Source organism: Syngnathus floridae, chromosome 1 (assembly GCF_059516105.1).
Source record: "Syngnathus floridae isolate MCC-2025c chromosome 1, RoL_Sflo_1.0, whole genome shotgun sequence".
NCBI classification, from domain to species: domain Eukaryota; kingdom Metazoa; phylum Chordata; class Actinopteri; order Syngnathiformes; family Syngnathidae; genus Syngnathus; species Syngnathus floridae.
Window position 1 is genome coordinate 11,570,634 of NC_142413.1, and position 576,716 is coordinate 12,147,349.

Sequence of the window (576,716 nt, forward strand, 5' to 3'; positions counted from 1 at the left end):
CTCAAAGGGTGCCAAGAGTTCTGTGTTGTGTGATATTTGGTTCTGACGCTATCCGTTACTGTATGATCTGGCCCGCGCACAAATTCCCTCCCTTGAATTCCCTGAAGAGGTTTGAGGGTGTCCTCAAGCAACATGAGCATGTGATGAAGTAACTTGGTAAGCCTGGCAAGCAGTTAAAGCTTACACTCACACCTTTAGTCAACAAGCTGCAGAAACTCACAATCTCACAAGCTGCACTCTCTTGCTTCTCTTGCTCCAACTCCAGCTTGGGATTCTTTACTCCCCTCAGACATTGACCCCCGAGAGAGAACCCCAAAATGCTGCAGTAGAGACCCCAAGACGTGACCTATTCCTAATAATCAGTACCTTGTTCTGACTCCAGCCCCGAATGTTTTGCCTCTGAACTAGGGTCAAACCATCAACAACCTGATGGCTCAGGCTCATAGTTCCTTTCAGTCATTTTCTACGTTTTTAACAGTTTTTCACTGATTGACATAAACTAGTGATGAAGAAATTATATTTAGAAATGAAGGAAGCACGCTAAAAACAGCAAAGTGAAAGATGGAATGCCGAATTTGGTTGGCCTGAAATCACGATGACCGACGATAACTGACGATGACATACTTCTGCGACCACCGCTGGTGATTGATATAAATTCACTGACCTGCTCAACACTAGATTGTTGTTTGAACTAAAGATTTAAAACCCAAAACAATTGTTTGAATTTAATGAACCATTACCATTGACTCTGTTTCAGAGGTTTGGCTCTGCACTCCCCCTAAATTGCTTTCAGAAAGGAATGTTTGAAGAAAGGCACACCTTCCCTTGTCCTGTGGTCGCTCAACATTTTTATTGTAAAGCATTGGCAGCCAAATATAGATTCAAGATTCAAGAGTTTTTATTCGCCATCTTTGAGCGTGCCAAACAAGGAATTTACTTCGGTACATCACAGCCTCTTTTCAACATTTAGGTGACTAAAAGCAATGAGGCTGAAGGATGAGAAAAATTTGTGACTCAAAACAGTAATGTTTACACTTGGAATCACAGCATGTGTCAAAAACAAATCAGGTGTTGCTGAATAAAGACACAAAGATAATGTCTGGCAACATGCCTGTCGGGTGAAAGGTATGGTCCTGTGTATGAGACTTTTTGCTGCTACAAGTACGTACTCCCCTCTCAGAGAGTCCTTGGAACCTTTTTTACGTCCAATAAAGTGTCCATGAATCGGCACAGAGGTGCTTCGGCATGTGTGTCCAGCGCGAGTTGCAGAAATGCAAGCTGTGAATGTTTTCAGCGTCCTGGTCACCTGAGCTGGATGGGTTGGTTTTTTTGTGTGCATCTGCACCACCTCAGTAGCTACTGAGGTTTGTCACAGTCCAATAGTGAACTCACGCTTTAAATGAACTTGATCGTCGTTTATGCAAATAACTCTAAAAAATACTGGAACATTGTGACCCACTTTTTCTTGGTTTAAACACCGACCTTGATCTACTGAGTCATCAGCAGTTTCTTCGCCTCTGGCAAGTCCAGCCATCTTTAGTTGGCTTTGGATATAAATCCACGTCATACTGGAGGGTAGTCCACTGGGACGATCTTTTAGTACTGCAGTCTCAGGCAGAAATGTTGAGTAATACTGTACAGTTTGGGGACAGTACAGTATGCTATGATTTTTTAAAACTGTGTCAAAAATAGTGTCAATGCGCCACATGTCTGTCTCCTGTATGATGAAGTAATTTTAGATCAAAGAGTGGTATACAGTATATAATTTGGATACTGCAGTCATTGCAAATGACTATTTTCAGCCATTCACTCACTTTGCATTATCTTAACTGATATGAGAACCAGTGCTGTGAAGCTGTGCCAGCGGAATGTCAGATATGCAATGAGGCAACCACTGTAAAGGCAGAGGGATGACGTCATTATTCTACACTTATTGGATGAGAGACCCAATGTTCAATGTTGTTAAACAGCCAGGAATCCACTGTCACGTAATCATTCATCTCATAAGGTTTCCCCTTTGTGAGTGAGGACAATGAAGACACAAGCACAAACGTTATAAAAATGGTAATATAATATTTGAAACTGGTCATAACTAGACCAAATTATCACATAATAAAATGTGTTTGAGAAATCTCAGTGAAATGACTGCACTCCTTTAACACACACAAGTAATGCTTTAAATCTATCTCTGAATGTATTTGAAAAAGATGTGTTTGCGTTTAAAGAGGAAGTCAACGCAATACTTTACAATGAATTACGTTGGTAGGTAGGTAGGTAGGTAGGTAGGTAGGTAGGTAGGTAGGTAGGTAGGTAGGTAGGTAGGTAGGTAGGTAGGTAGGTAGGTAGGTAGGTAGGTAGGTACTTTATTGATACCCGGGGGGAAATCATGTTGTACGGCGACCTTGAATGCCTTGAAAGGTGCATTACAAATAAAATGTATTATTATTATTATTATTATTATTATATGTGCCCCCACTAGTCTAAACACGGCATTCTGATTACTATCGCCTTTATGGGATTAGAGTTAAGCAGCAAAATTCACCCATTTTTTATCCATCGCACCACTTGCTGTGACATCACGGTTGCCGTTTCTCAGGTCACAACCAAACACAGCTCAGCTTCAGAAAACTAATGAGCCTCACAAGTCAACACAAGGGTCGTGGAGGGTGCTGGAGCCTATCCCAGCAGTCTTTGCACAGTTGGCGGGATATACCCTGAACTGGTTGCCAAGCAATCGCAGGACACACAGACAAGCAACCTGTCATGTGCCTGCTCTCCTAGTACCCTGGTCAGCGCCTCGCTCCTGTTTACATCGTTAACAAGCCACATCACCATGACGCACATCGGTCATAGCCACAACCCCACAGCAAGCTCATTGCTTGACAGCTGCTCTTCATGTACTGATCATCACCCCTGCTCCCACCTAATCAACTCCTCTATTTAAACCCCGCATTCTAGTTAGTTTGTCCTGTATGCCACCCGCTTGTTCCTTGTGTCCTTCTCGTTTCTAGTTGCCGACCTTGCTCCCTGACCAAGCTGACCGACTATGACTGAATGCCGCCTGCCCCGATCAACTGCCCATCTCAGACCACAAATTCGTCTCACGTCCTGCTCGCTTGTTGGGTCGACTCTCCCTCAATTCAATAAACAAAGTGTGGCACACTTGGTTGTTATGCTTGATCCGTTTCACAATCACACCTACAGACAATTTGGAGTGGTCAATCAGCCAACCATACATGTTCTCTCACCTTCCGCTTACGGCCACATATAGCCAGGATAAACAGAGATCTTTAAGTACACCACTGTCAACAAAATAAATAATACAATTGTAAATAAATCAAAACATAATCATAACACACCGTTTACTTTCAGTGCTTAAGTATATTTACTTTGATATATGAAATCAGTGTTTGATACTAACATACAACAAATATCAGCTTTTTGATTGTTTTTTTTTTCTCCCGAAGTTTGTTTTCTGTTGAGGAAATTTTATTTCACGCAAGTGTTGCTTTCAGGTACTATGCATAAGCCTGAAAACTACTAACAGCTTTACCTTGACCCTGTCTGGTTGTAAATCTTACTGCAGCATACAAGAAGGAAATTGAATAATCTACCTCGTGACTCTCTTTCTGTATCTTTGTTCAATATTCATTCATTTATTCATATGCAGGTTCCTGAGGAAGTGGAATGGCAGTCGATTAAGTTTTTCATTCATCTTTCGTAAACAACACGTCAGAGATGATGGTGGAGATGGAGAGCAATCAAATTCCACAATTATGTCAGCTCTCTTCTGAACACAAACCTATTAATAAAAATTCTGCTAATGCATCCCTCAGCATTAAAAAGCTGTATTATTGAGCACCTGGGATCAGTCTATGCACAGAACTTAAAGGGAAAAAGAGGCACTATTCAGGGCTTGATAGCACGTATTCAAAAGGAATTGGAGTGAACTGAAAGACAGGAGCTGCTCAGATGTCTCCATGAATCTGACTCAGAAGTGTTATAAAGTGTGAAACAGTAACTTTTTGATAGAGTCGCGTTGTAATGTCTCGCATACACAGCAAAAAACAGCTGCAAACTGGAAGTTGGCACATATAATGCGACTAAGATTATGCTACTGTTTCCTTAGAGTCTTTTGAAGCTCGAACAGGACGTCACCTTGAGACTGTTGATGAAAGATGGCGGTGAATAACCATCATCAAGTGGATTTCTAATGATGTAGTTAAACAGTTCTCTAATGCTTCAATATACTAATTTCCTTCATTCATTTTCAGTCATGCCTTTTGTCATGTGCGCTGGCTCAACTCATCACACTCATAACTGGTGGCCAGCAAAAAAAATCTATCTTCTGTCTTCTAAAATGTTCAGATATTAAGATGTGATAGACAGTTTTTGCATGATTTGAATGAGGCAAAATAATATCCTTTTTCTCTCGAATATATTGTTATAATCATTTGTTTCAGATTTACTGTAATTATTGTCTGTATAAAAATTAAATTTGGTGTTCAAAAAGTCTTTTTTCAAACTTGAGTCTTGAAAAAGAGGGGGCCGTCTTATAATCAGGGTCATCTTATATTTGGGCCAATACGGTAACTACATATATCGTAGGTAAAAACAATTGGTATAATCAGCATAATTGGCTGGCGGATTAATTGTTCAGGCCCTAACTCTAAATATCACCAAGAATAAGAATATGTTTACCACTGTTTCTAAAAAGAAAAACACCAAAACAGGAATCTTCAAACATTTTTTTAACGTCTGTAGTACCAGTTATCTCCAGAAAGCTTTGATCAAAGTCAGAATTTTATCACCTCAGGGACTTGACTCAAAAGGTTTCCAATTCATCTTCAATTAACCTAACATTAATATTTTTTTGAGTGAGGACGGAAACTAACCTATGTTAGAACGGGGAAAATATATTCCACACAGGAAAGTCCTAGCTCGGATTTCAGTCCAAAATTTCTAACTGTGAGGCAGACCAGGTAACCACATGCATATCTGTTTATATTTTTATAATAATTTTAGAAAATGACCTTTGCTCTGGATTACATATAAAATCGATCCATCTGTTTTCCATACTATTTGTCCTCACCAGGGTCATGGGTGAGCTAAAGCGGATCCCCTCTGATATTGGGCAAGGGCGATATTTGACATTGGATGTATGTGATTTACGTTATATCACAAATCTCAAACATGTCTTCATGGTAGCTACTAAAAAAATGCCTGCCAACAAGCAAGCCTTCCACTAGATGGAAATAACCTGTCCTCTGTCTGGGCTGAAAATATAATGAACACAGCGACCCTGGCAGCTGGTGAAAGCAGCCCCTAAATACCTTTACTTCCCTGATGGGATGTTAGTTTCCCATGGCTGCCCATTATTATCAGAGTCTTGGAACCTCAAAGTAAAGAATTGCAGCTCCTGCTGCACTTGTGTGAGTGAGAAGGGTCGGCGGAAAGGTCACAGCATGGTGGTAAAAGCACTCCTGATTAGGGCCTTTGAAGCACTTTTTTCAGTTACTTTGTCAGGCTGATCACTCTATTTCTGACTTTCAAAGGTTCTGCACATGGTAGTATATGTGTGTTTTGGGGTTGTGTGTTTCGTCATCTGCTACTGTACATTTTTATGAATTTGATAGTGTATTAAGAGCACACAGAAAAACAGGGCAGCTTTCATTCATGTTTTCTGGAGATTTTGTTGTGGCCCGATATCCCTTAATGTTTGACACAAAGCACAACACAGATCATCACAAAATAGAAACAAACAAAAAGCATCATTATCTTATGGCTTTTCTTCAGCTAGAATAGTGGCCTCAGAAGATGAAGAAGGAAAAATAAATATATGGAAATACTGTAGCTGTCAGTGCTACCACAAAACCTTCAGGCTTCTGCGAGAAAGCAAAAACAGTGTGAGGTAAAGCCTGCTAGAACATCTGAAATCTATTTGGCGATAATCTCAGATATTTTAAATGGGACAGGTGTATCGGAGTATGTCTGTATTGACACGTGAATTACCCTTAAATGTAAGTTGAGTGTGAATTGTTTCCAACGCAAAGAACCTTAACCTAGCCATTTAAACAATGGGTCGGACATTACTTTTGGGCTCAAATGTTGAATAGTATCCAACAATGTTTATTATTGTGTGTGCAAATTTCCCCCCCAAAAAAACAAAACTCTACTGTTTGCCAAGTGTATCCCAATATTTTGAACAAAAAAAAAAATGGTAATGGTTTTTATTTTTATTTTACTCCACTGGTTCTATTGGTTTTAAATTCTTCCCATGGTATGGTTTTAGTACCGGCACAGTGTAGTATACTGTAGTATCAAAGGTATGATTTTGGTCATGTGACAACACAATACTGAACACAGCCACAACCTAGTTATAAGAGAGTGTGCACATTTGTTCAATTACATTATTTTAGTTCTTTTTTTATTTCCCCTCTTAAGAAGATATGAAAAATGAGTTGTACAGGTTATAATATTTTATTTTGGGAAATCTAAATCTAGTTACCGCAGCAAAGCATTATTTGCACATAGGAGCACCCGCCCCAAAAACACATCATCATTAACACACCATGCTCTTGTGCATGTAGCTTTTTAAGATTTCTTTCAGCTGGTATGATAATTTAGCTATGTGGAGTAAAGACAGCTGTAAAACAAATAGAATGTTTGTTTTCACTCCTGTACGTGCCAACTGGTGAAAATTCATGTGTACAGTGACCTCATTGAAATACTTTGCGGCCAACGGCAAGCAGATTCCTGCACGTTCCTCTTCCACGCAAGCTCTGTCGCTGGTGTTTAGGTTGAATCCTAAGATAAGAATGTATTATACCGCATGACAAGATGGCTCTCTGGCAGTGATAAGTGGCTTCTGCTGACAGACGTCTCTGGAGCGTCAAATGAACTTCATGTCCTTGAATTTAAATGATAGGCAATGCGTGCAAAGATTCACCTGCTGTCATCATGTTGTTTGTGTTGCTTCTGTGCCTTGACTCCTCATGTCAACATTTTAAAAGGGTGCGATCCAGTCAAATGAACATTCATTGCATAGCGTTGCTGAATTGCAGGCTCACTCAAAATAAGGCACATTGAGTGTCTTATTTAAATTTCAAAACAGGAAGCAGGAATGCATGTGTTTGCCAGGAAATACAAATCATGAACTCATGCTAGTTAGTCTACTGGCTAGGTGGAGGCCTAGCTGTCACTGGCCTTCACTGGCTGTCACTGTATGCATACTGGTGAAATGAAACCTAGTAGCCCTGAGTGTCAATGATAAGTAGCAGTTCAAACCAGGACAGCATCAGGCCAAATTTAATCCTCGGCTGATGATTTTAACCGTGTGCATCTTTACTCACCGCATACTCGAGTGACTGAGTTTAAATCATTCTGTTATTTTGGTAAGACGTACACTTACATGCGTTGACTTTCACCAGATGTCTATTGAGCAGATCCTCTTAAAAAAATCAGAAACCAGTTTATGGCTACATTCACACATCGTCGGCAGCAGTAAAGGAGTGAAATGCTATCACGTGCTTGTAAACGTAGAGTTATATCTGAGTGCACATATAAAAAGCCAATAACATGATCCTTCTTCCTTACTTCAAATTGGCACGTCCCAAAGACAAAAATATCAGAGGTAAATTAAAACCTTATACTCTCTCTGCCAGCTTTGTGCATGACTCTCCACAATCAAAGGCCGTTTGAGGCCTGATTTGAGGAGCGTGACATCATTGTTTTATCAACATAAATAGACCATCATTCAGCACTGTCTGAAGGCTTTGCTCCAGTATGTTTGACCTAGAAGACTATGTGAACAGCCAGCCACCTGGAATAGAAAAGTGGCGGCAGGGCTGACTGGTTAGCTAAGTTTCTGATAATTTGAAGTTCATTGCAGTCCGAGAAAGTAACAAAGCATTGAAGCCACTGACCAGCTGAAACATTGTCTGGCTCACCATCAGATGAATTTAGGCATGATGAGTAGAATTTACAAGCTCAAACACAATCAGTTCTGTAATGCTTGTAAACTCGCGTGTAAATTTAAAATTGAAATGTCAGAACATTAAATTAGTGTCTTAACTCTGTTTGACTGATGCAGATGTAATAAAGGTCAAGTTGCAATTTTTTAACAAGACAATTTTTAACCAAAAACAAAAATGCAGCCTCATTTTGGTTTTGTTGTTCAACATGAGAGTGGAAGACCAAGGGCCCTCTTCACAACAGTGGTCTGTGATTGCCTAACTCAGCTTTACATCATTCATGATTGGGGGTCTTCTCGCAGTTCCTTTGCACGCTTTGATTATCTGCATGGCGTCCAGCGAGTCTATTTTTGCTTCTGCAACGACCAAGGCAGCGTGCGCCTTTCCCGTGCTAAATTTAAACAGAAGGAGGGGAGACGCTTCATTTGACTGGGAAGCTATTCGGCTGCGTTCACTCCCACAGTGGTGCAAACGGCCCTTTCTACCTCCGCCTTTCTATGACAATACCAAAAGAAAGAAAATTCCACACAGACACACTGTTGGACTCTACTTTGCACTAGACCAGGGTTTGTCAACCGGTGGCAGTGATCCGTGGCGGTTTTCAGATGGTCCACAACATTGGAAATGGAAAATAATTGAAACATTTTGATTATAATGGTGGTCCCTTGGACAAAACTAGTTGAAAACCCCTGCACTTGACTACAAAATCAGGCCCAACAAGTTTTTCCTTGAAAAATGGAGCTCTCGCTGTAGTAAACCGTGCGTGGCAAGGTTCCGTGCAAGTTCCGGGCCATGATTAAAGAAACGTTTGGTCGAAATATAAATTGCACAAGTTTATGACCAATGAATGTTTAAGTTCCATTTGACACTAAATGAAGCCTGACATCATCACTTCAAAATGTGTGTTTAAAAGAGTTGAGAGTGGCGCAGAGTTGGATGTAATTAAGCTGTTTATGGCTGAGTGAAGCGCTCAAATTGGGGGAGCTTTTATCGCAGTTCTTTCATGTTGCAGGTGCTACACAAGGTACTTCAAACCAGTGCAGAGATTCCACTTACCTCTGCTTTCAAGAGCCATGAAAACGCAAGGGCACGACAATGTAGGCATCAGAATGCCCAGAAGTTAATTTTGTAAAACCTTTGATCGTAATGAAGATACACACTATAGAAAATGGATTGATATCTATTAGTTGACTAATGGCAAATTAATTACAGATAGTTTCATTAGTTTGCAGGGTCGAGACATCGTTCCATTTCCTGTAATTTCATGAAAAATTGAGGTACAACAGATGAAAGAAGGGAACAAATTGAAATACGCTATACATGAAATGCAAAAACATAAAAGTAGGCATTGATGTCTCCCTGGTTCTGCCTGTGTGACTTGGTTAATGTTTACTGCGGCCTTACCTTTAACTTGATTTGCACATTGAGATGGGAATGAAGATGAGTCATACTTTTTTTTTTCACCCACCTTTTTTGCTTGCTGCGGCTGGTTGCCATGACAACATAAATGCTGAGGGAGAAAACAAGAAGCTGAGGCTCATTCATTAGTTTCCAAAGAAAGAAAGAAAGAAAAAGAAAGAAAGATAGAAAAATGACAAAAGAAGAAGAACTAAGGCCTCCTTGCGCAAAACCTACTCTTTCAATTAAGAATTATGAATGTGCACTTTTGAACATGCATGTCCTATTACCATATTGGCCCTAATATAAGACGACCCTGATTATAAGACGACCCCCTTTTTTTCAAGACTCAAGTTTGAAAAAAGACTTTTTGAACACCAATTTTAAATTTTATACAGAAAATAATTACAGTACATCTGAAACAAATGATTATAACAATATATTCGAGAGAAAAAGCATGTTATTTTGCCTCACTCAAATCATGCAAAAACTGTCTATCACATCTTAATATCTGAACATTTAAATATGTAAACTACAGTGCAATCACATTTGTAAATGAATGACTTCTGGTTTTTGAAATGTAAATAAACCAATCTACTGTGATAAAACAACAAAAGTGCAATAACTGCATTAACCATCAAAGTGAAGTCTAACTGTAACTGTAGTCTTGAAACAAATCTGAATAAGGAAAAACATTGCAATGAAATAATGCAAACTGGTTTAAACTTGAGAGTAACTGAGATCTCTCTCTTCTTCGTGACAGGGGTTCGCTTCGGCCTGGGGAGTTAAGTTCAGCATTCGTTGTGAATGGGTATAATGTCTAGACCCCGAATGTAAGACGACTCTCACTTTTTCAGTCTTATTTCAATGCAAAAATCACCGTCTATTTCTGCTAAGAAATTGGCATAGGTCTCCAAAAAATCCAAATAAGTAAGGCCCTATTTACAAGTGTTATTACACTAACATGTATATACATATATATCTATACACTGCTATTTCCATGGTATCCTATTGTTGGCCTTTCAGTTTGGACACTTTATAATAAAAAAAATACACAAATAAAACATTTGAAATGTAAGTCATAATAAACTAAAACAAAAATGTCATGAACACCTTTGCAATTTATTTGGAAAAGTAATTATGGAAATCGATTGTATTATGGCTCAAACTTGGTTGGAAATCCTTTTGAAATTTCGAAATACTACCTCCAGTAGTCATAAATAGGAAGGGACAATATTTTTTATATATTTTTTAGAGCATGACCGGCTCAAGGAAATAATTTGTTGCACCAAACAGATGTGTTGTGTGTAAAGGTCTGGGGAGTTTCACCGTTCGTCACAGAGCAAACACACACAGTGACGAACATCATTTTTCCTGGAAGCAAAACGTGTATAAAGTTAATGCGACCAACACACTGAGTGCATCTATCCATCCAATTTGCATACTGCTTTCAGTACACTGTTCAGGGTCACAGGGAGCTGCATTCTCTTCATTCCAAAACAACCTCAGGCAAAAGGTGGACTGAATAATACAATTTCAATCCTAACAAGCATTTTAAATCTTTTAAAAATGAGCATGCACATACTCATACATAAGATTTGAAAACCTTTAAACCAGTAGGGTCATAAAACGGAATACATTTGAGACATGAACAGTATCACAGGCTACTGCATTGTCTAAATGATGAGGACCAGACATAAACAACATTGTCCACCGGCAAAGTTTTATATTCTGGTTGCTCCAGTCATTTTCTTAAAATAGATTTTGCAGTGAAATAGTGAAGTGTTTAATCGCAGCAAATTGGGAATTGAGTATACTGTATCTTTGCAAACCATTGTAACCATAGCTTGCACATCATTACATCTAATTATTTGACTTTAATCTCTCTTATATTCAGTCAGGATTGTTCTAATACTGTTTTTCATAACAATTTTGTATTAATCCCTTGAATAGTTTGGCAACAATGAAATGTTCTCAAGTGTCTTTTTTTTTAAATTATTATTGCACATGTTGCCAATGCGACTGAACTCTCCCAGAGGATAACTCCGAAACAAATAAGTTGTTCAAGGAGAACTGTGATGCAAATCAGAAATTCCAAAACGTCACATTTGAGAGTCAGCTGGAAAATCTGTCAAAAAAAAGAGGTGACTATTGATATTCATGTATGACTTATATTTGGATTGGTGGTGTTACACTGACACACACTTGGGAATAAAAAGATACATGATAGGAATGACTATAGTAGGGCTTGTTTTCTCAGCAAGTGTATGCTCTGGACCGTTACTGACATTGTAATCATGTTTGAGAGACAACTGACTCTATAACAATCAGCTCTGATTTTCAAAGTAACCTTCCCTTTTGACAATTTGGATCGTTAAAGTACATTAATGCCAAGAAACATAATAACACTGTCCAAAAGATGAAGAAACCCCTAAAATCCCACATCAAAAGCTCAACAAATAAAACGTACCATTTGAAAATCTTAATGTGAATTACACAACACAATTAGTTGAGTACAAAATGACCAGCCATATTCCCTGTACAGCTTGTCCTGTTCAGGGTCGCAGGGAACCGGAGCCTATCCCAGCTGAGTTTAGGAGAAAAGTTGACTACCTGTTGTCTTGCTTGCCCTGCAATCATAGGTCATGTACTATGGGGAAACACAACCATTGACACTAACATTCACACTGTCATTAGGTGTGAACTGAGCTCACATTTTTGCACCAAAATCGAGTATCCAAATCATAGAATATCCACGGAGGAGAGTCAAATTTAAGACCATGATATCACTAGGCGATCCAACGTAATTAATTTCCTCACGACAACTTGTCTTATAACAATAAGTGCATGGCTTCCATGTGCCTGTTTGCTCACGTCCGAGCAATTTTGATTGATTGACAATTTTATTCTGAATATTTAAATATACAAATAATACAGAGCTTCCTGTTTGTTCTCAGATAAGTCGTTGCATAAAACTGAAACGAAATTGAGGAAGCAAAATAAACACACCGATAGATAAAGAAAAAAAAGACATTCGGAAAGGAGTGAGAAGAAGCTTTTTAGCTCGAGCATGAACCTGACAAGAAGACCACTCCTGGACTGTCTGTGGTGCGACGCGGCAGTGGCGCTCAATTGGATTCAGGGTTGTAGTTTGAGGTCAGGCAATGAGTCTAAAGCCAATATTTCACTGAGCCGCAAAGGTTAGCAAGAGTTTGCGCAATGCCTAAATGTTTTTTTTTTTTCCGTCAGGGTTTGAACAGGTTCGCAAACAGTTGCAAAGACGTTCATCAGACATTCACCAACAGTTTTAATAACCGTCAACAGTTTTACTTATCGCCAAGAAATTTTGAACATGTTCGACAAGAAAAACCTTTTGCAATTGTTTGCAATCTTTTAGGAACCCTGGCAAAATATTGACATTTGCTACTTGTGCAAACTTAGCTTAGAAGTGATAGCAGTCTCATGCAGGCCCTTTTATCTACCAAGAGAGCTGACAGTAGTTATCGTGACTTCTGTTTACATACCATCGGACGGTAAAGGAAGGCGCGCTTAGTGTTCTGCTCACCACGCTAAACAAACAGCAACTCGTACATCCTGACGGTGTCTTTACCGTTGCCTGCGACTTCAATCAGGCGTGTCTGTGCCCTCTAAATTTGTCCAATACGTAAACTGCATGTGCCACCAGAGGGGAGAAATCACTGGACCGTGTTTATTCCAATCTCAAACAGGCATTCTATTCTATTCTATTCTATTCTATTCTATTCTATTCTATTCTATTCTATTCTATTCTATTCTATTCTATTCTATTCTATTCTATTCTAAATACTTGCGGCTCAGAGTGATACGAATTTAAGGAATTCATCCAAAATTTTAACAGTTGCTAGTGTGCATCTGGGTAACAGATGGAGACGTGAACTCTACAAGGATATACGTACCTCCCCAGATTACCACTGATACATGGCCAAACCATCATGCTGGGGAATGTTGCAGGCAGCAGACAGACTCGTGCACATCCGTCATATGTGCTCAATGTGTATCTGCTTTTATCTGTGAAGAGAACAGTGGATTGGTGGTGACTCTGCCAGCTCGAACGCTTTCTGGCAAATGCTAATCTGGCTACATGTTGCCAAGATGTGAGCACATACCCCAAACTGCAGCCAACAGGAGGTTATTAAGACTTTGGCAGTGCTCCTCCTGTTCATCCATACACAAAAGCACAGATAGCTATCCTACTCTGTTTTTGCCCTCTGAAGGCAATCTCTCCTGCTGTTCTGGCCTGTCCTCTAGTTTCTCATGCCTCCGCTTGACATGCTGCTGGGAGATATAGAGAACCTGCTGGTCAAAATGTGAATGGATGTCCCATTTTCAAGGAGCCACATTACCCTAACAACTTTGGCAGGCTGCAAAGGTAAAATAGACCATACCCTGCAAAACTCTCCAATAATGATTGGACTTTTAAATTGCCTCCTCACCAGGGTTTATCGACTATCGGCTCGCGGGACAAATCCAGCCCGCCGAACTGTCCAATCCAGCCCACTACTGGATTCCATAATTACCAGGAATAACCCTTACACTGGTTAGCATGTCCGCCTCACAGTTAGGAGGGTGCAGGGTTGCAAATTGTCCCTAGGTGCGAGTGCAAATGGTTGTTCGTCTCTGTGTGCCCTGAGATTGGCTGGCAACCAGTTCAGGGTGTCCCCCGCCTACTGCCCGATGACTGCTGGGATAGGCTCCAGCATGCCCGCAACCCGTGGGAATAAGCGGCATAGAAAATGGATGGATAACCCTTACACATAAACTGAATCGTCTCAATTTCAAACACACGCAGCTATGTGTTTTCCTTTTAACATCCACTAACCATTTTTGAACTGAGGACACTAATTGTTACAGCTTTTATAGTGGAATTATTTCCCATTCGTGCTTGACGTACAGCTTCAGCTGTTCAACAGTCTGGAGTTTATGTTGTTGTATTTTACGCTTCATAATGCGCCACACATTTTGGATGGGAGACAGGTCTGAATTGCTGGCTGGCCACTCGAGTACTTGCGCTCATTTTCTACGAAGCCACACTGTTGAGATGAATGTGGCTTGGAATTCTCTTGCAGTGATGTCTCTGAAAACACTTGCTCGGATGGCAGCATGTGTTGTTCCAAAACCTGCATGTAGCTTTAAGCAGACGTGCAAGTTACCCATGGGGGTGAACATACCCGCATACCCACACAGCTCCTGGCTTTTGAACTTTGCGCTGATGTAAATCTGGATGATCCTTTTCCTCTTTGGCCAGGACAGGATGTCCTTAATTTCCAAAAACTATTTGAAATGTGAACTGTTCAGACCACAGAACACTTTTCCACTTTGCGTCAGTCCACCTTGGATGAGTTTGGGACCAGAGAAGCCGGCGGCGTTTCTGGGTGTTTTTGATAAATGGCTTTCACTTTGAACATTAACATTTTAACTGCCAATTTGTAGATGAACTGGGTGAACTGATAACTTTTTTTTTTTTGTAGTGTTCGTGATCTCATGCGGCAATATCATTTACACAATGATGTGGGTTTTTAATACAGTACTGCCTGGGGATCAAAGGTCAGAGTGAATCAGTGTTGGTTTGTGGCCTTACGTGCAGAGATTTCGTCATGTCTGATTTCTTCTCAACTGAATCCTTTGATTATCTGACGGACCATAGCTGTTTAAATCCCTTGAATTCCTTGCAAATGTATTTTGTGAAACATTGTTCTTAAATTGTTGCTCATGCAGTTATACGTAAATACAAAGTAGTGAACTTTGTCTCATCCTTGCTTATGAACTTTCAGGGATGCACCCAGCTATAACATTCACCTGTTTCCAAATAACCAGTTAATTTGCAGAGTATTCCAAAGAGGTGTTAATTAAATTTAATTTAATTGGGCTATTTCTCAACTTTCCCAGTCTTTTGTTGCCAATCCCAGCCTTTCTGGAATGTGTTGCTGGCATCAAATACAAATTGTGAGATAATTTGAAAAACGATGTTAAACAATGTCCATCAGTTTGAAGAATAAACATCTAATCCCTGAAGTGTATTGAATTGAATATATAGGTTGAATATGTAGGTTGATAGTAGTAATTTTAATGGTAGTTAACCATCATTTCAGACATTAGGTGACAACACAGCGTATCAAACCAAGCCAGGAAACAGTACGCATTACAATGCTTGTAGAAGGGCTGAGAAGAAATAAAATACAGGAAACATGCTCCATAAATGGGTGGACCAGTTTGTTGTAAATCTCATCTCCCAAAAAAACATAACTCACTTCAGATCCATTTAGTGGCATGAATTTTAGTGCTGACATAAGTTCTATCATATACTAAGTACCCATGTTCAGCCCATTTTAGTGTGCCCTCAACAAACTATCGTCTCTCCAGCGGGCCATTTTGAATGTGGATGGAGTACTGCCACTGAAGAGTGACGGAATGAGGAGGAAGGAAGGAAAATACTTTGATTGGACGGTTCATTTTGAAACAAGGCCGAGCGGCGGTGAATGACATGGTTTCAAAACCCGCTTAGTGGGTGTGGCTTGCCAGGCAAGTAGACCCTGGCCACTGTTGCGGTTGTGTTCAGTCAGGGTCTGTTGTTGTGCTCCCATGATTTGTGCCTCTAAGCTGTTTTCACTTGTGGGTTAACTTTTTCAATTTGTTAGCAGTACACGCTTTTCCTGGTTCCCTCTTGCCGTATCATCTTTGTATTGCAGATGAAGCACATTGCGAATCATCCTCCAACAGCAATAACAACTTCCTATTGCTGATGTTTGAGGCCTTAATTGCTTATTGCTCAATGTACATGTGGAGTTCAGAAGAATAAATGCCTCTACACATTCTCTGCATGTACTGCCTACCATCTCACTGGGGCTACTACTCTTTTAGTACCTTTTTTTTTTTTTTCCCTGCTCCATGAATACTGAGTCCTGTTACAGTAGCCCATTCATCACCACTGTGTCATGATCCCCCAACACCTGACGCAGACCTTGTTGATCCCGGCCAACGTCTGAGCCGGCATACTATATATACTATACTATATATTTTATGTCATTAATTGTATCACTATCCGAGGTATCAGTGTATAGCTTCAAGGGTCTTGCATAAGGACCCAACCGCATGTTACTTTAACCCTGACCAGCGTTGGAAGCCCGGTCTCCTGCATTGAAGTCAGCCTTATCCGCTGACTCTCAGGACACTCTTTTTTTCTCTCTCTCTTGAGAGCCTATGATTAATCTGGAAATATTGACACCTTAAAATACAATAAGGCTATTTAATACTAAGACAAAGTTTGACCACAACTTCCTTCCATAACATTTTTATGTTCCTGATGTTAAATGCAGGGTGAAATACAGCCAGAAAGCAGAGGAACACAGCAGAAACACAGAGAAAAACAGAGCACAGTCATTTTGCAAAAAACACATGCTTATCCGTTTCTGGAGGTTGCTAAGAAGTGGGAGATAACAGAATAGGTTACCACTACTGGAACAAATAGTGATGAAAATAAATGATGGCAACAGCGTGAAGTCTCCCTTCTGAGCACTCGCCGTGTGTTGCATTTGTGTTACAGCGGGTTATTATGGTGTCCCTCCATGACTGCGAGTTTGACTGTGCTTTAGCCAAGGGTCGAGAGCTAAAAAATCAGCAGTCTGCTATCGATTTACTTAAGAGTCAATTGTACCAGATGTACCCGCTGGCTGGAAAACATCACTGGACACTAAAGAATATCAAGGTCTTTGCGTCTGTCGTTATCAGTGCTATTACGTCCTCACATTAAGGGACAGTTTATAATCATGAGACCACCAGTAACCATAGTCAAAAAAGCCCCAGTGCCTTGGTGCTGTGGATGGTACGCCTGGATGCATATTCCACTGATTCCACATAAACAGAATGAAAAAAAAAAAACGTTCTTGCTAAACATTCCGGTTTCTTGTGACTATAAGTACTGCTTCATGAATGTGGCAGTAAATTGGCCAGGGAGTGTAGACGACACTCATGTTTTTCCAAACTCTGCTATCAATGACTGTTTCAAAAGTTGAACAATCCCTCCTTGTCCAAGACAAATTGTGGACAATGAAGCACCTATTCCAGTTTACATTCCGGGCGACGCCGCTTACACCTTACTGCCGTATCTAATAGAGGAATTTGCAAATGAAGGGAGGTCAACGGCAGTATTTTGGACTTCCTATATGCAGAGTGTGCATGGTTATACGTAGAATGTGCCTTCGGGAGGCTAAAGCTCGGCTTTTTGACATCAATGCCCAAGAGCTGCCCTCGCTCATTTATGCATGTTTCATACTGCATAATTACTGTGATGATTTTACAGACACAGTAGATAACATTAGTGTTGCTGAAAGCCTTTAACATCACAAAGACAACCAGCCAAACTCCAAACCAGAAGTCAGAGGATGCAGCTTGATCAGTGAAGGAAAGAGGGTCAGAAGTGTTCTCATCCAGTAACTTTATCTGGAAGAGACATTGTTGTGGGTGATTGAGACAAAGTTGGTGGAAGAATTAATTTAGCATCAAACTGCTAATATTTTTGTGCATTTTGCAGTTACTGCAATGTTTATCATTGTTTGGAAAAAAAAAATAAATAAACATTGTTTTTGTCCCTGAGCATGCAAACATGCAGATAACCATCCATAGATGTTCCAAAATGAAAAAGTAAAACGTAATAAAAGAGGCCTTCTGGGTTTACTAATGCAATAAATTTGTTTTTGTGTTTATTTTCTATGTCAACATGGAACATTTTAAAAAATTACCTTGTAATAAAGTCCAGTCTTATAAAAAAATATAAACACCTTGCATTTTTATGTAGATGTCCAAAGTAACCTGTACTTGAACAACTAACCCATACTGAAACAACTATTGGATTTTGTGATTGTCTGTGAAAAGGGCTGGGAAAGGAAAACCTGTGAGCCCTGTACTCTCAGAATGTGTACTGGTGTGAGATGCCCCTGGTGCATTGATGGTGCAGTTACATTTGTTGCCCTGAGAGAGGATGAGCTGTTTGTAAATGCATAAGAGCTTTTATTTGGGTGGGTTGAATGTGAGAATAATAATGCTAGTGTTGTGTCATTCGCAAATGTTTCATTCAAAAACAACTAAACTTTTCAGTGAACTTGAGCAGATCACTTTCTGAAGTGATTCGTTCATAACATTGTTGATCCTTTCTTACATTTACCTCCATATTCTCGGTAGTCAAATAGGTTGCTTAGCTTGACAAGAACACATTTGGGCTAGGCTATAGGCTATTCTTCCAGAGATGCTCTCCCAAATTTTGCTACCTCATGAATTTGACAAGTTGACGAATGGATCCTGTAAATGGAAGTCATAGAAAATGAAATATCATTTAATAAGCATTAGCTTACCCTGTAGATAAATTGATTGAGAATATGTTTTTAAGATCACCTAAACATATTGAATTTTTGAAAGTGATAATCTGATTGAGTATAGTTGACCTTGGATACTCAATAATATTTCCATAAGCTTGATTATTTTGGTCCATGTGTAGGAAGTGTGTGCAGAAGATACATGCCAAGCAGAGGTGGGCATTCCGTCCCAGGGATGGAATGTCTTGTCTGCCCGTCTCAGACGGAGGTCCATTTTGCAACTGAAGGACAAGAAAGTTCTACTGATAGGAGGAACTGTGCACAGACGGAAGTGTTTTTATTTTGTTCATCCTAATCAGTGTCAAGAGCCACTGCCAACTTATCTCTCAGTACGTCCAACGGACTGTTTCTGTAAACAAACATGCCCAAGATAGGGGGTTATCATTTCAATCAGAAAGTCTTTATCTTTGTGTATGTAGTCCGACAATTCACTACAGTCAAACCGAATATACGTAGGTGCCTGTAAGTTAAGTGGATGTGAATAGTTAATCAGACAGCTTTAAATGTTTATTATCATCAATTAGGAAACCTCTGCTATTACCCACTCTCTCACCCTGTGACGGATGATTAAAAATGAAAGCCGGATATTCCCCAGCGATGACGTCTCCTCACCATTTGAATGCTGCTGAACAAGCTTCAACATGATCTACTGCAGTGTTTCCCAACCTTTTTTCATTCACGGCACACCTTTTCATTGGAAAAAATCTCGAGGCACACCACCAACAAAAATCTGTCAAGTGTTACACCAGCTTCTTCCGAGCAAGAGCCTGTGTTATCATCCAATAGGCTATTTCAACCTGGAAACCTGTGGTCGTCTGCACTGTTTTGTACTAGTGATGTGCATTCCCGTTCTTAAGTGAACTGAATCTTTAGAATCGGTTCACTCAAAATATTTGTTCAAAAGAATCGTTCACCGAATCGTTCACTACACTTTCTTATATATTTATTTACTGTAACTCTTTTCGATAATATATATTTGTTCTTTTGTTGTTTGTTTCTATGTCCTCTCTCTCTTTTCAGTGATGTTTAAATAAAGGTTCGAACTGAATGAAATTATCAAATGCCTTGATTGTCTGCAAATCACACTCAGGTACAATTGACCATTCCAAAAGTCTTAACCTGCACTCTGTCATTGTGGTCAACTGCAGACTGTGCTTGAGGCCTTGGTAACTGTCTCGTGATGCATGGAAGTTGGTGACGAGCCAGCATGGAAGTTGGTGACGAGCCAGAATGGAACATGACACTCCCTAACGTCAACTGAGTGGCGTCTAGCAGCTGTAAAACACCTCCAACCACATGACGATTTAGCACAAGGCTTTGTTTGTATCACGTCCCTCTCAAAACAGGACTTTTGCCATGTAAAAACATGTTGTGAAGTAATCTTCCGAAACCCTTCTTATTCACAGTATTTGGGGTACACATTGAGACTGTAATTTGTCATTGTCTAACACTCTTTGGTTGTATGTCAACAATGAGCCAGTCTTTGATCCCACAAATGTTCTTTCAGAAAGGACACACTTCTGTATCTTGCAGAAAGTCTTCCAGATGACTTTGGGGCAGCGTATAACTTGGACTGACCACTGATTATGAAAGCCGAGCAAGAATACAAACACAACTTGAGAAAGGCTGATTTATTTATGACTGTGTTAAGGTAACATTCACAAGTTGAATATTTTTGGGGGGAAAAAATTAGAAAATTTCCATGATTTAATCATGTGCAACTGAGAGTTAAGTACGTACTTCTTTTCAGTGTATTCATAGTAGAGCTATTATTATATTTGTTGGTCTTGTAGTCTAATCTGAAACATTAAAGCCACAGCAGGATCGATTTGTTTGTCTTTTCTTAATATTAAATATTCGCATCAATTGGGCTAAAGCTATATTCAAGATGACACTGGTAATATTCAGAGACAGTTTATTTGAGATTATACGGTAATGGTATAATCATAAGTATGAACACATTGCCCCCCAAACAGGTCATATAGAGTCAAGCCTGGATGGACGGACGGAAAAGCGGGCGGACAGATAAAAGGAGTTTTAATCAACAGCTCAATTTTTTTAAATGTAGCTTGTGTATTGGCTTTTATCTTGATTTATATTGCAACTACCTTGTTGTTGTAACTTTTTTAGTAGTATTTCACATCATTACTTCTATTGAAGTGAACGATGAGTGCTGTAAAAATAATAAATCAAAAGTGATGATGACTATTTTACTGAATTCAAATCTATTTTAAGTGTGACAGCTTTTGATGGCATTGCAGTAGTAAAAGTGAGGTCATCATAATATTGTGCTTTGGTCTTGGGTTGCAACAGGCTGCCAGTGAAATGTTTATTCAAGGTGTACTCTGCATATTTAAATGCAAAGCAAGCACATCTGGTGGATTTATGTTGATAGGCAGATTGCCATTAAAAAAAAAAAAAACTAAATATTGTAACTTTTTCCTGAGGGATTTGGGTTCACAAGTTTCTACTGAAATTGTGAGACCAACAACAGCTAAGGAATAAAACAACACATACCTTACTCTTATGATTATGCTAACCCTAATTCTGGGCTTTCAAGCAGTTAGGCAATCTCAATTTGCTTCCTCATCTGATATGTACTGAAAATGTTATTTCCTAGCTGCAGAAAAAGAAAAACTCAAAGTGAACGCTAGGCAGATTTAAAAAAACATATACACACACAAACACACACACACACACACGCTGTGCTAGAATTTAAAATGATTTCATCTCTACAGGCCAACTGCATTGGAAAAAATGGTAACATCAAATAAAAGCAGTGCAAATTATGGGCTTGAGCCATAAATGAGACGTGAAGCCGCTTGAAGAATGGTCTTCAAAATTAGGGCCAGGGGAAATTAAATTCATTGCATTATTATATCTTTTTTCAATATCAGGGCATACTTCGTATCATTTGACAGGTCTTACTCGCCCATAACCTTTGGCATGAATTACATTCTGGTCACTTCAGTGGTTATGAAAATGGAGGTCAATAAGGCACTTGTACTCTGTAGTAGTCAAAATCTATAACTTTCCCAATTTAAAATGTTCCTGTCGCCATACAAATCAGGATAATTAAACCAAACATTTATATGTTTTAAAACAGAAACCAAAAATAAATTTGATGGTTAATTTATTCAGATTACAGTGGAACCCCAGAAGTCAATCGCCTCAGAACGCAACATATTGGGTTTTCAATGCAAAATGTCGGAAAATCTTTGTCTCAGTTCTCGAACAAAGCTTTGGATACCAACCTGACTCACACGGCTATTGTAAACAAAACCGAGTTTATTCCACCTGCCTGTTGGCATTGGTTGGTGTTGTTGTTTGGTGGGTTGGAGACCACTGTCAGGCTTCACAGTACTAGAAAAAACACATGGGTCTCAAGAAAGACACAGGAGAAAAGCAGAAGAGAAAAGTGGCGAAAACAATGATCGAGCTGAAAAAGGCGATCATAGACATACTAGATAAGTATGAAAGAGGCCTTTGTGTGATGGACTTGGCATCAGAATTTAAAGTGCCGAGATTGACCATAAATTCACTTTTGAATAAAAACTGCTAGTGTTATTGCGGGGGTTACAAGGTCCCCGTGGAAAAAAACAAATCAGGAAATCACTAACAAAATGTAGCCACCGGATTTTTCTTATGAAAGGGGATTCCTCTTTCAAACAATGATCCCTCCCCCCACACACACCTTCTCTCCACCTCTGTGTTCATAGATTCAGTGCCAAATCATTGACAAGGTATGTAGAGCTTAAATTGACAGTTTTTATTATGTATTTCTTATTTTATTTGTCTTGCATATTCAACTCTGCGTATTTTCACTCCATAATTTCGGTATAAAAAGGAAACATTAGGGTAAAAACTTGCTGGCTGAAAATGGATTATTGCGTTTTCAGTTAGTTGTAATGGGGACAGCTGTTTCGGAACTCAACGGTTGCGCTTCTCAACGCTCCTTCTGTTGAGATACCAGTACAGTATTCAGATTTACCCCTTGCAGTTTTTAGACAAAAATGATGTTTTCTTGGTCTTAAGCCGAAATGTTCGTAATGATGCCCTTTGGTATGTATGGACGGGGTGAGCCAATGGTTGCGAACTGTAGGTATAAGTGAATGTGGGTCTGAAACTTGGGCATACTGTGCTAACTGTCTGTCTGTCTGTCTGTCTGTCTGTCTGTCTGTCTGTCTGTCTGTCTGTCTGTCTCTGTCGCTCTCTCTCTCTTTCTCTTTCTGTCTGTCTGTCAGGCTGTCTGTATTTAACTTGTTAATCATATATATATTTTATGTACTCATATTTACATTTGCTTTATCTTATACTTATAAACTGTGCATCTGTACGGTACTTATTTTTTTCCCTCAGTTTCTTTTAGTCAAACCTGTCATGACTGATACCAACTTTCAGACATATAATTTGCTCTTTCACTTCTCTTTGCATGTACAGCATTCTGTGTGCTTGTTTTACTTCCTGCTCTTATGTGTTTCCTGCTCTGTGATTACCCTGACTGATGATTTACTTTTTCCTACAGTAAAATACAATTATATAATAGTGCACTGATTGCTTGCATTGTAAAATAATGTCATGGTGATGATGGTTTAAACTCCAACTATTAGTCTGACCTCGGAATTTTACAACTTTAAGCCTTTTGAACTTCAAGGTATCACTGTAATATGAAAACATCTCTGTATATAATATAATATAATATAATATAATATAATATAATATAATATAATATAATATAATATAATATAATATAATATAATATAATATAATATATAAATTAATATAAATTAATATAATAATATATAGAAGTTAAATAGTTATCAGTGAAAGAATGTTTACAGGGCAAGGCAGTAGCAGCCATCGTATTTTTTTTCTCTTGCATTGAGCGTGTGCATGCAGCAATAACGCATGACAATATTGGTAGTTGTAAATCAAGTTTAGGAATGTGATTTCTCAACGTGCTTAAATGTATTGCTATGTACATCATCTGTCATGGATCGGAATGGAGCAGGGCAACCAAATGCAGCTTGGACCAGGGTTTATTGAAGAAAACAAACTAACAGACTCGGCAAACTGACATGACTTAACAAAACAACAAGAGGACTGACCGACAGGGATGTGAAACAAAAGACGTGAAGACATTACGACAACAATGATCCGACAGGGAGTGAGGGGCAGACAGGACTTAAATACGCGACAGGTAGCAAGAGGCAGATAAGAATGATCACACTAATCATGGGCACACAGGAAGGGAGGGGCAAGCACACAGGCACACGGACAGAAACGAAGACAATATGCACATAATAAAACAACCGGGGACGAGACGTGACATCACCACTGCAAACACTAAAAAGCTGTGAAGGTAAAAAAAAAATTCAATAAGAAAAACAGTTCTACAATATATAGCCAGACCTATATGACCACTTAGGAGAAGCATTTGTGTCATCTTATCAACAGCCAGCTACAAATATATATGTTGTGTCATTTGCCCTTTCAATGGGCCACTGTAGCCAATGATTCACACCCCTGTCTACCATTGTGATCAAATAAAGCAGGAGCACTTTCTTGAATTGGAAATAAAGCTTTATCGGCGCAAGCCTGTGGTCTACAAAACGCTGAAGGTTTCATATTCATTCAGTGCAGAATGGAATCACAGGAACAATTTCCCATTTTCCTTGAAGGGAATTTCCTGCAGATGATTAAGTCACTATGATAGAATGTTAATGTCGGGACAGGACGCTGTGCTGAATGACAAAGCGGGTGTGTAGGGCTTAGGAACTGTATTGAAAAGATTTTGTGGAAGGAGATGCCTAATTAACACCAAGGGACCTTGCATTTCTTTTGAGTTCTTTATTGAATGTGGCATTAAAGAAAATCCTATTCAATCACTGGCTATGATTACACAGATATACAAAAATGTATATTTTAGATAAGAAGTTTTTTAAACAAATGTGTTTACATGATTTAGCAATAGAATATGTTTCTGTTTACAAAGTCGGTGTCCAGTACCTACAATGGATTTTCTGAATGAACATACTGTAAGTTATTTGCGGTCAGTAGTTTTTATATACTCATCTTGGTTCTGAATTATCTACTTATTTATTTTGGTCATTTGATGTTTTTTCTAAGCAAGGTAAAGTGTGCATCTTCAATGAGTTTGAAAAGCAAAGGTTGGGAACACAAATTTGACTGCATACTGGATATTCTCTATCCCACACTTTAACCTATGTTAACGAGGCATCCTTCTTTTATTCTTTAACGGGACCCGGAGATATTACAATTATTTGCCTATGTTTCATTGTCCTCGTCCTGCGGTCGGTGACTTCTGGAACCATGTCTAAATATTGGTCCAATTTGTGTCAAACATATTTTGGTAGTGGCCACACACACACGCACAAGCAATTAAAACGCAAGAGTTGTGTACATAAGTGGGGATAGATACTGAAGTTGGTACTTTTTTGGTAAGGACTGATTTGGGTTTCACCGAGTAGCAATTCGTGTGAATACAAAGATGGGGAAGTAGTTCAACACTGCTATCATTGTCACACAAGGTTCTGCTTCCTCTCTTTTGGTTGGTGAAAGCAAGACAGGGATCTTTTCGTCTGATAGTTCAACATGAGTCATTTCCTGTGCAAATCGGCATCGTGTATGTGCACAGTGGCAACTCTCAAACAAGCAAACATGGGAAATAAGTATGTCCATTACACACAAAGAGAGTGTTGATTGACAAAATAGGAAACACAAAACATCAGCAGAATCAGTTCATCAAAACACTGCTCTCAATCGGCTGTAAACAACCGCTTATATAACTGTTTGTGTTCTATATATATTGATATATATTGCGTGCTAATACACAAGTTATTTTATTCATTGCTGTCAGTGTTTATTTCATTCCCAAAAGTATATGAACCCTTGGGAATTTTTGCAACTGAAAATTAAATACGTACGATGTTCAGAGGTCGCAAAAGTTATCACACTGCACTTAAGGCAAAGTTCTGATTGTTGTGTAGAAAAGAAGACTATGGTGAAAGCAAAAGTGACGTTTGGAAGTCTGTACCAAAAAAAGCAACATTAGCTAATGACAACCACTGGAAAATGTATACCTTAGTACTGTGGATGAAAACTCCAGACACTAGCGGTATGAGGCTGGTGCAAGAGTCAAAACATGCTTGGTGCCAAAAACATCAATCATGTAAGTCTCTTAAATGTGGTCATAGATGTGGAATATTTTGGTTCTCAGAATCTCTTCTCATGATCGTTAATGTTCACTGCAGGGCTAAAGTGGAGTTTCATCATTTTTATTCACCGCCTAGACAAACCCACTTTAGTTTACAATGCTTTATGAGTATGAACGAGTTCACTGAGCAGCAAGGTGGCACACTGATTAGCACGTTCGCCTCAAAGTTTAGAGGTGCAGGGTTCAATTCCGGCTTCAGCCTTCCTGTGTGTTGTTTGTATGTTCTACTCGAAATCCATGATTCGTACAGACGATGAAATGTAGTTACAGTGATTTTTTTTTCAATTGGTATATGTGATATATTTATTTTTAATTACTGCTACTTTTGGTGACATCCTTACTAACAAAGATAGTGCAGTCAGTGCTGTATTTATATTGGTTATGAGTAAATGTAATGCTAACATCCATACATTTTCTATACCGCTTGTCCCAACTGGAGCCTATCCCAGCAGTCATCGGGCAGAAGGCGGGGGACACCCTGAACCAATTGCCAGCCAATTGCGGGGGACACCCTGAACCAGTTGCAAACCAATGGCAGGGCACACAGAGACGGGCAGGGCACACAGAGCCAAACAACCATCCGCACTCGCAATCGCACCTAGGGGCAATCTGGAGTGCTCAGTCAGCCTACCATGCATGTTTTTGGGATGTGGGAGGAAACCCACGCAGGCACGGGGAGAACATGCAAACTCCACACAGGGAGGTGGAATCGAACCCGCACCCTTTAAACTGTGAGGCAGACGTGCTAACCAGCGAGAAGGTGTTAAAACCATTAGTGGTAGCGTTGGTATTTTATTTGCGGATGCCCACTATGCACTATATGGGCATGGGTCCATGCTGATTTCAAAATGGAAGAAAAATACTGGCTGAAAAAGCAGCACTGTCCATCAAGAATGCTCCCAGTGCTAGAGATTAGCCACTCTGGGCCTGGTTCCCTGGAGCACGTTAATCCATGCTGCCTTGTCACGCATGTTTCCAATTTCTGTGTCCCCGAGATCTCAATCCATTATGATCTCAACTGCGGTTTACTGCACCTCTTTCTATATGTATGTTTTTTCCGATGTTTTTTTTCTTGGTCTTTTTTTTTTTTCTTTGTGCTGAAAAGTCTTATTTTATATTACATCTTGGAGGTGCAGTGACCATGCTGAGCAATACTTTTTGATGCTACATATATAGCTTTAGGAATCAATGAACACAAAAAACTAATAATAAATTGAGGCAGTTGCTTTTCACCCCTAATTCTAGACATGAATGTTCCAAATTGTAAGACTACAGAATGACAACATTCAAGAGTGGAATGAAAAGCAGTGACAAAAAGGCACAGATACACAGCACTGGGTTGTGTAACAAAGAATTGTGTGCTTCATTACCATGGTGAAATGGGTCACTTAGCAAATTATGCGTGGTCACAAATATTACAATAATATTCTTGTATGAATGGTGCAAAGTCGGCTTCTCTGTTGTTTTCCTCTTATTTAAAGAAAGTGCACAAAAAGAAAAGTATAATCTTGTTTTTTTGTTTTTTTTTAAGGAAGCATTGATTAGTCATCCAAACCTGTACACTGGGAGTTCTCGTGTGTGTCCGCGTGCGTGTGCGTGCATGTGTGTGTGTGTGTGTGTGTGTGTGTGTGAGAGTGTGTGTGCGTGCGTGCGTGCGTGCGTGCGTGCGTGCGTGCGTGCGTGCGTGCGTGCGTGCGTGTGTGTGTGTGGTGGGGCGGTTGTGTTGGTAGCACACAGACTACAGATCATTTTTACAGTACTATATGTAACTATCTATCAGATTCTCAATTAGCTGTGGAGGTCAATGCTTGTTCATGAAAGCTGTGTCAGTATGTTTTGTCTGTTCATAGCAGCAGCAGCAGCAGCAGCAGCAGCACCAGCACCAGCACCAGCAGCCCAGCAGAAAACAGTGCTCTCTATTTCGAGTCATAGTGTTTTCCAACCTTTACTCAACAATATGACTGTATATGTAAGACACTCAAATGCAGAATTCCTCTAAATGATTTGAATAAATATCAACAAAAATGATGCCATTGTGATATTGTGTCTATGAAAGACAGTTAAAAGTGCAAAAGTGCTCTTTTGTTTCATGTCTTGAAAAACTGTTTGTTGGAATTCAAAAAATACATGCTGTATCTTTTGATTTGCAGGTGGTGGAGAGCAAGAATATGTAAAAAGTAGTATATGTCTCCTCAATGCTCACAATGTGCAACAACAATAATACTTCATTGACAGCGGCTGTGCCTTATGTTTATTTGCTACGCACTAAAACATTCAACTCACCACCTCCATACAGTTGCATTATGGCACACTCATTTTGTTCCCTATTATTCGAATTTTATATTGATGTCATGAATCAATCTACAGTATGTCAACAAAGGCAGAGAAAAACATGTCAGCATCAACGTAGCAATGCTGGTGATAAATGTTCCTAGGAGGCATTCACGTGTGCTGTTGTTTTTGTGATACTATAAGATGCCCTTTGCTCATGATGAATATCCGAACAATGCATCTTACCAGACATTACCTCTCATTTCAAAGAAATAATAGAATTTCCAGCAATCTGTGGCCGATTTCATACTTTGTTGATGAAAGATATGAAGTCAACGGTGACACTTCGGAAAAAAAGATACAATATATGAAGTGTCCCAAGGATAAAAGAATGAATCTGTCACAGTCATAGTGAACAGTGAACAGCCTTAGTAGAACAAACAATAAAAAAAATAAAATCAACTGGAATTAAATGCATATTGAATAAAGATGACATAAAAACTGAAACTAATAAATTAATTAAAAGTGAACAAGTAAGTGTGCTTTTTGGAGAGCACTTTTTCTGCAATTTTTTGGTGGAAGGGCATCAATTAGGTAATTGCAGGTCATAATTTATACCTATGGAGCCACTTAAGTGCTCTTGTGCCATTGATGAGCAGAGGTAAGTCTGAATCAGCTTCAGCAGAGGCAAAAGAAACAGGGAACATTACTACAGTGCGGAGGGCAATCCAGAGACATGGACACAATATTGTTCGATAAACTCTTGCAGCTACTATTACACTATCACTTTAGATCAGAGGCAAGGCAATTATGAATTCAGTTGGGCTAAATTTTCAAATCAATAAATGTAACCAGGTCATACACATTAGGTGCCCATTAAACGGACATGTCCGCGCCCCCAGCAACTTGCCACGACCCCTGTTTTTAGCACCCCTAGCCAACCTTCAAAACTACACCGTCAGCAATGTGGCTTGCGAGTGTTGCATTCACAGTACCGTAAGCTGTAAGAAATTTTGAATTCTTGTGTACAGAGATACCCTCTGCATCTCTTGAATGCAATTCATTTCAGGTAGGCTGGACCACTTGGGGGTTGGTTCTGGGCCGCTAGTGGCCCGTGGGCTGCTATTTGAATAGATTTGCTTTGGACTATAATGCAAATACTTGTTACTATAAGCTTACTATATCCCGTATATTGGCTACATTTTATATACAATGAAATTATTGCATTATAACTACAAACTGGTCTATTGGTACTGGTACTATTCGTTTTCATCCAATTAATGCAGACGGATTTAACAAGATACTCAATACATGTTAATTCCGGCCGCTTGCTGGATTTCCATATTGACAGAAAATGGAGACATAAATTCATGTCTAATGAGCATCAGGTTTAAGCCACAGTTTTATTTCATTTTAATTCTCACTTGCTTACTCTCAACTAGTTACATCATTGTACAACAAGTACGGGTGGTGGCGTTCCCTCTTGTCGGTCAAATGTCAAGTATTCTCATTGCTACAATCCTTGACTCTCACTTTCCTTCAGCAAATGGTGCTAATTTATGTACCTTACACAAGAGCTTATGTGCATTATGTGCTTATGAGCTTATGTGATGAGCATATTTGCTGGTCATTTGAGCAAATGCGTCTGATCAAGTAAAATGTGAGTTCTGAGAAGGTGAAATGGAGCATAACCCTGCAAAAAAAAAGTTTGTGGTAGCGAGTGCATAGTGGCACCTTTTATACAGTTTCATTCTTATATTGGAATATTCATGATTCCCAGCAATTTTATGGAGACTGCATTCATTATCTAAGGCGTAATTGTACCGTATTGGCCCGAATATAAGACGACCCCCTCTTTTTCAAGACTCAAGCACTCACAGCAATGTACTCAGTCGATACCTGCAACCTTTAACTTACCGCTGCGCACAAGCTCCAACAATCGCAATAAGCTGAAGTAACTCACGCGAGACTTAAGGCGCGGTGACATAACTTCACTTTAAAATTATCTGGCGCTATCTAGTGTTGTGAGTGGTTATAATGTCTAGACCCCGAATGTAAGACAACCCCCACTTTTTCAGTCTTATTTCAATGCAAAAAACATCGTCTTATATTCTGGCCAATACGGTATTCAGACGAATTGTAAATAATAATCACAACATTTTCTTAATACTGCGCTACAGTGGACACATTTGCAGTCAATATTTTGGTTTCTGTTTTTTTCCCTTGGAGATTATTATATCATTTACTGCAGCCGTCTTCACTTGCTACCTTCAGTTTTGAAGATGCTACACAAACAGCAGTCAAAAAAGCAGTTTATTGGGACCAAGGATATCGTAATAAGAAATTAAGCAATTGCATTGGAGCCTTTGCATGATATGCTTGGGCCCTAAATACATTATGATTTTCGAAAGGTCTCTAAAAAGAATATTTATAATTGGGGCTTTATTCATCATCATGACTGTCTTATATTTCCATATGTGTTTCCATCATCTTCGCTCTGACATTCTGTACCGGCATGAGTGATTATTGCTTGATAAACTAAACAACGTGTACAGCCTCTCCAGAAGTATTATTGACCGACTCATAAAGATTTTATCTCTAGTGGCTGCTTAGCCTTCTCACACTCTCACAGGAAAAAAAAAAATCCTCTTCAGTATCTAATTTCCCGCTCATAGCTTCAGGGTACCAAAACAATTTTAGGACTGTAGCCCTTTGTACGAGGCACTTGACAATGTGATGGCGACAAACAAAAGTGGTCCCTTGGTGGACGATGAAAAGAAAAGATCTCTATTTTAAGTCAGTCACCGTGGCTGAGGTTCAAAGGTTGAACAAGAACAGACAGGGATTGTTTCCTTAACTGGTAAAGTCCAGCCAGACTTGTTTACTCGTAAATCACTGCCGGAGGGGGGAGGAGGAAGCATTCCCGCTTGTTTTAGCCATGCAGATTTGCTTGGCAATAGAGAGCTATAACAATCAAGATGCTTTCTTGTGGCAAGTGGAGGGAAACACTCGAATTGTATTATCTAGGGAATCAAATCAAAGTGTCTTTCAAGAATTTTGCCTCCTGTACTGATATACCCAAGTAAATTAAGTAGTATATTATATGCATTCAGTTTTGATAAATGAGGTAATAAAAGGCTAATGTGTAAGCAAAAAGCTCAGGTTCTTTTTCAAGGCTTCATTCTTCTTTATATGGTCATCTGCTCAGGGTAGATCTAGCCCGCTAACATGAACCCCTCTCATTGTTCACGTAATGTTGAATAATCTCGACAACTCCAGATTTAGTCTGCAAATGCACATATTTCTTTGGCCTATCTCACTGTTTGGGAGCTAAAGAAAAGGAAGCTCTTCTTTTATTGATATTTCTATTTCCTACCACCATCAGTGTGGCTGCTTATGCTCTTTAGGAATTTAAATGAAAATTCAAGAGGGTAAACACCATATCATGCTGAGGACATTTTTAGAATGATTAGAGTAAGGAGAATATTTATGTTTATAGTTGATGAATTAATTCTCCCAACATCAATCCATGGCAGTATTTTTTCTTCTTAATATCTGAAGTTAATTTAGACTAAATTTTGCCAGAGTGATGGACACATTTCCATTAACCAGATTTGTTAGATCGCTATAGTGAGTGAATCACACTATTCACCTTTCAACCTTACCAAGCCCATAAGTCAAATATATGAGTGTGGATCAATAAAGACCAGAGAGATTCCCGTGAGATCAATCATTTGTCAGCCAATATCAGTACATGTTCCCGTGCTATGATGTCAACACCACTTTGTAAAATCATGTTCTGTCACAAAATATATTTGTTGGTGACTCTCAGTTCCAAGAACTGTGAGGGAAAACATGCAGTGCTGGAAGACAAAGTGCAGTCAAACCTGTTCTTTTCAAAGCAACGCATACAGGAAATGAATTGAGGTCCCACGTGTGTGACCAAACTCTAACTTTTAACCAAGAAGCACAGACAAGTAAATTGGGGTTGAATGTTATTTCTTGACCTATATACACACCCCAGAAAGACCACACTTCTCAAGCACCAATTTCTTCAGCAGAGGTCTTTGCAAAATGTAATCACAAACAACTTGTAGTATTCCCTCAAGTGACAAAATGAATGTATTGCATTTCTTACACATGCTGAAGTCATTGATCCAAGAAATTTGTCATCGTGTGATTGTCTCTTTCAGGTACCTGTAGCAGAAAGGCGGTGGCGAGGGATGTCAGTGTTCTGTATGGTGAGGCGCAACACGAGTAATATGATTAGCGATTACTAGTCCTAATATTATATTGAGAAAATGTATGTTGATGTGGTACATCATCAATCCAGCCATCCATTTTCTATACTGCTTGTCCCCACGGGGGTCTCGGGTGTGTTGGAGCCTATCCCAGCAGTCATCGGGCAATAGGCGGTGCCCAAAGCTATTTCTACCTATGGAGTGAAATTCTAAGACTTCTTTACTTTTCCTATGATAGATCCAGGTACCTTACCTTACCTTACCTTACCTTACCTTACCTTACCTTACCTTACCTTACCTTACCTTACCTTACCTTACCTTACCTTACCTTACCTTACCTTACCTTACTGCTGAATGCCAACACCATATTTGCATTTGTGTTGCAATTACTGCTCAGTCATCAAGCTATAGAAATGAGGGAGGAACATTACAGGTGGCTCGACTATAGGGTTGAGAGGGTTACTTCAGCAAAAAATATATTTTTATTTCAAGATTCACAATGAGGTATCGGAGCAAAAATGGGCTGCACAGACGAGTTACTAGAAAAAAAGCCATTTATGCACCAATGCCTACTTTACATGTCAAGCAGCAACTACTCCAAAACCCCTGAAACAAAGTCATTTGGAGGGACGAAGATAAGAATTTACCTTGACAGCTCCATAAATGCTATGTTTCGAGAGATGGTAACAAGGCTTAGGACAAAAAGTGCATCCCTATTGGGAAATATGCTGGTGGATCTCTGATGTTTTGGGGCACAGAGAATATCGAAGGAAAATACTGAAAGAGTATGTATTCAGTGGGGAAGCTGGGAATGAGACGCACTCGAACATGACGGTAATCAAATTCACTCAAGCTTCAATAGCTGCAGCTTCAAAAAGTGAAGGTTCTGGTGGGGCCATCACAGTCAATATCATTCACTCACCAGTGGGGGATCTCAAATGTGCCGTTCTTGTAAGATTACACAGGACTTGGATACTTTTTGCCCAAAAGGGTTTCCACATAGGAGAATAATGTTACTGATGTCTGAATGTTTGTAAATGCTTGTGAGTGTTGTTTCGTTACTTGTGTAAACCACAATCAGTTGGCTTGTATATGAAATGTGCTATATAAACAAACCTAAAAGGGCCTCTACTATCATGAAAGACCGCTTGACGTCGTTAATGTTAAGAGGGCAGTATTCAAAACTCAAAACTATGCAAACATTTGAACGAGGACCATCTTGTTATTTCATTTATGTGTTTTTTCAAATTATTGTGCTCTTCTGAAGTCCCATTAAAAATCAAATGTTTTGCCTGATCACTTGTTTCTTTTGAACAGTGGTACACATCGTGCATATTCTGCCAAATCATTGGAACTTATAACTACAACTCTCCATATCTGCACAGAACAAGTTGTAGGTGAACTAAATTAATTCATACACACATCTCTATGTACATCTACACATCGTGGAAACATGTTTGTCTCTTAAATACATAATTACATTATGTAATTGTGTGTGTCCTACCATAAAGACAGAGAAGACTACAATCACCTGTCTCAGTTTACAAACATACATAATGTAAACATTTGTCCCACGTCCATTAATATGCACACATCAGGCGAGCATGCTGTATTCATAATGTAAACAATTTCTCTATCTAGTCACATACACACTGAATATAAAGGACTCTATTCAAACGTATGCAATGATATAGTTAACATATCCACTTTACTAAAGTTTTTGTGAAATTGTATGAAAACTGACAAGATAAATCATTTCAATACATTTATCAATGTTAATTAATTAATTCAACCTGCAACCTGTCAACTGTTTTGTTTTATCTTTCCTTTAAAAACGATCAAATACTGTCATTGCGCATATGTGCACAGTCTCAAGTCAACTTTATTCAAAATGCCATGACCAAGTGCTTTGTACATAGGATTGAACATAAAAGACTTTCAATCAAATAATAACAAAATTGTTTTTGAAAAATAGGTAGTAAGGGGGATAGGCAGATAGATGGGAGGGCTGTACAATATATTGGTAACAAATACCGTTATCACGATAATGGCCATTGCATTATGCAAATCGTATAGTTGTGCAACAAGTGGCATATGGATTTTTATTCTTTTGTCTGACCCGCCAGAAACAACCTGAAATGTGGATTGCCATCCAATAGATCAGGGATGGCCAACCAGTCAGAGCCACATTTTTTACCGTGTTACCACAAAGAGCCACATCATACACATGAGCGCACATGAACATCACCCCATCCCTTCCTCTTACACACGCACATGCACACACACACCAAAACTGACTGAACTCCTCTAATGCCACAACCCAACTCGCACCTTCCATTCTGCCAACGCCAGCCTCCTGTCTCCCCCTTGGTCTGGACCAAATACGTACAAAACCAGGCTACACCGGCCCCTTTCCATAGCCGCTCCTACTCTCTGGAACGCACTCCCACAAGTCATCCGAGACGACCTCTCTCTCACTCACCACTTTAAAAAGAAAGCTGCTGAAAAGCCACCTTTTCAACATCGCTTATGATTGCTTCCTCTTTTCCTCTCATATATTTTTTCCTATCCCACTCACATATATTTTTTCTGAAAGGCGTATTTGAGTTCTGTGTCACGTCAAGTATGGTGAAGGTGGATGGGCTAGCCAGTCAACCACCATGCCACCTATTATTATTATTATTATTATTATTATTATTATTATTATCATTATTATTATTATTATTATTATTATTATTACTGAACAATATGAAGGCCCAGGTATGCTAAAATTGGAATCTTTTGATCACTACTTGCATGATGTAACTCGCGTTGTTGCCGGAGCTAAAGTTTTAAAGCTGACAGATCATGTTATCAAGTCTTCCGTTTTACATTTTACTCATTCAGTTGTGGTAAATATAAAGTAGAACAGCAAATATTTTGCTTGAATTCCTCGTCATCATATTATCATATTATCTGTTCTGAGGAGGGCATAGAGTAAGGCGTTTTGGTGCGGTCTCTTTAAATGCAAATGATATACTTCACACCCCACCCACTCCAGGCCACAAGATGTGTGCCTTCCTTTCCGGTTGGACATATTTGTGTTTTTTTAGCGGGAGTAAAGTTTAAGTAGTATACTTTTTGATTGATTAAAAGATGTCAAGAGCAGACTTGTCAATCCAATCATACATAACACAGAATAAATCCCTTCACAGTATTTAGGAACATGTCTTGTAAACAAACACTGCAGTCAAGCTGCAAAGTAAGCTAACAATAGCACTAGTGTCAGTGAGAAGCTGTGCCGTAATGGATCAAAATACTCAATAGAAAATGGAAAAACTGAACAGAGTAAAAAATAACCCCCAAACAGATCATAAAAGTATCTCTGCAACACCTGGAGGTATAGATTACACTTTTCTACAATCTTGGAGACTCCAAGTGCACAATAAAATGAGTATAAAAGCAAACATTGATTTCCCGGGATATGCCTACTTTATGCATACAAACAACTACGGTTTTCATTCGTTGGCACACAGAAGGAATGGTTAAAATCTTGTGTCAAATTTAGTTCTCTCTGTCGCTTCATTTTACGTCACTTTACTGGGACTCTTATCCATCACCTTACTGTATATCCACTGGCGATGCATTCCTCACCAAGGGCATACCCACCGGCCATGTTAGGACAACACCCTTCATGGTTGTTGTACCATGCCAATACTCTCCACTAACAAATTATCAAGGCTATAACGATGCGAATGGTTTAACACGAAACACACAAGTGTTGATTTTTTGCTTGCAAAAATATCACAACCAAACCGCTATATTGGGTGCAGAACAGATTAGCATGATACAAAACTAATGGCAAATGGTAATTAAACTGTGGAAAAGTACCCCCCAAAACGGATTTTACTTAGCTAAGCTGCTGTAACAGGTTGTCAACACACAGACGCCTCTTTATATTCCCTCCACTACCCAGTCCAACTGGGGTATGTGTGGCTCTGTTATCACAATAATCATCACATTTGAACTTATGTTAAACAGGAGTCAACACACCACCTTGAACCACTTAAAGTCCCCCCGATTAAGCCCAAATAAATGTCAGATGTTCTAGAGGGCTTTCGCTCACATTTGTTTTGCTTTCTAGAAGAAGCCTAAAGGCTTTGTGCTCATGCAGACTGCTATTTCAAACTGATCCTAATTCCTTCCATCTTGTTCCATCTGAAGAAATACAGCCCCAAAGCATGATGCTGCAGCAGCCATGCTACACAGCTCATATTCTATTCTTCAAGAGCAGTGGTGAGTTTTTGTCGCAAACATACCTTTTGAAATGGTCGCCCCGAAGTTCAATCTCAATTTGATCGATCCATAAAACATCTTCTCATGTTTATTGCAGACTTTTTGAATGATCAGATTGAAACTGTACAATACAAAGCCCCATCAAATTATACAAACATCGTATACTGCTGCATTCTTAAAGGTACCAGTATGAATCAAGTATCTGCTATTTTTTGTGACTCGTCGCGAGACATGTCTGACATTAATGATTTGAGTTGTTGTTTTTTTTGTCATTTTTATCTTCTTGGATATCATCCAGACCATCCAGATGGGAAAATGTGTCACAATGATAACACACATGCCAAAGTCTTTACTCAGATGCAACCAGAGAGTACACATTAAATTCACAGGATTAACTTTGTGTGGCAGTAGAGTGCTTCCTGCTGTATTTGAACAGAAGTTTGAGTAAGAAACCATGCGTTTTACATTTCACTCCCTAACCATGTGGTCCGGAGTCTAGGAAAATGACTGTCGCTTGTGTTGTTTTATTTTCAACTATATTTTAAAGAATATAGGTACAATCATATCATTCATATATTTTCAGTAAATACATATTTGGTATATATATATATATATGTATATATATATATATATATATGTATATATATATATATATATATATATATATATATATATATATATATATATGTATATATATATATATATATATATATATATATATATATATATATATACATATATATATATATATATATATATATCCGACTTGATTACAGTGGAAAATTGTAAATCAACCAATTTTGCACGAGTGATCTCCTTTTCAAAAAGGCCACTGTGCACAGCATTGCAAAGTGGCTTATTGGTCGGCGGTTGTTATACGCTAATTTTCATGGGTCTATAGAATAGCCCCTCAGGAAACTTAAAAAGTAAAACGGTTAATTTGCTCTGGAGTAATCCCAAAATGGAAGTATTTCTTCCGAGTAATTACACACTAGGAACAAAGTTGAATGGACTGTCATTGGTAAATATTTTTATGTGACTGCTTTTTGGTTTTGGTTTGTTGGCAAATACATACAGGCTTTAATTTGATTACCACGCCTTTGCATAAAAGTAGAAACAAATGCACAAATTCTGCCCAGACTGGAAGAATGACAAATATTTGCTAAAATTAGTTCCTTGTGTTTGCTTTGACCTGCTGGAAGTCCCTTGCTGATTTCAACAAATATTGTTTTGCTCTTCTGGTCTTATGATGTTACACAAATGCAAAACCAGTAAAAAGCTTCAACACGAGAATGAAAAGTGGAAGTGAATTTTGAGGCCCTTGCATTTCCTTTTATTTCCCTGAAGAAATAACGGCTCCTAGTATTGTTCTTCATGCATCGCTGGAAAAATCTAAAATGGGGAGGTAGAAGGTGAAGATTGGGTCATCAGAGTGACACCAAAACTACTAAGAAACATATAGTAAAAACATTTTAAAAAATAAATGAAGGAGATACAGTCCAGTGCAACAGGTGACAGAATGAAGTTCAAATGAAATGTCCTGTGTCAAGTCGCAAACTGACGCTGACCTATTTTGCAAAAGTGGTGCGATTCTGCCTCCATATGACAGGATGCAGGAAGGTAAATATCACAAATTGAGGAAGCCAGTCATGATTAATCAAACATGCAGACTCCTTTTGCAAAACAGCGCGACACTCAACAAGCGGGAACTGCATTCACTAGTCTTTGCCAAGAGGGTGAGAGAGTATGCCAGGCCAGTAATGAGTGTGGAGAATTTATTCATCCACTTCTAAATATGCACAAAGAAATAAAACAAGTGTCTTTTCAGCAGACACTACATCAGTACTTGACACCAAACCTTGTAGTATGTGTATCCAAGTGCAAAGATAACAATTAAAAATGGCTGTAAGAGGTGCTTATTTATAATTTATACTTTAATAGTGGGTGCATTACATCAAGAAAAACATTCCCTTAAGCTATTCATTCTATCTATCTATCTATCTATCTATCTATCTATCTATCTATCTATCTATCTATCTATCTATCTATCTATCTATCTATCTATCTATCTATCTATCTATCTATCTATCTATCTATCTATCTATCTATCTATCTATCTATCTATCTATCTATCTATCTATCTATCTAATCTCTCTCTCGCTCTCTATCGCTCTCTCTCTCTATCGATCTATCTATCTCAGCTGATTGATGGACTCTGCGTGACGCTACGTGACTTACCACATGAATGAGAAGAGCAGGGAGGACTTGATTGGATCTCCTTCTGCGTCACGGGTCATATGGACCTCTTTAAGAGCTCATTGTGAGGCGCAGGGCTGAAGAACAGTGCCTGTGGCACCAGCACATGGACCTCCATGAAGCATCATTGATTCCCGGTGTAGCACAAAATGTTTTTCCCAGTCGAGTAGATAAAGGGCTTCTTTGTTAATTAATCTATTTAAATGCTATGACCTAACCTCCTGAAAGTACAGCGAGCATGAGCAAAGTTTTCCTTTAAATTACTATATGTATGAAGAGGTTGGAGCAGAATACTTTGTGCACCAAAACCCAGGCAGGTATCCACTTATGAATACTATACTACTATATCCTTTTAAATTCACGCTTAAATACCACTTGAATACAGCACATTGAATGTGGATGTGTAACTATCAAAGAAAAGGGATGGAGGTTGATCCGTTGCTTACTCACTTGGCTAATTCCAGTTTCAAATCCTGAAATCCACACTTGAAAGCGAGGTCTATCAACTGTATCCTATGCACACGAGTAATACTTATGAAACAAAGCAACAGGGCCACACTGGAAATATTTAAACCCTGCAGACTATCATCTTTGCTTCTGACTTTACTATTTTGTAAATCAATGTATAGATGGCTAGATTGGTGATGGTTTTATTCTGCTTGTATGTTAAATATTGTCGGAATCCATCAGTAGTTTTAAATTGTTCATCAACTGTACAACTGGAAACACTCTACTAAAAGGTGAACTAATATTTAATAACAAATTATATATACATAGTATATATATATGAAAAAATAATATATGGTTATTTTGTTAAAAAATATATATGAAACACCTTTGGGATTTCTTATTACTTTTTAATCCCTTTTTAGTTTCTTTGCTTCACTGCCACTTTCACTGGTTGGTTTGTAAAATATAAAATAAATAAATAAATAAAATAACATGCCTTTTCTCTCGAATATATGTTGTAATCATTCTTTTCAGATGTACTGTAATTATTTTCTGTATAAAAATTAAATTTGGTGTTCAAAAAATCTTTTTTCAAACTTGAGTCTTGAAAAAGAGGGTGTCGTCTTATAATCATGGTCGTCTTGTACCTGGGCCAATACGGTATACGTTCGAATTGCACTTGGTATGTTGGAAAATCCCGCCACCCTTGTGACAAGAAGCGGTTCAGAAAATGGATGGACAGACAGATTGATGGAAATTGACAATTTTAGACTTTTAAGCAATTGTATGTAGAGGTATGACTGTATATGCTCGGTTAGGTAATGTTGTGAAGTGTGACGTGTTGCATAAGAGTAAGAGTGTATTAAGAGTGTATGACTGACCGTCCACTATTTCTTTCTTATTCAATAGGACACTTGCAAAAAAAAGATTTTAAGACATGATGAATGTCCCCCTTACTTTGAAATGTGCTGTTTTGGCGGTGTTTGATTTTTTTTTTTTTTTATTTGATGTTTAAAGCAAGAATTTAAATATGTGTTTATCTTTATTATCAATTGGATCCCCATTTTAATTGGTTGAAAAGCTTTAAAGATTTTTTTAAAGGTGTCTGAAAACATAGTAGTGTAGACATAAAGAGAGGTGAAAATGGAAACACTGTAGGTTTTTCCGAAATGTACACTTCCTTCGAGTGTGCGAAAGAGCAATGTAAGGGGCCATAAATTATTGAGTGATGGTGCAGAGCCCTCAAATTGAACAAACAGCTGTTTTTATTTTATTTTTCTTTAAGGGGATCTCCCATCTGAATGTGCAGTATGCACCTAGTAAATACAATGACTGAACGTGTTTTGCATGGAAAATCGGCAGCAATATTACATAAATGGGGTCAAACTTAGCAGTTTGACTGCATGTGTGTGCAATTTGTCCCCAACTTAGAGCCAAAAGTGTCAACTGTTAACCGCTAGCAGACTCAATCCAAGCCCTCCAAATGAATCACTGAGCACATTGTATGCATTGTAAAATGATGCCACAAAATGCAGTTGTTTTGTCACAATGATAAGATTTTTTTTTTAGAATTTAAATTACTTATGCGTTGTCAGCTTTTGTCTAATCCAGTCACAGCTGCAGGAACAATGTGTTCAAACTCTCTGCAGCTCTCAGCTCCCTCTACCATGCATGTTCCCTGATTGGCTGAGCCCTGACCGTGATGTCATCAGTGCATGTTATAAGGGCGCTGACAAATACCCTGAGAGACACATGAGAAGCAGTGCTGCTAAACTAAGGGGCAGCTTGAGTGAGACGCCAGCAGTCGAAGAGAAAGTGCGTAGAAAGAAAGACGTGGCGCTGAAGTTTTAACAGAAAGTCATCAGACGGTGACTTTTCTAGCAGAAGGAAGTGAAGGAAGGAAACCACCTGTTGAGGTCTGTACTTTTATGTAAAGGTCAACTTGTTAAATAGGCTTTAAGAAGTGGGCTTGCTGAACCTTTGCAGGATTGGACAGAGTGTTTTTGGCAACATTTTGGGTGTAATTTAACTAACTGCTGACATGTGGGTGCACATTACTGAGTGCTTTCTTTTCCATAGTTTCTCTTGCATGTTTTTTTTTTTTTTATATTGTATCCTGTGTCAACAGGTCACTGTTAAAATGGTGGTTTTAATGAAGTCATGTTCTATCTCTTCAGATGGGAAGTCCAAGCCCACCCCCGTACCTCGATGTGAGCCCGGAGACGATCAACTCTTCATCAGACCCGGCCAAAACTGAGGAGGGTTTTAGTGAGGCCACAATGATTGTGCTGGGCATGATCGTGTCATTGCTCATCCTCTGCATTGTTTTCGGCAACGTACTGGTCATAACGGCAATCGCCCGCTTCCAGCGTCTCCAAAACGTCACTAACTGCTTCATCACCTCCCTGGCTTGTGCCGACCTGGTCATGGGTCTCATCGTGGTCCCCTTCGGTGCTTGTTATATCATCTTCAAAACCTGGCACTTTGGTAGTTTCTGGTGCGAGTTCTGGACGGCGACCGACGTTCTCTGCGTGACAGCAAGCATCGAGACTTTGTGTGTCATTGCCATAGACCGTTACTTGGCCATCACCTCACCCTTCCGATACCAGACCATGCTGACAAAGTGTAAGGCTCGCATTGTGGTGGTGCTGGTGTGGGTCATCGCCGCCCTGATATCTTTCCTTCCCATACACATGAAGTGGTGGATATCTGATGATAAGCAAGCCAAAGAGTGCATCGCTGATAGCAACTGCTGTGAATTCTACACCAACATGGCTTATGCCATCACATCCTCTATCATCTCTTTCTACATCCCTTTGGTCATCATGGTGTTTGTCTACAGCCGGGTTTTCCAGGAAGCCAAGCGCCAGCTCAAAAAGATTGACCAAAGCGTAGGGCGCTTTCACAACAGCGACAACCTCCAACCTATGGACGCCAACATTGGACGGGGACAGAAGAAGGTGAAATTTTGCCTGCGAGAGCACAAAGCCCTAAAGACGCTGGGCATCATCATGGGCATCTTCACTCTGTGCTGGTTGCCCTTCTTTCTGCTCAATGTGGTGGTTGCCATTTGGAAGGTGGAAGACATCGACCTCACTTTTAGGATCCTCAACTGGATAGGCTATGCAAACTCAGCCTTCAATCCCCTTATTTACTGCCGGAGCCCTGAGTTTCGATACGCGTTTAAGGAAATCCTCTGCCTTAAAAGGAACCACAACTCCAAAGCGGCACCTATGAATGGATACATCTACGATAGACACAGTTGGCAGAGTGAGCCCCAGGGGCGGAGTAAAGGCAACTCCTATGAAAGCGACGGCAATGAGGGCTGTTTGGAGCAAGAAGCATGTGTTGATAGTGTTGAGGAACGAGCGATGGACTCCAACGGGAACTGCAGCAAACATTTCACTATTGTGAAGGCTGTACTTTAAACTATGAGACTTTTGCCCATAGGGTATCTTTAATGTTTACACTGCTACCATGCACCTATTGACTTTGGCAGGTAAAGCCAGTCAAGCAGCATGGTAGAAGCACAGGATTCTGCTTTAAGGAAACGATATTTATCATGTTACAAAAACACTGTTGGCAGATTTTACTCATTCATTCTGTTGATAGTGCATCTACCTCACCACATCGCCTTGGATGTTTGCTTCACCATTTGTGTTGCTGCAACATGATAGCATTGCTGTTGTTTTAGCTATTCGCACGTTCAAAACGGAGGCATTTCTGCCACTAAGGAAGTATTGTAGATTCACCAGACTAGATTTCAAATTTCATCATCGGTGGTGCTCCTTTGCAAAACATTCCAAAAGCATTCCATGTTCATTTAACCTTTTCTTGACAATGCGATAGATGAATAACAGGTATGGGATCATTTTCCTTCAGCAGTTTACTGAGCCCCCCCACCCCCTCTCTACGCTTGATCTCCTTTTTACAGCCTGCTCCTTGGGAGGTTGTGCAGCAGATAGCACCACTGATAAATAACAGTTATCTCCGTCTCGCCGGTACAAACTGAGCAACGCCTGGGGCCATTCACTGTCAGCTCTGTGATAAAAACCTGCGCATTTGTAGAGCAATCAGCAATTCCATTATCAGCACTAACGTTTCCTAATAAGCATACTGTTTTAAATGCTTTCAGCGGCACATGCTGAGCAAGCAATTAATTACCTTCGGTGCACTGGTTCATTTGAATGTAATACCCAATAGTAGATGCATAAGTGTTTTGTTAAATATTGTGTTTGAATGAGAGTACTGTGTTTACAACATGAATATAAGTGTGCATGTATTTTGTGTGTGCCCGAGTTTGTGTGTAAATGTGCATACCCCACAGAGGCCGGGAATAGCCAAGACATAACAAGAGATATGGTTTGTGCTAATCATCTTAATGACAAGAGACAAGCAATGCATGTTAGTCACTTGAGTGATGTTTTCCAGATTTCTATAGTGCCATGAAATAATCCAGAGTCTCGGCACAGTCTTCCCTTTGCGTGTCTGTCTCCAGGAAGTGCCCCAATCCAGCTGAGCCCAGCCCAATAAACAAAAGTAAATCCATTATCGCCACTGTCAAACTACAGGATCTGATTGCCTCCCTTAAAACAACACCGCTGTACCGAGTTCCCTCTTTGAGTACTGCCATCACCCAAAGGACCAATTTGAAAATGAGTCTTATGAGAACAACTTTTTAGTCGGCTGACATCCTCAGTCTAAATTGCTTTTGGGGGTGTGGTCTCTTGAGTCACGTTAGGATAACTTACTTTGATTGCAGTGGTAGTATGCGAAATGTTGCAACAGATGGCTGGAGGAGGAAGTGCATTAAGTGTGAGTAAGCTCTGTTTTTGTGGCTCTAGCCTTGCCCTGGGTCTCTGAACTTTGAATCTTCCCCCACTAGTTTGCTGGGTTCAATCTAGCGCGGCAAAGCACAGCAAATTGACGCAAGTATGGGGTCATCCTACGTCAATGTGTGTGAAGTGAAAAACCAAACGACCTTTTACTGTCACATTTTCCCTGCCTGTTTTTCTTCATGGATTTATTACAAAATAAATTCAAGGGTTTAGTGTCAGAACAAATGCTCCCTTGATGTCTTTTCACTGTAGTTTTTATATATAAAACAAGAATGGAGTTCAAGATTCCTGACTGTGTTTATATTTATTAGCACACACCATGAACTGAAACTTTGACTGTCACGTTTCAGGTTCATACAAAACGCAGCTCTCATTTTTGGGGGACTGGAGTTTGAAAGAAATGTATTTGGCATGGTATAACTGTCTTTGTGCTGATGTGCTGTGCTCTTCCAAGTAATCTGTTTAGTCCCATTAATGGCGGCTTTGAACCGCACTCAGCCATATACCCACACTGCTCCCTCCTGGCAGTGCCCTCTCCTTGCACCTCAACTCTAACTCCTAAGTGGTTATTTTAGTGCACACAACACTTTTGATGTATACAGTTTCAATTGTAGTAAAACTAATCATGATACGCTGACAACATTCCAACTCTGGATGAGAACAGTGAGTCAATTGCAGTCGGTTAAGCGTCCTTACTACTGTGTGTAAGTGCGATGGCATGCAAAGGCAGAGGTCCATTAGACTTCAATTAAAAGAAAAACATTGGAATGTGTTTGTCTGATTTATGCAAGCACTGAAAAATACTTTGCAGAATTTTAAGATTGGAAGAAAGAACACCACAACTCACTCAATGGTTAGGCTACTTCACATTACCTGAATGTTATTGAGATTTTGCATAATGACTGTCTGGTGGACTGCTGTGGCACATTAATGTGTCGATTAGTAATATTAAATATGCTTCAGCCGCACTGTGAAATGTGGCCGCTCTTGCTGCTCAGTGTTTACTAGATGTTTTTTAACTCCTTCACGCACAAGTTTGTGGGAGGTATACGTCTGTTGCGTTGTGTGATGTCTTGAGATATTTATAAAAAGCCTGAGCTGTTGTTTTGAACTAAATTATTTCAGTGTGGCATGTACTGTCCTCATTTTTGTGATCATTAAAATGCTCAACAATAAGAGGTCTACTTTTCTTGTGGTGTTCTTACATGCAAATTCGAAAGCACTTAAGCGGTATTTGATATTTGCATTCTTATTCCTTTTACACACTGAATAATGGACAATCAGATAAAATGCGGCCTGGCTAAACGAACTCCTATGCCTTGTTGATTAATTTTCATTCATTGTTTCGTACCTACATCAAATACAATAAGGGACAATAAACTTACATACTGTCCAACCATCCTGGCAATACACTTTCTCTGTCCATATTTTCCATCTCTTGGCGTCATGTGGGAATTTGTGTATCTTCAAGTCTTTGCCACTTTGCGTGTGACACCTGACAGCCAGGTATGTGACCATTTTCCCAGTATTTTTATTTTTTTTAATGTTGAAATTTTACAAAAACCTGGACCAGTGACAACAAGTGATTGACAGCAACCTTGCTACTGGAAAATCACGTGACTGCTTTCTGTCTGTAGTGACAACCACTGGCAACCCCATTTGTCGGTCATACTGTTGTTTGCATCACAAGTGAGAAATGTGGAATGCATTACTGTGCCCTGAACTAAATCATACCTGCATGATTAACAGAGTGAAATCAAAACACATTTGCACACAGAATTTATATGTAGCTAAGCTAGTTAATTTTACTCATCCCATATTTTTTCTTATCCTTGTTGCAGCACAATAAGTGACCCCCTGAGTTGAATAATGTTTTGAAATTCATCTGATCTTTACTCTGAAGTTAGAGTTTATAAATGAGTTAAATGCCTCCAAATGAAAGATTACTTTTGTTGATACATTGGGTGAAACCACAGGCAAAAAAAAGCCCATTATCTGCAACTGCCTATTATTCACGTCATTGCCTAGAATCAGTTGCTTTGACATAACACAAAATGCACCCTGTTAAATGTCTATTATATGCTTTGTGTCTATATAGTTTATCTTGAATGATTGTGCCCAACCTTGTCACTGCAGACAAGCTGACAGTAGAGATGGACGACTTAGTTTCATGAAACCATCATTCCTCATTTGTTGTTTTACAACGAACCGTGAGATGTGTTTTGCTTTTTATTTTCATTATCATTACATCTATACATCTTGTATTGGGCTTCCAGACCATAGCCCTTTTGTTAAGGACATTGGGTTAGAGGTCCAGCTTCATGTGACCGTGCATAGCATCAGCGGTTGAGAATGATATAGATGTCGTGAATTGACTGCTGACTGATGACATTTTCTTAATTTCATGCTAGAGTTACAGTCTTGAGTTTGCCCAAACACAAGAGTATGTGTTTGACTTTATATGCATTGTAGCAACAATATTAAGAGTCACATCCTTGAATATCATACGAAATTTTCTTGTGTTTAGAACAAAATGAGTGACTACTAAGTAGAAAAACGCTGCTTTGATCCACAATATATAGCTTCTTGATTATATTCACGATTTACTGCAATTAGGGTGGGAGCGTGTGATAAGTTTTGTTGAAGAGATTGAACTGTCTCCTGACACTTTGCCGACTTAAGCGAACAAGGCTCCATCATGTCTGCCGTCCCGACAATCCCATGGGCTTCTCTCGCTTACGAGCGTGTATTCACAGTCGCATGTAAAATCTCACTGTCGATTCTTGGTCCCGTTCTGACAAACTAGTTCCACCTGACCCGAGGTTATAAAAGCAGGAAGGACTCCAAGGGTGGGTTGGATTCTGCCAAAAAAAATATAATAAAACAAATCTCTGAACAGCCTATGCGGGCCGGTAATATAATATTTGGTGCTACATAATTGTATGATTTACATAAAACTAATATGTGTATGCACTGTCAACCAAATGCACTCCTATGTTCAAATGAGAAAATTTCGTTTGACAGCATATTCATGGGCTTGTCTGTGCCACTATAGATTTAGGATGAGAAATGGCACCAAATCTGCTGCTTTCCCATTTTGAAATTGAAATGATCACTCATAGAGAAACAAACGCATAGTTGGTAAAAATTGAATGAAGAGAATGATACATTACACTTTAAATGAGCTTAATACATGCAACCATCCATCTGTTTTCCATCCCACTTGTTATCATGATGGATTGGGTGTATGCAAGCTGTATTTTACATATGAATTAAATCTCTTTTCTCCCAACAAGAAGCACTAAATATTGACACCCTTTTTCAAAATACACTAAAGCCAGCCAATTCTGTGAAATCTAACAAGTGAGTGAAATACTGTAATGCCTGTGGTGTCAGGCACATCTGCAGGATTTATTTTTTTCTCTTCTGTTTTAAAGCAGTGTTTGACTGGTACAAAATGGGGCGAAGAACATACAGAAGGACCTCGGAAGTCGACCGCCCCAGTATTCGACATATTCGGACTTTGATGAAAAAAGTCGAGAAATCTGTCTCTGATCTCGAACAAAGCTTCGGAATCCGACGTTAGTTGGCATTGTTGTTTAGCGGGTTTGAAACCATTGACCACTGTGGTCGTGTGCAGTGGTGTCCAGTTTCAGTAAGACAGGATGTGACTGCCTTTAACTCAAAAGCGGCATCATATGCATTTCTTTTGTCCGTCTTGATCTTGTTCTGTCTCTTCTTTGCAATTATATGGCACTATTTGCCTGGCGGATCGACATGCGATCAACACACCACTCTTCTCCCCAGTGACCGTATCACATATCCCTCCGCCCAGCAAAGTAGTGCCGCCCAACAGCGGTCCACAGCCTTTTTATGAGTGTATAAGTGATCAAGTCATCACAAAAATCATGAGAAATCCATAGATACGCCGCACCGGATGACAAGCCGCAGGGTTCATAACTTGAGCAAAAAGCAGCGGCTTATAGTTCGGTATCTATCCATCCATTTTCTGTACAGCTTTGTCCCCACGGGGGTCGCGGGCGTGCTGAAGCCTATCCCAGCTGTCATCAGGCAGGAGGCGGGGGACATGCTGAACTGGTTGCCAGCCAATCACAAGGCACACAGAGACGAACAACCATCCGCACTCGCAGGCAATTTGGAGTGCTCAATCAGCCTACCAAGCATGTTTTTGTGATGTGGGGGGAAACTGGGGTACCCTGAGAAAACCCATGCGAACACGGGGAGAACATTCAAACTCCACACAGGGAGGGCCGGAGGTGGAATCGAACACGCACCCTCCTAACTTTGAGGCGGACGTGCTAACCAGTGCGCCCACGGTATCTATTTATTTACAATTTCAACATTTGCCAAAAATGTGTGAACATTGTGCTACATTCGGGTGCACTCAGGTGCATGTATTTGTGTGTGTTAACTTTCATTCCTAGAAGCATCACCCTACAACATATTTTACTAAGTGTGGTTGGTGTGTGCCAGGACAATCGAGGGCACCTCCGGCAGCTCTTCGCTTTGACTTGGACATCCACTTTTTCATTGATTTTCATATTATGTATTATTTGTGCCCTCTCTGCATCCATTGCAACCTGGTGATCCTGAAAGTGGATCCTTCCATCTGTAGTCCCTTCTCAAGGTTTCTCATTTTCCCCTGGTAGGGTTTTTTTGAGTTTTTCCTTGCCCTTTTCGAAGCTTAAGATCAGGGGATGCTTTGAGAATAATTGTCAATTTTTGTCTATGTGAAGCCCTTTGAGACTGCTTGTGAATTAGGGCTATACAAATAAACTTGACTTGACTTGACTTGACTTGACTTTGTATAATAGAAGCACACACAGAATATGTAACATGTTGCTTACCAATCCAATACATAGTGAGTTTAATTTTTATTTTTTAACGAACCCTGAGGGTAGCCGGCGGTGCAGAAAATCTCAGTGAAAAAGCTCATTCAATGAGATGGGGGATTGTTTTTAGTTCACAGTTTGCATGGCATCAGCCAGAATCATCCAGACTTTTGCCCCATCATAACCTGTACAACATAGAAATAAAAAAAGACATACAAATACATGTACTTCAATGCAATGTGAAGTAAAGAAAAACAAAAACAAACTTTTGCTTGCTTTGCCCACTACTCAATGGAACGTGAAGTAAAGAAAAACAAAAACAAACTTTTGCTTGCTTTGCCCACGGCTACTGAATCCTTTATGCATAACCTAATGTATGGAAATATGTACGTACATTACCTTAAATACACTTTTCTTGTTGTGTTGCAGTCACTCACACGCACTTACATGGTAATAAAGTTGGTCGTGTTTTGTTAGAGGAATGTGTACACAGTCATGTTTGGCTTTAAGCAGACGTATCTTTTTGGAGCCAAACCGTTTCCAACTGCATAGTAACCACATGACCGCCAGGAAGCCTCATGTAAATGAGCTTCACGTCGCTCAATGGTAGACAACTGCAGTTATTCTTCAGAGTTTATGTCAACATCATTACTTATATTACTTATGTTAACTTTAAACACCCGCTGCAAATATTGTAACTATCACCCTTCAATATTTTGAATTTCATGAGCAAAACCTATTCCACACCACACTAAAGGGGCTCACAACATCTTGACAAAACACAATATTTACTGTCCATGAAATCTAAAATATTACGGTGATCCTTTTGATAAATTCAGAGGTTGACAAATACTAAAGTCTCCCACACAGATTTAAACAATACCTGATGTTATTGTGGCACTCTGTGAGTTTCCTCACGGTGGTTTAATGCGAGCACATTAGCACAAAATTCAATGCAAGCGTTGTGTCATACTTTTCCATGAAATGAAAAGGAGCACAAGTACGTCGAGGTGGTCTTTTCAAACGACTCTCAGACTAGACTAATTCGTCTGTGTTCCTTAATCCCGGATAGAAGCCAGAATCTTTGAAGGCTCAAAACAGCAATTCACTCCAACCATACTTATAATGAACTAGCCTACTATCTCATATCAACCACTGTCTTTTTTTCAATACAGAGTGTCTTCAGTGGGAAAAGGTTATCTTGTATGTAAATTGGGAAAGCGCCTCTCAAAATCCAACCCTAACGTCCCCGTCGTGTGAGGTGGTAACAGGTCAAGCTGGCAAATAGGGCAATGATAAAGCTCATGGGCCAATCACCCGTGTAGTGGATTTAAAAACGATTCCAGAAACATTGATGAAGAAAAAGAAACCCCACAACCTAGGAGATATAGACTCTTCAAGCATACAAACTGAAGAGGAAATGAAGCCGCATACTGAAAACCATTTGGAGAGGGTGCGGTGGAATTTGCTATCCCCTAGGAAACCGACCAACATAGCAACCTGGAACATCAGGACCATGTTCGCAGCAGGGAAAACAACAGTCATTGCTGGAGAGATGAGAAGATACAAGGTTTCCATTCTTGGCCTGTGCGAAACCAGATGGACCCAGACAGGTGAAGTCAAACTAGCCAGTGGCGAGTACATTCTCTACTCTGGACATGCAGAGGAAGCAGCACCACACACAGAAGGAGTGGCACTCATGCTCTCCAAAGAAGCGCAACAGGCCCTCATCAGTTGGGAGCCCATCAGCTCAAGAATTATCACTGCAAGATTCCAAACCACCCATAAAAAAAGTCAACCTTCAAATCATACAGTGCTATGCACCTACCAACAATGCAGAGGAGGAAATGAAGGATCATTTCTATAACCAAATACAACATCTACTCCAGTCCAGGAAGGAAAAAGACCTAACCTTACTCATGGGCGACATGGATGCCAAGGTGGGAAACAACAACAATGGATACGAGCTGGCCATGGGAAGACATGGACTTGGCACCATGAACGAAAATGGGGAAAGATTTTCAGACATATGTGCTGACACAGACCTGGACATAGGAGGCACCATATTCCCCCATAAACCCATTCATAAAGCCACCTGGATATCTCCCGACCACACTGACGAAAACCAGATTGACCACATATGCATCAACCGGAGGTTTAGACGGTCTCTCCTGGATGTGAGAATAAAGAGGGGGGCAGACGCTGGATCAGACCATCACCTACTGGCTGCAAAACTCCAACTCAAGCTAAAGCGCCGCAATATCCCTGCTGGGAACAGAACAAAGTACAACATCCAGCTCTTCCAGTACATTGGAACAACTGAGCTGTATAAAACCACCCTCCAGAACAGGTTTCAAGCCCTGCAAGAACAACCAGTGAAGGAATACTGGAACAGCCTGAAAAGTGTATGGAAGGAGACCTGTCTGGAAGTTTTAGGGAAAAGGACAACAAACCATAAACCTTAGCTGTCAACAGAAACCTGGAAAAAAATAGAAGAAAGGAGGGCCAAAAAGGATACACTAAACAAATGCAAGACACGAGCGAGAAAGGCCGCAGCCCACAAGGACTAAGAGGAAGCAAACAAGGAAGTAAGAAAAAGTGCCAAACGGGACAAGAAAAACTACATTGAGGCACTGGCTAAAGAAGCACAGGAAGCAGCAGCACAAAACAATCTCAAGGAACTTTACATGACCACCAGGAAATTAGCTGGGAAGTTCAGACAGAACAACACCCAAATCCGGAATAAAGAGGGACGACTCCTCACCACCAAGGAGGAACAACACCAAAGGTGGACAGAGCATTTCAGCGAGCTGTTGAATGAACCACCGCCCGACCAAGTAATAGAGATCTCACCAGCAGCACACCAACTCAAAACCAACAAGATCTGAGGTAAAGAGGGCTATCATGATGCTCCGACGTGGTAAAGCCGCAGGGCCAGATGAAATCCCAGCAGAGGCCCTACAGGCAGATGTTGAAACTACAACCACCTTGCTCCACACACTCATCAGGAAAATATGGGAGGAGGAAGAAAACATACCAGCAGACTGGAAAGATGGGCTTATTGCTGTCATCCCCAAAAAAGGAGACCTTAGAGACTGCAACAACTACAGAGTCATCATGATGCTATCAACACCGAGCAAAGTGCTAAGCCGCATCATCTTAGAAAGACTACGGAAAGGGGTTGACGAGGAGCTCAGAGAAAATCAAGCTGGTTTCAGAAGTGGAAGATCATGTATTGACCAAATCGCTACCCTTAGGGTCATCACAGAACAATCGAGAGAATGGAACACCCCGGCGTACGTAAATTTCATAGACTTCGAAAAGGCGTTTGACAGCGTAGACCGGAAGCTATTATGGAGCTTAATGGCACATTACCGAATACCCCATAAGTTCATCAACATCATCAAAAGTTCATATCATGCAGTGCCAAGTGCTGCACCAGGGACCAATGTCTACTTTCCCCCTTTCTATTCCTCCTATGCATTGACTGGATCATGAAACAAACTACCCACAATAAAAAGACAGGCATCCAATGGACCTTGACAGAACAACTAGAAGACCTGGAGTTTGCTGACGATATTGCTCTACTCTCACACAGCCATCAACAGATACAGGAGAAAACTCAACTACTCGAAAAAACAGCAGCTGGACTGGGACTAAAAATAAACGGAGCAAAAACCAAAGTAATGCGAGTAAACAACAAAAACACAAACCCCATTAACTTCAGGGGCGACCCACTGGAAGAGGTAGACAAATTCACATACCTAAGAAGTGTAATTGCAGTGGACGGTGGAATGGAGGAAGATGTGAAATCAAGAATAGGGAAAGCAAGAACAGCATTCAACATATTAGAAATGATCTGGAAAACCAAAACCATTTCACTCAATACCAAACTCAAAATCTTCAACTCCAACGTCAAAACAGTGCTGCTATATGGATCAGAAACATGGAGGACCACAAAACACATCACCACTAAACTGCAAACCTTCACAAACCACTGCCTAAGATACATCCTCAGGATCTTCTGGCCCAACCGCATCAGCAACACCAGCCTATGGGACCGCACCAAACAAGAAACAATAGCGATACAGGTTTTGAGGAGGAAGTGGAGCTGGATAGGACATACCCTGAGAAAAAACAACATGGCTATAACCAAGCAGGCGTTAACATGGAACCCACAAGGCAAAAGAAGCAGAGGGAGAGAAGTTGGGACTGTCGTGGAAACAGCTGGAGAAAATGGCACAAGACAGACGAGGGTGGAAACTCTTCATCGATGGCCTATGTTCTGAAAGGAATGGGAAGGCTTAAAGAAGAAGAAGAAGAAGAAATTGGGAAAGCACCCGGAGCACAAAGCCACAAACCTAACCCTAACCCTACAAACTGCTTAATTTCATCATCTGTAAGAGCTAGATTTTCTTTTCCTTTTTGCAATGTATAGAAGTTTGATTGGAACACTTTTATCTATCATTTTAGTGAAATAAATGCATGTATAATATCAATATTCACTTTCCATCCATCCACCCATCCGTTCGTCCCTCTACCCGTTCGTCCACCATATTTCTGTCTGATTCGGCTCGTGCTTTGAGGAAGTTAGAATGGAATTGATAAAAATACATTGTTTATTTCCTTTTGGTTCTGATGGAGGTTTCCTGTGTACGATGGGATGATTTTTCTTTTTGTGTTTGAACATGATATCCAAACATTTGCTCGATTTATTGCTGAAATGAACATTTTCACAATTGAATTGTTGGATAGTGTGCAATTTTTTCCAGTTTTAACTTGAGTGGGTTTAGTTCATCTTGTATTTGTTCACTGGGATTGTGGGTGTATTCATTCATAAGGACTTTGAACTCACTTTGTAATGCAACAATGAAGTGCCAAAAAGGTGATGCAGTCACTGGGTTATGATTCTAGAGAGGGAGATTGCATTTTGGAAATGTAATACAGATAATGTCAGTTAAAGACAACTGAAAATCCACAATAATGAAAAAATGCAAATGCACAACAAAAATAACCTATATTTAGTTTTGAACAATTTGAATCTCACAGGGAATCATTTAGCGCACATGGACAAGGATGTAGTTGCTTCATATTCAACCTTGTCCTTTCTCCTAAATGGCTCCATTATCTGAGGAAAATAAGAAGCAGACATAATTGGCTTCAAAGCAATCAATATTTCTCTATTCAACTCCAAGCTGTAAGGGATATTGTATTCTTAATGATTAGTAATTACATTCACAATGGGTTCACTTTTGCCACAACACTCCTACTCTTACTTGGCTCGTATATTAAGTGTTACATCACACTGTTATGAAGTGCAGACAACTTTAAATGCATTTTTATTCCTTTTGAGGTTCCTGAACCTCATGGTCACTTCCTTCCAGAATCACAGTGTGCAAGCATCTTTGATAAGTAGCAGTCGTCATGTTGTAAGCAGGTGTTGAAATGTGCACTTTGAATGAGCTACACTTAGCTCACACTTCTCCACAGTGAACATTGACTGAGCCAGTCTGGCCGCTTTGGGCTGTATTGCAGTCAGTTACTATCCTTGAATAATCCAAAACAAACACAATTATGAGACACACCTCTTAATCAATCAGGGGTTGGGCTTTTGTTCTTAGTGGTAAATCCCTAAATCTTATTTAAAATCTTTTCTGAGTTTTCAACCAACTTTAGTGGGAACAGTTTGGGGAAGGGCCTTTTCTGTTTCAGTGTACAACACATGCCTGTAGATGTTTTTGTAGTGTGGAAGAACTTCAGACCCCTGACCTTAAACACATGTGGGACGTCTCCCACAAATGTTTTCTGCACACTAAAACATTCTCCCTCTTGTCTTATTTTTATACAACGAGAAGGTGATTTTCTGCATGGCAACTAGAGTTCAAGTAACCCCTGTGCTCGCTCTTCAACAGTGTGTGTGATCGTATTTGTGTTCCGGGAAGCAATGTCTTTCCTTTTTTTGACCATTCACACCATTATTAAAACAAAGCCTTACTCCTTTAGGTATCATAAAACACATTTTCATGAATAAAAAAAACGTGCTTATGGACCTGTGCAAATACTAGATAAAGATTTTATTGTATTTTTATAAACACTTGGGTAGAGTTTGTGATGCGTTTTGTGTGGATAAAATTGATATCACTGACCTCAATCCCATCAAAAATATGAGGAAAAATTACAACTTTACAGAACACAGTAATGAATATAAAAAAGAAAAATAATATTTTGGTCCGTTTTTACATCCTTGTGGTGTCGTGGCTAATGGTCCCAATAGTACTAGTGTTCATGTACCTTTGCTGTTCCATGCTGGAACAAGAATTTGGGCTTTTGTCAGTTTGATGCAAGAATTCCTAATATGGTGCAAAGTGCATGGATTGAGTATTTCAAGTTGCTGAAGCAAAATACCAAGCATGTCGAACAGTGCATATGTTACAAAGTGTTTAACTTGAACATAACATGCTGTCATGGTTATTGTCATGCAGCACAGGACATTCCAAGAGAGGACATAACTCAACAGAGGAGCGCTTAGTGTGAAATGGAAGCTAGTATATAACATAAGGCTGTGTATTAAATCAACGGAGATGTTGTATGGAGGTCAGGTATAGCAAGTTTTACTGGATTCCTCTCATCATTGAAGGCATCATAATTCTTTGGAGTGTTTGCTGCAGTCCTGACCATGTTTGTAATCCAAGCTGTGGAAAACTCATTTCAGTAAACAGATCACATACTTTCGCGATTGTATGTCGGTAACAGATTTCTTTTGCAGCACACGACAAGCCTCTGGTCAATATTTATTCTGGATATAGGAGAAGTTTGCCCTTACAAGTGTATATAAATCATTTAATTTAATTTTTTTATGATCAATAAAGTATTGACGGTGGAACACTGGTTAGAACGTCTGCCTCACAGTTAGGAGGGTACGGGTTAGATTCCACCTCCGGCCCTCCCTGTGTGGAGTTTGCATGTTCTCCCTGGGCCCGCGTAGGTTTTTTCCAGTCATTCCGGTTTCCTCCCGCATCCCAAAAACATGCTTGGTAGGCCGATTGAGCACTCCAAATTGCACCTAGGTGTGAGTGCGAGTGCGGATGGTTGTTCGTCTTTGTGTGCCCTGCGATCGGCTGGCAACCGGTTCAGGGTGTCCCCCGCCTACTGTCCGATGACTGCTGGGATAGGCTCCAGCACGCCCGTGGGGACAAGCGGTATAGAAGACGGACGGACGGACGGGCGGGCGGGCGGGCGGACGGCCGACCGACAGACAGACAGACAGATAGACAGATAGACAGATAGACAGATAGATAGATGGGCTTTTGCTGCCCATTAAAATAACCATCCTCTTAAATTGACTCCTCAATGAGCTTTGTGAATAAATCTGATAAAAGTAAGATGGTGTGAAAAACTGTGAGCAAATGTAGACTATAACATTTTTGAGAAATTTGAGACGTTTTGAGAATTGTTATTGCCCCCACAAGGACTGAGTTAATGCTCAACATTAAGCTGTTATTCACGTGACATGCATAAAACATGCCAGACATGCAGAACATGAAACCTGAACTTGGATTGTGTATGTATGAGCGCATGTGTGCATGTGGGGTTATAACCTACACCACCACCAACCCCCCCTAACCCTAACCCACCACTAAGCAGGAAATGTAGGGCCTTGTACCTACATACATATAGATGGCCTTGCCTAATGATCATTAAAGTACCATAAACCAAATGTTAGATTGCGGGCCACCTGATTTATCTAACATTCAAACCTTTAAAATAACCAAAACAGAAATAATGAACAACTACTGCTAATTGTAAATAGAATTTCAGATGTTTCAGGTAAAAGTAACAATGATAAATTGCTTCTAGAATCCATCCATCCATCCAATATCCAAACTACTTTATCTCACAAGAGTTGCAGGGGTGCTAGAGGCAGGCGGGCTACACCCTGAACTGGTCGCCAGCCAATTGTAGGGCATATATATAGACAGACAACATTTTATACTCACAACCACATTACCACCAAAAACTTAAACTCAATCAATAATGTGTAGCTTGGTAAAGACATACAATATACATAAACAGTGTCAAGATATGTTTTATATTTTGATGAAAACTCACAGAATATGCCCTCATAAATAATATTTTTTTAAAAAGAGATAAATGTTTAGATCACTCCCACATCGTTATTTACCATACGGCAACACCAATGTACGTATATGCATAGGCCATCAGGTGTTGCACCTCAATATGTTGTCATGCTTTGTTTTAGAGTTCAGTGGTTATGGCTGAAATCGTTCAAGAAGCATGGACTGCCACGTGTACTTATGGATCTGAATCTCTTTCCAGATGGTAAAGTTCAAAAAAGGTTGTAGACAGTGTGGAAATAGTCTTTGATGACGATGAAGCAGTGAGAGGTGAAGCTGTCATTCAGGGATGGGAGCTCAGAGTTGGTTATGTGTTGTGTAGTTTTTAGAATTGTATGCAGTATTTCTTTTTTTTTCCTGCCGCTGACCTCCTCCCGTCTCATGTAAGGATGCCATACGTCAGAGGACTGGGCGTAAGGCACAAGCAGATGGTGTGATCGACTAATCTTACAGATTTTTTTTTTTTTTTTAATTGGATGTGACTCACTGGCAAACAGACCAGAGTGGACCACATATCTTGCACAAATTCAGCTGGGACAGGTTCCGCGTCACCGGTGCCCCAAGTGAGGACAAGGTATAGAAAATGTATGGATGTATGGATGTTTTTACTGCTCTGTTATAAAGTGAAGGGGACTGTAATCATCGCCATGTCACTACAAATCCATCACACCTCTGGGAACTGTCCAGTTAGGAAGCAATAAAAATTGAGAATCAATCTCACCTGCTGAGTGGGGGGACAGAAAACAGATGGGAAGGAAGATAGCAAGACATCCCTATAGGAATGATATTGAATTCTTTCTGGATGCCTCCTTGCTCGTCGTTTCTTCAGTACACATGCCACTCACTAATAGTACTGTGAGATGTCTTTTTGCAGGTAGTGAGTGCAGCTCTTTTAGTGTTGCACATGCAGTCATTATATACTCGCAAAATTCAATCTCAAGGAGATGTGCCATTAAACCAGGAGATTTGGGGCGAGGGGGCAAAATCCAAGCAACAGGACTGTGATTTCCTCCACAGGAAGAACAGGAAAATCAAACAGTTCTCAAGCAGGCCTCTCGTGTTCATGTTTCTGGTTTCCTTCAACTGTCAGCAAAAGACTTGTCAAAAGCATTGACGTGATACCAGGAGACAGGCGAGTACACCAGGAGAGGGGCTGTAGAAAGGTAACAACCCGTCGGCAAGACGGCTGAGCAAATTGATCTCCAGCAGGCCACTTGTGTTTCTCATGACACACCTCATGAGAAAGTTCATGTATGTACACCAAGAGAAGAAGAACCCTAACACTGCACTATTTGCTCCTTTATGTGCACAACCATTGCAACAACCCAATCGGAAGTGAAATAGCAAAAAGATAGAAATGCACCACACCAATCACCAGCGGGTCCATAGATGCCTAAAATCCAAGGAAAGGTTTCCTCCCAGTCAAACTGATGGAAAACAGTAATATCCCTCACATATACTAAAAAGAATAGTAGTGGACCCAAATGGATGATGCAAGAAAAAAAAAACAGGCATCATGCAAAGCCTTCCTAAACAGATCAAATATGCCAAGAAAATCACGATGACCTCTCAACCAAGCACGGTTTTAAGGTTGGTAGGACAAAATACACAGACATGCCTGTTTTCAAACTAAAACCACAGGACTCTTTTTCCCTAAGATTTATGACTGGCTACAGCAACTCCACCCATCATTGCACTTTATATTCCAAGGTGCAATGGGGCTCTTTATCTGTATGATGAGATATGCACTGGCTCGTTTTCATTACAAGGTCTTAGAGGTGACATGCCAACATACATCACGACATCAAACTGGTAACTACTTAACACGTTTCAGTGGTTATAATAATCTACAACAGTCAAGAATTGATCAAAAATTATTTTGCTTTTAAATGTAAATGTTTTTAATATTTGCTCTGTTTCTTTCCCATGTTCTCTCTGCATCAGGACTGTCAAGCTCCAGTCCTCAGGGGCGGCATTCCTAAATGTTTCTTTCGTTAAACACACCAAATTCAATTGATCAGGATCATTATCAGGGTCCTGCAGAACGTGAGGATGAACTGATCATTTGATTCAGGTGTGTTTAGCAAGGGAAACGTCGAAAACCTCCGGGAACGCGGCCCCCGACGACTGGAGTTTGACACCATCATTGCAAATTAGAGCGTGCCCTCAATGGCTTTTCAAGATTTAAATTAAATGAAATATTCAAATGACCTAAGCTGCCAGTTCTGAGAAGCACTGACCCACGTGTGTAAGGAGAAACCCCAGGACTCCATCTGTTGCCTTATCATGAGAATGTCCAGATATTCGAACAGAGGCCATACACACTAGTCAGCCACATAATGAGTTGAGCCTTGAGGAAATTCACAAAAGTTGGATCAGCATGTGACATCAGTTTTCAATTTGTTTCTTGGCTATGTTTCCTTCACACCTTACTTAATTTTATTCTCAATGATTACTGCAATGTGATCAGTAAAGATTTACATTTCATTTGATGTGTGATTTTAGCATCCCTTTATTTTCTGTACATCAGTTCATACTCTTGTTCCCAGTTGTGTCCATTCTCCTGATCTGGTTCACACGGTGGCTCACCCATCTTTCATTTGCTAACTGTTTAACCAGTGCAGGCCTCCATGGAGTTGGATCCTCTCCAAGGCTCACTGACAGTCATACTTTTTATCGCTAGAGTAGCCTCTGGTGAGTAGTTAATGATTAAATCCCTACACGTCTCAGGTTCACAAATTCTGTCTAAACGTCCTCTTTCCATCAACTGTCCAAAACACGCACATGGTTATGCTTAAAGCACAATTCCATCTGAATCTGATCACCATACAAACAAATGTAAGCATGCATGAGCTAATGAATGGGGACCCACACTGTCCCTTTGCACATAGAAAAACGATTTTGCGGCAAGGAAATGTTATGCTAAGCAAAGTATGAGATGTTCATCAAATATTTAAAATTACAGTAATCACAAAAAAGTCCAAGTCATCTGTTGAATTTCATTGAAGGCATTGTATAATACTTTGTATAAGGTGCTGTTTGCAAAGCAAGATTTAGATTACATGTCACATTTATATTTAGATTTAACATTTAGCGTAACAAACTGTACAACATTTGGATTTAACCGTTAAATATATTATACGGAAATATTATTGAAATGTGCAAAAATGAAAGTGAGTCAAAAAATTCACCATACACGCTCAGGCTAAGTGTGACAATATGTTACTTTTGTTATTTTAGCCACTTTACAAGTAACACTCCATTCCATAATGCCAGAAGTCACTAGTACATCTTATATTTTTACTTGACTTTAACACCTCCATTTTACGTTGAGTTGAAACTGTATCGTGTGTTTATTGTGGGTTTCAAGTCTACGTTTGAATTCTATGGAACACTGCGCATAAAGAATATTTTGGTAAGTCTGGGAATTCTGTAAAACAAGGAAAGAACAACACTCTGCTTGTTTTGGCTGAGGTGAATAGAGGTTTAGACTTGCTATGCCTCTGGGGAAGAAAGAAACAGCAGGGCTGTTCAGTATGCAAGTCATGTAGGCACACTCTTTAGCCTTTTAAATTTCAACACGCTAATTGTTTTCAGTGGTATTTAGCTATTTGTAAAGTACATATCATGCATTTTATTTTGCCGAACATTTGGCTATACTCTTCCTGGACGATTTACTAGACATAGCCATTTTTCCCTCCACAGTTATCACATGCTACAATATATCCGTACATGCAAGTTGGCCAAGAGGGCAGTCTTGTTTGACTTCAGTGTCTTTCACTTGTTGCAATTGACTGGAGCAGCTCATGTGGCCAAAACCACCTTTTGACTTTGACTGCTCTCTTCTGGATACATTGGAGAATTACATAATCTCATTGCTTTTCTTTGGGCAAGAGCCACAGTGATTCCTGTGACGTATGTGGGGGAAAAAATAACGGAAAATATTTGACCTTGAACAAAGATGCAAGTCTAATTAATTACAAGAAGTCAGATTATTTCGCTATCTTTTTACAGATTCTTCAGATCCTTGAGGGGTCACGTCACAAGTGTCATGTATGACAGGAAGCCTAAGAAGGGTCAAGTGAAGGGTCAGTTCCCAGGCTGCAAATGTGTGGGGAGCTAAATGTTTGAAGTGTTTGCCAGAAGTGGTTAAAAATGGCCATTCATATTGATGGCCAGTCAGGGTCATCAGGGTCATATACCCTGAAAATTGGGGAGTTGACATTGTCTCTGAGTATGTGAGTGTCAGTTTCAGTTCAGTTTGAATTTCAAAGGTTAGATGTTGTATAGTTCTTGTCACACGCTTATCTTAAAACACTGTGTACGGCTGTTGCTCATACCCTTTTGAAGATGGAGGTAGAATGTCCAAAATGGAGGCAAGCAGGCATGCAGGTCGAGGGAGAGAGGCAATAGCAGGCAGGCAAAGGTGGTAGGCCAAGCAAGGAAAGGGGGGAAGGGGAATGGCAGGCAGGCAAACAGGTGGCACACAGGTACAAATCCAAAGTGTTTGTAATCCAACTAAGGTTTAAACATAAAAGTTTCCATGAAGTAAACTAAAGTTTGTTTTCTAAATTCAAAGTTTCAAGTTCCAGAAATTACAAGCTTGGAGCAGACTTGAAGTAGCTTGAAGGGGCCTTTTAGCGGTAAAAAACTATGTCACTACTATCTTCCTTCTTTATCTACCTGAGACTGACTACCAAGTGGGAACAGCCTATTTCCCTGATCAGGTGACTGATCAGGTGACCAAAGGCTTTGTCAAATAATAGTCCATCGCCCAAGGCCAGCAAATCTTAAACAAAAATAAGAATTTAAGCTAAGGAAACTAAATTGGCTCCAACACAGTATCTAGGCCAGGGCTGTTCAAATCCGGGTCGCTGTCTTGCCTGCTTTACATGTCTCCCTCCTCCAACACAAGGATTAGGCCTCTTTGGCAAATACTAAGTAGATAGGAGACTTGAGCAAGGTTATCTGTCTCTGTGACATTTTTTGTTCTTCCTATCTATCTGCACTCTGGCACACATTTCTCGTTGAATGACCATGGAGTGACACATTGTCACATATGGGCAAGGTAGGTCGAGCCAGCCTTCAACTCGGGGGAGAATGAAGAAAGAATTGGAACTATTTTGGACAGTTTCTTTCTTCCCTATCCTTTCTTCCACAACCGGAAGAATAAAGCTCCACGGCTGTGTTTCAATCTTCCTGGCAAGTAGTGCAACTTAAAATATGCAGTCCTCTGCTAGTCATCCTTGTGTAATATTGTGAGCATTAAAGATAAAAGGATCATGTGGGAGGATGACCCACCAACAATTTGGAAAGAAAACAACAAAACTCATGACTAATTTACCATCTCCTTTCTCCAGACAAACAGGGGTGTTTTATTGTTGTTTTTTCAGCACTATTTTGTTCTAAGCTTTAGGCACACATTATTCTACAGTTTTTATTGATTGCTTTGACCTGTTTGGAGAAGCTGGGAAGCGCTCGGTCTTTATCATCACCATCTCATTGCAAATGTATTAATTCATTCTCATTGGATTGACAGTTTTCCCAACATATTGCAAAACAGTTAACACCGAACAGCAACCATATGCTCCGAGCCCCTAGAAACTTCCTGATCAGTATGCAATCACTAAAAGCACTTGTCTGACACCTCTTCACAATTTTTTTCAATTTGCAATCAGTCTTCAGGCCTGTGTTGTTCTTTGCAAGCATGGATGGAGGAGGTCTAAAGCAGATAAGAGTAAGAGGTAGAGGGGTCAGAGGAAGAGGAGTTTGTGTGAGAGGTGGAGGTATCGCTGGAAGGGCTCAGAAGAGACAGAAGAGTATCACTTGTGGCTATCTCATACTCTTATAGTTGTAGTATATTTGCTTTTGTTCCGTATTTTAAATGGTTTGGCACAGGTATGTTTTGCAAACAAAATGCAGCATTTTCACCACTGTGGGATGTGTTTAGCCTTCTGCATTAACTGTTTTGAAAATGTCGATTTTGAGTTGCCGGCTGCGTCAAAACAATCAATAAAAACTGTAATACTCTAAAAAATTCAAAGTTACATTGTTTATTTGTAATGTTATGGTTTTATTGTGGCTGCAGTGCAATTTCTTTTCCCCATAAGGTTGGGAGGTATGCGGATGATCGTGCAATATTTTCTTTTTATTGCATGACCACAATGTTGGAATTTGTTTACACACTATATTTGTCTTATTTCCACAACAGTACCCTTCTTTCAAAGGTCTCTGTAAACCCTTTCAGCCAAGCAGTAATGCAAAAACAGTATCCTAAGGAAACAAATACTAAAAAAATGACTTGCGTGTTCTCAGTGTCAATATTGACCAAAAATAATTTATTGATGTTGTCATCTGTCGAAATGTATTCTTTCTCTTATTAACATAATCTTGTAAGACATGTCACAGAAGTATAAAAGACATAGAAAACCCCTATCATTGTGACAACATTCTGATATGCCAACTGTATCATAGAAAGGCACATCATTTAAAGCAAATTAGAACTCTCATCTCATTCTATAAATAAGTGCCATCTTGTTGGAACATTGCATTCCTTTTACTGGCTCAGACACGTGTCTAGAAAAAGGGAAATAAGGAACATAAAGTGCCGCGAGATTTTTTTTTTTTTGCGTGGAGGCCCACGTGAATCCACTCAGGATGAAAGGTTATCTCCACTGCTGGGATCTTTCTGATCAAAATGTGGAGCCATGTCCAGTTCTTTCTCAGGATAGAGACTAATTTCACTGGACAAATCATCATCCCCATTTAATTGTTTGGGGGAAGTTTGTACAGTGTCTGGTGAGCTGCATGAGTCTGACATGTGCTCCCTGGCTGTGTCAAAGGACTCAGTCAAAATACTCTCATTATAAGACTGACTGGCAGTAAATGCAGGGATGTCAACCGGTGAATTGTTTGTGTCAGGAGGAGGAATGTAGTCATCCACTCTTCTGATCGCAGTGCCTCTGTCGGTATCCACTTGCATTTGACAATTTCTTGGAAATGGTTCACTGTCACAGACTTCATCTGTATCCTTTCCAATTTCCTGGTTCACAGCAGAGTCCTCTGCTCCCGAAAGAATTCTCTTCAGGCTATGGGCTCTGTCTCTGTACAGCTGGCATAGCTGAGCATCAGGGATGTGGTTCCCGTGGATCTCCGCTAACTTCATATACACTACGTACAGGGCCTCAGCGTTTGCTTGATCCTCCAGGGCAGCTGCCAGAGCAAGGTGGAAATAACCCAATGCATCATAAGAATCCTGGTGAGGAAACATGACAAGAAAAAAATACATTGGTTTATCCAAAATCAAGAAACAATCCAAAAGAATAGTTTGTGAAGCCTATGTCTAGGAACTGCAAAACGCTTCAAAACAGAGTATTTTTGGGGACATGGTACATTTCTCAAAGTGCGCTAATGACTGGACAAACAATGAATTAAGGTAATTGAAATAACAAATGAAATAATTGTAATCGTACAAAACTCCCTGATACTAAAGGCTGCTATGTTGACTTTGTGAAGAATTCAAAAACTTTAGTAGAACTGCGGTCCCGTGTTTTGGTGAAGCGCAGTCAGTTAGAGTTTCAAGTCTAATTAGATCTGATGTTTTGGTCAAACCTATACTCACTTTTCCAAGTGTTTCCAAATGATTGGCCTATTTCTTATAGAATTCACCTATTTGCAGTTTTCTTTTCTAACGCATCCTACGTTATTTGCTGCAAAACTCACACATGCATGCTCAGGCCAAAGCCCTGTCTAATAGATACGTAAGTAGTAGTCCTTTAGGTGTGGTAGATTACTTGCAGATTTCCGCTATTTGAGGCAGGACTCCGTTCCTATCATTGGCGAATAGCGGGTGTATACTGAAATTTGATTAGTCATATACAGAAAGAAAGAGCCGGACAGACTGTCTTTTGGTCATCAGTTTTTGAGACTCATTTTGTATACTCATGTGCATTCTTGCCAAATCTTATGTCAGCAAAAATTCCAAACTACCCTGCAATGTTTTCCCCAGTTTTAAACCCTGCGTTTTAAACAATGAAGACTTTTTGCAGATTTTTCAGATCATATTATTGACTCGGATTGAAAGATTTCAGGAAAATATTGATTGAAGATTTTTCCAACAGATTTCAATTTCAGTTTCAGATTCAGTTCCCCAGTGTGATCACCAAACTGAATTTTACAGAACTGTGAATGCTTGTCTCAGCATTTGCACAAGGGAAACATTAGTGCCATTGTCAACGTAGTACCTTGAGCTTGTGCAGCGTGAGATTTCCCAGCCTGCAGTAGACCTGAGTGTAGTAGCGCGCTTCCATTGGGTGCTCCATGATGGGCAGACAGAGAGACAAGGACTTGAGATAGTAGTTCTCGGCCATCTCATAATGCTGAAGGTTGTAGTAAACTGTCGCCAGTCGGTGGTAGGCTGTCCTCTCATTCATTTTCACACCTGCAAAAATAAGTCGTAACTCAACTGTACAAACTCAGTGGCTTTGCTTGTACCTGTTTTGTTAGCTACTTCAACAGCTAGTGTCGCATATTGCAGAGCCTCTTCCTGCTCCCCCTGGTCCATTAACAGCTGTATTAGTTTACTCAACAAGCGGAACTCTGAATGGGTGTCTCTGATACTTCGGGAAAATGGTAAACTGCCATCCTGTTTAAGAAGAAAAGCCAAAAATGTACCATCAATGTCAGACATATGGGAATTTTGAAAGCAGCTTTGAAACAGATTGCGTTTTCTACTTACCCTGTAGAAAGGCACTGAAGCCATCCTGTTCCTGTGTCCTTTAAAATAGACGTCCCCTGCTTCCTCATAGATGCTCATCGAAAAATGGGGGTCGTTCATTCTCAGGGCCGTCTTCACTGCTGCCTATCAATCACAGTTTTATGTTCATACGGTACAACTGATTTCCATTATTACAATATATTGGATCTTACAATATATATCAGTATATGAGCTACGCTGATCCTGACTATAACCAACAGCATTTTTAATATGTTTCATCAAAAATTGAAAAGAATCAAGATCCGCTGGATTCGTCCCCTTTCACTCATTCGCTGCTGGCTCAGGTAAAATGGATAGTTGACATTTATGTGAATTGAGTTAAAATGGGCTGTTGTGTTTGTTCTCACTCGTTTTAAAAAAAAAGAAAAAAAAACGCTTTTATTTTGACACAAGCAATGTAAAGCAGTAAGTATTGGGGACAGATATGTACTTAAACTGTCAAAACGTCCGACCCTTGTGACCATCAGGCAATCCAAACATATTGCTAGCAGCCCTCCTCACCTGCAGGTACATGTCGGCCAGCTCATCCTCCTGGATGAGATAATAAATTCTTCCCACCTGCAACCAGGACTCAGATTCTTCTTCCCGCTTGCCTAAATCAATGGAAATCCTCAGGCTTTGCTTGGTGTAATCCAAAGATTTACGAGATGATCTGTACCACATATTTGAAAAACGTTTTGGTCTGTTATCATAAAAAAAGCAGGCTGTGGAAAGCTGAATGAGAATTAAAAGTCACCTTTCAGTATTTAGTGAGAGGTAGAGGCTGCTTAAAATTTCAAGGTACTCTCCTTCAAGTCTCTTATCCTTCAGCTCCCTGGCTACTGACACGCAGTGTTCATAATAGACGATGCTTTGACCGTAAAGCAGTAGGTCTGAATAGAGCCGACTCAGCACCTTGGCCACCACTAACTGACCTGCACAGTAAATAAGGCACAATTTGAATGCAACACATTTAATTACATGAGGAGCCTGTGAAGTGTTCAATAGTTTTGTTCACTGAAGGGTGTACAATGTAAAATTGGTTTATTTGACGTTCATTGATCAGTCTTCATACTTACTGGGCAGGTTTCTAGCATGCAGTGCCATTAGAAGTCCCATTTCATAAGACACCCTGACGCGGTGACTCTGCCCCCTGTCTTTGTAGCTCCTCCCCAACCAAAGGAAGGTCTGCACATGCTCCTCATCTGTGGGGCTCTCCCAGAGTTCCTCAAAAAGTCGCAGAGATCTGGAATAACAACTAACAGGTAAGTCAGTTGAACATTTTAACTGGCAACACTTGTTGCCAGAGCACATACTTTTCAGCAAGTGATCACTCAATGATTTGATATACATATTTAGTTGATTATTGAGAAGGGGTGTATACACTTTTGCAGGAGAAAGTAGTCTAAAATTGGGAGGATATCTGACCTGACCAAGAAATGCTCTGCCAGTGTAGATGCCCCTGAATGCAGTGCCAGGCAGCCCAAGTTGGCTAGTGCCAGGGCCTGATTCCTCTGGTTTCCGCTTTCCCGGGATATTACCAAGGCCGAGTGGAGTTGCCAGCCTGCCTCTGGTACACAGCCCTGTTGCCTCAGACACAAAGCCAAGAGATTGTGGATGACACCTCTTTGAGTGGAGCTGTCCGATCCCTGCAACGTTGTCAGACATGAAAACAGACATCAGAGTACTTTTAAAGGAAGGAGCAAACGAAACACGACTTTAGAGTGGTTTTGTACCTGAAGTGATATAAGCAGTGGTTGTAGGAAACCCTGAGCTTTCTCTGCCTGGCCTGTTAAAACCAACAGCCAGCTGAGCAACACAGAGGCTTCAAAAGCTTCCTCCTCATTGATGAAGCCTCCCGTCTCCACTGCTCGTTGAGCACAGCACACAGACTTATCAAGAGCACCATACTGCTGGTAAACTGAGGCCAAGCCCAGACATAGGTCCCGCTGCGATTTTAAGTCCCCCTCTTTCTCAGCTATAGCCAGTGCCTGCAGGAGGTAAACCACAATCTGGGCAGGAAGCAGCGAGGTTCCCTCCTTCCAGAATGGGTTCAGGCGAGCTGAGTTCCTGATAAACCTTTCAATCCTCTGGAAGGAATCACGGAGCGAGTGGTCTTGCCTTGAGTCGAGGCTCAGGGAAGCCAACACCAGGTAAGGCATGTATTTCCGATGATAGAGCAAACTCAATAGCCAATTGAGGTCCAGAGGTGCTACAGAAAGCCCGTCGTTGGCCGAGAGAGTTGAGGAGAGGAACTGGAGGCGCTCAACAAAGGGAAGAGCATCGTCAGGTTTCCTTAGTAGCAGGAAGAGGCTGGAGATAAGGTAGCACACACGGGCTTCCAGATATTTATCCCCTGTGACCATTGATCTCCTCAGAAGCAGTTTGAGCAGTTCAATTTCATCGGAGGATGTGTAGGTATGTTTGGGAAGACAAAGGAGCATGGCGCTGGCCTTCTCCAGGGTGAGGGGCAGCTTATCGGTCATCCGCTGCTTCAGGTAGACGGCTGTGAGGTTGGTGAGGAGAGCGATCAACAGCGGTGTGTCTCTGAAGCCTTCCACCTGAACACTCAGAGCTTCCTCGTAGTACACGCGAGCCTGAAGAGGGAGGATATTGTCAGGAACATTCACAATCCATTTCAGATATTGAAATGTGTATGATGAAAACTTGCTAATTAAAACAATGTTTTCATAAAACTGTAGGAAGATAAAATGTGTGTCTCTGTATACAGTAGAACATGTTTGAACTGTTTTCCTTACTGCGCCATAACAAGCATTGTTACTACTTTTGTAATGAGGGAACAACAGACTGTTTATCATATTAATAAAACAAACCTGTGCATTTTCAGTTATGTTATATATTGGCCAGCACATAAAAATAATTGGTTATATTATGTGCATTTTATTGACATTAGCTATCAAAGTGTTAAAAAGTGTGTCTGCATGTCAGAAATGTTATGAAGGGAAAGTTTATTTGTTTTATGAAACACTAAATGAGAATAAACAACTCTTCAATAGTATGTCACAAAAGGCCTGTATTGGATCTCATTAGATTTTGAACTTTGACCTAAGGAAGTCTGACATGCGTATGATTAGGTTCCAATCGCATGAGGAACAGTATGTGATACAATCAAATCAACCAATAAAACCAAAAATGGATAATGTATTTAGAATATAAATAACCTGCGATAGTTTGAGCTTCCTGGCACAGAGTCTTCCCAGGAGGAAACATGCTCGCCTATGTGCCCAGTGCATCCCCATCCTCTTGGCACACTCCCTGACACTCTCAAGCTGACCTGAGAGCTCACTCTCACCCTTTCCATTGAAGGTCACCCACAGGAAGGAATACTTGAGGTCATACATGGGGAGGAAGTCTTCCTAGGAGGAAAAAAACAAACACACACTAAGTCTCCTAGCAGCTTTTAATGTACAAATAGAAAATGATTACTGGCACCACATCAATTACAATTCCATCTTGGAAGTATCTCAAGTCATGTGTTGGCAAATTTGACTTGTCACACATTGTAGATTAGTTCAGTAAGAGAGAAAACCATTGCCATGAACTGGAAGCGAACTAAAACACCTTTTAGAACCTCACTTGAAACAAATAAAATGTGTCAAGACGCAACCCTGCACAATCTGAGGCACGCAAGCACAGAAGGCAGTCATCTTGGATCACTAACTATGGCAACTACACTTGATCAAAACACGTTCACACACACAAAATGCGTTGGTGGTGCCTACACAATAAACGGTGCGCATTAGTAATATACTGTAGGTAAAGTTTGGTATTTCTTTCTAATTCAAACACTAATCAATCTTCTGTGTATTCTTTTCATAGAACTTGGGGATTTTGTAATATTTCCACCCCTAATTTCTTTCCTTGTAGTCTTTTAATAGAACTGAAACTGTCATTCATCTTCTCTAGATGATGAAAATATAATATAGCCTCATAGGATCTTTGTGTATGTTTCTTATCAGACCATACAAATGTGCATCATTGCGTGTTCTAGTGTAGTTGCCTTAGTTAGCAATCCTAGATGGCCGACCTACTGCGCATGCACGCATCAGGTCGCACAGGGGTCACAGATTACATTTTGACAAAGTGACTTGATTGCAACTTTGCTGACCTGGAAGTGGTCATGGTTTAGCAGGATCAACGTTGGATCCCTAACTTCTGATTCGTCCCCCTCCCAAATGTTTTCCTCCAAGAAGAGAGGGAGATCTTCCTGGAATTCACCGAGGTCTCTGAATGTGTCTTCTACAGTGAAGGACAGGCACCCTCCCTCCTGTGTCAGAGAATTGTGGGACTGATAGAGTGACACACCAGGTGATGAGTGCGATAGCGATGGGCGGGGGGAGGATTGGTACGGGGGCGTTCCGCCGCTTCTGTCCGACATGACACTCTGACGAGTGCTTGCAGGGACCTTGTGATCTGAAAAGGAAGATTATTGTTAGAACACAAAGGAAGTGACAGCATGGTAGTTATATGGGAGTGCCACATAATCAGTCCATCCACTTTCTCTACCAATTATCCTGTTCACTGTTACAAAAGGGGCTGGAATGCATATTAAATCATGGCCCAGCTGTTTGTCAATCACAGAACCAACATTGAGTGGGACCTTTAATGCCAACAAGTACAAAAACCACTAGTCAATGCCAACCACGTAACAGTAACTATGTGTCAAGTGTACACCAAGGCAACGAAATAGTTACAAACCTTAATCATTTTGAACTAAAGTATATGCAGAAACTATAAATAAATCACATTTAAAGTTTATAGACTCATCACCTGGTGTGTCACTATCAGATTGATTGCTTCAGGTTTTGGGTGTGTTCATTGACGCCGGAGAGATGACCTACATTCTACAATAGTTTTTCTAGTTCTCCTCACACGCCTTACATTTTTACTTTATTTTTTGGAGTCTACTATTTTCATTTTTTTTAACCTTCGACCCGTCAATCCATGCCAGTTTTGACCGCGTCATTGCTTGAAATTCAGCGGAGCTCCGTGGCTTTTTTTGGCTTTCCCAGTACAAAGTCGCCCATGGCTCGGTGCTCTACCCGGTGTACAGTTGGGCATTCACCTATAAACTAACATAAAAAAAAAACACTTGTCGTTTGGTAGCCTTTTTTTCACTTGGTCCTCATGCATGCACAAATAAGATTTGCAAGTCACTAAGAACATGCAAAGTAAAATAAAAAATGCTTACATTTTAGGACTTGAGTCTTTGTACAATATGAAAATAATCCAACAATGAGTTTAGGGTTAGGGTCAACTTCTGTGTATTTGTGTTTTATTTAAATGGAAAATTAATTGGGTGTATTATGTATTATGGTATGGTATTATGGTTATGTATGGTAATGTTAAAATTCTAGTAAAAACAGCAATAAATTGAAGTTACCAAAAACATTTAAGTCATAATGATGGCTCCAAATAAATGTGTAAAACACAAATAAGTAATGGTTTACCACGTTTGGGCCGATTCCTGATGTACATGAAGTCAGTCTCATCCAGCCTGTCTGAAAAGACATGGACATTTATTCGGTGCAAGCTTTCCTGCTCATAAAGATTGACGCCAAAATACATCTACTCTGTGACAACTTTACAAGCCAACATTAGTGATGAGTTTGAGCTTTACCAAGCCTGTAAATCGAGCTGATGTCAGATGAGAAGAGCCTTTCCATTAGGTTGCCATCACACGACTCGGAGCTAAACAGGCTTGTCTGAGCGAGCGTGGTTCGCTCCTCCTCGGTCAGAAATACCAAATGGGTCTCACTATACAAGAGAAACAAAGGCAGCATTCTCATTAGAGCTGTGGGTCTGATGTTCTCATGCTTTCCACCCTGTCTAGAGTTCAGTTATGCTACAAACATTAAAATAAGCAAGAGAAAACAGGGGTGTGTGGTTTTGAAGGATGAAGTCCTTTACATCAGCATCAGACCATTAAATTTCAAGCCATACTGTGCAATGGGATTAAATCTGTTTACAGGGACATGGTGTGCAGAGGCTTGACGTGGGACTTGTTGATGAAGCCGGTATGACCAGTGGAGGAGTGTTTTCCAATGAAGACGCCAAGGCCTCTAACAAGTAGTCCTTGAATCTCTACAACGTCTCCTTGATTGAGCTGGAGCTCATCTTGAACCACTGGACTGTAGTCGACCACCGCTACACACGAACCTGTCACTGCCGTGTTTATAGAAGACAAAAAGTCAGCGTGAACGATTTGGTGGACATTGGAACTTACTGTGTCAATGCCATTACACCCCTCAAACTTTCACCTAACAATAACAACCAAGTAAAGAGGCAAAAACACTCACATGACGTTCCATTTTACAATTAATGCTGTTGCTGCATAAATAAGCAGCCACAAAGTTACTTTCTGTGTGTACTGTGTGTTCTACCGAGTGGATGTTCAAATGCTTCCTTGTCTGTTGGTGAGCACCCTGCATAGCCCGGGTAATTCCGCAGGAACCACCTAACCAAAGGGGACAATGCCATTAACAAAGACATACATGCACAAAATCAGCACAAGTAAAGGTTAAGCAAGTCTTTTACATTGCATCATAAAGTCGCTCAATAAAAATCCAATAGAGAAAAACCTACTGGTAGAAAGGGTAGGGAAGCGGCTGAGTGGCGGTGATTGGCACTAGGCCGTGATGTCCAGTGGAGAGCAGAGTACCCTCCCACATATCCTCCTGTCCGGTGTCCTTCACCATGAGAAGGTCATTCTTTTTGAAAGACAGCTGATCTTCATCATCCTCGTCATGTCTTGTGCACAGTGCTTTAGCAAAGAAAGATCCTGTGACAATGTTCATTCATTAATGCACACTTTACACAACTCAAAGATACAAAGTGGTTTTACTCTGTCCTTTGGAAATGGATGATGGTTGCTTAACACCAATCAGATGAGGTAATCTCATCAAAATTTGGCAGCAAGAGGCATATACAGTTATTAATTAGAAGTTTTATTTTGAATTAGATTTTTTTTTTAATTTGGAAAAAAAATCTGCGATGTAGTGAAACCGCAATGAACGAACTGCGATGTAGCGAGGGATTATTGTATTTATTTTGATGAAAATACTGTTTGGACGTCATAAGGCTTTACTATAGAAGCTATATATTCCATGTGTGCATGTGTTGCATTGCGTACGTTTCATACCTTCTTGGAGTAAAAGCTCTAGGTAGAGGGTGGCCAGATGATCCTCATCTACTTTGACACTAATCTCCAAGTCGCTGAGCAATTTTGGCTCCAGCCAGAAGGACTGATCACACAAGAAGTTCTCCAAGCACCGTGCCACATAACCTGCCATGCAGTAGGCACAAAGACTGTAATTAATACCAATAACAGCCACAATGAACATCAATATTGCTAAACGTAATGACAATAAACAAATAAAACCTACCTAAAGCTAAATAAGTCGAAAACTTCCAGAGTTCCTCTGCAGTTTTAAATGTGAGGACAAAACTGTCCTTCTCTGCATGGACAGACACCAGACGTGCAGATAGGTCCTGCAAGAACAAAGACTCCTCCTCATAAACTGAACAGAAGATTCAACAAATGCATTTCACAGTGCATTGTGAAATACTACACATACGACGGCTCATTGGGTTATTTAAAAGGCCAAGATTGACAGCCAAGTTTCTGCATCTATTCATGTGTATCATTTTGCACTCACCTTAAATAACTGGATGACATCTTTGCTGTTGCTCTCAACTACACGGAGCCGGGTGCGCAGGGCCTCCTGGAGAGCCCGGTCGGGGCGCTCACTGGAGCGTCGGCGTCCAGTAAAAAGAAGCGTAACTTCTAGACAGGATACATAAAGTCAAATGAGATTTGCGAAAGAGCACTGGAAGCCAAAAAGCTTATAGTTTTATAAAGCATAGTAAAACTAAAAAGGGAATGGTTTAACTGTCTGCAAGCAAGAGGAAAACTTTCGGAAGTTCATTAAAGATTTTCTATGGCAGCTCCTATTACAGTGAGATGCTTTGTGAGAACTACCATAGTCCCTAGAGGAATAACAAAGCTATCAGATTGCTGACTGGACTCTCCATGTGGCCATTTGAATCCATTTAAAAAGGAGAAACCATAGGGTGGTGATGGACCTAAGATGCTGAGTAGGTACGTAAATGTGTCCTGTCGGTATGCATGACTAAAATTCCTTAATTAGTTGGAACATTATAGTACAGGTCTGTCAATCCACTATGGTGCAAATCATGGGGTATGAAAGTGAAAATCTTAGAGCCATATAGTTTTATTTAGTCAATATAACTTTTCCTGACATGACCTGACAGGGGATCAGGGTAAGCCTTCATTATTGTTCATGTATGTTTTATTTGTGTAGTATAGTCCACGTCGTGTGATACTATGTGTGAAGCGGTAAAGCCACAGATTTGTATGCATCATTATTGTAATCTGCAATTTATATGACCTAAATCTGGATTTTACACGGTCTTTAGGGTCCAGAATTTGGGAATCGCGTTAACCCGAAAGCGCGTTGTATAGAAAGTCTTGTCTTTTTAGGATGGCATGGTTTTAGGTAGCCGAAGGGGTTCTTAGGTTAATTCACATCAGGCATGCTGACGGGCAGCCGAAGGGGTCTGTTTGCCGTCCGTTACTGTGAATCCTCCCCACACATCAAAGTCTGTTGACATTTTCTTAAAAGAGAAGCAATACGCAGATGAAAATATCAGGCAGCTTGAGAAAGTCATTTTGATGCTATGTGAATTGGATGGAAGAGAGCATAAAGCAGCCACTTATTCTATTACTGTGTCTGGCCACGCTCTTTGACTTATGAGTGACTGTATTGATTGGGGGGCTTCCGCGAACTTCCCCCTTTCTGAATCAAAAACAATCCTCGCTATCCGTAATAAAGGAGTCAAAGATCAAACGCCTTTAAATTGGTCACGGAAATCCAGCAAATCACTAGCGCTATGGTTTACGCGCTAGTCATTTAGTTTTGTACAGTCCTTATATCATCCATTTAAAATACTAAGTGCAAATGTATTCATGACAAAAAAAATTGGTGTCCATGACCAAACCGCGTTAGACAGAAAGTCGTATAGGATTGAAGCGAATAAAATTGAGATTTAGACTTGTTTACACCACACCTGCGTGGTTGTAACTTGTCATGGTGAGCGCTTAGGAAACAGCACCTCAAACTATTTAATAAGTTTAGACCTGCAATTGTAGTAGATCAACCATCTTAAATATTAATTAATGGTTAATTTGCTTTTAACCTGTAATGCAACGCAGCATTATTCAATTAGTGGTCCGCGCTTACGGCCCAAACTAAGTGGCCTAGCCTGTGTGGTCCAACCTGCCTGAATTGAATTGCATTCAAGAGATGCAGCGAGTATCTGAGTTGGTAAGATTTAAAAAATTCCCAAAGTTTTTGAGACCATGAATGCAACACTTGCATCAGGAACCTACCTGAGGAGCATTTTTCGCCCACTGTCACCCGACTTCCTTTAAGAAGGGTCTCTTTTCTCTTCCAGTAGTTGTCTGGCTCTGCGTCTACTTCTGACTCCACCACGTCCTCATCTTCACCTACTCCTGATGGTAGACGTAAGAATGGATCACAGTTTAACATGCGCTTTTACAGTCAAGAGCAAGGTGACGCCACCAGCCGTTTCAGGGCACTCGGAATGATCTTTTCAAATCTACAGAATGTTGTGTTCTGTGAAAACACAAGCACGAGTGTAAGAGTACATTTGCTTCTTTCCATAGAAAAAAAGTTTGTCTCATTCTTTCGTCATCAGCGGTAGAGCATGAGAGTACAACCAAAAACATGGAGCAAAAAAAGCAAAAACAATCTTATGTGAAAAGAAATAGGCAAATCGAATAGACATTGACAAGAGTAAGATAGATTTTTTTTTTCTCACAATTGGAACACATTCTGTTCAACCTGTCAGAATTCTACCGTGATAGCATTTCTTTCCCTCTGTGTTAATAAAATAAGCATCTTTTCCTCTTCTTCTCAAAAGCTGTTATCTCAAATCCAACGTGACACCATCTGCAGGGATCTGTAAGTCAATATTATTCTAGTATTGTTCCAATAATTTTGACTGTCTACATTCATATTTATTCTGATCCAAGTGCAGTCTCTGTTTTCTGTACTGCATTTAAGATCATGAGTATTGAGTAGTTTTATTCTTTTCTATCTCTGTTAGTCAGAGAGATGGCTATTAGCTGACCCTAATGACGTCAACGAGGCTTCCAATGATTTGTTCCCAAGAGCAGGAAGAATGTGCATCACCACTTTCACAGTCACGTGTCTTTCTAAATCGTTTGTTTGCTGCTCAAAGTATTGAAATACATGTTTGATTAAGGCAGATGCAATTTGCTGCACCACATACCCTACCTTCAGTCATGATGTAATTTCCAGAAAAGTGTTCGTGGGTCCCCCCGAGATTATATGGTGGTTCCCTCCACAAGGCATCCAGCTCAGCAGGAGAGATGTCTGTGAAGAAGTACGTATGTCATATATAAAAGCTTTTCATAGACTATACTGTTACTTCTAAACATGAGGGGATGGGACAGGTTATACAAAATGTTAGTCAGGGGGCTTAGGGTAGGTTTACGGGGATACGACAGTATTGAGAGCACACTTAGGGTGACGTCAGAGAATCCCCCAGACGTGCGCACTCAACTCTGCACCCGACTTATGGAGATGCGCTCTTTTTCAGACATACAATAAATAAATTACTGTTACAACAGCGGCTTCCTTCTCTATCAACATGCTGTGTCAGTGCTAAGATATCCTGTAAAGCTTTCACACAGAGACAATCGAGAACACAACTTGGCCACACAATACAACACGACATGACGTTGGAGAGGACAAGAGCCCATTCACTTCCATCCTACGACACAAAACACAGCACTGACAGAACCACTCGGGTCGCACTTGCGGGCTCACATGCTTCTACGACACAAACAACACACAATGCCCTTCAATGTTACCTTCTTGGCTTATTGTGTTACCCATGTTGCACAGAGAACTACACTCCACTACAAGTCATGACACCCGGGCCAAGTGGGCTGGGACCGACCTGTGAAGGAGGAGAGGCAAAATTTGATGAGGGGTCCACAGCAGGAGGAGTGGAGCAGCGGTCTGCAGCAACAAGACGCCATCTGGCCCAAGAGGCGGCAGCTCCCAGGGATCAATGCCATCCCATCAGTTCCCTCCTGCCTCTGGAGCAACAATTCACTCTCTTCCTCTCCGCCGGACAGGCCCGCTTCCCCTTCCTATTTCTGCACTCCCATTCTTATCCTGCCTAGTCTTTCACTCTCTCCCCTCCTCAGTCCTCAGTGTTAAGTGTTCCTTCTCTTATTCTGTCTCTTATTCGGTTTCTAGTCTGGCTCCGCTCCGCAGTCCCATCGTCTGTCTGTGTCCATCCACCTCCACCCAGCAGCCTCTCTCTCCCTGCTCAGCCAGCGTGAGTGCACAAAGCACTCTCTCCAATTCATGAGTGTGTGTGTATGTGTGTGCGGGGGACCTTACAGAGATTTCCCCCTATCGTGTGTGTGCATGTGTGTGTGTGTGTGTGTGTGTGTGTGTACTGTTAAAATATGCTCAGAATGTGTGTCACAATAGACAGTGTTGTCTGTCTTTTGTGTGAATTGCAGAGATAATTGCTGATCTACCCAGTACAGCAATGCTATGGATTGGCAGGCGGCAAGGTCACAGAAAAGGCGGGGGAGAGCAGCCTGGGTGGTACAGATAAAGGATCAGTTTATCCACATCCTAAATTTCTTTGTCCTCTGATGAGTAAGAAAGGTATGACATCAACACACAAAGGCACAATCATCCTGCACAAACATTGAAGAAGGTTCATCACTGTTTGTGGCTAAGGGAGGCATACAAATAGAGCTGCCGATTGTCAGAATAACAGATTTTATGCTGATCTTTACCAAATCAATAATTAGCCCAAATTTTGTCCTACCTGATTCAAGCAAATTGTCCCAGCAGTACCCACACTGAACAGTATTTCATGACATAAAGTCTCTGTTCATGTTTAACATATGACAGAAACAACCAACCTGTAGCGACAGAGGGCAATGTAGGAAGCAATAAAATACAAATGTTCCGCAACAGTACAACGGAGAAGTTCCTTATTGGGTCATTGGAGCATTTACTGTATTGTGTATAAATGTGTAAAATGTCTCTCTCTCTCTCTCTCTCTCTCTCTCTCTCTCTCTCTCTCTCTCTCTCTCTCTCTCTCTGTCTCTCTCTCTCTCTCTCTTTCTCTCTCTCTCTCTCTCTCTCTCTCTCTCTCTCTCTCTCTCTCTCTCTCTCTCTCTCTCTCTCTCTCTCTCTCTCTCTCAACGTACGTACGTACACACACACACACACACACACCGTGGAGCCTCGGTTTTCGAACACAATCCGTTCCAGAAGGCTGTTCGAGAAGTAAATCATTCGAATTCCAAATGATATTTCCCCATTACAAATAATGGAACAACAATTAATCCGTTCCAAGCCAAAAAATCCCGCCTTTTTTAAGCATTTTCTCATTTGCGCATTTTTGTCCAATCGCGCAACTGCAGCACACTGCCGAACGTGCAACCGTAGCGCGGCGCCGACCGCGCAACTGCACCGCGCTGGTCGCATTATTGTGACAGAGCCGTCGCTGAAATTTAGAAAACATTTAAAAAGTCCTGCTTTACTTTCCAAAATTTAAGTGGGCAGCAGTGCGCAGGAAGCTTAATTTTGTCCGATCGCGCAACTGCAGGGCACCGCCGAACGCGCAACCGTTGCGCGCCGCCCACCGCGCAACTGCACCGCGCTGGTCGCATTATTGTGACAGAGCGGTCGCTAAAATTTAGAAAATATTTTTAAAATCCTAATGTACTTTCCAAAATTTAAATGGACTTCAGTGTGCAGGGAGCTTAATTTGGACCGATCGCGCAACCACAGCGCGCCGGGCGCTCATTGCCGCATTGCTTTAGGAGCGTCTTTGTGTTTTAGGATGGCTTTACTGCTCCCACTTTCTTCCTTTGGAGACATGATTAAAGTTGATGCAATCCTCAGAGTAACGAGAACGTAATAACGAACGGAGTCAGTTGGCATGCAGGTCCTCTCGGCTCATCTCGCGAGGAATTTCGTCCGACATTCGAAGCAAAAAAATCTCGAATTTTTTGTTCGAATACCGATTTGTTCGAGAACCGGGACGTTCGAAAACCAAGGCTCCACCGTGTGTGGGTGTGTGTGTGTGTATGTATGTATGTATATGTATATTTATATGTATATGTATATGTATATGTATAGGTCACTTCAATTAGTGTTTTGACAATAATGTTTGGTCATAGACTCCTGTTATTTCAGTGCCGGCTGTGTTTGTTTTTCCTTGTCATGGAAGAGTTTTGTGCCAATGTGTGTAAAGCTAACACTTGCTTGTGAATCTTGTAAAATCAGAGTAATCCAAGTTATATTTACCGAGTGTTTTCTAACCACTGTTTAGGCTTCTTGAGAAAACGTCTTACGCCCTTACTTTCCCTCATTTTTGCACTGATCGTCAAAGAGGCAGAGACCAGTGCCATCATGTCTGATGTGCAAGCGACTGAATTTGAGCATGAAAGCTCTTAACAGTTTTGAGCTGCTTCTGACATTGGATGGTAAATTGCTTGTTCTCAGAGCGCAACTGAGTCGGTCTAATCTAATAAAATTCTGCTCCAGTCTGACAGGGTCACATGCTCTGTCATTGCTCCAAACCAAAGGCTGTCCAGGAGACAACAGCTGTTTAGATTACAAAAAAACGGACCACGAGACATACACTTCAATAGCAAAGTGACTTGTAGTTGTGATATAGAAGTCACAATATCCACGGAGAACAGCTGTGGACTGAGTTGCTGTTTCCTGACAGCTGGGACATCAAACCCATTCCTCTCACAAATGGCAGCTCACCCTGTACTGTGTATGTCAATAAAGTCTCATGTCACTGAAAACAAGATAAGTCACAGATACAGCTTTTGCAAAGCATTCACATGTGAACAACTTAACTTTACCTTCACACATTGAAGCCAGAAATGCAATTACGGCACTTTGCAAGCAACATTCAATCAAATAGGAAACATATGCTCTATCTAGTCACGTGAATGAATGGTCCTCGTAAGTTTGGACGTTTTTTTATTTTTAACTGGATTTTTAGATTTGTAATATATAGTTTGGTCATTTGAGAAAAAGGGTATATAATTTTAGACTTACTTAGTTTACTTGCATGCCTGTGGGTCTAGGACAGAGTTCCCTGCAGGGAGAGTCCCACACTGTTGCGGAGTGGCATTCGCACTAGAAACAAACAATCGGAGTTGAATTGTTGTTTTCTATTGGGTTCAAGTCATACAGTATGTTTTTATATTTTAATACACGTTTATTGCATACAGACACAAGTAGAACACAAGACTATAGTTGTGTAAGCGCACACGAAAGTCATGCACTGTATGACAACTACGTTTGTGAGTTTAAGGTTAGTACAAGGTTCAACTTTGATTAGTGGGATATTTTTAGGATAACGATCAGTGCTTGAATATTTAGAGTGGGGGTAGTCACACATGTTTACCTCTTTTCTGTTCTACTCTTCAAGGCATTCCTCTTGCGCTGACACATCATGTGTGTATCGCTGTCTGTGTGCGTTTCGCCATGCATTTCCTGGTGGTCGCTGTTTTAAGTTGTCTCAAAAGCCACTGGACAGAAAGAACTCTGAGAAAGTCCGAACGTCAGTGTCTGCTTGTTTTTGCCTTTAAACGCCACAGAGGTTGTCCTGTACGGCATGTCACTTGACAATTAACTCCGCCCCCTCATGTCTCTCTCACTTCCCTACGTCCATTGACCATAAAGTCTTCCTCTCCACCTACGTAACCTGTCACTCAAGCGATTGCTCATTTGACTTGAGTTTTTATTTAAAAAAATCGTTTTAAAACCATTAGTGACTCGCTACCAGAATAAAGTGGGCCGTTTATTTCCTCATTCTAAAACACCAGTCATACCAGTTTGAGGTGAAGCGCATGACAGATTAAAAACAAAATCGCATCCAGGATTGTCAGTTGTCACGATACGTGGAGGAATCCCTGGTCTACATTCCAGGACCTTAACCTGACCCTGCCCGTCAGTTCACACGGATAAAGTGCCTACATTACTCTGATAATGCAATCTCTCACTTATCTCTCACTTTGTCCTCATTATAGTAATGATATGCCAGCTAAATCACGCCAACTCGTCACACAGCAAAACTAGTCAAAAGAGCATAAACGTAATCGCCTTCAACAACTACGGACCAAATAGTCATCAATCAATCCAAACAACCGATCAACCAATCAATGTGTGTGTGCGTGCGTGCGTGCGTGCGTGTGCGTGTGCGTGCGTGTGCGTATGTATACGTGACCAAAAAAAAAAAAAAACACTGTTGCTTTGTGATTGGTTTGCATCACCAGCAGTTCGGTTCGGAGAAAATCTGCAGGCACAGGACAAGATGGACTCTGGGTTTTGTAAACTCACAAATACCGCAATAATTCAGCTTGTAGGCAAGGAAGGCCGAGATTCAAACCCCCGAGCAAAGTCTTGTGAGGCAGATGTGCTTACCAGTATTTCACCATACTCATGCCTAACCTCATAACACATTACTGATTGCAATGTGTAACTTTTTTGTTTTTTAATTCAACCCATGTTCATATGAGGAAAGATTATTCACTATGTTTGCCTGCATAATAAAATGTTAACCCTAAAAAGTGATTTTACATTCCAAGTCCCAAGTGCACAATGACAAAGTCACCGTGAACACATCAGCCTTGCACTGCACATGTGATCATGCAATTGGCTATGCACCACAGGGCCTAGACCATTAATTTTGCGCTGTTTGCATGTGTGTGTGTGTTGTGTGTGTGTTGTGCGTGTGTGTGTGTGTGCGCGTGTGTGTGTGTGTTGTGTGTGTGCATGTGCGTGTTGTGTGTGTGTGTGGGGGGGAGGGGTGACAAAGGGAATGATTGTAAGGATTATTGTAAAGAATTCAGTAAAATGCTAATCGGTAATACCGATAAGGGCCAGACAGAAGTTGATTGACGACCAAAAAGCACTGTCTGGAAACACTCCACAAATTAGTAGGCAGTAAAAGTGTGGAAAAATCATCAGTCCAAAATCGTATTAAGTAACTGGTGTAATCAGAGATTGCAAAGTTTTTGCTTGTATAGCACAGTCTTTCGGGAAATATTTGATATATTTCCGACTAATAACGTAAGAGGGAATATTCATCTTTCTGTATTAACCTGACCTGCCCTGCTGCCCTCGTTGCACGGGAAGGCTAGCTTCCTGTTTTTCCCCCGTCAGTTCATAGGACACAACTAACACAGAGTGTAGTTAGCATCCAATTGGACTCAACTGGTCAACCATGTGTTGTTTATTATGACCAAAGACATTTCAATGTCCAATGACATTTGTCTGGGATGAGGGAGCGCTTTGAATGCCTCCTAAGCAATTGTCTCTAATTAATTTGATTTACTGATTTACTTCAATGACTCCACCGCAACAGATCCACAAAGTTTTATGAACCCTGACAAAACCTAAAATGTGGTACTGTTGGTCAGTGAACGATGACAAAAGCAGATGTCGAAATATATATATATTTTTTATCATTTAACACTTGGTGGGTGGGCACTCATTCCAGAGACCCAAGATTTGGATACAAGCCATGTATATATAGTTTTTATAAAGCACAGCAATAAAGCAGAAGTTGAGGATGCAGAGTATGGATATTTGTAGCACCAGAACACTCAAATCATGTTTATGCTCGTTTTTGAGTGGAACCCTTTACAACTAATGAGCCAGTGAATCAAACAACAAAAAGGCCACAGAAAACAACTGCCAGCAAGAATGACGATGGAGGACAGTGAGGCGCCGCTGACATCCCGTTGACCCATTGTCCGGCTTCCTTCGCGCTTCATAAGCGGGGCTTCCTTTGGACACAGTGGGTGGATCATTGAAAAAACACACACACACGCCCCCCAAGAAACCCCTCACAATCATTGGAAGAGCACGCAAGGGGCATATATGACAGACTTTATTAATTATTGATCAAGCGCCGGACCTCAAAACTGTGAGGCAGACAATGCCATTGTGTCGAACTTTTATTTAAAGCGCAGTATGTGTACATTAATGTTGATTTTTTTCAATTATTCTTTAAAATTATGTTATTCACACTTTTACATGGGGTGCAAACAAACTAGTTCACACGCTCTGGCACCTAAAAGAATTACAAGGATCTGTGAAGGTAATTACTGAAACAATCCCAAATTGTGAAGTATGCCTCGCAACAATTAACCTTGCCTCTTGCATTAACTCTTCAGCAAATAATCAAATTAACACTTGTTTAAGGGAAAATTCCACAAGAGGGCGGTGTAATAGCAATTTTGGCAACCCTGGCCGCACTTTAACAAAAGACAATCAAGGGTTTCTGTTGTTGAATTGCAAACACATTTAGCCATGCTTGAAATTAAGACTAGCTACAAATATCTACCTCATTCTGCACAATATTATGTATTAGAAATTATGACGCTTATGATCATTAATTTGAAAAGCGGCGTTCAGTCAGAGCGGCTATTAAGTCTGGATTGACGTCATCACTCCCTGGGGACAAGATCGATGCGTCAAGTTTGATTTGGAGTGCATCAGAGCTCTTGATTTCAAACTCCATAACTGAATTTAGGAATACTTGCTTGAGGGCAAGATTTTCTCTCAATTGAGGGAATGATCGGACACTCTATATCTGGAGAACCAATTTTTACCGGTGTTTTTTACAAAGACAATTTTGGTGATGGTGACAATTTTGATGATGTGAAATTACATTTTGCCATAAATGTGTCTATTTTTAATTGGTTTGAGCAGTCTTCAAGAGGGAGCTTGAAACAGTCCTTAGAAATCTCCGTTCCAACCATATTCTCACTGATTACCACAGCGCAACAAATGCACTTGTTGGTGTTTGAATCATTGAATTAAAATATTATGATATGCTTGGCCTGGCTCAAAAGTGATCCACAACATACTGTGTATGCACTAAAAAAATGACAGAAAAAAACATTCAATACATACATAAATAAATTATAAATATATATTTATAAAATATAAATACAAAATAATAAACGTTCACTTATTATTGCATGATCTAAGACGTGTTTTTTTTTAAGTCAAACTAGCGAGCCTGGAATTTATTTTGAATAAATTTACCGGAAACGGCAAACTGTGACTATAGTAGGAAGCTTTTCACAGGCGCGCTCGCTGTCAGTAGCACAGTGAGCACACCGCTACAGAGCCGGCAGAGAGAGATTATGTGAACAAGGTGGCTTTGTGTTTTAACTATTGTTCGTTTCTACGCCTAAAAAAAAAAAAAAAAACACTCGTAGAGGCAACAAGAACATGAGGTTGATTTTTCGTATTTCATCCTATTTTTTATTAGAATTATTTGTTCCTCCCCCCGTTTTCTCAGAGATGGAGAAGAAGCGACGTTCCGAGGAATGAGTGAGTGAGGAGCATCATTTACCTTCGGAAATTCATTCTTCATGACACCATTTGGATACAGTACTCTGAGTGTATGGGAGTATTTTTCGACAAAACGACCTTGCTTTGGAGAACAACACCTTAGACATCATGAGCTCTAATGGTAAGTCAATTCATATACAGTAGGTGGGTGCAATGGGAAGAGCTACTGTAGATCAATAGTTGCCCCTTTAGATAGTTGCACCTGAACAGTTGCGTGTGAGCCAATACAATAATGATATCTTTAATTAGCTTAAAATTCAGAAAATTAATTTATTTCACTAAGTTGGATTAAGTTGCCTATTTGTCTAACTGAACTGCATCGCTTTGAAGGCTGTTCCTAATATTTTGGCGCATGAAGCCATGATAAACTGGAGTAATCATATTGCAAGATCAGTTAAAAAAAAAAAAAAATCTGAGTTGAGCCTTAGTCAAACTTTTGGGAGGATTCTGCGTCCATTTGCCTCTTTTCTTCCTCATTTTAGTTACTATTCACACCCATAACATCGACTCATATTATCATACTTATACAGTTCCTCACGGGCTCATGCAGCGTAACTAGAAACTTATTGAGTTGTATATTTTTAAAGGTCTTCCATGGATATTCAACCCCCCAAAGACAGTTGTTTCCTCCACTAAATGTCCACCTGTCTCTTCTCCATCATGCGGCCAATGGAGGAGGAGAAGCACTGCACGTTTTCCAGGCAGCCTACTGCTGGTCTCGTGGACTTTGTGTGATTGCGATTCAGAGCATGACAAAGATGCCCTTAGCCCCCTGTTGTACTTATCTTCGCCAAACCCGGGGGCTGCCGTGATGTTAAGCTGACCTTGTATCAGCTGACTCTGACCCTGATCCCCTGTCAGCTGAATCAGGACTTTTCTCCCACAGGGCTGGTGGCTCAGTGAATGTTGTTGCGCAGTTGTACAAGTTGTCCTTTGTTAATTCTCAAGTAAAACAGATTTTTCAGAGAAAAACATCTCCTCAGTTGCAGAAGTTCAAAACGTCGCGTGTAGTCCCGTCCAGTTCTGCTTCCACTTCCCATCATGTCAAATTAATGGCATCTTGTATTACTGCATCAGTCATACACTGGTCTGTCCTTGTACGAATCTCCATCATTCATCCAGCCTCCTAACTTGCTTCTCACGAGCTCCCATGTAATGTATGCTTCAACTGTGACTATTTACTTGCATGCTGTTTTAGTTCAAGCCACAAAGGCAACACTTTCATGATAACTCTCGTGGAACAATAACTTCTATTCTGGATAGTACCCTCACAGGTTTGTAGCTTGGAAACCTGGAAAAACTTGCAAGAAGTCAACCCAGATTTGACTTATTAAGGGTTACATTAGTTTGTATTTAGAGTCGTTGATGGTGTACACACGCCTGACTTGTGTGCCTGCAGCGTGGGATCAATTCCCGCTCGAGGGCGGTTCTCCATGTGGGTCTGAATGGTTGTTTGTCTCAATGTGTGCCCCGTGACTGGCTGACGACCAGTTCAGGGGTTGGTCTGCCATTTGCCCGATGTCAGCTGGGATAGGTTCCAGCTCTCCCGCGACCGACGATGCAGTGTTATAAATGGATGGGTGGATAGTTTGTATTTATAATACACTACTTCTCCATCTGAAGTTGTCTTTTTTTGAACTAAAAGTCATTTTAAACTAACCAATTTTTTTCTGGAAGTCCTCCATCTCACCCTGCTGAAAAGATTTCAAACCGAAACAGTTTAGGGATGGGCATCAGGCTAAATTTGATGAGATCACTCTGAGAAAAATATCAAGGAATTAATTGTTGTTTCTGGAATTTCCAGGACATGACAGTCTTGATCTGAATGTTCTGAACCCCTGCTTTCAATCTGAATGTTCTGAACCCCTGTTTTCAATGGAAGTGTTGTGTTAAGCACAATAATACAGTCCATTAGCTAGACTTGAGCCTTTAGCTTGAAAGTGGCTCTGAATCTTCATCTAAACCTAGCTGATCATGTCATTGGTGCAGAAACTTGGTGTTGGAGTGGTCATTTTGTAAATGAGCCTCAATGCTAAGTAATAATGGGACAGAAGCGCTGCGTGATACCTGGACTATTTCAGAACTAGGCAGATAACAAATGATCTGCTTTTTTTACACACTTGACGTGTGGGCAGGCACTCCAGAGACCAAAATATGTGTATATAATTCATTAACAAGTCAATTTTCCCAGATCTGTCCCCTTCAACAGCTCCAAAGGAGCAGTAAAGCCATCCTAAAACACAAAGACGCTCCTAAAGCAATGCGACAGTGAGCGCCCGGCGCGCTGCGGTTGCGCGATCGGACCAAATTAAGCTCCCTGCGCACTGAGGTCCACTTACATTTTGGAAAGTACATCAGGACTTTAAAAATATTTTCTAAATTTCAGCGACGGCTCTTTCACAATAATGCGACCAGCGCACTGCTGTCGCAGTTGCGCGTTCGGCGGTGCGCTGCAGGAGCGTTCGGCGGTGCGCTGCAGTTGCGCGATCGGACTAAATTAAGCTCCCTGCGCACAGAGGTCCACTTAAATTTTGGAAAGTACATCAGGACTTTAAAAATACTTTCTAAATTTCAGCGACGGCTCTGTCACAATAATGTGACCAGCCCGGTGCAGATGCGCGGTCGGCGACGCGCTACGGTTGCGCGTTCGGTGGTGCGCTGCGGTTGCGCGATCGGACAAAAATGTGCAAATGAAAAAACGGTTAAAAAAGGGCGGTGTTTTTTTTGTAATGGGAAAACATGATTCGGAATTCGAACGATTTGCTTCTCGAACAGCCTTCTGGAACGGATTGTGGTCGAAAACCGAGGGTCCACCGTACTATCGTACTCTTATGATCAGTTAATTGATTATTATTTACTGCTCTGCAACCAAGTACTATAGTACTCTTATTGATCAGTTAATCTATTATTAGAATCAGAATCACCTTTATTGTCGCTGTACACAGTACATCGAAATTTGAATTATTTACCTCTCCCTTGCAAACAGCTGTGGATTAAAGATGGTAATGAATTTAAGTTTTACCTATTTCAAAAGGCACTGTAAGGGTTAGGGTTAGTTATGTGTTTCCCACAATCTAAACACACTCTGGTCTTCTTAAGGTTCAATATGGAGGGGGGTTTATGACATGGGAAGAAGCGCATAGAAAGGGCTGAAGAATGACCACACATAAGCCAATAGCATGTCAAGATGGGGTTTACCGCAGGCTGAACGCTTGAGGAGTGTGTCAGTGCTGTCACAGCAGGCAGATGGTGGTGCAACATGCTTAGTGAACATGAATCTGTTGGCATGAATACATCTGAGGACAGATCCTTTCCTCCAGTCAGTCAACATGTGTCCTCCTGTTCCCTCCGGCACTATTCTGGCTTGTACATGAATGGGCCTGTTAAGCCAAAGCGAGTGCATTTTCCACGGCATCGGGCGTGATAGACTAGAAGCCATCACTTTATACACAGTGCTGTCTGTCTTCATCTGTCAGGCAATCACATGAGCATTGGGATTATTTTGTGTCTATTCTGATATTGTTAATGTCATCAGACTACCCACATTGAGTAAGCAAATAAATAGATATGTTTTGTTGGCAACACAGCAAAAATGCTAAGAATATAAACCTTGGAAACATAAATACGTATAACACAAAAATTCTGTGCTACTTTAGACACTGCGGGGAAGCAGAGGTAACCATTGTTACTGGCATCTTGATTATCTCGTGCACCACAATACCTCCAGACAGTTCCCATCTATTTAAAGCAGTGCTGTATGGAGGTTCTCCTGACATCATTAAGCCCAAAACTGTCAGAAAGGACTTGAACTTATTTCTACTGACTGTAAAGACAATCTTTATTTCTGAATTTCTCCTAGAAAATGGCCTGCCAGAGTTCTGGGTGTCATTTTTAGTTTCCAAATGGAATGGTGATTCAGGAGGATGTGTGGTCCTTGCATTCTTTATTACAGTGACCCCAGTCAGTCCTTCTATAATTCTGATAAATCTATAATTGTTTGGTTTGGTTTTAAGTTGAGTAAAGTAAGTATATGGCAGGGCCGCACAATGGTGGCCAAAATTGATAATCATGATTACTTTGCTCAAAACTAATCAAAATCATTAATCGCAATTATTTGTCATAAGGAAAACATCTGGATTTTTACTGCACTACTTTCCAGAAAACAATACATAAATAGTTTTTACAAAAATGAACCTCAATTATCGTTTTAGAATAAATGATGAATTAAAAGAAAAATCTAATTGACTCAAGTGCTCACCGAATAAATATGCTATTATCTTGTCGCTTGCCCTGAATTTGAAATAAAATGCTGGGTTACAAACAACCCAATTTGGGTTGAAAATTAGACCAAATTATACACAACAACCCATGTTTTTAAAGGGTGTATCAATCGTAATCCAAGTAAATAATCTACTCTTGAAAAGTGTTTTTGTAGTGCAAGCAGTTTGGTTACTGTACTGTACAGTTTTGTTGTAGCCAGTACTGCAGGGGATGTAAAATCTATTTTTGATTGGGCCCTTTTAACCAGAACAATATTCCATTGGTGAGGTAAACAATGGATGATGTTTCTCCTTTTTTCTATGACCTCGGCCTCTGTTAAGATTGAGTGATCATTCACATTGTCAGTGGTGTAACCTTTTGCTCTCCCGTTGCACTGGAGCACAATGTTAGTCGTGATACTGACTGGGCAGTTGTAGCTTTGATGAATGCTCCTCTCCGAGGTCTCGGCTGATTTGATAGAGGGAGGGTGGGGTGAGGTTGGAGGGCAAACATCTAATCATTTGCCACTAGACTTGTGTTTGTGAAAATTTCACCATTACAAAGAATACTTATTCTCAAAGATTCCTGTTAAAGTCAATGTACCCAAGTGAGCAGCAAATTCAAGTTAAAATGGATTTATAGGTTTTGAGTTGCCATATTTGTTGACCTTTCATCAAAACCAAAGTTTGAATGGCAATGGGGTTTACCATTAAGATGTGAAACAAGAGGGTTGGTAAGTGTCGGTAAGGATGCTCAAATCATTTAGACAGGTTAAAGAAATGGCAAGAGGTGTGGTAGCTGTTCCCAAACTGGTTTTGTTACATTTTGCAAAATGTTTTAACAACGCAACACCAACGCAACATTTCTAACCGGGCACCATCCAATCTCCTCTACTCAAAGCATTCCATTGAATATGCCCCAATGATCACCTTTGGTTGCAGTAAATTATCAGATTCTCTGAATACCGTCCATATTTTTAGATTACAGGGTTCATGATAGAAGAAAGTTTGGGAGTACATCCCAGATCTCAGTAATAAACAGTTGCAAGAAAAAGTGGAAAATGAACTCTTAAATGAACTTGATCTCTGCATAAATCGGTTATGAAACGTGATCTAAGATTCTCAAAATCAAGTCAACAAGCAAATAAAATCTAAAACAATGCCACAAAAACAAAACTGTATGTGTGCATGTTTTCACTGACAATGAAATGTAAACGTCACAGTGCACAGTGAAAAACCCTTTGGATTTAATAAGTAGTTGACTTTCCTTTGGCAGCAATAAAGTCAGCCAAATGTTTTCTGTAGTTGGAGATCAGACCTAAACAGCGGCCAGGAAGGATTTGAGAACATTCCTCTGGTCAAAGGTTTTGCAGTTCTGCAATATCTATACACACATTGCCCAGGCACAAAACTTTCAATGTGCCAGTTTATTACAATTCCACAAGGTCGCCACATTGATTTTCTTGATTGTTATCTCTTCATTCCTCATCACCAACAATATCCCAGCATCCCTCGCGGCCGTGCTCCGAGCATACTCCGTAGCGGCGGCTGTCAGGTCAGAGGCAGAAATAGTAGCAGTCTCTTGGTGTCTGGGGATGCTGTCTGCCTCCCTGACCCTGTTCTTATCACCTGTCAGTTTGAGCCAGGATTCTCCTCGGGCACTTGCCAATGATTTAGTCTGGGATTACGCCTGGTGCTTGGCGGCTATCGTTACAAGAATGACTCACCACCTCTTCACAGGGAAAGATGGAGGCCTTGAATGGGCCGAATGAGAATGAATCCACTTACATAATTGGATAGAATGTCGTAATTCGTATGTTCCTGAGCCGATTGTGAATGCGTGTTCTCACCTTAGGTACTACAGCATGTTGTCATTTACAGTAGAGGTGCACGGTATTGGAAAGACGTGATATTGTTGTTGAATATAGTAATATCGATATTATTGTGATATTTAACATGTACCTAAAGAAATTGCTTTTTTATTATCAAATGAAAGAATTCTTTTTTTTTTCATGCTGAAAAATAAGGAAGCTCAATATGTTCTTAGCTAATTAATTGTAATTAAGATTGATATTGTTTGCACATTTGCATTTGACTGATCAAATTCACATAAAAGCACATCATTCCATGAGAAAACTATTGCAAGTGCATATTGCGTGGGTCAATATCACAATATTGATATTTTTCGATATATTATGCAGCCCTACTATACAAGTCAAGCAAGCCTTTCTTCCATTTAATTCACTAAACTAAATCTGGCACTTTGTATTCAATCTTCCAAGCACTGAGCTCTTCATCTTTTTGGTCTAAACTTTTCCTGGGTGTGGAGAGCAGAGGATATTCCAGTTTGTTTTGGCACCATTCTCTCTCTCTCTCTCTCTCTCTCTCTCTCTCTCTCTCTCTCTCTCTCTCTCTCTCTCTCTCTCTCTCTCTCTCTCTCTCCTCTCTTTGTCTTGCTCTCTATAACACTGTCTTCCTTACACACATTTATTTGCAAGAAAGTGTCATTATTCAGTCCACAAGCTTAGCTTTGATCAGGTTCCATTGGTGCAGCCAGCATTGTGAGGGGAACAATGAATTAACAGTGATTTAGTGTGGGAGCGAGAGAGAGCGTATGAAATAATTAAGCTTGCATATTTCCAATGCGCACTCTCTGGGTTTGAACGGGAAGGTAAACATCATACAATCATGCATTAGGTTCTGCCTGCTGTCCATACAAGACAAAGACTCGTCGTATAGATGCACATCATCCGGCTCACGGCACTCAGGATATGAGGCGTGCAAGGCTCTTAGACATTTTAAGTACTGTGAGTCCTTTGAGAATCCTTCAGTGAAATGGATTGAGTAGCTCAAGCACGCTAGTCCATGTGCTGCCACCGCTGAAGCAGCAAAGTCCTTCAGTCAGCTATTTAGATGACAAGTAAGGCCAGCTGGTTCTCCTGCCATTATACCTCTCCACCACTCGGATGCTCCTTGAGGAGGATGAAGAGCTAAATGAGCAAGGGTGACTGCCTGCAGCTGTTGATTCACAAAAGCTGTTGATTTACATACTTTTTTAGGGTATCTCGGTGTCTATCAATACAAATTCCCATTATTTTATTATACACTATTAGTAGAGGTGCAACAAACATTGATTTGGATTGGAAAATCAATTTTGATACAATCAAAAAATAGACTGTGGTCGTGGGTCCTTTTGGCAAAGGGTTTGCAACAGCAAAACACCTGTTTTTGTCCAGATGATTCGCATGAGAAGTTTTTGATGCAGTTTTTACGGCAGAAGCCCTTCGTGACGCAACCCTCGGCACCCGGGTTTGGGACCAGCACATGGGAGACAGTGACATGGTTGCCTATGGTTCCCTGACTGGGATTCGAACCCAGATCGCGGGCAATGAAAGCTCCGCAACCTAACCACCTACAAAAACCTACAAACACACTTACATGTCTACAAAAATGAGCAAACAATTATCTTGAGTCTTCCACTTTTATCTTGATGCAGCAATTTTGGTTATAAAAAATGAGTAGAGGGCTACATTAGGTCACAAGACGTAGGTGTCAACACTCATGAATAACATTCTCCCATCTTATTGTTGGTCTGACATTTGCACAAAGCTCATTTGTTTGAGTCATTAACAAAGAAACTACTTTTCTCATACTGTAAGTCATTGTACTATCAAAATGATTTTGAAGGATTCCTGCTTGATGAATTTTTGTTTTTTAAACAGCTTTCAAATATTTTTCCATGAAATGATCAAAACATGGATAGGTAGATAGACAAACAATGAATGAATGAATAAATACATAAATAGATAAATGAATAAATAAATAAATGAATGAATGAATGAAGAAAGAAAGAAAGAAAGAAAGAAAGAAAGAAAGAAAGAAAGAAAGAAAGAAAGAAAGAAAGAAAGAAAGAAAAGACTGCTGATGTAGCTGTAAGTTTTAGAGACTGTTGTCTTTCTGTCCACCTCAGCGCATCACCAAGGCTCAACGGGAGGTGAGCCAAGTGGTGGGCCAATTCAGTGTCAACGGTGTCGTGAAGTGTGCAAAGGAGAGGTGGTTCGAGTTCAAGAGACCCACTTTCATGTCAAGTGTTTCACCTGCACAGGTAAGACTTGATCTACACATAACAGTAGGATTTATGAATTTTGCAGTGACTAATTCAAGGCAGAGAGTATATACAAGGCCTTAGTCACGGTTTTGCTATTTCTGCAAACAAGCTGCGTTGACTGCTTAGAATAGTATCTCTTCTTTGCTAATCCATCTTAGTCCCCATACTGAGTGCTACTATTAGTGCACAGTGAGGATTGGAGCGGATCAGAGTTGCCTTGCGGGGGGGACTTAGACTCCTGCTAAGGTAGCTTGTAATAGTCAACTCAGAAGGGAGTTCCCCTGTTGTACACTGCTTTCTAATGACATTGTTTCCCAGCTTTTTTCGTGCCACCAGGCAGGAAAAGCCCTACAATGGAGTAAGTAAAGTAGTGTTCAATACTGTGCGGAAAGTTTTTCCATCCACCGCTCATCGTCACATCGAGGCAGCTTCAAGTTTACAAAGAAATAACACTTTATATGTTATGCTTGTATTAAAAATTATATTAAATGTTTGTTATCGCTAGGGAGTGCAAGATTTTTACAAGTACACCAGTAGTGGCTTCTTTGAAATTTTATTTCTCTGGTTTTACACTGCACACTACTGATAAGGTAGCAGAATAGCTTATCTGCAGGAAAGGCTCAAGGTCTCTTTCAAACATGACGGTGATTTATGGCACACTTACAAAAATTGGTGCTCCTCCGGAAAAGGCCTTATGACAGTCAAGTGTGCGTGCCGAAGCAAATTACAAATCAAAGAACCAAGAAACATCATTTGTCATGGGGCCGTGTGGCCTGAAGCCAGTAAGTTTAGGTAGGAATAGTGCTACCTCTAAACCAAGAATCACTTTTCAGTCATGTGCAAATGATTTTATATGAAGCAGCTAAAACTCAGGGTGGCAATTGCAGAGTAACAGTACCTGTGCTACAGCAAGTATGCAATAATCAAATATATTAGCTGGATAACCATTTATAATACCTCTAAGCATAAGGCGTAAGCATAGAATAAAATGAAAAGATTAAAATTAGTGAATAGAAAAATATACTTTTCTATTTCAATAAAAAAGAATAAAAACACTGTTGTGTTTAACATGGTTTTACGGAATAAGATGATTCTATTCTTATGCCATTGAATAATACTCCAATAACTAGATACAGTTTTATTTTGTATTAAAGTGTATTATAAATGTTTTTTTTACCTGATTATTGTTTATTAACCAATTATCGTTGTTGACTTGGTATTTAAGTGGTTAAACAGAAAACATTTTCAAACTATGTTTTCTTATTGTACTCACAACCCTTGAAATTGGTTCAATTATTTTTTTATCCCCAAAGTTAAAGCTGATGTTTGCAAAAGTCTTATTTTGATTACACAGAAAAGATAATGCTACTACTTTAATAGTTAATAGTAGACTGAAATAAGAGGATTTAACACTTAAATTATGTCTCTGAATAGTTCATTGAATAGCATATAATAATTTGATAATTGATTAGTTGTTAATTAATTGATAAGAGGATTCAAACACTTACATTATGTCTCTGAATAGTTCATACCTATAATAGCATATAATAATTTGATAATTGAGAAGTTGTTAATTAATTGATGAATTTTGACACCTCTTGTATCAGGGGAGATAAAGTCGGACATCACGTTTTCAAATTTTTCAATGCTTTTTACCCCTGCAAACATTGTTTCCTATACCATCTGTTCACCCATTTGTTTTCTGTCTGTCTTCAGGTTTGTGCTCATAAATGTATTAAGGACATAGAAAAAAAAAAACTACGCAGAGTATATTGTTCAAATCTTCTCACAGCTCGTGTAGTGTGTGTGTTACAACAGCATTCTGTCATTCTACGCGAGATGAACACACTGGAGGCTCCTTATAACACGCTCCCTACGTCTAAATGTCTGTCACACGGACGCGCATGCACACACGCACACACACGCACGCACGCATACACACACACACACACACACACACACACACACACACCCCCCCACACACACACACACACACACACACACAACCTGATATCGCTTGTTGTGCATGAATCCACATGTGCATTTGTGTGCACACATGCTCTATCTCTGTGGTTGTTAAGAGTTGCTGTGGTAACGGACCGGTGGGGCACCCGTGCCCTGGTTGGTGGATATTCTCAGCATCTCTATGGTGCTATTAACCAATCGCAGGGCACTATTCGTGCCCCAGAGAAAAAAATGGGGTGGTGAACGCAGGAAGACAACGGAGGAACGAAGGGGTGGGGGTTGGGTTGTTTGTGTCACCGAAACATTACATCATAACTTTGGTCTAATATCAAGTAGGTTTATACTGTTTTTCTGCCACTCCTCTCCCATTCCTTACTCCTGGTCGCTATGTTACAGTAAGAGCAAACCTTCAGAGATCAACATGAAACAGCTCTCTCATGTTTCAGAGCGTTCTTCCCATCCAAGTTTATGAGGCATTATTGTGTGGCCAGACAATTCCACATCCTGCCCTATAATGCGCGGGCCTCTATGCGGGCCTCTGCTCAGCCAGCAGTTTTCCACAGATTTTATTGTTCTGTGGTTGACTCCCCCTCATGCTCAAATGCACTGTGTTTTTTTTTGAACACTTGAAACTCCATTGATAGTTTCATGCTTGTTGCTGGTACTGTCTCTTTTGTTTGGTCCACAATGAATTTCTAAAGCTGACTGGCTGCAAATAAGATACATTTAAAGAAGCTGTGTCATGCTATTTTAAGCTTTCCACAGTAAATTATAGGCATGTATATGATTGGATATTATTTTCTTTGGCACAATGATTTTCTTATAAAATATGAGTGTTTTTGGTGACTATTTTTCTAACCCATGAGTACGATGTCTGGTTCACTCATACCCCCCCTGCTGTACAGTGATCCCTCGCCACTTCACGCGCTCCACCTATTGCGGAGTCGTTATTTTGCAGGTTTATAAGTAACGAAAGAACGGCGTTTAAATACACACTGATAGCGTGGGGCATGCCTCTGAGTAATGTGCATCACTGCGGACAAGCGCGGGAAGCATGGCAGCCAGCCGTACACGAGTCGGAACAGCGGCAATGAGCTCCGATAGCGCGGGGCGTGCCTCTGAGTAATTTGCACGTGACTGAGGACAAGCGCAGGAGACGTGGGAGGCCGACAGCCGGCCATGCGTGAGGGAAGAAGCACCCACCGGCGCAGGAGTCAGGACATGTGACAATATCTCATGTTTGTTCTTTTGTTTACTGTAAAGGTACAATACATTCACAGAACAGTGTGGGAATGGTTATTAAGGGAATGGGAGAAGTTTATGTGCGTATTATGTATTAAGTATTGTGGAGGGTTTACAAAGCCTTAATATTGTGTACTGGACCACAATGCAACAGGAGATTCATGCACAACCGTGACTCACTTTGGTTTCGCTACGCATGATGTCCACCGGGTTAGTGTGGTGCTGTAATCCGGGAGGTGGCCACTTTGCATTGCTTGACAATGTAAACCACACTTCAATTTAACTTGCAATACAACCATGCCCACTAGCAGCCAACAAGAAACCCAAAGCATTGGAAATTCCAATACAAAGGTGTCTAAATACCTAATTAATAAATGGAGGAATGAAAAAAGAAAGAGGCGTCTTCATGACAATGAATAAAGACAACCGCAGTCAGGTAAGCAAGGCAACGTAACCCCTCTCTTTTTATGGTTAGGTTACCCATTGCCCTTCTTCTGTGGTTAATTTCGTATGGAACATGAGTGAAAATCTTGCACAATGCCGAGTTAAAACATGCCCAGGTCTTCAATACACTCAGTACGCAAATGCGTTGTAAACTAGGGTTTATTGTTAACGTTTTACTGTTGTTTTGAAAGGTAGTAGTTGACAACCACCAGCTGATTAGCGTTTCATTTTCATTTAGCCTGTGCAACTTAAGTCTGCGCAATTGAATCAACAGGGGGAGAGAGTGTGAGAGAGGAAAGGTTGTTTTGCTGTTGTTTCGAAAGTTGTAGCAGTTGAGAACTATCAGCTGACGAGCCATTCGTTTAGCCAATGAAACGTCAGTACAAACAAAACAACAGAGGAGGGAGTATGAGAGAGAGGAAGGGGTGCCGTGTGTGTGGATGTGTGTGTGTGTGCGTGTGTGTGTGTGTGTGCGCGTGTGAGACTGATTGACAGACTGCATGATTGGACGCTGCAATGAGGAGCAATCTGTCTGTCTCCCGATGTTTTGTTGAATAAAGTTGTATTTGTAAGCATATGTAGATACTGCTACTGAGTAGGAGGTGGAGCAACTGATTATTTAAAACTAATTGTTAATCACTCATTAAACTTAATTTGAGTCAGTCAAATTTTGTCTCTCTGGTCTTCGGGGGGAGGGGACTGGACGACTTTAGTTAGGGGCCCCCCTTGACATATTTTTGCCTAGGGCCCCATGGAGGTCTGAACCGGCTCTGTTAATACGTATACCGTTTCTACTTCGCGGATTTTCATTTATTATCCAGGTGGTTCTGGAACGCATCTCACGCGATAAACGAGGGATCACTGTACTCACCATTGTCATTTTAACATGGCTAAAAGCTCCAAAAAGTTGATTTGGCATACTATAAGGTTTAAGGTTACATTTTTCTTCTGTAGCTCACTTGGAAATCTAATCTTTTAATCTTGCCGACTGGAAGCTTTTTCTTTCTGTCCTTCCTGCTGAAGGCCACTCAACCATGAAATCAATTTCTCATCATGGGACAGGATGACACAGTCATGCTAAGTGTGTGGAGGCTAATGGCAAATGGCATTTCACCAGGATGACAATCCTCTGTCAACAGATAGATGCCTTCAGTTGTGATTTAGAACTTTGGAAATTGGTGTGTTGAAATCTTTAAGTTTTTTCTTTAGCCTTTTTGTCCTCAGAGAATTGTTGAGTATTCCTGGATTACTGAGCTTGACCCATAGTGTTGTCTTCTGTTATATTGTTGTGACTGTAAAACTATGGCAGATAGTTTCAGTTTTCCTTGTCCCTACCTCCACAGCTTCTCAATTTTCCTCATATTTGCTCAAAAGGGCTGACTGTGCCCTATTAAAAGATTCAGACCATAGTGTGACTGTGGTCTAGACAGTACTTGAAAAACTGTTTGCCTTTATGCAATTGAGATGCAATTGAAATTCAGATAGGAATTGAGATTAAGGACTGTTCCTCTATTTTAACTGACTAAAAAATATTTGGATAAAGACATCCCTTCATCCATTTTCCATTCTGTTTTTCCTTCTCTAGGGTCACGGGTGGGCTAGATCCAAAATGTGTAGTTAGGACTGAAGTGGTTGTCATCACAGTAGTTGTAATCACATATATTTGTCATTTACTACCATAATTTCCTTAATGGTGATGACAATCCGTTGGTGCAATTAAGAATTTAACCCACCACTTATAAGTTGTGAGACTATCACTCCACAACTGAGGCATGTGAAAAAGTCATTAAGCAGTCAGGAATCACCATTTACTAGAAAATGCTGATGGCTGGGAATCTGAAAATGGGTTTAGTTATTCTCAGGGGTTGACTTATTCTAGTATGGTTGCTGTTAGAATAAGTACCCCTGTAACTTTGTTTATCGAAGGGGGAACTTGCAATATGATACGTTAACCAGGGTTAATGAGTTTTCCGACTGTGTGAGGGGTCATTGAAAGCACCTCCATAATTTAAAAAAAGAAAAGAAAAGGAACCAACGGCTTCCCTCTTTCACTCAATGGGTGCGCGTTCTTGCAGGAGGGGATACCTCCTTTGGCACAACACCGGCTATACTTCGTGGTGAGCTCAATGATACGCATGCCTTCGCCATGGCTCCAGTTCGTATTTTGAAACATTTCACAAGTATAGGCTTTTGTAAGTAGAGGTACCACTGTATGAGCCATACTCTGTTGGAGTAACAAGCTACTACAGAGTATAACAAAATGAACTTTTTGGACAAGACGCATAAGTACAGAATGTCGGAATATGTACGGATCTTAGTAAAGGAACATCGGCACAATTGTATGTAAGTAATTTGGTGTCCAAAGTTGCTGTTATGAGGACAAACATATTGTGTGCCTCCCATCTAAAAGAAAAGTGCATGCCAGGATGCCTAACCCATGAGCACAGGCTCAAGAGGACACCACAATGCCAAGGGTCCAAGGCTGGTCCGCCAGCTCCATAGAGGCGCCGAGAACAGCCTCGGGAGAGCTAGATGCCCCCATCCGCCACCATGGCAGGACGCAGGGGTCAGTCTTCCCCCCTGGGAGGGCAACAGCCTGCAACCGGATCCACGAGTGATCCACAGCAGCTGGAAAAGAGGCCGGATGGATGCTCCTGAGAGGGTAGATCAAGAGTGGACAAGAGCGAAACAGAACCCCAGTGTCATGCCATGAACCTTGTGATTACACACCTCCCTCCCTCTCATGAGGGTCCGCAGGTTTCCTACTGACAACCACTGAAGCCATGCATCAATTCAAATCAGGAAGTGTGTAATTTATAGCTCTCTAAGATAACCCCAGTTCAGCAGCAGGTTTACTTCATGACAGTGTTGAATTACAGACTGAGACAACTCACATTTTGTGGCCCACAGTCACCCTTTATGAATTGTGATTTATACTCCTAGGTTGCAACGGAGACGAAGTGCCTGTGATTGGCAAAGGTACCCTACCCGCATGTAAATAAAATGAACACCAATGCAAAAGCTAAACAGTGATCCATTTATAACGCAGGCAATGAACAATGTGTATGTAAACAAATGTCTCACTCTTCCACATCTTTTGATTGTTTTTTTTTCTCAATGCAGGGAAAATGAGTTAGACAGATAAATACTAGGGCTGTACTGCTTCTCTTGATTGCATCATTTTTGTAATTCTCTGTCAAGACACCATTAATCCCATCACTCATCCATTGCATTCATAACATCTTCTCTCAACATCTCTTTATTCCGCTGTCTGATGTCCAATGCAGCATATACAAGACTTAGCTGAGAGCAATGAAAAGGCAAAGAGTGGTTATGAAGAAAAGAGAAACAGAAACACAGTTAAAAGTGGGGGTTTAAACTGAAGGGTGGCTTCCTGTAGCTATAGCAACCACTGGTACACTTGTCCAATCACCAAGCCAAAGCCCGGTTGCTAGGGAGAGAATGAGTGCGGGAGGATACGGGACTCCTCCCCAATGGCTCTCCAGGATGCACGATACATGACGGGGTTTCATTCTTCTGCTCATCCATGTCCAATGTCACTCTACTGAAGGGCTTTCACTCAATGTTGCCTTGATCTATTGTCTTGAAATGTGTGCAGATATTGATGTTAAATTGTCACTGTGTGCGTACATGCATGGGTGTGTGCGTGCATGTGTGTGAGTGTGTGTGTGTGTGTGTGTGTGCCTGTGTGAGGGAAAAAGCATTCTGCTCTGTCAGACAATAAACAGCCTTGCGCTCCATATATGTACATACATAAGTTATTGTAACACATTCCCTGGTATTTCTAATCTTTCCTCTTTGTAGTCATCCTTATACACCATTTGACGAATCGCTCCTCAGCCCTCAGAGGTCCTCAGTAGCCTGACTGGTTTGAGGAGACTCCACTGGGCACCCATCTGTCTCTATCCAAAAGCCACTGCAGAGTGCCAAAAGATAGAAGTTATTAATGCACAGTATTACTCCACTTGAGAATTCCGCTTTCAGCCTCCACCCACTGTCTTTGTTTCTTTGTTTACATCATCCTTGTCCTTGTCCATCGTTGAAGGTTTCAGTTTTCAGTACAACAGGTTTCAAATTTGTGAGGTCACACACTGATAATTATTATAATTATTACATTAATATATAAACATATAAAAATCCCGTTAATGTTAGAATAGAATAGTATAGAATAGAATAGAATAGAATAGAATAGAATAGAATAGAATAGAATAGAATAGAATAGAATAGAATAGAATAGAATGCCCTTTATTGTCATTTTACAACTTAATTGTACAACGAAATTGGAGAGCTACTCCCTTTCTGGTGCAATAAGGATGTGGAAAAGAAATCTTTGCGTTTCGTTTATCGCGGCTTCACTACGTCGCAGATTTTTTTTCAAAATTGTAAAAACATTTAAAAGTCAAAATAAAACTTCTAAATTGCAGAAACTTGTGTCTAACCTTTAGGACAATGTAGTATTGCTTCAAATGTTCGTTTACATTCATTTACATTTAGAAGTCCGTTTTCGCGTGTCAGTACGATCGCGAATTAGGATCTTTCCGCCAACTCGTTAGCCTGCCCAGTACTTCTTGTTGGTGACCGTACTTCGCGGATTTCACTTATCCCGGGTGGTTTTTGGAACCGATTATCCGCGATAGACGAAGGATTACTATACCTCTTTTGCTGAGTCCTAGGTTTAATCATCGTTTGCCTTCGTTGTTCATTATTATCTTTCACAGCAGACCTAAAATGTTTTACGTCTACAGCAAGATCATTTCATCATAAAGCACACTACACTCAAGTGCATAATCAGCTACAATGTAGTCACGGTGAGACAAAATTGTGGTCACCCTTCAATGTTTTGAAGCAGAAACTTCAAAGCTGAGACACGAGGAGAGAAACGGGAGGTGTCTAAATGATTTTAGGTTTCTCGCCTGGGTTGACTTGAGATGGGAATTTTAATTGCGTCTGTTGGCAGGAGATAAATACCCAATCACCCAGACCCCCTGTTGGGGTCTCATCAGTGTAGTTCTAATGACCACAGCTGCCGACAGCAGCCTGTGTGTTAACCTCCAATCACTTGGCCTGTGATCTCTCACCAAGTCCTTGGATTGCCCAAAATGAGAAATCAGAAGTCAAAAGACCTGTCTTTTACTTTCAGGCATTAGAATGCCACTCAGGGATTGATCTGAAAATGAGCAGAATGCATTCAATTAGGTCTTTGATGTAGCACTTAACATGTTGTTGAGTTCATTTTGGAAACCAATTGTGGCTAAATCTAATTATGTTTGGTAACATAGTATAATATGTCATTCACACTTCAAAAGATCTTATTGTTTATGTAATCATAAAAATTAAGATTGAAGGTCCCTCTTGGGTAGCCATGGAATAACTAAAAAGCTGAGAGGTATTCACCGGGTAGTGAAACAGACCTGACAAGTTCCACTTAGGTTTTTATTAGTCTGCTGATTTTATAGGCATATGTTGCTACCATGTACTGCTGGTTGTGCAGATGTAAGCAAAGCCTCTCGTCCTTTAGCCAACCTAAGCCATGCCTCTGCAGGGGCAAGAACATCTGGCTGAAGTCCATCCACACTTCTGGCAGCAAAATTGTGGAATTATTTAGAATTTTTGCTTGAAGGTAAAGAGTGAATTTAGTCTGAAATCTAACTTTTTGTAAGTTTTTGAAGAATTGTGCTTTTACTGTATATTCATGGAAATACAGTTCTCTGTAGGATTCTGCTATTCAACATATTTGAAAACATTACTGAATTGTAACAAACTTTATTCCATTAAAAATGACTAATGCTTCTTTTTGACAGCCAAAAATGTAAATCTCTGAACAAAGTTGCTGTTTGACAGTTACGATATAACATTGAGCATGCTATGCTTTGGTACGACTGAAGTTATTGGTCAAATCAAGATTGAAAAATGCCCCATTATCGTCATGAAAGTGAATGTATGTTTTTAGCTAGTGTCTCTCCTTTTCTACCTTTTCTGAGAGAGAAAAGATAGAAAGGAGAGACACTAGGTAAAAACCCCACAGAGAAATACAATGACTGTAGCCAGGGCAATCTGCCTTTACTTGACAATTATACCATGTTGTTTGTGTTTCAATAAAATACAGGTGGCGCAGCGACCGCTTTATCCCGATAACAACTCCACAGGTTAAAGGTTTGTGGCAGCGTGTTTTTGATCTTCGTTTTGTACGCAAGGGTGAGGTGCCAATTGTAAGTTGGTTGAGGTTGCCCACTCATTCGCACTAGATTTGTACACAGCGCTAGTGCACTCAAGCGTAAAATCTTTTGTGCCGGATGAAGCCTCATTTAACATATTTGAGAATTTGACAGACGACTCTGAAACCGTACAGGATGTTCCAGTCTACTGAGCACTTTTTCTTTGGCATGCCCCTGACACCTGGCAGTTTAGTGGCTGAGAGTGGAGTAAACTTTACGCCTGCTAGAAATATGTCTAAATAATGGCTCAGGGAGTGTAAGATGTTTTTGATATATTTAAACGAGGTGCAGACAGACAGAGTTTGAGCTAATTTTAGCATTTCCGTCGATCCAGAGCAGCCATTAACACAATAACACCAACATAATTTAAATAGGCACACATCTCGGGCGATCGTAAACAGCTTCTGTTTCCTATGGCAACCGAGCACGGGAACCTTCTTTGTAATCCCTGAGCCAATTGTCCATATTGCGGTACACGTGATTAGCCAGAGAAGATTGGACTTTGCAGTCCAGTTTGAGCAAATGCTCTGAGTTGGTCAGGCGTTCGTATGCTAATGAAGTGCATTATGCAAAGTGCGAATATCCTATCATTTGACAGTCTGGAAAACAGACTGGAAAGCAGAAGGGAGGGAAATAGCTTTAAAGCACTTCAAGACACATTTTCCCCACGTTTCCCTTTTCCATGACGGTATCAGATAGCATGTGATTAAGATTTTGGTAGGAGCCCCAGTCAGACGAAATCAAAATGTGGTGGGAACACTTTGAAGGCAGTGGTTTTGAAAATGTGGTTGACACACACATTTTTATGAGCAGCTTTCCCATTTTTCCACTTTTTACCCTTTCTCTGTAGTTTTCCAGCCACTGCTGCTCAATGCCAAAGACCTGTCATGATGATAAAGATCCATCATCACATCTCACCATACACACTGTCACTTTTCATCACTGTGCCTCTTCATATGCTCTCTGCCAGTGCATCAGAGATGGATTTATGTATGTGTGTGCTTCCAACCTTCTGCAGCTGCTGAGACGGTTTTGTTCCCTAAGTGAAGGCATATTGACGTTTTATTACAACATTAACTCATCTCATAAACAGTTTGAGATTAAATGAGCCCCTTTTAGGGCTTTATGGTTGACTGCATGGGTTTTTGTATAAATGTAGGGTCTTATTCTCAAGCCTAGCGCAACATCCAATCTAGCTGTGTAGGTAGAGTGTCGTTTCTTTTGGTATTGTCGTAGACTGGCGCATTTCGAAAGGTGCAAATGCGCCATTGCAAACACAGCCGACTTGCTTCATGACCAATGGAGGCTCCTCCTGTCAATCTCTCAATCAAAATAGAGGCACACAAACGTTGACGTTGAGGAAGCAGAAATAGATTCGCCGGAGTGCATGCAGAAGATCGAAGCATGCAAAGTATACATTTGTAAAGATTGTTATATGGCTTCTGAATAGTTTACTGATGAGCTGATCATTTCAATTTGAAGGAAATACACATTTAAAACATGCAGGACGGTGGCCCTCAAAAATCAGAGTTGGACATACCTGCCTTCGACAAAATAAAAGCAGGTCTGACTTGTGACACAGGTGCAATTTTAGTGGATTTTAGGCAAAAATATTCTGTGGTTCTCTGATGCGTGTGGCGGATATCATGCATAAATATGACAATAGCATGCATCGAATCCTCTGAATCATTGTAGAAAGAATCGATTAACCCATTGTCCATACCACTTTGTCTTCCCGGGGGTCGCGGGTATGCCGGAGCCTATCCAAGCAGTCATCAGGCCCTAGGCGGGGTACACCCTGAATTGGTTGCCAGCCAATCGCAGGGCACACAGAGACGAACAACCATTTGCACTCATACTCTTGATGATAATCTTTGATATATTTTCAAAAGCACCCTTTTAACTGTAGCAAAACTGTGTTTGTTGCTGTGTAGGGTAACCCTGGGTTGGTTGTCACACAAAGAAGCATGACTTGGGACGGAAGGTGGTCTCCACTTACTTTTGAGCAGCTAATTTTACTTCATCCATAACTGGAGATCTTCTCACAGTTTCTTAACTTACTTTGCGCACGTTCGTTATGACTTTGCCACAAAGTCTGTGTGCTTCACTTGCGCTGAATCTAAAGGGAGTGCAAGAAGCTGCTTTGATTAGCCAAAAATCAAGTCGGCTAAGTTCACTCCCACATTGGTGCAAATGCCAATTTGTAACTGCGCCCTTCTACAAAATTACCAAAAGAAACAATACACTTCCCATGCACACTCGTTCAACTGCATTTTGTGCTAAACTTGCTCAATTATGGTTCCTTACCCTGATATAGCAGTATGTACATGAAGTCACAGTGGTGTTTAGTGGGCTGTCTTAATGGAGATTCACATTGTCTGTTGTCATACTAACAAAATACTAGTCTTCTCCAGAACTGTACTCCAGTTCACCAGAAGCATCTTTCTGTGTATTTATAATACTCACAATCTGAAAGAATATCATATGACAATCTGGATTTCATCTGCATCACATGTGATCTTCATCAGTGCCACGTTTAGATAATTTTTTTCCCCAGTAGGAGGGTACAACATCTGTCAACTCATTTTGTTGGTTAACCACAGAAACTGGAAGAAACCAGACACCAGTTACCATGCTGACCACTGTTCTACATAAAAGGCCTTTTAGTATCCTGCCAACCCCATTGGAATTCATTGACAGCTCTATGGCAAAATGTTGAAGCATAAAGTCTGATTTGGGTACACCATTTAGAGCCAACACTCACATGGCATCGCACGCACGCACGCACACACACACACACACGCACGCACGCACGCACGCACACACACACAAACACACACACACACACACAGTTGTTGAGAAAAGCTTGTGGTCTGCTGTTTTGTCAAGTTCTTCTCATGCGGTAGCTGTGCACAGTGATTTTTCCACTATAAATCCACAAGAGCAAATTTAGTTGTGGGACAATGCCTCTGTGCCAATTTTCAATACAAACACACACATTGGAATCATACAGGCGGATACAAAAACTAATTAAATTCGCAAAGGATCTTGGTTTACGTAAATTTGCATCATAAATGGGCAGAATCTAATTTTCACTGGTAAAATTACTGGTTATCAACTTATTATTATTATTTTATTAATTAATAGTATGAAATTGGGAATCGGCTTAGTGGCGCACTCGTTAGCATCTCCGTTAGCATTTGTGCACAATTTTGAGATGGTAATATGGACAAAACCTGTCTATGGTACTTTGTAAGATATTATTGTGGATGTATGTATGGACATATGTGATATTGTGAAAAATTCTAAGCATTAGCTATGGATTTTTAAACATATCTGAAACAATTATTGGAATGTTTTAATTTTAAAACTATTTTGAGAAACCTTACAATGTACTGTACATTATGATAACACATTTTCGCTCATCTTTCCACAGTGTGTAACTGTGATCTGGCGAGGTCAGGCTTTTTCCAGAAGAAAGGCGAGTACATCTGCACAGCAGACTACCAGCGACTGTACGGCACACGGTGCGACCGTTGCAACACTTTCATCACGGGCGAGGTGGTCTCTGCTCTGGGACGGACTTACCACCCCAAGTGCTTTGTCTGCGGTGTCTGCAGGTACATGTGAGCACACTCGCCATCACACATCACAGTTGCAACCACAGATTGACAAAATCCCACCGCACACCGAGCGACACCTATTCATGGTGGATCATCACCAACTAGTTTTGCTTTGTTTTAACATTTGCAGGTGAATGGGGTCACAGCATCACAGATCTAACACCTGATCAAAAATGCTGTCTCTATTGAATATTTTTTTATGACAAAAATTATGCTGTTTTCCTTTCATTGAGTTAACAGTATTGTCAACAACCACTCAAATAGCCACACTGTTTTCTTCCTTCTTTGTAATATGGTATTATAAAATAGCTAAAGGGGCCAGCGTAACCGGCTTCTATTTTGTCCCTTCTTCCTTGCTCGCAATGGTTGTGTGTGCGTGCCCCTTCCTAGCTATAGGCCATTTGCCATTACCCCTCCCTTCGTATTGAAACTGCTGCCGGGTTTTGGCAGCAGAGTTGCTTTGAGTTTGCTTTTTTTTATTTTTGGTGCATGTGACTTTCTGCTCTTGTTGGCCATGAGCCGCTGGTGGTGCGCATCTGGTGACTGTGGCCCCTGCATTCGGCTTTGCCCATTTGTGTCGGACAGTTCACTTTGCTATGGAGTGGTCCCCGTGTTGTGTTGACTGCGGTTCCCCCTGTGTGGTCGCAGAGGCCAGATTGACCACTGCCAGAGGTGGCTCAGGTCCGCCCGTGTTGGCGCGTACCAGTCCGGGGAACCGTATGTGACCTACAGCATGTCTGTGCCACTCGAGGTTGCCAGCCAGGAGCTGGCGTCATCTGTTTAGGTGGTAGGCCCCTTTTCCCACTGGTCAAACCAGACACTTCAAGTATTGGTGCTTCTGCTATTGTGTCTGGTCCTTCCAAGAGCAGGGGTGAAGCATTTGCATGCTGGTTTGGAGGTCTCTCTTGCGGGTGTTGTTTTTCCTTGAAAGCCATGTTAGATTGTTTATGGTTCAGTAATATCATAATGTGGTTGCTCAAAACATTGTTTCCTAATAATATGATAATATGCCACTGGTTAGCCCGTCTGCGTAACAGTGCAGAGGTTGTGGGTTTGATTCTGGGTCCGGACTCCCCGTGTGGAGTTTGTATGTTCTCCCCGTGCCTGCATAGGTTTTCGGTTACCTCCAACATTCCAATAACATGGATGGTATGCTCATTGAGCACTCCAAATTGCCCGTAGTGAGAGTGCATGGTTGTTTGCATCTGTGTGCCCTGTGATTGGCTTGCAGTGCATTGTGGTCTATATTCAACTTTTGAGTTGAACATCTATGGTTACTGCTTTTCCAAGTGCATTGGGGGTAATTTTGAGTGCCCTACATTTATGCTCCCCGGGCATTCGGACACCCCAAAATGGCGTAACCCCTATCTGGTGCACTATATACCGAGGCAATAATGTGTACATTCAGACACAGCCCATGTTCAAAGGCCGTCAATGGAGAAGTCATGTCAGTACATTTGGAGCACACTGGAAGAGACAGCAAGAATCCATGGGGCGGATCTCATTTTCCCTGCTGTCTGCTTGCAGTGCTTTTCTTGGCCCCTTCTTTTCTTGATATCCTCCACCTTTTGACAGAGAAATAAATATGCAGTAGTTATTTTTTTTCAGATTTTTTTTTGTCTGCTAATTGTTATGTTGATGATTTTATTGTCTGCACCACGAAATGGTGAAAATTAGACTATTACAGCAAAAAAAAGAAACAGTAAAACAGATTACATGAACCCAGGAAAAAGCCTATATAGTATTTGTATGTCTATTTTTTATAGATCCCAATAATGGTTACAGGATTTCTTTCCGTGCATTTTCTTTAGTGCTTGTCCTCATTAGTCACGGGTGAGGTGAAGTCACTCTCAGCTGACTCAGCAAGTGAGGCTGGGTACATCAGTCAAGTGCAAGACACATGCATGCCAATCACAGATGTTCATATCTACTGTATGAACAGTACAGCTTTAAAAGTTTTCAATTGACCTAACAAGCATGTTTTTTCAGGTGTAGAGTAGCTGGAGAAATCCACACAGGCATGATGAGAAAATGCAAATTCAATTTAAGATGTTCCAACTGACATTTGAACCTAGATTTCGTGACAGAAACAGATGTGCTAGCCCCTCTGCAGAATTACTTTTAAATAAAATGTATCATTGTGACAAGGGATAAAGACAATGTCAAATAGTTTTGACATTTTATCCCACCCTAACTTCCCTGCATTATTCTTCCCAACCTCAATCCTGCCCCCCTTAGTCGCGCTCTTCATTATTACGGTTATCATCTTTCTTCTCTTTATCAGCATCCACATCACAACGCCCTTCTCTGTCATTCCACCATGACCTGCCTTTGCGATTGTCATCATTTCCTCAGCTCTAATGAAATCAGAAAGCAGATTTCTGTGCTAAGGTTTTCATGGGGAATGATCAAAAGGGCAAGCTGCAAGTATAACCAAAAATAGCTTCACTTCGGGGGCTAGTTAAAACATGCATTAAACATCTTAACATCGTAAAATCTTAAAGCGTTGCTGATAAAGCAACTTACTGATGAGGCCAAGGTCAAATGTCATATCTGCACTCAATTTGAAACACATGTCCACTTGTTACTTCCTACCATAAATAAAACACATTATTGTCTTTTCACGCACCACAGGAAAAAGTGCACTTTTCAGTCATACGTGTGAATGGAGTGTCATTTTCGCCGCAGAGACAAAAAAAAAAAAAGTGAAAATGGCAAGGAAAAATCAACGTATAAGTTACGATCGAAGAAGCTGGTTAAAGGTAGCGCCACTATCTTTTTACCATTGAATGGAATATTAACGAGGGAGTTTCTACCACAGGTAGAGGCCTCTATGCAAAGCATCCTAATGCTATTGTTTTGCAATTCAAAAGAGCGACTACGTTCACATGCAGTCAATATCCGGGTTAAGGCCATTTTGGGTGTCTGAAAAAATCTGAATAACCTGTTTAGATGGCTGAACAAACAGAGATACTTGTGCATTTAAATATCCCGCACATCGACGTCATGGCGCAATTTGGACGTCATTTGCTCTTGTTACTTTCTACCATAACCAAAACACATCATATTCATGTCACTCACCATAGGAGTAAAGATGTCTGTTTTGCCCTCACACCAAAAGTGTGCTTTTCTGTCGGATCTCCGGTTTCCGCCATGACTGTTTACATCATGTTGTGTGAGTTGTGCACTCAGCATAGGGACTTATTCACACAAATGTACTCTTAAAATACTCAAACTGCGGTATTTTCACAGTACACAGAAAATCACTGCATTGAAGTTTTTCTCAAGGAAGCTGCGCAAACACTTCCCGTACTACAAAGACCAAGATTCCTTTGAATTGTAGTGCTGTCAATACAAAACTCCCAATTTCAGTGTAGTTGTGACATTGCGTTAAATCTAAATATCAACGGAGTAAATTGTTTTTCAAATCCTTTTCAACCTACTGCATCTTCAATTGAATACGGTACCAGCCACCAAAGAAGTGTGACCCATTGAAATCTGAGGATTCCTGTAAAACCGGATTGTGGATTTTTCCAGAGAATGTGAATTAGATTGAAATCCATTTGGAACACATTGCACACTTCTAATCTAAAATTAACTTCATATTGATCCAGACGTTATATTGATCATCGCCAGTGATGTACATGCGGCTCATCTACAGGTTACTTCGAAGGAGCTTGTGTTTTGTTCATTCACTTTTTAATACATCCGATACAAGCAATCCAATCAGAAAACCATGACTCCTTACTGTTGTGATTAAAAAAGTGTGCAGTTTAATGTTAGTCAGCAACTTCACAACAAAAAAATATGGTGGATTTCTACTGTTCATGCAACTCCATGAATGTTCAATATGTATTGTATGTGTATGTGTGTTTCATGTATGAAGTTTACACATTTACAGGACATGTGAATACTTTCTTCTTTACACATGTAATAGGACTTTCCTTAGTTTGTAAGGTGTAGGCAGGGATTAAATTTAGATTTTATATGCACATATGTGTAAATGGTTTAAAAATTCCTTTCTCTATAAATCTCGTTTACTCTTAAAGTGCATTACTGTTAATGTTTTAAGTCATGTGAATGTAATGCTATTAATGGTTTGGAAAAGGAATGTTCATTAAATTACAACATTTTCCTCATGTTATTGTGCTTCTTTACACACAAAAAAAGGAAAAAAAAGGAAAGACATGATATTTTGGTTATTTATAGCATAGTATGGTATAATTTTAATGGTCCAGCCCACTTGACATCTACCGAGGCCGTATGTGGCCCACAATGTGAAATGAGTTTGACACCCCTGCGCTAGACCTTAGTACAGCCTCTGGAGCGTGCAGGACAAAAGATTCCTAAGTCACAAGGAGATTTATCAAGGGTCGCCCTCATTTCAAGGTCTCTTCATCCAGAGTGTGTGCATTTCATGAAGGTGATACACTTTGGTCGATGGAAGAATCTGCATGGTTGAAAAGTGTGCAATAGCATACCTTCTCTGCACATTGGAGGACATACCCCTATTGAGTCTTATAACAAGGAAAGATGCTGTAACACGATGATAAATGCCCCTGCCTCTCCTTTTTTGGAATGTGTTTCAGGAATCAAATTCAAAATGATTGGATATTTGCAAAAAACAATCACGTTTTTTTTTACATTTTACACAACTTAACAATTTCATAGAAATTGGGATTTGTAGTTTAAATCAGCCACGGTAAGCAGAGAAAAAAATGTGTGCTCTATTAATGGCAGGGTACGTTGGGGACAGTTGCACCTAACAGAAACAAGAGCTGAGTGTTTTACATACTTAGTTACTGAACCAAGGCAGAGGGAACAAATCTGCCTCAGGGTCTACAGCAGACACAATGTGTGCTGCTCCTCTGCTGGTGACTCCGGGGCCTTTATGCCATTTCCAGGTCTTAGCGGAGTAGTAAATAAGATCATGCTGTAATTTTAAAAGTAATTTTAAATATATATCCATCCATCTTCTATACCGCTTATCCCCATGGGAGTTACAGGCGTGCTGGAGCCTATCCCAGCAGTCATCGGGCAGTAGGCGGGGGACACCCTGAATTGGTTGCCAGCCAATCGCAGGTCACACAGAGACAAGCAACCATCTTAAAAAAAAATATATATATATATATATAAGCGTCACAGTGGAGCACTGGTTAGTCCACCTCAAAGTTCATTGGGTTAGGGTTTAACATACACACATACACACACACACACGCACGCACACACACACACATACACTCACACTCACACTCACATCGGAATTTATATATAGCATAATTTCCGCATTATAGGCCGCTACTTTTTGCACAAACTTTGAAGCTTATAGTCCAGTGTGGTTTATCTATGGATTTTTCTTATTTTTTGATATTGTAAGAGGGTTTGTTTTGGTAATACAGGTAATAGAAAAGAGTCTGGTGTAGCTTTTATATGAACAAAACAGGATTTTTCCCAAATTTTAGCTGATGCATCTTATATTCAAGTGGATGGATATAGCTCACTGAATTCCTGCCAGCAAATTTTGCTATCTCTGGGTTTATTCTCAGCACTTGAACCACTGTTATGTCCTTATTACTGGTTCTAATTCTCTGCCTGTTTTTACTTCCACAGCAAACCCTTTCCCATCGGAGACAGAGTGACATTCAGTGGAAAGGACTGTGTGTGCCAGCAATGCTCTCACTCACTGGCCAAGCCAAATGAACCTATCAAAATCCACGGGCCAAGCCGTAAGTCCAGCATCTGCCTTGCTTTCTCCCTTCTGTTTGAGCTACCCGACGCAGACTCTAATTTGATGTGTCCGTAACCCTACTTTGCACATTTAGCTAATCAAATTTCTGTCAGATCATTGTGCCCACTAAGAATGATGCATTTTACCACACTCATCATTCATTTGTCACTACCGACACAAGACATTGATGTACAGGTTCCCATACAGGGATTAAAACTAGTTGTAAATTAATTCACATTTTAATCTCGGATGTATTGGAATAGCTTTCCAGAAAATGGATTAGACTAGACTTCCCTAGACTAGTCATACTCTTCTCCTACCAGTTAAACATTCTGCTGTCTCAAGGAAAGACTAGATCTTTTCCAAGTTTAAATTAAGAAGCCTGGCTTGGGGAAGGTTTACTTCAGAGTAAAAGATGAAAGGGCGATACAGTGAAGCAATGGTTAGGGGTTAGATTACGGCTTTGGCCTTTCTGTGTTGAGTTTGCGTGTTCTCCCCGTGCCTGCGTGGGTTTTCACACTGTGAATTGCTTGCCAGCCAATTGCAGGGCACACATAGACCAACAAGTTAAGTCAAGTCTCTGAGTTGACAGCTTTGCCCCTCTTTTCACTCGAGATTCCAAAACATGGGGCCACAAATTCACAACTACACAACTTCAAAGTTGATAATTGCCCAAAAGTCCAATGTCAGAACACCACTTTGGTTCAGATCGGGTGGGTATCTAGGTTTCACTGTCATTTTCTACATGAGCATTGAGGTCAGCCAGCAGAATAATGGAGTCCTCAGAAGGAACACATAGTCTACCTCATTGATGGAAAAATGTTGGAAAATTAAAACTATAACAACAAACCAAAACGGTAGTGATTTAAAGGGAATAATTAATTTGGTACGTAAAACGCTGACGAATGCTCACTGACTCCGGAGTAACAAAAGATGGTGGAGCAGGACTAAGCTATTGTTCTCCCGGGCTTGCTTCATTCATGAGTACAAAATCCAAATGGTTCCCAAGATGCGTGTTCATCACTCTGTCAGAGTGTGTGATGGTGCTCAGAGGGCAACCTCTAAATGTAATCCTCTGTATTTTTTTAGGCAGCCTGTTCTGCTGAAGTTCTGTGATGTGAATATGATTTGTAAGAATGCAAATGCATGCTTAGAGGGTACAGGAGGTAGTATGACTAGTTTTGTTTATTAGATACGTAACTGCGGTACAATCAGGGGATACATTGAATTTGTAGCTGTCTTTCCATTGTCGATTTTTGTGTTTCTCGTAACAGAGTTTACATATTATACTCCAGTTCCATTTCCCAAAAGATGTTACACATAGATGAGGCATTTAAACTGTGTATTACACACTGTTGATACAGCTGTACATAATGACTTGCAATGAGTTCTGGAAGAACTGCCATCATCAGAAGAAGCAAATGCATAATGACTCAGTAGAAAAAAACTTCACAATGAGAAATAAAGTCATGGCTTTGTTGAACCAGCACCACCACCACTGAATGACAGTTTCAATATAGTATTTTACCAGCAAATACACTGACGCTGCAGCAGTTTTTCACAGTCAAGTGCAGTTTGTCGTGGCTGACAGTTTGCAGAGTGAAGCAGTCTCTTTGTTAGTGGGTATACTTCTCCAAGGGCCAGTTGATCATGTCTAAGAAGATACTCCGAAGCCAAGTCCTAATGGGAATAAGTAATTATTTCCCAAGTACTGTAGTGTGATACTCGGGAGCCACAAATCATGTAAACCCTCATGATCTAAATAGTCCTGTTAGTGATGTGAAATACAGTTAATTGCTGGTGGAGATAGCATGCAGGACCTTTGGCTCATTTTCTTCTTACTTTCAATCACAGTTTTACAATTGTAAGAAGAAACAACATTAGCTTAGCTCAGCATTATACCGCATTTGCAAAGCTATAGATAAGGTGGGCTTCAGCAGATTGGTAGACAAGTATAGAAGGATGCCCAAGTGGGGTATGCACACACACCAAAATTCAACATTGAAATCCGAGAGGCAACATAGGACAAGGAAAACAAATCGCATTCATGCTCTTATTTGCGGTGTACGCACAGACTGAAATCTCCACTGAGTGTCCACCAGGGCTGAACAATTAATTGAAATCAAATTGACATTAATGACGTCATCCTTTTATAGCATCACGTTCGCCCTTCACACCCTGCCACCGAATACATTTTAGCAGCACATAACCTATTTTCTTCATTTTGTTCTGCTACTCAATTCCCATCCCCTGTCTTTCCCTCCTCTGTGTTGTTCTTGCTCTTTTTCTCCAGACTGTGCTGGATGTAGAGCAGAGATCAAGCAAGGTCAGTCTCTCCTGGCACTGGAGAAGCAATGGCACGTCAGCTGCTTCAGATGTCAAACGTGCAACATGGTCCTCACCGGAGAGTACATCAGCAAGTGAGCATGCAAAGACCAACAAAAACCAATATACTGTGGAGTGAGTCTCAAAGTTGAAACCCCTTACAGTCATAAAGTCTCCAAGAATTTGATAATTAACTCTGGGCAAGTGATTTTCTATTTCTTTAACTTTCTGTGTTTTGCAACACATTTCAAAATAAGCCTCGCACACAGAATCATGGATTCACTGTTTGCTTTCCAAGTCAAGTCAAGGTATAGTATCTTTTGATCGCTTGATTGCATTTAACAGTGGTTGACTTTTTAGTGCAACCTGTCACATAGTAAGTGTAAACAGAAGGATGCTAAAAAACTGAAATGTTTGAGATCTTCAATTGAATTTGGATTATTATTGATTTTGTATCAGTGCGACCTGTCACGTAAAGTGTGAGGAGAAGGATGCTAAAAAAATTAAATGTGTGAGATCTTCAACTGAAGTTGGATTATTATTGATTATTTTATTTACACACTTGTATGCCAATTAAAAGGCTATCCATAACATTGCATATACTTTGTAAGAAAGGTTTTAATTTTTTCAGTTTTTTTTTTTTTTTCTTTCCCTTGCCCTCCTCGGAGTCAAGCTCAGGGAATGTCATTAATATTTGTCAACTCTGGGAATGTGACTTGACTTGGTTTTATAATGGCAACAAATCAACTCAAACAAGATACAAACAACAAACAACAAGATAATTCCTGCTTTTATAATTATCTGAAAACATGTCAAAACAGCAAACTGGATCCACGAAGGAATTGAGTTTGACTATGATGATTCCTCTCTAGTGTCCACTCCTTTTTCAGACATGAAACTTAGTATTACAGTTTTTTTTGTGTTCTCGGTTGTAGGGATGGAGTGCCATACTGCGAGGCGGACTACCATGCCCAGTATGGGGTGAAATGTGAGGGCTGCAGCAGATACATAAGTGGAAGGGTTCTGGAGGTGAGACTCAAGAACACTTTCAGAAGTGACACAATGCTAACTGAGTTTTAGCTGGGAGGATATGCACAGTAATTAAGAAATATTCAAATAGGAGATGACTGCGCTAACTGAGAATAATCAGCCTTATCACAATTGAGCAGTCACATTTCATCTGTTTAAGCCCCGCTGTGCTTGGGGAATGTGCGACTTATGATTAGACTATGATAAACATTTTGACATGCTCAACCAGACTGAAAAAACCCATCTGCATTCGTCAAGCATAGTCCACTCTATTTAGGGATAAAGTGGTTTAAAGTCAGTCATGGGGTTTTGGTGTACTATAAAACTATGTTTGACCAAAACCTGTGGTACAGTTTCAAACTGTTTTTACTTTATAACCATTGAAAAGTTTAAGTTTACGTTATTTAGTGCCATTACAGGTACAAAACATACTGGAAGGCTGTTCTCGTGATAGTGGTAGTTTTTCCCACGACAAAAAAAATCACTTTGCAGAAAGGTGGAATCCAGATTTAATTCAAGATAATGTTTCTAGATGCAGAGAATGCAATAAAATAGTTTCTGCAACTTTTAGTCTCCCTGGTCACTATCAATATTTAATAATTTTAAGTGAATCCCATGTGCTATTCCTTTTGGTTGGATTTAATTGTCGGCTGTCTCTCTCTGTGCTTTTGTGGCTTTTCTCTTGAGACTCTAAAAACATGCAAGTCAGGTTATTTGAAGACTCAATTGTGCATAGATGTGAATGTAAATGTAACTGCTGTCATCCATTCCCCTCAAAATGGCTTTCAAATGATTTGATCTGCGATTGACTGACGTCCAGTTCATGGTGTACCCTTCCTCTCGTCCAAAGTCAGCTGGGATAGGCACCAATTGCCTGTGACTATAATGAGAGTACAATAGAAAATGGCTGGATGAATTAAAGTTGCATTGTTTTCAGTGAAAGTATCTATATATATTTTTTTTTTTTCTTTAATCATGATAATACAGATATGATAATTGATACATCTGGTGATAATTGATGCATTTTTACCTTGCTCCTCGGTGGATGCATATATACAAGTACCCTTATAAATTTTAAACATTAAATATACATGTGCTTTGTGTAGTTAGTTGTGTAGTTCTGTTGTTCAAAAACTATTTAAACTCAAAATATAGTCATATTTGAATTCAAATATTTGGATTTGGATTCAAATATTATAACCATCCATCCATCCATCCATCCATCCATCCATCCATCCATCCATCCATCCATCCATCCATCCATCCATCCATCCATCCATCCATCCATCCATCCATCCATCCATCCATCCATCCATCCATCCATCCATCCATCCATCCATCCATCCATCCATCCATCCATCCATCCATCCATCCATCCATCCATCCATCCATTTTCTGTACCGCTTTGTCGCGGGCATGCTGGAGCCTATCCCAGCGGTCATCGGGCAGTAGGCAGGGGACACCCTGAACCGGTTGCCAGCCAATCGCAGGGCACACAGAGACGAACAACCATCCACACTCGCACTCACACCTAGGGGCAATTTAGAGTGCTCAATCGGCCTATCAAGCATGTTTTTGGGATGTGGGAGGAAACCAGAGTGCCCGGAGAAAACTCATGCGGGCTCGGGTAGAACATGCAAACTCCACACAGAGAGGTTCGTAGGTGGACCCTCTGAACAATAGTCGTAATACATTTTTGTGGGTTTTTCCTTCAGCACTTAAAATTATTATTATTTTTACTATTGTGCCATAAGTGTTGTTTCTTACATTATTCTTATTTATGTCAAAATATGTCACAAACACCACATCAAAAGAGGGACGGGACTAAAAAACAGAAAGTTGATTGTTTGAAAAGTGGAAAGTCTCTGGTAGAAATCTACATAGAAAAGAGGCAGAAAGGTTAAAAAAACAGAAGGCCAGAGCAAATGGACTTGAAATGTTGAATGGAACATTTATGAGACTATTTGGATTGGAACTAATGAAAGAGATTAGCAGAGATTGATTAAATACCTTTGGATGGTTTTATGGCATTAGGATGTAGCGCACGCACACGCACAGACACACGCACGCACGTACACACACACACACACACACACACACACACACACACACACACACACGCACACACACGCAGACACACTTCTTGTCCCTGAGCTCCTTTGCTCATCAGAACGTTTGGTGTAAAGTGCTTTGTGCCTCTCTTGAGTTATTTATAGACACAGAGACATGTCAGTCTTTATCTCTAACTCCCTCCCTCTCACCCTCTGTCTCATTCCTGCTTATACTATGTATGTCTCACTCAAGGAACGCTCCTGTGCACGTATATTGTTTTCACCACTGCTGCGTAACGGCTACTCGTACGATGCTAAGCAAACTTAAAGGAGTGCGCGGAAACTATCAATCAAACGGCGCACACACGAAACAAACGGCAGTCAGACAAACGGCACAACAGTAGTAACAATGAAATGTATGTACTTACTTTGTGTCAAAGACGCGCACAATCACAGCAACATACTCAGTCGATACCAGCAACCTTTAACTTACCGCTGCGCACAAGTGAATGGGTATAATGTCTCAACCCTGAATGTAAGACGACCCCCATTTTTTCAGTCTTATTTCAATGCAAAAAACATTGTCTTCTATTCGGGCCAATACGGTACAAATCGAACCACAAGACTCCCATGCCTGAAAGGTGAAATTGAAGTCCAAGTTTGAAGCAAAAATAAGTATTTTGTCAAAATGCATTGCATTTAATCAATAGTAAATTTAGAACAACCTCTTAATGCCTCAGGTTTCAGCTGTTGTGCAAATACTGTAGCATGTGACCAAAGACACTAACTCTCTGTTCTTGGAAATCAGGAGACAGAAATGCATCCCTTTTGACTTTAACATGATTAACATGACATTAGATGATTTCCTGCACATCGTAGAGAACATTTTTAGTTACGATGATCGTATTAACAGCATGCAATAGCCTATATGAGATCTGTGTGGGTGCATTAAGATAAACAGCTCAGGTCTCTGTGGCACACACCATACATGTTGGCAGTGTGTCTATAAATAGCAATTCCCTGATGGTGTGTCAGAAAGGTAGAGTTGATGGTTTGGGGGCACGCCTCAGACATCAACTATGTACACTGAGGCACGTGTGACGGTAAGAACTGCATTTAGGACGAGACTGAATTAAATGGAGTGGTGTTTGCATAGGTGTGTTGCCACCACGTGCATGGTGACATTTTTCTTTCCGTATCCATGACACACATGCGTGCGCACGCATACAAACATGCACAGCGCATTGTCCACATTCACTTTTGCACATTTGCTCACTTTCTCTAATTATGGAAGGGAGGAGAAGAGGAATGGGCTTGCATGTGATTCCAACAAACAGGCAATATTAAGATGATGTCTCATGATGTCTCAAGAACTATGAAGCCATTGTGATCATGTGTTAAACAGATGACACATCTAAAGCAGGATTGCACTGGAGAAATATTTGAAAAACAAAACAGAGTTACATTTTTTCTGCTAAACTTTTTTCTGCCAAACTAAAATCCTCATGCTGATTTCTAATCGTTGTTCGTTTTTTTCGAGCACGTTGTTATGTTCTCTACCACTTAACGTACAGATTATCAAAATTCCACTGATCAGCTGTATTAAGACGGTAGTCAGAAGAGTTAATTATGATTGGAGTCATCAACAGCTATGTGGCAACTTATCACAGTTGAGATAGTGCCGTGAGAGTAGGTGCAGCTCCCAATGGGTAAGTCTGTGCTCATGCTAACTTTGGTGGTCGTCTTAATATTTGGCTTCAAGTAACAGTGTACGTAGTTTTGTGGCTTGTTTGAAAATGGCAGGCGTATTTTTAGAACTGGGTAGATAAAAGATGCACTCGCTTGTTTAATTTGATACTTGATGGGTGGATGGATTCCCCCCACCCAGACACTGAACTATTTGTGTGCATTAAGGAGTCAAGTGTCCATAACATGCCCCCTTTGAGATGGTATTTGTGGTTAAATCTGTTGCGAATATTTGTTCTCCTCTTCTCTTTCAGGCTGGAGGGAAGCACTACCATCCAACTTGTGCCCGCTGTGCTCGCTGTAACATGATGTTCAAAGAGGGAGAGGAAATGTATCTGACAGGTGAGATGTGATGCAAAACCTATTCATCTGTCCATATTCACCTCTGTCCTTCACTCTACTTCAGGGTGCGAGGTGTGGCACCCATTATGCAAGCAAGCAGCAAGAGCAGAGCGGAGGCTCAGGGTGAGATTGAAAGTATTGAAGTTTTAATTGGTTGGGTTAAAAATGAAACTGTGGGTTTCTCAATATGTACTTTGTTTGGTTTGTTGCTACCTCACAGCACAGACGCTTGTCTGAGACCTCCATCTCTCCTCCAGGCTCTTCCATTGGTTCTCCTAATAGAGTTATTTGTGTAAGTAGCCAATTGTCTTTGCATCTTTTAGACCTCCTTGCTTTCACCAACACATCGATATGACTTAAATAAGAACACAAAAGCACTAATGAACTATACGTGAAAAGAGTGTTCGACACCAACCCGAGGGCTGCTGCTCACTCCCATGGCCTGTTCACTTTCTTTGCTCATTCATGTCACAAATTACAGTCCCTTGTTGTGGTATTGAGCAAACAGCACAACAAGAAACTAACTACTAACTACATACAAGTGTGTCTTGTTATCCTTCCCATAATATCTTGTATCCATAAATGTTCATGGTTACAGTATCCCGTCAGAGTCCGAACCGGTGCATCTTCTCTGCACAGTAGCCAGCCACTCAGCTCACCTTTTTTGTACGAGCTCTTGATGCACCATTTTCTTAAACTCATGATTATTGTATTTTTATTGGCAAAATACTAGACACAAATTGTGATTGCAGAATATTGTGGATGGTCAGATGTACAGTAAGTTGTTCATAGTATTTAGTGTATTTAGGACTCAATAAAGTTACCCAAGTAGTAAGCAGCGATAACTGTTTTCCAGAAATCCATTTCTATAGGGTGTGTGTCATGGCATTCTGCATGGCGAACTGCTGAGTGTTGCTGTGTGTTGTCAGTGCGTGCAAGTGGGGGTCTCACTCAACTCTGCTCGGCCACACTTGCCTCTCATCTCTTAATCAATGACCTTTGTGGTTAAGGTGATGGATGAGGGACAAATGTAGTGTAAACACACTTGCCTTCCATGATGTTTCCGCTCCCCCTCCCGCACTCTAGCTGTCTTTCCTCCTGAAGGTCAACAACTTCTCAAACCCTTCAGACGCATGCACACACATTGGCGTACAATTAAACAGGTGCTTGCACAGGCTTTCATGCGTCTGCTTTGAGTTCTCTGTTGCTGCATGTTCTGTTTGCCATCACTCATGGACTTCATATTTCTGGGTGTCGTTCATGTGGTTGCTGTTGTGTCTGTGTTGGTGGTTGTATGTGCGTTTGTCCTCTCTCCAGGCCAGATTGGCGAATGAGTTCCTAGATTATAAGGACCTAGCTGCCCTCCCAAAGATCAAGGCCATATATGAAGTCCAGCATCCAGACCTCATATGCTCCTCATACCAGCCCTACCAGAGATACACCTCTGATGACAGGCTAGACTTGACTTACAGCTATGGGGAGGTACAACTGCTACACACTCCAGGCCAAATGTGGCTCTGGTCTGTAATTTAAGGAGAAATTTTAAGTTTTTCCAGATAGACACTCGAGGAAAAATGCTTGTGCGTTGCACATCTCTTTGCACATTGCATTTGTATTGGGGTTATATGAAATGTAATACTTTACATGACTAAATCAAACAACTGCAACTTGCAAGACAGCCACTCAAACATGTATTCAAATATAATTCACTGTCCTGTTTATCCAGTGTCTCCAATTTGAATTTGTGTTATTTCAAATGAATACAAACCGCCCCTGATCGTAGCTCTTTATAAAGTCATCAAATTCACCCTGTTTAAAAGTATGCTTCTCAGCTTGCCTGCCAAGGGGCAGCACAACTGTCCATACTTAATCTGTATTGATTATTTTTGATGTGATAAAATGTTTGGACTTGGAAATAACATGTCTGCCTTCTTTGATTTTGCAGTCACTTGGGACACTTTCTCCGTATTCTCAGGTAGGCATTCCCCTTCGCACTGTTACAGTAAGACCATTTAAGATCACTCTCAACCACTTCTGTGTTTTTATTTTGTCATCTCATCTCACGTGTCAAGGACTACAACTGCCTGGACATGAAGCAGAGGCGATGCTCCAGTCCAGGTTACATTGACTCCCCAACCTACACTTGTCAAGGCATGTCACCCATTGCGCTTCGCTCGCCGCAGCACTTCGGTTACCCTGGTGAGCATTTAAAAATCGATACTCAAGTCGATGTGTGTGTATGTATATAAAAATGTGGAATTTACTAGGTGACTTTCGAAACTGCTATTTATTTATTTTTCATTTTGTGTTGGACCCTCATATTCACCAATGCTTTGGTATGATTGGCTATAGGATCCGAGAGTGGCAGGAGCTCACCATACTACGGCCAAGAGGGACGGTCCAACACTCCAACCCTCATCCACCCCCCAAAACATTTTCATGTACCTGGTAGGACTCGTCACCACTTCATTACACGAGCCACTAATCACTCGGAGGAACAACATCAGGTTCCTCGGGACTGACAGGATGTGAATAATATGTAAAAGGAGTCTTGTTATACAAAAGAGAATTCCTTTTGGTCTATCCTCTTATACAGCATACTTGACCTGATTTAATCATGCTTCGCAACCTCTCCCTGTTTCTTCATCCCATTGTTCCAATAGCAAGTCACAACCTCTAGCCTTTCCTCTTTTATGCCACTGCGTTTCAATTTCCCATCTCCTCTTTCTCTCCTCAGCCACAGGGGAGCCCAACATCTACAGGAAGCCTCCCATCTATAAGAGAACGGGTACAGTGCAGTTAGCCCCGCCTTAGCCTGCCTGTCCTCCTGTCAGTGTAGTCATGCTGTGCTTTGACAACCATGTCATTATTGATCTATCGATGTCTTTCAACAGACCTTTAGGACCAACTATGGATTAGTATTGACATTCCAGTTAGTGTTATTTCAACTACAGCAATCTAAAAACAAAACCTAGCTTGCAAACTCTAACAGCAATTTGACTTCCTTCATTTACAAGTGGTGAGACTAGATTTACGGGTAAGTTTTTGCCACAGACCTTGGAGAAAGTCAACTCTGCTCAGCCATCATGTTCCAATGTGTGGGGAAACACAAATAACTTTTAGTATTTCATGTAAAGTATGAAATCACGATAGAGATTATTATGATTCGACCTAGATTGTTGACCACTATTTGGCAGAAATCCACTGGAAGCTGCTGTATTAGCTGCTGTATTTCAATACTTTGTCTCCTAACTCAAGCTGTTACTTTCTTCAACTTGACCAGAATGTTCTACTAGAAATACTCACTATCAACAGCTATATTACATTAGCACAGTATTTTAGCAAGTGGCCTTGTTGTTAGTTCCGTGTTTGTGCATGTTGGCTTTCATGGTCACTTTGTGAATTTTGTCAACTTGTGTACCAACACTTCTGTCCGTAAAAATGATGCTAATTACATCACAGGCTGTAATCTGTCTTTGCACTAATCCGATTTTTCAAACCATCAACGTAACCTAACATAAAGAAATATGATGTGAGACCAAATCCCCAAGATTTGCATGGTTTTGGATTACTAGCCTGTTATGTACTACTTAACAAACATGTTTATTTTATTTCATATCAGTCAGTTTTCTGAGAACTTGAGCCCCTTATAGCCTACGGAAATATCTTGATAAAATGTCACACAGTGTCCCACAGGGGTGCTCCAGTAACATTTCCCTTTTCTTTCCACCTCTTTTTCCTTGCATCCAATCACAATTTTTTTTCCCACTACCCTCCACCTCCACATCCTGCTCCATTTAACCCGGTGACCTTGCCACTGTAAGTAATCTCCCTTGTACTTGCTGTTTTGCTCAGTCGGTCCATGGATTATATTCATGTCTGTCTCTCTTCTTGTTTTGGGAACTCCATGTCAGCACAGTACAGCCTACACAACTTTACTGTGAACATACTTGTGTACTTGTGATTGTGGCGTCAGGCAAGTGGAAAGTGTGTGTCCCGAAGATGACGATGCCCGTCGCTAGTGTCATGCATTGTGTGGATTGGAATTCAATGCATCATGGATCAGGGCCGGCCGGCATGGTTACTGGCCCACAGAGTGATGGGGCGATCCATCTGACATTATGCTGCATGTCAAACTCATTGACTTCCATTGACTGTGCTTTTGTGCAGAGTGGCATCAATGTGATTGCTTCACACTCATGAAATGACTGCCTGCCTCAGGCTGGGCCAGTATCGGACTCAGGTTAAAGAGGCTTATTTTCTTGCTGTTGGCTCAAACATTGATCTCCCCGAAAAATGACGTAGGGAAGTGAATGTGGCTGTGAAGGACAATTATGAACGGTTTTCTTTCCAAGAAATCTCCTCTCATCTCATGTTCCTGTATTAAGGAATTTTCTGAAATGCAAACTCTAGACTAACAGCCCAAGCAGCCAAATTCAATTTCCATTTCATTGTTTACATGTACATTTCAAGTCTCACTTTGGCAGGTACCTGATTGACATTTGCAACACAAACCTGGTTTGGATCTAAACATATGCGTGCCTGTGACTTTACGGTGTAACAGAATTAAAAGGAAACAAAATGTAGAATCTAAATGTTGCCTCAGGGCTCATTGCAGCACTTTATTAAGAACTATTTGTGCAACTCAGATTTGTTTGACCTACATATGTGGTACAATCAAGAATTCTACCAAAATCTCGACCGTCTCATTTAAAAAAGCCAACTTTTGGAAGTGAACTGTTGCTTTCTTAGGTTGGCCACCATCTAAAATGGCACGCAGCTACATTTATTTTGTTTTACCGCTGCACCCTATCATAAGGAGCCATCTACAGGCCTTGGCAATTCACTCCTCAGGCAGGTGTGAATGTGAGAACAGATAATGCCACGTAATGCTTTTGTCACAATTGCTGGAACTATTTTTTGCAAGCCACACACGCACACACATACAAGCTGAAATTAATTTTCTGGTATGAATCGGAGCATAATTAAATTTGTAGAAATCCTATTCATCTCAGCAAAAACACTGTGACACATCTATTTTCATTCTGGTTTTATGGCTGCAACCCCATTTCTCAGCTGGTATTTGAATATTTAAAGTGGCAATAGCAGAGAAGTAAGCACATTTCAGATGACTAATATGGGCACGGCAAACCTAGTAATTCAGAGAGACTACTATTGAAACATTTGACAGACCAGATTGTCGGGTTTGATCGGTCTATGATTAGGTACATATGTTTTTTTTTTTATCTGCTTTCCCTTTCTCTCCCAAATGCCTCTCTTTTTCCACAGGCAATCATTTGAACACAGCAACCAAAAGCAGGACCAGCGAGGATATCCTGAGATCCTCAAGCCTGTCTACCTACTCCCCTGAGTCATACCCCCAGTCCGAGTGTGACTACTATCCATACAGCAGCTCCCCCAGGGGTATGGAAGACTCCTTTCACTCCATATGGTTTACTGCCTCTTCTGGGCTCAAGTCATCAGAGTATACTTGAGTTTATTTTCACTCATAAGGCAATGTCTTGTATCTGTCTGTGTTGCCGCTCAGCCTATCGGGTACCAAGGAGAAGGTACTCAACAGGAGGAGATGAAGAGAGTTGGAGTCACAATCTTCAAAGAGTTAAGAGCTTCATTATTCGCTTCCCCCTTTACTTCAACATAGTGTCAGAAACAGCATAAATTATGCATATCTTGGGGTATGGTACCTAAACGATCCCCTTTGTTTGTTCCTCTTGCACTACTTGGGCTCTGCACGTCAAATTTTCAGATTGGGAGTGGCATAGGAAGGATGATCTTAAAGGAGGAGATGAAAGCCAGATCTGGTTCCTATGACAACGACCCCTGGGGCAGTGCAAGGAATTCTCGTAGCGGGAGCAAGGAAACCCTCAACACTACAGGCTATGGCTCCACGGCTTACAACAACACTATCAATGGATGTAAGCAAGCACCTTGCTCCCCTCATGCACCCGCTTCCCATATGGCACGACAGGTTCCAGAATGAACCAGTACCAAGTGTCCGTCTCATCCTCCCTCCAGCTTTGAGGTTGTACTAAACTGTCAAATATAGGACAAGTAGATTTAGCAGGATTACACAAAAAATATATCAATAATATCTTTAATCTCCAATATCATAATTTGGAGCTAGGGTATAGATACAGGTCAGGACTGAGTTTGTGGTTACTTATTTACTTGGCCTATAAGAGCTCGTTAACATTATTTATCAATTATTTAACACGAACACACTAACTTTATTCACCTCGACTGGTGCTCACGTAGAAAAAGACCTTCATGTCTGATAAACACCACAGACCTATCCTGTCCAATAACTACAGTAGGACCTTTCCACTCTGTACTGTCTGACTTGTTTGAAGAACACTTTGTCTCCTGTTTCATACTTTTCATCTGTAAGCTAAGCTGTTTGCGTAGTGCTGTTCTTATACTTTCAGAACATTCTACCTCGGTGAAAGCTCTCCTGGCCCCAATTAATTCTGATATTTGCTGACCTACTTTAGTGCTCAGAGTATTTCCCTCCAAAGCTAGTAGTTTATCAACTAATACAGAAGAGAGATTAAGGTTTTGACCAAAAATGAGCTGGTGTGGGCTGTAACCATGCACATTGATCATACTGTTTTTAGCCATAGGAGCCCGATCTAAAGCAGTTTGCCATCCACACCAATTTTCCTATTTCACTTTCAAGAGGATTTCTGTCAGTGTCATTTTGTCTCCCTCCAACAGTCCGTTATTCCACTGACTGTCTGCTGCTGTTGTCTTTGTCTCGATATTGAGGTTTTCTACCATGTCCTTTATCTCTTCATTGTTGAACTCTTGGTTGTCAGTGTAGATCCATTTTTCCATACTTATCCAAGAGTGAATGAAAAAGTTGACTATCTCTGATGGCCTGATTGAACCTTGTGAAATGGTCAATGATGTGGAGGTACCATACACTAAGTTCCAGATCATGAAAGTCCATTGCCACAGTCTCATTGTACTCCGAGGCTAGGAGCAACCCAACTGCTGGCTTGGATTTAGTCCGACTGTATCTTTTGTATATTTCACAGTTTTTAATAATCTACTGTAGACAGGATAGTCCTGATCAGTATTTCCAGTGCTTTGGATGAGCAGCACTCATGGACTCATTTCTCTGTTGATGCAGGTCTGTTTTTTTATGTCACTTGAAATTAAAGTGAGAAAAGATAAGTATCTCTAATATAGTGTATCATTTCTTTAATAGAATAACTTAAAATATCTGTTTGGCGGTACGTATAAATTGGTTTACAATGTGACAGAAAACGTTTTCCATATTGCCCAGCAATATTTGAATCTCTTTTTTGTAGCCCTTGACATTCACGTTGTAGCTTGTCTTCATCTGCGTTCCCTTTTTCCCCCACCAAAGTGCTTCTTTTCACTTGCATGCACCATCGCTTTCGTCATCTCCCTTCTCGTCCTCCTCCGACTTCTTCCTCGCCCCAGACGTGACATTTCTACATGCTACTGTTCTTCATCACTCTGCGTATTCATGCATCCATTCATGTGTATATGAAACCCACTCATTCTCCTGTGCACAGCTGGTGTTGCATAGCCTGGTTTATTTATGAGCTGTAAGATCTCTCATTAAAGCTCTTTCTCAAATGGGAGGGGACAGCACTCTGTTGGTTCTCGCTCTTGATTTCTGTTTGATTCCTCTCCTTACTGGGTCTCTTTCTTCCATATCGTGCTTGTAATGATGTGTGATCCTCCCTAGCTTTAATAATAATAAAACATTTCATTGCTGTGTAAATTTGAGTTCTTTTTTTATTTGTGAAGTTAAGAAGTTCTAATGATCTTCTCATTGTTTGCCTCTCACAGCTCCCCGATCCCAATACAGCACTGATAGTGGTGAGTAGATTGGTCTGATTAGCAATATAAACACACAGCAGTTATGCAAATTTCACATCCATTTGAATTGCAACATTTTTAAAGTATAACATTGTCACGGAAAAATGTTGGCATTTCAGATAACTCTATTGTACTGTACTACAGGCACCCTCAAATATTTGTTGCTAGTGAGCGCTGTCTAGTGGCAGCAGTTTGTCACTGATGTTATATTTCCATAACATGTCTTGTGCAGGACTGATGTGTCAAACCTGGAAAAATGATATTGCACCACTGTAATACTTTTAAATGTTTATGTTTTTATTTTAGATTTTGTTTGCAAGTCTGCCTCACTTCCCGGTTATGGACGCAATGGCATACAACGGGTGAGACACCAGTGAATCACACAAAGCATTTTCCTGAAAATATGCAAAATTTGATCCTTGTATGTAGTGCAGAGCCTTGAAAAAATATTTTAAAAAGTAATCCCATTAGAACTGTCTCACATTTTTTTACTTTACCATCACAAACTTGAGCGTATATTGTTTTTATGACTTGCTGAACTGACCCTGTTTTACTCAAAATCACCTGCAGCCTCAAAGTGCCGATTACTACCAGTACCAGTACGACAGTAGTAATGAACTCAACTGGGGAAGCAGAGGTATATGGAAACATTTCTTAAGCATGTGAATCTTTTTTTGAACAAGTGAATCAAGCAGTATCCATTGCACTAACTCAACTATCTTTTATTTGGATTACAGCGGAATACAAGGTAAGCTCTTTAAACTTAATTCTATTGAGATGTTTTGAATTATTCAAAAAGTAGTAATGGATGAGACATCGGATTTTTAGGCCTGTTTGAATTCCCTTGCAGATTTATCCCTACGAAGCGCTTATTGTCACCACCAGAGGGAGGAACAGGCTTCCCAGAGATGTTGAGAGATCCAGACTGGAGGTAAATTGTACTCTTTCTTCTAAAAAAAGAATATATACTAAGGAAATAATAATATATAATAATAAGAAGAATAAACAGTCACCATTCGACTTTGCACTGTATTACTCAAGTGTTGCTCGTCCAGATAGACAGGATAATGAAGAAATTTCACCTGAGAAAATAAAACAGGCAGTACATGTTAAAGGGATCTTCCTTCTTTGTCCCAGCGTCACCTCTCCCCAGAGGAGTTTGTCCAAGTGTTCGGCATGAGCATCGAGGATTTCGACAGGTTGGCCTTATGGAAGAGGAACGAGCTAAAGAAACAGGCCCGACTCTTTTAATCGTGTGTGAATGTCCGTCAAATACTGCCATACATTTAGAGAGGAACTGATAAACTGCGGAGATTCCATGCACTGTTCACTGCCATGGCTGAGAACCTGTTCTAGAGCTCGTCAAGCAACCAACCAAATTGTGGGCACACCAGCACAGACTTGTGTGGTTCAGAGACGTATTCACACAAACAGTGCTTGTGTGATCATGTGCTGGAGTAAGATGAAAGCAATACAGACTTGGAAGTGTAGATGCCATCTTGTACTTTTCTTTATTGTGAAAGACTGAGGTAGGCATGTCTGCCCCCCCCACACACACACACATATATACACACAAAAAGAGCTGCCCGACTTTGACACCATAAGAAGAATTTTGGCTTTGCCTTATTTGTTATGCTTTTTACATAAACTTTATGAGTGTGCAACACCAGCAATCTGAATAAGTAGAATGTAGTTGAAATATAGCATTTTTGTCACTTTATTCGTTAAAATGATACATAATGATAATGAATGAGAGCTTAAATGTTTGCTTTGTGTTTTTTTTTTTTTGCATTATTATCACTTCTTCCCCCTGATTATGCACTCTTACTCAAAATACTGTGTTCCTGTATACTGACTATCAATAAGAAACAAGCAACGGAAAGTACAGTGCTTCTAAACCTATTTGACTTACAGTAAATATGAAAAAACAGTGTGCAAATGCAGATTAGCAGTACACAATAATTAATGGTTACACCATTTAAAATGAATGACAATGCATTTACTGTGTTTGAGAACATTTGAGTATGTGCAATACACTTCACAGATCACAAGACAAGCCACAGACACAATGTTACCTTTCTGTTTGTTTTGTAGTTCATTGCAATAAAGAGTTGTGCACAGCTGTCATCCAAACAACATCCAAAATGATTATCCAATGATTTTGTAACTATACAGGGGTTATGATGAGTAATTAAAAAACTGCTTTGCAAAGAATTGCTCGTGTTGCTTAAAATCCGGGGTTATCAACATTTTTCATTTGCACACTATTATTTTGGATTTTGCTATTAAAATTAAACTTGTAATTCCCTATCCCTCTCTATGTGTAGAATGTAATTTGACATTAATATAAACACATAGTTACAAACACCATCTCAGCCTCAGGAATATTATTACAGCTACCAAGTTTACGTTGTTAACTGTTTAATATATGCATTGAATAAGTAAGTAATTAGTTAATAGTTTACTATTAAGTTAATTAGAAATAATGCCTGGAGCCAATCTTTGATCAACTTGCTCATTTGAATTGACACATGCTCGGACTGAGGGGTGCACAAAATGGTGTACATCAAGGTTACTGTAGAAAGAAGGTCGGCACAGAATCAGTAACCGAAGCATCCACATAAGACACCTAAGTATATCTGAGTACAAATAATTGTTTGACCAATTGTGAAGTGGGCGTGTCCTGCCTGACGAATCAACACAAGACACAACACGGCTTTTAGTTGACTTGTGTTGAATCAAGCGAAATATGATGAGGTTAAAATCAACCCACACATGCACACAAACACACAAACACACACACACACACACACACACACACACACACACCACCACCACCACCACCAAAAGAGAACATAAAAAAAAAAAAAAAAAAAAAAACTCTGGTGTTGAAACAGCCAACAATACATCTGTCTAACCGGCTCGTCTGTTTTCTTGGAGGAGCAGAGCTGCCCCCTGCACTGCAAAACATTGTTACTGGACTCAGGGCGGCCCACCTACCCCTTCTATGTAAGCTTTGGCTTTGTGAGGTGCAGCATTCTTTGCATTTTACATGTGACGTTAAGCCTTACCCAGAGGGTGTTGTCATTTGGGGGCCCAAGGCAGCCATTCACATCCGTGGACTGCAATGATTTTCTAATTTTACTCTTTATAACCATTTAAAAAACTGTCAATCTGAGAAAAATCTCCTATTTCCTGAGCTAAAGTCCTAAAATCTTTTTTGCTTTTTATTATCCAATAAGTAAATCATCTCAGTGCTTTTACTATAATTGATAAAAAACTAGACTGCTTTACTGACACACTGTCAATGACACTGACCACAGTCGTACTGCTCCCACCAATAAGACCGTTCAAGTTGAATCTTTTGGTAGTTTTGATGAAAAACTTTCCACTCGGCCTTCTCTTTTTCTTCATTCTACTGGTGGAATTCAGCTGCACTTTTCCCAACCCTATTCCTGGATTAAAAAGTCAAAGTCAAAGTCTGCTTTATTGTTAATTTCTTCACATGTCAAGACACACAAAGAGATCATTTTGTTAAACTTGCACTACAGCTGAAATAGGTGTGTTGATTGATGCACTCCGGTGGATGATGCCTACCAATAATTACCAGGGATTCTCTGTATTAATCGGTGACCGATCACGAATGACCGAAAGTTGTCCTAAATAGTGTGACTGAAAAATTTAGAGCATTGCCATCTATGGTTAATCGTCATGGTCAGGCATAACCCCCTGGAATCACGTATAAAATGACTGCCATTGATATGGAATGAGATGCTTTAACAGTGATTTCACAAGCAAGATGTAGTGAGCATACAAGTTAGTCAGGTTGTGAGAAAAACAAAAAACAATTATATAAATGTTAAAGTTTATATATGTACAACAAAAATAAAAGTAAAAAGAAATACAAAAGTAAATAAATCGCAACTCAAATTATATATAAATAATTAATACATATAGATAAAAAATAAATATATAAATACAATTAAGTATCTATTTAGATTTTTTTTAATTTTTTTTTTTATATATACTTGTTCCTATTTTCACTTTTATTCATTTTGGATTTGGGCAATTTTGGTCCTCCACAGGTTTGGTCCACCGGCCGTCCATTGCCCATCCCTGAAATAGACATGCAGGTATGAAACATTTTAACATTCTAAAATATGACATCTTGAGTGCCTTAGTTTTGGTTCCTGTAGTTATAAGAATGTACTCTGAGAAGTGGAGCATCAGGTGGGTGAGGAAAAAGGAGCGGTTGTCCCCATAGAGAAACACTGCGGTGGTGAGATGTGTGTTTTGTAGCTCAGTAGCCGTGATGAATCGAGGCCATTGTCAAGCAGCATATGGAAGACATTGTGGACAAAATAGACTGTGGGATAACGGCGCATGAATGTAATATACTGCTCCTGTAAACATAATGAATTCTCGGTACCTCCACGCAAATGAGCATTTTGCTCAAAATGATTGACAGGTCATTACTGGTGACACAAAGCTGTATAATTAGCTGTGTAATTATGCACCCTGCTGTCATTACCATGCTGCTTATTTGTGACCCCCTTATGGATACATTCAAGCAATGCTGCTACAGATTTTCTCCACGAAGGAGTGGACTACATTTCCACAAAACAAAGTGCTCGCGTTTGTTACAAAGTTCAATGCAGTGATTGTTCATAGTCAGATTTTGCAGCAGAGGACAAAAAACAGAAGACTTAACTGCAACAATAGGTTATCCTGTGCTCCATATAAACTGTTTGATTTCATAAATCGCACTATTGAATGCTGAACATTCAGAAGTTGACTGTTCATTTATAATTATGCTAGAGGTTGTCAAAAAAAAAAAATCGAACCACAATAACAACAACCAGAGTATACTGAGAATGAATTTCCTATCCAGTTTATTGTATTTGGACATGTAAAGGGCTGGGCAATGGTTGCAATACCTTCTTCCCAAACATCGACAAAGTGCCCTTGAGCAAGAAACTGGACCGCCAGATGTGTTTTATTGCACCTTCATCATGCCTCTATTTTTGGTGTACAGAATATACTACTTCAAAGGACAATTATATAAAGCACCCTGTAGAGCTAATTATTGGATTCCAGGTTCCTTTCTTCTTTCATAGTCATAAACAAAAACATAAAGTATCAAGAGTTAAAAGCACCTTTTGGTGCATTATTATTATTATTATTATTATTATTATTGTTGACAGCTGGCTACTGGCATTATACAGGGTTTTTCCTGGCTCAAAATGAGGTAGCAGCGGTACCATCCTGACCACGCATGTATTCTGTAAATTCAACTCACTTTCTTTTACAGGCAAGATACTTTGAGTTCCAATACGAATATGACTAATATCATATTCCGTCATCATTTATTAAAAGTACACACATACACAAATCAGGTGACAAATTGAAACTGAAATTATCCACACATCTCGCAACCAGACATAGAACATTTTAGCCTCCTATTTTCCATTATGTAGAACCTCCTCATGCACTCCTTGTAGTCCAAGGTGCCATGGTCTGGTTAAACTACTGTGTATGTATATGTACACACATACCTTGTGGGTTTATTTGTGTGTGTATTAGCCTTACTGTGTGCAACATCAGTTAAAATTTGACAGTGTAGTGACACCACTTGAATGTTTCTCAGTGAATACTTGAGTGTGTGGCAGACATAGCATTGTGGTGATCTCATCGGACTGTGTACTGAATAATATTGAGTGCACTGAAGGGTCTTTGTATGGCACCAGGCTGACTCAAGCCCTCAGTGTCATGTTGGACATGAATTAATCACACAGAAAGAGTCGAAAAATGAGAATGGATGAAACGCGCTTCCTAGTCAGTGACCTTTGACGTCCAACCATCGCCTGATGAGCCCATTTGTCTATTTTCAATATCTCTGTCCTTACATGGAGCATCACAAAAGCATTTGGGAAATTCTGGAAAATCCCCCATAAGTTCATTTTGAGTGCAGACAAATCTATGTTAGCCATTAAAAATTTAGATATGTCAGGATTTGGAGTTAGTAATGGATGAACAGGGGGCATTAAGGGTAGGAACAGCTTTTTTGGAGTTAAGGAAGGGAACTCTGCCACTTAGCAAACAATGGGAACTCTGCCACTTAGCAAACAATGGGAAACTTTGTTGCTGTATATTAAAGCATTGCAAGCTCTAACATAATCATAATTTTCTGTCTAATAGAGTCATTACTCAGATGGAAGGTATCAAATTGTCACGTCTCGTCCCCAGCCGTTCCACTATGTGTCTGTTGTCATGGTTTCAGTCTGTGTGCTCGCCCCTCCCCTCCTGTGTGCCCATGATTAGTTTGATTATTCTCACCTACCTCTTGTTACCTGTCGTGTATATAGTAAGTCCTGTCTAACCCTCACGCCCCTTTGGGCCATTGTGTGTTGTTGTCGTCTTGATGTCTTTTTGGTTCCTGTCTTTATGGAGTCTGTTTGTGTTTGCTATCCCTGTCGGTCAGTCTGTCATGTTATTAGTTTGCTAGTTCCCGTCTGTTTCCCTTGATGCTTCGTTCCACTTCCTGGTCCAAGCTGCATTTGGTCACCCTGCTCTATCTGCATCCGTGACACAAGTCAAGTCTTGGGATTGTTTCAGTTTATTAATTCAAAGGTCTTCGCAGTGCTTCTGTTGTGTATGTCTTGGCCTCCAATGAGGGCAATGTGAGGCACGCATACAGATCGTCATGTAGATTTAGATTTTTACAAGACACAAATAACAATTTTGCCGCAAAGCTGATCGTTGGTAACACATTTTTTGCTGAATTTTGAGTATGGCTATGACTTCTTATGTGTTGATGCGTCATTTGTGTTTGAATATTTGTTCTTTAAACAATGTTTAAATAATGTTATTTAAAAAAAAAAAGGTTATACTGCAACAATGATTCCAAGGCCATTTGGTACCAGGGGTGCACAGAGATCAAACAAAAAGAAAAATCAGCTGCGGTGAAATGTGCATGACAGCATCCAAACAGAGACTGGCTTTTCCTTCTCTGCTCTGGTTTGCAAGTTGAAGAAGTGAACAGAAAGTTAAAGTAAGAATGTATAAATGACTGAAGATGAAGCTAAAGACGCAGCTTCAGTTATTTTGACAAATTTGTGTGGCGTTATCTTCAAAAATGTGGATTAAATGATTTAATTCATCGTTTGCATCATTTTACAATCTATGACTTCAAAATCAGGCAAAACAACAATCTTTGTAATCATTTGAACAAGTACCACACTTCGTGATGATATGAAATTTATAAAAATGCAGCCCTGTCCATGAAGCATCAGTCACTTAGCCACGACTTTTCTCAGTAATGCCGACAAATAAAACTGAAACCCTTTCCATCTAAAGCACAGGTGTCAAACTCAAGGCCCGGGGGCCAGATACGGCCCGCCACATCATTTTGTGTGGCCCACGAAGACAAATTGTGCATCAAATTCGGGTGTCATTACTAGAATTGCAAATTGTCTTCACTTTTAATATCTTTTTATATATATATATATATATATATATTACCAGTTTTTACTCATCTGATTTGAAAATAAGTTATTTGTCAGTTTGTTTTGTAGCTTTTACTGTATATAATATGAGTTGCTCATACATTTATTTGGGTTGACAGTCATAATGGCCCTCCGAAAGAAGCTATGACTATGACCCGCGAAAAAAAAGAGTTTGACACCCCTGATCTAAAGCAATAGTTCTGAAGAATGGAATGTAAATGCCAGAGGCTGATTTTCAATCTTGAGATGAAACAGTCAGGTGAGGCTCTGTTGTCAATCATTTCAGATGAAAATTGTGTTTTAGCGCACAATATTCTCATGCTTCTACTCTACTCAGTGTGAGATCATTGCTCTATTTTTATGATAACCCCAAGCATCTTCCTGAGTATAATAAAAACAGTGGGAAGAACATACTTCTCCCCTTCCCTCATTAATTTGTACATCCTTCCGACTTTTCCAAACATGTTCCACATGTTTGCATCACAAGCTGCTTACCTCCCGCTTGTGCTTGCAATCTGTTGAAAAGTTGAGTAACACCCAGCTCTCTCTACGCCCATTCATGAAGCTCCCATTCAAAAAAATGATGGGAGATACTGCACTTTACTTACGGGTAGGGATTTGTTGCTAAAAAAAAAAAAAAAAACAGCCTTGCACTAATTACTCATACTATTGTTTTGTCACTTTGTTGAATTAGAGCAGAAGTAACAAGTACATTCAGTTATATCTCGAAAAGGATCAAGGGTCACTAGAGACAGTACAGTAAAAGTGGATGCACGTCAGCTGACCGGAAAAGGAAACAGAAGGCCGGAGGTGATATGTGATGTCATCAACAGAAGGAGGAAGACCATCTCCATAGGGAGCACGGAGGCCCTGCACATGCCATCTGGTGAGTCCAAATGTCTAGCATATTGTTGGCAGCATAAAGAATTCTATTTAATTGATTGTTTGTGACAGGGGGACTATTGAAAGTAGCATGAAGATTTGTGTCTCCTTTATTGGAAGTAAAGCAGGTGATTTAGAATATTTCATTAGAATATTTAATATAAGAGTAGTTGGAGTAAATATAAATTGCAGTTTAAAGGCTTGGGTGGGTGGAAAGGTTTTTATTTTTCCTCCCACGCTAAAAATTTCCGATATATTAAAATGGATTGTATCGTTTTAATTTTATTTTTCACAAGAATTATCGATGCAATCCATATATTTCAAACAAGTGTGGAATTTAGCAAAATGGTGATGCAATGTTTTAATCAATTAATAGAACCCTATTTGTATTTGTTTTGTGTATTTCATCCATTCATTTTGTATTTTCACAAAAATACTTTCATCATATTTACTTCCGAGATCACTTATCCTTTTCAGAGTTGATGACAGACAGGCAGACGACAACCACGACTGATTGTCAGTCAATAGTAGAGAACATTCTTTTTCTTTTAATTGGATAAAACAAATGACTTTTTATATGGGTATTCACATTTGTATAACCATTTATTTTCCTACTCTTTTGCACATTCAAACTATCACATCTACAAACATTTGCATCAGAAGCAAACTCAACCTTCTAAATGTTTTTCTTGAGAAAAGTACCAACTATAATAACAGAGTGGCTACTTTGCCATGGAATGTAAACGCCAGAGGCTCTTTTGACATCTTAAAAGAGAAGCGAGATGCAAGTGTCAATCAGTTATAATTGAAAAACATTGTATTGTCACTTTTCAAGCAGCAAATCTCATATATTAAAAAGCTTTCATACTATTATTCAGGTCCATTCACTCATTAAGATCATTCTTCATGAAAATAGACTTTTGGGTGGAGAAAAAAAAACATCTCGTTTGACTGCTCAGTATAATGTAAGTGAATCAAACAAGATTAGGTGTAACAGACATGAATAGGTCATTTTCAATCACCTTTTATGTAAATATCTATCGATTGCAAAGAAGTCCTTTTTTCATGCTCTGCATTTTCCTCCCACGTTAATTCCCCTTCTTATATACCTTTCACACAAAAAAACTGGGCATGAGCACGGAAAGCATGATTCACCAACAAGAAGCCTGTCATGAAAATATTAATATTTTGATATTTCAGGAGACTTGGGAATGTCATTGAAATCCAAGAAGATAAAACACTTTTTAATTTTGAAAATGCCTTAAAGTACCAGATGCAGTGTGTGATCGGCCAGTTGTGGCTTTGGACCGCTCTAACTACAGTGCACTTCCATTTTTGAAAGATAGCATTTGTATCCCATTATTTTGTAAAAAATAAATCTAATAAAAGTAACTTAATTAGATTATTGTGCATGTTTGGAGGGTCTGTCAATAAAAAAACATTGGGAAAAATGCTAAATTGATGGGAGAATATTCGCAAGCCCAGACTGGAAAAGGAACAATACCGTTTTTACTTCCTGGATTGAGACATGAACAAACTGTTGATTTGCGTCACTGTGTGAGCAGTCTATCTTTTCGACGACAGGGTCTTTTTACTCATATTAGTTAGTGCGCTCAGTTCAAGCTAAAATTGTTATTCTCAGGACCAGTAAAATAATCACAACAATGGTAGATGACTTACAAACTTTAACTGACTGATAGTTTACATAAAATGTACAACTGTAATGTCATAAAGACTGAAAAATGACTAAACTCTTTACCACTGGCAAAGCTACGAAGCTAGGAATTTTTTTTTCTTGAAGGGGACAAGGATGGCTCAAGGACACGAAGACACTGATCGTGTTAATCATTACGCGCAATAGATTTTCAACAATGATTTAACAAGGTAGGAAACGGATAAACTACGCGACACTTTGTTAGTAGTAATTTCAATGGTTTACATTCAAAAATGAACATTTTAATCCTAGGAAATCACAATGTCTCATCACTGGCGAGCTACTTTTTCAAACAGGCATGTGGGTCACTCATGTAGTCCTTGGGGGCGACTTCTGATCGGCAGAGAGAATGAAAGGGATAAAAACGTGTTTTAAAAAGACGTTGGGTTTAAGGCAGCAGAATGTACTGTATCAGCAGTCCATGAATGCCCAGACATGTCGTCTAGCCACGAGATGAGAGCCGTCACTCTTGCGAAATGTCTGGAATCTGAAGAGTAGACTGGGAGTGGACTGGTGGCACATGCTGGTGAGACAAAGCATTGTTGGCACAGCTCTCCGTGCAATTTTAAAGAACATCTGGCAATCCAGCAAACTCCCCCCCAACAGCCACCATTATAGGATGCAGCGCATAAAGGATTGGTGTTCTTGTAATATTTCTTTGTCATGCTTGGGTTGTGATCTGAGTTAAGCAATCCGAACAAGACATGAAAGTAAAAAAGTAAAGTGCACTTCTGCTGTGCCTTTTCATGAAAATAAGCTTTGTTCACATCCTGCAGACCCCAGCACCAAAGTCTTGGACCTGCAGCGCTCTTTCATGTCTGATCAGGTTTGAGAATGCTTGTTTGTCCTCCATGTCCAAAGACAATAAGGAAGGAGGGGGGACTTCCAAGAAAAGCCCTGCCGTTTTCATTAGACATAGCTCTCCCAGGGAGATGCTTCTGGACTGTCAGACTTGGGTTTGGTATTGTGAGTTGCTTAGTATGACTCAAAAACATGACATTTGGTGTGCCCAGTCAGTCTTCAAGGTAAAGTGTGTTTTGTGGCCTAGTTTGCTTTTGCTGTCCCTCCTCTGGCATCCATCATCTTGTGAGTTCACAGCTTTACTCTGGGGTTCAGAGGTCACGTTTAAACACAACGTGGAGCAGTTTTGAAATACCATAACTGAGCTTAACAGGGCGTGTCTGGTATTTGTCACGTTCAACACAAATTAGGGTGATTTGTAGAAAAAATTGGAAACAGGTGAAAACCTTATCCTGTATATTATTACTGATGCCTTTCGGTGAGAAATTCCCCTTGCTCTCTCCCAAGTTGTTTTTCTTTTTCCATTTTGTTCTTTGCAAACTCTTTGTGTGCCTGAGCTGGCTGCCTCCCTCTCCCAGTCTGCCAAAACAAGATCAAAGGTCACTCGAGGTCCTCTGAGGCTGAAACTGTTGTAACACTCTTGAAACAATGGCTGAAAAGGACAACAGTTAGTATAGTAAAAATATGACACATTGCCAGTACGCTTTTATTTCCTCAATAAAGTCTTCCGCTCTTCTTGACACTGCGGAAGATTTAGTTGTGTGTTTGTGGGATTTTGTTTATCCTGTCGGAGGGATTCCTGAAAAACATTTACGAGCTGAAAATCACTGTTCTGGTTCAACCCAAAGGTGTGTTTATGGGGTTGAGGTCAGGGCTCTAGTTGAAGTCAAGTCAATCTGGACCAAATTTGATCCAAGCAAACCTTTAAAATCGCTCGGCTTTATTGATAGGGAAATTAGGACACTTGTAGGACACCTAAGTCATGAACACATTAGCAGTCCATTATTTACTGTCTTTCACTAAATGCTATTGCGGCATTTGTATTTATGCCTGCAAGTCCAGGAGGCAGATGAAGGTTTGGTCGACTAAACCAACATGATAGATACGTGAATATGGTAGCTTTTATGTACCGGTTACAAGCATGATGCTAACCTGTTACATAATAATATGGTTAGTGGACCCCTTGTATATAATCGCACTATCCTCCGGTCCCCATAAAATGCAGTGGAATAGTTTGTTTGTGCTGATATGACAGATGGTTTGATACAAAAGAAAATGTGATTTGAGAAAATGAATATCGTTAACTATCTTCTTTTAAATCAGGATTTGTTGTAGTTGTGAGGTTGTTGAAAGTTTCAATGCATCATATCCAGTTGAGCGAGTACTGTACTGTATATGGAGGACTTTGTATCTAAAATTGGCTTACAGTATTCTTCAAGTGGGTGGGGAAAGTGATATAAATGGGTCTCTGCCAACCTTTTGCTGAAGAAGTGGGGAAAAATATTCAGTGCTCAGAATGATGTCATGCACTTCTTGAATACCCAAAACATTTTTGGGATTTACACTTTCTTGAAACTTATTTGATCATGGGAGGTACATGTCATGTTGTGGCCGGTTAACACTCGTGAAAGTTTTTGACTTCTGCATCATATTTGATAATTGGCAAAAATGTAAGGTAAAAGTATGCGTAAAAAGTGGTCGTTGAGGTTGTTTATTGTTTTGTGCTCGAGGGTTTTTGACTGTCACCTTTGTGCTGATGTCAATGAAGGCGTGTTTCATCATGTCGGAGCCTGTATGTTTGCCTGAAGGCAAGAAGTAACTTTGAAAAGTTCTAACTTGCCTCCCCCTCAACAGACGAAAAACATCTCAATTCAAAATCATCACTTGGAACAGAATTTTATCTAACAAAATAAGACATATCTCGGTTCTTCTGTCAAAGTGCAGATTGGGCCTAGCTACTGTACTTTAAAATAATAACGCAGGCTGAGAGAAAATTGCAAATAATAATAAAACGAGTAAAAACAGATAACTGGTTGAGTCATTTCATGAGTGAGAGACTATCCTGGGTGCGCACACACATACAGCAGCTCCCCTGCCCCCCAAAAGAAAAGAGAAGTGGGCAGATGGAGGGAGGGAGTGTAGAGATAACAGATCAGAGGGAGGAAGGGAGAGGAGGGACTGTGATTTCAGCAGCAGGCAGGCAAGCTGCAGCTCACCTCCACCAGCGATACTGACACAACAGCCAGGCCTTCACTCTGGAATATTTCTCACACTATCGGCTAGTTGTATGAATGAACGTCTCTGTTATCTGGGACCATGGTCGGACTCTCAGCCACTGCTGTAGAGGGTAAGCGTTGCCTAATGCTCTCTATATGCTGTATTCAAGCTGAATAAGGGGTAAGAAATGTGGACCTTTATGTTACAATCTACTGAGAAGCTTTAACAGTGCATGGAATGCTCTGGGGTCAACTTTGTTTTTCATTGTAATGCAGAACTTTCTCCCATATAATACATTCTAAGCCATAATCTGTCTTTCTTTTTGTTGCGCAGGGTTTCTTGGAATTATTGTAGACGTTGTCTTAATTATGTACACAAATAGATGAAATTCTTGTTAGTCATTAAAAAAAGTAAAAACCACAGTGGTCACAAAAATAACTGATGACAATGGAATTTGCCAAAATGCATAGTGAGAAGCCACAAGGGTTAGGGTCTTTTAGATTGATGAAGCAAAATTGCAGCATTTTGCCCCCCAGTCACATAAAGTCTATGTATACAGAAGTTGAAATGAGGCATAAAACACAAGGGGGTGGGGTGGGGGGTGCTCTGCTAATTGTGAAACTTGGAGGAGGCTCTGAGGCTGCTTTGATTGCATCCGGCGCAATGTATCCTTAATTTGGGCAGGATGCAATGAAGTCCTAAAACAACATTCTCTTATGAAATGGGCTGCTCAGCGTCTCACACGGCAAAGTTTCTTCAACAGAGAAAGAAATCGTTGAATTGTGAAACCTGTGTTTGGTATTAAGGTTAAGGGTACAGGTTTTTTTTTTCCTTATGCGTACTTCATTGTTTTTTTAAGGAATTCCACTGGACGACAATTTAAGAGCAGTTGCTGATTTTAATAATTTATTCAGAAATCAAGAGCTAAAGCATCATCTCACTTCAATATCCTTGACACTGAGGTGCCACCAGATGGGGCAAAATCTATAATGTTATTGATTTAACTTTAGCATCAAAATGGCAAACAAGTGAGCTGATATATGTTCCCACCAAATATATGAAATTTTCAATGCAATAGCTCTTTTCAAAATAATCAACATTGGCCCAAATTTGGCAGATTATTCTATTAGTCTCTTTTAAAAATACTTATATTCTGAATTTGAACTTGAACATGATAAAAACTCGGTGATGTTTGCCTAAAAATGCGTGCTTCTTTTGGCCACCTTTTGTTTATGTAGTTCCACCTGTTCCACTTGGCTACCTCCAATTTGCAGACCAGTGGACCAGAGGTATTTCTAACCTCATTTATATATATATTTTTTTTAGTTTAGTTAAATAATTTCCCAAAGATTTATTGTTTTTGTCTACTCATTTTTATTTGCATGATTTTATCCCCAATTTTCTCTCTGTTTAGAAATTAAAAAAATATTGAAAGGCAAAGTATTGTAAAACAGTCAAATGTTATATCTTTAATTCATATATTTGTTGGAAGTGACAAGAAAAAAACAAGTTAACGTAGTTGGTATGCATTTTTAGAATTAATCGGCCAATTAATTTGTAATCGTTTTGTTGTGTTTCAAAAATCAGCATTGGTATCGGCCTTACAAAGTTCATATCGATCAGGCCCCAAGTTTTTTGTAATAGACCAACACAAAAGCATCTTTACTAGTGAATGATAAAAAAAATACAAGCAAAGTTGACCGTTGTGGATGGGCCCCTCCAACCCTTGGTGTGTGCTTTAGTAATGCTGCACTATTGTGAAAGTGACTGGCGTCTTAGCTCAGCTAATTGGGAAACTTGGGAGAGTCTCTGTGTAACCAAATTCCTCTGTAATTAGATGGAGTATGCGCAACAATATTGTGAAACTGCTGAATGACTGAACTGTCACCTAGGACAAATGTCATTCAAGTGTGTGTCTGTGTAATTACATTATGTGTAGGAGTGCAGCAGACTCTGCTAATGCTATTAAGGAGAAAAACTCAGCTGAGGTCAAACTATTTTTCATATCAGGGTTTGTTGGGTATGTTAGCACAGGTGTTCTGTTTGCTGACGGGATTCAATTCCCAAATCAGCACCAACCTCCTCCCTCGCTTCTCTTTCCCTCATCCTTGCAGAATTGCTTTAGACAAAAAGAAAAAGTCTACACTTGCATCTCTATTCATAGGCTGCACTTTGCAGAGTCTTACACTATCAACAAGGTGAGGAATGCGTGTGGTGTTTACCAGCAATTGTCATACAAGTGAGAGGAAGTCAATGTTTGACAGAGGCTAAAGCTTTTGAATAGCTCCAAGCATTCCTGCCGGGACAGCAAGAAGAAGAACGACTCTTCTTTTTTTGGCTCACATTACCATGCTGCCAATTTTAAGTACAAAACATCCTGTAAATATTTTAAGTGTCAACAATTTCAGGGTGGCAAAAGATGTAGCGTTGTACACGTTTTAAATAAAAGTTGTAACCCTACGGCTCACTGGTTTTCCTCGGATGCTCCGAAACACAAATACACAACACCTCGAAGCAGTCGCAAATTTTAATAAACGTGCTGTTTTCAGTTGAGATTTATCATAGAGTTGTTATAGAGCAGTGGTTCTTAACCTTGTTGAAGGTACCAAACCCCACCAGTTTCATATGTGCATTCACCGAACCCCTCCTTAGCAAAAAAAAAAAAATCATATTCAAGACGTGGATGTTTTTTACTGGTGCACAAAATGAGTCGTGCATGAACGTCACCTTGTTCAAAGAATAAAACCAGCACAATGCATGAACTCACAACAAATGACATACCAGCCAAATGAGTGTGACTTCTGTTGCCTTTGCAAGACCAGTTCAGATATGCGTTATCACGAATTTATAAATCAGGTGTGTTCGGACCTCTGCAATGGCGGCTCTGCCGAACCCCTGAGACCAACTTACCGAATCCCTAGAGTTGTAGAGGCATATGACTTTGGATTCAATGGTAATTCTGGCGTGCGCTTTCTTCGTGTTTTGGTGTTCTGTGTCAATGCAGCACTAGTTTACTAGATTTTATTTAGTGCTGACTTTGGTCTAAATGTTCAGTGAATGAATCACAATGTACATAGATGTTCTTTTTTTCTTTCTTTCCAAGGTTAGGGGAAGCACAATTTCAACCCAGAGCGACAATCTAAACAGCTGGAACATTTGGCAAAGAGACAGCTTTCACTAGGCCAAGTGATCCGACTCATGAGCCTCCCAATCCCCCTTGCACAGTGAATCGCGTCATAATGAGCAGGGTCAAAGCGGCTGATCCATGCATGAATCACTTCTTCATGCCAACGTTACAGGGAGTGCAAGTGTGGTTTAAGTACAATAGAAGGAAATGCTTTTAAAGGAGCAGTAAAACACACGTTACTAGCATGTAGACAGTTCTATTTGCATTTCGACTAGAGCGTCCATGGCCCATTGTTCAACCCAAAGGAAGACCTACCTCAGGAAAGTATGCCTGTTGCTGTTCAGGGTGGGAACATCTTGCTCTCGCAAACCATTGACAAAAATACAATGCTGTTGACAACTGGCAAAAGCATTAATGATACACTCGTCAAATTTGCACATACACGCACACTGAACTTATTTATCATCCCACATAAGGGTGTGTGTGTGTGTGTGCATGTGTGTGTGCCTCCTTACTAGAACAGGTCTTATTACCTTATGGATGCCTTCCCAACAAAAAGTTTTCTAGCTGAGAGACTGTCCGATGGCTGACCCCAACAAGATGCATGGTTCAGCAAGTCTATTGTGACTAGACTGTGAAAATGAATCAGGTAGCAGGGAGGTATAGCTGGTGGCTGATGCTTTGAGTTATGGAGATGTTGGGGCAGTAGCAGTGACTGAAGCAATTGTCAAAAAGGTGTGACGATTAAATTGCACGCAACTTTGTCGAAGGAAAGCATTCAAAACGACTCATCGGTGGTGAGGGGTATGTAGGGGCGTTGCCTTTGGTAGCATTTGCTTGTGTCTAGCATCGAGTCAGATAACACAGGAATTCAAACAAAATGGTTCTTGCTGCAGGTTGAGCTGTGGGAATAATGGGGCATTTCCACCAGATGCTATCAGCTTGGTAGTGGCACCAACTGGCCGCAACATTAGGTACACCTGTGGAATTTTACAAAGAACATTACAAAGATGCTGAGTTTTTGATTGACAAGATTATTTAGAAAAAAATAAACACAGTAGTCTTTGCACGATCAGGATTTTGTTAACGATCACTGCCCTAAAAATAAATAAAAGATCACCAATCCCATCCTGTCAGGTCAATTTCCTTATAGATGTTGCCAATTGAAAAGCATTGTGAAAAAGTAATTTGCTGAACCGGTTGAACGTAAAGCATAAAGTCTGTATAAAGTCTAGCTAACAGTTACAGTTCTCTGTTTTAATGTCGTAGTTACTCCGTGGTTATGGAATGGGCGCATCAAGCTGTCACATTTTTGTTACTTTTTTTCACCTATTGGAGCAAATGAGAGTGCACTGGCGTACCTAAATATATGTCTACTTGGGATTTTGAGTGATCTAAGGCATAGATGCTACATCAGATGTGAATGATGGAGACTTGCTAAAAGGAAAGAATCTTCACCTGTATCATTACCACGCAACACTGTGTGCAAACAACATCTGTGGTCTTTTTATTAGATTTTATTCACTGGATTTTTTATGTGTTGTGTTGTCACCATGACAACCAGCCACAGTGAAGAGACACCGAAGTACAATGGAATTTAAGGGATTCAAAATAGAGATAGGTTAAAATGTGGCTCTGTTTTCCACAAGCGGGTAGCAGAGCATCTCACAGCATCATATGATGTCATCTGTGCATGCATGCCTTAACATCGCCCAACTTCAAGATAAAGATCAAGTCTACAAATGAAAAGCTTGGCTGCTGCATCATAAATGTGTTCTCTAATCTGTGATTCTTGCCATGATCTCATATCTCGGCAGGCTGCCAGAGCTTTGAATTTCGCCTCATCAGTATTTGATTCAAATTCGACTTGGTTTGCCATTGTTTGTGCAAGCCATGTTTCCAAGATGCTAGCTAATAATGATGTTGCTTTCTTTTGGTCAGAGGATTCAACTGGTTGTTTTTCTCCCTCCACTTTTAGCTTTCTCTATTTTAATGAGGAATTGCTTTGCAGACATCTGTCCAGTCACTCAATTTGTGTATTGTTTAGTCTGGCTCTTCTCAGAAGAGAGAGATGTTCACAGACTGTGAGGGGTTAAGGGTTAAACAAGCAAAATATACTGTGAAGTAAAGGGAAGCAGCTTGCATGCATTGAATGCTTGTTTAAACATCTGTGCCCGACCTTTGCCCTCTGCTTATATTTCATCTCATTTCGCCCTGACATTTCATCTTGATATTACAGCAATGGAGCAGTTAGTGAGTGAGCTGAGCGCTCTGCTGAAGTTGCTGGATCAGGAGACTCTGAGCTCATCCACGCAGGAGAAGAAGACTTCAGTTTGGAACCTCCTGCAGCAGATACAACCATCAGGTCAGTGAAAAGACACCTTGAGAGAAACCTATGCATACTTTGCAGAGCCATCAAGTGTTTAACTTAGCCTTCTTTATTCCAGTTTCGGGAACAGACTATATCTATGTGAACTCAGCAGTGTACAGGAATGGCACCAGCTTTGTGGAGTCACTCTTTGACAAGTTTGGTGCGTTTTTATTCTGTAATTTTACAGTACATAGGGCCTACTTTTGTATTTAAAGTGGACGTCAACCCCAACATTTTCTTTACAAATAATATGTTGTACATGTACTACTAACTACTCACAATTAATCACGACTCACCAGTTTTCTGTAGCTAAGTTGCGATTGGTTGTGACCTGAGACTTTTAGCAACTGCGATGTCATTCTCAGTCAACAGCAAGTGGCACAATGGCTGCCCCCTGAGATGGATAAAAATGGGTGAATTTTGCCCATTTAATTCATATTTTACAAACGAAACATTATTCAGAACACTGTGTTTCGATTAGTTGGACTGCACAAAACATATTATTACAAAGATAATGTAGGGGTTGACTTCACCTTTAAGCGTGAGTTGTTTTCATTTCCAGACTGTGAACTTGGAGACCTAAAGGATGTTACGGACGATTTGAAGCTAGAAAAAGATGCACAAAGCGAGACCTTTAAACAGGTCAGTGACCTAATTTTTTTGTACATCCAAATACAGGTTTCAAATAACAACTGGGTTAGTTTTCTACATGTAGGCTGTGATGTGTAACTTTCCACATCATTTAAAATCTATGCTAGTCTTTCCAGCCTTTCTTTTCCAAAACGAACTATGTGAGCAAAGATTACGATGTGTAAATGATTAAGGAGGCCCGAGGGGATAAAATACAATGTATTCCATGTTGCGGGGTTTCCCACATGTTCATCGCACGGTAAGGAGAGATTTAGGGCCTGCTCCACCCAGGGAATCATTTCTTCTCTGTTTCTCTTTGATGAAATAGCCCCTTTGGTGGGGAACAAACAAATCGCTCATAGTTATTGATGACATTTGGGGTGTACCGTATATTTCTGTCTCACCTATCAGGACTGTGGAGACTCCTCAGCTGTGCATTCAGCCGACTCTCCTCCCCCTCTGCCCACAACACCTCCTCCTGAGGATTATTATGAGGAGGCAGTACCACTCAGTCCGGGCAAGATGCCTGAATACATCATCGCCCGAGGTAAACATCTTCCCTCTTGACTCAACTTGTCGCATTTGACTGCTTTTCAGTAAGCTCTCAAACATTATAAATTGATACATTTAACATATATTATCGAATATTTTTCACTTCATTTGGTTTTTTGAACAGATAAACACATTACACTAAAGGTGAAAAGTTTGGAAGAAAGAAAACAAAATCAATAGATATAGTTCAAAGCAGTTTATGTGGAGTGAATAACAGGCAAACTTAGTCCATTCATGTGAACAGTTTTGAGTTTCAAGACATGTGGTGTAGCAAATGTGAAATGCCTTTTTATTAATTAATACTTTTTTTTTCTTCAGTTAGACCTAGCCCTCCCACCTCTATAGAGGATGGATATGAAGATGCAGACAACAACTACCCAACTACTCGCATCATCTCCCATCGTAAAAACTCCTGTAAATTAATAATACATAATACTGTCATCCAAATGTTATTCAAAGAAAAAAAATTGCGTACTCTGCCTCTGCTCTCTCAGATAATGATTCTGATGCTCTGAGTAGCTCTTATGAGTCATATGAGGAAGACGAGGAAGAGAGGAGTCCCGGTGTGCAGCTGACACATCAGTGGCCCTCAGATGAGAGCTCCATGCCCCCAACCAGGGACTGTCGGATCTGTGCCTTCCTGCTACGCAAGAAACGCTTCGGCCAGTGGGCCAAACAGCTCACGGTTATACGAGAGAATCGATTACAAGTGAGCAAACGCCAGAAAAACAAGGCCGGGTGAAACATTGCGACAACTAGCCCAGTGCTTTACGATTGAACGCATGGCTTGAATTGAACTTGAAGAATGTGCTATTCTTGTTGTGGTTGGAGTTTGCAATGTGTATTTCATTGACACATCTCCTACGTAGTTTGGGCCACAGACTGTTATAATAATAACAGGATTATTGTTAAATTTGATACTTCTCCATTGCCACTGTTAGATCTAATTAGAGCTGTACCTAATGATGTGGCTGTGAGGTTCCAATATTTAAGAACATTCGACTATAATCTCTCATATGTATCATTGGCAGTGTTATAAGAGTTCCAAGGATACATGTCCCTACGTGGACATGCTGTTGCCCCAATGCACTGTGGTCTACGCCCCCAAGGATAGCAAACGGAAGAACCATGAACTCCGGTTCACCTTACCCAACGGAGATGCTCTGGTTCTGGCTGTGCAGAGCAAAGAGCAAGCGGAGCGATGGCTCGGGGTAACTGCAACATGACTAAATGTGTTTACTCTGATTGTCTACTCCAGTTGGCATATACTGCTTGGCCAGCCTGAGTGTGAATACAATAATAATGTTGACCGTCAAGCATCTTGACAGCCCCTGGAAAAACAGGGTGGAAATTGTTTGACTTTGACAATTATCCCTGCAGGTTATCAGAGAGGTGAAGGGCCAATGCACTGGGTCGGAGGTACCCGCGTCCCCCGTCATTCTGAGGAAAACCGAACTTGACAAGGTGTGTCAAAAGGCCATGGTTATTGTCACTTACACTCACACATTATCATTCCTTTTCTCAGCTGCGGTAAGAAAAAGTCAGCAGCAAGCAGCAATTGTGTTGTCACCATCAATTTTCCTAATCGATTGTACGTATGTAAACACTACCTGTGTTTGATTGGCAGAGCAAAGGCAAGATGTGTTATCTTAGTGATTGCTAAGACGCCAATAATAGGGCTGCGGGTGAGTCAGTGTTGGACTGAGTACTACCTCTTCAACATTCACCGACACCATCATAAATTAAAGTCAAGGAAGGGAGGGGAGAAAAGCAGATGGAAAATACTGTGTTCCTCTTCTGATGTCATGTGTTCATGGTGGACAGTGAGCAAAATAAAGAATGAAAGTGAGGGAACCCAGAGATAAACATACTTTATAGATACAGGACAAGTGGAACGGGAATTGGAGTTGTTGGTTGCGCCCATGCACAGCTCACTAACACCAGATTACTCCGGAATGCTATCTTACAATACTCTTGCTTCTAAAATATATTTGGGTTATCGAGTAGAAAAGTGTCTCAGGAAATAAGTCAATTTGTTTGGGTGCATGTGTGCTCTTCCACAGAGGTTATCTGCAGAAAGGAACAATTCAGATTCAGATGTTGGAGTATCAACGGGGGAGAACTTCCGAGAAAATAGTGAGTATAATGTGAATGGAGCTACTCTTTTTTTTTTTTTGTTCTCAATTTAACAGGTTTGGCAGATGCAGGAGGCAGTGGGAATTGCCTCTTGCTGATAGCTCAATAAGAATGATACACTTCCCGGCCAAAAGGTCAATACTGGGATTTTACAAAATCTCAGATCTACTGTATCTTTACAATGTAAAGCTTGATGATATGAGAGAAAATGAAGCTTTGTTTTTGAGGGTGAGGGCTCAGATGACTGCCTTTCAATGCTGCCATGACCTTGGGCTGGATATGCAATATAGAAAATGCATGGGTTCTCCTTATTATTCTTTCTAACAAAGAAACAAACAAGATCGAAAACTGGACACTAAGTTTTTGGCCAAATAGAATCAAAAAACTTTCACATTGATGTAATTTGATGTAATTAAAATTCAGCAGTAAATAAATGTCACATTGCATACCCTTGTGTGAATGAAACATGTCCCAGTAAGTGTCATCCTCAAGATCATCAGGAAAATGTTGCTTATTGTCACGTGAAACTTTTCCTGTGTGGGTGTTAGTATTTAGAATTTAGATTTAAAAATCTCTCATCAGTGAATGTTTTCCAATCAAGTACTGTTTCCAAATGTCAAGCAAAAGCATCTCCAATGCTTTGATTTTCAAAGCAGGTAAGGTGAGGCGTGGCGCCTTAGCTGCAGGTCGAAAGATCACACGCATCATCAGCTTCTCAAAGAAGAAGACTTCTCGAACAGCCTACAACGACCCTCGACAAGGTCTGTGGCTGCTTCCACATTTCTCTTTGCGATGACTCGGAGTTCATTCGTCATTTCTGTTTGCTCAGGTTATCTGTCAGTGCTCGTCAACCAAGAGTGGCAGGAGCACTGGTGCTGTGTGTGCAGAGGCTTCCTGCATTTCTACCACGACAGAGGCGACCATCAGACCTCCTTGCCTTCCCTCCCACTGCATGGCTGTGAAGTGGTACCAGGCCTGGGACCCAAGCATCCCATTGCCTTCCGGATCTTACGAGCAAGCACCACTGTGGCTGCTCTGGAGGTGAGAATTGTTTGTTTGACTGCAGCTTTTGTTCACCTTCCAACCTACTTGAGATTTAAAAGAAGTGGCCCCTTTCCGATTGAATATGTTCTGCTTATTTCCAGGCCGCCAACTCTGAGGACCTTGGCAGATGGCTCGGGGTTCTCTTGGCAGAAACCGGTTCCACAACAGATCCAGAGTCTCTGCATTACGACTGCGTGGACGTGGAGACCATTGCTAATATTCGCAATGCTGCTCGCCATTCCTTCCTGTGAGTGAGACAGTTTTAGTGGGTGTATTTGAGACCCTTTCACCTAAAGCAGACATCATTTCTTCTCCACTTTCTGATACTTATGTAGATGGGTCACATCCTCTGCAAGTAATACAGACTTCAGAACATATGACGAGGTCCCAAATGAAGATGTTCAGGTTGGTCTTGCATGCACAGAGATGAGCGCATGTTTCCTTTGAAACAAGTATAAGCGGGAATATCATGAACATTTTTGTTCATATCATTATTTGTATTCAAAAATAAACCACATATATAGATTATTTGTATTCAAAAAGTAAGTAACTATAAATTCACTTCACACTAAAATGTTTCATGATTCTGATTTTAGTGTGTGTGCGTGTGTGTGCGTGCATGTGTGTGTGTGTTTATGGGAGTGAGGACAAACAGCCTCCATAGTGGTGACAAGAAGGTCACTGCAGTTTAACAGCCTTTAAACCCCTCACATCGGTCTACTGACATGAGTTTAAACACACGCTTCTCACCGCCTCCACCCACACACACTTGGACACACCTCCATTGTCAGAAGTCAATAAATCCAAAAGTGGGTTCACTACATTGATGAGTATGTGAACTTTTTGTTTGCACCCCTCCCTTCCCCGTGTTCTTCTACAGCAGTCTATCGAGAGCTGCCGGCAGCAGTGGGGGAATCAAGGCAAGTGGCAATCCAGTTTGTCCAGCAGGGATTCTGAAAAAAACAAATTGTTCAACTCCCTCGAACGAACAGGTTCAAGTAAGTGTTTTTTGGTCGAATTCCCGCACAAACTAAAATTCCTGGGTCATGGCCATGCTTCTGGCTAGTTTAAAGGATTTGAACTCAAAACAGTTTTCAACTGATCAATTTAAAAAACGTCACTTTGCTCTTTTGTGGCCTTCAAAGGCAAATAACTGGATGTTTTTGATTCCTTTTCATTTCACACCGAAACGATGAGTGATGCACCAAAGTATCTCAATTGTCCAACTTCATCACTGTTGTTTTGTTTTCTTTACTCAAGAGTGATGTATTTTTGAAAAACTGTGTTGGTTGCACCGCTACTGTAGTAGTATGCTACACAAGATTTAGAATAAGACCAGTGGAGAAGCAGTTTGTGAGCTGGAATCTTAATATAAAATTTGTCCAGAACCTCATTTACAAAGTTATCATGTAAATGTGCCCAACATTTGTCTCATCTGACAATTCTTGCTGACCTCAAAGATGTCTTACAGATGCTATATCTTAATCATAATCCCAGATGACACTCTCTGGTGTTTACCAATCCCCTCTTGTGTCATAAAATAGAACGTCAGCTTCTATCTGGCTCAAAGTCCAGTATCCAGCATCTCCACTTTCCACTGGCCGCTCCCATGTGCGTCATTGTGTCCCTTGGCTGCTCCCCCACAAATTGAGATGAGCATTCTGGGTTTAGCAACATGATATTGGCGTTGTCCTTTCTTTCTTTCTCAGGCCTGTGCGCTGACATTGCGATACTTCAAAGAAGGACTGAGCACGCTTAGAGTTTGACAGCTTCAGGATGAAACAGGAGATTTATTAGACGCATTAGATTCGCTGTCTCGCCTCATGACCTTTACACTAGTGTGTGTGTGTGTTCTGTATGTGTCACATGATGTCATTTTAACACTGTGGATGAAATGGATTCCCAGGGTTTTTTTTTTTTTTTTTTTGCTTTGTTAGTCGTTAATGAGTCAGCACAGATAAAACATTTTTTTTTTTTTTACCTCTCACCTGAAATCTCTGACATCACAGATTCTAGCAACCAGTATGGAAGGTATGGGAAAACACGAGCGGAGGAGGATGCTAAGCGATACCTGAAAGCAAAAGAAGAGCTGGAAAAAGAGAAGGAGGGAATTCGGCATACGCTCTCAAAACTCCGACAGGAAAAACGAGAGCTAAAGGAACAGCTGCAAACAGCTTCTGGTAAGTAAAAAAGATCAAAAATAAAGAAAAATCTCTTTGTTTTGGCCATCATATCCGCGCAATTGTTCAGCTTTGCTTGAACTTGTAGGTTGATATCCTGCAAAAGCCAGCATGTCGAATGGGTCTGACCCAGCTGTCTGACCCCCGCAAACCCAGATTATTTTAGAGTGAGTGGGAACACAATTTGCCTGCAGGGATAAAGAAAACATCAACAACATAGCATTCCTCACTGATTTATTAATTTCCTCAAATTGAAAATCCAATGTTTTATTGTGATGGTTTCAAGCCCAGTATCTGCATAGTAATGATGTAATTTTTTTTTTTTTTTTTTTTTTTACACATAATGATTGACGATTGTTTACAAATCAGTATTGCCTAGCATGGCTTGTACACTCTAAATTATTACGGTAGTAAATCTCCTCTAGGATACACCCAATCCAAACCAACCTTAAGCCTCCAGTTGGATTGGGTTGATTCTAAAGGAGATTTACTAGCGTAATAATCTATGATATTGAAAATAAGTCAAATTTTTTCTAAGGTCATAGTGCCCTGAAGTGTTAGATGAATAAATATTTGACAGTGCCAACCATAGCGTTAATATATGTGAGTTGCTGGTATGCTTATCATTGCACCAGATTATTTGACTAATTTACACATTTTGTGACCAGTGCTAAATTACTCAGAGGTGTGAATGTGAGTGCGAACAGTCCAGGGGCTACCCTGTCTCGCCCAAAATTCAGTTCAGCTTACCCGTGAGCCGTGACCCAAGCGAGGACAAGCCATAGTGAAAATGAATAATGCTTTAGGGTGATATTAAATGATACAATTATCCCGTTTGAATGATAAAGGTTCAAATATTAGATATGATTATGTGTGTGGACAGAGAAGAGATGTGTCCTCTTGAACCAGCGCGTGTCCCAGCTGGAAGAAGCTTGTCGGGCTAAAGAAGCAGCGCAAGTGGACTTGGAACTGCGACTGTCCCAAGTCAAAGAAAACCTCAAGAAAAGCCTGGCAGGTGGAGTTCTTGGAGCCCCTGTGGAAACTGTCCCTCCCGTCAAGGTATTTAAAATGGATCATCATTTATCTTTACCCATCCTTGTTCACAACATGTTTCTTTTCTGTAGGGGTACAGAAAGAAGACACATAATATCTACAGTGACACCTTACCAGTAAACTGTGCTTCGGAGATGCGCAAGAGACCGCCTTCTGTGTATGCTTCATCATCAGGAACTGTCATGCAGAAGGCAAAGGTAGCTTTCACTCCCTGTATGCGCTTCTGCTTACAGTGAGCAAATGATGCAAATGATTAGATCCAAAATGAACTATCAAAAAACGAAAATTATGCCTTTTGTATTATTTTCTCTGTTAATGAATGTGTTGTGTAATAACTACACCACTTGCCTTCTGACTTTTTGCAGGAATGGGAATCAAAGAAAGGAAATTAGAGGCAGAACCTTCAGAAGTACTTGCAGTAAATGGAACTGATTACAGGATGTAACAGTTGCAACCTGCCAACTTGCTGAGGAGAACTTCTCACCAGCATTCAGAAGCACAGATGCCCAACGAGTCGTTGCAATGAAAGAAAATAGCCACTAGGTGGAAGTACGTCCTCTATAATCCTCTTGACACCAACTTCAGCGCCTGAAAGGACTTGACGATTCAGAAATCTAAAGACTTTCTTTCAAATTTTCAGCTTTAAAAATGTAGAACTTAATGTGGAAAGCACAAATGAGAAATTTAGAGTTTTGGAATGTCGTAAAGCGTATTGCAATGTAAATAGAAGTTTATATTGGCTCAGGTGGTTGTGGTTTAATATGAGGAAAGGCTTATGAATGTGATGTGGACTGATGAAATGATTGGAAGTAGATCAAGTCACAAAGTGCCTTTTCATCAATGTCATGTTTTTTTTTTTTTTACGGTGACTGTTTCATGTGTATAGTTCTCTTGTTTGCGTTTTCGTAAGGCTTCGGATAACAAAATCCTGCCATCTTTAAAAAGACACGCTTCACTAGATGTACTCTTAGTTTAACTTTTAAATACATCTACAACATTTTAGATTCATCTTAGGCCATAAGTGAGCCATGCATCAAGAGATTGGATGCAAAAATGTAACTCACTCATGTCAAAGTAGGGAAGTCTTACCTTTTTCATTTACCTGCAAAACCTGTGTTGAATTTTGCACTTTAAGATTGACCTGGGTGCAGACAGAACCTCAAAGTCATTAAATTGATTCATGCTATTTATAGCCATGACGTTTATTTTAATAAGATTACGATGCTGGTCCCATTCAAAAAGATACCCAATCATTGAATGCATTTTTCTTTCTTCAAGCAGTGTTGTCTTTCTACTTTTTTTTTTTATTTTCAGATCCCTGCCTGCATATGCCACATCATTAAAAAAAAGTTTTAAGGATTCTTAGTCTTATTTGAACTCAAATGAGAATTTGTTCCGCATTTGCTCATCCTGAAATTATAATAGCCTCAATTATCCAAACAAGACAGCACATCAGCTTGTCCTGCATCACTGTTTTATTATTCTAATGTTACATGCTGTGAAAGTAATTACAGGACATGGTCTTGTACAAACAACGTATTAAAAACAGCAGAGAAAAGGCAGTCAGATGGAACAGACATTTCTTTCGTTGTTTTGTTTTTCTTCTTTTTACAGCTAGTTCTTTCTTGTGTGATTTTGCCAGTCAATGGACAAATTGCAGGCTTAGTAGAATGTGTGATGTAATCTAAAGACGGTTTCTGATACTGGCAGCTGCTTTCTATTCGTTTGTGGTCTCTTCATCTGGTTGGAAGTTGTTTTTTTTACATATCACTTCTCAACCAAAAGCATGTGCGATCACTTCAGATCCAAGTGACTGGCCTGACATCTCCATGGGGAATGCAGAGCAGCTGCGGGGTGCTGAAATGAACTCAGCAGCAGCTTGCGAGGAGCTCTCAGTGAAAGAGATAATAAAGCCAGTAGAGAATATTGACAAAAAGGAATGCCATGGGGAAAACGGTGCGGGCATGGCGATCGATGTTGTGTGGATTTTCCACAATAAAGATGGATACTGCCTTCTTTGAAGCATCTTTCACTGATGACAGGCTGCAGCCTTGACCTTTTTTTTCCTGCTTGGGTTCACCGGTGGCCTTTGTGTCACTGTTGGGCGATTGTTCTGTAGGCTCCTCGGCGGCGGCGCTTACTTTCACGGAATCCTTCGGTTGGGTGGAGCTGACGACGGGGATGGAGCCATTTCCGCTGGACTCGTTGAACTCTCTCACAAGATCCTAAATAAAAGGACAGTTGCTCTCAGTATGGGAACATTACATGGATATATTTTTGCTGATCTTTGCACATTTGACCCACCCTGTGTAAGTCCTCTATGGTTTGGTGTTGCATGGTATAGAAGTGAGCACAGGCATACTCCAACAGAGCACCAAATATGAAGGTGAAGCAAATGCCCAGGTAGACGTCTATGGCCTTAATGAAGCAGTTGGCATTTGGTAGGGAGGTGCGAGCGCCCATCATCAGAGTCGTCATTGTCAGGACTGTAGTAACGCCTGTGAGCAGATCAGTTTCATGTAAGTGTGACTCTTTTGTTCCCTACCCTCACCAACTCTTTATTCATTAAATATGAATTAGCTCGTTATTTTCATGCATTTTTCATACAATGTTAGTCTAGAGTCCGAGATGTGGTCATCTAATGTCTTTCTTGCTGGTCTATTAATGTAGTTTAAACACAGCTCAATCTGGCATTTCTTACACATGCACACTGCTGTTTATTGAACTCAGCTCACATGTGACCATCTTAACCGCAACAGTCGTCTCTTAGGCATGTCTCCCCCGCATCCCACTCTCCAGGCATCGCTAACTGATTTGTGCTAAATCACTGGTACACTAATGTAACAGTTGTATTAAACGTGGGTTTATTGGTCATGTTGGAAGAGTGATGCACAAGGGTGCCGTAATAAAACTGTTGTTGAGTTACCGTCTCGGACGCGAGATAAGTGTAGCAACAGACAGCAACCAAATCCCACACATCCAAATAACAATATACGGTAAACAAAAGAGGGTTATATCGTACTGTAGACACTTTTATATTGCACTTTGATGCTTCTAAGTATCTTTAATGATGATGCAAATGAATGATGGCATCACACACAAGCTTTGTAGAAAAATTCAGAACCAAAGTACAAAGCTTGCGTGTGATGCCATCATTCATTTGCATCATCATAAAAGATATTTAGAAGTACAATTGTCAAGCACGGATGCAAATAATTCCTAGGAGTCAAATAACAGAAAAGAAAAAAAAGAAAAGAAAACAGTTTTCAATTCCTTATGGGACTGTGATTAAATTGTTACTAACCAATGCAGGTCCTGGCTGGTACAGAGGACTGGCTGATCCAGAATGAGACCCAGGAGAGAACCACCAAGAGGGTGGAGGGAACATATGTTTCCAAGATAAAGAACAAAACATTTCTGCGCAATGCAAAATGCAGCACCAGCTTGGGGTATTGTCCTGTGAACAAAGGCACACTCTTAACCCTTGTAAAATTTAGCATCAGTCCCAAGCGTACGTAGCAGACCTACCAGTCTCGTACACAGCCTCTGACACAGATGTGTAGTAGCTCTCCACGCTATACTGAGCCAGCCGCAGTGTGTCCAGACCCTTCACTGAATCATTCCCTCTGGTCCAGTAAAACACAACATCCTGCAGATTGTAGCCCCCTGTATACACACATAACACAACACTCTAAATTGAGTTTCGTCGACTCTTAGCCAACCACAAGCCTTTGCATCGCCAGTGTTATACTTACTACAACGATGTTTATAATGATGATGATGATATTGAGGAGGATGGTGATGATAGTAGCCATCTACACAGTGAGACAGTATGATGGATGTGAGTGAGTTGGGGTTCAGTTACTCACAGCTTTCTAGCTGCAGGGTGCACACCTGTCTGTCCATGGGGTATTTGGTCAGGTCCATGTTGCAGGCGATGGTAGCTGTGATGCTGTGGAGACAACGTATTCTGATTTTCCATACAGCTTACATGTGTTTTACATTGAGAAATGTATTTGAGGTGTATTTTCATATACACATGTAGTTTGACAGTGCAAATAGATAGTGAACTTACAACTTAAACCTAAAGTTATTGTCTGATAAGGAAACCAATTGACACATAGACTCCTGGTGCCTTGCAAGGAGAGAAGACAAATGCCCCCACCCAGTTTATGGTTGCTTGAAGGTGTTAACAGTTCCTGGCTGGAGACGAAAGTAGTTGCCCCCTATTGTGACCATTCGCCTCAAGGGGAACAGAGCCCAAAGCCCACAGAGGCCTTTGCAATTAGTCAATTTGCACATTCAAGACGGACCCAAAAAGCCGTCACGGGAGCAGAAGAGAGAAACACGAGGAAGCACGCTCGTGCGGATAGAGTCGTGCGAACGCAAAGTAACGAAGAAACCTCAGCATGATCAGGAATGAAATCTTTTTCAAACCAAGATGCATGTGTCATGAGGAGTAATTTTCCATCAGCCAGCTTTGCCGGAACGGACCCACGCCTCTCAAAAAATACACAACATACTCAAACAATAGATTACAGTGTTAAAGTTTACATGCCGTGCAAATTCTTGCTAATCAAGGACCTGTAATTAGTTTTCATTCTAAAAAGCTGAGAAGTTCCATTAATTGACTTGGGCAGTTTTCAAAACAATAAAACTAATTGTGCAGTCAAAATAATTCTCTTCCACAGGGACGGGCGGCCCGTGCCCACGTTCTGAGTGAACCCCTCATTCAAAAACTGATAAAATATTGTATTAAGGGCAGATTCTAAACATGTAGAAATACTACAGTGGACCTCTTTCACCTCTTCACATTTTTTAAAAGGTATATTCTCTCAAAATGGCTTTTTTTTAGGGAGGGGGGTTAGTGTTTTTTTTTTTTTGTGTTTTTTGCAGATTTTTCTGGGGTTACAAAATTTACACTTTTTTTTTGTCAATGTATTTCAATGGGCGTCCATCATAGACAGATTTTTCATTTTTTGCGAGCCGGTACTCCCTATAGACAAAAACCACGGGGATGGGGTTTAATCATTCAAGGGTTAACTCCGCCAGTTGCTCATCCCTGCTCGAGAGACTAATAACAAAGCCACCATAGGGACACCTCTTCATGTTTAGGTGGGTTTTATTTCATAGGGCCCCAACCCAGGTTATGAGACCAGCATATGCCGTGGCAATGGCTCACGCTTGGCTGACGTAGTGTAGCAGGTGGCTTTACCATTATAAGCAACTGCGATTGTAATCAGAACTCACACCTCAGAAAAAGATTTCTCTTGCTAACTCACTTATCTGCATATTTTTGAAAATGTACAATAGCCTCCTAACTTATAGCCTCTGTGTTTTGTATGAAGCAAAACTGGAAGAATGTACCGTAGTGCATAGAGTACGGTCCCGTTGCTGAATATGCGTATGAGGCGGTTTTCCACCGTCACATCATGTAGGAAAGAACGCTTTGAGTCAGGAATAAAGGTGTCGGGGATCCAAAGAAGTGACACCAGGCGTCCATCCACACTGACACTCTCGTTCCCTGGGAACACCAATCTGGAATCTCGCCACCGTTGGCGCAGGAAGATAGTTGCAGTGTAGTCCTGAAAAGCAATATCTTGATGTATTAAATCAGCAATTGTTTTTTTTAGTGCCTCATTCTCACAGACACATTATCTCACTCGAACAAAATAGCAGGAATAGTGTACCATATTGATTTCAGAGATGGCATCGATGCTGGCAATGTCAAGACTCATCCCAATTTCCACAGGGCCCTCTGTCAGGGAGACACAAGAGGCTTTGGCAAACAATTCATGAATAAAACTGATCAAGCTTGGTTCTACCATTGAAATTGGGTCTAAGGTAGCGGTTGTATCCTTTCATCAGCTTCTGAATGGTTGGCAGGAGCTGAGAGTCATTCCATTCCCCCCAGTTATGGCCGGGAAACATGCAAGCACTTGGGACCACAGACAGAAATGCAAATTCAATTTCAACACTCTTTGTGACACAAATTGTGGGGTTGAGCTGTCTCACCTGAGCGTGAAGGTCAGGCACATGGTCAGCAATGTAGGCAGCTGGACAAACATTTTGGATCAGCAGCTAAGCAATGACAAATGTGAAAGATGCTCATTGTTCATAAATCGGTATGCATACAGTTTTTACAAAACACAAAACAGACCTACTCTAGGCTCTAATACTGGAAGAGTATATGAGAGAAGAAAGCGTCACAAAATACCTACGCTCATGGCTGACTAATTTACAAAAAGCAGAGAAATATCCCAGAACAAGAACCAGTAATCACAACAATAGCCGATATCCAAGCAAGTGTGTCTAAGATGAAGAGATTGCTAGCACGTGCCTATGATTCATGCCTACTGACTAAAGAAACAAACTTCTCTCTGTCAGTGCAAATGAACCAGATACTAACATCAGGGACCCACAAACAATGGCTAACCCAAGTTTGAACAGTTCTCATCATGAAGAGCCCCACAAAGTGAGCAACTCCATCAAACTAACTACCTCAACACCACATGGAAGCTCCTTTCAGGCCTCATAGCAGACAAATGAGTAGGCATATGAATCAATACATGAGCAGAGCACAGAAACACCAGAGGAGCAAAACACCAACTGCTGGCGGACAGGGAAATCACTCCAGTCTGTAAAACCAGAATCATCAACCTGTGCACTGCCTAGGTCTTGGAGGATTTCCAGATCCAGATTCACAAACTGGTGATAGCCAGTCAGCCTGACATAGTGGTGGTGGATACTGTAAAAAGCAGAGAACAGCAGTCGTAATAAAGGTAGCAATACTTAATGATAACAACATCTGGAAAAAGGAGCATGAAAAGCTGGAGAAATATTTAGAGCTGAAGGAAGAATGAAAAAAAATGTGGAGGGGAAAGGCAACAGTGGTCCCACTCCTTGCGGACAGTTACCTCCAAGATGGATGTATGGCTCCAGATCCTGCGCAGAGCCCTAAAGCTCCGAGACCCTACACGTTGGCTTGTATTTATTTTTGTGAAAGCTGTATGTGTGCGTGTCACTCGACGTGATGCTTTGTGCACACGTGTGCCACATCACGGACGCATTACAGTTAACATCAGATTTTTGTAATGTGAATGAAAACATAAAAAGGGCATGTATAATGGAAAATCTGAATTGGGCATCATGCCCTGAAGTGTGGATATTGTCTGCCTGATTTACTGGTGGTTTACATCTCGCTGAGAACTAGATGTAAACCAGCTTGCCAAAATTTCCGCGGACTGCTTTGATCACCGCCCAGAGCTTTTAAATGTACGGTAAATTCCGTGATCACGGAATCATTGATTTCAAGAGGGACTAATTTGTGCACTTGTATCTGCTGAGATTGAAAGGCAACACATGAAATTGGATGAGGCTTTGTATTTTTTTATCGTTATGCACTTTGGTCTTTACCGCTCTACAAGAAGCATATTTTAGTGGGCCACTACTATTTGCTCAATAAAAAATACCTTTATTACGAACTTCCAAATTTGAAATCATCAATAACTTTTTAAAAGCAGGATGTAAAGCGTGGCTGCTTTAGCATGAGAGATTTAAAATCAATGTTCAAAATAATTACAAATTAGTTTTTTTTTTTAATTGTGGCTTGACTCTCATTGATCAAATCACATTATAATTATTAGTATTTAAACCTGCTTTACCTTTTTTTTTAACTATGATAAGACCGATTTTTTTTTATACTGACAGTCTAGGAAGTGAAAAAAATTAAACTTACATAAAAAAAAAAACATTTTAGAATAGTTGGTAGTTGGACCCTGGAATGGATTGTGGGGGACTTAAACTGTCCAGCATGCATATTGAATTTGGGATTTTTTAAAGTGATGTGATACATCAGCCAATTTAATCATTTGATCACACAAAACTACATTTTGTGTGTCCTTTTAATATGTGGAAAACCTTCACTGCTCTACTCCCATAACTGCTCCAGAACTAGTCCTTCGTGTGTAATTAACACATAAAGCCGGCGAAGCGGCATGAATTTTAAATGGTTGTTTCGTTTTCCTGTTAGCAAGTTGCACGTGACAGGGAAAGTGTCACCTGCTGATTTATGGCACCATTGCCTCATGTTTTATTCACAAAGCTAACCCGATAACTAATTCTACATCAAAGTCATCAAGAATGTACCAGTGTTGCAACTTACTCCCTCTTACCTCTGCCCTCTAAATGAATCTCCCTGTCACTAATTGACTTTTTTTCTCACTCTTCATCACATCTGCAAAATAGGACTGGTTTTAGTTTCCAGCAATTCCCAAAGACGTGGTCTTGTTACCGAAGGCAAAGCTGTTCTAGCTATGTATTATTCAGGCAGAGGTGTCATTCTAAATGATGTTTATGGCAAGAATGATTTCCCTTGCTAATGGCTGTTATGAGCGTTAAGACATATTAGGTGCAATTTGTTTCTCTGCAGTCAGGTAGTGTATGATAAATTCGTAATCACATTTTAATTTGACTGTTTTCATGAATTTTGTTAAGCTTTCCATTTCAGTCTTTGTTTCTTTGTGTTGCTTCCCTTAATCTTTACTAACTCAAATACATAAAACAGCCCTGTCTGTGGATATCCACTTTGCATTATATATTTTTTTACATTATGGCAAGAGTTGTAATTTTGACATTTGTTCTTCTTTTCTCTCTTTTTCTTACCTTTCTCCGTGTAGCACCAAAGATCTTCAGGATTTCTTTGTCCACCTGTTCTTCTTTTGCTCTCTTTTCTTTGTTTCCTTTTCCAGTTTTGGGCTGTACCCTGGCCAGTAAAAGAGATTTGTGTCTGTTGGTTATGATTGCATCCAAGTGTCAATCCACCAATGAAGCGCTCATTTGGTCCTGGTGTGCTGGTAATGTTGCTTGTTTGACTGTGTGCGCATCTCCCTGCATCTCTGCACAGCTGCCGTCATCTCCCAGCAGAGCAGTTGTTGAGCCCCCACCTTCCTCCTCACCCCTCCCTCTTTTGTACCGTGTCCCCTTCGCTCCTGCCTCGCTCAACTCCACTCTCAAATGAGCATGAAGCTGAAGTACAAATACGACATGTCCTTTAATCCCTTTGACAGTTCCCTCTCACTCTCATCCTCATATACTCTTCTGCTCCTCTGCACCCTGACAACCACCTCCTCTTGGACTTCTGATCACATCTCATCCCCTCAAGCATGCCTCAACTCTAAATCTGTTCCTTTCCATCATTGTCTTCATGTGAATGCTTCCCTTTCAGCATTTTCATTGAAGTGCTCACATCACTAGTCTTTTACGCACAGAAATCTTCCTCACCAGAAAATGTGTCAATTATGGACCTTTGTGTTGAGTTTACCTTGTACAGAATGCTGACCTGGGAGAAAAACGTGGATAAATCCCACCTTTAAAATGGGTGTATTAAATATATACGTCTTCCCAAAGAAGGGAAGAAACCAGAAGACACTGACTTTCATTCAAAGCTAGGTGGGTTGTGGAACTCATGTTGAAGTCTGATCGTTTTTCTTCATCATGTCGTCGTCAACTCACTCTTTGCCACGTTAGTAGACAATATCGTTTTTTTACCCCCGGCCATATGGCAACTTTGTTAGTGCATCCAATGTTGCTGTTTTCCACCCCCACAGATTGAGACCTACCTACCTACCTACCTACCTACCTCCTTACCTACTTACCTACCTACCTACCTACCTATCTACCTACCTACCTACCTACCTACCTACCTACCTACCTACCTACCTACCTACCTACCTACCTACCTACCTACCTACCTACCGATTCACCTATCCATCTATCTATCAATCTACCTATACTGTGATGATCATGCCATACATTTGCACCTCTCGATGAATTCCTTGTTCTCCAATGGCTCAGACCATGGAGTCAGTTTGTGTAAGAATGTTTTCACATTGGACTGAGTTAGTCAATGCTTCATTGTTTCCACAGCCTTCATCCATCGCCAGAGTCAATATTTTTATCATTACTATTAAGAGTAAGATGTTAGTGGTTATTTGGTGCATCAAAAAAGCTGTCGCAAGGTTGTTTATTTTTAGACAGTGCTCCTTAATTGCTGCTTTATTTTAGCAGAGTCTGTGCACTTGTGCCAAGAAAAGAGTAAATTTCTTTGAGATGAGACCCTCTTAAAGTGATTTACATAAATTGTGTGAATCATGAGGAGCGCTCATTTGCCTGACAATAATGTGAGAGAGGAATACTGTATATTTACGAAGTTTGAGAAATTATTGTCTGAGCAGAGACGTCAAGTAGGTAGATAAGTCACCGTTTGTGTGCGCCTGATAGTATATTTCATCTGATTTTATTTTCTCACTTTGGCATCTTTGTCAAGAGTGTTTCATCAGCCCATAAATCAGTTGTTTGCTCCTATTTTCCTCATCTTAATATGACTTGTGCTTTTCTTATTCTGACCCGATTCCCTCATTTGATGGATGTATATCCCATAGTACCATAATTTAATATTTTTAGACCTGTATTAATGAAATAGACCCCTTCTCTAATAAGAGATGCAGTCAAAACTTAACATCCAGGTGCAATTGAAATGATGCCAAGACGAATAGACCTGAATCGATAATCAAGTGTAGTCAGACTTTAACTTGCATATAAAAGGAGAGGCTGCACTTATAATGAGGACGTTATGTCATGCCCAGCACAGTTAAATGCAGTGCAAAGCACACTGTAACTGTGCGCATGGGTGGAGCGTTTTTTTTTTTTTTTTTTCCTTCTGGTATTTTCCCAGATGCACGTAATTGCAAACGAGCATTTGTGTCGTAGTGGGTGTGAAGACAAGCAATTTGCTTCCCACCCTGTGGAAGTGGCTCATCTCATTCCCTCTAAATTGATCGCCACTTTCGGATGAGGTCAAGTTGGTCAGATTGGGCACTGATCACCACTGTGAAATGGGCAGAGATTGTGTCAGCCCATAGCTATGCCACCGCCTGTGGGCAATTTTAAAAACATCTTAAAGATGATAATATTAATCATGTGTCCAGTGAATTGATTTCTACAATGATCCAGAGGGTTTGGTGCATGCATTTGTTATATTTATGAATGAAATACAGTACATTCATATTCATCACACATAAGCTTGGTGTACAAAATCTGTCTGCTTGCACTTTGATAAAATCCACCAAAATCGTGTTCGACTTTGTCCTGCTTTTCGCAGGCATAAAATGTAGTTCCCGTTCAGCCACAAAAATGTTAGGTGTCACAGAAATCCCGGAATGCCCAACATGGTGCAGTCTGCGAAATAACAAAATACTCGATGTGCATCTGCACGGGAATCAGGATGCGTCAGTTTTTACGCCCGAGTGCACATGCCCTTCCTACAAAAATAGAGCCCTGAATGTGTGTCTGAAGTGTATCTTAATGCACTGTTTATTTGTCTAGTGGTGTATAACTGCACTTGAAAGTGCAGCCATGTACCTCGTAAAAATTGATGACAAATGCTACAATCTAGGATTTTACCTGCTAAATGAAGGAAAGTGGAGAATGAAATCAAGCATTTTCCAATAGAGTTTAAGTTATTGAAACTCTGAACATTGAATGCAACAAAATATGAATGAGAAAAGAAAAACAATACCCAAAACTGCAGCACGTTTTACACAAATGTTATATACACAAACTATATATTTGTTATACTATACGATTTGCACCGTCAAATTCACACTTTATCTTTGCATTCTCTGTCTGGATACTTTGGTCCATTTCCCATCTTTGAATATTTTCTCATCCCTCCATTTCTCAGTCTCTTTCTCTTGGTGTATGTATGTGTGTCTCGAGGATGAATTAGCAATGATGAGGTCACCGTGTTTCACATATTGCTGCCCTGGTCTTTGCATTAGCAACAGTGAATGGAAACGTTACAGCCCACGCACTGGCCCAGTAATTTGCCGTCATGTGACAAATGCAAATGTCATTGGAGTACACATTAAAGGAACGGGAATGACGTTCTCTTAAGTGATTGTGACGGCTACCATGTCCCTAAGCAACATGTAAGGTATGATTTAATGTAGTATAGCCTTGTTCTTTACACTGAGTTGTTTATGTTTATGTTATGTTTAGTTGTTTATTTATATATATATATATATATATATATTACTATTAACTTCTGTTATGTTAGCCCATCTATGATGATTAATGTAAGCATTAAGGATTGTAAAAGTACTCCTAGTGCTGCAGGAAAACATGCACAACAAATAAATTGTTTAAGCTACAGGGGTGAACCTGGGGGCCCTAAAAGTTGTGGTTTATAGTCCAAACATTACGGTACACGGATTTACTGTTTATTTACACAGCTGCCATGTCAATGAGTCTGTCTCTTTGAAATATTGTTCATTTAAATACATGTTAATGGGTTTAACCCTACGGCAGATGACATCTAGATTTAGAGTGTTCCTCTGGCCTCTCCGCAAAGGAGCCTACGCATCACCTACCTGTTCACATGGGCCTTGTGTGTGACGGCTCCTGTTACGAGAACAGCCCGGAAAGCCTCGTGTTGGGTGTAAATGTCTACAATTCAAGTAAATGGAAAAGTTTACTTTTGATAACAGAAATTCCATTTTCCCCTTCTCAAAGCTTATAGGTGTGATATTGTTGCTTTGACTTTGAGCCAACCACTTAGGATTCAAAGGTTCAGGGGAATTGGATGTGACACTCCATCAGTAGTTCAGTCAGCATTGTGTATTGTGATAGTTCCATGAGCAAAGGTACCTGATGAAATTCGGTAAGTGTGTTTGCAACTGGCTGGCTGTTGGGACCAGTCAGCAGCAGGTTGATGCAGCATGGAAGTAGAACGATAAACTCTACTGGAGAGATAGCTTTACTGGAACAGCTTGCACTTTCCTTTCCATTTTAGTACTTAACTTGCCTCAACTTCTGTTCCTCTTTCTACTAGTTTGTCAGAACTCTTTTCAAAGTTGATAAATTAGCCTACCCACTGTGAGCTGGAGTTAATCAGAACGGAAATTAGCCTCACCCACTGAATGATGACAAATGTCATAACAGTCCGTAGTTTAAATGTGCTCATTTAGTGTCTCGTTAAAATCACAGCATGGATAAAGAAGCGAGTTGTTTCCCCCCCTGTTTTTTCCATTCATGTTAATGGTCCACAGGTTCACATTCAACTCACATATCATGGAGCAGTTTCAGCATTCGCATCTAATCAAAGTGAGTGCAGTGTTCATCCCAGACTCACACTGTTCCAGTCTGCTTATATCAAGCTGCTGAAGTGTGAATCTATCAACTGGCCGGGTGACTCTTGCGGGATCCTGCACAGTGTCTAATCAGCCATAACCCTGGCAACTAACAGGCAAAAAAGTCAGTGACACAAGTTTATCATCCATGGATCTGCTTTACCTCCTCTTTGACCTCTATCAGATTTTTCATAAAATCGTTTTTCTGACGCATTGTTTCACCATCTCTTCTCCACCCGCCTCTAGCCAGGACTAGTCGTGTCACTTTCTCCTCCCTGCTTGAAATTCAGATGAGCAGAGTGTCAAGAGTGGTTATTGTCTAGAGCAGCTCATTCATTCCATAGGATGGAAGTGAGAACAGAGAATATGTTACGGCGTCATTCTACTAAGGAGGAAACTAATGGCCACTGGTACCATAACTGACATTTCTATCGTATTTGAGAATTCTAACAGTTATTGCTAAAAAAAAACAAAAAAAAAAAGTGAGGAGTGTGACCAAAAAGCTGTTGTTATGTAAATTATTTATTTAACGTTTATTCTGGTCATATCAATAGTCTTTTATCCTACATATAGTCATTGGAAAAAAAAGATATAGTGAAAATTTCTTTTGAACAAACATTGCCATGTGAATGATGTATATTTAGGAGACATGCTGGTACAAACATTCGAATATTTTTTCAAATCCATGCAGAGAGTCTTAGGGACACACTGGAGAAAAAAAATAAATTATAAGCAAAATAATTGTGTGCTCAATTTTTTTTCAGTGGTTTCCTAAGACTTTTCCTCACTTGCTTCCACCAGTTCAAAAACTTCAAATGTTTTGTGTCGTTTTGGTAAAATACCTACTCAGGTTTGATTTGTTGCAAAAAAGCACAATAAAAAAAAAAAAAAAATCTTTCACATTCATACCTTACAATTTCTTTAGCTGTAGCTTATCGTCTCTCGAGAAGAAGAAAAAATTGCCAATAAAGATGAAATTGCCAATAAAGATGTTGTTAATGATGTTAAACAAAGCTTCAACAACAACTGGAAACTACAATGTAACATAGTTTTTTAATCGCTCTCTCTTATGTAGACTCAATGTTAAGGCACAAGGTGAAGCAAGTTTGCTCACAAAGTGTCCTCAAGGAAGAATTTGGCCCTCTTTTGAATGTGTCTGCATGAGGGGGTCTGTCAAAAGAGATCTGCTGGACTCATGATAACTGTCGAGGGATTTTTCCCGCAGCAAATTCCAGACTCGATGCCGAGACTCCTCCACCCACACATATGCATATTTACATTTGGTATCTTTCCTGCTTTTCAGTACTTAGAACACCAATTTGTATCCAGCAGTTAGCTCTGGAATTGATGAAAAGCCCAGTGGGACGTTGCAGTTTTAGACGATTGTGCCAACCAGTCTTCCTGGCACTGCAGTCAGAGTAATTAAAGTACACAGTTGCTACTTTGATGGGTAACAAGATTTTAGGCAGTTTTAGTTAAATTGACAATTTCTGGATAACAGATGATACAAGTCATAATGTTACTGTCAAGTCTCTGGTGCTTCAATGCTATTCTCGAGCTTCTGGTGCTTGTCTCATGTTGTAGGTCATGATGACTAGATGAACACCTCAACTAATTAACATTCCTTCGCTTACTCCCACATCAGTGTGCATGATGCATATTTCTTGTGCGATGCATCACCCATCTCCACGTGCACATGGTTCCTTCTTTACAGAAATAAAGCCTCGTTTTGCTCATTAACAGCCAAGGGATATATATTGTCTGATAGGCTTATTGAAGGGTTGCCACCCGTTTCTGACAAAAATTCTGTAAATTTTGACCATTGAATCAACCTTTTCGTTTGTAAGCAATGGGACCCTTCGCACATCTAACCCAAGATAAAAATCACCCTTCTACCCTGCAATTGTATAGCTCTAATGAATAAAAATGACACTTACTAGTTACTTGTTTAGTTAATTGCTAATTTAATAGCGGGCCTTTAATATTTTGGTTTATTTTCAAGTTTTTTTTTTTTTTTTGTTGTGGGCACCTGGGGGCACCATTGGGGGAAAAAGAGGGGAAGGGCCCTTGGTGAATTCCAGAGTCCCACCATATGTTACTGCATCTAATAATTTGCACTGAGTTAAGATCAGGGGTTGTTTGAGAATAATTGTCAATTTTGTTGAACAGAGTCTGTGATTTATCGAAGTCAAATTCCTTGTTTTGCACGCTCAAACATGGCGAATAAAAACTCTTGAATCTTTTCACACATGTTCCGAATGTTGTTAGTCACCTAAATGTTGAACAGAGGCTGAGATCTACCGGAGTCAAATTCCTTGTTTGGCATGCCCTAGCATGGCCAATAAACTTCTTGAATCTTGAACCTTGAATTGGTACAAGGGTTTAGTAGGGGTGTCACACTCATTGTTGTCACGGGCCACGTTGTGCTCATAATTTACTTTAGAGGGCCATTATGGCTGTCAACCCAAATAGAGGTATGAATGTCTCATATTTTATACAGTATAAGCTACGCAACAAACTGATGAATAACTAATTTTGAAATCAGAGCGTCGTAAGAACATTTCTAATTTTCAAAAAGATGAATGGTAATAAAAATTGCTAGAAACATCTTGTCACGTCTTATCCCCAGCCGTGTTACTATGTGTCTCTGTCTTGGTTTCTGTCTGTGTGCTCGCCCCTCCCCTCCTGTGTGCCCATGATTAGTTTGATTATTCTCACCTACCTCTTGTTACCTGTCGTGTATATAATAAGTCCTGTCTGACCCTCCCGCCCCTTTGGGCCATTGTGTGTTGTTGTTGTCTTGATGTCTTTTTGGTTCCTGTTGTCGTTTAATGTCTTCATGTCCTTTGTGTCACGTCCCTGTCGGTTAGTCCTTTTGTTATGTCGTTAAGTCATGTCAGTTTGCCGAGTCTATTAGTTTGTTTTGCTGAATAAACCCTGGTCCAAGCTGCATTTGGTCGCCCTGCTCCGTCCGAACCTTGACACATCTCTATTTTTTAAGTGTGAAGACAACTTACTTAGTGTTGACACAAAGTCGATGCACAATTTGTCTTTGCCGGCCAAATATAATTACACTGCGTGCCGAATTTGGCCCGTGGGCCAGATTCTGACACCCCTGTTCTAGAGCAATAAGTTACATACATCCAAATGTGACCGGACATTAACTTTGTTCTTCTAATTTCTGATCACTGTGGTTCTGACGCTTGTAATTACATTTTGAGGCAGCAGGGGCTCCTGTTTCATCAAATTATACTGAGTGTAAGTGGTCATCCATCCATCCATTTTCTGTACAGCTTATCCATACTTTAGTTAGCAGGCAGGCTACACCATGTATTTAAATCATGTTGCCTTTTAGCCCATAAGAAAAAAAATTCATGTGCATCAACCATTTAATGTGACACAGTGAAATGAAATCATTACCTCAACCTAAATGTTGCCATGAATGTCTGATTTGACATCATTTCCCATTGTGGTCCTAAGATCCAACAGCTGGCACCCTTTTTTAGTTTTGCATTTCATTTATATGGAGTTAAACGGCAACTGCACCAGGCACATCAATTTGCATAGTAATACGTAATAAATCATTCAGATTCCTCCTCGACTGGAAAATCAGAGAGTAGTAAGAACTGACATCCCTTAAAAGTAGCAACCTTTCAGATCCGGATATATCCGTCTGTCTGGGTAGTAATAAGTTCACATGGATACATACATACATTTACGTTTACGGAAAATAAAAAGGTCACGATGATAATAAATAACATTGAATGTAGTTTGATCATTATGCTGGAAAATTTAATCAGTTCAACTTGAACAAACTCCATACTCTTAACAACATATAAATGACATTTGGACCATAATGGAAAAATATACAATAATTGTCTTAAATATTTTTGGAGTAATCATGCAATAAGTAAAATTGAATGACATTATCCTACATGAATAAGACCACAGACTACTACAGATTGATTGGTCAGCCGTGTGTAAAACCCCCACTTCACTTCACTTCAATGCTACTACCCCGTGAAATTAATTTACCATCGATTTGCGCTCTGACCTGCAGAGATTTGTGAAGTAATGAAAAAGCAGATAAGACTCTTTTGTACGGCTATGGTGCCATAATGAAAAAGCAGATAAGGCTATGGTGCTGTGCTATCTAATTGATGCTTATAGTTCAAAATGTTAATGATGTTGGATCATGTCAACTGAGGGGAACAAATAGACAGATCTCTCAGTGCATGTGCACTGACATCTCATGTCCATATTAAAAAATGACATAGTCGACTCAATTCCAAAGAAGCAGTTTCCTCTTACATGACACAAATTATGCTATTTCTTCGTGCGGTGATTCACAGTGATGATATATATAACTCGAGGTACTTTCAATTTATTATAGCAGTTGTTTGGAAAAAAGGATAGCTCGCTATAAAGCCAGCATGTGTAATGAATCGGTATCGTTCAAGGGTTTTTCATTGAGATATCTAGGAAGCAGTGAAATGAACGTAAAAATCGATCTCTTGAAAACAAAATCAATTGCTAGAAATTATTTAATTAGGGCCATTATTCATGAAATAGTGTTCCACTTCCAAGTTAGGAATTGTGCTGCTTACAGTTTTTTACAGTGTTCTCTTTTCCCTGCAGCAGGTGTCAGGTAATTTATCAGTGGTATAACATTCAAGCACTAGTAATGATGTAAAAGGTAGCACGTTGAAGGCTTCATGACAGCCCTGAAGTAAATCTGAAATCTGGCTCTAAGCAGATTGAACAGGCTGAACTGAGCCCGCTAAACTTTGATTAGACATAAAATAAAACTGACAACATCCAACATCAACATAGGCCTACGCCTACTGCAAGCAGTGCAGCTTAGAGAAATGCAAAGAAATAGCAAAAACAGGCTGTTGGTAATAAATGACAGTAAATCCCCCTCCATTACAGGTTTGGGTTTGCTATTTTTGTGAATTTTATCCGGTATATTAAATAATGCTTTATGTTGCTCTGATGATCATCTGTTCAGGATGTACCATAATTTCCGGACTATAAGACGCACCTGTTTATAAGCCGCACCAGCTAAATTTATGGGAAAATCTTGGGTTTTTTTTTCATATATAATCCGCACCATACTATAAGCTGCATGTGTTTTAATGTTTAATGACCAGTCGTAAGAGAATATACACAAGGAATGATTGTCAGGCATGGTTGGTTCTTTGGGGACGCATACATTTTATTAACATAAACTTTATTGAGAAAGATGGAGGAGCTATGCAAACATACAAATATGTATAAATCTTCATTCGCTTAGTTACATTTAACTAGCGAGCTAAACGTACAGCTCCAGAGTAGACATGACCGGGAAATAAAGAAAGAAAAGGGTAATGCAACAAGATGTCATCAACAATAGCCCAGTGCCCTCCAGTGACCAGAAGAAACCTCTGCAGACCATGAGCAGCTCTCGTTCCTTCGTTAAGAGCCAAATCGACTGCTTTTAACTTAAAAGCGGCATCATATGCATTTCTTTTGTCCCCCATAATGAGGGTTTGTGTATAAAAGCTTCCTTTCTTCAGTAATGTCCGTCTTGATCTCGTTCTGTCTCTTCTTTGTCAATTATACAGCACTATTTGCCTGGTAGACAGACATGAGATCAACATACCACTCTTCTCTCCAGTGACCGTGTGTCTGGTCACATATTCCTCCGCCCAGCAAAGCGGTGCCGCACAACAGTGGTCCACAGCCTTTTTACGAGCGTATAAGTGTAGTGTAGTCATCACAAAAATCATGAAAAATCCATAGATATGCCACACCAGACTACAAGCAGCAGTATTCAAAGCTTGTGCAAAAAGTAGCGCTTTATAGTCCAGGAATTACGGTAATTGCATTCTTGACCAGATGATAGCAGACAACTTACTCTGAGATGACGTATGTTTAAAAGAAGTTACCCACAGCTGGAGTTCATTCTTGACAGGTTCAATCATGTGCCATAAATGCTATAAAAATGTTCCTTACCTGTTGTGGGGGTGGTCTGGAATGTAACCCCCGTGATGGTGAGAGGATTATTGTACTGCAATTTCATTCAACAACTGTTAGCCTATAATATTACTTATACATGTAAGTCAGTGCTTCTAATAGACCAGCAAAGACCACCTTGCTGTCCCTGACAGCACTGGACAGTAGAGGAAACAGAGCTAAGATTCAGCACAAACAGCTTTTCTGCCCGTATACATTTCAGTAGTTCTGCAACAATCTATACGGTGGGCCTGCAGACTGTTTAATTCCTTTGAGTACCAATGCACTGGCTGGTGTGCAGTTTTGTACCAGTGGTGGTACAGTATTGTGAGGCACATTCACAGATTTCATGGTGACGAAACAAAAAACACATGTCTGTAAAGGGTGAAAATCTATCTATTTTTTCATATATATTATCATATCATTTGTGCCACTGTGCACAGTTGGGCTCAACTTGCACCTCCAAAAACAAGTTGGTCATCACATTGGCAGAGAGTTATCCCAGATCTACGTGCCTCACAGTTATAACAAACATACGTCACCATATGCAAGTTTGTTTCCAAAGCAGCTCATGTTGGCTGTCTTCTTGCCGTGAAAATTCAAGTTCAATCCATAAAAGAATAAAGTAGAGGACTTGACAGGGATTTCGTGATTGTTCATACTTTTGGGCGATGACCAATGCTTTGGGGGGAATAATAATCTGCACAAACCTAATTTCTCAGACTGATCCCCATCGAGGTGTGGCAAAACATGAGACCACCCTGCTACCTGACATGAATAATTCTCTATCACTTCCTTTTTATGTTCTGGTCCTCCCGTGAGCTCCCAAAATGTAAAAGTTAATTTGAAACTGAATATCATTTCTTCCAGGTGCATGTTAATCACAACTTTAGAGGGACGGTGAACTTCAACTACACCGGAGAGAGGAAGTCATTATGTTGGATTTCACGGTCTCTCTAAAATTGTGATGGGCATGTACTAAAAAATATATTTCAATTGCAAATGAAAACGATATGTGTGCAATATACCGTACTAGTCTTCAGCTCAGAGAGATTCCCACTAGTGGTGTTGTTCCTTCTCCCTCCCTCTCCGCAAAGCCCTCTTCATATCACCGTGTTTACCGCCTGTTGACATGGAAAATATTTTAGGGTGAAATAGCAATGATTCATATATACACAGCCTCTCTCTCTGCTCCTGTTTGTCTTTAAACTTAATGTTTTCCACAAATGGTGTATATAAGCCATGTTTAGAAAGGGGAGAACACTCACAGCCTTACTCTACAAGACCTGACTGGGATGGATACTGCATTGCCTGGTAAAGATATTTGGAGTTGGCTCAACTGGAATATATTTGGAGACTAACCTGATTGGTTAGGTTTTAAGGATTTTTTTCTATTTAGTAGACTTTATCCAGAATGCTACTGTACTCTGAACTTTTTTTTTTTTTAATTAAAAAAAGGTTTGGGCAATTTCATGATTCGAATCCAAGCTATGGTTTAGGACATTTACATTTTCCATTGACCTTTAAAGGACACAAAACTTGTGGACTCGGGGCAAGGTATTTGGTGCTTTCATCACCTGCGTACGTGTGTCTGGAGTGTGTTTGCGTGTTTACACATAACAGTAAGCTGGTAAATCCTGGGCCCACTCCTGAAGCACTGAGCATGACCACATTTCTCCAGGCTTGACGTTCTCCCCTGACGTTTACTAAACAGCCTTGATAGGGCACGGCTGTTTTAGTAAAAACAGGAGGTGCATGGGTGTATGTTTTGGGTTAACATGGTACCAGGAAATTTAGCATTTCAATTCAGATCATTTTGAAGCAAAGAAATCATTTATTTTGAACAGTTTCACGAGCTGTCTCATCTTACAATCTCTACCAAAATAGGTTTTTAATGCTGCCAAAATGCAAGCAGATCCTTCAAATGGTTTCCTCTTGCTCTGCAGCAAAAAAGATAATCGCTCCTCTCATAGTTTATGATATAAACATCACACACAAAACACTTGTGTGGGTGAATTCCGTTACTTCGGCAGGTGTGTGTGAGACTGCCACGAGCCAGGCGGCAGGTGGGGGAGAGGATTTATTAGATTTTAATCACTTTACTGTATTGAGCAATAATTCCACTGCCTAAGGCGAGGAAGGTGTGGGTGTTAGATGCTCCCTGGGCTGTGCCTCCGTCATAATGTATAACAAGTATGTCAAAGAACCATTTCTTGGCTTGGCTTGTTCCTCGTCATTTGAATGTAAGTTTCATACGTTTTGGGCCCAATTACATATTATTTAGTTAACAGGAATTTCCTCACTCAATGAATTCAAATGAAACTTGGCACCGAGTTCACATGCGCTCAGCGTAAAAAACGGTGCATCTTAATTTTCATGTCAGGGCAAGTTGAGTTTACCGCTTTTGCAAATTTGGCAGACCAAGCTGGGTGTTCTGGCCAAGGGCATAGTGGCCAGGGTGACACAACAACTCAATGAGGGGTGGCAAGGGCCATGCATATACCATCCACAATCAGGGCTTCATGAAATAAAATTCATATATATCCAAAGCAATGCCCATCATATTTAATATCTAGCATGAACAATTTAGTGAAATTAAAATGTTTTGCTGATCTTAGTTTACGAGATAAGACCATTTTTTTTGCCGTTTTTGTGTACTTCTATCTCACACACTGATTCACTAGCTAACAGCCAATCAGAGTGATCATTTGTCAACTACGGCCGATGACCTTTTGCATAGTACGATCAATGCCATCAAACTAAAAAGCACAGAAGCTCTCTTAATTGTAAACAATGATTCATTTTTCAGTTCTCAACGTAGCTTTATACTTAGGTTTGTTTCCGCTTGCATTGATGATGGAAATATGTGTGTATTTAATTTTCAAGTATTCCCCCAAGTCTGCAAGTGAAGCATTATATTTTGCATGATTAGAATTACATTAATCCTCTTTATTTTAATCAGAACTCATATCCTGCTCTGAAATCAGAACATATGCCAATTTCATAATGCTGATCTTTTTCACCTTTTTCACCTTAATCCCGTAAATTCTGGTTTCTGCAGATCTTTTTCTCTTCCTCTCTATCTTCCCTTCTTTGTTTCTTTTTCATTCTGTGTTTGGTGTAAATTGATGTCATGCTGCCTGTGTTTCAGGGTAAATAAAGGCCTCAGGCTGAAATTTATCAGTAGGTAGTTTACTGCATATTTTTATTTTCAGGAGTGCCAAAGTGTACTGTACCCTACCTGTGCATGTGATTCGACCACAGTCAATGAATAAAGTTTGACACGCATATAAATTGTGTTTTCTATGTCATGATCCTGATAAATCTGACCCAGTGTCATTTCATATGATTATTTTAAATGTTTCCAAATACGGCAATATCATCTAATGAAAATAAAACCTCTCTGAATCTATGTGTGTTTTCATCTGTTTCTTGCAATTTCAATGTTGAAGAAAAATACTACAATTAACAATTATGACCCACACTGCTATCAGTCAAATGGTGTAGCAGTCAGTTCCCACGTCAGCATGGTTGACACTTGTGGCAGTTGAATCAAACTGTATCCAGTCAGCATTCCATACAGAGTCACTGTGACTGTTTAGTTGTTTAGTCGGGGGAGGCGGGACAGCATGGGAATGGGAATTTTTATCATTTCTACAAATCTGTCAAACAATTCATCACACAAAGATCAAGTTTCAGCGACCCGCTGCTTCCACTCTGCAGGTCATCATATTCCCGAGCACAAACGTTGTGCTTAATATGTATTGTAGTCTACATTTGGTTCTTGTTCCTTTTATTTATGTATTTATTCCACAACATAAATAAGTGAGAAATGCAACTGTCAAAAGTATTTTATTCATATCAAAAGGACAACATAATATTTACCTTACATTAAGAATACATTAGCATGTGTAATAACAACCAACAAAGGATTCAGATTAAAAGACACATAGACATATTTACAAAGAGCATATATATGACTCCGGAAGATCATCAGATCAGATTTAGGAGACAACAAAACAAAACAGTAATGGTTCACATGAATATAATATGTAGACAAAGCTGTAATTTAACCGCTCATCTAAACTGCTGCCTGGACGTTGTATTTGTGTGATACCATCAGGGAATCACAGAGAGTAGAGTGGAACAGACCGATGTCAGCAGATCAGATCTCAGATCAGTTAAGAATGACTCAGCTCTGATAGAGACAAGCTTTGGTAGGGATAAAAGCTGATTTGGTAGTTTCAGACAGTTTCTGCTCTTTGCTGCTGACTCGGATGTTTCTGTGGGAATCTAAGGTTTTTAAATCTGTTGTCACATGCTTTTGTGACCTCAACTGTCTCTGTCAGCGCAAACATGCTTAGTGTATGTGTGTTTGTGTGTGTGTGTGTGTGTGTGCGCGCGCGTGCGTGGGTGTGTGTGTTAGCCTCTCAAAGTGACAACTAATGTCTACTGCAAAACAAAACTAATTTCTGTGAAATGTCTCGTCTGTACCAATCAGTTCAATGTAAAATTACACTTCAGTGCCCTCGCGTTGATAGATGATTCCTGTTGAGCCCAGTGGGGGATAGAAGGACGCATTGTACTGGCTGAGGATGGGACTAGTGTACCCCAGTGAAGAGTGGGTGGGTGAAGAGGAGAGCATAGGGGGCGCTTGCACCTGTGGAAGCCACTCTCGCCCAGCAGAGTTTGGAGAGTAGCTATTAAAACTCGCAGCCTGTGGAAGCCTGTGTGGCCCATCGATAGGGAGGTTGACTTGCAGGGGTCTGCTCAATGCATCACCTCCCACATCATTGGGTGATCCAGCGGACACTCCAGACATCTCAGACAGGAAGCTGCTCAGACAAGGTGCAGCACTGGATGATGATGGCGAAGGAATTCTTTCTGGCGTTTGGGAGATGTTAAGGGAAGAGTTGGCAGAGTGTTTGGGGCTGCCCCTCTCACTTTCACCTGACTCTGCGGCTCCTGAACTACCGTCGACTCCAGAGAGGGAGTCAGACTTCCTCTTCCTTTTGCGACGGAAGTTTCCATTGTCGAACATCTTTTCACAGTTTGGATCGAGTGTCCAGTAGTTGCCCTTGCCTGTTAAGTGACATTCGGCAAAAATGTTAACGACACAGGATGTACAATGAAAAAAAAAAAAAAAAAAACGAGAAAAACAAATAAAAATATTATTCTCAAAGTATTACCTGGATCGTCTTCATCTCTTGGTACTTTTTTGAAGCAGTCATTTAGCGACAGGTTGTGTCTGATGGAATTCTGCCATCCTGCTTTACTCTTGTTGTAGAAAGGAAAGTTGTCTGCAACATACTGATATATCTGACTCAGGGTCAGCCGACGGTCGGGTGCTCCGTGGATAGCCATGGCGATGAGAGCCGAGTAAGAATAAGGCGGCCTGACGAGCTTCATCAAGTCTTCTTGTGAGGGGAGGGAGAACCAGCTCAACTCCCCTCCTGGGCCTCCTGCTCCAGCTGAGCCCAGGTAAGGCCTCTGCATGCCATAGTGCTGTGGGACGAAGGGAGGGCCCGGGTTCCCGGGTGGACCGTTGGAAGTCAGGTACGATGGTGTGTTGAGCCCGGGGCCGTTGAACCAAAGGTAAGGGTTTGGGGACGTGGTGCTGAAGTCACCCAGCTCATAGGAGGTCGGTGTGGTGCGCTGAGGACTTGGCAGGGATGGCGGAGGGTAGTAACAGTCACTGTACATGCTGAGTTCAGGGGGCTCCTGGCCAAGGCTCGGAAACTGAGGGCCGCAACGTGGAGGAGACTGTTCCTGGGCCTCAAACGCAGACATTGTCGTGGCGGTGTTTCTTCTTACCTTGAAGAGAGCCTCTTTAACCTTCAGTTTTCTTGGCGTCTGTATCAAAATCGTTCTCCGAGTTCTGTTAAAGCTCTTGAAGGTAGTGATCTGATCCGAATGGTGTTGTCTGTTCTCTTTGCTTGTCAGCTTTGCCCTTGCTCTATGTTCAAATGTCACCTGTCATACCTGCTATATTTGTTTCTCAGGAAACGCCCCCACTCTCATTTGATTGGTTCTTTCCTTAGGTGAGTAGCCCTTTTTTTCTCCTTGGGATCGTACAATTGCTCCAGGCGTTTTGTTTGCCCTTGCTCAAGACTATTTTCTTAAAACTTAAACAGTTATTTCAGTCATTCTCATTTTATTGCGCAAATTGTTCTAAAAATAAAATTTACTTTTTTTATACAAAGATTAGTAAATGTAGTAAATGTCTTGTCAAAATGGATTTTGGCCATCAAAGTGAATGGAACATTCCGCAATTTGTATGTTTATTGCTTCACATATTGACAACCCGTTTTAACAGGCACAATTATATATCTGGAACAAGGTTGGAATTAACATAATTTTATCATCTTTTAAATTTTTTATTGTAATTTTCAATTGTTTTATTTTATGTGTGATATTTTTAGATAGATAGATAAATTGTTTTTACTCATTATCAAATTAATGTAATTTAATTGTGGGCGTGGTTTAAGTGTATTTCAATAAAGTTCAGTGTGCGACTGTCCACCATTGTCATAGCTGTCGACTGCCGAGGTCTACTGACTGACCCTAAAACCTCGCCTAACGTAAATTGTGAGACTTTTTATTTGATTTGACTAAACAATATTTATCCTGAGCCTGCTATCTGAGACTTAATTCGGCTGTTTCTCCGAATAAATTGTCAAAAAGGCGTGGATATTGGTGAAGCTAAAATGACCTAGCAACCTAGCATGATACATTTATGTCGTCTATAGACGTCGGCGTCATAATCCAAAATGGCTGAACGATGTCTTGTTGTGTTAGAATCTATTTGTGGACTTGTCGGTTTGTTCGGCAGATGGCCAACTCTACATTGCCTTCTGGGGACCTAACAGGCGTTGAAAACCCGTTGGAACTCGACGAGGATTTGGAAAGAATGATTGAATACATGGAAAACATATCTGGTGCGAAACGTGTGGACTTTAACGGAGTATCGTTAAACTCGGGGACATTTTGTCGGTCTGAGTCTAGTGCAGTGCAAGTCAACTACAGTTCTGTCCACCCGTAGCGCATCTGACGCTGATGGCCCACGAGATGGCGGCTCTGCGGACCAGCCCCGAATGTTGGGGTTCAATGCTGCTTCTCGAGGAGGCTCATCGCAAATGCTCCAACGCAGTCGGAGGGAGCCGGCTGCTGGAACCAGTTCCCACTGACACGCCACACACTCAGATGTGAACTTTTCAATCCTCTGTGTTGTTCATATTTCCTAATACTAACCGACATGTCTACACACTCACTTGTTAATACTGTATGTACTTCATTGTAAGACTGTCATTCAAATATGTTTAAAAATTCTAATAAAAGTACACGTTCAGACTAAAAATATGGTCTGCCTTTGATTTATGACAGCCAATAATCATAATCGTTCAGACACAATTTTACAAAGTGAAATGTAACATTTAAGTAATTTCCTATTTTTCCCCCCAGATGAATAACACAGGGTCAAGCACTGAGCAGAGTTCGTCAGCCACCCACATTGATCTGGAATATATCCTCAGAGAGTTGCAGTCGCTGTCTGACTGCATGGATCAACTGGCAGGTATGGGTGATTATAATGTCAAGTAAGCATCAATTATGTCATTAGAATGAGGATGACACTGATGATTATTTGTCAAGTATGCAAATCACAAGGCATAACAGTTTGCCCTCGATGTGCAATGCGATAGCCACATGTGGCTTACAGGTGTCCAACTGCTATGCAAGTTAGCCACGCTCAGAGGCGTCAGATGTGCAGACTTGCATTGTTATACATGACAGCTGTCAGATTGTAACCCCCTTGTGGGTTAGACTGAAGTAACTGAAGGTTTGCTCAAATGCCTTATCCATCAAGCAGGATGTTGTGACTTGTTCTCTGCCAAGGGGGACAGATACAGTAATAAAATTAAAGTGTGGCATCAGTAAAAATGTCTTTTCCTCAACAGCTCCAATCAAAGAAGCCACAAGATTTGTTTAATCCCAAACGTTCTACATTCAATACGGAAAAAAAAAACTGACAGGAACATGCAGTTAAATTAAAGGGACCCTGTGCTCCTTGCTATTACTTATATGTACACTCTCCAGCCACATTAGCAATGTCTATTCAATAATATCAGTAATATGTTTAATGATGTATATTTTTTTAATTTCTATCACATAAGTGTCAATGTTGGGGTTGCTTTACCCTGCCTTGAAGGCAAATCACCCTGTATGCTGCAGGCCAGTGTATGGCGAAGGATCATAGAGATTAAAGTTATTTTTACCTTAAAATTCACACATACGTACTATACAGGAAGGACGCCTGGCTGCTATTTGAGGCATGAATGCATAGTGATTTTTACTGTGATAGTCTGTAAAAAACCTGTTTATAAAATGACACGTGGCTTGTATCCTAGCTGCATGTCTAATTCCTAACAAAACAATCTGTGTCAAAATCGCAAAAAGAATACAATGAGTTATCATCAACACAGCCAAACAAAAACACTTGCTGTTGTATATCTACGGTCTTCTTCGCTGCCTTCTTCGTTTTCTTCTTAGTCTTCTTTCTGGCTGCCGCGAGGACTGTTTATCTTTACCTTGCAACAGCAACGTGTGCAATATAACCGACCCAGATTCTACAATAGGCCACAATGCACTGTGAGATTTTGGTTTGGTTTGGTTTATTCCAATATGAAACTGATATACACTAGCATAACATAAACAAGCAAAGAGAAAAAGAAAAACAATCTTCTTTAGGTTGTTCCCATTAGGGGTCGACAATGCTGGCAATCAATAACCCTCATTCCTGTATCTCGTAAAAAAAGAAGTTTTTGAATTGGTTTGTTTGAATATTCTCTGTGCTCATCCCTTAACCTATTTCCCTCAACCACAGTTTGACACCACACACCAAAAGACTAAAACTTCCTGTGCTTACTCTTAATTTTGAAATGGAATCTACCTCTCAATTTATAGCCCTCTCTTTCAATGAACAACTTCTGAATATTTGTTGGTAGCAAATTATGTTTTTGCTTTGAATAAGTTCTTTGTTGTTTGCAGTTCTATAATGTCTCTGAATTTTAAGACGTTTGATCGGAAAAATAATGAATCGGTGTGATGCCTGTAACCTGGTTATCCCGATTGCTTTCTTTTGCCAAATCATGTATTGAATTGATGTAATTATCTCTGCAAACCTCAACACAATAACATATATATGGAAGAACTATTGAAGAGTAGAAAATCCAAAATGACCTGTTTTGCTTTGTTTAATAATGCTATGCATCTTTAGATCTCGGTCTGTAAATATTTGATGTGATTTTCAATTAATTTTCTCACCCATCATTACCCCAAAATTTGATTTTATTAAGTTTGTCAATAGTCACCCCATCCAAAAGGATCTGTAATTTTATGTCGTTTTTACAGTTCACCCAAAAACATTATTTTATTTTTACTCGAGTCTAATGCCAATTTATTTATATCAAACCATTGTTTTACTTTAATAAATCCTGTGTTAATGTCCTGCTTTAGGAGTTGTAAATTATTGCCATAACAAAATTCTTAGTATCATTTGTAATAAATAAATTCAACACATTTGACGTCTTACATAAATCATTGATAAAGAGAATAAATAATTTGGGGCCTCGTACTGACCCCTGAGAGACATCAGAATGTCCAAACATGTTGAGTGTAAATCACCTAGCTTCACAAACTACCTTTTCCCAATACCACATAAAATGTCATGTGGGTTTTTTTTTCATACCAGTGAATATTCCAATCGTATAAAGTTTTTGTTCCAGTGAATTAGTGACTTCTTCTATGGACTCTGTTAAAGCGAATGATGTTCTATTTGATGTGAATCCATAATGACCTAATAATTTGTGTAATTTGTGTCTGAGCAATAAATAATCCATTATCCATGTTTTCAATATATTATTGTGTTGTAAAATAATTGAATGGATGGCAACAAAACATTTTGAGAAAAGTATAGTGTACAATAAGCACTATATAAATCTTTTGCAATTACTCTTCAGGAAAACCTTTATTTATTTTCCGGGAAATATGTATCTGTTTGTGCATACATATCTTTAAATGTGTGCAACACTCAAGTTGTTTATTTCTAAGATTGCTTAGCTTGAGAAACTCAGACTGTTTTTCTTTTCTCTCTCTTTTTTTTTTTTTTTCCACCTGCAGTACAAACCCAGCTCAGGCAATGCGATCTAATCGTTTGTGTCGGCCAGCCTGACAAGTTGGGACACCTGAAAATCCTGGAGGCGCCTCAGCAGGCGCTGCAAGCTTTTCCGGGAAACAACGTAAGACAGCAGAGGTCATCTTCGAATAACTCAGACAAGTCAACTAGCGCAGTAGATGCTGTTTGTTTGTTTTTTTTGTTGTTGTTTTTTTTGCAAAAGGTATTTCATACTGTAAAACATTATTTACATGGCAACATGAGGAGACATGTTTTTCTTTTAAGGTTCTCTGGGACAGCCCCCATGTATGGACATAATTTGCATATAGAAACACATGTATGTTGTTGGTGCAGGACACAATCCTGCAGGGTACTGCAGACCTTTGTGGCGTGCATGTGTGTGTGTGTGCATGCGCATGCGTGTAATGGGTAATCGTCTCCTTTACCCTGGGGAATCTTAGCATCACTAAAGTGCCCACAAAAATCTGACTTTGACCTAATAATTCAGTGCTACACTCGTCGACAACCATCAAACATTGCCTATGGCATGCACACTTTTCAGTTTGCATTGAATGAACGGCCACAATGTTTTTCTCCCTGATCTGGGTTTCATGTTTTCCTCCCTTTCTTTGCTTTTGTGGTGGGATGGCAGGGAGTTAAGTTGCCTTGGTTACTGCTCTTAAAGCTGTAAACTGGGTGAGGTTTGTAGCAGTGATCATAGTAATGAATTTGAGAAGCATCATGGTGTGAGAATGCCTCACATAGGCTCAAACACACACACATCTGAACCTACATAATGTAGATTTTAAATGTGTCTTTTTTATATTTACTGTAACTTGACTGCGAAAGACAAAGGATGACACACGTGTGAATTTTTTTCTCCATACCAGTTGGAAGGCCAACCCTGAAGCTACCATAAAACCAAGACACCGCAAGGACGACATCAATTTGACTGGATGGCAAGCCAGGTAGTAACTTACAAAGACTGGTCTCTGTTGGAGTATTCTTTTGACAACACCACCATCTGCTGTTCGTTTTCTCAAAGTTCATAGGTTAAGCTTGTCAAAAGTATTTGCATTGTGAATTCTTTGTATAAAATGTTTGTAAATTCCCATATATTTGTTATGAAAGCTGGGCTCCATGTTAATTTCTGTGCCTTGAGGTATACAGTGCATTTGAAAGGAGTGTTATTGTTAGACAAAACTCTGCATATATAGATGACAATAAAGCAGTTAAATTCCATAGAGCCTCTGCGCTCCATCACCTGGCCTCTCTGCTCTCAGCCCTCCAGTTGCTTTCCAAGGCTGGAAGTCCCTTATTTTCAAGGGCGCCAGACTTTGTTCCTTTCCGCTTATTTTACAGGTGCAACCCCATGAGGGTCAACGTCGAGTGGAAATGTTTTGATTGCGACTTTCGAGATCTGCACAATACTAAAAATTACATTACAGTAGAGTTCCAATTTTGTCAATAATTTAATGTCAATACTATTTTGTGCAAAGATATGCAGGCTACTTTGCTTCTGTTTACATTTGATAGTTTTCTGTAGCAGTTCTAATGGATGCATTTCTCATTTGATACAGGGCTGTATAATAAAGTGAGAAAAGGTCAGTAGTCATGGTGTGTGGTATAATTTTGGACAGAATAACTGAAAACATATGGTACATTGTGTTTTAAAATGGTCTGTATTGTGATTTTTTTTTCATGTCGCACTGCACTAATTTGGGATGTGAATAATAAACAAATCAGTTGAAAAAAAGAAAATGATCAATCCTGCTTTAGAATTGGAACTGCAGCCAAGAGTCTTGCACTGACATCTTTTGGTCATTGTTGGTAATGTCCACCTTTTTTAAAAAAAAAAAAAAAAATCACTACATCTTCAGTAGTGATTAAAAGTGATTGGGTTTCGATCAAGTTCAAATTAATATAATTTTGTGAAGCATATTGTTTGTGTTTTGTGCATGCAGCAATTGAATTAACAAAGTCAATTTTTTACTCACCTGTTATTGTTATTTCTATGGGCTGTAATTATTGCAATGAATTGGTATAGCAGTGAAACAGTCAGTAATGTAAAGTGATGACCACATGCAAGCATATCTTCATAAAAATAACAATTGCGCTTATTGCCCACCCAAATCTCCTCGTTGCAGACCTTTTGTTTGGTGATTATGAGCTATTAAAAGTTGCTGTGACTCTTCACTGTTAGTATTGTTGTCATACAAACCGGATCTTATCATTTTATTCTAAATCACAGCATTGCCTAAGTCCAATCTGGTATCCCGGCACAGCGAGACTTGTCTCTTTGTATCTCACACGTAGGTGATAGAGGAGGGTGGCGAGGGAGGGGGGTGATCAATCAATGGTGTGATCCACCCCCAAGACCCTCAAGCCTGTCTGAGTGTATACATGAGTCCTCCTGGGGGGTCTTTGTGATGACCCCCCCGCCCCCATCTACTGTTGTACTCTACTGTTCTGATTTTGAAACGTATCCCTGCTGGATCTTGCCACCGTGGGGTCAACATGGAACACTGTATGATAATAGAGCAAGTATTGCTTTAATTTGGACATATGTTTGACACCGCTGTGGGGAAAAAAGTGCATTCACAGACTCCCCTATTGAAAAGGCTGTTCAGTCTGACCTTATTTGACTCAAGTAAGGTACAATGGTTGATGAGAACAGACATGGTCATTTGGAGCAAACGTCATGTCAGTAGATTGTCTTTTTTGGCATCAATATGGAAGTCATCATGTAGAGCTAGTGGGAGAGAAGAGATAAGGGGTGGATCGGGGAGGACCTCCAGTGGGGCAAAGCCTTCATTAGTGCACAGCAGGACAGCATGGGAAATACGGGGCATCCCCAGGAGCAAACGGGCAAATGGGAAGGATTAGCAGCTAAAAAGTTTCATGTTTTCAGAGTCAATATTTGGGACTTTTGTTATTATGACCTCCCGTGCCTGAAACAGAAGGCCGCATTTCTTTCTTATTAATTGTGAAGCTTTAGCTCCAGCACCTTTCGTGAGCCCGAACAGGATAAGGGGTGTTGAAAATGGACGAATACATGGATAATTGAGAAGCTGTATGTAAGGTTGCTAGCGATCCTTTTTTTTGGTCCTTAACCATGCCAAAATGTTTAAAAAGACTCCTACCCCCTCCGCCCCAAGAATGGACCCCCGATGAAGGGGGCCATCTTTCATCTAAGACGCTGGCAGATTTATGATATGTCCAGCTGAGTGGAAGATTCTTATTCGATCCAAAGGGTCGAAGAAGATAGAAGGCAATCAATCAGTGACTGTGGGTGCAGGTAACCAAAACAATTTCATTTTTGTTGAGGAACTGTGAGTATATTTTGCGCATTCGTTACTAAGAAAAAGTGATGAAAAAAAAAGTCAGCCCGTCAAACGTCCTGCCTTCTTTGAGCTTTGATGTATTGTATTGCATTAGCATGTTCTAAATGTGCGTTGTGAGTTTGGCATCCTCTCTGATTATCAGGACAGATGCCTGGTGGAAATACTTCACTAATTTGTTTCCCAAAGCCCGAGAATCAATTCAATACACGTTGGCTTCAAAGTACTGCTGGATCAACACCTTGATAGGATAGAAGTGTCATTTGCACCATGTTATCCCTGTAATCCTCTGTTTAGTGGATTCACGCCATTCTTATTCTAACGCCCACAGCTTCCCTTCCGGCTTGTTCCCAAGTAAAGCAATATTCCGTAGTTTGACATGGAAAAAGAACAACAACACAATACTTAATGTTTAAACATTTATTCAAAGACTGAGGCAGCACTGTCGATTGTTTATATCAATGACAAGTTCATATAAATAGATGCAAAAGTGCAAACATGATGGCAATTCAGATATTGGCCCTTATTTAGGAGATTGTGACACAAGCTTGTTTTATTTGGGTCCACGGCGTCTGCGTCCGAGGGCGTGACCTTCCGTCGCTTCCCTCCTGGCGCAGACGTGTTTCACCTTGACTTGCGAGCAGTTGTCACAGTTCACCTTGCAGCACCAGTGGAACTTACAGTTACAACTGGTCACCACCTCTGCACGCCTCTCTTCCACACTCAGGCCGCACTCGTGGCACAGCCTGCGGCAGCTTCTCCTCTCCCAATGTGTCAGACCCTCGCCATGCTGCACGCACTCTCGGCCCTCCGTGCCATACAGGCCAAGAGTGATGTTTCTCTTGCAGTAATCTGGGGAATCCTCCAGGTAGATGAGTTCGGTCTGGGGGACACTGCCAAATGCGTCAGCAATGGCCCCGCGGCTCTCTGCGCTGTTACCCGCCCTTTTGCGCTTTTTGTCGATGTCCAGTTTTTGGGCTTGACTGTGCTTGGCCTTTAAATAATCGCCAATTTCTCTGAAGTCAGACAACTGTGCCCAACACGTTTGGACGCTGCAGCTCTCAGACATGCCGTGACATCTGCAGATGCGCTTCATGGTCGCCTTCACGGCCTGTTGGAACACAAGCAAGAATATTTCCTTGACATAATTCTCTCTTTAGTTTCCTGCATCTTACTGACAAAGTTTGTAGACATTTTTATGTTAACATTTAACATTCAAGAGTGTCGATATCCACATTTTTAAGCTACCCTCGATTTTTAATTTAATTACTGTCTTGCAATGATTGTTTTATTATGTTTATGCTCTGCTGCTTTTTTACATCCTTTTGAGACCAGAGGGAAACATTATTCAGTCAGTCAGTCAGTCAGTCAGTCAGTCAGTCAGTCAGTCAGTCAGTCAGTCAGTCAGTCAGTCAGTCAGTCAGTCAGTCAGTCAGTCAGTCAGTCAGTCAGTCAGCCAGTCAGCCAGTCAGTCAGTCAATCAGTACTTTTTAGGGTGGCGCAAATAAAAGTAAAAGTCTAGTAATGACACGAATTTGATGCACAATTTGTCTTCGCGGGCCACATAAAATGATGTGGCGGGCCGTATCTGGCCCCGGGGCCTTGAGTTTGACACCTGTGCTCTAGTGATAGTCCCATCAGACATGTGAGAGAAATTTCAATTTATCAGTCATTGTATTTGGACTATCTAATCTGTCTCGGTGTGAGAATGCTTACAAGACGTCCAGCTTCATTGTTGTGCAAGTTGACAACAGCTCTTGAGTCCTGACCAGTCTCTTGCGCATCCACATACTCCTTGGAAATCTTCTCCCCGAAATCCACGTTATCACTGCAGCCGCCCCACAGCCAGCCTTGCCCGCCTATATACACACAAAGCATAAGAACAGGGGGGTTGCCATGTATTTCTTTTTAACCAGTGGGATGCAGTTAATTAGAACAGTCCAATAGTGTATATCATTTTTTAATATGGTCTTACCGATTTTGCCATTCCTCGAGACATCACAGCCACAGTTGTCAAGGTCTCCCATACTGCAGTTCCTGGACAGAATGTACATGACTCCTGCAGCACTGATAGCATGGACAAATGATGTCTCCCTGGTGGCTGCAAATGAACAAAAGTGCATAAGTATTCAAATGACTTATTTTTTCAAGACGAGTTCGCAGTGAATACCACATAAACATATTGTACAGTTTAACGCTCAAGCACGCTGAATGTGTTCATGTGTGTGTGTGTGTGTGTATGTGTGTATGTGTATAGGGGGGGTGGGGGGTGGGGGTTACGTGTGCATTTCCTCTTTCTATACATTACAGTAATCCGCGATGTAGTGAAGCCGCGATAAACGAAACGCGAAGTAGCGAGGGATCACTGTATGTGATTCCACATTTAGAATCACGTAGGTTACCCACCGCGTCTCAATCCCTTTAGCTGGACAGCGCTGTCCGGACAGTTCCATCTGTCCCACGTAAACTGGTGTTTGCACTCCTCGATGCCACTCTGCGTGCCAGCCTGGACGCTTTTGGCATAAGTAAGATAAGCCTAGGAAGAAGGCATGTGTTCATTATTTGTGCTAAAATGTCCCCTCAGCGTTCACGTTTCATTTATCATTTACCTTGGATCCCGTCATCAAAAAGTTACCAGCAATCCTGAAAAGAAATTAACAATATTATTGTCCCGCTCTCAGAGTACAAACAAGTTAAATTTTTTATTCACTTACCAAGTGTGTCCCGGAGAAATTCTGCATAGAAAAAATAGCAGAAGCCGCTGCAAGTGCACCATTTTGACCGACTGGCGATCAGCAAACTTATTTTGAACCCGCGCTCTGCAATTTAAGTAGGGAATAAGCTGGGCCTCTGTGCCTTTACCCCCAAGCAGTCAAAAACCTGATTGGATAACGGATTTAGGAAACGCCTTTCGGCTATGCGCACTTCAATGGCCGGTATTAGAGGTGATAGTTATTTAACTTCCAAAGCTGCATGACACCATGATGCGAGTGAGACCAGCTTGTTACAAACCAGACGTCTTTATTTTATATAAAAATATTTTGTTAAGTACATTTAATGTACAATATCACAGTTTGAAACCAATTTTGATCAGGTATCCTCAAGCACAATTGCGGTGTATGAAGTTATTTGTACTGTAATTGGTATTTAAAATCCAGTTTATGATATGAAGTGCAATTAGCATAATTGCATAATTAGCAGCATGCAAATTATTAGGTCATGAAAATGCACCCCGTGCAGCACAAAGCTGCCCATTAATGTCCACGCGGACGGTGTTTACGTTTTGCTTTGTTGTGTGATTTTCTGGCACTTCCCTTGCGTGCACAGTAATATTTGGTCACCACCTGTGTGCATTTGTCACATTTAACCGTGCAGCACCAATGGAATTTGCAATTACAGCTGCTGACAACTTCATGGTGCTTCTTTGCCACCCGGAGTCCGCATTCGTAGCACAGCCTGCGACAGCTTTTTCTTTCCCACAGTGGTAAGCTTTTGTCCCCCTTGAGGCATTCCCGTCCCTCTGTGCCATCGTAGCCTAGGCTCTGGTTCCTGACGCAGTAGTCCGGGGAATCCTCAAAGAAAATGAGCTCCGTCCGTGGGATGTTGCGGAATGCCTGCGTAATAGTGCCCCTGTTGTCTGCGCTGTTGCCAGCCCTCATAGGCTTCTTGTCGACTTCCAACTTCTTGGCTTGGGAATGCTTAATTTTCAGGTAGGTGCCCACCTCTCTGAAGTCGGCTAGTTGCATCCAACACGTTTGGATGCTGCAGCTTCCAGACACTCCATGGCATTTGCAAGCTCGCTTCATCGTAGCTTTGATCGCCTACAAGAAGACGGAATGATCATAAACCAGAAAGAGAATATTCAAACCTTAAGAATCTGAGTTTGTAATTGAATGCCTCACTAGTCTCCCAGCCTCATTGTTATGGAGGTTAACTGCAGCGCGAAAGTCGTGACCATCTTCCAAGTCATCCACAAACTGTTTGGAGATCTTCTCTCCAAAGGCCACGTTATCGCTACAGCCTCCCCAAATCCACCCTCTGCCTCCTGAACAGGAAAAACAAATTAGTTTGTATTACACCATTAAATGAAAAAAAAAAACGTATATATATATATATATATATATATATATATATAAATGTTTGATGGTGCCAAACCTGTCTGTCCTATTCTGGAATCATCACAACCGCAGTTGTCAAAGTCTCCCATGCTGCAGTTCTTGGTGAGTGTATACATCACTCCTGCAGCACTGATGGCATGGACAAATGATGTCTCTTTTGTTGCTACTAGAAATCAAAACCAAAATTAGACTTTGCAAATATGGATGGTACCCCGTGCGTAATGTGTGCGTAAAATACAACCGTGTCCCGTGTATTGAGTGCTTAAAATGCTTTTTAATTTCTTCCGGTGGGAAAGTTTAGCTCTATTTGTGACTTTTTGTCGGTGTGTTCAATTTTGATTATGTCAATAAACTAAGCGCAAAGTGACAGAATCGGTGACGTTATAATTTGTGGACGGTACTGCGTGCTCGGTGCCGTTTGCCATTGCTTGTTTGACTTGCAGAAATTTAAGAACTATTTCTTACCATTTCGATGGCCGTTATGTGAGGACAGCTGAAGCATACTCTGTGGACAGTTCCATATGTCCCATGCAAACTGGTGCTTGCACTCTTGTATTCCATTCTGCGCACCCACTTGCACACTACTAGCGTAGGTAAGATAAGCCTTGAGAGATGCAGCCAAATGCGTGATCATTTATATTAGTTATCTCATGAAATAAACTTTTTATTGCACAAATCGATGCGTGGTGTGTTTACCTTAGGACCAGTCATGAGGAAATTATTCGCCGTCCTATCAAAGGAAGAGTCCAAGAATAATCAAAATTAATCCAAATTCGAATGCCAGCAAACACAAGGTTTAAAGTAGGTCCACGAAAAAGTAGAAATGACAAACCAAGTTGATGCAGACTGCACAATCCAACTCGTGTAGAGAACCATCCCAATAAGAAGCGTCTTGCAGCCTCCCATGACCGGAGTGCAAATTCCTGTTTATTGGAGTCCCAGATGAGAGTCGCAAAGAATGAAGTGGTCCACTAAAGGTGTACCCCAACCTCCACACTGATTTTATTTATATGGTGGTGGGTCCTTTGATTGAAAGATTTGTCGAACAAGTAACGCTCCACTGTGAAAAAGACGACAATGATGGTCCCGACCAGTAGACAAATAGGAGCCGTCCGCGCATAAGTGCACTTCAAAGCGAGAACGCAGACACTTCAGCAGCCCCTCATGAATTCACCTGCATCGATCCAATCCCCTTTTCCCAACAAGTAACAACATGTAAGTCATTTATAGTAATACCTCATTAAATCCCGATATCCTTTAACAGAGCCATCGCGAATATTTAGCGCACTATTTGAAATAACGGGTGATAATTCTTAGCCGCTCCCTTTTTTCTTTCTTTTTTTACTTTATTTTTTGGGAAATGGCACCAGTGTCCCACAGGGCACAGGGTGACGACAAAGCCATAAAGTCCTGCAGGAGCTAAGCCCATATAGTCATGTAAATATCTTCTTCACACATCGCCGACATTGGCATCTTGGTGATAATAGGATAATAGATGTTTCCTTCAGAAACAACCTGGTGTGAAAATTGTCTGGAATTTACAATAAGGGTATAAAAATCCATGAGAGAGAAACATGCAGGGTGAGCTTTGAGTTGGAATGGTATATTTTTTCCCCTTCCACGTGTCAAAATAAATGTATAGAAATGTAATTCTCCTCTGGTTATTTTCCTGATTTAGCCTATAATTATTGCAGTCAGTCATTAAAATTAATCTCATCAGTTTCTGTCCAGTTTCCTTAGCGTTATTCGCCAGTATCGTGACTAACATCAGGTTTCAACAAAATGCTCTACTTGTCTAAATCCCCAAATAAACCACTCAAAATCTCCTACAACAACAACACACTCAGCGAGTAGAACAATGGATGGACGATCGGACGAGAACATGAACGCTATAGAATAGATAAGTAAGTGAGGATAATCCCTATAATTAGATATCGCCCGCAACAATCATCATGCAAAATGACTGAAACCCAGCCACCCCGGGCCTGGATAGGATATAATACGTGCCAATTTAAATCTCGCGGTCATAATGTCTTAATTAAGGGAGCTCTTATACATTTTAATGGGTTAACATTCAAACAATGGTCTTAACACGCGGGCGTGGTTGCCATCGAAAGTATGCTGACGAATCTCGTGGGCAATTGTGACAACAACAACACAATCAATACGATTACTACCACTTCTACTGTTAAAAAATATACTAATAACATGTCGTGCCTTTCAGAGCCACCTCTAAATGGCTTCATCAAGATCATCATCATCATCAGCAGTAGTATATTATATTAGATGTTTAAGTTTGTGCTGTAGCAGTTTAGAACATTTATTTATTTATTTATTTATTTATTTATTTATTTATTTATTTATTTATTTATTTATTTATTGGTAGCACTTGTAGTAGTAGTATTTTGAAATTGTAGTTTTATTGGATTTTGCATGTTCTCCGCATGCATGTGTATGCTCTGGTACTCTAATTTCCTCCCACATTTCAAAAACGAGCATGGCAGGTTAATTGTGCACTCTAAATGAAAGTGTGATTGTGAATCGTTGTTTGTCTATGTGTGTCCTGCAATTGGCTAGCAACACCAGTTAAAGACCAAATTTTAAGGTGGTCATATATCTTTTATGAGCGTGGAGAGCGGACACAGTGTGGCAGGAGGACGAGGCTGTGACTGACATAAACAAAAGCGGGGCACTGACCAAGGTGCTAGGAGAGCACAATAAGAGAGTGACAATAACATTAAAAGTTTGTATTCAAGCCTAAAAAAAAAACAATGCGGCTCAGCCTCACCCCAGGCTCTAGCTCGTGGCCCCCAGGTAAATTGAGTTTGAGACCCTTGCTGTACATAGAATACGCTACATACAATGTACAGTCACTATCTGAAATGAGGCATAATTACTTGATCATCACTCTCCTGGAAGAAAGTATGCCTTATTCAGTACAAGAGCTAGCTATATGAGAAACTGAAATATTAGTGCTCTGAACTCACTTTCAAAGTGGTATTAGTGGCAAAAAAAAAAATATATTATGGTGGTGGTAGTGTTACACTGTTGTCGAACAGGTGAGCAACACGGTTAGGGATGTTTCTAACATTTTGTACTCACTCATAGCTAAATTGAATAACCTACAGCTGGTAGCACAATGGAGTCCAAATGAAAATGATCAGTTTCATAAGTGACTTGACTTCTACATTTATACCATTGACTGAAATTGTTATTTTGTAAAGGCCTGATAATACCTTGTACAATGTGCCATATTAGTGCATATGTAAAATAATATCCCCAGTGAGTGAGTGTATTATGTAATCATTCATACGTGATTTTTTTTTATGTGAGTGTTTGTTGCCCGACCAGCAAGTGCTGGTCAGTGTGCACAGTGTGTTCTTTTTATTTTTCTTGCATTCTAGTATACTTAGAGGAGACTGACAAAAAACACATGATCATTAGGTTCTGCATCTTGATATTTATTTCAAAATGAAAAGTAAAAAAAAAAATATTAAGAAAACATTCTTAATGGTTTGGCTCCAATGGTTCTCTCCAATGTTTTTTTTCTTTTTTTTTTTTCTTTAGGAGACCTCCCCATCCCCTCATTGTCTGGGTACCTGCCTCCTGATGCTACATCACAACACCACTCCCCAGTTTGGCAATATAGGTGAGCTGTTAGCTATAAGCTAACAGAGTAAGACAGGCAACCAGGCTAACCCTTTTCTCTCAAGTAGTAAAGAGAACCCATGAAAGGATAAAAGCCTCGGGAGCTCAGGAGGACCCTATTTGAAGACCGAAGTCGAAGATTTGAGTGGTGTGATAATTAAAAGAAAGTGCATTTTGCTGTGGCATCCCAGCTTCTTTTCTTCATGTGCTTAGCAGTCAAGGTGTGGCATCTCCTTTTCTCTCTTGCTCAATAGCTGCAAAAAGGGGCAGAAAAATTGTCAGCATCAGATGACGAGGCGGGAGAGTTCATTCAGTTCATTATTTTCATCACATGTTTTTTGACACGGTGGTGCAATGAACAGAAACTATGAGGCGCTTTGTTTCGGAGAATAGCGGGAGACTCACTCTCTTTGGTGGGTAGAGGATTTTTTTCTTTTGTCTCCGTCTTCTTCAGCTTTGTCTTGTCAAAACGGGAAATCTCAGTCATATCAGGCTTGTCAGACATTTTGACTGTAGACAAAAAAACATAAATCACCTTAGCATTTGACCGATAAAGCATCCAGTCAAATATTGAAATCGTTTCATTTCTTAAATCTCATATTGTTTTTAAAGATTATCACAAGAACTGTGAAATGTGTCACTGGCTTTGAATGATTCAACTATGAGCATCAGAAGTGGTTGCCTGTGAAGGGAGTGGCTTTGTGCAGCTATCACATTGACGCCCGAGTAGAAGCTGCTTCTACATAATGCACGTGCCCAGTTTTATGCAACTGGGCATTCTTTCCCTTGCCTCTGTCTTTCATCGAATGAGGCTGAAGTCTTTGTTCTGTCCTTCTGCATCCACCCCTGCAGCCTCGTGGTGCTCGACTGCAGTCATTTTCTTGACCTACCCCTCAGCTCTAACATGTCCTTCGACCCAGTCACGCTTGTGCCAACCCTACTGCATCGTCACTAAGGCTGCCGGATAATTCCATCAAGTAGAAAATGGTCTCGTAACATGACCAGATGTTTTAATGATTAGTGTCAAAGCCATTTGGATCATGACTCTAATGATAGCTACACCCAACTCTGCCAAACCCTTATCAGTACAATTAACTAATTACCCAAACACTAATCCCCATTGGCACTTCATCAGCATGTGCACAACTATCCCTTTTCACATTTTCTTCCACTTGCTGCCATCAGCAGGCTGCCTCCGGTGCTCCAGCCACACCCCAATCCTTTGTCTGATTCCCAGTGACAAGCAGCCGTAAAGACCACCACTGACACACAGATGTGAGAAACATGCTGGAAAAAATACAATGAACTTTCCTTACCGATGTTGCACGCGAACAGCGGGCTCAAATCCACTGGAGGAGATGAGAGGATATGGAAGGGTAGCGTTAGAGCGGGAGAAGGGAGCTTGAGTGTATCTGCCGGTGTGTGCACTCTTGCCTGTATCCAGGGTGGGTATTAAAGGGGGGGAGGTAACGGAGAGAGAGACAGAGGAGAGAGAATGACTAAGAGCTTAGTCAGTCTTCCTCTTGGTCATCAATATTTAAGCTCATATGGATGAAAGACAAGAATTCTGTGATGCTTGGCCCATAAATGAATGTAATATCTTTGTATATTTTAACTTTGAACAATGTAACAAGTACAGGCTTTCTTGTCTAATTTAAATTGTTCTGAAAGTCATTCCTCTCGTATACTGTATGTTACACAACGACTATGGTCACTGTTGGTAGAGCTAAGACCGGTGGATTACATTCATTGGAACACAGAATAATACGTCACAGTACAAAATACTGCATTAGACAAGCAAACACAATGAAATCACTCATTGGTAGCCACAATAATTTAAAGATAAGGTCAACCCCCAAAAGACCTTTACAATAATATGATTAGTCTAAATACGGCATTCTGATTAATATTGTGTTTATGGAATACGAATTTTGCAACACATTTCCACCGTTTTTAACCATCTCAGGGGTCGGCCATTGCCACTTGCTGTCGACTGAAAATGACATCACAGTTGCCAGGTCTAAAGTCACAACCAATTACAGCTAAGGGGGCAGCAATTTTGCTACTTGCTGTTGATTAAAAATGACCGCAGCCAATCACGGCTTTTTATTTCATGGTTGACTTCCCCACTGTAAATCTATTAATTTGAGTCAATGGTTTTTGGGTGTGGCTTGACAATCAAAGCAAATAATAATAATTATTATTAATAATATTATTAATATTAATATTATTATTTTCCTTTGTTCTACAACTTGATTTTGAATGTGTCATTTGTAGTAGATCTTTAAAAATGGAGTCTGTTAGAGTTGATCATGGTGTCTAATTTGAGGGACATTCGTCACATCCTTGATTTAGAGTCTGATCAAGCAGCTCTTGATTACATCAGACTTTAATAGAACAGGGATGATGAGAAGCTCTGATGCTGAGCTCATGAAACATGAGTTTCCCTTCCTAAATGTTCCCTGAGGCACACTGCATCGATTTGTTGCCAGTTAAAGAGGACACTTGCCGTATATATCAGCCAATCACACAATAGAGATGGTGAAGATGAGTCAACATGAACCTCACCTCTGAGCCAGGCCAATACGTACTATGTGCATGCTATTTTGGTCCCATTTACTAGATGCACTTGGGAATGCATTCTACAACAGTGCCTTCGTGTGGTCATAAACAGTAACAGTAGGGTACGCCTTAAAAAAGCTGCCTGACTACAGTTGCTGGTCCATAACAAGATCAGGAACTGACCCATTTTCTCAAGTTTCCATTCATGACATTAGACATTGATGACATTAGCTGACATTTGACAAAACAATTGCGCAATCCCATTGTTCTCTTTGAATGACATTCATGTCATCCCTTCCATAAAAGTCTCATCACTTAAATGTAACCACACCCCCTATATAAATGGAACCTCAGTTCTAATATAAATTTTGCCATTTTGGATAACAAAGATATTCATTGTGTTTTATTTTCAACTATACTCATAATCCCAAACTTAGAAACTTGTTGCTGTAGTTGTGATGCACACTGACACCACTCTATAACTATTTCCCAGTCAGTGCTGATGTGAATGTGCGTGTAAATGACTGTATCAATGTGCCCAATGGTGACTGGTAGCAAGTCCAGGGTGTATTCTGCCTTTCGCCTGAAGTCAGCTGGGAATCCTGTGATACTTTAATTGAGTTTACGCAATTATATTTTGTCAAGTGGTTGCACTATTTCATGAATTAAAATCATATGGATCCAGAATTTTAAACACTTCAAAATGTATCTGGAACCAGATGATATTATTTGGTGCACCCACTAGACAAAATATAACGTTGCGTAAATTCAGCACATCAGTTTTTTCAATGCTCCAAGCGACTTTGAACATTATAATCAGTGAAACAAATGTAAATGCATATCATGGACGCAAACTCACATTTATTCATATGGGCAATTGCGACTCTACAATAAACCCTAATATGAATATTTTGGGAATGTGAGAAGAAGCCTCACTACCCAGAGAAAACACACTCAAGTAGTTAAGGTATTGATGCAAACCTCAAATAGGGGGTCCAAGATTAGATTCAGATCGAGTGTGAGGCAGACATGCTAAGTAAAAGGTCTACCATGCAACCTTAGATTACATTTCATAACATTTCAAACAAAAAAGACATTCATTTGTGCCTATGGACATGGTTGAGTGCTTTTCACAGGCTTAAATAAACAGAAACGTCTGACCACTGGAACCGTAGTAAGTACAGTATATTCAAGTTGGTAACTTTTCTTCTTCTTTGTCTGGCTTTGAGGAGGTGTGCCAGGGCCAACCACAATTAGCCATGTTGGAGACACAAACTCAATGTGAGTGTCCCCCTCTACCATCGTATGACAACAGCAAATGGTACACACTGGTCTGACATTAAAGTTCAACCAGCACCTCTTCCTCAAGACAACTTGAAGTATCTTAATATTATCAATATTTTTTCTGACTCAAGATAGGATTAGTTCAAAGTTCAAGTATCCCCCTGCTATAATACCCCTTGATTGAAATGACCAAGATGGTTTCAAGTTTCTACAGGGCTTGCCCATGAGCTGATCATTTATTTGTGTGTTGTAGTAGGGAGACATGGAAAACATGCAGGAAACCAGAACCCGATGACCAGGATTGAAGATATCTGTAATAGAAGATCATCAATTTGTTCTGTCTGCCTCTATAAATTGTCATAGATAGATGAACGAATATAGCTTATATGTAAAAAAATAATAATTCTTGGGCCAATGAAGTGAAATTTGATCATTTCTCCTGGCACGCAAGAGCTAATCTGCCCCAGCAGTGGCACAGTGGTTGAAAATTACTCATCTATCTATCCTTCTATGGAGTTTCACTTTTTGGAGGCTGGTCGGGTCCAGATACCCTGCAAATAGCAAGAATCAAATGTACGTATACAAATGCATATTGTAGCAATATATTGCTTTTCTTTTTATGAGTATAAATGATAGAGCATTTCAAAAGTAATTAAAAGTATTCAAGTTAAGTTACTTTAAAATTATGGACCTTGGATTACATTACAAACCACCTTTTTTTTTAACAGTTAACTAGTAAACTGTACTGGAATATGTTATAAAATTACCTATCCGAACCCTGGTTTTTAACATCATGAACTGGAAAACTCAAGTGGGAACCAAGTGATGAGGCAATTTTTGAAAGTTTTACCAAACAGAGAAGTTTGATTCCATCTTGCAAGCAAAGACCAAAATGATGCTGAATAAATTATAATTATATCCTGTTTTAGCATCGTAAGAGTGTTACTGCGACTTTTCAACACTGTACCTGAACTTTTAACACTGGCGGATTCAAAATAAGTGTTAAATTTTTATTCCATTGATAGTCAATGCAAGATGAAGCCATGTGGTTTAGCTGCATTTTCATAGCTTTCGCTTGGCAAGTCATCTATGACGTACAACATAAAAAGACGACTGATGAGAACGGTGAGATACAAATCAGGGATTTAGTTCCTATTTTCTTTGCAAAATATTTGACCTTCTAAATGGATCTCAGCCTTCCTATTAACCTTTATGTTTGAAATGTTAACAGATTTGATGGTTCCTGACTGACAAAGGTCAATGAATGATCTGGCAGGTCGGTCTGACACTATAGCTTGTTGACGGAAAATAATATTCTAGTGAAGCACAGGGTGTATCAAGTCTGTCTCGATAATGATGTGAGAATGTCAAGATAGTAAATGCGAAGTACAGCACCGCTGCAATGTACTTCATATTTAAGGTTTGGTGTATAAATAGCCAGAAGATGGCAGCATCAGGCCTTTTATGTTCATAAAAACTCAACCAGGGTAACAATTTCAGCCCCAGTAATAGTGTGCATGGCTGTGCAATGTTAATTTAATCAAATTAATTAGGTTTTGTTAAAAGCAAATGCTATAGAAGCTGTAGGCTGAGTACTTGCTCTCTGGTGGTACCATTGCATGAAAAGGTAAGGAAATCAATTGAAGTTGATGTTCTTCAGGCATATTTAAAAACACATGTAATCCATGGTGGTAGAAACATTTTGGATCCTGTGAGGAATTTGCATCATTTTTTTTTTCTGTTTGCACAGGATTTATTTAAGTACACTGGCCTTTTGCCAATTTTCAAAACATCCATGCTAGGTTTACTGTCGACTCAAAATTGCCCATAAGTGTGAGTATGAAGTTGTTTGACCAAATGTGTTATATAGTGGCAAGTCCAGGTTGTACTCTACCTCTTGCTTTAAAAAAATAAACTGATGCGTGGCTCCAACAAAAACAAGGAATTCTCATCAGGAGTGATGAACCACAAGCTTGTAGAACTTATGTATACGTGTTATTTTGTGTGTGTGTGTGATTTGAGATGGTAGGACCATGGTGACATGCATGGTACATTGCATGAAAAGCAACATCTACAACAATACACTGCTCACACAAATCAGATTAAAGCACACAGAGTCTGAAGGGCGCAGGTACGCTCCACAAGTGGGAGGCATCTCAGGGCATCTGGTGGTTGTGAAGGATGAGTTAGGAAAGCACAGCTTTAGTATGACCGGATAAGAGGTCTGTCTCGCCTCATGAACTCCTCGACTAATGATGCTGCGTTTGATTGGTGTCCTGTGTTCCATCAGCCGGGCCACCGAGCGGAGTCTCTTGGTGTGGAGTTATCTCACCTTGCCAGATGGAGGACCATGGCAGAGATAGAAAGTGTGTAATGTGGTTCGACTCTGGACAAGGGACAAGAGCTGAGGGATGCCACGAACAAAACACATTTGTACTCTATTTTATCAGCTAGCACAGAGTTATTATATTGCTCATACCTTCTGATGTGGAAAACATTCTTCTTAAAATGTAATCGCTTAAATGTCCTCTATGCTGTTCTTATTTTTGAAACACTCGAACAAATGAGTTTTAAGTTTTATACATAGTATATATGTGTAGCTGCAAGTGACTTTAATTCATGGCTGTGAGGGTATGTTTGGCATATAAGGGGCAGTATTCAAAATTGAACTTGCAGGCTCTGAAATGCAAATCAATACAGCAAGATCAAATAAAGCTTGCATCTGGAATTATAAATAAATAAATAAATAAATACATACATACATACATACATACATACATACATACATACATACATAGATAGATAGATAGATAGATAGATAGATAGATAGATAGATAGATAGATAGATAGATAGATAGATAGATAGATAGATAGATAGATAGATAGATAGATAGATAGATAGATAGATAGATAGATAGATAGATAGACAGACGGACGGACGGACGGACGGACGGACGGACGGACGGACGGACGGACGGACGGACGGACGGACGGACGGACGGACGGACGGACGGACGGATAGATAAATAAATAAATAAATAAATAAACAAACTAGGGGTGGAACAATACATGTAAAGTCACGGAACCGTTGGATAAAGTGATCTTGGTTACGGCCATGTCATTAGCCAGTAAGTCTCGTCAGTGCAATTCACACGCATGCAAGCACATTGTTAGGATTAGCCACAATACTCCAATTTGTGTGTCATTGCTTTTAAGCTTCCTGTTGTCCTGTGTTAGTCGTGAGTTAGTATCAGTCTGCTGAGTAGTGTACTTAAAGGACTGAAACAAGGTTTCAATTAAGAGCACAACAGAAAACTGTTAGCCACTTAAATGTTGCTGACTAAAAAGCGTTTGATAATTATCTGCCTTTGAGAAGTGTCTCACCAGTAATCCAGAAATGTTCTTGACCTGATGATAAAAATGTGTAAATTCAGAAAAAAATGTTTGAGAAGTGGATATCTATTGATTGCTAGCTCAGCTATTTGTGTGTGTGAGTGTGTTTCCAAGCAATAATATTGGTAATATGAAAAATAAAATGCAAATGGTTCCTTTCCATTGTTTCAGACAAGCATTTTGTGTGCTGTTTCTTGCACTAAGAGTCACATTAGTGTAACATTTGCATTATAACTCTTGTGACCTTTTGAATGACCTTTAGGAGGCCATCCTTTTTTCCCCTCTTTTTGTTGCAACCATTCTCAGGAACCTAGATCTTTATGCCCTTCCAGCACTGAAATGTGTAGATACAAAAATGTTCAGATACTGCAGTACACCTTTTCTCAGTCCGATGTTATTGTTCCTAGCAGTTGTCGTAAAACGGAGATGCAAGCCATGTAATAAAGAATACCTACCTGCCTATCAACCACCCATCAAAATAAATACAACAAGGCAAGGTTAATGTCTCAGAAAACAGCAGAAGACTGAAAATGGATCTTACTATGTCATTTTTGATAGCAACCCTCAGCCAGAAAAGCTAAACTGACATTCTAAGGGCCTTGAAAACACAGTCTCAAATGCAACCTTTCGTATTGTGGAAAAAAAAGGCCCAGTCGTCAGAAGCCAGAGAATTCACCCCCTGCAGTCATTCTTTCACTACACTGCCAATGAGTCCATTAAGAGATTAAGCTCTAATATGGCATTCTCTCATAGTTTGGGATTGGTGAAAATTTATGTTTCTGGGAGTAGCCACACTTCATTGTTCACGTAGTGTCAGTTATACCTTTGAATGAGCCAAGAAACAATCATGTATCTTGCCCCTTTTCAGCTGTAGTGAGCAGAAAATCACCACTTCCAAAATATATTTTAACAAGAGTAAAACATGAATGATTAATGATAAACTTTAAAGCAGTGAAGAGAGCGTTGTTGTCAGTAACTGAAGTTTCTGCAATTTTTAATGTGGCATTTGTGGTTGGACAACCCAGTTTCGTATCTTATAAAACATTCACCACATGAATATTGGATTGAAAAAACGTAAATGATCTTATTTCTCAATGTATCCCTACCTTTCTTTAGTAAAGATTGTTTTTGATGATGTTGAACGCACTTAACAGTATATTACGCCCATACTCGATGACTGTATTTCAACGTTGTATGTGTTACAGACACAAAAACGTGGCCTAATATTAAATGTGTTTAATAAATAAATAATTTCTTAATGTAGGATTTCATGTGTTGATATTTGCTTGATCCTTTATTTCATCTATTCAATAACAATGTCCTTTATGTTATTACTCGCCAAATAATTGCCCCACAAGTTTCTCCATCTTGCTGTGTAAGTACGTTAGATACAAGCTAAGGGTGAGAAAAGGAATAGTCAGTTATATTTGTTGAATTAAAATCATGTCCACACCTTTCATGGCATCGTCTGAGATAGCAAATCCTATTTAAAATACCCGTTTAACAGCAAGTCCAAATCTTTCCAACTCATTTTGAAAGTATAATTCGTTTAGTCAGGATGAATTGTAAGAGCACTCCGCCCACTGCGTTTCTTAGCCTTTGAAAGGAGAGAGATCAATGAAAAGGTTGATGTGAGGTGCCAAAGTCAGCATTTAGATGGGCTCTAAAAGTGGGAGGCAGTGGAGACTAAAATCACATTTCTATTAGAATAAAAGACCACAGCAGGACGTGGGACTACACACACACACACACACACACACACACACACACACACACACGCACACACACACACGGACACACATGCAAGATTTGGTGTGTTCGATTCAGTTCATCGGGAACTATGGTCCACTGACTAAAATTCAGTTATTACATGATATGTGTGTGCCCACCTAATATTTCATTGTTAATTCATTTATTTTACTGTATAATTGGTGGGCTATGTGCTAAATTTATACAATATATTATGTAAATATAAAATACAAAAAATATATATCGTTTTTTTTTTTAACGCTATCAGTTTACGAATAATGGTGGAATGTGGAATTGTTTGAATCAAGACAATGTTTTAAATAATGGGAATAAAATAAATCTGTTCAAAGGTTATATTGTCCCGACTGTAAAAAACCTTATTATCCACTCAGCATTATTGCCATACTGGTGTACATTACATTCATGGTTTTATTCTTTTACTGTTATTGTCATATTGCACCAAGAAGCCAAGACAGATACATACAGTAAATATTTCACCAAGAATATTTTCCATTTTGTCACCACTGGTACCCTTCCCTGGTGACATCACAAAACACAAATTTATTGCAGGTGACCAATAGCGTCAAACCTCTTTTAGTCCTGGCAGATTATGATCAAATTCCCAACTGCACGAACCCCAGCATTCATGTTCTTATCATGTACTGTCCTAAAAGAGAGGCAAGTGAACAATACCAGGTGTGTTGTTCCCGCTGCAAGGATATAAACAAGACATCTGTTGAGAAAGGTTTCTTCTGAAATGGGGTGATTAATAGGGCTCCCCCTTTGCATGCTCTCAAATAACACACTTGCATGAGTGTGTGTGCGCATGTGTGGGTGCAATCATACGGAAGATGTGCTGCAATGTTATCTTCACACAGCCACCTGTTTATACGAAGGAAGTCAACAAATGCTCTATGAATTCCAATAAATCTCGCCCTCTGAGTACACATTTTTACTGTTCTATGCCATAATCTAAATCCCTCATTTGAAAAACTGTGTGAGACGGGGGGAATGTGTGAGTGAGGGAGATTAAAACTGACACTTCTCAGTGGTCTTTAGGGTGACACGCCAAGTGCGGCTTTATTCATACTGTAGTGACGTTTTGTATCAACGCTGGAATGATCAAAGGCTTAATTAGCGTCTCTTATCAGGAAACCTGCAAGTAAATGTGGCTACAATGCAGGCAATGTTCGTTTTGCCAAATTTGAACATTCACCTCGTGTGCAGCCCCCAATTTTCAGCAAGGAAATAAAAACTTTTAAAACAGGAAACGTGTTTGGAATTAAAATCGCTAATCCTGAGGATTAATACAATTGAGTTTTCTGGATTCTGGCAACAGCCTGTTTGCCAGGATTTACCCATTACGCACCTGCTGCTGTCACAGTCCGCTTGCTCAACAGGAAATTGCCTGGTTTTAGAGGGCACGCCTGAAAGGGAAAACGACTTCCACGCTCAACGCACGTCCAAAACACTTACCAGACGACGTCAGGAAAGGAGATTGCGCACTTGTCTTTTAGCTTCACAAGTTCAATTACCGAGCTCAGTGTGTGTGTTTTTCAACTCTTTTGTGAGTGCAAATGAAATGCACCAGCACGTGCAGGTAGATCAGCGGACCCTGACAGTCAGATTTCATGCACCAAAGAGTGCACCGGATGATTGGCCCAGGGCTTCTGTCTGGAAGCATTCACAAACAAGACAATTTGAAGCACCAATTGTGAATCAGTTTGTGGCCTGTGATTGCCACTATAACTTCCAACAAAGCTTCAAAGATTCAACTCAGAGATTGGTTCTTATGAGGATTCAGTGGAACAACTCAACGGTATATAAATTCTCATGGTTTTCCTGCTGTCATTATTATAATTTAAAAAATCTTGGCACAAAATCCTGTGCAGAGCTCATGCACACACACACATGTATATATATATATATACATATATATATATATATATATATATATATATATATATATATATATATATATATATATATATATATATATATATATATATATATATCTTTTTGTTCTTTATTATGCATTTTATGGCTGGAGTGATTTATAGTTCTGAAAATACAGTACAACATGCAATTGCGTCCTCTTCAGGAATTGCTAAATTTAAGGAATTAAAGCATTATTTGTCATCGCTTTATGGGAAATGTGCCTTAGGCCCATTTTATGTGTGAGCTACACTAATGACTGTGCTACAATGTTGCCAAGTAAAAACAATTGCCCTCCACTGTCTGCCCTGTTTGAGTCTGCAGTTTAATCATTAAACTACACGCCAGAGGCCCGGTAAATTAAGCATTAATGTGAGCCATATATCATGCCAAGTGCATAGCCAAATGAATTGTTGCAGTCTTGACATCAAAATCCTCCATGCAACCCCCCCCAGTAAACGAGTGGGAGAGGGGGTGGACAAAAGTATCTTCCACTGCTTCGCTTTTCCAAACAGTGACACGTCATGCTCTTGTGTGCTTTCACATTTGCTCTTTGCTCATTTCTTCACACTTAACCCCAACAGTGCAAATATAGGCCAGCACATGTCTCATCAACCGTCTTTGTTAATTCCCATTTTGCTTTGCCACTCAAAATTACCTATCTTCTAATTCTATCGCTGAGATACCTCTAGTGACCCCATTTTCATTTAGCGTCTTCCTCTGCTCAACACTATCTTCCGTGCCTTTGGGAAGGAAAAGTACTAATTAGTATGCTGATGCACAAGCCTGTTATGTTTCCATATCTAGTTAACCAGCTATTTTCACATTTTTCTGTGGAGCAATGCCTCAGCCGCTAATGTGTGTTCGCGCGTGTGTGTGTGTGTGTGTGTGTGTGTGTGTGTGCGTGCGTGTGTGGGTGCGCGCGTGTGGCTGAAAAAAGACAGTGGTACGTCCTGTTCTCGTCACAGTTCAAGGTATAGTGACAGATGCTCCTACTATGCAGGCTGGCACTGAGTCACGCCAACTATCTGTCTGTCTTTCTGTCTGGCTCCTGACGGGTGCGTGGGGTACTGCTGTTACATAAGAATCCACACACTAATTCCTGCTGTATATGCGCTGCTGCAAGCAAGGGAGTGTTACCATGACGATGGTATTAGAAACCAATCTTACTTCAGACAATGAGTGTATATTTAGGTCTTTTTGTGACGCTTTTTCTTTTTCCAGGTGGACAAGAAAACCTCTAGAGATCCAGCAGCTTGCTGACTGTGGGGACACTGTGGGAAGGGCCCTAGCCACTGCTGCCTGGCTCCCCTTCGATCCAAGGACAATCTGTCCAATGTCTCAATGTTCAACCAGATGGACAGAGCACTATGAGGAGCTGCTAACTCGGGACACCACCCCGGAGATGGAAGCCCTTCACCAACTGCCTCAACTGCCCACCAAAGAGTACATGTAGAGTACCTCCCAGCATAAAAGAGCTGCAGGATGCTATCAAGCATGAAGAACAAGTTGTTAGAGATTTGTTCACTCCAACTTATTTTGCAAGAACCACACGGGAGACAAGTAAGTCCTTTTGGACACCTGCAGGTGGAGAGTCCATTCGTCGCTGTGCGTGCAGCGATGTTCGAATAGAGCTCTGGACTCTCCTTCCTGCAAGAGGATATTTATTAAGAGAAACAGAGTGGGGGTATGAGTGGGCTGAATAGAAAGCCCTTGTCCTCTAGTCTAAACATCTCAGGGGATGTTTTACGACCTTGTGATAAGGAGGACAAGGTAAGGTATTTATTACCTGTTGCATTCCAACATAATCCTATGATAAAGATAACCAGGAAAACCCTAACACAAGTCAAGCTCTCTGTCTGGCTCGCAAGATTGGCTGTCCAGACAAATACATCCGGGTACTGAGACTGCTCCATGACGAGATGCCAGCCACAGTTTTCAGCGGTGGTGGGAATGAGACAGAACCCTTTAGGGTTCACACAGGAGTGAAGCAGGGTTGTGTGATCGCTCCCACTCTCTTCTCCATCTTCATCTCTGCCATTCTACATCTTATGGGTAAACATCTGCCTGAAGGAGTCAGAATCATGGACAGGACTGACGGTCAACTCTTCAACATCAACAGATTCAGGGCAAAGGGCAGAACCACCATCACGTCCATCACTGAGCTACAACGTGCCAATGACAATGCCCTTGTAGACCACTGAGAAGGAGACCTGACAGCTGCTTTTGGATGCCTTCGCCAAAACATACAAACAGCTTGGTCTGGACCTCAACATTAAAAAAGCCCAAATCCAAATCAACATAACGATCCCTGCTTCACCTCAGTTGGCAGAACCCAACTTGAAAATGTGGACAACTTTACCTACCTCGGGAGCCTCCTGTCCGCCAAGGCAACCATTGACGAAGAAGTACACCGCCACCTTAGTTCTGCCAGTGGGTTGTTCTCTAGATTGGGGAAAAGGGTTAGGGTTAGTCATCACCCAGCGCCGCATGCCCAATTCTCACCTCCAAAAATAAGTCTTATACTCCCAGCTTTCTACAGGACAATGTTTCTCAGGTAAACAAAGGAAAAGGTTTAAGGACAACATCTAAGCAACATAGTGCCACACCTTGGAGGCCACAGCAACCAACAGAGTGGCCTGGAGACAACTTGTCCTAGATGGAGCCGCATAAAACAATGACAGTGCTGCGGAAGACAAATGAAGACGTATACCAAAAAGGTCCCACCATAACCCACGACCCTCGCTGCTCATCCTTGTCCACACTGTACAAAAGTCTGTGGCTCCAGGATTGGCCTCTTGAAGACCCACCTGAAGACCCACAAGGACCAAGAAGGAGGAAAGTCATACTCGACCCCAAGTGACCGCCGATAGAGTGTGTATGTGTGTGTGTCCGTGTGTGTGTGTGTGTGTGTGTGTGTGTGTGTGCGTGTGTGTGCGTGTGTGTGGCTGAAAAAAGACAGTGGTACATCCTGTTCTTGTCACAGTTCAAGGTATAACGACAGATGCTCCTACTATGCAGGCTAGCACTGAGTCATGCCAACTATCTGTCTGTCTTTCTGTCTGGCTCCTGATGAGTGCGTGGGGCACTGTTGTTACATAAAAATCCACACACTAATTCCTGCTGTATATGCGCTGCTGCAAGCGAGGGAGTGTTACCATGACGATGGTATTAGAAACCAATCTTACTTCAGACAATGCGTTTAAATTTAGGTCTTTTCGTTTTGCTTTTCTTTTTTTCTGCATGTAACTTCTGTACTTGATGTGGGTGTCAGTCAAATTGTAGCAGGAATATGGACACTTTTGGAAGTTAAACGGAAGGGCGCTTCATGATTAGATGAGAAATTGGTTATAGATTTGTTGGTGCAAAGATGCAAGATGAGTGGAAGAGGCCGATGAGGTTAGTTTGAAGGACGGAAGCTCTTGTGGATCCAGATGTTTCTAAATCACCCAGTGATAACCCTCATCCTCACCACCAAACTCTTCCCTTCTCCATGTTCAATCTGCTCTGAGAAGCCTGAGCACCTATTGCCAAAACTAAGACTAAGAGTGTATTCAGACTAGAAAAGTCCTTTAGTCCGCTTGTTTGGTCCGGACCAAAAGCGGACTTAATTTTTTTCGTTTGGTGCGGTTCCTATTCAGACTACATTTTGCAAGTGAAGTATACACATCCACGCTTGTGACGATCTATGCTCCCATTGGACAGCAATGACAAGGTCAGCACACAGGGCACAGACCCGGAAATGGAGGAAAACATGTGAGTCCTACACGCTGCGTTCCTGCTCTGCATATTTGTGCTATTCGTGCGGATCTTGGCTGTTTGTATTCACACCTGAAGCAAACTGCACCAGAGTTCGTTTGGAAGCGAACCGAGACCACTTGAAAAAATGGGTCTCGGTCCGTCTCCTTAATCCGCACCACGATTCGTTTGCGTGTATTCACACCTGCACAAAAGGTCCGGACCAGCCTTACAATCGAACCCTGGTCCGTTTAAAGCGGACCAAACAGTCAAGTCTGAATACACCCCAAGATGTGCGTGGGTGGAGACACTTGTATTACACTTGTCTTTGAGCATGAGCATACATTTGACCTGACCTCTGATTTCATTAGTGATGTTTTCTTCAACAAATGCCACAGGGGGTGAGACAACATTTGACCCACAGCATGGGTCTTCTTTGTTTTGCCTCAGATCGCTGCTTGATTCTCCTTTGCAACAGTGACTCTCAGAAATGTGTGCAATAAAAAAAAAAAAAAACAGCTCAATATTGTCAAGCTCGCTCAATATATTGTTGATAGGATACAATGACTGTTCCACAACGACTAGATCAGTTCGGTTCAAGAGACTCTCTCTAGTGGCTATAAGAATAACTACAACAAGGCGCAAATCAAAACAGAAGATTCCCGTATTTGTTAGGGAGTTCTATTTGTACTGTGTCGATCTAACCTGATACTATTTTTATGCGCCATCCTTAACCTTGAAACCTTGTACGTCGTAAACCAATGACCATCACCAGTATACAGTCGTACCTCAACCACCTTTTGTTAGTGATGTTGGTTGAACTATGTTGAGGTCTAATAAAGTGCGGAGACGATTAAACACACACTTCACACAGATGACAAATGAAGACGGGTAATAAATGTGGATGTGTAGCACACAAGGGTGGGCAAGTTTGAATTTTATGCCAATGACTATTAATCGAGCATGGGGGTTGGGATGGGACCTTAAATGTTGCTTCTTAATTATGTTGCATCTCTTCTTCATTGCTGCACAGCATTTTGTGGCTATATATTTGGACTTACCTGTGTACCATAAAACCTATAAAAATTGATTTCTTCATCATCTGTGATATCAGGAAGACAAACCATAAACTGCATATTATTGGGGGAGTGGGGGCTACATACTGGAATTACTTTTTTTAAGACGACCATCCACAGTCGCTTGCCACATTTACCTGTGTATTATTCTGGCATATTTTTCTCTGTCTCTCTCTTTCTAATTGTAGCAACCCACTTCCTGCTTGACCACCACATTTTAGCTTTATAGTTTACAAAACTCAATGCGATACAATATACAGTACACAGAGACCCTAAACCTTATATGGTTGCAATTTTCAGTTGCAACAAGCCCATAGATTAATTCACTCCGTGTGGTTCTGAGTCGCCAACTGTCTTTTTTATATTTTTTATTGCTATTCATTTTTGTGTTTTGCCTTGGTCCATTCCAGTCTGTTTTTTCAAAAGAGAGCATGAGTAGCATCTCTGGAAATAATTAAATTTATTCTACAAATGTATTTTAATTTGTTCTGAGAGGAGTTCTGTTCTGAATGGATTGATCCTTACTTTAAAATAAGGTGTCTCATAAAGAAGGGAAGGCTTTTCCGAAGATGATGACATCTGGGTCGGTATCACATTCTAATACACTAAACTGGTTGGATGAAGAATGATGACGGGCTACTCATTGACGGCTGGCAGCTCTACTGGCAGTAAAGGTCAAACTCTGGGCCGAATTTGGCCCCCAGTGTAATTAAATTAGCCCCGCGAAGACAAATTGTGCATTGAATTTCTCCATCCATCCATTTTCTGTACCTCTTGTACCTACGGTGCTCGCGGGCATGCTGGATTCCATACCACCAGTCATCGCGCAGTAGGACACCCTGAACCGGTTGCCAGCCAATCGCAGGGCACACAGTGACAAACAACCGTCCGCACTTGCACTCACACCTACGGCCGATTTAGAGAAATGAGTTCAGTTTCCTTCTTATTGGGAAACATCATATACATGATCAATGTTTTCAAGAAGCTAAAACTCAATATCCACATGAACAATTACTCTTAGGACAAGTAGCATTTAGTATTTATATAACATGTAAGCATAAAAGAGTCTTAAAGGGCTCAGTTGACAAATATCAACGACATTGCCTGATCTTAAGCCCACAGGAGGTTCAAGGGTATTTTGAGCAAATTTGTTAATTCAGAAGTATATATCAAACTAATAGCCTGTCACACTAATCATTTGTCATTAAGTAACTTTCACATACACAAAGGTTGGTGACCCCTGATTCAAAGTGACTGTGAGTGATGAACATAGGAATTGGACTGTAATGGAGCAAAGGATGACAGATAAAGAAGTGCTGGAAGAGAACAGGGGGCGTGTGGGTGCGTGTGCGGTCTTACAGTGCTCAAACTGTCATTCAAGCTTTAGAGGTTTATCTTTGGGAGGAAGGGCAGTGGGCTTAGCAGACTTTGCTGTGGGGACCGCAGTTATCTGTGTGTACACTTGCTGAGCTTGTGACAGCAGGTATCCACTAGGGGGGAGAGATATGACACCATGTCATTTTGTGCACAACATCAAATATTAGAATATTCCCTGCAATAAGCTCTTGTTTTTATATATATACTCTTTTGTCGCAAAACACATAGATAGGAGCGGTGTGCTGTAAATGCACATGGAATTGAACAGAGATACATACGGATGCTCGCCTTGGCCAGTTCTCGCCTCCCTGTCAAGCCACCATACGATGACTCTTGAAGAGGCTTGATATTACGATCATGCTCATGTGAAGTGACAATATTTTCAACCAGTGCAGTTGTTAGCTCTGTGCTCTTTTTTTGGGCTGACATGCATCATAAGCACATAGCAATGCTTGGACATGCACATGCATTAACGCACGCACGCACACACACACACTGAGTCATTTCGAGCCCATATGTTTGCAAATGTGTGGATAAATCATGTTGACAGGTGAACACAAACACCAAGCGGTCTACTCAGACAGAGAAAGGTGACAGAAATGTAAGCTGTCTTGTAAGTAATCCACTGGTTATAGCTGTATAGGAGAGTACAAATGGGTTTTGATTGATGTCTAGGGTCGATTGCCCAAGTTAGGTTTTGAATACGACTTAAAGCAGTGGTTCTTAACCTTGTTGGAGGTACCGAACCCCACTAGTTTCATATGCGCCTTCACCGAACCCCTCGTTAGTGAAATTTTTTTTCACATACCGAGCATGTTTTTGGGATGTGGGAGGAAACCGAGTGCCCGGAGAAAACCCACGCAGACACGGGGAGAACATGCAAACTCCACACAGGAGGTGGAATGGTTAACACGTCAAATTTCCTTGCAAATGTGGTGCCACAAAGCTTCAGGTAGTCACAAGATCAATATGGAGAAAGTGTTGGCAAGAACAAAATCTCTGGTTGCCATTCAAGTGTCTGCCTACCTTTGTGTTTTCTAGCCACACAGCAGGATGGCTGTCACTTGTGATTTATGATCCGTTTTGCCTCAACACATCACTATAAATCACTGTCGGCACAATTAGCCAGCTTTGCTGTTCATTGCATGTGACGTTCCATTAAGTCTCAAATGTGAGACTTTTTCATCTACGTATGTTGGAAGATGTATCGTCTTTATAAGAGAAAAGAATCCTAAGGGTAGGATACATTTTATCAACATAGAAAGCTACGAGTGTGTTCGGGAAACTATTATTACCTCCTGACATTGCTACATTGCCATGTTGACGATGACCGAGTACAAGCTGAAACGCTCTACGGACAGGTATCATTCAGAACGTAAGGATGACTCATCATCTCACTGAAATGAATTCTCAGGCCTCCCACCTGAAGGCGTTCAACGTGGCAAATAAAACTGCAACAACTGTGAGGCATATTTATTATCTTTGGACCTTGGAGAGGTCGGGGAGAAATAGCTTTGCAACATGCTTCACATAACAATGGGTAACACATCAATAAGAACACTAATAAAAACAAATAACAGAGAAGCTCGGAATTGAATTAAGACCTTTCCTCTATGTATTGGGTGTGTGAGTATACAATCATTTGTTCCTGATGTTGACTTACAGAGTGGGAGGAGTAACTCAACCACCTCTTGTCTTTGATCTGCAGATCAATATTTGATTAAAAAAGGGACAGCTGCATGTGCGCAAGCACATCCACACAGGAACCTGCGCAGTGTGCGGTAGTGTTGGGCAAACAACAGAGCAACCAGAAAGAGATAGATACGCTGGCAGAGCATGACCGCATCTTTCATTAGTCTGCCCTTTTAGTACTTTCCCGAGTCGACGCCAGCTATTTCCTGCGGGATCAAGAACCTCATGTATATACATTTAATAAGGGCATTCTAGCATACAAATTCATGATCATAACTCTCATGGTACACCTCACCTAACCATTATGCTAATGAGGTCATCCATTGCCCAAGTGCATTAGTTAACAAATTCTTTAATGACTTCACACATCATCTTGGATTAATTCGTTTAACTCCTTCTTGTGCACGGTTCCAAGGAAGCTTGAGCCTTCCACCACAAGTCACCCCAGATGAGACCTTGCACGAACGACTTGGGGTGAAAGGCAAACATCAGCCTGGATGGTCGCCAGTCACTCACAGGCTACAGTACCCATGGAGACAGACAATTTACACTCCCATTCATACGGTCACTGAGTGGAAACTGCACGCAAGCTGTCAGTGTCTCATCTATCAATCATCTATCGTCAAGCATACAGTATTAAAGACCTACAAGATAAAATTCAGAGGTTCTGCCTTACAATTTCTTTTCCAGTTCGTCCAAATGGGTTGGGTTCTACTATTGCCTTCTCATCATTTATAGACCTTGCTGTGTGCATTTGGGTGCAGAACAGTGCCAGCTCTAAGTGTGAGAACACAGGCCAAGTCCTCCTTGCTAATCCATGACGTTCCGATGCAGCTATTTGGCATCACATTGGCACAATACAAAGCTCCATTTACTGGAGGCTACTGTAAAAGACAGGGGAAAAAGGCTGGACGTAAATGAAAGTGAAACATTTTCAGTCGGAATGGCTACCCATTGTTGTGTAATAACCCCACTTTCTCTTCTGAAACAGACTGAGCTATGGGGTAGGAGGTTGAGGTTAGCAGAATGTGGACTGATAGAGGGAGGATAAGAGTATAATGGATAGATGCGACTGCCAGGACCTGTCGGCAGAGATGAATGGATGTCTCTAAGATGAAGCAAGTAAGACATTAGAGAACAGTGATGTAGTGAATCACGTTCAAACAAGTTTGCTCCTGTGCACGCTTTGGTGACTGTGTGGGCGAACAAAAGACAGAAGTGGGCGTGCATGTGCAGAGGAGTGTCCCAAGCTGCAGGGTCTCACCTCTGACAGTGGCCCTCCAAGATGGGAAAAGTGCTCTGAAATTGATGTAGGTGACATCCGAGGGCGACAATGATGAATCTGTGAGTCTGATTACAGAAGAAAAATGGCAAACACCAAACAGATAGAAATGGAAAACAAAGAAGACGAGAAAGGATGGGGACCACACAGCTGAAAAAAACAGGCTGGAAGAAAGAGAAAACAGTCTTCTGAATGTTTTAATACATGAACAAATCATAGTCAGTAGAAAAATAAATCTTGAACTCAAGTGAAATGTAGTATAAGGTATGGACATTGTTAAGAAAGGAGTGCAAAACCTTTTCAAATGGAGTTAAAAATATGTCTGCATCCCATCGCTAAAATTAAAGTTTAGGTTTAAAGACACTACCCATGTCACATATATACCATAGCGATAGACCCATATGATTTTTTTTCAGGGCTGATATCAGTACCGATTATTAGTGGTAAAGAAAGACTAACCGATATTTTAAGCCGATATTCAGTAAAAATGACATTTTTGGCATATATTTTTTAATAATACAAACCCAACAAACACTTAATTTAAATCCAAAAGAGCATATGTTTACTAAACAGCAACTTTTTCAGATTTGCATTTTATTCCTTTCTTCTTTCTAAACAAATGACATCTTGTGCTGCACCGTTGCCCCGATGACCTCAAAGAATATGAAGTTACAAGATTTATTGTTTGTTTGTTTAAAAGGGATATTCAAGAATGCTAGAAATGGCCACATGCAGAATTCTCATTCTATAAAACAACATTACTATTTTAGGGGAAATGGTTAAATTCCTAGAATCGCTCTAATTTCGCTGGAAAGCTCCACATTGAAATGGAAGAATGTCCAAAAAGTTCCTTCCTAAGTGTTTTTTTTTTTAACAGTATGCCTTTGGTTCTTTTTCCTCCAACACATTTTCATTCAATTTATTTTCATATGGAACATTCTGAGTACATGACCTTTGGGAGCAGATAGTTAAATGCATCTTGGACAGAGTAGGATGCTGAATGATTGCATCCATCGAGTGCTCTGCCCTCTCTGGTGAGTCTGAGTGTCAGCAGATGCTCTGTGCATCTCCCCCCCATTGGAACATATGGCTCTATTCAGAGAGGTACACTTGTATGAATATTAATACACTTCCAGCATGCTATAAGCACCCTTGCAGGGAGGCCAGTTTGACTTGAGTGAACATTGGTGCCATGTGTTAAAATGATTCATCTCACAATTTAGGATGCTGAAGGAGTCAAATGAAAGATGGCCCCACCCACAAGCAATTTCACCCTTCTGATTATGTTTTTTTTATTGTGTTGTCCTGTTGCACAGTTAATATTGTACCTCTCCTCATCACTCATAATTTAGTTAGCAATCAGATAATAGCAAACAGATATTTTATTCTGTTCCAAAAAAGGGATAGTGTAGTGCAGATACACAGAACTGTTTTACTGTAAACTCAAACTACGACATTCAACGTCTTAAAACATGCTCAGGGAGGGCAGGATAGCTTGTCACGCTCGGCGCAAACAACGCAGGGGCACCGGGGGTTCTTTCATAACACAGAAACTTCCATTCAAACTATGGCGTTCGGCACATAAAAGGTTTTTGTTCGATTTTTACGTTTTGTGATCGTAAGAAGCCAAAATTATAATCACGATTATCTTTCGATTGATTGCTCAGCCCTACCCTTGCTGCCTTTGGGGTAAAGGCGAGCAAACCCTGGAATGGCACCAGTCAGCACAAGAGAATCACAATCACTTCACATAAACATAAAATCTATGTCATTGTAATCAGAGGCAGCTATTCAGCCCCAGGGATCTGTTCAGAAAAATGTTTCTCAATATAAGTATTTTATATCAGTCAATATTGCTAATTATTATTTGACAAAAATAACTGCTTTTGTGTACATTGTAATGTGCAAAGTCGCTCTTCCGGCAGTGCACTTTAAATTCTTTGCTTTAGACTCTACTCCAAAGGAGTATAGAGAATAGTTACACACAAACATATTAACTCAATGTTCAAACGATGTAAGTGTAGTGAACTAATACTCTCTTGCAGGCATTACAGTTGACGAACCACCTTAGGACTATTTTATCTTTTTAGAAGGCTCATTATTGCCATTCATATTTTACTTGACTAATCGTGACTAGGGGCGCGGGGAAGTTCATTCTGCCATATTATCTATTGCTACGGCCATGCGCTATTCTGTGTGTTCGGAGCGGTATAGTGCGCGTTGCTTTCCCAACGCAGCATGCACTGACACACAGTCTCCCCACTCCAGTCGGAGCCGCTAGTTCTCAGTTTTGGGGGAATAACCGAATAACACATCTGGGCAACACACTTTTCCAGTTTCCAAATGGTCTGAGCAAACAGCCACATTCGGAAATAGGATAATGTAGCGTTTCAAAGAAAGGGATTGTTGCGTTTGGTTCAAGATGTCTGTCGTTGAGCAAGGAAAACAGAGATGTGGAGTAACTGTTGGTTCTTTATTTGCAAAATCTTGGGTTGTTTAATGGCGGTCAATACACAAGGCACTTCAGCAGATGAAACAATGTCATACTCCAGATCAGACGGTTTTATCCTGTCCGCCAGCAGAAACTAGGAAGGGGAGTGAACGAAAACATGTCCATATAATAGATAATCCGTTCTGTTATCACCTGAATGTTCTGTTATCGACTGAATGTTTTGTGTCTATGTGTCATGGAGAATTACTGAGCTCTGTGTGCCATGTCCGTGTTCTGTGGCTATGCGGAATGGAAAGTTACAAAGCTCTGTGTGCTGTGTCAGTTTTCTGATTGAGTCACTGTTTGTATAAATTAATAATAGTATATACACATTGATTGATATGATAAAGTATATAAGTTTTTATAAACTAATAAGAGTAAGTACACATTGTTGTTGCTCCCTCTTCAGGATCTCCTATACAGGTAAACCACTTATCCTTCCAGAGGTGTTTAATCAGGTTAGTATGCACAATCTAATGTTATTGTAAAAGTTGTACCGAGTCAATCAGCCATTTATTTCAACAAAGTTATGCCACACTCTCCTTTGGCATACGCAATATAGGCAGTTCTTTAGTGGTGTAGTTTCTTCTTCTTTGTTGGTTTAACTGCTTCTTGTTCGTGGCTTGAGGCTACTGCGCGCTGTTTACAACACGTATAATGGCGCCATCGAGATTTGCGTTCTGAATTTTTTTAATATCAGACATTTAATCAAAGGCCTTTTCTATTGATATAGAGCACATGCCAATTGCAATACATATTGACATTTGAATTATTGTCAAACCCTAATAGAAGTGTATATCAGGACAACTATAACACTAGACTTTCTAAACAACACAGGTTTGATGAAAATCACAGAGTACAAAAGTCTCTAAAGCGGCTCCTCTGCCCCCCTTGCTGAGAAGATGAAGCTTGCCCGCTTGAGATAACAATAGCTCTGGCTGGCTCAGAGCCTCCAACTGGTTCTAATCGCTTGTTGTTGGTGAGATTGTCTCTCAGTAGTTTGCCAGGATGTTATCTCTATGATGCTATGCGGTTGTTATGGAAACACAAAATGAAAACCCATTAGATTGAACAAGATACCGAGATATTAGGCTAAGTTTAAAGATGCAAACATATAAAAAGTAGTCGTATATAAAAGAATAGCAGAAGTATGGGCATATCAAGTTTTCAGGAAAGGAAACTTCATGATGAATTCAGAAAAAATAAATAAAACACAAAGCATTTGAAATCGGTCTGGAATTTAATAGTGGGGCTTCTGTAGCATGGCAATTGGTGATCAAAATTTTATTTTATTTCATACAGATTTGCGATATGTCAAGTTTATTAATATCCATTCATTTTCTGAACCACTTGCCTTGCCAAGAACGCTCCCTTTTGGAACACGTTCTGTTTGAACCCTGTTTTTCCCTCAGTTTGCGGTGTTTTGCTTTTGTTTTCTTTAGTTAATAAATTGCGGCAAATCCATCTCTCTTATCAAAAGGTGCTCCTTCAGTTTTTGGGAAAATTAAAAGCTTTTAAGCGTGCCTTATGGCGCGGAAAATACAGTAGTAGTAGTCAAAGTAGTAAAAGTAAAAATAGTTTTGATACTAGTAGTATTTCATTCATAATTGGTGTGAATTGGGATTTGTTTGTAACGATAGGGTTTCCTATGGCCAATTCTCTTAAAAAAGGCTCATGTAACAACCACATAACTTTTTATTTTACTTCCGTGACTATGACTTAAAATGAGCACCTTTTTCAAGATCATGCGAACAGACAAATCAAGGTTAGATTCACTTAGAGACAAGCCCCCGCTGACAAATAATACACAAGCTTTATTTTGGTCAACAGAGATGAAATACAACAGAAAATAGTGTTCTTGCTGCATTATTTTTCACAAAAGAAGTTATATTTTGCTATATTTCCGATGTTGATCACATACGCAAGATTAATGCCCTTGGTTTTGCAGTCAATTTGACCAATTGCGAGTCTATCCTTCCCCAGCCTCGAGCAACCCATCTGGGACACTTGCATTGGTGCCTGGTTCTGTATGACTGAGATGCTCTTGTTACACGCAGTTACAAGGAGAGGTAGGCTGGGTAAGGACAGCACATGCCTCTGAACTGTCAACACCATATGTTCATTCAAAATCAGTGAATTAGTGTTTATGCAAATGTTTCATCCAAGATTGCTCCAAGCTGTATTTTCGTAGATAACACCTATTCAGGACACAGTGCGTATACACCTTTGTGACAAATGAAAAAAACATTTATTCTAATGTTTTTTTGTAAATATGAAGCACTAATAGCATACTTACACAGTGCTAAAAAAATAAAACTGAATGATTTCAAATGCTATGTATATGTAGCTAAATTGTTATGCAAGTACTGTTTTCACCAGGATTGTGCAATTTACAGGGTAAGAAAACCCCCAAATTTTCTTAGTTACTGTATTGGCCCGAATATAAGACGACCCTGATTATGAGACGACCCCCCCTTTTTCGAGACTCAAGTTTGAAAAAAAATGTTTTGAACACCAAATTTAATTTATGTACAGAAAATGATTACATCTGAAACAAATTATTATAACAATACATATATTCAAGAGAAAAAGCATGTAAATGATGCAGTGATTTATTTACTGCACAGATCACTGCTTCACCTGGAGGACATCGGGAGCACTGGGAGGATCATGTTCTTCGATTTCTCCAGCGCTTTTAACACCATCCACCTAACCCTAGCCCTAACCCTAACCCAAATGTTTGTCAAAAAGTCTCATTTTAAACAAGAAAAAAAAAAAATGTTTTCTTTTAAATGAACCAATGTACAAAACTGTGTTTTAATATTTCTTAATCCTCAAATGCATGCCTTAAAAAAGTAGTCATCTCATTTGAACTTGTTCACATCTTGTGACCTTACAATCATAAACGTGGGTGTATTTTGTGTAATTTAGTCTCAGTACAAATATACACTTGTTGTGAAGGTCCATATGGTTTGTCAGAAAACACTAGCAGACAATGTCATGACGTAGAGTCGTAGACCAAGGAACCCACCAGACAGGTCAGGAATCTTTAGACACAGGGAGGAGGAACTCACTTCTGTTGTTTTGGAATATTTCAGTACATTTCTGAACATCTTCGTTATTTCTGAGATTAAATTGAATATCAAGAGCTCCTTTGTTGACACCTAACCCCCTAACACACACACACACACGCACGCATGCACGCATGTGCACGCACGCACGCACACACACACACACACACACACACACACACACATGCACATGCACATCACCCAAATACCTATAATAAGGTGTTGAGAGGAGAGTGTGTACAAAGAGATCAAGGAAATTGGTTTTCTGCAAGTGATGAGTGGGTCATAAGCTGTTCAATCATAGAGGCAGATTTTACTAAACCTGCTCCCGGAACTTCAATTTAGATCAGAGAGAAAGAAGCAATCTAACTCCATTCTACCCATATCCAACAACTCATGGCGCTCAGCCTCCGAGTGGCATTTTTCAGAGAAACTCACAAAATTATCCAAAGGTAATACTAGATAATATAATAATAGAAATTAAATAATAATAGATAACATGTCTGTGTCGCTCAACTGTTTTGTTTATATACAGTATAACGAAATATTTTGTGACAAAACATCAAAAGTGAGAACATGTGCTATATGCTGACACTGATTTAGCTAATAAACAGAGACTATGTTATGGATGATCTTTCCAGAAGGTTGTGAATTATTCACTTGGTTGTTGGCAGTCGGCCTGGGCAAACATGAAAGGCCTGGCGTCTACCCCAGGAAGGGCTAAAGGATGGGAGTGTCTGTCCCGACTACTCTGAGCTCAGAGTTATGTTAGTGCAGAGAGCAGCCCAATGGTAGTTTGTTCATTAAGGGTCCCTTGCTGGGTGAAAACATCCAGTCAGTGTCAATTACACAGTAGCAGGTGGGCAGGTGCACTCTTCACTGTTGGGAGGAGTAGAACCATTAGGGCAAGCAGCTAACGCCAGAAAGCAAAAGCACCTGCACTAGGCAAATGATACAAAGTCTTTGTCAGATGGCGTACCACTCACATGGTATACGCTATTTTGGAATGTTGTGTCGTCTCTCTCTTGCAATGCCCCTTGGAGTGTGCAAGCCAACCACACGAATAAAGGTAAGGAATTGTTTTCTCTTTTTTTTTATTACTGTACTGTTTCATTGTATTACTGTTCCGACCTACACCGAAATTCGATTTACGTTGCCGCGTAGGAACGGATCGATGTCGGAAACCGAGCACCCCCTGCAGTTGTGTAGAGGCGAAAAAGTCAAAGTATCTTGGTGGTGAGTTCAACACATACGTGTTTTCAGTAGTCATCAAGACGTATGAAAAAAAAAAAAAAAATGTGACAAATGGGCTCATGCCTTTCCCATGGTCCTAGAGGCTCAGAAGAATATACTGTAAGAATGAAAAAAATCAGGAACACATCCATCTGTTCAGATTTTGGCTAGTGCATTTTGTCGGGCCATTGACAGGTTTTGGTGAATTATAGAGACCATAACCTGACTTTGGGACTTTGGTACTTTGGGAAGAGGTGAGACAAAAGCTGGCCTGTTTGTGAAGAGCAGAACATATTCCACACGCAGGAAAAGAAAAGAGAAAGAAAGAGCTGGCTTCATGAGGAATCCCTTCAAGCATGCACTTCAACTTCTGGAAGAGAAGAGTAGTGGGACACTGGAAGCCACCGAAGAGGAAATTGAGCAGTACATCAGGGGCTAATACAGCGACCCAAAGAGGAACGCTCCATTAGCTTCGCCAGTATATGTCCCCCGTCCACCTCCTCCAACCACACAGTTTGACAACTCCCCTCCCCGGCTTCGCGAGGTAAGAGCAGTCGTCAAGAAGGCCAGGTCAGCATCAGCTCATGGAGCGAATACAATCCCTTACAAGCTTTACAAGAACTTCCCCTAAGTGCTGAAACGGAAATTCATGAGCACAGCATGGCAAACCGACTCATCAGATTGGCAAAGAGATGTGGCGGTGTTTATTCCGAAAGAACAGGACTCCCACAGCATCAGCCAGTTCAGAAGCATTGCACTTCTGAATGTTGAGGGAAAGGTCTTCTTTGACGTCATGGCCAAGAGACCACACAGAGCATGACTATATTGACACCAGCTGTCAGAAAGCGGGAGTGCCAGGGTTTCCAGGATGCATGGAGCATTCTTTCATGATTTGGGGGCAGATCCAGAGGTTTAAGCAGGAGAAGAGCGACCTCCACGTGGTGTGGCTCAACCTCGCCAATGTTCCGTCCCTCACAAATTCATCCAATTTGCTTTGGAGTTCTTCTACGGCCCTGATCCCATCAACAACCTGGTATCCAGCTACTTCAGGGACTCTACCAGCTCAGTGGCCTAGTAGTAGAGTGTCCGCCCTGAGGCTGGAAGGTTGTGGGTTCAAACCCCGGCCGGGTCATACCAAAGACTATAAAAATGGGACCCATTGCCTCCCTGCTTGGCACTCAGCATTAAGGGTTGGAATTGGGGGGTTAGATCACCAAATGATTCCCGAGCGCGGCACCGCTGCTGCTCACTGCTCCCCTCTCCCCCAGGGGATGGATCAAAATCACATGGGGATGGGTTAAATGCAGAGGACAAATTTCACCACACCCAGATGTGTGTGTGACGATGATGATCATTGGGACTTTCCAGATGAGTTTCAGCCTCCAGGACTTCACAACAGGGTGGCAGAAGCTGGAGGTAGGCATTGCCATCGGGTGTTCCATCTCCCCAATCCTGATTGTCGCAGCCTTTGAAGTCATCCTCTACGAAGCCCGTCAGACCGTAGGAGGAATGAGGTTGCAGAAAGGGCAGAGGCCCCCACCACTCCGAAGCTACATAGACGATGTCACTGTGGTACTGCAGACAGCCCCTTGCATAAGAACGTGCATCAAGAGGCTGGAAGTGGGCAAGGATGGAAATAAAACCATCCAAATCATGTAGCCTCTCCTTGCGCAAAGGCAGCAGAAACAACAACACCATCTTTGTTGCGGGAGGCGACAAATTGCCTCTACTGGCCAACCGGTCCATCCAAGCCTAGGGAGGTAGTACACCGCAGATCTGTCAGACAAGCAGTAAGGCAAGGCAGTACGGAAGCAACTCGCAGAAGGTCTGGCGAACATCGACAAGAGCCAGCTACACGGAAAGTAGAAATTGTGGTGCTACAACGTCACATTGTATCGAAGAGTCATGTGGCTACTGAAGATGCGCGACATTCCATCCTCAACAGCGAACGGGCTGGACAGGCTAGCCAACTCCTACATTTTAAAATGGCTAGGTCTACCAAAAGGCTTCTCTGACACAGGCTTGCTCGGGGCAACCGCGCTGCAACTACCAATCCAGTCCAAAACCTTGGGCTACAAGCAGGAGAAGGCCAGGTTCGTTCTTGAGCTAAAATAATCCTCAGATCCTACAGTGAGGAATTCACTCTTCCCCACCCGAACAGGCCGAAAGTGGCAAGCAGGCCCAGAGGTCGCCAATGCCATTGGCAGGCTTCAACATCGGGAGATAGTTGGCAAGATACAAGAAGGGAGAGCGGGGCTTGGCTGGGGAGATCCTCCACAACTCTGGTCCAAGGCCACAAAGAGGGAACGAAAAGCCATGGTTGTGGAAGAGGTGTCAAGAGCAAATCAGGAGCAGTACACCATCAAGGCCATGTCACAGTCAATGTTTTCAACGTCCAGGGTAGATGTGGGGTATATACAGATGGTGCGTGGCGGAGGTTGGCTACACCCAAGGTCTAACAAGGAAGAGGGCATTGGTGACAGTACCCCCCCCAAAACTGTCACGTCTTGTCCCCAGCCGTTCCACTATGTGTCTGTTGTCATGGTTTCTGTCTGTGTGCTCGCCCCTCCCCTCCTGTGTGCCCATGATGAGTTTGAGTATTCTCACCTGCCTCTTGTTACCTGTCGTGTATATAAGTCCTGTCTGCCCCTCGCGTCCCGTCGGATTATTAATGTCTTCATGTTTCACGGCTTTGTCGGTCAGTCCCGTTGTTGGTTTTGTTAGTAAGTCATGTCAGTTTGCCGAGTCTTTTGAGTTTGCTTCAATAATTCCTGGTCCAAGCTGCACTTGGTCGCCCTGCTCCATTCCTTCCGTGACAGATCTGAACAAGAATAAGGTCTGTGTTTTCCCTCTTCTGCTTGGTTGAGCTAAATAGTCTGACCACCAAAGTGTGACACAGCAGTCGGCCATCGGTCGGCTACACTAGCAGACGTCAGTTTGGAGCATGGATTTTGTCCACAGTGAAGGCTCAGGTCTGAAATGTGTTGCCCGCTACAGGTTTGTTCATATATGAATCATATCCGTCTTGATAAACAGTTTTCTTAAGAGTAGTAGTATCGTTAAAATCGTGATGATAGCCATCCCGTTCAAGGGCTGCAGAAAATCAAGGGCTGTTCAAAAGCTTTGCAGTTTTCCCGACCACCCAAACCAATTTAATAGTTTTTATTTACTTTTTGATAGACAACCATTCATTAGTCATTTTCCTTTAAATCCACTGCCAACAATTTGTCACGCTGGATAGAAAAGTGACGAAACAGACAGAAGAATTAACCACTGATGCATTCAAATAGACTGAAGAAAATATTTGATATTGTGCAATCATCTTTGAAGAAACTTCGTTTGAAGTAATGTACTGTTTTTTTCTTTCCATATCTTCGTTTTTAAGTGAAAATCTTACGCAGCTGAATTTTGATAAAAATGCTGAAATGCAGAGTCGAGCCTTGTTTACTGTGCTTTAGTTGGAAAGTTTTATTTGATACAAGTACAAGAAACATCCTCATTCTGGTGAATTAACCAGAGCGCAAAATCAAATCATCAGCAGTCGAACATGTAGTTCACCTCCTCTGGGTAAGGGACAACCTCAATAAATAAGACTGTCTTGGTAATGAGATTTTTTTGATGGGTCTTGTAACATGGAAATTGACCTTGAGGAGGACCTTCCCCTCATTTAAACCACAAAACCATCTGTACAGACCTTTTAAATGGATTGTATAACAAAAATTCCTATCTTGACTTTTTTCATTTTGCCCTTTGTGCTCAAATTCCATTGTCTTTTTCTCAACAACGGTTAAGGCATCGAGATTTCAGAGAGGTTGCTAAGATGAAATATTTAAGGCATCAAAAAATTCAGACAGTGTTGCTAGAGTTAGATAAGTTATGCCTTTCTGTCCTTAGTGGTGTTTTTTTTAAGCACTCAACTCTTAAAACAAAGAAGGGTTTGACATTTTCTAAACTGTTAACAAGCCAAGGTACATCTCATTGCCTTCAGGAAGACATGCATCGACATTATGCAGACATGCAGGAAGTCCATTAGTCCGTCCGTCCGTCCATCCATCCATCCATCCATCCATCCATCCATCCATCCATCCATCCATCCATCCATCCATCCATCCATCCATCCATTTTCTTCAACTTATCCAGAATTAGGTCATGGGTGCAGCAGCTTTATCTGGTAAAATATTTTCTCCAGAGTCATAGTTTCACCAGTATGTGCTGGGTCATCCACTTGGCCTGCTCCCGTGGGGACATGCTTGTATCACCGCACCAGAGGTGTCCAGAAGGAATTCTAACCAGATGACTTAGCTCATCTGGTTCCTGTTGATGCGGAGAAGCAGTGGCTCTACTCTGAGCCCCTCCCAGATGAGAGATTCACCGTATCCTATCTCAAACAGTCGTACTAGCTTATAATTATTAAAGCTGTAAAAATCAAATATTGGTATGTTGTTGACCAAACTATCACGCTTAAGAGTTATTGTTCAATTTATGACACTTTAGTGCTTCATGACCATTACAATGTTCTGGTTGGCTAAGGAAAACTGAGTCAGCCATATTGGGTTTGTCCAAGAACTCAGGGTCCACTGCTTTGGAGAAATATTATTTTATTTTGCACTGAAGAATAGACCTATACAGGCTATTTCTTTGCATCTGTATGTCTATTTTGGGAATCTTAGCTACATTTGACATAATTTGGATGGGTAGATGATTCACAAAATTAACTGAAAAAGAAATCAAGTCTAAATCATGAATCAATTTCAATTTTACAAATGTTAAAATTATTTTCCATTTCGAATTTTGCAGACTATGTGCAATACTGCCGCAGACCTAGAAGGCCGTGGACCACTAATCTCAATGACAATCTCTGATCTATAACAAAGGCTGGTAAGCGTAAATCAATAAAAAGAAAGACAAAAATCTCAAGGGACTGTTTAACAAGATTAATCCAAGAGAGATTATTTCAATTTCTAAATGCCCCACAGCGTTGACCTAAAATTAATTGTTCCCACAGAGGAAGGACCCTTGAGACGGACATAAAAATGTAGAGAGAAATTCTGGGTAATTACACAAGTGATGAACATTTTTCTGTGAAAAGGCAATCTTGGATGATGCAAGTTATCAAAGAAAAAAACTGACCTTAGGCAGAGGAAGAGCGCATCGAAGTGTTGACATGCCTGCACTGCTGAGACTGGGACGGCTCTCATAAAGAATGACATTCTGGGAAGAATTATCACTGCAAATCAGCCTCTATATCCTCGGTATCTATTGTATATGGGGCCTTGATATATGTAGTTAATAGCAACAATACAGTGCACAATATTGTGGAAGACTGGACCAGCTCTTCACCCTAAGCAGTGTCATCGAGGGTGCATGAGAGTTTGCCCAACCAGTCTAAATGTGCTTTGTGGACTTGGAGAAGGTGTTCGATAGTATGCCTTTGGGAGATCTATAGGGGTGCTTCTGGAGTATGGGGTACCAAGCCCACTGATCAGGGTGGTTCGGTCCTGTATCACCGATGCCGGAGTTTGGTCAGCTCAGTAAGTTGGATTCGTTCCCGGTGAGAGTTTTTCTCCGCCAATGTTGCCCTCTGTCACTAATTCTGTTCATAACATTTTGGACAGAATTTCCAGGTGGAGACGAGGCATTTGAGGGTGTCTGATTTGGTGATCTCAGTATCGCATCTCTGCTTTTTTCCTGAAGATATGGGGCTGTTGGTTTCATCAAGTCAAGTTTATTTATATAGCCCTAAATCACAAGCAAGTCTCAAAGGCCTTCTTCAAGACGTGATCTCTAGCTTTCACTGGAGTGGTTTGCAGGCAGTTTTGAAGCAGTTGGGATGAAAATAGGCACCTCCAAATCTGAGACCATGGTCCTCAGTTGGAAAAAGTGTGAAATGCCCACTTCGGGTTGGTGATGGGCTCTTGCTCCAAGTGGAGGAGTTCAAGTATCTTGAGGTCTTGTTCACCAGTCAGAGCAGGATGGAGCGTGAGATCAACAGGCCAATCGGTGGAGAGTCCGCTGTCGTGGTGAAGTAAGAGCTGAGCCGAAAGGTAAAGCTCTTTATTTTCTGGTTGAGCTGTATCCCGACCCTGACATATGGCCATGAGCCATGGGTCATGACCGAAACAACAAGATCCCGGATACAAAGGGCCAAAATGAGTTTCCTCCACAATGTGTCCGGGCTTTACTTTTGTTAATGAGACTATTAGAGGTTGTTATTGATTTCACAAAAAGTTGTTTTGAGGTAACTGAATAAAGTTAGCAGGTCTGCCTCACAGTTCAGAGGTGCAGGGTTAGATTCCTCAGGGTGTCCAGGGTCTTCTCTTGTTATAGGGTGAGACGCTCGGTCATCTGGGAGAAACTCTGAGTCGAGTCAGTGCTCCTCCGCATTGAAAGGAGCCAGATGAGGTGGCTCGGGCATCTGATTAGGATGCCTCCTGGTGTTCCGGGCATGTCCCGTCGGAAGGAGGCCCTGGGGACAACCCAAGACACGTTGGCGAGACAATGTCTCCTGGCTGGCCTAGGAATGCCTATGGGTCCTCCGAGATGAGCTGGACGAATTGGCTGGGGTGAGAGAAGTCAGGGATTTCCTGTTGGAGCTGCTTCCCCGCCACCTGACTCTGGATAAGCGGTAGAAGATGGATCGATGCAGGATGACAGCTCTTGTTGTGTAGAAATGTCCTATCTGAAGGTTTTCTAAAAAATGATATATATTGCCTGAATTATCTTTGTAGATTGTCATGTCTAAAAACAAATATGTTTTCTTGGCTGTACTCCAGTGAAAGTTGAACACTGGTATTAATACTGTTAAAAAACCTTTTTCTAATTTGCTTTGTCGCACTGAGGATGGCCACTTTGGCTGAAATGCATTGGGGTGTTTCGTCCATTTTTTGACATGCCATGATACATTACAGATATTTTAATTTCATCCAGAGAGTGACTTGGTTTTCTATTTTTTTTTTATAATTTAATAACTTTACCCTTTTGTGTTGAAGTGCTAAAACTAACAAAAGTGACAAAATGCATGGCTAAAAATGAAAGCACATCAGGTTTTAATCATGCACTGCTTATTTTAATGAGTCAAATGAGTTTGTGTTGAGACTGAACCAAGCCAAGACTCTCTCTGATGAAGTCAGTGAATTGTCTTGCCCTTAGCATGACAGCAGGCAAATTTCAGAGTTGAGAAACAAACCGATGTCTTGCAGCAATTTTGACCATTTTTTTTTATTCTCTTTCACACTTCTCTCATCTAACTTAGCTATAGTCCTTTGGGCACTACCCTGACAAAGCAATCTCTTTGTAATTATTTACTGAATGGTAATTCTCTCAACTTTGCACAAGTCTCACAAGAACCCTTACAAGCCCTGCAAATATTGTGGCCTTGTCAAGAACATCAACTTGGCGCAAACACGCAACACAGTAGCCTACCTTGAACCCCAGCTCTTGTGCGACTGTTGATCCCACACAAAGTGTTTGGCTCCATCAACGGATCATGAACCATCTGCCCAACTGAGTCTGTACATGGCATGAGGGATGTCTGTCTTGTTATCCTTTATTAATGAGGCATTGCACAGTTGCCAAGGAATCACAGCACCACAAACGGATGGTATGCAAATGTTCTTTGCTTCTGTGAAATGGGGGCTTCAGAGCTGTACGAAAGCCAGTTTTGCACTCATTGATTCATATTGAAGCCAAAAGTCAGGAAAGTCAAAAAGGTCTTCTGGATGGCCATGGTCTTCGTATGTTCTGTCGTACAGTGCTACCCCATTTCAGTGAGTCCATTCACCTAAGCTCATCATTCAAGGTGCCACATGGGTCACCTGTCCCAAAGGCTTTTTCAAGTGAGCATGGCACAGTTGGCTTTGTGGATAACTCTATAATACAAACCCCATTTGTCATGTAATAATGAGTAGTTGCCAATGTAAATTTGAACCCAGTTCTGCTGGGTTTAAAAAGAAAATCTACATTGACCAAGACAACAAACAAAATCACAAAATAGCAAGACTGTATGATCAGAATGCTGCGTAACGCTCCCGGATTATAAATGTAAATCCCAGGATTTGAGTTGTCCAGTGTTTCTTAGCCTTGATTGAGCCAACATAAATTTTACCACTAAACAGAAATGTCACAAAAGTTAATTACAAACACTTTTAAGAGTCATTAACTTTTCCCAGTTTATTCATAACTTGTCTAAATGAGTGTAAAATATCAATCTTTTTTAACTGAAATTGTCAATATCCTCTCAGGCAGCCAGAGGCTAGGCAGGGGCAAGACGGACCCTGGGCCTCTCAAATAAATCTTGTGCCCCCTCAAACTATCCATACATCTATCTGTACCACTTGCCCCCACCCATGCAGGCACAGGGAGAACATGCAAACTCCACACAGGGTGGACCGGAGATTGAATCAAGCCCGCACCCTCTGAACTATGAAGCGAACGTGCTAACCAGTGTGTCACCGTGCTGCCCCCCCCCCAAACTAAATCCCCCAAAATATATTATATTTCACATAGTTCGATATCATATATTTCATATATTTATATCCCATGCTTCTTCCCTCCGCTCCACTTCTTAATGTCTTGCTTCCCCCACATATATAAAATATATACATTCCTGAATCAGAATCCTTGACTAATAAATTGAGACTTGGACCAACCAATAACAACAATCCCATCCTTCATTTGAATCTAATGAGTAGCTGCTGATCATGCAGAAAAGCAAGTTAGAAGCATGTGTGTTTGCATTAATGCATTCAAGCCCCGCATGTATGAACGCATGCAGTTGTTTATAGGGTAATAATAATTGGGGCCTCCATGAATTTCTTGTGGCCCTCTAAATACTGAGGTCTGGTGACAGGTCTGCAGGCAGCAATGACTTATTCTGTTGTATGAATGGCAACAAATGGACAAACAGGTTTATTGTATTTTCTGCCTATCACATTCCTTTGCGATCAGAGTTAAAAACGCAGTCATATTTGTAATTAATAAAAAAATCTGACAAATTTGGGGAAATAGGATCACTCCTGGTGACCTCTCATGACACACTATTATCTGTTAATAGTGGTATACATACAGAAAATACACACACACACAACCATCAAGTTAATGATCCTCTCAGGAAAGAAATAGTCATCTTGCTGAGAGGAGATTACAGCCCCCAATGGTCACCATGGTATACAGTATTACAGATGATTGATGTGATTAATAAAGTTGTTGTCATGGTACCACCACTGCCTCTGAAAGTAACATAAAAGTCAGAGATGAAAAGAGAAAGAAAGATAGGTTAGAGATTGTGCATCTACTCATTTGCATACTTTTTGCATAAATGTCAGATATAGTGGCATTTTAGTCACCATGCAATTCATCCCAGACATCATCACAAGTCAGAATACAGAAGAGATACAGAATATGAACGCTAATATAAATCATTGCAATTTCTTCTCATTTTTTGTATGACCTGTAACATGCCCAACTCAGGTGAGGAGAAAACATACTTTCTTTTTGAGAGGGTATATAAAATTACACAAATGAGTGTAGTGTAAGCTTTTACTAACATTTTTGTTAGTTGTTAGTTATCTTACATTACAAGCCAGTCTGCAGAGCTTCCACAACAGAGGGATCTCAGTGATCAAATGGGTCATTCAGGAGACGAGTTTTCCATTTTTTTGTCAGTAATGTATAGTAGATAGAGTTATGGTACAATATATACAATATTACTTTATTGAGGTAGGATTTCTGCAGACTTAAACTTTTAGATGTTTCATTCTTTTAATACCATATTCAGTATAGGAGATGTAGGACAAAAAAAAGCAATCCTTAATTAGAAAAAGAACACGCCTGATTCCTGATACAAAGTCTTACTTCACTGCTCAGGGTGAAATGGGAGAGCTTTTCAATTTGTTCACAATGTTCTTTGACATTTCATATATTACACACTTTCTGTTTGATTTCTTTTGATGCCTTTTTAAACGGCAGTGCAGATGAACTTGCAGTAACTCCTTTCTACAGTGCAAGCTGTGCTTACAGAGGTTTGATCAATAGAGAGTTTCGTGACGAAGAGAATGTCATTATGGTTGGTAAATGGCAGCATGCGATGTAATTAGAAGGAAATTACCCAGAGGTCAACTCACACATAAAACTAAGTTCCCTGAGTAAGGCAGAACAGTTATGGACCACAATGTTTGGTCAAGGCAGATACGTTAGTTTGGATTCATGGAGCCATCGTGGTGTACGTGGAGTTTAGCTCTACAAGAAAGTAAAGGGATATAATATCTTAATTTCGTTGTATACCAGTTGTACAATGACAATGAAGGCGTTCTTCTTCAATGCGAAGGAGTAGTGGCTCAACTCTGAGCCCCTCCCGAATGACCGAGCTTCTCACCTTATCTCTACCATTTATTGTAGCGAAATAAAATAGTGACTATTTGTATGTCAGCTTTTATAGATTGATAAACACACCCAAATTGTTTAGATAGATGTAGTTCTTAGCGATTAATGCATTGGTGGAAGTTTTTCTTTCCCGTGTGTGTGAAATGTCCCACTGTGTTTGAATGCACCTTGTGTTTGGTGCAGATAGCAAGTCACGGCAGTGTTTGTGGTGGATCTAGACAGTTTTATCTGGGTGGTGAAGGGGTAGCAGGGGTTCAGTTGCGGAGGAGTTTTAACAAGCAGCCACGCATAGCTATAGTACAATTCTATTCTATTCTATTCTATTCTATTCTATTCTATTCTATTCTATTCTATTCTATTCTATTCTATTCTATTCTATTCTATTCTATATGCAAGCATGCAGGCGCACACACATTTCTAATTTAGGTTTTAGTTTCTGCATTCCCAGGCACATTTTATGCATGTCAATATATAACATCTCTTAATGTTGAGCACTTATCCAATCCCTGTAGGCCAGGGGTTTTCAACTGGTTTTGTCCAAGGGACAACCATTATAACCAAGAAGCAACTTGGGGCCCACTGCTTTGGCGGAATATTATTTTATTTTGCACCAAAGGAGGATAGACCTATACAGGCTATATTTTTGCATCTGTATGTCTATTTTGGGAATCTCAGCTACATTTGACATGATTTGGATAGGTAAATGACTCACAAAATTAGCTGGAAAATAAATCTAGTTTAAATTGACTTGAGGATATAGCCCAAGGTTCAAGTCTATCATTGAAGTCTATCACTTTATAACCGAGCCACATCCCTCGTAACTTTGCTTTCAATTATGCTACACTTGGTGAAAACTACCCAAGAAGACACAGAAAAAGTAAATTAATGCTGCTATGAATGGTGCTGCCAGGCCCTACTGGCAGCAAAATCGAAATATAAAATGCTTCCCTCAAAGATACTTTGATATGAACACCAGGCTTGACAATTGAACCCAGCACCTACAAGTTTGGAGACGATCAATATGATTGAGCCATATCATAAAGTCATTAGGCACTCAGGAATCACCGTTGGCTTGAAAATTATTTTTCACGAGTTAACTCATTCTAAAAGAGCTTTTTTTTCTGTCTTTCTTATTATAATAGGGCTTCTGTCTTTGCTTGGGGAGGGGGGAACGTGTTAAAATGTTCTACACTTGGTGAGAACACCCCCAGGAAGACACAGAAAAAGTCAGTTGATTGTTCACAAAGTTAGCTGGAAGATATATCAAGTCTAAATAATAAATCAATTACTGTACACGGCATATCCACGTTTATTGTTAGTATATATTATACTGTGGTGTTCGCATACAGAATTCCCCCATGGAACTAAGGTTTGAAGGGTGTGTTGGGAAAGTGGTGTTTATGTGGCATCACACAACTTCTGTCGTTGTTCTTTCTATTCCTCATGTTACGAGTATGTATAGTAAAGCCTTTTGCAAACACCTCGAGCATCTCCTTTCCTTTGGCGCCACACTACCATTGCTTTTATGCCGGTCGTATCATTTTATTTGGTTGTGTTTATCCGCCACACCTTAAAAGCCAGACGGTGAAAATATTGTCACGCCTGACATGTTTATAAATAATACCACAACTTAAATTGAAAGCAATACTGTGGCCTGAACATTTTAGGTTTAGTGTATTTTAAATTAGAACCAAAAACTACAATATTCAATCTTAACATTTGCACTCTGAGTACTATGAAAGTATTTATAAATAGAAAAATAAACAGTAAGCATTTCACTATTTTCAGGTGTTTTTTTTTTCAAAAGCACTGCAGTAAGAAATACTCAAACGGTAAACAGGTATTGGTTTTTATGTATGCTTTTAACCAAAACTTTTTTCTTTCGCTTCTTAAAATGGTGAGGTGCAGGCCATCCTGCCCTGTGCTAGGTGGAACATTGGAATTTAGTTATTTTTGCATTTGGGATGACTTCCTGAGCAGGAAAAATGAGTTCCGTATGCTGGATTTGGTCACAACTCCTATTGGCCCCAGTGCTAGTGGATAGTAGTAACCTGCCATCAATCTTCTACGGCAAATATCTGTTTCCAAGCTGATGCATAATTTAGATGCATTGCAACCTCCGCTACTGTGAGTGCCATCTACTACACATCTATGTGTGGTGCAATCACAGCTACCTTTTACCAATCCATGCTTTCAAGCACATGAACCACACCATTATTTTCTTGCTGCTGCTACAGATTTCAAGCATATCAACTGCTAACGAAAATTCTGATCATGCCCACTTGTGCTCCATGGTGTTGACGTCAGACATACTGTTTTTGCAAGCTTACATATTAATTTGCTGTTGTCATCTTAAAATGGAATGTGCAGGGGACCACAAAGCCCGGTGACTTTTGGTTGGGATGAGGACAAGGGCTTCAGGGAGCTGGCCAATCGCAGTAAACCAAGCACAGCAGTCTTTAGTGAAGGGAGAATGAACATACATTAGATCATACATTACACTGCTGCATCCGGCTGCCACTGAGCTGGGGTAACCATGGAAACAGGCTGCTGGGAGACAGTCGAAAGAGTGTCAGCTGGAGCTAGTCAGTTGGCCTCCAGCTTATGAACACTGAAATAGATTAGTTTATAGCATAAATCACAACCACGCTACATGCAAGCTTGATGGTTATTAATGTTCCAGTAGGTTAAAAGATTGTGGTAGTTATGCACCCACTTGCATTCAAGTTTGTAGGCAAGGATCCAATAAAATGGCCGACATCAAAGCGCTTCTGGGAGAGCATCCGCTTTCAGCCAGTGCTCAGAGCAGTGTGCAATGCAAAATTATGCGGAGAGCATCAAACAGATGAGGGCAAGGCAAGGACAGGAAGATGGAGATAAACCGTCCTGTGATTTCCTTGCAATCGCTGATAATGGCTTCACCAATGAGCAGGGCATCAACCTCTGCGATTAATCAGCTCATTAGGAGATGTGAAAGTCATTGCTATCATGTTTGTAATGCGTTGTAATGGCAATAGAAAAATGTATGCTTGCAAAAATATGATAAAAAGAAGAGGGATGTTTGCATAACTCATAGAAAACCATAAGGGCTCAGCCAGCGACAAAAAGAAAAGGCGGAAGAGCGAGGGGGAAGGAGGAGAACTGAATCGATAAGAACAAATCCATAGAGGAAGAAAGAAAAGCATGTTGATGAAGATCGACGCTGGAACCAAACTGAATCAAAAACAAGCAAGACACTGAATGACATCTAATCCTTTAGACTCCTTTGAGGTTAGTTTAGGAGGGCATGGATTAGATAAATGAGCAGAAATGAGGTGGCATGGACAAAAAAGGGGGGGAAATACATGAGGAAAGATTATTTACTGAAGAATCATGTCATGAAATAAACATGAGGAATCTTTTTCTCACTCCCTTTAATCCACCTACTCAAGTAGGACATGGCTCGCTCTCTCTCCTCGCGGTACCAAACTCTCACACTTGGGGGAATTTTTGTATCTTCACTGAGAGGAAAGTGATGCTAAAGTCTGTCCACACCATTAGTTCATTTCAACACATTCCTTTCAGATAAAGTTTACTCGCTAATACTTTATGCTGAGTCTGCCACACACAAAAGTGATGCGCTTGATAAGGCTTAAGATAGCTGTTACATTGTTTTTAACACTAAACGTCTCTTGAATATTACCCTCCCCATCCATCCTTTAAGCTGGCGCCTTTCTCTGTAATGAGCAGAGTGATCCTATCTCATTTTTATGGTACATACAATAAACACTCTTAATGTCCATGCTAATTAATCTAATTTTAACCTGAAAAGTTGGTGTCATTGTGTCACTTTTGGACTAAGGTAATTAAATCCAACACGAGGAAGATTCTGATTATGCAATCTCATGTCAATTTGTTTTGTGCCCATAAACACCTGTGACTTTACCGCTTTAGTATAATTATCCAGAATACAAAAGTATAAAGGTAATTTAAGAGCTGCATTGGGGACATTATAAAAGACAGAAACCCAGAAACCAAATGATCTAATAATTAGTGACACATACTAAACATATAGTGTCTGGACAATTTGTTCATCCAACTGTAGAGTGTTGAGCATTTATTAGGAAAGTTCTCTTTTCAGATAAGACTTCTAATTCTAGAAATGCTTGTGTTAATGCTGTAGATGACGTCGACAGTTTGGTCAGTGGAGAATTGTTACTTCTGCATTACACACCATTAATGGACTATTGCTCTTGCCTGAATAGAGCAGGTCAAAGTGCTCTGATGAAGGTGCTCATTCATTTTCCGCTTGCTGTGGGGCTACAAGGTCATGCTGACATTGGGTGATTTTGCGCTCTCTCTTTTTTTTTTTTTTTTTTTTTACACACATAATATGCTTACACAGTACTGTACGCTGAAGCACGTTTCAACAATGATAAATGATGATGTCACAAAACAGAGCCGGGCAACCAAATGCAGCGTGGACCAAAGGGTTTATTGAAATGAAAGGGTTAGTGGAGAACAGAATAACAGGAAGCAGCAAGGACAGACAACAGGGCAACCGACGGGTAGCATACAGGCTCGTGGCGGGACGGGAGGGGCAGGAGAGATGAGCTGTCCAGAGTACTGTTCATGCGGCTGCATGACAGATGAACCACAAGATTGAGACTTAGCTACTGGGTGAGGATTATTTGAGGACTAAACCACCTTTGACATTTGTGTTGGGCTTATAAATGCATCCAGTTCTGTGATAAACTGTTGGCAGGCCGACTGACATCCATCTATTTGATTAAATTAGATGTATACACAACCTATAGTATGAAGTGACTTTTGGGTTTACAACAGTGAGTCACTCATAGTATATGTTTGATACGAAAATCAGCAGTGTTACCAACTGAGCGAGTCAACCCAGATGCACATTCAGTCGGCATTAACTTAAACATATTGTGTGTGTGTGCGTGCGTGTGCGTGCGTGCGTGTGTGCGTGTGTGTGTGTGTTGGGAGTTTAATCATTCTACATCACTTGGAATGCAGAAAAAGTCAATCTTGGGATGGCAGAGCTATACACGTAGGGTTTATGAACTGAACAGAAATTTTAACTTGCGTAGAAGACAGCAGTATGTACTACGACAGTATTTGTACCCTAAAGAAAATGTATGTTAATTATGGAATTTAATGAAGAAAAAACAACAACATTTAAGTGAGGAGGTAAACTCTTCTCTCACACCAAATCTCCACTGAGATTGCCTGGTTGATGTGCATGGATACAGCATTCCGGAGCCGGGTGCATAATTCATAGAGGGTCTTCCAGCTTTGTTTGAGGAGAGCATTCAGCATGTTTAAAAGGCCACAATCTCTGCTATTTGAGTTTCGAAAGCTTGTGAAAGGTCTGAGATGTGTGTAAGACTTCAAACAAATCTTGCAGAACAGGCCACCCTCCGGTTACTGGACTGCCTGAAGCGATCAAATTCCCTCTGATGGCTGTCATTACTGCCTGAAAGGCTCATCCTCTTCCTCACTGCATTACGAGGAAGCAGGATTTCTTAGTAGGAAGCAGGTTTTTGCCTCAACACAAGCTGCTTGTGATGGGCGATAAGATGCAGACCTAATGCAACACACGTGTGTGTGTGTGTGTGTGTGTGTGTGCATGCATGTGTGTGTGTATTATAGAAACTGTATCGTGCTATATTAAGCATAACACTGTTAATTGTAGGTATATACTATATTACCTTTGGCAAAATGACGGTCTAATTTCTTATGAAATGTGAGTAATTTGTGTGGAAAACAGCCAAGAAGTAAACCAGAAGTAAGACTCAAACCCCGCCTCTGCTGTACTAACACGTTTTTTGAGAGACTTGCGGTGCATTTAACGACTGCTCACAAAGTGGGGCACAAATTACATTGAAAAAAAAACTAATTTAATGCATCAAACTGTAATGACTAGTAATTGAGCTCATTGCAGAAGGTACTGGAAAGATTTAATATTTTATTTGATGCACCAAAATCAGAAAAGCCGCATGTCAACTCAACTTGCAGGGACAGCTGCACTGAGAGACCCGGCGTGGGTTTTATCTGCAGGTGCGGTACAGGGATCAAATAAAAACGCAGGAGCTTGCAGCACTGGAAGTATTTGTTTACACATCCGCTCAGTACGGATTCAGATTCAGTTCAGTTCATTTTGCTGTCTACTCTGGCTGCTCGGGTTTGCCTCACTTTGGAAATGTGATTGATAAGAATACTCACCACATTCAATCACTAGCTGAGCGTTGGGTCAGGATTCCCAGGTTCCACATCTAACACTCACTGATATTATTGTACGGGTTGAGATGAATTTGAGAAGGATAGAGAGAAGAGGAGTAAAAGTGTGGTGCATTAGGAGTATTGGCCTATGGCAGCTTCACAAAGAGATGCCTGATTCTCAGATTAGAAGTTTTATCATAATAACATTTTAAGTTGACCCTTGAAAGAAAAGTGAGTGTTGGACCTCCCGGACTGCCCGCCTGATTTGGTATGTCACCACAACCTCTTTAAATGTCCCATGCCATCAAAATATAATTTCACATGGTTTTATGCATAAGATGGCAAAATAAGACTGAGACATGGTTTAAGTTTCTCACTGGCCACAATCACGCCACTGACTCACTGAATTTCAGTGGAGCCAAAAGAAGAGAAATAAATGGCAGACACAAGACGCCTACATATTGGAAACAACCAATCAGAGGCAAACTGTTTTTTATATCAAATGATGAAGAAAGATAATTCCTCCAGGTATTTTTCCAAGGTCCATGCTTACAGATTAATCTTATTTAGCGCTTAAGTGGCCTTTCAGATGACCAGAAGAAAAAAGCATTCTTCCGTCAATTAACCTTTGGGATTTATTGACAGAGTACAAGTAGGCTTCTATCCCAGCAGCAGTAAATCTCTGTTGTAGCGCATATGCTCCATCCTCCGTAACTCTGCGGGATCATGATCACTCTGTGAGATGTCAACAGAAGCTAATGAATATTGCCCTCCACGAAGCCGGGGTAATCCCGCCGACAAAATGTCCCCTCATTTATAAGATCTGCCGTAATACAGAGAGGGAAACAGACGGCATACAGGGCTCAACCTACCACAGAGGGATTTTTCACACTTTGATGCGTAAACTTAAGCCGTATTGCGTTCTTTATTTATTTAGTTGGAATTGGGTGCAGTTATTATTAGAGGATTTGTTGCAAGAGAAGACAAAGAAGTGGCCTGCAGTCCTACAAGGTGTGCCTTTTGTCTTATTTTATCATTGGTCCCTTTTGCTGTTCTTCTTTTCGTCCTCTCTCCACTTGATTCATTTCTTTCTGATCACCATCTCCTCTCAGGTGTGAACAAGTAATTGGCTTACCTCTTTCATGTCTTCGTTTTGGAGCAGAAAATGTATTCTGGTTTCATAACACAGAAACTAATTTACCGTGTGACACTTTCATAGAGTTTTTGAGAGACTGAGATCTGTGATTCGCTGCAAACATATGTTCTACAAACTCTGGATTAAGCTGAATTTGATGTCAGAATATGAAATGATGGCACCTTCACATTCCTTCACTAAAACAAATGACTGGTTTAATGTAATTTTTCTTGGTGATCGTTTGTGTATTGAAACCGCACGACTAAAAATGCACACTGCAATATCAGAAAATCATGAAACATAAAAAGTATGCCTTTAGTAACAGATTATATACAATTAAAGCAATGATTTGCACTGTGATCCTTCAAAGCCTGCTCTGCTGGCCTAAACTTTATCAAAAGCATTTAATGCTTTGTATAGATGTGTTTAAACTTCGACCCTTTTGTTGTCTTCATTTAATAATGTGTATCTTTGCTGCACATTTTACGGTCATTTGTGGGATTGTGGCGGACCTCAGTACCAGGCCTCTCACCTGGCAGGGCTACAGTTAGGGGTGGGATGATGTTTGTCCTTTGTGATGTCATGGTGTCTTTGTAGCGTTGATGACTTTGTGATGGCAGACAGTCATGGAATAAATTTCATAGTCATCAACACATATATCTGAGAACTGTTTTTGTGATGAGTGACACATAATTTTCTTCCTACAGAATTGAGCGTCAAATTAAACTATTTGAATAATGTGATTAATCACCATTTAATTGCTCTGTTCTGGCTGTTATATGACCATTTGTGGTTCTTAATCACATTACTATTAATGTATTATTTCTAAAATCATTTGTTAAGTAATTTCCCTATTTGGTACGGATGGTCTTTGGAAAAAAAACAATTATTCACCATTTGTATTCAACAACTCAGGGAATAATCCTCTTCTTTTCCTTGATCCAAATCATTCTGCTTACTTGCATGCTTTCATTTTAATCTAAATGAAAGAGACAAAAGCATATTACATTTAAGTAGCTCTCTGTTGAAAGTACTTTCTGTTACTGTCATGCCGCACAGGGAGTGATTAGAGTTGAGCAGCTCTGGCGTTGACTGGTTTCCACCACTCAGGCAGTGATCAGAGAAAAGTCTGTTACTTGCCTCTAACATCTTATGCTAATTCACTGGTTGAGTTCAATTTGAAATATAAAAAACAGTGACCTCTTTATAATCCCTTAAGATGCCTTCACTCCTGAAGTATGCTGAAAAGATGCGTCAACTGCACCTTTTGCTATTTTGGTTTTCCTACTTGTAGTTGTTTTCCTTTGTGTAGTTTGTGGACACAGAAATGTATAGAGTCAAGTGTCACAGCTCTGATATACAGCAACTATGTAGTCCAACATACTATACACTGTATAGTGTATAGTATATACACTATACTATACAGTATAACCTGGACTTTGCGGTAGATAATTTGTGGTGTTCACTGATCACAAAGACCTATACCCAATCAGACCAGAGTCTGAATTACCGCCAGGTACGGTGGGCTTCGTTCAATTTTACAATTACTTATCGTCCAGGGTCCCGAAACGTCATGCCTGATGCCTTGTCTAGGATCTTCAGCCCGGTCATGGATTACTTCACCCCGCAGACAATCGTACAAGCAATATTGTTAGATACAGATGATCACTTGATTTTTTTCCTAACACAAGTTATTTATTTTGTATGGAATGAAATGTTCAGTCATTGTCAAACAATAAAGCTTCACTCCAAAAAGTGACAGATGGCAGAATTGTTTGTGTAATAGCTTGCTGAAAAAGTTGTAAAAAGCTTTTTGATTCTGCTTGTTTGTTGGCTAATGGAAGACATATATTTAGAAATAGCACTGCAAACATGTTTTAATTCTTTTTGAGAGCACTGCCAATGAAAGCAAAATGTACAATGCCATAGCTCCCAAGAATGAATAAACAATGCAAGTGGAAAATAGATTGCCAGTATTTATATACGTACATGCATAGATTGGGTTACATATATCGGGAAAAAAGTCCTTAATTTTCAGTACCATGTGATTAAAAAATTCTAGTATTTAACAAACCTTGGCTTGTTAATTAAGCTTCAGATTGTGTCTTTGTTAATATGCTGGAAAGTTAAAGACATTTAGCACATGAAGGGGTGTCTTGCTCCTAATAATCATAATGTGGCAAAAGTAAGAAACATGTCTTTAATCTCTGACTGCCAACAAATTAATCCAGGCACAAGTAAGCAAAGTAACAAAGCCAACATTACAGTTACTTAACCACTGCTCTGCCACTGCACAGCCGCCCAACTCATAAATGTGAAAGTTTGCTTCAAAACTGAACACTCGCAATTGTTCAGTGAGATAGGGCGTTGGGGATGGTGTCCAGCCTCCTACTTTTCTGGGGTTGAATTCCCCAGACATTAATTCCACCCCTTTCCAAGGTCCCTCATGTAACCAACAGAGCACTGATTCAACACTCCTTCATGTGCTAAGTGTCTTTAACTTTACAGTATATTAACAAAGACACAATCTGAAGCTTAATTAACAAGCCAAGGTTTGTTAAATGCTAGAAAGAAAAAAGATAAGGTGAGGGCTCTTGACAAAGAGCTGGCAAATCAGATACGTACATTGTTTCCAACCTGACACCTACAGCAGATTGTGTTTGCACATTCTGGACCACAGTCATGTTTTTGTTTCATTTCATTAAAGAAAATAACAATTCAAGCAAAAATCTCTTGTATTCAAGATTGTAAGGTGACAGCACCTGGATCCTAGTGTGAATGGAATGGGTAAAAACAATGAGAAAATGTCAAAATGCCAGAGTGTAACAGCTCACAGCAAACCTTTTTTTTTGATTGGAGGGGAAGAAAAGAACTATGAACTTTTCATTTTTGAAACGATGAATTTAGTTCTTAAAATCTGATTTATGAACAGAACAAATTTTTAAACTAAACTTTTAACTAGTTTGAGAAGCAAATTATCTTTTCTAACACTGGCTGCTGCCCATAGGTTCCATCCTGTGAAAACATGCCTTTCCATTCACTGCTATGCAGATGCCAGTCGGAGCAATGTCCTGCATATCATAAAGAATACATTCTCCTTTCATGTCCTGCCTTGATGAAATCAAAGCCTTGGATGTCACTCAACTTCCTGAATTTAGATCACTCGTAACACCTCTGTCTGGTGACCACCTTCCATGGCCCGGTCCACTTGGCGCATTCCATTTTATGCTGAGGACTCTCAAGTAGATGGAAGTCAATGGCACTTTGGTTCTACGGCAGAGGAAAAAGCAACGTCTGCCACTTGGAGAGACAAACTGTTCGCCATAGCATGCAGCTGGTCCCAGTATGGTTCATCGCACTTTGGGAGGTCCACCAGGGCCAAAACTTGTGGTGGCATCAACATTTATCTGCCTGTCTGTAATTCAAATGAGGAATACCCTGTGCAGCGATTGATGGTTGTCTGATATGCAACAGAGCAATTGAGAGGGTTTCTGGCCAATTACCAGGAGTGTTTGTCCAGTAAATGCATGCACAGACTAGCCAGAGCAATGGTAACTTCTCAAGGATGTTGGAGCAGCAGCCGTTTAAATGAGGGATTGGAAGAGGGCATTCTCCAGTTATAATGGTAAACAGAATAAATCATTGCGCCATCAAGAAAGATCTGAAAAAGAAGGCGGTGTGTGTTCAGACTGCGGGTCTGTGGAGAAATGGAATAATCTCGTGTCCTTGGGCTTTTCAAATGGTTTACACACCTTTTTTCGAAGGCCATTGAGGGTTCGAGTGAATTATTTTCCAATTTCCACTGCAGACAGTTCCATATTACGTGTAGATAATGTCTTCTAAGGGGCAATGCCCCGTATCAACTGGGAAGTTTTTAACCAAGGATTTAGTTTACATTTTGTTGTCCTGGAATCTACTTTTGAATTCATGTCCGAGTTTGTTTCTGAAGTGTGAACTTGCATTTTGATGAACTGGCATGGCGATTGTAAGTGTAAATTTGTTTTGTGGCAGCTTTTCATCTTGAATGTTTAATCCCTAGTGCCAAATGGGCTTTATCATTCCCAAAAAACAAATTATGACCTCGCGCTTGACTGAAACACACCTCACCCAGACATCTTCTATTACTCACCCCCTTTAGTGAATTGTTGGAGATTGCAGCACAGTAGCTCTCCATTTAGTGCGCTTCTGTGTGATGTGTGGTAGCAGAGAAAACAGTCTGGCTCGTTATCCTCCATTTAGGTTGTTCTCCAAATCAGTGTGGAGGCAGCTCTGGGCCATGTAATGAGTGCTGCTGAAATCACAGAGGACAGGCTGAAGCTAAGTGCCTCACAGAGCAGGTGCCTCTCAGACACAAACCACGCTATTCTCTGTATCTCCATCATGATAATAATTGCATAGTGTAACAAACAATCACATATCTAAACACACTTGCATGGTTATGCATAGAAAAAAAAAGGTGAAAAATCAATAGTCATTTGAGAGAGAATAGAAGCAGAAACAGCATGTCTCATATGTATATTCCATCCATCCATTTTCTATACTGCTTGTCCCCACGGGGGTCACGGGCATGCTGGAGTCTATCCCAGCAGTCATCAGGCAGTAGGCGGGGGACACCCTGAACCGGTTGCCAGCCGATCGCAGGGCACACAGAGTACAATCATCTGCACTTGCACTCACACTTAGGGGCATTTTGGAGTGCTCAGTTGGCCTACCAAGCATGTTTTTGGCATGTGGGAGGAAACAGGAGTGCCCGGAGAAAACCCACACAGACACAGGGAGAACATCCAAACTCCACACAGGGAGGGTCGGAGGTGGAATCGAAACGGCACCCTCCTAACCGTGAGGCGGACGTGCTAACCAGTGCGCCACCGAGCCACCCTCTTATGTGTATTTTTTTAAATATTTTATTTATATTATTTTTTCATATTTCATCATATTTAAAGCCTTTTTTTCAGCCTAAGCGGTTTTGCGTCGCAAGCGTCGTAAAGGTGTCCTAAACCGAGGAAGATCAAATGTCTTGATTTCTGTCTCACTGCTATCAGGCAGTGTCTGCAGTTAGTGTCCTTCAGAAGTAGTATGAGACATTCAATGTCAGTAGCTGACATGGATACACCTTTCCTTCTCTTTTTTAGTAATATATGTAAGAGCTGTTTTCTTGCAATCCTGCAACAGCTCATATCAACGGACAGCTTCAGAGACTGTAGGATGAGCTCAATTAATCTTTTCTGCTTTCCCAAAAGAGCTCAGTATATATTTGGGCTTTTCAAGTGACTAATCATGCCTTTTGTTGATCATCGCTGTCATCTGTTTAAACAAATATTTGGAAGCTATTAAGCATGTAGTTTGTACAGTGTATTGCTTGTTTGGCTAAATGAAACACTGCCGTTCCAGTATTTGAATTGGAAACAATATTACTTTGTATGCATGCTGGGAAATCCAGTATCAACTAAAGCTGCAAGCAGCAATGAAAGCCCCTCAAAGCCCCTAGCCCAGTTGGGGTACTGCCACATTAGGGAACTCAGCTGGGGCTAGTTCATAGGAAGTTTGGAGGGACATATAAATATATATATAAGATTTTAGAAATCTCCAACATGAGACAATATTTTTCCCAGGCCTGCTGTGTGTGCATTTTAATGCATGTTTACATTGTGACCTGTGATCCCTTCTCATGGTTTCTTCCTTTTGCCGTGATTTTTCATTTTATTATATGGCCTTTGCCAAATGTGGGGCAAAAAAACTTTCAAATTATAAATATTGTCATCAGGTCTAATATACTTATATTGAATTAAGGTGTTCAGTTAAGATATGATGAGTTTTTGTGCAAGTTTAGGCCAACAAAAATGAGATTCATTTGGCAAAAGAATTATAGGTGAGAATTATTGCCTCAACTACAATAGATAAAAACACTAATAGACTTTGGTTCTAGCAATTAGTATGGTGTAGTTCTGTTTGGCAAGGCAGGTGTACAAAGTTACAAAATGACTGACATTCACTACTTTCCAGCACGGTTTGATGGTACAGCTAGCACACTGCTGTCTGCTGATTGGTCAACAGAGTGTTATAAAAAAAATATAAAAAAATGCAGCTGATTATGACAAGGTGGATAATTTAATTCCAGTATGCAGTACTCTATTGTGTTTCACTGCTGTGGATGCGTTACTGCAGGGGCGTCAATTCTTTCTTTATGTATTCACATGAACGTATAGGAGAGGGTGGGCCACTTACCAGAAATGAGGTATGTAGCAGACTTAACTTTACTGTATTAAATTTAGAAAAATCAATTAAAAGTGGTAAAAAATGTTATCCAATGTTAGCTGTGTTGGGTATGTCATTCGGGTCATCCAATTCCGGTGATCCAATGGTATTCAAAAATCTGGACAAATGTCACTTGATCAAGCAGCCAGTCTCTATCAGATGAGATCAGATGACTTTGCATTTGCAGTGTATGCATTGTGCACAGCAGTGTGTACTCTGTGTGTTAACAAGAAAACGCAAGTGGTGGATAAAAGCAGGCTAGTGACAGAATTGATGTGCATTATTGATATTTGTCTCGTTTGCCTGCACATAGTAAATGTTTAGTAATACGCAAGTACTGTGGAATATATGTTTTACTCACCAAAATTGGGAACAGCACTGACATTTTTGAAGTCTTGCACCTTTTCCAGGCACATTATATCGGCGACTTTAATGAGGTAATCTTTTATGAGGTCTCCATCTGAAACAGGCTTGCCATGTCTTGCGAGGAGTTGGGCAACTTCATAGTTGGCCATTGTAGCCTTTTCTTTAAAAAAAAATATTCATTCTCCCAAAGTGTAAAAAAAAATCTGCACTCACTTTCTAACTTTTTCTTCTTTGGTTCTGCCGTGTTCAGTATCTTGGGGACGGTAAATTTCTTCTTGTGTACTTTTGTCCTTATTGGTAAAGCAACTGCATAGATCAACAGTAGTAGCAGAACAGTAGCCCCATGTGCGTTAAATTAAAAAGTGCAATACACTCGGCCAAAAGTTGAAGTGTGTATTGTATTCTATTTATATATTATTTTGCAGGCCAATTAAAAATGGTCGATGGCTGCAATTAGCCCGCGGACCGTAGTTTGGACTCGTCCTTACTGTCTCAAGCTATCACCATTCAGCATTTAATCCTGTAGTGAAAATAGAAAAGTCTGATCAAGATTTAGAGAGTTTAACCACCACAAACCACACTGAACTATACTGGTTGATATAAACGGTAGCCTGAAGCTCACAGAGTGTGGCAGAAAACTGATCATCCATCTTGTTGTTGGATGTAGGCTTACAAACCGAGGCACTCTGTGCATGGCTTAGGCTGAGATCTGTTCACTTCCTCAGCTATCTAAGCACTACAAATGCCCTACAATATGCTCGAGTGCCCACAGGGGAAATAAAGCTTCCAGACATGAGACTCCATCACCACTGCACTCAAGTGAGGGAAATAGAGGGGCAGAGAGCGTTTAACCATGCCTGCCTCAATGGCCTCCTGCGTCTTGTTAAAAAGCTGATGGCCACTTATAACTGAAGGGATAGCTGAGATGATGAAATGGAGGACGAACAGACAACAGATGGTGAATTCTTAACAGAAAGAAAAAAAACGGTGCCTATGTCTAGCATGACACAAGTGACCCATTGACTATCAAAAATCAAAACGGCTATAAAAAAATATAGAACAAAAATATAAATGCAACACTGTTTTTGTTTCCATTGAGGTAAACACAAAGATGTAATGATTTTTCTATGTAAGCAAAAAATATGTTTCTCTCAAAATCTGTCTGACACTGCCAAAACCTCCCATCCATCAGATCATATGATCAATGATCATGTGTGATCCCATATTACACAGAAACACAATTCACAAACATAATAGTTTTTGCATCATCAGCATACTCGCTGGATGTGTCATCCACAAGGATGTTTCAGATACTCTGGATCGACAGCGTCTTCTAATTCCTGCCAACTTGGCATACCTATTAAAGAAGGGTGAACCAACATTCCGCAGTCCACAGTCAACAACCTGATTAAAATTACTGTATAGGATGGAGATATGTTGCACTGCTGGAAGGCAACTGGTGGTCATGTAGTCCAAGTTTTTGTTGTGGGCAGCCAAAGGGACATACCTGTGCAGATGTGCTCCCCATCACATACTATGTAGACAGATTCAGAAATACAGTTAAACCTTGATTTTATGCGGACTTTTGGGTCTAGAATTTGGGAATCACGTTAACCCTGAAATCGAGTCGTTTAGAAACTCTTGGAAGGGGAAAAAAAAATCACAGCCATGCATACAAGTGTATTGGGAAATTGCATACGTACTAGGATACATGTGTTTGCATTTGGGGAATAACATTACTGTTCAGGGTGAAAATTAATAAACTATAGTTATTAAAAATGATAAGAAGTCTTCACGAAAATCTATTTACTGCCGGTGTGTTTGTTCCAATGTGCAAATGTACAACCCTTATTTTATTGCTGCGGTCCCTTTAAAGTGTACATATAATGCTTATAAATCCTTCCATTTTACATTTTAATCACTCACTTGTGGTCTGGATGAAGTGGAACAGCAATCCTTTTGTCTGAATTCCTTGTTATTATAGCATCACAGGCCGTAAAATTGCGTAAAGCGCGTAAAGTAGCGCGTAAAATCAAGGCTTAACTGTACAGTGATCCCTCATTTGTTGCTGATAATTAGTTCCGATAGGTAAAAATCTGCAATCTGGAGTCAGTATTTTTACGATATCCGCACAAGAATCTGAATCAGATTTATTGGCCAAGTTTGTGCATGACAAACAAGGAATTTGACTCTGGTTGATCTCAGCCGCTGTACAACATATAAGTGACTAACAACATTCAGGTGACTAACAATTTAAGTGGCAAGAGCAGGACGTTATTGCACAGTGATGTCTCTGAGACTCTATGAGTGGTGTGAGTTCATCAGAGCGACTGCCTGGGGGAAGAAGCTGTGTCTGTGTCTGCTGGTTTTGGCGTACAGCGCTCTGCCATCTGGAGGGGAGTAGTTCGAACAGAGTGTGACCTTGGTTAGAAGGGTCTGTAGAGATGTTACTTGCACGTTTCCTAGTCCTGGACAGATACAAGTCTTGGATAGATGGGAGGTTGGTCCCAATTATGAAATGAAGTGCAAATCAGATATTCTGCTGACGCGAACAAAGTGTAAGAGTGGATATGTCGCGGGAGGCTCAGATAAAGTGTGGTTAGAACTGCTCTAAGACAATGAGCACCAAGGATACAGATTAGCATGTTCCCATTGGTCTCGTCTCCTCTATCAGCCAATAGTGTGCTGTAAAGGTCATATGAGCAGACAAAGCACACTCCATGTGAAGCCGCAAAAACGCCGGCGTCACTTGGAGTGCTCCGTGAGCAACCACCCCGGAACCCCAGGTCGGGCACCTCGAGAGGTTCGATGGCGACCCCCAACAGGTTGGGGCATTTCTGTCCATCTGCAGGATCTAGTTCTCCTTGCAGCCAGAACTATTGCCACAGAAGTCACCAAAGTCGGCTACATCATAATCTACCTGACTGGACGAACTTGTCTCTGGGGCTCCACGGAGTTTGATCGGCAAACTCCAGCCTCTTTTTAGGCATTTGCCTGGGACATTTTCAAGGTTTTCAACATGGGGTCGTCCAGTTCCGATGCGGCCCATGAGCTGCTGGGAATCCACTATGGCAGCAGCACCTTGGTAACTACCGGACCCTGGTCAACTGCAGCTGCCTTTGTCAACTGGAAGAATGCCAGCGATGTGCCCTATTGTGTTTGTGCTGTGGGGGCAAGGGTCATCGAGTTATCGCATGCCTAGCTCCATGTGAGCTCGGCAACCCGCATTTCCCCAGCCTGCCGTAAGTCTCTGCTCCCGACCCGTCTCTTGCTCACCAGGAGTACCCACACCTTGGATGCCCTTATCGACTCTGAAACATAGGCCAACATTATGGATGCTGAACTCACCCGGCAACTGAACATTGGCCATCTTCCCTCGACTCACTCCGTTCCCACACTTGCGTTAGACAGAAAACCCACTGGGCACGGTAATCCTCCTGTCACCATGTTCTTCTCCGGCAACCACCGGATGGAGATCCAACTTCACCTCCTGAGCATCCTTGGTCAACCTGTCGTCCTGGGCCATCCCTGGCTGCGCCAACACAACCCAGTGATTGCCTAGGAGATGGTAGTGGATACGCCTGACGTCGACGCTATGGCCCCCAACGCCTCTGAGGAATTCTGAACTACCTCTAGTTACCCCCCTGCCCGCACCATTCCAGGGGTTCTGTTTTAGGACTTCTGGAGCTGTCCCTTTGGGGGGGCTTTCTATCAGATCTCTGCTCCACCTGCACCCTGGTCAGCACTTTCCATGACTGACATTGACATTCCTGTTCAGAATTGCGGGCAGACTACTCCCCGGACTGTTTGCTAGTTAGTGCCTGGGGCACTGAAAAAACTCCTATATACATAAACAATGCAGAGTTTTTGTTGGGTTAGGTCTGACAGCTTTTTTTTAACTAATTTATCAGTTTTTCCTTCTGTCGTATTAAGTTGCTGAGATATGAGATTCTAGTTGTCTTAAATGAATAAGTCTGGGTGATTGTAGTTTGTAAAAAAAGAACATTAATATGCAATAATTCCAAGCATTGACACTTAAAATTAAAAATTCAAACATTATAAAACAAAATAGAATTTTCAACGTTATGCCCATAGTTACAAGGTTAAGAGAAAAGCCAGCACTAATCCTCTCCTCATCCTACGTTAGCCATCTGTGTGCAGGAAACGATAGTCCTGACCTATTGGGAGCTGCACACACCTTTCACCACACTTTCGCGATTGTGAACGCACAAACAAATTTCCACATAGCTGTTGATGAACCCAATCATAATCAGATGTGAAACAGTCTTAGTTCAGCTAATTAGTGGATTAGCTCATCTGTAGGGTAAATTAGGTGTACTAGTAAAATACTGACTACAATTTTAGAATAATTGTATTTTACGTTAATTTTATCTTAATCAGTATAAAAATATAACTCAAGATAATTCACCCCTCCCCCAATTTTTCCCGAATGCGTTGTGAAACCATCAACTTTTCAAACTCAATATGAACTACGCGAGAAGACCTTGATGACCTTGACTCATCATTCTTCCTGTATTCACAGGGTGAGACCACTTAAAGTTAGGCCCATCCTGTGGAATAAAGAGGTTTCGCTTTAGTCTCTGTTCTATGTGCCCCTTATTGTATTGCGTGGCTATAGAAATTCAAGAGTAATTTCACACACATAAAAAACATGTTAATCAAAAATGATAATTCTTCAAATGAAGTCTCAGCATGGCAAAATATCTTTCTTCCCAGCCACCCTTCCCTCTCTGGCCTTGAGATCCAGTCTCTGTCAGTCCATTTTTTTTCTCCATACAGGTCTCAGACACCAGAGCCAGGGATGAATCACATTTAGTTGTAAACCTTCCTGGCTGTAGCGGAGCTTTAGGGCTGTCTAAGGGAGTCTTTTAGGTGGGATAACCTTCAAATGGGGAGTTCACTCCATGAAGTCTAAGAGACTCATGATGGGTTAAGTCCTTTTCCAGAAAGATTATGTGAAAGTATCCAAAGAAATCATGTAATTCAACTGGGCAATATGCAGGTTAACAGAAGTTTATGGTGGAATACGTGACTAAAATTCTCCAAAGATCTAAAAACAGCTCACAGCCAATGAAATGGCATTTGCCCCCTTTCCACTGCACAATACTTAGATGGCATCACTGCCGTAATTCTAATGGTTCACTGGGGCCCCCCATCTGGAGCAAGCCCTGGCGGTTGGTGAGAGCCTGGTGGCCGGGGCTGTACCCATGGGGTCCAGACGGGTACAGTCGTGTCAGTTTTCCTGCATTGATAACTGCACTGGCGTATTGCCAACTTCTAGCCTGGCATGCTTTTTCTAAGATTTATGCAGGTTTATGGGAATTGCAACACATTAATGATGTTGTCCTTTGTGGATGGAACTTTAAAATTGAAATAAAATAAATTGCTAAAATAGTGTGTACCTCAAATCACTGCTGTGAGTCACTTCAGGGACCATGAAGGTAAAAGCTGAAGGAATATGAATTTTTACCTCCTGCTTTAAACGGCAGGTGCTTGCAGAGGAGAAGCAAAGCTATAGGAGTAAAAAGGTGAGAAGTCTCCCATCATGACAGGAGTGTGGCCATTATCACGCAACAGCAATGGCTATTAAACTGAATTATTTCTGCCACTTCCAGCTGCCAGCTGGAGATAAGAGCTGTTTGGCCCAACCTCTGAACTAGTCAGCATCTTCCGGAAGCTGTCCTCAGCGCAGAGGCACACTGTGGCTGGGTTGTGGATTGGCATAATTTAAATGGAATCAAAATACAGTACTTACTGCCTTAGTGCTTGTGACAATAATCGGGGATGAATAATGTTTCCTCCCAATTCACCTTCACATAGACATTAATTATTGTGAATTCTACACATGGCATTTTTTCTTGTGGATATCTACCTACTGACCGATCGATCGATCGATCTGTCCATCAGTCCATCATCCATCCATCCCAACCTAACCCACAAACCTATCTATTCATCCATCCTCCCCACCCTAACAAACCCATTCATCCATCCATCCATCCATCATCTATCCCACCCATCCACAAACCCTTGCATCCGTCCGTCCGTCCGTCCGTCCGTCCGTCCATCCATCCATCCATCCATCCATCCATCCATCCATCCATCCATCCATCCATCCATCCATCCATCCATCCATCCATCCATCGTACCATCCATCCATACTTTAATCTATATGAGCTAACAAAAATTCTTTAATGCTGATCTCTTTTTTCATCACTTGGGTTGGTTGCATGGTAAAATGTTTTTGGTAAAATATGGATGAGAATTGAGAAAATCAAATTAAAAAATAGCCTTTTCTTTTGGTTGTCCTAGTAGTAATGGATGTGTTGTTAAAGTCCAGGTTGACGATATGCTGAAGACTCATTTTATAACAGCTCAAGTGAAGGCTTTACGTAGATTTGCTTGCCAGCATGCTGTGCTCCAAGGTGAACGAGTGTGACTACGCAGCATGGAGATAATAATGATAATAAAAATAGTCTAATGATCCTTCGGAGCCACAACACAACCTACATTAAACTTATTCATAGCCTGTCATCAAATACATTTCAAGCCTTATTAAGCACATTCAGTGACTTGTAGCACATACACAGAGACAGTATTACAGAACAAACCTGTGTGGCTTGTTTCAGCTTTATAAAATGTCTGTGGAAAAATGTTACTTTGCATCATCATTTGATACAAATATAGCGACTGAAGATGAAAGTGACAGTGTAGGTGGTCCCATGCACTCTAATGACATCCAGAATTGATGTCAGACTGCCAAGTACAAGTTTAATGCAAGAGACAAACTAAGTTCTGAGTTTTGTTTTAATGAACTGTTATTTCGCAACAGAGAATTGGAAGTATGCATTGACTGCCAGTAAATGGATAGGATCTACCAATACAGTGATCCCTCCTTTATCGCAGGAGATGCGTTTCAGAACCACCCACAATAAATGAACATCTGCGAAGTATAAATGGTATATATATTATTTAGAAATGTAAATATCATTGTATTGAAATTTCCAACACAGTGTTTGTTGTTGGCCACTAGAGGACATGGGTGTATTGTAAGTCAATTAAAAGTATGGTTTACCTAGCCAAGTAATGCAGAGTGTCCATCTTCAGGATTAACGCACAACACTAACCCAGGGAACATCATCATAGCAAAACCAAAGTGAGTCACAAATGCGTTGTGTCCTATACACAATATTAAGGCTTTGTAAACCATCCCCAATACTTTTACGCTACATAAACCTTTCCCATTCTCTTAATAACCATTCCCACACCGTTCTGTGCATGTATTATACCTTTTCAGTAAATAAAAGTACAAACGTTATATTGTTACCTGTCCCAACTCCTGCACCGTTTGGTGCTGTTCCCTCGTGCATGGCCAGCTGCTTGTCCTCAGTCACGTCCGCAGTGATGCACATTGCTCAGAGGCACGCCCATGCTATCAGCGCTCATTGCCACTGTCCCAACTCCTTCTGCGCGGCGGTGTATTTTTCCTTCATGCGCGGCTGTGTCACATTTCTGTTCTGCTCTCGCCCTGCTGGTCGGCTAACACGCCCTCCACGCTAGACATCGGGGGCGTGCATCACCAATGCAGAACTATAAAGACGCCATGCGCCTGTCAGTCCTCGCCGATTTGCCTGCCACTTGATTCCCGTTTGCCTGATCCGCTGTGTCGCAAGATGCCTGAACTCTTTTTGGGCCGACCTTCTACCTGTCCCCAACTACGAGTTTGTTTGCTCTGTCTGCCACCGAGACGCAAGCTCACTGACCGGCTCATCAGTCGCCTCGTGTACCTGTTCTGCTGGCGTTCCAGCCTCCCTTTTCCCTCTTTTAGCCTTCCTAAATAAACAGTCCGTGTTGTGCATGGTTGCCCTGCCTTGTTCGTGACAGGCTGGGTGCCACGCTTCCCACGCTTCTCCGCAGTGGCGCACATTGCTCAGAGACATGTCCCGCACTATCGGCATGTATTTAAACTCCGTTCTCCCATCACTTTATAAACCTACGGAATAGCAAATCCACAATAGGTGAAGCGCGAAGTGGCGAGGGATCACTGTACTTGTATACCTCATATAATACTATATGTTCTCTGATTACTGCATTACTGCATTTTACTAATGTATTTGCTACCAAGGTTCAAAACCCTTGATAAAACAGTGAGTATTACTTATTTACTCAAGAATTAGAAGGAAGGCAATTGTGTCTGAATCACATGTGGCATTGAATAGGGCAGTGTTCTAGTCATGGTATGGTATGTTTATTATCTCAATATACAGTGCAAACACCAGCCAATGCATATTTGGCTTCATTATCATTTTTATGATCCCATTACATCATGCAATACTTTTGTCTGTAAGTAACAAAATGCACAGGACTTGTATTCTCCGAGTACTGAACCTTCTACTGGATTACTGCACTGAATATTTCCTGTCCTCTGAGGCACAATAAGGTACTGTGCATATAGTGTCACATTCATCCACCTCACATGTAGCAGTGGCACCAACCCCCATGAGAAAAGGTGATGAAACATCCCCCACTAAGCAGCTTAAAAGAAAACGTCAGTTTCCATAGGAACAGATCTAAAAGCAATTAGACGTGCTGTGAAAGAAGCTTGATGAGCCATCATTCCGAAATGATCCTCGAAATTCCATCTGGAATGTATTGAAGCCTTTTTGTGACGGTATTTTTTTTTTATTTCGCCTCCGTTTGGCACATGCATTTCCTCCAACTAACCCACCCTCTCATCCTCGCCACGGATGCTAGTTTGAGGCACACTTCCTGGTGTGAATTTTGTCCTCACATCACAAGGGCCCTCCTCCTCATCTGATCAGGCTGCTTCTCTAAAGTGAAGACATCGGAGTGCAAGAAGTGGAATATTCTTCACTGGCCAACTCAGTCCGATAATCACAACCCAAAAGAGCATGCCTTTCACTTATTGATGAGACGGTAATACAACCAAAACAAGCAATGCGTTACGGAGGCTCTCCGTGGAGGCTGCAGCCTCTTCGTGAAGGCAACTCACATTGTAGTGATGACCATTCATTAACCGCTCTCACACAGTACAGAATTTCTTTCAAACAGACTCTGAGGCAGGACTTTGGCTTCTCTTGACAATTAGATGCATGCTAACATCCGTGCCAGCCTCTAGGACAGTGACAATTGCTTTCAACACAAGGAGCCCTCAACAGCAAGTGCCATGTGTTATATTTTACACTCAGTCGCAGTGCTATCCCTTTTGATTCTACAGCAGAAGCATGCGCATTTGCTGGTTGACTCAAGTTATCGCTACCTTTCACAGAGGACAGTGGGCTGTGAAAAAAGTTTTTTTGTTGGGAAACTGCTTTTTCGAAAATACTTATAATAATAATAATTACATCACTGATGGCATAATGGGTTGTCTGACTTTTATGCAGGCAGTATCGATTGAGTACCCACTCAGAAAAGGTAAGAATGAGTGAGAATTGTTGTCTAACTATACTGTATGTGCACTTTAATTCCAGTCCAGCGTGTAGTCTGCTTTTCAATAGGCTCCAGCAGTTGTGATTGGTCATTTCTTGATGTATCAATTGCGATACAGGTGCTATTTCCCTTATACTTTGTTCTTTATGTAACCTTTATTCTGTCATGTAGGCCTGATGTCTCACACTATATAAGCCTAAAAACAGGCTGACATTTTCCAAGTATTTCTCGAATTGTTCTGTCCAATGAAGAAAATTTAAAAAATGAAGCAGAACTTTTACACAAAGCGGGGCAGAAAAGAAGACGGCTGAGATGGCAATGAGGTGGCGAACCAATCAAATGTAATGATGGGGGACCCTCAGCGTAAGGTCGTAGTCCACGCCCCTTTAAGGCCATCTGCATAATGATCCTGTTGTCCTCATTAACGATTAGTGCAGGCGGCAGTAACATTTGACTAGGTGACAGTGTGATGGCATTCCCCCAGCCCGCCATCTCCCATTTGTTCAATCATCACCTTCTGTTTTTACTTTTTGACCATCCCATCATCCCTCTTTGAATGACATCCCCACACTTTGTGTTGAAAATGTTTTCCAGATATAAAAGGACTTCTGACATTCTGAACCAGGCTCCTCCTCTCACCAATGGTTCATAAGCAACTACAGCTCCATCATTTGTTGAGAGGTGTTCTAATTTTGTTCAACCACATTCCCCACCTCAAGCAATAGCACTTCTTACTCAAGCATGGCTACCACAAGGAGTAAAATACATTATACATAGGTATTTTTTATACACACACTACTAATAATAATCCTAATCAAAATAATACTTACTTTTGATACTTATGTGACTTGTTTACATCTAATGACTCTCTTTCATGCAGTGGGAATAAATCGCTCGGTGTGCTGCAGTGACTGGCAGTTCATTCCCGTCACTACTGACGTGTGTTGGGTAGCACCGTGTGCATACTATTAGCCAATTAGCCAAAAATAGAAAAGTTACAATTTGGTTCTTAGTGTGGCAATTATGCTTTGTGAGCTGACCAGCACACATGCGGTTTGTGCAGAGAAGTAAAAGGGTCAAACAACAATCACGTCTCCTGGGACTAATTTCCACAACATAACTCAGAGACCAGGAGATTTGGGGCTCCACCATCCAATAAGGGTTACAGTGACTTGGAGCAGGGGTGTTAAACTCATTTTGTCAGGGGCCACATCGTAGTTATGATTTCCCTCATCGGACCATGAAACCAAATAAATGTTGCGTTTGTGAGCAACATGAAATGATGTAGCTTGCCTGAACTGGCCCCCAGGCCTTGAGTTTGCCACATACGTGCTGAGGCAATCAATAGATTTCCTCACATCTTCCTCAGTCTCAAACAGCTTTTTTCAACACCCCTCCTGACTTGTTAAACATCATTGATATTGTCTCATTGTCCCTCACACAAGCCGTTTGTTTTTACATTTCTGCACATGCACTCCGTGCTGCTTTTTGCATTCCTCTGCAGCTTCGCTCTTTCTTTGTTCTTGTATCTCTCTTCAATCCTCCTCTCCTGCCTCCCCATCTATCCGTGACAGCTGTTGTTGCTTTGCTGTGTTTGCAGCCTACGCATTATCTGGGCATGAATTCATTTACTGCCATTAGGTGCCTCTCCACAGACCCTGCCCAGAGCTCATATAAAAAAAAAAGGGAAGCCATTTAAACGGCATAAATCATAACACTGCGAGCAGCGGTACCGATAGAGCAGTAATGTGCTTTAATGCTGTCAACTATCAGTAGACAGTACGCAAAGTGTGGACGCTCCAGTGTTGTTATCATTTCCACAGGATGTTCCAGTAAGCACTGCATTTTTGACATCAAAGTATTCCCCCGGCGAAAGTGACATTCTATGGGATTTGGGCTCCAACGTATGCTCCTGCTGCCTACAAATGCAAATTCTGTCAGCTTTTAAACCTTTTTATCCAACTTCCCTTGATTCCCTGGCTCACGTTTGACATCAGCATATTTCTGTAGTCACCAATCCAGCTTTCTATTTTATTTACATCCTCTAACGTCCTCCACTCTATCTCATTTCCAGCTGACTTCCCACACTCTGTCCTTCCTTTGCTATTTGGTGGTCAGACCAGCAATAAATAGCATAGTGATTTCCTCCAGCTAAGGCATCACATAGCTTTGTCATCTCGATTAAGTCTTCATATCAGGACTCACACACAGGTCTACTCATACATATTAATTGGAAATCAAACTAAAGGACCTTGTGAACTCGCTGTTAAGTTTGGCAGAGGTACTAATGGCAAGTCGTTAACCCGCCACGGAATAACAGTCAGCTAAATATCATTATGCATACATTGATTCTTATTTTTTTTGCAAAATACGTGAGACCTAAAACTTGCAAATTAGAAATGGATTTGAGAATTCATTGGGAATTTTGCATCATGTGTACAATTAATTGAAAATTAATTAATGTCAACAAAAAAACTTTAAGGACTTTATTTTGTTTTAGTGGCTGGCATGTGAAACAGTTGAGCCTTGACTATGCATTTTACTTTAATGTTGATGTTTTTGTGTTTGTTTACCAGCAATATTGTTTTCCAAATTATTCTTCCATACTTTCCTCCATTTTGAATTTGTATAATTGTGCAGTGTTTGCCAAAAACGAAACAGCACATGCCTTACCCCTTCAGGGAGGAATGAAAACGAAACTGTTAAGATTTGTCCCTGGTTGTCATCGCTTCAAACTGCCTGGGCATTAGTGCACCACACGCAGCTTGGCTTAATGTCTTTTGACTTAACACTAATGACTAACTCTGCATCTGTCTCCGCAGGGAGAAGAGCAGACGAATACATAGCGACATGTCACGTAAATGCTTATTTGCAGCAATTAAGGCAGCGATTCTCATTTCATCAGTTTTCTTAACGGATTTCTATGAGGAGGTTTCAGGTTCCATATGGTCCATTTCTAAGACATCATGTCCCATTAGAGTAGAGGAGATAGCTCCTTCCCATCCTCCCATCCCTATCTCAGCACCTCTCTATTCTTCCTTCAGCCGTCTTCTTGATGTGCTTCAGTGGATAGCTCTTGCATATTTAACATAGCTGCATCTTCAAAGCTAGGAACTTATTCATTAGCATTTAGAGTGCTAATGAAAGCACACTGTGCTCGCACCCTCACTGTTTCGTACACCTCCTCTTGACTTGTCTCATCCAACCCTAACAACACCTCTCCCTAAACATATCGAACAAGCCTCCCTGCTCCCGTTTCAGGTTTCCAGTGCACTCAGCACAATTACAGTAAATGAGCGCACTTGAAACAAAAAGAAACTTGTGGGCGAGGCACCCGAGTTTTCTTACTCTCATTGTCACATCTATTGCCGTCGCTAATAATGAAGGTCGAGTTTCATTATTTACCCTTTTCTGTCTTTTCTTATTGATTTCTTCCCTTTTCCATTGCTCCGTTCGGAAGCTAGAAAGAGGGTGTAAGGATTTCCCCTGGGTTGTGAAGATATGTTGTTTATTTTCTATGTGTCTCCTTTATGCTGTAATCTCATCGCCCGAGCCTCGTGTTTACACGTTCAAAGAATGGACAGGAAGTGGTTGGACTATTGGCAAAATGACCAGAAGGCAGTGTTTTCTGGCTCAGTGTGTGAAAGAAGTGAGAAGTGGATGCCGATTCTCACAGTGATGCTAGCCAGATGGCTTTGAGCCTGTGGACTCAACACAATGTCGTTCTGACAAAAAGGATGGTAGGACTTTGTTTCAGGCCCTCAATCAAGTCAAAACAAATGTAACTATTAGACTCCAAAGCAACTGTAACTGTGACACTTTTTTCATACCAAAAAATAGTTGGGTGTTTGCAAAACTAAAGTATGAAATTTACTACAACGAACCCCCCACCTTTTATTTGCATTTTTTCATATGCCAATAATGCTGTTGATAGTTTCCAATCAGGCCTTAGGCTCTGATCTTTTTCTTCTTTTCCTTTCGGTTTGTCTCCTCTCTAACACCAACTGCCCTCATTATTTCTTCACTACATCGATCAACATTCTCTTAGAACTTCCTCTTGTGCTCTTTCTCAGCAGATCCATTCTCATCAGTCTTTTACTGATATATTCACTATCTCTTATCTGGATGTGTCTAACTCATCTAAATTGGCTCTCTCTAAAATTTTACCCAAAACATCTATCACATTGTGATGAGCTCATTTCTAATCTTATCCACACAGGTGACCTCAACATCTTTCATTTCCACCACCTCCAGCTCTCTTTGGTGTTGTTTCTTTGGTGCCACTGTCTCTAATCTGTACATCTGTACTCATCACCGTCCTATCCATCGCTACTGCAAAGAGTTAGGGGCTTAGAGTTGATCCCTGATGGAGTCACACATCCACCTTAACTCGTCTGTCAAAATGTCACCTAAGTAAGACCCCCCCCCCCCCACCCCCGACCCTCCCAATGAAGATGAAAAATGCCATTTGCCTGAACATAGATGCTGGGAAATTCTCAGCGCTGCCTTTGACACAGTTGACCATGTGATCAAATTAAAGAGCGCAGGATATATGAGTTCAGATTAATTTGTGGAATAAATGTCTATGACCGGTGGGGTTCCACCTGTGGAGTTCCACTTGGGTTTCAGACACCTCTGGAATTTTTATTATGGAATATTGTGGAATATTTCTTTACTATTAATAGTAGATTTAACAGATGGTCACTCACCCTGAACTTGTGTGACATATTTCATTATAAATATCTTTTTTTTTTTGTGACTCTGCAGTCAGGATGGGAAGGTTTACAATCTCAGGGACATTGGAGCCATTTTCATCCCAAAGGAACAATGGATTGGCTTTTTTATGGTTCACTACAGCGCTGTTTTTGCATAGATTCTCTGCAGCAACAACTTTTTGTAGTTGCTAACAGTCTACAGAGATAATCATTCCTAAAAGATTAATTGCCCTCTTGCAGAGATATACAGGCCTTACTGCCTGATTGACAGTAAGTAGAGAAAGAGAGAATTCAGGGGTGGGGGTAATCGTGTGAGGCAGCGGAGGATTGAGGGAACGGACAGACAAGATAGGGGGTGTTGTCGTTGACAAAAAAGCAGGGTCTTGGATGAGAAATAATCTGCAGAGGAGCAGATTGGCTACCCATTTCTTCAAAGTATATCACAAATTCAGCACTCCCGTACACATACACATAAATAATAAAAGTGCAGAAAACTTTTAGCATTTGTGTGTGTGTGTGTGTGTGTGTGTGTGTGTGTGTGCGTGTGTGTGTGCCTGTGTGTGTGTGTGTGTCAGGAAATCAGCTTTCATTTAGGTTCTGACTATACCCTAATAAGAAAACTGCTCCTCTGTCATTAGATCTTAGGCCAGGTACACAAATATATATATTTTTTTAATAGAAAATGTTTTATATATTTTTTTATATTTTGAAGACCCCACACATAAAAATTGGGTATTTAACAGTTTGGGGGGTATTGTGTGTTGGGTGCTTAGAAAATCTCAACAAAACTCCACACACACAAAGATGCACTTCTACCACCATTCAAGAATCCAGTCCTCTGAGGGAGAGCTCTGGTATGATCACACGTGACTTCACAAACTCAAAGACAACCTGGCTCTTCTGGGTATGTTTGCCGAGTGTTGGTGAATATGACCAGAGATGCGAGTGTTGTAAGATGGCAGTGTGGGTAAGAAACACACTGACTTTGGATAATACTTCCTGCCCTCTGGGCAACCCACATTTGTACACTAAATGACATTGATTAGGTCAGCTACAACTCGAAGACAGCCTGCAGCAGACTGCGAAACAAGTGATGAGCAGTTCCGAAAAATAATGGATGCGCGTTGGGTATCCGATGCTCTGTTGTTCAGAGAGCTTCTTTGATTGGCTACATTTAATCGGATGTTTGAGGTTCATAGTCGCAAAAGGGGCAAATTTGGGACAAAAACAGCCTGAATAACTTTTATGTGTGTACCGGCCTTAGGCCTGGTAAACATGTACATATGATGATGTGCCATCTTTTGTATACCAGGCCTTACCGAGACCTGAAAGTCTAATAAACCAGCTTCATCCTTAGATAAACCTGTCATTTAATTCTACCTCTCAAATTAAATTTTTTGAAATATTATACCATGTCGAATTTTCTAGGGGAAAAAAAGGGTCTTTGGGCCAATATTTTAGGGCAGTACCGAATTATTACATTTCTGAACAGGTTTCTGTAGTCGGGGATCGGACTGCCAAGGTTGCCGCCTTTGGCCGCCGCTTTTGGCCGCCATCCAGCACTCAAAGCACCCGACCCCTTTGGCCCCTCCCACAATCATAAGAGAGTCCATATGTGCACTTGGCACCAGGACACCTTTGGCTGTAGTTTGATAATCGACTTTGTGGTCCTGTTTTCGGATTCGCAGCCATTGAACCCTCCACCTCAGAACTATGAGGCGAACGTGCTAACTAGTGCATCACCGTGTCGCCGTCCTATATTTTTCAGCACAAGCTTATTAGCTGTATTCTTTCATTAGTCATTTGACAATAGTATAGCACATAAACACACTTTGATAGTATAAAAATCTGCAATAATAAGAGAAAACCCCAATTGTGTGTGATACATTTTGTGTTGTGTTATCAAGTTTTGGAGTCAGTATTTATTCATTTATTTTTCAAGAAGTTGAATTATTCTTTCTTTTTCAAGTGTTTTTCTTCACACAACTAACTTCAATTCTACTCAAGTACAGAATGTCAGTACTACCACCTCTGTCCTTTTGTCTTTCTTGACTCCCCCTGCCTTTATCATCTCTCTGTCCGCATTTTCAGTGAATTTCCTTGTAAGTATGCAGTCAGTCAAGCAACAACTAAGCTTATTAAATGTCTTGATTAAATGAGCTCAGCTTTGCAGTGTCTGCAGGAAAGGTTTGTGATGAAATAATGGCATTCTCTCGTCAAAATTGATCAACCACAATGATTTCCCAATGGCAAATATTTGATGCATGGTTTCTTTCTTGGAAGTACCAATTCTAATAGCAGAAATGTATATTGTGACATGAGAGCCATGAACTCTGTGTATGTGTGAAGAAAAGCTTTTAAAATCCAGTTTCCAGAGGTGTTAAATACTATTTCATGCCATTATTGGGCACAACGCTTCACTCGGTGCTTCTCAGCAATGCGTAAAACATCTGCCACCAATCACCAAGAGTGTAAAGAAGGATTGACAGGTTGAGGGTTATTATAGATTTTTCTTTAACTACCCCTGTAAGCACGTCAGAGCTCATTTGCAGCGGCCCCATTTGCCCCACAAAACTATTTATATGATTGATTATAACTGAGATCCTAGTTTGAGACAGAATTTCCAGACAGCTGTTGCACTAAACTATAAGATAATGAGGCAGTAAAACATTAAAATCAACTCACACGATAATAAAAGAGAAATCTCTTGAGCAGTAATTGAAATATAAATCTGTAGTATGACAGCATAGTGTCATATTTGGGATAGAACTAAATAAATATATACTTGGTGACTTGAAAGTCTTGGTTTGGCTATGTGGCTTGATCAGGATGGGTCAACTACTTCTATTGTAGGTCATTACAATATGCACTGATTCAGATATGATCGTGTCGCTTCTAAGCACTAACAAAGCATCCAATAAAATTGCTGTGGAGATGTTATTACATTGGTCACAGCTGTTCGGGAAATCATTTGCCTGGTGTCAAGGTGATATACAGTGTGATATATTAATGGGAATCAAGCATCCACATTGGATTTGTAATTTTAATTAGCAATCGTGGTTCTAATTTTGGGGGATAATTATTCAATAATTCAAGGGTCCTATACAACTGTTGAATTCCCCTTGAAAATAATGGCAAATTTGTCTAGTGCTTGCATGACATGACAGTGGAATCTCTAAAGTCATAAACAATCCATCACAGGACACTGGGCGACCTCTAGTTTGTTGAGATTTTAACATTAAAAACTGAGTTCATGAAGCAGTTAATGATTTCATGCTGGGTTCCATTTATTTTATGTGGTCTTTAATGGGTTAATAGGGTTCATTACTGTGATTTTATTGTATTGTTACTGATAAAAGTCAGCCATGACAGCTCAATTAACTGCCTGTAAATTGAGGTGATACAAGAGTACCCATAAGAATAATACAGCTGACTGTAAAACATTGACCTCACTGGGATGACAAAAAAAATCTCAATCTTCACTCTTAAATAGTTGAAATGATTTTGGCACAATTCACTTCTCTGACACAATGTTACCATAAATTCCCTCTTTGCCATTAATTTTCTGAGTGTGTCCGTATTGTGACGCAGTTGATGCAAAAGTTGCTGTCTGGTTGTGTTACCTGATGTCCTCTGTGGGTTCTCAGGTATTCACAATATTTCCATTTTCCCGTCGGGGATTAATCATGATGCTGGTCGTTCTAATTTGTTCCCTGAAATTTGACATGTCTGTGCGTGGGGATACTCAATGGTGTGGAACTGCACAAGTATCGACTCTATCAATCAGTATTACCGTGGTAACATTGTAAGAGCTTCGCTTTCCCTGCTGCTAGTGGAGGGGCAAGGCAATTATGCAGGAAGCATATAAAAGAGAACACCTGAATTGCACTAAAAGGGCATTGAGGACCAAAACATGTTTATTCCCTCACCATTTAATGTTTCCCGCTTCGTGCTATATGTTGGCTTGATCACTGGCATTAAGCAACTGACTGTGCTTTGTGGACATAAACACTCTCTGTGGGCAAATAACGCTGAAAGGGCCCAACATGGAGGGTGACCATTTGTGAATGATTTGCATACTTTGGGTAATTGCATTGTATAATTCAGATAGCCTTAAAAGTAGTTGCATGCCTTAAAGAACCATACCCAAACTCCCAGAAGGATAAATCCAATGACTCAACCCAGCTGCTGTATATTTATAACCCTCTTTCAGTAGACTGTGATGGATTTCTACTAGTTTCACTACATAAACTGCAGTGGGAAGATAAAGACCTAAAAGTTTTTTTTTAATTTCAAGCTGGTTGCTCTCATAGCAGTACTGTACATACTATAATGTGCTTTGTTTAAATCTCCGTACATGGATTCAAAGCAGGGTCTGTAATACAATATTGTCCAGGTGATTTTATTTGGAATTCATTATGTGCTTTTCTCATCACTGTGCACAGTATATTTATGATTTTAGTTTCATTGCAAGCGCTAAACACAATTCATGGATTAAAATATTTCCTCATTAATTATCCTTGAAAATTAGTCTTTGGTATTTAGAAAGATGTCCAATCTATTAACTGGCATGAGTCATTTTTTAAAAGGTAAAATGAATTGGCACAATTACCAATTTTTCTGTATTGGTGAAGACACAGGGTTTAAAAAAAAAGTTTAGAATCATAGACCTTCAAGAATGAGAACCTTGTGTTTTTATACAATATGGCAATTGTTAATAATGAAAAATAAAATAAATACAAGCAGCACATTGTAAAAGATTAACTGCTCCTTGCTTTGTGCTATAAACTTTCCAAATGCCTAAGACTCTCCATAGTCATCTAATCTTCCTAAACTAGAAGACAGCCATCCTTTCTGGAAAGAACTTCTAAATCAATTATAAGCATGACTAATTACTGTAAGCCACATGTCAATAACCCATGCCAATTAAGGGGCTGAACAGAAATCAGAAATCCACAGAGCTCAGGCCAGTCTGCTTCTTATTGATTTTGTGCTAATGTAGGGCATTTGTCCAAACCTGTTGTACGTCAACAGTGTCTGTCAGTGAGGCAACAAATGTTCGAGTCTGCAGATAAGGCAAGTAACAAGCTCAAAGTGATTAATCATTGCTTATGGAGTTGGATTGCCTTCATGCAACATCATAAAAACCGGGCAAAGAATTCTCCATAAATAAAAGCATGAATGATTGTCCCGTTACATCATCTTTTTCTCCTCTAAAAAAATATTTTATAATTACACCAATGTTACCCAAAAGTCAATAAAAGCCCACAAGATGTCCCCAATGCCTCAGTTATGCCTAGAAATTTTCTCCATAATGGCTATGAACAGAATGGTTAAATAGAGGGTAGCCTTGGCGGAGTCCAACAGCAGAAACCAATCCCACCTACTGCCAGCCCCACAACAGCGGGTCAGGTGCCCCACACTCCCAGAGCACCATCCCCCCACAGCGCTCCCCAAAGCATGTGGTCTAATGCCTTCTCGAAGTCAGCAAAGCATCAGAAATCACAAAGATCATACAGGTGTTGAGATCAGGGCTTGTAGTTTTTTACTTTAACCAAAATTATCCATTCATTCCTTTAAGGACGTTGGTACACAAAAGGACCTTTCCCAAGCAGTTCGCACAATGTTGGTAGCATGCACATGTCCAAGGTGTCTTGAATGAATGAAATGAAGAGTTAATAATAAAAAACAACAGATCTGGACCAACCCCCAAATGATTTTTCATTTCATATAGAGGTGTGCATCAAAGTATCACACTCAGGGCAGATTATTTTGCTCAACTCTCCAAGTTGGACACATCCCAAGGCGTTCCCAGGCCAGCCGCAAGATATTGTCTCTCCAGCGTATCCTGGGTCATCCCCAGGATCTCCATCTAGTGGGACATGCCCGCAGCACCGCACTAGGGATAATAAGATATTATATAATAAAAAAAGATATAGTAAGATGTGATTAGATGCCCAAGCCGCCTCATCTGGCTCCTCTCAACGCGGAGGAGCAACAGCTCGACTCGCAGATGATCGAGCTTCTCAACCTGTCTCGAACCGGGGGACTTGACACCCTGCGGAGAAAAGTCATTTTGGCCACTTGAGGGTCATTATTTACAAAAAAAAAAAAAAAAAATCCCTAACTAGACTTCCCATAGAAATTTACTGGGGGAAAAAATCAACCCTTTTACAACCCTAGCCATAAACCCCTAAACAGCTTAAGATGTAATAAATGCATGGGTAGTGTGTGTCAAGGCTTTACTCTATATTGTGTCATTGTTTCCCTCAGCACCTCCATCCGTTTGTTTTCTTCCGATGTGTTTTCTCTATCTGATCTACAGTTTTGTCCTGTGATGTATACAGTGTGACAGCATGGGTCTAGTCTAGTGGCTCAATTAAAAGGAATAACATATGTGCAAGTTACTCCCCCTCCTACTAGAGTGGAACCACAGGAAGGATTTTGACGGATTGGCCTCATTATTTGCTTCACAAAGACTTCTGTTGAAAACTTCAGACAGACACTATGATCTATGACGAAGATGTCGTTTGGTTCTTTCCTTTCTTTCTATCTGAGATATTCTTAACATAGAACAACAAACAATTGCCAGTATTCTACCTCTAAATAGTTTGCCATAATTACTACTGCTATTCTAAGGGCTATTTGCATTACCCAGGCTTAAAAAAAAGTGGTTTCATGGTGCTTGGTACACTCAGAAAAAAACATTAGAAAATCAAGATGTTTATATATGCATTAGGCAACCTTCTTGCACACAGAGAACAAAGCCAAACCCTTGTTTTTAGTGCAACTTTGCTACTTCGTAATAATGCAAGAAGCCAGAGCGTAGGTTTTCTACTCATCTAGTTACACTCGATAATGAATTAAGTACACAATTTTACCATTTTTCTGGTATTTTCACAACTTCATTTGTGTTGTATAAATAATAAAATCTAAAAGTGATTCTCAATAAAGAAAAAAATTCTGCATTTTTCTGACAAATGGAGGCATGTCTTACTCTCATTTTGCTTAAGTCCGAATTTAAAATCGGAATATCACCTCAGTGCAGCTTGCAGTCAATCCCTTGGGGTGTTGGCTCATGTTTCGCAGATGTATAAAAGCACGAGGGCATGTACCTTTTCTTTTGGAGGTAATTGGCTGTAGTTGTCTGTAAATACATGGTTTAAGTAATAACCCCTCCCTTATCAGCAGCTCACCAGTTTTGCTCGCTGCAAAGGGAGGAAGGGAGCGTGCAGAGCAAAAGTCAGAATTGTAACATGTAATTTAAAAGAACCAGTTTAAAGAGTGGCCTCTTGAAAGATTAAATCAATATTGCCTGGGAATGATGCCTCCATCTCAAAGTGTAAAACACATGTATTTGTAATTCAAATGTTTCCAGAATTTAAAATCGGAACTATTTTGTTTATCCTGTAGCCATGGGCAAGAATTCCCCATTTTTGTGTGCTTTTAACTGCTCTTTAATCATGCAACTACTTTCAAACCCTGAACCACAAGGACTTTACAAAGATTTTTAACTACTTAACAGTGATTCTGTGTATCCAGTGTCAATTGATTGGCCTGAATTTTTTTTCTGAATTACTACAAACGAATGTATATTAGTACATACATCTTTGCCAGCGACACATAGTGATAGACAGAATAATTCCTAGGTAGCAAAACGTACAATTAAACTCTGTATCCACCTGTTGCCATTCTTGCGGCATAACGCGACCTATTTTTGAGCCCAGCACAAGCCTAGCACAACGGTCTAACTGTTCGCAGGGGTGGAGTTTTCTTTCTCTTGATAATTTCAGAGACAAGCGCAGGTAGAAATGGACATTTGTGCCGTTGTGGGAGTGGCTATAGTTGACTTGATTCCTGGCCAATTGACACAACTACTACGTACTCTTTCATGCCCTTTAAAGTTAGTGCAGAAGTGATGTGCATGTGGGAGCAAAAAGGAGTCCATGCAGGAGATTGGTGCATACACAGTACATTTATAAGGTACTGCAAGATAAGGTACTAGGGGATGATGTAAAATTGGTTGCTTTGACGTGGGCACTTTGGAGACCACTTTCCACCAACTGACACACGCTCACACAGACACGCAGATTGACCTGGCTGAATTGTGGCCTAACAGTTGCTTGACCCTTACCAAAATCCAGGCAAAAACAAAAATCCCTTTAACAAGAAGAAAACAGCAGCTGAAACTGCAATTGAAATATTTTGAACTTATAGTTAATGCCATGCCCTATGAAGATCTTGGCATGGAAAATACGTTATTATACCTTCAACTCTTTAAAAGCACAAGCTCCTTTTTAAAGATTGCTATTTTTCAAAAGTGTTTCAAATTTTGAATTAAACAGTCCCGAAGAAAACAGTGCAACAGTGGCTGAAAAGGTTTGCACGATGAATGTGAATAAATGTGAATGAATAAGACCAAACAATTGTTTTTGCATTTTTTCCTTCCCTGGGCGTGCACTTTTTTTTTTTTTTTTGCAGCGCACCAAACGCTGAAGACATTCTCCATCACTACAACAGCAGAGGACAAGAGAGCATCAGTAGATCGAGGGAGAGCAGTAGAGAGGAAGCTACCTCCTCTCGCCATTTCCATCACCACAACCTTCATCGTCATCATTCTCTCTTTGAATACATATCGGCGAAGATGATGTTGCGCTAACGAGCAGCGGAAGGAGTGCTGAAAGCACGAGAGGTATTTTTAAGTTGAATACGCGGAGGAAACGTATGTATGTTTGGATTTCGGCTCTTTTCCCTTCGCCAATGCAAAAGGAAATATGCAGCGAAGCTTCAGCATCCTCTACACCAGTTTACTGGGGATGTGCTTGGCTTCAAGCGCAAGTTTCCCAAGTAACATCAATATAGGTAAGAATGGCGCGCGCGCACTCATCCCGCAAACCCTTTGTCTCCTTGTAAAATGATTGCTCTGCCGCTCTCACCCAGAGTGGGTCTTTTTTGTGTAATTTCACGTTATAATGATTTGTGTTTGGTGCTCAACAGGAGGATTGTTCCCCACCGAGTCCCATGAATATGAAGTGTTCCGATTCGCCCTTTCACACCACCAGGACATCCCCAAACTGGTGCCGCAGGTCGATATGGTCAAAATGGGAAATAGTTTTTCCATGACATATGCCTGTGAGTATTAATTCATTGTTGTCCTCCGTTTTGTGGTTTGTTTTCTAAACATTATGTTTTAAACCGTAATGGCATCAAGGCTGTATGTGGCTCATAACTGTTGCGCGGGGACCCTTTTTCTCAACCTCTTGCTGCGTGAACGCGGTGCGCTTTTTTGCGCTCCGGGTAGGCCAACCTCTGCATAGGAACAGGCATCTATTTTTTATTTACATTTCCTGTCTCAATGCTTTTGGAACCCTTTTATCAGCCCCCTCTGATCTTTATTCGGCTCAAACTAAAGTAAAAATAATGCATCAAAGCGAAAGTGGACCAAGAGAAAGAAACACAATATCACAATGTAGGCTGCGTGATTCGTTTTAAAATGTACCTGTGTATTCTAATATGAATGCAAGAAATACACCAACTTTTCTTTTTGTGACAAAAAAAACGCGCTGGGGGAGCTGAAATGATGCCAAATTATTCCAGTGTTATTTTTAACAGTGGGTATGCTATTTTCCTTTGGCTGATAATATGTGTCATAATGCCAGTCAGAGAACAAATGCATGCCTCAGAGATACAAAGGAAACGTCACAGTAAATTGTTTCTTCTTTGTTACTCTACACTTACCCCTCCTTTGTATTCTGATGACAAGATCAAAATCTGTCCCACGCTGCAATTGCAGTATAATAAATATTAGCCATCTTTTCATGCATTGGGCAGGCTCATTCAGCTCAGAATGTTACTGTTTGGAAACCATGATCTTGCAATTCTCGACCAACTTGAAAGATATTATCTTGACAATGACAATACATTGTTTTCTATTGCGGCGGTCGTGACTCAGGCAATTGAGCGAGTCGTTCAGAAACCGGAGGGCCGGCGGTTCGAACCCAGCTCTGTCTGAGCCACATGTTGTGTCCTTGGGCAAGAGACTTCACACACCTTGCCTCGGGGACCCTTGGCTAAGTCTGGTGCATTTACAGAAATGTTCATTGACGTACACTGTCCTTGTTAAATAGAAAGAAATACAAATATTTAATCGTATGCATATGTGGAATAGCTGTATCAACAATGCATACTGTGTAACATTGCAACAAATTGGAACTGAGGATTTCAGCAACAACAACAAAAAACTGAAACAATACACAAAATTATATTTTGAAAAGTTGTTACAAGACGAAAACAATCTTATTTAAGCAGGGCAAAAATCTTTTTTTTTTTTTTTTTTTTTTTGTTTCCGTCCGAGTGCATGCTTGCTGGGGAACGTATTGTAACGGCCAGTATGGAGCTTGTGGAACTGGTGCATGGGTATGTATTTAAAAGTAAACACACAAAACACCCCTTGATTGATGATATTGTTTCCTCTCTGAGTGGAAATGAATGTGAATATGAAGGTCACAGAGCAAGAGGATTACTCCCAAATCAAACACAGTCGTGTTTATTTTGAAGACCAGAGTCAAGTTTTGGACAAGGACACATTATTCAATTTAGTTGTGAGTGCTTTGGAATGCTAAAGTCTGATCTGACTTGTATTTCATCTGTCGGGTCTAGGTCTGTGCTGCTTGTCAGCATTATACGGTACTTACCAAATCCATCAGAGTGGTGGTTTTGTTTTTAGTGTATTGTGTTTCCTGGGGTCACTGATGGTGTACTGGTACATTTGCCTGACGTCTGTGCAGACCACATTGGTTCAGTTCCACTCAGTATAATGGGAATGGTTGTTTGCTTTGTGTGGCACATGTCCAATCCATGGGGTCTGCCTTTTTTGCAATACTCTAGATTCCTGTTGTACCCTGAGAAGTGGTACATGGTAAGGATACCTAAGATAGATGGATATTTTGTTTCTCTTGTCACACAGAAGTGAGATTAAAGTGGCTGCAATGTGTTGCTCCACCCTACCATTGCACCATATTGCTGCGGTTGCTATCCCACTGGGTGGTTGCAGATGTGTGTCTAGAACAGACATAGAAAGGTCTAGTCCTTAAATCCCAAACCACAAAGACCAAAATATAGAGCATTTTAGGGAGACTTCTTATCACATTGTTTTATCCGTGAGCACGGAACAATGAGTCCTCCTTCCTGCTTCAGTCCTCTGCCAGTCACGTTTAACTTTTGTTTTATGGTGTCACGCCTGAGTCCGTGACTATAGGCCTGACCGTGCTAAGTGTGTCACAGAATGCAATATTGCCATCGCTTCCTGTCTAAAGAAGATTTTCTCTGTGAAGACATGACGGCCTGTTTGCGTCATAAGCCAGAAGAGAAAAGCAGCCTATTCCTGGGTTTCGATTTACTATGCCTAATTAGATGAGCGTGTGTGTTTGCAACTGGATGCCCATTCTGACATCTGTGTAGGATGTCGTGAGTGAGTGACAGTTCTCTGTGAGAAATTGCCCGGTGGCTCTCATGGTGCATGAGCGTGAAAAGCATTGGGTGAATGAGCCCTTGTGCACAGGGCATGAATAGCGCTCCGGATGAGGGTGATACTCATCAGCTGGCTCTTATGACTCGCCACTTCCTCGAGAAGCGATCCCTTCCATTGCATGCTCGCACGCACGCACGCATGCACGCACACACACAAACGCACGCACACACACATGCACAGACACTGGCACCTGCCTTGAAGAACGGGGTCTTGAGGGTGATACCACTATTTGGCAGCTTTTTCTTGGGTACTTCTTTGGTATGGTAAAAAGGTCAAGCTTGACAACTTGACTCTCTGCAAAACTATATGGAGTGAGAGGAACATTAAGCCACTTGCCAAGAAGAAAAATGATACATTGGCGCATCGTTGTCTTTTGTTGAATAAATTACCACATTACATTCATTCAATGCTAATATGAACATACTAAATTAATTTTACACAACTGATGTACACATCACCCTGTTAGATGAACATTTACTGTTCGAGACCATACCTTGAGATCACTTGCTGTAAATGTTGGTTGATTTGTGGATTCAGATAATTCGATAATTGATGAGTGTGTAATTCATTATATGCCCTGTGTATTTATCTGGAAATTAAAGATGGGAACACCGCTGCCATGTGAGAAGGCAGATTGGAGCTAATTTGGATTTCACTCTGCTTTCACCGAGTCAAAAAGTAGCACCTGTAGTTTCTCAGTCTCAGCTTACTAGAAAGGCATCTTGCAAAGATGCCACTTCAGTGGTTCAAAATAACTGCCAGGGTTGCTGCGTGTACATGACAAATATTAGTCACTGTTCCCCACAGTTAGATATCACATTACCATAATCTGCTATTGACTGGGTTTATAATAAGGACAAACTGAGTTGCAAGCTTCAAATCCTCTGCAGGCTCATCCTTTCATGATCGACTTTTCTCTTTGATATCCGTGTGTGTGTTTGTGTGTGTGTGTGTGTGTGTGCGCGCATGTGTGTGCGCGCATGTGTGTGCATGTGCACGTGTGCATGTGTGTGCGTGTGAGGGGGGGATTTACACCAGTCTTCAGCTATTTTAGGTTTTAAGCCCTGCTTTTAAATGACAAAATATAGCACCAGGTGCCAAGCTATAACTGCGCTATTTAAAACATTCATCTCGCTTCAAGGTTACTAATGTGACTTTGATTTTACGTCCAGTTCAGTCATTGTGGAAATAAACCTTTTGTTAAGACTAATGAGTGTTCATCAAAAAGACATTTTCTATTGTTGCTGTGACGCAGGTAGCAGTGCTTCATTTGGTATCTGAGGCTAATGGAAAGACTCTACGATAGAGTCATCAATGAGGCCTGCCCAGCTAATCGATACAGAATACGGGGTAGTGGTAACATAGGGTACGCCCCTTATGGAAGACACTTATAGGATATTGTTGCAAGATTGGCTGTATGCTGGTCTTTGTCAAGGAGAAACTGCACTGGCAGAGGATTAGAGATCATGTTGAAAAGTGGTCAACTGCAGATGAAAATCATGTTAGTGGCACTTAATGTCTTTCAAACACAGAAGTGGCTACTTCTACACAAGATAGCTAGAAGAAAAGCATCCTTACATAAATCACTACCATCCAAAAAAATTATAAATCAAATATACAGTCATATAAAAAGCCATACAAATGCAATATCACTATCAATGACAGTAAAACATTTTAATAGCACAAGAACAGTAGCGTCAGCATCTATGCCTCTTGATAAAGAGTAATGCTGTAATACAAGGTTTATTTGTCAAGAAAAAAGGAGAAGGCTACATAACATCAATGAATTGTTATTTGTGACACTTGTACGCAGTGGGGAAATGTTGAGGAAATCAATGCTTCAAATTATACCCTAACAAAGCTGTTTTTGTTCTGCTTTATTTAACCTAGATATATTTCCGTAAGGCAAATGAGAACACATTCTCGTTTAAAATGCCGACCTGGCCAGGAGGCAACAGACAACACAGTAAAACTAATCAAAATAAAAGTAAATACCAATACATAATGGTCTTGCATTTTCATAGAAAGCATGTTGCTGGCACATCCTGATTTTTGAGTATTTTGGTGAATTTGTTTGGATGCAAGCAGGGAAAGTCTGTCCTCCATCCGTGTATGTGTTATTTATCAGAATCGCATTTCATTTTCATTTATAAATATGACAACGGTTGGCATCAAACACTCTGAAACGGTATGGGAATAATTTTATTGAACACATTATTATTATTATTATTATTTATTATTATTATTATTATTATTGTTATTATATCATTATTGTTATTATTGTTATTATACTTTTTAAATCATTCCACTGGCAGGTGCACACCTATGGGGAGGCACATGAACAATCAGGGTGGGGATAGATAAATGATGTCCGACATATTAAATTTGCTAGCGGCTATCGTCATGAGCTCACTCTGAATTTAAGGCAGGTACTCACTTCTTTTGATTGCCGCCACACCGGACAAAAGCAGTTGCAATGCTCCACTTGTGCACGGATTGCTGTTTTTTTTTTTTTTTTTTTTTCACGCAGAGACGTTTCTGTGAGAGATGCCATTGCGCCCTATTTAAAGTGAATGAGAGGAGCTGCTATGATTAGCAGCGAATCAAGTGGCTGTGTTCACGCAAACCAAGGCGCAAACCACAATTTTTAAAATACATCCTTGCATGCATATGCAAAGTTACCAACATCTTGTTTAACATAGCTGCACGCAGATTAAAGCCTCTTGCAACGCTGGAATTTTAGAGACCACAACAAACCGTACAGGGTTATTTATTTAGTGAATGCCACTGCCAGTATGGATGAATGACTGAACCACTGCAGTCGTTGCTCATCAAAAAGCAAAATATCAATTTGAAAGGCTAAGCAGCAATATGATTATGTTAAATTCAACTATCCAACATAACAGCTTTCCAATTGGAACTGCAATGTACAGCTTCAAGGTGCAGTACTGGTTGAGCGCATTTTTCAGTCTGCCACCGAATAATTTCATCTCTGGCACACAAAAAACAACAAGAAAAAAAAACAAAAAACATTTGATTCTTCATAATTGCTATTCATTCACATGATGTTAAAATACTTCTGGTTGGAGATAGAGAGGTAGATAGGTACATAGATAGGTAGGTAGGTAGGTAGGTGGGTAGGTGGGTAGGTGGGTAGGTAGGTGGGTAGGTAGGTAGGTAGGTAGGTCGGTCAACACTTTGTTGATCCCTGGGGGAAATTCAGTTTACAGAAATGAATGATGTTTTCTTGTGTGGCTCAACAAGCAACTACCTCATTTCTTGTTTATTATCTGAATTGATGCCGACGACTGAATTAAAATCTGAAAGCGTATGTGTAAAGAATTCACGAGTCACACGTGCACACAAAAACAATCGCTAACAAGAGATTGGGCAGATGTCTTTAATGTATTATTCAGTTCAACACATCCAAAGCAATCACTCCATGGAACTATGAATTTTAAATATTCAATAATAACCCCTGGAAAAGTAGCTACATTAACGACTGTTATGCATAATTCTCCTCTAGAGTAAAGGGAAAAAGAAATTATTATCTCCCTTCTACCTTCATTTGGGTGTGTTTGTCTCTGTCCCCAGTCACCCCCCCGCCCACCTTCAGGGGTACATATAGTGTCAGCTTGGATGCAGTGCATCCAAGCTGACACTATATGTACTTGAATATGTTGAGAGAAGGGTAAACTGCTTTTTTTTCTTTAGATCTGGTGACTGTCGTGGGGAAGCCTTGGGGTGATGTATTACATTTTGTTGCTTGTCTGTCAGTGAGGTGCATCTTCGGCTTAGTTGACTGACATCCACAGTCCTTTCGTTATGAGGGGGATTACTTGGATTTAATATTGAAAAAGAATAGCAGGTCAGTATTCCTACATGACGGTTATTTGTTAAGGGAAAAACAAAGAATTGAGGGAGAAATGAAAAAATAAGATGCTGACAACCATTCTCTCAGGAGGGAGATTCTGGCAGGTGCTGGTTTGATGAATGATTAGCCAACATCGGGGATAGTGAATGGCCCATAGCAATCAATGTAGATCGGCCAAAATCGCTCCCCAAGCAGCAGAGTGATGGAGCGCAGAGCAGGCGGCGAACGCAGATTCTTTCTGTGTGCTGTGTCCACTTTTGTTGCTTTGCACAAGAAAGCCAGAGGAATGTGCACACGGGGCACAATGGCGGGAGGAAAGAAAAGGTTAGGAAAGGAGAAACTACTCCAGCTGTCATTTTATTGCCTTTATGGATAACATCATTGTCACATACAGTGCAAACAAAAAACATTGCAGTGGACAATTGTGTTGCTTCCAGGAATTTATACAATGTTGATCCATTAAAATCAACTCCAGTTAATTCTAGCAGATTGGACTTAAGCCCAAAAAAGAATACTACACTGAAAAAATGATGTGTTAAATTTCCTTTATTTCATTCCATCAAGTGGTTGCACAAAATGAGATTATCTGGATCAAAATCTATTTTTAGAGTACTTTTCTATTTGAAAATAACATTTATTCCGATGCTTTTATTTCCGCAGTTTGTTCACAATTATTAATCAATGCATGTTATACAATTGATGTTCACTTAATAGTCAAACAATCCTCTCCCCAGAGCAAATCTTGAAAATGTAATTGATTTATTCCTGTTCAGCCAATTTTTGTTCCATCAACTTTTATCAACTGTACTGATATTTAAATTTAATTGTCAAGTGACTGATGTTGATAAAAAACATAAATACACAAAACAAAAGAAAATGGTATGCTAAATAATGAGAGAAATTAAACAAACTTTTCACGACTATCTAATGAGTGCATTTTTCTTTAGTTCTTGCCATGACTTCTACGAGCCTTTAATAGCCCTGTTGAAGGCCACACAATTGAAAGTGAGCAAAATATAACTAGTAATTTAGGAAACACTCTTGTCTCATTGTCTTTCCTCTTTTCAATTTCACGTTCCTTGAACATTCCCATTGAATTCTGAGATATTTGTGTTCCAACCTTCCACCGGAGCTGATGTCAGCTTCATTGTCATTTCCCCCCATTGTGCACCAACGCATTCTCAGTACTCATGCTGCTTCTTTGTATTCAAACAGCATCCCCAGTATTTAAAAGAAATCTGTCATCTCCGGAGGTAATGGCAGCTGGGATGTGGAGGTCTGAGCTTGTGATGTGTTGGGCGGGCAATTAGAAAACAATGTGTTCGGGGATGCAGAGTGAGCGCGCCATGATGGCAGCTGTCATGTTTTTGGTGGCAAAGACAGCAGTGAAATTGTTCCTTTGTCACTGACTGCACATCTCGGGAGCCTTCACATACTCTAATACAGAGCAAATTCTACAAGTATATTAAACAGTGTGACACACTGCTGCTGCTTTCGCCGCACAGTGCTGTTCTTACCCACAAAATGCCTTCTCTTGTGGCGCCGAATCAGAGCCGTGCCGTGTCGCCAGATATGACACAGTTGAGGATTGTATATACATCCCACACACAAATTAGGTGTTACACATATGCAATATAATCTCTCGGCGTGAATTAAACTTCAGTGACTAATAGTGAGCCAGTCCGTAAGCAATACCACATTGTTGTTTGTAAATGCTGAGAGACTGCAACAAAACAAATGCTGAATGCCAAACACAGTGTTCGAAAGACTCCCTCTGTGTGCTATCGCACGGCAGTTTTAAGGTAGAACTTTATTGATCCCACAATGGGGAAATTTTCTTGTTTCAGCAGCCCAGCATAGGAAATTATTTTGCGAGGTGCACTGCAACTGTACCCTTGTAAAGCTTGTTGCTTCTTGTATTAAGAGATCAGTTAAATTTTGGAAACACCCTCTAATTATTATATATTATCCATCCATCTATCCGTTTTCTGTACCGCTTTGTCCCCACAGGGGTCGCTCGAGCCTATCCCAGCTGTCACTGGGCAGTAGGCGGGGGACACCTTGAACTGTTTGCCAGCCAATCGCAGGGCACACAGAGACAAACAACCATCCGCACTCGCACTCAGGGGCAATTTGGAATGCTCAATTGGCCTACCAAGCATGTTTTTGGCATGTGGGTGGAAACCGGAGTGCCCGGAGAACACCCACGCGGACACGGGGAGAACATGCAAACTCCACACAGGGAGGGCCGGAGGTGGAATCGAACCGGCGCCCTCCTAACTGTGAGGCGGACATGCTAACCAGGGTGCCACCGAGCCGCTATTGTATATTAATCCCATACATTAATATTATAGCTTGAAATTCTTGACCTTGTAATGTGTTTGAGATCAATTGAATTTGAAAGTGTTTCTAAACCTTTGACTGGTACTGTATATAGTATGAGTCCCAGAAATTGGCTGGAAATCAGAGTGTAGCTCACCCTAATAGAGACAAATGTAAGAAAATGGATAGATGGGAACGACATCCAGAAATCTGTCAAAATTGTTGGATGGAAAACGTTCAATAAAAACTAAATCCAGACATTGTAGATTGGAATTTCACATAAAAATGCTTAACACTTTTAAGATACAATGTTCCTGTATTTCACATGATATATTCTGAGAAATAGATTACAGTAAGGAACATTCCAGGACACAGTGGTGTAAAGTCATTGTCAGTTAATGTGACAGTGATACTAACTGACAGATACAGATTCTTCAATATAGCAGGCCAGGGGTAGCTACGAGATTTCTCTCATTCCAATTTCCAAATGAATTAGCATGCTGCTTGTGTTGCCTCTTCCTGAGCCCCACATTCACCCCCATCACTTCAGGTGTCAAGCAAATTGAAACTGTGAGCGAAATTTTGCCCCCGCACTTACTGACAGAGATGCAGATGGGGAGATAATTGCAAAAGGAGGATTGTTAAGGAGATAATTGGTATTTCCACATGGCGTGATGGGAGATGGTCTCGGCATGGGGTTCTAACCTGCTGGCCGGGTAAGTATTTCTTCAGCAGGTGGCAGGGCTGGGCTGCACACCACGGGAAAAGAGTGAGGAGGAGAGACAATAGCCTGGCAGGGGCGGGTTAGAGAAGAAGAGAGAGAAATACCCGATGCTGAGGCGAGTGTTCTTGCACCCTCGATTACCTGTCTAATGAGGCGATGCGGCGCCGTTGTTTTATTACTTAGAGGAAATGGGAGAAATCTAGATTTCACCCAGCAATCCCCTTTTCCCACTGCGAGGCCGACATTTGTTTTCTCTGCGGGCTGCAGTCTCGCACATTATCTCCCCTCGCAAGCAATAATATATCAGTTCTGTCCCTCTCCTACCCACCAGCGTCTTACTTCTGCTATCGACGTCTCAAGTACTGAGACATTCCTGCGCATTAACTTCCCATCAGCCCTGTTGATACGATACAATCACGCAATCATATCAAGCTGCAAAATTTGGTTGTAATTGATGCTTTGTCAGTATTTTTATGTTTTCTTTTATGCGCTCCACCTTACTTTATGTATCTCCATCTTTTGATCTCCTTTCCCTTTTCTTGCCCATCATTTTTGTGATGTGCACGCACACACAGAGAGATCAGGAACAGCAGTGTCATAAACACCGCTTCATTGCTCTTGCATAAGGTGCAAATCTCCCTGGAGCCAGAGGAGCCAAAGCAGTTTATACAGGCGAATAGCAAGCACACCTCCCTCGAGCACAACACTCCAGGGGGCATCTCAAGAGAGTTGGGCAAGGACCAACTCATCAAATTCTTTGGGGGCACAAGAAAAACCGTGATTGGAGTGAAGTTTTTGCCCATGCACAGAGGTGCCATGAATCATTTTCTCAAAAGGACATCCAACCTCACTATGGCACCTAGTCACTGATGGAGACATTCATGCAGAACCACGCTGGTGCCGTGTCCCTGTCTCTTGGGTCCCGCTTGTGTGACCACAGGGAGATTGATTGCACCGTGTGAGTCACGCCGTGTTGGAGGGCTCCCTCCCTCAGCCACCCATCACCTGAGGGTTTCTTCACAAGCTGCGTGTGTGAGAGGCCCTGTGAATAAGTTATTGACTTCCTTTGTTAGGCCGCTCATTAATGTATCTTATTATTCGCCACAAGATGGATGGGACCAGAGGGGGTACAACATTCTCTGTTTTGATTACACACATCATTTGACAGTTATCTGCCATGGGTGGCTGAGCAGAGCGCCATTGCGTACGTCTTCCGGTGTCTGGTGTCATATATGTTTATCTCCCCTCAAAGTGCGATGTGGTTGATTGAGTGACCCTTCACCCTTGTGGAGGAAGGAGACGGTGTGTATTACTCACTGATGTGACAGGAGATGCCCTTCCCTTGTCATTGTCTCCCCTTTAACCCTCAAACAAAAATGAAAACAATACAGCATCGATGTGACTTCTTCCAGCAATGGACAGATTTTTTTAGTTAGGGCACAAATTCATATATGTTGATGATTTTGCACTACCAAAAGTTGTTCATATGAACATGAGCTATGCATTTTACAGGAATCCACTTTAAAACAATCTTTAATTAATGCAATAACATATTCCACAATGAAATTCAGCAGTGGAAATGTGATTGGTGTAACCAGTAATGTGAGAGAGGGTGACATTACATGTTTTCCTTGTCAGGTTACTTAGATTTTGTAACTGTTCTGGACTAAAAAGGAAAATAAGATTGGACATCTTCAGGCTTGAAAAGGAAGGCTGTGACATTGGGGCTGAAAGCATACTAAATCTCTACAGTTCAGCATGACTGTAGTAATGTAGATTTAATGTGTAAGAAGGTTTGCCTTGAATTTAATATACTCATCCTTCTGTGGGCCTTTCTCCATTTTTCTTGTTTCATTTATTTCACTACACCAAATGCATAGAGAGCAGTGCTGTTGCGCATACACATCACATGCCCTATTTTGTGGAGTCACCTGACATGTCAGTCTTCTGTCGAGAGGCCCTGTTAAAAAAAAAAAAAATTGGATGACTGGATCGGAACCTTCCAATCAGTATGCCCTCTCTCCGGATGAACCTGACTTGCTTTGACTGTGAAATTCCCTCGGCTCTTCTGACCTTAATGGTGCACATGATGAAGAAAATGGTCGCATACATGTTTGAGAAGGCACACTGTAAAACATGTTTGCTGTTTTAAGAACATATAGATTGCATGTGCACATGTTTTCATTAAGAATGTATCTGAACAAAAACGATCCCTCTCACCTTTACCTAATTTGGTCAAGCTTTATTTAAATGTATTGATTTGAACAGAAAATACTTTTCAGAGGTATAAAATATTTACCTTTTTTTTACCTTTTAACTCAAGGATTTTCTTTTTTATTTTAATCCAAGAAGACGTAATTTTATTCGGCTAGAGTTTGTTAAAAAAAACTTTTTTTCAAGCTGTGTTGAAAATGGTTGGATGGATGGATATATCATAAAAAGTAACACGATCGCTGAAATAGAACAGTTGCATTTCTATTCATTTTATTGGGAAAATGTATGTTTCAAGTTACAAATAGGGACACAAAACAAATGAAGTAACGTGAGCTACCACAACATTTTGCAGTGTTTGACCTCTTTTTCCAGCTCTGCGATATGACATGAATGGCTATTAAGAAAATTAAATTAAGAATATTAAACACATTACTTCAAACATGAGAGGCATGTTGGCAAGTGATTTACATGGTTACCTCAAAATTCTTACTTATTTCTTAATCAGAGGTCAATTTGGAACAGGGTGGCTTTCGGGACAGCACGTCAACAGCGCCATATTTGTGGATTATGTTGACACACGCTTTTTTGGGAGGTGTCATTACAATGTTTTGTTTTAATTTCATGTTAGACTGGAAACGAATAGCTTATTTTTAGGCTACTTTTAATGAAGATCATTTCATTTAACTACTCAATATTCACATTTTCATTAATAAAATCAATAGGTCCTAGCAACCATCGTCCATCATGTTTTAAATCAGATGCACTTGGGCTGTCAGTAACATGCCCTCCTTGTGCAGCCGACACAGACACTTCTGTCATTTGATATTTGGCTCATGCTAAGGAGAGGGACAGCGGCATGCCACAGGCAAGACTGAATAGGCAAGAACGTAAATGTGTGAGTTGTTTTTGACGCACCCTCCGGTTGTGTCCCTGTAGGATTTAACATTTTCTTTCATGTGGCTTTGGAACTCTTTGGCCTCAGCTGTTGCAAATCAATGTGCTTTACCCCCGTTGGACATGCTGGAAGGTGCTAGAAGTGTAACGTCTTCATAAAGCTTCACTGCATCTGTATGCAGAAGGCTGATGTTTCTGGGGGATGTTTGTTTGAAGTGTCAATGAAAATGTGATGCAGCAGAATTCCGAGTCAAATCCTGCATTATTTTGGATATTTTCGCTGGATTTTGTGAAGCCAAGTCACTTTAGCAATTTCACTAATTCTAGCAAAGGAATCCTAATTAGGACAAAACACTCAATTACCACTCCAGCTTTCAAAGTTATTTTTATGGTTTAATTGCTGCCAGAGAACCTCAGTGCTGCCATGACAGCTAACCGATTAGAAGACATGTTGCTGGGGCACTTTTTGGTTTTCCAGACCTCTTTTGTTTTTACATTTGAAAAACATGACTGTGCTTCTCCTTAACAAGTCATACAAACATGTAGCAATGTAGCAATGTTTAGGTAGCGGTTTCCTCAACCTGAATAATGCAGCTTCGATTGTCACTGTCCCATCACCATGTCGAAGTGTCCCTGAGCAAGATCTTGAACCTCAGGTTACGCTTAATGCTGCCATCAGTGACTACATGCGGGTTAAGTGTTATATTCCATTCAGTTTTCCTCTTCAAAAAAATCCCAATTTGACTCTTACGGCCTTGAGTTTGAGGCCACTTCACTCCTATGATTTCCAAGGCACAAATCTCTTATCACTCACAATTTGAAGTTTTGCCTTTCCGTTTAATGCAACTTTGTTTGCATATACTCCCCAGTTATTTTTCGGAATGGTTTGAGCTTCAGGGTGTTTAAAATTGGAGTTGCTGCAATATGTTTTGTGGAATACTCACATCAGATTAGACAACTTCATGCTTCTTACCATCCAGGAGTGGGTGGTCCGTAGCAAACGATTCCAGCTTTCTCTCGCTCTCTATTTATAGTTGGAAAATAGTTAAAACACACGCTGTCGTGAGGAAAACTGAATCATGTTTCAGGTATTATGCTAATAGGCTGTACTGCAAAGTAACGGCGGCAAGCAGGCAGAACATTAAGGCTACCGCAAAAATTGGATCTGGAATGTTATAAGTGCAAATGTATAGAGGTAAAATACATCAGAATGTGCATTTAAAAGCCAGAACATGTGCAAGCCATGAAGAAAAGAATCAGTGTGGCGAGGTGCAAAATGTCTATTTCAGGGCTTGCTTTAAGTAGGGTGAGTCACCAGGCTTTTGCGATACTCGAGGCTGTGCGTGTGTGTGTGCGCGTGTGCGTGTGTGTATGTGTGCGTGCGTGCATGCGTGCGTGCGTGTATACATGTATTCTCACATGTAGATCCCCTCACCCATCCCTTCGCCCTCTGTCTTCGTCATAGGCAAGCACACGCATTTGCCTGCCTGTTGGGTGCAGGTCTGTGACAGGTTAGGCGTTTTGGATACAGGCCATCCTCGCTGCCTTTTCTCCGGCTTCTGGTGGTGAGCTGGCCTTGGTGCAGGGGACAGGCAGCAATATCAATCTGTTCCGGTAAATACTGAGATAAGGACCACCTATTGTCACAGCAGAACTGGCCCAGACCAAAAACCGCACGTGTGAATCGAGTGCGCTACTAATGAGAGGACTACAAATATAAATGCGCTACTTTTGGATAGTAAGGTGGGAATGAAGTTAGCTTGATGGACAGAAAGTGAGTGAAAGAAAGGTAGAGAAAGTGAGGGATGAAAGCAAATGATAGATGGAAGCCGCCTACTGCTGCCAGTGAAATGTCAGTGGAACCCTGGGGATACATTGATTAACCTCTCTACACCTAATCTGCCTTCAGCCCCTGCAGCTTTCACTGACGGTAAACAGACAGGCTATTCGAAAACAAATGGTTAGGGTTCCGCTTCCCCAACTGGAACAACTGCTTTGGATGAATCTAAATATTTTTAGTTTCACTCGAAATAGCTTTTGGTTGTGGCAAAAAGTTCAGTCGTGCGCGATGAACATAGTCTACCTATTTTCTTGCATTGAGCCCCTTTCATTTGTCATAGGATTTAATAGACTGTGTCACACAGGTCCTCTGTTTCATCCTCCTGTTTGTGGTTTTTTTTTGTGTTGTTGTTTACACATTATCTAACTGTATCGGCAAGCACATCCACTTTCCAAGACTCATTAATGGTGTGTCTATATGACATACACATTTGCCAACTGTATTATACATTACATTATGTTGTATATTGTACATTTTAATTGTGTTGATGTGCTAATTGCAATTTGCATTTGAAATATATATTTTTTTCTCTTCAAAGGTTTATTCATACATATTTTCTTTTCCCCCTCTTGCAGTCTGCTCCCAGTTCTCCAAAGGTGTGTACGCCATCATCGGCTTGTATGACAGGAAGACAGTCAACATGCTCATGTCCTTCTGCGGCGCCCTCCATGTCTGCTTTGTTACTCCGTCATTCCCAATTGAGACGGCCAACCAATTTGTCATTCAGCTGAGGCCTGAGCTGCAGGACGCTCTCGTAGGTGTGATCGAATACTATGGATGGAACAAGTTTGTCTACATGTACAGTTCAGACTCCGGTAGGTACCTGTCTGTCTGTCTGTCTGTCTGTCTGTCTGTCTGTCTGTCTGTCTGTCAGCCTGCCTGTCTGTCTGTCTGTTTGTCTAAAGATTAAATATGAGTATCTTTGGTAGTTCTCAAAGACATCCTGTGTAAAATGAAAGACATTCAGTATTTCTACAGGTGCTCTGTCCCAATCTCAAGTGCTTTGTCCTGTTGGAAGTGGGTTGCACTGAACCCATTTAATGATTACGAGAGGCTATGTATGTTTGTGAGTGGCTGGCGAATAAGCCACTGAGCAAAACGCCACCACCCCTGCCCCCAACACCACCTGTGGCCCAAAGTGCACCGGGAATGGTTCCAGCTTACCCACAACACAAATAAACACAAGTGGTGTAGAAAAAGGAAGGATAAATATGATAAATACGTGTCAGTGTTTTGGTAATAATTGTGAAGACTAACATAAATGTATTGCCCAACTGCGGGAGACAGAGATTTTGAATTTTATAGGCATCTACAAGTTTAATTGTGGTACATTGCGTTTTTTTTTAAAGCACCCTTATAGACAGAGGCTACATTCGTCAACCTCCATCGTCATGGAGAAAGCTATGTGGTGGGTGAATGAGTAACTGCCAGGCCATTCACTTCTGTGTAATTGTCTTTGTACAGTACTGGCCTAGAACACTGAAAAGAAAACTGCACAGGCACTGACTGGCAGATAAATCACACAATACAAGCAAAGATTCGGCTTTTCATTGTGTTCACCTCAGCGGAAATTTCTGGTGCTTGAAAATACACAGACAGAACTAAAGAATCCATCTTCATGTTTGCTTATCGTCTTCCCTAGAATACAATCATCGCTATCCTTCCTATGTTTTCAGGCCTTACCCCAGGTCTTTTGGTGCTTGACCGCAAATGGGGGGGCTCTGTGTGACCAAAATATTAATGTTCATACATATGAAGCTTTTTCCCATTTTTTAATTTTTGCAATTTAAACCATATCTCAGGTGTCTCCTAGGCTCATTAATTATATTACACATAACATCATTCTATTTCATGCTCTGTTTAATGCAAGTGAGCAATTTGGCACCGCACACCACATCCTGCTTGGCCAATATCAATAATAACTAAAATGACAACAATAAAAACAACAACAATAATAATAATATAATATTAATAATAACAATATATAATAATAATAATAATAATAATAATAATAATAATAATAATAATAATAATAATAATAAATATTAATAATAATAAATAATAATAATAATTCATTCGATTTTGTTAAAGCTTTTCTACACTATTACCTCCACTCCCCGCCCTCACCTCACTAACCTTGAGCATACTGTATCATAAATTAAGCTAACACAAATATATGAATCCAGCAAAACTCAATGCAGCTTTTCCTACCTTTTGGGGTTGACATGAATCATTGTTTTAGACTTGCAGGCCAAGGGTGAGAAATTCATTTTGAGAAACTGAAATGCTTGCCAACTGTCAAACAACATGCTAACTTCATTTTTCTTCTATGCTAGTTTAAATGTATTGAGTATAACACATATTGTCTTGTTTCAATAACAATCTATGTAGATATGGTTTACATTGTTGGAATTAGGAAATACAAATAATAATAAAAATTGCACCTTTACACAAAAATCCTATTATTTATTTTGTGCATCAATATCATATGAGCAGTTCCTTGTTTGGAGTCCAAATTTAAGATAAGAGGGAAGCATAATGTTATTGCCCGTGATGTCTAATGATTCACGGATGACTTATACCCACCCAATCCATTAAGTTTATGAAACTGTAGATTTTCTTACAGTATTATCAAGTCAAATCCTCTTGACCCTCTTCCCTCCACCGTGAAGTAAAAAAGAATGTCTCTAACTTTAGGACTACTCTTGTGATGTTTGGTACCCTCTTTATAACGATAGTTGAAAGAAGGGTCGTAACAGAACTGCAGACACAAGTTGGGAAGATTGTTGTAGATGTCCTATAATTCCTTCATCCTCCACTCACTATGTGTTCATGTTTGTGTTCTGTATGACTACTGGGCCACCCCCGTGTGATTGAGTGCTAGAACTGAGTCGGTAAAATCCCTACCACATGTCGTCTGTTGCCTGGAAACAGCATTGCAGTCATCTTAACCTGCAAGGTTATTTTAAGACTTTAAGATGATAGCTTTGTGAAACTGGTTTGTATTTGTATTTTGTGACCCTTAATCTGCATTTTTACATTAACTATGTCCATCCATCCATTTTCTGTACCGCTTTGTCCCCACGGGGGGACACCCTGAACCAGTTGCCAGCCAATCGCAGGGCACACAGAGACGAACAACCATCCGCACTCGCCCTCACACCTAGGGGCAATTTGGAGTGCTCAATCAGCCTACCAAGCATGTTTTTGGGATGAGGGAGGAAACCGGAGTGCCCGGAGAAAACCCACGCAGGCTCAGGGAGAACATGCAAACTCCACACAGGGAGGGCCAGGGGTGGAATCGAACCTGCACCCTTCTAACTGTGAGGCGGACGTGCTAACCAGTACACCACCGAGCCACCAGCTATGTCGCTGTTGTTAATTATTATTTGTTTGTGTTGTCCTTAGGACAGAAAATCCAAGTGGACTTGGGCATTAAAAGGCACCAGATTTGACATACTGCCAACAAAGTATATCTTATTTTCTTTGACAAAAGTTAAGATTTAGGAAAACACATTGGATAGGCTATTAAACCATCATAAAAATATACATTTCTATCAATGAAATGGTTTCCTGAAGGTTTATTTCCTCTATTCACAATTGTCTGGCGCCCAGGGCTGCTAGCGGGGCCTAGATTCCATTAAGATATTATTTTCATTTAGGATGCCTTAAAAGGACCGTTTTACTTGGGCTTGTTCTACGAGGCCCCCTGTCAGCCTCTTTCTAATTCATTGGGGTGCATCAGCTACTTGTCATCATCTAAAACAAGATGTTCACTGAAAGAAATGTGACCCAAAATGCAGGGAAGGGGAAAATACAATTACAACTAAAAAGGGGGAAAAATTCTTGGACTCTGCAATAGAACAAATATTTTAAAAGACATTAATGTGAATAGAACCCTGATTTTGGTCTGTTCCGTTTGCATGATCTGACCTGATAAATGTCAGTGATGATGCAGATATAATGAATGACAAGCTGTAGAAATAAAACATAAAAAGCAGTTATGAAAATTAACTTGCACATATATATATCAGCTTAATCAGCTTAATATATATATATATATATATATATTAAGCTGATTTCTAAAGCAGGAGAAAGTGGCCTAAATTACATAACTCAAAAATAAACTAAAGAAAATAAACGAAGAAAAGGGGTGGGGGGCACATATTTGTGTTTTCCTTGGGTCCCAAGTGATGAGTTACAACCCTTCCCTGAGCCACAGACAGGTTCTCACACAAGCGGGGCTCTCTTCCAAATAGGTTTGTGGGGACCCACTGGCACCGCTACGCTCCCTGCTTCCCGAGTCCTGCCGGAGGGTGCGGAAGGGAAAACTAAAGCCCTCAGTTGCCCCGAGTTAACATGTTAGTGTTCAATGCTTTCTGTGCCATTTGGCTGTTCTGTGTTTTGCCACATAAATGTTGTCCCCTTCACAGTTTTGCATTTCAAAGGTTTTTTCTGAGGCACAAAATTTTGACTCACAAACTGTGATGTGAAACCACTTGTTTTGAGACTTAGTTTTAACATTTGTATGACAATAAACAATTGATTCCAATCTAAATCACACGGCAGCTGTCCTTGGTGCTGAAACTTCACTGCGACTTTGGGGGGCACAATATTTCTCTGGCTAGACGCTCTTGATTTTTCCTTCAAGCCTTGATTTACAACCTCCTACATGATTTTTGGACACATCAGTTTCAGTGCTGAATATGATAATTTAGGAAAATACCCCGTGTATGTAGGGTTCTCACTCTTTTGGTGTTCAAGATCTCCCCACTGAATTGCACCGCTTCTCGTCTATGCATTTCACCTCCGGCTGTCTTATTTATTCACTCATATGGTGGTTATTTATGGCGGTCAAACATCATCCAGCCTTTTGTTTCTTAATGACTTGGCGTCAAATAAGCAGCATAGATTGCCTGCAGAGCAGTTGGTGTGCATTCAAAAATAGCCAAGGCATCATTTTCCAGAGGCGGTGACTGCATTTTTAATTTTTTCTTTGACAAAGAACGTTGTTGTTGTCGTTGCCATTTTTACATTTGCTAAAACTGTCTCGAATTCTTGAACAGACAAATATGTGTAGGGGTATGAAAAAAACTTGTCTATAGCAGCCCCCAAAACCATTTCTATATTTCAAAATAGTGTGTCTTATTTACTTTTGGTAACAGCTTCCAGTCTCTTGCTACAGTAAAATGATTACATTTGTCCCCTGGAATTTGTGTGGCTTCCAGTTTGAGTGGCTGACTTCCCAGAGAACAGGAGCAAAAAGCTGTGAGTCCGAGCATAGTGTGTTTTCTAATACTCGTTTTATTCCTCTTTTAAAAAGAGTCTTTCTCTCACTGGCTCCTCTCGCACTCGCTCCATGTAGTTCCAGTGTCCAGGCAACAGTGGACTGTGGCAGCGTCACTTGTAATTGTTACTTGGAGGATGTAAACCGTGTTGTGACGGTGTCTTTGGCTGTGATGCATGGGCTGAGTGTTGGTGTAGAAGTGGTCATTATTTAGGCCAGCACACTTGGAAGTGTCAGTGTGCTGAATGGACTCAACCACTCATTACACTTTATCACTGAACCTTCAGGGGAAGTTCTGATGAATGGTCTTGCTTCCTTGCCCTTGTTTCTGTCCTATAACAGTACGACAGGTGGGTTAAGGGATAGGAACTTACTATTCAGTGTTCACAATAATTATGCAACATTCAATATAGTGGAGCAAAAAATTTGCAATTAACCACAATATTTTTGTGGCACAATCTGAGAATACGTAATTCATCACAGTAAGAGACGACAAGAATCCATTTGACAGTTTTTTGATTGCGGAAACACGAAAAGCAAAAATTAGACACAATACACAAAATATTAAAATCTAAACTTTCGGGTCTGGCAAACAATTTGCTTGAGCACATCCAGGACAATGACACAGCCAACAGAATCTATGAATAGTATACTGTATAGTCATAGATGTCTTGAATCTGGTGATGAAGAAAAGGTGCCGGGGAAGAAATGTAACTGAAGTCCCAGCCCTTCTACTTGAATTCCTAAACGGCCTGTATGATATGCTTGTCCGACCTGATCATGACACAGATAACCCACGGCGGGTCAACTACGTGATAATTTGGGACAATAATATAGTTATCTTACACAAGGGTGCCCAGGTGCATGAGTAGTTTTAGGACCACCCACAGTTTTCTGTTCTTTCCCTTCCACCTTAATGTCCCTTCCTCAATCCCATTGAGGAGTTCTTGTCAGATTGGAGGTGGAAGGTGTACAGACCCAGGTCCCACTGCTTCAGGCCATAGAGGAGACTTGTGGAGATGTCGGTTTTGAGGCCTGTCAGGGCCACTCTAGGCGGTTCTTCCACTGCTGTTTGGACTAGGAGGACATCCCGTGAATGTTTGATGTGACCCTCTGGGCGGACAGAAACCAAAAGCATGATGTCCTATGACTTATGAGGGCAGAGGGGCATTCAAAAATGAAATGTTTTGTCTGAAAATGTGTGTGATGTTTTATGTTTGTCTGTGAGACAAGTGGGCATTGTCATAGATTCAGTGTGCTCCATTTCTATGTTTTTTTTAGTTTTGTTTTCAGTGCTCGGTACATGCTTGGTAGTGTTCAGCTAAAAGCTTAGTTGTTTACTCAATGAACGCTATGTGCGTGTTATGTGAAACAATGGCCCTGTTTACCGAATGAAAATACAAGTTTTATTTTGTGAACATGTAGAGATTTGTTGGCAAAGCTTTGTTTTGCAAATGGATGCCAGGGTTTAGCCATTTGTGTGTGGTGTTAATGAGTTTGGTGTGTGCAGTTTTGAAAAACATGTTTTAGCAACCGACAAAAAACAAACTCATTATGTATCCACAGTAACGGTTTGAAAGTATTTACAGCCAAGCATTTCGTATAGAAAAAAAAAAATCACAAACACTACTTCTGTCATCACTGTGTGTTGTACATACGTATACGTTGAATGATTTAATGCTTGAGTGCTGAATAGACCACATGCATCAAGGACTGGCATTAAGAATATGTCTGACAAATGATAAGTGACAAATGTTGATAATGACACAGCTCAAAACCTGTGTTCTGTCCCACGGCTCGTTTCTAGACATTAAATGGATCATCCCCCAAGGCCATTCTGATAACAGCTGTGTCTTGACATGACTCTTCTTCCAAATCACTCACATTTTTTGTTTGGTCTCCCTACTTCCGTCCAGGGCTCTCTGTGCTCCAGAAGGTTTTGGACACAGCTGCAGAGAGGAACTGGCTGGTGACCTCAGTCAATGTGGAGACCATGACAGAGGCATCATTCTTGAAAGTGTTCCAAGATTTGGACAAGAGAAAGGAGGGGCAGATTATCATCGACTGTGAGACAGAGAGGCTCACTGGCATCCTTAAAAAGGTAAAGCGCTTTTCTCTTTCCAATACAATTACAATCCATTGTGCTTTAATGATCATAAAACCTCATATAAATAAAGTACATCTGTTTAGTTGTTTTCTACTTTTGGACACGTGTGATTAATTTAGAGCAATTAGCTTCCTCAAAGGAGTTATAGGAAGAAGTGTTTTTTGTATACCTGGCTTTGCATGATTTAACAAGATGAAGGGAAGCAGTGATGCTCAACAGAAAATGATGAGCAGGAAGTGACAGAATTTCAGGAAGTGACAGAATTTGTTGGGCTGTTTTTATGTGCAGTCTCCAAGCATCAATGACAAAAATGATACACAACACAGGTTACGCATTTAGAGCCAGCATCCTTCAAAGTTGCTCAAACAAAAATCATCCAGGAATCATAATTGACAGTTCAATAGAAAGACTTTCACTCTCACTACCTTCAGAATAAAAATGGCTTCTTTTCTCATCAAAATAAATGAGCTGATTTGTTTAAAATATCCTCATATCTTGAAATAAATTAGCCAATTTGTCAGGACAAGGGTCTCTATTTTTATGATCTGCTTAAGTGTGGTGCATGGTCTACTACGCTGAGGCAGGTTCAACCTGATCTTGGCAACAGATAAGCACTGTCCGGCGGATTTACGAGAGGGAGGACCGTGTCGTTGTGAGAGTGTTCTTACCAGACTTCAAACCTGGCCAGTCCAAGTGTACTCTTTAAATGTGGCACGCCAGTCGTATACTCAAGTATCATGTGCTTCCTGCTCATTGTTGTGGCCTCCCGCAGTGCTCCCATATATTTGTTGTGCAGACCTAAATATAGAATACACTCTTCCAGGCACTTCTATAAGATATTCCTTCTGATATCCCGCCTGCCTGAACACTCCCAAGTGCGCATTAACATGGTCACATGTTACATTGTTGACTTCTTGTTTCTTTTTACAAGCATGGGTAAGGGCATTTGCTGCCTCTGACTGGCTGTTTCTTCTTTTGTACACCTGAGTGGCTCTGCCAATGCTGTTTTGAAACTGCAGTGCACAACCCATGTCAGGATCCCACTCTGCTAACATCAGAAAGGCGAGCAGTGCTCTGTGTGTCTACTGAGAGAACATAACCCCCAAACAGCGGCTGACTAAAAAATAACGACGCTCTCAGCGACTGAATCAGTACATACCGGTATTTTGTCATTACGTGTGGGCTTTAATTACTTTAACTATGCCACAAAATGCAGACAAATAGTGAAACTACTAAATAACAGACACACAAACGTTTGTATCAGGATGGTGCATATCATGAGATGCAGAAACACACTTGTAAACATGTTTTTGTCACAACAACCCATGAATCATACTGTACATTCACATCCATATCCACACCCACACATAAAGTAGAGACTATTTTAGTTGGACGTGAATGTTATTGATGGCCTGGTCAACAGTTAGTTATTGCATCAGTTCTCATCGTCTTTCAGAAGCCCGGACTGAGAAGTTTTCCACTTAGACAGTCACCATCAATCATCCAAATCTGGTCCTCGTCTCCATGGCGCCCCAGTGGTGCACCCACAGAGTTTCTGGCACCTATATGCAGTGGTGCGCACAAATACACACCCGCCTGCCTCTTTCACCCTTTAAACTCCCGTGTTCGTCTCATTCATCTCTTACAGTACACAGATTCTCTTACGATAATGTCACTGGCAGTATACTAAGGATGACTTTTCATAGCAGCTAAATGTTAATGTAGTCTCCTTGGAGAACATCCTTGGTGACAGAATTGTTACTAGAAAAATATTGGCCCTTTCTTTTGGGGGCCAGAGTCTGAATGCCATGAATTTGCATGGGTAATTAATGGGCACGCATGTCACAAAAATTTGCATTTGGTAGCCAACTGTTGCCTGTATGTTTGTGTAGTCGTGTTAGTCCGTGTTTGTGTGCGTGTGTATGTGTGCGCGTGCGTGTGCATACATGCATACGTGCGTTTGTGTGTGCATGTGTGTACGTGCGGGTGTCTGCCTCTTGCTTTTCCTTGCCCGAGGCTTGACCGTAGGGCCCGCCTTGTGCTGGGGTCACCATTAATAACAAATGCCACCTTCTGCCATAACCTGCAGCGGTATTACGCACATGCACACGCACGTGCACACACACATGCGTACGCACACTAAACATAAAACAAATGCTCACCCCCCTCAGGGGAAAATGCTGAGAGAGCAAGAGGAGCAACAATGTACTCACTAGTTCAACGTAGACACATGAATGAGCTGCTTATTGACTGTAAGAAATATTAATTGGATGGTGCACGAATTTAGACTAGAGCTGTCCGCTCAGACCTAATCCGTGTGACTTCTCAGAATGCTTTGCTGACGGCAATGAGACTCAGTGGTTGAATCGTAAAACACTGTCTCTATTTAGGCACGAGAGTTGCCTTGAGCGCCTCAATGACGAGAGGGCAGCCTATTTAAACGTCAGTCAAAGTGGGGCCAAAAATACATGTATGAATAAATTGATGTCGGCACTATGCTCCACACCTCCTGATGTGTTACTTCATCTGGCCTGACCCTTGGGGTGGGGCTGACCGGTCAGCAGTAAAGGCGAGTATGATTATGCTGTGTGCTGCCATGGCGATGAGAAATGAATGCTACACATTTTTTGTCTTGTTTGTTTGATCATCATGATGTTCCACTGATTTTGCTATGAATTTACACATCAAATATCAAACGAGAGCTCTCAGTGATAGTAAACTAAAACTAGATAGTAAAATAGATAGTAAAATAGTAAGACTCCACAAAACAATTACACACATTTCACTGTTTCATGATTTAGCAAAATAATTGATTGAATATTCTATGCATAGAAACTTCATATGGGGTCATGGTTATTTTGTAAAGTAGCCCCTCTGTCACATGACAGTGTGGCACTCATACATGCTTTTGCAAAAAAGAAAGCTTGACATTGTTGTTTTATTTTCATACCAAAACTACATGCATAAGTTTATATAGCCATAAAAAGTTGTCCCCTTTTGTATATTTATAAAAAATGTGGTAGTTGTAAAATGATCATTAAAAATGTCAAAGAGTAATAAGAGCATGTTAATTATCCCTGATGATAATCATACTAAGGTCGTTCTGGAAAATAAATAATAAATGTAAATCCAGTCTGTCCAACGTTGAAGGTTGACCTATTTTCTCATTCTGTGCCATTGCTCTAATTTGTATGGACCCACTTTCTTGCTTGCCTGTCATGAACACTCAACTAGGTATAGAATGCTACTTTGACGGTGGCTCACTCTCACATCTACGCTTGCACAGCACAGTGTTGTGTCTGGGTCATTTCATCCTTTATTCTTATTTTTCTTTCCTGCAGATTGTTGAGCAAGGCAAGAATGCAAAGAGTTACCACTACATCTTGGCAAACCTGGTAAGCATTCATCTTCCTCTCTTTTTCACAATGAATCTTGTGGAGACGTGATGTCGGTACAGCTCATGGACTAGAACCAGCTCGTCCGGGGCGTCCGATCTGAAAACGCAATCACTGCTATTTTTCAATTAAAGTAACTGCTGCTGTAAATTCTCTCTACTGGAGGGCACGGTGACATCCAACTAGCACTTAAATAAAATTCTGAAATAAAGGTTCTCAGCTATGCTACAAAGAACCAATTTAGTTGGGAAATCAGTTGTGATATAAAAGATGTGAATGCATCCAGTCGAGCTAAGTTGAATTGTTCCACATATGTATCAAGATATGTATCAAAATATCTTTTATTGGAAAGACATACATATATTGGAAGGAAATCATTTATATAACCTACTGACCAATCAGACAGCAGTTGTCCTTCACAGCCTTGGACACTAAAAGCAAAGCAAATGGAGCTCCGCCTTTAAATGTCTTTTCAGATCTGTCACTGTTATGAGTCAGATGGACATTGCAAACAATTTTGCCATATTGACACAGTGTGAGCACGATGACAAAGGTTAGGCAGTCAATGTAGTGTAAGATTAGATCCATTAGCTCAATTTGACTACTGCCATTTTTGACATGCTAATTCTCTGCAAATCACCCTACAGCATTCTTCACATTCACTCAGTGACACGGAAGAGAATAATTGACATTGTAGTAATAACAGCATTAATATGCTGCAACTGAAACATTTTCTCACCACTGCAGTTATTGGAATGGCTCAATCTTGCTTGTCTGCCTTGAATGCATGAATAACATTTTCAAACACCGGCCATTAAAATGTTTGTGCTACTTTTCTTTCCATTTTCTCACATTGACAAGAATGAGATGGTCCGACTGGACCAAGTGTACTTGACCGGTGCTAAAGAGACTGCTTGAGCACCAAAGTTGGTGAATTGGGTTTCACGAGTATTTGTGCAAGCTCTTAAATATAAATTGAACATATAGTCTACATGACAAATACGGAAGCAAATTATTTAGAGCACCTCAATATATTTCCTGGTTTATTAGCAACTTTGTCACGGTAAGGTTTTATTTTACAATCGAACAAAGAGGTTGACCCTGCACCAGGGAAACAATAGACTTTGTATTGATGCCAGGTGCGATTTGTTTTTCAAATCAAATTTGGGTCACAAATGTGACAGATACAGATTCACTATAGAATCTAACATATGAAATAAAATGTTAGCTAATGAGCAAGATACAGCAGCAAACGTCAATGAAATGCCTTGGTTTCTTTTTCTGGTCACATTTGCACAGAAAAACCTCTGACTCATAGCTACCCTGCATTATCACATGCCCGTCTTGCATATCAGCCTGAACACACACTAAATTGGCAATTACCCAAAACAATTACTATACAGACCACAGAAAAGTATACGAACATTCATTAAAGGCACTTAAATCACTGTTCACTCTCGCTATTAAATAATAAATGGCATCTACACATACTTTTGACCGGTCCAGTGACCAATGTTTATATTCAGCCTTTTTTTTTTATATATCGCTGTTGTTTCAGATATGAACCGCTCTAGCCTTGTGACTAAGGCAGACTCGTTCTTCAGTTGACTATTTTTTCTCCAGAATTTGCTGTTAAAGTGCAGGAAGAAGAAGGACACCTGGCAGCATGCTCATACTTAAGGGAGCAGGTGGTGACATTTGCTTCCATTGAAGCATGAACTGGCTTTCATGTTGCAATTGTTGCCATGCCAACCTTCACTAGACCCCAAAAAATCATGAAAACAGTACCACATAAAGCTACTCAGTCATCCTTGTCTCGTGGATTTAAAATAATGATTAATCATTTATTTATTGTCTGGACTAGAAAGTAGTTTCTGGATTATAAATCTCTCCGGAGTACAAGTCGCACCAGGCATGAAATGCATGATAAAGAGGAAAAAGACATATATAAGTCGCACTGGAGGAAAGGTCACATTTTTGGGGGAAAGTTCTATGATAAAATCCAACACCAAGAAGAGACACGTCATCTTGAAAGGCAATTTAAAATAAAAATAGAATAGAGGCAACAACAGGCTGAACAATTGTACATTATGCTAACGTTACGCGACATAAACAACGAACTGAGAACGTGCCTTGTATATTAACATAACATATTAAGAGTTATTCAGATAACTATAGCACAAATAACATGCTAACAAGTTTACCAAACCATCCGTGTCACTCCAAATCACTAAATCCAATGAAATCTTCATCCTCTGTGTAACTTTTAAACAACTCCGCTAACTCCAGAGATAGAAGATGCGGCACTTTCTCTTCTACGTCGCTTACGTCAGACACATCGTCAATTGCCAACACAGGCCTAGCGCGCCCTCTTGCAGTTTAGTGTGAGAATAGCATGTGAAATTATATAATAATGTGTTAATAATTTCACACATAAGTGGCTCTAGAGGATAAGTCCCACCCCTGGCCAAACTATGAAAAAAACTGTGATTTATAGTCCGGAAAATACGGTAGTTCCATTTGGCATATGGCCTTGTGACAGAAAGAGCCCAAAGAAACCTTGACGTGAGATTCAACCAAAAAGATCAGAGGGAAAGATTTTCTATCAATCAGAGTGGCACCGTCTCATCTCATCAGTCAAAACTCTTCTCCCTTGGACTTCCCTCTCAATCACAACTCTCTGGTTCTTACTGACTTGCCTTTGTCCCTTTTATAAAAATAGCCTTCTTCACATGATAGGGAGGAAGTAGACGTTGCATCTATCATTACAGCCAAGTCCATTATGCTCTGACTGAAGAAGACATTGTTAGAGTGGTGCTCACAATCTCTCAACCCTAACAGACATTGCCTGCTTTTTGTGCATTGTGGCCTGTAAGCTTCGATCATTTTCAAAAGTTGCTCACTCTGTAAACTCCACTTGAGGACTTGGATTTCCTTTTTTTTTTTCTCACTACTTTTGTCCCTGAGGAGAGACAGCGAGTCTCTTACACAAGCTTGCGTTTCAAGTGCAAAAGAGGTGCATTTCATTTTCAGGATGCCATTAATATTTAATGATTGCTATGACGAAATGAGGTACTGCAATATTCATCTCCTTCTAGTTTTCTGTTTTAGCTTTATCAGACAAACAACTAACTCTTTTGCAACATCTTTTCTCACCTCTTTAGTTTGATATTAGTTTAGCAAAACAAGGTTAATGCAGGAGAAAACAAAAATAAAATGCTATGAACTAAGATAGTTTGTTTTTTAGTTTTGTGTTGTCAAAATTGTTAATACAGCTCTTGCGACATTCGATTGTGTAGATGCATCTAATATTGCGACCGGTGAGCGTCACTGCCTGTGGCTCTCACTCTACCTGCTTGTCCGCCTCCCCTCACAGGGTTTCCTGGACATTGACCTGACAGACCTCCGGAAGGGTGGAGCAAACATTACCGGCTTCCAGCTGGTCAACAACTCAGAGCCCAGTGTTAGTAGGGTGGTCCAGCAATGGATAGAATTTGACAACAAGGATTCCAAAATGCCCAAGACTGGACTCAAAGTAACTGCAATCTTTGCTATAATCATCTATAATCATTTTCCTTAAATCAGAAGAGTTGTTCGATTCACTACTGTTTGTGGCAGTCAATGAGAGGTCATGAAAGTGTAAAATTGTGTGAGAGTAAATTTTGCATGATAGAGTCCCATTTAAAATTTAAAATGCTTCAGTTGTGCAATAAAATTATCTGACGATGGATTTAGCCAGCAAAAATAATGAATGAGTGTGAAGCAATTAACTGTGGATGCAAATGGAAGAATGGATGTGGTATTGACCGTCTAGTTAGGTGTGTCACTCTCCAAAGCTATTTGATATTCTCACATCACAGTCTCCAAAATTGTCTGCCTTTTTTCTAATTATCTTCCAGTACACTGGAGCGTTAACATATGATGGCGTAAAAGTCATGTCAACAGCATTCCAGAATTTAAGGAGACAAAGGATAGACATCTCGCGCAGGGGCAACGCTGGAGAATGCCTTGCCAACCCACCAGCTCCATGGGGTCAAGGCATAGACATCCAAAGAGCCTTGCAGCAGGTCTGCGCACATACATACAAGCCTTGCATTCAAACACACGAACCTCGAGAGTCATACAGCCGTCCCTGAGTGGCACATGGGCTAACAGCTCCTGAGTTGAGGCTGGCTGAGCAAATTAGGGCTCATTCTGTCATCTAAAGTTCACATGAAGTTGTAGGAAAGTCCCCAGTATCAAAAGTGACATCAAGGCTGGTAAACAATGTCTGCAGGCAATAACACTCAGCTGTGATCATCATGGAAAAAGACATCAGCAATTGAGTTTAGAAATGTAATATTTGGCAATGAAAAAGGAAACAGTGTACTTGCTCTTGCTTGCTTCTTACTCATACAGACACACACAAGCATGTGCTCTTATCAAGAAACGGAGAAAATTCCTGAAATAAACAACAGACTAAAAATGTCATTTAATTTTTTTTTTTTTTTTAATTTTCTCTGAAACTCATAATAGACTTGAAACCACATAGAACATATCAGGTAATAGCATGCATGTATGCCGGCAGCCTGAGGCTCCGTCTGCAGAACGGCTGTGCAGAGGCCCAGTCAGTGTCAATCTCGCCATCTGCCTTCGGATAGTCTGTGGAATGAAGCTGTGTTCGCTCAATTAACTCCATCATTCCGCCAAGACAAACACTGGACTGTACGTGGACACACGCCCCGTCTGTCATTCACCTCCGTAGGGAGGCAGACATTGCCGTCCGGGACATCTGCCATACAGACACTTGTTTTTGTGACATGGAGAAAAATTGTGCTTCTGTCTCCAGTATATATGGTACAGTTTCTTACTTTGTCAATTACTGACGCTCAAATTTAGGTCCGTATCGATGGACTGACTGGTCACATTCAATTCAACGAGAAAGGTCGCAGAACCAACTACACTGTTAGTGTAATGGAACTGGCTCCATCAGGACCCAAAAAGGTGAGCATTATGTCGGCTGCTCTAATATGCTTGTTTATACTGGATCTGCAATTAGTTCTTCAAGTGTAAAATCCTCAGGATTAATATAGGACCTGTTTTTTAAAAAGTTAAGAAAGTAATTCATTCCTTTTACAGGTTGGCTACTGGAATGAAGATGAGAAATATGTGACTACCGCAAGCTTCATGAGAGGCAGCAATGACACCTATGGCCTTCAGAACCGAACTTACATTGTCACAACTATCTTGGTGAGTTTGTGGACAATAGAACCAGGGCATTTAGCCGGCCTCCCCGAAAAAACATATTCTTACGACCAAGATGATACCGAGCAAACATGTAGTCGTGTGAATAATACAGCAAGATTCTGAAAGAATCAACCGCTGCGCCTGTGAATACATGTGTTGGAAAAACTGGTGAATGGAAATACTGGACTCTTAAACCACCTGCAGTCAAAAAATCCCGCAAAGATTCAAGCAAGTTCTAGTATCAATAACTCTAGATTCTAGAAGGAAGGGTGGGTCCAACAGTACCTAATAGCGCCTGTACAAACTTTCTAGAGTAAAGGTTTTGACAAGCGTGCTCAAATTTTAGATTACGATCCTCTAGTTGAATTCAAGTTGGCAGTTTTCAGTGACCTTGTCTGGAAGAGATAAAGCTGCAGATGTGTTTTTATACTAGTTTAGATTTGTGAGTAAAGCAGCAAGGTTATCTCTGACATCCCCTTGAAATTTATGACCATTTCTGAGATCACCTGGTTTAAATAGACACATAAATAGAGAGACACACACACAACCTTGGAGATGTAACTTTAGCTTGGCAGTATGTTCTCTGGTTCTGTCTTGTGTGGAAAATTTGATACCAGAGAATAAATTTGTTGTCAACAGCTCATTTCCATTTCTCTGTATACTGGCTCGATATATGGTATATTTCAAGTATGGATTTTTTTTATCCCTGAGCATCAGTGCATGTATTATTACAAGTCTTGGAATGGATCCAGCCAGAAAACCACACCACAGTTGCCAGGTCACAACAAACTGTGGCTCAGTTTCAGAAAACTGGGGAGACGACCTGAGATTTGGCAAGTGATTTCATTTTCGTTTGACAGAAAGTGGCAAAACAGCTGCCTCCTGAAATTGATAAAAACAAGTGGATTTTCCCTGTTTTATTTATATTCCACAAACATCAGAACATTTTATTTCAACTAGTTAGGCTGCACAGAACATATTATTACAAAGAAAATTTGGGGGGGTTGACTTCCCCCTTTAAGCATGAATGTTGCACTCAGTCAAGAGCCAAACAAACTCTCTGACAATATCTTCTACCAGTGTCCCCTTTTTTGAGAAGATAAATGGGATATTTGCCTCAAAGCCAAAGAGGACATTAGGTGTTAACATTTATTAAACTGAGGGGGGTTGCAGTGCAGAGCTTTTACACCTTCTAACTTTTGCTGGCTGAGCTGTTGCTTGAGGCAGTGTGCTTCCACCACCATGCATTTGCAACTTTTGTACCTGACTACAATGCAACTAGTTGCAAGTGCAAACAGCCTGTGAGCGGGAGATCTGAAGGAGGAAACAGATTGACTTTAATGTAACAAAAGCATTCAGCATCTTTGAGTTTGCTTCCACTCTGAAATTGTACCGTAGATTTTTTTTTTTTTTTTTTTTTTGCAATTCATCTTATTCAAAAACAGGTCTTTAATAAAAAATCACTGATGACTGCTGGTTAGGAACCAAAGTTTAGATGAGTTGCTTGATTAAAAATAAGAACCTGTTGAGGATTTGGAAAACTCACTAAATATAATTGCTAAGTTTGCAACACTGTATGTATATGTTTGTACATGGGTATTCTCAAGCGTGCTATGTCCATCATTTCAAGTGCTACACTATGCCCTGCTTTTTTTTTCTTCTTTGGGTGTTGATATTTAAACAGGGGTCTAACGATGATCACCTCAGCCATAAAGAATAGAACTTAGACAACATACAAGGGAAGAAAATCATCATCCTGCTTCCTTCTTTATGCATAATATGGCAACAGCGTTTCCTCACCTCAGCACAATAAAATACATCCAGTTGTGGTCATTCTAGGGTTAATGTACAATTCTTCTCAGACCTGGAAATTTATGTGAAATGCAGAAAGGCAAAATTAGGCCCCCAGGTGCACAAAAACAGACAGACAGACAGACAGACAGACAGACACACACACACACACACACACACGCACACACACACTCGTCCTTTTTTCCAAGACCAAGTCTAATCATTGATATTGTCTTCCTCTGCTACCTCACTGACCCCTCTGGTTCATGTGTCACTTTGTTGTACTAATTGTTTGCTTCTTAATTACACACCGTACCTTCAAAGGATGCAGCCTAATAAACATGATGTAATGTCATTTAATTAATGTTGCTTCCAATTCTTGCAGAGAAACAAATACATTTTCATGTCAATAATATTCCTTTCATAAGGATTACTGTGCTGCAAAGAGTCCTCACAGCTTTAATATGAAGCATAATGCTGTCTCTGCTTAAATCAACTCTAAAAAAAAATGTCTCGCTATACTGCACTAATCTACAGCTTGTTCAATATAGTCATATAGCCAAAGACTTTTTGTTTCAGCAATTTTTAATTATTTCATACGCATTTCAGTCATTCCGTCATTTCATTGCTTTTTATGCTGTGTATTTTTAGGAATCGCCATATGTGATGCTTAAGAAGAAACATGAGCAGCTTGTTGGGAATGATAAGTATGAGGGCTACATTGTCGAGCTGGCTGCAGAGATAGCCAAACATGTTGGCTACCAGTACAAACTGAAGATTGTTTCGGATGGCAAGTATGGTGCCAGAGACCCTGAGACCAAAATGTGGAACGGCATGGTTGGAGAACTTGTGTATGGGGTGAGTGTATTGCTTCGCATGAAGTTTTATCTGTTTCTAAGTCTTGTCTGGTAATAAGGGTACGGGCTCCGAGTATGCTGTGTTGAAAGGAGGAGCTTAACTGATTTTACATACTGTGTCCATTTTGTTGCTGTTTTTTTTCCATTTTTATTACTTTGATTAGATGCACAGCAGTCATGTTTTCGTGGAATGAAAGATGGTTGGTGTGGTTTGCATAACTCAATATTGGGGGTCGTGTATTGAAAATACAATGTAATTTAACCAATGTTGTAATCCATGAAAATAAATGTGCATTGCGAATTTTCTCTCCCTCAGAAAGCAGACGTGGCTGTGGCTCCTTTGACCATCACCCTAGTCCGAGAGGAAGTCATCGACTTCTCCAAGCCCTTCATGTCTCTGGGCATCTCTATCATGATCAAGAAACCCACCAAATCCAAACCCGGAGTGTTCTCATTTCTGGACCCCTTGGCTTACGAGATCTGGATGTGCATAGTGTTTGCTTACATTGGCGTCAGTGTGGTGCTGTTCCTTGTCAGTCGCTTCAGCCCCTACGAGTGGCACGCAGATGACTACGAAGAAGGAGGAGAGCCACAGAGCCCTACTCAGGCGGCGGGCTCCAACGGTTTGCAGCAGGGCCAAACAACGACCCAACCAAACTCCAACCAGCAAAGTCCGGAGCAGACCAATGAGTTTGGCATCTTCAACTCCCTTTGGTTTTCACTGGGGGCTTTCATGCAGCAAGGCTGTGATATCTCACCACGGTAAGACCTCTGTTTCATTTAGATCACTGCATGTCACTCAAACTGATCAACCGGTTATTTGCACTCTTGATTTACTCAAACTCTTTGAAAGACAATAGTGACAGATCCTGATGGGAGTATTGAATGTTCTGTCTGCTCCCATTAGTGCTCTCATACATAGTGGCAAGAAAGCGTTCTCCAAAGGTCACCAATTAAAAATCTCATTAAGTGTCTGAAATTAAAGACTCTTAGGTCGACATTCTGAGCTTTCCGGAGAGGATTATGCTGGTATTATCACTGTTCGTGTGAGTCTGACCTAGCAGATTGAGGATAGGGCAGGAGCTTCTTGTCTCTTTAAACATTAACACGGATGTGCATTATTTATAAATACAAAATTGGATATATGTATGTCTAATCCATCTACGATGAAGGCTATGCCAATTGCGCTCTAAGGTTTTGATGAGATGGGAAAAACTGATTGACCTGCAGCTTCGCAATTGTTTTTAAAACCTTACAGCACGTACATGACTTCAGGTAACATATGACCTATAAATGCAAATGCCAGACTAGCTATGGATTTGATATGAGATCTTAATTTATAAAAAAAATATATATATATAAATATCTTTTGTCTGGCAATACCTTGTTCTTCGTGCTTGGTGTTTTATTCTCTCGGAGCTGCCAGTGAATGCATCAGATTTCACTGCCAAGTATCTTGCAGGTACAATTTTGCCATCCTCTTTCAGTCACTTTCATTTCTGATTACATGCACACAAATATGTTTCTGATTATTTCTGACCTTACGCTTACGCTTTTGGAAAGTGTGTGTCATTGATGAAGCATTGTTTAGCAACAAATATGACATTCATTCAAACACACCGGTATTGAGCAGGTGCAGTCGTGTCCAATATAGCAGGGTAGCCACATACTGCCATGTGTGCTAGAATATCAACACAGTGAATGTTTCACCTCGCTTAGTACTGGCCTGAGGGAATTGCCCTCCCCTTAAACATTTGGGTGACCCAGTTACTTTAGTTAGCATGGCTCTCATTCACACACAGGGGTGAGTGTAAATGGAGCCCCTTAAAGCATGATGAGCCCTCTTGCAAGATTTTAAATCTTATTGTTTCGGTTTTGTTTGGATTTATATAAACTCGAATATTCATTCCTCGAAGCCCTTCCTCAACAGCGCGCACAAGTACATAATAGGGAAGTGTTGGTTTATTTTCACAGGAGTATTCTCAGTAAGATCTAGTCAAATGTTGCAAGTTTTTGTCTTCATTGTTGTCAGCTCTTCACTACAGTGAGGCTAAAATTTCATGGATGTTTCCCTTATTTAGGACTATATTTTGGGGGGGGGTTGAGAAAGTCTTTTGGTTGTGGTAGCTTGGGTTCAAACCCATTGTTGTCTAATATTATAATAATATTACCGTATTTTCTGGAGTATAAGTCACACCAGCCATAAAATGTACAATAAAGGGGGTAAAAAAACATATATAAGTCGCACCTGAGCATAAGTCGCATTTTTGGGGGAAATTTATTTGACAAAATCCAACACCAAGAACAGACATTAATAGGCAACAGGCTGAACGGTACGGTATGCTAACGTTACATAAACACAAAAAAGAGGAACTGAGACGTAACATATTAAGCGTTATGCAAATAACTATAACATAAATAAGTTTATCGAACCATCTGTGTCAGTCCAAATCATTAAACCCATTGAAATCTTCGTCCTCTGTGTCACTTATAAACAACTCCGCTGACTCCAGAAGTAAATGCGGCGCTGACGTCAGACTCGTCGTCAGTTGCGGTTCCAATTATTTCACAGGCCTATATAACTATATATAAACTATAAGTAAAATAACTACTATACCATAAATAACAAGTTTATCGAACCATCGGTGTCACCCCAAATCAATAAATCCATCGAAATCTTCGTCCACTGTGCCACTTACAAACAACTCAGCTGACTCTGGAAATAGATGCGGCGCTGACGTCAGACACGTCGGTTGCAGTTCCAATTATTCCACAGTCCTAGAGCGCCCTTATGCGGCTTAGTGTGAAAATAACATTGGAAATGATATACTAGTAAGTAAGTAAGTAATATGTTAATGATCAACTAATAATGTGTTAATAATTTCCTATATAAGTCGCTCCTGAGTGTAAGTCGCACCCCCAGCCAAACTATGAAAAAATCTGCGATAGTCCGGAAAATACGGTGTATATATATTATATAATATTATGTAATAATATTATAATATTATGATAACAATAATATTGATATATCTAGTTGAATATCTAGGTTTATTTCTACACTGATCTCAGTAAAGTAGACAAGCAGGAAAGGAGCTCACTTCCCAGTTGCAGTTTAAATGACCATATGCTTCAAAGTGACAAAATCTACAGAGGATATAAAAAGTGTGAATACCCCAGGCCAAATGCCAGGGTTTGTGTTATGAGAATAAGACCAAGATAAATCATTTCAAAGCCTTTTCCACCATTTATGTGACTTATAACCTGTACAACTCAACTGATTTTTGTGTGTGGATCAGGTGAAGAGGGGCAGTAAAAATAAACAACTCAAATAATCCGGTTGCACAAGTCTGCCCACTCAATACTGCCATGAGGCTGTGTGAAGAATTAGCCATTCATTTTCAAACTCATATTAGATTAGTCAACACACACCTGCTAACATTAAATTGTCTCCAATAAATCCCAAAGAAGTTCGGCTCGTCTTTCGTTTGTTTATTTATTCATGTATTTATTTATTTATTCATTTATTTTTTTCAGAACAGGCAACTGAAGTAGGTGCAGTGTATGAACACTAATATTTCCCTCAGAAATATACAAAAGGACAACAGCAAAAGAGGAATATCTTTAAATTTCACAAAATCTGAGTCAGGTCTTTCCGTCCCTACATTTTTCATTGTGTGTTGCATCTCGCACAGCCTACAAAATTAACACATTTAATGTCGGATGTAGTTACTATGTGCGTGTAGGTGCTCACAAATCACTGATCCTTTAGCTCTAATAGGCAAGGACAGAATGTTCTTTAGGTACATTGAGCTCAGAGAAAGCTCTCCATTGTTACATTTAATCAGAGACTGAAGGCCAATAATCAGTATTGGACATCGTCTCTGTTTTAGATTACTTGGAGATTGCGTTCCTTAATTCCCTTGACTGCACTTGTTTGTGTGCATGTGTGAGTGTTGTTATACTGTATGATGAGTGTATTTACACATGCTTGTAGGCATTCTGTGTTACTTAGTCAAACACTAACGTGATACACAAATGTGTGTGGTTTGTGTGCATGTTTGTTCATTAGACACTCTGCTGCTCCTGCTATTTATTCTCAGTCTACTGTGCTCTTTCTAAATGTCAGCACTGTCACTCAGGCTTCCCATAGGCCGCAGTCCACGCTGTTGGGTCCTCCTTCTGTTTATCTCTGCAGATGGCTGAATGCCCTTCACAAACACACACCTCCACCGATCATCCATCCCTCCATCCATCCCTCATCCATCTATCATCCATCCATCCATGTCCATTTTTCTTTCTGTCTCTCCAGCCATCGATTTTTCTGTTCTTCCACCAGTTGTGCCTTTTTTTTAATGACTCAAGTAGGCTTTCCATCTGCCCCTCATGGCTGAATCACTTTCTTGTTAAACCTGTTCACCTCTGTTTGCCAAGAGAATGATTTTATTATTGTTATGTGTGGATATGTATTTTGCTATGCCAACAAAGTGAGGCTCAGCTGAATTGAAAAGCCCGCCTCCACACAGACGATTACCCACTGTCCCACTTTTGGCCTGTGTGTTTATGTGACCCTGGTCCCATTAAAGACATTCACACGTTAACACATACGTAGATGTTGTAATATACAGTGAACATACATTGTATGTGATGTATGCAACATAAAATGCATGGTCACTGGTGCCATCTTAAGGCAAACTGCATACTGCTGGTCAAACCCGCAGTCAAATGTACTAAATTACTACCATCAACCCTGATCCTGTCTCAGATTTGGAGGTGCTGAATTTCTCCCCAACCTCTTTACACTCAGCGACGAACCGCTTCTGTGAGAGTTGGAGATCACAAGATATGTCCATAAAGGTTATGAACATAATTGGTGACAAAGGCCAGCATTGGCATCGTCCAACCCTCTCCTGAAACAAGTCTGAATTACTGCAGAAAATGCAGACCAAATTCTGACATCACTTGTGTAAAGCTCAAACTTCTCTTATCAAAACGTTTGGTGCTACGTATTCCCGATCACCAACAACGCCATCACACTTCTATCAGGGTCTTGAATTGTCAACACCTGGGGCTACAGCAAGCTGTGCTCAGTTGGGCTGTGCTACTCAGTGAGATTGTTTTTGTTTGTTTGTTTGTTTGTTTGTTTGTTTGTTTGTTTGTTTGTTTGTTTGTTTGTTTGTTTGTTTGTTTGTTTCAAACAACTTATTTGTTAGATATTTTAAATGAACAGAGGGTTTCCAATGATGGGGAAATGAAGCTTAACATTTGCTTCACAAACCAGTTGTATTTTTTTACTCCTCTTGATAGCACTGTTAGTTGAAAGAAAAGGGTTTAAGAAATAGCAAGTCAGTGTGCTTTCACCCCTTGGATGAACCAAGTGCCATCTAGAGGGCTCAATGAATACAACAACTGGTTCACGAATCATCTTAAAGCTTCACTTTCCCATCACTAGGTTTTACAGTGTTTTATTCAGGTAAAGCTCTACTTGTTATTTAACTAGACTGCTTGATGGGCAGATTTTATACATAACACATGCTTTGTTAAAGGTTTATTATGCCATAAAAATTAGATGTGTTTCATCCATTGACAGTATAAAAACAAAACAGAATGTTTGAATGGTTGATTGCACAATTACAGAATCTATTGCAATGCACTTTTGCCTCATTGAACTGCATATACACAACTTACAATCATGTTTTATCATGGCCATCTCTTTCATGACTTTTGTTTCTCTTCATATATGAAGAAACAATCACAGTTGTAATAAAAAATAAGTGTTGAATGTTTCACCATTAACGGGTAGCTTTTAACTCTCTTCCTTCTCTCTAACTCTCTTGCTTTATGTATTAGTAACCAGATTGAGATTGCTTACAATATTCGATATTGTTTTTTCATATTCCACCTGCTGCTGATTTATTTCAAGTTACTAACCCACCAAAATGTTAGTCATATGAGACAACACTATGAGTTATGGTTACTGCCTGGCAATAAATAGAGAAGCACAAACAATATTTTCATTCAAGTGAATTGATTATCTCAGTATGCACAACTGTTATCGTTTTTAGTGTCATTATAATTAACATTTGAGATCGAGTTACATTTCACCGAGTTGCATAATAGTGGCATTTATGAGTTGCTGTCACAGCGTATGGGGAGGAATGATTTATTCATACAAAGAGTTCATTTTGGTTCTCAGCGTCACTTGTGTTTTATTTATCTGGGAAAAAAAAAAAACTCATGCACACAACTTGTGATCAGACATGCACGCTCGCTCAGAAACCAGTCCAGCACATAAACCAGATATACAAACCCCAACGGGATTTCACAAAGATGGTGTCCCTTTTGAGACGGATACTATATCTAATCTGCATTTAAAACACAGTCACATTCTTGTTTAAGGCAGCACTGGGCTTTGCTGCAATCAACTGTGGTGGCATGTTAATGGCTTATCAGTCAATCATGCATCTGTTAGCCACTGATTTAAGAAGAGGACCTAATGGGAGTTTTCCCACCATAATGGCAATTCCGTCGCACATACGGGAATGGTTGCTCTTATTGGACTTGCAGAGAGCGAGGCAGAAAATTAGATCACTAAAGACTCTCTCAGCTCAGCTGTGCTGTTTAGAGTGCAGTGTGGGCTACCATGGCAACAGTAAGATGTTCTTCGAAGAGCAGTACGGGCTTTTCTCCCAGTGTATGAAAACACAATGGTACAGCTACATAGCTAATTTCTTGATTATTTCATATAATGAGTGAATTACATAATGTTTTTATGATTTTGATATTTGGTGGTTTTGGCTCTCTCACTGGGAGCCAAAGACAGCAGCCATGATGACAAAAGTTGTACAGCATACATGCACAGCCCATATCTGTCATGTTTCATGCATACAACTGAAGAAAACAAATGCTATTACCATCTTTCGGTGCAGCTGCAGCATGCTGGCAGCAATATTTTCATACTCTGTTTTTCTAAGCAGTAGCATGCTAATATTGACCTTAGAGGAGGGGATATTTATGAAATCATTATTTCTCGTACCAGCTCAAGTTTGTTGATTAGTGTGGTCTTGAAAATAAAACCTCTGCTTTAGTTGGGATACAATAATTCTAAAAATGTGAGCAGCCAAGCAAAATAACCTGGTCTCTTAACTCTTACTTACTCTCCAATAATTTGTGCACTTTGCCTCTACTACAACAGCTTGTTTCATGGTCTTATATTCCTCAGAGAAACAAAAAGAGAGAAAAACTTCATTAAGTGCAACTTTAACGTCACTTCATTAAGCACTAAAAGCATTGTGTGGCACAAACCACTACGCCGTGCCATTTCAGAGTCTGATGATATTTTGGACCACAGCAAGGGAACACAATTGCGTTCTGTTCTAATTTAAAACTCTTTACTTCCAAATCTGTTTGTAATATGGCTGATTTCTATGCTCTTCCAAAAGTTATTAGTCACTGCTTATTACCACATACATATCTGATGGAAAAGGCTGGCCGGGGGAATTGCGGAATCTCTTCTTGCAGCAGTGGAACACAAACACTGAGCATACGTATCCAAAGTATGTCTGAAAATCCAAACTACAATTGCCAATTATTAATGAATCCAATTACTTTTCTTTAAAAGTTATCCCCTTGTAGTCTAACGCATTTCCCCAGCCTTCTCTACCACACCTTCATGCACATCAGGAAGGATATTTTTTTTGTCTGGGATCCTGCGTAGCTCCAACATCACTGTCATTTTGATGTCTTCTTCAAAATGGGTCCCTTGACCTCCTTCAGCCTGAGAAAGAAAACAAAACACAGAACGGGGTCGGATGAGTTCGGAGGTTGCTCCACCATTGTGATGTTTGACTCTATGAGGAACTGTCACATACTCAGGTTACTGCGCAAGTGGGTTGTCATGGTGAAGCAGCCATGAGTTGTCCTGCCACAACTCTTGCCTCTTCTCACACACTAAATGCAGCAAACGTCACAGGATCTATTTGTAGACATTCTGGTTGATCATCTGGCCTACACTGACTGATGGTTCGAGTTTTGGTCTCAAATGCATCTTTTGTTACACCGCTCCTGGAAACTCTTTGACATACATACATTGTATCTGCAGGGCTTTTGTTGTTGAAGAAAGTATTCCCATAGTGATGGACTTCAAGGCAGCCACCTATTGCATTTGCATTTCACTGGATATTGTACAAATGAGGACTTTCTATGGCATGGGGAAAGGATGAAGCTACATAATCCATGTAGGTGATAATGGGTGAACCATTTTGGTATGACACAAATCTTATTGGCAGCTGGAGGCCAGAATGCTCCCCTCATAACTTTAACTTGCATGCAGCAACAAGCTTTATGTTTAATTGCCGTTAACATTCCTAATTCACTACTTTTGATTATATGAAATGCCTTCCAAATGAGTTATCAATTAATCATTCTAGCCTTTATCATCCACGGCTGTGTTCCCATAAACAGTGCCCGAGCTCTTCCTCCATTACCATTTCTTTTTGACATTAAATTAAATTCAAAAAAGAAAGAGGCGTAATGAATAATTGATTAATCATAGCTGTTACGAGGCTAAGAAATTACAGTCCTACTTGGAGGTGTTCCCTTACAGTAATGAGACAGCTTAATTTTACCAAGGCTCTTAGGCCGCTGCTGCACTAATATTTGATGAGAGCAAGAGAGGCTCCGAGGAATGGGCTTGGGATGAAACAAAAAGGAACAAACAGGTCTGGGTGTGCCAGGTGCTCTTCTCTTTGAGCATGGAGGACTGCTGTCACACGCACACACACAGAATGGAAATAGTGACCTGGTTGTTCTCTCGCAGTGACTTACTTGCAAGCACACTCCAACTGGGAGCAAGTGTGTGCACACTTGAATGCCTCGGTGTCGGTGCCAAGGTGTGGACCACAACAAAGCCCTGTCAGCACTCCGGCACATGAGCAAATAAGGAAAGGTGGGCACAGAGGAAATTGTGGGTGGATGCAGGGATGAACATCGGAACGAACAGGATAGAAAAAGGGCAATTGAAGCAAAAGGATTAGACAGCTGTTTACTGGCATCTCCAGAGCCCAGCAGCAGCAGGAGTTTACTTTTAATCTCTGTCATTTCTTCCTCAGACTGTCTGTTTGCCTGTCTGTCTCTCAAGCAAGCCAACTCCTCGTTGGATCTGTTCTCCCACTTGTTTTTGCATTCCCCAAAAGTGTTAATCATATTCTGTGCTTTAATCAGCAGAATTTTAGCAGTTCCGCAGAATTTTAGCAGTTCCGCAGACTCCGCCGGCTCATAGGATATACTCCCTTTATATTTACCATACGATAGTGGAAGTTTGTCTTCCTATAGCATACATTAATTGGCAACAATTTAGCGCAATCTAATGAGATTATTGTTGTAGGATGTGGCCTTTTTAAAGAGCATTCAATTTTGTTTGGCACTGTCAGAAAGGTATTCATTTCTACAAGGGATGTTTGATACCACTTTGTTTGTCAAACCAATACTCAATTCGTGAGTAGTCACCGATACTAAGCAGCGATTACCCTGGCAAGCCACACTAAATAAGTGATTCTGGAAACCACCCCATTCACTGCGGCTCGGCTTCAGTTCAAAGCGAACCACCCAATCAAAGTCGGGTATTTTCGGTGAAGTGCGCAACGTCACTCTTTGGTCATTCAAAATCATATTTGTTCAAAAATGGCACGTGAGAAACAATAATTTGTTAACATCATTCTGCAATAAATCAGGTTCAAAACAGGACAGGCAATTAAACCTCAACAGCTGACCGAAGTGGAAGCATTTTTTTTCAAACGTCAACCTGGATTTTTTTTTTCTTTTATGTGACATCCACTCTGCTCAGTTTGTTCAAGTTTGCCCCGCCTCAAAAAATGCATTTGATGCGACACCCCAGCAGTGTTGAGCCTGACATGCCAGGCTCAGTCAACATTTTTTAGTACATTTGATATGTAATTTTGCCTCAAAAACAGTGAAAGATTTTTTAAAAGACCTTCATATCCCAATATGGCAATTTTACTAGTACTGGTAATATAAAGCATGTATAGTTGCATAGATTTTAATAATTTCCAGACTATTTAAGTTAAAATTAATCATTTCCTCAAGGCACACCCAATTAATCACTGCTTTAAACATTATTATTAAAATGTTTTATTTAGCATTTTGCATGTTAGTTTTTACAGTAGTAATTTGTTTTATAATCACATGCAAATTGGAAGCAAAAGTACTAGAGACTTTTTTTTTTTTTTTAGAAAGAAGTGACAGGAAAAAAATTGTGACTGTTTCTCCCCCACATTGAAGTCTTGGAAGCTAAGATGGACATTCCTCTATCATCAGACACACTGTGCAGATGGCTCCATATTCTCCACATTTACATTTTTCAAAGCCTTGCCATAAACTTTATGTCTCCACTGGCTGCGCTTTCATCATCTAGCCCTCATCAAAAAAGCATCTGAAATGATCACATTTTACTCTCTCACTCTTTTCCAACTTAATCTCTTCATGTGCATACTCAGTTTGCCCTGACACAAAGGTGCAATCATGAATCCTCCCTTTATTTCAGATATGTGTCATTTTCATTGCGCCAGCTTTGTGCCATTGCACTTGACAGATACAACAAGCATTGTTGTTCAAAATGCCTGCTTATAGAAAGATGTACTGCAAGGAAATGCAGGGATTTGACTCAGGAGCTTCTGTTGTATTTTGTCCTTGAAGACTAAATTTATACTGGTTGAAGGTTTTAGCTACATGAAAAGCAAAGAGCAGTCTATGAATGAAAAACCAGCAAATGTGAAACAGAGAGGTTGGAAAATGGAAGAGGGCCATACCGCAGGCATTGGCCCTGGTTAGGGAAAACGGGTTGTAATGCCATACTGCAGGCATTGGGCGTGGCTGGTGAAAACTGTTTGTAATTCCTTGAAGAAGTGATTAACCCCTTGTGGAATAAGTAACAGACATCAAATGGGTAGATGAAGGAAAACAACAGTCATGATGAGCAGAAACATGTTGAAACCTATAAGAAAAAACAACTGTTAATGGAATCAGCAAAGGGCAGGAGTGAAGGTCATGAATATGAACAAAAGTGCAGACGTAAAGATAAAGATATAAACCACACATAAAAAGGGAAATAGGAAGGCCACGGATGAGATGGCCTTATAAAAATAAAAAAAAAGGCTCATCAGATAATGGGAGCAGCAAAATGAACTCAGTTTTCTACAAAAGCATGTTGTCTGGAAATAAATAAAAATGCAACCAAACAAATCGGAATTTGATGATGAAAACCTCATCTAGATAATGGTCCAAAACACACTGTCAAAATAATTAAAGTGTTCACTGGGGGGAAGGAAGTGAAAGGTTTTACACTGATAATCCGGATTTAAAACCCATAAAGCATGTATTTTTAAAATTACATAGAATATGAAGGAAAATATGAAGTTATATATCACTTGACTCTAGTTCAAGTCTATGTGCTCCAATATTTCCTGAAATTTGGAGCTTGTTATAATTATTATATTTCAAGTTTTTATGTACCTGGAAAGCAAATACAAATGCTGCCTGTTTAACCGTTCCGTGATTTAACACTAACTTTTGACCATCCTATGATGTCATCTCTCTGATCTTAGCTCCCTGTCCGGCCGCATTGTGGGAGGTGTCTGGTGGTTCTTCACCCTCATCATTATCTCATCCTATACTGCCAACTTGGCGGCTTTCCTAACTGTGGAGAGGATGGTGTCCCCTATAGAGAGTGCTGAAGATTTGGCCAAGCAAACAGAGATTGCCTATGGAACACTGGATGCTGGCTCAACTAAAGAGTTTTTCAGGGTAAGAGTTCCCTACATGCTCACAATGTGTCTTGGAATTAAGGTCTTGATTTATGAAAAAAGATTTTAAAAAGGTATCTCCCTTAACATTTGCAAAAATAAGATATTTAAAATTGTAGCTACTGTATACTGGTGAATGAGGTTTTCTCTGCGTACTACAACTTCCTCCCTCATTCTGAAAGCATGCATGTTAGGTCAGTTGAAGACTCAAAATTGCCCGTTGTGTGCATTGCGTACTCTGCAACAACATTTAGTATGTTGCATGCAACTGTGCTCAAGAAGATTTTCATTAGAAAAGACTCGTTGATAAACGCAATGTGCCACGTGTGAATATTCCAAATGACTTTGAATCCTTCCCCAGATTAACACTTGTTTAATCATTTCTATTAGAGATCTAAAATCGCTGTGTTTGAGAAGATGTGGTCCTACATGAAGGCTGCCGACCCATCTGTCTTCGTCAAGACCACAGACGAGGGTGTCATAAGAGTTCGGAAATCCAAGGGAAAGTATGCCTACTTGCTGGAATCCACCATGAATGAGTATATAGAGCAGAGGAAGCCCTGTGACACAATGAAAGTAGGAGGGAATCTGGACTCAAAAGGTTATGGCATTGCCACTCCTAAGGGATCCCCTCTCAGGTAAAACCCCGACACTGCAGCAAAGCTGAATAAAAGCTCAGGGAAGCTTTTATTTAAGTTTGTGCATGAGCTAAATCGTGTATTTTTATTCTACCATGATATGCTTTGTTTTGTTTCATTTTTATTGCCTTATCATGACATGATTACGCATGTACTGATTTATAGAGCAGTGAAGTTACATTAATTGGTTAATTTAAGTATGTTCAGGTCTGTTTGTTTCTTTAAACACAGTGTTGTATCTTTAGGAAATAATACACTCAAACTTGTGAGCGCCTGCTTAAATGCAGTTGAGCAATGCTATTCTTCAGTGAATTACACGTTTTTCTTATGAGCGGTTCTGGTGGCTTTGGGAATGAATTATCCTCTCAATTTTATGGCATGTAATGCAACCGCACTTAATGCACAGAGAAAAATTCACACAGGTGAATGTGTCCATCATAAGCCAACGGACCCTCAAAGCAGGAGGCCAGTGAAGAGAACATTCACGCAGCCACCTGCCTTAAGTCAGGGCTCACACCAGCGAGTGTCGAGTCAACCAAATTGAATATGTGGCCTATTAAGTGTGATAATTGATGTAACTAATGATAATGTATGCTGAATGCTCTTCTGCCATCAATGTCCAAGTGCAGCAGCTGCCATTTTGCATTACATCAACAACCATTCATGCTTCTGCTGCTGCAGAGAGGGAGAGCTGCAGCCAGTGCTATCTGAAGCCTTTAATCCATAACTAATAAGGCTCATTCATTTTAATGAAAGGAGCCATATGGTGAAATTTCATTCAAAATTGCAAAGGATTCATTTGGGCTTCCACCTTGATTCACAGCCAAAAGGTCAGATAAAACTGACAAGAAATGCTTGGAGTAGTTCAATCACAGCATCTTTTAAATTAGACTAGAATGGGATTCAATAGTGCCAGTCAAGTGTTGAAATATTTTTCAAAGTCATCTACATTGTAGAGTAAATTTGCTGAGGACCTTCAGAAGCTCTCTCCCTATGTGGTGTTTAATCCTTTTGCTTTCAAGGTGCCACAAACAGATTGGTGATACCACACAGAAGCAATTTGTGATTTTTAATTGATGTTTTCAGCACAGCGGACAGCAAATACGTTTTTGAAAAACATCAATGCACTGTAGTTTGAAATGCATGCGTAATTTTCTATTAATCTGAAAAACAACACAAATAAACCCTTTGTTTTTCAGGTAAAGAGGAAATAATGACATGCATGCATTTTTTTGGAAAGTAGGGATGGGCATATTCAACTAACATAAATTGCTGTTGATTCATCGTGTCTTGTAGCAACCAAGTCCAAGTTTTACTTAGCTGCAACCAGCAGATGTGCGTTTGATTCGGACTCAACTAGTGGGAACAGTATACAGAAAGAGAGATTGAAAAAAATAACAATAATAATCGACATTGACTCATTCCAAAAATATAATGAAATGCCCATCCCAATTGGAAAGCTACGAAAATATGCTCACATTGTTGCCCAGATGACATTACTCTTGTTTTTGCAGAAGGCGCTGACTGCTTTTGCTGACGATATAATGTTTTTTATTTGTCTTGATGTCCTGTCATACATTTTGAATATGTATGATCCCCTGCCACCAACATGCCCGCCAGCCCGTTAATCCCATCCCACCTCCCTTAATGGACATCAGATGGTCTTGAATTTAGTGACCAAACAAACGAATTTCCTGACCATCCGTGTCCATGCACTTTGACTTCTTTCTTTCTGTCTAAGTGCGAGACTGAGAAAGAATTCACGGGTTTTACCAATTCAGAGGCTATTGCGATTGTATTCCCTACAGCTGTTTTGTACACTGAGGCTTGCAAATAAAGACTTTCCTGCATCCAGTCAGAAAGGAAGAGCTACAAAAAAAATCTAGCTGCAGTGAGAGCTGCCGTGTCAGTAATTTGATGGAAAATACGGCAGATATTCGTATGATAATCAAAGTCTGATTGCTGATTCTTCTTTTCTATGATTTGTGAGTTAGGAGTGTCTTTGTCTGCATTCGTCAGCGACAGGAAATACACTCGCTCACCAGAGGGAGGGTGCAGCCACAAAGGAGATGATTTGAATGAGGATGATGATGATGGATGTTCAAAACATCATCTGTAGTCTGTCCCATAATTTTCTTCAGTTTTGTTTTCTACAAGTAAAAACCTGACTGTCTTTCTAAGGGCCCGAGTACATTTGGCTTTGCTGATAAATGAGTCGTTGTGAGCTTTAATACACTAGGAGGCGGTTTGGGGTTGAATATCGATCTGGCGGTTACCATAGCGATCCACACGCTGTCGTCACTGAAAGGAAATTGCCATCTGTAGACAGACTTCCGCATCCAAGACATCTCCATTTATAGTGTCTGCTGCGTCTCCCTCTGAGGCCGCTCCTTGGTAAAACCTGACTCGATTGTTTTATGGGCATCCAGCATTTCAGCCCACTGCAGATGTACAATTAACACACATATCTCAAACGTGTGCATCTTAAAGCCAGGGCTCCTGCTTCATATCAGTAGCTACATGCAGGAGCTTCAATTAGTAAATAAGTCAATGTTGTCATAATCACCACCACCACATGATTCTTACCTCCTTATTTCTGTCGCCTACAGTAGAGTGTTTCCTAATGGCTATCGTTTCATATTATTTTCAAGAAACCCTGTAAACCTGGCAGTGTTAAAACTGAACGAGCAGGGCCTCTTGGACAAATTGAAAAACAAGTGGTGGTACGACAAGGGAGAGTGCGGCAGCGGGGGCGGGGACTCCAAGGTCAGAGCCGGTTTGATAACCCCTGGGGTTAACCGACCACCACCACTGGGTGCGTGGTGCTTGTATGGGGAGGGGGGTAACCAGCAGACCCTCACTGCAATACCATTCCATGATAAAAATAAATAAATTAAAAAAAACTACATGCTACAACAGTTGTATTTAAAGCAAAATTCAGTTCAAAAACTCTTTGTTCAAAGCACAATCAGCATCAGTGATGGACAAAGGAGGGTGTGCAGTGTGCCGGTTACCCAAAGTGATATAGTAATACACATCTACTGCCTTAGGGAGCAAGCACAACAAGCTAGATGGAGTATTAATGCATATCACTTTGATTCCAAAGTTCCTAATGATGTTTATGCCATCTGTATTTATGTGTGTGGTTGTGTGGGTGTGCATGTGTGTGATGTGATACTTTCTTCTTTCTTTAACCGTAGCGCAGCTCAAGTATTAACGTGTGAATGTTTTTTGCTATGTTTCTGAATCAATAACATAAAATAACATGGTATAATATGTTATTTATGTTATTTCTTTGTGGTTGGAAGAATCCCAGTAAACCTAGCGGTGTTGAAACTCAATGAGCAAGCCGTCTTAGACAAACTGAAAAACAAATGGTGGTACGATAAAGGGGAATGTGGCAACAAGGACTCCGGAAGAAAGGTTAGTCTCTATCCTGATTCTGTCTCCTCACAGTACCCCCCAGCACAACCCTTTCCTGATCCTAGCCCAGCCCTAAATCTAGGCCAAGAGGCCTCTGATCAATTGTGCACTCTATACGTAGCTACTACAGTACAGTAAAAAAAAAAAAAAACGTTTTCAGCCATTTGTAATTTTCACATTTGAATTATTGCCTTACATCCGGGCACGTACTTTATTGGCAATCTGATGGCTTAGGTTTTAAAATAGTTGATGTTTGTATAATTTTGAAATAGTTTTTGTTTTGTGTCAAGATTACTATCCTGTAATTATACTACTTTAAAAGCAAATGCATGCATTTCAGTTTTTAAAATTGCTCAAAGGTCAAAAGATCATATTATTAACTGCTGAACAAAATCGTACTCCACCACTGTCTGTAAACTCAACCCTGATTCATATCGCATGTGTTTGCACTTTGTTTTCATTCTCTGCAAGAAGCCAGTTCTCTCTATTATTTGATAGACTTTCTTATGAAAAACGCCTCGGAGATTATTTGCCAACTACCTTGTATTTCCAAACAGTACTCTTTTATACCCACTTCTTTTTGTTGCTGGGAAACAAATGCGCCAGTTGTGTTTATCCCAAGAAAACAAACCAGAAACCAGCATAGCATTGAGGCATGAATCTCATTTATTTTGAGGGTTTATTAATGCCCATGAAGATAATTTAATGAGCATAAATTTTGCTTGGCAGCAGGAATTTGACTCTGACAATCATCATGTTGTTGCAATTTAGTCTGATAACCTGCAGCCGTCACAACACATAATTTGACAACAACCTTCCAATATGAAACTCAACTTCATTATACCGTATAATGCTTCAACATGCAGCTCAACATTACTCAGCCATAAAACAGACTTATAGTAAAAACACTAATTTGTTTGAGTGCTTAAAATTAGTCATTATATGCATGTATATTAGAAAGGCATGGGGCAACATTTAATGTGTGGCCTGTGTCATGAAACATAATTATTTAATTTACTCATCGCTGGACAAGTGATCAAACACAACTCACAATTCAGATTTTACCAATGTGGCTATAGGCTTGTTGCACAGCACAATGGTTGTGACTCATGTGGCTCTAAGATGTCCTCATGAAGTCCAAATCTGCCATCAAATTAACACTTTAGTACATGTTGCATTGTTACATGCAACTTGTGCAGATGGCCTTGTGGTTCTGAGAGTAGTTATTGTCACCTGAGTCTACCTTATCGCTGCAAGATAAATTATGGCGTTATCCATTTAAATTGTATCACTGATAAGCCTTGAATATGTTCCTATGGGGATATTTGTCTGTTTGTCAGTGTTTTTATGTTTGTACGTGTGTGCGTGTGTGTGTATGCGCGCATGTGTGTGCGACTTCCGTTGACATCTCTTGATTTGTAAGTCTCATAGTATACATTGATTGCGTCTTTCTGTATCAATGAATACATGCACACTAACGTTGGTCAAAACATTGGGTACACGTGACCTGCTCTTTAAATGCAAGCTGTTTAGTGTTGCGTTCACCTGTGGCCAACTAATTTTGTCAATTGAGAAATTTTGTGTTGTTTTCCATTGGATCTCGATTGTGTCCCCGATGGAGCTCTTACTGAAGTGTCCCTAATGTTGTGGCCAATGATTATAGTATACATGGATGTACAACTGTATGGAACTGTATGTCATGTAGTGAAGGCATTTTTGCACTTTGCTGTGTGTGTGTGTGTGTCTGTGTGTGTCTGTGTGTATGTATGTGTGTGTGTGTTTGTGTGTGTGGGAACATCCTCAGTCAATCATGAGTGCATAAATGTGAATGTTGTCTGTTGCTATGCTCCAAAATCCCTGCTCACCAATTGGCTTCCCATCCTGTCACTCCCTTCAGGACAAGACAAGCGCTCTGAGCCTCAGCAACGTGGCCGGAGTCTTCTACATCCTGATTGGCGGCCTGGGCCTGGCCATGCTTGTGGCGCTGGTGGAGTTCTGCTACAAGTCCAGGACGGAGTCACGTCGAATGAAGGTGTCAACCGCACGAGCCGCTGCTGCCTCAGCTGCTCAGGCCTTTCACTGCTCAGCCTTAGACAGTGGTGCTAGCGCCCCCTACACAGAGCTGCAGAGCTACGGCCTGTACGCCAACAACACTGTTAAGATATAAGGGCAGAGCACAGCCACGGGGTAGGAAATGCTGTGATTAAGCCATGATGATGATGATGATGATGATTATGATGATGATGACATCCGCCTCCTCATCCACCGCCCATCTAACCGTGGCCACAGTAGGGCCTTTCACGGCTTCCACCGCAGCTCAAACGCTCTCCTGTACCTCTCCTTCCTCCTGTCGCTCCCTCACTAAGTTTTCGTGTTACTGATGGCCTGTAGATGTCCTTAATCACTTAATTCAAAATTGCCCACATACCTGTTTAATTTAGGACCTAACACAAAGTACTTCCAATCACATGATTTATCTCTTGGCTAAATTAAGTTTTACATTGACAAAATCAAAGCTCGAACCAGGCTCACTTAAAGATCACTAAGAAGGCATTTCACCACATAATGAACCCATTGCACCACACATCACAGAATCAAAAACCTTCGTTGAAAAGAGGAATTTGATTCCTTGAGCGAAATACAATCACTTCACGTGAATAAAATGTGTGAATAAAGTTTGATTTTGATCCTGCATAATCCTAAATTTCATATTCCCTCCCTATGCCCTAAACATCATTGCATAGTAAAATACAACACAACAAAATTGAAATCTCATTAAAACTCAGCATTATATTTTTGCAGAAGACTGTTGAAACATCTCTTACATTGACTGTCATTTGCAATGATGTGAGTGAAATTACTTTGTACACACACACACACACACCTACACACATGCTGTAGACAGAAGTTGAAGATGGAGGAAAGGTATAAAGGCAATTTGAATTACAGTGATGCATCTATCTACTTCTGTCACTCTGAATAAACCTGTCCCCTGCTCCTTCTGCTCTTTTTGCTGACTGTCTTGCAAAGCAGTCCCCATTGTGGTTGAACATTATTTATATGTATACCATAAGGCAGGCCTGTGTTCCATCACTGCTTTAATGTAGAACTTTCTTATTGCATTTCATAAGTCTCAAAGTATGAATTTGTTGCTATTAATTTCCCGCTACACAAAAAGTTTTCCTTCACGGAGTTTACAGAACTAGGCATTTGATCCTGTGATCAATCAACAATCTTTTGACATTCTCTGGCTCACCTTCTCTTTTAATAAGCAGAAAATGCACAACAGGAGGGGGGACCTTTTTGTAGGGTATCTTTTCGATCTGCTTTTAATCAGCATACAAACGGGCACTCGATCAGTATGCTGATGAAATTGCTGAGGAGCTGCCATGCCTTTATGCTGTCTGACTCAGAACACAACAGTGCTGTTCCCATTAGCGTGATTCACGAGTTGCAGCACAGCACTCAGAGGTTGCTCCAGATCATGTGTGCTTTGTTGAAAATTAATCAGCCCCCGAACCGTCAGCAGCCACAAACAACGTACCTAACCGTTCCGACATGACGTCACCTAATGGAGCAATTATTCCAATGAATGGAGCCTTAGCTTGCTTCTTACCCAGACTTTCTTCAGCACGCCCACGACCCCTGTGGAGACAAGCAGTACAGATAATAGATCAATGGATGGATGGATCTTGAGGGAGTGGAATAAGGGAAGACTATAGCTGATTTTGGGAAACTTGGGGTTAGGGATAGAGGTAAAAATCAAAAAGTCGGATGTCACAATGTAATTTTAAACATTAAATCATAATATACTTTGATCATTTTTATAATTTTTGGATTGCCTCGCTCACATTCTCTGATAAAAATAAGACTTTTTGTTTAGGCTAACACATTCAAAAAAAATACACGGGCCACTGTGCTACTGGGAATATTAATTGTTTTGTCATCTGCCAGCATCACATTCAGAGAGGCAAAAAACAATAATACACAGATATTATAATAAGGTCAAAGTGGTAACTGCATCTTTTTTGTTATCTGGTCGTCCAAACATATATGATCATTCTAATTTGCAGTCTGATTGTATTGTGTCCAACAGCAATCCATTAACGACGCAATGCGATGCTCCACCCTGACCAGGATGAGCGGTAACGGGAGCGGAGGAGAAAATGGACGACTCCTCACCCACGACTTCCCCAAGACCATTCAGACACTGCCATGCATGAGCCACACTGCCGGCATAGGGCTGGGTGCCTCAGGAATGTGATCACATGACCGTGGGAAAGGGAGTGGCTACAAGGAGGCAGGGTAGAACAAGAAGAGCACAAGACTTTGATGATCTCCAAAACAAATCGTGGCTGTGTGGTTTGACCCTTCAATTTTCTTGGCTGTGCCCGACCGGAACAAGATTTTACTTACTGCCAAAATGCACTCTTCAAATGTTCGTTACAAGCTACAGAGACTCAAAAGATTTTTAATATGTGGATTTTTTTTTTTTTTTTGGGGGGGGGCAGAAAAAGACAACAGGATTTGTGCTGCAATAAAGAATCTGGGTGTGTTTTTGCAATTTTTTTTTTAATCGTGTTCTTTTGTGTGGGGCAAAAAAAAAATCTTAAGTGTGCCACCTGCGTTGTGCCATTGCAGTGGAGTTGTTGACTTTAGTCCGCGTGCAATATTTTCACCTCGATTGCTGACCCTGTACTACCTAGATGCTTTCTGGTGGCTGAGGGTGTCTTTGCACTGATGTGGTGATGAAGACAAACACTTGTGACTGCTACAATAATTTCATTTTTGTTTTTTGGACACATGCCTGCACTCTTTCACACTTCAATGTATATGTTGGGGAGGACCAAGTGTTCTGTGTAGCATAGATTTAAGAATATGGTTTGCACCGATGAGTGGTTGAGGTGATTCATTAAAGGCGCTTGCTGTTTCACACAGTTCATGCTCGGGCTACAAAAAAAGAATGCATTGCTGCTGCACCTCATGTGACACATCATGCCTTGTCTTTGTGCCATAGAACCATTATTTGTACACACAAAGATTTTCTGGAGACTGACCTCTTGAGAAGGAAAAGGCACAATGGTGCAATATAGTGTCTATGAGTGACCTTACACTGTATTCCTCTGCTGTGAGGTTTCCAGTGTGTGCCACTGCTCTATTCTGATTTTTTGTTGAGTAAAGGAATCTACTGGCAAATGTATTCCTGAAATTAGAGATGGAGCGCTGGCTCTTATTCATCTCTGTGGTGCATATGATGGAATTTTCATTGTATTCCGTTTTAATGAATTGGCCAATGATGCTACAGTCCCTTGGAAAAAGTATTCATACCCCTTGAACCTTTTAAACTTTTGTAACCTTACAATCACAAACTTTAATGACTTTTGTTGAGATTACCAAAACACAAAATAACACATTAATTGTAGTCTAGGTGCGCTAAGATGGTAGAGACAAACAAAATATTGACATGGGTAAGAATATACCACAATTTTCAGATTTCCTAAAATTTTGAAAAGTATATGTCATTTCCAGGGTGGCTCGGTGGCGCACTGGTTAGCACGTGCACCTCAGAGTTAGTAGGGTGCCGATTCGATTCCACCTCTGACCCTCCCTGTATGGAGTTTGCATGTTCTCCCCATGCCCACGTGGGTTTTCTCCGGGCGCTCCGGTTTGCTTCCACACCCCAAAAACATGCTTGGTAGGCCGATTGAGCACTTCAAATTGCCCCTAGATGTGAGTGCGAGTGCGGATGGTTGTTCATCCCTCTGTGCCCTCCGATCGGCTGGCAACCGGTTCAGGGTGTCCCCCGTCTACTGCCCGATGACGCCCGCGACCCCCGTGGGAACAAGCGGTACAGAAAATGGATGGATGGATGTCATTTCCACTCCACTTAACAATTTTATTCTCCTTTATTGGCTGATCATTTACACGAAATTTTCAATTAAAATGGTGATGTCTGTGATTGTAAAGTAGAAAAAATGTGAATAGTTTTAAGAAGTACAACTATTTTTTACAAGCCACTGTATTCAAACTTAATTTACTGACAGTGATTCACTAACAGAAATACTTCTTTCAAACAATTTACTGAAAATTATAACAAATATTGCGAGGCTTTTTCATAATTTATTTAGATACTTCAATTCTGTTAAGATTTATTTTCAGAACATTTTGAAATCAAAAATAATGAAGTGCTATTGAGCTATCAAATTAGATTAATACAACTAAATCTCGATTTTACTCGCTTAGATTCTACGTGACTTTCTGTCGCAGTTTGGTAATGGACCCCAATTTTTTCTTGTCATGAATACATTTCAAGTACTAGTATTTTAAATAGATGATATAAGGATATACAAAGCCAAATGACTAGCGCATAAACCTTAGCGCTAATGATTTGATGAATTTCTGTGACCAAAAGGCGTTTGATAATAAGAAGTCAGGCTGTTTAATTTTTATGACTGCTTCATTACACTGTTACGGATAGCTTGGATTGTTTTTGATTCGGAAAGGAGGAAGTTCGCGGAAGCACCTAATTCACAGTCACTCACAAATAAAACATGCCTTTCTAAAGAAAACAAGGTTTTCTGTGCAACACACTTTCGGGGTCAACGCGATTCCCAAATTCTGGAGCCCAAAATCCGCCTAAAATCGAGATTTAGGTGTAGACAGTTTTCTTTTTTCTAGCCTCTTGTTAATTAACAACTGCGTTTAGCAATTTGCCATATGAGAGTTTCCAATGAAATCCTAAATTAAAGATCCTTAAAATATTTGTTGGACAATTTGTTTATGTAAAATTTAACAAATAGTACTACAGTGGGTTTAATGTCAAATTACATTTAAAAGTGAGAGGACAATTTTTTCATTAACCTACAAAAGAACATAATGTCTTACGAGGGTTTGGGAAAAAAAGGTTCCAGTGTCAGGCTTTAATTACATTTGAACGTTTTACAATCACCTTATCCATGTTTTAAACCAATGCAATAATCAAAAAAAATTATCATTTTCTTTGTTGCAATCTAGAAATCAAAGGTACCGTACATGAAGACATGAAATTACCATCATTGTACATTGTAAAATGTTTACATCTAAAGCTGTGATTTTTATCTGAAGGTAACTTGAAGGTTGTGGCTAGTTGTCTTATTGGATGCCCGCTGTCCCATCACTTACATTACCACCTACCTTATACTATTGCTTCTTCCTCTAAGATGTCTATTGTTTTCTTCCTCCTTTTCTGCTTTACATTCTATGGATACAAATTTAAAAATTAAGATCTCAAATGACTTACTATTAATGATAAATGGGCAGTTTACCAAAACCATACATATCAGCACCTATTATGTAAATAGAAACAATTTCCTATCTCAAATGTTTGCTTTGCAATGACACTTCTGTGTACCTGAACTGTGTGCATACTTTTGTCTTATTGTGCTGTTGTATTAATTAGGACACGGCACAGCACTCCTCAGTGGAGGCGCCACATTCAGAGAGGTTTTATATGACATAACAGATTTATAAGAAAGAAAATAAATTAAAAAAAATACACTCAGTGTTTGTATTATAGAGGAGAGTTCAGTTGCCAGTGTTTTACACTTTGAATAGTGTAAATAAAAAAAATAAATAAAAAAAACATGCCGATGTGGAATAATCTGTTAAAACGTTTAAATCCAGTTTGGGTTTATTTTTTATTTTATTGTTGAAGTTTAAAAATGATTTCATGTTTGTATTTTTAAGTGTGCGTAGTTTAACACAATTTGAATATCCATATTGTTTTCCCTTTTCACTGTATTTTATTCTTAGAATCTAATTGCTGTTCAGACACAAGAACATTGTTTTGTTGTTGGTTTTTTTTGTTCTGTTTTATTTAACTAGGGAAGATGTGACAAAGAATCTAAAAAATAAAAAAATATTAAGATGTTTAAAGGAGGGGGTGAAATTGGAGGAGTATTTTTTTCTAGCCAAAGTGTCCAGGAAGAAAGTCATTGTGCTTTTGTAACAGAATAAAGGAATAAACTATGTATATTTGTTCATGGACATTTGTCTTATTTCGAAGATCCTCATAAACTGTTTGACTCCCTCTTTGAGCAAATAGGATATTAGATAATAGCTTCAGAGATGGGTAATGCGCCTGGCTCAGACAAGATGCACTGATCCCAAAAATAATCTGTGACATTTTGTCTGGCATAAAAGTAGAGAAAAAAAAAAGCCTGAACCAGCAAAGCAGCTCTGGAAAGAAAAGAGCAATGAATTTAATGGTCCTCATCACAGTGATAAAGATGATTGAGTAGAGCCTACATTTAATTTCACTGCACTTTTGTATAAATCTACTATTGTAATATTTTTATGTATAAAAACACTAATGGAGATGAGTATCACCACCACTCATCATAATATAGTTCATCAAAAGGACTTACTGTATAACACACATCTCGTATCTCAATGATTAAATTGATTGATGGGTGGCCAGTCCAGGGTGATGTCGCCCAAAGTCAGATGGACTCAGCTGCAGCTCCCTGTGACCCTGAACAAAATAAGCAGTACAAAAAAATGATACTGTGCATGGAAAATTCACAGCGAATACATTTCTTCTACAGATGTGTCATGCTTCCACGAGACATCATATGCACTGAAGTAAGAAAATGTAACACAATTAGCAAATCAAAATAGATATGTTTTCCTCCCAACAAGATGAAGTCTCGTTCAGGATTCAGGATTTCATGAAAGTGTGTGAACCTTTTGGAATTACCTGGATTAGCCGGTCTAAAATTGTGATATGCAGTGCTAGTTCTATTTTCGACAAGGAAAAAAATAATTTATTGGGGGGGTCTTCAAGTGAAAAGCAATAGCACCACGATGCAATAGATTTTTTTTCCCAAACACTATACTACACACAAATTACAGGAAAACTACAGGATTCATGCATATTTTTGTGATTTTAATCAGTACCTAAAATCTGTTGCAACAATTTAGCAAGCAATAATAACAAATTATTTATGTCCTTAATAAAAATTTTTAAACCTCAAATAAAATGTGATGCATCTCTCGTACTTGATCTTAACACACAAAGGGCCCTATTTTTGTGCCCAACCCAAGTCTCAAGCAAATCACTGTCCATGCACATGGGTGGAATTTTCTTTTGGTGTTTTCCTAGACTCACACAGGTGGGAAAGAGTGTTTGCACGGTTGTGCACCGCTATGGGATGGAATGTAGCCAACCCCCGGCCGATCGAAGTGGATCTACTAATTCACTTTAAAATCAGGGCAGATGAGGAGTACAGGGTGCTTGACATGGTGGAAGCAGAAATTGACTCCATGATCCACGTGTGCAGCATTGAGTCACAATCTTTCTTGTAGTCAATCCAGGCAGCACATAGGTTGGTGGTACTGGTTTTACACACTGGGGTGATTTCCCTGCTCATATATTGATCCATATGCCTACTCATTTGTCTGCTAGGAGGCCTGATATGAGCTTCCATGTGGTGCTGAGGCAGGTTGGTAGTTTGATAGAGTTTCTCCCTTCTGGGGGTCCTTCATAATGCGTGCTGTTCGACCTTGAGTTCGGTTATTGTGGGAGGATGCCCTGATGTTAGCAGCTGGTTCATTTGCACATTTGCACTGCCAGACGTTCATGGAGATAAGTTAGCTTTTTTAGCTACTAGGCAATTATGTCGGGCTCTGATGCTGTTCAGCTCCTCATCGTTGACATTCTTCCTTGGATATCTGCCACTGTTATGACTGCTTGTTCTTGTTCTGGGATCTTTCTGTGCTCTTTTGTAAATAAATAAGCAGGCCAAATAGATACAAACACAGACAAAGCTAAATACCCTATAACCCTAATATCGTGCACTGCAAACTAACAGTATTGTAATAATTGTTAGTAAAGGCTCTTGTTTCTCCTCGTTTGACAAACTATGACCTGTGAGGTTGTGCTCTCCACACAATGTATGCAGTTGCAAAGGAGAGTTTCATAAGTGAACACACACTCACGCACACACAGCTCTAAGAGTGGGACCTCATTCAGTTGCATCTTACATTTCATGTCTCTCAGCATCCACCCCTCTTGCTGTTTCCCTAAGGGGCCTGACGGAAAGGCAGAGGCTAGATGAGTGGATAACAGCGATCACATTTCACTGAGGTGAGAGATGTTCAAGTTGAAATACCCACAGCTGCATTCTAAAGTAATGGAATCTCCGCTGGAACATATCTGTGTGGAGTTTGCATGATGTTCTTTTTTCAGTTCATATGACTTCAACCAGTAGGTGCCGGTAATGCGCATTGAAGCTGATGTCACCTCGCCATAAATCAAAACGAAGAAGGAAATGACGTAACTTCCCGTTCACGAACGAGTCGTGAATTGCATTTCCCGTTCACCAACTGAACGGATCTGTGAGTGAACGAGTCAGTGAGTGAGTGATTTACATTTCCAGTTCATCGCGAGAACGGATCAGTGAGGGAACAAATCCATATGCAACAACAGGGAGATTATGCTTCTCTTTGGATAATCTTGATTTTATAACACTTGTAGTAGTTTTTAAATAACGTGTATGCATATATACGTATAAATATTGTTATCCAATATATCTACTGCAATTTCACATTAGATTGCTGGTTTGAAATGTACTTTCAATATTATTATTATTTTCAAATAAACATTTATGTTAAAACTTGTCTGTTGTTTTATTCCTTGTTTTTTTATTCGCCAATCAAAACATAAAACTCAGACATTTGGTTAACTGCCTTATATGACAATATGAGTAGGTACACCTCATGAACACTTTAAAAGGTACACTACACGAGGTAAAAAAAAAAGAATAAATAAAGGATTAATTGCACAATAAAAGCACATTTATGTATATTCTCTCACCTGGGATCGAACTACGTTCTTCCCGAGCAAAAGCCCGTGTCATTACCCAGTCAGCTATTTCGACCTGGAAGCCCATGGTCGTCTGCACTGTTTTGTACCAGGGATGTTCATTCCAGTTAGGTGAACTCAATCTTTAGAATCGGGGCCACGTTCCAACATAGGGAATACATGTTGGAACGTACCTAATGGAGTGTCCGTGTTATTCCCTCGTTAAGCGCACCTGCGTGAAAAGTTTTTGGTCACTTTCACGTTCTGCAGGAGCTCAAACTTTTCACGCAGGTGTACTTAACGAGGGAATAACACGGACACTCCATTAGGTACACCGCCATTTTCAAGTGTCCCTAATAGCAGGCCACTTTATTAGGGAAATATTATGGTCAAAGGTCATAGGTGTCAAGCTCTAGTCCTCGGGGCCGCGTTCCAACATGATTTCCAAGAGTCCCTCGTTAAGTGCACCTGCGTGAAAAGTTTTTGGTCATTTTCACGTTCTACAGGAGCTAAAACTTTTCACGCAGGTGCACTTAACGAGGGAATCACACGGACACTCCATTAGGTACACCACCATTTTCAAGTGTACCAAATAACAGGCCACTTTATGAGGGAAATATCATGGTCAAAGGTCACAGGTGTCAAGCTCTAGTCCTTGGGGCCGCATTCCAACATGTTTTCCAAGATTCCCTCATTAAGTCCACCTGCGTGAAAAGTTTTTGGTCATTTTCACGTTCTGCAGGAGCTAAATCTTTTCACGCAGGTGCACTTAACAGGGGAATCACACGGACTCTCTACCCTATGGAACCCTCACTTATGTTACATGGAATATATATGGTTTTATGGAGCAGCTCACAAGCAAATAGTTATAATGGTTGAATGGGGCATCACACGAGCAACTGTGTTGCAAATTTTTCTATGATAAAAGTTTTTAGGCCTCACTGGGAATTGAACCCGCATCACTGGGATGAGAGTCCAGAATACTAACCACTACACTCTGCAACCCTTGCCCACATTGAAAGGAATATATATGCTTTAAGGGAGCAGCTCGCAAGCAAATAGTTATAATGGTTGTATGGGGCGGCACACGAGCAACTGTGTTGCAAATTTTTCTATGATAAAATATTTTAGCTCTCACTGGGATTTGAATCCACATCGCTGAGATGAGAGTCCAGAGCACTAACCACTACACTATGAAACCCTTGCCCACATTGCATGGAGAATATATGGTTTTATGGATCAGCTTACAAGCAAATAGATCATGTCCCTAACCTTTTTTGCACCACGGACTGGTTACGTGTCAGAAATATTATCGCGGACCGGCCTTTATATGATTAAATAATACATTTATATAAATAAATAATAAATTTATAATAAAGATATAAATACGATGAAATAAAATAATACGACTATTTCTTTCTTTTAGTAGGGTTTTTTTGCGTTTTTCCTTGCTCTCTTGTGAGCTTAAGATCAGGGTTGATTTTTTTACATTATGTATTTGATGTGCTCTCTCTGCGTCCATTGCAGCCAGGTGATCCTGACAGCAGGACATGTATCACCTTTTCTCATTTTGTGTCCCCAAAGATATTGTCGGGTGTGTTCAAATACTTCAGAAGTAATTAATGGGATTGCCTTGAGTTTTTTCTTTGGCGCTGATCTGTGCAGCTGTGAGGTTAGAGTTGAAACGCCTCTTTGTGTCATAAATTACAGATGTCAAAGTCCTCCTTGCAGAATTCTTGGAAGGCTATTCTAAGCAGAGGCAATGTACACCTGCATTTCCCTGAGCTCTGCACAAACACGCTTGGGTATAAATACGCCTGAATAAACCTGGAAATGCAAAGTCACAAATAAACTTTCAACATCTCAAGTTTCAGTCGATTTATTCCAAGTTGAGGAGCACGTAATTAAAGTGATCAGATATAATATTTTGAGTGAACCGATTCTAAAGATTCAGTTCACTTAAGAACTGGAATGCACATCACTAGTACAAAACAGTGCAGACGACCGCGGGCTTCCAGGTGGAAATAGCCGACTGGATAATGTTCCAAGGTTTTCAAGCATGATTTTTGTTTTGAATAGATGCATTATCTATTCATGTTTTATGTCAGGTGTTGACACATTTACCTGTTTTCTGACTTTTTTTCTGCATGTAAGCTGTGCAGCTTTGGCCTGCACCAAGACACTTTCAGTCCCCCCAAGTTGGGCAAGACACTGGTCGGATTCTAAATGGCTATAAATGGCCATCCACACATTGCAAGAGACTTACTCGTTACCAAAGCTGGGATAGCACAGCCTTAAATACTGCTTCAGCACATCAGTGGTCTATACAGGCCTACAGTTCCAGTCTTCACTTCCCCTATTAACTGCTGATATATAACGGTTAACCCAGATATATTGCTCTGTAAATGAAAATGTATTAGGTTATAATGGATAATTAATTATCCAATTGGAACTTTATAGGTCTTTCCACTGTTTTTGAGGATGACCCTTTTTATAGATGGGTTGTCCCCAAATTTTATTGCTCCTTTTTTTTTTTTTAATTCATAAATAGAAAAGCTGTTTTGCTGCTTCACTCCCTCTGTTCCCCATCTGTCCATCTTGGTGGTTGGTGGCAGGCAATGCCATGAGGGGAAGATGGATGGAGGTTGTAAACACGGGCTGGAGACAGAAAGAAGGAGGAGAGGGAGAGGGGGAAGAGATGTATGGCAGCCCACATCACCTCAGACAGAATGATAGATGAGGGGATTATAGAGCAGGGCCACTTTCAACAGTGATCAAAGTTAGAGAGCTTCCTTGCACATAGCAGCCAGACTGGTGGACAGGCCGAAATACGCGGATCGGGATACACCCTCGACTTTGGGAAATTCCATTTTTACTGTGGGTAATACCAGTACAATACTGTATATCATTCTATAGATTGGGATGGGGGACTGTGGGTGGGCTGCTTTGTCTGCTCCAACAATCGCTCTCTTAAAATTCAATCACATCACAATGGAAACATTTAAACACCATTGCTTAGCCTATTCCTGGAAGCTCAGTGTGCATATTTAGTAGGCACACAAATCAAACCTGCCAAGAGAGGCATATTACCCCAAAATGTTTTCAGAGCTGCAACGCCACATTTATCGAATACATTTATCTAAGCACGTCTTCAACAAGAGGGCATCTGGACTTGCATAATACAAACGTATGCATACCTACTCGTGTATGCATTTGATTGAGATTTTGCCAAACATGCGTGTGTAAAAGTAAAAGCTGAATAATGAATTCTGTCACCGTGAGAGTAATCAGCGAACCCTGAGCTCTGCCTATTGAAGTTTAATAACATTCTGAATGTCAGAACACATGACAGCGGAGGAACATAATCCCTTTTCCCGAGAGAGAGAGGCCACAAGTCACCCGTTTTTCCTCATCTCGCTCAACTTATCGCTCCATCCTTTCATGTCTCTCTCCTTCTATTAAGTAAACAGAACCTACACACATATTAGCACCAGAAAAGCCTTTCAGATTCGCCAAACTGATTTAAACTGCATTTAAAGAGCTCTTAATAAGGAAGTGTCAGTGCCTTGAGGGTTTTTGTCACACCCAGGTTTCCTTGTGTTAAGGACTGCATCTTGTGCTTTGCGCTGTGTAATTGTGCCTGTTTGTGTGACTTGTTTGCCACCAGTGTCAATATTAATCACCTCGCCTCGCTTGCCTGAAGTCAGTGCCTTGAAATACCTTCTCTATGGCTCTCTGTTAGACATGCTGAGTTAACAGGGAAGAATTTTATTCAAAACAAATCACAATCCACCTTGTGCATGCAGAGAGAGATTTGATCTAGAATAGGACGTTTAAACAAGCATGCGATGTGGGAAATTGGAATGTCTCTCCCTCACTTGGGGAGGTCTGCCTACAATCATTTTTTCCATGCTGTTCCAATTCACCGGTATTTGTTATTTTTGCCTAAATGGAACTACAGACCAGCCAATAAGAGCTGTGGGATATGGCATTACATTCAAGTATAGAGCATAACTGTGAGAACATAATGTTTTCTCATTGTTCATCCTCATTAAAACTGATCCAGAGTTGCCATTGTTAAAATGTAATTTGTGTCAAAGGCAGAAGGATTGCTACATATTCATTTGCAGTACATACTCTCAGTAATGAGCGTTTTTGCAAAATGTCAATGTGAGCCAAGACTCCAAAAAGATTAATGAAAGAATTAAAAAAATATCAGATGATAATTTCTTTCACAATTTGGAAAAGACTTGTAACCAACAAAAAGTGATGTTTTGCAATGAAATCTGATTGATTGTGAAAATTTTAAAAGCTGTTGCTGTTGCTTCTTTAAGGGATGACGTCTTGAAATGTTATATGCTGATTTCCAATTGCAATTCAGTCGTCACATTATCAATTCAAAGACAGTCACTGAAACTATAGGAATGGCAATATGATAATAGCTTGTTACCATGACTTTGCATTCGCGTACTCAATTGCTGCCACGTCATGCATCTCTCGCTGCTTTTTTAATTTTGTCTCCTGTGACCTCACACGATCACATCTTTGACACGTACGCTTCATACTCATCCCATCCTCATGTATTCTTGCTGTCCCTCTCTAATCTGTAAAAAGACCCGTTTAGCTTGCAACAAAGAGATGGGAGGAAATGTCATATTTCTGTGCAAGCAATGGACCATCAAACTGGAATGTCAATTAACTTTTTCGTGTCGTTGTGGATGGCTAGCTGGAGGAAGGAAGGATCACAGGAGCAGCCGTGGACTATTGTGTGTGTGTGTTTTTTGTCAGACATGCCATTTTTTGATGATTATTCTAATCCCACCAAGGACTTCTCAGGCTAAAGTGGCTTGCCTTATCTTCCCGCCACAGTCATTCTCTCATTAAAACACAATCACAGGCCACCAACTCCAATAAACTTTCAACTTGCTCTTTGAAAAGGGACAGCGGTATTGGAGGAGGTGGGAGGGCTGGTGAAAAAGCAGATTACAGCAAGTCCATCTGCCCATGACAGTATGCAGGAATGCTGTCACTAATCATTTCTGAAAAGGACTGCTTTTGATGACTTTTTAATCCATGTTAATAAACGGGTAACTATTAAATAAAAAGATGTGGAAATTAAATAAGAGCTTGAGGAAATTAAAACGTCAGCACTTGATTGTTTTTGGTGGCCTCAACGAATAAATGCCTTTTATGAATTAACAAGTTCAATACGTTGAAGCAAATTCATTTTCCATTATTATTATAGTGTCCCAGAAAAGGGACATCATGAACGGGTTGCCAGGCAATTGCAGGGTACACGTAGACAGACAACCATTCACACTCACTCCTACAGGCAGGTCTATCATGCATGTCTTTGGAAAGTGGGAGGAAACCGTGGTACCCGGAGGAAACCCAGGCAGGCACGAGGCAAACATACAAACTCCACACAGAAAGGCCGGAGCCAGAATGGAACCCGCAACCTCTGTACTCCTTTTTTCACAGGTCACTACATTATAATCATCATAGACTTTGACAACGCACAGTAATTTGAACATCGTTTTACTTGATTTGCACTCAATTTCTTTAAATTCATATTTTAATCCTCCATAAACAAGGCACAGTTTTGAAATATCCACTGGAGTAGAATTGCAAATTCTTTTATTCCAATCCTTTATACCAATTGGTTGGTCGAACACACCAGAAAATCTGCCATATTAACCTCACAAAAAATGATTTTCATATGTTCCTTTGAGCATGTGACTCGCTTTTCAATGTTTGAAGTTATACCACAGTTTACCTTGTCCCACGTTCATGCATACCAACAGTCGTAAAACCATTCATTTATACCTGCTAAAGTCTATTCTGCTGCTACTCCATTTATTTGCTTAAGTCCCCTTGGATGTAGTCCATTAACAAAATGGATGGTTAGTCTATTTCAATTTGAAAACTTGTTGTCTTTCAAGTGCTCCAAACTTCATCAAAAGAAAGAAAGAACATGCAAAAAGATGTTGAAGGCCCAGTTATACCCTTCTGTGTCTACAATGCCCACAACAAAAAGGAATACTTAACTTGTTAAAAATACTTGTTAAAACGATGGCAGCTGTTATTGTGTGTGATTCACAGCTCTAAGAGGCCTTTGGTTTTATTACTAAATTATCCATGCAGTCTCTTTTATTTCTAATGGGGATTAGGTTAATGTTTATGTCTATTCCCGATAAAGAACCATAAATGCTAAAATCTTTGTTGAATTAGGTTGATAATCTAGAAAGGAATATTCTTAAAAATGATTGTGATATTAACAATTAATATTTATGTCAGATTCTTATGTGGAGATGTTTGTGAGGGCAAGGACATTACCACTGGATTTAAGGACTTTTATGTGCACTGAGACACACAGAAGGGCCTTCCCCAAAGTTGGATCCATAGTGTCCTTTTAAGGTGCCTTATTCAAGGGGGAGGAGTAAGAGGTCTTGTCCAAAGTCATTGATTACTTAATTGATTTGCAGTAGTGCCCATAAAGTGTAAATGGATATTATGATGCTGATAACGTCAGCATTCGACATCAGACAAAAGGTCATGTTTATAAACAATTCAATAAACCCTGTGGCAAAATGTCAAGGATTTTATTGCTATTTTGGATTGGTATTTTTTGGTAGCAGATGTGAATTAAATACACGATAGTGCTGCTCTAATATATTCTTTAGGCTCTTTGTTGGTAAAATAAAAATCCAATATTTTTGTAGACAATGTCCATCTTGTAATAACCCTGGGGGAATTGTTTGACACGTTTGAAACATCTCACATGCATCACTACAATATACTGTACATTATTTAGCAACACACACATCAAGGGACTATTTTGTTTTTATACAAGTTGGATTTCCAAATGAAAGACTGCCAGGTGTGTGTCACCGCAGGCGGTCATGCTATGAACCAGTGAGCCGGTTGCACTACATCGTGTCTCCAGCAGTGCCCCACTGCTTCCTGTTTCCCCTTCACTCCATCTCTCAGCGGGCAATCTTGATCCATCACATTTTGTTTTGTTTCGTGTAAATAGGATAAATACAAACATGCTTATTTTTTTATTTTCCCCCACCCTTAATAATAATAATAATAATAATAATAATAATAATGTCCTGGATGTCACCTATTGGACTGTGTGAAGGTAAACTGATTTTCACTTCAAATGCAAAGTTGTTTAATTATAAACTTACGCCTGACATTCAGCATTTGAGGGCCAGGATGTGTTCCTATGACAACAGTGTTGCATTTTTTTTCCTCCTGGTGCTGTGTTGCTCTCTTGCTGTTATATAGAGAGCAGGCTCATATATTTCCGTAGACAGACCCCAGTGAGTTGTGCCATAATTAAATAGAATATTGAATAATTATTCAATACTCTTTTGCTTTTGAGGACCACGATTGAAAGCAATCTTCTGTAATTCTCAATCTGGCATTTGCCCAACACAAATCTGCCACCCACAAATTCCATCCCAATCCAAAATATACCCTCTAGCGAGGATTTTTTCAGTATTTCTGTCTCAGTGAGCAAAGTCTGCTGTTTAACCGCAGGAATAGAACAACACACATAGCCCCAAATACATGCAGTCACTCTTTTGCAATAACTCCTACAAAACGCCTGTCATCCTTAGTCATACCATACACAAGCAGGGAGTCAGTTCAAGGCGATGGATCAATTTAGTGGAGAAAAGCTGTGGCTTTCTGTAATGTAATGAAGGGCTTTGATGTCGATGCCGAACCTCATTGAAGCCAGTCACACGTCTTTGTCATTTGCCTGCTTCTGATGCGGAGGATGTTGGCTGGAAACACTTGTGCTGTACTGCTTTGCTTCTTGTTCATTGATCATGCACATTTACTCACACATTCTCCTGTCACTCTTCCCTTCAGGTTCAAAGCCATTTATATTCTTGCTTTGTGAAATTGATGGGCTCTTCCCGTTGGCTATAGAATCTATGAAACGTGGTCATTCCAGCTCGGAAATGCCATCCATAAATATTAGGTACTTTATTGTGTATGATTGACTTGAATTTATGGCACATTACTATTTTTTTACAGATATAGAGTGCCCCCTGGTGGGAGAAAAGGCTTGAGCACATTTTTGCGACCCTCTCTGAGCAAGTGTTTATAGTGATTAGCTAATAACTCTGGATTCCACTAAAATGTGCAAAAGAAGAAAATTTAGTAGTTCAGTAATAACCAGATTCATATTAAATACTACTGAAATGAGAGAATTTGGGAGAAAGATTAGTTTAAAAGCGCCAAATTTGTCTTGGGCAATTAGGCATATAGGCTTAATCAGTCGTTCTTCAGCTATGCATTATCAAATCAGTCTTTATTCAATGATAGCTGCAGTAATCTAATTTTAATTTCCAGTAACATTAAATGATGTACTGTAATTATATTCCTTTGCTCTTCTCCAGCAGCAGGACTTCACAGTTCTCTCAATAATTGTTTCCATGGTGATGTGTGAGAGGCCTTTTACTCTGCCACGAGTTCTCAACCAAACGATGCTATGCTGTAGACTGCAAGATTACAGTGCTTCCATTTGGCTTGTCAGAAACAATACACACACCAACCCAAAGAGAAAAAAAATGCCACTGAGCTTTTTGAAAGCTTTATTTATAACATTAAAAAAGTTTGCAAATAGAATAATAGATAAAGATCATTCTCAGAAAATGTTCTTTGGGGTTTGGGGATGGAGGTATACAAATCAGGCAGAAATGGACAAAACTGGCAAGCATTTTCTTTTGACAAGTGTTACCAAGTCTGTGAGTAAATCATGTCTCTGGAAGGCCTACAAAGCATTACATCTACTGTCTCAACCTGCCAGCGTGAAAAAATCCCAATCATATGGGAAGTGCCTTTTGCTGTCTGTGTTTGGATCAATAAATTGTGGTAAAAATATCAAATTGTTTACAAATTGAGTATTGCAGAGCTATTGCAATGTAAAAAGTGAGCCTGCAAGTGTGATTCACAATACAAAAGGCAGTATTTAAGTAATTTTAAGGTCAAATTTAACGTTAAAAAACACAAGCAAACTCAGTATTTCTATAAATCACCCAACGTATGGCACATTAGAGGTTTGAAAAAAAGTATCATCACACCCAGTTAAGCCTTTCATAAATTCATAAATAACATGCAGCTTTGGCGATCCATGGAATGTAGCACTTAATCCATATGAAATGATGCCATGAAGACAATGAGTGTTGTCATTATGTTATGTACAACCTGTAAGACTTGCAGAATGCTCCTACTCAAAGGCACTCAAAGCAATGATTGATGGCAGAGGGGCCCCTGCTGAAGTGCTGGGACCCTGGGCCAAAGGTAGGTGTTATTGTGGATTACCACAGTGGGGGTTTATCCCTACTTAGACCATGGCCATTATATTTAGCAGTTTTCCCTCAGTACATAACTCTGAGCACCCGAGATGGAGCTGACATGACCATCTTCAGTGTGGCCATCCCATCAAAATAAAACAAAAAGGTTTACAGGCAATGAAAACATCCCAAGACTCCTTATTAGATGACAGATGACGCAAACACAGACACGTGCACTTGACTATTCACTAGCAATGCACGCACGAAAATAAAGGCTGTCAAATTCAGTTGCTGGTTCTAATTCTCCACCGCAATGTGCTCAACAACATCAGTTAGCAACGTTGTTGTTGTCTATCATTAAAAACAACATTGCCTTTAAGTATGTGCACCAAAAATATTGCAACAATCACTAATACGAAAGATGCTTTTTTTTAATATATATATTCAAATGTATAAAACCAGCCATAACACTGGCTGCCATGGATAAAATACAAACAAGAGCTAAACATGAGCATAGGGAAACTAGTCTGCTCTGCAAAGCCAATACCAAGAAATGAATTAGAGGTTCAATTATTAATTGATAGCTAATCAATGATCAATTAATATTTTTTTTACAATTATGATTAATCATTTGGATACACTTGTAATGTAAAGCTGTCCAATTGCTTGAAATTATAATTACTATCCGATTTCTTGTAGTCCTCCGAAATCAAAGTTGAAAACAAGGCTTAACGTTTTTTGCCTTTTTTCTAACATTAATAAACCAGTAAGTGAATCATAATTTATTAGTGTATTGTTTGCACTGTTGATTTGACAAAATGTGCTGTTTTTTTAATAAAGTGATGGAAATTAGAACATGCTTTATTTTTTTATCCAATACACTGACTAATTGAAAAATAACCAACAGATTAATTGGTTATTAAATTAATTGTTAGTTGCAGCTGCAAAATGAATATTTCTTTCTATATCTTAGACTGCATAGTCCTGAAAAAATTACTCATCATGCATGTGTTATGAATCTCACCGTCATTTCAATTGCAATTTGAAATTTTAATTAATGACATTCAAACTTTATCTGCCTGCTGATGGAAGGCTTTTGTTTGAAAACAGTAAACAGCGACATCTAGTGCTCATTTACTTCAACATTCAGATATGGTAAATTTAACCGTTGTCTACTTTTGTAGTTTAAACTTCAAATTATTCTTACCCTGGGTAAATTTTTAGTTAATGTTCAGTTTCATTTGCTGAATGGCTATTTCAGCAGGAAACAACACAAGAATGTGTCAAAAGACACACTCCAGGATTCTGTGTTGAAACACTTTGCTTTTGATTCCAAATAAAAAAAGTATCTGCCGATTAGCAAAAGCAGATACAAAACCCATCTTTAAATAACCTCTTAAAATGTTGTCACAAATTGATACTTATGGCTGTGATTTACCCTTGAGGTGTGATATTACAAGAGTCCCTTTGTAGTTAAGAGTAGTTTAGTCCAAAAACTGTGATGCAAGTGAAATCGGTATTTTGTATTGTAATGTAACGTTTAACCCTCAGCCAAAAATATTTCTCAGGAATTCTACCAGGACACTGTATTTAGCTCTGAGAAAAGTACTCAAGGATGAGGCGCAGGTGACCAAGCCGGTCTTTAAGGGAAGAGAGGGAGAGGACTGTGGTTTGATAAGCGGGGTCCAGTTGGAGGACAGACAGCAGCCACCAGCACCAAGCTGGACCATTTGATGAGGCCTGAAAAATATAAGAAATATATCCGCTGTCATTTAAAGATTTATGCTACGTTAATCTTTCCACAGTCCACAGTTAATTATAGGGATATAAATGAAAGTTGTGTTGATGATAAATTGCTTTCATTGTTTTTCAACTCTCCAAAAATGGTATTGACGGGTGTCAGTGCTTATCGCACAATTTTAAGTGAACGCAACCTTTGTCATCAATTGCGAGAATTCTGAAAATTTAAAGGCATCCAAATCTTATGTCTCCTGTAATCCTATATTGAGAAAGAGTATGAATAATTTGGGATGTTGAAGCTTTTTGTTGAAATGCGTAATAAATGATAATGAAAACATAACATTTTAATACTCAACACAATAGCTTACAATATCTCTACTTTGTTTTTTTCACATTAATTGAATAATATTGCACTTCAACACAATTATTTACAAAGGTATGAATAATTTTGGTCTGACAATCCAACTATGGACGCGCTGGAACAAAAATGCGGTTTTTGACCGGCCCATTTCAGCAATCACACGAAATTCCTTCTGGTCGCCTTGCCCCTGAACCCAACAGTATTGACAGTATGTTCCAGATGTACTGTATATATTTCCATTTATGTCAAAAGCCCCAACCTGAATGTTCTCCTCAGTACTCGGCATGATGCCATACTGGCTATTGATTTGTTCTCTCATGCGGCTTCCCAGGCGCTGATACCAGTCCTGAGCCTGTTGATAGACACTGTCGTGGAGACGCTGCAGGAGTTCCAATTCACTCCCTTCGGCCTGAAGAAAGGTGGAAGTCATTGAATTGATCCAAATACGCTCGACAGATAACAGAAACTTTTTGAGCAAGTCATACCTTGATATCCTCCAGATATTCAATATCAGCAGTGTGGTAACCATCCCTTAGTCCTCTTTTTAAGACTTTGAACCTGTTGCTACCCACACTGTCCACATAGGACCGTCCATCAGGCAGTAGCTCTAGGCTAAGGATCTCCAGCATGCAGCCATAGTCTGCAAATCTTGGGAAAAGCAAAGGAGAAATGGCAAATAGAGTAACTATATTATATGATACATCATGAACAAATCATTTAGCAACTGTGTCAACTTGCTGTGACAAAGTGGAAATATGTTTTAGACTTGTAAAAAGAAGCAACAAATACATTAGATTGAAGGACCAAAAAGGTGTATAACAAGGTACAATGACAAGATGGATATGCTTTTGGGAAAAAGAACTGTTTCATTCAAGTCCAACTGTATAGCAGAATGTTCGGGGTTGACTCTTCTGTCTCTTCTAATCATGGCTCTCTTACTCCTTTGACACTGAGCAACTGTGGGAGGAACTTCGGGTAAGAGTCTTTAGTCAAATGGTCCCATTGATTACAATAAGTTTCGCTTCATGGAGCGCTGTTTTGGAACGATTTTCTATACCGCGTCTTCTAAGCGATTAATCGTTGTTGTGTTGAACAATGTCCAGCACGTTTCGGAGCTTGTTGCGCTGCTGGCGGTTGTACTTCCAAGTAGAAGACTAATCGGTGACAAACAAGAGCTTGTTTTTAACTCGTTGCCACCAGAGCTTCCAGATTCTACATTGCGATGAGGAACACAGACAAATGAGTCTGGGAGTCATTTAAAAAGACCTCCTTGACGTTGACATGTGCTCCTTTTTGTTTCATGCACGAAGCACAACACTCGCATTGAACTTTGTGCATTTGGCTCCTAACAGATATACGTCTGCTTGAAGCTAAATAAATGAATAAATAAATTAATAAGACTGTGTCCACCTTCTTATCAAAACGCGCCAAACTTTATCACCCCTCAGAGCTTTTCAGATTCATCATGACTGAAGCAACAGAATTCAGAAAGTAGTTAGACGTGACAACCTTTGTCACCCTTCTACCCCACTAGAATAGCAGGGAGCGAGATTTAAATGTTTTATTATAAACTGCAACGATTGGTGTTCCCACATTGTTAAAGTATATAACTGTCGAAGAAAGTGAAATCGCACCAAAAATTCCCAGTAAAAGAAATAAAACTGTGGTTTTGCTATGCCGGAGGTTCCTCACAAATTTCACACAAGGATCATGGGGCGTAGGAATAAGGTGGATAAGCTACCACTGGAAAATAATTTGTAAAAAATTTTAAAACTAGTAGTCTCAGTTTAACGTGTTACTAACGCGATTAATCTAACCCGCTTTTAATGCTATACATTTTTTTTAATCGTGTGATTAAGGCTCATTTTGGCCTGATAAAATTTGCACTCTTTTTACATACTGTTGCTGTAGAAAAACTACACCTCACAGGATCTGGCGAGGCCGGAAATAAACATCAAGCATGCTAACTGGTGACACTAGTCAGAGCTTGTTGTGCATCTGTTTTTAGAAATAAAAGCATCATGGGGAGTGATTTGTAAATTCTTTCTTGACAAATCAGAAACAGGGTTAATATGGTGAATCAAGACCATTATATTGCTGCTAAGTTCATAACAAACTTTAAAAATGGTTTGTTACACTATAGGCTGAGTCCTTGTTTACATTTCATATGCATGTTGTATTTTTTATATTGCCCCAATTTTGAGTTCTAAGACTGGACTGTTGAGGGGCTGTTTGTGTGACTTTTTATACATATTGAATCCAATCCAATAGGTATCAAAATGATCTAAAGCTATCTATAGATTTTTTACATTAAATAAAATGTGCAATTAACTCAGAGTTTAAAATGTGATTAATCACAAGTAAATATTTTAATCGCGTGACAGCACTAATTAAAATGTAACTTGTGTTTTAGATTATGATTCCAATTCCATTTGTGTGAACAAAGTGAAACTAGAGAGAAATATTTGTGGAGGATGCAAAAGCACAGCATTCTCAGTTGATTGGTTAGCCTGCTGTCATTTTCCATCCACTCAGGGTCACATAAGCCCACTGTGCTGTCTTCTTGCATTAAATTGCCAGGCATCAATTTAGCTGTGACGTGTATCTCAAACTGGTGTGCTTCAGTGTGAGAGGAAAAAATTAAAATTAATTTTAAAAAAATGTGGCTAAAATACTGAATGTGTGTTTGGCATACCCTTTTCCATGTTCATAACTGCACATGCCAAACTTCTTTGTTCCTGTCTCCATACAGCGACGCATCATCAGTCTGTATCGCGGCTCAAAGATGTGCAAAGGGCATGGCACACCGGGGTAGGCCACAGTGCAAACAAATATAGGGATGTCCTTTGTGAGGCTGTAGGAGAGGATAGATAAAGAGACAGGCAAAAAAATAACATTACGAGTGGGGATTGAATTTGATATCAATCCAAAATGCAGATTTTTATTTTATGCCACCTACTTTGACAGTTCAGCCATTTCTGCCTCATGTATTTGTTTTCTTTCAGCCAGCTGTGATGGGAAAAGGCATTCCATGATATCCAGAACCACAACTGTGACATTGTATTTCCTATTTTTCAAGTACTGCAAGTAAACAGAGAGAGAGAAGGAGAGTTGTATCGGTGTTTGGGTCTGAATTTCTGTCCGAAAAAATGACAGTGAAATAAAACAGCAATGAATACGGTACACTGTGGTTACCTCTTGTAGCGGCTGCTTGCAGAGAGGACAGCGGAGGTTGTGGTCTAGACTTCTCTCTATGCAGTTTTTACAAAAAGTGTGACCACATGGGGTAGTAACTGGCTCATGAAACAACCTTTAAAATGCACAAATATATGAAATCAATAAAAAAAAAAAAACACACACACATCATCATTCGGGCAGTCCTTCTCAGACAGTGGGACGGGACCCACAACATTTTTATTTTGCCATAGAATCAAGTGTAACTCCAAGTGGCAGTGGCACTCTTCATTTTTGTTTGAATTTCAAGCAAATTGCTGCACTTCAAACCTTTTCAGTTACAGTCTAAACCTAGCTACTAATTAATCTAACTAGGGTTAGGGTTATATATATATACATATATAAATAGATTTTTTCTTTCTTTTTTGTTTGCGTTAATATTAATAATGCTACAATGTTACACTGTACTTTCCAAAGTGGCTATAACAGAAAATATTGGCAAACAACCATGGAGACCAATATTGTTTGAGGAGAACAAGAGGCTGACCTGATGCAGAGAGGGCACTCAAAGTCTGACACAGTGAGTATGCTCAGAGTTTTATCCCTGCAGTGTAAACTGGCACCTGAGAACCATGGAATATATGTATTTTCAGGTGACTTTTAAAAAATAGACACAATATCTGAATAACGAAAGTGTTGTAACAGAAAACATTGAATTTTGATGAAAAATATGTAAAACCAGGACATCTGTGTCGATTATAGTTTGTCACTGTACCTCTGCCATTCACATCCTCCTTTCTTGTCATCACTTCCTCATCATTTTCACTGGCAGGCAAGAAGGAGACAGCTTGGCAGAGGCTGAGGCAGCACTCAGTGCTGCTGTCGTGATTCACTTTGGAGCTCTAAAGAAAAACAGTTTTACAACTTGGAAGATTTTAAGCAAACACCTTGCAAGCATTCTTCTCACCCATTTCTGAGCACGCACCTGACACCTGGTGTCTCTCCTGGCTTTGCCCTCTGCATTGCCATGTGGATAATTGAGGGCCTCGAGGTGTGTTACCTGGGTGCCACTGAGGCTTCTAACAGGGTAGGAAGCCTTCAAGTAATCAGCCAAGACCTGCATGATACAGGAGACTTCCTCTGGCACTGAAATGCCCTCTGCCTCTAGGATCTGTAATTTTAACCCAAATACTATTACACATACCTAGATTACACATTTGGAACACGACAATACAAGTAAAAGAGTATGATAAAATACAAGACGTATCGAGGCTCCACAACATGATGTATAACAGCAAATAAGTAATGTTTGTGTACGGTCTTAGCTACAAGGAAGGGACTGAATGATGTTGGTTCAATATTGACGGATCTAATTGAAATACTCAAACAGGTGCATTTGGTAGTTAAAATATGAAGTGTTCAACATTCTGTGTTTTTCTATTTGCTCTATACTTTACACAACATAGTCAGGTGTGGTGTGAACAACCTTCTTGATCTGATTCTTAGCAGGAACAAAGTCAGCTTGAAGTTTGAGGCAATGGTGAAACTGGATGAGGGATTCAGTTTGTTGAGCCATTTCCAACAGTATGTTCCCTTTACGAAAGAAGCCCTGTATACACAAATGTTCATGATGAGCAGCAGAGCACCACTACCTAAAAAGGTTTTTCATCAAATTTCCCACAGGCTGGTGAAATCCAGGTCTCCACATGAACATTTTGATTGATAATTTTCTTGCTGCATCTACCTTACCTCAGTCCATAATGGCCGAAGAGAGCAGAGGTAGTCAAGGTCCACCAGAGCGTCAGAAAAACGCAGCAGGCCCCAGTTTGCTTCAGCCCTGTACAGCTTCAGACTTGGGTCTTCTGGGACTAAAGATTAAATGAGTGACAAATGAAAGCAAGGAAAAATACACATGTATTCATTTGTTTTCCATACATTGTTATGAAGAGCTTGTAGCAATGACATGAGTTGTACAGAGTCAAGAGCTAAAGCCATGCGGTGCTTAAATCTTGTCAAGTGAACACATGAGTTTACAAATTTGTTTATAATTTTGAACATGAAACTAAATTTCTAACATTTTACACATGAACTCAAATTGGTATTTTAGATTGAAATATTCTGTCTGCAAGCACGACTTGAATCTGCAGTTCAACTCAATAATGAGGTGGAAATATAACAAGTTTGCTTTTTGGCCAAACAAGTGTTGCCATCTGAAATTTGAAAGAAAAAAAAATAATTACACAATGAATTACACAATGAATTGTTATGCATCAGCTAAAAAGCCCAGTACACCTGACCTAGCAATAAAAGACACTTTGTGCAGTACTGTTAAAACTGTTACTTAAGGGCTGCCATACTAGAAATACTGTAGACGGTCCCACCCATACTTTTAAGCATACTAATTAAGCATACAGTACATTCTGTCTTATGAATGAGAAGTCTCAGGATTACAAAAGTAAAAAAATGCATTACATAGTATGTAGTCGCAAGAGTCCAAACCTGTCCTGGGTACCGGAGCCAAATAGGTGATGATTGTTATTATTATCATTATTATTAAGACATTTTTAACTGGATTTCCAAGAACGGTTCATTCATTGGCATGTTGATGCCTAACAAGTATGCAAAATAATGCGGAAAGTCACATGTTTAGACTTCATCATCAGTGCATAAAAGACAATAATTAAAAATGTGAAAGTCCAAAATGTTGGCTGAAAGATGTCAGTGTGTATAGTGATCATTCCACTGTTTTTGGATAGTGTGTCTCTGTTCCAAGTTCATTTTGCAGCTCCACCATTTGTCACATATCTCATACTATGCAGATATTATAATTCCAACCACCCAAAAGTGAGCATTTTGTAAAATCAAAATTTCTGGTGCAGCACTCTACTCCTTGTCCCCCTATACCGCAGCATCTTGACAACAGTTGCGGAAGTTGGCTATTATTAGGCCACTTAAATATGGAGCAAGTTTCTTGTACAAAGTCGGATTATATGAAAAAGACAAAGAAACTTTATTGAATATTTGCAAGGCCCTTTGCAGTCAGTAACCGGCAAACAGAAAGGAGATAACCTGGCGGATTTGGACAGCATTCCGAGCGGGACGTTGTGATGCACGGATGGGTGCAACCTTGCGAAACTCGGGTTAACGTGAAAAAAACAAAAAGGGACACGTAAAGTTAAGTGTTTTTCTATGTGCTTTTTGCATATGGCTTACCTTGCTGTATTCCATCGTTGACCACGCGTAAAGCTTCCTGGTACTGCTTGGCGCGGAGCTTCTCCTGCAAGTGGCACTTAATCTTGGCGTCCTCGGGCCAGCACTTTTCAATGACACGGATGAGCAGAACATTGTTCTTGGCGTCTCTCATTTCCCTCTGTTTTAGCCTCTCTTTACAAGTCGGGCATTTAGACGGAAAGTGGGTCCCCGCGCATCTCCTGCAGAAGGTGTGACCGCAGGCAATGGTCACCGGCTCCCACAACGGAAAGAGGCAGAGTCGGCATTCCAGTAGCTCCATAGTAGTGGTTTTCTGTCAGCACAGTAACCCGCGACGAGAATCGATATTTCCCTTATAGCCAAGCAAAGACTTTCCCACCTCGACTTTCATTTACTGTATGACCGCAAAGGTGAACGCGTCTCCACTTGAACCCGTTGTTTGGCTAAAATTGAGCCGCTGTTTATCTCCACTGCACACATTTTCTTTGCTTATCTAACGTAATCGTGTTCTGAGACAACTCGTCCCACATTAGGATAAAACTACAGCATTTAGCAACCATTACGTGTTTCCCTTTCCACCAGGTAGAGAAAAAAAAATCTGGCTCTTTTGAGTTAGTAGTCGCTTCTCTCACCGATCCAAACGCAACCAACGACTCGACAAAGCCCAACGGGAATCTGTTCAAGATTTTCGCGTGCGCGTCTGTCCGCGGATTGCCCTGTTTTGCTAAATACTATGCACGGTTATATTTCCAGGTTACTGTGTTACACCATTACATTACGTAAATAAAGACCACGTGACGTAGCAGCGAAGCTCCTGATTGGCTAAGCAGCTTGCCGTCAGCACTGTTGTGAAACCCATAGTCGCTGAGTTTCATAACATAACTCGGAGGTAAATTCGTTGGAACACCAAGCACCTCAGGACAAATGTGATCACAGTCACTTGCGCTCTATCAATTCTGGTGAAAGGCAATTCCTTTCAACTGCATACATAACGTGTTGCGCGCACGACACAGTGGCTGGAATTCCCAAGTCTAGATATCCGCGAGGGGGCGGAGTGACAAACTCAACGTCAAAACCTGATTAATAATAATAGTACCGAATAGGTTAGGCCCAAGCGTTAATAGTGCAACTACTTTAAGGTCAAGCTTGAAGAGGTTATACAAAACGTTGCAAAAGTTGCTGCATATCAGGTGGAACTGGTCTCATTGTCAAACGATTACTGTATAAACATGTCAATAAGGAGGACATTTGGTACACTTACACAAGTTCAAAAAGTGTTGTGGCAAATATTTCTAATGAATGATAGAGAATTGGAAAAAAAAACGAAAAAAAGCTCAAATGATTCCTATCCCAATTTCTATTGTAGTCATAATGTGTGGTTTATCTTTTCTTTTGTCCGGTGGACAGCCAAAAACACGCACACACAATCCCTTCTGAGAATGACGCACGTGTCACTTGACACAACTGCAAACATAAAATTTAAAGCAAACGTATGACGTTAGAGAGATGTCATCTTCTATGATCTACCCTGCTCTTCACTGTACTGGGCAGATGTGTGCATGATTTGTAAATCAAGCGGCCCTTGTTTGCCACAGGGTTACACAATAGACACACCTCTGTTATGGGACAATGAACACACATGAATTTCATTGATTCGATGCAGTGAGAACCTGAAATCCAATGTTGTGCTATTCATTCACAGCCATCACCTCATGTTGTATAGTCCCTGCATAGTCCCATATTGCAAAAATCCTTACCAAATTGTGGACGCCAAAAACAATCCTATTTGTTAAATGGCCAGATTACTAACCGGACGTGTTACCCATTGAGCATGTTTTTTGAAGGATACAGCGCATCTACACAAAAATCATGAGCAGTCTAATCAGCATCTTGATATTGCCACACCTATGAGGCAGATGGATCATCTCAAATATAGATATATCTCCATTAAGATTTTTTGCAGAATAAAAGAGCCCAGACTGCATAAACCATTACCATATTCTGTGTGATAATGATGGTTAAGACAACATTTCTCTTTTAGCTGAACATATTTTTATTAGATATGGGGGGGGTGTTGGCCACCTGATTTGTGTTTAATTTTCAGGTTGATTCGTCCCCAGTCCTTCACACATTTGCAAATGCAATGGATGGATTATTGTCTCTCCCGAGGCCATAATACAATACACACAAAGCTTTTAAATAAACTGAACTTAAACCAAATGGGTAATTATAGCACAGTGATAAATTTAAATCCTTTGCAGTATTGTGAGAGAATACTAGATTTAAATCACTAAATTTAAATCATTTACAGTATTGTGAGAGAATACTAGGCAATTTTGTCAATGATACTGCACATGGCGGCATCTTTGTCCCACATTTTGTCCTTTTTTATGGTAGGCATAATCTTGTTCTGGTGGCCTGCCACCAAACAATTTGCAGCCGCTGCTTCCTCTACATCCATGGGTTCCGTTTTCAGCCTTGGAGGCTGCACAGAAGGCCCGACACCACTCCCGACAAGCAAAGTCCTTGCTCCATCCCCAGCAATGTTGGTGCCCTCCAACTGCGGTAAGTCATCGGGCAAGGAGGCAAGGCACCCCTGGATCAACTCCACTACCCGCTCCAGGTGCTTTTGGAACTTCTCTGCTGTATCCAGTCTCTGTCGTTTCTGAACCTCCATCATCACTCGCAAAGTCTCCCGGGCTTGATGTGGCCTATATTCATTGATCAGGTGGTGCATGTGAACAAACAGAAGTTTCAGGTCCTCCAGCTTTTCTTCTCGCTTTATACTGCCAGGGCTCTTGATGAGGATGTCCAGAAGGTCCAGAAAGTTCACCAGGATGGACATATTCAGCTTCTTGAGCTCACGTTTGTGGTCAAATTGCACAGGATGAAGCCTCTCGATGCCTTGGCTCTCTAGAGGCCGAATAATCAGGTCGTCGCACTGAAACTGGTTGCCAAACATCATGTAGCTGTCTCTGATGGGTGGTGGTGGTTTGGGAGCAAAACCCTTGCTGACATTTTCATCCGTGTACTCTTTGATATACTGCATTGGTGGAGGAGGCAGGGCGCTAACCTGCTGTGGTTCACCCATGATGGTGGTCTGCAACAATAATAGGAATGGTTCTTGTCAACAGAGAAGGGGTGTCATGTAGAAAAATAAACCTATGATTAAGAGAAATAAAGTAACAATGTCAACCTTGAAGGCAATACCTGGCTTTCACGGCAAGGAAAAGGAAAGTGCATTGTGGCTGATGCCTGTTTATCTTATCTAAGCACACACAGATCACGGCATTTGTTTGAAGCAACAACGCAACATGACGTCATGTTTGATTACGCTCACAGGGTTACGGCATTTACTTTGCATTACGAAGGTATTAGTCGATGAACTCACATTTATTAACAACCAAAAGACAATAAGCGTGAGGCCGTCGTGATGCCGAAATGAACAGCACACGCACTCGCTCGCTCAGAAATGACTTGATACTTTTAAATTAGACATACTAGTGAATCACAGCCAAACTTTTGGGATAAATGAAACAGCACTGTCCCATTTTGTAATTTTACTCCTCTGAATTAACTACCTTTGACACACACACAAAAGTTTGATGCCTCAGAAGAGCAAAATATGTTTAGTGTTTCCTTTCGTATTCATAGACAGCTTTATTGTTATATTCACGGTAGAATTAGGCAAAGTGGAGTATAGTTCGGGGGTTTCAAAGTGCACTAAACATCCACAGGAAGAAATGTTAAGGCCTTGTAAAGCCAGGAAATATGTACTCCGACTCATTTATAATGATGATTGATGGAATGACTTGATATTGATGGAACACTGAGGATGATGTGGTAAATCAGAGAATGAACGTGAAATGAAAGTTGGTAATTTAAGGTACCAATATAGTTCCAATTCAAAATAAGAAAGGCAAAGGGTTGATTTGTTTTCATAAACTATTTTTGTCATCGTATTTTCATAATAATTAATTCATAATTTGGAAATGTTTTCTCTAAACGTTATTTCTCAAGATTTACGTTTCAGCAACAAAACGCTCACCTAAACTGAGATATTGTGATGTAGCAGGCACTATTTGAGTTTTACAGTATGTCATTGAAGGCAACGAAGCCAACAAGCATTTCCTTTGAAACATACCAGACAATGCACGATCCAATGAGAAGCAAATTACACCGAGCAAACGTATTCTCCGCGTTAGTTCATCTATCTAATAGCCAAACAATTTGAACGTACCGGGGGTTTAAGCAAATACATGCAGCTTAGCTTTTAGCAGCCAAATGCACACGCATTTTCTTTCTACAAAACAATGCATGAACAGGAATTTGCAAATAGCTCAAAGGATAGAAGTGATGAGTTTGCGACAGTTGGACTTGCCTTCTCAGCGGCTCTGCAGGTCCGACAATTTTGAAGATTTGATAGAACTTTAGAGACAAGCTATTACAACACTTCAGCTACCTTGTTCTATTACGGATATAAGAATTATCATGTTCCGATTCCATTGGGTGATGAAGCCTCGTGATTCCGTTTCGGCGTTTGGATTGGTCAGCCACTCGACGAAGTTCTGAATTCCTCATTGGTTGTTACCATTGACACGATTGTACAATGTCTACGCCCGCCTCTTAAAATAAAAACGCCATTCAAACAATCCCATTGATTGCGACAACAATAAATATCTTGGTATCTATATTTCGAAAGACATGGCTTTCAGACGGTATAAAAATCTTACACCAGATCAATTTTAACTATGTGGCTTCAAAATTATTTCGCCATATATGGTAGAGTGTTAGCAAAAGCAGAAAGTATTTCACGTCTAGTGTATACAGCTTTATCACTGTTTGTTAGCCCTTAATGTTGCATAGAAATTAATAAGATGGCTTGTGTGGAGAAACAAGCATCATTATTTAAAAAAGGAAATTCTTGGTCTACAAAAGTCTGAAGGCGGTTTAGAAACATTGGACTTTAGTTGGGGTGACCAGATTTTTTTTTTTTGTTCATTTTGTGTATTATGACACAAATAACATGGTGTCTGTATAGCAATTGCATTTATTGGCCCAAATAACACTAAACAACATATGCACACTAACAAAAACCTATGTACACTGACATGTGTGAGTTTTTTTGGTGTTTATTTATTCATGATATGATATATATGACCAAATATATGATATGGTATTATTACCGTATTAGCCCGAATATAAGACGACCCTGATTAAAAACACTCAGGAGTCTTCACCAAGGTCTTCAAGGAGGTACCCCCGCTCAAGAAATACCAAGGCCGCACGATGTTTCAGTTCATCCACCTGACCGCCGCTCTGTATGTGATGATGAGCCTGTTCCGTGATGATGAGCCTGTTCCAGGACAACAAGGGAGACCTCCTGATGCCTTGCGAGCAGACGCTGCTCGCTCGGGTCCACGAGGCGGCCGTCCACAAAGCCTCAGAGAGTGACGGAAACCTAGACTTGTTCCTCCGCTTGCTGCTGGGCCTCTCCTTGCAGTGCAACCAGGTGGGTGTCCCCAACAGCTTCTACAAGGATGAACTCGACATCGAGTACCACCCATTGTAGACATTGGGAATACTCTGTAAAGAAAGATGAACATGAAAAAAAACGACTAAAATTGTTTTTCCTTGATGTAGTATATCATGTCAGTCGCACATTTCGAACAGGAACGAGCAGACAGTTTTTTTTTCCATTTACCAGCGCTAACAGAGCAGTGTTCTTGAGGGCCCTCTTTGCACGAGTCACACCACCACGTACATATTGAACGTTGTCATTTGTGTGTAGCGTCTACAACAGAAAAAATGTCAACATTGAGAGCAGTATTACGCCACCATATCGTAAGCCTTCACTGTTGTCTTTTCTAATCTACAGTACAGTACAGTCAAACTATTCATACCTCTCCATGGTCTTCTTGGAAACATGTATGTCTTCAAATCAGCCCCTCCCAACACGAGACTGTTTTGCAATCGGTATATAACAAATTATGAACAGAAGACTGGAATTGCTTTGGGACAAAATTGAATTGAGGATTTTTTTTTCTCGTAAATCAAGCAAAAATAGCTGAAAAGTCAATAACTTTGATCGTACAGCAATTAAACCAAACGGAACCCTACATGTTCCATTTGTCAAGAGTGACCACAACATCCAAAATTTTGACAAACCCACTCTAAGATTAATTATTCTGTCATTCAGTCTTGTATCCTGTTTGTCATTTATTTCCTTGGACATCATGTCAAAGGTCTCCAAATCAGTCATGGACAACTTGAGAGTTGAGGCTCCTCAGCCCAGGAATTGCCAGAAGGGTCTCCACGATGACCCTCAGAAACTCTGAGAATAAACAGAAATAGAAATACATAAAATACTCACTTAAATTACTGCGGATGTGACCTCTTTGTAAATGACGAATGCCTACCAAAAAAAACAAAAACGTTTTTACTTTTCACTGTCATGGGCGTTTTACACTCACTTCCTAGCTGTTGAAGAATTAAACAAATGTTAGATGCAAGATTTAACAGGTTGAACAGGCTTTACTCTCCTGGAAGTTATGTTACGTGCACAGTTTTTCACCTCACAAAGATATCATTTGGAATGAACTGCTAAAAAAAGTTTATATTAAGAGAAGGAGTCATAAGTCATATGGTCGATCTTTTTAATGATGAAGATAATCTTTGTAATTATAAAGACTTTATGAAAACCAAACAATTTCCAGTTCCGTGTAAGGAATTTTCTTCTGTTTCAAAAGCGTTGCCTACAGGAATAATTACTTTGATGAAATCTTGCTTAAAGGAGATATATTACTTTTTTAGCTTTTATATACATTTTATTGTGCACTTTGAGTCTCCAAGAATGTAGAAAAATTTAATCTAATCCCTCCAGGTGCTGCAGAGATACTTTTATAATCCGTTTGGGGGCTATTTTTTAATCCATTCAATTTCATACATTTCCTATTACGTATTTTGAACAATTACGTTGCAGTCTTTGCAGCTACATTGCCAAACAAAGTAATGGGTGTAGCCAAACTCTGTTGCTAATCTGCCATCTTTATTTCTCGCAGCAAGTGAACAGTGAAGTGAACAGTGATAACACGCCATTGTGATACATCATGGACATGGTTAGAAACGAGTATCAATCGGCTGATGCACACGAGGGGAATCGCAGGCCAAGAAGACGAACTGACAGCGTGAAAACGACAGTCCGGAGTTTAAGTAGGCCGTATACTAAGCAGGAATAGGTGCCGGTGATTGACTTGATTGTGTGGGCATTGCTATAACCGATTGACGTCAAGGAAAAGAAACGGCTGAGTGGCAGGTGACTCAGGCATGTGACACCTTCGGTTTTTGAGAAAATTAAAAGCTTTTAAGTGAGCCGTATCTTCCTGCGATAATTCTTAGGAGTGAAAATAAACATTACTACAGTAGAAAAATGTCAAAGCATGTTTTTATTTATTTTTTACAATATGTCCTTTTGAGAGAACTCAGTTATGGAAAATATGAATAGCCTAAAGTGTACTAAATGATAATTTCATGCAATTGAAGTCCATGTGGGTATGTGCAGTCTGCATCTCTTGGAGTCAGGATGTGGTCTACTAAACTCAACAACCGGAAACTTTGTGGTATTTATTTTTTTTCCTGACAGAGTCTCACTCAGTGTTTTTAAGATTGTTGTTGATATTACCATGTTCTCTCGAGTGATACTCGATGGTACGATGATCAAAAAATCGCAGCAAAAGAAAAAAACATCTCCATCCAACTACAAGGAGAGATTTTTTGTGCTGGACACACAGGAATTAAAGTATTCTGAGTGTCGTACTGGGGTAAGTATTTTTTGGAGTAATTATTTGTTTTAAATGTTACCTCTGATCAGTTGAATCATTTCAAGATCGGGGTACCCTCCAGACAATCAACTGCAATTCCGATTGTGTTTTGATTGCATAGAGATTGAAGTTATTTTTTGTTCCAGCGAAAACCCATACTGAAAGGTTGCATCAAGTTATGCAGCATTAAGTGTGTCGACATAGTCTTTACCGATCTCCCCATTCCATGTGACTACAAGTACCCCTTCCAGGTATGCTTTGCATTTGTCAAATCATGACTTAAACAACAAAATGACTTTAAAACCAATAGATAACATCGCATTCTCAAACGCAGGTTTTTCATGACAACCATTATCTCTACATTTTTGCACCAGACAATGATTGTCGCCTGAAGTGGGTGCATGCTCTTAAAGAAGGTGAACCGGTTTTACAGGCTTCTAAATCAGGCTTTTAGACAATACAAATCATCTTGACCTGATTTAATCTATTTTGTTGGTTGCTGACATAGAGACAAAGAACAACAATTTGGTTGAAAAATACCACCCCCAATTTTGGATAGATGGAAAATGGAAATGCTGCCAACAGTCAGAGAAACTGTCAATCGGCTGTCAAGTCTATGATCCAATGGCTTACGGTTTGTATGACCCTTTTCTGTCATACTGGAGTTACGGGCTAATATGTGGCTGTTCTAATATTATTGACAAATCTTCCATGAAGTTTTGCCAAAACCTTTTAGCAATCTGAATGTTGTGAATGTTTAAACATTTAATCCATAAACAATGTGCCAAATGGACTACATTTGTTTATCTGGTGTTTGTTAAACATTTTACAAGTTGTTATATAACGAGAAAATGTCATGTTTTGGATTTTTCCACAGGTTCTAAAAAACCATTACCCGAAATCCCAAATTCAGAGGTATCCGTTTCTTACAAATGAAATAATAGATGCTGTTTTTGATGTGATGGAGCGATGCAAAAAGAATGACATCCCCCAAAGTTTCATATTTATCTTTTGTTTTATTTTTGTATTGTTCATTGATTATCATTGATCAGTGAGTATTTGGTAATGTATTCCTCACTAAATATAGTGTACCTCAATTTTGTTTTTGTAACTGGGCACACAGTACCTAAATGAAACCCAACATAACATTGACATTTTTTCTTTCTTAGGTTGAAATGCGTGACACAGTGGATATGGTGGTTATTGCATTGCAGAACTACACACCAATTGGAGACAGAGAATTGGCACTTCAGAAAGACAAGGAATACACCCTGATAACCAGCTCCCACCCTCTCTGGTGGATTGTTCGAGATGAAAAGGGGTAAACTAACCACAATGATCTCAATATCATTGCGCCATTGAGCCTATAGTGCAATTAAGTAATTTCACCTGCAAAACCGACCTTAGTTTTCCCTCTTTATCATCGCAGGAACGACGGGTTTGTGCCAAGGACACACATAGCTGAAAAATCAGGGAATAACTTTGAAAGATTTGAGTAAGTTATTATTAAATCCACTGCAAGTGTTGCATGTTAGTACATGTGTTTCTTTCTATCAATTGTGCAAGCATGTGTATTTCGAACTATGTTAAAATTTGTTTTTCTTCATCTGGGTACTCTCAAAGATGGTATAACAAGAACATTGCCAGAAGGGAAGCAGAAGACGTGTTGATCAAAGAGGTAAAAGCAGAAGCATTTATTGATACGGGAATGGTAAACACGCCTGCCTCAGAGTTGAAATATTCTGGGTTTGAAGCTGACCTCAGGCCCGACTGTGTGGCGTTTGCATGATGTTTCTGTGCATGCGTGTGGTTTTCTCCAGTTATTCAGTTTTCTCCTAACGCAATAAAATATAATTGTTATTTTAGTTATAGATTCCAAAATGTCACATCATTATGAACGTAAATATAAATAATATGTTTGCAAATGTGTGCGATTGAGTGGTTACCCCACCTTGCCATTGTTTGTTACCATAATTACCTTGTTACTTTACTGAGTACTTGATTTTAAAAGTAACGAAATTAGCTTACTTTTGTAGTTACGTCCAGCTTCTGCTGACAACACCATCTCAACATGAAAATAGACAACTGGTCTTTTCAGTATTTTATTGGAAGTGCATTTTGAACAGTAATTTTTATTTCCGAAGCCAGCTGTTCCCAAATATTTTAGAATAAAAACTCAATTAAAATAATTAATAAACCTGCCTTTTGTTATGCAAACTCGTTTGCCACAAAAAAATAGCTCTTTTGAATACACATAGAGCGCTCCTCTCCCAATCCAGAAGTTGGGTGTTTGATACCATTGTCACCATGTCATAGTATCCTTGAGGAAAATACTCTACCCCAAGTTGTGTCAAATGCTGCGTTATCAGTAGGTACAGCATATGTCCATGTGAAGCGCTTAGAGAGTCTTAACAGGGGGGAAAAACACAATGCAAGTGAAAGACCCTTAAACTTTTATTTACTTAAATAGTTGTTTTTATTTTAAAAAAAAAGCCTCTTAATTTCACTTCTCATAAAGACGTATTAGCCTGTTAAAGAGAGGAGCAAGGACTGAGGAACCCAATAAGTTGCAGATGGAGAAATGAGATGAGTCATCTCTCTTCCCTTCATTGTTTCATAAAACAAATTCTGTGTCGTTTTGCCAAGGAAAATTACAAAAATAGTAACGCACAGTTATTGGATAACTATTACTGTACTTTGCTCTGATGACTTGGTCTGGAAATAATGACCTGTTAAATTATTTGCTACCCAAAAAACATGGCCATTTGGAAACACAATCCCAAGTAACGCGTTATTGACATCACTGCATATAACTATATAAATTGTTATTCGGTTACAGCTGTAAACTCAAGTTAGATGTTGTGGCACTCTCAACAAGTGTTGCATGTGCAAAATGAACCTGCAATGTGACGCTGCAATGCATTGACGCTTTCACAACTACAGTGCTGAATTTCCTGCCTTGGAGTTTCGTAAGCATGACTATGTGTTATTCATTTATTAATTGCTGGTTCAGTTCAGACTGACTGTGAAGCAAAAGTAGGTGTGACATAACAATGCCAAGTCACAATGATCATATGTGTTATAAGTATTGGATAGACCTGAATTATATCATGTGAATGTTTTCTTGTGTGGTTAATGTTTTCTTGTGTGGTAACTAGGGAAAAGAAGGTGCGTTCATGGTTCGAAACTCGAGACAGACAGGTTTCTACACAGTGTCAGTATTCACCAAAGCACTGGGGTAATTTCACCTTCACTGTAAACAGTATAAGCATCATTATGATATCTGTGCACTCTAATACTGTTTGCCTAAATGCAATGGCTCTCTTTAACATATCACCTGCAGATCTAATGGGGAGAAACAACCATGTGTTAAACATTACCAAATCAGGCGGACAGAGACAGGAGAGTCTTCTTTTTACTTGGCAGAGAAATATTTGTTTCGCACCATTCCAGAGCTGATCCATTACCACCAACACAATGCTGCAGGTAAGTTTGCAGCAGGGTTTTTTTTCCCACATGCGACTGCCTTAAAATGAATTGATGAAATAAACAATTATGCAAATAGGGGAATGCCTTCCACCAGCGAATCATTTCTTTGCTGAGCCACGACTTGCAGACATAGTGTGCTCTGTAGAAATGGGTTACTGTGTGTGCGTGTGTGTGTGTGTATGCGCATGCGTACGTACATGTGTTTGTGCTTGGCAGGTCTGATCACACGTCTCAGACATCCGGTCACTCAAACAGGTGGCTGCTCCCAGGAAATTGCTGCTCCATTCAAAGGTACAATGCAGGGCAATATTAGTATATTTGCTTCGGGAACACTCTTCTAATTTAGCAATATTGGAATGTGCTTTACATTGTACCCCTCTATACATTGCACCTGTTGCTCAACAGATGAGTGGGAGGTGGACCCCGAAGAAATTACCTTTGGTCAAGAGTTAGGAAGTGGACAGTTTGGGATGGTGTTGTCGGGACAATGGAGGGAGAAGAAGGTGGCGCTGAAAATAATAAGAGAAGATTACATGTCAGATGAGGAATTTAAAGAAGAGGCAAGAGTCATGATGTAAGTGCACGCCTTGATTCATTATTAGCTTTGGTCATAATCAACTGAGGCAATGTGCAAATGTGTATGTTCCATTAGGAGATTATACCACTCAAAGCTAGTTCAGCTCTATGGTGTTTGCACCCAGCGTTCTCCAATGTGTTTGGTGTTGGAGTTCATGGAGAATGGCTGTCTATCAAACTACCTGCGAGCCAAAAAAGGGTGTTTGTCCCAGGAGACAATGTTGGGGATGTGCCTGGATGTCACTGAAGGGATGGCCTATCTGGAGATGTCTAACTTCATCCACAGAGACCTGGTAAATATCATTAAAATAAATCAATACGTTATAGTGATGCATGTTGAACTTTACTCATGTGTTGCCTTTTCAACTTTAGGCTGCCAGGAACTGCCTGGTTTCAAAGAACAACCTAGTTAAATTGTCAGATTTTGGCATGACCAGGTATGTCACAAGTTGTGTCTCATGACAATTTTTTTTAGAACTCTTATTTAACCAGGAAATACCTCACTGTGATTGAAAAGCTCCTTTTCAAGGGGCTCCTGCCAAAAGGCAGCAACAAACATAAACATAAACTACAGAAGTTTACAAATAGATTATGAATTTGTCTCAGCAACTCTCAGTTTGGATATAAACATGTTTAAAGTAACTAAGCTTTGTAACATATTGTGTGCATAAGCAGTAAAAAAATGATTTTTCAGACTAGCTAAGGCACCAATTTATGAAGGTAGTAGTCTGAATATTGCCCTAAATAGAAGTATACTGGCCTCTCTCCATCATCCAACACAGATATAGATGTTACAGCAACAAGATGCTTCTTTACATAAAAAGAAAAATGCAGCTTGTTTGGGAGAGATAAAACCCCAAAACAGTTTTTGCCTCAGCTTCTTCACAATATTTTCTATATGTGGGTTGAATGTGAGCGAGTCTTCAATTAAAGACACCTCGTATTTATTTTATTGTACATGAGATTGGACACATTCTTAGATTTAGAAAACAGTGCTGCTATGTTTTAACCATCACGGGTGATTCCTACTTTGTATGTTGTAGATATGTTCTTGATGACCAGTACACAAGTTCTTTCTGCTCCAAGTTTCCCATCAAGTGGTCAGCACCAGAGGTTGTCAAATACTGCAAGTTCAGCAGCAAATCCGATGTCTGGTCCTTTGGTATGATTCAACTCTTCAAGAGTTCTTTGACTTTGTATTGTTATATTAACATGTGCTTTTTATCTTAGTGTAAAAGAAGGGAAGCTAATACTATATCACGTTTTAAATGGACAGCACGAGTTTACTCAGACCTTAGTTTCACAATGTTTTCCAAGTAATATGAACTTCGGCCCCACTTCGGACCCCTGCTGGCCATTTTCTGCAAGTGAAAAGAAAATGACTTAAATTTTGTTTCATTTTAGTTCTCGGTCCCTGCTTTACACTGATTTTCTTTTTCAATCCTAATAATTATCAATGCTTAATGTGCTGAATGTGCTTATTTGCTGTTCAAATCCATGGACAGGGAGTGAAGCATTATACATTCCGTGCCTCCGGTGACCACGCACGTATTCTTTGCCGATTCAGGCGGTGCACTCACGCAAGAGACGTTCCTGTTTGTCTTATTATCGCCAATGAACGTGTTTTATCTCACACATATACTGCACATGCAAACGTTCAACAGTCTGTGTTAGAGATTTGTTCACTCAAACAATATCTTGCAAGAACCACACGGAGACAAGTAAGTCCTTTTTGACACCTGCAGGTGGAGAGTTCACTCACTCCAGAATGAAGTCTGAACCCTTGTTCCTGCGAGGGGATATTTATTAAGAGAAACAGAGTGGGGGTTGAGAGTGGGCAAATGGCCGAAGCCCCTGGCTGATCAAAGCACAGCAGGGGGTCCTTCACGATGCCGTGTGAACAAAACACTCTGGTTGCTTCCTCTGCAGCTAGTCAATCAGTTCAAAAGATCCCAGCACCCTGTTCCACCACTTTCGTTAAGACAGGACAAGCGAGTCTAACCATCACAGGCCACACTCCAACATAATCATAGGATAAAACTAACCAGAAAACCCTAACATCTCCCTCCTGATTTATCATATGATTATGTCACCCCAAACAACAAAGACAAGCAAGAAAACATATATACGTATAATGAAGAAAGAAGAATAGGAAAAATAAAAACAACAAACAATGATAGCAACACCTTCCAGTGAAGATGAGGCATTACCTTAATACCCCAGATCAAACTTATTGTGTAAGCGAAAAACCTGCTGGCCAGATGTTATTAGCAGGAAAATTCTTACACGGTCCCTTTGGCCTAGGCGACCAGAATGCTATCAATAATAATAAAAAAAATAAAAAGAAAAACACAGAACAGCATCTACGCAATCCACGTCTCATTATCATTAGCACATCTGTCACGACTAAGAAGATGTATATGTGCTCGCGTTTTCGTCAGCTGATGATGTTCTAGTCTGTAGGTGTGTTCCGTCACACACACTGGCGCACACGCTCGTGTCCAGTTGGCGGGCAGCATCGGATAAACCTTGTGACCACAAAGCCACCAGCCATTCTGTATGAAGTATGTTCCGTTCGATGGTGTAGCCATGTTGGTTGGAGAGCCCTTACACCTTGAAAACGGCTCTCTCATCCTGGCACACAGCGGCGATGTCCAAAGCTCCCATCCAGTTCCCTCCTGGAGAGCAGTCGTCGTTAATGCATTTGTGGGTCCTGCAACCTTGGATGTGTAGTCAGCAAGACTTGGAATGGTCCCTCCTGTCGTGGCTGGCCCAGTTCCTTCTTTTGATGACTTTGATGTAGACCCAGTCTCCTGGATTGATGGGGTTGTCGACCTGTGAGGAGGAAAGATCAAGCGGCAGTAAATTTGTCTTTGACACAGTTTGAGCGTCCTGATCATATAATCTGCCAAGGACTGCTCTTTATCTGTTGCTTGCAACTCTCGTAGTCAATTGTAGTGCCCATTTAACTGGTAAATAGGAGTGTTTGCGGGAAGAGTTTGAACACCTCCTAATGATTCCCTTTAACCAAAAACTATTTATGACAGGGGCGTTCCCATTTATTGCCTCCTGGTTTAAAAGAGATTGTCTTACCCATGCCTTCTTTCTCCTCACACGCTCGCACCCACACAGGGTGTGAACACACACACACACACACACACACACACACACACACACACACACACACACACAGAACACACAGACAAATAGATTGTAATCCATCTCTCATGTAGCTTCTTTTGATAGAATCTCCTATTGGTAACTGTATAGCAGACGTTTTAGCATATAATCCCATACTCTGCTCTCTCGCTTCTACTTTTTCATGTCGGTGCAGTCGTAGGTGGCCCCTATTGCAGTCATCGACTTGTTAACTGTCGCCGTGTGACTCCTATGCATGATTGTGTGAATGTCAAAAATTGAACGTACCTAACTTTCTGACCATCAGACCTCCACTGTGGTACAAAAAACCTTACTGTTGTATTGAGTAGGTACATTGAGCAACCTAGCTTCTTCCTGACTGCCAAATGTCCTGTTCTAAAATGTATATAACTCGACCTCTACGTCTTAAGCTTGATGAGCCAAAATATCAGATCTTGCTCTTGTTTCCTACCGTTTTAGCCTATTTGTTGTATCCAAATCCGTTCAATCTCTGATTATAATGCTTTTCTCTGTAGCCCTACGTATTTTTCAAATTTTTATTTATTTATTTACCAAATCTCCTCAGTTCTGTCAAACTCAGTGCACAATGAATCTCCCTTCCACTTTGACCCAAGCTTCACCAAATTTGGTAACGCCGTACCAAGGAGTGCGATTTGGTTGTCGGACACTCCAAGTCCATATCTTTTTGCCGCATTTCACCCTCTCAAGTTGGTGTTCTTTTGTTGTTACTTCAGAGCGACCCCATCCATCACTCTTGAATGAGTCCATTGTTCAAATGAGTCAATTTTCATCATTGTGAGTTCCTCCGCTTTTCACTGTCTTTTCCGTCCCCGAGGATGTTGTCTGTCCTCCGGAGTGTACTTGTCCCCCTCCAAGCACAGGAGTCTTTTCTTGTCCTTTGCCAAAGGTCAAAGGTGCTTCAGAGCCAGGCACCATTTTGTAGTTGTTCACGGCTGCAGGTGAAGTCTCGGATTGGGTTTCAGGGACCCTGACATTGAGAATGACAGGCTGGGACATCAAACTTGTAAGACTATCTCCAAATGTAGCTGCTTCCATCAATTTGCTGGTAACGTTTGTTTACCAAACTTCAAATTCTTCTAATAACAGCGGTCTCGTTTTTATATCGTAAATCCTGCAACTCATCCTATTTTTGAGCTACATTTTATCTATTGTTCCAATTTAATCGGACAGTATGTTGTCTTCAGTATCATTATTGAAAATCAACTCATCGAGGTCTGCTGTCCACATCAAGCCCTGATCTGTATGTCTTGACCTCTCACATGTTATTGTCATGCTTGCTCAAAAATGTGACTTCGAGTATGGTGCTGTGAATTCTCAATCTCCCCAATGAAATTGGATCCCACCTCGTAGTTCTTATCGTTCTCATATTCCTGTTAGCCTGCAATTGTCCAAATCAAAAATGTTTTCTTTTAACTGTCTTTCTTTTGAACCTCTAAATCTCTCGTGTTGCTAACCTATCTACACCAGAACAAAAAAAAAAATTACCACAGTATAACACCAAATGTATTCGAAAATTCATTGTCATAAAGTGTTGTATTCTTACTATCTTCCACTATCTGTCCTACTCACTCCCTCCCTTTGAGGCTTGGCAACGCCCATGCCTCACACCTTGACAAACTTTTTGGGAGAATGCGTTCTTTACGACATACGATTCCATCATCATTTAATTTGACATTCTTTCCAAAACGCTTCTCAATTTCTCAGTTCACACATCTTCTACATGTGTTACTGATTCTCCAGTTTTTTCTCTAGTTAATTATCAATCCAAAAGCTACGTGTTTCTTTCTAACATTCAACCTGCTCAAAATCACTCTTTCATCAAAGTCGCTCTACTAATTTTCTATAGTAGTCGCCAACGACTTCAACCATTCAACCTTTCATTCAGGCAATCATTCATCAATGCTCATCATATGCATCTCACACGGTCTCCAAAAAGGAGTCATACTATCACATTGGTCCCTAATTCATCCAAGCTCACCACACAGCATTCATATATCATTTTCAACTCAGGTTTCCTGGTAGAACAATCCACCAGTCCAAAAAAAACTTAACTAAAACAAACAACTGGCAAATTAATCTGAATTTTTTCTTTGTGTTTAAATTTGAAGAACTCAATCTCTCAGATTTAGCTTGCATTTAGAATTTTGTATAATCAACCAATCAATTATTCCTATTAAATGTAGCATTGCAAAATCTTAAATTCACAATTTAGCTTCTTCCAATTCCTGAAAGCATGTTCTGTCGTTTTTTTTTTTTTTTTTTTTTTTTTTTTTTTTTCTTTCATCGAATTTCTCATGTGGGCTTGACACTTAACATGCACTAGTGTGGATTAGTTTCTGCTCGCAAACAGATTTCTCTCTTTTCCTCTCATTTTTATCTGTCAAAATTGTTTCTGTTCTGCGGTGTAAATTGAATAGACAACAGTCTAGCAAATTTCTTTATATTAAAAGTTTAGCCAATCTTCATCAATTTGGGACTTTAACTTTAACACATACGCACACACATGCACAGCTCTCGCGTGCAGAAGGTAGGTTCCAGCAACAATGATTCGTCACAGGCTGGCCATTTCCTGTGGTCGATCATGAGCTGGTCCCTCCCATGCACACGAGGACAGCACATTCTAATTTTATTTATTTATCTTCTAGAAGCAAGTTGCATTTCTTTACCACTTGATTTGCATATTTTAACTTTAGTGTAACACAAATTGAGCTCTAGTCATTTGTAATTTGGGCATACAAACAGCATTGTCATACTTCTTGGATGGACAAGACTTCTAATAATCTAAAAAAATTCTAATAATCTGACAATGACATGTTTCTCTGTCATATGGGCATCTATTCTTTCTTTCTCTGTATGAGCATAAGCGGTCAAAGAGGAGGAAGCTTGTCATGCTAAAAATTTGGCTTTTCCTCTGCCCCTTCCTGCACCCTTTGATTGATATTGCTTTGCAGAACGACACACTCTTGCTAGGTGTCCTCGTTTCCCACAGTTCCAACAGTTGTCAGTATCTTGTGGGGGTTTTGAATTATATGGCGGCCTGCGACCTTGTTGGCCTCTACCTCTTCCTCTGCCTTGCTGGGACCCTTGGAAGAAGACTGTTGTATCTTCATCTAGTTCATCATCATCATTATCTAGATGAAATACATCAGAACTTTTGCCTTTTTTTATCACTTTTTCAGCATGTCTGGCCCATTGCATAGTTGTTGTCACACTTGCAACGTCCACTTCCACCAAATGTTTCTTCACCCAGTTGCCTATTTCAGGGCGGAAATTAGTGAGGAGCGCATTTTTAAGCTGTTGTTGATAAGCACACTCAGCTGTATCATTGAATGGGATGCCACTATGCACCCTGAATTCTTTTTCAAATCTCAAACGAAAATCATCAGTATCTTCCCCAGGCTTCTGTTTTATTCCTGCCAAATGACCATAATTCGCTCGTCTTTGAAATATAGTTCGCACTCTTTGCACAAGACCATTCCATTGTGCTGCATACTCCCCTCCCAATTGATTTCCCTCAATGGGATAGGGAAAAGGCCCTTGATTATTTCTACCTGTATAATTTCCTCTAACCTTCGCCCAGTCTTTTCCCAAGGAGGACATTGCAGCTTCTCCTGCCTCATGTCCATTCAGTCTATAGGAATGTATAATTCCAGCCATGTCCTCTGCCCATTTATCTGGGTCTTCAGCAACAGGGGTAACCCCTTCAACTGCTTTTCTTGCCTCTTCCAAAGTCCATGGCCGGAAAACATATGTATGTGGGAGTTGGCCTTCCCCTACATTAGGGTTTGGCACCTGTATCATTGGGCATACATCAACCTTGTCTAAATTTTGAGAAAATCTAGCAGCAGTGGTCAAACTTCTTGTTTGTACAGGACTCCTAATAATGTGACCCTGACTTCTTTTGCTGTTATATGGGGGGGGGGTGCAGGTTTGTTAAACTTGGATACAAGTTTTGTGTGCGAGCGGAAGGCCCCTCCTGCTCCTCTGCTTGGGCTGTGCCTTTAGCTTCTGCTGGAGCCGTGGCCGCGGCAGTGCGCCTGCGCACTGTGGCCTCATTGTCTTCCGGCCTGACAAACATAGTCTCAGCCTCATCACCTTTCATCTTTCTATCTTTTGTCTTTTGGATTTGTTCTCTTCTCTCTTGTGAAGCTTTTAACCAGATTTTAGCACAATCCAATTCTCTCTCTTTTCTTTTCTTTTTCAGCCCATTTTTCTTTTTATCCACACTCTCTTCCAAAACATCAACTACTATCTTCCACACTTCAACTCTCAACTTCCCTTCTACTCCATATTTTTTCTTCCACTTCGGCATATATTGCATACAATTAATAAATCTACTCGCCATGTACTTCTCATCTCCGTCAAGAGGTAGAGATTTACCGTTTTTATTTCCCATCTTAATTCTAGTAGTTTTAGGTTATATAATTTCTTTTTCTCAAAAATATTATTATTATTATTACTTATTTATTCTTTTATGTCTTTGAGGATCCTCAATGCAGGTTTAAATTGACCTTTCAACAAATTACTAGCCTGTATTATTGCCGTGGATCAATGCTAGAACTGCTATTTAGTCAATTTATCCTACCAGTCACACACTCAATCACACAAACGCCAGCGCTTTTTTAGGCCTCATGGCTCGGACAAACCAAAGCCGTATCTCATAGCTCGGACAAACCAAAGCCGTATCTCATAGCTCGGATAAACCAAAGCCGTATCTCATAGCTCGGACAAACCAAAGCCGTATCTCATAGCTCGGACAAACCAAAGCCGTATCTCATAGCTCGGACAAACCAAAGCCGTATCTCATAGCTCGGACAAACCAAAGCCGTATCTCATAGCTCGGATAAACCAAAGCCGTATCTCTCGTGCACACAACTTAAGGCCTTTAACTTACTTGTTCCCTTGGTTCGTTGCACTGCCGGGTCCCGTCAATCCACCTCTGTCAGACGAAGGCAGACCTAAGATGCTGGCCCAGCGAAGAATTCTCTTCCCAGGACTTTCTTCTCCAGGTCCTCCTAATGGACACTGGCTTGTCGACAATGCAGCACGTCCTCCTTCGTCAGCCAGATAGCGGGTATGAGGGTCCCGGGTTTCGGCACCAAAATGTTAGAGATTTGTTCACTCAAACAATATCTTGCAAGAACCACACGGAGACAAGTAAGTCCTTTTTGACACCTGCAGGTGGAGAGTTCACTCACTCCAGAATGAAGTCTGAACCCTTGTTCCTGCGAGGGGATATTTATTAAGAGAAACAGAGTGGGGGTTGAGAGTGGGCAAATGGCCGAAGCCCCTGGCTGATCAAAGCACAGCAGGGGGTCCTTCACGATGCCGTGTGAACAAAACACTCTGGTTGCTTCCTCTGCAGCTAGTCAATCAGTTCAAAAGATCCCAGCACCCTGTTCCACCACTTTCGTTAAGACAGGACAAGCGAGTCTAACCATCACAGGCCACACTCCAACATAATCATAGGATAAAACTAACCAGAAAACCCTAACAGTCTGTCTAATATATTTGATGAATGTGTATGACATATTAAGTCACCCTTACAGCCACTCAAAGTGCATGCTGGAGCCCAAAAAGTACTGGGCCACTTCCAGCAAGTGGCAGTGCTGCGCTCCATTGTCGCAAAACGTAGAATAAACTCATAGATATACATAACTACGAAAGCAACCCTCAGCTGGTTGTGGACATGCAGACCCAGCTGCCACCTTGAACCAGGAACCCCCAGCCGAGCGCTTGACCTTCATCATAACAGGTCAAATTCTTTACCGATTTTGGCACCGATTGGTTTGGTAGAAACAGCAGATATACTACAGTTACCATAGCAGGTAATTCTATAATCAGAGCTTTCATAACATATTAAATAGAAGACTAGCAAATGTTTTTGCCTAGATAAAAAATATCTGTAAAATCAACAACATTGCAACTGACAGTGTGGTGAGAGGTTACCGGCAGAGTGACCGGTGGCAAGGCGTGTGGCATGAACGGTGTTAAATTAATTGAAAAATAACCAAACATCAAGAATTCTATTATGACCTTATTTGACACAGACTGTATGTTTCAATGAAGGTCAAAAGATTGGCTAATCTGTTTTGGGTTCATAATTTCATATCCAACTTCAGGGGAAGTCATGAACCTCACCACACGTCTTTGATTAAAAAATAAATCTGTTTACACCTTCAGGTGTTCTCATGTGGGAAGTCTACACAGAAGGCCGGCTTCCCTATGAGAACCAATCCAATGGTCAGGTAGTAGACTTCCTGAATGCTGGCATGAGGCTGCTTAAACCACGACTGGCACCAGATGATGTATATTTGCTTATGGAGTGGTGCTGGAAAGAGGTGGGAGAAGGAATTTGATGAATTTTGCTGCAAAACACTCAAATCTGTTTAGTAAATATCCATCCGTGTTTTTATTCTTAGAAACCAGTGGATCGTCCGACCTTTGCACAGCTGTTGCACGAGCTTTCCCAACTTTCACAATGTTGAACCACAAGATACGAATTGCGGATGCCGGACGTTAAAGAAAGCTATATTTATTCTATTTATTTTTGTATTATTGGCTAAAGTTTGACATGTTTTATACATTGTATACATTTTATATATTGTGCTGTAAACTGATGCTCCCCACACGTGCCATAGTCACCTCATTTGCACTTTAACTGTTTTGTTTCCCTGTAAGTCACATGCACTGTATTTACATAGATACTGTTATATATTCAAAATGTATGATATAATCTTATGTTTGCCCTTAAATATGTTCAGTATTGCAAAACAAAATGAAAGTAACTCAACTCAACTGTATTTAACCACTGCTGCATACAAAAAAAACACATGTAAACCAATCAATAAATAATGAATATAGTAAAAAAAACACAAACACACTAAAATCAAGTCCCAAGCCAAAGAATATAAATCAGAGTTTTTAAGTTGGCCATTGAGGGGTCTTAACTAACATTTAGCGAGAGGTCCTTCCAAAGAGTGTCACTGGAAACAGAAAAGGGGTAAAAAATTATATTACATATTATTTAATGCACTTATATTAAAACATCGGCTAATGTGCGGGTTAGGGTTAGGGTTAGGGTTAGCATACAGATGATGGATGTTTGCTGTGGACACGAATCATCGAGGAAAGCCGATCACGTTTGACTCATTGTCATCCTGATCATGTCGACGCCAGTGAGACTGTCCCTTTAAGAAACTGCACTTGCAGCCATTTTCTGCTCTTTGTGTGGGGTGGATTAGAGCTGGGGAGGCACTGGGGCAAAAAAAAAAAAAAAATAGAGCATCAGTCTCGTCTCAAGACGTGCTAAAGGCGGAGAAGAGGTCGGAACGGCGTTGCAGACCGCGCTACTGTCCGCCCGCCTTCCTGTATCGTCGGACGGACATGAGATTTGCAGGTATGTGGCCGCCTTGCCATGGATGAAGCGTCTCTCGAAGATGAGCGTGGTTTCGCTGGTGATGTGATCTGTGTACTGATGATGGCTGGAGAGTGAGCGAGAAGCTCATTTTTCCGCCTCACTTCCTGCTCACACGGTGCATCATTCTCGGTATTATTTAGTGCTTACACATAATAGGTATTATTTAGTGCTTACAGACACTAGTGGGTCGTTGGGCGTTCCTGACTGATAGACGAGAGTGAGACGGCTCTCTTTTATTATTCCCACACACGGAATTTCCGTTAGCTTCCAGCGGCATCGTAGCTGATGTGAGATGGGTGGGGTGAAGAGAGCGCAGCAAGTGCACGGATGAGTGATGGAGGCCACGCGATTTTTCTCCTTCTCAAACGGAGGGGAAAACTTCCACTGTGGTATTTAAAATGAAGTCGTCTGATAACCGACTCGTTATTTTGTGTTAGGAGGTTCAGCGTGACTATGAGAGTGAGCGAGGTGTCAACATTCACTGCTCTCACGGTGGCACGCCTGCGGGCCTGTGACTGATGCTCAAATGACATTCAGTTTTCGCCTACTTCTGCTCCACGTCAAAAAGAACAATTTCCAATGTAAACACGCGATCGACGTGCATACAGCCGTGCACACTTTACTTCCTTATCTCCCACGCCTTCCGCACTATTTTGTGAATGTGTAATTCAGCCCCTCACCCAAAGCTGTGATGTCACGATTTGTAGTTGACCTCACGCTTCACCAAATATTACTCTCGTCTAGACCGTGAATTTTCCTCCAAAGCGCCATTCAACATCAGTATGAAATACGGCACTATTTTCTGTCCAGCTCTCAAAATACATCATTGGCTACAACTGAATGATCTAATGACACCCAGTGAGTATTTTCATGCATTGTGCTTTACACCAAATATAAGGCTCTGTTTTGATTGCAACAGTCCAAATCATAGTGGATTGTGTTTGAATAGTTTGTATTTGGACAACACTACGTCATCTGATGTGTCTCTAATTTTTGAATTTCTGAATATCACCACATAAACTGGACAGAATAATCTTTACTGAGAGGTATTCCAAGATAAACATTTGCTTTAAATGGCATGCCTATAATTTTTCAGGACATCAAACTGGATATGCTAGTGTTCATAGGTGTTTTTCTTCAAGATTCAAGAGTTTTTATTCGCCATGTTTGAGCGTGCCAAACAAGGAATTTGACTTCGGTACATCACAGCCTCTGTTCAACATTTAGGTGACTAACAACACTCAGGACATGTGAAAAATGACAAATATTCTCAAACATCCCCTGATCTTAAACTCCCAGGAGGGCAAGGAAAAACTCAAAACTCCAACTAGGGGAAATGAGAAACCTTGAGAAGAGACCACAGATGGGCGGGTCCCTCTTCCAGGATGACCCTCCCATCTGTGGTCTCTTCTCAAGGTCTCTCATTTCCCCTTAAGATCATCTTCACATTCAATTCTCGAGCAAATCTACACATTGATTGTTATTACCGCAAAATCACGTTGATTCTTTTGTCATGCCTACAGAAAATTTCATCACAATACTTTCTTGATCAAAATGAGACTGTTAGCGCATTATGCACTCTCATGTAGCTAAAAATATGCAAAAATAAGAAAGCAGTCCCTGCGTTTTATTTAGTACAGTGCTACATATAATTGTAAGCAATCGTCACAATAATTAAGATATTACACAGAAGATACCCTTTTGGGTAGATGTGTCTTCTAATTATATCTTTTTGTTTTTATTGTCGATCTTTTTAGTTTGTGTAATGTAGTCTTCTTAATGGTGTGGCAGTTTCAGATTTCTGACAGATAATCAGAATTTCTATTCTTGACATTGTAATAATGTAATGCCTCTAGGTGTAAAGGGAACAATGCTTATAGTTATAGTTATATTTGCAGCAAGGTCCACAAGTGGGTACCATGTGTCCTTCACATTTATTGCTTTGGATTTGAATTGTGGGTTTTCAGGCTTCCCCTAGCATGCATATTAAACAGCCATAAGACAGAAAAGACCAAATAATTATAGATGTTTTGTTTTTCTGTTTGTTTGTAATGCTAACCCTAACCCTCCCAACCCTTTGCTTTCTGTGTTACACAGAATAATGAATGTGATTGGTCACATGTTTTCGAACAAACGTCCATTGTAACTGGTCTAAAATAAAAACATGTCATTGATGGGGTCGGGCCATACTAGCCAATGTCCAATACTGTACACGTCACAGACTTTGCTGGAACGTGTGTTTGGAAATGCTCTAGAGTGGTTTTGTTTGGTGGGGGTGAATCAATGTAACAAAGGCAACCCCGAGGCAGGGGACTACATTGAGCAGTGTGACCCTTTACTTGACACACTTTCGCTCAGTGTGTGTTGAGTAGTATCAGACTCTGGCCACAGTTCTCTGCAATAGTATAAAAAAGAATATTCCGTTGCCATAATACTTTGAACTGCACTGTCATAGATTTATTAATTTAATAATCCAGTATGTTTATCTGAGTGATGTTAATAAATTGTCCATGTTACCTTCTCATTTGTTTCTCACTGTTTGATTGTCACAGGGTCACTTTCTCATGCAAGTTCATTGGTTGATCCTGTCATGAGTAGAGCTGCTTAGTCACCTGCCATCTGTTATCCACAGAATTCACTTTTAAAATCTGAATATTGGCAGTATTCATTTTTACACACATACACACCCACGAAGACTACCGCATGATTTTGATCTTTAAAGTTGCCTATAATGTTTTTTATTAATACGGTTAATCTTGACCCAAAAAAAAAACCTCTCCAAATAGTATAAAATAAGCCTAGCTCTTCTAAACACCATTGTGAAGAAGTGGGGCCCTTTGCTGTGTAAAGGTGATGAGCACACATGCACACTCAGAGACTAGCATAGGGTGGGAAAGTTTATTCAGCCAACTAAAGCTTTAAAGGCCTGTGTTCACAAATGTGAATAGGATCTACGCTCAGCAGCTCTGTTAAACGCTAGTCACGTCTACTAAGTTGTACTTTTCTATAAGGAGAATAATTACATACCTGTCTTTCTGGGTGATTCAAGTCTATAAAATCAAAACCTTGTATTTGGAACAACTTTGTACATTATCTCTTTGAGGTTGTTTCTGAGTATTGTATTTTCCACACCATAAGGCTTCGGGCTGAGAGGTGCAGACTCAATTTGTGGGGGCTATTTTGTACTTAATCCACACATAGGATGCACGGCATTATAGGGTGCATGCATGCCATGAGTTATGGTGAACAAGAAAAACGTAATGGGAGCAAGACAGTGAGTTTGGTTGTACTTTATTCTACTATTTAATTGCGAACTGTACTGTACTCACATTATTGTTAATTGATATTCATACACAAATCCATCAAAGTCCTCATCTTCTATATGTGACAGTTGGGCAAGTTCTCTCTTGTCATTGTCACGTTGTTCTTTGGCTCCAGCTTCCTACATGTTCTCCCCGTGCCAGCGTGGGTTGCCTTCAGTGCTCTAGTTTCTTCATTCCAAAGAAATGCATGATAGGCTGATCGAGCAATCGTATTTGCCAGCAGGTGTGAGTGAGTGTGAATGGCTGGCAACCAGTTCAGGTTGTCCCCCGCCTACTGCCAGAAGTCAGCTGGGATAGGCTCCAGCTCGCCCGCGACCCTTGGGAGGAAAAAAGGTTTAGAAAATGGATGGATGGATGGATGGATGGATGGATGGATGGATGGATGGATGGATGGATGGATGGATGGATGGATGGATGGATGGACGGATGGACGGACGGACGGACAATCTATATCAGGGGTCCCTGATTCTGGTCCTCTGGGTCCGGTGTACAGCATGTTTTCCATGTCTCACTGCTGCAACACGCCTGACTCAAATGATCAGCTTCTGTACACCTTGCTGTTTATCTGATCATTTGAATTGAGAATGTAACACCAGGGAGACATAAGCAGGACACCAGACCCAGAGGGCTGGAATTGGTGAGCTCTGGTCGATATATTATTAATTCATTTGAGTAAATGAAAATAATGAATGAATAAGGTCAACAATGTGATGTTTTGCAGTACCAGTGCACAGGTAGGAACTCAGAGTCTGAGAAGGTCACACCTAATAGTTTATTCTGGCTCATTTATTTTCCACACGCATCTTTACGCTTCTGGCTGTGCATATTAAACCGATTATTGGCCCCGTCAACTTTGTCTGCTGGGTCAGATATACACACGAATTCCCAGAGACCCATGATGAGCATTAAGAGCTTATGTTGCCGCAGTTGTGCTAGTAGTGATTGTCATGAAAAAAAGGGCAAAGGCTGCACTTTCTTATGAGGAACACTACATTCCTAGCAGCATTGAAGATGAAGTATTACATTAATTATATATTGCTTCCGGAGTTGGGCATCCTGTCAGACACTCTTGCTGATGAGTGCCCATTATGACGACGATAGTTGATAGATGCCAAAATAAAAAATAAAAAAAATGACGGACTAAGCACCTACAGAAGTGGGTTTTTGTCTCAGTGTAATCATCACTAACCAGGCAGCATGGTGGAGAACTGGTTAGCACATCCGTCTCAAAGTTCAGAGGTTGAGGGTTTGATCCCAGCTCCAGACATCCTGTGCGGAGGCTTCATGTTCTCCCCATGCCTGCGTGGGTTTTCTCCAGGCACTTCAGTTTCCTCCCACATTCCAAAAACATGCATGGTAGTTTTGTCCATAGGTATGATTGTGAGCGTGAATGGTTATTTGTCTATGTGTGCCTGCGATTGACTGGCAACCAGTTCAGAGTGAACCCCACCTAGTTCTCAGAGATCACTAGGATAGGCTCCAGCACGCCTGCAAACCACGTGAGAAGCGGTTCGGATGGTGAATGAATGAATGAATGAATGAATGTGTAATGGGTGGCGGCACTGTGATATTGCTTGTTTTTGTTTCATCATTGATGAATGCCAAATAAAAATCAGTAACAATAATAATTTATAAAAATTAATGGAAAACTATTTTACAATAAACTTTCATGCAAAATCCATTTTTAGACGATTAATCGATGTAATGATACACATAATAATCAATTCTAAATTATTTGATAGTGATAGCCTTAGATGGCAATGTGCCATCTGCTTGCGGTACATCCACAGATTTGCACAATACTTGGTATTAATGCTAACTAAGTTCTGCCTCCACTCGTTCTGTTTTTACGTGCTGTCACCACGGCTTCTTTTTCCACACTCTGGTCTCTGCTTTTCTAAGTAGAAGTAGCTTGCTCCACCCCATATAGCGTGGTCGTCAAGACACCACAGACAAAACACATGTCAAGTCACTGTGTAGGATTTTTATTGGCTATTCATCTCATGTTCTCTTTCCGTCTTTCAGACTTGAGTGTCGTGTGAGTGAGGTTTTGTAACCATGACGACCCACGTGACCCTGGAAGATGCCCTATCCAATGTGGACCTGCTGGAGGAACTCCCCCTCCCAGACCAGCAGCCATGCATTGAACCCCCTCCCTCCTCCATTATGTACCAGGTACAACCCCACCCATGCTGTCACCTGATAAGTGTCAAAGTGTCTCACTCTGCTCACTAATCTCTTTTTCTCCAGGCCAATTTTGATACCAACTTTGAAGATAGGAACGCGTTTGTGACTGGCATCGCTCGTTATATTGAGCAAGCTACAGTCCACTCCAGCATGGTGAGGCCTGCTTTCGATTTTCAAACAGTTCAATGTGACTGGCCTCAATAGTATGGGCATCCGGTCTGTTCTTTCCCCATCTAATAAGTACGACAAAGCCAAATGTGATGTGCAGCCTCTGCAAATTGATTCTAGTTTTGATATCACCATGTTCACACACTTGAGCCAGGCAAAGTTCCTCTCAACTTCCTCCTCCATGAATGATGTTGTAAGGTGACTAGTGTGACTGGACTTACAAATAAGGGAAGCTGTGCTTTATTCAACTCTATTTCATCAGGAAGTCCCACTTAGGCTGAAGCCAGTCTATTTGAGGATACTAGAGCAAGAGGGATTGAGAACTGTGTCTCACCTCTTTCTGAATGGAAGAATTGTTCCTCTGCTGAAATATTAATAAAGTGCACATTCATTATGGAACAGGTTACTCATCTGAGAGCAATTGTACGTGCGATTCCATGAAGACATTCTAGCTTAAACACAAACCTCCACATAGTAAAATGATAAACAATTAATTGTCAAAATGCTGTGTGCAATTAACAAACGTCGAAAAAAATAACAATTGCTCAAATGTTCTTTCGGTTTGAAATACGTATGTATGCTGTTATTTCATCTAAGATGTTCTGTCAGTTTTTTTTTAATTGTATGTTTGGTACTAATGAGGAACTAATGAGGCGGAAAGTAAGCATACTTGACACCATTAGGTAATGGCCATAAAGTCATTAACAATATAAAGTTAACATTTTTATTTGAATTGGATTATGACAGGAGATATTGTTCACATGGTTGAACATCATTCACATCATTATTACTTTTTCATTTTGTGCAGAATGAAATGCTGGAAGAAGGACATGAGTATGCAGTGATGCTTTACACTTGGAGAAGCTGCTCTCGAGCTATTCCGCAGGTAACACTCAGACATGCGAACGAATGTTGATTGGTGGACTCAGACTTTACTTTCAATTCACAGTACTGTAAAATTAAGTATGGTGTTTGTTGTATTGTCATCTTCAACCCACAAGTTCCTCTTTTGATGGGTGGGGGAGAATACCTCTCACAAATCAAGAAAACACCCAAAAAATATACTATAGATTCTATAGTATAGAAGGTGTATTCATATTTTATGGAACCACTTGTCAGCATTCTTTTATTTATCGGAGCAACTTATCATGTACTTCAGCATTAGGTCCTGAATTGACCCCAAATTTGAAATGTCCACAATTAATTTGTAGTTCCATATCAGAACTACATACCAGCTCAGTGGCCTCGTGGTAGAGTGTCCCCCCTGAGACTGGAAGGTTGTGGGTTCTAACCCCGGCCGGGTCATACCTAAGACTATAAAAATAGGACCCATTGCCTCCCTGCTTGGCACTCAGCATTAAGGGTTGGAATTGGGGGGTTAGATCACCAAATGATTCCCGAGCGCGGCACCGGCATTCTCACTGCTCCCCTGTCCCCCAGCGGATGGATCAAAATCACACGGGGATGGGTTAAATGCAGAGGACAAATTTCACCACACCCAAATGTGTGTGACGATCATTGGGACGTTAACTTTAACTTAAAAGAATTACATTGGCGAGATATGTAATAGTGCTCTCTTGTGTTTATTAGGTGAAATGCAACGAGCAACCCAACAGGGTTGAGATCTACGAGAAAACAGTGGAAGTGTTGGAGCCAGAAGTCACCAAGCTCATGAAGTTTATGTACTTCCAAGTAAGACATTTTTATGTGATTATTTAAGCACCTGTAAAGGCATAAAAGGCTAAAGCAAGTACTATTTTATATCAACCAAATATTGCTGCAAATAATTCTGTGTTATGGTTTTCAATTCCTTTTCCCTTATGTAGCGGAAAGCTATAGAACGTTTCTGTAGCGAAGTGAAGCGTCTCTGCCATGCTGAGAGAAGGAAAGACTTTGTTTCTGAGGCCTATCTGCTCACTCTGGGAAAATTTATCAACATGTTTGCTGTACTGGACGAACTGAAAAACATGAAGTGTAGCGTAAAGAACGATCATTCTGCTTATAAAAGGTACTGTTCCACGGACACGTCGAAGCTTTTCTCATTATTGCATTGGCTTTTCCAAAAGGGAACTGGTTCTTATGTTGGACTGTCTTTGTCTCCAGGGCTGCTCAGTTCCTGAGGAAGATGGCTGACCCTCAGTCCATCCAGGAATCTCAAAATCTTTCAATGTTCTTAGCCAACCACAACAGGATCACTCAGGTTTACCTGTTAATTTCTACTCCTTGGGTTATCCCTTCCAAATTGTGTAATTTTGCTGGTACATGTTGTGAAGCCTTGCTGGTATCACCACAACAACAGCGTTCCGGTTTTGCTAAAAAGCTACTTTATTGTTGGTAGAGCCATAGGTTTACAAACTTTAAACATTCTCTCCTTCCCTTTGTTGTGTGTTTTTGTAGTGCCTGCACCAACAGTTGGAAGTGATTCCAGGTTATGAAGAACTTTTGGCAGATATTGTCAACATCTGTGTAGATTATTATGAGAACAAGATGTATTTGACTCCAAGTGAGAAGCACATGCTTCTCAAGGTACACACATTTAATGCTTTCTTACCCGATCTTTTACAGTAGTCATGTGCTTCAGCTTGCCTTTTTCCACATTAAAACAACACGTATGTTCTCATGTCAGGTGATGGGCTTTGGTCTGTACCTGATGGATGGAAATGTGAGTAATATCTACAAACTAGATGCCAAAAAGAGGATCAACCTTAGCAAGATCGACAAGTTCTTTAAAGTAAGACTTTGACCTTTTCAATAGATCTTTGTCCAAAATCAAACAAATCAGAAGAGACTTTTTTTCGTGTGCCTTTAAGCTTCAAGTGGTGCCACTCTTTGGAGACATGCAGATAGAGTTGTCCCGCTACATTGAGACAAGTGCTCACTACGAGGAAAACAAGTCCAAGTAAGAAACCCATTAATACCCACTTTCATATAAACAGCTTTCCTTCCTTTCTTGAAGCATATGAGCCCTCCCGTGTCTCCCCTCTGCACACAGATGGACGTGCACCCAGAGCAGCATTTCACCACAGTACAACCTATGTGAGCAAATGGTGCAGATCAGAGAGGACCACATTCGCTTCATCTCTGAGCTGGCGCGCTATAGCAACAGCGAAGTGGTGACGGGCTCAGGTCTGGACAGCCAGAAATCAGATGAGGAATACAGAGAGCTTTTTGACCTTTCACTCAGGGGTCTGCAGTTGTTGTCCAAGTGGAGTACGCATGTCATGGAAGTTGTGAGTAATACTTGTCAAATTACCAAGGATAGCTTGCTCACGGGTCGCAGAATACAGTTGGTAGACCTGCACAATATTTTTGTGATCCAACACAAGAGCTGTATCAGAGAGTTTACCTACGAAGATGATAATGCTCAATTATATTTTTGGGGGCTTTTTGTCTCCTTTTTTTCGTCACCTTATGAAATTACCGGAGAGGATTTTTTTTCCCTCTCGTGCAATGAAATTGAAAAAAAGAAAAAACTTTTCAGTTTGGGGTATTATGTGTCTGCATCACAATTAAAGGAATTCAAAAGGGTTCTAACTTTGGTTCATACCGTATTTGCATGGGTCTTCTCAGGGTGCCATGGCTTCTTTCAAAGTTTTAAAAACATATAGTACATATTAGGTGCATAATAGGCTGTAAATTGCAAATTGATGTGGATGTGATTATAAATGATTGTTTGGTTTGTACAGTTCAAGTTGTACCTTGCCTCTTGCCCAAAATCAATTGGGACCACATAACCTATGAAAATAGATAGACTGATTTGATGGTGTAGTTGTAATTGTACACGACTGAAACAAGCATAATTATATGAATATTAACTAAAACATATCCATTCAAACTGAGAATGATACATCTCTTGTGTTATAGTAGCGCAATATGTGTAGGTGTACCCGATAACCTGTATTCTTAAAGTCACCATCAAAGTAATCGAACCTTTTTGTCTTTTTCAGTATTCATGGAAGCTGGTCCATCCCACAGATAAATTTTGTAATAAGGACTGTCCGGGCACAGCAGAGGAGTATGAACGAGCCACACGTTATAATTACACCAGTGAGGAGAAGTTTGCTCTGGTGGAAGTGATTGCCATGATTAAAGGCCTTCAGGTACAAAAGAGCCCTGGTCTCTCTACACTTTTGAGCTGATTTATTTATGCTCTCATTCTGACAAACAAACCAGCTTTTGTCTTTCATCTACATATTTTGAAAATGTTCTTGCAGTTACAAGTGTGGTGTTAAACATTCAGTACTCATGCCGATGTCGTTGTGACTATCAGGTCCTGATGGGCCGAATGGAGTCCGTTTTCAATCAGGCTATCAGGAATACCATCTACGCAGCTCTGCAGGACTTTGCCCAAATGACACTCCGAGAGCCTCTGCGCCAAGCTGTGCGCAAGAAGAAGAATGTTCTCATTAGGTACATAACTATCATATGATCAAAAGTATAACCATGCAATGTATTGTGTGACTTCATCATCCCATTTTCTTTCTCTTCAGTGTTCTTCAAGCTATTCGTAAAACCGTTTGTGACTGGGAGGGGGCGAGGGAACCTCCAAATGATCCGTGTCTGAGGGGGGAGAAGGACCCTAAAGGAGGTTTTGATATCAAGGTGCCGCGGAGAGCTGTGGGACCGTCTAGCACACAAGTAAGTGTCATTGGAGTTATTACCATCAAAAGGGACAGACATGATGACACAAATGAGCATCAAGTCAAAATGCTTTGTGTAATTCCTCTCAACTAATGTTTGTTTGCAAATACTGTACACTTATCAGCCACTTCATTTATTACATCAATGCGAGACGATTAAATTCAACACGGTTTCTTCCCATCATCGGTAATATACTTAGTTTTAATTTTCTTTATGGTTACTGCTGCAGTAGTAGCAAGAGAATAGTATTGCTATTGCTCTTACAATTAATTGTACAGTACAGTATAGTATGCAATAGAGTTGCTCTTGTAATCAATCCCATTAAACTGTCCAGTGTGTAGTGCATTGTGTGCGGTTTCTTCCTTCTTCAAAGTCCCTCTTTGTGTTCCCTGCAGCTGTACATGGTGCGTACTATGTTGGAGTCATTGATCGCTGACAAGAGTGGCTCTAAAAAGACGCTGCGCAGCAGTCTAGATGGACCCATTGTGGTCGCCATAGAAGACTTTCACAAACAATCCTTCTTCTTCACACACTTGCTCAACTTCAGTGGTGAGGACAACATCTCCTCTTTGAACAAGGCAGTTGGGGTCAGTAGTGGTTTTTAGCACGGGCGACACAAGGCAGCATTTTTTTATGTCACGTGGGGGGTGGCATGAGCAGTGGCTTCAGTGACTCAAGCCTGGAGTCCTTTTTTTCTCCCGGTAGGGCCTGGCAGCACAGTTCATGGCAGCATCCATTTATTTTTTCTGCGTGTTCTTGGAGTGTTTTCACCAAGTGTAGCAAATCTGAACAGGTTCACCCCACACCAAGTCAAGTTACAAGGGGGACACTAAATCTAACAGCAGCCCTATTAGAATAAGTCAACCCACGAGAATAGGTACCCCCTTCCTATTTTAAAACTGTGAACCCTCGACATCAACTGACTTTTTGTGTCTTCCTGGGGGTGTTTTCACCAAGTGTAGCAAATTTGAATAGGTTCCCCTTCCCTAAGCACATTTACAGGGGGTACTAATTCTAACAGCAGCCCTATTACACTAAGTCAACCCGTGAGAATAAGTACCCCCTCCGACAGTAGCGGTTTTTGGCACAGGCGACACGAGTGGCCTCCCGGGGCGGCGGCACAACCGGAAATAGTTTCTCCCAGGGAGTAATTCAGTGTAGAACCACCACAGGTTGGGGTCCTTGTCCTTGACAACTTACCCCTGAATCTTGATTCATTTTACCAGACATTTTGGCTCTTTTACTTTGCATCATGACTTTGCCTGAGTGCACAAAGTGTTTTCCATATAGGCTTGGTTAGATGATTGGATAACTTCCACCTTGGGCTGGACGATTAATCGAAATTTGATTGCAATTTTGATCTTGGCTTCTCTCGATCTTTAAAACGTTATAATGGAATAAAAGTGCAGAACGGCGCAGTGTGTTAACAAATTCAAGACATTGCGAAAGTACCCGGAATGCAGCATGTTGCTTGCATAGCATATGTGATTGTACAATTTCTGAGCGTACTTTAATGACACCCTAGTTGGAGTTTAATGAAAAACTAAATGATCAACAAAAAATAATTACGCACTTGTACATTTAAAAAAAAAAGCGTTATAGTGAAAACATTGCTAGCTATCATGTTAAAGTCAACGGAGGAGCCCATGTAAATGCTAACTGAAAACTAATTACATAAACGCTCACACACATTCACACAAAATATCTTCTCAATCTGCGAGAAACAGCTCATATTAATAGAGACTCTATTAATTGAACTCTAATTAATAATTGAACTCCTTTAGAGTTCAATTGCAACTTCGTTTGTTCTCATCGTAAGCATGTAACTCTACTCTATCCATGCATGGCACTTCACTGCCCCTAAGAGGCCAAAATACACAGAAACATGTACTATTTGTTTTAGTTTTTTTTTTTTCTCAATTGCTATTATTCCAGTTTATTTATTATTTTACTTCCTTGCTAATTTATTTAAATATTTGATATTCTAGTTATTTAGATTTTGAATTATATCTAAAGATGAGTTTTCAAAGATTCAAGGAATTTTCTTTTCAAAATTCAAGAATGCAAAGATCCAAGGACCTTTTTTTTTCTTTTACCAACACACATTTCCACATGAAATTGTGCAAAATACAATCCCCCAGATGCCAGGTAAGCAAAGTTTTTAAATCACTAATCAAGCTCAATCAAAATAGTCAGGATTTTTATTTGTTCCACAATCATCCAGGCTTCAATTGAACACCATTGAGATGAACTTGACCCAAGTTTGAGAGTCAGGGCCTCTTGTCTCTGACTTCTGACTTTACAAATGTTAATGTCCGAAAGACAGGCCCCAAAATGTTGCAGAAAGCCTTCCCAGATAAGTGAAAATGGTCCTCCTAACACACCAAATTTTATATTAAGTTCCTTTTGTGTCTTAATAGTTGTATGGCTGCGATGCTTTACTACATAACAGGAGAACTATATAAAAAATGAGTCAAGTGTATTGATGTGCATTTATTTGATGAAATACTATACCTCACTTTGTTGTGTTCTTTCAATGTCCAGAGGCCCTGCAGCAGTGTTGTGACTTGTCCCAGCTCTGGTTTAGAGAATTCTTCCTTGAACTGACCATGGGTCGCAGAATCCAGTTCCCTATTGAGATGTCCATGCCATGGATTCTCACTGACCACATCCTGGAGACCAAGGAACCATCAATGATGGAGTAAGTCTGACTTCCTTAACAAATCAAATGGGTTTTGAGCAAAATGGTTTGCATTTAGTGTTTTCTTCATCTGCCTAGATATGTGCTGTACCCACTGGATTTGTACAATGACAGTGGCTACTATGCTCTCACGAAGTTCAAGAAGCAGTTCCTTTATGATGAAATTGAGGCAGAGGTGATCTTTAAGGGTTAATTCAATTCAAATGTCATTATTCTATGTCAGTTTCTTGAAATGTTTTTTTTCTCCTTCGCAGGTAAACCTTTGCTTTGATCAGTTTGTCTACAAGTTAGCTGATCAGATATTTGCCTACTACAAAGCAATGGCTGGCAGGTAGGAAGTGTGAATTGGATTTATTAAGTTTCATGTTGTTGGCGCAATATCTTGTACCCATTTAAGAGTTTTTCCCCCCCCCCCACAGTGTCCTGCTTGATAAGCGCTTCCGAGCAGAATGTAAAAACTATGGGGTGATTATACCATACCCTCCTTCAAACCGCTATGAGACGTTGCTAAAACAGAGACATGTGCAGGTACTGGAAACAACTCGAGCATATTGTATAACTGCGGAGTTCATGTATTTTTTTTTTTTTTTAAACTCTGTTCCTTCTGTGTGCTACAGCTTCTGGGTCGCTCCATTGACCTAAACCGTCTTATCACCCAGAGGATCTCTGCTGCCATGTATAAATCTCTGGATCATGCCATCAGCCGCTTTGAAAGCGAGGATCTCACATCTATTGTGGTAAAGATCACATACCGTAGCCCAATAAAATAGTTCAGCTTTCAGTTTTAGTTCTAAATGCAATACTTTGCATCGCACTTGGTTAGGAGTTGGAGTGGCTTCTGGAGATCAACAGACTCACCCACCGGCTTCTGTCCAAGCACATGACCCTGGACAGCTTTGATGCCATGTTCCGTGAGGCCAATCACAACGTCTCAGCTCCCTACGGTCGAATTACACTTCATGTTTTTTGGGAGCTGAATTTCGATTTCCTCCCTAATTATTGCTACAACGGATCCACAAACCGGTCTGTCTGTGTTTTCAGATACACCTTATATAAATAGTGAATTGTTTTAAGCATGTTTTCTTTTCAGATTTGTACGCACAGCCATTCCTTTCACCCAAGAGCCTCAGAGAGACAAGCCAGCCAATGTACAGCCTTACTACCTGTATGGGTCCAAGGTATGCCACTGTCTGCCACACATTCAATTTTCAAAATGATTTTTCAACTCCTTGGGTTGAAACCGACTGTCACTGTATGTAATTTGCTGGCTGATACTGACTCTTTCTTTGTCTCCTTTTTTCCTCCTAGCCTCTGAACATTGCCTACTCTCACATATATAGCTCGTACAGGAACTTTGTTGGCCCACCTCATTTCAAGACTATTTGTCGTCTTCTTGGTTACCAAGGCATTGCTGTTGTGATGGAGGAGCTGCTAAAGATTGTCAAGAGCTTGGTATTCATCATCATTTTCCACTTGGCCTTCCTAAACATTTCCATTCCACCTATTTTTTATGGAATCTTAACATGACGTGCATCATTTTTCTGTAGTTACAGGGCACCGTTCTGCAGTATGTAAAAACACTCATCGAAGTTATGCCCAAAATCTGTCGCCTACCCCGCCACGAATATGGCTCCCCAGGTAAGCCTTTCTTCTCTGTTTTAACCATAAATTATGCTCTGTCGCAATGTGGGTCAACAAATCCTTTTCGATTCATCCCAGTAGTCTTAGATAGAAGTATAGTCGACTTTTTACCAAACACATTTGATTTGGTAAAGTATTTTATAGTTGAGTTTTGTAATGTCTAGCTGATAGAAAGAGTACGGCAAGATTCCCATACTCTTTTCGTTGTAGGGATCTTGGAGTTCTTCCACCATCAACTCAAGGATATTATTGAGTATGCTGAGCTCAAGACAGATGTCTTCCAGAGCTTGAGGGAGGTGGGGAACGCCATCCTCTTCTGCCTGCTCATCGAGCAAGCTCTGGTAAGACTAACTCTATGGCGGGCGTGACAGTTTGAGCTGGTATAATAAGAGCCGCCAGCCTGGACTGTGCATGTCTTATGTCGTTCGTCTGGGAGCCTGAAGTTTTCTGCCTTATTTAAGATGTTGATTTTCTCTAAATCACTTATCACAGGCGGTCTTTCAGGCCCCAGTCTGAGTGCTGCAGTGAGTTTAATCTTGAAACTATGATTCTATTTTTCATTGCACGCTGGCATCAACCACAGGTGGTAAGGACATGGGTTTTGTATATTGCTATCTAGAAAACTTTGAAATGAGTTGTTTCTTTCTGTTATTCTCGTTTTAGTTTGGCTTGCTGTGTTTCTTTTCTCTGTACTGTTTGCATGACACGATTTATATCCCATCAAGCCTACAAAAACATTGTGGAATTATCTGAGATCTAAAGAAAGGCAATTAGTGATAAAGCAATAACATTGGGGTATAAGAATCCCAATGTGTTTTTCATCCACTGAGGAAAGTATATCACATTTTGGGAGGGTTGCCTTTGCAGTCATGTGCTTCCATGCATTTATTCCGATTCTAGATGCATGTTCTTGTTTGCACATCTGTCTTTCTTTTAAAACTAAACTTTTGAAATGCACACTTGTACATACATTTATTGTTTTTTAACATACATAGTTGCATGTGTCTTGCTTTTATTATTGCATGGCTCTTGCTGTCATGAATGCACAAATAAATTATTTAGCATTCTGCTTCATTTAGTTTAGACAGTTCCATTATTCAATAAGAACAGTTTTGGGAAAACCTTTTTTGCTCTAGAATGTGTCCATATGTACAAAGAAAAGTCCATACCGCCCTTTGTTATTGAAAGACTTGAGAGCTCTGACCTTAACCCCCTTAAAAAAACATTTTGCATCAACTAGAACCCGTCTTGTGTGTCTGGCCTTCTCCAATCAACCCAATTCCACATGCTTTCATTTTCACTGCCAAATCAACAGTGATACTGACACCCTTAAAAGTATCTTTTATAAATTTTCTCATTGTTTTAAACTACCAAAACCATACCCAAACATTAAACATTAGATTTCTCAGATATAGACATCGAATTGACACAGCATACATAGACTGTGGATAGGAAAGTATGGTGAATGAATAAGAATTTAATATCACTTCATGGCTTGCATGCATGCTCTGGAAGGATGTTTCTGTTTGTTTGTGTGTTTTATTTTAAATTACATCTCATTCAAATTATTTTATCTTGTATACTTTTTTAATATCAGTCACAGGAAGAAGTGTGTGACCTTCTTCATGCTGCCCCCTTCCAAAACATTCTGCCGAGAGTATACATCAAAGGTATTTTTGGCTAGAAATTATTCAAACAGAATGGATGACTCTTTGTGTGTTTTTTTGAGTGTGTAATACACGTCACATAAATAAATGTTTCTGTGATGTGTAGAGGGAGAGCGTCTGGAAGTGAGGATGAAAAGGCTCGAAGCAAAGTATGCCCCTCTTCACCTTGTGCCTCTGATTGAGAGGCTGGGGACCCCTCAGGTATCTTGTGCCCATTTAAACTAAAAAAAATAATAAAATTAAATTAAAAAAATATATATATATATATATGGATATATATATATATCCATATATATATATACACACATACATACACGTACACACACACATATATATGTGTGTGCGTGTGCGTGCGTGTGTGTGCGTGTGTGTGCATGTATATACGGATACGTTTATATAATAAAACTAGACTAAAATAGTCAGAGACAATTCTGACCAAAATGAAAATAGGTATCAAATGCTCAGACCTTTATTCGACTAAAATTTGACTCCATTAAAAAGAGTATGAACATGACCAAAACTAAAATGACAGCAAAGAATAGACTAAAACTAAAACAGGCTGCCCAAAACACTACTAATGTAATTTCATTGTTTTGTCTTTCTGGTAGCAAATTGCCATTGCACGTGAGGGAGATTTGCTGACCAAAGAGCGCCTGTGCTGCGGCCTTTCCATGTTTGAGGTCATCCTGACCCGCATCCGGAGCTTTTTGCAAGATGGGGTGTGGCGCGGGCCTCCTCCCACCAATGGTGTCATGCATGTCGATGAGTGCATGGAATTCCACCGCCTCTGGAGTGCAATGCAGTTTGTGTATTGCATTCCAGTGGGCACTCATGAGTACACAGCAGAGTGAGTAACGCCAGATTGATGTACTATGTCAAAACGGAAAGATGTACTGTGGAAGAATTAAGGAACAGGTCTCTATTTCAAGACTGACTGTCAATAAGTGAGACAAGACACAAGTGATCAAAGAAACAAAAACAATATGATGTAACAAGAAACATACATAAACCCTACCTGCAGGCCTGCTGGGTGAGAGGCCTGGTCCTAAGGTCTGCCACAATACCAATTTTTTTCAGACCGATACCACTACGAGTAGTCACTGATAACAAATACCAATAGTAATTTGGAAACCTAAAATAGTTTCAAACAGGATTAAATTAAAGTCCAACGTAGAGTTAATACAGTTTCCAAAATCTTTGCAGATTCATGGACAATCAAAATAATCTTATCTCACTCCCAAGCAGCCTCCCCTTCTGGGCTGAGTGCATGATGACTTCCAGGTCAGATATATGCGAGCTGGCCGTTACGACTGGGGTTGCATTGCAAAAAATTAGATGCGTATCCGATTTCGGACTACATAAGAGACCGACGATGGTTAGATTTTGAAATAAAAAAAAAAATCTGAATTAATCTGTTCCGACTGAAAATCAGATACTGGTTGCATGCGGGCAAAAAAAAAATCCAATCTGGATTGCATTTGCTAGCGATTTGAACAAGAACAAAGCCTTAAAGAAAATCCAGCGGGACTCTTGTTATGGATCCAAACTGGTTAATTGTCTGGAGATAAGATTCTGTAGCACTGGTCATGTTATTACCACCAGATAAAATTAGGGAGCCTTTTTTAAACTGATACCAATACAAGTACTCAATTATGAAATAGTCACAGATATTGATATTAAGGAAAACTCTTAAGTCATATTATTTCCCGCCAAATACAACAATGACAGATAATAAATAATATATAATAAAGAACTATAGATGTAGCAGTTTTCCTTGAAATTGTATGGAAAATATGACAATTTTTTATTCTTGTAACGTCTACTTTGTGGTTCCTATTAGTGAAACGGCCACAAGAGAGCAACTGATACTGGTATCAACCTCTGCTACAAATACCGATACCTTGAATAAGGCTGGTATTGGCAACGATACGATACCTAGTATCGGTACTCGCCCATCCCTCATAAAAATATTTATCCAAGTACTATTTCTGAGATATTTCTGAGCCTTACCTTACTTGAATCAATGTGCCTGTGGCTTTAGTTATATTTGTAATACTTAACTCCAAACACATACAGTTGCAATTAACCACAGTAAGTCATATGTGTAGCATTACTTGTGTGGTTTGACGTTTAGGCAGTGCTTTGGGGACGGTCTGAACTGGGCCGGCTGTGCTGTCATTGTTCTGTTGGGACAGCAACGTCGTTTTGATCTCTTTGACTTCTGCTACCACCTGCTCAAAGTCCAAAGACAAGATGGCAAGGATGAGATCATCAAAAATGTGGTGGGTATACTGTTTCCGAACTGAAGTACAAACACGTATATTCAGTGTTGAATGTTTATCCCATTGTTGAATAACTGCAATTCATATATTCACTATTGTCTTTTTCACAGCCACTAAAGAAGATGGCAGACCGCATCAGGAAGTACCAGATTCTCAATAATGAAATCTTTGCTATCCTAAACAAGTACATGAAGGCTGTGGAGACAGACAGTTCCACTGTGGAGCATGTTCGCTGTTTCCAGCCTCCTATACACCAATCCCTGGCTACCACTTGTTGAAAACCAATATAAGCATACAGCATACAATGAAACACACATTCTTCACGGATGTGATGCATTTTTTTTGCCAATCTCTGGTCTCCTTCAATTCGGAGTTACTTTAATTTCTCCTCACATTGGCTAAAGGAAATTAAAAGATGAATCATCTCAAACTGAGAATGCTTGGAGTAGTGGAAACTGAGAGACCAGAGGTGGAGGTATATCTTCACATCTCATTTTATTTTAACATACACATGACTCATGCATGCCCTTTCTTATTCTTTCAACTGCATACTAGAATGGATTACGTAAGCATATGACAAAATAGTACTTCAGGTCTGTGAATCTGTGAGTCACAGAATAAGGTAAATATGATTTTTTGCTGATTACTCTGATGCTAATCACTCAAGTTGACAAAATAAATCTGAGCAACAAAACCAGCTGCACGACTTACTACAGATGCTATGGGCTCACATCTGCTGACCAGAATATCTTTTTCTCATTGATGTAATCATCTGGTATGCCTAGACAGAGTTTTCTCTCTATCCATTTACGTAATTTCTTCAATGATTTGCTGACTTTAAAGGGAATGATGTGCTTTGGCTGGTTTCATCTGCTTTTACTGATTTCACCACCTCCAAACCCCTCTGTTTATCATGATACATTTTTTCAATTCAACGCTAGTTTCAATGTAAATTTTACAGTCAAATTAAGTGAAGTGTTGGGTGTCGTAATTGTTCTTGTTTTACTATGAAAAATTTTATTTACACATCCTTGGTATACTTGTCTGCTACTGACTGGAAAACTAATTTCTTTTTCATTCTTTTGCCTGTCGAACAATTTTTATATACTGTTCATGAATACACTGATTGTATTCCTTATTTAGAAAGAAAAAACAATGATGGGTGAACATGTTTTGCTTTTTTCCGGCGTTTTAAACAACAAAAACCTCTCAGTGTATGATGACAGTGCTGTACTAGATAAACCAGTTTGGAGTGTGTGTGTGGCTCACGCTGGTTTGGTAAATGTATGAAATGAACAAACATGATACAAAAAGTTACATAGAATTAATTAAGCATTTCTTGAATATAGTCGGTAATGATTATTGTTGGACATTTTTAATTTAGCTTTAGCAGTGCTATCAAGATAAGCTAAATTAGCCCTATTTTTTCACAGGAATCACAAATTACTTATTCAGTAGTAACCCCTACCTTGTGAACTTTTTCTGAATAATTTTTAATTAAGAAATGTTGTTTTGTAACTTGATCTTTTTATTATATTTATTCAACTTTGATTAGTTGTTAATTTGCAGGTTTATCTAGTAAAAAAGGCACAAATATATCATTGCGAAACCTTAGCATGAAAGTGTAATTTATTGTCATCAATGGTTCCATTTGTGACATGAGGCTTTGTTTAAGTAATTGTACCAGTGACCATGTTTTGAAGTCAAGTATTAAAAATGGAGAAAAGATTATCAAATGTACAACAGTGGTCCTGCATAGGATTAGAAATTATGTTGTATTTCCATGAAATAAAACATGTTTAAATTGAAAATTAGTGTCATGCTTGAGTATCACAGAACGATGACGTCAACCACAAAAGTAACACTGGCCATCTACACCACCACACAGTTAAAGTTATGCAGTATAATATAATATAATATAATCCAACCGTCAATTTTCTATACCGCTTGTCCCCACGGGGATCACGGGCGTGCTGGAGAACATCCCAGCAGTCCATCAGGGTTAGCAGGGACACCCTGAACTGGTTGCCAGCCAATCACAGGGGACACAAAGACGAAACACCATCCGTAGTCGCGCTCACACCTACGGGCAATTTGGAGTGCTCAATCAGCCTACCATGCATGTTTTAGGAGGGTGCCGGTTTGATTTCACCTCCGACCCTCCTTGTGTGGAGTTTGCATGTTCTCCCTGTGCCCACGTAGTTTTTCTCCAGGCACTCTGGTTTCCTCCCACATCCCCAAAATATGCTTTGTAGGCCGATTGAGCACTCCAAATTGCCCCTAGGTGTGAGTGCGGATGATTGTTCATCTCTGTGTGCCCTCTGATTGGCTGGCAACCGGTTCAGGATGTTCCCTGCCTGATGACTGCTGGGATAGGCTCCAGCACGCCCGCGACCCCGTGGGGACAAGCGGTATAGAAAATTGACGGATGGATTATATTATATTATATTATATTATATTATATTATATTATATTATATTATATTATATTATATTATATTATATTATATTATATTATATTATATTATATTATATTATATTATATTATATTATATTATATTATATTATACTGCACAACTTTAACTGTGTGGAGGTGTAGATGGCCAGTGTTACTTTTGTGGTTGACGTCATCGTTCTGCACGAGGTAAAGAACTTTGGAGAACATTCATTTGAATGTCTGACGCCATAGCTTGCGTACGTCCTGAGACACTTAACATTCATTGGTCCAACACCCGGAAATGCGTACATGACGTAAATTTGAAATTTCAGCGGTGAAACGTTTACTGCAGGCATTGTGAGCTGCGCTAAACATTTGGACCACGACTCGTGAAACACAATCCAAATCTTTAGATTCGTAATGTCTTTCCCGAGAGCTCCTTTGAAAAGGTTCAACGAAGCTGTTGGTAAGTAAAATCAAGCAGCGTGTTTGCAATCGGCCAAAGCTAGTATATTTCTTTACGATGTGGACTTGCAGCAACATAATGCACGCAGGATTGTAGAGCCGTAACAACGGACGGAGTCGTCTAACCGCTTAAGTGCTGAAAGCGACTTGCAACATTTATATATCCGCGATACGACATAATTTTGACATATTTGGAAAAATATGTCACGTACCGAACCTTTAGTGTGTGTGTGTGCGCGCGCGTGTTTATTTTTTTTACAATTTTACTGCAGCCAGCTGCATGTTATCTCACAACGACTATAGTTTATACAAGTGCATCTTTCTGTATTTTGTAAGTTATTTAAAATTTCTTTTAGGGTGGTGGGTGTGGAAAATGTCCTCCAGATTTGGAATGACTTGTATACAAAAAGCACAATTACACTATATGTACAGCTGTATTATTACCGCAAAAATGCTGTGGACTATGAAAATATACTTTTACCCAAGGTTGCGCCCCAGCGCCAGGAATCTATGACATCAGAACGGAAGAACCGAAGGGACCTGCATCCTTTGAAAAATCAGATCGCTTCAAACATGCTAAGGCGGGTTAGTAACAAGTTACTCTGACAGGCACATAACTGCAACAACATTCCTGTAACATGGTTGTTTTCTTCAGCTGGGTGTTCAGTGCCTCCATCGTCACCCTCGAGAATTCTACTGATGTCTCCAGTCAGAAGAACAGTATCTGTTGATGGAATGGTAAATTACAGTTGCGTTTAGAATATAATAAATTATATAGAATGGATTGATTTGAGTCCATCTAACTTGTTTGGCATTTTGAATATGTCTTACAGGTTGGGGCGTCAAGTACAAAAAAGAGAGAACATTCCTTGGAAATGAAACAGCGTCGATTATTGGAGAAAGAGGTGCATTTCAAAATTGATAAATATATTTCTGCAATGCAATATCACAGAGCTGCCAACTGTTACGGATTGTCCATAATTTACGTTATGGTCACAACATTGATTATTACACATATTAAAAGCTGGTGGCTTTAAAGTTGATGTAACTGCTTATTCATTGGCAGTAGAAGCTACCAAGTCCAACCTTAGCCAAAAGGTGGAATCTTGCGTCGGGCCCAGCCAAATCTGGCCGATTATTCTTTTGGTATCTCATGAAACAGAATGGTCTGAGTGGTGCAGAATGTTGTCCTTGCATCGTTTGTTGACCAACACTGACTGTGGAAGTGATGCGATGTGGCCTCCGTATGGACACTTCAGTGACATGTCTCTCTAATTTTTTTCTCATTTTCTCTTTCTCGTGTGTGCCTGAAAACGCGTGCTTCATTTGTCCAGCTTCTGTTTACGTTGCATTGTGAAGGGTTTAAAGTTGTTTCACCTGCACAATAACCTACCACCAATTTGCAGCAACAAGTGCAATACCAGAGGCATTTCTAAACTCATTTATGAATTGATTTATTTTTACTTTAGTTTAGTAATTTCCTAAAGGTTTAAGCGTTTACTCACCTATTTTTTTTTTGCATGTTTGTCCCCTAAATTTCTATCCGTTTAAAAATTACCCAAATACTAAATGGCAAAATATTGTAACGGTCAATTGTCATTTCTTTATTTCATATATTTGTGTGGAAGTGACAAAAATAAGTTAATATATTTTTTTAATGAATCTGTAAAAAAAATCATATCTCAAATCTCAACGAGCCAATACAGCAGTCACAACACTCGCAAAAGTTTAAAAAATTCACACTTTATAGCCATAATATTATGTCCAATCATGCTCATTTACACACTGTGTGCTGACGACACTGCACCGGGTGAGTCAATGCTTATTGACATTCTCATTTATCAAAAAAGACACACTTACGACCGCCCCCGTATCACATGACAATGCTGAGTGACACTAAAATGTATGGAGTCTGGTAGCTGTTGTATGTGCATTGTGGATTTTTTGAATGCCACTCCCAAGTTGATGTCTTAAAAATGTTGTGGTTGACTTATTCTTCAAAGCAATAATATTAATTTATTTGTATTAATTTTACTTACATACACACACAATGTCCTGGTAATATCTTCTTGACAGACTTTTGAAAATATGAAAATTCAGATAATACTGCAATAAGTGAGTCCCTCAATCATGTTCTTGACAAAAGGCTAAAAATATGGAAATTCAGACAAATTGCCCTGGAAGTAAATTCAATAGGGTGGCAGCTACCAGAATTCAGTCACTGCAATTAAAATAATAGAAAAAGAAAACTATTCTGCAACTCTCAGGAGCTGAGATTTATTTTTGCAGTTGTAGTAATATTGATATCCTTGCAGATCCGCTCACTGGTCCAGCAGAGAGGAGAGCAAGATCGAAGGTTGTTCTCCCTTGAGGAGGATTTAAAAAAGGTGGAAGCCAAACTGTTGGCGGCAATCAGGGAAAAGACCGGTCTCACCGCTAACATCACCACCCTTGAAAGACAGAAAGCGGAACTAAAGAAAGTCAATGACTTTTTAAAAAACAAGGTTTGTTCTGCCTAAAAGTCTTCTGTTTAATATGTAATGAAAATATTTTTAAATTAAACTGTCACACCAACAGTACATAATAGGTTATGTTTTAGAGCTCGTTTGCGCCGCTTTGACAGTGAATATGTTTCCTCCCAGGTTTCAGCTGACACAACGAAAAAGCGGATCAATTCACTTACAATGGAGTTGATGGAAGCCAGGAACAGATTGGACAGCAAAAATAAGGTTACCCACTCCCCTCATTACAACAGTTTACATTACCAGTCATATTGCAATAAAACAACAAATTGTTAGATCAAATGTTCAGATGTATATCGACTTTTTCTGAGTGCAGGAGCTAAGTGTTCTACAGCTCAGCTCCGATGGTCAACTCAAGGTGTCAGAAACCGATCTCAGAGCTAGCAAGGACACTGTCAAAGCTTTAACAGAGAGGAATAATGACTTGGGTAAGGAAGATAAGCAGCAGATTACCTTGTTCTCCTCCTTTATGTTAATATTTGGTTTGTCTTTCACAGAGGACCTCCATGAAGTGTTGAAAACCCAAAATGAGGAGTTTGCACAACAGAATGGCAGGTTACATGGTCAGTTAATCCCTAATATAGGCTACAGGCAAGAATTTTTTTTGAAGCCCATTTAGATTTGTCAGACACTTCATAAGATACTTTAAAGTGTACCTCCGAAGAGCCCACATTGAGGTATTAATGGGGAAAGGGAGCAATATTGTAAAATTTGATACATATCTGGTGTTCCCATTTTTGCGTCTAGTCTTGTAGGTGCCAAAATAATCCCCCTGTTTTCTGTTTAATGCTCAGCACAATGTTAGGAACAAATGATGTCAAGTCATTGACAAGGCTGTCCCTTTCATCCACCACTCGCTATTGAGTGATACGCCATGTCGTTTGCCTATAGAAGGAAATCTGGCCTTTGATTCGGCTTTGCAATCGCATTTTAAGTTTGAGTAGAAATAAACTGAATCTGATATTACAAGTCCTTAAAGGACATTGCGGTTTTCGGAAGCATTGAACCAACATAAGACTGTCTGCAATGTGCCCAAAATGTGGTAGAGAATAGGAAATACCTAAACTACCGGACATTCGGGAACAACACTTCAGGAACTAATTTCTCATAATCAAGTCTGTTGTTGAGAAAATGAATATTAAATCTCTGGCCTCTTACTTGATGCAAGATGAAAGGCTCGCTGAATATGATCAGAGATAAATCAATTGCAGTGCTTTATCCCATTGGGCCTTCAAATGGCCTGAGTCATGTACCCAAACGGTTCGCATTCAGCCCACAAAGTAGGTGGCTTAACAACCAGGAACCACTGCCTTCATAATAGCAGCTTAAAATAGCCATAGGACTCAGGTTGTTTGTACATTAGATTGTTAAATGAAATCTTTCAAAACTGAGTGTTACTATAGTGTAAATGCATTTTTAATCAAGCTGTTATAATGGATCACATTTGATTGACCAACTTCTTCTTTTCCCCTTCCTTGCAATATGGTATTGTCCTAGCTGAGATTAGGGAACTCCAAGAGGAAATCAAGGTTGTGCAAGGATATCTGGATGCATCAAATGATCAGATTCAGGTGGGTATGAAACAGAAAAGTCGTTCACGGATCCGGCTTGGGCATTATTTAAAAGGTTCCTTTTCGTAGGATCTCCAATTAAAGCTTAAAGAGACAACACAGCAGGGCTGTAACTCCGAGCTGAAGTAAGTAAATGTAGAAGAGTTCCCTAAAAGGGTGTCAAATTTCGGTCAAAGAAAAGATCGCAAATAATGGTTGCATGTTCTGCAGACACCTTGAGCAGGAGCTTGAGCAGTGCAGAGCAAAGCTTGAAAGCACAGAAGTTGCTCTGAAGCAAAAAGAGGAGGATCTGCTGAAATGTGAGCTTGAGATGCAGGCCTCTCAGGAGGCTTTATCAGAAGTGGAGAGGATGTTGATGAGCCAAACGTTAGAGCTTAAGGAGTCCCAAAAGTCACTGAGTGACTTGGAGACGCAATTGAAGCTCCTCAACCAAGACGTTCAGGACTCTCAAGCCACAGTTGGTCAGCAGGAGGCTGAACTGATATTGCTGCGGGAGGTGCTCCAGAGAACAGAGAGGAAGATGAGTGAAGATGTGGCACATCTTGAAAAGAAGTGTTTGCTTTTGGCACAGGAAAAAAGTATGCTCACCCACGGATATCAGTAAAAAACTGTAACAAATTCAACAAAAAGGTTGTTGTTTTTGTTTTAGACACATTTCAAGAAGAGGGCTTCAGGAGACTGGAGGAGTTGACCACAGAGCTCCAACTGCTGAAGGACACTAACCGAGATGAGGAAGAGAAAAAGATTCAGCTCCAGCACGAGCATGCTTCTCTCACCGAGGAACTGGCAAAAGAAAGGGTCATTCACTTTATTTACTTGCAAGGAATTTCCTTTCCCTTTTTAAAAGATCTTCCCTGTCATACTGATGTAATGAAAGCATTTCATCAAGGTCATTTTTTTTTTTTTTTTTTTCGTTTCCCGTCCTCAGGCTCTGGTAGACTGTCTGACTGTACTGCTTGAGCAAGAGAGGCAGGAGTCAGAGGAGTGCCGAAATAAGCTGAATGAGGAGTTGGAGGAGGTGCTGGGAGAGCTGGCTCTCATGGAGGAACAGGCACAAAGACGAGGTGAAGCAAGGGAACAGAGCCAGGAGGAAATGAATGCGATTGAGAAACAACTGAGGGAACACTTTGAGCGGTGAGTTAACATCAAATCTGAATGCACAGTCAGAGAACATACAGCTTAACTTGTACTATTGTCAATTATACTAGTATTAGACTATTCTCTTCCTGTTCCGATTGGCTACATTTCTACACTGATAAGCAGAAATGCAGGGTTTGATTCCAGCGTCGGCCTTCCTGCGTGGACTTTGCATTTTCTCCTTGTGCCTGCCTGGGTTTCCTCAGGGTACTCAGGTTTTCACCCACATTCCAAAAACATGCATGCTAGGTGAATTGAGCACTCTAAATTGTCCTTAGGTGTGATTGAGTGTGAATGGTTGTCTATGTGTGCCGTGTGATTCGCTGGCAACCAGTTCAGGGTGTCCCCGATGACTGCTGGGATAAGCTCCAGCACGCCAGCGACCCTTGTGGAGATAAAGCATTACAGAAAATGGATGGATGGAATATTTGGCTTAAAACGGCAAAATTACCTGCTTGTCAGTTATAATGTCTAACGTCAGTAAACTAAAATTTTCAACTCAACGTGGGTTTAAATTCTTGAAATTCAGCATATTTGACATTCACCGCCGCCGACACTCCTGCTTCAAGCTGAGCAGCACATCTGTTACGCAGGATAAATAACAACATTAGTGTCCCACAGCCTGGCCCATCCTTTCTATCTCCCAATTTCCTTAATGAAGACAAATGATCAGGAAATATTCTTGACACTGTATAGCTGTGCACACGTGCAAAGCAAAATGATCCAGAACAGAATGAGTGTTTTCATCATTGATGGAATTATTAGTATAGCTAAGTTAAAATACCTATTCTTAGTTATGAAAACATAAAGGCGACCTATTCATTAGCATGTAACTTGTTTAGTTTCATTAGAGCTGAGAAAACGAGCAGTTTCAACACTTAAATAATCATAGTCTATCCTCTGAGCAGTGACCTGACATTGTTGAAAGAGGAACATTCGAAACTACAAGAGGCCCACTCAAGCACATTGAAGAGAATGGGAGAGATGTCTATAGAGCTGGAATGGTGAGTTGTCAAATCTGTCTTGATATGAACATTCTATTGCAATGTTCAAAGAGCTAACGGTTATGTTGTATGCTGAAGCACCAAAGATGTCCTGAGGAGCGCAGAGGAAAACTATCAACAATTGGGGGAGAAGATGGAAAGAGTGACCAAACAGATGAAAGAGGAGATGGACAAAGTGATTCAACAAAAAGATGAGGAGCACCAACTAAGACAGAAGAATTCAGGGTTTGCCTCTTAATTGCATCTGTTAAAAATAATTTGAGCCTTTCCTTTTTTTTTTTAATTAATTTCACTCTCTTATCTTAATTTAGAGATTTGCAGGAGGTGCAAGCTCGTCTCGCTCAAAAAGTTCAGGAGATGCAGGCCTTGGATGCCAGCCATGCTGTGAGAATTTCTCAGTTAGAGCAGGAGCTTCAGCAAGAGGCAGAAAGCAAGGAAAAAGCATTGAGGCAAGTTGAAGAGCAGAAAGGACAGCATCTTGCTGAGCTTCACTATCAAGAACAAATGGCTAAGAAACAGCTTGAGGAAGTTAGCAGGGAAAAGGTGAACGTAATGGAACAATTGCTACAGGAAAAAGAGGAAAAAGCTAAATACCAAACGGAGCTTGAGGCAAAAAGGACGACACTGGAGGCTGAAATTAAAGACCACCAACAGTTTAGGTCAGAGGTTCTCAGGCTACAGACTGAGCTCAATAGACTAGATGAAGAAAAAAGTCGACTTTTCTCTCAAGTTGAACTCTCAGAGCAGTCATTAATGGAGGCAGATACAGAGAAGAGGCGGCTTCAAGCTTGCTTGAATGAAATTCAGCTCGAGTGTGTGAACCTTCAGGCGCAAACGGCCCTCACCGAGGAGAAGGTGGAGGTTTTGCAGTGTAAAATGGAAGACCAACAACAAGAGTGGCATGCTCTGCAGCACCAAGTCCAGATGCTGACTCAGGAGAAGGTCACACTGCAGTGGGAGATGGACGAGCAGCAACAGAAACTCCAAAAACAAATAATTGAAGCAGAGAGGTGAACTTTTTTTTTTTCTTTAAGGGATGAATACATTTATTTACACCTTGCAAATATCCTTTTCTTCTCTTTCAAAGTTCTACAAGTTCTGAGACAGAACACTGGAGATCACAGTATGAGGAGCTGTTTGCTAAGGTTAAACCCTTCGAGGTCAGTCTCTTCCAAACAGTATAATCAAACACTAAATATTACAGGTGCAACAATTAATCGATTTGTCAACAACTAACTGAATTAAACAATAATGATAACTGATAATCAATTAATTGTTGATATACCATTTATTTAAAATTGTCCAAACCATTTAAATTTCACCATGTCATTCTTCAAACTTTGTCATCCTCCATGCAAGCAAACTGATTAGTATATAGACACCGTTCGCCGTCAGTCAATCCACGCCGTTTCATCTGCTTTGACACACACAGGCACGCCTGCCACCTGATTCCCGTTTGCCTGATCCGCTGTGTAACGGGATGCCTCCACGATGCGAGCACGCTGACTGCTTCGGCAGTCACTTCGCGCACCTGCTCTGTTGGCATCTAGCCTCCCTTTTCCTCTTTTCGCGTTCCCTAAATAGTTCGTGTTGCACATGGTTGTCCTGCCTTGTGTGTGACAGGCTGGCTGCGGCGCTTCCCGCGCTTGTCGGCAGTGACGCACGTTGCTCAGGCATGCCCCGCGCTATCAGCGTGTATTTAAATGCCGTTGTCCCGTCACTCATAAACCCACAAACTAGTGCCTTCATGAAAGGTGAAGCACGAAGCAGTGAGGGATCACTGTAAACTGTTACTGGCGGGATAGGGGCTGTGGCACTTAAGACAGATTTTATTATAGTTGTAATGTGAAAATGGAGCAAAATTAATTGATCAAATGATGCTAATACACTCTCCAAAAAATTAGACACTTGATTTCATTAAATATTCTCATTTTGTGGCACCTCCAGGAGCAGTTGAATTACTTTGCTGCTGAACGAGATGCACTTATCAACGAAAATGGAGCAAACCAGGAAGAAATAAACAAGCTTGCAGATGCTTACGCTCGTCTGCTGGGTCACCAGAATCAGAAGCAGAAGATTAAACATGTGATGCAGCTAAAGGATGAGAATTTTAACCTGAAACAGGTAATACAACTGGGAAGCTGAATTCCAACAACACTTAGACTGCGGTTGGCTTTTTTTCTCGTCAGGGTGCACTACTGCACAATTGATGAAACTATTGCAGGATATTATGAATACACTCAATGTTGCAATGGTGTCAAAATCGATGTACTAGTATCGAATATTCAGAGATCCACCTTTCCCAGTTCTCATGTTTTACATCAAGTCTCACCTAAAAGAAGCTCTCAAAGTCCCACCATCATGACCAACATTAATACTGTTGCGTGCCATGCCCAAGTGTTCCTCAAAAACAAAGCAGAACCTTTAATACATTTCTATCACACAAGTGCCAATATTTGTCTCGCTTTACCCTCCCTATGAGGAAATACCGAGTGTGCCACAAAGTACCTTTCAAGACAGTGGAATTTGACCGTAGTTGGTCTTCATGCATGATTTGAAAGACAAAAACCCATCTGAAATTTTACCTTGCTCTTGCCTTTTCTCTCAATTGCTGTGGGGGTCTCTTTGTAGGAGGTGCTGAAGCTCCGCTCCCAGTTGAGCCGTCAGAAGAGTAATCCAAATCACCACAAATCAAAACTCCCGGCTCGGAGCAGGTTTGATCCAAGTGAAGCGTTCCAACATAATAAGGAGAACAAGTACACTGAGACTGCAACACCTCTGAAAGAAGGTGAGCAGCCTATGTCTTGTCTTGTACTACTTTTACTACAATTATTAACCATAAAATAATGTATAATTCTGAATTAAAACTAAAATATGATTGATGACGGATTTTTTTTTTTTTTATCTGAATGTTTCTCGCAGAAAATCACACAGCAAAGAGATTCAACTAGATGACACCGGCGATAATTTTGAGGTTTGTGTGTGTGTGTTTGTGTGTGTGTGTGTGTTGAGGTTTAAAAATCTTTTTTTAGGTATGCTTCTCCACTGTTTCAATAGCATTACAGTTGTATAATCTTTACTACACAGGGATCGGGGTAGAGGACTTGTATTTCTCAAAGAAATGCTCAAGATGTGTATTTAGAATGATTAACAAATGGTTCTTTTGCTAACAATCAAAAGTCTGATGAGCTTTAATATATTTTTTTTCATGTAGGTGAGATAGTTTAGTCTAGGGTATTGGGGTGCAACAATTTCTCTTGTAAATAAAGTCACCTTTCAACACTTCGGAATGAGCCTCATTCAACGTGTTTAAAAGGTTTTGGCCATGTCTGTGGTTGGCCAGCAGAGAGCACTGTAGTAATGCAGTCATATTTTGAAATGGTGATGGAAACCCACGTTTCTGGAACATGGTGTAATATCCTAACAAGTCACATCTTGGCAAAGAGGAGCCTCGGGTTATGGGTCATGAAGCTTTATTTCCTGTCGTTCAAACACAGCCAGTACATCACCTAACATGGACGTCAGGACCTTTTTTTCACAAGGGGTTCTATCTGTATGAGAAGTCAGCGGGTCAGTTGCAGTAGCCTTCCAGGTGGTAAATGCTGCATGGCTTATGACAGCATTGCTCCACGATGCCTCTCTTCACCTTGGAATCATCGCCTCCAGATAATTTCCTCCACAGCTGCTGCTCTTTTCTGGCCTTTTTAGACAGGAACCCTTAGAGATGAAGAAAGTTGCCGTAAGTGAGTCAAGTATGTCTGCTGTGCCTGTGTGAAACGCAACTTCTTCATACATTTGGACTCATCACACTTTGATGAAGCCTTAATAGCTTGGTTAAGTAATCAGATCTCTTTGAGGGAGTGATTTGGGGGATATGGTAGTGCGGCAATAAAGTCTATCAAAGCTGTCACATCTAAACTTGAAAACATCACAGTATTGTTTGAGGTGCTAACTGTTTGTTTTGTGAATAAGTTAATTAGGATGTTTGGTTGACTCTGTTGAATTGAGATGGTGTAGGCGTGCTTTGCACACGAATGCTGATGGGGGATGCATTCTTTTAAAGTGGTTCGTAAATGATGAAGTTCAAGTATCAGTAAAAAAGGCACCACTGCTGATTATTGCTGTGTAAGCAGCGACGGCTGGTCAATAGAGAGTGCTATGGTGCAGTCCTACCACTCAGCTGAGTCACTCTGAATAAGAAAAGTTAAGTATAAATAGGAATGTCTATATTTAGATTGAAAAAAATATGCATAATGAGTTAAATTGGTTTGGTTATTATTGTCTCATGCAACTTGTGGTTTTGGCTAAAAGATGTTTTCTCCATTGACTTGTTAAATGACATCACAGTTGCCATGGGCAATGTGATGTCATTTTCAGTGGACCGCAGGGGACCAAATGACCCTCCCCAGACATAGATGAAAACGGGTGCATTTTGACGCTAAACTCATATTCCACAAACACAATATTAGTCATGGCACATGAAAGATTTGTTTAACATTCAAAATAAAATGTTATATGCTTGCTTGGTAAACAAATGATATAATTGAATGTGGTGTACATTTGTCATGGATGAGTGGTAGACTGAAGATGCAAACCCTCTAAGGATTCTCTCCTAACCACCACATATCAAAGTAAACAATCCACACTTTTTGTCAACACCTCCACAAAAGATGAAGAACGTTTCCACTGATGATTTTGCATGGCCTTACTGAGCAAGTGTTCCAGTTCCCTCTTGTGAAGTCGTTTTGGATTGTGGAAAAAGCCCCTCTCTCCACATATGAAATAAAGAGCATCCACAAGGTGGGAGCCACAGAGGTGCTGGGTTGGTACAGGGCCAGCCAGTGGAACAGAGAGTACCAGCAGAAACAGGATGCACAAAATCCATGATGCCTTGGCCATAGAATGGTGACCTGATGAAAAAAGCACTACTTATGATGCATTTTGTATATTTATAGTCTATTAGATAACCCAGCATTTCCACTTGACTGTTCACTTACACATTACAATGGATACACATTTTAGAAAAATAAAACATCACGAGGAAATGAAAATAAACCTAGTTTGTCCTTTTCACACTGTACCTAACACAGTGCAGCACACCGACTCACACATTCATTGTTTGTGTGCTACAGCAGGGCAGCTGTGTGTTGCAGTGCACAGGGTGAGTGCCGCAAAAACGACAATTCGTATTTGCTTTGGTTAGGTCAGCACATGTATGCTATTAGACCTTGTCTTCATGCCAATGATACACAGAGTTCACTGCTGAGAGTGCGAGTTTTAAATTTCACTTTTGTTTTGGGAGTTTGTGTCAGTTTAAAGAGTAATAGCCAAATAAAAATAGACATCATTAATTTGCCAGTAGACTATAGCTGCCCGTGATGACTTTCAATGTGAAAAAAACATTGAGTAAATTAAAGCACAGGAATTTGGAAGTACAACTAAAATAAATGCACTGAAATCATATCAAGCTGCAAGCAGCAATGTTGTCAGGGATGATGATGATGTCAGGACCATCAACAATGAGAAGAAAGCGAAGCCTGTTCTGACAAATTCACTGCAATATCCGAACCTTACTTCTAGAGAGCACAATACATGAGTGAAGTTGGTTCTTAGAGAAGCACAGTTTCAACTTGTATTTTCAAAAGACAGAAGACTGAATCAGTGGCAAGTGCAAAAAAAGATGAGTGCCCTCTGGCTTCAGCCTTGAGGGTTCTATGCTAGTTCATTCGTGTGTCCATGCTAATACTTCCACTACTGTGAGTGCCTCGGTAAAATGCTGCGTTAATATTATGTAGATAGAATGAATTTATGCCTGTGTGTACTCCCGCCATGCAGCGCTCTCAAGTAGTAAAAGTAAAAGGAAGTAAAAACAAAAAGTCGGCTCGGATGTCTCTAAACTGACTGGATTGCTGGGTTGCTCTGTTAACCAGAAATGTAGGGCCACAATGCTGCTGCCAGGCTTCTAACAAGGTTTGTTAATTAAAAGAAATAGAGCAAAATTTCCACACAGGACTTCTGGTCCAACCAGCTTGTACCTCCTCTCCGGCTCTGGAAATGTTGCTGGTCACTGAGTATGTCCAACATGCTTAGCATTCTAACCATCCCAGTATGAACCTTTCAGGCAGGTCAACCAGTTCAGGATTAACGGCTCTCATCAGAGTGAATATAGTGAACCCATAATAAATAAAGGAAAAAACCCGTGTCCGTGTAATAATTGACGATTCCGTCAGTGTATCCTCAAGGTCAACCCCTACCTTAGTGCTTGGCTGATCTTCCTGTTGGTGCAGAATTGTTATTAGTGTCATTAATTAAAACACATTTGTGATTAATACTCCAGGTTTGAAGTTCAGCTTCTGTTTCAAGGTGAAAACATATTGTGCAGTCATTTGGAAACTACACAGAGCCTTTGTGGAGGTCTTATAATGTACTGCAGATTACTGGCTTGAAAATGAATCATTTTAACAGTAATCTTTAACAATGCACCAGCGCCAGGCGTTACGACATTGGCAATGAGCTCTATCTGGCCCAACGCTCATCCATCCCTGCTGGCAGGATGCCAGGCTCTTGGCAGGGTGGACTGGCTGAATAATAGATCTGCCTGTGCTGCTTATTACTTTCATCCTGATTATTATACATGTACATTTTCGAAGTTGAGATCTTGAGGGAATACAAAGAAACACGCTTACCTTTGTTTGAGGCCTCAGTGCAGTGGAGCAGCTGGTAGTTGCAGATGAAAATGGGAGCAGACCTATTGGGTTATTCAGGTAAAGAGAACATCTCCACTTGGCAACATTTCCAAGACATAGAGCAAAGTAGTAGCACCTGTCATTTGTCAAGTTGGCTTGACACTCTGCTCCTCTTATTAACATCATGACCTGTGGGTATGCTTATCTGCTCTTGAGTGCCACTAAGTCATTTACTCAGTATGGCCATACAGCAGAGTTCAGATGAAGTTGAACAGTGAGAAAGCCTCGATGGCAGAGTTCACTCGGTGACAGATAAACACCATATGTCACGTTCTGATCACGTTGGGGAATAGATTAAAGGATTTCCTGGCTGGCGCGAGTGGTAAAGATAAAGTGTAGTTGTGCATAAGAAAAAAAAGTTAGTTTCTGGTATGTAAGCAGCATCCCCTTTGGCACAAATATGTTCGATATATACATTCATATTTAGATGCATACGTTGGCTGGGAGGGTTACTTTAATTGTATTCCAATACAGTTACTCTCACATTATCAATACAACAGCATCAATATCATGTCTGCAATTGTTCACGTAATGACAAATGTGACATTTTAATGTCATGTTTATCACAGTTTGTCGAGACTAGTTTCACAACCTAATAAAAAGAAACATGTTTTATTGCTTCTTCATCCTTTTAATATTTGACTCGCTGTGAACTCAAATTTCTCTCTTTACATTTGAAAACACCCAACAGGAATAAATGAAGTGACCTGTATTCACTGTAGTAAAGCAAAGATAACCACCTTGCATAAAGGGCAATTAGAGTCCATTTTAAATCCATTATTAATTATAAAGTATGTCAATGTCAAAGCCACACAAGGACTTTGTACAAGCAAATGTGTCATTCCAAGCAAGACAAATAAATCACAGATTCCAAACTCTCCTTTTGCAGTTACATGCATCAGCTCCTGATTATAATATTATCATTTTATCTTTATATATTATCGATTATTATATCATCTGATGTATTATATTATCTTGAAATTATATTATTTTTTGCAATAGAATAATTACTGCATAACCCCTGAATCGCCTTTACATCATCTTCGTCAGTGTTCACAACCCTTGGAACATAGCACCTCAAGTTACTTTGGTATACCGCCCTCCTGTAATTTTAATAATTTTAAAGAGTTATAAATGATCATGTTATCTTCACAACAAAGCCACATCTCATAAATGATTATTTTAGACTATGATGGGCAATTTCTAAATGGTCTTTTGCTTCATCTTCAGGGAATACATTTGCATGATAAGCATTGGCTCGACTGTCCCGGCAAACATAGAATAAAAAAATAATTAACATTAATCCTCCCGCTAAAGCACAAGCCAGTTAAGTTTGTGTCATGGCGCGGGCAATTGTTTTGACCCACATGCAGAACCAACTCAGAGAGACCAAAGTGATCATTAGGGATTTATTTAGATACGGTCGGTAGTTGAGCCGGGTTCCGAAACAGGAGTGGCCGGTATGTTTAATGGCGAACTTGCCCAACTGGATTTGCGTATGAATATCGATCAACAATAATGTGGGCACAGTAGAGTACAGTACAACAAAGTACAACCGAGCTCACTGTCTTGCTTCCGTGACGTTTTTTTTTTGTTTTTGTTTACCGTAAGTCATGGCATGCGTGCGCCCTATAATGTGGTGCGCCCTATGTGTGGATTAAATACAAAATAGACCCCGCAACTGAGTCTGCACCTTTTAACCAGAAGCGCCTTATGGTGCGGAAAATACATTATTTGATTACAGCTGTCGGCTGTAATTTACCATGAACCAAGTTTGACATTGCTCAATCACCAACCGAAGGTGATACCAACTCACCAACAAGTTTTATTCTGTCAAAGGGAATGGAACACAAATAGAAGGGCTTCCAGGACAACTATCATGGGAAATCTGATAGTGATGTAGACTGCTGCGTGAGTAGACATTGATCTGTACCCAGTATTATTTTACATATTCATACAGTGATCCCTTGCCTATCTGCGCTTCGCCTTTCGCGAATGCGCTACTTCACGGGTTTATAAGTGACGGGAGAATGACCTTTAAATACACGCTGATAGCGCGGGGTGTGCCTCCGAGCAATGTACTGCGGACAAGCGTGTGAAGTGCGGCATCCAGCCTGTCACGAAGAGGCAGAACAACCATGTGCAACAATGCGAAAAGAGGAAAAGAACGCCAGCATAGCGGGTGCACGAGGCGTCTGACAAGCTGGTCAGCGTGTCATGGAGGCTTCTCGTTACACAGCAGATCAGGCAAATGGGAATCAGGTGGAAGGCATGCGTTTGTCAAGGAAGACAACCAGCCAGACACGCATTTCCGTCATGGCGACCCGCGACGAAGTCTAGCTCGGAGGGTGTGTCAGCCGACCAGTAGGACGAGAGTGGAGACAAGACATGGCAGCGCACGAAGAAAAAATGTACCGTTGTGCAGAAAGAGTCAGGACAGCCTAACCATACTTTTAATTGACTTACAATATACCCTTGCCTTCTAGCAGCCAACAAGAAACACTGTGTTGGATATTTTAATACATAGGTGTTTAAATTCCCAATTAATACATACCGTATTTTCCGGACTATAAGTCGCTCCGGAGTATAAGTCGCACCACCCATAAAATGCCCCAAAAAGTGAAAAAAAACATATATAAGTCGCTCCGGAGTATAAGTCGCATTTTGGGGGCAATTTATTCGACAAAATCCCACACCAAAAACAGTCATGAACGAGCAACAACAGGCTAAACGATAGCAACAACAGGCTAAACGATAGGTATGCTAACGTGACAAACACAAACAAAGAGCTGAGAACGGGCCTGACGTAACATATAGAGTGATTAAGGACAACTATTACATGAATAACATGTTTATAAAACCATCAGTGTCACTCCAATTCATTAAATAGCAACAACAGGCTAAACGATAGGTATGCTAACGTGACAAACTCAAACAAAGAACTGAGAACGGGCCTGACGTAACATATAGAGTGATTAAGGATAACTATTACATGAATAACATGTTTATAAAACCATCGGTGTCACTCCAATTCATTAAATCCATCAATCGTTTTTTGTCAACAATGGGCTGAGGGCGCTTGCACTTCAAAGTATTCCACAGGCTCATATAACGATAGATAAACTATATTTCAAATAACTATAATACAAGCCAATAATATTATCAAACCATCCGTGCACTTTAATTCCATTAAATCCAACGATCAAATTCCTCGTCCTTTGTCAACTTGGATATGGTGCTTTAAAGTGTTAATTGCTTTATTTGATGTTTTCTCTATTTTTTATGTTTTGAATATGTTCAAGATAAAGATATAAAAGCATGTTAAGTGATCAACTATACTAAAAATAACATGGGAAATGGTCAACTATACTTGTAAGTGATGTCTTAATGATCAAGTAAAAATTTGTGAAAAAAAAACATATATAAGTCGCTCCTGAGTATAAGTCGCCCCCCCACCCAAACTATGAAAAAAACCGCGACTTATAGTCCGGAAATTACGGTACACTGTTTCGACTCTGCGGATCTTTGTTTATTATCCAGGTGGTTCTGGAACGCATCTCCTGCGATAAACGAGGGATCACTGTAATACACTTTGAGATTCATTTTATGTATGACAAGCAGTACAAATTAAATTTGATTGATTGATATGTAATAAATTGTCTCCATTTAAAGATGGAATGCCTCTATCAAGTGAGGGGAGGCTGAGTCAGGGGAAGCTGCTGCTGCTGCTGCTCATGATAATCCAAGAGCACTAGGAAAAAAATTGGATATCGTATTTTCATGCTATGAGGACACTTACTGCACTTGTTTTTCAGTGACTATACTGTATTCCATGTGTTTTATTTTTCTTCTGTGCTGCCATTTAACAAATAGAGAACAGCTGGATAAGTTTATATCACAGATATGTTTGTTTACATTTAATACAGGCAAAGGGAGGCAGAAAGCATGCGCTGCAGGCACTGAGATGGAAAAGGAGATTTTCTTTCTTTCTTAAGCAGCGTGGTTTCTCTGCTGCCACTCCCTCCACTATACAGGATGAGATTTTTCAAAAGCCTGGTCTGTGAAGACAGAAGTCAGATTTGATGTTTAGCAAGTAATATATGAAGCCAGCACTGCATCAGAACCAATGGCAATACATGTCTGGGGGAAGGAACCAGACTTTCATTAGTCATTAGCGAATAATGATTTTATTTCTAACATTTTCTATATTTTCGTTGAATCAAACAATAACAGCACTTCAGTTTTCCCTAATGCTTTCTTCCCATAAATTGAAATGCAATTGACACGCTTACCCTTTGTCATGTTTAATATCTGGCTATTTGAAAAGTTTAGATCAGTGGTTGGTTTATTTCTGTATTTAAACTAGTGGCAGTTCAGCAGCCAATTAGAGGGTGCCAGAGCTTACCAATACGGAAGCTATTGGGGATGGTTTCTAAATTAGTCACCAGGGGCAAAGTATCTTCAGCACAGGAAAAATAAATTTTATTGAGTTGTATTACCTCTACTGCAGTTGGCACGATAGGGCACTGATTAGCACAGCCACCTTACAGTTCAGACAGAGGGTGTGGGTTCGATTCCATCTCCATTTGTGTGTTCTCCCTGTGCCTGTGTGGATTTTCTCTGGTATCCTCCCACATCCCCAAAATGTGCTTTGTAGGCCTAATGACCACTCCAAATTGCCTGTAGGTGTGAGTGTGGATGGTTGTTTGTCTCTGTGTGCCCTGCGATTGGCTGGCAAATTTCCCCTGCCTACTGCCCGATGACGGCTGTCACGCGCGGGCGGCACCAGCCACTCGACTACGCCCCCCCCCATCACCAAAATCACCGTCACTTGGCACTGGCTCAGTCCCAGTAAGCCTGACTCCCCGATTCATGATTTTATTATAACTGTCAACGCCTTATACTACACACAGTATGAGCTATACAACAAATTGATGAATAACTAGTTTTGAAATCAGAGACTAGTAAAAATTGTTCAAATATTTTAAAAAGGTGAATGCCAATAAAAATTGTTAGCAATATCTCTATTTTTTAAAGTGAAGACAATTTGTACTCAATGCACAATTTGGCTACGCGGGCCATATAAAAAGATGTGGCAGGCTGTATCTGGGCCCCAGGCCTTGAGTTTGACACCTATGGTCAAAACAATGGATGGATGCAATCTCTACAGAACTTGCAGAGACCAGATCTGATTAACTTGGACAAATAAAGCAAAGCACATTCCACATGATGACAAGCACATTATTATAATCACCATCGCATGAAACTGTGTTGATGACCATCAGTAGAATTCTCCCCTTTGCCCATAAGTAAAAGCTTGGAGGAAAAAAAAGCTATCTGGCACTATGGCACTGCACTTTAAGGTGTTAAATGTGGAGCCAGGAAAGGTCAAACTCTGGCACTCTTTGAAGCGGCTTCCCTGGGGGAGAGCAGCAGTGCATCGCCAACTGTGAACAACAGCCTCATCCTCCTTGCCCCAGTCATAGCGGCGGCTTCAAACATGCACATCAAAAAGCTGCGTTTTCTCCCTCAGATGACCCAGACACGAGGCAGAGGCAAAGTTGGGAAGAAAGTCGGGTGGGTCCCTGAGGTGGAAGTTGTGTAACTTGTCTTCTCTTCTTGTGCATTAAAAGGGAGTGAGGAGTTCAGCTTTGTGAGATTTTTTAATCAGCTTTTACAGTCCTTCTTTATTTTTGCCGTAATTATCCATGACACTCTGAGGAAGGAAAGTGAAAAGCCTTTGAACAGGAGAAAAAAAAGAATCATTGACTGACGTGGCACGCAACAGAAACAGCTTGGATCACTACATTTTTATTGGAATGATTGAACCATAAGAGGAAGTAAGAAGTAATTAGAGATATCAGCTCTAGGAGCTGGATTGGCTTCATAAAGATTCAACCTCAATCAATGTCATTAAAACAACTTCATCAAAAACTGGGCAAAATTGAAGAAGGCAAGGGCAAAGAGTTTGGAATTCTGGCGGGTCAAATGTCCCGTCTTATGCAAACGTTGTCCCATGCATGTGTGGGCGTAGAAGCAAAAGACAGCTTGGCTGCGTCTGTCTGTTCCAGACATTGCCCTTTGTGTGAGTCATGGCCTGCTGCTTTCTATCCATGACAGTGTCACAAAGTTTCACAAAGCACCTGTGTGTGTCCGCGTGTGATTGTGAATGAGCGGGAGAAGGCTGCCAAGGCTTTGTGCTCTCCTCTCCTGCCAGTGACAGTCACTAATGCAGCACTCACCTCTGCCATGACCCACTTTGTACACACAACCTCGAATAGGACCCTTGCAGAGCACATGCACAAAAACAGCCCCCACCCATACACACCCGCGCACAACTATCAGTAATGAGCAGCATGGAACTTGATAAAATCATATTTTCCAAAGAAATTGTACACACTAACTGGGTGATGTGTGTACCGATATGAATTTGACAGGTTAGGTCGCAGAGCAGAGCTTGGAGAGAGCACACTTTGACAGCTGAGAAAATGAATCCATGCTAAAAATGTGACCAGCTCCCCAGAGGAAGCAGGGACATGGCTGAATGACAGAGGTGAGTTGAATTTTATAAGGCCTGAAAATAGGACTGCTGCATCACAACAAAAAGAAGCAGGTTGAGCTTTTGTTTTGAGCCCTCTATCAGACCTTCCCTTTGACTTCACCTGGTGTTATTTCAATGAGATTGACAGGTGATCAATAAAGGGTGTACTGTCTTGCAGCGATAGTCAGTTGGGAGGACGAACCCAATAAATTTGCACACAGCCTGTTTGATTTAGGTCAGTAAAAGCTGCAATAAAACAAAATAAACACAATGTGTCTCTCATACACTACCGTTCCAAAGTTTAGGGTCACTCAGAAATGTCCTTATTCTTAAAATAAAATTGCTATTTTCCAATGAGGTTAGCATTAAACTAAACAGGAATACGCTCCATGTATTGCTAATGTGGTAAATGACCATTCTAGCTGCAAACGTCTGTTTTTTAATGCAATATCTACATACGTACTAGGTGTATAAAGTCCTATTTCCAGCAACCATCCAGCAACTTGTGTTTGCTAATTGTGTTAAAAGGATAATGGATGATAAGAAAACCGTTGAAGACCCTGGTGCAATTATGTTAGTTCTCATGGAATACACTTAATTGCATGGGTGACACCAAACGGTAGTGTATATTGTCACTTGTGAAGCATATGTGGTCTTTAGAGGTGGTTTGAGTGAAGAAATTGTTATCAATCATCCTTAACATTGATACAGTTGGCGATAGAACACTGAAGAACAAGGACTCAATATTTTACATTACATTTACTTCTTTAAAGGCGAATTAATCCAAAAATTTGCTTTACAATTTATTTTTTATGTGCCTGCACTAGTCTCAACACAGCATTCTGATTAACATAGCATTTGTGGAATATGAATGATAAAGCTCAGCTTCAGAAAACGGGTTAGCTCTGATTGGTGATGACCTGAGACCTGGCAACTATGTCACACATAGGGCCCACCGCATTACAGGGCGCGTGCATGCCATCACTTACGGTAAAAAAAAGTCACAGAAGCAACACAGTGAGTTCAGTTGTATGAGTTCTGTTGTACTTTATTCCTCTACTTAACAATGTACTGTACTGTTCTGCCATCATTGTTAATCAATTTTCATACGCAAATTAATCAAAGACCTCATCTTCTGTATCCGAATTAAACAGTTGGGCAAGTTTGCCATTAAACATGCTATGTTCGTTCTCGTCATTGTCTTGTCGTCACCTTGCTCCTCGGCAATGATCCCAGCTTTTCAGAAAGCAGTTTTTTGTGCCTCGTAAGCACCTCTCTTTGTCGATGCCGTTTTAGAGGGTCTTAATCCTATTTCCTATGCACAAAGCGATAGTATTTATTCATCAATGGCGGCAGAGGTGTGTACGCTACGTAATACGTACAGTTCTCTGATTGGTTTACCACGCTGGTCTATGCATTTTCTGTACAATGTAATGTTCTCTCATTGGTTCATCGGGTCAACATATTACGTCTACATATTGGACTCACACTCACACTGCGCACGACACACGGCAGTCACACAACATTTACAGAGTTTGGAATTCGGTCCATATAAAAGGCACACCTTATTAAAAGGCGCACCTTGGGTTTTTGAGAAAATTAAAGGCTTTTAAGTGTGCCTTATGGTGCAGAAAATACGGTAGTTGGAAAGGACAGGGATCTTTAGTGCTTTTGTCTTCTACTGAATTATTACTCGTCTATGATTGACACCTTTTGGATAGGAACATGAAGGACACCACACTTTCATTTTAGGTGGAAGTTTCATTTCATTTTGTCCACCTTCAAGGTTATCTTTTCATCAGTGAGTGTTTGTCTGCCCATCTTGGATTTGTGAAATATTAAAATGAAATGGTTTATTATGTGGCCATTTTATCTCTCTGACACTTCAGAGGTTTGAACCTCAGCTCCAAACATTCTGTGTAGGGTTAACCTGCTCTCACCCTGTTCCTTAATTTTCCTTAATTATACATGTTTGGGTTGGTTTGTATCCACTAGGCTCAGAAGAAATTTTAGATTTACTTGGCTCTTCTTGAAGTTGTGCCTTATTGATTTCAACGGAGTACAAACATCTTGATGAGCTTTTCACTGTCTGTCTGCTCTTGTCTTGGTCTGTACCACTCTTTTATTGAAATATGAGATTGTAAATCGCTTTTCATTTTAGAAAAGAGAATGAAGGATTGGATTTGTGTCTGGGGAGCAGTGTTCCCTGTTGTTTGTTGAGATTTAAAATGAATTCCTTCACCAATTCTGGCTTAAACATTTGAAGGGCAATGGTGAATCCTAAAATTACAAATATAAAGAGAAGACTCGAAGTCATAGTAGGTGTTTTTCATTAATCATAATCCAATTTATTATTGTTGTTCTGCTTCACAAACTAGTTTGTACTCTCCTGAACAACAAAGTGTTTGTGGCGCTTTATTAGGAGCAGTGTTGACCATTAATGCCTGCAGATGCTTTTTGGCCACGATTGACGATAATTAAATGAGACATATAATTGTTTGGTGACTTTCCTTTAAGGTACGAAACACAGGAGGAGAAAATGAGGCAAGTGTTGAATAAAACAAGGCTAAATGTTTGTGAAACAAAATAAGAAATTAATTTATTAGGGTAGGACTTGATCTAATAATGCAATACTACATGGACCTATTCACTCAAAATTTTATGGTATAAAAGAGAAGGCAGTATGGCAATATGCGAGGAATGCAGATTTTCTTCTTTACTGATATTCCAAAATGCAGCCAGTTTTCCCACTCTTTGGGTCCCCTGCGACTGATGGGCAAACAGTGGAGGGCAGAATTCACAGTTGGCCTCACAATTCAGAGGTGCAGGGTTTGATTTTGGCGCCGGCCTTCCTGTGTGGAGTTTGCACGTTCTCCCTGTGCCTGCTTTGGTTTTCTCCGGCTGCTCCGGTTTCCTCCCACGTTCCAAAGACATGCATGGTAGGCCAATTGACCACTCCGAATTGTCTGTAGGTGTGATTGTGAGTATGAATGCCGTTTGACTCTGCCCGGTCCTCAATAGGACATTTTCTCCTTGCAATTGGCAAGCATCAATGGAACGCCAAGTCGGACGACACAGCACAGCACGCTGCGTGTGGCACTGCCAACCCCGTTAGAAAAATGTTCACGTCGGTCAAGTCAACCAGGGACGTCAAACTGGGTGGAAAAATGGGTAGACTTTCCCGCGGTGCCTAGTGATGAGAGATTGCATATCCAATAGAGGAGCTGCTGCGGGAGTGAGTTCACAATTGTGCAGCGTGGAGAAAATGCAGGGAAACATTTCAAATGTGGTGTCCCACAATATGTGTAAAAATACTTTAAAAAAGTAGACAAACCAAAAAGGTAAGGCTTTAGTTGTTAGTTAAGAAACACACAATCTCCAGTACAAAATACTGTTGACAATTTAAAAATATTTCAGCCTTATGTGTGCAAAAAATCCATGATAAGGCAAACAGTGAGTATGATTTAATGTAGCAAAGCTGAGTGTTCGCAGGGGCAATCCCTCTGATAGAGCTAACTGATTTATCACTTTGACTGGCCACAATAGACATTGTAATGGGCTTTGTTCATATTTTCATTTTATGAATCACGGTGAAAGAGGTCATGGTGGCCATTAAGGGGATTAATGGTACGTGTTGGGTAAAGAAGATGCAATAAAAACTGAAAAGTTAATGCTGCCATATGAGGACTGCTATCCTGGTTGAGTGGGAGGGGCCACTGGCAACTCATAGACATAATTCAGCCAGGTAATGCCGTCTCACTGGGAACGAGATGGATAACACTTGGCAGCGTTATTGGGTATGTCGCAGCATGCCGGCACATTTACGCAAGTTATTTATGCTCCTTAATGAAGGACATAATGAAAATTGGACACAACGATAAATATGAAAAGAGAAGGCATAATGTGGAGAGATAATCTTTGATGCAATTAAGGTGTCGTACACATGCAGTGAGTGCCTGGCCTCTCTGACTTCCTCCCTTTCCTTTCACGAAGGTTGTATTTTATCCCAAAGGAGCACATTTAATCAGCCCAGCGGGTGTCAGTGTAAATCCACAAGTGTTGCACAAAGAGGTTGGCATTTTGAATATGTTAATGTCAAAGCAATGAAGTCTCTGGTTGATCTATCAATGACGGTTCTGACAGATATTTCTGCAGTAGATTGTAACACTATTTCATTTTTGTCAATGCTTTAGATATGTGACTCCATGAGAAATGTTGGCACCCTCTACAGCACTATTCACATGTCAATTGTATTAGAGCAATACTTTACAGCAGTATTCCCATATAAACTCCATTAGAGCAATACTTATTGTAATTATGGTCTTTAGCATTTCAAACTCCATTTTTTTAGGGTCATTTATAAGGTTATATTCAAAGTAAGCGACAACGAGGTTCACAAGTTTTTCAAGCTAGATGTCACTCAAACATTTTTTATCTAGAGAGCAAAAACTCAAGATACAGCCGCTGGATGGTGCCAACAAACGCTGCTCACCTCACTTTACAACAAGCAGCAAGTGAGCAATTAAAAAAAAAGGTTATGTGTTCGTTTATTTGGTTTTGATTTAGATTTTGCTTTGTGTTCCTTTTGTTCATCGTCATGTTTTTCTTGTGTTCCTCATCTTCAATGTCTCATCAAGTAATTGTTTCATCCTGTTCTTGTTAGCCCCACCCCTTGTGTCTTCCAATCAGCTCCCTCACCCACTTGTCTTGTCCAGGTTTTTCTTGGTTTTTCATCAATTTGTTTGTATGTAGTTCCTGCCTTTCTGTTCAGTCTTTGTTGTCATCCGTCATTTGTCCTTTGTGCCATGTCTTGTGCTCTGCTCTGCTTTCTTCTGCCCTCCACTGCTTTGCACTTTGTGCAGCCCCTGTCCAAATTCTGTCCCTCACAATAACCAATCGAAACCGACTAACGTTCGATCAAACACATTGGTACTGCTTACTTATGTGTCCCTTCCATATCGATCCGTAAATTTACTTGAAACATTAACGGAGCATCTTATTTTGAAATGAAAGAAAGAAAGTAAATTTTAAGTTTTCAAGTGTACCTAATAGGGTGGAAAACACGGTAATCTCATCCCTGCTTCCTTGCTTCCCTGCACTTGGGTCTTCATTCCATGTTACCTGACAGTTTTAGCTATATTGCCACAACCAGTTGTTGTTTAATGTCTAACTGAACATAAAACAATGATTTACATGTGCATGTAAAACTACTACACAATTTGGGCTAGTTTCTTGCTAAAACACAATACAACTTGCCATAGATGGGATAACAAATAGCAACATTCGACACTAGGAAAATGACCTATAATGTAAATGTAGTGAACAATAAAAGCAAGCTTAGAGTCCATATAAACGGAGGAATCCACATGTGTAGACTGTAAAGTGTCATACCATGATTGAAGAAGGGAAGAGAAAACTGGATAAGGATGTGAGATAAAAAAAAAAATGGAGACAGATGAACAAGCGCGTCAAGGGACTGGAAATGACCGTATGGACCCAATCCTGACAAACTGCCATTGTTGAGATTTCTGTCAGCTTCTGCAACCATTATCTCCTTCCCTTATTCTTGGACTTCTTTATTTTTTCCAGCCACTTCACTCCATCTGGTAGCTGCTAATGGAAAATGTCAATATGGGGTCAAAACAGGTGTCAAAGAAAATGAAAGGAGGGATGGTAAACATTTTTTTCACCAAGTTTGTAACAGTCACTCCATTATGGAGCATATGTATGCGCAAACCTCACAACAATTGGTAATATCTTGAAATATGAGAGCATGTTGTGAATGGCAACCAAATGAATATGTTCTAGTATTGACATATGGATTAATCCATCTGAAATATTCTACATTCACACTTGTCAGATTTCAGTAAGGTGGTGATGGGGAATTCTCTGACATAATAATGTTATTAAGACTTCAGAATAAAACACAGATTTACAAAATTACGAGCGACACATTAGGTCACAGCTTAATGGTAAAATAAATAACATGACATTACCATAACAAATGTTCAACCTGGAATAGACTTTTCTCATAAATTACCACATAATATAATTTGAGAAAAATAAATTACCACAAACTATAAACTGAGTGTGTAAAGCAATCGACCCCCTGTTGCTCCCCAATTTCTGCTCAGTTTCAGTGTCCTTGAGTTAAAAGAAATTTAGAAAGACATTTTGTCCTTGCTTAGCTAGAGAGATTGGACAAACATCCATCCAGTTAATGACTTTGACAGTGACTGTTCAGGTTGTGCCTATTCTTTGACTTTGTTGTGTTCAAAGTTATACATTTCCTGTTATATTTGATCATACTGAGCTTGTATGGTAGGGGCTTTTACATGAGTGCAAAAAAAGCTGGTGTCAGAATTTCAGTGACAAACATTCATTTTACACCTGTGATATTGTCTCGAAGTGTGCTTCAAACATTTTCTTTTAGTCATTGCATTTTGATTGTCACATTCAATGTCAGCCTTTATGCTCATACACAAGGTGTCACAAAATGGCATCCTATTTGTTGAAGAGCTCACAGATACACACCGATAAACACCTCTACGCACACAGACTACGGCTTCACAAAAAATACTTATGTCTGCTCTGTATTACCATTTGCTGGTGCACTGAGACTATCTTAATGTTCTTAGATATTGAAAGAACTATCCAGTGTTCCCTATATACCATTGTACCTGATGACTATGAAAAAAATCGTCTAAACTTATCATACGTTAATTGGTGGCAGTGTCATTTAGCGACTTTTAAGTTCTCATAGGTCCCTAAAGGATGTTGCCACCATTAAGAGAGCCAAATGCAACTTCACTTGCTGAGTCAATGTTGTCTTTATTGTAGTTCAGTGGTACAAAACAAGGGAACACACAAGTACAAAATATTGATAAATTGATAAAAGGTACTCTTTTTTTTATCTTTTTTTTTTTATCATGGGCACGTCGAGCCCATTTTTAGCAGTGCTGAAACACCCCAAAAGTAAATCCAAGCCCTCAAAAAAGTTCAGAGAACTTTAGATTTCATCTAAGTATTTTTTTTCAATAAGTTAACGATGTGGTAAAACAACACCAAACTTGGTAGCGATGTTATGTTTTATCAACAAAAATACAGTACTCAGTCGAGCACAAGCATGCAATATCCCGTTCACATGGATCAGTTAGTGAGTAGCCCTACCTTACCTAAAGATAGATAAGCGGCAAATTTGATAACTTATACCAATCAATATCAATACATAATTGTCATTACTGATAATCTATGTGTTTTTGACACCATACAGCTTCATGAATGAAACTATTCAGCTCTCTGGAACCATGACACTTTTGCATCACTGTCATGGCACAGAAAAACATAATCTTATATCTTTAAATCATCAAAAAGTCCGCTTTTTGCCTTTTGTCTTCATTTATGTGTGACTAATACATGAATCTTAACGACAACATCTAGGCATATTAAGGAGGTGGGTGAATGTGCACGAGCTGGTGCTTATCCACAATAGGATCATTTGCCTTAGGCAGAGGTTTTCTGAGTATCATTCTAGTTTGTGTCCTATTATGTGTTTGCTTTTTAAGTTTGACCCATGATGCCGAATGATACATCAAATATCAAAACTACATAAAGAAGATGCTGGTACTGATGTCCAATACAACTCTGGTCGACAGTGATGTCAGACATAAGCTCAGCGAGGCGCTAGGGGATCCATTAAAGCACTTTTCTTCAATCAACAGACAGTGACTGCAGAACTCAGTCTGGACATTTCTTCGCATAGTTCTTGCACACAGTTGCACACAGAAAGATTTTGCCAGATGCGGTCTCCTTTAATTGAACGATTGTGTGGAGTAGCTTGGGTAGGAGACAGAATATGAACCAAAATATAGGTTGTAATCGCTCATACCTAATGATTGTTAGACAAGAGACGAGAGTGAAGACAGTAGTAATCATCCACACAGATTTCCTCCAGTAACTACGCTGTTTGCAGATGTGTTCTCATATGTGCAAGTGTCATGTAACGTGTGTTTGTAATGTTACAGGATGTTTTACAACAGGCTTTAGTAGGTAGGTAGAACTCTCCAGTGCTTTCTCTGATCGGATGCCATTTTTTAAACTGCAATTTTATCCGGAAGTTAGTTTACTCCTAAACAATCTTAATTGGGTCAAGGTTGTCTCTACGTGTTAATTCTAAAGTTGATTCTTTCATTTTTGCTGTGGAAGTGAATGTGAAAAGTGTTTTATATGCCCTGCAGTTGACTAACACACTAATCAAGAAAACTGCATAGAAAGTGAAAGCCTCTGTATTAAATATAAAATATAGATTTGTATATATATATAAAATATACATTAGTAAGGGCTACTCATCCATACTCATCAAAGACAAAAACTACAGTTTAATTTGCTGACACACACGTCTAAAAGAAGCTCTTTGCTTTTACGACCACAGCAGCAGGGCTATTCAATTACGAATTCAGTTGGGCCGAATTTTCAAATCAAGAAATGTAGCCGGGCCATATACATTAGGCCCCCAGTAAACAGCTGATAATAAATAATTATGAGCACTGCTAGCCACGTTTCAAAACAACAATGTCAGCAATGTGGATAGGCTACTTGAGTGTTCTATTCACTGTATCAAACACTGTAGGAATTTTTGAAATCTTGCAAAGCGAGCTCCCCTCTGCATCTCTTGAAAGTAATTCAGTTCCGGTAGGCTGAACCGCGGGCTGGGCTTGTCGGGGGTTTGTTCTGGGGTTTGAGCTATATAGGCCACACCAGATGCCGAAGAGCAACTGTGCTCGCGTAGAGGCTTTGTGCGGGATGTTACTCATCTTGTTGAACGCACAACACCGACACACTGAACGCAAGAGTGAATCCACGATAAAAAGTGAATTTAATGCTGAAACGAAATTGTGTTGTAGAACAGTCGCCGTGAGTGATAGCAATTGCTATAAGGAAATATCCAAAGGACTGCTGGTTGTTCATCTTAATTCCATAAACAACAGAGGTAAAAAGAATATATTCTAGTGGGGCACAAAAACAACAATCAACTCATCGAAAATATTGAGAGTTAGAGCCAGAACAATGACACAGTTTTAATTAATATAAATAAATTTTGAACATCACCACAGTTTTGATTTCAATGTGTAAAGTTTGCATTATTGCATTTGTCATTTAGGACTAGTAGAACTGGAAATTTCATGCAACATAACTATATTTTAGAGACTTAAGAATAAATGGGCATTTGACAAAATTGTAAATGATATGATCATGTTTGTTACCTGCATGCTTGTCCTTTTTGATCCTTACTTGCTTAGTTTGTATCCTGCAGAATGTCATAGAAATGTCAGCACTTGCCGCTTGTTTGTGGGTCTTGCATTCTGTTCTGAATTAGTTTGGTGATATGCATTGATAAATAAGGTGCTCATTTCAAGCTCCATATTTTTCTTTTCAAAATACATTCTGCATTATTAAAGACAATCATGCTCAGCTTTTGAACTTTGAATCTGATTGGAGTTTGCCTCTGATGAGCGTACCACAGAATTGTAATGTAAAATAATTCATTATTCTGCTGCTTTTTTTTTTTTTTCTAACCAAGTGAGTCCCTAGGTTTTATGGACAGAGTGATGCAGATATGTGCAAACGTATTGCTTAAGTACAAATTTCACAAACAGATAAAAAAAAAACACGACAACCATGTTGCTGTATGGCCATGTGAATTGACGCGATATACATAAAATGGTGTCGATCAGACGAGATGCATGTCCACACCATTTCTTTTTAACAATTGTTTAGGAGCGCTTAGTGGGATTTCAATCACTGCTTTGCAAGACTTTAACCGCTCTCTCACAACCACGCACATAAAGGAGTGTGATGCAATTTTTGCTCAGCAACATCTCGAACTTCTTTGATGATAGCCAGTGGAAAAGCTGAAGGAGAGTGGGTAGATGCAATGAGTGTTTTGGTCACCTCTGGGCAACAATATGAGACAGGACATTTATACACCCCTTACTTACCAGAGCCTCCAGCCAGAGGAAATGGAGGGTACGCACTTGTCATCATTCAAAGGAGAAGGTTGTGTCTCCCCACAGGGAAGCGAGACGATTATTACTATAAGTTTACGACAAGGAGAATGTGCTCCAAGTTTATCTATTCTCACAGCAGGCAAGGCTGAAAAGTCATTGGCGGCCAGTCAGTCCTTGACTTTGGGATTTAACGCCTTAATCTGTTTTACTTTCTGAATATAGAAAGTTTATACTGCTTGAACCCACACGAAGTTCAATTACCTTGAAGTCCAATGACGCTGGTCAACAGTACATTTGAATTAGAAATGGCTTCATGTGGTTCGACATATATTTTTGACTTTGATTTCTATTATCATTATTATCATCATCATCACAAAAACAAGAGAAAACAAGGGCTGGTTCTTTATCAGCACAAAAGAAAAATTCATCTAGAAAAGTTAACTTGAAGCATTCAGTAAAAAAATGTTCTCCAAAGTTTGGAGTTGATGCTCTAATTTTCTAATGAAGCCTTGGCAAGATGAGTTTAAGAAAGAGATACACCTTGGATGGCCGCCACTCAATCTTGGGCACATACTGTATGAACATTTCACATTCACGACAACAGACATTTTAGAGAAAAAACAATACCTAGGAAACACACGCAAGCAAACTCAGACAGAGCTTTTCCAACAAACATTGGAACTTGGAACTCTAGACGGTGAGGGAGAAGTGTTAAGCACTTACCCACCGATATTCACTGTGTAGGTGATCAAATGAAATGGACTTCATCACATGGAGAGCACAAAATTTAAGTAAGAATTGGATACAAACATTGATTAAGGAGGTTCTCAGCTTCAACCCTGTCATAGTGATATAAGAGCTGCATATGCTGAAATGTGGGTCATGATGAGACTAATTTATAATGTGTGTCTTTGATCATTAAATCCAAGTAAGATGGCCTCACGGGCCACTTCATCTCCAAGGCCATACACCTCCCCCAAAAAAACGGATGAAAAGCAGAAAATGGAGGTTTGCTAGCCACTACATACCATACACTTATTTTATGCAGTCTTTACCTAAAATAACATTACATAATTACATAACATTGCATGATAAAACATTGAAGTAAGATGATCAACTTTGCAGTTAATCAAGTGATTACAAAATTAACTGCTTCTATTAATTGTTAAGATAGTGCCAAATGAACAGATGCCAAGACCGGGGATAAACTCAATATATCTATCGGGTGTGAGCGCATTATGATGACACACATGTAAACATCCAAAAGGCTCTGAGGATTTGGAGGTAATCACATTATTGTTGTTGATAAAGATGCATGATGTGTTGGTGAAGTTTCCCCTCAACCAGCTTCGAGTAAAAACATTTGTCTATTTAAAAAATGAATTTATCTTACAAGTAAGCGGGGCTGCATTTACTCAGTGTCTTGTAATTTCAGAAGGTCATTTTAATATCAGACTTTGTAAATTAATCTTGGGTGATGGATTCATAAGTGCACATAACTTTGTTGGTCTAGTTTTCAGAGGAAAACCTGGGATTGTTGTGTTTTTCTTCATTAAAAAATAAAAATAAAATCATGTATCATCTTCACGCTCAAGCGGACAAATTCAAGATGATGTATCGGCTCTGTACTCATTGACTTTGGGTTAAAATTTTCTGTTGCGAATTTGGTTAATTTATTGACCAAGGAGATGAAAGACTTCTTCTTCCAACAGTCTCCATGCACACCATCCTATTGCTGACTCTCATTACATGTACATATGTATATTCTTCTGTTGTGCAATTCTTTTTGCAATTTGGTGGGTTCCAGTTATAGTTCACAATGATTCACATTTTTCTAGACAACAGATGCTATGTGAGTTGCAATGGACAGAATGAAAAAAAGAAAAAAGAAGTGATTTTTTTTAAAAATCATTATTATTGGAAGAGAACAATGAGGTTCATTGGTAAAGGAAAGCTGCTTTTAAAAATGCAAGAATAACATTCGAGTACAAACAGTCTGGCAAAGAGAAATTAAGTTGATTTTGCCAGCGCAGTGAAAATAAGAACACTATGTAAAAGGTTAACCTGAACAGTGCGATTCAGTTAAAAGAAATATTTTCTTCACTCTTCCAGCAGATTGCTTTATACTGTAGCTTGCTGTCAATTGATTAAGCAAGACCAACAACAGGATGTATGCCACATAAATCATACACACACCTTGAGAGCTGTTTGAGGAAAAAAAATCCATCTCTATTAAACCTGTGAATTATACTTTTCATCGCCAGCTTGCAGTGAAATCCTGCAGTGAACATATGCTCATCTCCCATAAGCGGCACAACAGCTGAATTAGTGGTCGTCTCTTTTAACCGGAAAACACAATATGACAGTGTTTGGCAAGGCCTGTTGTCTCCTCCTAAATAACGCAGAGATGATGTCAAAGCCTGCTAGCGGGTCAGACCCAGTAGCAGTAGGTGGCAGCGTTGCTCTTCTTACACGTCTTCCGCAACCTTTTTGCTCCTTGCCCAGTTCCACCCACTTCTTTGGTTTATAAAATGTTGTGCAGACTTTAGTTTGTTGGATCTTATTTGCTCTGACCCTCCACCTTTTTTCAGACAGATTACTCGATGGATAACCAGATACGTACTAATGTGCGTGACGGTTGGAATCGATACATCTTGTGACTCTTGCCCAATAATGACATGAAGGAATGTTTCTTATCTTATTGGGACAGTCAAGAGAAAATCATTTTAGATATAATAACTGAGCAACAACAAATACAGTAATGATTTATATGGATAGATTGTCTGAAATATTTATTCTTTCAATGAAGGTTTCTTTGCTGTCTATGATGATCAAGAGAGCCAAGTGGGCACAGCTATACTTCTGCATTCAATAATGGTGCCCATATACTGAAAGAATAATACTAATTTTTTAATTTGAGTACACAGCCAATTGTTATGTTGTTTAAAAAATAATATTTGTGTGGATTATGTCATTCCGGTTGGCAGTGATTTACGATAAAACATCTATAGTTGAATGATGTTTCTCATTTTAAAAGTGATATGACCTGTCCAACATGTTTCTGAAATTATTTTGACAAATTTCTTGATTCTGTTACTGAATCACATTACTGAAATGTTTACCCAAAAAAGGCAAATCACCTGGACATGCCAACCTCAAACCAAGCATTTAGCAATAAATAAATGAATAAACGAATAAATGAATAAATAAATAGATAGATTTGGGTTTGGTGAACAAACTTTGAATACTCATTTAATTTTACTTAATTTTACCTAATTTATTCCGTAATCTTTAAATGTGTTTTGAATGGGATTGGACTCGAATGAACAGTTTACATGCTTAAAATAGAACATTGAATAGTAGGTGCACTACTACTGGGAGAAGGACAAGGAAAATCTCCCTTTACTTAATGAATCAATTGTGTTTCCAGTTAAAGAAATTAATTACATTACTAAATAGCTCTGATTAAAAAGACAAATAAGTAATACACTTGGTAATTTTCCGGGTTAGAACGTGAATGAGAAACTCAATGAAACATTCATTAATTAGTGAGAACAATTGGGACTATTCAAAGGCTGCAATGAAGGATGTGTGTTAGTGATTAGAACTTGAAGTGACAAAGTTTCCTTTCATGTCTATAATAATCCTTAAGTAAGTTTTATTAATTGTCAATATTAATATTATTCGCAATTTTGTTCATCAAGAGATGGTGGTTATAGAATAGAAATTTAAATCTGCGCACCAAACCTCACAAATATGCAAATTTTTCTATGAACACATTTGTAAAGGCCATCTAAAATAATTAATTACCTTTTGTCTTCTAATATTTTAAGATTTAAAATGTCTTGCCACATTGCTTGTCCCCAATTTAGCACATTTCTGAAAAATAAAAACATAAAACAAGGGATCGTAGCTGTAATCACATCAAGTCACTTTAAATCCAACTGCATGATTCTCTTTTCATTGTCTGAAATTTAATCCTAATTTGGAAATGAGAGATCAGAGAAAATAATTTAAATTGGATGGCTGGTAATCCTGAGAGGCCTTGGGCAAGAAACTGACTGATTTTAAACATCCGCAAGGGACAGCTTGATCACTTTGGACCAGTGTCAAATAGGAAATCTGTGATTTTTGCGAGCTAAACATGCATCATGCTTGGAGAATAACATGGGTCTTTATAATTTGCTGTACAAGTAGCAGAACATGCGACTCACACTCTGTAACTGTTTGGTTTTTGGATGAGATTGGTTTTGCGGGCTGGATTGAAAGGTCGTTGGGGTTGCACTCACCCAGCAATTGGAATCAGGTCTTGCTGCAACTCTAATTAGTTACAGCCAGGAAGGCAAGACATCATCGGAAATACATGCACGCACTGAATCTCTCGCCATGAACAAAGGGATATTACTGGATTTCTTTAAGCTATGCTGAAATAACTGTAATTGTGCATGGAGATATATTTTATAATCTATGTTTACTCTCAAGAAAAAAGAGCTATTCTTTGTCCAAATGTTAGGTAAAGTCGCCTTTTCTACCAAGGAAGCTATCACATTATTATTGTGCAGATTTAAACATTATTATTTATACTGGCTCATACTCCTATTACAATAAATGTTAAATTTGTTCAAGTTTGATCCTCCATCCCTGGGTCTGACTTTTGAGTTTGACATCACTGGAGGACTTCTCTGAGTATCCCCTTTACTCATCTAACAAGTTGTTTTTGTCATTCTACCATTGGAAAGCACTTTGTAACATTGTTACAAACATTAACATTGAGGAGACTATGCAAACAAAAATAGTGTTCATAGATATTCAGCCTACACTGTTAGTTTACCACACCAGGACAATGTTGTAAATTTGCAACATCCCAGAATGCATTGGATATATTTTGCAAAAACGGAAGTCAGAATTGTATACTGTCGGATTTCCTCAATGGGGAGTCCGAACGACAATTGAATAATTTGGTGCATAGACAATTGGTATTAGTTTATGCTGCGGAGTGTCACTGGCACCCTCCCCATTGAGGAAATCCAACAATACTACTACCCGATAGGGTAATTCTTCCCAAATATCAGATTTTTTCTGTGACTAAAAGTTGATTTGAGCTTGAGAGGGTGCTATAAACACTTGGCATCTTTGTTTCTCACCCTCACAGCTATCGCTGTTTACCACGTTCCTATCTAATGGCTCATGTACATGAGAAAAAGTGGCCTAATTAGATGTATAGTAAGTAACCCAGCGCTGCCAAATCTTGGTAGAAAAAGGAGTTGTGTGAAAATGCTGGTAGTCCTAGTGTTAAGGAGGTGATGGGTGCCCAGGATTCTATTTTAGAATCCTCCCAAACGCCCACCATGCACTCCCATTTTAGACTGCTTTGACTTAAAGCGAAGCACGTCTAAAGTACGAAGCACAATGCTGAGCCATCTCGTGTACTGGAACATTTTTATCTGATCGCAATCTTGTATTTTCAGACAAAGAAAACAACTTTAATTGTCCTACAAGGGCCAAAAAAAAAGCTGTTGTGTGCATATTTTAAATTGGGCTCTGGTGTTTAAGCCAATATGGGAGCTGTGATTGTCTGCAGAGAGGGCACCCAGAGGCTTCCAGGGCAGTGTTTGCAAAGAGTTGGAGCAGCGAGAGTAAGCCAAATGAGGAACTTGCAAGTTTCAGTGTATGCATACATAACAGGATGACTGTCAATTAGAACATGATGAGTAAAACTGTGCTGACCTAAAAATGGAAGTCAGACGCTTGGATCATCATTTGGTGTAAAATATTACGATCTTTGACAACCCCCAGATGAAGACAGACTGACTAAATATATCTGATTGTGAATAATTGACTAAAACACAATGACCAATATGAATATGTTAACCTTGAGTTGAGCATTTTTCCTACTGTGCTGACTTGGCGAAAAGTACTTACTTGACTTCAATAATGCTAAGTTGTCAAACTCATCCTGATGCAAAGTACACTATCGTTCAAAAGTTTGGGGTCACTTGGAAATGGCCTTAGTTTTAAAATAAATTTTTATTTTTTATATTTATATTATATTATACATTCTATTTTTTCAATGAGGATGACATTGAACTAATCAGGAATACACTCTATAAATTGTTAATGTGGTAAATGACTATTCAAGCTTGTGCGATTGTTAGTTTTCATGGAATACACTAAATTGCCTGGGTGACCCCAAACTTTTGAATGGTCTTGTACATATTTTTTCCTAATCGATTTGGGTGCAAATCCTTCACTGAAGGCATACAGGATCTAAGTATTCATGGGGGCATGTGGGTGTCTCTATATGTTAATGATGCTCAGACTATAATGAGGATTCACAGATTCAAATCACAATCCACATATTTGAAAGCCATCAATATACTGCATCTTGAGCTCTACAGTTTCCACTTCATCTCTGACACGAGCTGACCTTTTGACCTCAACAAGGTAGCTTTGAAGTTATCACTGCTCCCAACACATAATGACAAGATTTTGCCTGACCTTTGGCCTCTAAATACATAAAGCTGTGGTTTACGAGAAATCCAATGTTGGAATAATATCTTGCCGGAAATGTTCATGACCTCCAATCGTTGGATATTTTGACTCACTCTGAGGTTGTCAAAGTACCAGAATCATAACTGACCTAAAATCGACTGCTTTAAAAGAATGATAAATGGATGACTTCCTATTCCAGACTTGGCTACCAAATTTAATGTTGACCGGTCAAACTTTTGTTGAAAGCTTATTTTTTTGAGTTTTGAAGCGGTTGTGTTTATTTTTACTAGGAGACACATATTTGCAAAAATAAGTGAGTTTTCAGCCATATTCAAGACTCCACTAAAGGCTATTTCTTTGTCAGAAGATTTATAAAACCACCTTCAGACCACTTGCTGCTTAAACATGAATCATTTTATTAAAATTTCACATTGGCAATCTTCAGTATATTCGTCATTTTTTGGAAAAGTGGAGCAGCTGTGTTATGAACGATGCAATGGAATGTTGTTGGAAAATTGCTTTGTGGTCTTTGAAGTGTGTAACTTTACAACTAATTTCCACTGAGAATGTCTTTGTACTATTCATTGGGTGCACTATATTCTCTTTGCAACAAGGGCAAATTCCAACGTTAATGTGTTTAATAAATGCTCAATACAATGGGAATATGAACGCCAGTCTATTTTGCTCAGCCAGTGTCTCTATATTTACACGGTACATGTTTATTTGGAGGAAAGTTGGCTTAGCGTTTTGCAATACTTTCCACATTTACTTCAAGCTTGTTATAGACAATGAACTTTTATGTTTTAACATTTAAAGCAACATCTAAACAAGGTTTTGGTCGACAGTATTTTTCCGCTGTACATTCCAAAAAATGCTTTGGTTGAGCAGACCCCCTAAATGGGGTTAGATCTTGTTTAAAGCAGCAATTTGTGCTGAATAATTGGTTTGTGGCTTTGAGGGTGCGTTTATTTAAATGTTTGGATCGAATAGTGCCTAGGGGGTGTTTACCTGTGAAGGCCCCCTTCCTTCCTTTTCTTCCGCTCACCATCCACTACCTCCCTCCATCTCTCTAATCAGTCCAATAAAGGATATCCTCTGCAGTCTCAAGCAAATGCGGTGCAACAAAGAATTAACCAGTCCGCACATGCACACGCATGCATTGTCTGCTGCAAGAGACTGTGGGCGGTAGGAAATAGCCACAGACAGACACACACACACGCACGCACGCATGCACGCACACACACACACAATTATGGAGGGTGCAAATGGCAGATTGCAGATGTAAACGGGCCTGTAAAGATTCCCTCCCATTGGAAAACATAAAACACTTTTTCAGTTAGCTTGGTATGAGTAAACCTATTCTCAGAATGTATTCTGCTACCAAACAAATGTGACTGACTGTGAGAAATCACATCGTATTGGCTAACAACGCATGACCACTCCTTGATATGTGCATGCAGTACAATGTACATGTGCGGTGTTTTGGGATGGGAGAAAGTGGTGGATAAGTGGATGTAGCATTTATGTGCATGAGCAGCGCTTTATGACATCTTTCCACCACTAGACTAATATAACTGGAAGATACCATAAAGATGAAAAGTTGATTCAAATGCATTTACTATTCTAGTGATGTTGTATGCAGAATGTTTGCTCATCTGCAAATGGCAATTGAGGTGCCGGGTCAGAAACATTAGCGGTTAGTGTTGTCGACGTCAGGCATGTTTTATTTACACTGAACAGGAAATTACACCACTCAAGCTGTTTGCCAAACTAGAAAGCTTCTGATTTTGTCATCTCTTAGTAGCACTTAGACATTTCCAAAAACAATGTACAAGAAAAATACGCATTTTAACACTACAGTTTCTGAACCAAAACCAAAAACACGCAAGGGTTTTCAAAAATTTGTGCAGCCGATCTTATGTTCCAGAATGCAAGATAAAATACATTGTCCATGAATGCAGCAATGGTTTCTTTCTACAAGTTTTTTTTTCAACAATTAAAATACATTGTTGGATGACATTTCTTAAAAAGCATTATGCTGTTTATTGCAGTTATTTAAATACTACAGTAAATCATAGTAATAGTGTTCATCCATTATTTTCCCCCCACCCGTATCCCCTTAAAGGAATGAACCAGCAATGAAACTAGAACCTTTGACGGTGAAGCTGGCCACATGCACCACCCCAATTTCACAGTGGCATCTGTAATCATCTCCATCCATCCATCCATTTTCTGTCCCACCTGTCCCCACGGGGGTCGCGGGCGTGCTGGAGCCTATCCCAGCAGTCATCAGGAAGTAGGCGGGGGACACCCTGAATCGGTTGCCAGCCAATCACAGGGCACACAGAGAGGAACAACCATCCACACTCTTCAGGCAATTTGGAGTGTTCAATCAGCCTACCATGCATGGGAGGAAAACCGGAGTGCCCGGAGAAAACCCACGCAGGTACAGGGAGAACATGCAAACTCCACACAGGGCGGGCCAGAGTTGGAATTGAACCCGCACCCTCTGAACTGTGAGGCGGACGTACTAACCAGTGGTCCACCGTGGCACCACTTAAAGCGTAACAGTAATTAAAAATACATGCAGTCTTGTCTTTAACAGCTAATTGAAAAACCTCGTCTAAGCATTTCATTTGCATTAAGGGTTAAGTATGCATGAGAAATTGTAATAAATGAACAATTCCTAAATCTCTTACCTCACCTTATCCTCAGGTGTGCAAAATATGCAATAAAAACTAATTATAAACACAAATTACCATTTCATCAAGTCATAATTGATATTAACGCAAAATAACAATGATGCATCCAAAGTTCTAATGTTAATATTCACTCACTCTCACACTTTACTCTCAGAACCATCTTGTGTATTACTGTCTGGCACTCCTTTGTTTCCCTCATGCTTCTGAATGTAAAACAGTTGTATTCCACCTTTCTCCCAACCTTGACAGCCATGGCATGTCTGTTTAAATCAGACTCTTTTATGACCTGGCACCATATCCAGACAGGAGACTGAATTAAATGATGTGCTGTTTTATAAACTGGAGAGGAATTGCAGCAACATGCAGGATGTTGTCCCATGGATGGCTCGAGATTTACAGTTGATGGATTTATTAAAACAAAGTCACCCACCCATGTTGAGGCGCGGCAGCTCAACTCCGGGTCCCATCTCGGATGACCGAGCTTCTCACCTTTTGAATGCTTTGCACCTTCCCAATTAAAGGATCATCCAACGCTAGAACCAATCAACCAAGCTTGGACTCCAACCCAGTTATGAACCAAGCCACTCAAAAAGCCACTGAAGAAACACTGGCTTGGAAGAACTTAAGCCGAACAGCTGCTCGACCCTTACCAAAAGCTACAGAAAATCTCTTGAACAAAAAGTAAGAAGGAACAAACAGCAGATAGACCTGTCAAGCTTAAACTGGAAGAAAAGTAACAGATGAGCGCTAAGAAGGTTAAATGGAAATTAAACTTGCAAAAAAAGGTTGTTTTAGTTAGTGCACAGTGGCATCTTTTCTCCAATTGTATTTGCATAAATATTGATAGGTTAGGTAGTGTGTTTTAAGTCTGACACTACAAAATCACAGCATTTCTTTTTAAATGCTATGAATACAAAGGTTCAATATCTTTGGCCTTTTCATAATTCTACATTTCACCTCAAAGTATGTTCCAATTGGCTCACAGGGTCACTTGCATCATTTCATTCCTTGTGTTTGAGATTAGTCATGCATTTTCTGTCTGGTTTGCATGGGAATTTTCAATGTCATTTATGGGTGGACACTTGAACCTGACTTGCATGACACTGTAAACACCCTAGGAAAAAAAACCCCATTAACGTTAGAGACAAAAATGTTAGTTGTCCCAGGTCTCGCCTACTGATAGCAGCAGGTGGCTTCCCTACGAATGAACATTGAGAAGTTGGATGTTTGAGCCCAAGAACCATTTCGTAACTAAAATGGGGAAGAACTAATTAGCCCACACGCTCATCTTAGATCTCAAGATAGTTTTTCATTAATGAGTTTACCTCACATCCTACAGGGCATGAGTTGTTTTAAATAACCTCCACATCATCAAGGCACACTCCAAGGTGCCATTTGCGAACCAACAGAGACAAGGTGGGCCCCATTGGCAGCTGGGATTAAGAAACAAAGTAAATCACAGGATTAGTCTTGTAAGGTAAATGGGCTGGGGTCGTGAAACCATTTGGATTTTCCTTTGTCCTTAGGCTGTCTTTCCATTTTCTTTATGTACTTTCTTGACACCCTGTTGGGATCGGCTAGAGAGTGATATCTTGTTTGGCTTCTGACAGCACCACTTGGAGAGCAAAATGAAAAGCGATGGTGATAACATGGAGACTCACACATTCACATACACCTCCTGCCGGCCTGTCCACCCCACACTGTTTGTGGGCAATTCAGGTCTGGCAATTTAGGGTCAAATTAAGGTAGAAGGAAAAGCCTGAGATTGGGACATGAGGCAAAAAAAGGGAGAGAAGAGGGGAAAAAAACAGCCACTGGAGTGATTGGTGAAATAGTGGGGGGCAGATGTAATTTTCACAGAATGATGGGGAAGTGATGTCATTTTGAGAATGCAATGCGGATGTTTGAGTGTTTGTATGCATGTTTGAACAATAGAGATACCAAAGTGGTATTATGATGCAGGGTGGTTTAGACATCAACTAGAGACACAAAACATTTGATTTAGACATAAGAAAAAGATGATGCAACTTTTCATCATGCCTTCCATCAAAATCAAAGCACTTTGGGTTTGGTGGAGTCATGCAATGATTCTTGCTGAGTTTTTTTTCTGCTATTTATCTGACCGTATTACAGGACACTTCATTTTAAGTGTTCTACATTTTAATGAATGAATGAATGAATGAATGAATGAATGAGGGTGATTAGTACGGCTCTGTGGCCTGTCTCAGCTTAGGTGGGTTGTTGGTTATTGGCATTATTGTTATATTAATGAAGTAAAGGCTTCCGTAACTTTTACATTGTCTGTGGCCACCATTCCACCAACATTGGCATGGATTGGTGTTGTAAATGATACTTTGCCGGTTCGTTTGTCAATGTGTCTCTACAGAGACTTGCTGTCTCCTTTTGTTTCCCATATAAGTTGAAAGAAAAAGTTTTTCTGGGTGTGCCCAGTCTAGTGGTTTTATTTTGTAATTCTTTGAAAATTAGTCTATCAGTATTATTCTTGCTTTTTAGGAATATTTTTATCTCTTTGTTTCATAATTGTTGATAATGCATCGTTATACCATGGCAGCTTTTTTATGTTACGTTTGCGTGCGGTCGTATGCGCACGACACATCACGAGTTCAGAAATAGTTGTGAGAACGGTGTTGCTAGTCTCATTGCAATCACAGTATTCTATGTCTGCCCATTTTGCATTTTTAATATCTTCATCAGTTTCTGGAAGAGCACTGTTTGGGACAAAATATTTTCTAGTGGTGCTCTGCATGGTGTTTTATATCGTGTTTTGGACAGTTTTCTGTTAACTAGTGTTAGATTGTGGTCTGAAAGACCTGTAATTAGGTTATATGTTTTTATAATTCAATCGAGTTTGTTGGTGAATACCAGGTCTATCAATGTCTGCATGGGCTTAGTATTTCCGGTGGGCTTTTTCATCATTTGTGTGAAGCCTAGTTTAGTAGATGCAATTTTTAGTTTACTATGTTTTGTTTTTGAAAAAGTCTCTTTACCATTCATTTTCTTAATGAGAGGGGTCAGTTGGCTATGGGAGGTTTCCTTTTCATTTGGTGGGCGGTAGTGGGTTAGAATATTAATGTTCATTTTGTGTGAGAGTTTTACTTGTACTCCTAGACATTCAATAGTGCATTGGGGTAGATTGATTGACATACAGATCAAGTTGTCATGTATAAATGCTCAGTATTCTTTTTACTCTGCACTTAACTGCTTTTTGCACTTCTGGTTGGACGTCAAAGTTCTTTTCGCTGTACTGTACTTGTGCTGTAGATTGACAATAAATTTGAATCTAATCTAATCTAAATAATAGTTGCAGTCTTTTCTGAAGATGTTAAAACCTGGGATGGAGACCAGTTGGGATGATTTATCCCTTGGTAATAAAACACAATGCCTAAAATGTTGGTATCTTAAGTGAGTAGTCTTCTAAAAGTAGTTGTTGAACTAGACAACCTGATATGTGAGGCAGGACAATATTAATGATGCATTACAGTCTGTCTGGGCTGTCTTGGTAGACAATTAGCGTGACAGATACGTAAATTAAATAATATGAGGACATATTCTGCAGGAGATGCATTCCTCCTGCCCAAGCTGATAGCGATTTATGAGGTATCGTGGATCTTTTCAGATCAGAATAAGAGGATACATTAAATGTTTACGTCTTGATAATTGAATGTTTTAGTGGCAGTATTCTGAAAGTAAAACAAGGACTTCTGTTTTTAATTGAACTTTGATTACAAACTTTGTTGACAGTGTTATATGCGTAAAGTCACAATGACAAACCAGTTTTGCAAACTAATAAAGTCATCCAGATACACAGTGTGTCAGAACACATTGTGGCTATGAATGGTTGTGTAAATGGGTGAATGTGAAACTTTGTAAAACGCTTTGAACACGATAATAGTACTACATAAAGTGCACTCTATTTGCTGTTTAACATTCCTATGCTGTTAAATAAATAAATAAATAAATAAATAAATAAATAAATAAATAAATAAATAAATACATACAAACATGACACACTGACACCACAAAAAAACACAAGCAGCGAGGCAGCCAAAGGTGAATTGCAAAATAGCAAGGGAACACTGTATTCTATGTTTTGTGTGACTGAGCAAAATGGCTGAGATTCAGCCCACCAAATTTGACAATGATCTTTTTGGTGTCTTTTTTGTGATTTGCATGCTGAAATTCCACTGTCTTTGCCTTTTGACCTTGACCTTTTAACCCAAACCATGTGCTTCCAAATATAAGCACCAACTAGTTATCTTGCTTTGAATAAATAATAAAAGGATACAATTCTTACACAGTGACATATAGAATAAAGAAACTGATTTGACCCTGAAAGCCACAGCCTGACTTGAATTAATAAGAAATATTAATTGCATGTTTTAAGTGGGTGATCTTGCTTGTTTGTAATATGCCATTTAATCTGTCATTTATTTAAAAATGTGAAAATGTCACTCTGTATAAAAGCTTTGTTGCCCTTTTCAACTCCATCATTGTCCAACTTTTAATCAAAGTCAGAAGCAGAGGCGAATGTCACATTTAATTGCTTCATCTACAGTAAAACAGAGCGAAGCCAAAGTAAAGCCAATTACGCCGTGTGGTCACAACAAACAGCAGGATAGGTGCTCATATTTTAATACAACCCCCACCTCTATGCACACACTCATTGGATATGATATGTTTTATAGCAATGAAAACTTCAATTGATCTGGTTCTGGGCAATTTCTGATAAGGTAGGGTATAGCATGCGAATCTGTGGTCCCCAACCCTTTCTCCACTGTGAGCTGCTTCATACAAGAAATCCTCTGTATCCATAAATCCTTATTTCAAGTGGGTCTTCTAGTATTGTCTGTCTAATGCACCTTTCTATTTTTTCTTGGGCATAGTCTCTTCTGTTGAATGCTCACAACGCCCTCTCCCCCATTGCAAAGAAAGTTTCCAAATACATATGTATGTCTGTGTATTTTACATGGGCCATGATGTACACCAGTTCTCAGCTGGGATAGGTTGCAGCCCACTGCCACAACAGTGCTATCACAAATGGATGGATGATAGATGGATGAACAAAACAATGTCAAAACAATTTCTTGGTCTGGGTCAATAAATTATAACAAGCAATAAGTTATAACACCACTGGGAAGGCAAACACTGTAGTTGAAGGCGATGTAGGTGTTTTAAAGTACTAATGGCTGATCAACGGAACGATCTAATTGTCACATGTTTCAATGCATACTGTAGGTCGAGCCCATATCAAATCAGTCATTGCGACCTCGCAAAGATTGTGTATTTGCTCCAAGTTAATTCATCATGCATCGGTTGACTCCTCAATTGACCTGCTTTCCCTTGTAAATCCCAGCAGGGCTTTTAATTTCTTGATGGAAGGTTACCTCCAAATATAAAACACAACAACTTTATAGAACACCTGTGGGAAATACTTTACAAGCTGATTGGCTGACTGATTTTGAAATGAACCCTGAATTCCTATGTGTGATATCAATTGACAAAGATGAAAACAAAGGACATTTTTGCTCTAAATATAGTTGCTTATAGATTGTTTATCAACATAAAATGTAGGTTATTTTTTAAAAAGCACTGATGTTTTTATGTTATTTCCTTCATGAAAATGATTGTTCAATTTTAGTTGTTGTCATTTTGTTAACTATAATAACCTTGCTCTAAAGCCCTGAGAACTTGCGTACCAGTGGCAGTAGGCATATTATGCTAGTTTGTAACACAAACAAAATGCACAAGAAGTTGTGAGTTACTTTGAGCTGATTTTAATGGCACATTATGTTCAGCCATAATTGTTGTGATACGTATGTGATGATTCTGCAGTAATTCCAAAGGTGCCATTAGGTTTGGCCATAATTAGTTGTTAAAATGATGAGTCAACAACAGTTGTCCAGTGTTAATACTCAATTAACACTTGGTTTTAAGAGCCTACTAAAACTTTGCCCATTTGCATGCATTTTGCATAGCTACACAAGTAGCAGATTTAACTTGCAGATTTAGCGATAAATCTCTTTCCAAGGGAAGACATTTATTCTTTTGGGGGCTCTTGAGATTATGCAGGCATCAAATTTTCATTCTCTTGGCTGTATTCACTTGCACGTATCCCTTTGAATCAGACTTTGCGGTTTCATCACTTCAACTAATGCAGGAATGAGTAAAACACAAATTGTCGCTCATGTAGGCAAGCATACGTGAGTGTGTTTGAAGACTCGCATGTGCCCACCACGTGTGTCTCGCTGACTTGGCTTCTCGTGCTGTTCTTCTGCCTCTGCTGAGGATGCACTTTCATCTGAGGGTTGCAGAAGGTCACTATCTGACAATGCCCAAACACACACTCTCATAGTCACAAGTGCATGGTTGTACTTGATTTTGTTGCTGTTTAGGAAGTCCATCTCCGTGGTGACATTTACCTGGTCACCAGAAAATGGTGCTTTTTCACAATATAATAACTTATGGATAGGGCGGTCACAGTGACACTCTATATACAGTATATGCTGTGGGGCTGTATTATATGGCTAGTGGTGTGGGTATATTGATTAAAAAAAAAAAAAAAAAACTTGATGAACTCTGGGTGCGGTAAATGCCTGTAAACACAGCACTAATACCCTCTAATTGAGCTGTGACAGCACTGCTATTAAAGTATTGGATTTTGTTTACTTGCACCCATGGCACTGCTGTTATCTTGTTTGCACTTAGTCTTGGACTGCTTTATTTCGGGGGATTTTGGACAAACTTTTGAGATCTCCTGAGAGGCTGACTCCACTTTCTCTTAAAAAGTAACACTCCAGAATAATAGGGGGAATCAATATGCTAGCGCTGCAATTGCAAAATACACACAAGGACACCCTGTATACACCTGTGTTATGTCTCTATAGACAGCAGAATTTTAGTGCGTGGTAATACTTGGAAGGATTTTAAGCGGGCTGCGATGCAGATCCCGTACCTTTTTTTTCCTCCGCATATTAATTTCCTATATTCGTAGTAGTCAGAAAAAAATCCATGTAATTCCTAGTTGACTCTTTTACCGTTTTGACACTAAACTCACAATATATCTACACACAGTATCCTTTAGCTGGGGACGAGTTGAAATTAAGCACAGTAATAAGTAAATAGGATGAGCGAGCAAAAAAACCTTGAAAAATCGGAATGCAACCTCGTCCCATTAGAAATTGGCTGTCAAGAAGGACGGACATGATCGTGATCAAAATCTAATCTAAACTAAAACCCAACTCAAGTATCAGTTCAGACTGTTCAGTGTTCAAATATTCATATATACCGCTGGCGTATGAATAATTGCAGGCTTAACTGCAGTAGATACAATATGACTAAGAGTTCTGTGAAAACTAGAAATTGTTTTTACAAAAAATACTTCATCAAAATGGATGCAGAAGTCCAGTTTTATTGATTAAAAGTCACTATCAGTCATCAAATTAACTTAAAGGCAAGGCAAGGCAGCTTTACGAACACATGATGACATTTGCATTGCCCAATTCTAATGAAGTGGGGACATTCCATCAAACAGATAAAAACAGAAAACGATGATTTGCAAATAACCTTCAACTTCTATTGAATTGAATGCACTACAAAGACAAGAGATTTCATGATGAAACTAATAAATTTATTTGTTTTTCGCAAATAATCAATTTTATGGCTGCAACATGCAGGTTCAAAAAAAGCTCGGAGGGAGACCACGTTGTTGTACCACCTTTTCTTTTACCACGAACTGTTGAAGCTTTGTGGGTCAGAATCAAACTCATTCTTGCTTGTTCAACAGTCTGGGATCTCTGTTGTCGTATTTTACGCTTCATAATGCACCACACATTCTCAATGAGAAACAGGTCTGGCCTGCAGGTAGGCCAGTCTGGTATCACTCTTTTACTTCAAAGCCACACATGCAGAGTGTGTGGTTTAGCATTGTCTTGCTGAAATATGAAGGGGCAACCATGAAATACACCTTCCATGGATGGCAGCATATGTTTTCCCCAAACCTGCATGCCCACAACCCTGGTGAGGATAAACGGTTCAGAAAATGGATGGATGTTCCTCTCAGCATAAATGGTACCATACCATCACAGACGCTGGCTTTTGAACTTTATTGCGCTGATAAAAACTTGGAAGAACCTTTTCCTTTTTGACTGGCAGAACTCAACGTCCATGACTTTCCAACGGGTTGAAATGTAGACTGAATTCGTCAAACCACAGAAAATTTTGAAGTTGCTCTTAGGGATGTAGCACCAAAGATTGGTTTTGTGACGTATTCCTAAGCCCGTCTGCTTAATCAAAGGCTGCGGGTATTCAGTGTTAAGTGTTGGCCTTAAATGCAAATGATTTCTCCAGGTTCTCTGTATATGTGCTGCACGTAACTAACAGGAAAAACCACAAGCAATGATGGGGCAAGGTTCATCTCTTTGTGAGCAAGTGCGGGAGAAAATAGTCACACACTTTAACACTTTATAGACAATGTTCCTCAACTTACTATTGCAAGGAATTTAGGGATTTCATCATTCACGATCTACAATATCATCAAAAGTTTAATTCCCATGCTTTGAAATAATCACCTCCTCGTTCCAATAAACCAAACGACATTCTTGTGAAAATTGTTAGGGTGGGACATTATTCAGCCACAGAGACGACTACACTGTTGAAGAATCATTTTGAGTGTGTTTATCTAACGTTAAATGCACTGTTTGGTTTATGTACTTTCAATTGAATACATAAAATAGTTGTTTGATCACTCGTTATTTAATGTTGAAAAGGAATTGGTTTGTTATTCTACATGATGTCTCCTTACTTTGTAAGTCACGTATATTGTTAATGCACACTCAAGATTCACGGATAATTTCCATTGTAGGGCAACTATTTTGGGGATTCTTGAGACATTTACCATGTTGTGTGGATCCTCATCCTGCTATGAGAGACAGGGCTGGATTAGAATACGCTGGATTACCCCCCTTTTCATTCATGTGACTCCATGTGTATTGGTTCGGATAAGAAAGGGATACAGGCAGGTAGAATGTTGGCTAATGCACGCTTGAGGGAGTGCAGGGAGACTTCCTCTGTGTCTTTTCTACTCAGCAGTTCCCAAGCTTCATGCAAAAACTTTATTATAGTCCAACACAAAAGATAAATCCTCTCTGTCAGCATAATTCACTGCTTTGCCAGGAAAATAACCCTTCAGCCACTATACACTACACAAAGTAGAACGTTATTGGATTTAACTGGTATGCCCTGGTGTTAGTGACATCACACTTATCATATGTAGAAATGTAACCCAGAAATTGACTTAGGTCCTTGATGATATTAAGCGAGTATCATTTTTAGTAACCAATAATGTTCTGTCGGGTGCTGCGGGACTACTATATGACACAGCGAAACCTTTGTTAGTGTCGTACAACGTAAACTGTTTATTTTTACAGAAGAATCTGATGGAATGGTAAATACACTGCAGTTAAACAGAACTTTATCTACGTCATCTTCACTAAAGGGCTTACAGTACCTGGGCGGGGCCCAGGGACCCACGTGAGCCAAGGTCATACAAGAATTTAACTAGAAAAATGCCAATTTGTTGATTTTTCTGTTAAACACTTGACGTTCGTGTCATGAGTTGACCAGGCGATTCTACGCAGCAACATCGCCATCATTTCATTGTGTGCTAAGATGGGGCCTAACAGATATCTTAATTATCTCATATTATTCCGCAATTTATCAAACATTCTGTAAGTCACTTTAGTGGCATTCAATCCCACATTATTCTGCCATTTCTTTATGTACCAGTCAAAGCTATTTACAAAATTCAGTGTCTTTCTCAAGGACACTTTGACATTGTTACAAAGATTGAGATTTAAACACACAATCTTCAGGTGGAGAGATAACCACTTTACCATTGAGCCATGCAACCATGAATGGCATTGAAAGGTGAGATGGGAGCTGATTGGTCGACACAGGAAATTGGGTAGGGCTGACGAGGGCAGAGGAATATTCATGCAAGTTTGTTATGTGAAAACTTGAAGGAGGTTTAACCTTTTGAGATAAATTACTTGCTTCAAAGAGTGGCAGTGCATGAGAAATTCTGATCACCACAGTAACAGACTCTTCAGACAGAACTTCAATCACCACAGTAACAACTGGCTTGCACATTTTGGATGTTAAATCCTTACTTTCTCTCCTTCCACCTGAGCCAAACATGCCTTGTTCGTTTCTGAGCCATATCCACTGATATTGAAGCAAAACTAAAAAAGGATATCCTGGCATTTACAGATCTATTTCTGATCAAACACTATTGCTTTTCATCAAACATTGGAAGTGGAAGAAAAATATTTCCAAAGGATTGGATTGTGGTGATGTGGAAAACATTTATCCTAACTCATATTATTTTTCATTAAATTATGATAAATTCACTGCTTCTGAGGATGTGGCCAGTTTAATTCAAGGGTAGAAAATGTACGCAAGGCTGCTCTGTTATTTTATCTGGCCTGTGGACCAATTATATGAGCGATGGGCAACTGGCAGCCTGCGGGCCACATGCAGTCTGCACACCCGAGCTGGAAAAATTTATTCTTCTGCTGCTGCTGCTTCTTCTTTTTCTTCTATGCTGCTGCAGCCAAATAAGTAGCATTAGAAGGTCCTCTGTGATGAATGTAAATTCCTTCAGAATTCATTCCCCTGTCAAGACATCGTGAATATGTTGATATTTTGTTTCCTGACTTTTGTTAAAGGAACACAATAGACTAGATAAAAGCAAATTTTCCACTTTTCAATTTCCAATTCTTATACCAAAAAGGGAGACGACTCGTTTCCGTTGAATGGAGACAGCAACCGTGCCGCCAAGCAGAGGTGGAACGGTCCTTATCTGAAACCTTTGTGTGAATATCTTGAAACTGCATGGCATTAGTTTGCCACAATCAAATGGTTTTTTCCTGATGATCACACACAACTTAACATTAAAAAAACATGTGAAAGTTACGGATGGATTTGAGAATCTGAAAAATGCAAAAATCACACATATTTGTGAATCTGAAAAACATGTTATCCGGAGATATGTTTGTGTGAATTATTTTGAGACAAATCTCTACCCTTACTCTTGTACAGTATGTGTTATCCATTTTTCTTTCTCTCTCTTAGTATCTTATGTCTTTAAAAGCGTTTGAATTGTTTCAAAAGTGTGTTAAACTGCATTCTCATATTTTTTCAAGTGCATACACTGAAAACAACTTATCTTTTCATACTTTACATCAAGCAGGTAATGTAAAACAACACGGAAAAGTCAAACTCGTAAAAATAATTATAATAATTAAATTATATATATATTATATAATATTATTATAATTAAATTTAGAAGAAAACACATATCTTGTTTTTTTCCCCATGTTTCCAGGAACACAATTTGTTTATTTCAACATTTCTTAACATCAATATTTTTACGTTTTTAGGAGAGGAAGAGAAAATGTCCTTTTAATGCAGTAATAGATGATTTTGAAGCGTGCGCAATACTTTAATACTTTAATATTTCTGCTTATTTCTTTGCTATATTTTGTAAGATATGTAGTTGTATAGCAAGGACTATAGCATTTATATTCATTGCTTCTTTTCTAAAGTTTCGTTCATACTGGAATGGTTTTATTTCGTTCAGAACAAGTGAGCAAAAAGAAATAGGTAAGAAAAATCTCGGAGAGATGAAGCAATGTAACATTTGTCAAACTTGCCCACCCCCAAATAATGGTAGATATTCTTATGCAGAGGCAAAGAATGTGAAACAGGGACACATGCAATGAACAGTAGGGAACAGTAATTGAAGCACAGAATTATTGATTTAGTCCAGGGAGCATATCACTGATGGAGCCATTTAGACCCAAAAAAAAAGTCGTAAAACTCGGATTTGCACTTACTATGCTAATAGCAGTCATGGTGCAATTATGTCTCTCTCGCAGAGTTCTGAGGTTTTTGTTCCTCTACGCATCTTTCCAAGTCCGCCTCCTTAATGACTTCTTTCCACGCACAAACAATTATTCTTTTCAACTGTCCCACTTTTCACCATGTTCTCTCTTTACCCTTTGTCTCACTGCCCAGGAGCCATCATTCCTCAGAGTTTCTGTGCTCAACCACTTGGAGTCTCAAGTAATTCCCTCAAGACTATTGAGAGCATCTAAGTGAACGGTGCGTGCTTGTATGTGGGCTGACTAATTTGGTGGGAGTTGAGTCAGGTATCTCTGGCTGGACTTTGGTCCAAAGGCCACGGTTTCATGAGGCTTCGCAAAGACTGAATAGAAGTGCAGCGACGGCACTTTTCCAAGATCAGTCCCAGGCCTCCACAGCACTCCCCCTCAGCCTCACAGTCTCTGGGGATCTGCGTAGATAAGGATTTGAACATCTCCGGATGCCACTTTGCATAAATGTTTAATGGCAGAGAAAACATTAGCATCAGTAATTAAAGCAGTAATTCAAGCCTAGACGCCATCAACGGGCCAGCACCTTCCACGCTGGAATAACACCGGCGCAAGACCGTAATTAGCTTTGCTTTGATTGGACTGCAGTCAGAGAACATATTTGCGTGAGCACGCGTGTGTTCATGTGTGTGTGTATGCATGTGACAATGACAACATTTGCCTGCACATTACAAAACTTTGTGTTTACCTACTTTCTGTGTGGGGCACTTGGCAAACAGCTCATGCTTGCTCTTGTTCACAATTGATCCATCACTCCCTTGATGGTTGAACCCAAGATTGATTGGGAGCAAGGATGTGTACTCACGCCTAGTGTACATCATGCATGTAAGGCAAATGCCACTGACATTGCACTGGACAGTATCAAATATTGCAAAGAGGAGGTCAAATATTGTCTCTGACTTCTTGCAGGACGCATGATGTTCTACCTCATCATCCGTGTTTTGTGAGTTTCGCCTCACCCATTACTTTCCTTCAGATTGTACATCCTAACCTTTATAACTGCCTGAGACCGCTGAGACATTGCCCTGCAATTGTTTTCATTAGAGTGCCACGGTAGCAGTACAGGGGCTGACCTTTGAGAAGAAGTGATCTGTTTTTGTTTTTTTTCTACTGTCATCAAAAATCGTTTGGAGTGCAGGGAGGTCAGCCAGGCTCGTATCTTGCGTTTAATGGCTCCTTAAAGAAAACCCCTGGGATGAGTATAGACACACATCCAGACACGCACAGAATACAAGGGTGTCTGTAACTCACCAAGACTTTGCTCCCGTCAGTTCTTTTGTTTGCTTTTTTTCAGCAGCACAATTTCATGCATTACTCAGTATCGTAACAACTCCAGCATGACTCTCAAGCCTCTTTTACACAGAGTCAACACTTTGATTATCATCCATAGCATCCGTTTACGAAACTTTTTATACCCATTAGGGTCGTGGATGGGCTGGAGCCAACCCTCTGGATGAGTTGCCAGTCAATAGCACACAGAAGACAAACATGTATTTACACTCACAAATTGTCAAAGTAACCACACAAACTCCACACAAGAAGGCTGGAGTCAAGATTGAAATCCCCATCCTTAGAACTGTGAGACAGAAGTGCTGACCACTGGGCTGCCGTACTTCCGTCAATATCGTTCAGGATAATTTTTCCTGCAAGTGATGATCTATCTTGTACCCATGAAGTTCTGCTCGCTGTAGTTGATGAGAAGATTTCTTTATATTGCAGTGTCATATCATACATGTAATCCAATCGTCAAAACGTTGCACTGCTTATCCACCATATTTGCGTCCCATTTTACAAGCGTCATTCTGACATCTTCTCACTTCTGCTGGTAGGTGAGGCTCTATAGAAGGAAAATCTAATTCTTCTATATCGAGAAAACAAACATAAGCATGGGGAGAACATGCAAACTTCTCAAAGTCCTTCTCAAGGCAGACCATCACTGCTCCTGCGTGTTCTTTCTGGTTCATGAGGGACGGAGAACCTTGTCAAGCCACCCTGAGTTGAACTGCTTGAGTCTACCTCCTATGAGAGTTATAGACTTAAACATATAGGAACACCAGTGCTTGTATCATAAAAGAGAAAACATTGCAATGCAACTTCCTACTAACGTAGCTGGGTAAGAGTCCTTATTTGGCGTCTGGTGAATCTTGTCCGGTGGTTTGTCTTAACGCAGCCACAAAGTAGGACGCATGTAGTCCTTACCCGATAGACTGCCTTTCACATGTTGCGGCACCCTACTGCTTCTCTGTATAGTCATAGAGTTCCTGTGCAGTTTAATTAAGCGGATTGAATTAAAATCAGCACTGGGGTGTTTTATGGCCAGCTGGATTTGTACACAAGCACACTCTGCTGCCTTGCACAGTCCTATCCATCCCAGCTGACAGGTTGTTAATTGCAATGGGCTTAACTGGAAGTTGTGGTGTAATTGCATCAGAGTTTTCATTTATCCAGGTCTCTTATTTATTTTCCCAGCAGTTGATTGCAAATCACCATTAATTGTTTGACTGTGTCACAAGGTGAGGAGCAGGCTTGATGTCGGTTCTACCTGGCTTCAGGTGACCTCAGACAACCTGTTAGTCAAGCAGTTTGAGGTTACGAGACAACAAAACCTGAAATCGCTAAAATATGCTGCTAATACTTGCGAATATAGGAAACTGTAAATAAAATCTGTATACCGCAAAAAGCTTCGATAGTGGACTTTGAGTTTGACTCCCTCTTCCAATCACTAGTCACCCTTGCTTACCTTGACCTCGCACGCACTTGGAAGTTACAGAACTTATGAACTCAACACGACTGCAGTCTTGAAACAACATTCAATGATTATTTTGCGCACCACCACAGAGAGCCCTGCACACCATCAGTGGTAGGCATACCAAAAACACATTTTTTAAACAAATCGTTTGGAAGAACAGTTCAGTTCAGACAAAAGAATTGCTGTACTTGAATGCACCTAAATGAATATATGAGGACACACTCAGACATCAAATTTCAAATAAAAAGGCCTCCCTTTTTTTCCCCAGACCTCGTTGTCAAAGTAACTACATAAATTTACACCCTTTTTCATCAGCATGAGCCTAAACATTGTTGTAAATGCAGCACAAGTTATTTATCTTAGTGTGTCAACACATTTTTTAACGTATACATCAGCACAATCCTGGGTGTGGAAGGCTGGGGAATAGGATGCATCCGTCAAAGTAATCCAAATGTTCAGCTTGATACTGCTTTTATCTAACCATTCCTTGCTAACCCATCCACACCCTTTCACACAAACACTCACTCATCTAAATTCATCCATTCATCAATCACGTTGACACGATTGCTCCTCTTGTTACATTTAAGTTCTTATCCATCAGTTATGAGTAAATTGGCAATTACAGTCAAGTGCTGATCGAGCCAGCAGACAGAATTATGGCATGGTGCATTACTGCTAATTGCTATTAAAGTTTTTCTTTTTCCCCTAGAGCACGTGGAGCAAGTGGGGAGTAATGGATACTTCTCGTAAGGTGCATCATTGGAATGGTTCACATGATCTCATGGTTTTTAATACCATCCTGGATCATTTTCATGCAGGCCAAAGTATGCTGAAGTATTTGTGTTTTTTACTGTGCGCTCTTTACCTGGAGTTTGCATGCAATGACTCCGCTGTTCTTGCTTTTAATAACCCCGATCCTTCTCTATACCAAAGGGCTGTCCAGTTCTGGTCCTCAGGCTCCGGCGCCTTCCACGTTTTATACTTGCTGCAACACAACTGATTCAAATGATCAGAATCATTATCCAGCTTCTGCTGACCTTTCTGATTGTCTGATCGTTCGAATTATAGGTGTGTGGCGCCACGGACACATAAAACATGAGGACTGGAATTGTGTTCTCTGTTTTCCATGTTTCTCTCCTCCAACACATCCGATTCAAATGATCAGGATGATTATCAGGCATCTTCAGAGGTTACTGGTGAGCTGATCATTTTAATCAAGTATGTTGGAGGAGGGAAACATTAAACATGCTGGATAGTGGCCCTCGAGGGCTGGAGTTAGACATCCATGCTCTATACCCTTGGTTGGCTGAGGCGTCAGTCACAGCTTTTTGCATCTTTACAATGGATCTTCATTAATCAACCTGCAAAATGAAAAGTGGCTGTACTTGTGGAGTACCAGACTGACATCTGGCAAAAACAGAATACAAGTAAATACAAATACTCAACGGCCAAAAAGATAACTTTATTCTTTTTAGGGAAGAGACAAAATATGATACCCCAGGAGAGGAGCGGAGCATAGATGAGGGAATAGCGACGCAATGTGCCCTGCGATCCAACACTTGTAAAGATAGATGGCATTCATGTGTGTGGGTTGGGTTGCCCTTGGTTGTGTGTGAGTTTGTGCTCAGCAGGACAGATGGTGATTGTGTCCAGATGAGTGAATAATGATCTTTTACCTCAGCACAATAATTACCTGTTCCCAGGTCCTCTACTTGGCCCACTTGGTCACATGCATTGATACATAAGGAGGCAGTAATGCAGTTTTATAATGACATAAAGTACTGTACCTAATATGTTATATACACTGATGACAACTTTTCTTCACTTCCAAGGCTTATTAAAAGAAATATCTCATAAAGAATGACAATAATTACAGTTAGGCAGAAACGTAAACATTAAGTATAAGGGAATCTTTCAACAGCTACGGAAAATTACTTAAACTCCAAGCATATTGTAAAGCCATAATAAATGATTACTTAATCCACCGAAGAGGTTTGTCAACAACTAGAGCTGTGTGTACCATGTGCCTGAGTCAATTATTCTTGGAGCAGAAGTGTTACAATGACAAATCAACCATGCAGGGAGGCCAGGTGCAGTTGCATCCTGGGATATTTGTGAATCTTGACTTCCTCCAATCAGTAAGTTTCTGTGCTGAGAGTCCCTCTGCACACAATTAAATGGTCTTGTTTCTTGAAGCATTGGAACCACAATGAATACCCCCACATTTTTTAAGGTCAAAAGGCTTGTTAGGAGAAAAAATGCAAAGGATCAATGTAGAAGCTGTAGTGACCATTCGCAAAACATGCATACAGAAATGGCGGTTTATGTTCTCTACTGGCGTTGCCTATGGGACACCGATACATGCACCCTCACCTACACACACAACACGTGTTCTGAAATTATATTGACCACGATGAAGACCATCAAATGTTATTGGAAACTAAGACAAAAATCTAAGTAAAAAAATAAAAGAGGTATTTCCTTACATATTATCTCAGTGAACGTTTGAATTCCAGTGCTTATACACTGAATTTGTTTTGAGTAATTTATTTATTATATATATATATATATATAAAACATATAATGTGTACGTATATATATATACGTACACATTATATTATCTTTTTAAAAGCTGCAGTGTGTATAGTAGGGCTCACCGACATGGTATTGGATGAAAAATCCTATTGTTTTGAGTTGGTGGGACCCAGGAATGTCCATCCATCCATTTTCTATACTGCTTGTCCCCTTGGGGGTTGCGGGTGTGCTGGAGCCTACCCCAGCAGTCATCGGGCAGTAGGCGGGGGACACCCTGAAACGGTTGCCAACCGATCGCAGGGCACACAGAGACGAACAACCATCCGCACTCGCACTCACACCTAGGGGCAATTTGGAGTGCTCAATTGGCCTACCAAGCATGTTTTTGGGATGTGGGAGGAAACTGGAGAAAACACCCAGGAATGTATATATGGAAATGATCAATGAAGTTCAGATTATGTGTTCTACAGGAAGAAAGAAGCCAGGCGTTCAGGGAAAGGATCCAGCTAAAATAGGGGTGTCAAATTCATTTTTGTCGCGGGCCCAATTGTGGTCATAGTTACCATCAGAGGGCCATTATGACTGTCATCGCCTTATATTATTTACAGTATAGGCTACACGACAAACTGATGAATAACTAGTTTTGAAATCAGAGACTAGTAAAAACTGTTCAAATATTTTAAAAAGATGAATGGTAATAAAAATTGCTCGCAATATCTCTATTTTTGAAAAGTGAAGACAATTTGTAATTTTTGTAATGACAAAAAGTCTACACCAATATAACCAAGACGCAAATCGGGGCTCACTGTTTACGTGAAATATTATTTTGCACCGAAGGATAGACCTATACATTTATTTGCATTTGTATGTGTAGTTTGGGAATCTCAGCTACATTTGACATAATTTGGATGAATAGATGATTCACAAAATTAGCTGGAAAATAAATCAAGTCTAAATAATAAATCAATTTTATATAAAACAATTTTTACAATTGGTTTCCATTCCTAATTTCGCGGACCACCTGCAACTGCCGCGGACCACTGTTTGAGAAATCAATGGTTTTACAGAAAGAGTCAGAGGTTCTGTAAATAAAATTAGAAAGTGGAGTTTTGTGTTTATAGAAAAGGAAAAGTCATGGAAAGTTTGAAGAAATTCGTCTTAGGAATTGAGAAAATTGTTTATACAACGGAAGTAAATCACAGCGAAAAATGTGTTTTAATATGTTTGCAGGTTGTATCTGACTTGTTGAAAAGTGCTCAAGGTTCTACCTAAAGTGTGACCAGATCAATTCATGAGCTCAGGGTACTGAGAGTTTGGTTCAGACAACAGGGAAGGTTTAATGGTCTGGGCTAGTTGGATATGAGCACAGGAAAGATACATTACAAATCAAACTTCTTTTCCTTTGCACTAGTTTCGGAGTTGACAGTATGAAATCAGCTGTCAGGAAATATGTGATCAGACTCAAATTGGGATGAAACAATGTACACCTCTGAGCTTGCAAAGGCAATGACCTGTCAACAAGCAACCCTGTCGAGCGCAAATAAAGCCTCGTCTGATCCTCCTCCACCAACTTCCCGCCTCCTCCAACTCTCAAGGGAGATGTACCCTTAGTTCAGTGCATAACGCCCTCTACACAAGCTATTTTCAGAAGGGGGAAAGTTGTGAGTTTGTTCCCCTTCTGATTTCCGCCTCTTTTCATCTTTCCTTCCTCATTCCCAGTAGGTTTTGAAGTGTTGCAGATATACCATACTCCCTGCTCAACTCAACAGACCCAACATGTAAGTCCTCAGAGCATCATAGAAAGTTCGCCGGAAGGTACCGTCTAAGTGCTCTGCTTCTGCAGCCCCTCAGCTGTTGTGAGCTTCTGTTGGATGAAAGGGACTGTTTATGACAAACGCATTGTGCAAAATGGCTACAGATCTGCCTGTTTTTCTATCCTGTGGAGCAGGAAATTGTTTAGTTTGCAACCTATCCTGTATCAATTGTAAAAAGTTATACTTGTCTTTAGAAAGGCTCGCTGTGTGATGGGGTGTGTTTCTTCTCGTGGTAGCTCTGAGCTTCTAAAGAGCATCGATGACTTCAGGACCCAGATGTTTTGGTCCTGATACGTACTGGAGTCGAAAGCAACCCAGTGGGAAAATGGCGACACTGCTCCCCCTCTCTCTCCCTCCCTGGCAAAAGTCAACATACACTGCCTTCTATAGGTTGTTGTTTTTTTCATAAAACTTTGCCTTTTAATTAGTTTTGGCGATATGGTTGAGCAATCTACAGTGGAAAATCAAAAATAATACTGAAAGTATAGACCAGTGATTACCAACCAGGGTGCTGTGGCACCCTCATATGCAGCAAGCGATCGTCAGGGCTGCCACAGGAAATTATCTGATTTCACTTAATTTTATTTTATTTATTTTTATTTTATTTGTGTATGTGACATTTTTGGCAGTAAGCGTGAGTGAGCGTTTTGTGATATAAAATTGGTAACATGGTTAAAATAAAGAAGGGTAAATACTGGCATAGACTGTTAAAGTTTTTGCAACAATTGCGATTACAAGGACATTAAAATGATTGTAACCAAGATTGGGAAAATATTATTTTGTTTTGAGGTGCTTATTTTGTTGAAGGGGAAAAAAGAATATTGGACTGATCTTCTTGCTTGTCCCACTTCAAAGACGAGTGCAGGAGGCCTTTGGAGCAGGCATGAAAAGAATGTCACAATAGCCCTGACTGACCGTCACGCTCACTTCCTTTGCCTTCCTGGATTGTTGATTGTTCGTTGCTCTGAACAGAGGCAAGGAGGATATGGAGATGTTGTTTCTACAGTCTATTTTTTCCCTGTTCTGCTGGCATAACATTATTTAATAATTTGATGTTGTTACCTCTGGTGGTGTTAAAAGCTTTCATTGAGAAAAGTATGGGTATGGCGGCATAACCCACGGATGTGACATCCCTGGCTACAAACATTACAATGTTGCTTCGTTATATTAAGATGAAAAAAAGACAAAAGTGATGAATATAAGGACCTTGTATATTTCATAAGCCTTATCCCCACCGTGGACCCCCAAAGCTTGAAGCACAACATAGAGATAGAATGTGCATGCCGAACTTCACCGTGGCAACCGTTCTCAACCATAATGACCCAGGATGCTTGTTGCTATGGAGCTATTTTTGCCCCTCAATCATTAGAAATTTCTGTACTCTGGCTGGTGAATTTCGTTTTGTTGTCTTATTGGGCTGTTGCAGAGGATTTAGCAACATTTTGTTAAAGGAGCTGGATAGTGCTATTTTAAAGGGACTACGACATGAGCTTTGCAGCAACAACAGCCATTCTCTAGATGCCCTAATACTGTTTCAAAACACGTCTTTTTTTTCTTTGTGAAATTCCGTCAAGTTAGAGAATTACAGTATTCACTAGGAAGGTCTACAAGCATTAACCGGGTGGATTTTGGTACATGTGGCCAAGGTTCGCCTGTTCCACGATTTTGCGTGGCGCTAACCGATAAAAACTGAGCTAAACATTGCATCTAATTCACAAATCACGCACGGATGATAAAATGAGTCACCATCTCATTTTACATGAGTGCCGTCCATCCATCCATCCATCCATCCATCCATCCATCCATCCATCCATCCATCCATCCATCCATCCATCCATCCATCCATCCATCCATCCATCCATCCATCCATCCATCCGGATCTGGTCGTTTTCTTGGATCGGGAGGGACTGGTGCTTTGAGAGGAAGAATGAGCAATGAGAATGAGTGAACTGCGGAAAACACGACTTTGGGGGTGTTTCGGTGAGGAATTAGCATTTTACCATGGCTAAAAGCTCATAAGTGTTGATTCAGTATGATAGGGCTCCTTTAACATCAACTACTGTCACACAATCTATTTCTCTTTCCTTTGTTGTCATCCTTTGTGTCCTAATAAAGGCTTTCTCACTCTATCCCTACTGCCAGCTGAGAGGTCAGCACAAGTTCATACATACATTACTTACATTCTGACAGCTCTTAAGCTTTTCACCAGGGCAGAAAAAGAAGTCAGTAGTTAGTGGCACAGAGAGCGAGAAATCACTCCTGTATCCAGTAATGTATGAATTCCGTATGTCGGTGCTATCCGCCCAACAACTGTCAAGTATTGCTGAACCAAAGGGACGAGTTGAACAAAATTTGTTGGTGTTTTACAGCCTCACGAAAATGCTGATTAAGGGTGAAAATGTGATCATGGATGCTTGGGACAAAGTGTTGAAGGCAATATAAGAAAAAAACTGGGAGAAACAATAAAGACCCCCATTAAAAGGTGGTGGCAAATTGCCTCCACCCAAGGACGGACTGAGGACTGACGGTGCGTTTTCATCCGGCCCTCTAATCAAGTCAAGTGCGGACTGAACTGTCAGTCTGTTTTGGCACACTAACATGGCTGGCTTCCATAGATAGGTATCACTCCTTCCCGGGATATATCACACCACACCGTAGCTCTTTTGTCACTGATGAATTTAATGGCTGTCTTTACAGATCTCATTAATTCCACCGTTGAACTGTTGTAAATTCAACACAATAAGAAATGTAAAAATAAGCTTACATCTGTAATAATTATCATAAATGTACAATCAACAGAGAATAATACCTTGCTGGCTGCACATATCCATAAAACAAAGGAGTAAGGTCAACCTCCAACAGCTTGTAATAAAAACACAAATCACCACAAAAATAACCTTGTGAACTTTCTCCTGCGTCGTTCTTTCTGACTGATATAATGGTCGCATGCATTCAACCAGATACACGTCATGCAAAGCATTAATTTATATGTGTGTACATATCATATAATTCTCATTATGCAAAAACAAAAAAAATCTACCCTTGTCTACAGTGCAGAGGTGTATCCTGGTTAAAGTAAGCCGTTTTAGACATAAACCGTTTTGGCGTTTTAAGGCTGCAACTAAAATCAAGTGAATGTGAGTCTATGTAACTAATGGTGTCGCTACTCTGATACATGCGCTCCACCATTTTGATGAAATTGGGTTTCTCGCTAGTTGGACAATGACTTTTTTTCTTTTTCGGACTGACGATACACAGAGCGGTGACGGAAGCCCTTTTCGATGACAAGGATGTACGGAGATGGACGCGAACGGCGGGACTATTATAGATAAGGACAGACGGGCGAGCGCGGAAGAGTGCCCACATTGCGAACGAAGGATGGAGGACAGACCAGCAAAATTTGCCCACCTCTGAATTTCAGAATGCCTGGAAGGGACCATGCATTGTTTTTCCACATACTGTTTGTCAGATGTACTGTCCTTGATTTTCTTTCCTCCTTGGTCGCGTACCTCTCCACGACATACTTTCTTGTAATCTTTTCATTGAATTTACTTCATCGTAACTGACACTTTCCCTGTTGTTCCCTTGTTTGAGAAAGGTTTCTCTCCAGAGAAATTTGAGCCTGAATACTCGCATCTTTAACCTCTTCTTTGTGCTCCTCTATATTTGCTCTCCTCTACCCTCCTGTTTTTCTTCTTTTCAATTCTACAAGCTGCGCAGAGTCACAGTGCATCATTGAGATTCTCCACATGCCTGGAGAGAAATACAGGAAAGCCAAACTTTGTTTTATAACTGACATAATCGTAAAAGCTTTTACCCATGAACCTGGATCAATTCCCTGAACTGCATCCTATTATTAAAAGCTAGCCTGAGGGTTAAGGAAACCTGTACTTACAGGGAAAAGGTGAAAAGTGGAAAGCATGCTGTGAAAACGATGTAGACACACAAACATAAGGCTTTCACCAACACCTCGAGCTGATAAAACATGTATGATATAATTTGATTTTCCAATGCTGTCATTTCTAGAAAAAGTTGGCTGAGAGGATGATGCCCATGGAGATGGCAGGCCCGCCGTAATGCTCCCGTACAAGAGTGAAGATAAAGACAATCACGGCTGGTAGGAACAACACTTCATCACTGTCACGTTTGGCAGAATTCAATTTGCGAATGTCGAACTTGCACCCTTTTGTATCTTGCTGCATCTGGAACGTGAGAGAGGCGCACTCATACACACAAATTGACATGCACACATACAATAACAAGGAGCGCTTGTTTATTCAGTGACTCTTAAAATAGGTAAGCAAAGATCATAGTATTGTTCAGGATCAGGAGTAATTGTGGAGATTTATTGTGCAGAAGAAACAGCTGCAAAACCTTTTTTTATTATCACGCATGATCAGAAATCTTTGTGAGCCTGATTCATTCCGTATCATCTGCGTGATCAAATCGATAAAAGGATGACAGATTCCAAACGCGAAATTGACAATAAAAAAGAACAATGGCGTAGCCTTTAACACTCAATGTGCAATCAGACTTCAAGGAATTTTTCACCGCCAAGTTACATGTGTGCAATTTCATAACAGCAGTTAATGTGTACCCCCCATCAAAAAATAAATAAAAGATATTTCCCAAGCATTAGTGATCTTACTGATATACATAAAAAAAAGGGTTTCATGAGGCATATTTGTAATTTACAATACTTTTCTCTGACATGCTTTGGGTAATAATGGCCTCCAGTGGTGCCTTTGACCAATGCTATTACGTTTAAATGAGTGTTCAAATGATAATAGGACGTTTAAATGATAATAGGAGGTGATTTTTTGCTTCAGATCTTCAGCTTCACAGTCACGTCAAATATTCTTTTGAAAGAATGCCAGTTTGAAAGCCTCTTGTCCCCGACGCCACTCAATCGATTAATAATTGCGTTTAGTTGTGCTTCATTATTTAATTTGTGTCATCTTGCTGTAATTTCGCTGTATTTTTTTTGCCATGTAAAGAGCTGTCTATGTTTGCATTGACTGAGTTTCAGGATTGTGATTAGTTGTGTGGCTATTTGGGAAATGAATTCTTAATTGCATCAAAGCCTTGTTACACTCACTGACTGGCGGGTCACATGTAGCCACCTGTTCAGTGGCTGTGGGTGCAGAAAGGAATAGAAAACTGATAAATGGGAAGATGAGCAAACACAGCAGGGAGGAGTATTTCATCCCTTCATCAGTGAGGCTGCAGCTGTCCTGTTGTCAGTTCTGGATGGGCAAAGGTGTGACGAGAACCTCTGATCTTCATTGCTTCTCTGATGGGATTGACTTCAAGTGTTTTCTACTTGGAGGGTCCGTCTTTCTAGTATTAATCAATTGCAGCAAGACAAAATTGAAACAGTAGGGATATTCACTGACAGCTCAAAAAGTGTAGATAGGGCTGTTGATTTATAGATACTTTGGTTCAGGTAAGATTACACAAAACACCCCTTTTGGCATGATCTGTGTTTTATCATTTGGTTATTGATCACAGATCATTTTGTGATTTATTTTTGGTTTATTTCCCTGTGTTGTGTAATGAAACCTAATTAGTGATGTCGATGTCTTAGCCAATAAGATTTCAGAAATATGTAAGGAAGATGTGTTCTGGTGTGAGTTTAAAAAGTGAAAATCAAATCAAATTAAATTAAATCAAATCAAATCAATTTTTATTTGCTAAGTTTGAGCATGCCAAACAAGGAATTTGACTCCGGTAGATCTCGGCCTCTGTACAACATTTAGATAGCTAACAACATTCAGGGCGACGTGCAAAAATTGACAATTATTCTCAAACATCCCCTGATCTTAAACTCCCAGGAGGGAAAGAAAAAACTCAAAACTCCTACTAGGGGAAATGAGAAACCTTGAGAAGAGACCACAGTAAAGTGATAAAGTAAAGGTTAATAAAGGTTTAGAGCAAGTCATTCTATTGTGTTTTTTCAAACATTCAATAATGTAACACCCCATTCACCTGTCTTCACCAGCCCTGTTCATTTTATGTCAACCCTGAGTTCTCCCCAGGCACTTACTAATGTGTGCCCAAATGAGCCTCCTTGCATTATCAGACTCATCAGAAAAGGGCCTTTTCATCTTAACATTTTCCATTGTTCTGTCATCTGTGGTGGTGAGTCGTTGTCCTTTGTTTATTTCATTCTATATCAAATGTTTTGTAATTTACATTCTATTTTTTATTTTTATTTTTATCCCTGCTACCTGAACAATTTGTTTGCTGTAATGAATGTGTTTGTGAGATTCCCTTGAATTCCTGCCAGCCGGTGCTTGGGTCCGCTTTATACACAAATGTGGCACACTTTATACGGCTTTTGCCTCCCTCATCAGAAACAGTAAATCAAACATTTTCACAGGAAGGTGCCCTGCGTAAAATGCACCACTGATTTCTAGCCATATCCAAGTCTTGTTCAGTATGAACAAAATTGAAGTGTTGGCGTAAATAGAAATGACTGATGTTTATTGGCTGCTAATAAGCTATTACCTCAACCTTGCTACAAGCTAAAAGTCAATCTATGCTCATTTCATATGGAAAATAAATGAAGGGATGGCGAGGATGCAACTTTGGGGGTGTATTAATGAGAAACAGGAAAGAGAGAGAATGAAGAGAACATCTGTGTTTGTGTTTGAATGTGCAGAACATATAAAGCAATATAAAGTACATTATATATACATTACTGTGTATATATACGCATGAAAATGGTTTCAACCAGTTAATGGTTGTGGAATTAGCCTGCGATGGAATAGCTCCCATTTCAAGGGCAGGACTGAATGCAGATAGGCATCAGGATTTCACGGTAATATTTGAGCTGGAGGATAGAGTCCTGTTACAGGAGATTAATGAGGTCCCTGTGGGTAGCTGCAAGTGTCTGTGTGGATATTGTATTTATATCTTCCTGGAAATGTTAAGGTTTTTAGGAGCAAAGAAATTAATATTTCCTCTCTGTTGACATTATACACGTCATGGGTTGATTACTGCTTTGAAAAAGAGTGAGAAACCAGTTACTGGAGCACCATCCATTTCATCTCCCAGTGTTGTGCATCTATTTGCCTCACATTGGTGACTTAACCAGCTCCTTTGGCCTACACTCCATGAGTCTGTTGGATGCAATGCGTCCTAGCGTAGACCCACTCAAACATATGTGCACTTACATATACACTCTTGGAGACAATTTCCCATATTTGCTTTTTGTTATCAGAAATGATAGATGAGACTACACGTTAGGTGTATTGATTGAATGCTTTTATGGAATTACATCTTTGCAGTAGATTGTGCTTTAGAAGGAAGACAAATAGGTCGGACTAAATGAAAGTAAGCACAATCTACTGTGAGGAAGTTTGAGAGATTGGGCAAGGGGCACTCAACGGCCAGGATAGGTCCAGAAACCGCAGACAGCCATCCATCCCTCCCCTTCTTTTTGTCATCACTCAGGATAAACATAGCAGAACCCAATTGAAGATTCTGAAATGGAATCTACTCCACTCTTCTTATACATGCTCGACACTCCCGGATGTGGTAACTCACCGCCAAACTGAGCAAAACAGTTCAGCCTGATGGGTTTCTCCTATTGCCACAACATTTAAATGGACCTGCTCTATTTCCTTTATTGATTACCATGAAAGCATTTCATTATCTCGGAGGTTATATGGCCAACAAGCAATTATGAATTTGATATGGCAAATGTAAAGTGGAATGAGTCTTCAAGGCAAGTGTGGGGGTGAAAAAGCCGTTGCAGGCACCACACATACGCAAAAACACACACTCATACATCACACTCATTAAGTGGAGAGTGAGCGGGAAACACAGCCATTTTTGGACATTGACTAATTCACTCACTTTGAGAGTGGTGTGATTCAGATAATTCAGTAATGGCCAGGTTGTCCATTATCAGAATCAGAAATTGTGCTTACACAAGCTGTTTTTGCAAGCAGGACTGAAAACATGGATTGAAACTTTGATCTTACCACCTGTAGTTGGGATACTCTACCTTTTACTGATGATTTATTGAATACTGATAAGATACTGGATATTTTATGACAGGGATCTGTTCTAATCTTCACAAATAGTGTGCAGGAAGGGCTTGAACTGACATACATGTACTTCATGAAAATGTATACAGTAAATATGTTCTAGCAGTCTATCTTCATCATTTGATACTGTCTTGGCTACCCACCTTCCATCATGTATGTGTGTTGTGTGTCCGTGTGTTTCTGTGTATATATTTTATCTGAAATTATGAATGGTTCATGATGTATCGCAGAGAGGTTTAGCATTAATTCAGGACAAAAAAATTGTGCGCTGGACTCTCACCCCAACAACCTAGGTTCAAATCCCAGTGAGAGCTAAAATATTTTATCATAGAAAAATTTGCAACACAGTTGCTCGTGTGCTGCCCCATATAACCATTATTACTATTTGGTTGTGAGCTGCTCCACAAAGCCATATATATTCCATGTAACGTAAGCGAGGGTTCCATAGGGTAGAGAGTCCGTGTGATTCCCTCGATAAGTGCACCTGCGTGAAAAGTTTTAGCTCCTGCAGAACGTGAAAATGACCAAAAACTTAACGAGGGAATCTTGGAAAACATGTTTGAATGCGGCCCCGAGGACTAGAGGTTGACAGCTGTGACCTTTGACCATGATATTTTCCTAATAAAGTGGCCTGTTATTAGGTACACTTGAAAATGGCGGTGTACCTAATGGAGTGTCCGTTTGATTCCCTCGTTAAGTGCACCTGCGTGAAAAGTTTTAGCTCCTGTGAACGTGAAAATGACCAAAAACTTTTCACGCAGGTGCACTTAACGAGGGACTCTTAGAAATCATGTTGGAATGCGGCCCCGAGGACTAGAGCTTGATACCTGTGACCTTTGACCATATTTCCCTAATAAAGTGGCCTGTTATTAGGTATACCATGTCCATCCATCCATCCATCCATCCATCCATCCATCCATCCATCCATCCATCCATCCATCCATCCATCCATCCATCCATCCATCCATCCATCCATCCATCCATCCATCCATCCATTTTCTGTACCGCTTGTCCCCACTGTGGTCGCGGGCGTGCTGGAGCCTATCCCAGCAGCCATCGGGCAGTAGGCATGGGACACCCTGAACTTGTTGCCAGCCAATTGCAGGGAACACAGCGACAAACAAACCATCCGCACTTGCACTCACACCGAGGGACATTTTGGGGTGCTCAATCGACCTACCAAGCATGTTTTTGGAATGTGGTAGGAAACCAGAGTGCCCGGAGAAAACCCACGCGGACACGGGGAGAACATGTAAACTCACTCAGGCAGGGCCGGAGGTGGAATCGAACCCGCACCCTCCTGACTGTGAGACGGACGTGCTAATATTTCTTTCTTTCTTTCTTTCTTCATTTATTTCTTCATTTATTTATTTATTTATTTATTTATTATTCCCTCGTGGGAACAAAGCAGCACAGAAAATGGATGGATGGTGTTCTTGAATAGTGAAATCAAAAAGCCTCAATACGAGGTTTCGAATAACTCAATGCAATATTCTTCTAGCAGAAATAGATAAATGGCTCATTTAGCATCTTTGACCCGGTACCTGATACTGAGGGAGAGTTATAGCCTCTCAAAAGGAAACTATCATAGATTTTAGTGAAGTAAGTAAATGTACCCAGGAAGCTCTAGAGCATATGAAATTATGCATGACCTCCTCGTTACTTGGCTTAATAAGTGATCTATGGACTGTGAACAATAAAAATCCAGATGTCATGGCGACATATGGACAGAACAGATTAAAAAATGAAGGGCACATAAATGAATAGATCTACAGTGCCAAATATAGGCAGAAAATTAAACTTTTTGGTTGAAAAAAAACACACACACACAGGCACACCCAACAGGGCTCTCATTGATATTCATTGTCCCATGAATTAAAAAATGGGCATTCTGGTTCGGGTTTAATCAGACCCTTATGGGGATCAGTGTGTGTGTGTGTGTGTGTGTGTGTGTGTGTGTGTGTGTTTGTTCGCGCGTGCGCGTGTAGCCTAGATATAGGCTGTCAGCAGATTTTGAAGGTGGGGGGAGCAAAGAGGTTATGGAACCCAGAGCTGGGTTAAGTAATTGCATTCTTGTTCAATAAAATTAAGGCTGACTGTGTGTGTACTTTTGGGGCTGTGTGCACTCGTTGTATTGTGGGCTTAAAAAGTGAATTCCCTCATTTCAAGAGTCACGTGTCAGTTCCCTGGAAAAAGATACTTTTGTGTCCAAACAAATTGTGGAAAAAGATAAGTCAGCCAGCATGAAGTACATACTCAATGCATACCCAGTTAAAATTCCAGAAAAGAGAGGTGGAAGAAATTATCAATAATTGGTTTAAACTGTTACCATATAAACATTATTTTAACATTTGAAGCATAGTTAGTGTCAAAACAACTATGGTAAAATAAATAAAGTCACTGCTTTGACAACCTGAGTATGGTGAAAGTAGAGTTAATCATCGTAATCATAAATATATCATCTTTTAGAAAAATATGTTTAACAGCGCCAGTTGGTGTATACAGCCTTTATGATTGTGGATGAGTCAACATTTAAAGCACTGGAGTTGAAAGGTTTCACTGATGAATGTAAAAAGTAAGCTCATTCTTCAACAAGACAATAAATATCTAGTCACTCATCTGCTGTAATCGGTGTAGAGGCGAAACACTTACAGTAAGTAGCTCCCTGAGAGTCAACACAGTGTGAAAACAGATGGAGGTTGTCGTCCTTCTGCTTGGTTCTAGCCAGGAGGTGTCCTCCAAAAGCAATAGTCACATGAGGTGTCTTTAAAAGGTTTGTGATCTACCTCGCCTCCATGAAGTTGTAGCTTGACCTTGAGACCCTCTCATATCCTCTAGCTGTCATGGAAGGTGACACCAATCCCCATGTGCAGAAAACTAATTTCAAATACGTGAGTCTGGGATCCTATTTTCTGTCTTGTTACTCTCCAAAACTTGTGACAAAGGGTTAAGGTCAGAGAAAAGAACTGAGTGGAAAACTGGGCTCCTGTCCTTCATCACTATGGTCGAATAAAACAGCCAACAGAGCATTAAGTGCTTGCACCAAAATTAAATAAGTTTTCTCATCTTTTCAAAAAAGAAAATAATACAGTACACAAGGCGTTGTCTCGATTCACAGAACACTATGACAGAACTAGGAAATAAGTTTGGTTTTATTGAAGTTTGGGCTAAGGCATCCAATGATTTTTATCTCATTTTCATTATAAGTGGAATGAAAATAAGCACCTTGCGAAACTGGACCAAAATATCAATAAAGCACTAGACATAATTACAATGTTATCTAAGCTGAGAGTTCCAGGAGAGAACCTGTGTTGGCGCATCCACACAAGAAGTCTCCAGTGAGGACGCAAGGCTCACTAATAAGTGTGACAAGAAATTAGTAGTACCAATATGAGCCATGTGTGCATGCAACAGCATTTGATGCCCAGCACAGTAACTTATTTGTAGCCCCGGGCAATTTGGTGCCCATTGGGAGACAGAATAAGGGAAGCCATGTTTGCTTCCTCAGGTGTGTCCTATATGACAGTGAAGAGCCTTACATCAGACGTCACCTTGGAAAACATCAGACCAAACCTGCATGTAGCTCCACAAAAAAAGGAAACAGTGAAAGTTTTACAGAGGCCTGGTACTGAGGTCCGTCACATTCTCCCCGTGCCAGAGTGGGTTTTCTCTGTGTACTCCGGTTTCCTTCCATATTCCAAAAAACATTCATGGTTGACCACTCCAAATTGTCCGTAGCTGTGGTTGTGAGTGTGAATGGTTGTTTGTCTATGTGTGCCTTGCGATTGGCTGGCAACCAGTTCAGTGTGCTCCCCGCCTACTGTCCAAAGTCAGCTGGGATAGGCTCCAGCAGACGCGAAGATACGTAAGCGGTTTGGATAATGGATGGACGTAAAGTATGTTTTCAGCGCTTTCAGAACAGCATGTTAATTTGTTGTGCTCCTAACAGGTCCAGAATGTATTCACCAAATTCTGTGCACAGCATGAAGGCATTGGCGTTGTGGTGTGGCCGCTTAGTGATGGAACCGCACTCACTCTTCATTACTGGAAGAGCAGGAGAGTTTGAGTGGAGCCAGAGGAGCTCAAGGTAACATCATAGATTTGACCAGTCAGTCGTGGCGAGCACTAAGTCCCCCATTTACTCCCCACATTCTGATGCCTGACAGCCTCACACCAATGCCCTCATGTGCAGCCAAACACACAACAACACACAGAACACAAAATCAGTCCTGATTCCCCAACTGACTCACTCCATCTCTTCATACACACTACTTTAGCAGCCTTGAAAAGCTTAATGGTGTGAATTTGAGTGGTGGTCCATCTGTCTCCTGGGTGTTCGGAAAGCATGAGAGATCGTGAACAGTGGGAGGTACAGGGGAGGGAGGTGGGGGACATTGGAAGAAGAACAATGAAAGGAGGAATTGGGGTCAGGTCCATTAATATGAATCACCAGCAGAGCCCCACAGCGAATCCATCTGTGCTTATATGCCACCCAGAAACAATTCAAAGCCCTGACAACAGGGCACTAATGGGCGAGAAAAACTTATGCTGGGCATAGCTTTTGATAGTTTCAACATGTTGCAGTGCAAGACAATGAGCCAAGGCCAGCAATTCATAAGAAAACAATCTTGTCTTTGGAATATGAACCACTTTACATGATACCGTATTTACTATACAAAGAAAGGGATGCTCCAAGAGACACGTTGTCATTTTAGGGCAGGGCTTGCTTGTACAACGTTGTCATCCCTGGCAGAGACCGATATTCTTTTCGCAGATGCTTTAAACATTAATAAGCAATATTTAAGGCTAAGTTGAGACAAAGAAGGTTTTTACACATTCGCTTATACAAGGAGGTGAGTGTCACATTGAGTATTGTCCAGGAAAGATATTAAACACAGAAAAATAAAAAAAATAAAAAATAAAATAAAAATCTAAGTTTGATTTTGGTACATTGATAATGTAAAGTAAGCGAGGTTGATACACTATAAATAGAAATCGATAAACAATATTGTTCCTACCCTGTTACTGAGTGTATTTAGGGAAGCCGTCAAAGTCTTTTCTTATAGACTATGTTCAATTCCACCTCTAACCCCAAATAGGTGTCTGAAAATTACAGCTGTCTTCTCTCTCACCCACATACCTGCAGACCGATTCACATGTGCACGCATGCATACACACACACGCACGCACGCACGCACGCGCACGCACGCACGCACGCCCACACGCACGCACGCACACACACACTCACACTCCTGCTGGCATGACCCACGTGGTTTCTTTCTACTTCTGTGGTTTCCCATGCCTGATAAAAAAGCCAGAGAAAGTTACCAGCCAAAAATACATTTAATTACCCGCCAGCAACTCACCAACCTGAAATAGATAGACAGACAGGCAGATGGTCCAAGAGACACCGGCACACTTTTGGCCCCATTTTCTGGCCTTTCCATCTTCTCATCACCTGTCTGCCTTTGACAGTCTTAAGTAACTGTCCTCAGGCCCATGGGAAGATTTTGTCTTGTTTGCACACATAGAAAGTGTAAACCCTTGAGTACACACCAGGACATGCACTTAGCCTTTATAAACCATAGTCCAGAACTGGTTTAATTTGGGCAGAGGAAGGGGTGCGGTATTGTCACTGAAATGGCCCGTCCATCGACTTTAACTGTTTAACTGTATTGGCCTTAAGGGAGTAGATAGACATTGACAGGACGAACCCACCTGCCGATGTGAAGGTGTTACATAATGAGTCAGTTTTTAAGGCGACAGATGGATTGGAAAATATAACATGGAAAACAGGCATCTAAAAAACATTAACTGGTTGAAAGGCACTTCATATTAAATATTGATTTGTTTGAAAATTCTCCTTGCCTTTGCTCACCTGCTTTCACAATGCCATGATGCAAACATGGAAAAATTTTAAAAATAGTGATTTCAAGTATTAACTGGTATGCTAGTGCTTTGGTCCTTTGCTGAAAGGGGAGAAAAGTGATGATAATTCTTAGCTCCTGTGAGAAGTAGGGAACCGAGAAATTAAAATGTTCAGTTTACCACTGATCACAATAACCGCATGATACTATAACCATCTCTCCTTATAATTGGCCACTCATCTGTAATCTGCCACGCATCTCTTGTATTTGCAGGTGGGTCCTCCACACAATCGGCACCCTATAATTTGTTTTGTGGTTTTGTTTCTGTTTCTAGTAAAACCATAAACGCTTCCAAAAACATTACAAATGCAAGATTTTGAAAAGGTACAAGTGGCTCAAGATTTAGTTCAATTTTTGACTGTTGAAAGATTGCCGGTGTGTGATTGACTGGCAACCACTCATATTTATATCCTGCCTCTTATGGAGCCTCTCGCGTGTGACCCTTAATAACACAAGTGATATAGAAAATGGACGGATGGGAGAAATGCTAGGAATGGGTATTATTCATAAAACAATAATGGTCCATCAATGCCATGCTCACTCAATAAACATGTCAAGCCTTTCAGCAAATATCAGCAAATATATTTTTTGGCATTTGAAAAGCTTTATTCAAAATTATCCGTTGACTTGGATGGAAATAGAATGATTCATCAAATTTAGCCCAGCTATAGCCACATTAAAACCACATTGTTTTGGTAAAATATTTATGAATACGAATAGAAATGGTGCTCAGGGTTGAGTATGCTGACTTTAATTTCCATCCATCCATCCATCCATCCATCCATCCATCCATCCATCCATCCATCCATCCATCCATCCATCCATCCATCCATCCATCCATCCATCCATCCATCCATCCATCCATCCATCCATCCATCCATCCAACCATCCATCCATCCACTTTCTGTACCGCTTGTCCCCACGGGGGATTGCGGGTGTGCTTGGCATTCAGCACATCAAAGACTATCTTCCCCCAGACCTCGACCCCCACCAATTCGCGTACCGGGCGAACAGATCCACAGAGGATGCCATCGCCATAGCTCTCCACTCTGCACTGAACCACCTGGACCAGCAGCGGAGCTATGTATGTCTGGATGCTCTTTGTGGATTACAGTTCCACATTTAACACAATATTTCTGGACAGACTCACCACAAATCTGGTCACCTTCGGCCTCCCCCCTCTCACATGTGCCTGGATTAAGGACTTTCTTTCCAACCGACCCCAGACTGTGAGACTTGGCCCCCACCTCTCCTCCATTCGGACGCTGAGCATCGGCTCCCCTCAGGGCTGTGTGCTGAGCCCCCTCCTCTACTGCCTCTACACCCACAACTGCAGACCGGCCCACAAGGACAACCTTATTGTTAAGTTCGCTGACGATACCACAGTGGTCGGTCTCATCTCCAAGGATGATGAGGCTGCCTACAGAGAGGAGGTCCTGAGGCTGACAGCCTGGTGTTCAGAAAACAACCTTGCCCTGAACACCAAAAAAGTAGAGAAATGATCGACTTCAGGAGGCACAGCACTGACATAACCCCCTACACATCAACGGCGAGCACGTTGAAAGGGTCCACACCTTCAAGTATCTCGGCGTCCTCATCTCTGACAACACCTCCTGGTCAGAGAACATCACCTCCATCACCAAGAAGGCTCAGCAGCGGCTACACTTCCTGAGAGTTCTCAGAAAGCACAACCTCAACTGCAATCTGCTGCTGACCTTCTACCGCTCATCCATCGAGGGCTTGCTGACATACTGCATCACAGTATGGTTCGGCAGCTCCAACGCTGCTGATAGGAAGAGACTGCAGAGAGTTGTCAAGGCAGCACAGAAAATCAGCGGCTGCCCTCTCTCCTCCCCAATGGACATTTACACCTCCCGCTGTCTCAGCAGATTCAAGGCAATCTCAGAAGACAACTCCCACCCTGGCTCTGTCCTGTTTGACCTGTTGCCCTCGGGGAGGCGCTACAGGAACATCAGGGCAAGGCCAAACATACTTAAAAATAGCTTTTTTCCAAGGGCCATATCCAGTCTCAACTCAAACATGCACTAAGCTTGATCACTTATGGACAACATATTCTTCTACGTGCAATATATTTATACTTCAACCACTACAACTGTGCAGTTGTCACAGTTTTTGCACACTTTGTTCACATTGTGTATTATATATATAGTTTAACATCTATCATATTTTTTTATACTTTATAGTTTTACATTGCACTGTTTGTGGAGCTCTTATCTCGTTGTACTATTTATAACGACAATAAAAGGCATTCTGATTCTGGAGCCTATCCCAGCAGCCATCGGGCAGTAGACAGGGGACAACCTGAACCAGTTGCTCGCCAATTGCAGGGCACACAGAGATGAACAACCATCTGCACTTGAACTCACACCTATGGGCAATTTGGAGTGCTCAATCAGCCTACCATTCATGTTTTTGGGATGTGGGAGGAAAAAACACGCAGGCAGGGGGAGAACATGCAAACTCCACACAGGGATGGAATGGTTTGTGTGTCTGTCAGAACTGAATAAATCTTATCTTGAACTACAAAAAGGCACATAGGGTCTCTTCCCTGTGGCTCACTCAACCTTTCAAATTACTGTACGTATTTTCTTTATGTGTTAACGTCATGGTTTACAGCTCTCCCTCTCTATTCTATACTAAGGTAGTCATGTTCAGTGTGTTTGGTTGCATTTCAACACCAATAGTTTCCCCGACCTGAGTACACCCTCATCCAAATTCAGCCATGAGTCATTAAACATCAGCAGTTATAGTAAGCGGCCACAGCTGTGAATTTTCATCTAATCAGTGATGCATAATGGCTCCAGCCTCGAGGACAAAAAAAACACAGGCTAGCTCACACACACAAATCGTAAAAACTACTTCAGGTGGTGCAAAGCAATCTTGGCAGCCGGCCTTGGCATATTCACAACCTTCTACTATCATCACATTGATACACAGGTTTGATGCCTAGAGCATGCCGGCAAGTAAAGGTGTCCTTGGGTATACTGAAATACTAACAGTATTCAAAGAAAAGTGTATCCACTCACCAAAAACACGAGGCCTAAAGAGGCCTAAAGAGGCCTAAAGAGGTCTAAAGAGTCGTGTTTTTATGAGTATGTCAATGTTATCCCACTGAGCCACGAACAATTGGGAGTGTTTTCGAAGGTAGCATTTTGATGTTGGATTCTCATCAGATTTCATCAAGGTCACAAGTGTATGAAAAACTTTCGCCATACATTCGCCAACAGTTTTAGTGATTTTTCTTGTCGCAAGGAAATTTTTATGTCCAAAATGTAGAAAGCACATTCAAAAATTAAAACCTGAGCAGTGTCGACATTCAGCATTTTCATATTCACCACCAAAATCTAATATTTTATATGATAAACATCCATATCTCTGGGGATATTTGCATCCAGTCTTCCTTGCAGAATTGCTTTAATTCGGCGGATTTTGGAGCATGAGTTTCATTTAAAAGGTTATGCCACAGCATTTCCAGATAGTCAATTTTTTGACTCCCCCCTTCCAAAACCTTCTTTTTATTTTTTTAAGCCATTCTGTTGACTTTCTAATGAGTATTCGATTTTTGTTGAGGCTGAACCCAAATGAGCTTCAAATTAAGGTTACGAACTGATAGCCAAATATTCTCCCTCAGGATTATCTGGGAAAAAGCTAAATTTATGGTTCCATCCATCATAGCAAGTCATCCAGGTCCTGAAAAAACAACGAGGAGGCTTTCTGCTTGTCCCCGACCGCGTTCACTGTCTCGTCTGCGTCAATTTCTGATAAATAACTGCAAGACAACTCTCGGAGGTTGGCTTGTCGAAATTGAAAAGTTGTACTTTGAAAGATTCAGAGCACCTGACTTCCAGCAATGAGGCTGACGTTTCAACTGAGTGTGGTTGCTTAAAGCACTTCGTTTTTGGACACGTGGACCTTATGTGGAAAATGAGCCCTCACATATTTCAATATACACTTAAATCTTGATTTTAGACTTTAGGGCCCAGAATTTGGGAATCGCATTAACCCTGAAAACACATTGTGTAGAAAGTCGTTTTTTAAGAAAGACATCTTGTTGGGCAGCCGAAGGGGGTCGTTTGCTCCACATACATCAAAATATGTTGACATTTTATGAAAAGCGAAGCAATACGCAGATGACAATATCAGACAGATTGAGTAAGTCATTTTGATGCTATGTGAATTGGATGGAAGAGAGAATATAGCAGCCACTTATTCTACTGCTGTGACCGACCATGCTCTTTGACTTGTGAGTGACTGTGTGGATGAGGTGCTTCCGTGAACTTACCCCTTTCCCAATCAAAAACAATCATAACTATCTGTAACACTGAAATGAAGCAGTCATAAAGATCAAACAGCCCGACTTCGTAATATCAAACGCCTTTAAATTGGTCACGGAAATTTATCAAATTACTAGCGCTTAGGTTTACGCGGTAGTCATTTAGCTCCTACGGTCCTTATATCATCCATTTAAAATACTATTTGGAAATGTATTCATGACAAAAAAATTGGGGTCGATGAACAAACCGCGTTAGACAGAAAGTCGCGTGGAATCGAAGCGTGTAAAAGCGAGGTTCAGGTGTAATAAATAACGACCTGTGAACAATTCAGCTTACAAAATGCCTCTCTGAATGCGTTGTGAATAATGGTGATTTATGAAAGACAACAGATGGACGTGACAGAAATGACACTTTAACTGGAAATGATCAATTTCAACATTTCGTGACTAGCAGAGGCTGGGATGTGATATAATGTCAAGTGTTTGTATTTGCTTTTATGGTGTTGGCAACCAATACCATAACAAGATGACATTTTTCGATATAAAAATAGCAGTGTTTACTGCTGGCTTCCATTCTTTTGCCTCCAGCTAACACCGTGATGTCACTGTGATGTAGGCCTGTAAAGGCGTCTATAGACCCCTTTCCATGTTTCTAAACAACAATGAGAAATCAAGATGCGAGCGTACGTTTGGTGCAGAAAGAACAGCGGGTTTCATTCATAATATGTACACATAAGCTGACTAACTGTAAAAGGTGGGGAAAATTGCTGTAAAAAACTAGAATTGCCAGATGGAAAGCCACTCGTCGATTCTTATAGGTGGGAGGAAGATGTTACAGTGGCTCAATGTTTAATTTAGTGGAGAAACTGCAGGCCTGCTTGAGCTATTATCAAACTTTCAAGTTTGACTTTTCACGCTAATTTAGGCTTGGAAATGTGATTTTTTTTATGAATAATAAAATGTAATAACAATAAGAACATTTCTGTAAAACCAATATGGTCCTCACAGTTGTCAGAGCTGCTCAGGCCCTAACAAGGACCTAATAATATGTTGTATATATTTTTCATAAATCAAATCTAATTGATTTGTCAATGTTTTCATCCTTACATTATTTGTTGCATGCAAATGTGTTTTTCGTCGCATGGTAAGTGAACATTTGTGAAATGTTTAATAAGTGATCATTGGCATTGAGCTTGAGTGTCAATCGGGAAGAAGACTGATGGTGAGAAAAAAGCATCAAAAGCTATAACTGTGACTTGAAGTGACAAGCATTGTTTTAATGGCTATGTAAATCTGCTGATGTCAGCCTGGAAGAGGCAAGCAAAGGCATCCCTCAAGAACCTAATTGGAGATAAGCCTGAACAAGAAGTCGAGCATTGTCGCATAAATTACATTTTATGCACAAGCTAGTCCTACCTCTTTCTGGACAGCCCCACTTATTTTAACGGTTTGTACCACCCATTTTGGCATTCTACTCCTTTTCCTCCTTTCCAAGTATAATGTAAAATCTCACCAGCCCTGCCTTAAACTCACACTGGCCTTTAAGGTTGTAAAAAAAGAGCTGAGCAGATTGAGCAGTAAATTAAATTAATGTTTGTCATTTCTCAATCATTTTTCATCCTCCTAAAATTATTAAAGCTGACGCAAGAAGTTAATTAAAATAGAAAACATTAGGCTCATTTAAAAGCCATTAAAACTATCGCAGAGAGGAGATTTATGCTTGAGAAGGACTGGGGAGGAAATGATTCGACAGGGAGGAGGTGAGTACGAATGGAAGGAAAAAAAGAAATATGATGACGCCGATCCCCCTTTCATTTATTTTCCATTGAGGTAACCGCAAATAGAAATGTATGTAGTAGGTGCATAGTGAATTTAAATCACGGCCAAACTTCTACCTATTTTTTGGCATTTAACAAAATTAAATATGTATTGTTGTATGCAGGGTTTCGTTTCTTTGACAATATTAGCGATTTATTTACAATTATTTTAAATTGACAAATAGTCTAACACACGGAGGGAAGGGGATTGGGACGTAGCCATATTTGTCATTTTCTGTGGTCGGTTTTTAAGTCACCAGTTTAATTTGTTGATTTTCCCCAAACAATTTGATAAAAGTTATCCAGAAAACAAATAGCTAAAATTTGGAGCTTGTTAATGAACAAAAGACCCTCCAGCCTGTGGTTCCCTTTAAATATCTTGTCTTTGCTTTGGATTTAAGTGAATGTAAGTTGAAAAAGATTTTAAAATTATTACATTCTGTTTTCATGTTTTACGCAAAGTCCCGACTTCATTGGAATTGGGGTTTATATAAGCCGACCCACTAAAGCTCTCTGAAGCCTCAAAATAACGGTTTACCCTCGAGGAAGCTACAGAAGCCATCCAATATTTTCTGTCTTTTTGTGCTGCTTCTGTTCAGAACATAGTATGAAAGGTGCTGCAGCATTTTAAAACCAAACCTTTTGGTTTGACAGGTCTGAGGGAAGACTTTAATGCTTTTGTTACATGTATAAAGTTAAAGACAGAAGACCTTTGAAGAAACGTATAGCAGTTCAATGTTGGATGGATGTGGAACTGTTTTAAAACATCAAGAGTGTCCAAAGGCTTACTACTACTGATAATAATAATAATATAAATAATAGTATTGGTACTACTACTACCAATACTACTACTACTACTACTAATAATAGTAATACTACTACTACTACTACTACTAATAGTAATACTACTACTACTAATATAAATAATAGTACATACTACTACTACTATTACTAGTACTGATAATAATAATAATAATAATAATAATATAAATCATAGTATTGGTACTACTACTACCACTATTATTACTACTACTAATAATAATAATTGAAATACTCACCTTTATTTTAGTGATTTAAATGAATAGGCATTTGCACCACAAATTGCTGCTTTTAGCGATCTGCTGTCAGTTCTTCTCATGTTGAACAGCTTTTTTTTTGTCATCACTGTATAACATTTTGATTTAGTGGCAAACGTAATGTTAGTTAGTATCTTACTGAAACCATGGAAAATGTTGTGTGCTTGTACATGAGTGTGTGCGCGTGTGTGCTTACTCAACTTTTATTTCATGTGTTCATTAGATACGTTTGCCACTAAATCAATGCATGCACATGTGTACTTGTGTGTGTGTGTGTATGACAGTTAAGCTCTAGACAGGGAAAAAAGAGGAAGTAATGTCAGGAACACATCTGATTTGGTGCCAAGCTTGCAAAGATCTGTACGGTGTAAAGGGACATACAGTAACAGACATCTCTTTCATGAATATCTAGATTTTTTTCTCTCATACTGTTTGGCCTTTTCTTTCTGTATGTTTACTTACTATCTGCTGCTGTGTTTTACTTATTCTTTCACAGAATGCGAAATACAGTGGTATCTTGCCTTAACAGTGCCCTAACTTCTTTTATGTAGCTACGAGCAATCACTGGATGATGTTTTTTTTTTTTGTTTTGTATTGCAAACAAAATTCTTATTTAGAAGCAAACTTTAAATATGGCACCACCGGAGTAAAGAAATAATGGATAGCCACATCACCTATGCACTTTTAGCTTCAGCAGTGAATGTGTCTCAGCAAAACATACACAAACTAAACAAAAACATTCAAAGAGTTGTATTAGATGTTCGTTGCCTGCTCAGTGGGTCTCTAACATTGTGGCTCACAAGGTTATTGTTAGTTTAGTAAAAACCAAACCCTATCTTTACTCTCTGCTCAACATATCACATCATTACTTCTCTTTTTAGTGAGGAATACTGTAGATCACAGGGGTCAAACATCCATGGTCCACATCTCGCCTCCTACATCATTTGTACGTGACCTGCAAAAGCAAATCACGTGCGTCACCTTCCTTGATTTTGGCTAAAATATTTACCAATATTTGCAATCTGGTAATAAATAATAATACTTTTAAGATATTACAAGCATTTTTGTTAACTATCTTTTACTGTAACAAACTATAGTTGAACATTTAAAGTGTAAAGTAATAATTTTAAACACATTGTCTTTCTTAGTAAAAAGAAACTGCTGAAAATTTCAATGAAGGAAGGAATTTTATTGCATTTTTGTGTAGTAGTTTCAGAACCTGAAAAAATAGTTTATTTTCCTGGGATCATTTTTTTTGTTTACTTGGTATCAAATGTATACCAAAATATGTAGTAGCTGGTAAGGTTAATTCTTATGCTGAACAAGAGGCTCCATTTGTAGGTCAAATCTCAACTTCAGGAGGAGCAGTGTGGTTTTCATCTTGGCCGTGGAACAATGGACCAGCTCTACACTCAAGGATCCTCGAGAGTGCATGACAGTTCGCCTAACCAGTCTACATAGTAAATTTTGTGGCCTTGGAAAAGGCATTCAACCATGTCCCTCAGGAAATTCTGTGGGGAGTTCTTTGGCAGTATGGGGAACCGAACCCTCTGATTTGGTCTATTTGGTCCCTGTACGCCTGTTTACATTCCATAAGTCAAATTTGTTTCTGCTGAGGGTTGGACATGGTTTACATTGTAGTAAGTCAAATATTTTTCAGCTGAGGTTTGGACATCGCCAAAGCTGCCCTTTGTCACCGATTCTGATCATAACTTCCTTCTTGACACAATCTCCAACACTCACAGGACCGGTTTTCAGCAGAGTGGGAAGCTGTTGGGATAGAAATGTTGCATCTGCAAGTCTGAGAGCTGGTCCTCAGTTGCAAAAGGCTGGAATGCCCTCTATCTCAAGTCAATCATGAGATCCTGCCACAAATCTTGGGATCTTGTTCAAAAGTGATGGTAAAATGGAACGTGAGTGAAGCAGTGATGTGTACACCTGTTGCGGTAAAGAAAGAGCTGAGCTGAGAGGTGAAACTTGAGATTTCCCTATTGATCTACTTTCTGCCCCACACCCGTGGTCACGAGCTGTGGGTTGTGACTGAAAGAACCAAATCCCGGATAAAGTGAGGCTGAAACAAGTTTTCTCCGCAGGGTGTCCGAGTTCTGAAAGAAACAACACACGCACACTCACACACTAATGCATGTGCATATGCGCACACACACACACATGTATGCACACACACATGTACACACTAATGCATGGACACGCGCATGCACACGTACACAATAATGCATGCGCACATGCACGCACACACGTATGCGCACACACACACTTATGCATGCACACACACACACACACACACACACACACACACACACACACACACACACAAACAGACACGCAAGTATGGTCAGCATGTTCCGGTGACCAAAATGAGTGACATGAACTGCCACCTTTGCTTTTTTTGAATTGAATTTACCATTACTGTCATCATAAATCACTCAATTAGTGTATCAATCTCTTAGAGTTATGACATACATTATGCATCGCTGATTTGTCGAAGATAGAACACAAACAGCTGTTTAAAGATGCAAGTTCGTGTAAAACTTCAAAATATCCTTCATAAACTAAGGATTAAATGTTGAATGATGGCATCAGGGCATGGAGTTCTTTTTGCAGTTAGTGACCTGTGGATATTTGACTAATGAAAACAAATTAGATTAATTTACTCTGGTTGTGTTTCTTTTTTCTGGTCCCTATTTTATTATTCAGAAAGGAAGAAACAAGAAAGAACTGTCACAAAAGACTGACTCTGCCGGATAGGCTAACTTATTTATTGCACAATTTTGAATTGTTCAACTTACATTCAATAACTTTCCTAAATAATTGATTATTTCAATACACTGACGTTCAATTTTATTTAAACTTCAGTTTTTTTTGTGAAAGCGCTATATAAATAAAGATGTATTTTAAGTTTTCTACACTTAACTATAGGCATTTATATGATTATGTATATTACCTTAAGGCTTGTTGTCTTCACCAGAGACGCCCAGCCGGTTAAGCAAGCTGGCTGTGTTGTTGTATACCTCTCGGTCCACCCCCATAGACCACAATGTTTACATGCGACAATATTCAGTTTAAGGTAAAAAAATCCAGTTTCTGAAACATTTGTATTTCCATTGCTGCTTTGTCTGACCTCTGCACTCCTTATGTTCATACAGAATGTGAATGTTAAAAAGAAAAATAAGTTTATTTCTTTATGCAGGAGGAGGTAATAGAAACTCGAGAAATAAAGTGAATTTTCTTTTTGTAAAATCCAATTCATGAGAAATAATAAGAAATAAAGAAGTTGAAGAAAGAAGATGAAATAAAATCGACCCTGACCAAATCTTCCATCACCTATTCTCAACACCACTTATCCCCTTCAATGTCGTAACGGGTGCTGGAGCCTCTCTCAGCAGACATCGGGCAATAGGAAGACTACACCATGAATTGGTCCCCCAGTCAGTCAGGGCACATATAGAGAAAAACAACCAGCCACACCCACCAATCAAATCATGTTATGTATATAATCACCACCTGCTTGTCTTTTGTGCTATGGCAGTCTGAGAAAACGTTTTAAATAACCTGTAAGTTGTGCTTGTAAGTTAAATAGATGTAAATCAGCCAGCTAATGAGGTTTCAATCTTTATCATTGTGTATTATGAAACTTGACCAGCAAAATTTGGTAAAGTTCCCATCTCAAAATTTGAGTATGTTGATAACTTTATTTGTATTTTACTGTCTGTGAGGATTTATTTGCTGGGCCAAATATCAGTTCCAATACGTATTTACTGTAATTTTTGGACTATAAACCGCAACCGACTATAAGCCGCACGAGCTAAAATTAGTGAAAATCAGGTTTGTTCATATATAGGCCGCACTGGACTATAAACAGGTGTGTTAATGTTTAATTTCCTTACACAAGAGAATATGCATAAATGATAAACATCATAGAAATAATGAAACATCCATAGATAAAATGCACCAGACTATAAACAGCAGATTATAGTCTGGAAAATACGGTAGATTTTAAAATAAATCTTGTTTTTGATACAAATATAGATGAAAGGTTGTGATCTTCCACCATAGTGTTTAAACATTTTACATTATAGCTCACACTATATTGTTAAATATTCCCTTTACAAGTTAACTTGACCACCTACTGTATGTTTGCAAATTTTGCATTTTCATTTAAGTGTCGAAATCATTAAAAGCGAAAAATAAACTAAGAGTGAGTAACTCATTACTACACAGTCAGTAAATTTGTAAAGAAACTTACAACTATCACATGCAAATAACTAGTAATATGCATTACTGTGCTTGTTGGAAGTAACTTGCCCAACACTGAATATACCCTTGTGTTCATATTTTTTAAATTCCTAAACATAGCACCATTATTGTTATTATTATCAAGTAAAAACATGTACACAAAAATGGTATGCTTAACCATGAGATTTGAAAACGTAGAATCAGAATGCCATAAAATATTTTTAAGAAAACACATTGGTGAATATTGTTGGCATTTTCTTCTTGAAAAAAATGTGGTATTAAGAGCCTTTCTCTTTGTAGGTAATACAGTATTGTACTTTGCTGATTTGTCAGTTGTCAGGCAAGAGGAAGAAAAGAGAGTCAAAAGAAATACAATGTTCTTATTCAAGAGTGTCTCAGTGTCACTGAATTGACTCTTAGTAATGAGTCCCTTGGTTGTGGTGTTCTTTGTTCAAATGTTCTCTTCTCTCCAAACTCTGGGGTCCAGCAGCAAGATGAGATACATAATGTGTCCTTGGCAAAAATTATTTGACTTGCACACTTCACACCTTGGCCTTCCAACCAGCCTTTGGTGGATTCATAATTAATGACCTTGAGATGAATAATACATTTTCATTTCACCCGCTTCCATAAAACCAAACTTTGTGGCGCGTGACCATGGCCACTCAGCTGTTGGTTTCTTACTAGTTGATCCACTTCTTTCTCCATCCCCACTGCTTGAATAAATTTTTGGGGTGGTACAAAAACCACCTGCTTACCACCATTTACAAGAATCGCCTTTTTTTTTCCCCCTCTCCACATTTTTTCCCAGTGTCTCCTTCCTTAAAGAGACGAACCATTAATCAGCAAATAGTGCATTACCTTTGTAATTAACATTCAACAGAGTTTCACCCAGTAATATTTCATTAGTTTATATGCAAATAATTTTGAGCGATTGCCTCATTTGGTCTGTGAGAGCAATGATATATTGGCCTTGTGAAAATCTGAATATAGAATGTGTATGTATAGTGTGTGTGTGGAAAAGAAAAAAATGCACGTGAGCTGAGGGACAGAGGTATAGAGTTCCTCTTATGCGCGCGCACACAAATACTGTACATAACAGATGGTCATATATCAATGTGCCTGCTTTTTTAAAGGCAATAAGCGCTTGACTCACTGAACTAATTTACAATTCCTTTTCACTTTCAACCCTGAGATAACTGTCAAAGCAGCTTGTTTAAATTTTTCAACGGTTAATGTGAACTCAACCAAGTGATTATTTGAAAAACGGTCTCAAACTTCACTTACGACATCAGGGGTAGGGAATCCTGGTCTGATGTGTTTCCCTGCTGCAACCAACACACCTGATTCAGATGATAAGGATCGTTTTGGGTTTCTACAGAGCTTGCTGATGAGCTGAACTATATTTATCTACACAAATACGTTGCGAGTGAAGTCTCTTCTGCACATGGATTCTGTGCACTTTGGCAATGCATATGTTCACACACCAGACGGGCTTAAGGCGCATTCAAAATGTAATGTGAATGTGTGAATGCTTACACACACACACACACACGCACGCACACGCACACACGCACGCACACACGCACACACACAAACACACACACGCGCACACACAAAAGGATTTCACCTGATTTAGGGGGATTACGTTGAAGGGGAGAACTAGTTTTTAGTTTCAGTGTGAAATTTTTCTTTTGTGACATCAGTCCTGCAACCTTTCTGACACGTGAATTCTGCTTGCTTATTGCTTATTCATGTTTCAGTTACTAACAAAAACTAACTTCTGTACATTGAAAATTGGCAGTTCTACTGACTATGAGACAACAGTTTGAATTCCAGTGTGGCTCATTAATTTTGTATTGAGGATAAGCGATACAGAGAATGGATGAAAGGATGGACAGACAGACAGATGGAACGGACCATAATTGCCATGAGACTGAATGGCGGTCAACTGTCCAACTATTGTACTTTTTTGTAAATATCTGTCAAATATGTGATCTTGTTATAGTTATGTCTGATAAAAGAACATGTACTTCCTTCATAGGCATTTGATCAAGTCAATAGTTATGTGTCAGACAGGCCAATTTAATCAGAATTATGGCCTTTTATAAAATGATTTTGTACCTTTCATTAGGTAAGCAGAAACATTAAGATGTTGGATCTTTGAAATATTATTCAGTTGTTTGAAGATTAGTTTAAGAGTGAAAAGTGAAATAACAAATGGGATCATGAAGAGATCCCATTTGATCCCATTTACATCCAGAGAGGAATTCTGTTCTATTATTAAAGTGAAGAGCTGAAGAACATTTCACATCAAATAGGAAAGTAGTATAGGCGTACACTTGGTACACTGACAGACAACAAAAGATCGTTGAGTGTCAAGGGAGATTCAACATTGTAACTTAAAGAGTGAACATGACCATTTTTTACTGGAAATAGAAATATAGCTACAGCATTTGGGGATCAACAAACGCACTACGCTGTGTACATAAATTAAAGAACCAAATAGCATACACGTTTAGTGCAATGGATAAAAGGAAAAAAAAACATTTAATTCTTATCAATGTGCTACTGTTATTCTACATGTTGGGCATTGGAGCTATTTTTGACCGCTCAATTAATGAACTGTGATTTGAATTATAGTATACTCTGTGTGCCACTTTACAAATCCCCACTGCTTGTATACAAATCTGAGATGGTTAATCCAATAGAGAGATTTTAGAATGATGGAGAGTGAAAGATTGAGAGTGCGCTTGTGTGTCTCTGTGTACTCATTTATAATGCATGCTGTCAAAGAAGAGGAATGAATTGGATGTGATGCATGTCAGAAAATGGTCGTCACAACAAGTCAAGACAAGACAGAACAGGATATAACAGATCACTCCTCTGAGTATTTCTAATCTGGGCGTACTTTTCATTGTGCTGTTTTCCAGAATAAATGAATGCCTGTGTTAGATTGAACATAGTCTCCCTGATTAGATCATTCAAGGGTCAGCAATGTAGTGCCTGCGGCCACCTTGAAGCTCCCATGCACCACATCAATAGCCCTTGGGGCTATTCTAAAATTAGCTCACCATTGTTTGGACATTGTGATTTTCAAAGAAGAAATGACCATTTGAAAAAGTAAACACTGACAGAGATTTATAAACGTAGTGTTGTTGATTATTCTGTTTCCAATTACTGGCAACTGTGATTTCATTTTCAGTCGACAGCAAGTGGCAAAATGGCCTCCCGCTGAGATGAATGAGCTTCAACTCTACATTTGCGGGTGTCTGAGTAATTTCAGTGCGCGATTAAAATTGGTGCTGGCCTCCCCCAGACCTGTCTTCCAATGTGCTATCACAAGATTTAAACCCCATTTTAGAAAGGATGGGCACATATAGCACTGCACATCCTATTGCCATGCAATTTGGGTGAGTTAAATCAAAGCGTCATGTTTTTTATGTGGCTGGTGGCTAGTCCAAAATGGTCAGAGAATGAGAATTATTTAATTCTATAAGTCAGTAACATGCTTGATTTTCTCCCACGGACATTTCCAATTCTATCACGTAAAACTTCATTTTAAGCTTGCGGTGCTCTCCCAGATGTTTTTTGGAAATGATCATCACCTTCATCATTACCTTAAACAAGGGTTTGGCAAGTCCAGTCCTAATAAGCCGCTGTCCTACCTGTTTTGGAAGTGTTTCTAGGACCGGACTTGCCCGGTCCTGCCTTGAACGCAAAAACCTTCTAAAACTGGGCGCTCTCAATCACAATTTCACCTGTTACAAACAGTGTGGACAATCTGTTAGAGTAAATGAACATGCAATTACCACCCCACTGTTAAGTTTCATGGTCTTAAAAATATCACGTCTCAAGCAATATGCCAACCATTTGTCATCTCAGTAAATCCGTCCCTTTGTGTCATTACCTCATGTCACATTTCGTTGTTTAATATTTTTGTCTGTGACTTGAAACTGTGGCTGGTACCCGGGCAGTAAGTATCATTACATAAGAACTGGCGATGTGACCTCTTGGGCTGATTCATTGGTCATGAGTCTGGGGGCTTGACTATGAAAGAAGCCTCTAAATCTTGCTAAAAATGAGCAGATGATGGCCTGGAGGCTACAGCTTCCCAATATGCAAACGTGTGTGTGTTAATCTATTTGCTCCTCAATGACCCCGGGCTCAAGCCAAAAGGCACATGTTTTTCCGGCTTTCATTTTCTTATGAAAAAGAGAACACCGTGGTAGTCATTTGTCTCCTGGACATGAAGTCAAAGACCGAAGTAACTTTGAATTGAAAGTTTTCTCTCTTTACACTTCAGATGGATGCCTTTGAAAGTTTACCCTTTAATACCAATAAGTGCTTTTGCCCTCTGTGACACACATTTTTGTTACCTCTGTCTACACAATTTGTCGTCAAGCTCCCTCTCCACTCAGCTCTCCTTTTTTCTTTCCATGGTTTAATCAAAGTAATGCCAAGCTATCACGGCACCACGAGCTAGGTTAGACAACAGGACAGGCAATAAAATTACACACAAACTACAGCAGGTAAATTCTCTTGAGTTAGCGAGGGTGGAAGGTCATTGCTCTGTCTTTGTAAGCTATTGGAAGGACGCTGAAGGATGCCAGCTGAGTGCAAAGCTTGCCAAAATAGTGACAAAGTTTCGTGAAATCATTTCACCCAAGCCTATTGATACTTTTATGTTTGTAAAGTCATAATAGATGGTCCCATCTCTTGTAAGACTCATACTGGAAGTCACTGAATTCCTTTTTAAAAACTTTCTTTTATGCAAGCTTTTATGAGCATTTTGATATTTGACATTTTATTTTTTCTTACCTGCATTTCTGATGCACTGAGTCATGAGTAAATTTCAAACTTTTAGTTGCTTAAAAATGATCCATAGTTCACCCTTTCGATTTCATAAGTTCACTTGCAACTATCAAACTAGCTAAAATGATCGTATAGTTGTATACCATATTCTGTTTTAAATATTTAAAACACATTAAATACACACTCACTCATTCTAGTCCACCAAGCAGTCCAGGCTCACTAGAATATGGTCTTTTCACTTCTCTGTTAGTAGGATTCAAATTAAATACGCCAATAAAAGTGTGAATTGTAATGAAAGAACACACACCATTTTTGTCCAGTGGTGGGCCGTCAGGGCCAGCAAGGCTTTTTCTGCTGGCCAAACATAACCAGAAATCATGATCACAATTATGATAAAGGTTAATGTAATTTTTAAGTTATTTCTCCTAAATATGTCATGTCATATTATGCTCCTTCCAGTGCTGTTGTTTTTAGGTTAGAGTTTTTGTCCAATCAGAATTCAGCTATTTTATGATGCCAGGCTGTAGGAAATCTGGCCGGGCCTTCATGATCAACAATGCGGGTGTCACACAGCATCCTGTGATTGAATATGGATACTTACTATTTTGAGCCACGGCAGTGCTATGCAAATCAGCAGAATCACACCTGGGACTGTTAACGGTTAAAAAATGTAGAACATTTTAGAGCATTTAAACTCAATTGGGACTTATAGAGATGCTAACTTGCATAACCTGGCATTTGTAAAAATGAGCCTCTTTCCACCCCTTGCGAGCTTCTCTCGCTTCTGCCGCTCACTTATTCACTCTTCTTGTTGTTTTTATTGTACTCTCTCTGCCGCTCATTATGAGATTTAAACAATTAAATTTCATTTCATTTCATTTAAAAAAATAATTGTAAGGTTTTAAGAAAAAAAATTCAACAGGTAAACTGCTGCACTGTCAAGATCATGGATGAACTTGCTCTGCCTGGGGCTTGAGAAATCTGTATGCAAGTGCCGCTGATGACCACTGTGGATACCCTCGAAGTGATCCATCACCAGGGCAACCGGACGAAAGAGACCAACCCTACTTCAGCAGCCGATCGATGTAGAAACAGTAATTAAAAGTACTGCACTAATAAGTACCTTGAGAGCAATCGGTATTTCGTATGCATGGCCGAGGCGTTACAGAAGTCGGCCACCGAGAGAGAAGATGGGGAGGAGATGGAGGAAGGGAGAAATGGGATAAGAGGAATGGAGATGGATATGGGCGTTATTAGATATGAGTAGGGTTAGGAAGGGTGGGGGTGGGGGTGCAAGGGCGGCTGAAGGCGTGGGGATGAGTGGGTTTAGGTGAGAAGATCAAAGCCGGAGTGTTGCAATGGACAGATTGAAAACACACACAGAGTCTGGGGGGAAGGCAAAGGTGGATGCAGTTGGTGAAATAGCGAGCAAGAATAAAGGTCCAAAGGGAACGCGTAATCTTTGAATTAGAAAATAGTTTAGAAACCCGCTTATTTCCAAGCCAGACATGGGTGCCCAACCTTAACAAATGTAATGCTGTTTACGATCCAATGATGGCTTTCAAATGAGGATGGCTTAAGAAAAAAGTGAAATGCAGCTCATTATTTCCTAATCTTAAGCCATATCTTTTTAGGCTGCACCCGGTACACATTGTTATTAAAACTTAATTTAATTCACAAGAACAATGACTGTGGGATGATAGCAAACGTGAGTGTCAAAAGCACACACCAAATTCATAATAGATGGGCGAGGTATTCTACTAAGCTCCTTCGTAAACAATTAGGCAGGTTATAAAGTGTTTGAAGAGATAAATGCAGATAAAACCTTGTCTTTTGTTTTTCCTGTCTGCTGGGACAGTGAGCTCCGCATGAGTTTGTGTTATCAGGATGTCTCCCCTGAGGTGGTTGCACGGCTGGAGGCCTCTTGGCATTAAAACAAACGTACAAACAAACATTGTGATTTCCAAATTCAGCATGTGCCTCTTGTAGTACGCTGGCTCATGCAATTTTCCTTTTTATATGTGGGCCCAATCCTACCCCACTTTTCCCCAGCTCTGCATACATGTAAAGGCATCCTTCCTAAGCCTAGTACACCTGCACACAAAATCACAGCACAGCCGCAGAACACATGCCCAGGAGGTGCCAATTTAAACAAGGCTTGTGGTGAAGAATTTTCTCTCTCTTGCTTTTGATTTCAATTTGTGATTGCTTGAAATGATATTGAGTACACTACACATTGTGAAGCATGAACTGACAAGAGCCAGTGTTTACAGAGACTCACACTGCGTTAGGTGGACAGCAAAACAAAGTAATTTCATTTTCATTCAATCAGAGCTCATTCAAAGCACCGACACCGCAGGCACTGCCACAATTAAGAGTCAACACCAACTCGGTTGAGAAAATTACTGTTGCGAATACTGCCACCTCTTTGCTCTTTCACTGCTGTTCTTCAATCTCCTTTATAGTACACATTTTCATTTGTTGTACAGACGATATAAAACAATATACACAGAACGCATCCCTTTTTAAATGTCAGGGTTTTGTCATACAAAAAAACTAGATCAAGATAAATTATTTTAATTTTTTTCTACCATTGCTGTGACCTATGGCCAGTACATCTTTATTGGGAAAAAAATGAATACTTGCAAGCGCAAGTTGGACACGTTGAAAAGTCAGGCAGAAAAACAGGTACAGTTTTTCCAAAAAATTACGAAGCACTCAGAGACTATCACGCTTGCATCGTATCAACTGGCTTGGAACATTGCACGGAGTAAAAAGCCATACAATGAAGGGGAGTTTGTTAAAAAAATGCCTCGGTGACGTTGTTGAAATCTTGTCTCCTGAAAACGACAAACTAAAACGAATGGTGTGTGTGTTGTGTGTGTGTGTAAGAGGAAGGGATGGGGTAATGTTCATGTGTGCTCATATGTATGATGTGACTTTGCGGTAACAGTAAAAAATCTGGCTCTTAGTCTCTGACTGGTTGGCCACCCCTGATATATAGTGTTTGGATAAAAACACACGTACGCATACTTTACATTAATAGGCTTGAGTTTTTCATACAGCCATTCAGCTAAAAACATATGCTCATATATCCAAATGACTAAGAGTTCCCAATATCACAATTCTTGAAACTATTTTCATCTGACCCAAGTCCCCACCCCACCATTATTTTACAGGGTCCTAACCATTACACTTCCTGATGTTACCACTCCCGCTCCTATTGCCTTTGTTTCAGTTTCAGAACTGCTTTAAGAAAGCATCCTTTTGAGTAAAATGTCACTACATGCATAATGCAATATACTAGCATTACATGTGGTGTCAAAAAACAGTAAGGGGTGCATCCAATACCTCCTAACTACTGTACAGTGATCCCTTGCCACTTTGCGCTTTACCTTTTGCGAATGCGCCTCTTTGCGGTTTTATAAGTGATGGTAGAACTACGTTTAAATACACACTGGTAGTGCAGGACGTGCCTCTGAGCAATGTACGTCACTGCGGACAAGCGGGGAGCCCGCCTGTCACTAACGGACAGGAGAACCAGTCAACACGGACTGTTTATTTAGGAAATGCGAAAAGAGAAAAAGGGGAAAAGGGAGGCTGGAATGCCAGCTCATACCCAGTTACAATTGACTTGTATAAAATAAGTCACATCAATGGTTTTAAAAGTGATCTGGTTTTCACATAAATCTGAACATTTAACAGGGTGTGCAGACTTTTTATATATACAGTAATGTATGTTGTTTGCCTCCCTTGGAAAAACTAGCTCATTCTGTTAACAATTCCACGAATCACAAAGATTGTATTCACCTATCACATATTTTGTAAATGAGTATTTATTTAGGGTGGAAATTGTGATCCTTGTTTACATGCGCCCCCGACTAAAAATGAAACACACCACCAACTACAGGAGTGCAGAGACAGGAGAGGAAATGGTGCAAATGTAACCACAATCGCGATTGCTAAAGTGGCCTACCGATTACTAGCTCACGGCCTATATGAACACACTATTGAGTGACACACACTTCACAATACCCATTAGCAGAGGCTAATACAAAGTTTTGCTTCTGCAAATTGGCAGACATGAAAGCTTTCATGAGATATGAAGCAAGTAGCGGGAGATCGTTACAATTGTGTTTTGTTTTTTTCCCCTCTTTATATCAAAGCATGTGTACATGTGGGGGTAGAGATTTTTCTGTTGTCATTTTTCTGTTAGCTGAAAAGATGCGTGTATTTAATGAGTCAGTTGAAGATGGCTGCTTCTTTTATGGTCAAGGTTCAATGACCTGAATGTGGTGTTTCAAAATCTCTATCTTTGCTTCACATAAAATGTCACTCAAGAGGATACATTTTTATCTGAATAATTTAATACTACTGACACAAATAGTCACAAATCATTTGTAAACAGGTTTGTAGTGTGAAATAATCTAACACATTTTAGTGTAGAGCTGGGCATGCAAATAAAACAAAATTGACCATAAAACACTGAAAAGTATTGATGGTACTTTTGATGCTAAAATGCTCCTTCTATTTTATTGTATTTCCTCTTATTTTTCTGTTACATTTGGTAAGACATACGTATACTGATTTTCAATGTGTGAGACAAGAGGATTCATATTGAATGAAAATAATAACAATAATCATCCATCCAGTTTCTGTACTGCTTTGTCCCCACGGGGGTCGCAGGCGTGCTGGAGCCTATCCCAGTGGTCATTGGGCAGTAGGCGAGGGACACCCTGAACCGGTTGCGAGCCAATCGCCGGGCACACAGAGACGAACAACCATCCACTGTCGCACTCACACCTAGGGGCAAGTTGGAGTGCTCAGTCGGCCTACTAAGCATGTTTTTGGGATGTGCAAGGAAACCGGAGTGCCCAGAGAAAACCCACGCTGGCACGGGGAGAAATGCAAACTCCACACAGGGAGGGTCGAAGGTGGAATCGCACCAGCACCCTCCTAACTATGAAGCGGACGTGTTAACCAGTGCGCTAACCAGTGTGCTAACCAGTGCGTCACCGTGACAACTCTATTATGTACAATGATGGGAAAAAATGAAGGCAGATAAACATTTGCATAAGATGCTGAGATGCTCCTGCAACCATAGCACAGTGTATCGTTTAAAATTAAACATTATTTTGGTGGAAGACACCTGTGACAATTTAGTAGTTTAAAATATGTGTTGTGTTATATATGTTTAGGTTAATTTTTAAGAGATGTATTTGTGTGATTGGTGAAAATTTGGAGTTAATCATAATAGCATGTTATTTCATCTCAATGTCCAACCAGTATGTAAGCAATATAATTGTATTATTTCATTCCAATGTCCAAGGACTAAAAATTAGGGGGTAAGCAGTATGGTCGGTCTCAGCTGTATTATGGTCCATGTTCTATTTTATGCCTTGGCGGAGGTCTATACTCTACTGAGTGCTCCCGTCACCGTGGAGCTCCCCCATTTGCTCATCTTAGCCACGGCTTTACTTATCTTGGGTCACCTCCAACACAGCACCCTTCAAAGTAGTTCTTGACAAATGCTCTCACTTTTTGGAGGCGACGGGTGTCAAAACATGGAAGACTAGAGTGACAGTGTAAATACTAAGAAGTGATGCTTCCTTCATAATAATCACTATAGCTACTGGCCTTCTCCAAACAAACCGCTCCGCATCTTTCTTTGACTTGTCTGTGTTCATGTTAGCTTGCCCCAATGTGCGATTAATGCATGCTGAGCGAAAGGTAAAGGACAATGAGTGCATCATTTGTAAATAGGAAAAGGCCTCTGCAAGCATGAAGGGGAAATGGGAGATGGCTTGTCAAGTGTTTTGGCAGGGTAATGGAGCCTAAGACATCATTTAGGAGCAGCTCTGCCCCGTCAAATGCCTGTCACACCGCTCGCTCGCCAGTGTCACAACCTATGTGTCTGATTGAGGCCCGTGCAGCGCACTGGCATCTCCCATAGTTCCGCATCAGTCAAAGACAACACACATTATTATCAAAAATATACACATGCAGGCACACTAACCCTTTGCATCATGGAAAATGGAATGAAGCCTCAGTGGGCCGTCAAGCCGTCAAATCTGTCCGAGACAGATAAACATCCTCCGGACACAGTGACATTTTCCTCAACACAAGGAAAGTGTGAAAGTGTGTGTATGCCTATGAATTTGCTTGTGTCCATGTGTGTGTGTCTGTCTCTATGTTTTATTTATGCATGCAGAAATAACGGGCCCATTTTATAAAGAGCAAAATGAATGTATGACCCTGTCGGACTGGGTAATAAATCACCCGTCGTGAAGGATGTGTATTTTTCTCCACTCCCTTAAAATGTTACCATTAGCATTTTGTTGTGTTAAAATATCCATCCATCCATCCATCCATCCATCCATCCATCCATCCATCCATCCATCCATCCATCCATCCATCCATCCATCCATCCATCCATCCATCCATCCATCCATCCATCCATCCATCCATCCATCCATCCATCCATCCAATGCTTAAAGAATTTGAGGACGCTAAATGTTTATGCCATGTCACTCTAAATTCTCATTCTTTGATCAATGGTTTAACGGAAGCAACTTGACCAGTTGACAACTTAAATCAACTTACACATGCTGATGCTCCTGCAAATATAATACTCGTGTTGTATAATTTATACAGTGGAAACGGAAAGGTTTTCTCCTGTCTGCCCACATAACTGTCAGCAACATAATTGTTAACTGCTGTTGCCTCAGGAAAGTCAGCAATTTTGCTGAGAAGGACTCTAACTGGTTGACTGTTAATATATTTCTCGAGAAAGGTTTGAATTATACAGGACATAATTTTGTTTTTCTTCCCCTCCCTTGATCCAAATGTAAATCAAATCATGATTGTAATTCTTAAGGATGGCTTTATCTGTTTTAATAAAGAAAAAAAAAAGCTATATAATATCTTTATATAAACCAGTCGGACCACCGCAATGGTTTTACTTTCAATTTACTTCATCGTTCTTTCTCCTTGCTCCATTTGTCCTCCTCTCCATTCCACAGCCTGAGTAGGATGGAATTAATGTTTGGCTGTGGGAGACTTGTAGATGGCAAATGTTCACATTCATTATGCATGACTTCCATGTTGCTGTTAATTTCTTGGAACCAGCCAAATCGAGGAAATGATTTTGTACATTGTTTGTTTAATGAAATTGTCATACTAATGGAAGTCAGACTGAACAAGATGGAGATGAGAATTTCTGTTTGTCATCATAATGAACTTTTTTTGCTCTCTCTGACCAATATAATACACAGCGACTTTAAAGCGATATTGCTAGGGTGGGGTTCTTATGGGGGGGTGACTGAAAATACATAAGTCACACACTTCTTGAAAATAAATGAGTATTAATGTGTTGATCATTACATATCTGTTGATGATAGTACTCTGCCGCTGATTTCTCAAAGTGTATCACAAAGGTATGTTGGTGTAAACAATTCTACATTTGAAAAATGAAAATATTGTTATGTAGTCATACCATCACTGTGCCCGGGTTGGGATTTCCCATGATCCTCAATTGTAGTATCGGCCTCAGGGATGGGCAATTTAAATGCTGGGGGGGCCACCATTTTTCATCAGTGCTACTGAGGGGCCATATAGTACCATACACTCCCTGACCAGATGTATGACAAAAAGGCAATATTTAATATGGACAAAATACGTGAACATATGCTATTAAGATCTCTATTTTACTTTTAATACAGGCATTTTATAATGCATGAATAAAATAATCACTATCCTAACCCAAAACAATGCTGAAGAAAAGAACAAAATAACCAAATATTGTGATCCAACCTTCAAACTAACCTACTATCAGTTGTCGCTTTTATATTTTGATGTTTGGTTTAAGAGAAGGACTGGTATGATTTGTCGGATAGCGTGGTTAATCAAGTACAAACATTATCATCCAAACTCTGGTTCACACCAAGCAAGCAGACTGAGACAACTTAAAGAGTTGAGCGGATTACAAATAAACTCTGCAGGGCTTCGGGTCAGCTCAGCTGAAAAGTAAAAGCTTCACAGACCAAAGCCACAGCCAAAGCCAATGTTACAGTGACATGTATGACGTATTGAAACTACCAAGTTTGCATACAGTATATCCCTAGCAATTTGCGCAACTGAATCACTGTGGAAACTATTTAAAATAGAATTTAGAAAGTATTTGGTGCATCTAAGTTAGTAACAATTCAGTAGTATACACAAATCCAGTGAGTGCATTCAGACCATTTAAAATCTGATTTGGAAGAACATGTCACAAGCAAAGCATTGCCTTTGGACAACCTTTGCCAACGTTAATCACTGTTAGTAATAAAATTGACAACCAAACTTATGATGCATGGACCAAATGACTTTGTCCAAACCAGAAGTTTCATTTGTAAAAGGTTACTTATGCCCCCAAACAAAAAAGCCAAGCGAAAAGCATTGCTTTATTTTCAATCAGCTCTCTATTTAATCAATGCGCTCAAGCCATGACATTAACAGAGTGCATTAACTAGAAAATTATTATCATTATCATCAATCATGGAAAATGATAACACACTGTTGTAACAACCGTGCTCAAACATTATCTTCGGATAGGAGTGTTGCAAAATTATTTGGGCATGATGGAATTAATGTTATTCCTGTAAAGTGCACTCATTCTGGAAGTCAGGTTCTGCTGTCCGGCATATGTTCAATACCACTTGGCCTTAATAGTCATTTCAACATGTTTCACTCAGAACATTGATCAGTGCAATTGATTGCACACATAAGCGCTCCATTTGAAAAATCATTAATATTACTGGACTTGACATTTATTTCTCTCTCCTGTGACACATGTGCTTCAAATTTTCCTTGCACCTTTATAGCCAGCCATTCCAGTGGGCATCTGTTGTCGATTTAGCATTAATATGACATCAAACATCAATGTCTGATGTATGACATCAAACATCAATGTTTGATGTCATACAGATGTTGAATTGACCTCTGATGCCCGCTGGGATTTTGTCCATTTCTATATTTTGCGACAGTTACAGCATTCAACATCGCATGCATGTTGTAAGTTGCAATATTTTATTCAAACAATTTTTGATCGCATGTCACACATCCTCCCGTTAAGCAATCTGTCACATCCGTCACTCAATATTTGTGTTTTTTTTTCTCCACATTGGGAATAGTGCCATTGATGAAAAGCTCGATTGATATTTATTTTCATTCATGAGATGCTTTGCATTAACCTTTTATAGATGAATGTAGGCATTTAATCAGTACAGTATGAGGTATACCTTCAGGCCACAAATCCAGGTGGAGTGTGATTTATATACGTAAATAAGATTGTGTGCAGGGGTACATATCCATGCTTTTGTAAGTCTGAATAGTTTTGTACACACATGCTGAATATGGCATGCATACAATTTCTACGCACGCTTTCATAAATAAGAGTAACATATTGCTAGTTTGGATCCAGCCAAAGTGACATAGTAAAACACGATTAAACTCAGAAGCTTTGAGGAAACCATGGTTTAAGTTTAATGTAGTCAGTAACTCAAACCACGTACTAATATATTTTAAAAAGCATATTTGATGTGATTCTTGATACTTATTAAGTAAGAGAAGTGAAGTGATTCCATCCATCCATCCATCCATCCATCCATCCATCCATCCATCCATCCATCCATCCATCCATCCATCCATCCATCCATCCATCCATCCATCCATCCATCCATCCATCCATCCATCCATCCATCCATCCATCCATCCATCCATCCATCCATCCATTCATCTTCTGAACCACTTTTTCTCACAAGGCTAACGAGCCTATACCAGCTGATATATTTATATATATATATATATATATATATAAAACTGAAATTCATGTTGATGTCAAACCACCAAAAGACAAACATAATCCTTGCTTTGTTCGCATTGGCCTTCCTTTTAATAATCTCATCGCTTTCAATTTTTTTTTTTGCTTAACTTGGAGTAAGCAGTAATCTTTCTTTTCAAGGATCTTGACAGATAAAGAGAACATTATAATACAATACCCAATTGAGTGAATTTATGTTAAGTGGATCTGGTGCATTGATCTCTATACATGGAGCATAAAACCAAAATTATCACCATCCAATCATAATTTCAATTACCTACATTTTCAAAAAACATTCATATTATGAAAGGCATTTCTAAACGTAAGCTCAAGTTCAGGTTCAGCCAAACCTGTCTTAATCAGCTCACTAAACAGACACAAAAAAAAGACAGATGCAGTCTCCACATGATGATACATTTCTTAATTTCTTATAATTTCTTATAAAAAATACTTATTATATATTTTTTTTCAAAGACCATTAATCATGTTGTTTGTTCTTTACACTAAAGCGTGAGATTATGTTATGCTGCATTATTTATTATTATTTATTACCCAGCCACTCCCCTTGCTTTTCCTGTCTGTCTCTTAATATAGACTTCTACTCTTTACCCACTTGACGCTTGTCAACAGACTTGTAAATGTATGCATGCTGTGTTAGTGTACTTCTTGCATGTGTACACGTTTAGGTATGCCAGTGTTGAAGGTCAGGCAGGTGGTGAAACAAGGATTGATGTATCCATTCAGAGACAGGTGTTAAGAGTGAGGGCCAAGGCAGCATCACTCAGTCTTGGTCTGATGCCTCGGCACAGCTTCACCGCTGGCCTTGATTACTTGTTGTTATTGGAGTGTGAAATCTAAATATGCCTTTACATCACTCAAAATTTGTCTTGTCCTAATGCACCAAAGCGACTTGCAAAAAGCATAAGCAATTATATTAGGTTATTTTAAAATGGATTGAATTTATAAATGCACAAGATATTTAAAGTTTTGTGTCAGGTGGCATTTGTCAAATGATGCTATGCAAATCCGCGAGTTCTGAGTTCCTCTAAATGACCTCGCGCTGTAAGACGACAGTCAGACAGTCGAGCGTTTAAATAGCAGGAGTGTGTTATAAAAAGACAGAGAGCACCTGGTAAAATTCAGTTAATCTTCAGGTGCTTGGAGTAGACATTCGTCATCCGAACTTGGGAATTAAACATGAGTATGAATTCTTCAGATGTGCAATATAAAAGAGTTGGATAATTTTAGAACGTATCACTTCACCTGTAATTTTTAGCTTCCCTCAGAGGTCTCTCTGTCTTTGTCATTTTAATAATCTGTTTTGGAAAAAATAAAACTTGTGTTCTCCAATATGTATTGACAGAATGGATTCAGCAAAACCCGTTGGAGTCAGTGTATTTCCCACAGAAGAGAACAAGAAAAGACTACAAAAATATCTTCACTTACAATTGACACATATTTCACAGTCTAATAAATGCGGAAAAGGAACACTACCTTCACAAAGATAATAATACGCTGCGGTGATTGACAATGAGGTAACAGTCCATATTTATTGTTATGGGAGTAGAACTACATTATATTGCATTATACGGGCAGTTGTCTTTACTGTTTGTTTTTTTATCTTATTTGGAGAGGTGGGTTACATTTGTTTCAGGAACCTTTGGTAAAAATGTACTTGTGTGATTTTAAAGAGAGAGAATACTAGTTGTTCTCCGTTACTTTGAGTTTTGTTGATCCGAACCAAGGATGGGACGAGCATCATATCTTTGTTTTTTCCCAACATAGTGCCGAAGTAACAGTTGTCTTCAAGACCTCAGTTGTTTTTGTAATTTGTTTGTTGTGGGTTGTTTTTTCTCCTATGCATGGATCATTTGTGGAGTTTTTCAGTGTTTTGGCCTTGACATTCTTCAAAGCAGCAAAATGTGTGCTTGATGTTTTGGCCTTCATGGCAGTGCGCGTGTGGCAGAACTGCTTTTTTTTTGGCAGCAATGTTTGCGCTACTTGACTGTTGCGGCCACGGGGCATTGGTGTTTTTTGTGCCTTTGGTGGGCAGCATTTTTCACGGCTCCGTTTTGTTACGTGGATGTGTCAGCAGAGTGGGAACAATCGGCATTGTTGCGGCTGGATGGATGGCTCGTGGAGTTGAGGATGAGGAGTGAGGAGCGGCGCAGAGCGTGAATGTGTGCCTACAATTGTGAGTCAGTTCTTGGAATTGAAGCCGATCTAAAAAGGACATGCAGGAGAACTGACGCGTCCTCAGTCTCTATATTCGTTGATGGACGCTACAGCTGATTTTGGATTGACCAATTTATCTTGCAATAAACGTGTGTGGCGTTATGTACGCCTCTAATCCACTGGTGAAAGGAGACTTTTTTAAAACTCCAAAAAGTTTTAGGTATTGTAGAAAATGACGGACAGTGTTCAGTTGGCACTTGAGCCAGGTAGGGACGATTACAAGGACGGACTAAAACCCACCCCATCAGGACCGCTTTGTCCATCTGCCCACCTCAGGATATCTGAAGCTACACAGGATATTTAATACCTGATGGTTTTTTTTTTTTTTTTTATCATTGAGCAATTGTTGAGTCTTACTCATTTAATTATTTGTAGGACTACTTTTTACTTTTATTTGAGTCATACTAAAGTAACTACAGTATTTTCCGCATCATAAGGGGCACTTACAAGCCTGAAAAAAAGTCTTCTGAAAAAAACAAAAGTGCACATTTTATTAAGGTGCACCTTTTATGTGGACCGAATTCCAAAATCTGTAAATGTTGTGTGGCAGTATTATGTACACAGCGATCAGCAAACACGATGTGTTACGTTCGGATAAAAAAGATACGTACGTAAGGACTTTGATGGATTTACATATGACTCGATTAACAATAATGTGAGTACAGTTCAGTACATGGTTAAATCGTGGAATCAAGTACAACCAAACTCACCGTCTTGCTCCCGTTACGTTTTGCATGCGCCCTATAACGCGGTGCACCTTGTGTGTGGATTAAGTACAGAATAGCCCCCGCAATTGGGTCTGCACCTTTTAACACTTATGGTGCGGAAAATACGGTACTCTTACCACAGAGCAGTTCTTGGCTAATTTTTTGGCTAACCTCTGCTTATTTGTCCGTTCATGATCACATATTGTAGATGCTGATATAACCGTCTCAAGCTGTTTGTGAAAATTGTGACTCTTACAATTTTGTTATCTCTGAAACAGATTAAGATTGTTAGATTAACAAGTGTGACGTGAGCGTGAAATGTTTGGTAATTCTTGTGAATCCAACAATCATCAGCAAGATATCTGTTGCTATGTGTTTCAACCCATAAAATTAAAGAGTGTGTGTGTTGGGGATAATTTGAGAGCAATATTGACAGCATCTTGTTTTTCCTGTAATATTGCAACATGCAGTGATTGATTATTCTGACCATACCACTGACTGCTTTACACATATTATCTTTTGACCTCATAGGTGAAAGATCACATCAAATGCTGAGAGGATGATGGATGGAAAATGGGATGGTCCTAATTTACAGTTCCTTTACCCCATGCCTGTCAGGAGGGGCAAAAGGTAATGAGAGCAGGTGGGGTAAAAGGAAGTGAGAGAGCACATGTAAACAGAGAGGAAGAGTGACAGGTGGAACAATCAACAAGGAGGCTAAACACGCCAAAATTGAACACAAGATATACTTTAATTGTATATATTCCATCTGAGGTGGCAGTTGTGAAGGTCCATAACTTGCCTGCCTAGAGATTAGACTGTAATGATACAGAGTGGGACTCACACAGACCATCAAATGGAGCCTTCTGTCCAAAAGCAGGATCACTCTGTTGGCTCAGTCCCTGCTCCTACATCCTCCCATTCCCTCATGACTAAATTTGCTCCATGATCCCTATCTGGCTGGCTGTGTTTGTTTGGGGACTGTCACAAAGGAAGTTCCACTGATTCACTTCAAGCCTTGTATTTGTCTTACCTCATGCACAGACTGCATGGAGAAGAGGGGCTCAAGAAGTAAAGCTTCAAAACGTGGACTCAGATAACTGGACAAGAATAACAGCGGCAGATTCAATTCCTAATGCTGAAGAATGGGATCAAAAACGCACAGGTGCAATTTGCATAGCAAGGTTATTATGGTTAAACAAAACAGACAAAATAACTGAAATAGAAAGTACAATTTTCGTTAATAAAAGAAAATCAAAACGGGCGTTTTAAAAAACAACAATCGATTGAAACTATATATTACGTTTACAAAACTGACAAAAGATAACTAGAATTATAGCTAAAACATCCTTTGTTTTAGCTATAATTCATTTTACACGAGCTTTTTGGTTTAATTAAAAAAAAATATTGCACGACAGCTGTGCATATGGCCATACGGGAATCAAGAAAGGTCGAAGAGTCTTACTTCACTGTCATTGTCTCACCAAGAAGTGATATCATCAGGCAGCATTGCCAGATGAACGCTGTCGAGCGCATTTTATGTGCTTGTTAAGGTACGATTTGCGGTACCTGTATGATCTGCAGTATGCACATGCAACGGTTGGCCAAGTTTGATAGGTAACTACAGCAAAAAACAAAAACAAAAAAACATATGTCATGCCCCCACAAATCTGTGGTGTGCATGTATAAGAAGAAACATACAATATCTATGAAAGACTATGTCTCAGCTAGCCTGGGAACACTTTGGGATTCCCTGGACAAAGTGGCTGGGGAGAGGGATGTCTAGGCTTTTCTGATGAAGCTGCTGCCCCCGCGACCCGACCGCGGACAAGTGGTAGAAGATGGATGGATGGATGGATGGATGGATGGATGGATGGATGGATGGATGGATGGATGGATGGATGGATGGATGGATGGATGGATGGATGGATGGATATATGAAACATATATGTAATAGTTGCATTTAAGTAGAAGGATAGATCAAGAGATTAAAGTTGATTCTTCTTCATGTACATATATTAGTGTTTACTTTGTATATTCTTTGAACGTTAGCAGCAACAGATATTACAAGCTAAAAAAAATGAAAGGTAGATATGATACTATTCAACAACAAAAATAAATTCCACCCAGAGGTTGACTTTTAATAAATCATTGAACTTATATTGAGTACAATTTTTGAGGATAGAGACTATTTTTTCCAAACCATGCGCTACAGACCAGTTGGTTGTACAGTCCAGGGTTTTATCATCTGTATATTTTATGCATTATTTACATGTTACATATTCTACATGTGCTTTTGAAGTTCACATCCTTTTTTCCCCCATTTATTGACATAGCATGTCACATCTCTTCGCTACGTTCTTCCCACTCATTGGTTGCATTTGGGGTCATGCTAGATTTCAACCATTTATTAACATACAGTAAATGCTATTTTAACTATAATGACATGGGTTATAAAAAAAAATCAAACTCCACGAAAAATCGTACAACAGAATTTGCCACATGTGTATATCAATCGTAAAGGAGAAAATGAAGATTAAAATGTAAATTTACGACCAACAAACTGTAATGCCTTTTGAAAGACTGATCTCCATGACAATAAGTCATATCTGCAATATGTATTGCCTTTTGAAGAAATCAATTCAGGTATGAGTGATTGTGATATCCGGTGTAGCGGATATAAGCGCAGACACCCTTTCCTCACTAAAGCTTTGAAACCTGGCTGGTGTGAGTGTGTGCGACTGCATGTTCATGTTTTAAGGAAGAATGGATTTTGCATTAGTGCTCTCGTTTCCTCTTCCTTCCTTCTTCTTACCCTCTCTCCAATCCCACTTTCTCTCCCCACCCATTATTTTCACTCTGCACTAGAGGGCCATCAACGAGCCCTGAATGCATTCTGCTGTCTGCTCCATTGTTTGTGCTGTTTCTCTGCGCCTCTGCTACACTCTCTCTCAATATTTGTTTTCATTAATCACAGTGGGGGCCTGCTGAGGCGGGTGTCTTGATGGCTTTTTTTGGTTGTCTTTTGTTCCACTACACAGCTTTTGTTGTTGGTGTTTGCTATTTTGTTGTTGGTTTGTTTTGGTGAATGTGCAACGTGGATATTCGGTATGCCATCATGCACGCGCACGCGCGCACATGCGCACACGCACACACACGCGCACACACACACACACACACACACACACACACACACACACGCTGAAAAAGTAAGATTGGGTTATCAGATAGTTCTTTACACATGGTAATTGAAGAGGGAGCAACAGCAATGTGTAAATACTCTTATTAATTTATACAAACATAGTTGCTCCATCAGCGCACAGACACGGGACACACAGCTTGGTAATTTTCCATTACACATAAGGTACAGCTCATTAACGTCATGACACATAGATACAAAACATTCAGGTGATAACAGAACAAATGTCTGCCTTATGAGGATATGTTTTTCCTTCTTTTCCCCTCCCTTTTCTTCTCCTCCGTAATCCTGCTTGCAGACAGTATAAAACCTTCTGATCTGGAGTCTGACATTTAATACAGCTCATTTTTCTTTTTTCCTTTGTATCAGGTCCTATTTCTGTAGTTACAATAATGCCGCTTCAGATTGGCCTTAACTCAGAATTGTCCACAATTGAACATTTAACTGAACTGGATTAAAGATATAAGAAACACAAAGAGGACTGACTAGGTTACTAGTTTTTCTATGTTTTGTATAGATATAACATCTATGAACTCCTTTATTCCTCAACTTAAACATTCCTAAATTTACAAATTATCCAGCATCTTGTGCTCATATGGAATTTTTGTGCTCAGGTAAATAAATAAAGAATTCCCACCACTCTGTTGCTTTTCTTTCTGTTATTTTTCCTCTGCTCCATTTTCTTATAATCTTAACCTCCCTCGTTATTTGCAAGGTGCCCTCCTTCTCTTTATTTAACCAATTTTATTTGACTTCTAAGGCCGTTTCATCACTGGGCATGACAAAAGGTGCACCATCCCTCCTACCCTGAATGGATAAGATCAATCCCTCATTAAATAACAACCAGGGGATCTCGATTCTCCTCTTGATTCTGTGCAGTTTCGCATCATGAGATCCAAAAATTCTCTGTCTTTTGTGTATTTAGTCTCTGCAAGCCCTCTGACTTATTCCTTTTCTTTATGTACTTCTGTGAACTCATGCCAGGATCTTCTGAGCAATGCAGAGTAATTAGGGCAGAACTCAGTTGGCATCTTTCATGGAGTGATACGCTATAGGCGCATGATAACCATATTAAAGTATGGAATTCATTCCAAAGCTGCTAAAGTATCTGTTTAAAACTCCAGTTTTATTTCTTTTACAGAAGCTCAAGAAATTTGCAAAACATTATTTTAACACACCTTCCACTTACATGAGTGTAGTAAACCTCAAATAAGTTCAAAATGTAAAGAAAACCCAAAAAGGATTATATATAATCAGGTTTCACTTTTGCACCTACCTGTTATTGATATAATAGCATTTTGGGTAAAGACATCTCGAGCGTCGTGATGGGAAAAATGAAGGTTCATGAACCAGTTCTTGTGTTTATTGAGCCATCGAGATGATACTTTCTGCTCACCATTGGGATGAAAGCACATTGGACTTTACAGTTTTTAATCCCCTTTATCCATCTACAGGAGACAAAAAATATACCTGGTTTATGAAGCAAATTTGAAACTTCGTTCACCCATCACTACTTAGAAGGACCATTTTTGAAGGAACAAATTTAGAAGAAAAAAATGAGCTATCGAGACATTAAGATACATTTAAAATTGAAGAATAAACCATTATCATCTTTATTTGTCAGACACACTCATTTCTACTCAGAAAGACCATTTTTACAAGAGCTATCGAGACATTAAGATACAGTTAGAATTGAAGAAGAATAAACCATTATCATCTTTATTTGTCATGTACATGAAACTCGACCCATCACAGGAGTGGACACAGAAAACACACCCTGTGAGTTGCACATACTGAGGAATGCTGAAATGCTCCCAGGGCGATCAAGTAGCCCCCACTTGATCGCCCTGGGAGCATTTCACGATTTCGGTGTCTTGCTCAAGGACATCACAGCCGTGTGTCCGTGGGCTGTTGGGGGTGGATGGTCTTGAACTGGGGCCCCCACAGTAGCAAGCAACAATCATAACCACTTGGCCATGCACAATATCATATAAAGGGCATGTTAAAGAATAGGATAAAGATCCTTTGTATATTTGTATTAAAAAAAAAAAAGGTAATTACGGTACAATCTTCAGAAAAGTTGTCATAAATCATGTATATTTTTTTGGGACACGATCAAATTGTTGAAAATATTGCTTTGATAATTGCCAACAATTTAAATACTTATAGCAGCAAAATCCTTTTTTTTCTCCAAAATGAAATTCAGTGGAGTAAGTTTTTAGATTTATTGATCAAACTATATGAAAATTACCCTTTGCCAAAAGTCAGTTGTATAGGTTCCAGGTTACATTTATGGTGGGAAAAAAAACTTGAAAATTAATCATAGTGCTTTATATTTTCAACAAAACCTGGGAAATACAGCAGCATACATATAAACTTTTACATCCACTGTACCTATAGTGAAGCATAGTGGTGGCAGCATCATACTTTGGAGCTGTTTTTCTTAAAGCTGAACCAGGGCCTTCGTCATAGAGGAGGGAATTATGGTAAATACTATTCAGTGTTAGCACAAAAGCTTGAGGCTTCTTTTTGAACACTTTAGATGAAGAGGAAATTCATTTTTCAGCATGACAACCACCTAAAGCATGCATCCAAATCAACAAAAGTATGACTTCACCAAAAGATTAAGGTTTTGGAATGATCCAGCCAGCGTCCAGACCTGAACCTGATGAAAAATCTATTTCAGCATGACAATGACCCAAAGCATGCATCCAAATCAACAAAAGTATGACTTAACCAGAGGATTAAGGTTTTGGAATGATCCAGCCAGCGTCAATCTGATCAAACATCTGTACAGAGATCTGAGGAGGGTTGCGCAAAAAACATGTCCTAGCAGTCTATCTACACAACCCAAAAAGTCTGAATGCTCAAATGAAAGTCAGAGGGTCTGCAAAAATTTGTTTGAAGCAAATACGGCTATACATGTGCCCTGATTATAGAACATTTTTTATTTTTCTCTTGAGGAGCTTTCATTTTGTTTATCAGTAATTATATCCATCCATCCATTTTCTGTGCCGCTTGTCCCCACGGAGGTGCTGGAGCCTATCCCAGCAGTCATCAGGCAGTAGGCGGGGGACACCTTGAACTGGTTTCCAGCCAAACACAGGGCACACGGAAACGAACAACCATCCGCACTCGCAGGTAATTTGGAGTGCTCAATCAGACTACCATGCATGTTTTTGGGATGTGGGAGGAAACCAGAGTGCCCGTAGAAAACCCATGCAGGCATGGGGAGAGCATGCAAACTCCACACAGGGAGGGCTGGAGTTGGAATCAAACCCACACCCTACAAACAGTGAGGTAGACGTGCAGTGCTCCACCAAGCCACCCATTCCTAACAATACTACTACTACTACTACTACTACTACTACTACTACTACTACTACTACTACTAATAATAATAATAATACTAACAATAATAATAACAGACTTGGCTGCGCATGACATCACAGTATTAGCCTTTGTCCATGCAGCTCCCTTCAGCACACACTCAATGTGTGTCTAAATAAACTACATAGTTGACATTTGTAAGTCCCTCTGATCTCCCTGATTAAAGAAATGCCCCAGGCTTATAAAAGGCGCAGTGAGAGATTGCCAGACAAAGCCAGCAGGTAAGTTGTATTAGAAATCAGTTCATTCGCCTTTGACCTCAAGCTCCCTGTTCTTTTCTACCCTTCCCTTTTCTGGCACTTCCTCAATGCTAGGAATCACTCATCAAAGCTACAGAGACTTAATGAATTATAAATCCCCCTGGATACATTATCTTGACTCACTTCACATGCCATTAATCCAGTTACACCAATAGACGATCTGTGCATTCGTAAACTTTGCTTAATTATTGATGTGATGCCATTACCAAAGCAAAATCTATCATCAAAGAGTTATTTGCGTCAAGCATTTGCCTGATTTGTGCATTGTTTAAACCTGTAGAGCTGTATCTCTTCTGTTTTAAAAAAAAAACATTACTTTACACAATCACACAATGCTGATTAATCCTTAATCTTTTTCTTTCTATTTTTTGTTTTCATTTTCAACATCTTGCTGTTTCAGTGTTCTACTTTTTAAATTTCATTTCAACCATCCACAGTACATTCTGACGCTGGCCCACTGGATGTCAAACTGAAAAAGACATGGCAAATGATGAAATGTATTTAGCAATTGGCAGAGCATGGCTCTTTATCTCCCATTTGTTTCTGTAGCAGAAAATAATCGTAAAACATTGTAAACAATAATCAAAATGAAAGTAATAAATGACATTAACAAATTTAACTTCTTTCTGAGGCTTGAGATACCAAACAGGGTGCCTTACATAAACTAAAGACAAACAGATATAATCGGAATTATAACTCATTCTGCCTGCAGTTTTCTATGATTAATTTCCAACCGAATATGAAAATTCTGATTTTGCATTTGTCACGGGATTGGATGGAGCAGGGCCACCAAACGCAGCTTGGACCAGGGTTTATTCAGCAAAACAAACTAAAAGACTCGGCAAACTGACATGATTTAACAAAATAACAAAAGGACTAATCGACAGGGACGCGAAACAAAGGACGTGGAGACATTAAGACAACAGGAACCAAAAGACATCAAGACAACAACACACACACAATGATCCGACCAGGCGCGAGGGGCAGACAGGACTTATATACACGACAGGTAACAAGAGGCAGGTGAGAATAATCAAATTCATCATGTCCACACAGGAGGGGAGGGGCGACCACACCCTAACCCTAACCCTAACACGGCTGGGGATGAGACGTGACAGCATTCCTTTTTGACTCCCAATTCTCATCTCAATTCGTGTCAATTCTATTCGTTCACAGCCATAGTACTTAGTAGATTTACAAGGAAAGCATGTAAACCTATGCAAAGTCGCCAAGGTAAAAGAATAATAAAAAAATAAAAATAAAATGGGAATAAAATCAAGAACAAAGTTGTTACTCATAAACTTAACTAATATGAGATGCAGGTATAAGATTCAGGAGATAGAAAGCTGACTCTTTGAAAACAATAGAAATGGGCCTAATGCAAACAGTAGGAACAAATCACCATCACATGACAATACTCGCCACATCACTGGAACTCTGCTCTAATGACAGTCTTTAATAAATGACAAACATGCTTGATTTTGGACTGATCATCTATTGAGGCGATGGAATACAGAGCACGCTCAGCCAGAGTTAGGGCACTATATATATATTCCATTGAATCTGCAATTGCTTCAAGTAAATAAAGTTGTTGTAGGTTCTGCCCGCCTGCTACAAGGCCCCAGAAGGCCTGCTAGACAGATTCGTGAGTAATCTTTGAGACTTTGGATAGTTTTTGGCTCACAGCCTTCACCTCTTTCCTTGGTTATTAAGTACTACCCTAAATGTTCCTTCTTTTTTCACCTCTTTGTATTTCCCATGTGATTAGCATCCCTCCACCAATGCTTTTCGTGTTGCCACAGCAGCACTCTGGATTATGGGAATGCTCATCCCTACAGTAAACAACACACAGGCACACAGATGCTCCCACACAGAACCTATCTATCAGTGTGAGTAACGCTCTTTAGGCAAACAGCAGATTATGGTGATTCCTGTCATGTATGTGCATCTGCTAGGAACAAATCATTACTAACCTCATATGAGTGTGTGTCATCATTTTTCTTCACACATGCTGTGAGGCCATTTTGTGGTGATTATGTAGTATAAGTTTATATTTTTTTTACAGACATACATATTTTTCACTTATACGCACGATCTTTCATATTTTCCATCATCCGCTTAATTCTGTACTTCTTTCATACATTGTGTCAGCTAAATTTCCAAGATAAAAAAAAGATGTGGTGGGATATCTGGAGCACAATGTCTCACTCATTGAAAAATAAAATAAAATTAATCTATATTTCATCAAATCCAACAGGACAACTAAAGTGCAAGTTGAAGAACAATAAACTACCAGAAAGCATTCAATATCCGTTTCTCTATAAAGAGGTATTATTTGTGGGCTTTTCTGAAATGCTCTCTGCCCACGAGGGTAGCAGGCACACTGGAGCCTAGCCCAGCAGTATTTGGGCGGTAGGCAGGGTATATCCTGAACTGGTTGCCGGACAATCGCAAGGTGCACATAGACAACCATTCACACTCACAATTTACTTTGTTATTTAACTGTTAACCTTTGAAAGAAAGAAATGAAGCACAGAATGTTTACAATACCTGTTGTCTAAAATTGTAAATGTTATCTTATTTTAAGAGTTTGATCAATTTATTGTCAATAAATGATTTATGTTATGTAAAAAAAGATTCTAATTAACTGCAGAATAAACCTGCCGTTGTCAGTTTAAGTTCAATAAATACTGATGTTTGAAAATAACCTGGCCATTCTACTCATTAAAAAATATTTGTTGTACTGCAATTTTTTAGAGTAGTGAAAATAGTTATTTTACCTGGTACTATTTACTTTTATTATAAAGTAATTCAATTTTCAATCCAATTATTTAATTTAGTAAATAATGAGTAACTGTAACTGATTGCTTTCATAGTAAGTAAATAACATTATGTTGAAAGCCAAAAATTGCATAAAGACCCATCAATACATGTTTAATATTCTTTATAAAGCCAAATTTAATTGAGAAATAGCAGTTTGCTGCATTGCAAATCTTAGAAATGGGTATGGTTTCATAAAGTTATCATGAGACAGTATAATCTAGTACTGCCCCAAATGTAACACACAGCATCAATCCAATCATTATCTAAACTGCCTACCTCAGCTGACTTCAAGCAGTAGTGATTTCAACCCTGAACTGGTTGCCAGCCAATCACAGGGCACACACATAGACAAACAACCATTATACTAAAAGACAATTAAGAGTGTTCCTACTATGCATGTTTTAGGGCACACACATAGACAAACAACCATTACACCTAAAGACAATTAAGAGTGTTCCTGTTATGGATGTTTTTAGAACATAGGAGAAAATTGTAGTATACCCATGCAGGCACACGGACAACACACAAACTCAACACAAGAAGGCCAGAGGCGGACATGCTAACTAGTCGACCACGGTGAAAAATCGATAGATAGATAGATAGATTGAGAGAGAGCGAGAGAGAGGGAGAGAGAGAGATACTTTATTGATCCCAGGGGGAAATTCAGGAGCCAGCACTTAGATACAGAAACACACAGATAGATAAACAGATAGACAATATAGCTTAATATTAATAAATAACAAATAGATCAAATAATAAATAAATACATCAAATAAATGAATAAAGAACTAGATTGATAATTAACGGATCAAATAAATAAACAATAAACAGTGTCACGACCGTGACCGCGCCCCCAAACCCTGCGACGAGTTAAAAAGTCTCACGACATAGGGAAGGCATGAACCCCTCAGCCTCTCCTTGGAGCAAGACGGTGTCAGCAGCCTTTCACTCCTCATCCGTCCAGTGACGGTGTTGTATAGTGGGTGTTCGGGGTTGTCTTTGATGGACAGCAGCCTAGCCAACACCCGCTGATCTGCCACAGACACCAGATCAGGTGGCTTCGTGCCCACAACAGAAGCCGCCTTCCTCACTCGCTTGTCCAGGCGGGAGGCATCCCTCTTCTTGACAAGCATGCCACTGCAAAGAATGGTGCAATAATGGCAAAACATAGGTTAGAACTATATAATTTGAATTCCTGCATTGTTGACAGTCCTTGACACACTTGTTTTCATATGCCACCAATGAGGAGCTACAGGACATACACAGAGGATACATCAGATGTTCCTCGATTGAAGCTTGCCCATGTAAGCTCCTCAACAACTTCCAGGTTGCGTTCAACCTGTTTGTGTGGATACAGAGTGATTACGCTCGTGAGATTACTGCATTACTGGGAAAAACTAAAATGAGTTACCTAACGCCGTAAGTTTAAATAGCGTTATTATCAACACTGCTAATGACCGAGTAAAAATAATGAAAATGAAAAATAATCATATTAGTATTGATTTCACTATCCCTAGGTGGGTGCATTCCCACCCCGCCAGCAATGTCGCCATGAGCAGTTTCATGTCACACAAGGCAAAATCAGCCACTGCTGCTGAGGATGAATGTGGTGCAGCCCTGTGCAAAACAATGAGCTCTTTGTTTACATTTCAACACTAAAAGTTGTCGAGTTCTCGCCTGTGTTTCAGGTTAACATACCATCACTGTTGTGGAAAGCATATACTTATTTGCATCTCTGCTCTTGGTCTTAATCACACTCCATCACACTGTCCCTTATTCAGTTATTTTTATCCTCTCCTGTGCTTCACACTGACCTTGCTGATTAACATTTTCGACACAAACGTGTATTGTTCCAACACAGAGAGTGGTAAGTACTTGAGATGTAATTAGAATTAAGGATATTGATTACACATGACCGGGCGATATAAATAATAGCTTGCATGAATAAGGGGAAGCGATAGGTGACCTCCTGGTGATTTATGTACAGGCTTCGATGGTCTGCACTATAAATCAACCATGTTCTTATTGAGATGAATCCCCGTAATTGCAGCATTATAATAGCCAGCTCCATGAATCTCTACACTGTCCATATGTTAATCGCGATAAAAACTGGGCATCTTTAGTGCTTAAGTCAGGAATGGAGAACTGGCGGCCTATGGAAAAATTTGCAGGTAAGGAGTTTGAAGTTGTAATAACAATCTTCACCACCAGATGGTAGCTATTGCTCACCAGTACCTCTGTCACCAAGACTGTACTTCTCCACAAGATAATGCTATGCTGGTTTTAGTCAGGATCAAATCAGGTCAATAAAAGAATGTCTCAGGTAAAATGGGAACACCTCACGAGGGATGTATCAAAGCGGCATCCTAATCAAATGCCCAAGCCACCTCATCTGGCTCAGCAGGTCAACTCTAAGTCCAAGCTTCTCACCCTGTCTCGAACGGGGAGCCCGATAGGGGGCAGTCATATTGCCACTTCCTGTCCACCTGATAACGACATCACAGTCGACAGGTCTCAGGTCACAACCAATCAAGCCGTGATTGGTTGTTACTTGAAACCCGTCAACTGTGATGTTATCAGTCAAAATGGCTGTCCCCTGTGATGGGTAAAAATGTGTGATTTTAGCTGCTTAACTCAGATTCCACAAATGCAATATTATTCAAAATGTCATGTTTAGACTAGTGGGTGAACATGCAACATACGGTAAAGAACATTTTTGAGTTGACTTCCCCTTTTAAAGCATACCTTTATATATGGCTCCTGTATTGGACCTCGTTCTTAACTACACATGTACTTCTAGCTGACAAAGTGTCCTGTAATTGTCAGTGTAACTGTTGTAGTGAATATGAAGTGCTGTACATGTATACATGAAGTTTATTCTGGTACTACCAAGAAACCAGTCCAGGCTATACACTGCTTCTTGCCACTTGGAACTGGCTCCATTTCACCTGAGACCCCAATAGGAACAAACGGCATCAAAAATTGATCCATCCATCCATCCATCCATCCATCCATCCATCCATCCATCCATCCATCCATCCATCCATCCATCCATCCATCCATCCATCCATCCATTTTCAACACCGCGTATCCTTTTCAGTCGTGGAGAGTGTTGCACGCTATATTAATAAAACAGTAACATAGACTTAAAAATCTAGAACCCTATTTTCATAAGTGAAGTCATCCATCAATTTTCAACATTGCATAGATTAATAAAACAGTAACATAAACCACAACATAAAATCTAGAATCCTATACTCATAGGTGAAGTTTTCTTTGTTTTGGTATTTTCGTAGAGGGTCACTGTGGAAAGGGCCGTCTTTGCAGTTGAGGAAGTGAACACATCCAGCTTGTTTCCCAACCAATTAAAGCGGCTGGCCTCCTTCCCATTATTTTAAGAGGAGGAGAGGCACGCACGGTCTTTTAACATTGTGGAAGCAGAAATTGACTTACAGTAGTCCATGTAGAAGCAAAGTCAATTATAAGGAACTATATGTACTTAATTGTCGTTTACACCAGATATAAACAGGATAAACCAGTACAGGAAGTAATACTTCACATGTCGGTTCAAAAGGATGTTCTGAGCTTGTTAGTTCCTTGTCCTTATTGTTGATAGGCATACTTTTAGAGTCCTTACACTCTTTCCTTGACACTATAAACCACAGCAACTATGGGTGCACTCTTTAACAACAGGCAAGACAGCCTTTCACTGAGGCCCTTAAGTGCTGTCTGTATGTTGTGCTGACTGATCAGTATCAGCTCTCTGCTATGCTGTGACTTCCACCAGCAGGAAAACTACGCTGTGTTCCAACCTGATCACACATGCGGAGAAGAACAAACACACTTGCGATATCACAGGGAAACATACAGAAATTGTGAGCTTTAGGGTCAGTGTTTGTGTGTGTGTATGTGTATCGTGCGTGTGCCGATCTCAATGTGAATGTGTTTGTATCTGATGTTGTGGGTCCCATGAACACTTGAGTACAACAAGCAGCAAAGGCCAACTTAGGTCAGCATAGCTCTCTTCCATATACTGCTTTTGCTCATGCACGCACACTAAAAGATAAAAACAGCTTTTCTCAGGTACATCTTTCTAGTGTGGTAAAGTTCAAGGCTTTGAAAAGCATAGATGCCAAATTATGCAACATTCAATTCAAGTTAATGATGATGTTCAGTGACAACAGGCTGATCTAATAAAATACTAGCAAACAAACCTTCCCACTTTTTACTTCCAAATTAATAGTGACTGACATTAACACTGCCACGCTTAATTAATGAAAACAAAACACAGTACATAACATCCATCTAATTCAAGAAAACAAAGAATGAGCCAGCTTGTGTCATGTGAAATTTGTTGCCTGTTGACAGTGAAGCGCTAAACACGGATGACTCGTGTTCGCGTATGCAAAGTGTGCATAAATTATTTTTTTTTACAATGGAGATTCGTAAGTAGATGCGTAACACATGCTGACATTCAATTTATAGGCATTATTTTTAGCTAGGCTGTCATGTTTGCTGCGGTGACAGCTCTTAAAAGCTACCGCAGACAAAACCATCTCCTCTTCGCACTCTAATGTCAAGTCTTCACAAAGTGATGACTGTGCTATCATTTTGCAAGATGAAAGCTGATGCATTGCTTTTAATTTCTACAAAGACACTTCATGGCAGAGTTTTTTGATGTTTGAATTGTCCTCCTATTCCTGTCCATTTTATGGGTACGGTCAATACTCTGATCATTATACTGCAACATCTGACTAGCGGATATCAAGAGACTGTTTTACACCATTAAAACCACACTTGGCAGTAAAAGGAAGCGGTCTGACTCGGAGGAGGAAGAAAGAGGTCAGAACATTTTAGAAAACCACGCACGGGAAACGGGACACTCTGAGGCACTTTGTCACATCAATTAGAAATTCTATACGGGTAAAGAGATTGTGACCTGCAGGGCAGTAGAAAGGACGGGCATGATTTATTGTTTGTGTGTGCGCATGTGTGTGTGTGTCTGTGTGTTATCTTTTTTTTTTTTTTGCATGTTTTGCACATATGTGACAGATGCAGAGAGCCCGAAAGACATGCTTTGGAACCGTCGGCTTTTGCATCTCAGATCCTGGTGAAAGCAATTTTAGCCTGCAGTATTTTAAATTGTTTTACATTGCTTATTTCCTTTTCACTGAAAGCGAGGGGACGCGGTTGGAGTCCTCTTTTCTATTGCTGTCTCTTGTTCTCACTATTCAGCCTCCAGTCAGTCAGTCAGTCAGGCACTCGGGCCTTGAGGCTGTCAGAGGGGGAACAAAGTGAGTGGGTGAAATGCTGCATGCCCGTTCTCTGATCACAGGGACTGATGGTGTGCCAAACATTACATACACTCAACAAGCCTCACAGCAAGATGGTTACAGCATGGGCCTTCATCATGCATAATGTTTGTGTGTTTGTTTGTTAGATAGAGTGCCACGAAAAAGTATTTGCCTAATCTCAAATTCTTTTTTTTTTTTTGTTTGCATGTTTTCCCCACTATAATGTTTTAGAATCATCAAACAAAGGTAAATATCAGACAAATCTAACCCAAGTAAACACAAAATGCTGGTTTTGAAAGGTAAATTTGTTTATTAAGGGGCTGTGGGGGTCTATTTAATATTAGCCGGTCCTCTGGAAAAAAGTAATTTTCCACCTTGTTAAATCATGAATTAAGTGTGGCTAATCAATTTTTTTGGGAAAGCTGAGTTCATTATCACTGACCACACCCAGGCCTGATTACCTCCGGACTTAGAAATCAGCTAATAGGAAGCCACCCGACAACATTGATTCGGCCATCAGATCTCAAAATGCTGCAAGTTGGTTTCCATGGGGTCTTTAAAAAAATCTTAAAATTATTGAATTCATGAATTTGGAAACACCCTAAAAGTCTTGAAAATGACTTTAAGTTTTCTATACAGGATTCAAATGTTATGGTGTATTTCTTTGTCCCATTTCTCCTCAAAAGTCTTATTTGTCATTTGGATTAAATAACATGGCCTAAAAGGGATGGAGGAACAAATCATTGAGAACTCGATATAATTGTTCCATTAATTTTGTGGAAAATGTCATGTGTGCAGTTACTTGCACAAGAATGGTGAAAACCATTAATGATAAGGAAAAAAAGTAAACAAAACTAAAAAAGACAGAAAAAAACACAAGGGCTCAGTAAAGAAAATGGAAAAAAATCTTAATGATTCTCAATATAATATAACATAATAAAATATTTAAATTCTGAATATACTTCCTTGCCCTATGAAGGGCTCCATTTTCAGACCTCACAATTTTTAAATTTTGTTAATGAATAATGCATGAACTTCATGACAAATAACAGGCACGTGTAGAAAGTAGGTGTCAATGAAAGTGTACAATTTGTCGCTGATTTAAATTAGTATTGTTCAGCCTTGATGGAGGCCTGTGCTCTACTGAGTGCCATTCCAATCCACCATCTGTCCCTTTCTCTATAAACAACCCGCTCTGGTTTCGTGCAGTGTTCGCTCAGAAAAGGTGGTGGGTTTCCTGCTGTGTGCAGTATTACTCCAAACCAATTTTGCATACCCCCTTTATGAGGAATCAGTCTTCGTAAAATGTGAATATGCACTGTAACTGTGCAGACAAGGAGCCATCTTCTGGAAACACTATTAAGGCAGGATGAGTCAGACACAAACACACATAGTCTACCAGGTGTCTGCTGCAACACACTGATCTGACAGCACTCATCTATACTGAATCAAATCCTCCGAGATGTGTGTAGGAAACAGCTTTATTTTTTGTTCTATGAATAAACTGACTTGCCCTTAGATTTGTTACTCTGAGCTGCAGTCGGCCCTGTGTAAATCAATGCCTCAGTGGACTAGAGAGGCAGCAGTTAGGCCTATATTTATTTGGTTTCCTAGCTAGCAGCAGTAGCTATATTGAGGGGTTAAAGGAATTCGATACACAGTGAGAGTAATGAGGGGGATACCTTACCTATCAAGCATGAGATTACAGTCAACACAATCGAGGTAAGTACAAATAAAATGAGCATACACCACAGGATAAATACAAAACTACATTATACATTATTATAGGGATCTCGGGGAAATGCAAGTGAATCTAGTAAATCTAGTCTATTTTATTGATTCAAAAGATGGCGCATGGTCTGTTTCTGCTCATTTGCAGTCTGTGTCTGTAGCGCTGAATACCGGATTAAGTCTGATGGCGATGAATTATACATGCAGCCTGAAATGTAATGCTTTTCATTAGTTGTCACATCGCTTGTTTGAATTTTGCATACTGTGTTAATAAAACTGCCTTTATCATTGAACAGCGCAGTTATGGATTTGAAGGGAAAAAAATCATGCCATCACTGCAACGTGCTGCTGCCAATTCATTAATTCAACAACAAAATTGAAGTTGAATCAAAAGAGATTTGTTGCTAAGGTTAATTCTGAACCAAAGAAACATGCATTGTCGTCTCAACTGAGGAACTGAATGAAGCTTCCGTTCTTTATGCTCTTGTACGCGTCTTTCAGGAGACCTTGAGAAATGAAGGTTGGACCCAGTTAATAATAGTGGCCGAGAGGGTCTGTTAGTGTTGGCCACTACATCACTCCTTACCGGGGAGACATCTCTAGGGCTCCATGGAGCTGTGATGGAGTGCTGGATGGGGAGCAGACTGGTATAGTGATGGAGAGGGTATCAGAGGCTGGGGGACAGATGAGATTCAGCCACCAAGGGTACAAACCTAGGACACCAAGCATACATTTTATTTTCCATGATTTCATCAATTTTGGAAGTAAAAAAATAATAGCAGACCTAAATTAGCTCTTAGAGCTTGTTGGATAGAACAACTTAATTTGATTAAAAAAAAAACTTTTGAAGGTTGGTCACTGACGCGGGTGTTTGTTGCAGTGAAAAGCAGGCAAGCCAAGATTGGAGTTCAGGGGAATCTTTGAAAGAAGTTTATTTATTTATAAAAACAAAAACGTGGGGTTGATCACAGAAAGAATGGTAAATACATACTCAATCTAAACTGACCATCTGAAATAAAATACACAAACATTCTGCTATGAAGTAGATGGTAATATGTTCACCCTGAGCTAAGTGCGTGTAGAACCACAAACACAAAAAATATGTCTTCAGTGGTGTCTGAATACGTCACTGGTCACAGTAGGCAACACAGAAAAAGGTTAAGTTATTTCCTTAGAGTTCTACTCTGCCAACAGAAAGATATTTTCTGCAAAGCAGCGTAGGTCCCATCCACGTCACATTTGGAAGTTAAAATGACATGTAATTAGACCAGGGATCGACAAAGTTATTTGCTCAAGGGCTACATTACATTTTGAAAATGGACTGCTGGGGTTAGGTCATTTGTAGATGAGGTTCAAAAAAGTTGATGTGTATAAAAATAAGTTATTCTAATTAAAAAATGAAAGTTGAGTAATATTGATTTGTTTCATTTTCAATAAATTGGTTAACAAATTATTTATTTGAATAAATGATTAAAAATTAAATTACAAACTAAACATCTGAAATAGTTTATTCTCCTTCCCACACAATAAGATGCATTTAAAAGCCTTTAATTGTCAAAACAATTGATGCGGTGCCTTATTGGTGCACCTTTGTGTGCACCTAGTTCAAAAATCTGTAAATGTTGTCGTGCACTTTTAGTAATTGCTTCACTCAGTTGACAATGGGAGCTTTGTCAGTCAAAAACAACAGACTAAAAGACCTAAAAGGTACTAGACAAGCCAATAAGAGGAGCCAAAAAATAGACATGAAAACAAAGAATAGATAAAAATAGGCCTGTTCTATTGCTGTGGACTATGGTAACTGAATGCAGCATCACCGTATGTTTTAGTTCTCACCCTTGGAATAATTAAAAGGCCAGAGGACCTTAGGATTCACAAGAGTTAATGATAAAAGCAGGTCAGATAAATAATATGCTCCATGACTGTTAAGGCATTTTAAAGCACCTTAAAATGAACCCTAAAATACACAAGGAGCCAATCTAGTGATTTTAAAACCTGCACTCATTTGGCTGAGTTTTGAAGTTATTGTTATCTGGAACTACTCTTTTTAGGAAGACCAGAAAGCAGGGCATCACAGTAATTGTAATTAAGGGAAATCAAACCATGCATCAGCAACTCTGTGTTGGACTGAGATAGAAACGGGCAGACTCTGGCTATATTCTCCTGACAATTAAAAACATGATCTTAGTTATAGTTTTAATATGAGGAATTAGAAAACAAAGCTCCGAGTCACAAATGACGCCCACATTCTTGTAAAGATTTAAAATCATTTAGTTTTGGTCAAGGTTTCTCTCTGACCCTCAGGGTTGTTCATTAAAAAGACGTAAGAAAATGCCCACTGACATAATTTGGTTTATTGTGTTGTATTTAGTGTTAACAATGATCTCATGTGCACAGACTAATAACAGCAGAGTTAACATTTTGAGTTCTGCAACAATGTGTTTTATTGTCTAAGGAATAAATAAGTCATAAAGTGTAAGTGTTTATTGATTGTATACAAAGCAACCAGTTTGAAATAGACATTTGTTATGAAAAGCATTACTGCAATCCTTTGACCAGTGGCTCTGGCCTGTAGTGGCACCCCTTCCTCTTGGCAATACCACCTCTTACAAGACTAGGCTAAAAAAAAATACACACCCTATTATTGTGAGGCCTTGATGGAGTTCTGAGCGCTACCGAATGAAAATCAAGTTGGTTATAGATTTTCTCTTAAATGACAAGCACATTGACACCACGTCTCATTGCTGAAACATAAAAGATGAGGTCTATTGGTCTACCTTTATCCCACCTCTCTCTTTATGGGGCTTCATTTGTTGGAAGCCTTGTTATATCAGTGATCATAAAAATAGAGGATTAAACCCAGACCTTGACGGGCAACATAACAGAAAACAATTGAGTATTTGTCTATGGACATTAGTAAACAGGGGGAATTGTGTGAGGGTTGGAAGATGTAGAAACTGTACTATGTTTCATTTCTAGATTGTAAGTCAAATCTAGTCTTTGCTCCATCAATCTATACCTCTCCAAAACTGCTCTTAATATACCTCCCTATCTTCCACGCGCTGAAGGTCATGGATAATATGAATCGACTGACCTGTGATCCCGTGCCAGGATATGTCAATTGATGTGAATCTGACCCACTCGCCCAAGTCTCAGAAACAAACTGCCAACCTACTCCACCTCGGTGCCCCTTTCAATATGTTCTCATTTTAGATAATGAAAGAAGTCTGGAGGGGGAAGCCACTGCAGAGATCACTGATCCACTCTAAGTGAAAACCTATACTCAAGTTAATGTGAATACCCTCAGGGGAGGAGGACAATTCATTAGCCACATTACCCAGATAAGAGTTGAACTCTACTGTATGAGTGCGGTTCAGCGTCGGCATCCACAAGGGTGCAGCAATATGTGATGAGCGTTTTTCTCCTCTACAGCAGCATCTGTTATAGACCGTTGCAGGTGTCAGGAGCCCTTATTTTACATACTCTGACCACTAGAGGCAATATTGAATCACATATTCGTTTTGTGTCCGCTGTGACACAGGGATAAAGCATGAAAAAAAAAGTATTGGAAGCATGCTCCAGCACAGAACATCACAAGGTGCACTCACTGAAAGTAAACACAGGTGCTGGTACATGATCAAGCTGCATTGTTTCAAGCTGGAAGAATAAAACCTCCATTGAACAGAGCCGATGCTGAATGGGATCTCACTTTTATTGTACTTTTAGGCTGCTATTATAGAGTTGTTTGATCCTTTTCCTGTGAACATTATGCAGTCAAAGCAATAGGGCATGTTTTTCTCCTTTAAACCACAAATGTTCTGTTTAATTTCTGTGAAAACCATACTGTTTGTCAAAGCCACTTGTCCTCCTTACAAGAACCTCACACAACTGTCTTCCAAGTTCTCAAACAAGGTACCATCATTCAAAATGCTGTTTGATCCTTCATAGAATAATGACTGAAAAAAATCATGCAAATGGTATTTGGAAGAGGAGGACACAAAAGGAACTAGTGAGTTTGAGCTCCTTCACTTTTAACAACATCGGAAGTGCATGTATATTCATTAGGACCTGTCCACCCAAGCAATGCCCATGGGGATGTAAGACGTATTTGGGGTGTCATCACAAATGAAATGCTAAAATTTAGGTTGGGGTTTTAAAAATTATTCACACAGGTACGTGTTTCAGAGAATTGAAAGTTCTTTGAAGATGAGGTATTTTAAAAATGAAACACTTCATGCTTCCCTTTACTTGAAATGTATCTTTAATAAGTTTGTAGTTTCAAAGCAAATTAAAGTTGTTAAACTCATGGTTATTTCAGTTAATTTTAAATATAAATAACAAAAATGAAATCAACAACGATGATACTAATTAAAATAATAATAATAATAATAATAATGCATTTGGCTGCTAACTATGCCACAGTATTGGCCTTTGTCCCTCTGCACATGCTCAATGTGTGTCTAAATAAACTAGTTGACATTTGTAAGTCCCTCTGATCTGAATTGTATTTTTAAGCACCTTTCAAGACCCTCAAGGACTCTGCGTATGGATCAAACAGATGAAATAGAGCAGAAACAAAACACACACACTCACACAGGAATTTGGGGCATAGAAGTTGAGGTGAGCTAAGGAGGGTACTCACAATCCGTCTATCATTTTGAATGCAGCTAATTTCCATGTAACGCATCAAAAATTTGTGATTTCTTCCAGGCAGTTGTAGAAAAATGCACAATGAAGTAAAATTTAAAGTCATAGTACTAAAATGAGATTAACATTAACATATGTAATAATTCATTCATTTTCCGTTCCGCTTATCCTCACAATGGTCTATCACAGACGTCTTAGGGAACATTTTAGAAATGCACATTACTGATACTTGTTTTTTTTTTTGGGGGGGGGGGGGGGGCGATGGGGGTAGAAGAAGAAAACTGAACACAATCCATATTTCTAATCTTCTTCAATTCGGAACTAATCCAATAATTCTAATCAGGATGAGGTTAAGCATAACACCTATATATTTTTAATTTCCTGTCACCACAACAGTAGGTGTGATTATAAGATCTCAGGAATAGAATATGATTCATGATCTACACCGGGTCTTTTGTCTTAGACAGCATGAAACCTTGTTATGAGAATTGCGTGCTCTACAGGCAAACAACAAATGTTGCTGTTTAGCTCCGCCCACACCCCCACAGTAAAAACTGAGGCTACGTTTAGATGGTTATGATCTGAACAGAAGACTCAAAAGTGGTACCTTGTTTGCACGTTTTATTTTGCGTTTAGACGAGCGTTTCTCAGAAAAAACAATTGTGTGTATGCAGTGATGCAAAAGTGTGTGGAATTCTATTGCAAATGCATGGGAGGCGGTTCAATTGTGCTGTGATTTTTGAAGGGGTGGTATGTGTTAGGATATGTATTTTTTGAATGAAATACATACTATATTAAACATTTTACACAGCAGCATGAGCGCTGTAGATATTTCAAAGGTCTGAAGGCAACCTATTTTAACAACATTTTGCACTGTTTCAACAAGAATATGGTCACCTAGGTCTGCCAAGTTTGTGTAAGCTCGGACTGCGTAGCAGTTCACGTGATGTGGTCATATTGTCTGCCAGCAATGTTGTGACAATATCAAATGAACTGTGGTACATCAATTCCTTTGTTACATTTTAAACTTGTCCAAAGATCACACCTTGTTTGTGCTTGTAGATTGCTTGGAAACACATCAATCTCCTGTATGTGGGGTTTTGTGTGCCTTGCCTTCATGCCGGATGACCCCATTGCCCTTAGTCTTGTGTCTAGTTGGTTTCTCGAGTGTAGCTCCTGAACCCGCACCACCTTTTTTATTAAAGAGCACTGGGTGATATCCAACCTCATCTTTCTTTCTCTTTGCCCTTAGTCATTTTATGTTTTTGCCATTTTTTGTTTCTCTTCCTGTCCTTTCCCCTACAATAGCCTTGGATGTGTATTTTGTTCTCCTGCACAATTGTCAATATGTAACCACAAAACTCATTTGTTACAAAATTACTCATCTAAGTTAACCCATAAGTCAAGTACCAATTAAATGACATTTGTACTTCTATTAATTGTGTTTTACATTTGCACTTGGTCCATCTACAAAAGTCAAATAGCAGGGCACGGCAACCAAGTGCAGGACAAACTTTTATTGAGGGGAAAGGAGAAGATGGAACACTGGGCTCGTGACGTCATGCAGACAGGAACACAGCGAACTCGGACGAGTCAAAGTGAAGCGAAGACTACGTCAGAGGGAAGCAGGCGTCGAGCAAACAGGCTTGAGTTTTCAACAGAATATAGTGTAGGGTCCTGACTGTGTCCCTGTTTGAGCAAATGTTTTGCCAAATGGATCGACCTTTGACTTTTAGATAATGCATGACATCTTTCTGATGAAGCAAAATGTTCTAATTTCGCTGCTCTTCATCTTTTACTCCTTCACTCAACTCTCAATCTCACTTCTTCTCATCTACTCTTAATTGCTTGAAGGTCACTGACAATAATGTGACAACTTATTAGAAGCCCCATCTGATGCAACTGATTTTATACCTCACTTTGCCACACGCTTGGTTTCCAGGCAATTACTGTGCATGCTATTTATTAATTTCATGGTTCATAGACTATCGCATGCTATAAATAGTGAAGGATGATAACGCAGTCATTCACAGTGTTGTTGTTTTTTATTGATTTTGAGTGAGATGCTCATGTGGGATGCAGCTTTCGTCTCATGGCCCTTGGACTAGAGAGTAAGAATATGCATACTGAGAAAGGGGTGCTAAATCTAGACTCCCGATCACCACATAGAAACATTTCAATAACTATTTGGCCACTATATGCTTTACAAATGTCGTAATTACACAGGAGGAAAAAGGGAACCTTTTTACTTTCCCAATGTTTGTTTTCTTTCTGAAAACAGCTGACATCCCAACACAAGTGTTTCATACCAGCACAAGTGCCAGGACAAATTATCTGTTGTTACTCCAAAGCAACATAGTCTACGGTTCGGCACGCTACTCTTCCAAAATACTCTTTGTCAAAATAATGTCTCTCTGTGTCGTGGGAGCTATTTAAAAGTTTGGTGAGTGTTTGGAGACAATCCAGTAAATTTGTCTGAGACTGGATGTCAGCCCATGAGTTTGACTCAGGCATCTCTTTTTAGACAAGAAAAAAAAAGCATGTATTCCAATGTCACATACCTTGAATATTCTCGCTTGTTATACAGAAATCAACACCAATTAAACATAATAATTTTAATGTGAATAAGAATGATTTCACACTATATTGGGAAGGGGAGTGGGAGCAAAAAAATAATGTGAAAAGAAAAAACGCTATAACTCTGTGTCAGACACAGCGTGTCGCATAGAATGTGAAAGCCTGGCTTGGACGCATGTCGGCCGGTTACATCTTTCTCATATAAATAAAATAGCAAAGTAGACAGATAGATAAATAACTAAATATCAGAGTTTAGTTATTCATGGTGGAATTCTATATGGGTACTCATTGGCACAAACTTAGCATACGTCAATATATGTCAGCCCTCTGGCCATTGTCCAAAGATTTATGAGATGATCATGGCTGAACTGAACTGAAAAAAATGAGTTAATGAGTTAAATCAGTTTTGTAGTTTTACAAAATACTTTAAACTATACACATATTTTGAAATAACGTATTTATGTTTGCAAGTGGATGGATGATGACTAGTAAGAGATATTCATTGTAATTGTTGACAAAAGACACTTTGTTAAAATAACTGTGGTGTTTGACTTTTCATCGTTGATTTTTTTTTTAAATCTTAGGATCTATTTATTCCTTCATTCATGCATTGATTTCTGTTTTTTGGGTGGGTGTGTTGGTTGTTTAAGGTATTCAGTAAACATAGTGAAATTGGTCGCTTGAAAATGTATGTAAATAGACACTAGAAATTGGCACGAAATCGGGATTACGGTTTGTTTTATAGAATTGATCTTGAGTTTGCCGTCTGTCCACAAAAGAAGAGTAGACACATCCTCCTTTAGCATTCCCTTTCCAAGTATTGCCACACATGACTGACTTACCCCCACTTTCATCTTATGTTTCTGCATGAAAGTATGAAAAGGTAAGGGAACATGTACTAGAGCTTGACCTTTCAATTCAACAGTATAAATGTTGACTCTTGGCTGTCACTGTGGTCTTGTTATCATTTCTGAAGCACAACACAGAAACACAAATGTCTCGCTTTTCACTCTGGTGTTTGGGTTTAACCAATGAGGGCTGGAAAGCTCTTAAATCTTAACGGTAGGAAGGTTACTGGCAAAACATGAAATTCAGTTTTGCACACCCCCTTGGAGCAATATTAAGTTCCAATTTTAATATCCCAACAGCACAGCTGTGTGACGCAAACATTTGAACACTTTGAGTGTGTAGACAGCGTATTGGGAAACACAAGCTTCAAAATCCAACTTAATAGCTTTTTTTATAAGGCTATATATCAGAATCTTGCTTGTGGACATGACTGAGAGTTTTTGTGTGTGCTTTCATCACGTTGCATCCGCTGCCCGAGGCTCGGTTGATTGAGAAGACGGCTGCTTTTACGGTCCGGAGCACTGTGAACTTTACGAGAGTGGTCCTTCCATCCTGTAGCGCCCATCTGAAATAACGTGTTTGTTTATCTCTGGAGAGAATTTGTTCGGTAGATTGATTGGTTGGCACCTCTGCAATGGCTGAGGGAATTCGATTTTCCCTTTATTTATTCCCTTCATTTTTTTTTCTCTTGTGTAAGAGGAGTCCCTCGTGTGATACCATAGGAAAAAAAAAAAACATTTTATTCCTTTGTGTGGTGATTAGAGTGGCGTGAACATGAACGATCGAGTGGGAACATAATGAAGTTATTCCCGTTAATCTTGCGCTTCCTGTGCTATTTGGTCTGAAAATGGACTTTTAGATTAAATAAAATTTCAACGTAGCAATCCATTGGAGTGTCAAAGTATTTGAACAGGCAAAACAGGTAAATGTGTTGTTGTTTGATTGCTATGCTCTATGGGCTACATAGTAATTCAAGATTGTTGATGTTTAGTCACAAATTTCACATCACAGCCACAAAGATTTATTTTACTGATTATAATCCCTCAAGGATTAACTCAACTTCATTTTTCGTTTGTGTATCAGTACCATTGTAACTCATTAGTGATGCTCAGGATTTGATATTAGTATGATGTTGATCAATGTCATGTTAGTGCAAAAATAACACATCTGACCAACAGTATGTGATGTCTGCACATCTCATCCGGTGGATGTCATCTATGTTCACTGCCTCATGAGGAAAGATAGTGAGGCTCACAGACCTGTGAAAAAAACGATAACATCAGTAAATGACTTGACCAGAGTAAAATTGTCCTGTAAAATTACCCAGATCTGTGATAGGACAAGTGCAATGCGCACTTGCAGGAAGAGAATGTGTCACAGCTTGCCATTCTCATACTCATCCTGCAGATTTTCTCACATCCAATGTACAGCTCGGCTGACATTTGACTGCCTGGCATCACATCTCACATGGTCAGCCCTGAAGCGACAGGAAGCAACCTCCCCTTTGAGCAGATAGGACCGCATCGAGTCAGCATGTTAGTCACAAGGTGTCTGTTTGTCTCTTGCTGTGGGTCATCACCACCAGGTGCTGCGAATGATAACACCAAGTGAAGGAGGATTGATGCATCATTCCGACACTGGATTGGAAATCACACACAGCATTTTTACAAAGTACTTGAGTTATACTTGAGCAATTTTAGGGTTATACTCAACATTAAAAGCAGTTGACTGATCACCATATTTTATATGTGTCCTGATTAGGCTCGGAGAATAAAATGCAGCTTAATAGCTGCATGACTAGCTTAATATTTGGCCATGGGGCAGGGTACATATTGGGCTGAGGGTACTTATTGGACTTTTTGCCAGTTGCAGGGCATATATGTACAAACAACCATTTACGCTCACATTCACACCAATGGCCATTTTAGGGTTTGCAGTTAACCTAACATGCATGCTTCGACTGTTGGAAGAAGATTGACTATCATGAGAAAATCGAAGGACAGGGAGAGCAATTATATCACACGCGATTTGTTTTTATCCCAATCATCTTCAATCTGTAAAACTACATGGAGCTCAAACAGTGTTCACCACTCTTATCTTGTGCATATGAATATGGACAAGAACATCTACTGCCTGTATCATGGAGGGTTGCCCAGTGACATACTCAATACCTGAGCTCAGACTAAAATTAGAATGATATACAAACACATCTATCAGTTTATTAGTAACCTGACGTATAAGTTTATCAAGATACTAGCCATTGATCGACTGTGTTTTGTCAAGTTCAAGACAGGACGACCAAGTGCAACACAAACTCATTTGTTAAACTTGTATAACTGCAATTTTGCAGGAGCGGGAAAAGGGAATGGGAGGCTGGAACACCGGCAGAGTAGCAACAGCGGAGAAGCAGCATCGAGGAGGACTGATGACAGGGGCTAGGACAGCAGTTGGGGAACAGCCAGTGAGCAGCAACACAGATGAACTGACAGGAAACTGATGGGAAAATGACGTTTGCTCTACTAGAATAAAATGTAACTGCATATCCACGACAGTAGGTGGCAGTGGCACGCTCATTGTGTGCTGGAGGAAAACAATGTTAATAATGTTTACAATCGATGTCTGAATTTCTTACTTAACCCCAATAAAACTAAGATGTTGGTCATTAACCCCGCTTGTCATATTTAAGGAGACCATTCTGAGTCTTGAGAAATGTACTTCTGTATCTAAAATGATTCTGTAAGAAATCTCAGCGTTATATATACCCAACTCTCTCTTGTTAAACACACATACATTAATTATATTAATTACAAGACGAGCATTTTTTACCTCCGTAATATCGTAATTCTTTCTGCTCGTGACATAGAAATCAGAATACATGTGTCCTGACTCCCATTTTGTCCTGCTTCTATCCTATACCGTTCTCAATTTGGAGGTCAGCTACATTTTAAACTAAAACAAACAAAAACACACAAGTAGTTGCCCCCTCTTCCTCATGGATTCTCTGAGAATATTGGATGATCCTCACTGCCCTCTGCTCCCATGAATTTTTCAACCCTGTACTGTCCCAATCTTGTGAATAAAGGTAAATTTGACAGGATTCTTGTGACCAGCAGCCACGAAATTCACAAAAAAATATCAGCCTCAACAGGTTCAGAACAGGACAAGTAAAAATAAATAAAGGGTGGTGTGAAAACCTTGATCACAAATATGTAGACTATCTGGCAGCGTGCTGAAAGGTTGAGGAAGCAGGAAGTGCTGTCTCCTTGGCACTTTGTGGGCACGACTATTATTATTGCAGGCACAAAATCACCAATTTTGCAGGGTTCGTGTTCAAGTTGATTGGCAGCCCTTGTGGATCCTGCCAAGGTTAAATGCAATTGCAAGAGTAGGGTTCTGTATATTAGGCAGTGAAGATTTGGCACATTTTACATGCAACACCCAACATGTTTTCACAGACCAAAAGTTCCTGTGACCCTCTTTGTCCCCTGTTTGCAAGTGCTTCAGTGGCATTAAATTCAAAACAACGTGAGCTGACTTAATGGAAGCAAACAATATTCTTAATAAAGCAGAATATCTGACAAAAAGCGAGTTCTTAAGAGGTTTTTTTTCATGATTATTAATCGCTCTTCAAAAGTGGCAATTTTTCACCCAGCTTCTGAGATCCAATTAATGTTGATGCCCTATCAGAGCAATTTGGTTTGGCTGTGACATTATGAATATTGTTGCTTTTATGGACTATATTATGCAAAGTCATGCAAATTAGATACACAACTATTAAAGAAAACAGCCCTTAAGTTTGTCCTTTTGCTTTCCTTCTGTTTAGTGTGTAATGTGGTTATCTGTGCTTCCAGCAAATGAGGAGTCACTTTCATGGCAAATTATTTTCATACCTTGCTCATCAAGCATTCTTTTTACCCTCACCTCATTTTACCCAAACACACTTTAAGCCTAAACTTTAGGGTGTTATGGACATTGTGGAAGAATTCTTAAAAACATACATATAATAACTGCAAAAAAATAATTATAAATCCACATCTTGATCATCTCTAGCTGTAAATACCGCATGTCATACAATTGCTTGAATGAGTCTGCATGTCTCAGTTCATTCGAGAAAAACAAAATTACATTTTGTTAATCGAATGTCCTTGATATAATTCATAGTAGACTTACTGTTGTAAATGGTTTATAAAGCATCTGGCCCACAGTATAAAAGACAGACTCCTTTGCCATTGAATTTACAAGGCACGGGAAGGCATGAAAAACACAGGCACAAAAGATGAAGTCACTCATTTCCTTATAAGACAGATAGTAATACAAGCTTGTATTTAATTGTTTTTTATAGCTATGTCCTTATCTTCCAAACAGATGCTGAAATGTTGAACCAAGATCACTCTTAAGCATTTAGAATATTAGCTCCACTGATGGAACAATTGTGAGTTTTTACATTGCTTTTTGGACCAAATAAAGACGTGGTATTTATTGAGTGTCCACTCTATTGATATTTTTTGCTCCCTCCCCCTTTATTGTAGTCACTCTGGCGACACTGATGTGGCATGAGAGCAATAGATGAGGAGGGTAAGGGATCCGGGTTAAAAACAGAAGACTAATTACCTCCTGAAATAATTTAATGTCAGGCCCAGTGTGGGCTCCCCTCAGCAGGACAGCTGAACAGAGCCGACCCTCTGCTGGGAGATTCATCTCTGTCAGCTTAGATAAACCTTCTGGCCATCACAGCGCTGGCACACATTTTCAGTCTGATGAAGCCACCCTGTTTTTCATTCATTGGGAAAGGCCTGGAATCTGAATAAACACAAGTCGATCGTCACGATCAAACAATGTGAGTGAATCATCTCTCGCTCTCTTTCCCTCTCTCTCTGCCTTGGATTATTTGTGCTCAACTGTCTTCACACTACACTCGCTCAACATGATACAGTATGACAATGTACCTTCATCAACAGGACTGCGATTCCCCTTTAAACACAGCTTCCTATTGTTATAAAAATATTTCAATTTTATTGGATTTTTTTTGCCTTTGTTTATCCATCTATCCATTTGCCACTTATCCATGTAAGAGCGAGGCAAGGAGTGAACCCTGAACTTCTCGCCAGCCAATCTTAGGCCACGTGACAAGCAGACAAACAATCAATCACTCACATAATACAATTTGTTCTGATATCCTTGAACACATCTTGAGAACTTACAGTTTTGTAACTATGCCTTATTGTTTTCATAGAGCAAAAAGGGGCAAATAAGGTTCTACTTCAGTAACGAGCTAAAACGTTTACACAATAAATGCTGTAAATTACCACACTAAATTTATTGTATCATCACCATGGTGTCACAAAAAACACAGTTTGCTTCAGTGCTTGCTTGCTGTGTCCTTGTAGTCCAATCAAACTGCACTTTACATGTCAGTTACAGTCTCGTGAAAGATTGCTGCTTAAGAGCAGCCATCCTTTGAAAATGAATGCCCAAATATCTTTCAAATATTGGCACATGATTCAATGTGACATTGGTGTGCTCTAAAGGCACAAGGACACAAACAAGGACATCTGCTGCTTTATAATATTTGAATTTGACCATGGTGCTGTTTTAAAGGTTTATTTTTAAAAAATCAATTTACTTAGATACTGAAATATCTATAAATAATAAATTTAAAAAATTATAAATAAAATTTTGTGCATCCAATTACTTTCAAAATTACCCAACTATTAAATAAGTCCACCTGTTTGTAATCTAACAACAGTTTTGTACAGCTGCTCAGCCTTCAGAGATTTGTTGGAAAACATTAGAGCACAGCACCATGACGACAAAGGAACACATCAGACAAGTAAGGGATGAAGTTGCAGAGTAGTTTCGAGCAGGATTGAGTCATGAAAAAATATCTCAGGTTTGTAACATCTCACAGAGAACTGTCAATCAATCATCAACAAATGAAAAAGGCATCCAGAGAAATGAGAGCATTAATCAGAGAACCATCCAAGAGGCCCATGGTAACCACAAATGCGCTTCAGAGATGCACATCTCAGAAGAATGACATGACAACTTCTTTCTGAAATCCACAAAGAACCTGTGACAGGTAAGGTAGCTACCAGTGTCACTGGAATTGGCTCCTGGTAAAGTTGTTACTGTTACTGAGGCAGAGATTTTCCTCAGTTGCCACTTACAGGATAATACTGATAATGTGTCATGTCTGTAAATTGCATTTGTGTCATTATTTTGTGATACCCTTAAAAAGTTGTCTATGTTTGTCTCAGATTTTTCAGAACCAGAGTATTTGAACACTTGGTTATTGCATACAGAAATTGAAATACAATGAATTATATATATATATATATATATATATATACTTGTTGGCTTCCGTCAGTCTCGAGAGACTATGGATTATGTGCCTTGGTGGTCATTGGTTGCTGGACCTGCAGTTCCTTCTGTGACTAAAGAGTCCAATTCTGGAGCCGCATGCCCTGTTGCAGATGTCACAGCTAAAGGCAGTAGAGTTTCGGGGTAGTTGAGCATCTCTTCTGTGTCTTTGAGCCCTTTTCTCTTCCATTTTCTTCTCTCTGTTCTCTTCCATTTTCTTGATGACTGATTTGGTAACGGCTTTCCACCCTGAGCGATCTGCGGCCAGTGTCTCAAATTGTGCTGGTGCGATGTTGCCCTCCTTCAAGCTCCGTTTACAAACATCTTTGAAGCGGAGAAGTGGTCTTCCGAGTGGTCTAGAACCAGAGGCGAGCTCACCATACAATATGTCTTTGGGAAGTCGACCATCTTGCATACGGGATACATGGCCAATCCACCGCAGACGTCTGTTTGTAAGGATGGCAAACATGCTGGAAATTCCTGCCCTGGTCAAGACCTCTTTGTTGGAAACGTGATCCTGCCATGAGATGTTGAGGATTCTCCTTAGACAGCGCTGGTGAAAACTGTTCAACTTGCGTGCCTGATGACTATACAGCGTCCAGCTCTCGCTCCCATACAGAAGTGTATTCAGCACGCAGGCCTGATACACTGAGATCTTGGTTTTGACGGTGAGCGAGCTATTTTCCCACACCCTCTTTGCTAGGCGGGCTAGCACCGATGAGGCCTTGCCGATTCTGACATTGATCTCTTTGACGAGGCTGAGACTGTTAGAGATGTTGGAGCCAAGGTAGGTGAAATCTTCGACCACATCGAGGCAACAGTCGAAAATTGAGATGTGAGGGGTAGAGCTGACACCTTGGGCTAAGATGTTCGTCTTCTTTATGCTGATTGTCAGACCGAACTCTCTACAAGCATGGGCGAAGGCATTTATAAGGTCTTGGAGGCCGGCTTCGGTATGTGATGTCAGTGCCGCATCATCCGCGAACAGCATTTCACGAATGAGAACTTTGCGCACGCGTGTTTTTGCTCGAAGGCGGGTAAGGTTAAATAGGCTGCCATCACTTCGGGTGTACAGGTACACTCCTTCTTCGGATGTCTCGAAGGCATATCGTAGCAATAGTGAAAAAAAGATGCCAAAGAGAGTTGGGGCAAGGACGCAGCCTTGCTTTACCCCACTTGTAATTGGGAAGGGTTCAGATTTTAATCCATTGCACTGTACAGTACCTTTCATATCCTTGTGAAAGGAGACAATCAGTCTCAGCAATTTAGGAGGACAGCCAATTCTGTGCAGGAGTGTGAACAGACCCGTTCTACTGACCAAATCAAAGGCTTTCGTTAGGTCTATGATAACGATATATATATATATATATATATATATACACATACACACAAACACACAAACACACACACACACCGTATTGGCCCGAATATAAGACGGCCCGAATATAAGACGGTGTTCCCTCAGTCACACCCCTTCATTACCGTCATGTCTGTCACCTGCTCTCTCATGTATTTAAACCCTGCCCGTGTGTTTCTCCCTGTCGGTGTCTACTTTTGCTTTCCGTCCGTGTCCGCGCCTAGTATTCCTGTCCTGCTCGTCCATTTCCCCCGGTCTTGTGTGGAGGCTCACGGTCAAATTCTGTTCCGTGTCCCAGTGGACTTCCGTTTGCCTGTCTGCTGGCCGTGAGTCTCTATAGCACCTATGTCTGTGTTCGCCCACTTCCCTTCCCTTCAATAAACCCTGGTCCAAGCTGCATTGGGTCGTCTTGCTCCATTCTCGATCGTGGCACAGATAACTGTTGGTACATAAAAAAACCTGTATATCCACTTTATCTTACCCATTTTGTTAAACGATGTGCAGTGATTTTTTTCTCATGTAAAATGTGTAGCTTGACTCAATAAAGGTTGAGAAACACTGATATAATTCGTGGGTAATTATGTGAGATGAACATGAAGCTTGTCACTCTTAACACGGCTTCAATGCAGCTCTTTATTAAAGATAAACATTCCATTGATTTTCTACCAAGCTTTTGTCCTTGAACTGTAATAGATTTTTTAAAACACTGTTAATACATGAAATAGCTACAAGCTCATATGTGTGAGAACGGCTTTTGCAATAATACGTGGAATCTAGTACAGGTTCAGGCATCTGCCTCTCACCTCATTCATTTATCACTTTCTTTTCTTTCCACATTTCATCTTTTTTAATTCTCTGCAAGACCCAGTCGTATTATCCAGCAAATTAATCTCTTCATGAAAAGCCCGTAGAGGGTAAAAGGGAAAGGAATTGAGAGGGTGAAAGATGATAGAATCCTAAAGCTTTAAGGCGAACAGTGCAACAGTGCCTATGTGTTGTAGAATGAGTGCCATTATTACTCTCTGGGCTCAAATTGAAAACATTACTGCTCCCATTCACATTTCTCAGACACAGAGGATGGACTTTATTTCCAATCGCTGTCTCCTTTCAGGTTGGGAGAGGTTGCCTTGGGTACAAGTGTGTGTGCGTGTGTGTGTGTGTGTGTGTGTGCGTACGCAGTGTGGGTGAATGAGTGAGAGTGGGACACAGAGAACAATAAAGAAGGAGAATATCTTGTGTACATTTCAATAAAGTCATCATCACTGATGCTTGTATACAGTAGTGACCTCTTCGAGCATCATGTTCATTACACTCCAGCATGCACAGATCGAGACCCCAGCGTGTTTCAAAACTTTTATGAAACGGCCTCGACATTAGCCACAGTTTCTTGTGCAGGGTTGTAAAAAGCTGAATTCAAAAGTAATGCACAAAACCTTTATGAAAGGGGTTGGTCAGGAGATCACCTAAATATGAAGTTGAGATTTTTGTGATGCTCTCCCACCATTATTTACCACATCCAAATCAATACTCAAATGTTAGGAAACTGTATTTGTCCGTTATCTTCCGACATGCTAATTAGGGGACTGTGTGTATTCATGATGAGGATATGCCAATGTTCTGCCTGTTGACACTATTGCAGAGCTCTGACAAATAGGAAAGTAGAAATTGTTGCAAAGGAATGATACTCGGGTGATACATATTGACTGAAAGACTAAATTATCATCATTGACTTCATAAAATATGTAATCCAAGAAGCTAAATTGTGCGTTCAAATTCTGTTCACGCGTAAGAATATACTAAATATAATGATTTATCTGCTTTGTATTTTATTTGGGTGGCGCAGTGTAACATTGTTTAGCATGTCGCCTTACAGTTCAGAGGCGCAGGGTTTGTCTCTGTGTGCCGGCGATTGGCTGGCAACCAGCTCAGGGTGTCCACCGCCTACGGCCCAAAGTCAACTGGGACAGGCTCGAGCACGCCCGCAACCTTTGTGAGGATGAGCGGTTCAGATAATGGATGGATAAATATATGTTGTTGTTGTTTTTAATTCGTTACCCCCAAAAAAATTCACACTTGAAACACAGTCTTCTAAAAAAAAGTATTTTGCAAGAAAAAAAGTGAACTTCCGGTTCAACGTACTCAAGCCACTCGGTGTTAGGTATACACTAAGTTACAGATCGTGAGGATGCGGTAACGGACATCACCTATTTTTCTAATGGTGACGTGTCATCAATTATGCACAGTGTGTGGCTTGATTAAATGATATTGTGTTGCATTGACATTCTGCCAGTTTATCAGGCCAACAACTGGTTTTGAAGCTGATGCATTTTAAAATATGGGTTCACACCATCTTGCTATGATGATGACTATGACTACCCACTATCACTATTTAAAACCATAATAACAGTGAAAGCGTGTAATTTTGACAGCAAAAAAAGTAGCATTTTGTGATGACGTCACATATGGTTATCAGCGTTGTATCATTACAGTTATGTGCATGTGCGCACACGTGTGTGGGTTGGTTTGTAGAGGCCCTAAATTATATAATATATCATGAGCCACAGTACATTTAGTAAAAACGGGTGTCAAACAAATCTTTGTCATGGGCCACATCGTAGACATAATTTACTTCAGAGGGCCATTACCGTGCACCCAAATGAACGGTAACAAAGGTTGTTGGCAACACATTTTTTTGTGTGAAAACAATTTGGAATTTTAGTATTGTCCCTAGATACATGAAGTTGATACACAATTCGCTGTTGTGGGCCACATAAAATGATGCTGGGGGCTGTATCTTTCTCCTGGGCCTTGAGCTGGCCAACTGTGCCAAGAGCGTGTTCTTTCCATACATGCTAAATATGTCTCAGTTACAATAAATCATCAGGTATGGTAACAAAGGGGTTTTAATTTTACATGTTCTAAGTTTTGAATATTAGTTTTTTCCAAAATGTACATTTGTATACTTCTCTAGGTCGGGTGCTTCAAATCATCATAGCGTCATCAATTTTGCTCACGTCTAAATGAAACGTGCATGATTTTATTCCTTCCTAAGTGATCATTCCTGGGACAAAACTAAAATCATCAGTCACCTATTACATTTCCAAGCTTGAAGAGGCAGTATAGCCAGAAGGGTGGAACTCTGACTTACACATCTTCACTTAGCCCCAGCTGCGGGCCCCCCCACCAACCCTGAGATAGAGTTACCACAGGGGGCGACTTGAAGGCTAAATGTCCTTCACAGACTGTCTCCTTCAGGCACTATTGTACATTCGTTCCTCAGTGTGAAGCCTTGCTATAGCAATCCCCTACCAATTACCTTCCCAGAAGACTCATTTGTGTGAATGCTAAGTGAACGTTGTGTGGATGCATATCAAAATTCACAATTGAAAGATTAGTGTAACAACATTTTTATCAGCTATGAAATTTTTTGACTACACTTTGTCGATGTTAGTCAAAATGCAGGGCCTTTTGTTTTTCCATATTTGTTTGTCATTACACATGAATTGCATGTTGACGTGGTAAACATCTGCAAAATATTAGTTCCTTCAAAAAGCAGCTTTGTGAAGGAATTTATCATCAGATGCGAGCTTTTTCAGTTAGAACCTGTCTAGCCCTGCACGTTCTCTTCCCCGTTGAGCTCCTTAAAAAGACAAATCTTGCGGGTTTTGCCACAGATAGGGTTTGGAAGCAGGAATCTATCAGTTCTATTACCTGATCCTACTGCGATGGCTCTCACCACTTATGCGTCCTATAACATCCATAAGTGTGTGCGTGCGACCTCAGTCTTACATCGCTGCTTTTTAAACATGGTGTGTGTTCTCACTTCATCAAGACATAATCTTTAACTATAACTGGAGTGGTTTGCAGCCAAGTGTGAAGTGGGTGGGACGAGAGGCAGCATCTCCAAATCTGAGACCATGGTACTCAGCCTGTAAAGGGTCGAGTGCCCTTTCAGATCCGGGATGAGATCTTGCCCCAAGTGGAGGAGTTTAAGTGTCTTGGGCATCATGCACCAAGGACTACCCAGGACCTGCCAGACAGACCCTGTCTCCTGGTTGGCTTGAGGACAACCTGAGAAGAGCTGAAAGAAGTGACTGGGGAGCGTAAAGTCTGGGCTGTGGTGACCCAACCCTCTAATGAACTTGTGTCCTGGCCTGACCCCTCCCTTTTCCGTAGCATCTTTGTTTCGCAGATGCACCTATCTACACATGTGATAGCAACTTCCTATTGCTGATCTTTGAATATTGAGCCTGTAGTTGTTTCTTGCCCAGTGTGGATGTTTGGTTCCTTGCCTCCCACATTGTCTGTAGGTATCCACAGGAGCCATTGTGGGTCTGTAACTTTGCTTGGCGAAGGGCAATAAACTCGGTATTCTCAGTCAAATGAGGTGAACCAGTTTCTGAGAATCCAATGGTTTATCGCAAGCAGTGGAGAAAGACCTCAATTGTGTTAAAGGCTTCTTTTAGGTCCTGGAGGATGATTAGAGATGGTGAGCCTGTCACGAAACGGATGGAGCAGGGCGACCAAGTGCAGCTTGGAACAGGGAAGGGAACAACTAACAGACCCGGCAGAGTGACGTAATTTACCAACAAAACCACAAACAGAAACTGAACAGAGACGTGAGACAAACGACATCATGACATGAACAATGATTAGACAGGGAGTGACACACAGACAGGACTTAAATACAAGACAGGTAACAGGAGGCAGGTGACTGAGATTACAATGATTTTGAGGTAACACAGGAGGGGAGGGGTGAGTACACAGACGTGGATGGAAACCATGACAACCTACATATAAAACAACCGGGGACGAGTCGTGACAAAGCCATTGTCTGCAGCTATCAGGAGGTCATTTGTGACCCTGACCAAGGATGCTTATTGCTAGGCCGGAACCGAACAGAAACCGTTCAAATGACTGTTTTTTGAGATGATCCTGGAGTTGTTGAAAAACGGTGCTCTCGATGCACACTTGCACTAGAAATAATATGAAAACATTTATACATGAAAAAATAAGTGATAAACATATTTCACTCTTCACAGGTATAAATTATCAAGATTTTTGTAATGAAGAAGACTGAAATCAGATGAGCAAAATGTCACGTGCCTGCGTCACTCTTCTCGGATAAAAATTATCAAGCTTTTTGCAATGAAGAAGACTGAAATCAGATGAGCAAAATGTCACGTGCCTGCGTCACCTGTCATCTAGTCATCCGGTTTTCCATGACATCAATCATTCACAGCCACGCCCCCCCAATCTAGTCAATCACCTGTCACTGCTCGTTATTCAGGCCCCACTTAAACCCCGTGATCCCAGCCATTTCCTGTCAGTTCGTTCTCGTATGACACCCGTTTGATCCTCATGCCTTGTGTCTGTCATACTGTGCTTTTTCCAAGTTGCCGGCCGCTTCCGTCAAACTGATCGACCATGTCCAAACGCCATCTACCCCGACCGATTGCCCATCTACGACCACTATAGAACACCACCAGCCCCAACCAATTGCCAGCCCCTAATACGCCCTTCGGCTCACTCGTCGGTTACATTGTGTGTCCGATTCCCACAAAGGGATCAATAACTACATATAACAATAAAAAGTGTGTTGCATTTCGTCGTTCTGTCCGTTCTTGATACAAAAAATACCGGCAAACATTCGTGTTGGATTTTCTTTACTCTTTAGTTCTCTCAAACTTTTTTCAGTGCTTCACAAAAGGAGAAAGGCACAGGCAATCCCTTACAGCGGGACAAAACAAAACGGGTGACAAGATAATAGTTGGGTGACAAAATAACACAAACAAAAGCAAAGTTTCTACAGTTATTGCATTTGTTTCCTAGTAAGAATGTCTTCCTTGGGGGAAAAAACAACTATAGGTGCCCTGTTCAATTCTTGACCTCATATAGCTGTGTTTGAGTTCGATGTTGTAGCCTACTTGACCTGATTAGCCGAGATGAGACAAAAACGAAAAAAAAGAAAACATAAAAGAGTTACGTGACATGTTGATCTCGACGTAATCTCAATTAAGACTCATCTGGCAGGCTCTTGAACTCTTGAAGTTGAACGTCACTGAATTCAATGATTGAGATGTGGCCCTGACTATTTAGATTGTTCATTGCAGCAGTTGGAATCAATCGAGCAAATTGCACTTACAGTATATTGAATTAAAAATATATAAATTGGCATGAGCAATTGTGGGAAGAATTTGCAGGGATTAACATGATGAGATTATGTAGGAAGACATTTTACCGATCAATTGCTGATCAATGTCTGGCATGCAAAATTGTCGAAAGAAGACGAGAGTGTTGAAGATTTTCTGCAATTAAAAAAATAGAAACTTCGTTACATTTGTTAAAACTGACAGCATAACGTAACAGTAGTACATGAGTGACATGTGTGTGGCGGGGTGATGGGGGGCACGTTGTAGGGGAGAATGTGTACCGGGTGAAAGACCAAGGTATGTTTTTGTATTCATGTCATTTTCATATTTATGTTGCCATCTGGAATGTCATCTCAACGTAGGGGGTAAAATGTCACACTGGATGTTGCAAGAAATAGAACAAGGGCAAAATTATTGCCCTTTTCCTTTTTTTCCTGAAAGGGAACATTGAAGTCAAGCACAGATAACATTTATCATTTATCTTAAAAAAAATAATTGAACATAGTTGCTGTTGAACATAGCTGTTGAAAGGTTTTGTACCAATACCACTTTTTGTCCCACGATACAGACTCCGATACACGGCTTGTGCAGCATTGGCATTGGCCAACATTGTACTGATATCACGTAATTTGAAATAACAATGCATGAGCATCTTTTCTTGTAATTCTAAACTGCATACTCACTTGGAAGTATAATCATTGTTTTTTTCTTTAAAGACTTCTTTAAAGCTTGTTGGATGTTGTGCTGAAAAGTCTCTCTACACTTGCAGCAGTAGTAGCCATAAAATGGAACCATTTTTTATTTTTTTCCCGAGTTCTCGAATGGTCCCTCCATGTGGTGGATTGATTTCTCAGCCAGATGTCTCTCTGTGTACCTGTGTCTCTGTGCTGCTGGCTTCATCTTGTTTTGCATCATACGTATGCAGGACTTCCTAATACAGCCCCTTCAAGCAACTCTTGCTACTTGCGCTGGGCTTATATTTTGCACCTTTTCAAGCTTCCTTGCTTCAATTCCTTCTTTTTGATTGCAGGGATATATATTTGTGATATATGTGCGGCTTGGTATATTGTATTTTGGTACTGCATGAGTCATATAAACCCGGTATCCCACGTCGTCAACAAATAATACAGGGCAGGTTACGGAGCAAAATCACATTAGCAAATTCCTCAGATATTTTCTTGCTGCTCCACTCTTCTTGTCCTTTTTCTGAAGTGACTGAACTGACCGAGATTTTATGCTGTGTTTCGTCCCACTTTCTCTTGCTTGCAGCGGTCACCACAAACTCTTAGTATTCATTCACATTTCATTGTTTTATCAGGTATCTGTTTTAGTTCCTCCACTTTCTCACCACAAATCATGCATGTAACTTTTGTACTTGCTTTCGATGCTGAAATAATTCCAAATCACAAACATTTTCTCTCATGTGGCACACTGGAATGTCTTTCCTCAACATAAAATAGCTGCCCCACCATTGGTTAAGAGCATCTGCTCTGGACCATTAGCAATAACTTGGCTCAGCATGCACTGAAAACGTGATCACATATTTGTGAGTGTCATGCAAGAGCAAGGCACAAGGCGCTATGTTCAAAGTTATATACTAGCATCGGTAAATGGCCTCTGGAGCCTATCCCAGCAGTCATTGGGCAGTAGGCGGGGGACACCCTGAACCGGTTGCCAGACAATCGCAGGGCACACAGAGATGATCCGTACTCGCACTCAAACCTAGGGGCAATTTGGAGTGCTCAATCGGCCTACTATGGATGTTTCTGGGATGTGGGAGGAAACCGGACTGCCCAATAAAATCCCACACAGGCACGGGGAGGGGAGGGCCGGAGGTGGAATCGAACCCACACCTTCTGAACTGTGAGACGGATCTGCTAACCAAGTACTTAAAAGGATTTAATATTTTCAAAAACCGAAGGTACGCCTTTTGTTTGGACCAAGTTCCAAAATCTGAGAATGCTGCTGTGAATGAACCTGCAAGAACCCTGAAAAAATGAAGGCCGGGGGAAACAAACACCAATGAACGAATGCATGGATGAAGCAATTCTGTTCTTGCAGAATTACCCACACTTTCCTTTTTGTCCGTAAAGATGCTGACGATGATATTAACATTATACTTAATTTTAGAGTCATCACAGTGCCACATTTGCAAGCTGCATTGACTACAGGGTCCTCCAGCGGCAGTTACATGCCAACCAAGCTAGATATGACACCTCCTATCACGCAAAAACATGACATGACGAATGCAAATGGATGGTTGAAGAGTTGGACGACTGAAAATCGACAAACATTTTACCACCCTAGTTTCTTGGAAACTGCTGTCACATTGCTGGTAGTTTTACCTTGAGGGTCATATTTTATTCAACTCCTCGCAGAGAATCTATCCAATCGTCCTCAAACTCCAGCTATTTTGTCAAGACTTTTAAGCTATTGCAAGCTTTTTATTTTGTCCCCCACTGTTTCCGTGGAGATGCGCTTTTAGTGAGGAAAAATGATGCTGTTTTTGAGTGCCTAAACTTGTGGGAAAGACTTCTGCTAACTTGCACACACATAATGCCTGGCAAAAACATTTATAATGTTATAGAGAGTTAATGTCCTATATGCCCTAACTTCAATGTGTCCAAGGTTGCGAAGGCCCTTTATAGCTGCTCGTAGCACTAGTAGTTGTCTTGTTCCAGTGTTTTTATTGTCCTAACTGTTTTTATTTCCTCTTATGAAATGTTTTTATAGTTTGGATTTTGATCTGTACTCATTGTTTGTGATCTATGTAACACCGATTAAAAGTGCTGTATAAAAACAAACTTGCATAGTATTAGTTGTTAATCAATATGATTCCAAGCACTGTGTACCATGCGTGAGTTTAGAAAATGTGTTTTTTGTTGTTGTTTGTTTTCTAAGTTTTTACAGTGCATTTTTTTTTCTCCCTATATTTTTTTCTTTTTATTAAAAATAAAACAACAACCTTTGTATCAACTTCAGTAAAAAAAAAAGTACTATTGGAGAACTAAACCGTAGTTTTCGCTTCTGGTATAGATTTTCTTTTTAAATCACACACGCACACGCACACACATACGCACACAGACACACAAATATTTCACCTTTGTTCTAGTAAGTGATTGTTGCAATGTGATTCCCTCTTGACGTAGTGTACAGATATCTCCTCAAATGGCAAAAGTGCTTACTGATGGATTTAGATAGGAATAAACATGATTGTGTCTGCAAACATTATTGATAGTTTTAAATCATTTAATTCAATCAGCATTTATTAATGAACCAGCTGGGGGGAAAATACAAGTAATGCAGTGCAACTCATGCTGTTTAAGGCTTCTATTAGCCCGGGTGCTCGTTTCATTGCAGTGTTTCCTATTCTCATATAGAACACACTTTCTCAGTAACAAGCTCACCTCTTGTTATCCTTCCATCAATGTTTTGAGCTATTATTTTAAGTAAACACAAGGATTAGTCGTTAGCTCATTATTAGACAGTTTGACTTGTGGTTTAGACAACGTGGCAGTATTGCCTTACCACTGAATTTATGATCTTCATTTTAAGACATTTTGCCTGTTGAGAGTCACAGGCAGCTCACCTTGGACGAGAGCATATACTCTGAACTGATCGCGAGAGTGTACAGTTAGCAAAAAGGGGGTGGGGGAATAATTGAAGATACGTTTTTCTTACTAAATTAGTCAATCTTTCTATCTATTCCCTAAAAACATGCAGGTACTCCGCTGTGGAGTGTCACATACAGAACCACTGGTAGAGAACCTCTGATGTACAGAATGCTTATCTACAGGAGTTGAGCTGGTATTTTTTCAGATGGATTTTCATTTGATGTCTAAACTTTAGATTGACGTCAAGTCTTCATTGTGCACTAAGAATGCATGGCCTTTTGTCTTTTTATTCAACACTTTATCTAACTTCCATTCTTTATCTATTTAGGGGAGCATTCATGTGTCACTTTATTTTATCCTCAGAGATGGGCGTGAAGACAATGAGTCCACTGCAGCATATCCCCTCATTCTGTCGCTGCTCGGCAAAACATGACTGAACAAATGAACCAATTAAGTGTGTTGGTGGCAGGGCTGTCCCAGGGGATGCTGGGGAGAGACAGCCTGATTAGCTCAAAGGTAGGCCTGACTGGAGACAGCCGGCTCAGAAGACTTGTGTCAGTAACACTCCCAGAAAGCTCAAGAGTGGAACACTTTGATCGGGGTAAATTGGTGTCAAGGTGGTTTAAATATTAGCATTTTTTTTTCAAAGCACACATACATGTACAGTGTTCTTTGTAGCATTAATATCAGAGCAATGAACAATCATAAAGCAGAAATTATGTGTTTATTAGAGATGCTATTGCCAGCCATCCCTGGACTAAATTGGGTAAAATGATAATTTTACTGCAGCATAATAGTGAATAGCATGTAGGCCTCACAGTTCACGGTTTGAATCGCATCACCTGCATTCCTTTATAGACTTTGCATGTTCCATCTATGCTTTAGTGCAGTGGTTGTTGATCTGGGTTCGATCGAACCCTAGCGGTTTGGTGAGTCGGTCTAAGGGGTTCAGCAGAGCCTCCACCGTGGATGTCACCTATTTTATCGTGCAAATTCGTGATGACGCATATCCGAACCGGTCTCTAAAAGGCAACAGCACACTGATTTGCAGGTATGTAATCATTCATGCATTGTGTTAGTTTTGTTGTTTGAACAAGGTGACATTCATGCACGGCTCATTTTGTGCACCAGTAAAAAACATCTATGTCTTGAATTTGAAAAAAAATTCACAATTTATTTTTCACTTAAGAGGTATTCGGTGAATGCACATATGAAATTGGTGGGGTTCGGTATATCCACCAAGGTTAAGAACCACTGCTTTAGTTGGTATTCTCTGGGTACTCCAACTTCCTTCCACATTCTGTACGAATGTGAGTCTGAATGATTATTTATGTGTGATGTGTCCCCTAGAATTGACTGGTGATCACCCATGGTATACCATTTACCCAAAGTCAGCTCGAATTGGCTCCAGCTTTCAGGTACAATGTCCATAAATGGTTAAGCCACTCACACACGTTCTTATTGATCATGTGTGAAGCAAAACAGCCTAAAACAACAAGAATGATATCTTAATACCCGCAGCACTGTGTCACGTGACCGCTGCGATCAGCACCTCGGACAGTTCAGTCTCTCTGCTCCTGCCCCTCCTGTCCTGTCATGCAGTGATCAGCGCTGATTGCCCACACCTACGGTTTCCAACTTGTTAACCCTCCTATATAAACCCTGCATTCCCGTCACTCTGTAAGATCGTCGTCCCTTGTTCCTTGCTTTAATTAATATTTTGTTTGTGAAATACGAATCAAAGATGCCAAATCCACCTGTTTGCCACCATTTCAGAGGGCTGGGTTGACTTCCCGCTCGATAAAATTATGCGCTGGAGGAAGACACCTTCTGAGAAGTGGCCCTTCGCCAAATCTTGCCTGGTTGCCAATGTGGGAAGCTCCATGCTTCAAAAGAGGGCGCTTGTCACCTGATGTGTTCAATTTAAAAATTTTATCAATTAATACGTGTCTCACTTTTTTTTACTGACCCTGCATCTGTACTTTACCTATTATGCAACATTCTGACAGGATCTGCAATTTTCATTCCTCTGGGGCAAGTGAAACATTATCATCTTCTCTGAGGCAATTTAATACACATGATACCTCATCTTCAGTTTGTCAATGTAGAATGCCAGGAGATGTCCTTGGGGTTGACCACTGGCCATTGCTCTCCTTGACACACAGCAAGTAAAAACGAAGGAAACGATGTCAAGCAGAGGGTGTAGGAGCCCAGAGTGGAGAGAAAATGAACCTGACAAAGGCCCTAAAACAGATCTCTCCTACTCAGCAGAGCCAGGGGATTGTGTGGCCTGGCTGTCAGCACCTCTCATTAGTCAAAGGCAGCCTTCCTGACAATGTGACACTGATTACTGAAAGCCCTGATTCAGACTTTTTTTTTTTTTTTTTGCGTCTCTATGCTGCTTACAATAATGCCAGTTAAACCGTACACAGATACAACCAATATATCGGTCCACTTGTCTCCCCACATCAATTTTATTTAATCAATCTTTATGAAGCACATACACACACACACACACACACACACACACACACACACACACACACACACACACACACACACACACACACACACACACACACACACACACACACACACACACAAAGGTGGATAAAAATAAGCAACAACCTCTGGTTCTCCTTTCAGAACAATATTAAATTTGCTGTGTTCACCCCTTGACTGTGGCTGCTTACTGAAGATAGTGTTGTGTGAAACCATCTCAACGAGCCGCCTTCACCAGGAGAATATCACAGACCACATCCCCTTTCGGCGACTCAAGGCCTGCCTGAATCATACGTTTTGTTTCTTGTTTCTAAATGATTTTCAGGCCCCCATACCATTTTAAAGTATTTTGGGCAATTTAGCACGTTATGTGTTGTTGGCGTTTGAAGTAACAACTTGAGGCAAAAAGCCATGCGATCAACACACACAATGGTTTGCTTATATATAATCACAAGCGAAGACTTGGAGGGTGCCATGAAAAGATTCATAGAAGATTCAAAATAACTCAAGAGTTGAAAAATGTTATCCAAACTTATGTCACTGGTGCTTGGAGGTGGGACAACACTGTGCATCTGGTCGCTCTTATGATGGGCATTGTTAGCCCATTAACTTTTTTTTTAACCAACATCTGTTATCAGCTGCATCATGCAATAACTATGGTTAATTTGCTTTGCATCAATTGCTTGGAAGGTAGAGCCAGGATAGTCATGATGCCACTCACTCAGTCCGCAGTCTAAGATTGGATTGAGGCAGACCTGAGCACAAGTTGAGCTGCACTTATCAGCCAGCTGGCAGATAGGACTTGTCATAGTGCCTGTCAGATATGATGACGGGACCACAAGGCTCACAATAGAGCTAAATGCAATCTCCTCCTCTGCAGCTGCAATGCCTGCCTCAGGGACGGGCTTATTAGACTTTGTAAACAGCTAAATGTGAGAGCTAAACTGTAAGAGCTACTGTCAGGCAGGATGCCCCTGTCTGACAGAAAACCAATAATAAATAAAAGTAAACACACTGAAAACCTTTCTTGTAAGAAAGTCAGGCTCTTTTTTAGTCAAATGTATATTTTCGAACCTATTTTGGAACACATATTTTTGACACATCAAGTTACTGACAACTACCTTCAAGTAAAGCTATTGAAACATTTAACATTTAAAATGACATTTGAAAAACTCAAGAAATTAAATGTTTTGTGTTTTCCTTTCCTCCAAAAGACAAAATTCTGGACATAGTGTGTGCAAGCCAGGTACTGAAGAGGAAGGCAATAGTCATGACATGAAATGACAATGAAATAATGACAGTAATGAAGTAAGAAATTGAGGTCTTAAAAATGCAGTGCTAAATTTCTTCCACCTATTAGGTACATCTCTTCTGAATCAGTCAAGTCTATTGTCCATTGTATGAAATTCACATACTTGATATACTACAGTAAGTCGACTGGATTCTTCTCTCATTACAGACTTTCACGAAGTGCCTGAAAGTCTCGGGAATAATGATATTTAGACAAGCAGATATTTACAGTGCATGACTTCCATTGAAAGGCTAGTGACTTTAATATAAATCTGAGTATGAAGGGTAAAGTCTAAAGAGATCTCTTGCTTGTGGGAGAGTCTTTCCTTTTTACATGGAGCACACACTCTTGTCTGCTCTCCTGATCATTCATTTCACCATGCAAAAGAGATCACCCATGGTGAGATTCATTCACATGCAGATGGATCCATTACTATTACTCTTTCTCCCTCTCATTCCATTTTTCCTGTTTCTCCCTCCTGTATTACGCCAACGGTTAGCTTGGAAGCCTGGGGTGACATGGCAATCATATTTCAGCATGGCGAACAGGAATAATGCAATTGGCTGCTGTGGATAAATTACATGTAAATTTGTCCTTTTTCCCCGTATTATGAGTAGGCAAAGTCAGAGATGGTGTCAGTGAATCATACTAGATTCTATAAAAAATAATCTCTTCTCTGTTTGTTCTCGTATCAAATAGAGTGGGAAACAATAAACCAGTACGATTGGATATCCATTCGGAAAAGAGAAGAATACGATACGATAGCAGACTCCTCAATCGATGCAAAATCCCCTTGGAATCCTTAAATTGAATGTAGAGGACCTACATCATGCCGGTCACAGTGTAGTTAAAAGACAAAACATCAGGTATGATCAATATTCACTATCGTCTAATATATCCAATGCCGGGTTAGGTTGGCTTGTTCAGCCCAAACGTCACACGTACTGTATCCTGTATTAAGTTCTGATTCAGTGATTCATATTTAGACCTTTAGCGAACCGATCGGAGCCCAATTGGAAGCAGACCGAGACTACCACAAAAGGTGGTTCTCGATGTAGTTGTTTGAGCTGCACCATGCTTCGTTTTTGTGTATTCACACCTGCATAAAAGTTTTGGAACAGCATGCGTCTGTTTAAAAAGGACCAAACAGTGCAGGTGTGATTGAACCTTCTGTAAGAGTGTCCCTGCAAAGGTAAATGTTGTTTCACTTCTCCATCATGGTGGCTATTCTCAGTCAATGCTCCTCTTCCTCATCTCCTCATTTTTTTGTAATTTGAAAAACGCTGAGCTGCTCTGTAAATCGTGACATCTAGGGAAAATACAACGTAGCGGGTAGACATATCTAGATGGGTAATTGCACGTGACAGTGGTAGAAATTGTTTAGTTTTGGGACTCATTCCGGTTGCAGAGGTATATCACTAGGCAGCTCAACTTCTTATATAGTTGTATATAGTAGAGTATGTTAAGCAGATTTAACATTTGAAAGCTAAGCGTAACTATTCCAAGAATAGTGTGTGTGTGCACCATGTGTTGTGGGGGGACTCAAGTAATCGATAATCAATAGGATAATCAATTCCAAAAGGATGGGTTTGTCCTAAAATTGCAGATATCTGTATTGACAAGCCTCGTACATATGAATGTCAAAAGTGATGTCTTTTGCTCTACATCATAAAATGATGTTGCAGATATTTGAAATGCCAATGCAGAATAGAAAGACTATAGTTAAAGATATTTGAAATGTTATTTTTAACAAGCCAAACTGAAATATAGATCATCACATTCAGTCTGTCGTAGGGGGACTCAAAGCTAGATGTCTGAGTATGTGTCACTGGGTGTGTTTTAGACACACACGCACACACACACACACACACACACACACACACACACACACACACACACACACACACACACACACACACACACACACACACACACAAAGAAACTATCGTCAAACATTTTTTAACACTGTCTCCCCACAATTCTGTGCTATATAGTTTTATTTTTTAAATTTTCAGCAATTATCTGAGAACGTTTATCTTGCATTTATAATCAAATCTATGAATTTAACTTTTTTTTTATAAAATTAACATAAGTAACATGACTTTCTAGTAAAGAATGAAGTGAGATGTTAAAGTTGTCTTCTTAAGAGTTCTTCCTCCTGATTGAATAAGAAAACAATCAAAGTTGGCCTATACTCCACATATCTTAGCATGCTGTTGGGTTGCCCAGCTTGTGAAAAACTGCATGCACAGAAAATCAACTCTAAGAACAATGTCAAATAAGTTTTAGTCAACCAAGTCTCAAGTGCTAAAATTGGCAACTCAAATCATGTGAATGAAATTCCCCATCTATGTTTTCCAGGCAACCTATCCAAAAACTTCTGCTTCTGCATTGGTGCTGACCAGGGTCCTAATTAGTCATTAGTGAGCCATTACTGCTTGCCGTTGCGCTATATCCCAAAGGCGTTTGCATCAATCTTTCTCCCACTCGCTCTGTTTTTCCAATTCATCTCTGACTTGATAGACTTTGATGACGTTCTCCTTTGAAGACACGATCAAAGATCTCAGATGAGAACCGTGTAAGATGTTGGTGAGAAAGAAATGGAATACTAATCTGTTTTTTTTCTTCTAAGAATTGAATACTACTCTGCTTTTTTTTCTCTAAAAATGTTCACGAGATGGCGGCACGATGGCGCACTGGTAGGCATAAAGTACGCCTCACAGTTCAGAGTTACAGTGTTTGATTCCGCCTCCGGGCTTCATATATGGAGTTTGAATGGTCTCAATATGCTTGTGTGGGTTTCCTCTGTGTACTTCCACATTCCAAAATCATGTACGATAGGCCGATTGAGCACTCTATATTGTCCGTAGTTGTGAGTGCGAATGGTTGTTTGTCAATGTGTGGCCTGCGATTGGCTTCAGGGTGTCCCCCGCCTAGTGCCTGAAGTCAGCTAGGATAGGCTCCAGCATTCCCTCGACTCTCATGAGGAAAAGCCAAATGGATGGATGGATGGATGTCAACAAGCTATACAATGGAATTTGTGTTAAAGTGTGTTGAAGAAGACAATCTTTTAAAACAAGCTCATATAACTTTAAAAATTATTCACAATTATAAGTAATGTGATCATAAATTGTTCACTAATTGAATATAAAGCTTATTACATTTATGCAATATTTCAATATGAAACCATAAAGAAAATAAAACAAAATTGCAGCTTGTATGATGATTTAGGTTTACCTCAAAATGGAATCCATTCATTATTCAAATCGCTTATTGCGGGCGTGCCGGAGCCTATTCCAGCTGTCTTTGGGTTCTCATCAAAAATACCCCGGCGCTGTGAGGCTAATCATCTTCTCCGCTCAAAATGTAACAAACAAACAACATGACCATCTCACAGGCTGTCATGAGGCCTTCATATCTTGGTGTCGACTGTACCGATCTTTCCCTTCACAACAATTATGCCGTATTTGTAGTTCCATGTAATGACTATGTATACAATGAATTGCCCATTCTCGAAAAATGAGTAGGATCACATTTGAGGTAGTTTAAACACCCATTTGATAATTTTAGCAGACCCTTACTTTTTTCATGGAGAGTGCACAACTTTATAAGCCAGCTTGGACACTCTATTCTGTCAGTTTATAACATTGAATGTTAATTCTTCAGACACAACTTTGGCTGTACACATTTAAAAAAAATAATAATAATATGTAACACTACATGTGTGACATAACACATATCATGCTTATAAACTTTTTTATATTTTAATCATTCAGTTGTGGTCTACATAAAGTGGAACAGCAAATGTTTTGTCTGAATTCCTTGTTTTTATCGAATTACAGGCCCCTCTTTTACCCCTGTTCTGAGTAGCTTCTGAGAATAAGTTTTTTTGATGCAGTCTCGTTAAATGAAAATGAGATACTACACCCTGCCCTCTCCAGGTCGCAAAGTGTGGGCCTCCACTCTGGTCGGACATATTTGTAGTTTGTTAGCAGAGGTACGGTTATCTTGCGGTGCACAAACTTTTCTGATTGACTAAAAGACGTCAACAGCAGAAGACTTGTCCATCCAACCGTACATGTTCGAGCCAGAATCTGACCCAGAGCGAGAGGGCAGTGAAGATGACGAACCTGCAGAACCACGACTTCAGATGAACGTATCACAATGGTGTGTTATCACTGTTCACAGACTCATGCGAGAGAGAAAATCATCGCAGCACCTGCAGGAATTAGATGAAACTTTTCTACCTTCTGAGATCATTCTTTGACTTTCCTGAGATTTACACAATGACAACTTTGAACAGCCTTTTCAATCTCTCAGCACTTGCACACAGTGTCGTGCGGTGAGGTTCATGACTGGGGAGGCACTGACTGTGTGAAAGGACAACAAGATGAGAAGGAAATTATTTAGCAATAAAGAAAAGTGAGACGAGGAAGTTGAATTTCCTCTTTTCTTTTGGGTTGATCCGAGCAGGGAAGAAAATGAAATTCAAAGTCAATCGGGGAACAAAAACCTCAAGTGTACGCTCAGCGCAGACGTAATGACAAAACGCACGGAGAGACTCATTTTTACTCTGGTTATTTTGAAATGTATGGTTGTTGACCTGCGTGAAGTGGAGTGACCTGGATGGTTTAGTAAACGTGTTAACATGTTATTTATGCTATAGTTATCTGAATAACTCTTAAAACATTACGTCAGGCACATTCAGTTGGTTGTTTATGTGTCAAGTAACGTTGGCATATTGTATCAGCCTGTTGTTGCCTCTATTCTATTTTTATTTGAAATTGCCTTTCAAGATGACATGTCTGTTCTTGGTGTTGGGCTTTATCAAATAAATTTCCCCAAAAAATGCGATTTATACTCCAGTGCGACTTATATGTCTTTTGCCTTTCAAGATGACATGTCTGTTCTTGGTGTTGGATTTTATCAAATAAATTTCCCCCAAAAATGCAACTTGTACTCCAGTGCGACTTATATATGTATTTTTCCTCTTTTATATGCATTTTATGGCTGGTGAGACTTGTACTCCGGAGTGACTTGTAATGCGAAAAAATACGGAACTGAAAGTTCTCAGGCACCTGTTTTTTTTTTTTTTTTTTTTTCAACTTCTGCCAACTACAAGTGAATGCTCTCATAGGTTGTAATTGTTTTGTGTCCTGTGATCCTTTTGTGCTCGGCAGGTCAGCGGAAGGATGTGCCATCCATTTTGGCAATATTGGCCCAAGCTTGAGTTGGACTCGTTTTACTGGGCAGTTTGGGTCTTTTCTCTTAAGGTGAAAGTTGACACCTCACCTCTCCGAGAATCTAGCGGAAGGCTTCTTTGCAAGAAGTTGTCTTCCACTTCCTGTTTTGATTACGTTAACGGAAGCCAAGAAAAGTGTGTTGCGACACACGGCAAGGAGCAGGGCAGTTGGACGCAATGGGAAATTGTTTAATTATAAATAAGTTATTCCATATTTACTCAATATTATTGTGTTGTGCTAGATAGCTTGGCAAGAAAAAAAGCTAAACAAAAGAAAGTGTAGTTGCATTGTTCCACAGGAAAATGGTGCTCAGCAGTTCGAGATGACTAATCAATCGCAGCCAAGGAGGTGTCAATGGGTCAAGATCTATTTTTGGTGTAACAGCGTGACTGCTGCTGCAGTTTTTCCCCCCACCCTTTAGTGCAGCAACGCCTATGTAACCAGGGCATCTTAAAGAATAAAAAGAGAGGAAGCAGAACAGTGGGCTTCAGAGCGGTTTAGAGATTGTAACTGAAGAACTCTGCCGTTCTCGCGAGTAAAAATAATTACTGATTGTCTTTTTCTTCTCAGTTTCAGTGTTTAATAAATGTCTGATGATGCTTAGACCTGACAGAAATGATGTCAGGTCACACAAGAGACGACTTTGAGGCGTTTGCTCCGACTTTATTGAAACGTGAGAAAGTGCGACATCACTTGGAGCGTTCGTGTGATGCCAAATGGGTCAACGTGGCTTCCTTCTGCTGAGCGTTCACGGGGACAGACGCGCTATGGACGCGTAGACCACGTCCTCCTTGGTCTCCACCGGCCTCAAACGACAACAATGCTTCAATAGTAACACTGTGTGTGTGTGTGTGTGCGTGTGTGTGTGTGTGTGTGTGGCACCTGTTGATGGCCTTTGCTTTGAACTGTACAGCGGCATAACTGACTTCGTCTGCAGTCCGGCCCGCTTCCTCTGCATCTGGACCGCCTCGGTCACCACCTGGTTGCGTCTTACAGTACACCTGTTCACACCTCTACACACACACGCGCGCATGCACGCACACACACGCACACACACGCACACACACACACAAGGTGGAAAGTTGTGCCCCAGGTGCATGATGGGATGCCGGCAAACTCACTTCACGCTCTTTGTTGACTCGTTTGCCATCGTGAGGAGACGCCTGCCGACGCTTCCTGCTGGAATGTCAACACATGCTAACTGTGCAAAGACTAACCGCTAGCACGGGGACGCACCGTTTGTTGAGGAACAAGACGATGGCAACGGTGAGGAGCAGCACCATCAGTAGGCCCAAGGAGACGCTGAGCGTCAAAGCAAAATGTCCATCTGGAAAGTCACCAAAAGCAAATGGACGCGTCGGTGACTTTGCAAGTTTCTCATGTGTGAAAACATAACGAAGGCAAAACAGCCGTGTGTGTGCGAAACGCATTTGCCTCAGGGGCCTGTGTGTGAGCGTGTGCATTCTTTCCACTGGAGTGTGCGCTTTTGTACTTTATTTATTTGCGTGTGAATTTGTGAGTCGGTGCGTGTTTGTGTGTGCATGATTGTTGCATGTGAGTGCGTAAAAACACTGAAGAAAAACAAGAACGGAAAAAGAGTTGAAGAATCCAAGAGTAATTAAAGTACTTGTGTGCAGTTTTGCCACGTTCAGCCTGAAGGGTGGCGACATGGTATTTGGAAGGAGGGCCAGGTTGCAAGTGTAGTTGGCCGACCGTTCGGCCGTCAGCCGGAGGGTGGGGCCGGACTCCGGCAAGCGGTGCCCGTCTTTATGCCAGTGCACGTCCAGATCGTGGAAGGAGCAACGGGACGTGCAGCTCAACGTCACGGCGGCGCCCACGCTCGCGTCACCGGGGGCGGAGTTCTGCACCCTCATCGGCTCGGCATCTAGGAGAGAGACCGGATGCTACACTCGGCTTCACGTTTGGGCAGTGGCGCGTTTACAGGCTCCCCGAGACCCATACCCCATACGACAAGGTGTGCGTGCAACGACAACAACAAAAAGTCAGAGCTTGAAACTGTTAGGCTGGGACACCCCCAAGTCATTCTTTATGATTTGTGCAGCAAAAACTCAAGCGACGTGTTGGTCCTACCAAGAACGCTGACGGCCACGCCCGTTTGGCCGGTGTAATGTCCGGCAACCTCTTCAGCTTCCATCCGGAATCGGAAGGTGGTGTTGTCTTCGCTGAGGATTTGGTGGATCTGCAGCGTGCAGTTGTTCTTGTAGTCCCCCAAGTACACGAAGCGCAAGTTTTTGTTGGGGTTTTTGCTGTCGTACACGGACGGCGTGGTTTTATGACAAATGAGGTGATTGACGCACCACACCACCCGAACCACTGGCATGATGGTGGTGAAGGAGCACGGCAACGTCACGGTGGAGCCGCGCACTGCGCACTTGACCGGGGAGTAGCGCACCCGCTTCACCGCAAGTGCCGAACCTGAGAATTAAAGCCACAAAACCTTTTCTATGTAGGATTTTATTTGTAGCCGTATCATGTCCAGCTAGCATGACATCACAGCACATTTGTAACCGGCATGACATGGTGTACACACACACACGCGCACACACACACGCACACGTACGCACACACACACACACGCGCACACGCACACACACACACACACACACACACACACACACACACACACACACACACACACACACACTGACGTTAGTGTGCGATGGCGTTCACTCACCTGCCAGAAGCAGCAAGGCCGACACCTTAGCGTGTGCAAGAAGCATGGCGAGTGAGAAGGAAATGATTTAGCAATGAACAAAAGTGAGACGAAGAAGTTGAATTTCCTCTTTTCTTTTGGGTTGAACCGAGCAGGGAAGAAAATGAGATTCAAAGTCAATCGGGGAACAAAAACCTCGGGTGTATGCTCAGTGCAGATGTAATGATGAATTGCACGGAGAGACTCATGTTTACTCTGGTTATTTTGAAATGTACTTTTGTTGTTGTTATTGACACAATGATCAGTGATAACATTCGAGGGGTGATTTTCTGTGAAGAAGTATTGTAATTCCCATCTCTCTTGAAAGCGACAGCCTTCAATGTCAAATTTCCTCATTTTCTTTGCGGTCGCCATAGCAGAAATGAGCGGAGAGGGGTGGTGCAATTCACCTGTGTTTGCTGTGCAAATGTTTAACAAAACATACAATAAATATCTTACGCACCAACTCAGAGGGCCAAACTGGCGCGGAAGTGCATAGGTTTTGCGCTATCTTGCAAAAATATGTAAAAAGAATTTTTTCCGCACTTGTTTCCCCCTTAGGGGCTATGCAAGTAGAAGTAGTATAGTTAGATCTTTGTTTGAATTTTAGTCTCAAATGGGGAAAATCACTACCTTAAAATTGACGCATAATGCACATAACAAGCATACACAATCATCGTCACACACACACACAAGCCCCGAAATGTGGGGCCTCTGTGCTGTGTTACGTTTTTCCCCAATAAGGTGCTAGTGCCCCTGAAGGGAGAGAGACCAATTTGAATTATTTCTCTTGTCCTTGCTGACTTGTTTGTCCCAATAGTGTTGCCTCTTCCTTTCCTTCTGTTTAGCCCAGCATCCACCTTGACAGTGTAAGGCCATTATTTTTTCTCCCCACTTTCTCACTTGTGCCTTGCTTCACAACCCTTTCCTTTAAATTCCTCTCTCTATCGCAGCTACCTCTTTCACTCTCTGCAACCTAATTGGTATGACACTTTTCCTTCTGTCATCCCCAATGTTACTTTGAAAGCTGCAGTCTGCCCAGAGGGGGACTGAAGAATGTGCAAGGGACCCCATGCACTGACACACATACACAGCACAACACTTTTTTGTATCATCATTATTCCTGTGTTCATTTACTTGGAAATACTTTCCAATGTCCCCCAATTGCCCTTAAAAGCTGTCATTTAGAAGGTGGATAAACACAGAGATGCATTAAAGTGTGCATAAATGCATGCTCACATAGCATAAACAAGACACACGCATAGACAAACTGTGGCTACTACTCCCGGTCAAGGGCAAAATACAGAATATTATTTGGGCATATTTGAGCACATGATGCTCAGATGACTCTCTACATGATGGAGAGGTGTTTGCAGTTGGGCACATGTTGTTACACAGTTGCAGGAGCTCATGGGCGGAATAACGCTTGTTGGTTTTCTGGGTGGGGAACCTCACCATACAGTATGTGGCATTAGACCAGTAGCTGAAGCTTGTTGTATACATCTCTCACCAGACTGTACTCAACATACTTAATGCACCACTACTGACTTGGTAATTTTATTAGTTATAAACAATTTGATATTCATTTATATTGAAGAAACCACTACGGCATTGTCATGCCCGTAAATTTAAAAAGAAACTAACAAATTCATTCAGGATTGGCCAAAAATAGAAACAGCCCAAGGCTCATCTCCAGAAGAGATTCAGATTGGAAACGAAAAGCCTGTGTTGGTGCAAAAATGCCATCTTGGAATTAGTTATCTCATTAAAACGCTTAAGGCTGGAATGTCTCCGAAGGATTTAGCTAGAGTTATTAGTGGGAATTGAAAAGGTCAACATGGCAAACGTTGTTAATCCAGTAAACAAATGAGTCAAGTTCTCCCTAGAGTCAAGAGGTCAAACACAAGAAAAGTAAATCATTGATTATGTCTTTAATGGAGAATTTCAATATCTATCTATCTGTCTGTATGTCTGTCCATCCGTCCGGCCGTCTATCTGTCCTTCTATCGGTCTATCTTTTCTGGCACTACCCTGTGCTGTGCTTTTGACTTTCAACAAGTTTATAAATTGCACAGACAACTTAAATAACTTTTTACTCATTACAAAATGTTTCTGCTCATATTCAAGAGATGAACAAAGTATCGTAAGTTCTTTGATATTATGGAAAGATGTAACGTGGCTGACATTTGCTACTCTAGATCAGGGATTTTCAACGGGTGATCTTCGCTCATGTGGTAGTTCGTGGTGGTATTGCAGCTGGTCTGTGAAATTGGAGATGGAGCATAATTGTAACATTTTTAAAACTAATATGTATTTACTCTTTAGACATAATTGATTTTCCAGCTAATTTTGTGAATTATTTACCCGTCCAAATTATGTCAAAATTAGCTGAGATTCCAAAAAATAGACATACAAATACAAATGAATAGCTTGTTTGGTCTAACTTCCTTTGGTACAAAATAAAATAAGATTCCGCCAAATCAGTGGTCCCAGAGCATCCTCTTGGTTATAATGGCGGTCCCATGGACAAAACCACTTGAAAAATAACGTGCCATTTTCATCGTGTGTTTTGTATTTACAGGGTATTACAGTTGCGTTGGCACATTACTCAGATCAGAGTTGAAATCTGCAAAACAGTAAGTACTTTTCTGAAAACAGAAAACAAATAGCAAAACATCCTGCGTCCCCTGCAAAAGTCAATTGTTATTACATCTCTTAAAAGTAAATATTTGTGTCATATCGTCATGGCATCAGAACGACAAGTCTTTGTGTCACTATGTATGGAAGCATAACAGAGTGGAATTTCTTAGTCAGGTTGTCGATATCACAGTTTACTCTGCAGGGAAGCTCTAATTTACACTGCTTTAAGTTTTGATGACAAATTTGTTATTCTAAATTGAAAGTTACACCTTTGTGGATGTGGAAGATTGATTTAAAAAGATTCACATTTCACTTTTACTGTTGGCACTGTAATTTGTTCAGTAAACCTTCTCATTGTTATACAAATAGGAAAAGACAGCACTGCAGAGCACAAAGAAAATAACTTATCAAAAAGTAAAAATATGGGGCAATTTACTTGAGAACATTTGTACATGCAACACTGAAGGAATTACAGTGCAGTCTTCGTACTTTGGAAGTCGCTGACCAGGTGTGTCCAAGCATTTTGCAATGTGGGCCACATGCACATACCGTAATTTTCGGACTATAAGTCGCTCGGAGTATAAGTCGCACCATCCATAAAATACCCCAAAAAGTGAAAAAAAAACATATATAAGTAGCTCTGGAGTATAAGTCACATTTTGGGGGGCAATTTATTCGACAAAATCCCACACCAAGAACAGTCATGAATGAGCAACAACAGGCTAAACGATAGCAACAACAGGCTAAACGATAGGTATGCTAACGTGACAAACAAACGAAGAGCTGAGAATGGGCCTGACATAACATCTAGAGTTATTAAAGACAACTATTACATAAATAACACATTTATAAAACCAATTCATTAAATCCATTGATCGTTCTTTGTCAACAATGACGGCGCTTGCACTTCAAAATATTCCACAGGCTCATATAACGATAGATAAACTATATTTCAAATAACTATTATATAAGCAATGTTATCAAACCATCTGTGCACTTTAAATCATTAAATCCATCGATCAAATTCCTCGTCCTTTGTCAACAACGCTGCGCGTGCGTCCTGACGTCAGCCTCGTCGTTATTCCACAGATCTACTATATAACTATATTGTAGCGTTAACAAAGTACAAGGAAAGACGTGGGTTTGGTAAGCGGCTCTTTATTTAACAAAACAAACTTCCAAGCGTGCGGCGGCGTGGACTTCCAGCCACCGATGTGGAAGAGAGCTCCATACAATTATGCTATACATTATGTTATTACACTTATTAACGTTCGTTTGAAACGGTTATCAACATTAACAGACTGAACTGGACTTAATAACAGAAGTGTATATCATTTTAGTTATTTATTCTGGTGAGTATTAGCTGTGCTGGGTATGTAAATCGGGCCGTCCAGCTCCAGTGATAATCTGATGGCACTCGTGCCAAAAATCTGGACAAATGTCACTTTATCAAGGAGCAAGTGTGTGCACTGTGCACGGCAGTGAGTACTCTGTGTGTCAAGCAAAATGGGGTAAAAACAGGCTAGTGAAAGAATTTATGCGCACTATTAATATTTGTCGCATGTGTATCTGTACATAAATGTTTAATAACACACGGGTACAGTGGAATATATCTTACTCACCTAAATTGGGAACGGCATTGCACTCAATGGAAGCAGTGATACTCACTTTTTAACTTTCGCTTCTTTGGTTCTGCCATGTTTAGTATCTTGGGGTAAATTTTTATTCGTCTACATTTGTCCTTTTTGCCTTGATCAACAAGAGTAGTTGAGCAGTAGCGCTCCCTGGTATCACAATTAAAAAGTACAATACACTCAGGCAAAAGTTGAAGTGTGAGACATATTCTATTCTCGTTATAATATTTCTTGCGGGACAATTAAAAATGCACCACGAGACCATAGTTTGGACACCCCTTGTGTAGGGGTACACACGCCTGACATGTGCAGGCAGCGTGTGGTCAATTTCCGCATAGTGGCTGTGTGCATGTGGGTGTCTCTTTATATACCCTGCGACTGGCTGGCGACCAGTTCAGGGTGGAGTCTGACTTTTGCTGGGATAGGCACCAGCCCCCCCTGCGACCCTGAGCAGGATAAGCGGTATTGATATTTAACACTGACTTTTTTTGTTTGTTTTCCTTTTCTAATTATTGTGTACCATTCAATAACTGACATTTGCTTTATCTTCTCCAAATGGCAGAATGCACAAGCCCTTGTCGGGTTCCTCCTATTACTCCGGTTTCCGCTCACATTCCAAAACAATTGCATTGAGCAATTTAAATGCCCAGAAGTGTGATTGTGAGTGTGAATGTGTTGTTTGTCTTTGTGTGCCCTGCGATTGGCTGGCTACCAGATCAGGGTGTCCCCGCCTACTGCACGGAGTCAACTGGGATAGGCTCCAACACGCCCGTTACCCTTGTGAGAAGAAATGATTCAAAAGATGGATGGATGGATGGATGGATGGATGGATGGATGGATGGATGGATGGATGGATGGATGGATGGATGGATGGATGGTTGTCCCATCCCACTTGTTGCCTCTCATTGTACTGTATATCTGTATATGTGCTCACCGTGATAATTTAAATACACCTTTGCTGAAGACAACATAAAAAGAGATGAGAGATGACTACTAATAACAGCTGCAATACCACCATGGTTGCAAGCCTCAGGGCTTTTTTGTCTTTTCTTAACCCCTTCTCGCTCCCCTACCTCATCCCCGCCGCTCATACACATTATTTTGCACCCTCGGGCATACCCAAGACGCCCCCCAGCTGTGAGGAAATGTCAGACGATTACCACCCATCACTATCCTCCCTCCAAATATACACACGCACACAAGGCATAAATGCAGACACACGCTCAAGGACGCAATTACACATGTCTGGACCCTCTTGACACACAATACAAAAGAGGAAATCTCATTAGTCAGATGCTGTATGGCATTGATTTCCACTTCTATCCGCTGTTGCTAGTAAGATTTGGATGGGCACAGTTGGGCACATGCGAAAAAATTCACGGCAGTACTGCGGTTTAAGCCGATTAGATTTTGGGGGGGGAGCGCGGAGAACTGAGGAGTGAAAGAACTTGAGTTTGTTCCACCCATTTCTTCAGCCGGTCCACCTCCTCCCGTTTCTTCGTTTTCTCCCGCTCTGCATTGATTTATTCATGTGCTCCTGAGGTTTATCCACCACGGGCTTATGGCCGCATTGTTTGACTTGAGCTGAAAATTATTTCAAATTCAGTGAATTCCATTTGTGAATATTGAACAAAAAATGTCTAAAGGAGAAGCAGATGGGGAAATAGAGAACAGCAAACGAATGGAACTATCCAAGTGTCAATTACCCCGGTTTTGCCTACATTTAAACATATACGTATGTATTACTTGTATACTCTTATATAGATTGTGTTATCTGACATTTCATATGGAGTTTGGTTGAAAGGCTTGGCGTGTCAAAATTTGCACAGTAAGGTTTACATCAAATTAACCATTAAATGTTTTGATGTTAAAGGCGGAATGAATAATTGGTCTTTCAATGGGGTCGATAAAGTCTTTATGTTGTAAAGTGTGTGACTTAAGATGTGAGTGTCCATTGCCAGATGACAAAATGTGGACCAGCAAATGTGTGGCAAATTGGGGGGAATAAGAGGTTAACCTATGTGATGGCAACATTCTCCGAATTGTTGTTGTTTTTCACTGACCTGCCAATAGTATTTTGTCATGGCCTTTGCACATTGCGCACAAATCCTCTGCTTCTTCTGAAGCGGCATTTCGATGCAGAACTGCAAAGTCAGACTTTTTCTGTTACACTCCCAATGGCATGGAGAATTTATTTATAACTCAGACAGGCTTCTTCACTGAATACAAGCTGAATGCTTGTCTATTTTTTTTCGAAACGTTAAAATAACCCAGAGCACCTGTTTCAATGTCTTCATTGGTTCCATTCCAACTCCGTTCTTCCCACTCTGTGTCAGCGAGTGGATAATTAGTTTGCAATCTCGAAGAGACGGAATGATGATATGATTTTTCTTCCTCTATTCTTTTCTCCTCCACTCACGTTGATTCTTTGAAGTCTGAGCATGCATGAAATCACTTGATCTTTATTTCTTAAAGTTCATTGCTTATTTTCCACGTGTGTTCATGTCGTGAATTTTTAACAAACCCTTTGAGTTGACTTTGTGATGTGCTGTAAAGAACATCAAAAGAACTCTCCATGCTCTTTTCTCTTGCATTTGCTCATTCTTGGGGTTTTTATCACTACTATACCCATCTCTTTACCACCCTGATGAAGGGATTTTTGTTTCTCAGTCAGAAATGTGAATGAAAGTTAGATCTCAGAAAGATAATGATTTTTTTAACAATTCAATTAAAATCTGTAATTACTAGTGATGAGTGCTCTCAACCCAAAGATAGCCACTGTGGCATAATAAAAAGAAATAATATGTACCGTATTTTCCGGACTATAAGTCGCTTCGGAGTATAAGTCGCACCAGCCATAAAATGCCCCAAAAAGTGAAAAAAAACATATATAAGTCGCTCCTGAGTATAAGTCGCATTTTGGGGGGCAATTTATTCGACAAAATCCCACACCAAAAACAGTCATAAACGAGCAACAACAGGCTAAACGATAGCAACAACAGGCTAAACGATAGGTATGCTAACGTGACAAACACAAACAAAGAGCTGAGAACGGGCCTGATGTAACATATAGAGTGATTAAGGACAACTATTACATGAATAACATGTTTATAAAACCATCGGTGTCACTCCAATTCATTAAATCCATCGATCATTCGATACGATAGCAACAGGCTAAACGATAGGTATGCTAACGTGACAAACACAAATGAGGAGCTGAGAACGGGCCTGACGTAACATATAGAGTTATTTAGGACAACCATTACATAAATAACATGTTTATAAAACCATCTGTGTCACTCCAATTCATTAAATCCATCGATCGTTCTTTGTCAACAATGGCTGCGCGCGGCTGAGGGCGCTTGCACTTCAAAATATTCCACAGGCTCATATAACAATAGATAAACTATATTTCAAATAACTATAATATAAGCAATAATATTATCAAACCATCCGTGCACTTTAAATCCATTAAATCCATCGATCAAATTCCTTGTCCTTTGTCAACCTCGCCGCGCGTGCGCCCTGACGTCAGCCTCGTCTTTATTCCACAGATCTAGTATATAACTATATTGTAGCGTTAACAAAGTACAAGGATAGACGTGGGTTTGGTAAACGGCTCTTTATTCCACAAAACAAACTTCCAAGCGTGTGGTGGCGTGGACTTCCAGACACGAGAGCTCCATGGCAGAGGACCGGGTGTGCGTAATGGCCATGTCCGAGCCCCATGCACCGTTCGCGGACAGCCACGCGGCCGAGCGCCGGCCCCCGACTCAGTAGAGTAGGACCGGGCGTGCGTAAAAGCCATAATAGTTTTTCAAACCTTCTATGTCACTCCAAATCTTTAATTCCTTTAAACTCTTTGTCCTCCGTGTCACTTAGAAATGATCACCGCTAATGATGCCGGTAGTCCTTACGTGGGTCGCGCCGCGCGGTGCCACTGACGTCACTTGAAATAGTAATCCATTGGTACATCACGGTTCTCCAAACTTTCTCTCTGCTGCTCGATTACTGTTTTCAGCTGCATATTTTACAACTTGAAGTTTGTAACTTGCAAAATATGACTTTCTTTTTGGTGCCACTTTTCTTAAGCCCACCCAGTTGATGAGTCACGGCGGTGAAACTTAAACGGTGAAATTTAAAGCGCCCTCATCCAGTTTCGTCTGAAAATATAATTTTTTTCAGATGTAGTTTTTTGTTTTGTTTATTTGGTTGTTCTATCAAAGACAAAGTCTGCTTTATTGTCGATTTATTTTTTTCATATACCAAGACACACAAAGAGATTGAAATTACGTTCCCACTATCCCTCGGTGAGATAGTACACGTATGCATACAAGCAACACAAAAAAACCCAAGAAGGCATAAACAATGAATAAATAAGAGTGTTGAATAAATGATAAATAAACAAATAATAATAAATAATAATAATAAATATAAGAGGAGCAAACAGTGGACTTGGATATGGTTCTTTAAAGTGTTAATTGCTTTATTTGATGTTTTCTCTATTTTTTATGTTTTGAATATGTTCAAGATAAAGATATAAAAGCATGTTAAGTGATCAACTATACTAAAAATAACATGGGAAGTGGTCAACTATACTTTTAAGTGATGTCTTGATGATCAAATAAACATTTGTGAAAAAAAAACATATATAAGTCGCTCCTGAGTACAAGTCGCCCCCCCACCCAAACTATGAAATAAACCGCGACTTATAGTCCGGAAATTACGGTAGAAGTTGTTTTATGGGCGTAAAAAAGAGCCGAAAACTTCTCACATTCAGACTCTGTGAGCCGTGTTTATTAACTGACAAAAAAACATCGCCATGCACATAACAGAAAAAGCCGGCGACGGTAAACGTCACCGGAACTATTAAAGGGACCGCAACTATAAAGTTAATGTATAACATAAAACAGAGCACACATTTGATAAAGTGAATTATGTCATCATTGGAGAATGCACTACAAATATCGTTTTTTAAAAAACATTTCATTTGGCAATGGGAGTATTTTTTGGTTTTGTTTGTGTATTTCTGCGATGGTATTATAGTCACGCTGACATGAAAGATTTTCTACAACGAAGAATTATCTGGATCGGCATATTGTTGCATTTTTTTTCTGTTGGCTGAGCCAAGGTGGGCTCGCAGATGAGCGGTCAACTGCTTGACATTCTTCTTTCCTCTCGACATCTTTTTTTTTTGTTTTTATTGTGTCCTACAACATGATGGTCTTAAGGAGCCATGCATATTAAAGAACCAATGTGATTTTTTTTTTTCCCAGAAGAAACTTTCCAATACTCACTATTTTGTTTTTTTGTGTTACTTTGTTTTTAGTCAAAGTCAAAGTCAAAGTCAGCTTTATTGTCAATTTCTCCACATGCCAAAGACACACAAAGAAACCGAAATTTCGTTCCCCCCTATCCCACGGTGACAAGACATGGCTCACAACAGACGAACAAGTAAACAAGTATAACAAAAGCGTGCTGAATAAATAATGAATAAATAACACAACAAATAAATACATAAATAAATAAATAATAATCTGACAGAGGAAGTCCAGTAAACAGTTGCAGAGGGAGGTACTGAGGCCCAGCTTGTCGAGTTTGCAGATGAGTCGCTGCGGCACAATGGTGTTGAAGGCAGAGCTGAAGTCCACAAACAGCAACCTCACATATGAGTCCTTTCTCTCCAGGTGGGTGAGGGCCGAGTGGAGGGCAGAGCAGATGGCATCTTCAGAGGACCGCTTGGCACGGTACGCAAACTGGAAAGGGTCAATGGTGGGGGGGAGAACTGACTTGATGTGCTTCATGACAAGCCGCTCAAAGCACTTCATGATGATGGGCGTCAGTGCCATGGGGCGGTAGTCATTGAAGCAGGACGGTGCAGGTTTCTTCGGCACAGGAACGATGGTGGCAGCCTTGAAACACGAGGGGACGATGGCCTGCTGCAGGGAAACGTTAAAGATGTCCGTGAAGACACCCGACAGCTCCCCAGCGCAGTCCTTCAGCGACCGGGATGTTGTCAGGGCCCGCCGCCTTACGGGTGTCAATAGCGGCAAGCGCCCTCCTCACACCGTCGGCAGAGAGGCGCAGGGGCTGCTCGTGTGGGGGGGGAGTGGTCTTCAGCGGGCAAGTGCTGTTCTGGGCGTTGAGTGATACCATGAACACCACTCTGAAAGATTTTTAACACCGCTTATCCTGTTCAGGGTTGCTGGAGCCTATCCCAGCTGACATTGGGTGAAAGGCAGACTACATCTTGGACTGTTAAACAGAAGATCGAGGTCTGATGATGATGCTGGTGATTGAGACAAGCTTGCCGGATGCAGGAAAATTGCAAAATAGGTATGCCCACAGACAGGGTTCACTTATTATGAACTGTAGCTTTACTGCAAATGAGCTCCGTAATATTGTACGAAAAAGTCCTTGCTTGACAGAAAAGAGTGAGGCGTGTTGATGTCAGTGTCTATGATGGAGGAGTAAGCCACCCCGATGTAATGTTCACAGCAGATCTGATTATACGGTGCCATGTATGTCTAGCGCCCCCGGTGGTGAGATTTGTGCAGAGAACTTTATTGCTGAGTTGGCAATAAAGTACAAAACGATCAACACATCCAAACGAGGCATCCCTCTTTCAGTCTTTAACGGGACCCGGAGACATTACAGACGGCTTTCCATCCTCCTAAGTAATGTGAACATTTTAAATAGTGAAATGGATGCGCTACTGTTAAATATGCACCATATTATAGAGAGATGTATTATGGAGTTCACAGAGTCGGGTCTCTGGAAAATGTTTCTGACTACTTGATGCAGCTGGAAGACTTCTCGCGCACATGGACTGACGGAGAAACATCCTCTGGGAAAACCAGGGGCAGAGGAATCTGTGTACATGTCAAAGACAAATTGTGCAGCCAGCTAACTATCAAAGAAAAAATATGTGGCCCAGATCTCAAAGTGCTCTGCATATCAAAACGGCCTTTTTATTTAGCTAGACAGTTTGGAAACCTGTGCAGAATATGTACCCTCGAGTTCTAGTGCGACAAATCACATGTGCAGAATCAACTCCTACACACACCAGGCCCCTTGTTATTGTTCTTGGGGATTTTAATCACCGCAAACTAAACTTTGTACCACCATGTCTTTAGCTGGGTCATTGCTGGACAACCAGAACAATTAAATGCTTCATTTCGTTTTTGGAAGATTATACCAAATCATGGCTGCCCATCAACTGTTTGTTTAGCTGCACATTAGGTCATTGTCACTATTACTTTCTATTTACTGCTGCTTCTTTGATTCCTTCGTGGATTCTGCTAACTTAAACTTGCAAACCTAAATTAGGAGCATTAGCTAAGGTTCTTTATCCTTTTATGCCACCTTTCCGTTACCTTTGCTGGATTATGTCATCAGGTCAACAAGAGATGAAAAAAATGCTCCCTTTCCTACGTAGGACACATTCGGAATTTCTCCTTTAGGAGTGGATGTGTTCATGTCCGAATACAGCCAGCACTGACGCACGATATCCCCAGTCGGAGCGCTTAGTACTGGCATCACTGATCATTTTTGGTGTAATCCGATTAACTAAATAGCAAATTTGAGCAACCCCCAACTCCTGAGTATCCAAACGTTCAGAGTGAACGAGTGGACGCCCGGAGCATATTTCCGAACTCATCCATAGAAAGAACTGCACTATTTCAAATGAAATTGACTCTACTTTTTCTAACATAATTACTAACATCTACTGAAGTCCCCTTAATAGACCTTAATAATAAAATGAAAATGATACAGATACTAATTGTTGTTTTGTGAGGGATAATTCCTGATGTTTTTCTCTTGAACGAGAATTTGAAGCGGCCTCTGGACCCTTATTGACTGCAATTGCTCACATTTTCACTGCATCTGAAGGAGTAAATATGTTCGCAGTTTATTACATAATATCATGATTGTCAACTTCGAAAGGTGGGGGCTGTGTGTGTGTGTGTGGGGGGGGGGGGCTAACGCTCCACTCCAAAAAAATAAAAAACTAAGACGCATTACAGAGGAGTCTACGTCAATAAAAAGGAAATTACTTCATTGTGAATTATCAGGGAATAGTATAAACAACAAAATACGTAATTAAAACACAACATTTTTGGCACAAAAACAGGCAAACCCAAAATGTTTTGAATAATACCCTGTGACAATTTCAAGTCACTGTCCATCAAAGAATACTGATAGAGTACAGCATTACTAGATTGAAACCTTGAGAGCATGCATTAGCAGTCACATATCAATATACCATATCAATATATACATGTTTAATATTAAAGACAAATTTTATCATCATACAAAAAAGTCTATTTCTAACCTATTTTACTACCCTCTTAGTTAGGTTGCAAAGACAATAAAATGTTTTAGTAAATATTTCTATTGTCATTACAACATGTCTAAAATTTTGAATAGTTTCATTAATTAATTGGCAAGTGACCACGGTGCAAGCGAGTTAATGCCTCTCGAGGTGTACAATTATCAGGAATTAATGGACTTTGCGGAGGCAACCATTCTCCGCTGCATGTCTTTTCACACCTCCACATCTTCTATAATTCCGTGAGAATTGTACATTTCGTCGGACATTAACGCTGACGTATATGTGTCAGATTTTGTAAAGTGATCTGTAAAGTAGGGCCTTGAAAAGGTATGGAATTTTGAAATCTCAGATGACGGAAGCCAGTGAAGAGGCCAAAGCTCTCTGCCCTTGCGAAGCTATTTTCTGGTGAGGACTTGGCAGTTGAAATAAGATAGGAGAACACTCACAGCACCACGGAGAATGTTCAGAATGAGATAAAGCGGTATAAAGGTCTTAACCTCAGTACATGCAGTGACCTAGTAGTGACGTACACATACTGACACTCCAATCACACTTGGTAAACAGGCAAACATCGCCCATACCCTCAGAGCAGATACTTTCTCCTGCTGGGGGACATCGTCAGTCAGGAGATAGCTTTTCTGTGTACTGAGAAAGTAGGCATGTTTATTTATTTATTTATCCATCCACTTTCTATACCACTTGTTCCCATGGGGGTCACGGGCTATATTGGTCACTGAATTGGTCAATTTGAAGTTGTTTATTTATTATTCTCACTTTAACAAATAAAAACAAACAAGTGAGATAACAAATGAGATGTGAAAATTTCCACTTTGACTTTGGTTGCATAATCCTGCACACTAACAATTGCCTCATAATTGTGCACACAAATCCATTATTTGTAACTTCATCTCAGTTGTTTTTTGTTTCCTCTTTCTTTGTAGTACTCACGGTTAATTCTTCTGACCATTTTAACCCCATTTCTTTTTAAGATTTCAAGTTATTGCTCTCTACTTCCTATGCAGTCCTTCAAGGTTGATACATACCAATAATGAACCTTCATAATGAATAGTTTTAATAGACTATTTTCCTGACTTGTTCATCTGAAAAATCTCTGTGGTGCTGCAGGCCATCCACAGAAAAGAGTTTTAAAAACAATGCGTGTGAGCATCTGTTTAAACACTTTCAAGTCCCCTCTTTTTTACACATATTAAAACAAATCCGAATCACCAGATTATCTCATAAATTACTTCAGCATGGTTTTAAAGCCTGACAAATAAAAACAAACAAGTTTTGTTTTTATTTACCCCCCCACACACACACACACACTTCCAACTTTGGCCTATGTTGCCAGACATCTTGTGGCCTGAAGGGCAGCAGCAGGGTGTGTCCTGCCTCCAGGGCACCACAGGGGCAAGTGCTAGCCTCCAGGCTTTCGACAAAGCCAGCTGTGCATGGCCCCACCTCCCGGGAAACCGGAACGGGTGTCAAATTTGATTAATTTTATGCACTTAGGGTGATAGCCAGCAAAATTATTGCCATTGCTGACAAAAAAATATTACAAGATAGCGATCTTATTAACCAATCACTGTATACTTCAATTTAGCCATTTGTCTCTACTAAGATATGAAAATTCCAAGATGAACAAACAACTTAGCACCTGTATTTTCAGCATGACACTCCTTAACAACACAATATTAAGTGGTTGTTTGTGCCTTCTTGTTTTTACTTATTGTGCTGTTTACTTGTATGTTTATTGTGTAATATGTCTTGTCACCGTGGGATAGTGGGAAACGTACTTTCGATCTCTTTGTGTGACTTGACGTGAAGAAATTGACAATAAAGCAGACTTTGACTTTGATCTGAAAATGTTTTTCCATCTCATTAGGAGGCAACTTTGAAATGACTCGGTGAGCAAGATTAATTATTAAAATGGAAAGGAGTCCTCTACTTATATGATCCTTTACTAATCACTGCTGTAGCTTCCTTCACTGTAATCAATTAATTCTTAGGAAGACAATATCAACATATATCTTACACAGTTGGATGATGGGTTGAATAATAAGTGTTGACAATTGGAGAAAAATATTGGTTAGGAAGATCAGATGAATATTAAATAAAGCTGCCATAAAAATGCAAATGACACCTGTATCTGTTGCTATAGAGACAGGAAAGTTACAGGCAAAGTTTGTTGTATTATTATTTACTAGTGCTGTTTTATCATATTCCCTACTTTCTATAGCACTTTTTCCCCTCTGTGATGACTCAAAACTATAAACACAGAAAATACAAGCACTAAAGCAGCTACTGGAGGTTAAGGCTTCACTTTCAAAGTCAAGAAATTCAGCAGTTAGTATTCATTTTGTTTCACAATAATAATGTAATATAATATACACAGATATATAATGGTGATCATGTCTGCTTCACAGTTATTCTGGGTTCCAATCTCGGCACTCCTGTATAGAATTTGCATGTTCTCCAATGATTTTGAGTTTTCATCCATGGATTCCTCCCTCACACACACAAAATAAAAAAGTCTGAACAAAACATTAGTAAGCTGTTGACGTAGCTTGTATAATGAATTATTTTAAAAATCAAAAGGGCTCGAATTGGACATTGGACACTCGATTACGATTGTGTTACGAGGCAGGGTCAAAAACATTTGCATAGTTTAAATTAATCCAAACTACAGCCATCCATAGATAAATATTTTACATGGCCCATGTTATTTGTCTGCACTTTGTAGCAAGGCTGGACATGCACGTGTCACAAACAGGACAGAGCAACCATGTGCACCACAAATTCTTTAGCGCCGTGTGTCTTTGGAGCAGACAAGGGCAAGGCAAGTTCGTAGTTGAGAACAGGCAAGTGGTCAAATCTCACAGAGCACAAAGCAGAGCAGGCAAACAAGAAACGAGCAAGTGGATCATGTAATCGGGAATCAAGAAAGACAGCACATGCTTGTCTGTAAGCAAACGAACCGGACAGCAAGTGAGGGCAATCAGGGGGGTTCAACCGAGCAAGACACATCATTCCTTGCGGCCAATAATCATCCCAAAATCTTGATTGATTTTTGTGGTTCTTTTATTATATATCAGAAAGAGCTGGTCCAATGAGACCTGATCCTCTAGGAAAACGTAAGCGGGATAGACATGGAGCACTTCCGTTGTGTTCCGTCCAGTTAACTTCAAGCATATTTTATTTGCAAGTGTTTTAACTTGGGATGTGTTATTTCCTATTTGCAGCAGTTTTGTTTTGCATGTGTTATGTGGTTTGAAAGTTTAAATCCACTTTGTTTTTGTAATTGTAGCATTTTTCTCATGCATTTTTATGCATTTATGTTTTGGATTTTTGTTTGCATCATTTAGCGTTTAGCCATTTGCAACTTTTCATACTTGCAATGTTTTTGTTTTGCAGTTTTGTGTGTGTTTGTCTCATTTTAGTTTGCATCATTTCTTTTTGGATTGCGGCATTCCTGTGTTTGCCACGTTCAACTGTTTACTGCATGTTTGCCCCTGTCGGCCACTGTAGCAAACAGATCCTGGTTCTGGCCCATCCCCAGTGCCATCTGCATCTATAGTATGAACCTAATGTTTTTACGGATTACACACGCAAGACAAAAGAACGTGTTTTCGTTTCCGTCAGTAAATTCCATCAGTAGGGTTAGTCAGCACTTGACTCGGGAGGGACGATTACACGGATAGACAAAAAACACCGTCCTCAGTCTGTCCTTTTTTTTTTTAACATTCTCACCCATCATACTTTGTCTGCAAAATTTCGGATGGACGAACAATTCAGTCTCTGGAATGGAATTTCCACCTCTGGCTCATTACCAATATCAATCAAAATGTAGTCAGAAAGTGTGTTGTTGTTTTTTTATCCCCACCCCTCGCGACTCTGAACAGGATAAGCGGTATTGAAAATGGATTGGTGGCCATTCCTTTACTGTGCACAACCAATTATTATATTTTTTGATAATACATGTCATCTTAGTCAACATGTTTTTTTGTATTATTTGAAAGCATTTCATTTACACGGTATTTTCCACATTTACAGTACTTATCCCAAAAATCTTTAGATGTAAAGTTAAAGCTGCCTTTTATATCCCCAAGTCAAGCTTATTGATGTGAGTCCTGGAAAGCCAGCCCCTTCACTTTTAAATCAATGCAAATCACAACATCTAAGAGCAGTATAGATCCCTCTGATATGTAAGTAAGTGTAAGTATATGCAGAAGGAGGGTGAAACAGCAAAGGGTGGGAGGCTTAACATGTTCTCTTTTTACAATTTCTCTCTCATCTTCAGTTATGTTCATGTCATGATCTCTTCAAAAGCATCACCTGCCCTCTTAACTTATTTGAATTTAGTTGTTTGACCATTGTCGTAAGCAAGGTACATCTGGGCATGGATGATTTGACAATACAACACAAAAAGCACACAGTTTGGCATGCTAGGTGCATATAGAGAATATGCAAAGTAGGTTTGAAAGGATGCACTAAACTGGCATTTTTCAGTTTTGCTCTGATTGGGCTCCTGGGTGCCTTGGTTAAGTTCCGCTAGCTTGCATGATCATTGTAACCTAACACAGAATAGTTTATGAGGCGTTTACCACTTACGTTGATTACGAATTATTTACAACCGAACTGTTTTGTCAAGGAATGGATTGGGAGAATTGATCGGGAGACAACAGTGGATTGTGATATGGTAAGAAATTCCCATGTAACAATTTCAACATTTTCCTCTTTCTGCGCACTTTTCTGATCACGACTTCTCTTGGGACCTTTTCTTCTTCTCTTTGTGGTTCTTTTTTTGGTCCTCCTTGGGTTTTCTTTTGCGCTTCTCTCCTTGTCAGATTTGGCAAGCTTCTCTCGCTCTTCCTTATTAGTTACGATGTCCTTGGCAGAGTCCTTAGATTTGTTATTTTTCTCCTTTTTTGTTCTATGCAAGTCCTTTTCATGTTTGGACAACTTGAGCTTGCTTTCAGGTTGCAGCTCCGACTCCACACTTATAGTCTTTTGCCTCTAGTCATCAAAATCAAACAATTTGCCTTTTACAAATTTTTCGTTCATGTCCGGATTAAGCACAAGACTCAGAGCTTTAACATTGTCTTTGCTTCTACCATTTGTAGTGAACACATTTTCTCTGTTGTAGAGAACTAATAGGTGGGCGTTCGCGTGGATTATCGGACTGGCCTTCTTTACTGGTTTCCTTTAAATCTTTCAGGTGTGTTCCCTTAAGTCCACCCACCATTGCATGGAGGTTGGGAACTTCATGTTGGAAAATATCTGTTTGCTCTGTTTGATTGATGCTACCTATAACTCTGACATAGTTAACTCAAATTGGGATAGAATATGTTCTCAGTAGCTGTAAACAAACCTTACATTAATATTATTAAATTATATTAGCACAGTCACAGTTGCATTAGGATGCCCCAATCAACCACCCAAGTGCAAACATCAATTATAACTATAGAAATTACAGCAATTACAATTTCTAAAATGTCACCGATCTCACAAAATTGTCTTTAAGCATGTAGAGTCCACCAAAACAGGCTTTTGTATTCCGAAATGTTTACAGTATATTTCCTTTGGTGTAATTGCTTCAACATGCCAGCTGAAGAGCGTGTTCATGTGTTGTTCACCTTTCCATAATTTCCATCAATGTTAGTAAGCATAAAGCTACTTGACCGTTAATTGTGCCTGTGTTGAGATGAGGAGACTGTTGCCCAGTTTGCATTAATGGGTCACACGTGGATATGCCAGGTAGTCAGCGCGTGGTGATGAGGCAGCGTCAATCATGCTGCGTAGACCCGCTCTCATGAAGCAACAAGTTGTCAGTTCGGCGTGTACTTACTGTAGCGAATCCAGCCAGACGATGGTGAAACATACTGATGCTCCACACAGATTTATTTCTCAGGTGCCTGTTTATTGTCATGGAAACGCCGTAAGAGCTACGGCACAAACAATTACAAACATAAGCCATAAGATCAAAAAAATACCTTGTCCCCATTCCAACTGGATGCTGTCATCCATATAGTCTGTATAATCCATCAAGTACATAAAGTTGTACAGTAAAAATGAAAATGTGTGACTTCCAATTGGACACACCTCAACCGTGATCTTCTCTCGGCCTTTTAAAGAGGAGTCGTGCCACCGCTAATGACTTGGCACAGTGTCGAATAATAAAGCTAAAACATAAAGCGTGGCATGAGAAGGATTAGAAAACAAAGCTCGTCAAAAGTTACAAACAGGTCAATATTTATGAGTCAGTTACACGGTATATCGTATTAATTATTGACAAGTAGAACAACACTTAGTATGGGAAGGCAATGCAAAAGAAAGTGACGTGCATAATGCTTACTTGTAAAGCAGTGGCCAGTTGAATGTAATCTGAGCTACAAAGAACCTTTTGTGGTGTTCTTTTAGGTTGCCATTTTTTATAAAACTGCTGCTTCCGGAGAATCTGTCCTAATACCTTTGATTTGGATCTATATTTTCTTTTAGATTACAGCCTACAAAAGCAAACGCTACACATTTTGGGGCACACTGCTCAGTAAAACAAAATGGATATCAATAAAGCTTTACAAAAAAAATTCTGCTCACTAAATGAATGGAATAATTAACTCGCTGTGTAGTCTGCAAAGTAGATCAATTTGCTGTATAGCTGTGTATCTATAGCTAATGAAGGAAGTTGGATTGCCTGTTTAACATGTCCTTTCTTCTCTGTGCCATGTGTTGAAATACTAATTACGGTTTATGTGTGTTTTGAAAAGAAGGGGATCTGAACTAGGTTTATGTTGTTGTTGATTATTTTTTCATTAAAAAAACATATTAAAGGTTTTAGATTTATTTTTGCATGATCATATATACATCTGTCTAATCATCATAAAAGAACAAATAAGAACATGAACTACCAATAAGCCTTCATCAACTTTTTCCAATACCAACCACTATTGGAATTTGTGAGATTATATTCAGAAAAATAAAGCAAACACACACATACTTACGTCTCCTTTCTGCATTCTTATCTGCAGAGCCAGATAGGTGCTATGTCATCTCGACATCCCAATCTCATCTCGTTTGCAAAGTGATTGGCAGCTCCTGCAGCTGGGCCCAATTCACTGCAGACCACCACACATGCACAGCAAGCTAACTGAAGAGATATTGAAAGATGGGAGAGGCCAGTGAAGAGGGCATTGTTTTGGAAAAATAATAAGTGAAATGTTGAAAAGAGATAGTTTCAAAATTAATTGATTTATAAATATCATCACAGACAAGTCTATGTAAATTAAAGAATATTAAAGACCAATCCCCTTATATAGTACCAATTGTTATACGCATTACCCAAGCGCCTTTGGGACTGCAAGATATGTATTAGGACCTTACAGGTCACGTTTCATCACCCACCTAGAACATTACAATTCACATACACGTCAGGCTTGCCCACACATATTCATGTGTCAGTTAGTTATCACGCTGCATGCCCTTGTTTTGTCCGACTACCTGGGCTTGTCAGAAACATTCAGCGTAACATGCATCACTCACTTCCCTGACATCTATCTTTCTGTGTGTGGTCAACAAGTCTACATGTATGACCTGTATCTCCATCTCTGCCTCGGCAATGACAGCCAGTGCATCATTAACCTCTTTCCATGAGTCCAAGACATAGCTCCTACCTGTGGTGACCATTTTCTCTCCACCTGTGTGCCTTGGCCCATCTATAAACTGTGATGAGTGATAAAGACAAAGGACATTTTGTTAACTTCCATTCACTTGAAAGTGTAGCTCCGGATGTGACAAAGACTAAAACTGGTTTAAAAAAATTGGGGTTGGGGGGGGCACTCGAGATTTGTACCTCATGTAATTTATATCCACTGTTAAACTTTAGCCCTGCTCTGAAAGGGAATGCTTGGGCTGAACCCATTGATTTATAGCTGCGGGCATGGAGGCTTTGATAAGACCTGAACACAGCAGAAGAGTCTTATCCACTGGTGTCATACTCACGGCCCATGGGCCAATTGCAGCCCGTGGGACAATAGTTTGTGGCCCTTGCCTTAATATGAAAGTTTAATGTTAGTGTGGACCGTTATTTTGATATGAATGGTTCTAATGAACCACATAGTACTTGTGCAGAAAGCTCTTTTCTACCGTGAACTTCAATGAGTCCAAGTAAAGGTCCAGACTTACTGATGAGCATTTTCAAGCCTTACTGAGGGTCTCAACTGCATTCTCCCTCACACCAAATATGGCTCAGCTATGTTATATGTCTCTAACAGCAAGAATTAAGCAGAAGCCATGTTCAGAACAATGTTCCTTCCAAAGTTAAAGAATTGTTAATATAGACATGCGAATGTGAATAATATATTTTTTTTCTAGTCAGCAACTCTATGTGGTTTATTTAGTTTTCTATATCTGCTGTATTATTGTTTTCATTATTATCATTTCATTTATTTATTACAGTTTGATAATTATTTTTCTTACATTTGATAACATTAAAAGATTTTATCCAAGCCTAAAAAAAAACAATGCAGCTTAGTCTCACCCCTGATTCTACCTCCAGTGGTCCCAAGGTAAATTGAGTTTGAGACCTCTGGTTTACACAGTGCTTAACATAACCAAAGGCAGAAGGGTCTGTACCGACAAGAGTGTTTCTTTTTCCACGATGCCTTGTAAGACTTCTTCATGTTTACTGAATTACAGCAGCGACCCATCAAATTTAATTTCCTGCCAGAATGCCATGTGTACTGCTGTTCCTGTTTTTGAATCAGCATCAAGATATAACACAGTCCAGTGTCCAGATTACGTATGTCCTCAAGTGTAATTTCTAAGAGGCTTCCCGTTGTACTACAAAGCAAAGTGCTGAAGCCTGACGATAGTCTTTAGTGATTGTAACTGTGGCCAATACGTAGCTTCCGATATGCACTTTAATTGTATATTTATTACTGTTCAATAGAAACAAGCAGAAAAACAGAACACTTCAAGACAGTGCTCTTGCTTTATTGTTAGCAGCACACATCTCAGGTTGTAAACGCAATAGGGCTACCTCCGTTTAACTGCGCGTGCTCTTGTGGCTTTTGCAAGGAACAGAATCTTGGTCTTTGTAATGTTGCGGCTCCGAGTCACAAGTCACGACAAGGGGCATGTTTTGGCTTTCAAAGTTGTTTTTATTGTTCTCCAACTTCACTCACATACAGAGCCGTCTCCTCTACATTCACGTACTTCCTTTCCTCTTTCCGAACGCAATACTCATCGCTTTGGTGCCTTTTTGGGAAGTAGGAGAAATCAACGCTAACAAAAAATACATCCAACCTAGTTAAGAAATGACCAAAAAAATCAGCATGACGACGATTGTGAACACACAGAAAGATAATAAATGAATGGAACATCACTGAAATATCGATGAGCCCATTGAGAGGAAGTAATTGTACGACAGGCTTCCAAGATCCATCCATGACTATAGACAAAATCTAGTGTGTACCCCATGAAGATGCTTTGCCAGATTTGAGTCCGGTTACATTCAGTTGTTGCTTGTTCGTGTCTTTTGTGGCTTTCACTTTTTTCATTCAGTATGCTCTATTGCATTGGGATTACTCAACTGATATTGAGGGAAAAGTCAAATTTTGCCTTCAAAAAATCTTGCGATTCTTTTGCTGAACTTTCAAGGTGATTACCTGTACAAACTCTCTGTCGTTTATTAATGTTGTTATACATATCTAAATGGATATTGAATAATATCTTCAGAAACCTCAGATTTCCTCTTGTTGAATTTCTGTCAGCAGTCACATCATCACCAGTTAGCCTGTCCATTCACAAACTGAAGTGACCAGTGGCAAATTATTTCAATTCCACAGTTTTTAAGGGCAAATTTGTGAAACATGTTTTTGTCTAAATACTTCTCACCTTAGAATGTCTTGACTTCATTTGAATTTAGGGACATTTGAACATTGTGTCTCTGTTTTGAGTCTAGGTAGGAAAACACATTGAGTACAAATATCTAACCCACAAGCTGATTTCTATGCAATCACTTGGTGTACATTGTGTACTTGTATGTCCATTAGTGTTTGTCTCTACGTGAGGCCTACTAAATGCCAGGTTCTCGGACTTAATGGTCCCTATTAAGAAATTATCGTCAGTGCTTTTGTGCCTTTCGACAGAAAATGCTAACTACCAATTAAGTGGCTGTATGCCTGTTTGGTTGTTGGTAGTAATTATGGGTTTTCTAAGCATTCCTCCTCTCAAGTCCTTCTTTTGATTAGATTCATCCAAAGTAATACAAACCCCAAACCTTGTCACTCTCTCCAAAATAAGCTGTCATTCGAACCACATGCCCTTTTCATCATGATTCCACAGTTAGCTACAACTACAGATTTAAAGATATAATGGCATACTCTTTTGGACACACTTTTCTACACAGTCCCTTGTGTACTCTTTTAATTCAATCAGTAAACTACCCATCTCTACTTGATATCAAAATTACTGGATTTGAAGCAAATGAATATTATTATGGCAACAAAACACATACCTACTGAAAACAAAAAACAAATATTCACATCTTCATTATGGAAAAGTGAAAGGTTAATAAGAGCCTTCTCAAACCAAAACATACTTGACTTTAAATATTGTCTATTAGATATACTATATCCAGGGCTTGATATTAACAACCCGTCAAATGCCATGTATTTCAAAGCTGACTTTGACTTTGATTTGAGCAACAGCAGCTAACACCTCCACTCTCATTAGCCACTTTGGAGGGTTGAATTTTACAAATTTACTGGATGCTGTATATTTAATTGTACTTTTCTCAAAGGTAATCTAAAATAATAAACTGATTGCAAAGTGATCGCTCCAAAATAAGACGTCACTGCCAATAAAGGGTTAGACATAGCTCAGCTATGTAGTGGCATTGAGGGTGGTTCAAAGACAGAAAAAATGAAACAAGAGCAAACTTCTTGAAAAGGAAGCGATGGAACAAATAATTTTGAATGAAAAGTGGAATGCACGAGAGAAGGTCATGTACTGCACTGATGATAGCTTGTATGGCAATTATGTGGTTGGTTCTCGTGGTCAGGACAAACAAATTAGAAGTTGAAACAGTTAAAGTCAGATTTGAAACATCTTATTCATAAAGGGTGCATCACGACTAAATAAGTCGAAGAGTTCATCACAGGACAGCAGGCGGGTGAAGTCGACAGAATTTGACAAGCTGGGAATGCTGTCCTGAAATGTGGAGTGTGATGATGGGCAGTCGCCAACGTCTCACTTGCTGGCAATCATCATCAGCAAAGCATTCAGATGCAAGTGTCACGACTCGTCCCCGGTTGTTTTATATGTAGGTTGTCATGGTTTCTGTCCGCGTCTGTGTACTCGCCCCACCCTTCCTGTGTCAACTGACAATCAATGTACTGATCACAGTCACCTGCCTCTCGTTACCTGTCTCGTATTTAAGTCCTGTCTGCGTGTCACTCCCCTGTCGGATCATTGTGTGTTAATGTCATGAGGTCTTTTGTCTCATGTCTCTGTTCAGTTTCTGTGGTTGATTTTGTTAGTAAGTTATGTCTGTTTACCGAGTCTGTTAGTTTGTTCTCATCAATAAACCCTGGTCCAAGCTGCACTTGGTCGCCCTGCTCCACCCGTTCCGTGACAGCAAGACACATGGGAGAAAGATGTTGAATTCTTGTTGTCTTCATGCCCTTTTCTATTGCTTCTGCATTTTGTATACACCAGTGATTATTCTCATCTCCGTTATTCTGCCAGCAAGCACGACTGAGATTTTGTGTAATTAGTATTCTGTTTGTAAATGATTTAGTACAGACATGACTGTTTCAATTCCAAAATTAAATTGAGAGTCTAATTAAGTCTGATCAAGATTAGATAACGTAAGCAATGAAAATGTACGGTATGGTATGGAATACCATGCCATGTATGAAACCACACCTCTCAGCCATGTTGTTTGCTTCCTATATGGTGAAATATAATGGTTATATTGACATTAACTGTAAGAATCAACCACTCAAGACTAGACCAAAGGTGTCAAACGCTTCTTTGCCGCGGACCAAAACGTTGCTACGATTTCCCTCATGGGGCTGTTATGACTGTGAACCCGTATAAATGATTGATCAACCATCATATACTATACACGGAAAAATAACTAGTTTTGAAATCAAAACCCAGTAAATTGTTTTTTCAACTATCTTTCAATTTAATTTAAACGGGGGTATCATTTACAAAAATGTTCTCGTAATACCTTTTCGCAATATCTCATATAAGTGTTGTTAAAAGTGAAGACGATTTACAAGAAACATGAAGTCAACACACATGATGTGGCTCCATCGTCCACATAAAAGGATGTCACAGGCTGGATTTGACCCCTGGGCCTGGAGTTTGACACCTGTATTCTAGACCAATTTGCATCCAGACATGACTTCCATGTTGGTTTAACACTGATGTTAATTGTATGTTGTCTTTGCAGTAAATGGATTCATGGATAGCCCCTGCTAAATTGTGGAGAGTAATTAAATAGCAATGCCTTGGCCCCAGAAGATGCCGGCCCACAGTGCAACTGCCCTGTAAAACAGATTGCCAGTCCAGCCCTGGGTTTGGATATGCTGATTTTCATCCCAGCTGCTTCATGCTCACCAGCAAACTGCTGCTTTGAGAGTTGATCATCACAACCACATGAAACCAACAGAAACACATTGTCTGCAAAAAGCGTAGATGCATACTAAGGCCGCTAAACCGAACCCCCTACCCCGCCTTTGAGACCCAATTGGGTGACAAAGAGCACCTCTAATGTAATCCAACATCTACTTGAAACAAATCTGACTTGTTGGATGTGAAGGGATGGACAAGCCTGAGTCTAAGGGTCGAGTACTCCATACTCCCGCCCTTGCCATGCTGGTGACCCGTATCATTGTGAGAGAAAACTCGGTCAATTGGTAGTCATGGGGGTTGATGAGCCATGAATTGGTTTGGTCGCCCTCCGAGAACTTGACCCTACTGGGGCAATAAGTCCCGAACAATTGACATCGTAGGATAACTAAGAGATGGAAACCCTTCCACCATTATAATGTCACAGCTCAAGATGCCATTATAAATATAGACCAATGAAAATAGTAATGCTGTATGACTATAAAATTAAAATATTAAAAATAGCCTGCCATATTCTATTATTTTGAAAGCGCAGTTCAGTTGACGGGCATCACATATTTATCTAATTTCATGTTGACAATTTGTTTGTCCCCTTGCGGTTCTTATCACCATGCTTTAACAGGAGTCTGTCAAGGTCGATAATTCAAGCTATCCATGCTCACTTTGCATGGGATGTCTTTCATGTGGGGACAAAGTTGTTTTGAAGCTTGGGAGATGGAGACATGGGTGGGGGGTGGTTAAAGTCGATTGATTAGGAAGATTCCTTTGCTGATTAGAGCCATCACTCAGTGTCACAATTATCAGCCTCATCAGCTCGTCTGCTTCAAATTTCGTTGCAACCTGGGACAGACTAACACCCACAGTGTGCATGCCTCCCCATGCTAACTCGCATACTCCCAATTACTCTACCTGATTGGATATATGCAAATGGGAGCAAAATTAAAAGACACCTGCAAGGGGACCCCGTATTGAACAGGTCTTACCTGCACGCACAAGCACGCACGCAGACACACGCACAGACACACACACACACGGACGCGCACAAACATAGATACACTTATGGCACCGTATCGCATTCTGTAGACTTACAATTTCCCCTCAAAACATCAGTTAACAACATCAACTAATAAATAACTATAGCCTCTATACATGCAAGTGCCAAGGGAGAGCCCACAAATATCGTTGCCCGAAAAAACAAAGAAACACAATTATGGATTTAGGTTTTAGCTCAAATGTAAGACTTTTTTTATTTTTCACTGTTAGAGTCTGAGCCACTGGTTAGTGTTTCCACCTCACAGTTCAGAGATGTTTGATTTCAGATCCGACCCTAGCAGAATTAAAGTTCGCGAGAGCTGTCCAGGGTGCTGAATTGGCAAAAACATTTTCTATATCACCACTATCACATATTCTTATTCTCAAATTATTGCAAACATCGAAAATCCTAATTGCCATAGTCCCTAACAATCAAAAAATTCATAACCGCTGTCCACAGTGCTGTATAGCAAGAACACTTCTCTATAGCCGAAAGCGTGAGAGCTATCCACAACGCTGCACTATCTACGGCGCGGAGCTGTCCAAGGCATTGAGCCACACACGGTGTGGAGTTGTCCATGGTGCTGCACTATATATAGCGTGGATCTATCCGCGGAACTGATCCCCACACTGTGCGGATTTGTCCATGGTGCTCAGTGCAGCCTGAAAATGCGAACATGAGTGATAAAAGGTGAAAGTTGGTGTAACACCTAAACCAAACGTCGCAGGTGGTCATTTCTTTATGTGCCTTGGTAAACTCAGCACTCTGAAGTCCCCAAATGCATTTTTTACTATGCCAACCTAACCACGGTGAAGGGAGGTGGACAATTAGAAAATGTGCTCAGGGCAGCCTGAAAATGCGATTGAATCAATAAAAAGTGTCGTTAAAAACGTTATGCAAGTTGTATAAAAAAAAACAATGACAAATAGAAAAAAATATATAAAATGATAATAATTAAAAAAAGCTAAGTTAGTTAGTTTCTCCTTGTGTGGAGTTTGGATGTTCCCCCCGTACCTTGGTGGGTTCCCTGCGGGTGCTCCAGCTTTCTTCCACATTCCAAAAACATGCATGGTAGGCCGATTGAACGCTCCAAATTGCCAATAGGTGTGAGTCTGAGTGTGTCTTATTGTATGCCTTGCCTAATGCCCAAAGACTTCTGGGATAGGCTCCAGCATGCCTGGGACGTTTGTTAGGATAAATTGTTCAAAAGAATAATGAATAAATAAATGTTATATTCTGGTAACATTGAGGCCAAGTGGGACAAGAAGTGAAAACACTTGTGGTGTGTTGCACCCAGAGGCAAAAAGGCACTCATCCATTGGTAAAGAGGCACAATCCACTGAGTGACATTTGAGTTTTGAACGTTTGGATGGCACACTGCAGGTACTACTTCTCGTTCTTTCTCCAATTATGTTTCCTTCATGTACTTCTAATCTACTCCAGCAGTCCAAGTGCCTCTGTTTCAAAAGAATAGTTTCCCACATCACCCGGTTTTGCCATTTGAAAAAAAAAATGTATAGGGAAAAACATTTGTTTTCACTCCTGTGGGAGACCCTAGTCAATCTCTCTCAGCTCTGCATCCCACTGCCAAACCTTGAGATTGAAGGCCACCTTCAAATGTCACATAGCAGAACTGATTTGCTATACTCTTTGTGCCTAAAGGCTGGATGAGACCAAAGAAGACAGGTGTCCTAGGGCACACATGTATAGTTCATGTGGTGATATGGAGATCAAATGAAGTGAGTAAAAGTAAAGAAAGTGATACGTGATGTGCAAAAATATTTGTGAGAAATCTGTTTGGGAAAACCTTTCTGCAATGCAAATAAAATCAGTTTCTAGCTTGTGCAGGCAATGTACTCTGTTCAGGAGCTTGGCCAGAAAATGTTCAGATTTGTAGACTGTCAGTATCCTGATTTTCTGAAGTCAGAGGACAGTGATAAAATTGTTGTTATACAGTGATCCCTCATTTATCACGGGATATGCGTTCCAGAACCAAAAACCAACAACCAACAACATATGTATTACGAATTTAAACACCCTTGTATTGAACTTTCCAACACATAGTGATTGTTGGCCGCTAGACGGCATGGATGTATTGCAAGTTATTTTGACCAAAGTGTGTCACGGTTGCACATGAATCTCCTGTTGCATTGTTGCCCAGGACAAAATATTAAAGCTTTTTAAACCATCCCCAATACTTTTACGCTGCATACACCTTTCCCATTGGCTTAATAACCCTTCCCACACTGTTACTAAGTTGTATTGTACCTTTACAGTAAATAAAAGAACAAACACGTAATATTATCACATGTCCCAACCCCTGCACCAGTTGGTGCAGTTCCCTTGCGAGTGGCCGGCTGCCGGCTTCCCGCGCTTCTCCTCAGTCACGTTCGCAGTGACACATTGCTGAGAGGCACACACCGCGCTATCAGCGCTCATTACCGCTGTCCTGACTCCTTCTGCACCATGCCGATGCTTTTCCTTTGTGTGTGACCAATAAATCAATATAGCGAATCCACAATAGGTGAAGCATGACGTGGCGAGGATGCCACATTTAGAGACACAATCAAACGTGTACATTGCTAGATTACTAGCTGCTCAAAGTACAATGCTAGTATATTGCATTATGCATGTAGTGACATTTTACTCAAAAGGATGCTTTCTAAAAGCAGCTATGAAACAGAAACAAAAGGCAATAGGAGCGGGAGTGGTAATATCAGGCTATGCATTGGTTAAGACCCTGTAATATGATGGTGGGATGGGGACTTGGGTCAAATGAAAATAGTTTCAAGAATTGTGATATTGGGAACTCGGTACTTTGGACATATGAGCATATGTTTTTAGCTGAATGGTTGTATGACAACCTCAAGCCTTTTGATGTCAAGTACGTGTGTTTGTGTGTGTGTGTGTGTGTGTGTGCATGTGTGTGCGTGTGTGTGTGTGTGTGTGTGTGTGTTTATCCAAACACCATTTATGTTAAGACAGTGCATGAGTGTATGCATACTTGTATGTTTGCATGATCTCACCCTCTCTTTTTTCAGGTTACGGCTTGAAGCTAATGAGGTCTGTTATTGCATCTATGCTCTCATACATCTTTGTCCAATCATATTCACTGTCTCCAATTTCAAAGCCATCTTTGTGCTGCAATTTCTTTCTGTAATGAAAGTCTCTCTACCCATCAGAGGCTGAAAATGATTCTGATATTAATAAGGGGCCCATTTTTAATAAAATTACATTCTATCAGAGATCAGATTAAATTAGCAACCGGCAACATGCACAGAAATAGAGGTAATGGCTCTCAATGACAGCATCCGTCAATCAACAAATGATTTAGGTCAATTCTTATGGCCCACTCTAATCAATCATCTCGAAATACACACCCACACACAAATACACGCAAGATTCAAACCTGCCTCTTGGTTTCTACCACATGTGATGCAGCTTGTATGATTATGTGAATGTCGGAGCAAGCCATGCATGTACCAAGTGAGTTATTGAAAGTCCTCTTGACACACTCCTTTTTGAAAAAGACACAATGACTATTTTCTCTGGTGTTAGTGGTGCTGTTGATTTGTAAATGACCAGATGGTCTCAATACTCACATTATCGCCATACATTTCTCCTTCCAGCAAACGTCCACACGGTGAGACCATTATATTGCAGACATCCACTTCAGTGCGTTGTGTTAAAGACATTTGTGCAACCAGAATCATACACAAATAACCCCTTTTTTTGGATCTACAGACTTTGCCAAGGTGCAGACAACCTGCAGGCTATACAGTTGATACGAAATTGGTTGTGTAATACAAATATATAAAGAGGAGTTTATTATGTTTTGCCAATGTCATTTGAGCAATATTTTCCCCAACTGACTCATTTCATTTAAAATATTTTGAATCTTCACACTTTTCTAGCATTGGCTTTTTTCACAGAGCAAATCCACCGACTTTGGCTCTGCTTTTGTCTCTCCAGTCCCAAAGCCTGCAATGGTCCAGGTGTATGTCTTCACAGGAGCTCATCACAGCTCTAATCAGTGCTCACCCCTCATCTGTCTTCATCCACATCCAACAGTGAGCACCTGCTATGATGTGCATGTGTGTGTGTTGTTTTGTGTCGCTGTTTGAAATATTGAAAATGCACAAATAATAGCCAATAGGGCCAATTTATATAAAAAAATACTCCCAGTGGCTTGATGTCATCTTTGCGCAACGTCTAGCTGCATTCTGGGGTGCGTAGTTTATAGACACGATATTGTGCAGGCCGACAGTCATTGGCAATAGCGCTGAATTCGAGCGAGTGATTGCATGAGGATGGGAAAGATCTCCCAATGCACAAAAACAATTCCTTTCATTAAAAAAAAGAAAATAACAAGAACAAACTACAAACAGTTATGTATTAAAAAAATAATATATATATAAATATATATATTGAAGTTGCCATTGTTCCCGCATTCTCCGCATGTAACCGGAGAATGCGGGAACAATGGCAACTTCAACTTCAATAAGAAGTCCGGCTCGATCTAACTTGAGCATTACCACTAGGGAAACACACGATCTTTCTTATTGAAATTTTGCTTTGAATTTTCAGTCTTTGCTCACAACATAATGTTACGTAACAAGCAGAAGCTATGTTCAAGGGTTTACTGCATGTCTGAGAGATTGTGTGAGATTACTGTGATCCTGTCACGAAACACTGTTTGCCATGTAAGTAATACAGTTTTCCAGATGGAGTGTGGAGTTTTCAGTTACTTTAGTTTTTGAAATAAAGACATATATCACCACTATTTATACTACAACCATAGTGTGTTATTGCTTTAGGGTCCAATTCAAAACTGTGAAATTAGACATTTCTAAGACTGTAATGAAATGACCAGGAGTGCACATAAGTCGTGCTCTAGTGTGGAAGTGCAGAAAATTCAGATTCTGCACAAAAGTAAAACGCATCATCTGTTCTTTTTTATTAGTGTTAATGCAGTCGCGAACAACACATTAAACTGAAGTCCTCCTTCGTGTGACTGCATTAAGTGGATTCAATCATCTTTGAACTCTACATTTAAGCATTTATCAGTACGTATGAGCTCAGCCGCATGGATTTGCTGCACAGCGACAGTAGCTACGTGGTCCAAAGTGAAATGTTAAACTGATATAAAACGAATAAGGCTTTTACAAAAAGATTAGGTACGTTGTTCAGGCTTCCGAAGGTAAAATGTTGAGGGAATATAACATACTTAGCAGTTTTCTTGAATGCAGCACATTGACACTGGGGAAACAAGGACATGAGAGAAATCAGACTCACTGCTTAATAAGTGCTTTGAGGTGGTGCCCTCACATTGCCACA

The 576,716-nt window shown here is 40.2% G+C and overlaps 18 protein-coding genes, 2 long non-coding RNA genes and 2 pseudogenes across 44 annotated transcripts; 10 read left to right on the forward strand and 12 right to left on the reverse strand.

Moving 5' to 3' along the window:
• The first annotated feature begins 41,259 nt into the window (after window positions 1–41,259).
• On the forward strand, window positions 41,260–45,519 carry adrb2a (adrenoceptor beta 2, surface a). Its single transcript, XM_088387984.1, has 2 exons — window positions 41,260–41,421; window positions 41,683–45,519. Exon 2 carries the CDS (start codon window positions 41,683–41,685, stop codon window positions 42,931–42,933), a length of 1,251 nt encoding a protein of 416 aa, XP_088244110.1. The 5' UTR covers window positions 41,260–41,421; the 3' UTR covers window positions 42,934–45,519.
• A 5,031-nt stretch (window positions 45,520–50,550) lies between these two features.
• On the forward strand, window positions 50,551–54,006 carry LOC148404102 (uncharacterized; annotated as a pseudogene).
• Window positions 54,007–63,648: 9,642 nt separating this feature from the next.
• Window positions 63,649–77,570, reverse strand: sh3tc2 (SH3 domain and tetratricopeptide repeats 2). 2 transcript variants are annotated; one of them, XM_088377884.1, is made up of 22 exons: window positions 77,139–77,570; window positions 76,451–76,549; window positions 75,520–75,642; window positions 73,766–73,890; window positions 73,493–73,598; window positions 73,249–73,392; window positions 72,693–72,888; window positions 72,491–72,564; window positions 72,077–72,272; window positions 71,728–71,864; window positions 71,558–71,608; window positions 70,216–70,520; window positions 69,269–69,463; window positions 67,823–68,683; window positions 67,515–67,735; window positions 67,166–67,332; window positions 66,844–67,021; window positions 66,609–66,759; window positions 66,069–66,191; window positions 65,825–65,975; window positions 65,575–65,771; window positions 63,649–64,586 (listed from the first exon to the last, which is right to left on the reverse strand). In XM_088377884.1, the coding sequence occupies exons 1-22, from the start codon at window positions 77,257–77,259 to the stop codon at window positions 63,984–63,986; spliced, it is 4,524 nt and encodes a 1,507-aa protein (XP_088234010.1). In that variant the 5' UTR covers window positions 77,260–77,570; the 3' UTR covers window positions 63,649–63,983. The 2 variants fall into 2 exon arrangements, with proteins under 2 accessions (XP_088234010.1, XP_088234002.1); XM_088377876.1 differs by having other exon boundaries at window positions 73,766–73,893; window positions 77,139–77,568.
• Window positions 77,571–84,342: 6,772 nt separating this feature from the next.
• Window positions 84,343–129,893, forward strand: ablim3 (actin binding LIM protein family, member 3). Of its 5 annotated transcripts, XM_088384659.1 has the most exons (23): window positions 84,344–84,731; window positions 92,840–92,974; window positions 106,301–106,484; window positions 112,098–112,213; window positions 114,509–114,635; window positions 115,476–115,569; window positions 119,621–119,708; window positions 119,773–119,831; window positions 119,929–120,000; window positions 121,026–121,190; window positions 121,654–121,683; window positions 121,781–121,907; window positions 122,061–122,156; window positions 122,446–122,496; window positions 125,016–125,132; window positions 125,257–125,327; window positions 125,476–125,644; window positions 127,554–127,583; window positions 127,890–127,945; window positions 128,154–128,220; window positions 128,321–128,331; window positions 128,434–128,514; window positions 128,721–129,893. In XM_088384659.1, the coding sequence occupies exons 1-23, from the start codon at window positions 84,719–84,721 to the stop codon at window positions 128,832–128,834; spliced, it is 2,073 nt and encodes a 690-aa protein (XP_088240785.1). In that variant the 5' UTR covers window positions 84,344–84,718; the 3' UTR covers window positions 128,835–129,893. The 5 variants fall into 5 exon arrangements, 1 of the variants encoding a protein (XP_088240785.1); XR_015860234.1 differs by having other exon boundaries at window positions 84,343–84,731; window positions 128,154–128,331; window positions 128,412–128,514; XR_015860236.1 differs by lacking the exon at window positions 122,446–122,496 and having other exon boundaries at window positions 84,343–84,731; window positions 128,154–128,331; window positions 128,412–128,514.
• Window positions 129,894–135,834: 5,941 nt separating this feature from the next.
• afap1l1a (actin filament associated protein 1 like 1a) lies at window positions 135,835–155,357 on the forward strand. Of its 7 annotated transcripts, none has more exons than XM_088375817.1 (19): window positions 135,835–135,974; window positions 146,069–146,194; window positions 146,277–146,360; window positions 146,763–146,842; window positions 147,242–147,377; window positions 147,701–147,796; window positions 147,877–148,091; window positions 148,414–148,593; window positions 148,763–148,846; window positions 149,446–149,518; window positions 150,172–150,279; window positions 150,348–150,559; window positions 150,664–150,809; window positions 150,898–150,967; window positions 151,443–151,560; window positions 152,572–152,742; window positions 153,626–153,801; window positions 153,867–153,992; window positions 154,161–155,357. In XM_088375817.1, exons 1-19 carry the CDS (start codon window positions 135,965–135,967, stop codon window positions 154,185–154,187), a joined length of 2,238 nt encoding a protein of 745 aa, XP_088231943.1. In that variant the 5' UTR covers window positions 135,835–135,964; the 3' UTR covers window positions 154,188–155,357. The 7 variants fall into 7 exon arrangements, with proteins under 7 accessions (XP_088231943.1, XP_088231896.1, XP_088231910.1 ...); XM_088375770.1 differs by lacking the exon at window positions 135,835–135,974 and adding an exon at window positions 140,642–140,832; XM_088375784.1 differs by lacking the exon at window positions 135,835–135,974 and adding an exon at window positions 140,642–140,832 and having other exon boundaries at window positions 151,446–151,560.
• On the reverse strand, window positions 155,146–162,719 carry gabrp (gamma-aminobutyric acid type A receptor subunit pi). Of its 2 annotated transcripts, XM_088375839.1 has the most exons (10): window positions 162,460–162,719; window positions 159,811–159,876; window positions 159,621–159,733; window positions 159,486–159,553; window positions 159,163–159,380; window positions 157,665–157,747; window positions 157,324–157,461; window positions 157,100–157,252; window positions 156,100–156,293; window positions 155,146–156,020 (listed from the first exon to the last, which is right to left on the reverse strand). In XM_088375839.1, the coding sequence occupies exons 2-10, from the start codon at window positions 159,861–159,863 to the stop codon at window positions 155,688–155,690; spliced, it is 1,353 nt and encodes a 450-aa protein (XP_088231965.1). In that variant the 5' UTR covers window positions 159,864–159,876; window positions 162,460–162,719; the 3' UTR covers window positions 155,146–155,687. The 2 variants fall into 2 exon arrangements, with proteins under 2 accessions (XP_088231965.1, XP_088231956.1); XM_088375830.1 differs by having other exon boundaries at window positions 159,811–162,719.
• A 14,099-nt stretch (window positions 162,720–176,818) lies between these two features.
• On the reverse strand, window positions 176,819–178,941 carry foxi3b (forkhead box I3b). The gene is made up of 2 exons (XM_088387507.1): window positions 178,172–178,941; window positions 176,819–178,064 (listed from the first exon to the last, which is right to left on the reverse strand). Exons 1-2 carry the CDS (start codon window positions 178,770–178,772, stop codon window positions 177,496–177,498), a joined length of 1,170 nt encoding a protein of 389 aa, XP_088243633.1. The 5' UTR covers window positions 178,773–178,941; the 3' UTR covers window positions 176,819–177,495.
• Window positions 178,942–179,452: 511 nt separating this feature from the next.
• syce3 (synaptonemal complex central element protein 3) lies at window positions 179,453–180,339 on the forward strand. Of its 2 annotated transcripts, none has more exons than XM_088391224.1 (3): window positions 179,453–179,570; window positions 179,815–179,920; window positions 180,025–180,339. In XM_088391224.1, the coding sequence occupies exons 2-3, from the start codon at window positions 179,815–179,817 to the stop codon at window positions 180,189–180,191; spliced, it is 273 nt and encodes a 90-aa protein (XP_088247350.1). In that variant the 5' UTR covers window positions 179,453–179,570; the 3' UTR covers window positions 180,192–180,339. The 2 variants fall into 2 exon arrangements, with proteins under 2 accessions (XP_088247350.1, XP_088247360.1); XM_088391234.1 differs by having other exon boundaries at window positions 179,494–179,563.
• Window positions 180,340–186,977: 6,638 nt separating this feature from the next.
• On the reverse strand, window positions 186,978–189,324 carry LOC148404109 (protein Wnt-8a-like). Its single transcript, XM_088391210.1, has 6 exons — window positions 189,209–189,324; window positions 189,104–189,137; window positions 188,901–189,030; window positions 188,470–188,595; window positions 188,211–188,353; window positions 186,978–187,605 (listed from the first exon to the last, which is right to left on the reverse strand). The coding sequence occupies exons 1-6, from the start codon at window positions 189,268–189,270 to the stop codon at window positions 187,048–187,050; spliced, it is 1,053 nt and encodes a 350-aa protein (XP_088247336.1). The 5' UTR covers window positions 189,271–189,324; the 3' UTR covers window positions 186,978–187,047.
• Window positions 189,325–189,655: 331 nt separating this feature from the next.
• LOC148404110 (protein Wnt-8a-like) lies at window positions 189,656–192,027 on the reverse strand. The gene is made up of 6 exons (XM_088375244.1): window positions 191,445–192,027; window positions 191,309–191,342; window positions 191,078–191,216; window positions 190,650–190,778; window positions 190,397–190,539; window positions 189,656–190,315 (listed from the first exon to the last, which is right to left on the reverse strand). Exons 1-6 carry the CDS (start codon window positions 191,516–191,518, stop codon window positions 189,749–189,751), a joined length of 1,086 nt encoding a protein of 361 aa, XP_088231370.1. The 5' UTR covers window positions 191,519–192,027; the 3' UTR covers window positions 189,656–189,748.
• A 2,025-nt stretch (window positions 192,028–194,052) lies between these two features.
• On the reverse strand, window positions 194,053–195,728 carry tmsb2 (thymosin beta 2). Its single transcript, XM_088373611.1, has 3 exons — window positions 195,577–195,728; window positions 194,666–194,770; window positions 194,053–194,514 (listed from the first exon to the last, which is right to left on the reverse strand). The coding sequence occupies exons 2-3, from the start codon at window positions 194,763–194,765 to the stop codon at window positions 194,477–194,479; spliced, it is 138 nt and encodes a 45-aa protein (XP_088229737.1). The 5' UTR covers window positions 194,766–194,770; window positions 195,577–195,728; the 3' UTR covers window positions 194,053–194,476.
• Window positions 195,729–222,490: 26,762 nt separating this feature from the next.
• LOC148404112 (uncharacterized) lies at window positions 222,491–223,867 on the forward strand (annotated as a pseudogene).
• gria1a (glutamate receptor, ionotropic, AMPA 1a) lies at window positions 223,844–325,640 on the forward strand. 3 transcript variants are annotated; one of them, XM_088369833.1, is made up of 18 exons: window positions 223,844–223,979; window positions 268,163–268,373; window positions 268,451–268,543; window positions 268,679–268,813; window positions 283,655–283,894; window positions 290,283–290,467; window positions 293,815–293,868; window positions 297,245–297,403; window positions 297,768–297,935; window positions 298,747–298,851; window positions 298,987–299,097; window positions 301,537–301,743; window positions 302,059–302,504; window positions 313,361–313,559; window positions 313,949–314,196; window positions 316,848–316,962; window positions 319,517–319,651; window positions 321,716–325,640. In XM_088369833.1, exons 3-18 carry the CDS (start codon window positions 268,456–268,458, stop codon window positions 321,881–321,883), a joined length of 2,763 nt encoding a protein of 920 aa, XP_088225959.1. In that variant the 5' UTR covers window positions 223,844–223,979; window positions 268,163–268,373; window positions 268,451–268,455; the 3' UTR covers window positions 321,884–325,640. The 3 variants fall into 3 exon arrangements, with proteins under 3 accessions (XP_088225959.1, XP_088225951.1, XP_088225965.1); XM_088369825.1 differs by having other exon boundaries at window positions 268,163–268,543; XM_088369839.1 differs by having other exon boundaries at window positions 268,163–268,543; window positions 319,517–319,806; window positions 321,716–321,864.
• An 11,417-nt stretch (window positions 325,641–337,057) lies between these two features.
• lonrf4 (LON peptidase N-terminal domain and ring finger 4) lies at window positions 337,058–347,049 on the reverse strand. The gene is made up of 12 exons (XM_088381470.1): window positions 346,265–347,049; window positions 344,801–344,919; window positions 344,538–344,660; window positions 344,037–344,222; window positions 343,827–343,953; window positions 343,599–343,674; window positions 343,073–343,187; window positions 342,837–342,958; window positions 342,573–342,731; window positions 340,363–340,525; window positions 340,137–340,286; window positions 337,058–339,516 (listed from the first exon to the last, which is right to left on the reverse strand). The coding sequence occupies exons 1-12, from the start codon at window positions 346,560–346,562 to the stop codon at window positions 339,367–339,369; spliced, it is 1,788 nt and encodes a 595-aa protein (XP_088237596.1). The 5' UTR covers window positions 346,563–347,049; the 3' UTR covers window positions 337,058–339,366.
• A 1,241-nt stretch (window positions 347,050–348,290) lies between these two features.
• Window positions 348,291–350,802, reverse strand: med7 (mediator complex subunit 7). Of its 2 annotated transcripts, none has more exons than XM_088381480.1 (2): window positions 350,643–350,802; window positions 348,291–349,361 (listed from the first exon to the last, which is right to left on the reverse strand). In XM_088381480.1, exon 2 carries the CDS (start codon window positions 349,350–349,352, stop codon window positions 348,588–348,590), a length of 765 nt encoding a protein of 254 aa, XP_088237606.1. In that variant the 5' UTR covers window positions 349,353–349,361; window positions 350,643–350,802; the 3' UTR covers window positions 348,291–348,587. The 2 variants fall into 2 exon arrangements, with proteins under 2 accessions (XP_088237606.1, XP_088237612.1); XM_088381486.1 differs by having other exon boundaries at window positions 348,291–349,423; window positions 350,643–350,771.
• A 584-nt stretch (window positions 350,803–351,386) lies between these two features.
• LOC148404116 (uncharacterized) lies at window positions 351,387–354,326 on the reverse strand. Of its 4 annotated transcripts, none has more exons than XR_015857289.1 (4): window positions 354,122–354,326; window positions 352,165–352,595; window positions 351,966–352,055; window positions 351,387–351,847 (listed from the first exon to the last, which is right to left on the reverse strand). It is a non-coding gene; the product is annotated as an uncharacterized LOC148404116 (long non-coding RNA). The 4 variants fall into 4 exon arrangements; XR_015857295.1 differs by lacking the exon at window positions 354,122–354,326 and adding an exon at window positions 352,635–352,744 and having other exon boundaries at window positions 352,165–352,223; XR_015857288.1 differs by having other exon boundaries at window positions 351,966–352,595.
• On the forward strand, window positions 353,346–368,124 carry itk (IL2 inducible T cell kinase). 2 transcript variants are annotated; one of them, XM_088369872.1, is made up of 17 exons: window positions 353,913–354,081; window positions 354,228–354,332; window positions 354,416–354,497; window positions 354,590–354,715; window positions 354,959–354,996; window positions 355,251–355,402; window positions 355,511–355,576; window positions 355,705–355,759; window positions 357,240–357,319; window positions 357,425–357,567; window positions 357,787–357,861; window positions 357,976–358,144; window positions 358,223–358,439; window positions 358,519–358,583; window positions 359,190–359,308; window positions 367,510–367,667; window positions 367,749–368,124. In XM_088369872.1, the coding sequence occupies exons 1-17, from the start codon at window positions 353,944–353,946 to the stop codon at window positions 367,812–367,814; spliced, it is 1,854 nt and encodes a 617-aa protein (XP_088225998.1). In that variant the 5' UTR covers window positions 353,913–353,943; the 3' UTR covers window positions 367,815–368,124. The 2 variants fall into 2 exon arrangements, with proteins under 2 accessions (XP_088225989.1, XP_088225998.1); XM_088369863.1 differs by lacking the exons at window positions 367,510–367,667; window positions 367,749–368,124 and having other exon boundaries at window positions 353,346–354,081; window positions 358,272–358,439.
• Window positions 368,125–368,494: 370 nt separating this feature from the next.
• Window positions 368,495–389,167, forward strand: cyfip2 (cytoplasmic FMR1 interacting protein 2). Its single transcript, XM_088369851.1, has 30 exons — window positions 368,495–368,725; window positions 374,095–374,244; window positions 374,320–374,409; window positions 375,233–375,310; window positions 376,015–376,116; window positions 376,251–376,432; window positions 376,528–376,624; window positions 376,822–376,950; window positions 377,051–377,155; window positions 377,235–377,323; window positions 377,417–377,654; window positions 378,372–378,524; window positions 378,695–378,834; window positions 378,915–379,062; window positions 379,461–379,614; window positions 381,610–381,766; window positions 381,845–381,941; window positions 382,021–382,097; window positions 382,186–382,294; window positions 382,384–382,503; window positions 382,590–382,789; window positions 382,857–382,944; window positions 383,075–383,218; window positions 383,314–383,404; window positions 383,618–383,748; window positions 385,005–385,077; window positions 385,181–385,275; window positions 385,683–385,921; window positions 387,209–387,356; window positions 387,467–389,167. Exons 2-30 carry the CDS (start codon window positions 374,128–374,130, stop codon window positions 387,632–387,634), a joined length of 3,759 nt encoding a protein of 1,252 aa, XP_088225977.1. The 5' UTR covers window positions 368,495–368,725; window positions 374,095–374,127; the 3' UTR covers window positions 387,635–389,167.
• On the reverse strand, window positions 381,252–381,887 carry LOC148404119 (uncharacterized). The gene is made up of 2 exons (XR_015857296.1): window positions 381,580–381,887; window positions 381,252–381,440 (listed from the first exon to the last, which is right to left on the reverse strand). It is a non-coding gene; the product is annotated as an uncharacterized LOC148404119 (long non-coding RNA).
• A 929-nt stretch (window positions 389,168–390,096) lies between the features above and the next one.
• On the forward strand, window positions 390,097–409,693 carry hmmr (hyaluronan-mediated motility receptor (RHAMM)). Of its 2 annotated transcripts, XM_088385762.1 has the most exons (21): window positions 390,097–390,258; window positions 390,744–390,842; window positions 390,913–390,995; window positions 391,091–391,162; window positions 392,573–392,761; window positions 392,900–392,986; window positions 393,096–393,207; window positions 393,277–393,342; window positions 394,277–394,350; window positions 394,420–394,475; window positions 394,561–394,928; window positions 395,000–395,148; window positions 395,279–395,484; window positions 396,396–396,491; window positions 396,570–396,716; window positions 396,803–397,501; window positions 397,579–397,651; window positions 398,439–398,615; window positions 399,123–399,279; window positions 399,414–399,465; window positions 409,675–409,693. In XM_088385762.1, the coding sequence occupies exons 1-20, from the start codon at window positions 390,213–390,215 to the stop codon at window positions 399,440–399,442; spliced, it is 2,985 nt and encodes a 994-aa protein (XP_088241888.1). In that variant the 5' UTR covers window positions 390,097–390,212; the 3' UTR covers window positions 399,443–399,465; window positions 409,675–409,693. The 2 variants fall into 2 exon arrangements, with proteins under 2 accessions (XP_088241888.1, XP_088241878.1); XM_088385752.1 differs by lacking the exon at window positions 409,675–409,693 and having other exon boundaries at window positions 390,098–390,258; window positions 399,414–399,776.
• On the reverse strand, window positions 399,958–403,393 carry LOC148404121 (insulin-like). Of its 2 annotated transcripts, none has more exons than XM_088385774.1 (3): window positions 403,178–403,393; window positions 401,201–401,401; window positions 399,958–400,208 (listed from the first exon to the last, which is right to left on the reverse strand). In XM_088385774.1, the coding sequence occupies exons 2-3, from the start codon at window positions 401,388–401,390 to the stop codon at window positions 400,063–400,065; spliced, it is 336 nt and encodes a 111-aa protein (XP_088241900.1). In that variant the 5' UTR covers window positions 401,391–401,401; window positions 403,178–403,393; the 3' UTR covers window positions 399,958–400,062. The 2 variants fall into 2 exon arrangements, with proteins under 2 accessions (XP_088241900.1, XP_088241908.1); XM_088385782.1 differs by lacking the exon at window positions 403,178–403,393 and adding an exon at window positions 402,746–402,769.
• Window positions 409,694–542,712: 133,019 nt separating the features above from the next.
• LOC148404122 (uncharacterized) lies at window positions 542,713–545,217 on the reverse strand. 3 transcript variants are annotated; one of them, XR_015858498.1, is made up of 8 exons: window positions 545,078–545,217; window positions 544,474–544,818; window positions 544,010–544,267; window positions 543,619–543,709; window positions 543,504–543,561; window positions 543,265–543,395; window positions 543,074–543,188; window positions 542,713–543,042 (listed from the first exon to the last, which is right to left on the reverse strand). XR_015858498.1 is itself a non-coding variant. In XM_088375321.1 (7 exons), the coding sequence occupies exons 1-7, from the start codon at window positions 545,121–545,123 to the stop codon at window positions 543,131–543,133; spliced, it is 984 nt and encodes a 327-aa protein (XP_088231447.1). In that variant the 5' UTR covers window positions 545,124–545,217; the 3' UTR covers window positions 543,025–543,130. The 3 variants fall into 3 exon arrangements, 2 of the variants coding, with proteins under 2 accessions (XP_088231447.1, XP_088231435.1); XM_088375321.1 differs by having other exon boundaries at window positions 543,025–543,188; window positions 543,504–543,558; XM_088375309.1 differs by having other exon boundaries at window positions 543,025–543,188.
• Window positions 545,218–576,716: the final 31,499 nt, after the last annotated feature.

Bases quoted from the DNA above. Each gene is read 5' to 3' on its own strand.
- adrb2a (XM_088387984.1), top strand. From the start codon at position 41,683: ATGGGAAGTCCAAGCCCACCCCCGTACCTCGATGTGAGCCCGGAGACG.
- sh3tc2 (XM_088377876.1), bottom strand. From the start codon at position 77,259: ATGGCATTGATCCCTGGGAGCTGCCGCCTCTTGGGCCAGATGGCGTCT. The intron at 73,894-75,519 runs GTAGGTTCCTGA...TATCCTGTCTAG, and splicing joins GGGCGAAAAATGCTCCTCAG to AAGTTACGCTTCTTTTTACT. The intron at 67,736-67,822 runs GTACAAAACCAC...ACAACGTTGCAG, and splicing joins CACTGCTTATATCACTTCAG to GGATCGGACAGCTCCACTCA.
- ablim3 (XM_088384659.1), top strand. The intron at 106,485-112,097 runs GTACATGTGAGC...TTACTTCCACAG, and splicing joins TTTGTCTGCGGTGTCTGCAG to CAAACCCTTTCCCATCGGAG. The intron at 121,684-121,780 runs GTAGGCATTCCC...TCACGTGTCAAG, and splicing joins CACTTTCTCCGTATTCTCAG to GACTACAACTGCCTGGACAT.
- afap1l1a (XM_088375770.1), top strand. From the start codon at position 140,802: ATGGTCGGACTCTCAGCCACTGCTGTAGAGG. The intron at 146,195-146,276 runs GTCAGTGAAAAG...TCTTTATTCCAG, and splicing joins GCAGCAGATACAACCATCAG to TTTCGGGAACAGACTATATC. The intron at 150,280-150,347 runs GTCTGTGGCTGC...CTGTTTGCTCAG, and splicing joins CTACAACGACCCTCGACAAG to GTTATCTGTCAGTGCTCGTC.
- gabrp (XM_088375839.1), bottom strand. From the start codon at position 159,863: ATGTTTGTCCAGCTGCCTACATTGCTGACCATGTGCCTGACCTTCACG. The intron at 157,462-157,664 runs GTGAGTAACTGA...GTGTGTATACAG, and splicing joins CACCCTGCAGCTAGAAAGCT to GGGGCTACAATCTGCAGGAT. The intron at 156,021-156,099 runs GTGGGTCAAATG...CCTTTTATTTAG, and splicing joins CCATAGAGGACTTACACAGG to GATCTTGTGAGAGAGTTCAA.
- foxi3b (XM_088387507.1), bottom strand. From the start codon at position 178,772: ATGTCTGCGTTTGAGGCCCAGGAACAGTCTCCTCCACGTTGCGGCCCT. The intron at 178,065-178,171 runs GTAATACTTTGA...GTCACTTAACAG, and splicing joins AAGAGATGAAGACGATCCAG to GCAAGGGCAACTACTGGACA.
- syce3 (XM_088391224.1), top strand. From the start codon at position 179,815: ATGGCCAACTCTACATTGCCTTCTGGGGACCTAACAGGCGTTGAAAAC. The intron at 179,921-180,024 runs GTGCGAAACGTG...GTCCACCCGTAG, and splicing joins ATACATGGAAAACATATCTG to CGCATCTGACGCTGATGGCC.
- LOC148404109 (XM_088391210.1), bottom strand. From the start codon at position 189,270: ATGGTGCACTTGCAGCGGCTTCTGCTATTTTTTCTATGCAGAATTTCT. The intron at 189,138-189,208 runs GTAAGTGAATAA...ATTTCTTTTCAG, and splicing joins ATTTCTCCGGGACACACTTG to GATTGCTGGTAACTTTTTGA. The intron at 188,354-188,469 runs GTAAGACCATAT...GTGTGTATATAG, and splicing joins CTCGAGGAATGGCAAAATCG to GCGGGCAAGGCTGGCTGTGG.
- LOC148404110 (XM_088375244.1), bottom strand. From the start codon at position 191,518: ATGGGAGGCTGCAAGACGCTTCTTATTGGGATGGTTCTCTACACGAGT. The intron at 191,343-191,444 runs GTTTGTCATTTC...TTCCTTTGATAG, and splicing joins GTGCAGTCTGCATCAACTTG to GACGGCGAATAATTTCCTCA. The intron at 191,217-191,308 runs GTAAACACACCA...GCATCTCTCAAG, and splicing joins TCCTCATGACTGGTCCTAAG to GCTTATCTTACCTACGCTAG.
- tmsb2 (XM_088373611.1), bottom strand. From the start codon at position 194,765: ATGTCTGACAAGCCTGATATGACTGAGATTTCCCGTTTTGACAAGACA. The intron at 194,515-194,665 runs GTGAGTCTCCCG...CCCTTTTTGCAG, and splicing joins TCCTCTACCCACCAAAGAGA to CTATTGAGCAAGAGAGAAAA.
- gria1a (XM_088369825.1), top strand. From the start codon at position 268,456: ATGCAGCGAAGCTTCAGCATCCTCTACACCAGTTTACTGGGGATGTGC. The intron at 301,744-302,058 runs GTGAGTGTATTG...TCTCTCCCTCAG, and splicing joins TTGGAGAACTTGTGTATGGG to AAAGCAGACGTGGCTGTGGC. The intron at 313,560-313,948 runs GTAAGAGTTCCC...CATTTCTATTAG, and splicing joins CAACTAAAGAGTTTTTCAGG to AGATCTAAAATCGCTGTGTT.
- lonrf4 (XM_088381470.1), bottom strand. From the start codon at position 346,562: ATGGAGCTACTGGAATGCCGACTCTGCCTCTTTCCGTTGTGGGAGCCG. The intron at 344,223-344,537 runs GTTGTTCACACC...TTAAAATTACAG, and splicing joins CTAAGAATCAGATCAAGAAG to ATCCTAGAGGCAGAGGGCAT. The intron at 343,188-343,598 runs GTCAGCCTCTTG...TGCATTTTAAAG, and splicing joins GAGTGCCCTCTCTGCATCAG to GTTGTTTCATGAGCCAGTTA.
- med7 (XM_088381480.1), bottom strand. From the start codon at position 349,352: ATGGGTGAACCACAGCAGGTTAGCGCCCTGCCTCCTCCACCAATGCAG.
- itk (XM_088369872.1), top strand. From the start codon at position 353,944: ATGTTCTCTCGAGTGATACTCGATGGTACGATGATCAAAAAATCGCAG. The intron at 354,498-354,589 runs GTGAACCGGTTT...TTGCTGACATAG, and splicing joins GGTGCATGCTCTTAAAGAAG to AGACAAAGAACAACAATTTG. The intron at 357,320-357,424 runs GTAATTTCACCT...TATCACCTGCAG, and splicing joins GTATTCACCAAAGCACTGGG to ATCTAATGGGGAGAAACAAC.
- cyfip2 (XM_088369851.1), top strand. From the start codon at position 374,128: ATGACGACCCACGTGACCCTGGAAGATGCCCTATCCAATGTGGACCTG. The intron at 376,625-376,821 runs GTTTACCTGTTA...GTGTTTTTGTAG, and splicing joins ACCACAACAGGATCACTCAG to TGCCTGCACCAACAGTTGGA. The intron at 381,767-381,844 runs GTAAGTCTGACT...TCATCTGCCTAG, and splicing joins AAGGAACCATCAATGATGGA to ATATGTGCTGTACCCACTGG.
- hmmr (XM_088385762.1), top strand. From the start codon at position 390,213: ATGTCTTTCCCGAGAGCTCCTTTGAAAAGGTTCAACGAAGCTGTTG. The intron at 396,492-396,569 runs GTGAGTTGTCAA...TGTATGCTGAAG, and splicing joins ATGTCTATAGAGCTGGAATG to CACCAAAGATGTCCTGAGGA. The intron at 399,280-399,413 runs GTGAGCAGCCTA...TGTTTCTCGCAG, and splicing joins TGCAACACCTCTGAAAGAAG to AAAATCACACAGCAAAGAGA.
- LOC148404121 (XM_088385774.1), bottom strand. From the start codon at position 401,390: ATGGCCAAGGCATCATGGATTTTGTGCATCCTGTTTCTGCTGGTACTC. The intron at 400,209-401,200 runs GTAAGGCCATGC...TTCATCTCTAAG, and splicing joins GGAACTGGAACACTTGCTCA to GGTTCCTGTCTAAAAAGGCC.
- LOC148404122 (XM_088375309.1), bottom strand. From the start codon at position 545,123: ATGCTTCTTGCACACGCTAAGGTGTCGGCCTTGCTGCTTCTGGCAG. The intron at 544,268-544,473 runs GTAGGACCAACA...TCTCTCTCCTAG, and splicing joins CGTGGCCGTCAGCGTTCTTG to ATGCCGAGCCGATGAGGGTG. The intron at 543,189-543,264 runs GTGCCACACACA...TTGTCGTTTGAG, and splicing joins AAAGCAAAGGCCATCAACAG to GCCGGTGGAGACCAAGGAGG.